Raw genomic sequence first — 526,454 nt, 5'->3', positions numbered from 1 at the left:
GTAGTGTGATTAGTTTCATTTTCTTAAGTCATCTGGTCAGAATTATCCCAGAATATAATGCAAATCATATGTAAGACCTTTTTAACTTCAAAAACAAATTCCAGGAATGTTAACAATGTGTTAATTCTAACACTTCACACCATCTGGCATTTGAATCAAAGACTACTGCTGACAACATATGTGGGAGGTGTGCTCAGATATCTCTTTGTTTTTCAGAAATATGATGAGTAATTATGACAAAAATTTATGTATTTGGATTTTACTTCCTTAACCAAGCAAAAACAAGTGTACTCTTCTGGAGAATCCATGTGCTTACAATGTAAATGTTAGTAGGCTGAGCATTTCCAAAGACAAAAATACTGCCCATCTGACTCATCAAAGCTAACTGCAAGTGCAGTTGATAGTAAATGTCCGAGCAGACTAAACTATGTTGGGAACTGAGACTTGAATCTGGACAGACACTTGCTTCTTGTGGGGAATGGTTATGGTGACAGATATCTAGACATACCACACAGATTGCCAAACAGCTCCAATCATTCAATACCACTCCTGTTTTCCGTGTCTCTAGATGTTCTTGTGCATACCTTACAGTGCTAGTAATGCTAGGAGGAACAATATAAGGTGAGCTTTTAATAAAAATGAAGGACAAAAATCTCATGAAATCATCTGCATTTAAAACACTATCCTTCATTTTTAGTTTAATCAGTGTAAACAACACACACAGATGTTAGAGAGAACAGCCAAAAGTTTCTCAAAAGAAAATTTAAAAATCTGTTTGGTCTGCCAATTGCTAGTGAACCAATTCTCTCTTGCAAATGACATGTCACTATGATACGGCATTTATTGGGACCAAGGGAGGGCGAATCAAATTTCATTTGTTTTTTTAAACAAAAATGGGTCATGGTACAATGTAGTAATACATACATGATCCTGTCACATTAATGTGACCACCACCTACGTTCAACGTCAGTGTGCAATAACCACTCGCAGATGACAGGTGGTAGCACTAGCAGTGAAGGATATAAAGTGTGTCTGGGGTGTAATCGTCGTATTGTGGAAACAAAGTGATTTGTCTGATGTCCAAAAGGGCATGATCATTGGCTTTCAGGCAGAGGGTGGAAACATTTCCGAAATGGCCAAGTTTGTGAACTGTTTATGTGCTGCTGTGGTTAAAGTATACCGCACATGGCGAAATGGCAGTTTCCAAAACCAGCACCAAGGCAACTGTGGTGCATCACAGGCCATAGCCAACTAGGATTAATGACAGCTGTGAAGCAACTGACTGCCCAGGTGAACAAAGAGGGTACATACAGTGTCTCCACAAAAAACATGTGCCCCTAGCCACCTAACTTGGCAGATTTAAACCTAATCAAGACTCTGTGGGACCACCTCAACCGAGCTGTTCAAACCATGTATCCTCAACCAAGAAATCTAGCACAGCCAGCCACAGCACTGGAATCAGCATGGCCCCATATCCCTGTTGGCACTTTCTAGAATCTCTCTGACTCTTCCTGCACATGTTGCAGCTTTCCGAATTGCAAAAGGTGGTTATTCGGGCTTTTGACAGGTGGTCACATTAATTTGATTAGATATTGTAATAATATTGATAATAACAACAATAAACAACAATATATTTGTCTGATGTGGTTTCAGGTCAATAATGGTGTTTACAGTGATGGCGACAAAGCCAATGAGGCCTAATGGTAGTGTAGGCGTGGGATAACGACACTGTGTGCAGTGATGGAGGATTGGCGCCAAGCTGCTGAGTGGGGGTGTGGGGTGGCAGTGCGGTGGCCAGTCTTTGTGTGTAACTGGCCGCAGGGCTGTAATACTCCAAGGAGTGGGCACTTTAGAGGGGATCAGGAGGCAGATTTCAGAGGAGGAGGGAGCTGACCAGTTAGACAAGAGCTTTTCTTTATATTTAACAATGAAGATTAAAGTTAATGAAACATGAAAAGTTGATGGTTCAGTTTCTAAGCTCCTATAGAAGAATGATCTAATTGGCCATCGGACCAGGTGGTTTAATAGTACAATATCCCATCTACAGTTGATGTTAGTCTGTAGCATGTTTGCCCTGAAATACACCATATTTAACCCCATTGTAGTATCTCATCCCAGTTACATATCACAGTATCAATTAAAAGAATATACTGTTATTACAGAATCAGTCTTTTACCATTAACACATCAGGATCAAAGTACAGTTAAAAAAATAAAAAACATTACTGTGAATTATTGTTCCCAAACACACAATGGGAGCAATACTGATGTACCAGCACCTGAATTCTATGGCCTAACATTATTTGGAGGGCCATCCCTTCATGACAGTCCTCCCTGTGGCTAGTGTTACACATTTAAGTGTGGTAGTTGCCCAGAGGTTGCTGTTCGGGGATGACAGGTTTTGGCGATCATAGTCATTTACAATATCCCCTTTTATAAATGGTCCATACAGCCAGTACTAAGTCGACTAGAGTGAGAGTAACAGATACAGTGCTTGGTACGATCACTATTCATGTATTCATTCATATACCTTTCAGCAATGGATTCAGTGGCATAACCCACCGTAATTTGTCACTGTTTGTGGGCTAGAAGCTTATTGATTGACTGAAGTAGGAGGTCATTTGAATGATTAAGTAGCATAGGTCAGCTGTCAGGCTGTGGCAGGACACAGGTAAATGCAATAGAAAAGACTATACAGGCATTTTGCACATAATTTAAATGAGCTGATAATCTAGCAGAAGGCCCTCCAGTATCTCCACCATATGATGGGTAGCAACTGTCCTTTTCATAGTACTGTCAATTTTTGTGATTAATTATGTGACTCCCTTGTTAAGTTCGGCTAGCTGCTACTTTCCTAGCTTTTACAGAAGTACAGGTTGTGCAGGGAAGGTTGCGTAGTACAGTGTATATTCCACCGTTTGTGCCTTTCCCTCTTTGCACTCTTCTTTCTTGCAGTGGTACTATGCCCAAAACCCAGCACGGTAGTCGTTCCATTGTAGGAGGGGGGTCAAGTATCTGGACATTGCTAGCCCTCCTGACCATTCAGGGATTGCACTGTTGGTGATTGAGCTGGAAACTCCCCACACATGCCAAGGAGTATTTGCCTGTCATGGCTGGGGCAGGGACTATGGGCAATAGTTGGCTAGATGGGGAGAGCACCTGTTCAGACTGGGTGGTTCCACGGCAGAAGATTCACGCATAAAGTGAATTAAACTTTCTTCCACTGGTGGCTGAACAGCCCCAGCAGTCTCTTCTGAAGCTAAGACATATTCCAATGCAGAGAGATATGTGCCTTTCCCTGGACAGAGACAAGGTGAGAAATTGTCCCCAAATACTAGGTTTTTTCTAGAATGGATGGGTATTCCTTTTTGAGTACAAAGCAATTGTTCTTCATTGAACACCTAGAGGACAGGTTTGCTGAAATGGCATCAATTTCAAAAATGAAAAGTGACTCAGTTCTGCTTAAAATGGTCTCCCCTGCTCAATCATGGGCACTGCTCACCTATCACAAACTGGATTACATCCCTGTCACTGTAACTCCCCCATAAAAGCCTAAGGGTAAAAGCCTAGGGTATCATTTTCGACTGAGATCTCGTTTTACAGACTGATGACGAGTTGTGTGCTAATTTGGAGTGATAAGGTATGCATTTTGTCTGTCGGTCCAGTGGGGACCAAAAGATAACAGTGGATTCTAGAGCTTTCATGTTGGCCATTGAAGGTGACTCGTTGCCCGAGAATGTCAAGATGATGATGTATTGCTGTGGTATCAAGCTGTATATTCATCCTCCCTTGCGGTGCTACAAATTTATGTGATTTGGGCATAAGTCTTTGCTTTGCAATGCCAGCCCCATCTGTAGGGATTTTTGCTGTCAGTTGCACACACACTCCTTATGCTCCACCACCCCCACCCTCCCATTTGTGGCAACTGTGGGAAGCACCATTCTTGCTGTTCACCAGACTGCGCTGTTTTAAAAAGAGGAAAGAAAATCCAAGAATACAAGACCCATGACTGCCTCACATATCAAGAGGCCAAGGAGAAATATGATCACCTACATCCTACATGTTTGACAATGACATATGCTACTGCTGTGATGACATCATCATCTGTAGTGACTGTACCATCGCCCTCTGTGTCTTCTACATGTGTCCCTCAGGGGCTGCTCGACTACATCTGCTCCCCTGGTGGTTGGAGGTCCTCCTCCTACTGCTTCCCCCCACACACATTTGGGAGTGTCGACTCACTATCCACCAGGGATGTCAGTCTGGAGGAGCATTGCCCTCCTTCAGCAGTTCTTACCAGGAGGAGTCCCACAAGACACTCCCTTCCGAGGACTCGGCTGACCTGCAACTGGAGTCAGCCAGTGGCTGAAGGAGCCACAGACTGCAGGTCAAAGGACTTTGTGTTCCTCGTCCGTCTCAGAATCTAGGGAAAAAAAGCCCTTGTGGAAGTCTCAATGGTCTAACAACAAAAAGAACTAGAAGTCATCTGAAAAGAGGGCGACTGTTGTGGCTTCCATGCTGCAGACACCATATTTCACCTGTATATGCGAGGCAGCATTCCTGATGGCCCCAGAATCCCCACACATACCCTGATTAGGAACAAATGTGTGTAGATGGTGACTCTTGCAATGAATGGCAGCAGGTGGCCCTGAGGCATGACCTACCTCCTTGGTCCCTTCACACCCCCGCAGGGTACTGATAGCATGATCCTCCAGTGGAACTATTTGCGGTTTTCTCCACCATTTGGCTTTTCTGTGTTTCTCGTTTTTTTTTTTTTTTTGCATCGCCCTCCAGGAAATGTGTTTCCCAGCAATGCGGACCCCGTCCTTCCGCAACCACTGAGGCTGTTTTAAGAATTGCACTGACTGTGAAAGAGTGTCTGATGGTATTTGCACGTATATTCAAGACTGCATCTACAGCAAATACATGCTTTGGAGGCTGTGGCGGTTCATATGAAGACATCTCTTGAATTTATCATCTGTAATGTGTATCTCACTTCCGACAATGGAGTATCTCAAACACGTTGCCTCCACTGTTTTTGGCATTAACATCAATGGCGTGTTATCAACTGATGTAAATGCAATTGCCAAGGCAGTTTGCTGAGCACTATGCTCGAGCCTCTGTGTCAGAGAATTACCCCCCAGCCCTTTGTACCCTCAAACGACGGATGGCAGGAAAAGTCCTCTCCTTCACTGAACGCCACAGTGAACCCTATAACGCTCCATTTACTGAGTGGGAGCTCCTCAGCATCCTTGCACGTTGCCCCGACACAGCTCCTGGGCCAGATCGGATCTACAGTCAGATGATTAAACATCTCTTGTCCAATGACAAGCGACATCTCCTCATCATCTTCAACCGGATCTGGTGCGATGGCATCTTTCCATCGCAGTGGCAGGAGAGCACCATCATTCCAGTGTCAAACCTGGTAAAAACCTGTTTGATGTGGATCGCTATTGGCCCAGCAGCCTCACCAGAATTCTTTGTAAGCTGCTAGAACCGTATGGTGAGTCGGTGGCTGTGTTGGCTCCTGGAGTCATGTGCCTACTGGCTCCATGCCAGGGCGGTTTCTACCAGGGTCGCTCTACCACTGATAACCTAGTGCCCGTCGAGTCTGCCATCCGCACAGCCTTTTCCAGGCGCCAAAACTTAGTTGCCATCGTTTTTGATTTACAAAAAGCTTATGACACAATGGGGTCTCCGTGGCTCGCTCCCTATTTTATCCAAAATTTCCTTTCGCTCCGTACTTTCCGTGTCCATGTTGGTGCCTCACATAGTTCCTCACATGTGCAGGAGAATGGGGTCCCGCAGGGCTCCGTATTGAGTGCATCTCTATTTTTAGTGGCCATTAACAGTCTAGGAGCAGCTGTAGGGCCGCCTGTCTCTCCTTCTCTCTATACAGACGACTTCTGCATTTCCTGCTGCTCCTCCAGCACTGGTGTTGCTGAGTGACACTTACAGGGAGCCATCCACAAGGTGCAGTCATGGGCTCTGGCCCATGTCTCCCAGTTTTTAGCCATGAAGTCGTATGTCATGCACTTCTGTCGGCGTCGTACGATTCATCCGGAACCAGAACTTTACCTTGATGACGATTCCTCACAGTAGTGGAGACATATCGATTTTTAGGACTGATTTGTGACGCTTGATTGACTTGGCTTCCTCACCTTTGTCAGCTGAAGTGGAAGTGCTGGCAGCACCTCAATGCCCTCTGCTGCCTGAGCAACACCACCTGGGGTGCAGATCGCTCTACACTGTTGCAGTTCTACAGAGCCATTGTTCAATCCCACCTTGACTATAGGAGTATAGTTGATGGTTCAGCGGCACCCTCATCATTGTGGTTGCTCGACCCAGTGCATCACTGTGGTATTCGACTAGCGACAGGAGCTTTCAGGATGAGTCCAGTGACCAGCGTACTGGTGGAGGCTGGAGTCCCTCCATTGCAGATCAGGCGTGCACAACTGCTCGCCAACTACTTTGCACATATTCATAGTTCTTCTGGGCATCCAAATTACCGTCTGCTTTTCCCAACCATGGCAGTTCATCTCCCACATTAGCGTCTCAGATCAGGGCCTACAATTGCGGTTTGCATCCGATCCCTTCTATATGAACTGGAGTCCTTCCCTTTACCACCTCTACTCAAGGCACATTCACATACATACTCCTCCATGGTGTAATCCTAGGCTGCAGCTTCGTCTGGACCTTTTGCACGGCGCTAAGGACTCAGTTACTCTCGTGGCTGTCCGTTGTCATTTCCTCTCGATTGTTGCCATGTCCCATAGCTCTGAAGTGGTTTACACTGACAGGTCCTTGCTAGATGGCTGCAATGTTTTCGCTGCAAAGCTGGTAGCCATATCTTGTGCTCTTGAGCACATCCGCTCATGCCCTGGCGAGTTGTTTCTTCTCTGAACTGACTCCTTGAGCAGCCTCCAAGCTATCGACCAGTGCTACACTCGCCATCCTTTAGTAGTGACAATCCAGGAGTCCACCTGTGCCCTGGAACGATCCAGTCATTCAGTGGTGTTTGTCTGGACCCTGGGACACGTGGGAATCCCGTCAATGAGCTTGCTGACAGGCTGGCTAAACAGACTACATGGAAACTGGTTATGGTGATTGGCATTCCTGTAACTGACCTGTGTTCATTATTACGCCGCAAGGTTTTTCGGCTTTGGGAGATGGAATGGCCTAACAACGTGCACAGCAAACTGTGTGCCATTAAGGAGACTGCGAGCCTCTTACAGGGACTCTGTGGTTCTCTGCTGGCTCTGCATTGGCCATGCTTGGGTCACCCACACCTATCTCTTGCGCCGTGAAGACCCACCTCAGTGTCGGTAATTTTGGCTGACAACGTCTCATCGGCTGATTTAGTTTTACACTTTATACATGAGGGCGGGTTTTATCATTCTACCTCATTATCAGCGCATGTCCTTTGTCCCTCTGTGTCCTCCACCCTAGTGCTTTTAGGCTGGAGGTTTTAATGTATTGCAGAATGGCTGGCATCTCCTCTTTATTCTCGTGGTCAGCCAGCCATGGTAATCTGCTTTCTTGTTTTAATCTCTTCTACCTGTTTCTTGCATCTCTGTGGTTTTCTTGCCCTCTTATGTTCCTTGTAGTTTTTGTTGACCTTCTGTCATTCATTTGATTTTTCCTTTCTCCCAGTTTTGTGTTTTAAGTCTCGTTTGTTTTATTCTCCATCTCGTGGAATTGTTTTAATCGGAACAAGGGACAGATGACCGAACAGTTTGGTCCCTTCCCCCCTCTTTAAACCAACCAACCTCCACTGTTTTCTCAGCTCTCACTACCATTATAGTGTATTGATAATTTTTACTTATGGACCGTCTGACAGCAACTGAATAAAACACAATTTTAGTGCCATACGCATTTCGCCTTTATTTTGTGCAAGGCATCATCAGTGGCAGGATGCAAGAACACAACAGAAACTAAAACATTGCACTGAAACAAGGGTTCAGTTCATAGTGCTGTGGAATGTGGGAAGAAAACCGCAAATTGGCATTCATAAGAAGAAGAACAACACCAAAAATGCAACGGGAGCGTAATATGTAAGAAATTGTCCATGCATCCTGCCACTGATGATGCCTTGCAGAAAATAAAGGCAAAACACTTATGGCACTAAAATTGTGTTTTATTCAGTTGCTGTCAGATGGTCCATAAGTAAAAATTCTCAATATACCGTAATATTACACGCAACTGAGGAAGACAGGACTAAAAAAGTTGAAGATGTCTCCCTAGCATTTCTAATACTGGGTGACTTCAATGCCAGCAACTCTTAGTGTGGTGGAACTATGACCACTGGCCATAGTAAAGCTGTTAAAAACTTGCTTGCAGAGCTTGAGCTTTAATACTAGTGTTCCCACATACTTCACTGTGGCATATGGGTCTTATTCAGTCATTGATCTTTGTACTCATAGTCCAGTTCTTCTCCTGTCCATCCTCTGGAGAGTCCATTATGACATGTGCGACAGCGATCATTTTCTGTTCTTTTTGACCCTGTCTCGGCATTACTCACCTGGGCGTCCAACTAGATGGGCTCTCTCCAAAGCTGATTGGGATGCTTTCACTACTGCCACTATGCTTTCACTACTGCCACTGCCCTTCACACCCTGCCACATGAAGTTATCATTGCTGTTTTCAGAGCACAACTGCAGCCATTCAGTTGGCGGATAATTTGATTTGGCAACCTCCTCTTCCTTGGGACCCCCTACCCCATCAGAAGACGGTACCTTGGTGGACACCTGAAATTGCCAAGGCCATGAGAGATCACAGGCAGGCTCTCTAATGCCATGAGTGACATCCCACAATGGAGCACATCATTGCCTTTAAATGGCTCTGTGCCCAGGTCTGCCGCCGGCCGAAGTGGCCGTGCGGTTCTAGGCGCTACAGTCTGGAACCGAGCGACCGCTAGGGTCGCAGGTTCGAATCCTGCCTCGGGCATGGGTGTGTGTGATGTCCTTAGGTTAGTTAGGTTTAATTAGTTCAAAGTTCTAGGTGACTGATGACCTCAGAAGTTAAGTCACATAGTGCTCAGAGCCATTTGAATCATTTTTGAACCCAGTTCTGCCACCTCATAAAACTACAGAAACAAGAATGCAGAGAATGGTATGCTGCTACCATTTGACAATGTACCCCTCCTTTGTAGACTTGAGTGAGGATTCAACACCTCTATGGACACCAGTAACCTGCAGGTGTACCTGGTAGCTCTTTGAGTAGAGATGTCTACACTGACCCAGACACTCTTGCCAAACATTTTGCTTTTAATTGTATTCAAGCCACTGTATCTGAGAATCATCAGCCTGCATTTTATGTCCTCAAACATTGGGAAGAGCAACTCCCTTTACCATTTACTACATGTCACCTGGAACTTTATAATGCTTCATTCAGTGAGTGGGAATTTCTCAATGCCCTAGACCTTTGCCCCAACAAGGTTCCAGGGCCAGACCGCATCCACAGTGAAATGCTCAAACACTTGTCAATGAACTGCAAATGTCACATCCTTGCCATTCTCAACCATGTCCGGAGTGAGGATAAGTTCCCATCACAGTGGTAAGAAAGTGTGGTTGTCCCAGTACGGAAATTGAGTAAACACTTCCTTGAGGTGAACAGATATTACCCAGATTAGCATCATTCTCTACAAGTTGCTTGAACGTATGATGAGCAATGGCTACGTGGGTACCTTGAATCTCGGGGTCTTTTGGCTCTGTCCTAAGGCTGTTCTACTGCTGACAATTTGGTCTGCCTGGAGTCTGCTGTCTGATCAGCTAATGCCCAGTGTCAACATCTTATCGGTGTCTCTTTCAAGTTACAAAAGAGTAATGACACCATGTGGCATTACCCTCCATGATCGGGGTCTCAAGGGCCAATTCCCGATTTTTGTCTGGAACTTTCTGTCTCACCATACTCTCCGGGTTCAAGTTGATGCATTCCATGGTACTCTCCACGTACAAGAGAATGCCCCACCCTTCCATCTCTTTATTGAGTGTGCCCCTTTTTCTAGCATCTATCAATGGTCTAGCTGCAGCTGTGTGGTCTACAGTGTCACCCGTCCTACAGGTTGATGACCTTTGCATGTACTATTGCTCCTCAAATGTGGGTGTTACTGATCGCTGACTGCAGGGGACCATGAGAAAGGCACTGTCCTGGCCTCTCACCCTCCATGGCTTCTGGTTTTCTGAAGCCAAAACATTTCATGCACTTCTTTTGCCGTCATACTGGCCGTTCCCAGTGCACTTCTGTTGCCGTCATACCGGGCATCCCCAACCAGAACTCTTTATCTCGATGAGCAAATGCTCAATGTGGTGGAGTCATATCGTTTTTTGGGATTGGTCTTGTATGCCCGACTGACATGGCTTCCATATTTTGACATCATAATACTCTTTGCTGTCTCAGTAACACCAACCGGGGTGCAGACTCGTCTACACTTTTATGGCTGTACAAAGCTCGGATCCTGTTGTGTCTTGATTGTGGGAACATGGGGCATGGTTCAGCATCACCTTCAACACTGCGTATGCTGAATCCAATACACCAGTGTGGGGTCCACCTTGCAACAAGTGTCTTTTGGACCAGCCCCGTTAATCGCCTACTCATGGAGGCTGGCACCCTCCATTACAGATCAGGCCCTAACAGCTGCTGTTCAACTATGCAATACAAATTTACTTCTCTTGAGCATCTGAACCACTATGTCCATTTTCCTGGTAGGGATATCTATCTCCCCTAACAGAGGCCAAGGTCTGGAGTTATGATCACAATTTGTATACAGAGTCTCTGCTCTGAAATCTATCTTTCCCCACTGTCACTTGTGATGTAGAAATCATGTGCATCCCCACAGTGTGTACCCTGTCCTCGGATCTGCCTCGACCTCTTCTTTGGACTGAAAGATTCAAAAGACCCTAAGTTTTTTGCCATCTTTTTCTGAATGTTCTATACACATTTATGGGCTCGGAATTGGTACACATTGATGGCTCTATAGTTGATGGATGACCCAGTTTTACCTACACACATGCAAGATGCAGTGAACTACACTCCATGCTGATTGGATGCAGTGTATTCAGTACAGAATTGGTGGCCATTGCTCAAGACCTTATCCATCTTTGTTGTTGCACTAGTGAATTGTCATTCATTGGCAATGACTTCTTGAGAGGTTGTCAGCCTGTCAACCAGTGCTACGCTCGGCAGCCATTGGTCGTGAATATTCAGAATCTCCTGCATGACCTCCACCTCTTTGGACCTTTGGTCGACACTGCACCGGCAATTGTTGGAGGCGTGGAATGCGGATTAGCATGCCCTGGTTTCTCCAGATAAACTGTGAGCCATAAAGGAGAACACAACCATGTGGCAGCCTTTCCCTCATGCTAGTGTCCTCTGTGCTTCGCATTGGCCTTACTTGGCTGATCCACTGCCGCACTGTCCGACGTGAGGATCCTCCCCACTCTGTCAGTGTGGTGCCTATCTCATGGTGGCTCACACTTGAGGGATTGGAGGGCTGCCCCATTGCCTGCTCTGACGCAAGAGGCACATGGTTGCCCTTCCTCAGTGTATGGCCTGGTTCCTGCCCTTCTCACCTTTTTCATTCTTCTTCTTTTACATCCGTCGTTAGTTGACAGACTCGTCATTGTTGTTCCTGAGATTTTATCTTGTCTGTGTAGCTAGTTTTCTTATGGTAATGGATGGTACCGAAGCACTGGTTGGATGCAGAAGGTGTTTGATTGCATAACATGCCGGGGGGGCCTCCATCTGCTTTCTGGACATGGCAACTCTCGCACCTTCACCCTTATACTCTATCTCACTTTTGTACCCTTCCTCGATGGGAACTATTCCCAGCTTGACATACAAAGGATTAGGGGACCGATGACCTTGTAGTTTGGTCCATTATCCCATCAATCAATCCAACAGAAGGTGCGATCAAGTCACTGCTGGGACTGTTAATTAAGAGTCCATTGTTAGTTAAAGTTAACGGTAGCTCCGAGACACAAAAACATGGCCATAACAGAGGAGTGCCACCACAGTGTTCTGTGGTACATTGTAAAAGCTATTATTGATACAGTGTACAATAAGATATTATTGACTGTCATGAACAGTGGAATGTGCACTGATACAATGATGCGAGAGTAAGTGGGTGTCCTTGTTTTTGCAAGGAAAAGGTCAATTTGACCATTTGTGACAACACACACACACACACACACATACACACACACAAAATCTACTAAAGTGATCAGCAAAAAGATCTGTGCATTTAAGGTGCCAAGTTCAGTAACGTAAGGTTAACATAACCTATTGTCGCAACCCGATGAGGGATATACAGTAGATTGTTCGCCTGCTCGAACATTACACCAGTAATTAAACGATGATTTTGGAATGGTGGAGCGCCAAGAAGAATGAAAACACAGTAGACAGAATAGACCTCATCTCCATTGACTGGTGACAGTATGCAAAGACAATACATCTCAGGCAGTTGAATCAAGTAAGGCCAGTTTTGGGTATGTTGGTAGTGTCACTGCTGTGAACTGATTACTTGGAAATGTACTAACATACAGCATTAAAACATAAAAAGAAACTCTCAGGACTGGTTTACATTTAAAACAATAAAAAGGTGTATTCTCCTAGAAGACATCTGGCAGTAAATGAAGATGTTGGTGCTTATCTGTAGTGTTTTGTGGTGAGCAAGTTAAGATGGTTCAATGATGGTAAGTTTGTTGGGGTCTTGAACTTGAGTACTTGATCAATTGATCAAGGATTAGACACCATTTGTAATATATGAAAGGAATTTAAGGCAGCATAAAGGAGGAGGAGGGGGCACTTTCTTACTGAATAGGTGACAGTTGGGTTAACTGGATAGGTCAGGACAACTGGTCTTTGCTTGTAAATTGTAGTGGAAGTTGTTTCCTGTGTCTTCTGCCAGATGGCTCAATAAACTAGTCAGATCAAACACCTTAAGCTATTAGAAACGGGTGAAAAGCAGCAAGCACGGTTTTGAGTGGCTTCATTTGTTTCCAGAGATCAGAAGTTTTATTCCTGTTCATTTTCCTTAATGTTTATTTGTTATTTCAAGAAGAGCATTAGAGAAGCCAAATAAACAACAAATAATTTATGTTTCTACTCTTTACATTAGACTGTTCTGGTTTTTATTAACTCCAGTTAAACAACTGTTTTAGCAAGTTAGAAAGAAAAAATGCGTGGTTAGGTTAACGGGGCACCAAGGCAGTTAGGTTATGTGGGCCGGTCCAGTTAACCCCAATATAGTTCTTTACTTTTGTGATTTACAGATCATTTTAATTTCAAAAGATTTTACATCATACAAATTGTGATAAAGTGTATTTTAGACCTATTTTAGTTGTGTTATAAGTGTTTACTTTTAGATGTGACATGTCAAACATGAACGACCAGGCAAAGAAAAGACTAAACTGCTTATCATTGACAATCATGAAAGCCACCTGTCAATAAGGGCAATAACATTTATCAAAGAAAATGGCATAGTTTTATTAAGGATAGTACCTCACTGGGACCATAAACACGACCTTTGGATGTTGCCATTTATGGGTCTTTCAAACCCTATTTTGTACAACAAACCTTGTGACAGGTGATTACTAAATCATCCTGGTCAGACACTTCGTTGCTCTGGTGTAGCAGGTTTAGTGGGTGAAGCATTTTCATGTGCTTTCACTCCTAGTATCAGCAAAGAGTCAAAGCTACAGGAATAATGCGTTTCAATGATGAAACATTTGGTGAAACAGATTTTCTGTGTTTGTATGTGACAGACCAGCCTTTTGAGCCATCTCAGAATGAAAAAGTTGTTTCAGAATGTACTAATGTCCCTATTACAGCTCCTCCATATTGTCCAGAATCTTCTTTCTAGTGAGCTAGTTCCTTCAACTTATGGTACCTCTGCTGGTAAATATCATTCCTTCTTGTCCTCATGAACCAGAACTCGAAGCAGAATTTTTTCTACCCCCTTAAGCCTTGCTTCTACTCCCACAGTGCGGTCCGAAAAAAAGGGATAGTCACGGCCAAAGAAAGGAAAATCTCGTACTCTTACAAGTTCACCTGTGATGGCATGCCTGGGAGAAGCAGCCTCTGTCGGGCTTTCAAAGAAAAATAAAAACGTGAAACATACTTCACAAAAACCAGATTCATTGTCAGATGAAAGTGCTCACTTGGTATTAGAAGAATCAGACTGTTCTTGGAATGAAGACTTTAAAGAAAAAAAGGATTTTTCATAAATTAAGTTGGGGTTTCATAATAGTTAAAGAGCATGGAGTAAAAAGAGACTCGGGTTGCAATTTCATAGCTGTTGTGAAGAAATCTCTTCGTTCTGGCATTCAAGTGACTTTCTATAAGTGGCACATACCTTCCTCATCTACATAAGGACTCATGTCAAAGAAGACAATGATTATTTCAGTGTTGAAACTTCCTTGCAGATTAAAACTGTGTGCTGGACCGAGACTCGAACTCGGGACCTTTGCCTGTTGCGGGCAAGTGCTCTACCAACTGAGCTACCCAAGCACGACTCACGCCCCATCCTCACAGCTCTACTTCTGCCAGTATCTCGTATCCTACCTTCCAGCAAAGCTGTGAGGACGAGGCGTGAGTCGTGCTTGGGTAGCTCAGTTGGTAGAGCATTTGCCCGCGAAAGGCAAAGGTCCAGAGTTCGAGTCTCGGTCCAGCACACAGTTTTAATCTGCCAGGAAGTTTCATATCAGCATACACTCCGCTGCAGAGTGAAAATCTCATTCTATTTCAATGTTGATCTGTATGAATAGAGCTTTCGCTAAGACTGCTCTTATTTAAAATTTCAGTCAGTTTTATTTGATGCGTCGACAACTAAATGTTGTTGCATTGCACCTTTACAATGTTTTGAAGTTAAAATCTAATTTATTCAGTCCATTTCCACTGATTTGACTAGCTAGACCAGTTAACCTTGCCGGTAAGGTTAAATGACCACTTTGCAAATGAATTAATTAGATCAGATTTAACAAAAGCTGGAAGTAATACAGAATCCTTGAACACTTCATTGTAAAATAAACATATAACACATACGTCCCATAAAATTTAACAAATTGTAAAAAAAATTGCTGAGTTAACCTAACTCTCTCCTACGTTTACAACTATGGAACAGTTAACACTGAACAGGGGTAGCAGTTGTAACAGGATACATGGGGTCTGATCAGTCCTTGGGCCCAAATGACAGGTCAGCAAAATTTGTGATAAAACAGAGAAATTTAGAAATTCCACACTTAAACACGATGTCCACATAGCCTTACAGGGTTTATATTTATATAGAGCTTGTGTAATTCACACAGTCCTACAAGCAAGCACACCTCAGGCACACATGACTGCAACCTGCCAGAAATGGTGGTCTTTTGTGTATGAATGTGTGTACACTTTCTTTTCTGAAGAAAGCTTTGGCCTAAAGCTAAGTGTGTAACAGTCTTTTTGTTGTGCCTGTCTACAACTCAGTGGGTCATCTTCATGCTGTGTAGTGATCTATCCTGTGCCTAAAATTGTTGAACTTTAAACCTTCTGTATCTACACTTTCTCTTACAAAAACCCTTGTATACAAAGCAGTTTGACACATATTTTTAAACTGATGTTGCTCTGACAAGATCAAGACAAGAAGCTTTCTTTACACCAGCCAGTTCAACAGTCATTTGTCACGATGACCATTGTAGCCATGATCTTTTCTCTTTTTCTCCTTGTCTTCTAAACACCTTCAAACCATGACCCCAAGAAACAAGCGGCCCTGCACAGCAGGTGGAGACGCTCACGCCTTTTAGGTGTGATGGGTTTGAGATGTTCTCCCATCTGCTCGTGTCATAATACTCTGGCATGTCCCAACACTTATTTACTGCTGAATGTCACAAACATTTGTCGTTACAGAAGCCTGGAAGTGGAACGTCATTTCATAAAAATGTCATGTCACACTTCAGTACTATTAACAGTACAAGGCATATTGAACCAGAGAAAACCATAACTGACTTGCATTTGTCTTTTATTTTAATCAGCATTTTAAAATTTGATCAAAGTATGAAGTCCATTAAAATAACCATTGGACCAAGTACTGTATTAGGAGTAAATTCTTGGATTTTTTCTCAAAGTTTATTTAAAGGTTCAATTGTTGGATGCTATATGATTTACTTGTGACATGGGGACCATCAACTGATTACGATAACCTGTTGACACGCTTCAAATACAGCTACATCCAAGTCCCTTCCCATTTACACATATAAAATTTTGCAAACATTGTGCCATCATTTCTGATGGGAATGCAACTGATAATGACGCTGACAAAATTTGAGCAAAAAAGGGAATTATAATATTGAGATTCATTAGTAAATTGATAGTGATTAGTGAATTGATATCATCATTTTTAGTAGAATGCTGGGACTAGCCTCTCCCCACCCGTAAATAGGCTGCATGCAAAGTACGTACCAAAGTGACCGGTCTTGTTAAGAACATGTTCCTCTGCCAAACATGCCTCTCACAGGGGTAGCGAGACTGGTCGAAATCCAATAGACAACGTTGCTACTTACTGAGCCTTTGGATTTCCTTGTCACCTAATATAGTTGACAACTTTATCAGAGTAATAGAGAAGTAGTTGACAGTCACTATTCAATGCTCTAATAAAACATTTATATGGTTAGTACAGAATGAACCATTGACAAAACAGGTTTAACTAAATTCCTGTTTCTCTATCTCCTTCATTAGAGAGATCAGTAGGGTTACCAACCTAAGAAGGCAACACTAATTTTTACTACTGATAGCACGAACAGGTTTACAAAACTGAGTATTACATAGTATAAATGAAAAGCACAAGTGATTTTCATGTCCGTATGTGGAAAATCGGACGGTGACAAAGTAAAACAGTTCAGATGGCAACACAGGTGGCTGGGGCAGAGCACACCTATGGCTTCAGAAAAGTAATCCCCTGGACTGATTCATTCAGTGGATACATCTCATATGGGAAACTGCAATTATTTATTCCCATAGTCACACTGTAGGGTTACTTTTCCAAATCAATTACAGGCAAAGTTCAAAAGTTTCCAACAACGCCTGTTTTATGTAAACATGGGTCAGATAGTGGATTTATGTTCAGAAACCCACATAGCTATATTGTGCAAAAATTTCATTCCAGATCCAGCAGACCATGTACTTGAGTGAGAGGTGACGCTTAGCGACGTGCAAGCTTATCTAATGCTCTCCGATTAGCCAAGGCCAGTTAAAAGCATGCCTCCCCAATATGGCCAATGGGTTGGCTGTGTGTTCTGTTAACAGATATCATCACGGCCGTCCATGTTTTAGTTCACTGTAACTGTTCTTATTTACCATTCTCTAACAACTTGCAAGTTTCCCTTCAGTGATTTTACACTATTTTACAAAAAACTGCAGTCTTCAGCCACAGATCATAAAGACAAAGACTTATCTTTGTTGTGTGTACTTTCATTTGTGCACAGAAACAAATACTGCACAGCAATTAGGATTATACACAAGACAACCTTGCTGTTGTTAAAGTAATGCTGTGTAAGTTGTTCAATGTCTGCTGAGGATCATCATGGAAGCTATCTAGCATGTACTAAAGAAAATCCTGCATGTGTGTCAACAGCTGTGTTTCATGAGTATCACAAAAACATAGTGTATGTGATGTCGCTGACTTCATTCTCCTGTGTTGGAGATCTATGATTTTCACTGCACATAGCCAAAAGTAAGTGTACAGAAAATTCAAAGAGTACAGTGTAAAATCCCTTTATGAGTGCAATAAAAATCTGGTCAGTGAACCTTGTATTACTACTATGTCTCTCATCCTTACGAGTGTAACTGAACTCCTAAAACTGTGTAAAACCATCACATTGTGTTTTTGTGGCATCAGCAACACACCCACATTTTCTATAGACCACTTACTAACAAACAATGTAGGAAAAGATAGACATGTTACTTACATGTAAAGATAACATGATAAGTTGCAGACAGGCAAGCTACAACCTTCCCAGAAGAAGAGAAACACACACCATTCATCCACACAAGCAATGCATACAACTGCCAACTCTGGCAGCTGTGTGTGTGAGGTGTGCTTGCTTGTGTGAATGAATAGTGTGTGTTTCTCTTTTTCTGATGAAGGCTGTGGCCAAAAGCTTTGTGCGAGTGGTTTTTAATTGTGCCTGTCTACAACTTTACATGTTATCTTTACGGTAAGTAGCAACCTAGCTTTTCCTACATTGTAGACATTTACATCATAAGTATTCACTTCGCCATCACACATTAGACATCAAAACCAAGGGACGAGTCCCGACTCTTGTCACTTATAACTTATAGTACAGCATGACACAACACATTTACAAAACAGTTCATAAAAACTCTTTATCCTATGAGACTATCCTTTTTTTAGGAAAAAGGCAGGAGACTGATGGTAGCAACTGAGCTCGCTGAAAAACTTGCGGCTATATCACTTTCTTTATGATACAGGAGCACAACAGAATCACTAAAGCCACAGAAAAATCTTTCACAATAAAAGCAAAGAAGCAGGTTACACCACCAAATCAAATCACATCACCTTGTAACACAGTCAGAACAGTAACCATGACACACACAAAGCAATAGGTAGCAAAACTTATATGGGGATAAGGTGTATTTTCAGTCTCTTGACCTCAATGCCTGTGGACATCTGGACCTCAAAGCATATTTTGATGTGCAGGAGACAGTTAAATTGTCTTTTTTCTGTATTTTCCTTACAACAGAATCTTTATCTCGAAACAGTCCCACAACTGCAGCAGGAGATGGTGGAGCTTGTCAATGATATCGCTTTAATCTATCAAAATGGACAACTACAGTGTGGCCAGACAGTTGAATTTCCACATTGACAGTAAATGTTAAGTGTACGAGTGGATAAGGCCCTCCATGCAATGGTGAGAATTTCTTTGTTGTTCCTCTTTTTAATGGCTGGATTACGAAGCAAAACTAAATAACCCGGTCTGTAAAGGACAAGTATAGTTCCTTTATTACTTCATTGGACTTTCTTGGTCATGGCCCTGGCATTGTTTTGTTGCACTTTTTTCCAAATGGTTTCAAGGCATGTGCCACTCCTTTGACTTCTGTAAGTTTTATACCAGGTGGCAGCTTATAAAGTTTGAATGGAGAGTTCATTGGTTGCCTGTATACCACCTCATACAGTGTGTACTCAGTTGATTTGTGGATATGACTGTTATATGTAGAAACCACATAAGGAATACACTGGTCAGCCAGAACACTGTGACGATTTAAATCCGTCCAGGCGATAGCAGTGTCGCCTGGTGAGGAATGACTGTCAGCCAGACCAACACACAATGCATGTAGTACCAGTGAGCATGCTGTCTGTGCGTACAATGGGGAAGGCACACGATTTATCTGAGTTTGGCCAAGGGCCATGGTTTGGAGGCTCAGCACAAGCATTTTGGAAACTGCATAGCTGGTTGGGTGTTTGAGGAGTGCTGTGGTGAGTGTCATCACATGACGAAACCAAGGTGAGACCACATCCAGACATTGTGGAGTTGGGTCCCCATCCATCATTACAGATGTTGGGCCTCATAGGCTGGGCAGACTGGTAATACAGGACAGGCGATGAACTGTGGTGGAACCAACAACCGACTTTAATGATGGGCAGAATACAAGTGTCTCTGAACACACATGCACTGAACACTCCTATCAACTGGCCTCCACAGTCAATGACCCATGCCTGTGCCAGAGTTAACACCACAATGTCGGCAACTGTGGTTGAAATGGGCATGTGACCATCAGCACGGGATGGTGGGGCAGTGGCAGAGTGGTAAATGAATCAGGATACCCTCTTCATCATGCCGATGAGAGGGTGCCATTCCGTTGTCTCCCTGGGTAACAGCTCCTTGACACCTGTACTGCAGTATGGAGACAAGCAAGTGGCAGATCTATTATGCTCCAAGAAACATTTACGTGGGCATCCATGGGTCCAGTGGAGCTCATGCAAGTGTACACTGGTTGCAGACCATGAACATCCTTCACGACGGTCATGTTTCCCGACAGCAATCACATTTTTCAACAAAATAATGTGCCCTGTCACAAGGCCAGGAGTGTGATGGAGTGGTTCGAGGAACACAGTGGCAAGTTCCAGTTGATTTGCTGATCCCCCAACTCACCAGATCTGAATTTAGTCAAACACATCTAGGAAGTGATTGGACATGGTATCCAGAGCTCATTGCCCCCTCCCTGGAATTTATGGGAATTAGGCGACTTGTGTGCAGATGTGATGCAAACTCCCTCCAGTGACCTACCAAGGCCTCATCACTTCCATGCCATGATGCTTTGCCACTGTTACCCATGCCGAAGGTTATTAGATGGGTGGTGAAAATGTTGTGCATGGATAGTGTATACCCATCCCAGTCAGTATTAGTATTATTAACATACTAAGACAGCATTCAAACTGTAGTTTGATGGATATGTTTTTGACAGCCATTTGCTGTAGGATGAAAGGGGTTGTTCTCAGTTTCTTCACTTGCAACAGTTTGCACACCTGTACAAACAAGGCAAGCATGAAATCAGCCCCTGACAGCTAAAAACAGCATAAGGCCTTCCGAATGGCAAGACTAACTGATTAATTAAGGCATGAGCTACTGTTTATGCAGCCATGTCCACAAGTGGTACCAAGATTAAATACCTGAAAAATGGTCATTGATAGATGGAATATACTTACTTTCTTGTGCATTTTGCAGAAACAGTCCTACAATATCCAATGCAACAATCTGAAACAGTTTTGAAGCCTCTGGAAGTGTTTGCAAAGGGATCCGTGTTCTTGGGGGTTGTGCACAATGCATGTAGTCCCTTATATATTTCTCAACATCACTCTGTCTGTTTTTCCACCAAAAATGACATAGCTATTATAGCATTTGTGGTTCTTTGTCCACTATGTCATGCTTATAAACTGTCATGACACTGCTATTATACATTATTGCAATTCTTTAGGAATTGCTATTGTGTTCCCAAGAGGAGTCTTTCGGTATAAAATGCCACCCTCTGTGATAAATCTAGAAGGGAAGCATGTTGATGACACTCTATGTCTCTTTGCTGTGTCTCTTGCAAGTTTTCTACTGACACATCATTTGTGTGAAATATCCTGATTTTCTAACAAAGTGCATCCGCATTTTTGTGTAACCCACCCAGTTTTTTATGCAAATCATAATTATATTCGGACAGTTTTAAGGCCCATCTGGGTAAGTGACTACGGGGTCTTTCAAACTTAGCATCGACAAAAGAGCAGCATGGCCAATAACCTCAGTGAATTGTCTCCCATTCAAATAACATTTGAAATAGTTCACTCCAAATACAAGCTCCATTAACTCTTCCTCTGTAATTCATGTCTCCTTGATTAAGTTGGTCACCATTTCTTGCCATTATATTCTTGACTAAAGAGAGCTCCGACAGCAAGATCTGAGTCAGTTGAAAGGATAAAAGGCTTTGTAAAATCTGTATATATTAACAGTGAAGAATTTTTAAGGATAAACCAGCCATAAAAATCATGAAGGCATGCCAATACTTGGTTCCGATTTCAATGTTCATAAAAATTTAGTAGATAACATTACAGAATTCAAATCCAGTTCGGAAAGACTATCTCTTCTCACAGTTAAATGCAAAAATAAACAGCATACCTCTGTTAATTGTCATGCTCCAATCAATGTTGACAACAAGAAAAATCCAAGTGAAGTAGAAGCATTCTGGGGACTTCTAGAAGAAGAAATATCAAAAATTCCAGAATTAAATGTTATACTAATGGGGCATTTTAATGCACAAATAGGGAGGGAAAAATTGTTTCAGAAAATAGTAGTATATTATCCAGTTCATAAAGGAACAAACAAAAATGGCACAAGACTAATCAGTCTTTGTAGAACGTTTCAGTTGAAGGTAATGTCAACTTTCTTCAAAAAAATTACGAAAAAAGGCAAAAACATGGATCTCTCTGAATCCAATGCTAGAGGAGTTCCAGTTAGATCACATAGCTATTTCTAAATGCAATTTTAAAGAAATCATGAATTTAAAAGTAGCAAGAAACAAGGAATTTGATTCTGATCATTACCTGACTAAGAATAAACTGAAACTTCTCTCCAGTAAAAACCAAAAGAGACAGCAAAAATTAATTAAATATAATAGAGACAGGCTCAGCATCACCAAAGAGGTAATACAAAATTTTCAGGAAGAAATTAAAGGAACTAAATCAGGGAAATGGGAAGAAATATCGAAAGAAATCAACAGGGCAGCGAAAAATGTATTTGGAACAACAAAAATGAAGACAAAAGTCTGGTGGAATGAAATCTGTGAAGCAGTAGTTACAGAAAGAACAAAACAGTGGGATAAATTAAAATGTTCTGGGTAGCCTGAACACCTTAATGCATTTAGAATGCAAAGGAAAGAAACGGCAAGAGTAATAAAGAGTGCTAAAAGATATTTTGAAAAATCACTTCTTCTTGACATACAAAACAACTTCGTAAAATATAACTCCCGGAATTTATATCAGATGTTAATAGGTCATCTAAAGAGCTGCCAAGCTCCAAGTATTTGCTTCACTGATGATAATGGTAAAGTAGGCCTAAGCAAAAGCCAGAATTGTGAAATATTAAGAAAGTACTTTGAAAAATTATTGAACTGTGAAGAACCAAACTGTAAGCTAGAATTTCCAGATCTCCATGAAAATACAGAAGCAGATCCACCACCTACAGCTGAAGAAATTAAAAAAGCAACAAGTACCCTGAAAAACAACAAAGCCAGTGGAGAAGACTCAATTACAGCTGAACTTATTAAATGGTCTCAACCAAAAATGATAGCTAACCTTTAGCTCATGTTTGAAGAAATATGGGAAACTGAAAAGATACCAGAAGACTGGAGAGTGGCTCTCATCCATCCCTTGCACAAGAAAGGTGATAAGCAAAAAGTAAGAAGCAACACTTGATAGCCAATTGGTAGAGTATGAGAGTGGATTTAGAAAGGGTAGATCTTGCGCAGAACAGATTTTCAACCTAAAGTCCATAATTCGTCACAGACTTACAAACTCCAAAGATATAGTTGTAACATTTATAGATTTTTAAAAAGGCATTTGACTCAGTTGATAGGGAAACACTAGATAAACTGATCAGAGAATTTGGCATCAAATCTAAATTAGCAAACTTCATTTGTGAAACGCTCACAGACACCAAATCAAAAGTAAAGTTTCAGGGTGAAATATTGAAGGCATTCAACATAAAAACAGGTGTAAGGCAAGGTGATGGCCTGTCTCCACTCTGCTTTAACTGTGTACTAGAGAAAATAGTAAGAGAATGGAAACAAAAACTAAAAGAAGAGAAGCTATCACCAATCACACTGGGAACTAAAAACAGAGGTACTGAAATTCACTGTTTAGCATTTGCAGATGATTTTGCCATTCTTTCTGAAAACCTAACAAATGCTGGTATACAAATCAATCTCTTAGAAGAAATAGCCAATAAAGCAGGTTTAAGAATATCTGTAGAAAAAACAAAATTTATGACAAATATAAAAAATGCTCCGGAATCTCTAGCAACAGATATTGACTAGATAAAGAGGATAAATAAATTGAAATATTTGGGAGAAAGAGTACATAAAATGGAGAGAGCTTATGGAATAACTAGGAATGTCTACAACAAAAGGTGTCTGTCTAAAAATTTGAAGACACAGCACTACAACACAGTAGTAAAACCAGAATGCCTTTATGCAAGTGAATGTTTAGTACTGAACTACAAATTACACAACTTGAAGTCCTAGAAAGAAAAATCATTCGAAAAATACTTGGACCACCAAAAAATACATAGGTATGGAAATTAAGAAGCAATGAAGAAGTTTATAGCAACATAGGAAACATAAATGAAACACTACGAAAGAGGCGACTGCTATTTTTTCGACACAACAGGTTAACCAAAGAGATTTTTAAATATCTTTGGCACAAGAAGTCAACAATAGCTTGGATTCAAGAAGTTAGGAAGAATTTGGAAAGAAACAACATAAGTGAAAAAGATGCAACGGAAAGAGGGAGTTTCAAGAGAAAAGTGTTAAAAATGGAAGGACTCCAAGGCAAGAGGGATAAGAAGACAAGGTCAAAATGGTTCGAGGAGAGAAAAAGGATACATAGTGAATAGATGAAAGAATATTGGAGGAAAAAGAAAGAACAACAAAGAAGGAAGCATTGAAATTGGTGTGTGGTCCTTAGATGACCCAAAGAAAGAAAGAAGAAGAAGAACAGTGAAGAATTTGTCAAAACATCCTAGATTTGCCTCATAGATCACTCACAACTCTTCTGTCTACTCAAAAACTGCACCCCTTTTCAGCAACTTAGTCACTGGTTTAGCTGGCTTGGCATAGTCCTTCAAAAATCAATGGCTATAATGTGTGTGTCAGAGAAGTTTTGCAATTCTTTAACATTAGTGAGTAGTGGGAAACTCTGCTTCTGCTAAATGCTTCTGGGAGTCTGGCTTCATTCAGTATGAGATAATGATATGATATGCCCCAGGTACTGAACCTGTGACTCTTCAAAAGAACACTGCTCTGTCTTAAAACTTAAATGTGCACCTTTCAATGGCAGCTCATGCAAAATTTTACCAATGTACTATATAGCCTTTTGATCTGCAAGGGTGGTAATTGTAACTAAACTGAATATATTAATTTTGTGTGTATGAATTGAACTGTTTAAATACATTTATAATTAATAATTTAACATTGCAAAGAATAAAAAAAAGGAAATGGTGGTAGCAGTAGGAATCAAGCCTAAGCCTAAATTGCCAGTCAGTGTGCTTGACCACTCCCCCCCTCCCCCCCCCCCCCGCCCCCCCTTTCTTTTACAGGGCCATGCTAATCTTCTCTGTATCATTCCAATTTTAGTACATGATGTACTGCCGAAGTGAGTACAACTTGTACATTAAATGTTCCTCAAAAATCTCTCATATTCTACACTTACACTTTCAAAGAAAAATACTGACCAGGTGCTGAGAGGAACAAAGCACTCGTAGCACCAGAAGGATGATGTCATGTCAGAGCATGGCAGTTGAAACCAGTCAGCTTCATTCCTTTTATGAGTTGATCATAGTGTGGCTGACCATCATTTCAGCATTCGACATTGGTTTCTAGTTATCATGGAGAGTGTGCTACAAAACATATTTTCTCCTATTTTATTTGCATACCAACATGTATTCGAAGAGCTCACATTTGAAGGGAAATTGCGTAATTTCAGTGTGATATTTACAGTGTGCTGTACCACATGATAACTGAATGCCACAAGCACCTTGTAACCTTGAAAATATGTTTCTCAGCCTTTCTACATATTCCTCAATAGTCCGGAAGAACACAATAATGTAATCTAGATGAACTAAACAATAGTAGGCTTCAATGCTTGCAGCAACTTGGAATGTGACAGATGTGTTGAGAAGACCAAAAGGCATGCATAAAAACTCTTACAACCCCCCACAAAAGTGGTTTTTGGCCAGTCTTGGAGAGCAGTTGGAATCTTGTGGTAGCCAGAAACCATATCTCTCCAATGTTTTGGTGATTCCTTTGGTCTGAAGGCTGTATTATCCCTGCATCTAACTGTTGTGTAATAGTATTTTTTCACAACAGATTGTATATGATTAGGAATTTAGTATGGTTTCTGCACTACTGGCCTAGCATCTTCAGTCAGAATTTTGTGGTGCAAAAGGTCAGTTCCTGGCAAATATTGCCGTTTCTTGAACAACCAAGCAAATTACTCTAAAACAGGTTATAACAGATTTCGTTCTGACTGGGATAAGTGCACTAACTTCTCATACATCTGATTCCTAGGCAGTGGCAAAACTGAACACATTTTTATCACTAGTAACCGCTTCTTTCTTCTACTTCCCAATCACTTACAAGTACTGTTCCACAGGGTATCTCTATTTCTCTCTGCCCAAAATTCAATGCATACTGGAACACACAATTTACTCACTACCGCTTCCACTTTGCTTATACTTCTCTTTACATGTATTTGTAACCTATTGAGAAAGTCATTTTAGCTAAACAAATCAACAAAAGAGACAGATCCTATCTGTTTTCAGTGGAGGGTTCCTCTGTGAATTATACTGCACTGGTGTCTAATGGCAACTATTGCCAATGTGCCTTACTTCACAACAAATAAGGACATTGTGGTGCCTGGCACCAACTGTTGGTATGCCCTGGTTTTCTATAACACCTACAGCTTGTGAAAACATGTGGTTTAGTATTGCATGATGGAATGGAAACGAATCTTCCGGCCTCCTTGCATAATAAGGTTAGTCTTACCACTTCGTGTAAAAAGTCTGGTGAAGCCGCTTTAACCTCACCACCTGTTTGTCGGTTTATACCAATTATAAACACATCAGCCATTTGAACTTCAGCATCCTCTAATAATACATTGTTTGACATTGCATCTGGTCCCAACACATATGGGCGAAATGAAACTGTCCATATCTGGTTGGCAAAAGCCTCGAAGTCCTCACCCAGTTTTAGCTGTAGCATCGATAGACAGTCCCTGTAATAGCTAACGCCTCTCTTAGATGAGTAGCACTCTGCTAACCCTCGCACTAGAACTTCGAACTTTTCTGGGTCTCTCAAGGTGTCTAGAGATTCAACGTATGTACATGCACCTCCTGACAGCTCCAACCTTACTGCATTTAATAACAATGCCTTTAGCCAGGAACAGGTACATCGTACATCTTGGACACTTTACAAGAAGATAGTTACATATAAGTTTTTCTTCCCTGAGAAAGAGGGAATAAGTGTTACAGCAGGAAAACTACATAGTGAAGAGAGAGGTCCAAGCACTAACTGCAGATTCCTTAGGGATTTCTGCAGTAGTCTGATTAGAGACCTCACTGCCTCAGATTGTGAGGCCTACTAATCTTTTCATTTAAAGTGGCAACGTGATCTGCATTACCACGTTTGGCAATAGGTTCTTGCCTTTCTTGTTGCTGAGAACACAATTAAGGCATGGTTCCAAATCGGGGAAAGGTAATTAATTAATGATCACTAGCAATGACTTTGCAGAGGAAGTTGATATCCAAACAGAAAATAAAACAATGTTCAAAGAATGATCATGGTGAGGCAATGGCAGAGGACAAAGTGCACAGTGCTAGTGAGACACTTATAGTAATTTCGAGATGTGGAAACAGTGGTGGCAGTTATGGTGACGGTACAATGCGTGTCAGCAGCAGCAGCACTGCGTCAGCGGGAGTTGCAACGCCCAGGACCCTCATCGAACAACTGTTACGTGACCTGGCGAAGGCTCCTGATGTTTATGACCGTGGCTGAGGCTGCGCTGTACCACACAGTGCTGCAGCATGGGGTGTGTTGTGGACAACATACTGGCAGCGACTGATGGCTCTAAAGAATCTGCTAGTGTAGCATGGAAGGGCCATGTGCTGCCGAATGCATCTCAGCATCGGCAGTGCTGCAATCCAAGTGTCTGTTATTGCAGTGTGGTGCACATATATGCATTAAATGCAAACAAATAAAATGCAAAGACTTCCAGTGAAGTCAGGTTCTAACTTGACACACTGACTATAGCAGCCAAGTATAACTATGGGTTAATCATCAGATTTTCACTGTGGTTTCCATTTTGTGACCAATTGTTCCTTAATTTTGAAATAGGCCTTGTATACTGACCATATGTAACAGAGGATACTGGGAGAAATACAAATTGCCAAAACCAGCTGTGCCCATGCAGTAGCTGTCACTAGAAGTAGTCTCTTTCGAGCACAGTACTCTGTCACTGTGCTTGGGAGATACCAGCCTAGCCACTGCTGGCTTACACATCTCAGTAGTACAGTGTGTTATGGTGATGCAGGAACCATTTGTTAGCCATGTGTGGACGAATGGAATGGACCCATTTTCTGAAGTATTTTGAGACTCTCTTTAATAGCATTAGTTTAGTGTACCGGATGGCCTGGAGGTAACCACTTTTTGTGCACAGTACATATGGAGTCAAAGAAATATACAAGCAGGCACTTCCTCATTAACTTCGACACGTGGTTTCTTTGGTCTCGGCGAATCTTTCAAATACTTTAGTGTATGTTTCATTTTCTGACAATACTGGAAAGCAGCTTCCATCACCTGTGACAACTCGGTTCAGTAGTTCTGCATTGATCTTTTCGTTACCGTGTGGGATTTTTGGGAACCACTTTGGTACTAAGTTTCCCCATTCCCAGATTTTCAGACAAAATCAGGTGAACAATTTCCTGATTAATGGTCAGTTCATTTGCAATCATTTTCACAGTTAATCTTTGATCAGCTCACTCTCACTGTATTGTCATCTCTTCATGCCGTTGATGACCACCAACTGCGGTGTTCATCTTCAACACTGTTTCTGCCCTCAGAAAACATTAGTGCCAATGAAATACTTGTGACCTTGATAAAACCTCATTTTCAACAGCCTTCTGGAATTTCTCATGTATTACTATAACTTTCTCACAGAAGTTCACTCTTCAAGCTGCTAGTCCTGACTGAAACATTCTAGGTGCGCGCCACTTGTGGTTGTGGCGGAGAAAGAAAAGTCACACTTTTCCTGAGGCAGCAGGCTGCAGAGCTGGCAACCCTAGGGAGGAAAATAATCAGTCTCATTACTTTATTGTCGCACCTCGGGAAGTTATTTTGGTTTGTGGTGTCCTTTATTCAATGGGGTGTGATTAGTTTATTTGTGTAGTGTTGTTTCGTTTTTTAATTCATTGTTATTAAGCTTGTGGCAGATCAGTAAGGTACAATAGTAATTTTGAGTTTATTTAAAGGAAAAATTAGTTTGTTTGCTGAGGCTTGTACATGACACCAGTCATCAGTTTAGCATTCTGAGTATTATTTGTGGCATATCTTGATTTCATTTTGGTTGGAGAAACAATGTCTTGATGATGTACAGTTGCAGTGGATTGGGCTAGGTGTGCACAAGTAGTGGCCTGCAGGCCAGATGTAGCCCACCAATGGTTTTTGCGTGGCCTGCCTAGACAGTCAGAATTTTTATGTAACAATTTATAACTTTTCTAAAACGCTAAGTTAACTAAGGCATGCAGTCATTTTAAAAGGTGCGGCCCTTGAGCGAAACTATTGTCCACCCTGGTTTAGTCCATTCTGATCTCGAATGAAACGAGTGTTGCTACCGAAATGAAATTATGTACTTAGCATGCATTCTTCGCAAACACTATGCTCTGTGACCACAGAACGTTGATTTTTGTTTGTTTATTGTGTTTGTCAGACAAGTTTTGTGCAAGCACACCCACACAAAAACAAGAGTTCAGAAGCATTAGTTTACTAGGATCTATTTTGCTGTTTATGTTTTATTTACAGATACGTTCTGACTTTTTGGTATGAACACAGAGACATATATTCAAATAAGTGTAAGATAATTTTTAGGGTAGAAGGTGCTGCTGCACAACTTACATGATAAGTTTTCTTAATTTTTTTCTGTCAAAAGATTTGAATATAATTTTGTGGGTATGTCACAGTTCTTGGTGCTACTAGTGACACAGTTCACTGTGTTTGTTGAGTAACAGGTGGGGTTGAGAGGGTATGAACCTCTATGATTAGATTAGATTAGATTAGATTAGATTAGATTAATACTAGTTCCATGGATCATGAATACAATATTTCGTAATGATGTGGAACGAGTCGAATTTTCCAATACATGACATAATTAGGTTAATTTAACAACATACTTAAGTTAATATAACAACTTTATTTTTTGTGTTTTTTTTCCTTAATTTATATCTAAAAATTCCTCTATGGAGTAGAAGGAGTTGTCATTCAGAAATTCTTTTAATTTCTTTTTAAATACTTGTTGGTTATCTGTCAGACTTTTGATACTATTTGGTAAGTGACCAAAGACTTTAGTGCCAGTATAATTCACCCCTTTCTGTGCCAAAGTTAGATTTAATCTTGAATAGTGAAGATCGTCCTTTCTCCTAGTATTGTAGTTATGCACACTGCTATTACTTTTGAATTGGGTTTGGTTGTTAACAACAAATTTCATAAGAGAGTATATATACTGAGAAGCTACTGTGAATATCCCTAGATCCTTAAATAAATGTCTGCAGGATGATCTTGGGTGGACTCCAGCTATTATTCTTATTACACGCTTTTGTGCAATAAATACTTTATTCCTCAGTGATGAATTCCCCCAAAATATGATGCCATATGAAAGCAATGAGTGAAAATAGGCGTAGTAAGCTAATTTACTACGATGTTTATCACCAAAATTTGCAATGACCCTTATTGCATAAGTAGCTGAACTCAAACGTTTCAGCAGATCATCAATGTGTTTCTTCCAATTTAATCTCTCATCAATGGACACACCTAAAAATTTGGAATATTCTATCTTAGCTATATGCTTCTGATTAAGGTCTATATTTATTAATGGCGTCATACCATTCCCTGTACGGAACTGTATGTACTGTATCTTATCAAAATTCAGTGAGAGTCCGTTTACAAGGAACCACTTAGTAATTTTCTGAAAAACAGTATTGACAATTTCATCAGTTAATTCTTGTTTGTCAGGTGTGATTACTATACTTGTATCATCAGCAAAGAGAACTAACGTTGCCTCTTCATGAATATAGAATGGCAAGTCATTAATATATAATAAGAACAACAAAGGACCCAAGACTGACCCTTGTGGAACCCCATTCTTGATAGTTCCCCAGTTTGAGGAATGTGCTGATCTTTGCATGTTACGAGAACTACTTATTTCAACTTTCTGCACTCTTCCAGTTAGGTACGAATTAAACCATTTGTGCACTGTCCCACTCATGCCACAATACTTGAGCTTGTCTAGCAGAATTTCATGATTTACACAATCAAAAGCCTTTGAGAGATCACAAAAAATCCCAATGGGTGGTGTTCGGTTATTCAGATCATTCACAATTTGACTGGTGAAATCATATATGGCATTTTCTGTTGAAAAACCTTTCTGGAAACCAAACTGACATTTTGTTAGTACTTCATTTTTACAGATATGTGAAGCTACTCTTGAATACATTACTTTCTCAAAAATTTTGGATAAAGCTGTTAGAAGGGAAATTGGACGGTAATTGTTGACATCAGATCTATCCCCCTTTTTATGCAAAGGTATAACAATAGCATATTTCAGTCTATCAGGGAAAATGCCCTGTTCCAGAGAGCTATTACACAGGTGGCTGAGAATCTTACTTATCTGCTGAGAACAAGCTTTTAGTATTTTGCTGGAAATGCCATAAATTCCATGTGAGTTTTTGCTTTTAAGCAAGTTTATTATTTTCCTAATTTCAGAGGGAGAAGTGGGTGAGATTTCAATTGTATCAAATTGCATAGGTATGGCCTCTTCCATTAACAGCCTAGCATCTTCTAATGAACACCTGGATCCTACTATATCCACAACATTTAGAAAATGATTATTAAAAATATTTTCAACTTCTGACTTTTTGTTCATAAAGTTTTCATTCAATTTGATGGTAATACTGTCTTCCTCTGCTCTTGGTTGACCTGTTTCTCTTTTAATAATATTCCAAATTGTTTTAATTTCATTATCAGAGTTGCTGATTTCAGACATGATACACATACTCCTGGATTTTTTAATAACTTTTCTTAATATAACACAGTAGTTTTTATAATTTTTGATAGTTTCTGGGTCACTACTCTTTCTTGCTGTCAGATACATTTCCCTTTTCCGGTTACAAGATATTTTTATACCCTTAGTAAGCCATGGTTTGTTACTAGGTTTCTTACGAGTATATTTAACTATTTTCTTGGGGAAGCAGTTTTCAAATGCATTTACAAAAATGTCATGAAATAAATTATATTTTAAATTGGCATCAGGTTCACGGTACACCTCATCCCAGTCTAACTGCTGTAGGCTTTCCCTGAAATTTGCAATTGTTAAATCGTTGACTGAACGTACTACTTTGGAGGACTGTTTAGTATTGCTGAATGGAGCTATGTCATATATTGTAACTAGCTGAGCACCATGATCAGAAAGACCATTCTCAACAGGCTGAGCATTTATCTGGTTAAACTTATCTTGGTCTATAAAGAAGTTATCTATCAGTGAGCTGCTATCCTTTACCACCCGAGTAGGAAAATCAATAACGGGTGTCAAATTGAAAGAACCGAGTAATACTTCAAGGTCATTTTTCCTATTACCCTCTTTCAGAGAATCTACATTGAAGTCCCCACAAATAATAATTTGCTTCCCCCTGTCTGACTGATAGCACAACAAGGAGTCCAAATTTTTCAGAAATAGATGAAAATTTCCTGATGGGGACCTATATTCAGTTACAATTATAAATGTGCCTTTATTTAATTTAAGCTCACAGGCACATGCTTCTATATGTTTCTCTACACAAAACTTTTTTGTTTCTATACTTTTTGCACAATGATAACTTTTGACATATATGGCAACTCCTCCTTTCTCCATATTTTCTCTCATTACATGTGCAGAGAGCTTATCTCCACAAACTGTTAGAAAGGCAATGCAGCCATGCATGTGCTTTTTGTTGTTATGTGAGGAGCAGGCGCGGCCAGACTAGTGTGTTTTGACCATTGAGACAGCGTGGAGGCCACATTGGGCTGAACTCAGAGCCCTTTGAGTCTCAGTCATTGGCAGACACGCTGAGTACGAGTATTATCAAGTCCACAGAATGGCTAGCAGGTGAACACATGCTCTGGCAGTGTGGTTGGGAAAACCTGGATGTCTGGCTGTTGGTGAGAAACATGGAAAGGTTAATTACCATGAATGGAGTGACCAGCATAAATATTAAATAAAACTAAATTCAATAAATATTGTACCTGACACGTTACTGATAGGCTAGCAACATGGATATAAAGACAAAATTAAGATGCATATGTGGGTAAAACACACCCTCAATTGCTAAAGCAGTTCTGAAGTTATCTAGTATTAAATGTTTTGCATCTAAAATGATCTTAGGAAATTAATATCTCAACAATCCTTATGCAATTTTCACAAACGAAGTGTCTACAGACAGGTCTCATTCAGCACTGTTGAGATTGTAGTAGATTTTTTGTAAACATTACTATTTTAAATTAAAGTCATGTACATTCTGCACATAAAAACATGAATTTTCACTCAAATAATAAGTAAAACATCGAAAGTGGCAGCAGCTTTATGTAGTAAACATATATAGGGGTGTATGAATGTACTTCATTTTAATTTTTTATATTTATTTGCAACAAAACAGCATGAAGTAATGTTTACCTTGACAAAATAGATTTTTGTTGAGGTATTATTTCTGAACAAACTATTTAAGTGAGGAAAAATCCAAGCTCAGCAACAGACAGCTGAGGAAACTTGCATACAAACTGTTGTATGATACATGAGTATAATGTTTAATTTGTAGTTTTAAGCATGCTGTGGAAGTCTTAAGTGTGTACACTTGACTCACATCACAGAGAGGGCTCAAATAAGGGCAGCCATTTTGCGAGTGGCACTTTGCTTGGATTTGTGGAGCAGTCAGCTTGCAGATATAGCAGAGGCAGTACATATGAGGAGCAGCAGGTCATGTCTCTAGTGTGTTGAAATTTTTCTAAGTGTTGAATCTGGTACTTCTGATATTCGCACCTGATGCTAGTGAATACTCTGAAATATTTTCAGCTTGTGGTCTTTGAATGTTTCACATTATTCTTAATTCTAAAACTTTACTGCGGATGTTTGTGAGTGATCTGCACTTTGAATGTAACTAGTTCACAACTGTAATCTTTTAAACTTGCACTAAACAGACTTTGATTTAATTTCCAAGATTTTTCTGGAAGTTTGTGTGATACATAATGTGGGATACGGCTCCACTTCGGTTTAAGCTCTCACATAGACATTCATTAATAAACAAATATTAACACATGATAAGTGTTACAGTGAACTGAATAAACTAAGTTTTGCTGAATCCTAAAAACACTGTGAGTAATGAACACGACAGACTCTTGCCTGCATGTATTAGAACTTTGTTACTATTTTTCTAGTTGTATGTTGTTGTTGTTCTTGTTGTGGTGGTCTTCAGTCCTGAGACTGGTTTGATGCAGCTCTCCATGCTACTCTATCCTGTGCAAGCTTCTTCAGCTTCCAGTACCTACTACAACCTCAATCCTTCTGAATCTGCTTAATGTATTCATCTCTTGGTCTCCCTCTACGATTTTTTCCCTCCACGCTGCCCTCCAATACTAAATTAGTGATCCCTTGATGCCTCAGAACATGTCCTACCAATCGATCCCGAATTCTAGTCAAGTTGTGCCACAAACTCCTCTTCTTCCCAATTCTATTCAATACCTCATCACTAGTTATGTGAGCTACCCATCTAATCTTCAGCATTCTTCTGTAGCACCACATTTTAAAAGCTTCTATTCTCTTCTTGTCCAAGCCATTTATCGTCCATGTTTAACTTCCATACATGGCTACACTCCATACAAATACTTTCAGAAACGACTTCCTGACACTTAGATCTATACTCGATGTTATCAAATGTCTCTTCTTCAGAAATGCTTTCCTTGCCATTGCCAGCCTACATTTTATGTCCTCTCTACTTCGACCCATCATCAGCTAGTTTGCTCCCCAAATACCTAACTCCTTTACTACTTTAAGTGTCTCATTTCCTTATCTAATTCCCTCAGCATCACCTGACTTAATTCGACTACATTCCATTATCCTCATTTTGCTTTTGTTGATGTTCATCTTATATCCTCCTTTCAAGACACTGTCCATTCTGTTCAACTGTTCTTCCAAGTCCATTGTTGTCTCTGACAGAATTACAATGTCATCGGCGAATCTCAAAGTTTTTATTTCTTCCCATGGATTTTAATACCTACTCCAAATTTTTCTTTTGTTTCCTTTAGTGCTTGCTCAATATACAGATTGAATAACATTGGGGAGAGGCTACAACCCGGTCTCACTTCCTTCCCAACCACTGCTTCCTTTTCATGCCCCTCGACTCTTATAACTGCCATCTGGTTTCTGTACAAATTGTAAATAGCCTTTCGCTCCTTGTATTTTACCCCTGCCACCTTCAGAATTTGAAAGAGAGTATTCCAGTCAACATTGTCAAAAGCTTTCTCTAAGTCTACAAATGCTAGAAACATAGGTTTGCCTTTCCTTAATCTATTTTCTAAGATAAGTCGTAGGGTCAATATTGCATCACGTGTTCCAACATTTCTACGGAATCCAAACTGATCTTCCCCGAGGTCGGCTTCTACCAGTTTTACCATTTGTCTGTAAAGAATTTGTGTTAGTATTTTGCAGCCGTGCCTTATTAAACTGTTAGTTGGGTCATTTTCACATCTGTCAACACCTACTTTCTTTGGGATTGGAATTATTATATTCTTCTAGAGGTCTGAGGGTATTTCGTCTGTCTCATACATCTTACTCACCAGATGGTAGAGTTTTATCAGGACTGGCTCTCCCAAGGCTGTCAGTAATTCTAATGGAATGTTGTCTACTCCCGGGGCCTTGTTTCGACTTAGGTCTTTCAGTGCTCTGTCAAACTCTTCTCGCAGTATCATATCTCCCATTTCATCTTCATCTACATCCTCTTCCATTCCCATAATATTGTCCTCAAGTACATTGCCCTTGTATAGACCCTCTATATACTCCTTCCACCTTTCTGCTTTCCCAACTTTGCTTGAGGGTGCTCTTGATAATCATACAAGTGGTTCTCTTTTCTCCAAAGGTCTCTTTAATTTTCCTGTAGGTAGTATCTATCTTACCCCTAGTGAGATAAGCCTCTACATCTTTACATTTTTCCTCTAGCCATCCCTGCTTAGCCATATTGCACTTCCTGTTGTCTCATTTACAGAATTTTTATATTTTCTCCTTTCATCAATTAAACTCAATATTTCTTCTGTTACTCAAGGATTTCTACTAGCCCTTGTCTTTTTACCTACTTGATCCTCTGCTACCTTCACTACTTCATCCCTCAAAGCTACCCATTCTTCTTCTACTGTATTTCTTTCCCCCATTCCTGTCAATTGTTCCATTATGCTCTCCCTGTAATTCTATACAACCTCTGGTTCAGTCAGTTTATCCAGGTCCCATCTCCTTATATTCCCACTTTTTTGCAGTTTCTTCAGTTTTAATCTACAGTTCATAACCAATAGATTGTGGCCAGAGTCCGCATCTACCCCTGGAAATGTCATACTTTTGAAACCTGGTTCCTAAATCTCTGTCTTACCATTATATAATCTCTCTGAAACCTTCTAGTATCTCCAGGCTTCTTCCATGCATACAACCTTCTTTCATGATTCTTGAACCAAGTGTTAGCTATGATTAAGTTATGCTCTGTGCAAAATTCTACCAGGCGGTTTCCTCTTTCATTTCTTACCCCCAATCTATATTCACCTACTACGTTTCCTTCTCTACCTTTTCCTACTATCAAATTCCAGTCACTCATGACTATTAAATTTTTGTCTCCCTTCACTATATGAGTAATTTCTTTTATCTCATAATACATTACTTCAATTTCTTCGTCATCTGCAGAACTAGTTGGCATATAAACTTGTACTACTGTAGTAGGCGTGGGCTTCGTGTCTATCTTGGCCACAATAATGCGTTCACTACGTTGTTTGTAGTAGCTTATCCGCACTCCTTTTTTTTATTCATTATTAAACCTACTCCTGCATTACCCCTATTTGATTTTGTATTTATAACCCTGTATTCACCTGACCAAAAGTCTTGTTCCTCCTGCCACCGAACATCACTGATTCCCACTATATCTAACTTTTCTTAAGGGTAATGAAAAAATGCATTGGTTGGCCCCAAGAATTTAGCACAGCCAACTCTTAGAAATACAACCACACATTTGGAGGCCCTATAAACAATGGCTCTATTATTTATAATTGATAACTCGTGGAGGTGCATGTGGAGACTCATGAGCTAATTTCACAATGGAAGCAATAAAGAAAATCATTTTAGGGAACCATTTGCTTGCATCTAGTTTATATACATGATGCAGAAACGAGCAGCAGCGCACAAAATTTCACAATTATTTGAGTGAGACAGTACTGCTTGTTGTCACAAATACACAAAGCTACATTCCAAGATGTAAACAGTTCAGTCACATTAAATGTGATGACCACCTATGTTAAACATCAACATGTGATAACCACTCACAAATGACAGGAGGCAGCACTAGCAGTGGAGGGTATACAAAGTACATTGGGGTCACAGGAAACAGTTCAGCTATCATCATCATAATTCGGAAACAGAGCAATTTATCTGGCATCCAAAAGGGAATGTCCATTGGCCTTATGGGCCAAGGACGGAACCATTTCCAAAAGGGCTATGTTTGTAAATTGTTAGCACACCACCGTGGTTCAAGAATACAGTGCATGGCAAAAGGCCACTATCCAAAACTGGCACAGAGGCAACTGTGATGCACCACAGGTCACAGACGACAGGGGTGAATGACAGCTGCGGAGATGTGTATGGCAAATACACTTGGAACTGTTTAGCAACTAACTGCCCAGATGAACCAAGTGGCTACCAACAGTGTCTCCTCAATGACAATGCAGTGAATGTTGCTGCGTACGGGCCTCCGTAGCAGGGGCCTGGATCACATACCCATGCTGATTAGTGACACACGCTGGAATTTGCGTGCCAGTACCACAACTGGATGTTCAGTGAGTGGCAACAGACGGCCTTTTCAAATGAATCACATTTTATGCTCCACTGGACACGTGGCTATTGGCTTGTATGGCATTGCAACAATTGTCATAAGGATTTAGGCTGGAGGAGGGAGAATTATGGTCTGGGTAATGTTTTTGTGGCATTCCCTGGATGATCTTGTCATTCTGGAAAGCTCACTGGATCAACACAAGTCCGCATCTATCCTTGGAGATCATGCTCACCTTCTACATGCAGTTCGTTTTTTCCTCGGCAGAAGGTATCTACCAGCAGACAATGCAACGTGCCATACAGCTCGCAGCATATGTGCGTGGTTTGAAGAGCATCAGAATGAGTTCCCCATACTTCCCTGGCCATCAAACTCCGTGGGTCTAAACCCAATTGTGGATCTTGGGGTCACCTCGGTCAGGTTGTTTGTGCCATGGACCCTCAACTGAGAAACCTAGCTGGCCATGGTACTGGAGTTGACATGTCTCCAAATCCCTGTCCGTACCTTCCAGAATCTCAGTGACTCCCTTCTTGCACATCTGCACTGCAAAAGGTGGTTATTCGGGTTTTGACAGGCGGTCACATTAACATGACTGGACTGTGTAGTAGGAAGAAAGAAGGAAGATTAAGGTTTAACCTCTCGTCGACATCAAGGTCATTAGAGATGGGCAACAAGCTGAAACTGTTTCAAGGTTAGGAAAGAAAATTGGCTGTGCCTTTTCAGAGGAGTCCAATGTGCTAACCCCCCCATCACTTTGCTTGGTGATATAGGAGAATGCCCTCAACCATCACACTGTGTGTTTTAACCATCACGTAAGTCTCAAATGAAGTAAGTGATCTATTGGCAACTGGCACAGCATGGATAAGATCATGGAAGCCACTGAAGTGTTTGATGTGGCAAGCAGCTTCCTGTGGGGAAAAAAGTCCCAAATAGCCTGCAGTTTCAATATAAAGCAAACCAGACACTTCACAGTATTCTTGGCATGTCAATTTTTCCATGACTTTCTCCATCATTTCTATGAGCTTTCAGTAGGCCAGCAAATATAATGTTCCAAACAGCCTACTCAAATCTCCTGACGATGATGACAAGTGAAGTCAGTGAAAGCTTGAGACTGAATACAAGTCTGACACCACAATAACTCCATGAAACCTTTATTTAAGAATGTACCTACAAAAAAATATGTAGCAAATGACATTCACAAAATTCAGGCATTCAAACCTTGTTACTTGGTCAGCCACTGTCTGACACTGGCAAGACATAGTGATCTGTGCACATTTAACTCCTGGTAGAAAGTGACACACAATATTCAGTTGCCTTGACATACACCTATGGAGGAGTTCTGAGGGCACTCACTGTGGTTACATACTTCAAATTACCTGTCACAAGCTGTTTTGAATGCAAAGGCTACGGTCTATTTTGGGGTTTGTCTAGAAAGGAGAGTTTCAATCCCAAAGGAAGACCAGTCTTCCATTGCTTACATATAATCAACTAACAAGTACAGCTTGTGTGTCATTCTATTTCCATAACAAATTTTAAATACGAGTAAATGGAGATAAATAAGCAGAATGTATTGAGAAGCAATTTTTTTTGTAGTAACCTTTCTATCAGTAATTACACACGCACACACACCTCAAAATTGGAACAAAAAAGAGAAAAATATTTTTATTGGCAGTAATATGTTAAAAGGTCTGACATGTTGTACAATGAACAGTTTAATGGTTTTCTTTCATTGAACTTTATTAATTGACATTGAGATCTGTTGCATCAAAAGGTCTTCTTAAATTTCATTAGTTATTTGCACTTTTCCCCATTATAAGAGAATAATCATAGGAACTGCTGTGATTTGATACATAGCTTGCTCAAAAGCAAGTTACCTATTTTAGAAAAATCTTGTGAAACAAAGTTACCTCCTGTATTACTTATAGCACACTCTGTACATTAACTGAAAAGAGGGGAGGGCTTATTGCTCAGTTGCTGGCTTGGCTCAGTGTATGAACTTGGCTTCCTTGATAGCTATGCAGCTTTAGAACAACTGGTTAGAAAAAATTAAAATATTCTGTGACCTTAACAACATACTGAATTTGTTACAAATTGATCCCTTGATAAATGTATGTGGAAAATAAATATTTACTTAAATACAAGAAACTCTCAGTATATTGACGCTATACATTAGTTTTTTTCCCCCACGTAGACTCTGATTTTATTATATGACTACTAACACATAAACGACATAACTACACAAATGTCATCAAATGAAGCCATACAGCTAACCCTTGCAATGGAGAATTGAAACAGTCAAACAATTCAATGCAAATTTTGGAGAATAATCTACAACAGCAGTTTCATGTTATGCTTTAAAGACAGAAGTACAGTTCAAAAAGCTCAAATGAAATTTAAAGTTTTTTTAAAAGAAAGAGTAGTATTGCTAATACAGACTGCAATAATGACACAGTTTGATTGAAAACTGTGTGTACTTAACTGCTAGAAATATGTCACATTGATAAATACATGTCTGAGCTTCAAAATGACTTTACAACAAGTCAACAAAAATAATCCATTTTTGAAAATATAATTCAATAGATAAAAAATCTACTAACCAAGTGGCGGCAAGAGAAAATGCACACAAAAGTTAAGGGAATGTGCAAGCTTTCAGAGCAAGTGGCACCATCTTCTGGCAGAAGGGTTGAAGGCGGATGGAGGAAAAAAGCTACTGAGATTTAGGAAATGGGGAGAGATTGAAAAGTCATCCAGAATGCTGGGTCAGGGGAGGGTTACCAGATGGGATGAGAAGGCTGATGATAAAGAGGCAGAGGCTGACAGCCAATCAGCTGTTGGTTTAGCAACTTTTATATCAGAGAGACCATTTGATAGAATTACTGATAAAACAAAGCATTTGTGAACAAAGCCTTTGGAATGCTCTTGTTTTAATATGGAGGAGCTACAGTTGTGGACTGGATCAACACACTGGAAACTGCCAGGAAGCAAAATGCTTTTATTTCAAAGATGAATGGCTGAAAAGGGAAGAAGTAGTAATTAGTCTTTCCCTCGTCATGTCAGGTAAGTCTGCCCTGACGTGGGGTTCTGAGTGACTTTTCTGTAACTTTCCCCATTTCCTAAACCTCCCCAGTCCGTTTCCTTGATCCATATTTCTTCCCTTTCAACCCTTCTGCTAGACGACGGAGCCACTGAGTCCGAAAGCTTGCACATTTCCTTAACTTTCATATGTATTGTCTCCTACTGCTGCTTGGTGAGTAGACTTTTTAACTCTCCAGTTATATTTACAACAAGTCAGCATTGTTAAAACAGAAACTTGCATGCACACCCACACACATATTTAAACTTGCTGATGTGGCAAATGGAATGACTGACTGGTTTAATCAAGACTGGGAACTGCAAGTTTATATGAGAATAAATTTTAGCAGTGGCCTTTCCATTCTACTAACACATGTCTAAGATGTGTCAGAATTTGCTTTTAAATAAATAGTAGATAGGATAGTTGAAAAATTAACACAACGGGATCTATCCTGGCAAGCACTATTCCATTCACATTATTGCAAAATGTGAGAAAATTGACTCTTACAATTCAATTAATGTTAGAGATGACCAGTATGAACAGAAATAAGATACACAAATGAACTATCCATCCATTTAACAATTAACATATTGCATAATTTGGCCTATCTAGCTGGATAAGTTCTTTTATCCATGTAGTGCCCCTGTCCTAACTACTAATAGCTCCCCACACCTAATGTGGTGCATGTAACACAATAAAACAAAATACTAATTTTTTTAAAAAAAAAAAAAATCACATTGTAACAACTTTGTTCTTAGTTTAATAACAATTATTTTGAGTTTTAAGATAATCAAGATTGAAAAGTTAGGTCTCATATGTATTAGCTGTTTCCACTATCACAGAAAAGGATGATGTACATTGCTTTACCCACTGATTACCGAAAATTTCAGTTTTGAGTCCATACTTAACAACATCTGCTGATACAGACTGAGTGGAAAAGTATATTACAATCATAACAATAAGCGACTATTGGAAGAATTTCCTTACTACAGGTTCCACTTCCCAAGTGTCCTAACTGGGGCACTACATCTTCCACACAAGTAGTAGTTCTCCATCCCTAAATGTTTCAAGAGGCCTTACCTTCTTAAATCAGGTAGCGAGGGAAAAATTTTCATATATACAAAAATATGCTCCTCTAAATTATTTCTGTCACCAGAACATGTGTTTTCTCAAAATGACCTGAGTTTACCCAAATGTGAATCTAGTACTGTGTTCTAAAACTACAATACAGTGTCACTTGAGTGTAAAGTTGCAATTTGCAATAGTGATACTATAATGGAAGACAGTACTGACGTTTCTAAAATGAAGTAAATTCTTCATAGAGGACAAATTTCCAAAGTACAGACCTAGTGAATCTTTTCTTACAACAAAGTTAAATATGAAGCATGATGTTTCCTCCTGCCATCAGAATGCTGTTTGCTTAATATAAATCAGAAGCAATAACTGTTTATATTGTTGAAGTAAATCGTTCACTGTCAAGAAATATAAATAAAATAAAATACCATGATCTTCACAATGTAAACAACGTCAGTACATAAACAGACATAATTCCTGCAAACATTTAAAATCCATCAACAAGTTTCTTTATCTACAATTTTCTTGATTCCCACTTCACGTCAGAGTCATGAACACGTAATGGTAAAATGATCCTTCATTCCTGCACCATTCTTCATACACTTCCCCAGTAGTATGGCATATAAAACAATAAAATTTGTTATGTATGTAGTTCAATAAGGTGGGGGTTGATGGGAATACTGATTAGTAGCACCCTGTGCTAATTGCCGTTGCAAATGTGCCACAAGTGCTGGCGTATGGCCTTGCTGAGCCTGCTGCTGCCCAGATGCTGCCACTTGCTGCTGCTGCTGTTGCTGCATCTGCTGCATCATCTGCTGCCGCATCCGCTGGTTAGCCTGTAGATATGCGCAAATGAAGAGAGTGATAACATATATTAATTGAAAAGAAGAAGTTGGATCCAATATCATAAAATATAAATAAGCAAATCAATTTGAATCAAAAACACAATAAATGTGTAATGTACTTAGTTTAAAAGCAATAGCTCTTAAGTACATAGGTAACAAAGGAAAATGTGGTAAATTAAATGATCATACGATACAGCTGGATACAAAGTGTTTCAAAGCACGATTTTAAATTTATTTTAATGAAAATATGGCAGAATGTAAAATGAATCACAATACTTTGCTGTTCACTCATAAGTTTGAAAGGTCCTTTGCAAAATAAATGGTCTGAAGAGTTATTTTAATGGTCAGTATATGACCTCAATGAAGAAACTAAGGATTAATTACAATGGACAACATTATAGAATACCTGAGAAATGACTAAAATGGTAAATTTTTAAAATACTGGATGGGAGACCCAAAGTTTCAGCCAAATGATTTTGATATTAGGAAAGGTTTGGTGAGGTCTTATTTAAATGGCCTGATATCAAATTTTTTTGATGTCAGAAGGATTGATCAACTGAGAATACCTTTTACACCTTCTCTCAACAACTATTACAAGGACAAAATAAGGAAAGGGGGCATTGTGGTATTTTTTGTGGCGTATTCAGGGCATATACTGTGTAAGTAACAGATTTTGTTTAAGAAATTGTTGTTACGGAAGTAATGCTTCAATGAATATCTTACTCAATTCATATTTAATAAAATGTGTTCAGGATGTCATGGAAATAATACAACTCACAGAGGTATGAGAGGAGGATGATCAGTGTCCTACAGCATTCAATCTGCAGTCTACTACAGATGATTTCCACCACAATTATTAACATGTATTTTTTTAATGGATGACAACTGTATTACTACCAATACTAACAGATGTACAGTTACATAAAAATGGTTAATAATGTATTAAAAATAATTACTATGTGGTTTTCTACAAAGGGCTCATCAGCAGCAATAATTACAATTATTATTATTATTATTATTACTGCTGATGAGACCTTTGTAGAAAACCACATAGTAATTATTTTTAATACATTATTAACCATTTTTATATAACTGTACATCTGTTAGTATTGGTAGTAATACAGTTGTCATCCATTAAAAAAATACATGTTAATAATTGTGTTGGAGAATAATAATAATAATAATAATAATAATAATAATTGTTATTTCCCGTGTGGAGTTAATAGTCTCCCATCCGGCGCCTCCCCACATGGCGGATAGGGGAATGCTCTCCAGATATGGAGGGTACCAGGGAAATAAAATACCCGGGGTGGACCAAAACTATCAACTGAAATCCACTAACGTCTGCCTGGTATCCAGCGGTTAGGGGTCAGCGTCTGTTCGCCTAGATGGTGCGGCTGCAGCAACCTTCTTGATCTCAACAATCAAGTCGTATTCCTCGTGATCTTTCCTCGGAAGGACCACCACCAAGTTAGTTTTCAACTTGAAAACTAAACATGATGATAACACAAGGAATGAATCCACTAGACCAGGCACCAGTCGCAAGGCTGGCTTTACCTGGTCATTGGATTCCGGGGGACCAGGAGCATCATGTTACGCCGAAGGTTGAAAACCAGACGAAGTCCGAATTATTACACACAAAACAAAGACACTTCATCGGTACACTTAATACTAATACTCTTTTCAAACTGGGCAAGATCAAACAACTTACAGACGTGCTGCAAAAATTCCAGATCAAAATCCTTGCAATCCAGGAAATACGATTTATGGATGAAAACCATGTTGATACAGACAACTACAGGATCTACAAAGGAAAACCAGCAGTTAAAACTAATGAGAAAGGACTCAAAACAGTTTGGCACAGCATTTGCAGTCCACAAATCTATCAGCGACTCTGTCGCTGATTTCCAGTCTGCCTCAGAATGTATATAAACGCTCTCCGTCAAATCGGCCAACAAAGCGTATACCTTGATCAATGCACACCCACCCACAAATAACTATAACAAGAAGAACCGCCAGAAAGTGGATGACTTCTGGAATGACCTTGAAGAGACAACAAACGAAATTGCCAAACACCATGTAATAATCTTGTTAGGCGATTTTAACGCACAATTAGGTAAAGGGAAAAAATACAGGAAAATCACCGGAATCCATACAGCTCACAAGAGAACTAACAAGAATGGGGAAAGATTGATAAGCTTTTGTGAAAATTTCGGCCTTGTAATTATGTCAACACAATTCAGAAAACCCAACAAGAAACTGTATACTTGGAAGTCGCCCAACACAATGTTGGGTGAATTCCAGATAGACCATGTGGCCATCTCCAAGAGTAACACAGCAGAAATTCTGAATGTGAAGACGAGAAGAGGATTTTTTTAACTCAGACCACCATCTTCTACAGATAAAGACCAGATTACAACCCAATAGAAAAAAGCCAAAACTAAACAAAGTGCTGAGACCAGACCCCGAATACATAAAACTCAACAAGGAAAACATCTTACAGGAAATTAGTCAGAGAAACACCACAAACTGGACAGAACTTGTGGATGTCCTCAAATCCATGATGAAATTGGGTCAACCCCCAAGAAGGAGAAAACACAGGTGGTGGAATATAACATGTGACCAAGCAATAGAAGAAAGGACCAATGCCTGGAAAAACTTCAATAGTCACAAAACACCAGAAAAATGGCAAAAATTTCTAGTAATCCGAAAACAAACATCGAAAACTATTTGGAGGGAAAAAAGAAATTATGACAAACGGCGACTAGATGAGATAGAACAAGACTTTAAGAAGAACAACACCAGGAATTTTTATAAGATGTTTAAAGAACATATTGCAGGATACCAGCCACCCAATCTTTGCTTCAAGTAACCGGATGGTTCACTAAATGGAAATGTCGTGTGGCTAGGGCCTCCCATCGGGTAGACCGTTCGCCTGGTGCAGGTCTTTCGATTTGACGCCACTTCGGCGACCTGCGCGTCGATGGGGATGAAATGATGATGATTAGGACAACACAACACCCAGTCCCTGAGCGGAGAAAATTTCCGACCCAGCCGGGAATCGAACCCGGGCCCTTAGGATTGACAGTCTGTCACGCTGACCACTCAGCTACCGGGGCGGACGGATGGTTCACTAGAAACTAACACGAAGAATAACTGCCAAATCCTCGCAGACTATTTCAACAAACTTCTCAACTGTGAAAGACCTACAGAGGATATTCACTACGAGATGTCTACACCAAATCCTGACGCTAAACCACCAACCATCAATGAAATAGTAGAAATTATCAAGGCACTGAAAAACAATAGAGCCCCAGGAGAAGATGGAAGTATTGCAGAACTATGGAGACTAAATGATGAAAGATAAACAGGAAAAATTCACAAAATCATATTAAACATTTGGGAAACAGAACAGATCCCTTCTGAATGGAAATGCACACTCATCCATCCACTCCACAAAAAAGGGGACGAAACTGAACCAAATAATTACAGGGGTATCTCACTCATACCGGTCACATATAAAATCCTATCAAAAGTTCTCATGAATAGATTAGAAGAACAAGCTGACCCACAAATAGGAGACTACCAGGCTGGTTTTCGCAAGGGACGATCATGCATAGAGCAGATCTGGAATCTGAAAATGATTCTCCAGATGAGAAACACCCGAAACACAGTGGTTACTTTTGTAGATTTTAAAAAGGCCTACGACTCAATAGACAGTGTAGCGCTCTGTAAGACGCTGGAAGAATTCAGCATTGACAGAAAGACAAGAGCAATCATTCGGGAAACATTAACTGACACAGTCTCCAAGGTTAAATTTATGGGGGATATCTCAGAACCATTTGAAATGCAAACTGGAGTGCGACAGGGTGACGGACTTTCACCATTACTCTTTAATATCATTCTTGAAAAAATTATCAGGACATGGGAAAAAGAAGTCAAAGGAATCCAAATTGGCATTAGAAAAGATAATAGATTCAATGTGAAGTGTTTAGCTTTTGCAGATGACCTTGCAATCCTCACAAATAATAGAAGAGAAGTTACACGAAACTGCACAAAGAACTGGCCTGCAAATCTCATATGAGAAAACCCAGTACATAGAAAGAGTGCCACAAAACAAACTGCCTATTGTGACAACCCATGGGAAAATCGTACAAGTACTACATTTTAAGTACCTGGGAGAAATCATCCAGCCATCAGGGACCAACCTAAAGGCCAATGAGGAAAGAATAAAAAAAACTACAGAAAGCATATAAACTCACGTGGAACTATTATAACAAAAAGTCCATATCCATTAACGCAAAATTGAGGCACTACAACACTGTCGTACTTCTGGAGGCACTGTATGCATCTGAAACAACACAAATAGGTGGGCAAACTAAAATCAAAGAAATAGAGAAACAAGAAAAGAAAATTCTCAGGAAAATTTTTGGCCCGATACAAAAGCAAGGAATCTGGAAGAAGAGGCCAACATCAGAATTATATAAATACACAGACAAGATTACGGATACAATAAGGAATAGAAGAATGCAGTTCTACGGACATATCCACAGGATGAATGAAAACAAAATTTCAAAGCGAATTCTTAAAGTCATCAACTCAGGCAGGGGAAAAACAAAATGGATAAAAGAAGTTGAAGAGGACCTCAGACAAGCACACATAACAGTAAACGATGCAGAAAATAGAACTGAATTCAGGAACATCATCAAAAAACATAAATTTGACACCACAACACAGAAGAGACAGTGGAGCGAAAGAAACAACACAGTGAACACATGAAGAAAATTTGGACTCAGAAAAAACATAAACAATCATCATAAAGGAATTCAAGTTCAAACGCTCTCTTAAATGGGAATAATCGAAAATAATAATAATAATAATTGTTATTTATTTATTTATTTACACGTCAAGTTCCATAGGATCAAATTGAGGAGCAAATCTCTAAGGTCATGTAATGTGTCAGTACATGAAATTACAACCTAAACGTAATAACAGATGAAAATAAAATGTTTATGAACCTAAAAAAGAAGTCAAGCCATAAGTTTAAGTAAACGCAATCAACAATACAACAAAAATCAGCTTAATTTTTCAAGGAAATCCTTGATGGAATAGAAGGGATGGCCCATGAGGAAACTCTTCAGTTTTGATTTGAAAGCATGTGGATTACTGCTAAGATATTTGAATTCTAGCGGTAGCTTATTGAAAATGGATGCAGCAGTATACTGCACACCTTTCTGCACAAGAGTTAAGTAAGTCCGATCCAAATGCAGGTTTGATTTCTGCTGAGTATTAACTGAGTGAAAGCTGCTTATTCTTGCGAATAAGCTAATATTATTACAAGAAATGACAGTATAAGGGGTTGACAAGGGGTTCGTGAACTTACGTCACTCACTGCCCGAATCATCCACTTCTGAGCCAAAAATATCCTTTTAGAAAGGGAAGATATACCACCATATGACATAAGCGAATGAAAATAAGCAAAGTAGACTAATTCTCATGTTGAACACTCACTTACTTCAGATACCACTCGAATAGTGAAAATGTCAGCATAACGTCTTTGAACAAGATCCTGAATGTGGGCTTTCCACAACAGTTTACTATCTATCTGAACACCTAGAAATTTGAACTGTTCTGTTTCACTAATCATATGCCCATTCTGTGAAATTAAAATGTCAGGTTTTGTTAAACTGTGTGTTAGCAACTGTAAAAACTGAGTCTTAATGTTATATTGTTATTACTATAATAAAAACAATAATCATAGTGTAGGTGGTAATAAGTAGAGCAGCATCTTTAAAAGTTTTTTGGTGTATGGATGGATGAGGATCGAAATTTTTAAAAAATGTGGCTTTCTAAACAACTATTTTCAACAACTTATCCACTCTTATCACAATGACTGCCTGAAAAAATACCAATAAGTTAATATATTTTATATTCACCTGAACATCTCAAATACTTCATTCTTAACACCTGGAACATTTCTACATTGCATCTAAAGTGCATCTCAAAATTTAAGAAAACAAACCAAATGTTACATGCTGCTTCTCCCATCTCTTTTTTTGGTCAATATATGAGTCTCTTCAAAATGTAATTCTATTTTAATGGAAATTATCTTTTTATTGGTGAGAAATTTTGATATGCAAGATTTAGTAACTTCATTTTTTTTCCTTTCAACCTGTATATTTTGCAGGAAAATCAGTCCTGTCTCTTACACTTTTCACACAATAAAACTGGGAACAGAAATCAATGAAACAGTGAAACTAGGAAGTATCTGTGAAATACAGTGTTTACGACTTGCAGAGGGGCACAGGTTAGTTTTGACATTTTGTTACTTCATCAATAAACTCAATCTTTTTGCTTCTCTTGTATTACATACAAGGACAGGTTGAAAAGTTCTCAGCCTGTCACTGTGATAGCACCAACAGCACAGAAATTTTGCATCTATTATGTTGGTACATGTTGAGTAACAAAACAGGTAATGTATAAAATAGTTTTAGAAAATAGTTTTGGTTGTAAAGCTTTTTGACATCAGGCATGTAGTGTGTATTTCATGGAAATGACTAAATTAGAACACTGAGTTACCATCAAATTCCTTATTTTGGACAATTAATTGCCATCAGAAATTCATCTGAAGTTAGTGAAGGTACATACATACAAGGATGCATCTCATTTTTCAACAATTAAGATATGGTTTATTGAATTCAATCATGCTGTACTTCTCTTGAACAAGATACACATGAAGGATGTTCTAATATTGCACACAGATATGAAAGTACTGTCAAATTACACAGTATGGTATTGTATGATCAGTGATTAAAAGGTTCATGAAATAGATGCTGCCAAAGACATATCAGAAGAAAGAGTACAGTACATTTTACACGAAGACATAAGTTTGAAAAATCTTTGTGCAAATTGGGTGCTGGAGTTCTTGAATTATGAGCTATAGCAAATGTGGAAACAAATTTCTCAATAATGTTTGGACTCCTTTAAATAGATTCCAACTACATTTTTGCACCAATCTGTTACAGACACTGGCACAGCACTTAACGCCAAAAATAAAACAATAACCAAAGAAATGGGTGGAAGATGGTGGCGCTACAGCAAAAGGGGCAAATATAATTTTATGTTGATCGTGTTAGGACAGCAACCAGCCACAAATTTACTTTGAGTTCCTTTATTCAAAGGAAACCGTTACCGGTTTCGAATCGTTGCGATTCATCATCAGATGGTTTACATGCTTTCTTTCTACATTTGGTACGTTTTTTACAGATTAATTGTCCTAAAATATAAATAATTTAATTATTAATTAATAAATTATTTTTATTTATATTTTAGGACAATTAATCTGTAAAAAACGTACCAAATGTAGAAAGAAAGCGTGTAAACCGTCTGATGATGAATCGCAACGATTCGAAACCGGTAACGGTTTCCTTTGAATAAAGGAACTCAAAGTAAATTTGTGGCTGGTTGCTGTCCTAACACGATCAACATTTGTCTTCAAAAACAGCCATGGTCTCCAACATGTCATTATATGACAAAATTGCATAATTTCATGTGCCAGAAAGGTTGTAGTTATTGTTTCCTGGAATACAAAAGGGATTATTCTAATAAGTTTATTTGCAAAGGAAGGAAAAAAACAACAAATGATTACCTAATGGATGACAAACACCATGAGAAGAGATCTGGACTGGTGAAGACAAAATAAGAGGAAACAATCTGCCATAGAGACAACACACCTGCCTGTAAATGTGAAACTCAAACAATGGAAAGTCCAAAATGGAATGTGATAATATTACGAAAAGGGTAGTTGCTACTCACAATACAGCGGAGATGCTGAGTTGCAGATAGGCATAACAAAGAGACCGCCAGCTGGTAAGCTTTTGGCCACACGGCCTTCATCAGAAACAAACAATGTACACACACACACACACACACACACACACACACACACACACACACAAGACCACAGTTTCTGGCTGCTAAGACCAGACTGAAGGATTTGAAGTACCTACTGTTGGGAGGTTCATATTATTCACCAGATGTGACATCCCCTATCTCACATACATTCTCATTTCTAAAGAAATTTATTGTTGGAAAATATTTTGAGTCCAATGAAGATGTTATGGCAACTGTAGATGACTTTTTATTTATTTTTTTATTTATTTATTTTTTCATAAGGATTACACTTGAGGGTTTGAATTAAGTCAAAAGAAAAGTATTTAACATATTTCATTGTCCTGAATGGGAAGTATACTGAAAAGCAGATGCATTTTTACTTAAAAACAGTAGTTCAATGAAATGCTAACAATCTGCTACCTTTCTTAGTATATGGACTGAATGAAGTGGTCATATTTAAACAACTCATGTTACACAAACAACCATCTGATTCATAAGGAACAGAGATTTAAATATTTTCAATGTTACTAGTTCAATGTAAACAACTCTGTCCCACCCCTCCCCCTCTCAAAGAGAAAGAGAGAGAGATTGTTGCATGTGTTTCCTATTATGTTGTAATGCATTAGGTAATGAGAAGAATGACCATAATAACTGCTGGGTCTTGGGGGAATTAATTTGGCATGCAACCAATGCTCTTCTTCTTCTTATTATTCTCCTCCTCCCCCTCCTCCATCTTTTTCTTCTCCTGTTTAGTATGGGATCTATTTGTTTGTGATTTGGCAAATGTTTTGTTATTATTTAATTTTATGTTCGCATACCCTTCCTGATGCTACTGATGTCAAGGGAGAACAGTAACACAGTAACATGCATTATCTGTCCGTGAATCAAGAACACTTTGTCCTGTTTGCTATCATATTTTAACTGTTTGTGTATCATATCCTCTGATGTAGAATTTGGAGACCAGCCCAGCCTTTGCCTACAAAAGTGTGGGAAACCACCAAGAGACCACACACTCAGGCCAGTCAGTTTACCAGCCCCCACTTGTTAATCATACCATCCACCAATTAAACATTAATGCCATCCACATCATATACTGTGTGACTCATTACTCTATGAAACCTTATCCAACTGCTCCACTGACAAATTAAAATATTGTTCACACTCTCCAAGCAAATGTCACACATTTATTCTTGTAATAAGTGCCTTCTGACCAGCAGCTAAAAACCAAATGTTCTCTGATATCCAAACTGATATATTACTGATGGGTCGTTCTATCTCTGACATCAGTAACTGAGATGTAACAAGAGCCTCTGCAATAAGTGAAATGCATGTCAGACAATTGGTTTACAGCTTTGGTGGCCAGTGACAATGGTAGCTATGTGCATGTGAGTTGTGGTTGTGTGGATGTGTCTGGGGTTTTCTACTTCTGGAAATGAAATTTGTCCAAAAACTGAATATCTGTAACATTCTTTTTATTGTGCCTGTGTGTGACTTAATGGGTCCTCTATGTGGTGAGTAGCAATCTATCCTTTTCACATAGTTGTTAATTAGTTTATACAGTGTGTTTTAGGTTTCAGCAATTCTATATGTTTATTTCTTTGACATACAAGAAAGATGATAAGATTAATGGTTCCTTAATGTCTCCATCCTGCAATAATTTCAGTAGCAGTGGACTTGGACTCGTTTATCTCCTATGTAATCTTTCTCATGGAATGATCAAACCTACGGCTTCGGCAGTAATTAACTTATGTGAATGTGTGGTGTCTGTCCTTGTGGACATGTTCAAAAGAACAGACACAATGCAAAATCTGCAGCTATGATGCCTTCATTTACATAATAAGTAATTACCTTCTCATAGTTGGTGTTGACAGTGAATAACATTTATGGTGGACATCACAGTCCCCTTTGACTGTAAAATTATTTATTTAAAAAATCCACTATTGCAATTTCACCCATGTGGCCATTATCAAGTACATTACTGTACACTTTTTCAATACTCCATTTGATAATGGCCACATGGCCAAAATTGCAATAGTGCATTTTATAAATAAATAATTCTACAGTTAAAGGTGATCATGATATACTTTAAAAATTCCACAGTAATATGCCATTTAAACTGACCCATTCTGAAAGAAAACACATGTGAAATGTTGATGCAATGCAACTCCCTTACACCCATGGAATTTTTCCAGTAGTTTGTCAGGACAGTTTTGGCTGCATGGTGCATAGTTATTTAAAAGCACAAATATAAGCAACATGATGTGCATGGCTTACCACTTGCTGCTGGAACTGTTGAGTCTGTTGCTGTGAAGGATGTGGTTGTCCTGGTCCCTGGGCTGCACCAGGGCCACCTGGGGTCCGGCCATATGGAGGAGCTGGTTGTCCCTGTGCTTGGGCCTGCTGTGCCATTGGGCCACCCATAGTTGTCATTGTCACATTTGGAGCCTGTAAGAACGAATAAAAATAATTTCTTTTTTTAAATCCATAGCTATCAAAAAATATAAGGGACTGATTCTTCATCAATACAAAAAAATAAAACAAGTTAAAGTGTTACTAACCACAGAGAGGAGCAGATAGACACAAAAAAAGAATGCTAGAAATATTAGTCCGGCTTTAATACCTGGTGACATTGGCCCTGAAAGTGAGAGCCGCTTTTGTGTGTTTGTGTGTGTGTGTGTGTGTGTGTGTGTGTGTGTTCTACTTCTGAAGAAGGACTTTAAAAGCTGAAATATTTCTTGCATTCTTTTTCATTGTCCCTTTCTTTGACACAAAGCCACCCACATTTGGTGAGCAGCAATCTCTCCTTTCCAAACTGTTGTCATTCCATCTTGGACTTTCTATTATTTAAATTATCAGATTAAATGAATTATGATAAACTTCAATATTATGACAAGTATAGATTGCTACTCGCTATATAGCACAGGTGTTGAGTTGCAGACAGGTACAACAGAAAGACTACTAAACAAGAAAACTTTCAGCTAGAAGCCTTCATTAGAATTAGACAACACACACACACACATATTCATGTAAACAGAGATCACACACACATTATGTGTGTGAGCTGCATTTGCCTGAATATGTGTGTGTATGTTGTTTAATTCAGGAGAGATCCTTCTCGCTGAAAGCTTACATGTTTGGTAGTTTTTTTGTGGCTCCTGTTGCTACTCATCTCCGCTATATGGTGAGTAGCAATGTATCCTTTTCATAATACTGTCATTCTTCCATCCTGAATTGTCTGAAAGATTGGCTGTTAAAGAAAAGTCATTTTTAAAGATGCTCATTGTTGCTCAAGACCACTTTTGTTCACAGTAAGTAATTATCTGTCTTCATTGATATTTGGTTTTCATACTGTCCATACTGCAAGTTCCTTTCCCACTGAGGGATGTGGTTCAGTGGTTAAAGCATATTCACGAGTTTGTTAGTTGACACCGTTTTTATTTTTCACATTTAAACTTTTTTCGTTTGCTTATGGACCCCACGTCACCTTTTCTCCCTACTTCTCTAAATATCCCTCACTGCACTACTCTCTTCATTCTTCCCTTTCAAAAAAGATGCGCACTATTTCTGACTAAACTGATCTCCATTTATCTTTGAGCTATGAATTCTCCACAATTTTCTTTTCAATTTTCCATAATTTCAAACTGCTTAGGCCATGTAACTCTGCACCAGCCCAGAAAGATGTGACCTCCTCTCACCTCAGAAAAAATATTTAATGATTATTTAAAATTTCTTTTGACTTTTCTTGTATCATTTTTACCCTCCCTCTTTCTGATGCAAGCTACTCAGAAGTCACTAGATTATGCCAACCATGATGAAGAACTTTTGAAACAATTCATAATGGGTGACGAATCATGGATTTATGAATCTGCAGTATTGCTCTCACAAAAAATCCTTTTTTAGCTACACTGCATAAAGGTTGAAAAGAAACACTGAAGAACAAAACAAATTTCCTCAAAAACAATATCATAGTCAAGAGTGAGTTGCATAGTGACCTATGCATTTTAGAACCCATACCTCCTTTCTGTGATATCTGCTGGTTAATTACACCAGATTTCCATATGGCTCGGCACTCAGAAAAGTGGCTGAACCTTCCCTACTTTGCAGCAGAGGAATAGACTTAACCTGCTGTCTACAGCTGCAATGGGTACTCCTCAGGAGTCACTTGATTAAGCCAACAATGATGAACTTTTGAAGCATTTCATAACAGGTGATAAAATATGGATTTATGAATCTGGAGCTTGTTACCATGGACTCAGGGAATCTGATTGGATGAGGAGTTTTCACATCTGATCACATGTGATAAGCTCTGATACCATATGTATTGTTTAATGTTAAGTACAGTGCATTCATCAGATAGGTGAATACTAAGACCATAGTCAGTTGAACTGATCTATCTCCAAATTATAGCAATTACTTAAAATATCATAAAATTTTATCTTAAACACTGAGCGTGATATGCAGAAAAAAATCTACACTCCAGAAAATCTAAAGTGACCCTGTATCTTATCAATAAGGAACTTTGATATTTGCCAGCCCGTTTGGTCAGATGGTTCTTTACTAGAGTCCCAAATGGGCTTGGGTGATCTGCAGATATGCTAGATGCCAGTAGAGGTTTAACAGTAGCTCCCTTGCCCTTTGCATACAGGTTACATGTGGAGCTAGTTCAATAAGGCTCAGTAAGAGATCTGATGTCTTCATCATTCAACTGATCCCAGCATTTTAAGGTACGGAGAACACACTGACTGCAATTTAACACAGCTATAAGCTTCAAGGGGTATGTGATTTGGTGCAGTAAATGAAGCATGAAAATAAGCCTGTTTGTGCAGAGTTAATAGTAATGTGTAACATCTTACAACTGAAGGCAGACAATGATACACACACAGAATAACCAGCAAAAGCCAAAGCATCTAAAGAATGGAAGATAACACAAATCAAAGAAAAACAGTGTTGCTTCTTTAAGATAACATTAATGCTGTACCATTAACACCCTCCCGCTTTTGTTAATTATCAGTGTTACAACAACAAATTCTTAGCTCTAAGTAAGTCCTAACAAGGCTCTAAATTTTTCAAATTTTATTTTGACCTTGCGGCTTTGTTAGAACATCAGCTTGTTGGCCATTTGTGTTAATGTGCTTTAAAATAATTTTCTTAGTAAAAACTTTCTCTCTCACAAATAAAATTTTTGCATCTATAAGCTTTAGTTTATGACAGAACTGTGGGTTCTTGCAAAGGCTTATTACTGGCATATTGTCTTCATAAAGTACAACAGCTCTTTGACTGCCAGAAAGACTATGATACAAATTGCTGAGCCAAAGGCTTCACTAGTTACCATGCTTAAGGCTACAAATTCAGATTCTGTTGATGACAGAGACACTGTGGGTTGCTTATTAGATGCCCATGAAACACTACAACCCAAAACTTTGGAAAGATAGCCACTTGTGGACTTCCTGTCTACTCTGTCACCAGCCCAATCAGAGTCTACATAACCAATAATAGGATCAGTACACTTTTCTTCCCTAGCATATGACAGACTCAGTTTTACGGTTCACTTAATGTAATGCAAGACACGTTTCAAAACATTCCATAAAACCAGGCTTGCACATGATTGGTACCTGCTTAGAACACATATAACTACACAAGTATCTGGTGTGGAGCCTAGTACCTGCTTAGAACGCATATAACTACACAAGCATCTGGTGTGGAGCCTAACACAGCATAAATCAGTGACCCTATTAATTTTCTACACCTTATTCTCAATGTCTTCATCTTCAGGTTTTTCTCTTTTTAATAAACTGTGACCAAAATTTTCCTCCATGGAGTTTAAACAGAATTACATTCAAACGTATCAAAAGCTTTCAACACTTTTTCAAGATATGTATTTTGGCAAATAGTAATAGTACCTTCCCTTAAATTGTGAACAATATTCAGTCCCAAACAGTTACTAATCATGCCCAAATCTTTCATTTTAAAGTTATCACTGAACAACAGCTTTAAATTGTCAATTTCACTCTGGGAAGTTGAAGCTATCAGCTGATCGTCAATGTAGACAAGTATGTATGCTTTATGGTGATTTTCTGTTTTAACATCCAAGTAATACTCAAAACCAGTTCTTACAAATCCTACGCCAGTTATTACTGTGTGAAATTTAAACATTCCAATTTTTGGGTGAGTCCTTTAAATCATACAGGGCCTTTTTAAGTTCACAAACTTTAACATTCATTTTACTGCAACATCCAGTAGGTAGTTTCCAGAATGAGATTTTCACTCTGCAGCGGAGTGTGCGCTGATATGAAACTTCCTGGCAGTTTCATCCAGTAGGTAGATTAACAAAAAAGTCTCCAACTACCTCTCTACAGACAAATGCACTACAAACATCCAGTTGATAGATGGGAAAGTTATTCTCATTACAAAAAAACCAGAAAAGGCCTCACTGAAGTTAGTTTCATACTGGAAGCTTCGATGGAAACCTTTTGCCACAAGATGAGCTTTATAAGAAACAACATTACCTTTTTCATCCCTTTTTTGCCTAAAAACCCACTTTGTGTCAATAACATCACACTCATTTGGCTTATGTACACCATTCCATGTGTTGTTTTCTTCCAGGGCTTGCAGCTCTCTTGCTATGGCATCTTTCCAGTTTTTAGCTTCACTACAAGACACTGCTTCAGCATAGGCCCTGGGGTCTTTATTATTCACTGCTGTCAACAGGCCCAGCTCATAATCCTCCAAGTAATCATGTGTTGAATTTTCCTCCTGGGTATGTCTTCTTGTCATCAAAAACTGCATCTTCCTCTGCATCCTCAAAAGACATGTGTCTGTCTTCACTGATTTCTTGTTCTTCTCCGGGCCGATTTGCATTTTGTTCCATCACTCCACTCCTCATTTCATCTTTCTGTTTCTCTGAATCTGAAGCTTTATCTATGTTCTCTTCATCACAACAAATAGTATCTGATTCTTTTACATGCAGATCAGTTTTCTTCTCCCTTCGGGTACTGCTGGTGCCAAGAAAACTACATCTCAACGCACCTCAGTCCTCTTTGTGGAAGGTATAAATATTCTGTACCATTCACATCATTATCATAACCCATAAACATACTATCTTGTTTTTGGGGTCAAGTTTCAGACTCTTTTCTTTTGATACAAGGACAGGCACACAAGTTCCAAATATTTTCAAATATGCTACGGGTAATTCTCTGCCATTGAAAGCTTCAAAAGGAATTTTATCTTCTACAGGACTTGGACCAGTTCAATTTAGTACATAAGCCACTGTGTTGACTGCTCCAGCACAGAAATGTTTGGCTATTCCTAAAATCACTGAACGAGCAGCTTCAACCAAGGTGCACATTTCCCTTTCGGCTCTACCATTTTGCTATGGTATGCACACAACACTTCTTAGATGGATTATGCCATTCTCACTCAAAAATCTACCTAAGTCAGTATTCATAAACTCCACTCCATTATCACTCAGTTTTTGTAGTGAAAGACCTAATCAAATCTTTAACTTCATTCTTCTGTTTCATTACGAATACTTTGTGATAACCAGAATAGTCATCCTTCAAAAGCAAAAAATATCTTGCTCCTCCATGCAAATGCACCTCCATGGGTCTACGGATATCTGCATGAACCAGCATGGCATTAGCTCTTGACAAACTGACAGGGAAGGGCAAGCGATGTTGTTTACCTGCCAAACATTCTTCACAGGTGAAAAACTTGTCAATGAAGCTCACTCCTTCATGTGACATAAACTCTTTCCCATGCATAATGCTCTGATCACAAAATTTTGGTTGTCGTTTTGAAACCAATATTCGTTGGTCACTTCCATTTCCAGGAAAGATATTTGAAAACACAGCATATCAGGAACAGTGGAGTGACATGCAAGCTCTTGAATTTTGTAACTTTACCAGCAATAAATACATTTATGGAACCTTACTATGAAGAAACACAAAAATCGGTGTCACTGCAGATGAATGGCAATCAAACAGCTACACAATTATTGAATCTCTTTTCAGAATCATACCTGTGAAAGTATAAATACACATACATATCAAAAGAAAGATTTATTACTGGTGTATATACACTGATGGAAAAAAAATCACAACACCAAAAAATAATTAATGTTCTACATTAATGAAACATCAGAAACACTTTTGTCTAGGTAACATATTTAAGTATGGATATAATGGAGGGAAACATTCCACGTGGGAAAAATATATCTAAAAACAAAGATGATGTGACTTACCAAACGAAAGCGCTGGCAGGTCGATAGACATACAAACAAACACAAACATACACACAAAATTCAAGCTTTCGCAACCAACGGTTGCTTCATCAGGAAAGAGGAAAGGAGAGGGAAAGACGAAAGGATGTGGATTTTAAGGGAGAGGGTAAGGAGTCATTCCAATCCCAGGAGGGGAAAGACTTACCTTAGGGGGAAAAAAGGACAGGTATACACTCGCATACACACCCATATCCAACCGCACATACACAGACACAAGCAGACATTTGTAAAGGCCATATTTAAGTGATTAACATTGCCAAATGTTGGCGCCAGGTGTCAGTTTGTGGGATAGAGTTCCTTACCTGTTGCATTTGGTTGTTCAAGAAAAGGACAGTTAATGCTATTTGGGGATGATGCTGGAGTCGTCATCTGACAATGTCCCTTATGTGCACGAGTGGAGGCAGATCTGGTAATTGAGCAGGCCAAGGCGACATGTCAACACTCTGCAGAGCATTTTGGGTTATAACAGCAGTACGTAGGTGAGTATTACCCTGTTGGGAAAAACCCCTCGAATGCTGGTCATGAATGGTGGCACAACAGGTTGAATCACCAGACTGGTGACAAATTTGCAGTCAGGGTACAGGGATAACCACAAGAGTGCTCCTGCTGTCATACAAATCACATCCCACACCATAATTTCAGGTGTAGGTCCAGTGTATCTAGCGCATAGACAGATTGGTTGGAGGACCTCCTCCTAACCAACACAGCCATAACTGGCACTGAACTTACAATAGAACACAAGACAGACCTCCACCCTGCCCTCCAACATGCTCTCGCTTGACATCACAAACGATGGTGGTTTGAGGTCAGTTTTATGCATGGTACAGGGAGTCTAGCTTGAAGCTGTTCTTGAAGTAACCCATTTGTAACAGTTCATTGTGTCACTGTCATGCCAACTGCTGCTCAAACTCTGGCAGCAGATGCAGTACAATATGCTGCAGCCACACACCAAACACAGTGGTCTTCACTCTCGGTAGTGCCATGTGGCTGTCCAGAGCCCAGTCTTCTTGCGGCCATACATTCTCACGACCACCACTGCCAGCAATCATGTACAGTGGCTATATTACTGCCAAGTCTTTCTGCAATATCACAAAAGGAACATTCAGTTTCTCGTAACCCTATTACACGACCTTGTTCAAACTCAATAAGGAGTTGATAATGGTGTCTTTGTCTCCTTAAAGGCACTGCTGACTAACATCAACTCACCATGTCCAGTCACAAAGGTAACTACCACTGATGACTATTACAGTGTGTATTTAAAAAACAGACATGATATGCATCTTCACAGTGGTGCTAACAGTGTCACTCTTAATCGACTCGCATGAAATTTAAACAGAAACCATCTTTCAGATGCAGAAACACGTCTGCCAAGTGTCATTTATGTCACACAACTCCTTCTTGGTGCTGCAATTTTTTCCCATTAGTTATTTATGCCACATTCAATGCACACAGTCCAAGAAACACAAAGACAAGTACAGCAATATAAACCATTTCAGGGGACCACACCCTGCCTATCTAACCCATGTTAATTTAGGCAAGTATATGACCCATTTCTGAAAAAAAACTATTTGATGCAGGACCTTAAAATTTTTACTATATGTTACATGGTGCTAACAGAGTCAATTGTACTAAAATCTACTTTAACCATTTTATAGCTTTTAAGAAATACTTTTTTTAAATTTATTAACAAAAAATATAAAGTTTTTTCTGCAGAAAATATTTTTTTTGTGAACTTCCTAATGGGGGAATATTAATGAATGTAGTACCAGAGGTGGCTTTTTATGTTATGCAGAGTCTCTGAAAATTTCATTCATTCATCTATGATAGTTTCTGATATAATGGGGCATATGTACTGAAAATTTTAGTCTGTGGGAAATTGACTTTAACGAAAAAACTTTTGAAATTTGTTACTTACAGTTAATTAAAAGTGTCCTGCTGCATATGATGGTCCTTCTTTGGCCTCTAGCAGGTCTTCCAGATTCTTTTTCACCTTCCTGGATGTTTGTCTTGCTTTCTTGGCCATATTAGATGCAGACCTGCCTGCATCGGTTATCCTCATTTTATCACAATGTTGCAGCCCAGTAATCATATTTTCACCAGGATTAATTCCCAACTTTTCCAGTACCCAACACTTTCCAATATTACCACAATTGAATGTAATAACAGCATCATGAACTCCTAGTTTCATTGTATGCATGCCTACAAATACAGTTTTAGGAAGGCAGTTCCAAATTATGCAGTTGAAACATTCATTTGGGTTCTGTGTCTCCCTACGGAGACATTTCCTTAGAAGGTCAGGATGAGCCAAGTGTCTGAAAAGAGGTTTAATTGCTGTAATAACAGCAGCAGGAAGAGAATGCTGATGAGAGTAAGATTCTCCAGTTGCCTGAGCCCTATTGTATTTGCACCACGAATTTTCTTCTGATGGACACAATCCATGACATGGCGTAACATCAGTAAAGGACTTATGGAAGAAAATGGCCCAAACATCTCTCTTCATTGCCTCCAGATTTTCTTTATTTCTCCTAATTGCCTGCCCATAGTATACCTGCAAGTTTTCTATTTCAGTTTTAGTTAACTGACCCTGTGCAGTCAACAATTTTCCATCATCTATTTTTTGTCCTCTCATATCAGCCTTGTTCCCAAACGTTTTTGAACATGGCCTACACATTGTATTTTGCTAATAATGGCATCTCCATGTGGCTTAGAGTTCACCACATTGTTGTATGCCTTACTGTCACCATCGCCAAAATATTTGGTGTACCATGTGCTTCCTGTTTCTACAGAGCGATGAAATATTTGTTGTACTCCATGAACTTCCTCTAAAATTAGCCACACAGTTGTGTTCTTTATGTTCATTGACTTTACAACATTTGCAATATTTAGACATTATCTCCACATCTAACACCTTACCGGTGTCTACACTCGTGGCAGTTGCTACTCCAGTCAAAGAAGTATGTCCTCTTTTCCGCCAACTTCCATCAAGTGCAACTGCAACATCTGAACATCCATCATTTTCTTACACTGCTTCCCTAGCAGCCAGTTTCATGCTTTCCTCACTGACCTCACATACAGCTTTCTCTAATATTGCAGTCAGTTTTTCAAATTTATTTGGTGGTTGATGTAAGTTCATCACTGAACAAAGTGTTCTCCATGCAGCCATGCCCTTGCCAGTGGATCGTAAGGCATAAACTAATCTAGTATTGATTTCATAAGGACCACTTGCATCTGGTTTTGAAGAACCCATAAATGAAATCACAGCTGAGCATTTAGTGCAAATTAAATCCAAAGCAATTGCTAGGCCTCTTCTCCCACTGGCACTCTCACAAATTTTCACACTCTGTGCCTCACCACACTGTCTACATTGCACAAATTTAGAAATTACATCTGATAATATTCTCAAATTTATAACAACATTACTGCACCCCTTGTCACTTACAGTAAATTCATTGTAACTCTATTGAAATGGTGAGAACTTTTTTGATGATGCACTTGTTGAATAATTACAATTAGAAACATCATTGCCAGGTGACATAACATCTTGTACAGAAAGCTTTCTAAACTAGTTTCCTCTAAATTGTCGTTTCTTGAAAATGGCTTTACGTTTCATTATCTTCAATAAACACAACAAAACACACACAAACAAGCACTGCAAATGTAAGCATAACAACTACTCGCAATCACACATGAACAAAACTGACCGTGTGTTTGAAAGCGTGTTGCTTACAAACAGCAGAAACAAAAGAATACCGACTGTTGCATTCCAAAGATAGCCAACACACTCAGGAGTAAAAAAGAAAATCCCTAACGTGCAATGTAGGTGATATAAAGATCTAAAATATATGCAGAAAAGTGGACGTGGCACATAAACACACTTGGTAGGAAAATGCTAAAAAAAATTTTTTTTCAGCAAAATCCTTTTCAGAGTACTTAAATAAAACCTTAATCTATTGAAATATGATGAAAACTGAAAATCAATTTTTTTCGACCTGAACCACGATGTGACCCCCTCAACTGTATGAAGAAAATTATAAAAGTTACAATGTATCTAACCAGACAGGCAATAGCCAATAAAATTAAGGTCACAGCTGCTAAACTCATGAAGCTAAAGAGCAACGAAATACCTTAAATTGAAGATCTCAACAAGATTAACTATGTATTGCAGAATCAAATCAAATGGTAGTACAGTTTGAACATGTGATTCGGAATTATACTATGACAAGCCTCAAACACTCCACTTACACAGCAGAGACAATAATACACATACCAGACAACCATATGATTTACATACTCCCAGTTTGTACATTTAAAAGCTTCTCTGTACAAATAGAGAGAGAGAGAGAGAGAGTATGAAAGCATTCTTGTCCAGCAGACCTAGGTCAGTTATTCACGTGCAGTCATAGGCAACAGAACTATATGACTTTTGTTTCATGATCTGGAATCTAATCCTGGGCCATGGCATGCTGCACTGCTATGGTGGTAGACTATTCCATGTAGCGGGACTTAAGAGACAGAATGATGATCAGCTGACATGCAGTTTAAGCACTACCTCGTATTATTGTTTTGAATGAGGTGGTGTGCTTTATAAAGTTATGTGCTGATTCCACATTCTGGATCTTTTATATTTATTAATTTGGGGCATGGGTCATCAATGTTAATATTTCACGAAGTACACCACTGACTGAATTTTACTTACTGCATTCCAATACTTTTATTAAATAGTACTGAACTTTTCTATGAAATCACAACTAGACATCATGGTGCAATTGCACACAATTGCTGGACAGTAATTTGCTGAGTTTATGAACCAAACCCCCTTTCCCAATTCCTGACATAAAATAACAAAGCTAAATAACATTTTTATCAGTGGTGTAAACTCACAGCACTAAGCTGGTGGTGATCTTCTTCTGAGGGAACTTGTCTGCAGACTGATTCCCAACTCTGCATCCATAATAGCACTTTGTGATAAAAGGATCCCAGTAGCTAGAGGGGAGACAACAGGAGGCCCTTTATAATGAAGCAAAACATGATTACTGAGTAATGTCATACACCTGGGGAGATACAAAAGGACCTTTAAGATGATATATGCACAGAAACGAATCTTGTACAGCCACCTCCAATAGTGCCAAACTGCTTAGAGGGGAGCTCCCTGCTTCTCTGTTATTGCAGAGCAGCATTGCTCATTCCAGCACAAGACAGGCTTTCTTCTACAATGTTCCAAAGTTTTCAGTGTTGATGGCTTGGCAACCTAGTGGAGTAAACTTTCAACAGGTTCTGCACAAGCTTTATGACTGTATTGCTATTCAAATGGAACCAGTTGGTTGTGAACAGCCCCAATTTCCTTACTCAGGATACATTTGGGCAGTCTGCTTTCAGGTTATGCTCTTTCAGGAAGGCTGCCAGATTGGCAAGTGATTTCTAAAGAGTATGTCCTCCATCACTTTCCATCAAACAGTATTTGTGAGGGAATGAGAGTGGAAGGTGGTACCAACTGTGCATGTGAGCATATCTGTATGTACGTGTTCACGCAAGCACTTAAGTGTGTATTAAAAGTAGAAAGAAGATCAGTCAAGGCTCAGAATCTAATGAGTTTGTACAACCTTTAATAAGTGTGCTTATGCGCCACAAATGATTCATCTGCAAGAGAATTTTCGCTTATTGTCATTTTGGTATATTCTTCTCAACCTGGAATTTTCATCACTACTGTAAAGCCAGTATATACGATTTTCATATGATGCATACCTGCAGATAAGGAGGGCGTGCATTTGGTTGCCCAAGAGCTCTCTGTTGTTGTGCAGCGAGGGCACCCTGTGGACCAGTCATGTAATCGGCAGCAGTGCGCTGCCCAGCTATCATAGACTGTGGAGGTTGTTGCTGGGCCTGTTGCGGCTGTTGTGGTTGCTGCTGCTGCTGTGTTACAAAGCCTCCACCCTGGAATCCTGCCATCATTCCTTGTGGCTGCTGGCCCATCAACTGCTGCTGAGTCACCATTTGAGGAGCACCTTGTCCAGCATAGCCACCATATCCTTGATTCATGCCTGTAATCAGAAGTATGACAGTTTACAAGTATGTTCATTAGGGTTGGTAGGGAAGTGTAGGAAAAAAATCAACAAAGCTCTTCTGGTAAATATCATACTGTCACCAGTTCACACAAGTTCTGACACGTGACAAGAAATCTGTCTGGTAAGTGGCTGCCACGACTCAGCTGCAACACCAAGTGGCAATGCACCACTTGTAAACAACTGTACCAACTGTAAATCAGCTGAAGTGATAAATGGGAATCATCTTGTTGAATATTCAGCATATAATACAGCTTTGGATTTTCATGTTGACTCTGAAAAACTATAGAACTGCCGCTTACTCATGTATATTTCAAAGCAAATGAACACAATGAGAGCAGCTGCCTTAGCAGATAGTGGTAGGGAGGGGGTAGGGAAGGACAAATGTGGAGAGGAAGGGGTAATGACATAACCCACTTCCCCTCCTCCTCTTTCTCCCTCCCCCTTTCCCACCCCTCTCCCTTTATCTCCTCCCTACCTACCTCTCTCATCTCCATATTCCTCTCCTTTCTTCCCCTCCCGTCCCCCCTCTCCCACTCTCTACCTCTGATATGCTCTCTAACTCAGATATGCTCCATACACACCATTCCTTCTGTCTTGTTATGCAACCACCGAATCATCTGTTGGAAGACCTACCTCAGACTATCGCGCTGCCTCCTTCTTGCGTCGCGTGCCCTTCCCTACACCTTCTCACCTCCATCTTCCCAAGCAACTGCAATTGATAATCGACAGTCAGTCTCACCAAGGCTATGGTTGTGTGCGTTTAGGTGTCTGTGGGGTTGTGTGTCTGTGTGAAAGTGTGTACTTCCACTAGTAAAAGAGCAATAGCTTAAAAGTCAGTATAAATACTGTTCACTGTTGTGAGTTTGTGTGTGCCACCCATCAGTCAGCTATAGTGAGGGGTTGTCTTTCGTTTATTTTATGAAGTAAGTAAATATATCACTTACTTCTATCAATGGAATGAATAAAGATAATCACTCATAACATAATTGATGCACTGATTAGTGGACAGACTTATAAACAATATTTGGTACTTAGCTTTATGGAAACGTCCTCCTTTAGAGCTATAAAACAGGATTTTTCCTAAATCTAAGGGCCAAATCTGGTTTCGGAACCTGTTTACTACTCAACACATCAACTATACACTGAGTCGTTATCCATAATCCTGTTGTTTGTATTCCACCTGGGATGTTGCAGTACGGCATCAGTATCATGTACTTCTTTGTAGTGTACACCGGTCAAATAATTCTGACATTTTATTAGAATAAATCTGATTCATGGAAGTGAACATTATGTTAAAATGGTGGTGTGTTTACACAGATGCTAGGATAACATCTCAAGCTTAGCACAGTACTGATGTTGAAAGTGAGGTTATGAGATACTGTCAGTCAATGTCAGAATATAGTAGCAGCATTAAGGAACTAGCTATAATAGTAGAGTTTATTGATGACCAAAGAAAAATTAATAATTATTGTTTCTGAAAAAGTTATATGGTAAATTTTCACACAGCTGAAATGTGTCGACAAGACAAAAACTTTTACTATCTTGTGAAAATACACTCCTGGAAATTGAAATAAGAACACCGTGAATTCATTGTCCCAGGAAGGGGAAACTTTATTGACACATTCCTGGGGTCAGATACATCACATGATCACACTGACAGAACCACAGGCACATAGACACAGGCAACAGAGCATGCACAATGTCGGCACTAGTACAGTGTATATCCACCTTTCGCAGCAATGCAGGCTGCTATTCTCCCATGGAGACGATCGTAGAGATGCTGGATGTAGTCCTGTGGAACGGCTTGCCATGCCAATTCCACCTGGCGCCTCAGTTGGACCAGCGTTCGTGCAGACCGCGTGAGACGACGCTTCATCCAGTCCCAAACATGCTCAATGGGGGACAGATCCGGAGATCTTGCTGGCCAGGGTAGTTGACTTACACCTTCTAGAGCACGTTGGGTGGCACGGGATACATGCGGACGTGCATTGTCCTGTTGGAACAGCAAGTTCCCTTGCCGGTCTAGGAATGGTAGAACGATGGGTTCGATGATGGTTTGGATGTACCGTGCACTATTCAGTGTCCCCTCGACGATCACCAGTGGTGTACGGCCAGTGTAGGAGATCGCTCCCCACACCATGATGCCGGGTGTTGGCCCTGTGTGCCTCGGTCGTATGCAGTCCTGATTGTGGCGCTCACCTGCACGGCGCCAAACACGCATACGACCATCATTGGCACCAAGGCAGAAGGGACTCTCATCGCTGAAGACGACACGTCTCCATTCGTCCCTCCATTCACGCCTGTCGCGACACCACTGGAGGCGGGCTGCACGATGTTGGGGCGTGAGCGGAAGACGGCCTAACGGTGTGCGGGACCGTAGCCCAGCTTCATGGAGACGGTTGCGAATGGTCCTCGCCGATACCCCAGGAGCAACAGTGTCCCTAATTTGCTGGGAAGTGGCGGTGCGGTCCCCTACGGTCTTGGCGTGCATCCGTGCGTCGCTGCGGTCCGGTCCCAGGTCGACGGGCACGTGCACCTTCCGCCGACCACTGGCGACAACATCGATGTACTGTGGAGACCTCACGCCCCACGTGTTGAGCAATTCGGCGGTACGTCCACCCGGCCTCCCGCATGCCCACTATACGCCCTCGTTCAAAGTCCGTCAACTGCACATACGGTTCACGTCCACGCTGTCGCGGCATGCTACCAGTGTTAAAGACTGCGATGGAGCTCCGTATGCCACGGCAAACTGGCTGACACTGACGGCGGCGGTGCACAAATGCTGCGCAGCTAGCGCCATTTGACGGCCAACACCGCGGTTCCTGGTGTGTCCGCTGTGCCGTGCGTGTGATCATTGCTTGTACAGCCCTCTCGCAGTGTCCGGAGCAAGTATGGTGGGTCTGACGCACCGGTGTCAATGTGTTCTTTTTTCCATTTCCAGGAGTGTACATACACATAAACACATCAAAGTGTCAAACAATGTAAAAAGAACAGTATTTTTCTCTTTTAACATAGCTAAATTTTCTCCATTAAAAATGATATATGGAGTAATCAAAAAGTTTCCATTCGAAGGCCGTACATTCCAGAATCGGTATTCCAATCAGATAAAATAGCTTTAAGAATTAAGGTAATCATCCAACTAAGGTGCCGTGTCCCACTATGTGAAGAGGTCCATTACTGCCTGCTGTGTATCCCAGTGTGACTGGAATCATCAACCCTTCAAGGCCTTTCTTAAGGAACTGAATGTGTGATAATCACATAGAGAGAGATCAGGACTACAGGGTGGGTGCTCAAATGTCTCCCACTTGAGTTGGAATAACTTCTGAGTGACAACATTTGTGATATGGGGATTTGTGTGATCATAAACCAGCAGCACAGAACTTGGTGCACCTTCCACAATGGTGGTTTCCGACAGACATGCAGCCCCATACAAATTTTTTCTTCTCTAATGAATGGCTACTGGTGTTTGTCCTTCGGCAACTAAGATTTATTTATTTCATTTCATGTTCCATAGTTCCTTGTAGCGAGTGAACCGTAAGGATATGGAATGTGTCAGATTCTACATAGTTCAAATATAACTTGTATAAATACAGTAGAAAGATACAATGTAAATAAAAATAAACTAAACCATAGCAGAATCAACTATCTGAAAATTGTGTTTCACATGTTAAAGATGAGTAATATATTTATGATATGGAATGTGTCAGATTGTACACAGCTGAAATATATCTTACATAAATAAAAAGATACAATGTAAATCCCCCCCCCCCCCCCATGAACCATGGACCTTGCCGTTGGTGGGGAGGCTTGCGTGCCTCAACGATACAGATAGCCGTACCATAGGTGCAACCACAACGGAGGGGTATCTGTTGAGAGGCCAGACAAAAGTGTGGTTCCTGAAGAGGGGCAGCAGCCTTTTCAGTAGTTGCAGGGGCAACAGTCTGGATGATTGACTGATCTGGCCTTGTAACATTAACCAAAACGACCTTGCTGTTGTGGTACTGCGAATGGCTGAAAGCAAGGGGAGACTACAGCTGTAATTTTTCCCGAGGGCATGCAGCTTTACTGTATGGTTAAATGATGATGGCGTCCTCTTGGGTAAAATATTCCGCAGGTAAAATAGGCCCCCATTCGGATCTCCAGGCGGGGACTACTCAGGAGGACGTCGTTATCAGGAGAAAGAAAACTAGGATTCTACGGATCGGAGCGTGGAATGTCAGATCCCTTAATCGGGCAGGTAGTTTAGAAAATTTAAAAAGGGACATGGATAGGTTAAAGTTAGATATAGTGGGAATTAGTGACGTTCGGTGGCAGGAGGAACAAGACTTCTGGTCAGGTGAATACAGGGTTATAAATACAAAATCAAATAGGGGTAACGCAGGAGTAGGTTTAATAATGAATAAAAAAAATAGGAGTGCGGGTAAGCTACTACAACCAGCATAGTGAACGTATTATAGTGGCCAAGACAGACACGAAGCCCATGCCTACTACAGTAGTACAAGTTTATATGCCAACTAGCTCTGCAGATGACGAAGAAATTGAAGAAATGTGTGATGAGATAAAATAAATTATTCAGGTAGTGAAGGGAGACGAAAATTTAATAGTCATGGGTGACTGGAATTCGACAGTAGGAAAAGGGAGAGAAGGAAAGATAGTAGGTGAATATGGATTGGGGCTAAGAAATAAAAGAGGAAGCCGTCTGGTAGAATTTTGCACAGAGCATAACTTAATCATAGCTAACAGTTGGTTCAAGAATCATAAAAGAAGGTTGTATACATGGAAGAATCCTGGAGATACTAAAAGGTATCAGATAGATTATATAATGGTAAGACAGAGAATTAGGAACCAGGTTTTAAATTGTAGGACATTTCCAAGGGCAGATGTGGACTCTGACCACAATCTATTGGTTATGAACTGTAGATTAAAACTGAAGAAACTGCAAAAAGGTGGGAATTTAAGGAGATGAGACCTGGATAAACTGAAAGAACCAGAGGTTGTACAGAGTTTGAAGGATTGCGTAAGGGAACAATTGACAGGAATGGGGGTAAGAAATACAGTAGAAGACGAATGGGTAGCTCTGAAGGATGAAGTAGTGAAGGCAGCAGAGGATCAAGTAGGTAAAAAGACGAGGGCTAGTAGAAATCCTTTGGTAACGGAAGAAATATTGAATTTAATTGATGACAGGAGAAAATATAAAAATGCAGTAAATGAAGCAGTCTCCCATAAGTCCAACCCCTCGTCCAAGTCGTGGGAGATGGGCAACGGCACAAAGTAGGGGACTGCCTATAGGGGCGATGTACAGCGGGGACTTCGTGTGCCCCAGGACCGCTACGGTAGCTGGGAAGGCCCTATGGGAACCCTGAAACGTGACGGCTAACGGGGCTCTGGTGAAGCTGCGATAGGCCTAGCAAGCCAGTAGTGGATAAATCAACTGCTTTCAAAAAGGGAACATGCCTCGGATCACGGAACGGATTTAAAGGAAACCGACCAAGCAATGGAAAAGGAATACGAGATGGTTTACGACTGGGCACCTTAAACGTAAGGACTCTAACTGGGAAGTTAGAAGAAATTGTAGAAATGATGGAAAGGAGGAAATTGGACATCTTGGGACTTGCTGAGACTAGGTGGAGAGGAGTTGGTGAAAAACCACTAAGTAAAGGATGTAAACTGTACTGGATAGGGAATGAGAGGGGAAGAAATGGAGTGGCAATAGTGGTCAGAGAGGGTCTGCAGGAGGAGGTGGAAGGTATCAATGATCGAATGATAAAAGCCAGAGTACGAGTGAAAGGAAAAAGCATTGAAATCATCCAAGCATATGCCCCACAGGTGGGGTGTACAAAAAAGGAGAAGGAGGAATTTGAAGATGACACGCAAAAGCAGCTAAATGGAGGTAATCAGATTATAATAGGGGACCTCAATGCACATGTTGGCACAGACAGGAAAGGATTCAAGGAGATAATGGGACCAGAGGGCTGGGGGAACTGAAATAGAGAAGGAAAATTGTTGCTGGAATTCTGCAAGAGGAATGGGCTGGCGATCGCAAATTCCTGGTACAAGAAGAGAAGTAGCCACAAAATAACTTGGCACAGTGGAGACTGGTCCCAAACTTCAGTAATAGACTATGTACTAGTGGATAGGCAGATGATGAGCAGCCTCACAGATGTTAAGGTCATTCCATCTGAGGCCTTAGACAGTGACTATCGGCTGTTGGTAGCCACCCTGAGAGAGAAAAAAGATAGGAGGGCAACAGACATACAGGAGAAAAGGTTGAAGACATGGATGCTGAAAGAGGATGAACGGAGGACCCAGTGCCAAACACTGATCAGGAAGAAGCTGCCAAAGGAAGATCAGAGAACAGTGGGAGAAGAATGGGGAGATTTTAAGAGGGCTCTAGTTGAGGCAGCTGAGACTGTGTGCGGAAGAACTAGCACAAAGAGGAGAAGTAAGGAAACCCCAAGGTGGAACAACATATGTAAAGAGGCAGTACTTCAAAAGAACATAGCCTTCAGAGAATGGTTCCAGACCCGAACAGAGGAAGCTAGGGTAAAATATAAGGAAAGCAAGAAAGCGGCACGGACCATAGTAAGGGCGGAGAAGAAGAAGTGGATGGAAAAATGGACAAGAATGTTAGAAGAGGACAGTGAAGGGAACAAAAAAGTACTTTACACCATGGTAAGAAATAAGAGGAACGACAGAAGCGAGTGCCTGAGGATCATGGATAATAATGGAAGAGTTGTGGAGAAAATGCATGAGCTCAAAAAGATTTGGAAGGAGTACTTTGAAGATCTGTTGAATGGCACCAAGCGGGTAACTAACAGCGATGGAGAGCCTAAGGCAGCAGACAATTATAATAGAGGGGAAATTGATGATCTAACTTGGAATGAAGTGAAAGAAGCCATAAAGAGGATGAAAGGAGGCAAGGCACCAGGTTGGGACGAAGTAACAGTGGATATGATACGAGCAGCAGGAGAAGTAGGAACCCAGTGGCTATACAGAGTGCTGAGGGTGGTGTGGGCTATACAGAGTGCTGAGGGTGGTGTGGAAGGAGAACAGAATTCCTGAGGATTGGAAGAAAGGAATTATAGTCCCGATCTTCAAGAAAGGGGATAAAAGGAGTTGTGAGAACTACAGAGGAATCACCCTGCTATGCCACTGTGGAAAAATCTATGAAAAGATCCTGGAGAAGAGAATAAGAAGCAGTATTGAAAGTAGACTGCAAGAGGAGCAGTATGGTTTCAGACCGGGAAGATCAACAACGGACCTCATATTTGCGGTAAGGCAACTGCAGGAAAGCCACTATGAGTACGGGAAGGACTTAATCATGGCCTTTTTAGATATTGAGAAGGTGTATGACAGTATCTATAGGGACAAGCTCTGGGATGTGCTGAACGCAAAAGGGATAGATGAAGAGATAACACGAAAAGTCAGAAAAATGTATGAGGGAAGTGAGAGTTGTGTGAAAGTGGGGAGGGAACGTACTGCATGGTTCAAGCTGGAAAATGGGCTGCGACAGGGAAGTGCACTTTCGCCTTTATTGTTTATTATTGTTATGGATGAAATCCTACAGCAAGTATCAGATGCAATTGGAGATCATAAAATGAAAGCAGTGCTTTTTGCCGATGACCTGATGTTATGGGGAAATTGCGAGAAGGAGGTGCAAGAGCAGTTAGATGTATGGGAGGCAACGGCAGCACAATATGGAATGCATTTCTCTGCAAAGAAAAGTGAAATAATTGTCACAACAAGGAAGAAGAATAGGCCAAATGTGGATATAACTTGTGGAGGGGAAAAACTACAAGTGGTAGAGAACTTCAAGTACCTGGGAAGCATGATTGAAAGTAAGGGGGGAAATGCAATGGAAATAAATGAAAGGTGCAGAAAAGCAGGGCAGTTCTTCAAATGCATTAGGGGGCTTATCTGGAGCAAGGAGGTGCCACAGAAATCCAAGGGAATTATATACCGAACCTACTTTGTCCCCATATTGACTTATGGAAGTGAGACATGGGTAATGCACAAAAGCGACAAAAGTAGAATACAAGCTAGTGAAGTGAAGTTCCAGAGGAGCAGGTTGAGTGTAACAAGACGAGACAGATTGCGAAATGTGTATGTGAGAGAAAGACTAAAGGAGGAACCAGTACAGGACAGGATAGAAAAATCAAGACTGCAGTGGTATGGACACATGAAGAGAATGGATGAGGGAAGAATTCCAAAGAGGATGTTTGATCTGCAACTGGAGGGGAAGAGGCCCAGGGGAAGACCAAGAGATAGATGGGTGAAGGGAGTGAAGGAATGTGTGGCGAGAAGAGGAGAGAACTGGACGAAGGTGGAAGAGGGGGAATGGTGGAAAGACAGAACACGATGGAGAGGCTTGTGTTCCCGACAAACCCAGCCAGTGGCTGGAAACTGTCCAAGATGATGATGATGAAGCAGGCAAAAAGGAATACAAACGTCTCAAAAATGAGATCGACAGGAAGCACAAAATGGCTAAGCAGGCATGGCTAGAGGACAAATGTAAGGATGTAGAGGCTTATCTCACTAGGGGTAAGATATATACAGCCTACAGGAAAATTAAGGACACCTTTGGAGAAAAGATAGCCACTTGTATGAACATCAAGAGCTCAGATGGAAACCCAGTTCTAAGCAAAGAGGGGAAAGCAGAAAGGTGGAAGGAGTATATAGAGGGTCTATACAAGGGCGATGTACTTGAGGACAATATTATGGAAATGGAAGAGGATGTAGATGAAGATGAAATGGGAGATACGATACTGCGTGAAGAGTTTGACAGAGCACTGAAAGACCTGAGTCGAAACAAGGCCCCGGGAGTAGACAACATTCCATTAGAACTACTGACGGCCTTGGGAGAGCCAGTCATGACAAAACTCTACCATCTGGTGAGCAAGATGTACGAGACAGGCGAAATACCCTCAGACTTCAGGAAGAATATAATAATTCCAATCCCAAAGAAAGCAGATGTTGGCAGATGTGAAAATTACTGAACTATCAGTTTAATAAGTCACAGCTGCAAAATACTAACGCGAATTATTTACAGACAAATGGAAAAACTGGTAGAAGCCGACCTCAGGGAAGATCAGTTTGGATTCCGTAGAAATGTTGGAACACGTGAGGCAATACTGACCTTACGACTTATCTTAGAAGGAAGATTAAGGAAAGGCAAACCTACGTTTCTAGCATTTGTAGACTTAGAGAAAGCTTTTGACAATGTTGACTGGAATACTCTTTTTCAAATTCTACAGGTGGCAGGGGTAAAATACAGGGAGCGAAAGGCTATTTACAATTTGTACAGAAACCAGATGGCAGTTATAAGAGTCGAGGGGCATGAAAGGGAAGCAGTGGTTGGGAAGGGAGTGAGACAGGGTTGTAGCCTATCCCCGATGTTATTCAATCTGTGTATTGAGCAAGCAGTAAAGGAAACAAAAGAAAAATTTGGAGTAGGTATTAAAATCCAGGGAGAAGAAATAAAAACTTTGAGGTTCGCCGATGACATTGTAATTCTGTCAGAGACAGCAAAGGACTTGGAAGAGCAGTTGAACAGAATGGACAGTGTCTTGAAAGGAGGATATAAGATGAACATCAACAAAAGCAAAACGAGGATAATGGAATGTAGTCGAATTAAGTCGGGTGATGCTGAGGGAATTAGATTAGGAAATGAGACACTTAAAGTAGTAAAGGAGTTTTGCTATTTGGGGAGCAAAATAACTGATGATGGTCGAAGTAGAGAGGATATAAAATGTAGACCGACAATGGCAAGGAAAGCGTTTCTGAAGAAGAGAAATTTGTTAACATCCAGTATTGATTTAAGTGTCAGGAAGTCATTTCTGAAAGTATTTGTATGGAGTGTAGCCATGTATGGAAGTGAAACATGGACAATAAATAGGTTGGACAAGAAGAGAATAGAAGCTTTTGAAATGTGGTGCTACAGAAGAATGTTGAAGATTAGGTGGTAGATCACATAACTAATGAGGAGGTATTGAATAGTATTGGGGAGAAGAGAAGTTTGTGGCACAACTTGACTAGAAGAAGGGATCGGTTCGTAGGACATGTCCTGAGGCATCAAGGGATCACAAATTTAGCATTGGAGGGCAGTGCGGAGGGTAAAAATCATAGAGGGAGACCAAGAGATGAATACAATAAGCAGATTCAGAAGGATGTAGGTTGCAGTAGGTACTGAGAGATGCACAGGATAGATTAGCATGGAGAGCTGCATCAAACCAGTCTCAGGACTGAAGACCACAACAACAACAACAATGTAAACAAGATATCAGCTAAACAACAGCACATTCAATTAAAAGAACATTTTTGTTTCACATGTTAAGGATGTGTAATATATACAGGAGTCAAGATAAACTAAATATTCCAAAGGAAATACAGGAATACCAATAAATAACTGTCATGTGCCTATGATAGTACTCAAAATAAAATTAATTATACTAAGTTTACAACACTTACAAATTTATTGATTATACACATTTTCTTTCACATATTCATTAACTGTATAAAAAGATTTCTCTATCAGGTACTCCTTAAGAGTTTGTTTGAATGCTGGCAATCTTTTGTGAAGGCATTTGATGTGTGGTGGGAGAGCATTAAACAGCTTAATGCTGGAGTAATAAGCTCCTTTTTGAAGCATAGTGAGGCTTTTCAGTTCAATGTGCAGACTGTTATTGGTTCTTGTGTTATAGTCATGAAATTGGCTGTTATCTTTGTCGATAGAAGGATTTTTACAAAAGAAAGTCAACAAGGAAAAGATATATTATGAGGAGGTGGTAAGGATCAAAAATTGTCTTTGCGAGAGGTTAGTTCCCCCAGAATATAATAGCACATGACATTAATGAATGAAAATAGCTGAAGTACGAAGCCTTAATGTTGTCTACTTCAGCCACTGAAGCAATAATCCATAGTGCAAATATTGCTGAGCTAAGTGTTTTATAAAGATGAAGGATGTGTGCTGACCAGTTACATTTGCCGTCTATATACGCACCCAGGAATTTTGCAGCCTCAGCTTTTTGTATTTCTTGACCTCTACACTTAATGTTAATTTCTTCCAGATTTCTTTCTGGAGTATGGAATCTCATATAAAGGATTTTATCTGTGTTGAGTGAGAGACCATTTGAAGAAAACCAGTTTACAATATCATTGAAAACTTTATTCGTAGTTTGTTCAAGATTGTTGTCTGTAAAATCGTCAATTATAATTGTAGTGTCATCTGCAAAAAGAGTAAATTTATTGTTTGTATCAGAACAAAGTCGGAGATCATTAATGAAGATGAGAAATAGCAGTGGCCCCAAAACAGAGCCTTGTGGCACACCACAACTTACTGAGCCCCACTCAGATGAGGCAGGTTCTCTGGATGAGCCATTCAGCATTACAGTCTGCTTTTGGTCCTTTAGGTATGATTGGAGCCACAAACCAACGGTACCACCCAAACCATAATATTCTGCCTTTTTCAAAAGGATTAGATGGTTTACATAATCAAAGGCTTTTGAGAGGTCACAAAAAATACCTCCTGGAGACATTTTTTGTTCATGGCTTCCAGAATTTGATTGGTGAAACAGGATACTGCTGGTTCTGTAGAAAGACCAGCATGAAATCCAAACTGACTCTCATTTAGGATATTGTGAAAGCTAGGAAGATTGACAATGAACCTGCGCATGAGTTTTTCAAGAATTTTTGAAAAAATGGTTAAGAGGGAGATTAGGCGATAGTTTGTAACATTGTTTTTCTCACCTTTCCTAAAGAGTGGTATCACTACAGCTAGTTTTAGCCATTCAGGGACTATTCCTTCTTGCAGAGATGTATTGAAATGGTGCATAAGACTGGACTTATATATTTACAGCAATATTTCACTACTTTACAGGAAATATTGTCCATACCACAGACTTTATTTTTTAATGAAGTAATAATTCTTTCAATCTCGTTTACTGTAACATGAGGTAAGGATAATTGTGGGGGCCTATTACTGATAGCTTTCTGTAGAAGAGCCAATGACTCGTCCCCAGAACCTTTACAGCCTGTCTTCTCTGCTGTTGACAAAGAGTGCCTGTTGAAGATTTCTGTAACCATTTCGGGTTTCTTTACAATATTGGTACCTGTTTCCCGTTTTTTTGCCAGTTTCCCGCTTTATTACATTCCAAATTGTTTTTATTTTGTTGTCAGACTTATCAATTTCAGACTTAATGCACATATTTTTTGACTTATTTATTACCTTCTTTAAGATGCTACAGTAAAGTTTGTAGTGGTGACATTGCTTTGGATCATTACAAGTTCTGAGGGAATAATATAGCATCCTCATTGCTCTGCAGGATGTTTTTATTCCTGCAGTGATCCATGACTTATTGACAGTGCTTACATGACTGTTTCTAATTTTTTTTAATTTAATTTTTTTTTTTTTTTTTTTTTTTTTTTTTTTTTTTTTTTTTTTTTTTTTTTTTTTTTTTTTTTTTTTGGGAAATGTGGCTTCAAAGATAGCCATAAATTCATTCAGAAATGTATTATACTTTTTGTTCACAACTGTTTCATTGAAAACTGGACTCCAGTCTATCTCTTGCAGGCTGGTGTTGAAAAATTTGGAGGGTTTCACCATTTATTATCCTAAAAGATTTCCAAGAATTTTCAGAACTGTTGCACAGATTGATGTCAGTGAGAGTAAGCAATTTATCAGCATGATCAGAAAGGCCAAGAATTGGATGTACACTGATATTGTTGACTCTTGACTTATCTATAAATACACTACTGGCCATTAAAATTGCTACACCACGAAGATGACGTGCTACAGACGCGAAATTTAACCGACAGGAAGACGATACTGTGCTATGCAAATTATTAGCTTTTCAGAGCATTCACACAAGGTTGGCACCAGTAGTGACACCTACAACGTGCTGACATGAGGAAAGTTTCCAATCGATTTATCATACACAAACAGCAGCTAAACTGCGTTGCCTGGTGAAACGTTGTTGTGATGCCTCTTGTAAGGAGGAGAAATGTGTACCATCAAGTTTCCGACTTTGTTAAAGGTCAGATTGTAGCCTATCGCGATTGCGGTTTACCATACCGCGACATTGCTGCTCGCGTTGGTCGAGATCCAATGACTGTTAGCAGAATATGGAAGTGGTGGGTTAAGGAGGGTAATACGGAATGCCGTGCTGGATCCCAATGGCCTCATATCACTAGCAGTCGAGATGACAGGCATCTTATCCGCATGTCTGTAATGGATCGTGTAGCCACATCTCGATCCCTGAGTCAACAGATGGGGACGTTTGCAAGACAACAACCATCTGCACGAACAATTTGACGAAGTTTGCAGCAGCATGGGCTATCAGCTCGGAGACCATGGCTACAGTTACCCTTGACGCTGCATCACAGACAGGAGCGCCTGCAATGGTGTACTCAATGACAAACCTGGGTGCACGAATGGCAAAACGTCATTTTTTCGGATGAATCCAGGTTCTGTTCACAGCATCATGATGGTCGCATCCGTGTTTGGTGACATCGCGGTGAACCCACATTGGAAGCGTGTATTCATCATCGCCATAGTGGCATATCACCCAGCGTGATGGTATGGGGTGCCACTGGTTACATGTCTCGGTCACCTCTTGTTCGTATTGACAGCACTTTGAACAGTGGACGTTATATTTCAGATGTGTTACGACCCGTGCCCCTACCCTTCATTCGATCCCTGTGAAACCCTACATTTCAGCAGGATAATACACGACCGCATGTTGCAGGTTCTGTAAGGGTCTTCTTGACACAGAAAATGTTCGACTGCTGCCCTGGCCAGCACATTCTCCAGATCTCTCACCAATTGAAAACGTCTGGTCAATGGTGGCCGAGCAACTGGCTCATCACAATACGCCAGCCACTACTCTTGATGAACTGTGGTATCGTGTTGAAGCTGCATGGGCAGCTGTACCTGTACACGCCATCCCAGCTCCATTTGACTCAATGACCAGGTGTATCAAGGCTGTTATTATGGCCAGAGGTGGTTGTTTTGGGTACTGATTTCTCGGGATCTATGCACCCGCATTGCGTGAAAATGTAATCTCATGTCAGTTCTAGTATAATATATTTGTCCAATGAATACCCGTTTATCACCTGCATTTCTTCTTGGTGGAGCAATTTTAATGGCCAGAAGTGTATTTTGTCAATCAGACTTTGACAGTACTCGGTAACTCTAGTTGGAAAATTTAGAACTGTCATCAGATTATAAGAATCAAATAGATGTTTTAGATCTGCTTTACCATTGCTTTCATTTAGGAAATCTACATTGAAATCATTTGTAATTGTTAGATCCTTGGATTCTGAGTACACTTGTGATAAGACAGAATCTAACTGCCTCAGGAACACCTTTATGTTTCCTGAGGGAGCTCTGTATAGTGCTAACACTACAACTGTATGGTCACTTACAGTAATTTCTTTGCCACATATTTCAATATCTTGTTCAATATAGTGACTCTTTAAATTCAATGTTCAATATGATATGTTATTTTTTAAGTAAATTACTACTCCATTCTTCATGATAGATCTACAGTATGTGTTGCTAGACAGTAACCACTGAGCTGCAACATTTCAACATTTCTCATGTGGTGTTCACTAAAGCATAAAACATCGGCATCCTTTATCTCTTGTGGGTCATCTAAAAGAACAGAGATTTTGTTAACTTTGTTTATAAGTTCTCCTACACTATGGTGAAAAATTTTCATAGCTTTGGTATTTGCTGAAAGCAGCTGCTTTCACCTAAAACATATATGTGGGCTAGGAAACGATAGGCTCATTGTTAACTGTTTCGTGGAAATTCTGAGCTTGAAAATTAGTCTGATGGGATTGCTGGAGCCATTTAAGGGAAATAGGTACCTAGTGAGGAGATATTTTGCCGATTTCTTTCATGATTGCTGCATTTAAAAGAGTATTTAAGGTTTGTTTACCTGACCTGTTAAGGTGCATGCCGTGTCTGGTAAACAACTCTCTTCGAAAATTACTCGTAGCTACAACACAAATATTGATAAACTGTTTACAAGTCTAACAGCATGTTTGTCCTGTTTGGATGCATTTTGTAATAACATCACCATAGTTCATGTTTCTGCATTTACTGCCTGCACATCAGAAAGACACGAATGCAACACTAATCCCTTGTCTATACATCAGTGCTTATATACGCACACTGGAGTCATGCTACGTTGCATATACACTGCGGCAACATCCTCAAATGTAAACTTTGTGATTGCCCTTAACATTTTTAATGAAACTTTTTATGTTCTTGTTTATGCACAGTGTAACCTTCTCTTTGACCAGACAGGGAAAAATGCTGCATCCTTCTAGAAACAATACCCCTGCTGCTACTTGACCACAGTTCCTCCAGTAACTTATCCTTGTCTTACATGAGTAAATTCTCCACTTTTTTGTACTGTTGGTTTTTGACACTTCTGTTTTGATAACACAATAAACTATTCACAAGTTGAAAACTTGGAGAACTGTCATAATTACAGAAAAGAGGTTTATTTACGAAAAAGATGCTATCCTGGAAGAACATTATTCTTGACAAACAGGTAATTCTGTTCCTGTTTTTGTTGTGATTTACATATTGGACTTGTTATAAATTTATTTTAGAAATGCACAAAACCAACTGTTACCATAAATATCACTGTGCATTATAATTTATTGCAGTTGTGGTAGATAAACACCTACTGCTGTCATCCACAGAGTTCAGATAATGTGCAAACATGTTATTCATCTTTCTGGTGTAATTAAGCAATGGTCAGCAAAGAAAAGTTGCAGTGTATTTGCTCTATAACCCAGCACAAGGATACTGTCAAAATGTATCACACACCAAAGCTAAACCACAACCAAGTACCAGCCGTAACACCTTCCACAGCAGCAGCCTGTGAAAGGAATTTTAACAATCATCTACTACTCCCTCTACACATTTCTTTTCTAACAACATCAGTACCTCTGGATAACGCTTGTAAAAAATGCAGAGTACTAAAAAACTATCACCACTTTTTCACATCCAAAAGTACAACAGAAAGAGAAAACTTCACTCTGTAAAACTTTGGATTTATTTCTTGATTGCTTTTGTCCAGTGGAGCTTCCACAAGTCATTGAACGTTTGATCTTTCAGCCAATCTGCTCTTTATTTAAACTGTGATGGGCATTAATCTCAAAAATGAACATTTCTACTTGTTGCTGCCTCCTGTGAAGATTGAACACCCACTGCTTGTCATCCACTACTATTTACCTTGCATGAGTGCTGAGAAAAATTTCCGTTGACATTATGGGAAACCCTCTGATGCTTAAATAGCCCGGAAATGCCTGTAAAAGTATTCAGCTTGCTCTGAGAAAATACCCAGGTGTCACCTACATTTAAGCTTAGAGGAATACACCCTTTATTATGATGGCCCAAGTGCAAATGTCTCCTCCAGAAATGACTTAAATGCTTTCTTTCCAATGACTGCCAGCTGCTGTCTGAATATCATAGATTATTCTTCTGTGGCATCTTCCTTACAAGCAAGGTAAATGAATGAAAAAACATCCCCCCTCAAATTAAAACATGGCTGCAGTAATCCACTACTGTGTATGCTTGTTCCTGTAATGCACAGAAACTGTATGTTCTGATACAGCTACTCTCCACAAGCCACATACGGAGTATGACAGAGGGTACTTTGTGTATCACTGTCACTCCTCCCCTTTCTCGTTTCTGTGCAGGAAGAATGATTGTTGGTAGGACTCCATGTGAGCTAGAGTCTCTCTTTTACATTCATGGTCCCTTTGCGAGACCTACATAGAATGAAGCAATATATTGGTTGACTCTTATAGACATGTATGCAATCAAAATTTTAACAGCAAACCGATGCAAGACATCTCTCTGATAGCGTCTGCCAATGGAGTTGGCTGAGCATCTACACAATGCTTTCTTTTTATGTCCTACACATGAAACACACTCTCAACTGAACTGACTAATTGTTTATTCACACAATTCTTATTATATCAACAAACAATTTAAATGTACCTGGAGAGTCTTCTGGATTAAACACCAAATAAACAAACACTTTTTCCATAATTCATAGACGGCATAAAAGGCCATCCTTGCTACTGCCAAGAATGAAGTCACTTAGTGGGAAGAAAAGTTAAATTCTGAAATGCTATTAGTCCACTCATCTTTAATACTAAGTTCTTTTATGTGTATGGGTGATGTAAAAAATTTCCTCACTAAAATCCCCAGAATGATGTCCTGGACCAGACTCACCTAGCTGGTAGGGTACAGTCCCTAGTAGCACATCGTCTTGGTCAAAAAAGTGGCGGTGAACATTGGACTGGACGATGATAGCTACAGTGGCAGCAGCTCTGGTCATGATAATCAGTTCCAGGCAGGTGATGTCACTGCTTTCTGCTGCTTCAGCGAGAGTTTAAATCCTTGCTTCGTGGAGGATAACTTCATTTTGACTGGCTGCAGAGCTGGGCTGTGGAAGCAGAACATAGTTCTAATCTGTGCACTCAGATTCTAGCTGCATGCGATGATTTTGGAGTCAGCATGACCACCGGAATCGCCCTCTGCTGGTCTCCCTGCTGACTTCTTTGTCCACAGCACTTTCGCACTTACTAAACTAACCTGTGATAAAATGCACTGCTCTTCTTTGAATCTTCACTATTGCCTGTATTAGTCCCATCTGGTAACAGTCCTACACTTTCAAGCAATACTCAAGTTTTGGTCAAACTATGGTCTTGTATGCTACCTTCTTTCTTCCAATGAATCTATGTTTCCTTTTTAACAGAAAATCAATTTGTCTCACTTTCTTATGTTCGTTACTACACATTTGAAGTCATGAATATTACCTTGTTGGATACCACTGTACAGTGGCCCCTGCTGCTGTGGGAACATTCCCTGTTGTGGAGGTGGCTGCAAACCCGGTCCCCCATGCTGGGCTCTCAGTTGCTGCCTTTGAAAGAAAGACCCACCAATTAAATTTTGGTTATAATAAACAAATATTTAAGTCACAAATTGCATTTGGTTTCTATTAACTCCAAATGGTATACAATGAGAAATGGAATGTGAGAATAAAGCAAAAGGGAAAATGGAATAAGATAGATCAGCAGGTGCCTATTAACAGAAGAATGACTACTTATCTGCTCAAAGGATTTTGAACACTAGTTTAAGAATTCATCTACCTTTTAAAAAAAAGAAAGTGTTCCACAGATGCTAATTACTGACTGCATTTATCTGGCATGCTGGTTCCTAACAAGACAGTATAAAACTTATTTCAGTTTCTATAGTAATGTGTCACATCACCAACAACTTTAATCTTGGCACAATTCAGTGCACTTTTAACCAAAATGAACACAGACTCATTTATTTTACGATTCCTTGTCCTAAGAACCAAAGACATTGTAGACATATAGTAAGATGAACCACGATCTCTGTTATACACTTCACATATCTGAAATGTATGATAAGCAATAACTTCTTGGCTGTTAAAAGTCTCTAACCCTGATACTCTCTCCACTTTACCACCACAAACTAAAGCCACAGTAACCCAACCATTACCATGTGCACTAGCATCAGTATTAGTAAGTGTAAAATTCAGTACGCATCCACAGAACACTGAAGGACGAAGAATAACTTGCGCATCTACTCCACTCTTCGTAGTAATAGATATATTATCAATAGCTTTATACACACATGCGATGCTAAGTAATACTAGTAGCGTTGCGCTAGAATGCCCAATGGGCAATGCAAAGTACCTAGAATGCCGCACATCGTACACTAGCATATCGATGATATATATTATAGCAACCGGCAGCAAATGAATGTTTACACATATATAGTTTTGATTATACTGCAGCTCCCCCTATTGTCATGGTTCCCCTCTGAGATGTCAGTGGCTGTTGGTGAATCTGTATCTGGATGACTTGAGATGGGTCATTTACCATGACCCAATAGGTTTCTTTTTTGCTGTATTGTAATATTTCTTGGAACACAACCAATTAATGATAGTAACAGTTACTCAAAACATATTAAATCCCTCTTTTAAGACTCCTAAAAACTCCAGAAGATTGAATGAACAATGGTGTCATGGAAATTATACCAAATGTCTCTCTTCCTTATTTTTTATATGATTAGCATTTCGGAGTTTAAATTTGACTATTGTTCAGATATTTTGTAAAAGGGTAACAATTAGTGGAAGTCAAATGAAACCAAGACAGATGGAAAAATAGTAAGTAAACTGTTTATTTCAAAAGTAATCACCATAAATGTTAATACATTTATCTCACAATGAGACAAGATGCTCAATGCCTTCATCAAAAAATATTTGTGTTTTCCTGCAGAACCATGACTGTATCCAGGCATGCACCTCTTCATCCAAAGCAAATCGACAGCCACACATGTCTTCCTTCAGGACTCCAGAAATATGGAAATCACATGTGGAGACACTGTGACTATGTGGAGGATATGCGAGGGCTTCCCAGCAAAACTTTTGCAGTGTACTGGAAACAACCTTGGCAACATGGGTGGACCCACAAGCTTGTTGCTGCCTGATGTGAGTATATTCCTTGAGTTATCTATTCTGTGTGTCTTTAAATAATGGAAAAGTCTACCGGTACTGTAAACTAAAGTCACATCATATTCTCTAGATGTTTATAAGATTTTTTAATGTATAGTGTTTCTAAAAAAAAGAAAAGGAACTATGACACAATACAGGGTATCCCCAAGGACGAATAGTCAATATTCAGGGATATGACAGGAACATACATTTTGAAACAAAAGATTTCATATGGACATATTCTCTATTCTGAATGGTTTCCAAGATAGAGTAAATTTAATATATATTTGTTTCTGGTCTAGTGGCTTGCACATATGTGTCTTACATGAACAGCTGGATTGGTCTTGGTAGTACAATTAACTGCCCACCAATATTGCCAGACCATACACCATTTTTGTTTATGGGGTTGAATGAAATCTGCTGTGTACAAACAAAAGGTAAATAACACAAGATGAAATGCCTGATCACATCAAGGACACTGCTGCCCTCATTAGGGAATGTGCAGCGGTACTCAGATAAGCAACAGATGTTCTTCCAAGAGTGCATAAATGCAGTGAAGCTGATATTGGGATATCTAAACATTTCTTGTGAACTGTACAACAGCTGTAATGTGATAATGTATATGAAAATGCTCAGAGGTGAACGTGTTAAAGACATGTGCTTTCCAATTGATACATTGTAAAATGCATATTATAATGTTTACTATATGTTGTACACGTGTAAATCTGACACTGTACTGAATACTACAGAAAATAAATAACAATGTACATTAAATGAGTTCGATCTCAAAAACCATTTGGAACAGGGCATATGTCCATATGAAGCTTTTTACTTCTAATGATTGTTCTTGTCAGATCCCTGAATACTGACTATTCCACATATGACACCCTGTATATGACTGTTCCTTAACATATGGCAGCAATTCACTTTATACCATCTTAAATGCATATAATATTAAACACAAAACACTTCTTAATGTTATGCAAAATTATATTTAATTAGTCACAAACCAGATATCAGTTTCTTACCCCACCTTCAGGTGACAACTGTAGATCACTTAAGAAGCCAAAAGACAGTTCACACTAAAATAAATATAATCTGGCAAAACGTTAGGAAGTGATTCCTATTTAACCCTCAAATGGGCATGCCTATCTACAAAATGGGTCAACCACAAATATCATTGTATTGTACCATTCTATTGTTGTTTTACAACTGCAAGCTCATACCTATTCCATCACTACTGCTTCAGCTTACCTAGTGCTAAGTTATCCTGTCATACATAGAAGAGAGCAGCAGTAATATAAAATAAACAGTGAGCAAAGTGGAGAAAAATTTGTGATCCTTGCAAGAAAATGACCCAGATTCTGAGCTGCCACAATGAGGCAGTAAACTACAAGATAATTAGCAATTGAAAAAGTGGTTGGCTGGAATCTGATGCAGCTGCACTGTTTAATCCTTCGAGTGGGTCATCACTGTGGGGTAATACTTGTATGGGGCAACAGAGTGATATAATGAAAATTTATTTTACTATTGTTTAATTCAACTATGTTTAGCTCATATAAGATGTGTTTATTTTATTATTGTTTAATTAAACTAAGATTCAGTTGTGATTTTGCTCATACATGTTTACCTTGGTAACATAAAGACAGCTATTCTTTACATGTGTACAAACTACACCACACACTCACTCGTGTTATAAAAACAGCATGCCTGCTCAGGTGTTAATATCATTATCCTGTTCTGCCAAGCACCAACAGAAAATTCAATTCATGTTAAATGCATAGCTTTAACATTTGATTTTTATCTCCATCCACATCAGATGTCTCACTGTTTATTTATTAATAATTACTCTTGTTCATAAGCACTATCCCTTGGTGACATGGAAAATGTCAAGAGATTTGTTGCTACTGTGGAATATGAACTTTAATGACTATTGTATTCCACATTTTTATTCTATTTCCTCCTGCATCTGGGCTCTCTTCTAAGCAAACATCAAATATTTTCCAATACTTACTCTGAACTACTAGGTAAAAGTGCAGGTTTTCAGGCCTGGAGCATTTAAACACCTAATCCAAACCATGCGGGCTTATAAAGAGCTAATGAAGTCTATTACAGGCAGTGCATGTGTTACGGAATGTAGCAGGAATGTTTTGCCGCACCACCTGAGTTTACAGCTCTTCTTCCACCATTTAGTGAACAGTGTGAAGAGTGAGACAACACCAACAACTGTAATTACATTTTCAGGCTTGTCAAATTTCTGACCCAGAAAGACAGGAAACCCTGAACTGTACCATCTAATACAAAAATTAGAGACATAAATAAATCTGTTGGAATGTGAGTGCCTACATTGTTTTATATGCTGGAAGAACATCTGTTATCAAAGACACATATCACTGCAGTCAGGTCAGAATTTTGGTAGATGAGAAAGGGTCCCAATAAAATGTGTGCTGGCCTCCCAGGGTTTAAGTAGGAATTGAAAATATAAATATTTATGTGGACACAATAATGCAGACTCTCTAATCAGGGACATTATAGTGAGTGTTACCCCTAATGAAGAAGTGGTGAACTACATACTGATGAAATCAGGTCTGCCTCTGGTAGAAGCAATGTGAGCAGCTCACGCCTATGAAACTACCCACGTAGCCCAGAGTTTGTTTATAATGGAAAAAGATGTCGTAACTGTCAGCTCTTTGGCACCGGCCACGCAGGACATTACGCCACTTCTGGCTGGGGGCCCACCTGTTCTGCAGTTTGGACAATCTTATGAAGAGCCATGCCAGTGGTGGTGATCCATGCTGGCAGCAGAACCATTACCTAGCTGTAAACATTGCTTTATATGCCACACATGCTGTGTGTGCTGCCAATGGCGCACAAAATGTCACAGGTGCTGCAAAAAAGGGCATATGCAAGAGATTTTTTTAGCAAGTCTAATGCAGATACATCCCAACTGATGGCAGTGCATTAAGTGAGCAATAATTTATGGAGGAGCAGTCTTCTCACAACAAAAGCCAGCACAGCAAATGTAGTTGAATGTATTCATAGCCAATACCCTGTAAAATTAGTTCTGGACTCTGGTACTTTCATGTCTTAGGTAAACTAATCTTAAACTGACTTATTTTTAGGGCAGCCACTCTTGCAAACAGTCTAGACAAATCTGTGGACCTAGGGATATCATAAGGTGGCTTTGGTAGGAAATTTTCCAGTTTTCTTACTTAGAACAAAGTCACACTTCCAGTAACTTTCCTTGAGGTACCTGACCCCACAGTGGACAATATTTTCGAGATAGACTCTTTTCATTCTTTGGAATATATGTTTCGTGAAACAGTGAAAGGACTCAAATGCAACTTGAGCAACAGCCAGTGATAGACTTGGATTTCAACTCTCAGCCAGTGGACTTAAACTGGTGGAAGATTAAGTCATGGCCACTGCTTGTGTGAAGATGTTGCCCAAAACCGCACCTAAAGCACACTGCAGTCTTCTATAGTTGGAGTCACAAATGATAGAGGTCCAGTTTAGGCTTGTTCTGCACCTACATCATGCATTTTCCAACAGCCAATGAACATTCAGTAGTTTTCTGAGCACTCTGTTATGAATCTGTAGTCAATGCCAGCATTAAACCTGAGCACAGCAAATTATCTAGTGAATTTTTATTTCATTTGTTGCAAACTGTCATCGTTGGTGGTGGTATGCAACAAGTTCTACATACGCGAGCAAAAGAGATAGATTGTAGGATATGTACTTTCTTCAGCTCCAAAGCACTTGTATGTGCATACCACAACAGCCACTTGGAACTGACAACAATGCAATCTCTGACCATGCCTCAATCTGTGCAACCTGCCACTGTTTGTGAATTGGACTATAGCAACTTGCATAGTGCTTCATGCCTGCCCATCACCATACCATCTTGGCCAATGCAGCTAGTCACCAAGGCTTCACCATTACAGTTGGGCACCTCAGCATGGGCTTACAAGCTCATATGCTCCTCAACTAGTATCTGCAGGACAATCATCACTCGCCAAGGGTCCATGATGTGTCTCGTCACCTCCACCCATGGGCTTCTGCGGCATCAGCTACATCTACATCTACATCTATACCCACATGTCACCATGCAGTGTGTGGCAGAGGGTAGTCTGTGTACCACTGTCACTTCCCCCCTACTCTGTTCCAGTTGCAAATACTTCGTGGTAAGAATGATTGCTGTTAAACCTCCATGAATATCTCTAATTTTATTTTCATGATCTTTTCACATGACATATGTAGGAGAAAGCAGTATATTTGTTGACTTTTCTAGGAAAGTACGCTCTTGGAACTTTAACAGTAAACTAAACAGTGATGCAGAACACATTCTCTTGTAGTGTCTGCCACTAGAGTTGGCTAATCATCTCTGTGGCACTTTTGTGTTTACTAAATGAACCTGTAACAAAACATGCTGCTCTTCTTTGGATCTTCTCTATTTTCTCTATCAGTCCTATCTGGCAAGGATTCCGTACTGATGAGCAATATTCCAAGTACTGGTCGAATGAGTGTTTTTGAAGCTACTTTTTATGTTGACAGACTACCTTTACTGAAGTTTTGTCCAATGACTCTCAGTCTGGCATCTGTCTTACTTGTGATTAATTTTATGTTGTCCAGATTCCTGTAAATTTTATGAAAGTAACTGCTTCCAGTGACTGTTCCGTAATTGTATAACTATAGGATAAAGGGTCTTTCATCACTATATTCACAATACATTACATTTGTTTATGCAGAGGGTCTACTGCCACTCCCTGCACCAAGTGACGATCCTCTGCAGGCCTACCTGCATTTTGCTTAAATTTTCTAGTGTCATAACTTATCAGTATACACTGACAATTTACTGAAAATATTTTGACAGTACAAGTGTCTGTACTCTGAACACAGTCTGATTTCGCTGCACGTTGATTGGCAAGTGTTCATCGGAGTACCTCAAACTACTGCCTAGCCTAAAAGACCCCCATGTGCACTCCAGAAGTACTCTGCTACCTGAGAAACTGCTTCCTTTGGGTAGTAAACACCTTATCTCTATCAAGGGGAGTCCTAAAATTCTTCACTCGATAATGCAGGTTCAAAAATCTGCAGTCAAGACCATTGCAGAGTTGACAAAGCCTTTGGATGAGACCCTCCACTCAGCTCCAAACCAAAGGACCTCGATCAACTCTTGGAACAATGCTGCAAATTGCAGAGTCCACTTGCACCTCACACATGAGGCCAGCAGACTTCACTTCCACTGGCTGATGGTATGAACTGAGGATGGCCTCAGAACCCAAGTGACAGGCCACAACTTGCAGACGACAGCACCCTGCACGTTCAATAGCCATAAGGAAGGCCTCCTCCACATATTGACAGACATGATGAGTGCATTGTGGATTTCTTTCCATCCCTGAATGCTGTTTGCTAAGGGGCTCCATAAGGCACCAGACACTGGAGCTCTCCATAACTAGCAAAAATCCTGCTCCCCCCCCCCCCCCCCCCATCGCCACCTGTCCATGCACAGGGTGAATGGGTAAGGTCAGATGGCCAGCCTCCACACTGACCCGCGATCCACCATGTCGGGTGCACTGGAAGGTGTGTTGGGTGAAGAGCCCTTAAATGAAATAAGCAGCACTTGAGGTGTTCCATGCGACACACAACATTTTCAACCACCACTATATCCTGAGGCAGCAGCCTGAAGATAATTGACTGTAGACGAAATAGTCTTCAGTTGTTCAAACTGTGGCTAGCTCCTCCTGCATCCGCACATGACAGGCACATTTCCTATTCATCCCAGCACGACTAACTTAAGACATAAATTATAAAAGCACACAGAGGAACCCAATTACCCAACTTGCTACCCTCCTAATGTGTCACCAATGGAGGCTGATGCCTTACTGAACTGTGTAGCCAGCTGTTCAAAAGGAATGATAACTGTGCTACACACTGCGCAAATATGCACTTCACAGTTTCTAAAACATGAGATTACACCACTTAAGTACAAAGACAAGCATGGACTTTAATAATTAAATTATGAAGAAAACACAGAAAAAGCTAAATGTAACTTCTACTTTGCTGGGTAATAACAGGTGACTGCTGGAACCTGACTGGACCCCTGCAACTCGACACTGTATATAACAGGATGCACATGTGAACAAGGAAAAAAAAATTCCCAGATATCCTGGTCAAAAATACATTTTTTCCTTGGTGAAAATACAAATTTCCCAGGTGAAAAAACATATTTTCCCAGTGAAAATATACATTTTCCCACATGAAAATGCACTTTCTCTGTGTTAAGTGACAGCATACTTTCCCTCAGAACCGTAAAACTTATCAATCATTTGAACTGTAAAGGTTTTACACAACAATGTAGAACTTCCTGGCTCTTTAGGAAACAAAACCCAGCAAAAAGACAACATGTTTTGGGAAGATCCTTGATGTATGATGCATATTTTATTATTATGAAAGTATAAATACGAATTCCACCAAGCAAAGTATGTCAGTTTCCGAAGGACTACAATCTAGATTACAACGCGTTTATGTCGGCCAATCATAGCTCACATCTCGTTGTTTCGCCAGCAAATGACAGCAGATATTCAGAGCATAGGACATGTGATGTAGTCAGTCAATAGCAACATCACTGTTAACCACCGTGAACACACAAACAGATAATGTTCATGGTTTAAATTAATGTGCATATACTACTGCTACAAGAAAAGCTAAGCTTTCACATATAATGATTTTGTTTTTGCTTGTGTTACCCTTTAAGTGCCAGAAAAATTTTAAATAGTGACATAAATGTCTGGTCTTCCAGACCCAAAATTTTTCTAAGAGGCTTGTCCTCAAAGTCTTAAATTTTTAATGAGAGTCAAATGTTCTAGGATTTAAGGAATTCATTGCACATTCTCACACATAACATAATTCATCTTGTGACAAGGAAATTTACTTTGCAAGTAATGCTTCTCAAAGCACAATCTTTAATATTTTCAAGCAACCTGTTAGGAATAGGTCATTTACACAATTGCCAGAGAGTATCAGAAGACTGGCGTTACTCTGCATGTGCAGCTACGATGACATAGGAAGCCCATGCCTGGTGTTTGCTCTGCTCATACACCTTTTGTCGCATTTGTGTTTGGAATTTTTTGTGTAGTAGGGCATCACGTGACCACATGCAGGAGTGCAGCATGCTATTCAGAGAGGGCATAAGGAGTTATTGCACTTAGGGCAATTGTTTTATCCTATCCTCTCCAGATAAGGAATGCAAAATTAGAAAGCAGTCCTTGGCACAATATTCGTTCCAAAACTAGACTTTACAACTGAAAGTATCCTAATATTTTGCTATATGGTGACTTTAACATAGATTTTTTTAAAATTCGTACTCAGCAATACTGTTATGTAGCAGGTTTACATTCACACAGCACTGAAAAAACTAGTAAGATGGAATGAATACAAATTCCTTGGGAAAAAAAACAGTTGTGTGTGTACACCAGAACTAAGAGCCTGTATAAAAATTAACAAGGTTACCTGTGAAGCCAAGAAGCTGAATAATTCGCACTTTACATTCTATTCCGGGAATACAGTGGTAAAACATGGTGTGCTTCCAGTCTATAATTTACTGAAGAATGACATTCTGTAAATTTAATATGTAAACAACACAAATTAAGAAATAATGTCAAGCCTAGAAGAGGTATCAGACAAGAGTTATAACATGTCTCATGATCGAAAAACACTGTGTTTCACGGAGAGTAGATATGTAAAATTCTGCTAAAGTTCTTCAGTGTGGTTCTTGGGGAGTCAATTTTGGATTATCATTACTGTATTACCGGTATCTCACGCTTGATGACATAATGCCATACATGCCATAAGATGAAAATTTGTGCTTGAAATTCAGCAAACAGTTCAAAGTAGCTAATAGTGTGGAATGAAATACTTCATTTCAAATAAATTGACACTCTGAAGGAAAGATGAATAAAAGCCAAATTTCTTTAGCAAACTGACAAAAATAGCTTCACTGTTCTGCAAAGCGATTAATGCTCGATTGGCAATAATTTGGAAATAAAATAAAATCAGAAAACTGAAATGTATTTTAGTCTTCTGTAATTATGTGAACATACTTTAATTCATCAGATAGCTTCCAGCCACAGAAATCCATTTTGTTTTCATTTGATGTGAGAGCTGTAAAAGAAGAGAGAACAACAAAACCATGAAACATAAATGTGGATCAGATGGAGAGTACTCCCCACAACAACTCCAACTTCTCTGTGCATGTGGAATCTGGTTGCTTGGACGCACCGGAAAAGTTTTTCCGGGTAGCAACTTGCTGCTTGCAGCTACTGCTTGTACATCTAACAGGCACACTTAAGCAGCAAGAAGCAGGCACAGTGCTGGTCATCTGTGACTTCAGCTCTGTGCATGCGCATGAGCCCGATGGCAATTGCTCAAAAGACCCTAATTTAAACAGTTGTGATGCCACGCTAATTGAAAGCAGTTTGTCGTTACAAAGTATTGCATAGTCTTTGTCCTAAAGACTTTGAAGCATTTTGCTGTTGGCAAATGATAATGTGCGCACTGTTTTTGTTGTTATAACAGCGCATTTTCTTTGCAACTTGAGTTTTATATTGGAGTTTTTCTCTCGTTTATGTTTTATTGCTGCAGTATTATTCTGCAGTTGACAGCTAAAATAAAATCCTTCGTTACAGTATCAGTTCTCACCAGTCAAATTTAACTCAAAACCAAAACAATGAAAAATTCCCAGAATTCAAAAAAATTCCCAGGTTTTTCCCAGGGTGTATACACCCTGTGTAGGTACTTCATATTTTCTGTTTCTAAATTATTGTTTTACAGCTGCAGTTAAAGAAATGGTTACATTTAAATAGCAGTACACACTACATTGCTCTAACAAGGAGAGATCCCTGGTGGTAGGATAGACTTTTTATAGTCATCTATATGGTGATGTAGGTTAAGATCCTGGCTAGAGCATCTTAACCATTCACCCTGGTGGGCCCTCATTTACAAGTTACTGACAAAAAGAAAAATTTCAGATTTTTTCATAACATTCAACAGCATAAAAAAAATAGTATCACACGGACTGGCTGCATGATGTAATGGATAGGGTAAGGCCTAGTTGTGCAGAAAGTTGTGGCTTCAAATCTCATCAGGTACTTTAAATTTATTTTATTTTATTTTTAAATTTTTATAGTAATTTCTTTTATCACTACTTTTATTCAATTAACTGGTTTAAATGGAATTTTTCATTTCAATTCCTTTGTCACATCATTTTAATCATCATATCAACTTCTCCTTTTGTGCTCATTTTTCTTACCATAATTCTTTTTCTGTGTGAAATCTTTGTTGATGTGATTTCGATTACTTTCACATATTAATTTTGATTTAATTTGTTTTGTCTTATCATCCTATTTTTTGACCATGTTATTGCATTCATTATATCTATTTCTCATTTTGCTTGAATGTCATTTAAATTATAATCCTTTCTTCTGTGTTCATTTGTCCAAAGTGCAGTAGGAATTTAGGCTATGTTTTAAATGTTCATACAACAATTACCATACAAAAAATACTCATCTTTAACAAAAAATACCTTTTTACACCACTGCACATTCAATATAAATAGATTATTTTACACAATATTGTGAACAGTATTCACTCTGAAATTTATGTTAACAGTTTCAACATAAGACAGTTATTTATTCATTCATTCACACATCGTATTCCATAAGCTCCATCATGAAGGAGAGACTTCAGATATGCAGAATGAGTCAGGTTATACACTAACAGGCAAGAGAAAACACTGCTGACTAGTTCTGTAAAGTTTACTAACAACAAAAAATTGTGACTAGAGCTAATCTACAAAAGCTGATAATTCTGGTAAAATCAAACAAGGGAAAGACCACAATGTGAAGACTGTAAAATATTTCTGCTTTTGACCAAAGTCCTTCTTCCCAAATAGAAAACACATGCATGCCCAATCACATGCCCCCCCCCCCCCCCCCAACACACACACACACACACACACACACACACAAGCATCACATATTCACACAAGTGCAACTCACACAAACATGACCATTATTTCTGTTTCAGAAGACGCACTTTTTTTTGTTCAAAAGCTAAATGGTTAGCAGTCTTTTAGATTGTGCCTGTCTGTGACTCAACAATTCCTCTATGTGGTGAGCAGCAATCTGTTTTTCTCATATTGTTGATAATTGTGGTAATTACTTCTTTATTATTTACAAACAGCTACCTCGAAAAAGCTTTCATGGCCTATATGAGGACACTGTACACAAAATCTGTTTGGGTACTAGGTTTGGGAGGTAGGCACTCATGACACATTCAATATATTGAGAACAGGAAATTCTCGTCACTGCGGGTACATCATCCCTGGGTGGCCAGGCTTTATGGAAGTGATTTTTTGGTGTGGAAGGGGTGACAGCTGACAAAATGTAGGTACTGTTGGTGGTTAGCGGGCCAATTATGGACAGAGGTGAGTCTTTGGAGCCATCAAAGATGCGGACGTCAATGTCCAGGAAGATGGCACATTGCATAAAGGAGGTCCAGGTGAAGCAGAATGGAGAGAAAATGTTTAGGTTGTGAACAACTAAGGATATGGTGTCTTGGCCCTGAGTTCAGATCTCAAAAGTTGAAATCCTTCGTGGATGAGCATCCCAGACACTATTCTCATAAATTGTTCAAACTGTTGACATCTTACTCCCACCTTGGCCACCACTACTCATCAACACTCACAGTGAACCCCCCTCATCAAACCTTCATTAGCATCCATATCCTGCCTAGCTGATCTTTTCAATTTGTCACATCCTCCAAAATTTCCTCCCAACATTCCATGAAATCCAGAACCCCAACAAACATAAAACACTGCTCTTAAACATTCCACCACAATCCTCAATCCTACATAAGTTTCACATCTACATCTACATCTATGTGATTACTCTACTATTCACAATAAAGTGCGTGGCAGAAGGTTCAATGAACCACCTTCAAGCTGTCTCTCTACCGTTCCACTCTCGAACGGCACTCAGGAAAAATGAGCACTTAAATTTTTCTGCGCGAGCCCTGATTTCTCTTATTTTATTGTGATGATCATTTCTCCCTATGCAGGTGGGTGCCAACAGAATGTTTTTGCAATTGGAGGAGAAAACTGGTGATTGAAATTTCATGAGAACATCCCATCGCAATGAAAAACGCCTTTGTTTTAATGATCTCCCCTATTTCTCGATAATACAAAACGAGCTGCCCTTCTTTGTACTTTTTCAATGTCATCTGTCAGTCCCACCTGATGTGGATCACACACCACACAGCAATTCTCCAGAATAGGGCGGACAAGTGTCGTGTAAGCAGTCTCTTTAGTAGACCTGTTCCTCCTCCTAAGTGTTCTGCCAATGAATCGCAGTCTTTGGTTTGCTCTACCCACAATATTATCCTTGGGATCATTCCAATTTAGGTTATTTGTAATTGTAATCCCTAGTATTTAGTTGAATTTACAGCCTTCAGATGTGTGTGACTTATCGCGTAATCGAAATTCAGCTAATTTCTTTTAGTACTCATGTGAATAACTTTACACTTTTCCTTATTCAGTGTCAATTGCCACTTTTCGCACCATACAGATATCTTATCTAAATCATTTTGCAAGTAGTTTTGATCATCTGATGACTTTACAAGATGGTAAATGACAGCATCATCTGCAAACAATCTAAGATGGCTACTCAGATTGTCTCCTATGTTGTTAATATACATCAGGAACAATAGAGGGCCTATAACACTTCCTTGGGGAACTTCTGTTTTACTCGATGACTTTCCATCTATTACCGTTAACTGTGACCTTTCTGACAGGAAATCACGAATCCAGTCGCACAACTGAGGCGATACTCCGTAGGCATGCAGTTTGGTTACAAGACACTTGTGAGGATTGCTGTCGAAAGCCTTCTGGAAATCTAAAAATATGGAATCAATTAGACATCCCCTGTCGAAAGCACTTATTACTTCATGAGTATAAAGAGCTAGTTGTTTCACAAAAACGATATTTTCTAAAACCGTGCCAACTATGAGTCAATAAATCGTTTTCTCAGAGGTACTTCATAATGTTCAAATACATAGTTTTAGTCTTATCCAAAGGCCTGATCTTCAGCCCTACACCAATGTTTAATCATGTTGGACTTGTCAAAGACCTACTCTTCTTCACCTGATTTATACATTGGAAACATCTCTTTGCTATCAATCCCTCCAATCAAAGCCACCCTAACCCTGAAATTGAACCTTGCCTCTCTCCCAGTTCATACCACCATTCAACTAGACCTTCTCCCCCACTTAACAACCACTTGGTAACCTCCCATGACCTCAACAGGACAAAGGTTGGCCATTCGCATCCTCAAAAAAGATCTTGACATTATCAACCTTCCTGCAAAGGCTTCACCACTGCCATGATGAATCACCTTGACTACTCGACAGAAGGCTTCCACTAACTATTTGGCTCCTCCACCTCCAAGTTCTGCCATAGTGATCCTATCCCAGAAGTCCGACATAACCTCCAATCCCTGATGAAATCCTTGGGCCATCCCAGAACCTCTGCACTGAGTCCATTTCGTTCTTGACCCCAACAACAATCTGCACATCCACCTTTTACATGCTCACAAAGATCCACAAACCCAACAATCCTGAATGCCCATTGTAGCTGGTTATTGCTCTTACTTAAAGAATTTCGGCTTTTATTGACCAACATCTCTAACCAACTGCCTGAAGCCGAGCCTCACACATCAGTGATGCTAACCACTTTCTCCACTGACTCTACAACATCTCCCTCCCTTTATCTCCTGCATCCCTACTTGTCACTGTTGATACCACCTACCTGTACACCAACATCTCTCATGCCCATGGCCTTGCTGCTATCGAACACTACCTCCCCCAACATCCTACAGTCTCCAAACCCCCTACCTCATTATTCATACAAATTACCAATTATATTTTCACACACAACTACTTCTCCTTAGAGAGGAAAATATTCAAACAAATTCGTGGCACAGCCATGTGTACTCATACTGCACTCTCCTATTACCACTTTTTTTATGGGGAGACTTTCCTAGGCTCCAAAATCATTAACCCCTTGTTTGGTTCAGGTTCACTGATGATATTTTAATGAAATGGACTCAGCACCAAGACATCTTATCGTCATTCCTCCACAACTTCGACACCTTCTCACCTGCCTGCTTCAAACGGTCCTCCTCAACCATTACAAGCAACCTTCCTGATGTTGAACTCCCTCTCTTTAATGGCTCCATCCACATCAGTGTTCATATTGAAGCCACTAACACAACAACAGTAATTGGATTTCGAAAGCTGCCACCCTTTGCACATAAAATAAATCACTTCCATTCAGCTTGGTCACGCAGGGACGGTGTATCAGCAGTGATGAAAATTTCCTGAAGGTCTCATGAGGGCCTATGCCCAAACCTAGTGCACAAACAGATTCCCCTTGGCATACCTTCACACACCCCTAATCCTCCCACCAACCCCAAGAATCAGCTATAAAGGAGTGCCGCCCCCCCCCCCCCCCCAAATCACCCTAGGCTGGAATAACTGAACCATACCCTTTACTAAGGGTTTGACGGTCTATAATCACGTACAGGAAAGAGGCAAATCCTACCCAAGATCCTTCCCACACCTCCTGAAGTGGCATTCCATCACCAACCCAACCTACACAACATCCTTGTCCATCTCTATGCCACTTCCACACCCAAACCCTTGTCACGTAGATCATAGCCCTGAGGAAGACCCAGCTGCAAGACCTGACTAATACACTCACCCAGTACTTCCTACTCCAGCCCTTTCACTGGCCAATCCTATGTCATATATATCAAATCTGCTGCAATCACTACAGTATTTCAGTATGATAATCAGCCAGCTGTCCACCAAGATCGATGTCCACTGCCAAACTGTGGCCAAGAACAAAGTTGACCAACCGGTGGCACAACAGGCAGCTGAGAACAACATGTTCAAGTTCAGTGGTTGCTTCACAACTTGTGTCATCTAAACCCTTCTCTCCAGCATTAGCTTTCCTTAACTGCACTTATTATAGGAGATATCCTTGCAACATATCCTTGGCCCCTGCCTCAGTCTCTGCTAATTCGCTGTCCCCACACCCACTAACCATCAGTTTTCCCTGCCCCTGTCATGTTACTCCCTCCCTATCCGCACCAAGTCCAAATATCTACTATCACATGCCTAGCCTGTGCACCTGCCACTCTTCCCTCCCGCATTCCTCGGTAACAATTCTGTTACCTCCCTTTGAGGTGCCAGCTACCCAACCCAACCCCTCTTCCTGCCTCCCACCTCCCTTCCCCCCCCCCCCTTCCCCCCCCCAAATGGTCTCTTTTACTCCCAAATCATTTACTCTGGCAGAACTTTCCATAAATCTACAGTTCATTTTCTCAGATCACTTCTAGATATCGAGCACTTATGTGTATCCCTTCACGAACTCCAAATCATTAAAATAATTCAATTGGGGTCACAGTTGTTGAACATTCTTATTGCAGGAATCATAAGTGTAATGAGAATTACAATCCAGAGGAGAAACCTCCAAGTATCTTAAGTCTGTCTGTTAATGTATAACTTAACACATTCCATGTCTCTGAAACACTTACTTTCTCTCTTTCTTGCCCTCTCAGCTACATACGTAGGACAAAGGAAGTATAACTGGAATTTTGACTTAAATTTTCATTTAATAAATAAAATACGCTTATGGTGGTTGTCATACTAAATTTCTTTTTACAGGCTTTGAATTATTCACTCTTGTTAACCATTCACACATGGAGAACTTTACCTGATGAATTGCTGGCGCTGCATGATTTGTGGGAAGCCAGGTGGTGGCTGCTGGGGACCCATAAATTGGGTTGAAGGCATACGGTTGCGCAACATCTGCGACAGTGCCTGCTTCGATTGGTTTAGAGGCCGTTCAAATCGTGGACCGCCTACTGGAACAGAGTTCACTGTTCACTAGTATCTGCACCTAATTAGTCTTATTAGTGACAATATTTATAAAGCCTTGAACCTGAGACTTTTGCCTTTTGTTGGTCAACACTCTAACGACTGAGTAATACAACTAAGACTCACAACCTGCCCTCACAGCTTTACTTCTTTTAACTCACACATCTTTTCTCCCTGAAGTGTTAGTCCTGCAAGGTGTGCAGGAAAATTATTGTGAAGTTTCAAAGGTAGGGGAAGAAGTATTGGTGGAAGCATAGCTGTGAGGCTGGGGTGTGAGTAATGCTTGGATAGCACAGTTAGTAGAGCACTTGCTGCAAAATGCAAAGGTCTACGGCTTTAGCCCTGGTCCGGTACATAGTATTAATTGCCCAAGAAGTTTCAAAACAACACACACTCGAGTGCAGGGTGAAAATTTATTCTAGAAACTGTTATATTACTGACAAAAATATCAAAAGGTACTGAAAACACATGTGACATGGAGTTCACTTTCACAATGTTACCAACACATTATTACTGAAAGAAATAGGTAAATAAATAAAAATAGTTAACATATTACACACATGAGGATTATTTACTTACCACCTGTCAAAACAGGATAAACTGAAAAAAACCTAGCAGACAAACAAATTCAAATTGTGCTCATATGTTTAATTTTAGCAAGTTAATTCCATCATTAGGAAGAAAAGTGGAAATGGAAAGAACTAAACGGTGCAATACACATATGCTGAAGTGAAGGAAGAGTCACTCCCTACCCAAAAATCAGGAGAGCCAAAGTACAAGAAATCATTTGGAAGTGACAGCCGAACTGGTTAGTTATCATTATACAATATGCCACAATAACGACCTCACAACTTTGGGACTGCATAGAAATTTACTGCAGATCTATTTTTGGTGTAATTCATAAGCAAAACATATCAAGTAGTTATTGATGTAGTAGCAAAGCACCATACCAGTGTTATTAAGCATTTGCACCCATTGTTTCGATCACTACGTTCACTAGTTTTTCATAAGTCTGTCATAACTGTGAAATGTAAATGTTGTAGGAAAGTTCTCGCAGAATACACAAGCCTATGCCCCTACATAGAACCAGCTAGACTGACAGTGGCAATGCTGTTTTGTGCAGGTGGGCCGGTTGTGGTGGGGGTAGTGTCGAGTTGGGTGGGTAGAGGGAGAGGGTGGGAGGAAGCAGGGAAATGGACTGCCAGTGGGGGGCTAGTGGTTTGGAGGGAGGCCAGTTTGCCAGCTAGGAATGCAGAAGAGAGGGTTGGCAGGTATATGGGCCAGTACAATTGTAGTGGCTGGTGGGTAGCAGCACATGCTGAAGTCGATGTGGGGTCGTTAATTGGAACGAGATAACATGGCAGAGGGAAAGGGAGCTGTTGGTGGAGGGTGCGGGGCTAGTGGATTACGTCAGATCAAGGCCAGAATGATTACAGGAGCAGAGGATGTGTTGCAAGGATAACTCCCATCTGTGTAGTTCAGAGAAGCTGGTGGTGGTGGGAAGGATTCAGATGGTTCAGGTTGTGAATCAGTGATGGAAATGAGCACATTGTATTCAGGTGGATGTTGTACCACTGTGTGGGCAACTTTGGATTTGACAACAGTTTGGCAGTGGCCATTCATCCTGCTGGACAGCTGGTTGGTAGTCACACAACACAAATGGCTGTGCAGTGTTTGCAGCAGAGTTGGTATATGACATGGCTTGCTTTCACAGGTGGTCATGCCTCTGATAGGACAGAATAAGCCTGTGATAGGACTGGAGTAGGAGGTACTGGGTGGGTGGGCTGGGCAGGTCTTGCACCTTGGTCTGTCCTGAAATGAGGAACATCTTGCTCAAGATCATTCCCACCCTCCTAAAGTGGTATTCCATCTCCCACCCTTAACGGCATCCTAATCCATCCTTGTGCCACTCCCAATCTCAATCACAACCCCTCGTTACAGGGATCATATCCCTGTGGCAGACCTAGGCGCAAGACCTGTCTAATTCACCCATCCAGCACCTCCTGTTCCAGTGCTGTTCCGGGCTTATCATACTCCCTCAGAGGACAGACCATTTGTGAAAGCAGACATGTCACATACCAAATTGCAAACACTGAGGAGCCCTTTATGTTGGTATGACTACGAACCAGCTGTCCACAAGGGTGAATGCCACCACCAAACTGTTGTCAAAAACAAAGCTGACCATCTGGTGGCACAACATGCAGCTGAGCACAACATGCTCAATCTCCACATCTGCTTCACAGCCCTAGCCAACTGGATTCTTCTCTCCACTACCAGCTTCTCTGAACTATGCAGATGGGAGTTACCCTTACAACACATCCTCTGCTGTTATTGTCCTGGCCTCAATCTCAGGTAACCCACTGTCCCTGCACCCTCCACCCAACAGTTTCCCCTTCCTCCATCCTGTCATCCCCTCCCAATTCATGTCCTCATGTCGCCTTCAGTGGTTGCTGCTTCCCACCGACTGCTCCAACTATGTCTGCCACCCCTCCCTCCTGCATTCATAGCCAGTAACCTGGCTTCCCTCTGAACCACTAGCCACTCACTCCTAGTCCCTCTCCCTCTACCCCAACTGACACTATCCCCACCACACTCAGGCCACCTGCCACAAAACAGCATTGGACAACTAGTCTAGCAGGTACCACATGGGGGCATAGGCATGTGTGTGTGTGTGTGTGTGTGTGTGTGTGTGTGTGTGTGAGAGAGAGAGAGAGAGAGAGAGAGAGAGAGAGAGAGTGTTTACTCAAGTTTGTCAAATGATAACTCTGAAAGCTGACACGTTTTCCTTCTTTTGTGTGTATCTATGGACAACTCAATACTTCTGCTTTTTGGTGAGTGGTCTCCTTTTACCCTAAAGTATTTACAACTGTACTATAGATTGTTTTGTAGTACATATAGTAGAAGTCTTCCCAATTACATATTGTTTTGGAATGATGTAATTGTTTTGTTGCAACCACTTGTTACATTCATCATAACAAATCCTTATGGCATCTTCAAGTGTTTAAGTGTCAAATTGTGTTGAGCAAGTACCAATCTTTGGCATGAGACAAGCTAGTACTTTCAGCTTAAGCTTTATGAATGTATGATAGTGCAAGAACTAAGGAAAACAAGTCCATCTTTTGTGGTGACTCCAGTTTCCATACAAGACAGAAAGTGAACAGAAACACCTATCAGACTTGAAGCAACGAAATTCCAAGGACTTATTTGGAACACATTTACATCTACATCTATCCTCTGAAAACCACGGTGAAGTGTATGGCACAGGGTACATCACACTGTACCAATTATTAGGATTTCTTCCTATTCCATTCACTTATGGGGTATGGGAAGAATGACTGATTGAATGCCTCCGTGCATGCAGTAATTATTCTAATCTTATCCTCATGATTCCTATGTGAGGGATACATAGAGGATTTCAGTCTATTCCTAGAGTAAATATTTATAGCCAGTTCTTGTAACTTTGTTAACAGACTTTCTTGGGATAGTTTACATCTATCTTCGAGAGTCTTCCAGTTCAGTTCACTCGATACCCGATATGATTGTACTTTTGACAATAAGTGTAGTTGTGGTAGTGAGTCAAATGTATTTCAGAAATCAAGAAATACAGCATCTACCTGATTCCTTTGATTATATGAGAAAAGTGCGAGATGGGTTTCACATGTTTGATGTTTTTGGAATCCATGCTGGCTGGTATTGAGGAGGTCATTCTGTTCAGGATACCTCATTATGTTTGAGTTCAGAATATGTTCTAAGATTCTACAACCAACTGATGTCAAGGATATTGGACAGTAGTTTTGTGGATCACTTCTACCACCCTTCTTGTACACGAGTGTGACATGCGCTTTTTTACAAGAACTGAGCAAGGTTTTTTGTTTGAGGGTTCTATGATAGATGATATGGTAGTTAGAAGAGGGGCTTAACTCAGCTGTAAATTCACTATAGAATTTGACAGGGTTTCCATCGGGTCCTGGAGCTTTGTCCAATTTTAATGATTTCAGCTGTTAATCAACATGACTGACATTAGTAATTATCTCGCTTTTTCATGATACGAGGATTAAATTGGGGCAATTCTCCTGGGTTTCTGTTTGTAAAGGGACAATTGAAAATGGAGTTAAGCATTTCAGCTTATGCTTTGCTACCCTCAATTTCAGTTCCTGTCTCATTCATTAGGGACTGGACAATGACTTTGGTGCCACTAACAGCCTTTACATACAACCAGAATTTCTTTGGGTTCTGCGAAATATTAAGATTATTTGATAACATTCTGCTATGATAGTCATTGAAGGCATCACACATTACTCTCTTGACAACCTTTCATTCAATGTATCTACAGCACTACGCTTTGTTTTACATTTATTATGCCGTAATCTCTGTTTCTTTACAGAGATTGTATACCATGGAGGTTCCCTCTCATTATGAACTGTTCTACTGAGTACATATCTATCCAGTGCACGCTCAACTATTCTTGTAAACTTGAACCGCAGTTCCTCTTTATGCTCCTGCCCTATGCTGAGTTCCAAATTCCTCGTTAAGGTATGACAATACTGATTTTTTTATCTAGTTTACTGAACATACACGTCTTTCTGCTTGCTTTAGTGTCCTTTGTACTTTGGTAATCATTGTTACCACAACTGTGTCATGTTCACTGATACTGGTTTCGATGTGGATATCCTCAAACAGTGTAGATCTGTTTGTTGCCATTAGATCCAGTACACAGTATTTCCATCATGAGTAGGGTTCTTAATTATCTGTTCTAGACAGTTTTCAGAGAAGGCATTTAGTAATGCTTCACAGGATGTCTCATCATGCCCACTACTAACAAAACTGTGATTTTCCCAATTGATTGTTGGATGATTAAAAGTCTCCACCAATGATTACAGTATGATTGGGGAACTTATATACAAGCGAATTGAGGTTTTCTCTAAAGTTTTTGGTTACATCAGGAGATGAATCTGGTGGACAACAGAAGTATCCATTTATCATTTTATGCCCACTCCTGATACTGAGTCGTGCCCAAACAATCTCACATGCATCCTCAATTTATATCTCAGTGGATTTGAGTTTCTTGTCTGCTGGGACAAATACACCACCTCTATTTCCCATTTGTATATCCTTTCAATATACACTTTCATTTTCCCCAAAAATCTCACTACTTTTTATGAGAGCTTCAAACTCTGGCATTTTGTTGTGAATGATTTGGTACTTTATCATTAGGATTTTAATACTCTCACTTGTGGGAGGCATTTCTTTTGCTCTTACACTGATACTTCTGGGTTTTCTACAGTTATTGTTATCTGGAATGGATGGAGAATTGTCTAATCTAAAAAACCCTTGTGTGCACCTCACACACAGTCAGCTACCTGTGTCACAGCCTCTGATGTGTGGTGCACACCTGACCCATTGGGATGTAATTTTCCTTCTTTCCCTGCTGTTGTTTATTTTGTGAGATTATGCCAGCACTAACAGGGAGTTGCATCCCTGGCCGATATAACAGAGCAATATTTTGCCAACTCCAATACACTACCAGATGAAAGTAGCATGACCTTTATCCTCTCTTCTCAAAGTGTGCCAACTCCCTGTCAATCCAACTGTTGTTGAGATCCCTTGAATGCTTCGGTAAGTTCTCTCTATTTGCTCTACTAAATAGATAGCCACATTTCTCACAAACAGGGGTATATTTTGCCCAACATTTTCATTATTACTTTTCACAACACAATTAACAATTGCTATGGTAATACCACTCACTTGAGTACATTCAAACGTCTGTACATGCATACTGTAGGACCCGAGAGAAAAACCAGAAAAAAAGCAACCACACTCTAATTGTTCATTACACTCTTGTTGGTGCGTCATTTACTTTATGGCTCTCAGATTCCGGCACTTGCTGCACCATGGCACAAATGACTCCTGGATGATCAGTGGTTGTAATACCATTTTTACTGGTACCCTTCTTGCCAGCTCCATCACTACTCCACATTCACAGCACACAAGGAAGGAAAATACATAGTTTCCCTTTCCTACTACATTTATCCTTGTTCAATTTACTCATGAACATCTCTTGTTGATGGTTTTCCAATGGTGTGTTGGGATGTTTACAAACATCCCAAAACACTATGCCATTTAGGGGCATCCTATAGTTCTCCTATGGCACAAATCTAGGAAGTCACAGTCTAACTTATCACAGAACCTCCAAAGTCTCTGGTTCAGCCCTTCCACTTGACTCAGAATTAAAAGGCCATGATCAGTGCTGGGGGCAATGCAGCAGATTGTGAGCTTTGTTAAAACTCCATGTGCAAGGCTGGTCTTCTCAACCTTTTCTGACAGTCACTGGAATGACCCACATATGATCTCGGAGCTCACACGATAGGCATCATTTTTCGAATGTGTACCAAACTCAGCAGTTGGCTGCATCCTATTCCCTCAATGGTCGCTGGAATAGCCTCTTGAACATGTTGAATGGGGCCCCCAGGAATACACACTGAGTGAGTCTAGTGTCCTTTCCTGTCCCTTGCTGTGGTTTCCCCCTAAGTGGTAACACCATTCGCTGTACGTTTGAACTGCCTACAATTAATAGACCACTACTCTTTTGCATTTGCCTCCTCCTGAAAGCTGACAAAACAGGTTTCCCCAAAACAGACTGAGTCCCACTGGTTTAGTTTGAGTGAAAGACAACACCTCAAACTTGTTGTTTAGGAGGATTGGAATAACATCCTAAGTCCTCCCTGGTCCCTGTCCATCCTGTAAAGGACACCTGGATCTGCTACTGACATACCACTTTCAGTCAAGTGGACGAGTAATGACAGATCCACAGGAGAGGATAGTACTTGAGGTAGGTACCTATGGTACTGGTATTCCAGGTATGACTCAGGGGATTTCTTCCAACACACCGATCCACAACAGTTGCTAACCATTTGACAGTAATTAGGGTGATTTTCCAGTTGCTTATGAATGTCAACCAACTCGTCCTGTGTTCGAGAACTGCATTCACAGTGGGGCTGCATTTAAGCTGGTGCAATGTGTTACAAGGCAGTGAACAAATAACTATAAGTCTCCATTGATTATCTTTTATTCTATTGAGCTAAGAAGCTGCTAATTCCCAATAAGAATTGAAGCGAATACACAAAATGAAATTCCTATTAAGCTAACATAAAAGCCTGTGGTAAAAAATACTAGTTTCCTAAAATGTTTTGAGGCTAGTTATAGTTTTTAACAAACATGGAAACAGAGTTAATTGATAATAAATGCAGATAATATATAGGGTTATTCCTCTGTAACAGACAACTAGATGTAACACAATATATTAGTTAGAAAATCTGTGACAGGAACTAAATCACAAATGCCAATTTACTACAAATTGCTCATAGATTATGCAAAGGACAATGGTAGCTTCCAAAAATTCCCAAAAACACATGTTTATTTGCTCTGATACACAATGAAATTCAGGGGTGACGTATTCTCTGGCTGAACTGTAAATCACAAATGCTGATTTGCTATGAAATAAATTATGTATGGAAAACACTTGTATAGATTCGTAAGCGTCTGAAAATTCTCAAAAATAGCCTATTTGTAGTGTAACTGCACAATGAAATTAGAGAAGAATTGTTTTGAATGAGGATAGGCCTATGATTCTCAAAAATTTTAGAAGAGCACTATTAAGTTTAAGCCTACAATTGGCGATGCAGAAGTGACATGGAACAGAAAATATGCAACTCTAGAACTTCAAATTGACACACATATTGTGCATGCTGTCTCACACAAAGGAAAATTCTGAAGTTAACTTTGCAAATTGCTCAGATTTTCACTTAGCTGATTCTGTGCACACTTCTACACTGGCATGGCAAAGAAGAACACTGCAGCATGAGTTTCTCTTGGACAAAATCACTAAAACGTGCAGCACCAACAAAGCATGTCTTCTACCTGTTGTAGCTAACAATTTGTGACATCTCAAAACTGCTAAAATTACTGTCAACTGAAGATGATGAAAATCTACGCCACCCAAATGTCGCCAAGTTTTAATAATGCTATCCAAAGCATTACCTATGTATCTTAGCAACGGATATTAGGTTACAACAATCCTTGACAGAGAAGTCCAAGACCCCACACTGAACAACCTAAATACAGGGGGAGAAGGAGAAGAGCAATATTATGATCATAACATAGGTCAATGCAGATGAAACACTACTCCATTCATGAGGAAGACTGGGTCAATGTTCTGTCAATGATGAAGTCATTAACGATGGAACACAAGCTCAGGTGGTAGAAATGAGTAAAGGAAATTGGCTCTGTCTTTAGAAAAGGAAACAGCCCAATATTAAGAGACTCATGTACCTCAAGCTTCAAGAAGTCTTTTAATTTCACATGACAACGATGATGATCAAGAACGCTGTATAGATGTCCAACAAAATTGTACAGCATTGTACTATCCTAACAATGGTTTCCACAGTGATCAATTTTCAAGTCAGTGTACAGTGCTTGGCAATCTCATATGCTCAAACTGACATCACTTAATTTCTGGGGATTTATCATGAAAGATTTAGCCCAAACTGTAGAGACAAGATCACTGAACTTTAAAAAATGATGAGATACAAATTTAATGTATCCTGTTTAAGAAAAACTCTGTGAATCATCTCAATAAATTTAAGTGCAATTGCAAAATTGCAGTACCATTATTGCAGGATTTTGGATAGTTTTATAGCATTTTGGGCCATACTTTTGCAGTATTCATTATTTTGCCTGTATTTAAAAAATACATTGTAGGAAAAGCAGAAAATTATTTCTCTCAGTTATTCTTGATGCAATTCTCCTCCCTCCTGTGAGTTTTTCCACTCAACAGTTGTGCACTCATGTGCCACAAAGCTAAAACAGTGAAATGCCTTCTTTCAATGAATTTAGACACCTGGCCCCAAGTACCTCTGCTTTTTGTAGTGGAGAAGTTTTCTTATGGATCCTCTAGTTAAACATTTATGAAATGAAATATCAATGGTTCAAGACAAAAGATGTGTTGAATACATTATTATGTATTCTGGAGTAATGAACTGCCTAGCATTGATACAGCAGAATATCGTAGGGAAAGAGGTGTAGCCACTATGAAGTATGAAGGCAAATTCTGAACATAAGAGCACTCATTCAGTACAATGATGCCATGTAATATATCTACCAAAGGGAAAACACTAGCCAGTTTGTCTCTCATAAATACTGATTGAATCAGAACCTCTCTCTCAGTACAAATGTTCTCACTCAGTATTCAGATGTGTTTGTGTTTGTGATTGTGTGTGTGGGTGTGGGTGTGTGTGTGTGTGTGTGTGACACCAAATGGTGCAGTCTATGGCAGCCATTAACTTTGAGATAGAGAGACCACTTGAAGTACAATGCAGTCAGTCACCTACTTCAGACTTTGGGAGCCATGGTGGCTTTTCAAAAAGGTGAGAAAAGTGACACATTACTTGTATTTCAGTAAACAGATATGGCACAAACGAACTGCTTTTATTTTTAATAATCCCATGCCAAAAGAGTTATCTATTATGATTCTGGATGGGATATGGCCATTTTTTTCCTTCACACAAATTTGTTACTACATGCAGGTACATTGGTAATTCAATATTGGTAATCATAAATCACAAACAAAATCTACAGTCTGTTTTTACAATGATGTTCTACACTACAATACTGGAAGAAGATTAGCAAAATATTTTTGAGTGACTGTTCCTTACGAATCTTAGAAAAAAATGAAGTAATCGTGCTCGATTTTCTTTTCTCAAGGTTTCTCTGAATGGTTTTTGCCTCCCTTTTTTTCATTCTATCTTCTACTTTCATGCTTTGTGCACCCTCAAGCATACTGTGGGCTGATTTTGCTGCCTTTAAATCATTTTAGTGCTTTTTCCAGTTTAGCTGAAGCTTGAGAGAGAAGTTCTCTTTGTGCCTCCTTGGATAGCTGGTGTTCTTTTCGCCTTTCGTTCAGAGCAACAGTCTCATAGTCAATTGAGTTTTCATGTTAATCATCTTTTTAATCTCTTCTTCAAGATGCCTTTTGGTTTTGTTCCTCTTTTGGTTTTCTTCAGATTCAAGTTTTCTTTTCCTTTCACATTCTACCTTAGAAACAGCATAACTTGCATGTGCTTGCTGTCCTTACCTTATGAGCTGTGAGTCATTGGGCACAAAAAGGAAACGAGGGTATTGTTCCAAAGTGTCCCTCATAGTCAAAGCACTGTTTGAATATATTTCAGTGATCGCTGTCTTGTCTTCTCCTAATGTGTACCTTCTTTCTATGTTTGCTTTTCCATGGGAAAAAGTAAGAGAAGCCTTAACAAGTTTTGAAACATTTGGATGCCTTAAATCTATGGATCATGTTTCTCTTTTTGAGATGTGCTGCTGCCAGTAAATGTCAATATTGCTGTTGTCTAATGCTAGGTCATCTTTTTCAAACTGTAGAACCTTTCATTTGTCTAATAAGTAACCTTGCCAGATATGGAAAGGCATCATTTTAGATACACTTACCATGTCACTGCAGTTTCTGCTCTTTATTCTTTCTTGGGATCTAAACACATAAAACTTTTCAATGGCACACTTGATAAGCATGTCTTTCTATCACATGTTTGCAAGCTGTGATGTAACATTTCTGGGAATTCTTTAGAAATCACGGCTTGTCATATTCTTCCAGTTTATTGAACTCTTCAGTTACCTGCCCATCAACAACTAGCTGTTTATGAGGAAGCAGATTCTCCAATGTAAAGAGGCCATTATGAAGCACTTAAGAAGTACTCTCAATTTTTCTCAAAGCAGAAACCTTCAACACATGACCCAAAAAACCTTGAAGTATGGTTTCTATTTTATGCAACTTTTGAATCAAAGGCGTTTGGCTTTCAAGTGTTTGTTAACTTACTGAATAGCTCTGCAGATGAATTCATCAAATGAAGTTCTGCTTTCATTTGAGACTTTTTTAAAGCACTCACAATGACACTGTGCAATTTGGACGGAACTGTAAAAGAATTCTTTTTTAGAAGTATATGCTTAAGAAAGTAATACTGAGTACTATCCCAATGTTCCAGAACCCTGTTGGCTGAAGGTCATAAAGTAAGCCACCTTGTTGCTGTATGCCTCAAAACTTGTGATGTGGAACATCAACTTTGATTGAATTCCTTCAAATTCTTCCCAGCAAACAGGCCAACCATCAAAACAATGTTAAATATTAATCAAAAATTTCTGTGCTCCTTCACCTAAACACTCCAAAGGCTTCACACAGGCATTATGCAGTGAATGAATGTTGCAACTTTTGATGTTTATGAGTTGTTGCCTCAGGTATCCTGGCCATGACTATCTAAAAGCCTAAAAGCCTAAAAGCCTAAATGTTGGTCTGTATGATCCCAGCACAAGTCATTTATTTGGGGACAAGTTGGATTCAGAAAGTACTTTAAATAATTTCTGATGTAATGGTCCACCGTCTGCTTTGCTGATAAAGGTAGTTCTTAGGTGATGTTGCTATGCAACACTTACTCTCCAACCAAAATGTAATGGTTGTTCGCAATTTTTTTTTTCTTTAACATTGTAGTTTCATCAAAACTAAAGAATATAATGAACATGCTTCATGCATAAGGTCCACGAAATACAGTGCCAGTGCATCAGTTATTGGTTATCTCATTTTCTTAGATGAATGTGAAAAATGTTCAGGAAAATTATCAGGGAAAATCATTTCAAAAACATTACAAATATCATTTGGTGCACCGCACAGTAATTCAAAATCACTGACTTCATTGTGCAAATCAATTCAGCAATGGTGTCACTATCCTTTGTATTTAACATCCGTATTGCTAGCGCATGTACAGGAACTTGAGGCTGTCTTTGAGCTGAAGTTCTAAATTTAACTGATGAGGTCCACACTTTATTTCACAGTTACACTTACATTTTGTTGAAAGTGAGTTGTTAAAAACTGCCTGAAAACCTTTTGTCTCAAAGTTAACAGAGCAACAAAATATTTCACTTTCACTAATTTTTTCCCCTATTCCGAGATTTTACTTTTCAAACTGACTATCTTTTTAAGTTTATTTTCAAAATTGAACAAAATGTCACAGCAGCCATTTTGTTTTTGCAGCAAAATTAGAATATTTATCAAAAATAGAAGCAGTTGCAATAGAGGAATAGTTGACACTAATAGCAGTAGTGCAAAATATTATAAAAACTCAAAAAATCAAAAAAGAATAATTTATCTCAAATTTTAGAACCCCCTTGGTTTAAATTTATCTACTTTTACCGCTGGAGCAGTACAAAAAGTTAAGTGAATCAACCTGTATATAGAAAATTGGAAGTAAAAGCAATACTTATTTTTCCTTAGTGGCAAAAAAGGTAGAAAAAAGTGACAAAAGTTTAAAAAGCAGACTAAAGGTGAGAAAGGTGACTGGCTCCTGATCCTGAGTTTTAGGATGTAATCAAGCTAACAGAAGGGACGGCTGCATAGCATCTTCTATTTATCAACATAAAGGAACATAATAGGGATAAAATTGCACTCAGAATGAAAAGAAGGTAGTAATGGAATCAGACATTCAGTCAACAAATGGGAAAAACTACAGGCAGATTAGTGGTGCAATTACAAACAATATTGCAGATGTAAATAAATCACAAACACGTTTTAGACTATGCTATTTAAGGCTGACATTTGATAATAAATATTGCCGAAGCCCTTACGTGTTGTATTAACGGAATCTTCCGTCGGTTCTTGGTAGAACAACATTATATTAAATGAAAAGCACCAGTTTGCTTTTGTTCTACAATATTGTAGAACAAAAGCAAACTGGTGCTTTCCTTACGTGTTGCTAAAATTCATTTTGGCAGAAGATTAAGGTGATGACTGAAGAAGATAAGCATTTGTTCCACTGAAATGTTGCAAAGTTTAAATAACAGCATCCGAAACAGAACCTATTAGATTGTGATAGTCTTTTCCAGAGAAGTCAGAGACATGACATCAAACAAGAAAATGTTGCTGAGATGTAAGAGGATGACAAAAATGTACAAGGGTTGTCTGTAAACAGATAATATATACATCTTGACATTTGACTATAAAAGCTGAATACTGGGGAGAAAGGAAAACAGGAATAATAAGAGTTTAACATGGGCCATTACAGATAGAACAGCAGTCCATTTTTAATAAGGATTGACGTTGAATGTCCTGTCAACGACGAGGTCATTAACAAAGGAGCACAAGCTCGTACAGCAGATTTCAACCATAGTCCTCTTGAATCTGAATCCAGTGTCTTAAGCACTGCACCACCCATTCGGTTAGCTCAGTTGGAGAAAGGATGATTTAAACTTGCTCAAAAAAACCAATCCATTATTTTCCAGATGTGATTTCAGAAACTACAGATAATGTTACCCTTGAAATAGATCCTTTCTTTTTTTGGTAGATCAAAATGTGGGCACTTGCATTTTACATTCAATATTTAATTGCATACCTATAATCTTACTGACTTTAAAACAGCAGCAGAATGTAATCAATCATTTGTTTAAAGATCACAGTGTATAATTTGCCACAAGACTAAGTAGTTTGCTTAATGGTCATAATGTGTAATGTGTCACAAAACCAACCTGGTGGTAACTGCTGCGAATAATACCCATGTTGTTGCTGCTGTTGCTGCTGCTGCTGTTGTTGCTGCTGCTGCTGCTGTTGTTGCTGCTGCTGTTGCTGTTGCTGCTGTTGTTGTTGTTGCTGCTGTTGTTGCTGCTGCTGCTGCTGTTGCTGCTGTTGTTGTTGTTGCTGCTGCTGTTGTTGCTGTTGCTGCTGCTGCTGTTGTTGTTGCTGCTGCTGTTGCTGATTGTATCCCCACTGGGGCTGGGATGGAAACATGCCTGGCTGACTTGGGTAGTTCATATGTTGAACCTGCGGTTGTGGCTGCTGTGGTAAATTAAACATCCATCTGCCATAAATCTCAAGAACATTTTCAATCTCTATTTATAAAGATTTATTATGTGATGCTGATAAATCATAAGAAGAGTTAGACTTCACAAAATTTAGTAAAGCAGACAAATTTGTGATAGTTACAGCAAAATTTATGATATAGCAGCAAGGGATGCAATAAAAATATTTTATAAATGGTGGTCCTTATACATCATGACAACAAAAGTCACAACCAGCCACAAGAAAAAAAAGAGAGCAGAAAAGTATGTGGAAAGAGTGCACAAACTCACAGAAAGAGGAAAATCAATTACACCTCTTGGTTAAGAGAGAAAAAAAAGTACAAGAGCTGAAAATATGAACAGAATCAAACAGATTTCACAGAATCTGAGAGTCCGTAACACCCATATAAGTCAAATAACATAAACAGGCAGATTTTTCCCTTTAAGTTCTAGACAAGCCTCTTGTTTGTACAAACTTATGTATGGGAACTTAAAATGTCAAATAAATTTGAAATGGTGAAGTTTGATAATAGTATTGATAATTATGCAATGAAAAGGACATTACTGAATAAACATTAATAATGGAGATATTATAGGTATTTCACATAAAGTAAGTTCCTACATTACCAACACAATTGGGATACAATCTGGAATGACTTCTGAAGATATTGCGTGATTTTCATTTTACAGATCCAGTGTCAAAACTATTTACATCACTGTGCCATTAAAAAAATTATGTTTTAAAATAAAGTTAATGCAGGTAAACTGAGAGATGTGAGCAGAAGAACAGTGTGCAAACTTGTTTTCAGGTATGCAGTTAATGAACTAATATTCATTAGGACCCGGAGTTGCCTTTCTCAATTGTTTTTCATGTTATGTTTAATTACAATATTATCTCTGCTGGCATGCTGGCCGGTATATTCAAACATTCTTGCTATGGAAATTATTGTAGTCAAACATTTCATATTAGTTTTCTTATGCTGATTCTCCTTTTTTTTGTTTTCGCATTTGCCACACAACAGGGAGTCATTTATTGATAAGTGTTGCTCTGCCTCCTGTCAAAAACTTTGCTATTCATTGCTATGTAGAACTCATGGAGCAACGATCAACACATCTGATGAAACATACTGTCAGATTAAAACTGTTTTCTGGGCCATGGCCTAGAGTTAAAACCTTGCCTTTCACAGGCAATACTCTTATCAACTCAGTGTGCAGACACAGACCAATAGGCCCCCCACCTCTTATTTACAGTTTTTCTTCAGCCAAGCGCAGATGCAAGGCCAGGTTGTGAATCATGCTTGGAAAGCTATTTGTAAGACCATTACCTATGAAAGAAAATGTTGCGGGTTTGAGTTCGAGCGCATCAAACACTTTTAATATGCCAGGGAGTTTCTAAACAATGTACAGTCCACTGCAGAGTGAAACACTCATTCTGGTAAATTCAATGATGTTTGTCAATCTGAAATTGCACTATTCAAATAATCACAGGGAGAACCTCATAAAATAATAATATGTTATTGGCCAACTGTCAAGAATGGAAAAAAACTATAATAGTAATGCAAATTTTTTTTACTATAAAGGACACACTGCTCAATTTTTTTATCTTACCATTTGTGTTGTCAAAAGGCAATCACAGACCTTTGTTCTTACTCATTCTGTAATACTTTATGTACAAATGAATGTTAGTTAATTTCACTCGAATGACTTGAGTGTGAATTCAAGTTTTCATCAAGCTGAAAATATTTGGGAAGGAGAGTGGTAGGTACAACATTAATTGTGTAATTATACCAACAAAAATAACCAACTTTTGAAAATATAATATAATTTGATACATAAAAAAACATACTCATGAAATGGCGGAAGGTGAAAACACGTACAAAAGTTATGGAAATTTACACGCTTTCAGAGACAGTGGTTCCTCCTTCCGGCACAAGAATTGAAAGGGAAGGAAGAGGAATGAAGCGAAAGACTGGTCAGTTTAACAAATGAGGAAAGTTATGGAAAAGCTGTGCAGAACCCCAGGTCAGGGAAGACTTACTGGATGGGATGTGAAGGAAAGACTCACCGTTCCTTCTCATCCCGTATGGTAATCTTCCCCTGACCTGGGGTTCCGGGCAACTTTTCTGTAATTCTCTCCATTTCCTAAATCTTGTCAGTCCTTTTCCTTCACCCCCCTTCCTTCGCCTTAAACTCTTCTGCCAGAAGAAGCAGCCATTGGCTCTGAAAGCTAACTCATGTACATAACTTTTATATGTCTTTTCTCCTGCTGCTGCTTGGTGAGTAGATGTTTTTATCTATCCAATTAATTATTCACAGACAGGCACAACAGAGGCAGTGTTAATGTCTGTGTGATATGCATTCCTGTGAATATGTGTGTGTATGTTGTCCAATTCAGAAGAAGGGCTTTGGGCTGAAAGCTTACTTTTTTTACCAGTATTTTTGTTGTGCCTGTCTACAACTCAATATCTCCGCTATAAGGTGAGCAGCAGTCTATCATTTTCATAATATCATCATTATTCCTTCCTGCAGTCAATTAATTATTCATTGTCACAGCAACTGCACCTAAATTTAACTGTCGTTTGTGATGCGGAGTACTGCATTTTATTTTTCTAACAGACACCCAATTTTCTGGGAACTTAATATTTTTTTTCTTATTTGTTGCCAAGATAAGACATAAATTTGTTGCTTACCACCTCACATCAGTGATATTTTTAGCATAATTTCTTGCAACTATCCGAACTTTTATCTCATTTGTATAAATGTGTCATAACATATATTTTCTTAAGTGCACACATGCAACATTGCAGAAATGGAAATTTTTGGACTGTGTTTTCAACGAAGTGTTGCAAAATATATAACTCATTAGAAAAGATATTTAATCAAGCATTATTAAGTGATGAAAGTATTATGTTGTCAACCATTCACATGTGACCAATCCTAGATTTTTTCCATACTTTTATTGTTATGTAGTTAAGTCTCTGAACATACTTCTGGGAAATACACAACAGAAAAAGGGACTTGACTATGATTGTTGGATGGAGCAGATGTCAGGAAACAGCATGAGATTAACTTCATGTGGTGTAAGACAAAAAGAATTAAACAAGAATTTAATTGATCACAAAACAGCTACCATAGTTAAATGTTAATTATCTCAAGATCTGATATAGCCTTGAATCTCTCAAACTTAACTTTTTGTGCACTGAATCAATCCAATGAATACACATAAATTTCATATTTTTGATTATCCAGTTTCATATGGAAGTTGTTTCAAACAATATGACTTAATATGTGCATATTAATGATATGAAGAAAATTTTTTGGGTTTTTAGTAAAGCACATAGAACCTAAGAATTATGGTTGCAATATATTTTTTTCTATTCTAGATTTGAAACACAGCTGGCAATGAATATTCTACTTATTTTTAATATAGAAATAAAAATGCTTTGTTAAGGAGATTAGCCAATTTTCTTATGTACCTGACACAATATAGCATAAATGTGTTTTAGAAGTGGAGTGAGTGTCTCATGTTGGTGAATTATTTATGGAAGTACTGAGAGCATACAGGGTATGATAATTACTAATTAGTGACTGGACATTGCTGAATGCATTATTCTGTTAACAGTTCAACATCTTATGCCACAAAAGTGACAATGTTCGTGCATGCAATACATTGTTAATAAACATCTCATTCAATCATTTATTGTTTACAGCATCTGTGCATGAATTCTGTAAAGTCTAAAACATGTTTCTTTTTTTAACGGTTTGAATGTTGGTTCTTTTTAAGATATGAATCAAAGAGGGCTGGATGTGTTCTCAGAGAACACTCAGACACGTGATTTATAAATGAGTACATAAAGCATCAACAGTGTTTGCTGGAAGACTGTGATAAAGAAGTTTTTGACCAATTGTATCCATACATGTTTGGCTGTGTTCACAAGGTATGTACCGATGCCCTTTATTCTCCAAATGAAGTTAGTACATTCCTCCTCACACACTGCTGCAAACAGTGCTGCTGAAATATGGCATGTGGCAATTCCTGAAGTAGGAAATCATCCAAAAGACATACAATTTGTCCCTTAAGACATCACTGATTGTGTTCATATGCTCATTGCAAACCTGTACTATGGTCACATAGTGTGGTCCTGTGCTTACTGCACATATGACTTTTTTTAATCAATCAGTTCCACACATGTGTCAATGTTGTAGCGGCATGTCCCTTACAAGGTGAAATGTCCTTGCTATGACAGAAATTTCCCAGAAACTAATCACTCTGCTTTGTTCGAACTCACTTGCCTGCTAATATTGCACTATTTGACATCAAGAGGCATACTGATACTTGCTTCCAAGGTCCAATTTCATTTCATACCTCTTCATTCACTGTACATGAAATAACATTATCCTTTCTGGTCTCAAAAGAGATGACACTGCAGTACATTTAAGTATGAAATTTCTTTGCAGTCTTATTGACTTCCCGTTAGTACAATATTTTACACATTCCCTGAACTTGTATTTATTCAGGCCATTCTTTCTGGAGTACGCAATTTTGATTTCAAATTTTTTAAATGTATTTCAATATACCTCATAATAAAAATAAACACACTGGTTATTTGAGCTCTAAAATACTATTGAGAAAACAATAATGGAAATCTAAATCGCTCAGTCTTAAAGAATAAACTATTGCCTATTATGCAGCTTAGTAGAAAAGAAAAAAAAACTGGAAGATACAATGTATTGGAGTTTAAGTTTTGTATGATTTTTGTTGAACTAATAATGAAACAATAAATCACATACATGGCCACTTATGGAAACAGTTAACAAATATAAGAAGGCTAACCCTGACAGAATACTTAATGAACAAACTGATTTTGTATCTAATGCATATTTTGGCATATTTGATAGCATATTGATGAAGTACCCAGCTCTTCTCTTGACTTCAGAGTCATAACGAGCAAGTAATTAAACTTACATATCCACCAACGGTATCTGTTTCTAGGTTGATTTTAGTGTGTATTTCATTGATTACTGTGGGACACTGTAAGACAATGGTTGTATGACTACAGCTTTCTAAAAATGTAGCTTTTTGTAATTTATGTTTAGTGAGTTTCTAGATTATTCATGTGAATCTCATCCTGTCAGATTTTATACATCTTATTGTTTTTAGTCAATCTATTTTCTTTATATTTGTGTCTAAAATTGACTTATAAGCCAAAACACACCTGCCTAATAGCTTCTCTCTCTCTCTCTCTCTCTCTCTCTCTCTCTCTCTCTCTCTGAAACAAAATACATCAATAATTCTGCATATCAGGATATCAGGGATCCTATGATTTGTTGGTAGGTTTGTGGAGGTATGTGGCATTAGATGTCTATGTGCAGGTCATGTAATTCATGTAAATAATGGGCTGCTGATTTGTGTATGCGGTGATGGTGCCTGACAGCAACATAGATGGGTTCCATAGGATTACATCAGGCAAATTTGGTCACCGAGACTTCAACATGAGTTCACTATAATGCACCTTAAATCAATGTAGCATGTTCTGGCTCCGAGATGTGGACAATTATACTGCTGAAAGATGACACTGCCGTCGGGAAGACATCATGCGTGAAGGAATGCAGGTGATTTGCAGCTGTCAGAATGTCTTTGATCACTACCACAGTTCCCATGCAAGCACAGGAGTATGTCTCTCATGTGCACTGCACATTCCGAGCCACCGTTCACCTGACGATGGAATTTGTGGAGACAATTAGCGAGCGACCTAGTGTAGCAACATGTTTACATTGATGGTTGAATCCTGATTGTCCCATGTCCACTTCAATCGTAATTGACGATGCCACTGGGTCAATATATGAATATGTTGGCAGAGATGCCACAGATCACCATCTATCCTACTTTATGGAGCAGGTAAGTCTCCGAACCCCACATTCTGTGAAGAGTTGTGGGCATCCCACTATTTAGCACTTGGTGGTAGTTTCACTGTCCACCTACCTCTTTCTGTAGATGCTTACGACAGTAGTACATGAACATTCACCCAACTTCACCATTTGCGAGATACTCGTTCACAAGCTCTATGTAATAATGATCTGCCCTTTGTCAAAATCTCTTACATCAATGGATTTCCCATTTGCAGCCCCTATGTTCATCACAGTGGTTTTCCATCCACGTCTACACCGCTTACATACTTCTGTTACCGCATCGCATGCTTGCAATGTCACCAAGTGGCATCCAACGTCACAGTGGGCAGTGTTTTGTGTGTATCATGTGAACTAATGCATACAACAGACAAACTTTAATAACTGTTAGCATATGAGCATTTGCCTTTTCAACTAATAGTCTGTCTATGTCATCAAGGAGAACGATATTTAATAGACTGTGATGTGCGGCAAATATCAGGTGATTATATATTGCCCTTTGTATACACTTCACCTATATTTTTTGTTTCATGCTACAGTTCTGTTAAGCAGGGTGTAAACATATCAAACCTCTAATACAATTTTGCACAGGCATAGTTTATGAGTTTGCATTTTATAGCTGTTTATTTAGTTATTATTGGAACTCCAGTCCACAGTTGCTGTAAACAACTGGCATGTAGGGCATTCATGCTAAATTTAAGTTCTGTTGACAGTAGCCTCTCCATGCCATCTTGCATTCGTGATATAGATAATTCATATTACTTTTTGCCAAAAGATAGACTCTCTTACTGTGCTAGTCCTACATGAAATCTTGGCCCATGATTAGCTGTTACATTGTCAAAATAAATCTTTTTTTTTGAAATTGTGCTCATATTGTATTAAAATTGTTGCTTCAAATTGGCTTTAATTAAACCACTGATTTAAATACTGTAGTGTTATACTTTAACAGTCTGTTTTACAGTATTTGTTAATTCTATTCAATAAAGACTCTTTCCTCTTTCCAATTTTTTTTATATTATAATATGCTAGCATTCTGGTTAGCACATTTGTAGAAGGTTTTATTGACTCTTATTGAAACTGTTTCAAGCATCTATTTACTCCATAAATTGCTAATGTATATTTCATGTAACCTGGACGAGCAATGGTGCGTTGTGCTGCAGACATGTCAATCATTGCTGCATGTCAATCTGCTAAGTTTATACAAATTCAACATGTTTGTTAGAGTAATGTATGTGGTGCACATAATTTTACATAAAATAATTAAACTTATTTGGCTTATTACTTTGACTGTACTGTATTTACATATGTTGACTAGATGTGATCAAAAAATTATTTGTACTTGGGTGTGTGAAAGAGTTATATACCCATAATTTGATTTTTGATATCCCTACTTGCAAATCTGATGCACTTTTTATGGCAAGATGCCCCCATCTTACTGTTTTGTGGGTCTGGAGATAGTCATTATAGACCAAAATTAATAACCTGATGTATAACTGGAATAATTGTAAAAATATCCATGTGGTCCATTCCATTGTCATACAGTACATAAATTTATACACAGAATGTGCGCCTACTGCCACTCTAGCCTGTGGAGCTCTAATACAACCTATCACTCAGGTTCTCACTTATTTAGGGGGAGGCAGAAGGGTGTAAGAGGAAGGGAAATATGACAGGCAATGTGAGGGATGGATAGGTAGTGCTGTGGGTGATATAAAAAAATCAAGGATGACACTGTAACTTGTATTATTGAATAACAAACATTATGCATGCTAAAAGTACAGCACTAACCTGAACTGGCTGCTGAATTGCTCCCATAACAGGTTGTCCTGGCCCAACTTTAGCACGTCTCCGATTGCGCTGTGCCTTCGGTCGTTTGCCTCCAGTTCCCCGCGGTGACTGGTCCGCCGAATTTGGTGTGTCTGCCTTGCCCTCATCCTTCAACTGGGTGCAGTACACACATGAACACTACACTTCAGGATTAGAATGAGTTCGCCCACACGGAAGCACACTACGCATTTCACACTGGTGCAGAGAGAGGAGCACAACACAAAAGCAGCTGCCTGAGCAAATGTTTAGCAGGAAATATTTAGATGACATCAAGAAGATAAGAAATATGTATCTCAAACACAAGTAGCTCTTCTAGAATGCAAAATGAAAAATACACCAAATAAAGCCCGTACACTACTCCAAATTCAGGACAAGCCGTATGGGCAACACAGAAAACTTAAATGTGAAAGTCTTTTACAATAACAATCAAACAATAAAATAAGGAATTGAAAGCATACATGCTGCACAAAATTCAAATGAATAACACAAAGAAAAAACACTCACAGAATTTGTTTCACTATTTGGCAGATAAAGCAATAACTAGAACATTAGATGGAACACACACACACACACACACACACACACACACACACACACACACATGAATGGATTGTACAAATATAAATGAAATACATATAATTATCAACATGATGCATATTGTGTTAAATAACAGTTTTGTTCATTTCTTATTTTTTTTAAACAACCACCTCAACACATATAGGCAAAATGGAAATTGAACATTGATTTTATTAAAGTTAAGACCATATGCGTCCCTAAGCCTGCAAACATTTCACCTCAAAGTAACATTTCCCAATCTAGTTTCAATATTCTCTATTCACTAATTGTATGCAATAAACAGCTGTTACATAATGAGCTCTCACATCAGTATAACAACTTCAGAGCCTCTGCTAGCCATTTGGATGATGATAGCAAAATATCACTGGAGAATAAAGGAGAACTGAGAGAGATTACATCAGAAATTCTCCAACTCACCAGATTATGACTATAAGCCTTATATCATATGGGAGACTAATAAAAATTTTTTTGACACACAAGAATTACTGTAATGAATGAAAGTTTTCATAATATCACAGAAGCTGTTGATCAGACCACAAAAGAGCATTCAAACCAAACTACTGTCACTGTCAGTGTGATGACCAAAGGGAGCAGTGGGGGCCTAAATTACACACATTAACAGGTTTACAACTGCTCCTTCTCAATGGATTCTCCATTTTTCACAATATTTGACATTGTAAGAGGTTGTGACATATTCCAATGTGGCAAACTGTCACCTGAAGAAATCTTCCTTAATTTTTTCAACTTAATAAAAAGATACAGGGCAATGTCTTGAAGATATTTTCGTTCTCGTACTTAAATCTACAAAATCCTAAATGATCTGAGAATCTACTGAATTAACTGTCTCAACAGCTGCATAGGGAAGATCTACACTCAATTTCAGACTGGATTTAGGAGGTGTCAATCACCTGAATTGGTGAAGACCTGTCTAATTGTGTGGAGATTTGAACCATATTCAATCTGAATATATGTTGATTGCTGTCACTCAGCTAAGTATGAAGAAATTCAGGTTTAATGATAATGAAAATGGAATAGCACATGTATATGATCAAAGAGGAACAATAATTATGAAGTTAACATACTAAATAGCAACTATGTGCCAGCCTAGCTGTGTGCAGAACAACCATCAGTTTAATGGTAGCAGCAACTCATCATTGCACTGGCTGCACAAGATGATGTGGAACCATCCTGATTGATGAGCACATAAAGACAACAAAAAAGTAATGAAGGGTGACTGGATCTAATGCACTGTCAGACAGTCATAAAACATCATGTCCATGGAGAGATCAAATGAATGAAACATTTCCCAACTGATAAAATTGTATGTTGTTTTGCGCAATTTATGTTGTTAACAAGTTGTATGAAAAAGTAGAAGTGCTCATCATATAACAGCAAGTACTTGTATTATTTGTCTGTCAGCAACAACAGAAGACATATAAGTGTTACCATGCTATCTTATTTAAATATTTCCCATGTGAGGAAAAATGAAATTCCTCCCTGCTTGGTGAAATCAGGTGTATTGCCCAGCCCAAGCATAGGGTCTGAAATCCTCATAGTCCTGTGCAACAACAAAGTATTCCATTTTATGGATTGACTAGCCTGCTCTCCCTCCAATTTCACAAATACCTCTACTTTAACTATCCGCAATATATAATTCAAACCAATATCAGACGATATCCTTGCAGATTCAGCCATTTACAGTTGATTCAACCATTTACTGTTGATTCAGGTTGCTACTGGGATTCCTGATTTTGCTGTATTTCATGAGTTCCTAAAAAACTGTTGGTGGTAGTTGACAATTAATCCATAAAAATACAATATAACTAGAAGGCAGAAACTTACTGGTTTTTCCTGTGGTGGTTCCAAGTCTTCGGGTGGCAGAGGTGGAGCATCAAGATAATACGATACTGGCCAAGCAATAGCATGTGTATGATATTTAAGAAGACGATGTGTATCTTCATACAACAATGGTTTCCTTTCCATGCGCACTGCACCAAACCAAGCCCAAGATAAAGGAGCAGGATTTTTATGGCCTTCAAGAAGATCCCACGGGTTGACACGTTGTTTCTCAGCCACTTGCAGTCCCTGTGGAACGATTTTGCATAGTATACATGTATTAGAACAATTCCATAATATAAACTATATATTTCTTATATATGATTTATATTTCACTGGAAACAAATATTTGAAATAACAGTTATTTTCAAAAGATAAAGATCTGACATCTTCCAACATTTGGTTTCTGTTACCATTTTGGCAATTTGTACACTTAACAAAACAAAAATTTGCCAGACAAAGTAGGAGTCCTAAACACTGATATGGGTAAAATACAGCATTCATTTTTTTCCTTTTAGTTTGTATTGAAGAAATACAAAAGTGGTAACATTACTTGAATATTATGCAAAAATGCTCAGGTTAATATCTGAGACCTGCATTCAGAGGACAAAAGTGTATTGGTAGATGGAATACACAGACATTATCTACAGAAACAATTTATATCAACAGAGTAGATGGAACAGGTGTTATTGTCACTGGTGGATTCTAAAGCTGAATGCTTAACATTGAAAGTGATGCCCTTCCACACAGCTGACAATAAATCTGAACCTACTCTGAGTTTGTCCAGGAATTGTAGGTTGCAGCCATTTGTATTGGGAGCTCTTGTCTTCTTCACGTTATTTGTAGCTATATCCAACAATGCCCTTGTATACAGGAGCAGCAGTAAAAACATCTAAGTTCGGTGTTCGGACCAGTCACGTTGAAATAATATTTTACACCATATTTCATTTCTACATGTTAAACGAAAGTGAGTGCTTAACGGAAGGACAATTATAATTAATTTCACTTTAGCAATTTTATCCAAAAATATTTTCACAGTGAAGTTCTTGAAGGCATTCGGTTCTCATATACCTTATCTTCCAGAGATCTCCCAGATCTTATCTCCCAGGTAGCTGGTGTCACTTGATCACTTGTGTAGTACATGGGTATTCTCTGGCACTGTAATGACAATCTTTGGCCATAAATGTGAGTCAGTACTCATTTTTAACTTGGGCATAACATGCATTATTGTTTTCCATGTAAAATGTCAACAATAAAACAAATATCAGCCAGTAAAAAAAAAAAAAAAAAAAAAAAAAAAAAAAAAAAAAAATTATGTAAAGCTGGCCACAGTGGCAGCACTGTCATGTTTACACCCAAGAAACAGAAGTGTGTGTGTGTGTGTGTGTGTGTGTGTGTGTGGGGGGGGGGGGGGACAGTGTATACAACAGTAATTCTTACAATTCAAGTGCTATCATACACTATTTCACATTGCACAGCATAATATTTAAAAACCAACTAGCACTTTCATTTGAGAATACTTCTTGTACACTGTCACTACAACTAATAACCTATGAAATATTGGTACTGTGCACTTTGTTTGTTATATTTTTGGGCATATACTGGAACCTCATTCCATTCAGTATTATGTCCCTATTGCGCGTGCGCGTGGGCGTCCGTATTAAACAGAACAGTACCTGCATATTGACAGCTGTCTCTCCTTTCACACCAAAAAGCCCCTCACATACAGCATGGTCACTCATCGATGGTTTATCTCCAGTGATGAGAATCCCTTGCCTACTTTACTGTAGGTTTCATGAGCGCCTTCACATAGAAACACTATCCCCAAACTTAGCAAGCAAACAGATTTCCCTTGCCATCTCTTCACACATGCCTAATCTTCTGACCACGCCTTTTATCATTCCCTAAAATGAGGGATATCCTACCCAAGATCCTTCCCACACTTCCTAAAGTGACATTCTGTTGACCACTCAACCTATGCAACATCCTGGTTCATCCTGATGTCACTTCCACTTCCAATCCCTTGCCACAAGGGTCATATACCTGTAGAAGACCCATGCGCTAGACCTGACCAATACAACCACACAGGACTTCCTACTCCAGTTCTGTCACAGGTTAACACTAGCCTTCAGAGGCAGGGCCACCAGTTACAGCAGCCATGTCATATACCAACTCTTCTGCACACTGCACAGCTTTTTATTTTGGTATGACGATCAACCAGTTGTCCACCAAAATGAATGTTCACCACCAACCTGTGGACAAGAACAAAGCTGACCATCATGAAACAACATGCAGCTGAGAACATGCTTGTGTTCAGTGCCACCTGGATCCTTCACTCCAGCACCAGCTTTTCTGAACTAAATAGGTGGGAGTTATCCTTGGATCACATGCTTGGCTTCTGCATCCCTCCTGGCCTCAGTCTCCACTAACCCATTGTCCCCACACACTCTGATCACCAGTTTCCCCTGCCTCTGTTCTTTCACCCTCTCCAAAAACCAATGACTCCTTTCATCCCTCTTGTGTGCCGCACCTCACCGGCTCACATGCCTAGCCCGTCCACCTGCCATCCCTAGGCAGCAAAGCTGCCTCCCTTATAGCCACTAGGTACCTGTTTGCTACCCCTCCTCTTGCTTCTCACCTTCTCCCTCTATCCACCCTACTCAATAAGACTCCCATCCCAGTCCGCCTGCCGAATTGCAATCACAGTATTCGAATAGTAATCCTGGTATTGTCTATCCAGCTGGTGTGGTGTGTGTGTGTGTGTGTGTGTGTGTGTGTGTGTGTAGGGGGGGGGGGGGGGGTGCACGCTCTGACAATTTGACATTTCTGCTATTCAGTGAGTGGTCTCCTTTACTCCTAAAGTATTTACTAAGTGATATGACAGGTATTCAACTGTATTTCATTCATACATATGTAGTTTGAAAGCTACCTTGTTGCTGTCAACAAGAGCCTCTAAGGTGGACATCAAAATAGAAATCTCCCCTTGTGAAGTTTTGTGTCTTATATGAGAAGCCCTGCAGGACTATCACAAAAATGTAGAAAAATGTACAAGAGCAGACATGTTAAGAAACTGAAGTACCAAACAAGTTATGCAATGTTTTTCAGTAATTACAAACTGAATGTTCACAAAAACATAAACTGAAAATTTTATCAGCTTATGCAGAAACAAAAAAAGTGTAGTATCCTACTGCTTTATGACTTTTGGGCAAAATTGTTTTGCACTTTCTTTTGCTTGAATAAACTTTTGCTGTAAGCTAATAGTGATGCACCATGCAACTCATTTGAATATTTTATTCAGTTTAAATTCCAACATTGGATTACACAAAACTTACTGGCAAACGGAATCTTTGCCTTTTGCAGACAATGCTCTGACAAATGAGTTATTCAGGCACCACACACCACCCACCCTCACTGCTTTACTTATGCAAAAACCTCCTTCCTTTCTTCAAAAATATTTGAGAGTTGTGCATGGACAGCTCCTTCAGTACAGTTACTTGCTCGGTAAAGGCAAAAGGTTCTGAGTTGAAGTACCAGTCCACAACACAGTTTTAATCTGCCAGGAGGTTCCAAACTGGTGCACACTCCATTGTAGAGTAAAAATTCATTCTTGAAACTCCCCTAGACTGTGAAAAAGCCAGTTTTCCACAGTACCATTTCTTCCAGGAATGCAAGCTATGCAAAGTATGCAGAACTGTGAAGTTTGGGAGTGTAGGTGAGGTGTCATCCAAACAGCGAGCTGCCAAAGCAAGATTGGCACCTCGCAATGAAACCACAGAAAATGATAGTCGCTGCATGCCACACCTACAAATGAGCAACACCAGCATTGCCACACCCCCCAGAGCTTCGCTATGCCACCGCAATCAATGTTCTATTTACGGCTGAGCACAGGAATGCTCAGCCAAGTTTTTAGTCACTGTTCAAGATTACAGCATCATCTTAGATTAGGCCACCAGTGCGTTCTATGTCTTAGGCAGAACTATTTGTGAATGTAAGGTCAAATGTCCTGCGAGAGAAAAGACTTGTAAGTCATTTATATCAAGTGATATGTTGATGTTCAGCAAAGGCTGTAAATATGCACAACATTCCTGTGGAAATGGATTGTACAAAATTAAGTACATCTTCTTATTATTGTTGTAATAAAGTGGACTAACATTTTATGTGTTGTAGTTTCTGCTCAGTCTCCTCTTAGAGCAAAGTATATAACCCATCATTTTACCAGTGAGAATATTTTTGTCTGGCACAAAGAAAGGCTATGACACTGCTCGTACCATAAGTCTTCACCTGCTGTTTATTGAGTGCGCATCATACATGTGCTTTAACTGCCTGGTGTTGCCTTCACTCTTTTCTTAATATCTGTGTATCATATCAAGTGGTTAACTACGTCTGAGCTGCCACAGGAAATGTCTCTAAACGAAATTGTACAGTTTCAGGTGCAGCAGATTGAACACCTGTGGCTCAGTGTTCAGCAAACGATGACAGTACTCTCTCACCACACGGCACCACCATGGGTTGCTGCACCTAAATTTCACTGGTACCATGTAAGGAAGAAAAATGGTCAGAATATCAGGTGCAATTGGAGACCCATTTTGCAGCATACAACATTACAAATATGGAGCGCAGTGCATTCTTTTTGTTCACAGTAGAAGCCAACATTTACCGTGTGTGCGTAAAATTGTGTGCAGATACTTGTCCTGAATCAGTCAGGTACAATGACCTTGTTACGCTGTTAGACGATCATTATGGTAGTCAGATAGATATCACAGCATCAAGGTTTAAATATTTGATCTAAAGCAGCAGTCTTCTCAAATTCTAAAACAGTACAATGCCAAACTCAGAGGACTAACAAGGCATTGTAAGTTTAAGTGTTCTTGTGGAATCAGTTATAGTGATATCATGAATGTGACTCAATCACAAAGAACATATCAGACACGCGCATTCACACTGCAATTCTAAAACTGCAAGCTCCTGATCTAAGAACAGTTCTGTCTCTTGTGGAATATTAAACTATTGTGGACTCAATAGAGGTTGATTCTGTGGCTTCTTGTATTTATGCTGTCTGTAGTGCACAAGACACTTTGTCTCAAGTACTTGGTAGTGTTAAAGTGATTAAAAACAGGGTTCAGATAAACAGTAAATTTATAAGTAAAAATTTTCAGTCTTGTGGTGCATGACATGTACTACAGAATTCTGTGAGGAAGTCTTGCCCTCAGTGCTTTTCAAATCATTCTGGATGCAAAATGTTACCTGTGGGGATGGCATGGTCGCAATGAAACAGTTTGTTTACAAGGCAAACCAGGCACAGGCAATGGCTGCCACTGTGCGAGTGCACAAGCCAGGCAAAGCTATCAATGGTGCATATGGTTATAGCAATGCCATTAACAATGGCACAAGCCAAGCCTCACACTTCCTCAATTCAATTACACTTGGACATTTGTGCTTCTGTTTCATGAACTAATAAAGACACATATGACACAATCACTAGCACACTGTTACAACAATTACTTCTATTTTGTCTGCCTACAATGGGCATGAAATTCCAGTACTTGGCGTGTAGTTTGCCTGCAACTTTCCGTGGAATGATAAAATGTGTTTCATTCCATGTACCCTGTCCTAGAGACAGTGCAAACATATATGAGTTAGACTTGTTTGATGATTTGTGCAACATGTGCGTAAACAACAATGCATTACAAATCAGTGTTTCAGTGCCTCACACTAATGTTTCTGATTTGTGTAGCAAGTACAAGAAACTGTTCCAATCAGGTTACGGAAGGGCTCAAGATTTTGAAGTGCACATTACAGGGAAAGACAATGCACAAATGCAGTTTTTTTACACAGGGTTTGTTGCCCACACAATCTGTGAGCAAGCTGCTCAGGAACTGCAAAGATGGAAGGACGATGTGGTTATCCAACCAGTTTCTGCAGGCAACTGGGTCTCAACCTTGTTCATTCTGAAGAAGCCATCAGGCAGTTTACATCTGTGTGCTGATTTTAAAGCAACAGTAGACCCACAAACAGTCACGGATTCCTTCCTCTTCCACATCCATAGGAACTGAGGGACGGATTGGGATGGGGCAGATACTTTTCGAAGATTGATTTATGTGAGGGGTATTTACAATTACGGCTAGACAAGCAGTCAATGCAATACTTTATAATAAACATTCAACTACGTTTGTTCCTGTATCAAACACCACCATTCAAAAATGCTTCAGCTCCTGCAATTTTTCAACTGTTCCTGGAACAGTTAACAGCAAAAATCCCTTCTCGTACAAACTATTGGGATGATATGGTAGTCGTGCATCATACGCTGGCTGAACATTTAAAAAGTTTACACTGTTTGTTTTAAGTTCTCTCTGTTCTTGGCTTAAAGCGCAACAAAGAAGAGTGCTCCTTCTTCCAGGAAGAACTGAACTACTTAGGACACGTAATAAAGGCAAAGGTTATTCATCCTGCTACTTTGCACCTGTCTGCAATTAGAGATCTGTTGGTGGCCTGTAAGATTAAGGAGATCCAGTCAGTGATGTGGAAGCTCATCTATTGTATCAAATTTATTCATAATGTAGCACAAATTGCTACACCGCTCAAACTGACTGTTCCAGAAAAATGTTCCTTTTATGTGGTCCCAAGAATGCCAGAATGCATTTCAGCAACTGAAGGACACATTGTTAACGTGCATGCAGTAAAGGCGGAAACACGAACTGTGGTGATGTTATTACCAAATGCATCCAAACAGGATCAATGTGCTGTCATTTTTTTCTTGGATGCCAAAGGACAAACACCGGTACACATCCATCATAGAATGATGGATGTGCACTGGGCGGCATGTCTGTTGAAAACCACCACTGAGAAATGGTAAGTTGGTTCCATGCTGGTCATGATTTGACACATGATGCTGGTCAATCTAGGAGGCCAATATAGAAAAGCAGAAGTTATGCCAACTCAAGTGGGAGACACTCAATCACATGCCCTATAGTCCTCATCTCTCTGCCAGTGATTATCACATCTTTGGTTCCTTAAAAAAAGGCTTTGAAGGGTTGTCAATTCTTGATGGATGATGATGTTAGGTGGGTGATGGAGTCCCTTAGGGAGATAGCAGAAAGGTTGGGGAAGAAGGCCAGTGTTCACTCTGTCTGCTTGCCAGAGGGTCTCATCCGAGATGTGGAGGAGGCCCTGCCAGTGGCGACAGAGAGCATTGGGTGCACCCAACTGCAAATCTTTGCTCATGTCGGCACCAATGACTCCTGCCGTCTGGGTTCAGAGGTCATCCTCAGTTCATATAGGCGGTTGGCGGAGTTGGTGAAGGCGGAAAGCCTCGCTCACGGGGTGGAATCTGAGCTAAGTGTTTGTAGTATTGTTCCCAGAACCGATCGCGGTCCTCTGATTTGGAGCTGAGTGAAAGGCTTAAACCAGAGGCTCAGACGATTCTGCGGAGATCTGGGGTGCAAATTTCTCGACCTCCGCTATCGGGTGGAGAAATGTAGGGTCCCCCTGAATAGGTCAGGCGTGCACTACATGCAGGAAGCGGCTACAAAGGTAGCGGAATATGTGTGGAGTGCACATGTGGGTTTTTTAGGTTAGAGAATTCCCTCCCTAGGCCCGTAAGATGCCTCCTGAGACACGACAAGGTAGTAGTAGGCAAAAAACAACAGGGAATAACAATATTAATGTGCTAATAGTAAACTGCAGGAGCGTTTATAGAAAGGTCCCAGAACTGCTCTCATCAATAAACAGTCACAACGCCCACACAGTTCTAGGGACAGAATGTTGGCTGAAACCAGATGTAAACAGTAATGAAATTCTAAACTCAGATTGGAATGTATACTACAGAGACAGACTGGACAGTGAAGGGGGAGGCGTGTTTATAGCCATAAAAAGTACAATAGTATCGAAGGAAACTGACAGAGATGCGAAATGTGAACTAATTTGGGTCAAGGTCATGGTTAAAGCAGGCTCAAACATGGTAATTGGATGTCTCTATATGCCCCCTGGCTCAGCAGCTGTTGTGGCAGAGCACCTAAAGGAAAATTTGGAAAATATTTCGAGTAGATTTCCCGACCATGTTATAGTTCTGGGTGGAGATTTTTATTAGCCGGATACAGATTGGGAGGCTCAAACGTTTATAACAGGTGGCAGGGACAAAGAATCCAGTGACACTTTTTTAAGTGCATTATCTGAAACTATCTTGAGCAGTTAAACAGAGAACCGACTCGCGGCGATAACATGTTAGACCTTCTGGTGACAAACAGACCCGAAATATTTGAAACAGTTAATGCAGAACAGGGAATCAGTGATCATTAAGTAGTTACTGCATGGATAATTTCAGCCATAAATAAAAATATTAAAAAAGGTAGGAAGATTTTCCTGTTTAGCAAAAGTGACAAAAAGCAGCTTTCAGAGTACTTGACGGCTCAACACAAAAGTTTTGTCTCAAGTACAGATAGTGTTGAGGACCAGTGGACAAAGTTCAAAACCCTTGTACAATATGCATTAGATGAGTGTGTGCCAAGCAAGATTATAAGAGATGGAAAAGAGCCACCGTGGTACAACAACCGAGTTAGAAAACTGCTGCGGAAGCAAAGGGAACTTCACAGCAAACATAAACATAGCCAAAGCCTTGCAGACAAACAAAAATTACGCGAAGCGAAATGTAGTGTGAGGAGGGCTATGCGAGAGGAGTTCAATGAATTTGAAAGTAAAGTTCTATGTACTGACTTGGCAGAAAATCCTAAGAAATTTTGGTCTTATGTCAAAGCGGTAGGTGGATCAAAACAAAATGTCCAGACACTCTGTGACCAAAATGGTACCGAAACAGAGGATGACAGACTAAAGGCCGAAATACTAAATGTCTTTTTCCAAAGCTGTTTCACAGAGGAAGACTGCACTGTAGTTCCCTCTCTAGATTGTCGCACAGATGACAAAGTGGTAGTGGCAATATCAAAATAGATGACAGAGGAATAGAGAAACAAGTAAAATCGCTCAAAAGAGGAAAGGCCGCTGGACCTGTTGGGATACCAGTTCGATTTCACACAGAGTACGCGAAGGAACTTGCCCCCCTTCTTGCTGCGGTGTACCGTAGGTCTCTAGAAGAGCGTAGCATTCCATAGGATTGGAAAAGGGCACAGGTCATTTCCATTTTCAAGAAAGGACGTCGAACAGATGTGCAGAACTATCGACCTATATCTCTAATGTCGATCAGTTGTAGAATTTTGGAACACGTATTATGTTCGAGTGTAATGACTTTTCTGGAGACTAGAAATCTACTCTGTAGGAATCAGTATGGGTTTCAAAAAAGACAAGCATGTGAACCCCAGCTCGCGCTATTCGTCCATGAGACTCAGAGGGCCATGTTTCTTGACTTCCGCAAGGCGTTCGATACAGTTCCCCACAGTTGTTTAATGAACAAAGTAAGAGCATATGAACTATCAGAAAAATTGTGTGATTGGATTGAAGAGTTCCCAGATAACAGAACACGGCATGTCATTCTCAATGGTGAGAAGTCTTCCAAAGTAAGAGTGATTTCAGGTGTGCCACAGGGGAGTGTCGTAGGACCGTTGCTATTCACAATATACATAAATGACCTTGTGGATAACATCGGAAGTTCACTGAGGCTTTTTGCGGATGATGCTGTGGTATATCGAGAGGTTGTAACAATGGAAAATTGTACTGAAATGCTGGAGGATCTGCAACAAATTGACGCATGATGGAGGGAATGGCAACTGAATCTCAATGTAGACAAGTGTAATGTGCTGCGAATACATAGAAAGAAAGATCCTTTATCATTTAGCTACAATACAGCAAGTCAGCAACTGGAAGCAGTTAATTCCATAAATCATCTGGGAGTAGGCATTAGGAGTGATTTAAAATGGAATGATCATATAAAGTTGATCGTCAGTAAAGCAGATGCCAGACTGAGATTCATTAGACGAATCCTAAGGAAATGCAATCCGAAAACAAAGGAAGTAGGTTACAGTACACTTGTTCGCCCACTGCTTGAATACTGCTCACCAGTGTGGGTTCTGTACCAGATGGGGTTGATAGAAGAGATAGAGAAGATCCAACGGAGAGCAGCGCACTTCATTACAGGATCATTTAGTAATCGCGAAAGCATTACGGAGATGACAGATAAACCCCAGTGGAAGACTTTGCAGGAAAGATGCTCAGTAGCTCGGTACGGGCTTTTGTTGAAGTTTTGAGAACATACCTTCACCGAGGAGTCAAGCCGTATATTGCTCTCTCCTACGTATATCTCGCGAAGAGACCATGAGGATAAAATCAGAGAGATTAGAGCCCATACAGAGGCATACTGACAATCTTTCTTTGCATGAACAATACGAGACTGGAATAGAAGGGAGAACCGATAGAGGTAATCAAAATATCCTCGCCCCACACTGTCAGGTGGCTTGCGGAGTATGGATGTAGATGTAGATGTGCAGTGGGCAGTTGTGGCCTTTTTACACAGCAGGACATGGTATTTTACCAAATGCAAATCTGGTGCGTCGGTGGGGTGATTGCCTCAAATGCTCATGGTGATACTGCGTGATTGTCATAAAGATTCTGGATTGAGCTGTCTTCAAATGGAAACTTTTTGATTGCCCTTATATTACCGAGCTTTGATTAGCTACATACATTTAAAATACAACTTTTCAAAAATAACAGAGTAATTGACCACAAACACTGTGCTTATGCAATTATATGGCCTCTGGGAATGGACTGTTCAAGTGGCAGGGAACTTCCTGTACTACCAAAGCTGCACGGCCTACAGCAACTGACAGACTAAGAAAGCTCTGACAGTGGCCAGCCAGCAGCAATGGGAGAAAACTGACCTCTAATTGTCTGTGAGTAGGTGCCACTTGATAAGCTTAAATCAGCAGTACAAACAATTTCAGGAATATGAATATGATGCTCACTACGCCAGTAGAAGTAATGTCTACCATAAAATCTTTAAAATACATGAATTCTTGTGGTTATAATCAAACATCAACAATGTTAATTAATGAAATTAATGAGTGTGTCTCTGAGTTTAATAACATATTAGGAATCTGAGTAACTAGTCATTATTCAATGGAACATTTCCTGAATGGTTGAAATGTGCTGAAGTTAAGTCTTTGTTTAAGAAATGAATGTTTAAGAAATGAGATAAATAAATACCATCCAAATTCAATCCAATTTCACTTTTGTCAACATTTTCAGATATTTTAGGACAGGTAATATACAATCGGTTTCCTAACCATCTGACATTATATAAGATTTCTGAAGGGTTCTGATACTGGGAAGGCAATCCACACATACAGCAGAATGTACTTAATTCATTAGACAAGAAATTACTTGCCACTGGTATATTTTGGGTACTGTCCTTTCAAATAAATTACACTGAAGAGGGAAAAAAATAAAAAAAATAAAAATACAGGTACAACTGCCTAATATCATGTACGGGCCCTGCGAGCACGTAGAAGTGCCGCAACACGACATGGCAGTGACTCAGCTAATGTCTGAAGTAGTGCTGGAGGGAACTGACACCATGAATCCTACATGGCTGTCCATAAATCTGTAAGAGTATGAGGGGTCCCATATCACTCCCACCACACATGCCCCACACCATTACAGAGCCTCCACCAGCTTGAACAGTCCCCTGCTGACATGCAGGGTCCATGGATTCATGAGGTTGACTCCTTGCCCACACACGTCCACCCGCTTGATGCAATTTGAAACGAAACTCGTTCGACCAGGCAACATGTTTCCATTCACCATCAGTCCAATGTCAGTTTTGATAGGCCCAGGCAAGGTGTAAAGCTTTGTACTGCGCAGTCATCAAAGGTACATGAGTGGACCTTTGGCTCCAGAAGCCCACATCAATGATGTTTTGTTTAGTGGTTCACATGATGGCCCAGCATTGAAATCTGCAGCAATTTGCAGAAGGGTTGCACCTCTGGCATGTTGAACAATTCTCTTCAGTCATTGCTGGTCCTGTTCTTGCAAGGTCTTTTCCTAGCTGCAGCGATGTCGGAGATTTTATATTATACCAGATCTCTGATATTCATGGTACACTCGTGAAATGGTCTTACAGGAAATTCCCCAGTTCATCATTACCTCAGAGATGCTGTGCCCATCGCTCATCCGACGACTATAACACTACGTTCAAACTCGCTTAAATCTTGATAACCTGCCATTGTAGCAGCAGTACCTGATCTAACAACTGCTCCAGACAATTGTTGTCTTATATAGGCGTTGCCGACCACAGTGCCATATTCTGCCTGCTTATATATCTCTGTATTTGAATATACATGCGTACATCAGTTTCTTTGGTGCTTCTATGTAGAATATTATGGAGTAAGAGGAAATGCTACAAAATGGTTCAAATTATATACCTCTGACAGAACGCAAAGGGTGTTATTAGCAAAGAGACATGAAAGTTATCAGGAATCCTCTAACTAGAAACTAGTTACATATGGTGTCCCACAAGGTTCCACATTATGGCTCTTACTTTTTCTTGTGGATATCAATGATCTGTAACACTATCAGATGCCAAGTTGTTTTGTTTGCAGATAATACGAGGGTTATTCCAAAAGTAAGGTCCGATTGATTGCCAAATTGAAACCACAGTGAACATCGGAAATGTTTTACTTGTAACAATTAGCTACACCTTTCAGCTACTTCTCTACGTAGTCGCCGTTCTGACTTAGACTTTTGTCATAGCGTTGTACCAACTTTTCAATAGCCTCATCATAGAAGGCAGCCGCCAGTGCTTTCCGCCAATTCTCCACGCTGGCCTACACCTCGTTGTCTGTGTCAAAATGTTGTCGTCAAAGACAGCAGTTCATGTGACCAGAGATGAAACTCAGGGGGAGACAATTGCGGACTGTATTGTGGGTAATCTAACATTTCCATTTGAAAACGATGCAGGAGCATCTTCATTGCCCCTGCAGAATGCGGCTGAGAATTGTCGTGAAGACGAAACAGCACGACAGTTATGTAATGTTGGCTGCATAGCTTCAGGCGAAATTTCTCACCAGGCCCTCGTACTTGGCGGCAGACACTATTTTCTAGACATCTTTACGCACTCACTGCGAGCTCAGAAATGAGAAGAGCGACGTGATGCTAACTGGGGTTATACTAGAGACACTACCCAATACATCTGTGCAAAGCTTTATCGGATTTTCATAGTCGTTTCCGTTTCGCGACCGATCGGACCTTACTTTTGGAATAACCCTCGTACATACATTACAATAAGTAGCACATCATATACTGTTTTGGAAAGATTGGTTAATTAAATTTTATAGACCTTAATAAATACTTCATAGTCAATTCTTTATCACTAAACTTTGAAAAGCACTCTATATGCTGTTCAGAAATTGTAAGAGGTCTCCTGCAAAAATACGATGACAAACTGATAGAAGAAGTTAACTGTGTTAAATTCTTGGGATTACAGCCTAATAATAAATTCAACCCGGAGGAGCATAGCACAGAACTGCTGAAGTGCCTAAGCAAATCTCTATCTGCGGTGTGAATGCTGCGACACATGGGTGATACAAAAATAAAAAAAGTTTGCATACTATGTTTACTTTCATTTAATAATGCCATAGGGAATTATTTTTTGGCAAAACTCATAAATCCAAGCTAAAGTTTTCAAGAGCCAACGATGTGTAACAAGAATTATTAGCGATGTGAATCTAAGAACATCTTGCAGAGACCTTTTATTGGAATTAGGGATAATAACTACTGCTTCAGAATATATTTATTGCTGGTGAAATTTGTCATTAAAAATATATCCAGTTTTCAAACCATCAACTTAGTCCATGGAATCAATACTAGAAATAAGAATAACAACAATATTACGGAAAGGACAGATTGCTATTCACCACATAAAGAAGGCATTGAGTTGCAGACAGGCACAATGAAAAAGATTGCTAAAATATTTATTCGTAAGCTTTCAGGCAATGTCCTTCTTCCAAGCCGGCTGGAGTGGCCGAGCAGTTCTAGGCGCTGCAATCTGGAACTGCGCGACCGCTTCGGTCGCAGGTTCGAATGCTGCCTCGGGCATGGATGTGTGTGATGTCCTTAGGTTGGATAGGTTTAAGTAGTTCTAAGTTCTAGGGGACTGATGAACTCAGCAGTTAAGTCCCACAGTGCTCAGAGCCATTTGAATCTTCTTCCAAACTAGAAGACACACACATTCACACAAACAAAATTTATGCACACATGGCCACTGTGTCCGGATGCTGGGGCCTGACTGCACCTGTGTCTGATGTGAATAGCAATCTGCTAGGAGGGGTGGTGGGGATAAGGAGGCGGCATGGGGCAGGGAGGAATAACAGGGTGGGGGTGGTAGTTTATGCTGTGCTACCTGTAGGATCATATAGGGATGTGGAAATAAGAATAATCTTCACAAAGATTTAAAGTCGCTTACTTCAGTCCAGAAAGATGTCCATTATTCAGGAACACAAATTTCCAACAACTTGCCAACAGCCACAACAAGTTTAACTACTAAAAAAATTCAGTTTACTAAAAGCCTGAAGGATTCATTGGTGGCCAACTCTTTACACTCCACTGATGAATTTCTTAGTAGCACCAACTGATGCTTATATGTTATTAATAATATTTAATAATGCAAGTATAATCTGACTTTCTGACTTTGTACAAATTAAGTGCAGTGATGTGAAAATTTGTAAATAAAAGCTGTAAAATGATTTTTCTATTTGATGATGCATGGCTACAATAGTGTACGAATTATCATATGCACCTCAATGTACTGCACATTTACATGTTTTGTGCAAGTTATTTATTATTTTCTAAATGAAAATGTGTCTAAGAATTTTTGACTTTTTCCACATCCATGAGGATCATTTCTCTTGGCATCCATACATTAGCATATTATTTGTTTATGTATTCTGAAGTGTTCGACATCCTGGAGGATCTCTTCGGCATAGATCCATTGAAATGAAAATTACATTTAATCTAATCTACAGCAATTTGTTGTCCACCTCATAGACTAATTTTCAAGGAGTATGCAGCTAATTGCTAGAGTCCAAGGCTTTTTATGAGATATTACATGGTGAAAAAATCACATGCTGTGCTCTCCCAAAATATCTTCCTGTAATGCTCTCTAAATTCTGCATTACCTATAATGAAACATACTGAAAACATGATAAAAGAAATCACTTGAAATGGGATCAAACCAAATACAGTAAAAAGTGAAATGGTAGAAGCCTGATGCTTTCTTCACTGAACTACTCGCGCATCACATTTTCCAGGACAACACCCAGGTGCTTTGTTCCACTGTTCATCTTTGTCTCTACCTCATTACATTAAGTGCATCCAGGTTGGAATCCTAGGAATCAAATGGCACAGAATTTCTTCCTTGTACGTTTTTACAGTTTGTGCCTTTATGGCGAGAATCAAAGTGCAGCTCCTTTAGTCTCAAATTACCAGTGCTCTTTACTTTTATTTACATAACTGTATTCATTATCATTTGCTTCTTAGTAACAAGGCATATAGCTCAAATTTCAGCTCCAGACAGTATCTGTGCTATTAAATGTACTTTAATGTCCTTTTTATGTTTAACAAGGTGAATAATCACCATCTATAATATCCACGATGAATTTACTTTACTATCTTTATTTTGATAGTTTAAGTTCTCTTCAGTAGATGAATCTTTCTGTTGCACACACTGTTCTAATGATTGCCACTATGATGTCAGCAATGTTATGGCACTGAGCACATAATCTGTACCACAAACATCTAATGACAAGGTGCATTTGATTGCTCATTACTCATTATTCTTTGCTTTTATGCATCTCACACCACTTTTATGATATTATGAGTGCTAATTTGAAACAACTACTTGAAAAATTTATTTTGTAACAACAAAGTGAAGCTATGTGTTTCATATTTTGCTATTTGAAATACCACTTTAACTGAATAAGTAATTTAAAAAAAGCACTCCATCTTCAGGCCACAAGTGGCCCATCGGGACCATCCGACTGCAATTCAGAACCTGTAAGAGGTTGCCACCCAGCATACGCATACAGAACGAAGAAGAGCAGATAGAAGAGGTTGACAGTCTTAAATTCCTGGGATTACAACTTGATAATAAATTCAGTTGGGAGGAGCACACCACAGAACTGCAGAAACGCCTTAACAAATCTGTATTTGCAATTCGAGTGTTAGCAGACATAGGCGACATAAAAGTGAAAAAGCTTGCATACTTTGCCTACTTTCATTCCATAATGTCATATGGTATAATATTTTGGGGTAACTCTTCAAGTCAAACAAAAGTTTTCAGAGTCCAAAAGCGTGTAATACGTATTATTTGTGGAGTAAACTCACGGACGTCTTGTAGAATCCTCTTCAAAGAACTGGGTATACTAACTACTGCCTCTCAGTATATTTACTCCTTAATGAAATTTGTCCTACATAATATATCTCTTTTTCCAACAAACAGCTCAGTTCATACATACAATACCAGGAACAAAAATGATCTGCACAAGGACTTAAAAGCACTTACTTTAGTTCAAAAGGGGGTCCACTACTCAGGAACACTCATCTTCAATAATTTGCCAGCAAACATAAAAAATTTAGTTACAAATAAAGATCAGTTTAAAAGGAGCCTGAAAGACTTACTAGTGGCCAACTCCTTCTACTCCATTGACGAATTTTTTAATAGAAACAAATGATGTGTTGTATATATTCATAGTATTAGTATTGTTATTTCAGCTTTTTTTAAAAAATAAAAAAAAATAAAAAAAAAAAAAAGAGTAAGTGACATGTTCCACATCCACGAGGATCTCCTCAACAAGGATCTATGGAACGAAAAACTAATCTAATCTAATCAAGTGTCATCTTCAGCTGAGGATGCTGATAGGAGGGGCGTGTGGTCAGCACACCGCTCCCTCATTATGATGGTTTTCTGTGACCGGAACTGAATAAGTAATAATCAGTTTCAGATATTAAATGATGACAATAGATTACAAAACAATGGTAAAAAATAACAAATTTTTCTGACAATATTCACAATAATGTAATATGACAAAGTAGAACAGAAATAAAATTGTTATAATACCTATTACCTGAAATATACTGTCTGTGCAGTATAAGAAGTGTCTACCACATGCAAAATGTGCAAGTAGGCACAATAAAATGACCTATAGTTGATAAATGGAGAAGTCACAAAAAATCTGACACCCAAAAATAATGCATTACCTGTCTTTGCAGAGAGCATATGGAAACATAAAAGACAGTAGAATTAAAAATAAAGCACGTTAAAGTATTTCACGCCTTCCCTCACAAAAAAGGAAATGTTACTATATCTGATTTATTTACCTGTTTCTTATCGATGGAGTCAAATCCTGTTATTTTGTTACCCTTTGTGTCTGTGAGACAGCCCATTGGTTCACAAGCTACAACTTCTGCTGATACTTTTGTTAAGGGCAACAACTGTCGCACATGCTGGATAGATGGAGATGTTCGCTCCCCAAGTTCCTGAGGGAGATCACTGAATGAATTCTCATTTGTCTAAAAATACCTTGATAATACAAGTGTATTCATCTAAAATCTTGCATAAAGCATTTAATACTTACTTGATTAATTCAAAATATCACTATATTATATTATACAGCTTTGGAAACCTTGCCAGCAACTGTAGTACCTTTGACCAGAATGCACACACTGACTGGATTGGGAAGGGCATCATAAGGCTGCTGTATCTCTTCCTGAGGCAATCTGTTTCACGGCTGATGTAACTGGACCTGATGTGTGAATTGGTCCCACACATTCTATTGGGGACAGATCAGTGATCTTGCTAACCATGGGAGTACTTCAGCATCACACATAGTTCGTGGAGATATGTGCATTGTGTGAATGAGCATTGGCTTGCTGAAAAATGGCACTATGATAATCCTGCGCAAGAGGTAACATGTGCGATACAGCTGTGCCTCTGTTGTTAAAAGTACATTCCCCAACAACAGAAGTAAAACACCCAGAATGAAAGGAAGCAATGAAAAGAAATGAAATTTCACTGGTTGTGAGGGTATGTGATATTACTTCAGTGACTGCAAATCAAATCAAATTTACAAAGAACTGGGAAGTATGAGCCCACTTACCAGTAATGTGGCAGTCCCTGTGCCCTTTGACCAGGATGCACACACTGACTGGATTGGGAAGGGCATCATAAGGCTGCTGTATCTCTTCCTGAGGCAATCTGTTTCACGGCTGATGTAACTGGACCTGATGTGTGAATTGGTCCCACACATTCTATTGGGGACAGATCAGTGATCTTGCTAACCATGGGAGTACTTCAGCATCACACATAGTTCGTGGATATGTGCATTGTGTGAATGAGCATTGGCTTGCTGAAAAATGGCACTATGATAATCCTGCGCAAGAGGTAAGATGTGTGATACAGCTGTGCCTCTCCAGAATACTGGTAGATTGGGTCCTCTCCCCAGGTGCTGCCATTCTTGCTATCTGGCATAGTGCAGAACTGTCCATTCTCGTTATCAGGGATAGTGCAGAACTGTGATTCATCACTGAATACAATGCAATGGCATTAATAAGCAGTCTATGCTTCCCAGTCATGGCTTCACTCCAAATGCAGTCATCTGTGTTGTGGTTCAGTAACTGCCTAACTCTGGTTGACACTAGTCTCTGACAAACAGCGTGAGGTGACACAGAATGTTGCAGGAAGTTCTTTATTTGTTCTCGGATGGCATTCTCAAATGTGAAGGGTTTATAATGTGGTTGGTGCACAATATGCTGATACTTCCTTGTGGTGGACATGCATGGTTGACTAGAACATTGACAATGAGTATGCTTATACCTACCTTCACGGTCCCATACAGTGCAACATTGGGGCTCTGCAACATCTAAACGCCACACAAATAGGGATATTGCACGTTTCAACTAGCTAACCAAATGGCGACCTACAACGAGGCCCCTTTCAAACTCTGTTAGGTGCTGATAACGTGGTCTCACACAAGTATGTGGCATCGCTGTACCCTTCACAGTGATCAATCAATGTGTGTTGTTCACACTCTGTATGTACCTCATGAGGCCGGATCACAACACTGAACATGAACAACACTAATGCACTCTGGAGGCTGTTCTATTTGTCACAGAGAAATGAAACATACTTGCCAAAAGTGTGTACGTGTACAAACTTACAATGACATTTGACCATGTCTTTTGGATGCTTCACTTTTTTTGACAGCAAAAGATTTTTGTGGCTTATTATGAAGTTATCATGAAGCACTTCAATATCAGTGTAAATATATCTTCAAAAAATAATTATCTACAGTTTAGAGGAAGCCATCAGTTGTCATCTTACAACTGCTCAAGAGAGCTCAGCTGAAACCTTACGAAAATTTAACAACTTAATATGTAAAGGTCGTAGCCTAAGATCAAATCATCTTGGACAACAATTTCAATAACCTGTACAGTCTCTCCTAGTTGCAATACAATACTGCATTTGTATATAGAAACAATCACAAAGACATCAAATGTATTTTTGAAAGATATTATTCTACACTGCTTCCATTTTTGCTTTAAGCAGTCTAGGGATGTTGTCAGTAATGAAGAGAAAACAAGATGGTGGCCCACACAAACTTAGTGCGGAAAAGGTTTAGTGATTGTTGTGAACAATGACTTTGACGAATATATTGGAGAGAGGAGGAAAGAAGATTAGCCTTTAACATCCTATGGACCATGAGTTTGTCAGATACAGAGAACAAACTTGGATTGGACAAGGGTGAGAAATTGGCTGTGCCCTTTTCATACCTTTCCAAATACTTTCATTTAATTCAGTGTATTCCATTATACTCTTAATATCATTTGAACTCTCATCATTACTTTATGGTTGCCTTGTTTTTTTGGCTTCTTCCATCTGCAACATTTTTTGTTGATACATAAGAACCTTCTTCTTCTTCTTCCTCTTCCTCCTCCTTCTCTCTCTCTTCCATTTGAAGGAGGGGGTGTTGGCATTGTCTCCATCTTTTTGCTAGCCATCCTATATCCTGTCTTAGAGTTTAGTTGAAATGTAATGCCTAGCCTCTTCAGTCGTTGTTTTTTCATGTCTAGTTGCTGTCTTATGTCTTCATTCATCACTCCATCTCTTAATGTTAGTCCAAGAAGTGACAGAAATCTCCCCTCAGCTGATTCAATCCTTTGTCTCTTTCTCTTTCTTAGAATTCAATTTTCACTACCATACACAAGACTAGCCTTAGCCACTGCATTGTGTAATCTTTGGCCTATCTCTTTTATGCAGTAATGCAAAGTTACATCCTTATAAAACCATTTACAGCATTATATTTCTGCAAATTTTGAATCACATCTGAATTAGGTTTGTATACTAATATCTCTGTCTCAAGATATTTAAATGATCTTACATATTCTATTGTCTTACTGTTTATCAGTATTTTTGATCTTTTGTGTTTTCCTTCCATTGCCACAACTTTTGTTTCATTTACACATATAATCATTTGATAAGTTTATAAAACACTATTATATTTACACGCATTTTCTTGTAAATCACATACACTCTCTCCTTGGAGAAATAAAATAGTGTTAATAAATTTGTTCCTTCCCTTGTTCATCTTCCTGGGGCTTTTAAAATTTCATTGTTCTAAGACTTTGTTGATGTATATATAAAAAATGACTGGTGAGAGGCTACACCCTTATTTCAATCTCTGGGTTACAGTCAACAACTCTTTGTTTATACTAATTTTAGTGTTATCATAGAGTATAATTTCATTCTTCTTACCTTATTGTAAGCCTTCTCATAGTCTAGGATGAGCAGAAAAGTGGCTTTACTCTTTTCTATGAGTTGTTTTAAAACAAATGTTGCATCTGCAGAGGACCTGCCTTTACAAAAGTAGCATTGCTCCAATCATAAAAATATTTCTGCTATTGGCTGGAGTTTCCTTTTAATAATAGACGAGTATATTTTATAAGTAGCATTTAAAATGAATATACCACTGTAATTTGACCATTCTTTTTTTAAACTCTTTTGTTGTATATGCTTATTATTTTTACTACATTTCATTCCTCTGAAATTTTCCCCAAGCACCAAATATCATTCAGCAACTGCACAAATAACTTCTTCCATTTAATACTGGCACATTTTATAAGCTTCAGATTTAATTCGTCTGTATCTGTAGCCTTCCTGTTCCTGGCCTTTAAATACTTTCAATGTCTGACAGTTTGATTACGTTGTATTCTCCAACATTCACAATATTTGCATAGTAAGGCTAATCTTTCTTGACTAACAGTGCTTGTAATACTGTAACAATTCCTTTCCTGTTATTGTATCTGTCTTTGCTTTGTCATGGTTTTCACAACATAATATTTTGAATACAAATTTTTGAGCCGAAGTAGAATCATACTCTTGTCTTTTACGATTTCTCTCTGTTTGTTTGCCTACCATGATTGCGAACTAGCTCTCTCCTTTTTTTTACTGTGTCATATCTTTCACTTTCTCCCTATTAATCCAAATCAGACATAGTTCCTTTTTTTCCATTACAACTTTCTCAAGTTCATTACTACTTAATTTCAGCCAAGTTGATGTTGTCATTTTTTGCACCATGTGTACTTAGCTGTCTTAATTAAAATTTCCTTTAACTCATTTCAGCTCTGTTCTATATCTTCTGTCCTCCCTCTGACATAATTCTCCATTCTCATATGATACAGACGTCTGATTCCAGATTGTTCTAATAGCTGACCTTTACGTAACTGTAATTTTCACATACATTTATATGATCTTCATTTCCCAGAGCGTCCAACTTATTGCTTAACTTAAGCGGGTATACCTCCCTATTCTTATATAAACTCTTGGTAATCTAAATCTCTGATTTCCTGTCTGATTAATATGCATCTTTCCCGCTCTAAATTTATTTTTTCTTTGCATCTTACAAGTCTTATGATCATTTGAAATTCTAAAGTGGTTTATGACCATCACATCCTAAATAATTTCTTTATTTATTCATTTTTTGACTAAAGATAATTGATTTAATTTTTATATAATAGAAAGAAACATTCCACGTGGGAAAAATATATTAAAAAAAAGAGATGCTGTGACTTACCAAACGAGAAAGCGCTGGTAGATAGACACAATAAAAAACACATTTATTGTGTCTATCTACCAGCGCTTTCTCGTTGGTAAGTCACAGAATCTTTGTTTTTTTAATATGATCTCAATTTTAGTTTTATGTAGGTCTAAGCAAGTCCTTGTTTACTACTAGAAGAATGAGTATGCTCTCTACAAATTCTACTTATGTAAGACCTCTACCATTTCTGCAAATATACCAAAACTTTGCCCTTGAAGAATCATTATTTACATTTTTCACACTTTTGCATTAAAAATATCCATTATAGGCTCCACTGTCCTAGATACAACAATAAAACAACAACAACAATCTAACAGAGGATTTTACTGTCATTTATCAGTTTCTGTAACTCTTCACAAGTCTTGTGCCTTCTAAAGAGAATAAAAATAGACTGGTGATTTTATTCAGGTGTGTAAAACTTAAGGATGAAAGTAACTTTCACATGATGTGTAATGTAACGCGAGGTAACTTGGGCCATACACAGAAGAACTGCTACAGTGTAGCACAGAAGGTAACTCATTCAATGAGACGAACAGAAATGTCACTTTTATTCAAAGACACTAATTACATTGAAGTCGTCACGATGGAAATTACTAAAGGCGGGACACGGTTCTCAGTAGGGTGTGTGATCACCATGGACAGCAATGCATGCTTTGTAACATCCTCCCATGCTGGCCACAATCTTGGTAAAGCTTTCTTGTAGTAGGGTGTCCCATTCCTTCACCAGCGTATTTTTATGGACGGCAGTTCACAATAACGCTGAACAGAACCAGTGGAGGAGCTCTTAGAATGAGAGACTATTCGACTATTGGACTGGCTTGCCCATTCTCCTGACTTAAATCCCATTGAGCACATGCAGTAGTTGTTGGGGAGATGCATTTCAGCACACCCACATGTACCAATAACCATCCAGCAGTTGTCAGCCATGCTGGTGGAGAAAAGGAACACCCTACCAAAAGAACTCATTGCCAACCCTGTGGCCAGTACAGGAGTACACTTCAGAGCATTCCCTGATACCCATAGTGATCACACACCCTATTAAGAACTGTATCACACATTTTGTAATGTTCAGTGGACCATCATAAACTGCAATGACTTCAGTGTAATTATTGTCTTCAAATAAAAGTGACATATCTGTTTGTGTCACTGCATACTTTTTTCAGTTACCTTCTGTACTATAAAGTAGCACTTCTTTCCACATATAGTCCAAGTTTCACTGAGCTATGTTACTTTCACAGTGACACATCATACAAAAGTTACTTTATGTATACATGATACTACAGTACCAGTGTTGCTCAGAAGTATGATGCAATGTTTCTCTGGACATGTCTGAAAGAACAGGCACTGTGGTGACTGCAGCTGTTATGAAATATGTGAAATGTATCTGCAGTTGTGAGTATGGACAACCATAGCTACATCATGGTAAGACAACTGCTCACAATAAATGGGAAATTCAGGATCAAGTCTCAGTACAAAAAAAATTTTCATTGTTGTCATTCCACTCTACAGCTGATGGTTGTCCACATTCACAACTGTGAATAATATTTGATGAAAATTACTTTCATTCTTATATTTTGCACACCAGTGTAAATGAATAATTTCCATGAAATATCTTTTGTTTATCATTAACACAAATATTGTTATTCTGTCTGTAATATTATTTTTAATTTTCTTATCCACAATGAAGCCTATACTTGAATTGCTTCCCTCCTCTGCCCCTTTGTAATAAGACACTTGTCTTGAGATTCACATTACTGTTTACTTAGCAGGTGCAGGTGCAAAAATGGCAAGATTGGCCCCATGGACTAAAGCCATTGTCTGAGTTTCCGCATTCCGCTTCACCCAACGTTCTTTCCCCCCCAAGCCAAAATATACTTACCCAAGAAACATGCACTTGGCAATAAAGGAACGTGAATGTGGCAATAGGCTCCTATCAATCCCACCCTTGGTACAATAATCTACCTGGGTCTAAAGAGTCTGTTGAGATACATAAATAGTGTTAAACATTTGTAGAGCAATGTTCACACTAGTCTCAGCCAAGTCCTGAGTGCCTTTAAATCTTTGTAAGTGGAATCAACTAAATCATCAGTCCATATATTGATCATGGGACCGAAAAGCCACCACAAACTCACCTCATAACCCTCTCAAGTTTCAAGCCAATATTGTCACTTAACAGTCAGTTCCTCTTTGTGCGAGGCATAAAGCATTCCAATAAAGAGAGTTGCAAACACTAACTCCCCACTCAGCCTGCAATGTAAGTATGTGAGTAGCCCATCTGTATTGTTCTACACAAAGGTTTCCATCATTACAGTTACTTCACAAATACTAACAGATGAGTGGCATGACAATCTGGATTGCACAACAGGATGTACCCCAATCAGTTAAACTAATCCTTGCTAGGATTTCAATAACAATTCTACCCTGCTCAAGTTGTTAGTAGACAAACCTTTCACAGACTTCCAAAAGAAATCGTTGTTAGTTAGTGCATAACATGAACTATTGTAAAGGTCAGGTTATATCGTGACAATATTTCATACAAACTACTGATCAATTTCTGCCCTATACCACATTAATTTGTCCCTCAATATTACACTTCAACTGTTTGACTCTCTTGCATAAGTCTTCCAAGTCATCACACTAAAAATGCCATGGTGGTCCATTCCGACATTTCAAAACACATCCTGAAAATTTTCACGCAGATAGAACACACTGAAAGAAGTGCACTGCCAAAATTTTAGCTGCTAAGGTGCACTGCAAGTATTTTTTTAAAATTTAAAGTTACTCATTTTTGCCATACAAAGAGCCTCTTATAGCAGTGGCTTGTACAGCCCTTCTTGCCTAGCACTCAAATCAGTGAATAAGTAGATTGAGCTGTGAAAAGAGGATGTAGCACCATATAGCAAGAAGTTCAAAGTGCACACAAGCAAATTTTAACCATTTAAATCATACCACTTCATTAGTTTTTCTAATAACTCGCAGTTCATGTAACAGCTAAACTGCTGGAGATGTAATTGTTACAACAGCGGCTAGCAGAGGAAAGAAAATCAAGGCAGTGTATGATGTTACATTACAAACAACTTCCACACAGCAGGACTATAATTTGTCGTGATGCAAACTGATAATGCAGATATGATTGAAGTTACACAATACTGTTCCACTGAAAGGCCTTAAAGACAAAGAGCTACTGGAAATTATACTGTCCAACAATGATCTGAAAATTGCATTAAACTGGTGAAAAATGTATTTTTTCAAGAGTCTGAATCACACTATTGGTTTTGGGTAGAATATCTGAATTATATTGACAGTTGTTTCATTATCCTGCTAAAGACAGAGGTGTCATTATGTTCAGGCCAAGAGTCCAACAACAGCAAGGAAATATTATCTGCAAAAGTTAAGAAGACACTTTGAATGTAACACTGAAAATTATTCTTCCTGATTTTTCCAGATTTTGCTACGTCAATTAAAAGACTTTTACAAGTAAGCAATCTTGGTTTTTAATTTTTTCTCCTAAGTTGCCTAGATGTTCCTGGAAACAGAGATAATATTGAGAAAACAGTAATCCACTGACACTTATCACCAAAATTGCTGTATACGAATGTGTCATAGTACTCATCAACTGCACAAGTGACTCTCTTTTTTTGGTTCGGAGTGATAAAGTGTGGTTTGCATGAAATCAGGCAGACTGGCTTTATATGCAGCTTTTAGGGAAAAGGAGAAGCTATGTCTTCCTGTCAGTTATGAATTTCTCTACAGTATCAACTATTAATGACATTTCCTCTACACATTAACTTTGGGTAACCTTCATAATTTTGCAGCTTATTTTTCTGAATCTGTTTAACAACTTCAAAGAAGTCTGGAAATTAGTAATGTTCATTTCACTTGCAACAGAGCATCAAGTCTCATAGATCTCTCTCACTAATGGTGTACTGACTCTCATGTGCAGTTCTAAATCTTTTGAATAGCTTTTCTTTCTCACTTTTCTGAGTTTGTGTAAATCTTTCTTCCATTTATAAAACTGATGTTCAAATTTTATGAAATGAAACCGGCTTTGCACACTGCTTAAGTTTAAGCATTTTCTTTCTCCTTCATTTAACCAAAAAATTTAAAGTCTTTTCTTTGTCACTGAAAGCTATTGCTGTACATGTTTCTTTTGGGTTTGGAAGGTGCTCTATTTTTGTTCTGGAATTTGATTAGCACAATTATCATTTGATCCACAAGTCATGGAACTGAGTCTTTTCTTGCTCCTTCTAATGTTATCACAATTTCTAATGAAATGTTGACGTCACTGGAATGAATGTTCAAGAAATTAAGTAATAAGTAACACACATGCAGGTCTTCAGTAGGAGTGGGTGATTTCGACTGAATACCATTCTTCATATTATACCTTTGGAAGATTGAAAATATTAATTGGATTCCACTTTACCGCAAAACTTCAAAACATGCACAAAGACAGATGCTACGTTCAATCATACACCAAGAAATCACAGAGAAAATTAATTCAGTTTTTATCTCCATTGTTAACACTTAGTGATACCACAAAGGCAACTGCTAATTATTATGGATATTGAATGAGCTGCAAATTCGAGTGAATACTAACAGTGAACAGGTGTGTCAGCGAAACTATCAATGGAAACTGAAATTCGCTTTACAAATTATGAACGCTTTGTGCCATGGTATCTGTTCACCGATGTGCCATGTATCAAAGATATGTGACTGCCATGTTGCGCATGCACTGTCTGCTACAGCTATGGTAAGGATGTACATTTCTCGAGCTGCCTAGCTAACTAGGAATTTGGCAAATTTCAACATTAAAAAAAATACTTGCAGTGTCTCTTAGCAGCTAAAATTCTGACACTGTGGTTCTTTCAGCCCATTCTTCCTGTATAAAAAAATTCGGGGCCAGATTCGACATGTTGTATCAGACAGTTCCCTAATAAGAGTCACACGGGTTTCCCAGAAGAGTAATTCCAAATCATGTCACAGATTACTGCAGTTGGCCTTGATATGAAGGGATGATTGTTATCAACATGCAGAATTAGCATTTTCATTGTTGGATGCAAGCATTATATTCTGGATGAGATCTTTGAGTCAGCATAGCAAATACTACAGTTTTTTTACTATATTCCTCTGGCACTATTTTTATGGCATTCCAATACTTAAGCATGGTAAACCATTTATCAATCAATACTGCACAACTGCATTCCACAAACCACAAAAATCTTTTTACATTTCTTTTCTTGCCCAAACATGTTTAGACGCATGTGTTGCATAATAAATGTTTTCCTGGAAATCTGTTCCAAACCTTACCTTACATACTAATTGGTAAGACTTTGGAGGATCGTATTTAACTGAGCAGATAAATTGTCATCCACAGCAACTTGATGTTTTTGTGACAGTACATGGTCAGCCAACAAAATCAGATTTTTATTAATGTATTTTTGTTGCACAAGAATATTTTAAGAGTACTTTCTGTTAAAATGGCTATCATTGCCACCTTGTACATTTTCCTCTCTTGCAGATATGGATGCAGAAATAGTGAAGATTTTATTTTTAGTATGAGCACTCATAGCTTTAACCACTGAACTTTCAAACACAACATTGATATTCATATTGTAAGCATGATCCCAGTTGATGTTAGACTGTTCTCCTGCTGGATCTACTGCATAATTTCAACCTATGTCCTAGTGTCATTTTCTCAAATATCCCCGAACATCTGGATCGCACAGTCAAACAATGGAAAATCCAGGATGGAATGTAACAATAATAGGAAAAGGGTAGTTGCTATACACACACAAACACACCACACACACACACACACACACACACACACACACACACACACACACACTTCTACAGTCTCTTGCCACTGAGGCCAGACTGCAAGCAATAGTGACTGGAGATACTGTTGCATATCTTGGGATGGGGTCACTGTGGCAGGAAATGTAGGTGGATGAATCAGACAGGTGCCGAAGTCCTATTTCCAAGTGATCCTTTGTCAGCAGGTAGGATTATAAGGTCAGGATCAGTTGTTGGGTGGTCAACTGCAGTTGTTTCTGCAAATGAAGCTGAGGCAAGTTTTGAGGTCAACAAATTCTGGGAAGTTAACAGGAGGTGATCTGGGGGGGCAATGTGGGTGGATCACAGTTGGGTGGAGGAGTGAACTGAGTCAAGTAGGGTTTAACATTGGTCTTTGGTTGAGTCTCATTGGTAGGTTGGGGGCAAAAAAGTGTTCGCACTTTATGGTCCAGGAGAAGGAGTGGTCTTTGACAAGTTCTGCAAGGTTGAACTTGGGAGTAGGGCAAAAGGTGAGGCCTTTGTAAAGGACTGATACTTCTGCAGGGCTAAGGTTTTTGGACAAAAGGTTCATGACTGTGTTTCGGGTCTGTTTAGATTCTGGATGGCAATGGGAAGGAGTTTTTGAGGGTGGGGTAAATGTAGCATGCCTGTGAGGCAGAGTTTGTCAGCTGTGAGGAGATTTTTGGGGAGGGAGGGGGGGGGGGGGTTGGAGGATGTTGTAGAGGTGATGGATAGTGATAGTCCAAGATGGGAGTATGAAATGAACAGGGCTGAGACTTTTTTTGAGGTGGCGTAGTGCATGTTGCTCTAGTTCTTGGAGGGCAAGAGTTTCAATGTGTGACATGGGATCCATGAATTTCAGATTGCATAGCAGAATTTTCCGCGTGGAGAGGAGGTATTGTAAGGAGGGTTGGGCCTGATTGGTATGTTTTTGCAGGATTATGTTGGTGAGGGTTAAGGACTGACAAAATCTGAAAAGGTGGAGGTCATTGTGGGAGAAAGGGGGGCACTCGGAGATTGGTAATTTGATTGGATTCCATGAGGCAAGCAACAACGCAGGAACAGTATGTGGACAGGGTTCTGGCTAGTGATAAGGAAACTTTCTGTACTGACGCAGATGGAAGGAACAAGGACCCAGGTGGAGAATAAAATTGCATAAAAATACATAAATAATGTAGAAATATGTCTGCGAAAATTCGCAAAAATACATCCAAACATTTGGGAAACAACCACGAAAAAAATCAAATGGATGAAGTAAGGGGGAAACAAGATGAAATCTGAGGGAATAGGCTGACAGTGAAAGGTGTCCGCCAACTGAAATTGGCATGAATACACAATGAGACCAAAGAAAAAAATAAAAAGATAGTAACATGGGTTGCAGGTCTGTGAGTGGATATATGTGAAGAAGGGGGACGGCAGATAAGACTAGTAGATTAGGTGAAGTTAGAAGGTGTGAACTGGAATAAAGAGGAGAATGAGTGGGGGGGTGAGGAGGCGTTGATAGGATGAGACACAAGTTCATGTGGTACAAGAAGGTCCAGGAAATAACATGTGAAAATACATGAGAATGATCAATTTGAAGGTATATGATTAATGATACAGGTGGGAGTACTGTGGAACATGAGATGTTGCACCAACTATCGGCATGGTCTTGTAGCCCTCTGATATCTGCAACAGAGACAGTAGGTACAGTGTGGCTCATAAGTACAGTATGTGGTGCAGCTTGTAAGGTGACAAGAGAATCACAGGAAGAAAAGGAAGAAGGACAGACACTGAGTATAGGAATGCATTAGAAAATAGTAACAAAGGAAAACAGCTCTGGGTTACAGGATGGAAGAATAGCTGTCAGGCAAAATCAACCAATAAAAAATCCGGGATGGAATGTATCAATATTACGAAAATGGTAGTTCCCACTCACCATATAGCAGAGATGCTGAGTCACAGAAAGGCACAACAAAAAGACTGTCGGGAAGTGAGCTTTCTGCCAACACACGCGCACGCATGCGCACACGCGCGCGCGCCCACACACACACACACACACACACACACACACACACACACACACACACACACACGGCCACAGTCTACAGCTAATGAGGCCAGACTGCGAGCAGCAGTGCATGATGGGAGAAGCAACTGGGTGGTGGGAGTAAGGAGGCTGGGGGAAGGGGGGCTGGGGAAGGGATAGAAGGGTAGGATTAGTGGATGGTAAAGTGCAATATTTGTGGGAGCAGACAGGGATGAGGTGGAGAGAGAGTAGGACAGGTAGGTGCAATTGGGAAGTTAGATGGAGGGCATACGGGGGGAGGGGGGTAGCAGAAAAGGAGAGAAGTAAAATAGACTGTGAGTGCTTTGTTGGAATAGAGGGCTGTGTAGTGCTAGGACGGGAACAAGGTAGGGGCTAGATGGGTTAGGACAATGACTTATGAAGACGGAAGCCAGGAGGGTTACGGGAACATAGGGTATTCTGCAGGGAGAGTTCCCACTTGCGCAACACGGAAAAGCTGGTGTTGGTGGCAAGGATCCAGATGGCATGGGCTGTGAAGCAGTCACTGAAATGAAGGTCATTATGTTGGGCAGTGTGCTCAGCAGCAGGGTGGTCCAGCTGTTTCTTGGTTACAGTTTATCAGTCGGACAGACAGCTTGTTGGTAGTCACGCCCATGTAGAATGCAATGCAGTGGTTGTAGCTTAGCTTGTACATCGCATGACTAGTTTCACAGGTAGTCCTGCCTCTGCTGGGACAGGTGATGCTTGTGACCGGACTGGAGTAAATGGTGGTGGGAGGATGTATGGTCTTGCATCTACGTCTATTACGGGGATATGAGCCACGAGGCAAGAGGGTTGGGAACAAGGGCACGACAAGAGGTAGTTGAAACCCTGGCAGAGGAAGTGATTCAGCTGCACCAGTCCAGGTTGTTACTGAGCCACGAGGGGAATACATCTCTATGGCTGGACAGTGGGACTTTGGGAGGTGGTAGGTGACTGGAGACATAAGGCATAGGAGATCTCTTTTTCTACAAGGTTGGGAGGGGAAATTATGGTCTGTGAATGCCTCAGTGAAACACTCGGTATATTTCAAGAGGGACTGCTTGTCACTACAGATGTGACAGCCATGGCTGGCTAGGCTGTATGGAAGGGACTTCTTGGTATGGAATGGATGGCAGCTGTGAGAGTCCAGGTATTGCTGGTGGTTGGTAGGTTTGATGTGGACAGAGGTATTGATGTAGCCATCCTTGAGGTGGAGGTCAACATTGAGAAAGGTAGCTAGTTGGGAGAGGTGTTGAGGTTCTGGGAGAATGTGGATCGGGTGTCCACATCCTCAATCCAGATTGTGAACACGTCATTGATGAATCTGAACCAGCTGAGGTGTTTGAGATTCTGGATGTGAACTCCTTCTGCAGTATATCCTATATTCCTGTAAAACTCCTGGCCTCAACCTTTGTCAATCATTTACTTCTCTCTTTTCCAGTATCTCTCCCCCCCCCCCCCCCCCCCCCGCCCCGTCTGCTCCCACAAGCAGCACTTATTATCCATCACCCCTACCCTACTATCCATCTCCTTACTCTCACCACCCTGTTGCTTCTCCCATCATGCACTGCTGCTTGCAGTCTGGTCTCAGTAGACAGACACTCTGGTCATGGGTGTGTGAGATGTGTTTGCATGAGTGTGCATGTGTGTATGTTGTCTATTTCTGACAGAGGGCTTGTTGGCCGATAGCTCACTTTCTGACAGTCTTTTTGTTGTTCCTATCTGTGACTCTGCATCTCCGCTATATGGACTGCTCAATGGTATATACTCTAATCAGTTATATTAATCCTTGCTACAATTTAATTAACACACATACGTGTGCATGTGTGTGTGTGTGTGTGTGTGTGTGTGTGTGTGTGTGTGTGTGTGTGGGAAGGGGGGGGGGGGGGGGAGCGTGAGTGCATGCGTGCGTGCATATGTGCGCACATGGGGACATGTGTGCTCATATTCTACCTCTCTCTTTTTTCTGTTAACCGTTTGGCTAGTCTTTTCATTTAATGTGCTAAACAATGAGCCACTGCATAGTGCGGTGTAATCACTTACAATATGTTTTCCTGCTGCTACTGCTCATCATGGGCAGAACTTTCCTGTACGGTAAACCTTTCGTGTAGGCTGTGACTGGATTTAAATATTTTTAAATTTGTTTCAATTTTTGGTGGACAGTGGTAGTGGGCAACTGGGTGGCCTGCAAATTTTGAATGTGAGCTGTTGCTTTTTAGGGTGCTGAAATGTTTAGTATAACTTACTTTAAATTTTGTACATGTGTGCCACACATTTACTGATTGACATATGTTACACATTAGTTGACAGATACTCAATTTGTTGGGAATGTAGCAGTGTGTCATGTGTTCAGAGTTTTTCTTGCATCTTGTTACATGTTAGGTATCTATCATATCTGAAGTACCAGTTTCTTTAACAGGTTGCTTATTTTTTTTTATTGTAGATGACCATGTGCTATAGGTTTCGTGTGTAGACTCCTGTTCTCCCTTTGACTTAAACAGGTGTGTTGTTGTTTTAATGTTGGGTTCTCCTGTGTACAGTCTTGTGTATCATATGGCATGTTCCTTCCTCATCCGTTTGCGTATTTTATTGTTGAGTTTTTTTACCCAGTGAGTGTTATAACCGCTTCTACCGTTCTTAATGTTTTATTGTGTTTAGTTCTAGTGTGTAGATCTGTTTGTTTCTATGTGTTCTGTTTAATTTGTGGATCACATACATGAAACTTTCTTACCTGTGTTGCACTGGATGATCTGTTTAGTTTTGTATGGTTGTGCATGTGATTGTGAGTTTTTATAGGAAAGTAATGTTATTATGCCTAAATTTTCACTCATGAATTTTATCATAAAACCTGTTTATTTTCACATTTCAATAAAATAGCACCCTACTGATGATGTCAAAAATGTTCTAGAACATATTTGGGTAAGAAAAGTAACAAAAATATTTTGGGAAATGCATAAATGGATGGAACACAATTACCAAATTTGTTTAGCAAATACAGGTCAAGTTACAGCAAATCAAACAATGACTCTAACACGTCTCACAAAGAAGTGATCACTTATTTTAAGCAAGGTAGGAATATTAGAGTTTACTATTCCATCAATGATGAGATAGAACAACACAAACTTGGATTAGGAAAGGATACAAGGCAAACTGATCATGTTCTTTACCAAACAAATTATCCTCATATTTGTCTTAAATGATTTAAGGAAACCACAGACAACCTAAATCGGGGTGGTTGGACAGGGATATTTGAACAACTGCCTCAATGAATGTGAGTTGAGTCTCTTAACCACTAAGCGAAACTGTTTGGTTTAGTCTTTTCTGAACATAAAACTGCATGATTAATACAGCACAACCTGCTTGCTGTGCATCAAGACAGTCCAAGGACGTGGGCAGTTACACTGCCTGAAAAAATTAAAAAAAAAAAAAAAAAAAATAGTACTCACAAGGTGTTGAGGCTTGAGAGGGTATGTTATGCTATTTCAGCAATTACAAAATTGAGTCAAATTTACAAAGAACTTGGCAGTAAGAGCTTACTTATCAATATGATACTGCATGCCCTCCGGCCTGGATGCATGCATCATCATAACAATTTTGTATTTTTTCCTGAGACACTTTTGTAATTGGTCCTTGATATCCTGGGTACTGACACAGGGATGGAGTTGATGTCTAAGCTGGATACACACATGTTCTATTGGGGACAGATCTGGGATCTTGCTGGTTACGGGAATACATTCATGTCACACAGACAGTTCATAGAAACAGGTATCTATCGATGAACATTCTCCTGCTGAAAAATGGCAACACAATTCTGTTACATAAGGGGGTAACATAAGGATACAGGATGTCCATGTTGTGCTGTCAAGATTTGCTCAAGTATTACCAGCCCTGACCTGAAGTCATACCCGATGGCTCACTTCATCATGATGCTAGGACTGACACTGTTGTGCCTCTCCAAAACACTGGAAAAATAGGACTTCTTCCTCGGTCAACGTCATATTCACCAATGATGGCTATCCAGGGTAGTGCAGAACCACAGTTCATTGCTGAATGTGATGTCTCACATCTGCAGTCTATGTTTCCCTGTTATGGTACCACTCGAAACACGACCACTGTTTATTTTGTGGTGTTAACGGCCTCCTGGGACAGTAATTTCTTAGTCCTGTTAATACCAGTCTCTGACTAATGGTAGGTGTAACACAGAATATTTTGGCGAGACCATTACTTGTTCTTGAATGGAAGGCACAGACACGAAGGGGTTACAATGTGCTGGGTGAACAATATGACGACTCTCCCTTGTGATGGTAAGATGCGGTTGAACGGAACCTTGACAATCAGCATGCATGCCCTCACATTCCCATGCACTCCAACACTGGGCCACTGTCACAACCGGACGCCCCACAAATCTGGATTTTGCGTGGCTCAACCAGCTGGCCAAATGGAAACTCACAATGAGGTGTTGATAACGTTGTCTCACATGAGTACACAGGCTCCGTTTAAAGTCCAAGCAGCACAAGCTGCCACATGGGACAACTAGCTGAGAGGGGCACCAGGGGTGCAATAACTGTAAGGTATCTATATAGGATGTGTCACAATTAGTAGTAGATGCTTGGGGCACAAATGTGAGAGGGGCGCCAGGGTTGCCCAAGTGCAAGATTTGAACACAGTGCTTATCACAATTAATATCAAAAACTGCTATTGGAAAAAGTGTACAATGGGAAAAGGGAACGGGTGGGACAGGGGGGGGGGGGGGGGGGGGGGGACAGACGAAGAGGGGCACCAAATATGATAAATTGATTTATGAAAAAATGTGAGTACACAGCACCTCCATGTCCTTCACAGTGATCACTCAAAATATGACACTGTTCATGCCCCTTATTTACCCTAAGAGGCGTAGTATGAGGGTTGTTTTTTAAGTAAGGGCCATATTTATTTTTAAAAAAGATACAAATACTTTTGTAAAAAAACTTTTATTTTCTGATTCTACACACTTTTACCTATTTTTCTACATAGTTGCCTTGTTTATTTAAGCACTTGTCATACCGTACAACTAAGTTTTTAATTCCCTCTTCAAAGAATTCGGCCGCCTGCTCCGACAGCCAAGAGTTCACGGCCGCTTTCGCTTCATCGTCGTCATTGAAGCACTGCCCACCAAGATGGTGTTTCAGGTACCGGAAAAGATGAAAATCGCTAGGAGCAAGGTCGGGGCTGTATGGTGCATGGTCCAAAACTTCCAAGCCAAAAGAATCAATCAAATCCCGAGTCTAGCGTTATCGTGCAGGAGCAAAACTCCTTTTGTCAGCATGCCGTGCCTTTTGTTTTGAATTGCTCTGCGAAGCTTCTTTAGAGTTGCACAGTAGGCATCTGAGTTGATTGTCGTTCCTCGTGGCATAAAGTCCACTAGCAAAACACCGCGCCGGTCTCCGAACACAGTTGCCATAATCTTGCGCTTTGACAGCGTCTGTTTGGCTTTGACCTTGACAGGTGAGGTTGTGTGTCGCCATTCCATCGATTGTCGCTTGCTTTCGGGAGTGATATGGGATACCAATGTTTCATCTCCAGTGACAATTTGACTCAACATGTCATCCCCTTCTTCCTCATAACGAATCAAAAAGTCCAATGAAGTGGCAAATCTCTTCCCTTTGTGGTCCTCTGTGAGGAGTATGGGTACCCACCGAGAACACAGTTTCTTAAAGTTTAGGTTTTCAGACACAATTTTGTACAAAACCGATCTTGAAACTTGTGGAAATTCCAAAGAAAGAGTGGAAATTGTGAATCTTCTGTCCTCACGAATCTTTGTTTCGACTGCAGCCACCAAATCATCAGTGATCACAGAGGGCCGGCCTGAGCGTTCTTCGTCATGGACATTTTGATGGCTATTTTTAAACTCTCTAACCCATTGACGCACTTTACCTTCACTCATTGCATTCAAGCCATAAACTTCTGTTAACTGACGATGAATTTCTGCAGCTGATAGGCTTCTCGCAGTCAAAAAACGTATCACTGACCGTATCTCACACGTGGCGGGCGATTCAATAATCATAAACATTATAAAGTAGCACAGCGATGCATACACGTCAGCTACAGAGCTGCAACTTGCATCAGTGTGAATGGGAAGGATGCCGGCAAGTGGCGTGGTGGCTTGGTGCGGCGTCCGCGCGAACTACGGCACTATACGCGCGAACGGACCTTACTTAAAAAACAACCCTCGTAGCAACACAAAAATCAAACATTTTGATGGCCATTCTACTTGTCAGAGAATTGCAACTCTATAATCATTTAAATATTCACATAGTGTGTACATGAAAGAAGTTACATTGACATCCTACCATGTCTTCTGGGTGCTTCACTTTTTTGTTCAGGCTTAGTATTTACATGGAACGTGATCCAGGCTTTTTGTTATATATATATATATAATAGAAAGAAACATTCCACGTGGGAAAAATATATATTGTGTCTGTCTACCAGCACTTTAAATTCAGAAAAGTAGACAAGAGAATATAAAATAATCATTTCTCATCACTTTATTTTATACATACCTTCTTTAGTTTTTTCATTAGATTCTGATAGTGTTTTCGATTTTCATCTTTTTCAGACTGGTTGTCTGATACCAGAGTAGAATGGATAAGTGTTGCCAACATGTCAATAACAGTTGTGAACAGTTCCCTATAAGTTGAATACATTCATGAGAAATTTCTAATAAACACAATGCAAACATTTGAAAACAGTAAAAATAAAACATTGACATCTTACGCATTATTATTCAGATCAATGATTCCATAGCTGATAAGCTGCACAAGCAGAATTGCCCAGTCTGTTGTAACAGTTGTATTGCGTTGGATTGTATCAAACATGCCACCAACAAGGCTGAATCTCAGCTGCAAGGCTCCTTGCATCATTGCTCTGCCCTTTGGATCTTCAAGAATCGTTAGACGTTCCTGAAGGAAACACACATATTAAGAAAGTAACAAACACATTAATTAATTAAAACAGCTGTACTGCATTTCAAGTCCAGCTATCAGTAATTAGTGGGATGTGGAAAAAGTAAGGTCAGTTGTGTTTTGGGACTATATTATAGTCGGAGTCACGAATGATGGCTGTCGAGTTTAGGTTTGTTCTGCGCACGTATGTCACGCATACTCTGACAGCCAATGAGCATTCAGTAGTGTTCTGCTCTGAATGCTGTAGCTAATGCGAGCATTAAATGTGATTGTAAGGAATTGTTTAGTGAGTTTCTATTTCACTTGTTGTGAGCTATCATTGGTTGGTTGGTTTTGGGGAAGGAGACCAGACAGCGAGGTCATCGGTCTCATCGGATTAGGGAAGGACTGGGAAGGAAGTCGGCCGTGCCCTTTGAAAGGAACCATCCCGGCATTTGCCTGGAGCGATTTAGGGAAATCACGGAAAACCTAAATCAGGATGGCCGGACGCGGGATTGAACCGTCGTCCTCCCGAATGCGAGTCCAGTGTCTAACCACTGCGCCACCTCGCTCGGTTGAGCTATCATTGCTGATGGTGATAGTAAGTGATAAATTCTGCATAAGCGGGTGACACACATAATCTGCAGGATATACGCTTCCTTCAAGCACATGCGTGTACAGCAAGTGTTGCTTGTAATCGTTCCCATCCATGCCTCGACATGTGCAAACCGCCATCATTCATGGATCAGACTATAACACCCTTCATCCTTACAATGCTAATTATAAGTTTCCTTTATGGACATCCACAATTTCAGTACTATTTGTGCCTGGTGATACTTTTGAAGGAATATAAACTGAATTTATACTGAGAAGTCAGATGATAGGGGTTACTAAGTTTCAACTCTGTTACTTATAAAGTTGAAATACTCATTTTACTTTGATAATAATTTTCCCAAACCCTCAGCAAGGATATGTGGTGACAGTGAATGATATGAGTTCCTGGAGAATTTAAACTTCATGACAGATTAAAATTGTATCGGAGCTCAAAACTTGGTGCTTGTTTTTCCACGTGCTGACGAGGCTATTTTGGCAATTTGGTTGTATTTTACACTTACTTTTTACCTTTTCTACAATTGTTTCTAGTCCTTCTCTCCTTCTTTACACCTCTGAAGCAGGCCATGAAGTATGTTTTGCTACCTCAATCATAAGAGAATTATCTAAGAAAGGAAAGGATCTACAGCTGATACCCAATGAAGCACAGTTTTAACCTATTAGAGAATTTATAACAACATATACTTCACTGGAGAATTAAAGATTAATCCTCAGGAAGTATTTTTTGTCAAGTTCTCTAGGAACTGGAAAACAACTGTTACTTTCCTGAAATATATTTACTCTAAAATTGCTGTATCAATCATTCCCACTTAATAGACAGTTTACTGAATTATGTGAACTTAATTATGATTTGTAATTTACATAGTACTGTTAACCATTTGAATGTGTCCATTTACATTCCACTCAGAAAAGATGGAATAATATAATGTACTACATGTCAATTAATCTTGTTTTCAAATTTACATTTATTCTATTTTATTTATTATTGGTTCAAATGGCTCTATGCACTATGGGACTTAACATCTGAGGTCATCAGTCCCCTTGACTCAGAAATATGTAAACATAACTAACCTAAGGACATTACGCAAATCCAAGCCCGAGGCAGGATTCGAACATGCGACCGAAGCAGCTGCGTGGTTCCGGACTGAAGTGCCTAGAACTGCTCGGCCACAGCCACCGGCTATTTATTATTCACATCATTCTATCACACACACACACACACACACACACACACACACACAGAGAGAGAGAGAGAGAGAGAGAGAGAGAGGATGAAGCAAAATTCGTGCACTCGGGCTTTGCAGTGTGACTCCTCACATGCCAGAGATACATAAATGCCAGTCTCACAATTTCGTCCGGCGAGTACATTTGGCAGGATGTTAAAGAGTGCAATCTGACAACACTGTAACCACATGTATGGTAACTACCTCTGTCAGCACATATTAGTTGTGCTGTACAGTTGGTGCAGTGGATAGAGTTTTGGGTTAGCATGCAGGAGGTCGATGGTTCGATCCTGGTTTGAGGCATATGTTTTTTATTTGGTAAATGTAGTCAAGGTGGTACAGTATCTGGCATCTTAATCATCAACAGCGATTGCAGCGGGTCCTCTAGAAAACATTTGCACTTACATACTACAATCGTAGAGATGGAAGATTAGTCAGCTTTGAAAAAAGCCCTTTCCACATGTGGGCTTAAACTTATTTACACCACTTCATATGTGAAACCTGTTTTCTTTGTAACCTCCTCCAATGGTCCCATAGATTAGTACCAACTATTATTCTTGCCTTGTTCAGGTCCATTACATTTCATTAGGGCTTTACGTTACCAGTAGAACTAACAACGTGCTTTGTGAATAACATCCAAACTCGGTCATTATTTGTATGTGTTATCACCATAGTCTCACTAATGCCTTTCAACACCGAGTCTGGTAACTGCATGCTGTTTAGTATGTATCTCAATGCATTATTATTACTATTATTATTATTATTCTTTCTTTCTTTTCTCAGACGTTACGTCTGGTCAAAAATGGAAAGTGACGCGGACTTTGATCAAGTGTGACTTCCTTTTAACTGTACGGTATATGTTATATTGCATTTAGGAACTTTCAGGTAATTGAACATGTATCAATAATTACAGATTTCTGTAGTTGTAAATATAAGTTTGGATGTAGCTGTATTGCGTTGATGTACTGGTGGACATTGTGTGGTATGACTCCTGTAGTTGATAGTATAATTGGTATAATGTCAACTTTATCCTGATGCCACATGTCCTTGACTTCCTCAGCCAGTTGGATGTATTTTTCAATTTTTTCTCCTGTTCTCTTTTGTATATTTGTTGTATTTGGTATGGATATTTCGATTAGTTGTGTTAATTTCTTCTTTTTATTGGTGAGTATGATGTCAGGTTTGTTATGTGGTGTTGTTTTATCTGTTATAATGGTTCTGTTCCAGTATAATTTGTATTCATCATTCTCCAGTACATTTTGTGGTGCATACTTGTATGTGGGAACATGTTGTTTTATAAGTTTATGTTGTAAGGCAAGCTGTTGATGTATTATTTTTGCTACATTGTCATGTCTTCTGGAGTATTCTGTATTTGCTAGTATTGTACATCCGCTTGTGATGTGATCTACTGTTTATATTTGTTGTTTGCAAAGTCTGCATTTATCTGTTGTGGTATTGGCATCTTTAATAATATGCTTGCTGTAATATCTGGTGTTTATTGTTTGATCCTGTATTGCAATCATGAATCGTTCTGTCTCACTGTATATATTGCTTTTTCTTAGCCATGTGTTGGATGCGTCTTGATCGATGTGTGGCAGTGTTAGATGATACGGATGCTTGCCATGTAGTGTTTTCTTTTTCCAATTTACTTTCTTCGTATCTGTTGATGTTATGTGATCTAAAGGATTGTAGAAGTGGTTATGAAATTGCAGTGGTGTAGCCGATGTATTTATATGAGTGATTGTTTTGTGTATTTTGCTAGTTTCTGCTCGTTCTAGAAAGAATTTTCTTAAATTGTCTCTCTCTCTCTCTCTCTCTCTCTCTCTCTCTCTCTCTCTCTCTATTCATTTAGTCGGTTCCGACTCTTCATGACCCCATGAACCAAATCACGCCACTTTTTCCTGTCTTGCACTTTCTCCCGTAGACCTTCCAGGTTGGAACACATTGCTTCTGTGATGCCATCAATTCATCTCATCCTCTGACGTCCTCTTCTTCTAGTTCCTTCAATCTTCCCCAGCATTAATGTTTTTTTCCAGCGAGGCATGCCTTCGCATTGTGTGTCCAAAGTAGGTCAGCTTTTGTTTTAAGATTAGACCTTCCAGGGAGAAATCTGGTTTAATTTGCTCCAATATTGACCTGTTGGTTCTCTTTGCCATCCATGGAACTCTAAGAAGTTTCCTCCAACACCACAATTCGAATGAGTCCATTCTTCGCCGTTCAGCCTTTCTAATGGTCCAGGTCTCACATCCATGCATCACAACTGGAAAGACCATAGCCCTCACAATACGGATCTTTGTTGCTAGTGTTATATCTCTGGACCTTATAACCTTGTCAAGGTTTGACATCGCCTGTCTACCAAGCAACAGGCGTCTCCCGATTTCATGGCTGCAGTCACCGTCAGCAGAGATCTGGGAACCGAGATAACTGAATGTGGTCACTACCTCCATGGTTTCTCCTGCTATATCCCATGAATTGGTAGGTGTAGTTGCCATAATTTTCGTTTTCTTCACATTCAGCATAAGACCAGCCTTTTCACTTTCGTCTTTTCATTTCAACATAACTTTGCTAGCATGTGAAATAAGTGCGATTGTTAAATTGTCTACCTGTCCATAATGTAGGTTTTTTATGTCGATAAATCCCCTTCCTCCTTCCTTTCTGCTTAATGTGAATCTTTCTGTTGCTGAATGTATGTGATGTATTCTATATTTGTCGCATTGAGATCGTGTAAGTGTATTGAGTGCTTCTAGGTCTGTGTTACTCCATTTCACTATTCCAAATGAGTAGGTCAATATTGGTATAGCATAAGTATTTATAGCTTTTGTCTTGTTTCTTGCTGTCAATTCTGTTTTCAGTATTTTTGTTAGTCTTTGTCTATATTTTTCTTTTAGTTCTTCTTTAATATTTGTATTATCTATTCCTATTTTTTGTCTGTATCCTAGATATTTATAGGCATCTGTTTTTTCCATCGCTTCTATGCAGTCACTGTGGTTATCCAACATGTAATCTGCTTGTTTAGTGTGTTTTCCCTTGACTATGCTATTTTTCTTACATTTGTCTGTTCCAAAAGCCATATTTATATCATTGCTGAATACTTCTGTTATCTTTAGTAATTGGTTGAGTTGTTGATTTGTTGCTGCCAGTAGTTTTAGATCATCTATGTATAGCAAATGTGTGATTTTGTGTGGGTATGTTCCAGTAATATTGTATCCATAATTTGTATTATTTAGCATGTTGGATAGTGGGTTCAGAGCAAGGCAGAACCAGAAAGGACTTAATGAGTCTCCTTGGTATATTCCACACTTAATCTGTATTGGCTGTGATGTGATATTATTTGAATTTGTTTGGATATTAAGTGTGGTTTTCCAATTTTTCATTACTGTGTTTAGGAACTGTATCAATTTAGGATCTACTTTGTATATTTCCAATATCTGTAGTAACCATGAGTGGGGAACACTATCAAAAGCTTTTTGGTAATCAATGTATGCATAGTGCAACGACCTTTGTTTAGTTTTAGCTTGATATGTCACATCTGCATCTATTATCAGTTGCTCTTTACATCCTCATGCTCCTTTGCAACAGCCTTTTTGTTCTTCATTTATATTTTTTTTCTGTGTTGTATGTGTCATTAATTTCTGTGTAATGACTGAAGTTAATATTTTGTATATTGTTGGTAGGCATGTTATGGGGCAATATTTAGCTGGGTTTGCTGTGTCTGCTTGATCTTTAGGTTTCAGATAAGTTATTCCATGTGTAAGTGTATCAGGGAATGTGTATGGGTCTGCAATGTAACTGTTAAATAATTTAGTTAGATGTGAATGTGTTGAGGCGAACTTCTTTAGCCAGAAATTTGCTATTTTATCTTTTCCAGGGGCTTTCCAGTTGTTGAGTAGAATTAATTGCTTGGGTGACTTCATGTTGCAAAATTATCACTTCAGGCATTTGTGGTATCATCTTGTATGTGTCTGTTTCTGCTTGTATCCACCGTGCATGCCTGTTATGTTGTACCGGGTTTGACCATATGTTGCTCCAGAAGTGTTCCATGTCTGTTATGTTTGGTGGATTGTCTATTTTAATGTGTGTGTTGTCTATTGTCTGGTAAAATTTCTTTTGGTTTGTGTTGAATGTTTGGTTTTGTTTCCTTCTATTTTCACTTTTTTTGTATCTTCTAAGTTGTTTGGCCAATGCTTGTAATTTCTGCTTCTTTTCATCTAATTGCTCTATCGCTTCTTGTTGTGAGATTTTACCTAACCTATTTCATTTTTTTTCTGACATTTCATTTCTTATAAATTGTGTTAGCTGTCCAATGTCTTTTCTCAGTTTTTCTATTCTGATCTGTAGCCTGTGTTGCCATGCTGGTTTTGTGGGTTTCTTCTGTGTGTTGGTTGGCTCTGATCTCTGCCTAGTGTGTAAATTTAGTGTAGTGAGTGCTCCTATATAAACTAGTAGTTGTAACTCTTATTATTATTATTATTATTATTATTATATCTATGGGATTGTGGAAACATTGCATCTATATTATTACTATTATTATTATTATTATTATTATTCTATCTATGGGATTGTGGAAACATCACATCTATTACCGTTAGGGAAACAGTGTAATTCTAAACCGAACATTTCATAATTAGCGGTGTCTGAATGAATCATGCGGAATGATATCTGTCACAGGGATGATGCGCATTAGGTGAAACAGCATGCAGAACTAGTTGCGGGCGGAGTAACACGCCCATGACAGACTCCAATGTACATGCATACACTTATCAAATTTTCTCATTATAAACCTCTAAACCAGTATGGAAGACATATGGCAAACACAAACGATGGATATGTGGATATTGTTATAACCTTTAATCACTAATAAAGTGCGTGGAGATACAAAAGTAGAAACACTCGCGGGTTACATGTTACTAACTCCGTATCTGTCACTCGACTGCCGGGCCGTGACATGCGGCCGGCGCCGTTCATAACCAGGTGGCGCTCCCGCGCTCGGCCGAGCTGCGGAGCGCCTCTATCGCCGTGTTCGCGTACTAACGTAGCGGCACTTTTGAATGTCGTGGCACTGTCACAACACTTTTCCCCCCTTGAAAAAAAAACGCTCACTTTCGTGGAGACACGGACAGTGCGGAGACATCCATGGCCTCTTGGGAGGTCCCGAGAAGATCCCGCGGAGAAACACGAGAGTATGGTCGAAAATGTCCAGGACGGCAGCTGGCGCGTGGAACGTGCCTCCTGGACGAGATGATGGGTGAAAATTCCGGAGCAGCATCCATAGGTGTCGTGGACCTGGGGGTGTGCTCCAGCGAGATGGGTCCCGGAGAAGGCGGCGTCGCGACTGGGGCCGGTTCCGGCGTACTCAGAAGCGGTAGCGACGGCGGCGGCAACAACACGCCCGGAAGATCGGCAGCAGCGACAGGACTGGCTTCTCGGACTGGTGGAGACGAAAGAAGGGGCGGTGGTACCGGCGTGGCCACCACTCGTGGGCGCATCTGGTCGTAATGGCGAACAACCATGCCGCCGTCCGTACGTATTTCACAAAGCCGGCGGCCGCGAAGAGCCTGGACCACCCCTGGAATCCATTTAGGGCGAGATCCATACCCCCGTGCCCACACGTCGGCGCCCACCGGGTATTTTCCCGCACTAGGGGACACAGTACAAGGCCTGACAGGGTGAAGCAGATGCAGTAGGGTGCGCGGTTGGCGGCCATGCAAGAGTTCAGCAGGGCTGCGATCACCCAGAGGCGTGAAGCGATAAGAACTCAGAAATTGCAACAGAGCGTCATCTGTGGAAAAATCACTAAGGAATTTTTTCATTTGGCTTTTGAAAGTGCGGACAAGGCGCTCGACCTCCCCATTCGATTGCGGATGGAAGGGCGGTGCTGTAACATGATGAATCCCTTGTCCAGTACAAAAATCACGGAAGGCCTGCGAAGAGAACTGAGGGCCATTGTCCGTGACAATCGTGGATGGAAGACCTTCTAGCGCAAAGATTTTTGACAAAGCCAGCGTCGTCGCCGCAGTGGTGGGCGACGGACAGCGAACAACAAACGGAAACTTCGAGAAGGCGTCAATCAACAGTAGCCAATAAGTGCCGAGGAAGGGGCCGGCAAAGTCAGCGTGCACCCGTTCCCACGGCTGCGCCGGATCAGGCCACGGAGAGGGCAGAGTACGAGGCGCAGCCAGTTGTTGAACACACTGAGCACACACAGCGACCATGTGGGCGATGTCCGAATCAATACCGGGCCAATAAACGTGCCTGCGGCCCAGGGACTTAGTCCGAGAAATCCCCCAATGGCCCTCATGCAATAGTTTGAGAACAGCTTTGCGAAGAGAGGCGGGCACCACAACCCGTGGAGATGCGCCATCCGTGGCCAGAAGAACAACACCCTCACGAACAGACAGACGAAGGCGCAAGGCATGGTAGTTGCGAAGGGGATCCGACGCCCGGCCCTTGGTCCTCTCCGGCCAACCCCGCTGAACAAAACCAATCACCTGACGCAGGACCGGATCCCGCGCAGTAGCCGACGCGACCTGCGAACCTGTAAGTGGAAAACCCTCGACCGCACGACGTTCTTCCTCATCAATGTGGAAACAGAGGAGTTCATCGCGATCGAAAACCGGGTCGGGGCCCATCGGCAAACGCGACAACGCGTCAGCGTTGGCGTGCTGGGCCGTGGGGCGATAGTGAATCTCATAGTGAAAACGAGACAAGTATAAGGCCCAACGTTGCAGGCGGTGAGCTGCCTTATCCGGAAGCGACGCCGAGGGGCTGAACAGAGAGACCAGCGGCTTGTGGTCGGTGATGAGGTGAAACTTAGAACCATACAAAAAAACGCTGAACTTTTTCAGAGCATAAATGATAGCGAGCGCCTCCTTTTCTATTTGAGAGTAACGCTGTTGGGCATCGTTGAGGGTCTTGGAAGCGTAGGCGATGGGTCGTTCCGACCCATCCTCATACCGATGGGCGAGAACAGCCCCTAGGCCATACTGTGACGCGTCAGTCGCCAGAACCAAGTGCTGACCCGGACGGAATGTGGCAAGACAAGGCGCCGACTGCAAATGAGCCTTCAGGCGGACAAAAGCCTGCTCACACTCGGCGGACCAACAGAAAGGAACGTTTTTGCGTAACAGCTGATGCAGAGGATGAGCCACTGCCGCCGCGGAGGGAATGAATTTGTGATAATAAGCAACCTTGCCTAGAAACGCCTGAAGTTCTTTGACCGTAGACGGCCGGTGTAGAGCGGTAATGACCGCAACGTGCTGTCGTAGAGGACGTATACCCTCACGGGACAAGTGGAAACCAAGATACACAATGGAGGGTTGGAAGAACTGAGACTTGTCCAGATTGCACTTCAACCCTGCTGAATGCAGAACCCGAAACAGTGAATGCAAATTGCGAAGGTGCTCCTCGGTGGAGGCCCCCGTGACAACAATGTCATCCAGGTAGTTGATGCAGCCGGGAACGGAAGCCGTGAGCTGTTCCAAAAACCGCTGAAAAATGGCCGGCGCGCTAGCGACGCCAAATGGTAACCGCTGGTACTGATACAACCCACAAGGAGTGTTGATGACGAGAAATTCCTTGGAAGATGCATCCAGCGGCAACTGATGGTACGCCTCCGATAAGTCAAGTTTGGAAAAGAACTGGCCCCCAGCGAGCTTGGTAAATAACTCCTCAGGACGGGGAAGAGGATAAGTGTCAATGAGGCTTTGAGCATTGACAGTGGCTTTAAAATCACCACACAATCGCAGACTCCCGTTTGGTTTAGAAACCACCATGACGGGCAATGCCCATTCGCTGGAGGTAACAGGAAGGAGAATCCCCGAAGCTGTTAACCTGTCTATCTCAGCTTTGACAGGCGCACGCAACGCCATCGGAATAGGGCGTGCCCGGAAAAACTTAGGGCGAGCCGTAGGTTTAAGAGTAATGTGGGCTTCAAAATCCTTGGCCCGACCCAGACCCGCAGAGAACACGGACGAGAATTCAGAACACAAGCCATCCAGCCGTTGATACGGAATGTCCTCAGATATGAGGTGCACATCATCATCAATGGAAAACCCGAACAACTGGAAAGCATCATAACCGAACAGGTTTTCAGTGCCCGCATGATCCACCACATAAAACGTGAGGGGCCGAACAACAGACTTGTAGGCAGTGGAAGCATCAAACTGGCCAACGATAGGAATTTTCTGCTTATTATAAGTTCGTAGATTTCGCGTAACTGGAGACAAGGAAGGGGAGCCTAACTCCAAATACGTGCGAGAATTAATGAGAGTTACTGCAGAGCCAGTGTCCACTTGCATGCGAATGTCTTTATCCAGAACACGAACAGTAACAAACAACTTATTCGTTTGAGAAAGCACACAGTTAACATCCATGTCCGATGCCTCGTCCTCGTCGACAGGAACTTTAGGGGATTGACACACAGAAGCAATGTGGCCTTTTTTCCTACATGAATTACACGTGGCCCAATGTTTTGGACACGCGGCTCTGTCATGCTGTACGAAACAACGTGGACAAGAAGGAAGGGCGGAACGAGCCTGCTTCTGTGGTTGCTGTTTTCGCTGCGAGCGTGGCGGCCCAACGCGACGTTGTTGACGCGAGTGCACCGCCGCCACATCGTCGTTTTCCTGTGAAACAGGCACATTGTCTGCGTCGAAAGTGGTGTGTACAGCGCCTACATCACACCACGCGTCTATTTGCGCACCAGCAGCGTGAGACACTTCAAACGATTGAGCGATGCTGAGAACTTCCGACAACGACGGGTTTGGCAATTGTAAGGCACGTTGCCGAACTTCTTTATCAGGAGCAAGCCGTAAAATAGCGTCCCGAACCATTGAATCAGCGTAAGACTCATGATGAGTGTCCGTGACAAACTGACATTTCCGACTCAGACCGTGTAGTTCCGCCGCCCAAGCCCGGTAAGATTGATGGGGCTGTTTACGACACCGGTAGAAAGCCACGCGGGCGGCAACGACATGGGTGTTTTTTCGGTAATAGTTAGACAATAAGTCACACATTTATTGGAACGACAGAGAGGCAGGTTCCCGCAGAGGGGCTAACTGAGATAACAGCTGATAGATCCGTGGGGAAATCCAAGATAGAAATAACGACTTACACATAGGAGCGTCGACAACACCGAAAGCCAAGAAGTGTTGTCGCAAACGCTTCTATAATCCTCCCAGTCTTCAGCGGCCTCGTCATAAGGAGGAAACGGAGGCGGAGAAGAGGGAGACAGACGATGAGTAAGCGACGTCGACAACGCTTGAATAGCAGCCGTCAGCTGTGTTTGTTGCGCCTGAATAGCAGCCGTCAGCTGTGTTTGTTGTTCAATAAGCGCTTGCATAAGCTGTTCCATGTCTGCCCCGACACGAACACACAAGTCCACAACGCAGGTGAAAAAAAATATCCGACCTCGTCGCCAAAAAGTGTTATAACCTTTAATCACTAATAAAGTGCGTGGAGATACAAAAGTAGAAACACTCGCGGGTTACATGTTACTAACTCCGTATCTGTCACTCGACTGCCGGGCCGTGACATGCGGCCGGCGCCGTTCATAACCAGGTGGCGCTCCCGCGCTCGGCCGAGCTGCGGAGCGCCTCTATCGCCGTGTTTGCGTACTAACGTAGCGGCACTTTTGAATGTCGTGGCACTGTCACAACAGATATGCTTCTGGTCCTTGGTACATCTGAACCGGGCTGGTGTTGCAGCTAGTCAATATGCTGCTAGATATCCTCGTCGATGCTATCCAGATAAAAATGTGTTTCATCGTCTTGAGCTGCGCCTTTAGGAGTCACATTCTCTCCTTCCACAATCGCATGACGGAGGTCAACCATGGACTCGCCATACTTCAGCTACTGAGAAAGCTATTCTGGAGGTCATACACCAAGAATCTCAGCAAAGTACAAGCAGCATAGCAAGGCAGCTGTGTGTCTCATAATGCATGGTCATCAATGTGCTGCACGAGCTTGGGTTGCACCCCTATCATTATGCTTTCACGCAACACCTGCATCCTGCAGATGGCCATCAGTGGATGCAATTCTGTGTATGGTTCCAACAACAACAGGAAGCCAACGATAACTTCATGAACACTGTAATCTGGTCAGATGAAGCAGCATTCACTTGTGAGGGTGCCTTCAATACACACAATCCCCACCATTGGTGTGAGGTTAACCCGCATGTCACCTGTGACCATGGATATCGTGTTCGATTTGGTATCAACGTCTGGGCTGGAATATTGGGCGACATGTGTTTGGGCCCCTACATGTTGGCTGACCGGTTGACTGCATGAAGGTATCATGCATACCTCTCAAACTATCTGCTTGAAGCGCTGAAAGATGTTCCACTACATGTTCGGCAGAGGGTATGGTTCCAACATGATAGTGCACCTCCACACTCTGGAACTAATGTGCGACAGTATTTGGGCAGAATATTTCCAGGGAAATGGCTTGGATGTGGAGGTCATACAACAACCACACTCACCGGACCTAAACCCCTTGGATTTCTTCCTAAGGGGACACCTAAAGGAGCACTTGTACTCTACTCCGGTGAAGAATGTGGAAGAATTGGTAGCACATGTTCATGCTGGTCTTGTTACTGTGGATACAGCTTTGCTGCAAAGGGTCCAGAGGTGTATGATCTGATGGGTTGCACAATGTTTGGACATGTAGGGAGGTCGCTTCGAGCATCTGTTGTTCTGAGGACAACGTATTCTGTTGTGAAGGTCATGTGGTCATTGATATGGAAATTATTATTGTCACTGGTTGCTAATGTACAACATCTGAGCGCTCATATTACATGTAGTATAAATGACAAGTAAATGTTGTGTTATTGTAATGTGCTATCACCTTTAGCATCTCAAAACTGATATTGTTTTTGTAGTTATTTTGTCCTATGACATGTCATTTGTTTCAACTGTCTATTTCTTATTTGTCTAACCCTGTATTTGCTATGTTCAGTGTTACAAAATGTTGTAAATTTAGGATACATGTGACCTAAGAAACGGTGTATATTACAGTATGAAAAGAAGGCTGTATGTGCAGAGAGCCTCAGTAATTAACAATGCTTCTAAGACAGCATTACATCACATTTCAGCAGCCACTTTCATTGTGATGCATGGCTAGCTGATCAAAGGGAGTGCTGTGCATGTACAAAGACTTGGTCTCTTTTGGCTCCACATTTTAAATCCCCATAAAAGTCTATGAGGCAATGCTATCATGAAGCTGAGATCAGCAAACCAGTGTTCACAGAAGTTTGCAGAGTCAGAGATGAAAGCCTTACATTCCAACACATCTCTTTGTTCAGAACGAGGATGAACTGATAAGTGAATTGAATTTTGTTAGTGGTTCATCAACATGTATGAAGAAGATCTAGATTTCCAAGATCTAATTCTTTAGTCAGATCAAGTGATCTTTAAACATACAGGAACAACTAACTGCCATAACTCAATGTGCTGGGATAGCAAAACTCCATATGTAATTGAAGAAAAGCATGCTAATTTACCAAAAACACCTGTCTCTTGCCTGGAGGATTATTTGGGCCATCTTCTTTGAAGAGACTGTCACAGGCGACTATTATGTAGAAGTATTGCATGTAATAACTTCATCAATGAAGGTTATTACTTTCAGCAGGATGGAGAGCCAGCTCACTTTCAACTTGATGTGAGGGGCTTTCTCAACTGTACGTTTCCTGTAAGATGGATAGGATGTGGATGAAGTACTGTGGAGTATTCACCATGGTCATTGGATTTAACCCCTAAGATTACTTACTATCTTTGGGGTACTGTTAAGAGCACAGTATACGCCGTAAAACCACAAAATACTTGATGGTCTAAAAGAGCAAACTGAGCAAGCCTGTGACACTATTCCATTAGAAACAATACATCTGGTATGTCACTCTTTTCTAAGTCGTCGTCAACAATGTGCTGCAGTGGAAGATGGACGTTTTGAGCATATACCACCTTACATTACACCTTAATGTATAATGCACCAATAACCTTTCATTTCTATCTGCTTTAATTACAGGCATATCCAGTTCCAAGGAGTCACTGCATTATTTTGGGGCACAGCACTGCCTTTTAACTTGAAGCAGAAGACATTAATATAATTATTTCCAAAAGTCTTTCTTTAAATCAATTTTTCCACAGGTATGACAATTATTCTGACCATGACCAAAGGATGTGTACACCACTTAATGAGATCCTCCCCCCCCCCCCCCCCCTCCTGCCCCCTCCAATCCCTGCCCCCTCTCCCTCTCTTTCTCAAGGGTTCCGGGATGTCAAAGCATGAACTGTTCACCAACTGGGCTATGTTATCAGCTGCAGTCATTCTATATGCAACATGTACACCATAAACTGTTTAATTTTTGAAACAAACTAGCTGACGAATGATGATCGTGACAGGTGATGGATATTTATTAGTTAAGGCTGGACGAGGATTGCAGTCTACTACGCATTATGATACTTGCTGGTCTGGCAATTATTCCATGTTATAGTGTCCCAGCTTGGAGAAGCAAAGTATGCCATCAAACAGACTGCACTGTGACAATTCTGTTGATGTCACCAAAAACATAGGATGAGGAGTGTTGTGTCAAATCTGAGAAAACTGTCACATGATTCTGTCAGAGAGAGTTTACAAAATGTCATTTCAAATGTATAAACACTAATAATGTATAAGCATGGTTCTTCATATTAACCAAATGTAACAGAAGAAACAACAGTTCTAAGAAGAACAACTTTGTATTATTTAGTAGAAAGTTGCACACTTAACAAAGCTTTCAGATTCCAGCACACAGCTGCAATGGAGAAGAAGTCCAAGCTAATTTGGTCTATATGATTTCATCTGAACATTTATTCAAGATGCAGCACTTCAGAGCTGAAATGCAACAACATACTCAGTTAGTACAAGCACATATGTTACTCATAAACTAATGACAACACTGAGTTCTCACATACTGCTGCTGGATTGAGAATAAATTTGTGCTGAGAATCAATGAAATTGCAGAAATCAATCAATCAACACCAATTACATCCGAGAAGAGTTTATGAAGTCTTTGACTCGCGTGATTGGTGGCCTATGTCAGACAGGGCCATGACCGTTTCATCTACTCCATAGCAACGCCACATCATCCAGTGGTAATAATGTCTGCTGCTTGCCATTCTACAGCGACACAGTTCACCCAGGGCAACAATCTGGTTTCCCAGTGGACACCATGACGCAGAAAGCTGCTGAACTGAGTTTGGTGAGCTGTACTGAAGCCAAATGTTTTGTTTTCCTTCCCACACATGCTTTCTGTCCAATGGAGACAAAGTTAATTTATTGTTAATAGAAGTTTTTTAGAGCATGTTTATGGCTACTGAAATTTGAGGTAGTGGTATTCAAGTATTAGGACTTTATGCCAGTGAGAACCAAGAAAATAGAAGTGAAGTTGAAAGGTATTGCCAACTTCAGTGCTAAACTAGATAAGTCAACTGCTGATTTAGATGTGAATTTAAAGGTCGAAGGTATCAGGTTTGAAGAAGTGCTTGACGAGACAAATGCAGAATTAAACAGGCCTATAAATACTCATGGGGTTGAGGTCGAGTAAGCTAGTGCTAAAATCAGTGTGAAGTCAGACAGTACTAAATCGTTAAAATGGCTCTAAGCACTATGGGACTTAACATCTAAGGTCATCAGTCCAGACAGAACTAGTACCAACCTAGAAAAACATAAAATTGACTCACGCCAAGAAAAAGTAGAAATAAATAATATGATTTGTAAATCACAATCAGCAGTGTCAAATTTAGCAGGTGAGCTACAATAGGAGATATTACGCAGTATGATTTAATAAGGAATAAAGTTAATGAACAATATAGAGATGTGAGTAAAAATTTAAAACAAATTAAATATTTTACTGAACAAGAGTTTACAGAAGTGCATAAGCAAACCTAGGACTTGACTGTCTATTAAACATCTTAGAGCATAACAAAGATTCAGATGTAAGTGCAATATCAGTTTCCACTAATGCAACTTTGGAGGAATGTGCCTAATTTAACTGGCAAAAGGTTCAGGGAAAGAATGATTCATGTGTGGGAACAACAACCTTGTTAGTGGAGGCAGAAAGAACGAAATAAGAATTAAAAAAGTTATGGGATGAGTTGGCTAAAACAAGGGATGATGTTAACATAGAGAAATTTTAGGATAATCGTAGTTCTCTTATAGAATTAGTAGAGGAATTACACACAGAAGATGGACAATTTATCTATATGGTTCCCTAGATTTATACCAGAAGGAAATATTCTTCCTACTTATTTTTCAGAGGATTTTCTAAATCTTTGAAGAGTTGGGATGACTCAAAGAAAACTGATTTTGTCCTTGGCTATTTAGAATGGGATCCTACTAAATGGGAAACTGCTTATTCAGAATAATTCTCTTCTTGGGGGAGGGAGGTTGAGAAAAGTTTAAAAAGAAGTATTTGTCAGCAGGTATTCAAGAAAAGTTAAGGTACTATAATAACAGTTAGAGAAGGTAAAAAAATTATACTGAATGGCTCCTGACATGATCTAAATTCTCAGAAGATTCAAAAGAGGGGAGTGGTTTAATAAAAGCATTTTTCAGCAATTACCCTGCGATATGAGGAAAGATATATGGTTTCAAGATTGGTCTATTTCAAATTAACTATTAAGATTTATAGAAGTATTACTTACATTAAACAAAGAATGAGGGGATTATAGTCATGAGGAAAACAATGGAAATCATTATCCACAGTATTTCAGATGTAAAAATGAGACAAAATACTATAATATCTGCAGACCTAATAACAAAAACAGAACAATTAATCAAGAAAGAAATAGAAGTGCAGTGTTTGTTCACAATAATGAAAACAGTGCATGTATAATTAAGCCTCCAAATCGGCAATTTGTACATTCAAGTCTGGAAAAATACAGGTTCCGTGGCAGTGATGATAGAGTCAAAGACCCACGAGTGGAAAAGTTAGTAGTCCTCACCTGTCTGATGTCTATGTATGAGTAGTTTCTGAAAGAAGAAAACCATAACATGGAGGGACAATTAAAACTGATTGTATCTCTTAAAAATTTTGGAATGGAGGTATATTTTCACTTAGATTCAAGTATTGATATATCCCTAATATCCCAGGAATTAATACTAACAGTATGAAACAAATGTTTGCCTGACACCATGATCAGATTTTATGTCACACATGTAACAGGAAGTAAAGGGAAGCCTATAAATGAATAAACGAGATTACTTTTTATCAAACTTCGTTGACTGTATCGAATCTTAACTTAGCCGTACTTCTAGTTTTACATTGGCTACTTACCAATAAAGTGTCACTAGATTCTAATGAGAACAGAGTACTATGGAAAAGAGAACACAGTTCCTACAGAGTACTATTTAAAAATAATTCAGTACTTTTTAAACAAGAACATCAAATGGTGAAACACGTGCATTTTGTGGCTACAGCTAATACTGTAGAAGTGGAGGAAAAGAACACAGCAACGAAAGAATTATTCGGAAGTTTAAAGTTAAAATTGTAGGAATATAATATACTGACACTGGAATAGTAGAGATCTTAGTACCATATAAAGTAATATTTTTGATAAACTGAGTTTTATTGGCGAATATGTGTGTAAGAAGAAAAACCTTTCTTCTGTAAACCATAGTCTATCACTCTTAAGTCTTCGAGCAGCGGTACAGGAAGATGGTCAATAATGGCGTTATTGAATGTAATCTAAAAGGCTCCTCACAAGCTCAGTATTTGTTGTGCCATAATTTTGTGTCAACAATTTGTGTGAAAGTATGAGGCTGAGAATGGAAAAATTATTCTGCAACATTTATGCCTGGAATGTATCAGTTAGAACTCTGTCTCCATAGCGAATAAATCAGTACTCAATGTGAAACTTTCACATATCGGGATTAGAATCACGATGAGAAACAAGAGGAAGAAGCGACGGGTAAAAAAGTGGCTTGCAAGGCATTCTACACAGGACCATATTAACATGCTAAGAGAATATGCAGCAGAACCAGAAGGCTATTGGTATTTTTTAAGGATGAACAAGGACTGTTCCAATGAAATGGGGAATGTCATTACAACTTGTTTACACATGAGAGATACTGTTCACATACTCGTTGAATTCCACTTTTCACAATGCTGGAAATAGTCTATAAACCCGAAAAGAATAAGATCTGTTATTGTACAGGACTGGTAGACAGTGCTGTTAAGCTTTTCTACAATAACTAATTCATGCTTCTGAAACAAGCACGTAAGCAGTTGCAGTGTTATTTCCCTGCACTTAAACACTTTTGCCGAATGTTTCTATGGATAATTACTGAATAAATATTAAATATATAATCAAACTAACTACTCTTTGACTGCAATTCATCTGATGACTTCTTTCATCTGTCTTTCCTCATGTTCAAATTCATATGGCATTGCTACATCAGCTGCTTGCATGTCCACATATCATGAAGTCTTGGCAGGAACTGCCATGTATTGCACAATATCGCCCTCAAACAGTACTATATATTGAGCGAGTGTCAACATGTTTAGAGTTCTGCAGTCTCCTTCAATGTTGTTGTCTTCAGTCCAGAGACTGGTTTGATGCAGCTCTCCATACTACTCTATCATGTGCAAGGTTCTTCATCTCCCAGTACCTACTGCAACCTACATCCTTCTGAATCTGTTTAGTGTATTCATCTCTTGGTCTCCCTCTACAATTTTTACCCTCCACACTGCCCTCCAATACTAAATTGGTGATCCCTTGATGCCTCAGAATACGCCCTACCAAGTGATCCCTTCTTCTAGTCAAGTTGTGCTATAAATTTCTCTTCTCTCCAATTCTATTCAATACCTCCTCATTAGCTATGTGATCTACCCATCTAATCTTCAGCATTGTTCTGTAGCACCACGTTTCGAAAGCTTATATTCTTTTCTCGTCTAAACTATTTATTGTCCACGTTTCACTTCCATAGATGGCTACACTCCATACAAATAGTTTCAAAAACGACGTCCTGACACTTAAATCTATACTCGATGTTAACAAATTACTTTTCTTGCCATTGCCAGTCTACATTTTATATCCTCGCTACTTTGACCATCAGCAGTTATTTTGCTCCCCAAATAGCAAAACTCATTTACTACTTTAAGTGTCTCATTTCCTAATCTCTTTCCCGCAGCATCACCCAATTTAATTTGATTACATTCCATTATCCTCATGTTGCTTTTGTTGATGTTCATCTTATATCTTCCTTTCAAGACACTGTCCATTCCATTCAGCTGCTCTTCCCGGTCCTTTGCTGTCTCTGACAGAATTACAATGTCATTGGCAAACCTCAAAGTTTTTATTTCTTCTTAATGGATTTTAATTCCTACTCCATATTTTTCTTTTATTTCGTTTAGTGCTTGCTCAATATACAGATTGAATAACATCGGGGATAGGCTACAACCCTGTCTCACTCCCTTCCCAACCACTGCTTCCATTTCATGTCGTTTGACTCTTATAACTGCCATCTGGTTTCTGTACAAATTGTAAATAGCCTTTCGCTCCTTGTATTTTACCCCTGCCACCTTCAGAATTACAAAGAGAGTATTCCAGTCAACATTGTCAAAAGCTTTCTCTAAGTCTACAAATGCTAGAAACATAGGTTTGTCTTTCCTTGATCTATTTTCTAAGATAAGTCATAGGGTCAATATTGCCTCACGTGTTCCCACATTTCTATGGAATCCAAACTGCTCTTCCTCGAGGTCAGCTTCTACCAGTTTTTCCATTCGTCTGTAATGAGTTTGTGTTAGTATTTTGCAGCCATGGCTTATTAAACTGATAGTTCGGATATTTTCACATCTGTCTACACCTGCTTTCTTTGGGATTGGAGTTATTATATCCTCTATATACTCCTTCCACCTTTCTGCTTTCCCTTCTTTGCTTAGAACTGGGTTTCCATCTGAGCTCTTGATATTCATGCAAGTGGTTCTCTTTTCTCCAAAGGTCTCTTTAATTTCCCTGTAGGCAGTATCTATCTTACCCCTAGTGATATGTGCCTCTACATCTTTACATTTGTCCTCTAGCCATCCCTGCTTAGCCATTTTGCACTTCCTGTCAATCTCATTTTTGAGATGTTTGTATTCCTTTTTGTCTGCTTCATTTACTGCATTTTTATATTTTCTCCTTTCATCAATTAAATTCAATATCTCTTTTGTTACCCAAGGATTTCTATTAGCCCTCATCTTTTTATCTATGTGATCCTCTGCTGCTTTCACCACTTCATCTCCCAAAGCTACCCATTCTTCTTCTGCATTTATTTCCCCCATTCTTGTCAATCATTCCATAATGCGCTCCCTAAAATTCGCTACAACCTCTGGTTCTTTCAGTTTATCCAGGTCCCATCTCCTCAAATTCCCACCTTTTTGCAGTTTCTTCAGTTTTAATCTACAGTTCATAACCAAAAGATTGTGGTCAGAGTCAACATCTGCCCCTGGAAATGTCTTACAATTTAAAACCTGGTTCCTGAATCTCTGTCTTACCATTATACAATCTATCTGAAACCTTCCAGTGTCTCCAGGCTTCTTCCATTATATAACCTTCTTTTATGATTCTCCTTCAATATATTGTGCAAAATATCAATACTGCTCTCAGATAGTCAATATTATTGTGCACTACTGATTACTGCACAATAAATACTGAGTGTATGATGACCTCTTAAGTGTGTGCAATAATCCTTTGCTGGTGATAAAAAACCTGCGGAGGTGTTTTGTTATTGTTAGATGTGTAAACTTCAAATAAACACATTGAAATGGAATGGGATAGGCCTGTCAGTATAGAATAATTATTATAGGAATTTGAAGATGGGCTTCAAGTACTTCCTTTTGGGCTGAACATATCTGTAGCTCTTTTTATCCAGGCTTTGGACAAGTAACTGGGTGGAGAATTATTACAAGAACTAATTATGTACACAGATGATTTGCTGCTAGTTTCTAAGACCTGAAAGGATCGTCAAGCATTATTTATTATAACTTTAAAAAGATTACAGAAAAAATAAATAACAATAACACTGTCTAAGTCTCATTTTAGAAGGCAGGAATTAAAATTTCTGGATCACATAGGGGATACAAATGGGATCCCAACCAATCAGGATAGAATTCAAGCAATAAAAGAATGTTCTGAACCATGAAATGTAAAACAATTATGTGCATTTCTGGCTTTGTCTGGTTTCTACAGACATTTTTAAGTGTACGGGCAATGAACAATCTATGCCTACTTTGTCTACTGAAACAACACTCTAAGTGAATGTGGGATGCTGAAGCGTTAAATAATATCAAGCAAGCACTGTTAGATGCCAAGATTTAAGTCACCCTAGGATCCATCAAGCCTTTAAATTTGGCACAGATGCATCAGAACATGGATTAGGTTGTGAACTGAAAGGGAGAATATAGAAATATAGCCTTTGCCAGTGGAAGCCTTACTAAACATTAAATAAATCATACAGCTTCTGAAGAGGAATTATTATCTATTGTTTGGAGTTCACACAAGATCCAAACACTAACCTGGGATTCAAACAAAATAATATATACAGATTACCAAGCATTGCATTGTTGATGAAGAGTAGGCTACTAGAATGTAGGATAATGCAATGGGTTATATCTCTACAAGAATTTTACGTAGAGATAAATTATATTAGAAGTTCACCTAATATAATGCCCAACACTCTTTCTGTAATACCTATAGGCATGAATAAGGGAAGCAAAATAGAAGATCCTGGAGTAATATTAGAGTCAACTTTTTGCCCATTAGTTACATTAATAAGAAGTAAGATTACTAGTGACAAATATTAAAGAAGGATTAGAAATGGACAATTATTTTGGGGATACTATCAGGTCTTATGAACAAGGAACATCAAAAGAGACACATAACTGACACATTATGTGAAGATACTTTGTTTTGAAGAGTAAACAAGAACCTTGTGCCACTGGATGTTGTTTATTCCTCAAATAGTGATAGAAGATTTAATTTGGTTTTTAAATATGGGGCATGGATATTTTGCTACATGAAACTGTATTACATGTATGATAAAATAAAGTAGAGAAGTACGGAGAGTTTTTAGAACATGTAAATGATATCAAAAGGTTAAGGAAGACAATAGTTAAGTGACTTTATAAAACGTGTCCAGTAATATTAAAAGTTTTAAATGATTCAAAAGTGGTGGAGTTATTAGGATCTTTATCTAAAGGTAGATATGGGATACTGTTTATATTTTTTGCAGCGGAATGTTTGTCAAAATATGTTCAACTATATCCCATAAAACTGACAAACATGGCCACTATAGTTAATTGTTTAAGGGGGGTATTCTGTGTATGTAGGTGAGCCCAGTAGATGCTCACTGTTAATGGAATATAAATTATAAGTAATAGTTTCACAGAATTTTTAGCACGGGAAAGTATAAGACATATCACTGTTTTTACAAGTGCGCGCTGAAAAGTGATGCCTCCGATATTTGTATTCCGTTCTGAAGACTGGGTGATGTATTACACATTGTGCATATTATTCAGTCAACTTTCCTGCTTTGCTGATGGAAGTTGCAAGCCTTTGCCACAGGGAGGACTCTGAACTGTAGTGTGTAACATGGTGGTGTGTAAACTATGTCAGTGTACTGTGAGACCTTCAGAAAACTTAAAGCATGAGTTTGAAGAGTTCATCCACACATGGAACACTCTCTCCTTCAGTATGGCAATGCCAGACCACACATGAGCACTTTAACATCTGCAACGATCCAATGTCTTGAGTTCACTGTCATCGATCATCCTCCTAGAACTGGACTGACCCAATTTTCATCATTTACAAAGCTTAAAGAAGACCTCTGAAGACATCATTTTGATAGTGATGAAGCATTGTATGCAGAGGTGAGGTATCAACGAACTCGTTTCCCATTGAGAGAAATGTGTTCATTGCCAGGATGACTATGTTGAGAAATAAATAAGTAGACTTGAAGAATAAAGTTGTAGAATGTTAATAAAGCTTGTTTTACTTAAAAATCTTCCAGAGTTTTCATATTAAAAATTCAGAGGAATTACTTTTCAGTAAACCCTCATAAGCATCACTGCCAAAAAAAAATCTCTCAGAGGGGGTAGCGATACGGATTGGAAGATTTTGTTATACACTGTTTTACTAGGCATATACTACCTGGGGTCAGATGATGCTGAAATTTCAGGTTATTTTAAATGAACTGCATAATTTATCTACAAGACTATCACCAGTCAAGGTAGTAAACACAAAATTCATTACGGAACCCTTATTAAAATTATTTAATTGGTCATACAGTAGAATTCAAGATGAAAGTAATATGCATGAGAACTTAATCAAAATGTTACAGTGCTTAAATTCCAGGTCAATGATAAGGTTCTAGTCAAAGCTTACCATCCTAATTCTAATGTGAAGAAAGAGACTAGCAAGTTCTTCCACCAAATATGAAAGTCTCTGTATGATAATGAATGCATATTCCAAACACTAAAATGATATTTCTAATGGACCCACCAACTGGTAAAGAAAGTGTTGTATAAAATATACATGGAAAAAAAAGTGTGTAATATACGGTACAGACCTCACAGGGTTCATGCCTTGTATGAACTTTGTAGAGTGATATCTACAAGGCCCCAATTGCCTGTTACATTATCCCCCATTTTTGTTTCCATATAACGGTGTCTTCATCTTTTACTACTCTGTCTTCTTTAAATTATATTTCCTTTCACTATCCTGCCTATAATTATTAAATACCTGGAAGCTAGCTAAAGATACAGTAACAACACAGCTACTAGCAGGTTGCTTGCAGGTGTTTATTCAATGGCAACAGTTCACACATAGTTCGAGTATATCACGCAGTGTATTTGTGTGACCATTGTACTTATTATGGAAGGTGTGTCATCACTGTATATATCTGTGTGCTAGTAAGTAATTATAAATAACATATTGTTACATGAGCAGACACATACATTTTTACTATTCGAATGGTATCTCAAGTGAGTTATCGTTCGACACAAAAATTAGTCTATTTTGCTTATTTTCATTCGCTTATGTCATATGGTATTAGATTTTGGGGTAACTCTTCCCATTCTAAAAGGATATTTTAGGCTCAGAAATGCGCAGTTCGGGTAATAAGTGGTGTAAGTTCACGAACCTCTTGCCAACCCCTGTTCACGAGTCTGGGTATTTTTACATTGGCCTCTAAATATATATATTCCTTACTGTCATTTCCTGTTAACAATATTAGCTTATTCCCAAGAATAAGCAGCTTTCACTCAGTTAATACTCAGTAAAAATCAAACCTGCATTTGGATCGGACTTCCGCAACTCTTGTGCAGAAAGGTGTGCAGTATACTGTTGCATCCATTTTCAATAAGTTACTACTCGAATTTAAAAATCTTAGAAGTAATCCATGCACTTTCAAATCGAAACTGAAGAGTTTCCTCATGGGTCACTCGTTCTATTCTGTCGAGGAGTTCCTTGAAAAATTAAGCTTATTCTTGTTGTATTGTTGACCGTGTTTAGTTAAACTTATGGACTGATTTCTTTAGGGTTCATAAACATTTATTTTTATCTGTTATTACTTTTATGTTGTAATTTCATGTACTGAAACGTTCCATGACCTTGGAGATTTGCTCCTCAATTTGGTCCTATGGAACTTGACGTGCAAATAAATAAATAACAGTGCAGGAAAAGACAGATTGATACTTACTGTAAAGAAGAGACGTTAAGTTTCAGGCATGCACAATTAAAAGACACTAACATAAAGTTTTCGGCCACAGTATTCACAGTAAAAGAAAGACACACACCACTCGTGTGTATGAGCGGTGTGTGTATTTCTTTTACCGATGAAGGCTGTGGACGAAAGCTTTATGTAAGACATTTATATAAAGCTTTCGGCCACAGCCTTCATCAGTAAAAGAAAGACACACACCATTAATGTGGTGAAGGCTGTGGCCAAAAGCTTTGTGTAAGTGTCTTTTAATTGCACCTGCCTGCAAATTAACGAGTCACCATAATACTGATGAAACTGCATAGAGGTACAGACAGTTTTCATGAATGGTCGCCAGTGTGCCATCAGTGTCAGCTGTGACTTGAGCAATGCCCTCTTTAACAGGTTATGGTAATAGAAATTACATGTTGGAATTAATACATACAAATGGGGATAGACACACACTCACATGAGGCTCTGTTTCTTATGATTAACAGGGACTAAAGAAACTGTGTTCTATGTGCTTTTTATATATGAAACAATACTTTTGTACCTTGTTTTTGCTGTACCTAGAGCAATAGAAACATTTAAAATAACAATGGAAATTCCTGGATGGAATAACACGCACAGAAAAGGAAAGGCAACCAAAACATTTACAGTTTCTCAAGAGCCCAGTATGATATTTTGAGGTTTGAAACTGGTTCTGTAACTTTTATATTTGCATTGCATTTCAGTCCCAAGAGACATTTACATGCAAGAAAATCAAATTAGTTTGATGGTATAAAGAACAAAGCAAATCTGCTGAACTTACTTCTTTTGTCTGTGAAAGCTGTGAATGAAGAGATGTCAGCAGACCCTCCCGCTGATCATCTTGTCCTTTAAGGCATGTGAGAACTAGTGAAAGGAAGGGCTGATGGCTGAGAAGAGAAGAACTTCGAGTAGTGCTTCCACTGCTACGCTCTTTTTCACTGCGGTTTTTTGACCAGCTGCCACTTTCCAATACTTGCCCTTAATTTTTAGAAAATCAGTGACATTAATGCCTGAAAAGACCTGTCAATAGTATAGCAAACTACTGTGTGTGTGTGTGTGTGTGTGTGTGTGTGTGTGTGTGTGTGTGTGTGTACATGCAGGCACAAGCATGTTAACACAGTAGAGGGAAATAATAGGAAACAAATTCTGTAGCTTATTTTCTCAACAGATAACAAGATGAGGCAAGCATTAAAGTTGAATTATATTAAAAACACACAACATTGATCCATTGATAAAATCATGAGCTTTGAATTTTCACTAAGTTAAGAGTTACCTCAATTATATGACAGGTCAAGTCTGTTTTCTCATCAATGTGTCATTATTTGTTATTTCCTTTTGCGTATTCCTTCTATTTGTATTATTTCATCTTAACCCTTTTAGTGCCAAATACGATCTGATCGTGATCCAGATTTTCGGCGAAAAATGCCAGTAACGATCTGATCGTGATGCCTTTCTCATTCGCTAGGAAATACTAACAACTTTGCCTTCAAGCGCGGAAAAAATGAATGAGAAAGGCATCACGATCAGATCGTTACTGGCATTTTTCGCCGAAAATCTGGATCACGATCAGATCGTATTTGGCACTAAAAGGGTTAATGTAATGTGACTAAAAATAACTAGTATTTGAATTTTTACCTGCGACTTTAAGCACACGGCCCTGTACAGCACTGGGTAGCCGAGCAACAAGTGGTGCAACCAACCATATTGATCCTGAGCGCTGAGGTACAGTTGGTGGCCGCTGTTTATCTTCAGTCAACTGGAAAACATCTATGACAGCTTTAGCAACCGTATCCAACCAATGGTTCAATTCTGGTGAGTTGCTGGGAAACTGTTTGAACATCAACTGCAGATCCAACCATGACATGCGGAGTGTCCATAGGTCCAGATTCTGTACAGGCAACAACTACCATGAGTGGCAATTTACAATAATTTTTTAGTGTAAAAAATGACTAATGTCAAATGTGAGAGAAATCTTTTTATACAACAATGTGTAAGGGTGTGTTTTTGAACAATCAAATTTTTAGTTGATGGTTATTTTGAAACTGTAGCTCTACGTGTGTGTGTGTGTGTGTGTGTGTGTGTGTGTGTGTGTGTGTGTGTGTGTGTGTGTGCGCGCGCGCGCGCGCGCGCACATGTGTGTTAAATCTCTCACTTGAAGATTTAAAGTGCATTTTTTTTTTTTCTTTTCTGCAATCCAAAATATGGTACATGTCCCAATACATAAGCCTGTAATATTATCTGTTGCTTAGGAACGTAGACTGAAACCTGAAAATGAAATAAGCTCTCTTAATAAAGCAGTATGATTAAGAACATGCTACTTGAAAATAACGACGACAAGTCAGGTAATCCCTTAGTTTTTTCCTGCTTAAATTCAGGGGCGTATCCTCAAATTTTCAAACAATATGTTTGCAGTGTGGTTATACTGCTTTGTTCTGAAAAATGTGGAATATGTGACATGCAAGCAAATGGTTTAATTGAACAGGTAAAAATTCTACTCACCAAGCAGCGGCATTTGACAAAATAATTATTTTGTCAAATATTAATTCTTTTCATTGTTATATCAGCAAATGGATACCCTTCTCAAATTGTTGATGGAATTTATTTAATTTACTAGTTACAATCTGAGATCCTCTACAACTAATGATATTTATGAAATGCACACATGCTGTATTCATTAGATAGTGGTGAATTTGGACATCATATAATAAACTTTACGCTTTACTTTACAGTTTGTTTCTACTAAAATTTTATTTCTCTACTTTTTGTCTGTAGAACAGTCAGTTGTTGACAATGTCATAACTTTACTTTACGTATGTGACAGGATACAAGATTGTACTAATTGTACTTCTCTTTCCAGTAAAAAAAAAAGAGTTTAAAAAGTATAATGGCTTTACTCAGTAAAAAATTTAGAATGAGACATGACAATTTGAAATCTTCTGTTGAATATAAGCTTTTCTCTATCATAAGTGCTTTAATTTATTTTTAAGGTATTTAAATTAGCTAAAAAGAAAAAAAGTTGGTATTGTATGTCTGCAGCCTTTTTATTCTTTACAATTCTGTGAATTCCTTCCACGTATGTTGTGGTTATGTATATCACTGTTCATTGCATGTTCTGGATTTAGTTTTACAAACATGGTTGCCTGTAGAGTGTACATAGAGTAGATAGTAAGTATTCTATATTGCCTCAAAATATATCTAAAAGGCTGTATTTTTGTTTACTTTAGATACCACGTGCTGCAACACTTTTCATAATACTTGGATGTGCACCAATGCACGACACTGCTGGCGCACTGCACTCTGAATAATCTGCCAACAGCATCTGCGTGAGCTGGCCATCAGAGGCCGCCTGTGGTGGACCACATGACTTGTGCACAGGGCACAGCATCAGCCACACTGTCTACTGGATGCCTCCTCCTTATAAGCACAGTGCAGCCAGCACTTGCTGTGACATTGTTTTCTTACATATTGTCAGTAACTGATTATATCAGTACCTGGATTGTTTCTACACTTGTGGCTATGTTCTCAACTGTTGTTCACTTGAATGTGGAAGAAGAATAAATTTTGGTTCATTGTGGCTGCTGTACAGTTATTTGTGTCTTCTATTGCCTTTTTTTTGTAGTCGAGAAAGCCTGTCTATGTAAATTACTAGCGTCACACCGCGAATCTCAATACAGTTCTGCAGATGCAGATTTATCAGTCCAAAATATACATGCCATAATGTATTCTGGTTTTGGTAGGCTAATACCAATTTTAATGAATACATGTTTGCACTGACTTTCTCAGAGATATGATCTACATGCTACAAGACATACATCTGCCCACAAATATTCTCAAAAATTATTAGTATTTCTATAGATGAGAGGTAATGGATGTGTAATGGAGTGACATATTTAGATTACAGTTAAGCAGCCAAATGCATTGTCACTTCCTTCTCTTTATTTACTACAGGTTTTTTGCTATGAGGTAAGTTGACAGAATGCTGAAATTGATTTCAGTACATATAAATGTAAACACAATGTTCAGTCAAGCTGCACTTGTGATGACAATTATTTAAGAGTTGCACTGACATGAGAAAATGCAGTAAACTCTTAAGCTCACAATCCTACAGCATTCATATATGAAAAAGTGTGCAATGGTGTAGGGCTTTCTTGTAACATAAATAACACTTACATATAAGAAGATACTGTTTAAATTAACTTGCCTCCAACAATTGCATTGCATTAAAAAAAGCGTTCAGTGCATAGTGCTGTGGAATGCAGAAAAAACAGCAAATTGGCGCTCATTGGAAGACGAACAAGACCAAAAATGCAACAGGAGCGTAATATGTAAGAAACTGTCTACGCAACCTGCCACTGATGATGCCTTGCAGAAAATAAAGGCGAAACGCGTATGGCACTAAAATGTGTTCTATTCAGTTGCTGTCAGACGGTCCATAAGTGAAAATCATCAACAAACGGAATGTACTCCTAGACCAACCACAGAGCAGAATTTTGAAGCAGAATTCATATTGCAATGAAATAGTGCAGACTTGCTGCATAAAAGATTCTGCTGCATAAAAGATTCAGTCATTTGCATTCTGAAACTATGCATGCACTACGCAAAGGTCTAGCTAGTGAGATCTCATATAAGAATAATTTGCACAGGGACCACATGAACAATACCTCCCTTTTCAAGATCCAGCTCTAGGGTCACAAAAATACTTGAGCTGGTACACAAAGATTTGTGTGGCCTGATGCGAACTAGGTCAATTGGAGAAGCCAAATAACAGGTGATGCAGATGAAAGTAGGCTGTAGTACAAGTAAAGGAAATGCAGGGAAATTACAGAAACGAGGAGTTGAAATGTGCTTACCATCTATTTGCAATGAAAAATACAGTGAAAAATGCATTTATAGAAGATGTTGAAAGTGGCTTCCGGCAACATCAATACACAGCTGTGTATGTCTAAGCATATTCAGATACATCTGGCATAAAGTTTGGATATCAATGGTGGCAACTTCATAGCTGATGCTCACTTTCAGTTCCTGCATTGTGCGTGGATCAGTTTCGTAGAACTTGCTCTTCATGTGTCGCCACAGGAAAAAATCACATTAGATTTGAGGAATGTGGTGTCATAAATGTTTGCTGACAGTGAGACATCATGGACTCATTCCAAGGCTACCTTAGCTGTGTGACACATTGCCCCACCTCACTAGAAGAATCAGTACTGTCTTTCATATACCATCATTGATGTTATTCAAACACTATGTTCAGTAATCTACATGTTTCTGACTGTCATATTTCTGTAATTGCTGTACAACCATTGCACAGTAGGGCTTCAAATTAAGACTTTTTCAATATCTGCTGGCCTGTTGGACCAATTTATGTATGGACTTCTTTGGCGCTGAATAATTCTTTGGCGAATGTCTGCAATAACTTCTGGTGTGTGAAGTGAAGGAATTCTTTGTCATTTTACATTTTGCACAGATCTACAAGTACACCAATTTTTATAGAGACTCTGTATTGCTCTCTTTGCTTTTAGCCCTCTATCTGGATTCTTGACCCTGAAAATTTCCGAGTTTCCTTAATCGAACATTTCCACAATTTCAATTCTTTCTTCTATTGATAAAGTCATTTCGCAGACTGCAAAGAGGAACCTCTAACTTCACTGATGAAATAAAATGAAATGCTGACATAAGAATGCTAACAATTGATTATTCCATAAAACTGTCCGTTGTTGTAGCTGTTTACTCCACTTCAGAAGCTGAAATATTGCATTTGGGGGTGGAGGCTACTTTTAATTAGCACCCTGTACTATGTTAATTTCATTGATGACTACTCCAGGAAAGTATTTGTATATATTCACAAAAATAAAAATCAAGTGCCACAGCTGATTAGAGATTTTAAAAATCTAGTTGAAAGTCAAATTGGAAAAAGGATCTGCACTCTATGCACTGAGAGAAATCTGATAATTGTTTACAGACAAGAAGGGGTCCAACAATAGACTACAATGCTATGTACGCCAGAACAAAATGAAGTAGATGAGCACCACATCCATACAACAGTAGGAAAAGGAAGTTGCTTGCTCTTTAAAGCAAATTTGCTAAATAAATTCAGGGCAGAAGCAGTCTTCACTGCAGTCTGTCTAAGTACCAGGTCGTCAACTAAGAAACTATAAAGCAAAACTCAACAAGAAGCGAGAAACAAGAAGCTGGATGTCCAACACCTCAAAATATTTGGAACTGGAGACCTATGTTCAAATTCTCTCAGCCAACTGTCCAAAATGAGACAAAAAAATGTACTGAGTGTTTCTTGGTAGGATACTGTGAAGAATAAAAAGCATATAGGCTTTTTGAACCTAATCACCAAACAACCATAAAAATCAGGGAAATTACTTTTGACGAAGGAACTTCTAAATAGTATAAAGAAGAAGCCGAGCCACAGGAACCAAGCAAATTCACAGAACACAAACAGAATGAAACAACATGTGAACTAAAAGAAATAGAACACAAAACTAAGACTATCACATAAGGTAGTAATTTAATGAATATTAGATGCAGTGAGGAATCAAGTCCATACAAAACAACTAATGATAATGGGCAACGACATAAATGTGAGCCATTATGAAAATCAACATAAATTCCAGTGCTAAAGAAGTGGCATGACTTAATTACTTTTCAGTCTAAACAGTCAATTGACTCCAATCCTTTGCCATTGGATAAAGTAATGACGTTGGACAAAGCTGAAACTGGCTGAAGGCAATATATGAAGAGTTACAATCTCACAAACAGAACGACACATGGGAATCTGCCATTTTATTTTCAAATAACAAACCAAAAATTGCAAAACTGCTTTATAAAACCAAGGAAAAATCTGATAGGTCACACTGTACATTATAAAGTACTGCTAGTAATAAAATGTCATGCTCTGAAGCAAGATCTAGAATATGCGAAACATACGCATCAGTTATAAGGTACAGCTCATTAAGGTACTTATTTGATATGGCTGCTAAAGATGACCTTCACATTGGTCACATATTTGTTGTCATAGCCATCTTACAAGACAACTTACACGAAGAGATTTATCTGAACGCTCCACAAATAGATCCAGTTATGAAGACAGTACAATATACTGGTATTAAAAGACTACAGGAGGCAGTGTATGGGTTGAAGAAAGGTGACTGCTGCTGGAACTTGAAATTAGACAGTACACTGTTGAATCTAAACTACAGCAGCTGACCCTTGTGTTTATTACAAAACTCAGGATTCAGAGATTTTAATAGTTGCTGTGTATGCTGATGATATGCTAATTTTCACTAACAATACATGAGAGAGACGTTTTAAAAAACAAGTTAAGAGAATAATTCAAGCTGAAAGATCTTAGTGAAGCTGATAACTGTATAGGCATCTGGATTTGTAGGAACAGTGAATAAGGTTGTTTGTGGGTAGAGCGGATACACTATGTGATACAAAATTCTCAGCAGATTCAATATGAAAATGTGTAATCTGACATCTATGTCACTGGACAATGACCAAGTGCCACACTCATGATACAAGTTCAAAAACAGAACAAGAGCAAGAAGCTATGAAGACCGTACCCTATCATGAAGCAACAGAAAATCTGATGCATACTTAATTACAAACAAGTGTCGAGTGGACAGTTTTATGGAATAATCAGTTTTTAGGATTCTTCTATCAGCATTTCAGTTTATTTCATCAGTGAAGTTAGAGGTTCCTCTTTGTGGTCTGCAAATAACTTTCTTGATAGAAGAAGGAATTGAAATTGTGGAACTGGATCCCTAATTGTCACTGTTGATGCCACCTCCCTATACACCAACATCCCTCATACCCATAGTCTTACTGCTATTGAACACTACCTTTTCCAACATCCTTCAGACTCCAAACCCACTACCTCATTTCTCACACACCTCACTAACTTTATCCTAGCCCACAACTACTTCACATTTGAAGGGAAGGTGTATAGACAAATCTGCAGCACACCCATGGGTACCCTCCTACACCAACATTTTTATGGGCCATCTAGAGAACACCTTCCTAGCCTCCCAAAACGCCAAACCCCTAGTCTGGTTCAGGCTCACTGATGATATCTTCATGGTCTGGACTCATGGTCAAGACACCCTATCTTTTTCCCTTCACAACCTCAACACCTTCTCTGTCATCTACTTCACTTGGTCCTCCTCAACCCAGTGTACCATCTTCCTAGATGTTGACCTCCTCCTCTCTGATGGCTCCTTCTGCACCTGTGTCCAAATGAAACCCATCGACCACCGACCACCAACAGTACCTGCATTTTGACAACTCTCATCCCTTTCACACCAAAAAATCCCTTCTATACAGTCTAGCCACCTGGGGACAGCACATCTGCAGTCACAAAAACTCCCTTGCTTAGAACACTGAGGGTCTCACAAAGACCTTCATAGACAGGCACTATCTCCCAGACCTAGTCCACAAACAGATCTCTTGTGCCATTTCCCTTAACACCCCCAATCCTTCCACCACCCCCAAGAAACAGCCACAAAGGAGTGTCTCCTTCATTACCCAGTGCCACCTCAGATTGGAACAACTGAATCACATCCTTTTTCAGGGCTTTGATTACCTTTCATCATGCTGTGAAATGAGGGACGTCCTAGCCAAGATACTTCCCACCCCTCCTAAAGTGATGTTCCATCCCCAATGCAGCTTCCACAACATCCTAGTCCATGCCCAAGTCCCTCCCAATCCCAAAACCTTGCCACAAGGACCATATCCCTGTGAAAGTCACAGGTGCAAACCCTGCCCAATCCAATCACCCAACCCCCTTAACCTGGCCTACCCCACCATGGGCTGGGCCACTTGTGAAAGCAGCCATGTCATTTATCAGCTCGGCTGCAATCATTGTACAGCTCTTTATATTGGTATAACTACCAACCAGCCATCCACCAGAATGGACAGCCACTGCCAAACTGTGGCCAAGAGCAGAGTAGACCACCCTGTGGCACAACATGCACCTGAACATAACACACTTGATACCAATGGCTGCTTCACTGTCTGAGGTATCTGGATCCTTCCCTCCACCACCAGCTCTTCTGAGCCATAATTATCCGGGCCTCAACCTATGGTAACATCTGCCTCCACCCCCTCCACCCAAAAGTTTCCACCCCCTCTGTCCTATCATCTCCTCCCCATTCTCATCTTGCACCCTGTTCATTAGCAGCCCTTCATCAACACATCTGCCTGGCTATCCTCTCCTGTTTTGCTCCTTTTTTCCCCACCTCCCTGCCCCACAACCTCTTGATGCTGCACCTGTTAGTAGTCTAGTCCCTGCACACTCCACCAGACAGGTTTGTCTCTCTCCCCATGCATACACTATTATCCCTTCCTCTTCCCTGCCCTCTCCAGATTGTTGCTTGCATCCCACATGATAGTTGCACTCTGGTTCAACATGCTGGAGTTGGTAGTCATGAATGCGTGAGGTATGCTTGCTTGCTTGTGTGTGTGTGTGTGTGTGTGTGTGCTCTTGGAAGAGAACTGTGGTAGTGATGTGGCTCTGTTGTTGTTCTCACGAAGTGATTTGAGATGATGGAAAAAAAATCAAGATTCGAGCAGTGATTAAGTACTTCGTAAAGAAAGGTATGAAAGCAAAGGACATTCATGCCGATTTCCAGAATACACTGGGGGACTCTGTTCCTTCATATCCAGCTATTGCCAAGTGGACAGATGAATTTAGATTTGGTTGGAAGAGATTAGACGATGATCTGTGCAGAAGTCGGCCAAGATGTGTCTCTACTCCAGAAATCACTGCAAAAGTGCACAAAATGGTCATGAAAGTGTGTGAAATTGCTCACGCTTGCCAGATGTCATCTCAAAGGGTACATCACATTTTAACTGAAGAATTAGAAATGAAAAAATTATCTGCAAGAAAGGTGCCGCAACTCTTGATGCTGGATCAATAACGCATGAGAATGGGCATATCAGAACAATGGTTGGCCCATTTTAAGAGAAACAAACAAGATTTTTTGCACCGGTTTGTGAAAACAGATGAAACTTGGGTGCACTACTATACCTCAGAGACAAAACAACAGTCAAATCAGTGGAAACATGCTGATTCTCTGCCACCAAAGAAAGCAAAGACAATTCCTTCGGCAGGAAAGGTCATCGCATCATTGTTCTGGGATGTGAAGGGGATTCTGTTTATAGATTATCTCCCCACTGGGCAAACAATTACTGGAAAATACTATGCTAGCCTTCTGGACAAATTGCAACAAAAGATACATGAAAAAAGGTCAGGTTTAGCAAGGAAGAAAGTCATCTTCCATCAAGACAATGTGTGCCTGCACACGTGCTGTCGTCATGGCAAAATTACATGAACTAAGATGTGAATTTTTGTCACACCCACCTTATTCACCTAATATGGCTCCATCAGACTTCCATCTCTTCCCAAAATAGAAAATTTTTCTTGGTGGATGAAGATTCACTTCAAACGAAGAACTGATAGCCAGAGTTGACAACTATTTTGCAGGCTGGGGGAAGCTCATTTTCGAGATGGGATCAAGGAACTAGTACATCACCGGACCAAGTGCATTAATCTACAAGGAGACTGCATTGAAAAATAAAAGAAGTTTGTGATGTAAGTACTTTTTTCTATTTCGTTCTGAGAACTTTTCAAACCACCCTCATAGCAATTTGTCTTTTCCTACATTGTTAATTAAGAACAAGGCTACACCTAGCTTAATTGATAGAAATTGTCAGCTGTTTCTGCAATAATACACATATAAAATACTGCCAGGCAGTCAAAAGTTTTCTAAAGCAGGGGACTGCCACATAATAGGTTACTGTGATGCACGTTAGGCTGGTGATGCCAAAGACAGAAAGCTGACATCTGGATATCTGTTTTAATCTCAAGGAGCAGTGATTTTCCGGCAGAGAAAGAACCAGCCAGCAGTAGCATTATCTACAAATGTGGGGTGGGGGTGGAATAAAGACCCTCATCTCAATACGTCAGAAGGCTCTGAGTCTTCAAAGTTTAGACAGGGAAGTATTACCAAATTCCAAGAAGGATCCTGTCAAACTATAAAGTTACAACAAGGCAGCAATGATTTGTCTCAGAATAGTGGCTACATGGGGTAAACTAAACATATAAACACAAGACATGACTCTGAGAAAAAACAGTCTGGCATGTCACTGTCGAGCATATACATTCAGGCCAAACACTGGCAGACATGATGACAAAACTTTTAGCAAAGCCTTACCATCATCTGCTGCTACAAGATTTTGCACTGAAAATATAGGTTTTTTAATTCTTTGTTCGTGATCTTCTCAGGCATGATTTTATTGAGCGTACACAAATTTAGAACATATGCCTTGCTTCTTAAGTGTATTTAGTGTTGTTATGGTGTACCTAGGGATGATCTGTTTCTTTACTCCATGTAATATATTGTGTTACCACATTTACCTTTTTAATGTTTGTGAAACAATGTATTTATTCCCATTAGATACTGCCTCTACTAACTGATATAAATATAGAGACTACAAGAGTAATTCAAGTATCTGACAGCCTTCACAGAAAAAACCAGAAATACTAGTATTAGCTTGCTTTTCTCCTGTTAGACACGTAATAAATCTGGCATCACATTACTAAAGTATTTGTGCTCAGAAACTGTTACATGTAAGAGAGTGAAAAATGTCAAATTACAGTACCTCTAAAATCCTTGTAATTATCTGCCGGTGGTCTAGGTCTTCATTGGCAGATGCAGTTTCCGGGTAACAGATCATGTGCAACAATCTTTGAGCCTGCAAGACACAAAAACAATTACGAATCTTCCACAAAATTTTTCTTTATGTGGTGAAACATTATTATTGTGCACTTTTTTCGTGCTGTGGTGATGTACCTAACAATATGAATGAATGCTTGCATATATTAACATAACTTAGCCATGAACTTAACCCTCAGATTTTTAATTACTTTTTAAAGCTCATTGCATCTTCACAACCCACAGAATATATTTCTATCTTGATTACAAAATGTTCACATCAATGCTTCCTAAATGTATGTTTCTGCTTCATGCTACTTTTTTTGGAAGTGCATTTAATACTATACAACTGTCCTTGGTGTCTCCTTATTCTATTCTTTGGTTCCTAGTTAATTTCGCATAAAGCATATGTATATATTTATAATCAATACCCAATACATAAATAAGCATTTGGTATGACCTACAAGGGTTGTTTCAAAAATAAGGTTCCACATTTTTTTTAGACACAAGGAATTTTTTATTCGAAAAAACAATTACACCATTGGAAACGTTGATCTTTAAGCTATTTTTCCACGTAGTCCCCATTTTTTTTCTATGCATTTTTTCTGTCCAGTAATCCACTTTTGCAGTCCCACCTCAAAGAAGTCTGCCGCCAACCCGTTGAGAAACTTGGAAACTTCTTCTTGCAACTCCTCATCTGTCTGGAATCATAGACCGCCTAGGTGCTCCTTCAATTTTGGAAAGAGATGGAAATCGCTTGGTGCCAAATCAGGGCTATAAGGGAGGCGGTCAATGACATCCCAGCCAAATTTGTCAATTAACTCCTTCATTTGTGTGACACATGCGGATGGGCATTGTTGTGGTGCAGCCTTACACCTTTGCTGAGTTTTCCCCTATGATGATTTTGGATTGCCCGTTTGAGCTTTCTCAAGGTCTCACAATAACCTGTTGAGTTTATGGTGGTCCCTCTAGGCATAAAATCAATGAGCAGTACACAATGCCGGTCCAAAAACACCGATGACATGTTTTTTCCTGCTGACAGCTGCTGCTTAAACTTCTTTGCTGATGGCGATCCGGTGTGTTTCCCTACTTTGCTGGTGGCGATTTGGTGTGTTTCCATTGGTGCGATTGTTGTTTTGTTTCCGGAGTAACGTAATGGCACCACGATTCATCCCCCATAACAATGGAATCAAGGAAATCTTCCTTATTCTTGTCACATTCTCCAGAACTTCCAAGCACAGTCGACGCGCTGCTGTTTGTGAACTTCTGAAAGCATGTGTGGCACCCAGCGTGTGCACACCTTGTGGTAGCCTACCTTTTCATTCAATATCCTGTCAACTGAAGCTTCAGAAGCCTCAGGAATTTGAGCAGCCAGTTGCCGGATGGTGATTTGCTGATCTTCGAGAAGGATTTGGTCAACTTTTGCCACAACTTCATCGGAGATCGAAGACCACCCTCTTTGTTGTTAGTCGTAGACGCCCGTACAGCTGTTGGCAACCTCCCTACACCATTTGCACACATGTTGAATGCTTACACATGTTTCCCCATACACTTCACCCAATTGCTGATGAATTTCTACAGGTGGTAACTTTCTTGCATGCAAAAATCGGATGACTGCACGAATTTCACACCTGGCAGTGACGGCGATGACAGGCTTCATCGCTTATGGCTGTCAGACTGGTACTGATCGTTGCAGAGTCACGCTGTTTGCTGGAATTGGTGGTGGGGGATCCGGCAAACATGGTGGTGTTGCCAGATTTTGCACTGCACCATGCACGGTAAGTGTACAAAGTTGGAAACCTTACTTTTGAAACAACCCTCGTATTTACTGTATATTCAGTTCTACCTGTGGAAGAATGTAGCCTGTTCCTGACTGACAGATTTCACATGGGCTGCTGATGTACTTTTTGCTTTCTCTCCTTATCTCCCACTCTGGCAAGGACATCCTACTACATTAACTCCAGCCAAAATATATTCTTCATGTGCTGACTGTCAACTATAAGTTAACTTGCAATGAGTCTATACATAAAATAAAATACCGAAACATTCATAGCAAATACAATCTACAGGTTGTATGTGTCAGAGACAATATAGTAAATCATACAGGCAAAATGGAGAAAAAAATTTTCTCAGGGAGAATAAAGCATACTTACTTCAGACATATATTCTTTTATACATAATGGAAACATAAAATCACTGCCAGCACTAAAATATAAAGTTTTAAAATTTTTTTTTTGATGATGATGATGGGCCCTTAACCCTTGCAATACCAATATATTTTCAGTTATGTGTATTACCAAGGTTACTTTATTCCCAACATAAAAAATTTGTTGATTGAAGCCTCGAAATATCAAAGGGGCTAAGTGCCATTGTGGTCAACAATATATATTACCACATAGCTAGGTGCGATGTACCAATGCACACTACATATCAATTAAGTCAAGTGCCATGAGCCTTGTACGCTGTCGCACCGGCAAGGATGAAAGGCTTGTGTGCATAGTTCACAGGTCTTTGTAGTTTTGAACAGGGCATGTACCACTGTGCTTGCTGTCATATTTAGTGAGCTATAGAAATAGACCTGTCAGTAGTAAGCTTACTTGTGTTGATCACCAGCTTGTCAGGGACCACATTTAGTCCATTCCAAGAGATATCAGTCATAACATCACATCAAAAACAGAAAGAGTATGCCTTAGATCTGATTTACACATCAGTTGATGGTATGCAGCTTTCAAAAAAATACATCCAAGTTCTCTTTTGTCCTTTAAATGTTACTACACTGTACGAATGAAGGATTTTCTGAATCTGTCTTTTAAGAAACCTAGAATGGACACATGGAAGCTATGTGATTGTTTCCAGTGCCAAATTAGACTTCGAACCACAATGAGTCTGGAAGCTAAAAGAATCCTGGAATTCATCTATGCAAAACTGAATGAGCAAAGAAGTGGTGAGAGAAAATATGGCTGCTTCGAAACAACCTGGTAGTGATGTATACTCTATCTATATTGACTTGGAACAGATAGTATACATGCCTATTCCAATGCTCTGTGAAATGTTTTCTGGAAGGCAGATTTCTTGATCCAACTTCTGTGTTAATGTAAGTGATATCAGGCACTCATACATGTATGTATAGGACGAGCCTATTGATGGAAGAGGAGGCAATATGAAATAGCCTCTTGCCTTTTAACTGTGGTGAAAATGGGAGTCACCACAAAGAGACAACTGGCTATTTGGAGTGATAACTGCACAGATCAGAACAAGAATATAATGCTAGTATTTATTCTGGTGTACATTGTGTCTCTTGACCTGTTTGAATCTGCTGCACACAAATTCCTTACCATGGTCCACAATTTCCTCTCATGTGATCATGATTGTGGTATTACAGAGAAGCACAACAGAGTCACAAAGGTATACATACTTACAAGATGTCATGACATCTGCAGAACTTTTCAAGCCTTTTTGTCTTTTGACACGAGTTATAACTATCAGTATTCTAAGACACATTCTGTGGTGTTTGTATACTTTCACTGGATAATTTTTTAAACTAATCTTTTGCACCCTGGATACTGGATGATGGTTAATAACTGAATCTGGTAGATGACTAATGGGACAAATAAACAGCTGATGGTCAAAATGCATTTTAGAAAACATATTGGTTTTGTTGTGATTATACGGATATCTTAATAGTTGCACACTTATCGGACCTCAAACATAATAGGATTTTGGATAATTTTGGATAGTACAGGTAGTTTTCCACCATGGATTGTGGAGTCGTTATGATCAGTTAGAAGTAGCACTGGAGAACCAGTCAAAAAATGGCATTTCCTTCCCCTTAGAGATGCTACCGATATCTTCATATGCCACTTGGCCTAAAGAATGCACCAGCCATATTTCAGCACATGTAACATGGAGCTTTGCAAGTTATAAAACTGAGGCTATGTATTGTATACTTGAATGACATAACTGTTTTGCAAAGGATATTGAAGAACATGTGCTGTGGCTATGGGAAGTGTCCCTTCACAATTTTTAACTCCACACTTACCTGCAATACTAAAATTATGATTCCTTGATGTCTCTGAATGTGTCCTATCAAATGAACCCCCCCCCCCCCCCCCTCCCTTTTTTTATCAAGTTGTGCCACAAAATACTTTTTTTGCACAGTTCTATACAGTACCTTCTCATTAGTTATACAATCTACTCACTCAATCCTCAGCAGTTTTCTTTAGCACCACATTTCAAAAGCTTATATTCTCTTCTTGTCAAATTGCTTACCAAATAACATTATTTGTGGTAAATAATTTATGAGTAAAGAACACCACTCACCAAATAGTAGAGGTGTTGAATTGTCAACATGTAAAAAATAATAATAAATAAATAAATAAATAAACCTAGATATCTTTCAGGAAAATCCTTTGATGAGCACACAGGGACAATGGAGCTAGTCAGTCAGTGTGGTGTATGATGACATGGGGGTGTGGATTGGGACAGTGTGACGGAACAGGAGGAGGGCAGATTGCTCTGTAAAGAGCATGGGAACAGAGTATTAACAGAGATTAAGGCCATGAGGATCAGAAAAGTGTGGAGGGAAGGATTGAAATGGAATGGGTTGTATAGCAGCTTTTGAACTTAAGCACATTGTGCCCAGCAGCATGTTCTGCCACAGGAAGAGGTCAACTCTGTTCTTGGTCATAATTTGGAAGTGGCTATTTATTCTAGTGAACAGCTAGTTGGTTGGCATGCCCAGCTGTGGAAGAATAGCAGCTGAGCCAGTATATAACACACCTGCTTTCATAGATGGCCCTGCCTCCACTGGGACAGGATATGCCTGTGACAGGACTGGATCAGGATATGCTGGGTGAATGAATTGGGAAGATCTTGCAGCTGGGTCTTCCACAAGGATATGTCCCTGATGATAAGATAGTTGTAGCCATGGCGAAGGACACGATTCAGTAGCTATGACTATATATAATTACTATCCCCCACACTCCAGCTGCTTCCCTCTGAGCCACCAGCTATCGCTCCCCATCCCTCCTTCCACTTCTCACCTCTTTCTCCCTCTACCCATCACATGCGACACAACACAGCCCCTTAGCCCAGACCACTTGCCTAACTAGTCTTGCATGTTAAGAGGGCACAATGTAACTGTGCAGCTTTTTTTTTTCTTCTCTCTCTCTCTCTCTCTGTGTGTGTGTCTGAGGGAGGGGGGGCATTTGTATTCTGCCTGAATTTTCATTACCATATCATTTCTGATAAGTCATCTGTTGTGCCCATTATCAGCTTTTTAACTGCATATGTAAAATAACTTTTGAGTGTATGATCAGCTACCAGAAATCTGTGTAGTAGCATATGAACCCTGCGTAATGGACAAGTATGGTGCTAAAATTTCTTCCATGTAGTAAAAGTTCCCTAAAATGTAGGATTCCTAAAAGTATATGCCTAGTTTAGTTTCTCTCATGACAGTTCAAACACATCATACAACAAAACCAGTTATACTGTCTGTGACTCAATGATTCCTCCATGTGGTGAGACGCTCTTCATCTATTTCATATTATTGTTAAATAACAGCAACAGCAATATGATTAATAAATTGCATGCTCAATAATACTGGAAAAGATAGATTGCTCCTTACTGTAAAGAAGACAAGTTGCAGAAAGTCACAACTGAAAGATACCTACATAAAGCTTTCGGCCACAGCCTTCATCAGCATAATAGAAACACACACCATTCATACACACAAGTAAGCACACCTCATGCCCCCATGATGGCCAACTGTAGCATTATGATCTGAGATGCTATGTAAGTGTCTTTTAATTTTGCCTTTCTGCAACTTAACATGTCTTTTTTACTGTAAGCAACAATCCATCTTTTCATACAGTGTTGATAGTCCTACCTGCACTTTCCATTGTTTAAATTATATCTTACTAACAGAAGGTCTGAACATTGCGCTTAGGCTTTGGACAGGAGATCAACAGAAACACCAAAATACCTACAGATTGTGCTGGACCAACATTTGTAATATTTAGTAAATATTTGTACAAAGATATTAGTCAGACAAAATCTTTTGTCTCCGCTAGACCTTACAACAGATAGGCATCTAGGATATGAGTGACTTGTCCATCCTTTCCAACTATCCCAAATTTATGCCTTTTTGCAAAAGCTAGTATAGTTTTTTCCTCTACTTTCAGTAGTATGTGGAATTTAGCCTCTTGAAGTTAGGTACCGGCCAGTCATTTCGACTCCTTATAATTTTAACAGCAGGATGAACCAGAAAGATATCACATAGAAAAGATTGGTCAATATATCAACATACTTCATAGGCACTAAAAATTTTTTGATAGATAATGATAGCAAAGCATGAACTGTTCATAGTTACACCACTTAAATTACACATCATTTGCCTTTATAAATACATTAGTACCTGCATAATTCTTATATGTTTGCAATGTGATGAAGGGACTGAAAATTAAGCCCCAACAATGAGAATCAAATTAATGATGTCAAATTTATGCTACAATTCAGTAATCTTGCCTATTGTGCTACAGACACTCGACAAAATGCATAACATATCAGCTAAAATCTACACTGTAAGAAAAAAAAAAGGGTAAGAAAAGACACACATCATGAAAGAATTACCTGAATGAGACAGAAATCAGTAGATGTGATGTACATGTACAGGCAAACAATTACAATTTCAGAAAAATAGGTTGATTTATTCAAAGGAAAGAGCCGCATAAATCAAGTAAGTCAATAATGTGTTGGTACAGTTCTGGTCCTCATGCAAGCTGTCATTTAGCTTGGCACTGATTGACAGACTTATTGGATGTCTTCCTGAGAGATATTGTGCCAAATTCTGTCCAACTCATGTGTTAGATTGTTAAAATCCTGAGCTGGTTGAAGGGCCCTGCCCCTAATGCTTCAAAAATCCTTAACTGGGGAGAGATCTGGCGATAGGGTTTGACATGCACAAAGACAAGTAATAGAAACTCCTGCCTAATGTGGGTGGACATTACCTTGCTGAAAAGTAAGCCCAGAACGACTTGCCATGAAGTGCAACAAAACAGGTCATAGAATACTGCTGATGTTTTGCTGTGCTGTAAGCAGCCGCAGATGACAACCAAAGGGGTCCCGCTATGAAAAGAAGTGTCGTCCCACACCATCACTCCCCAGTGTTGAGCTGTATGGTGAGAGATAGTCAGGTTTGTAATCCAAAACTGTCTGGGCCACCTTCAGACATGTTCCTGGCATGCAATCTCATTGATTGGAGAATTGTTTTCAATGATGAGTCTGCTTCAAATTGACTCTTGATTAACACCTTGAGCAAACAGTGTCAAACTGATACTACAGTACCTCCATGTTAGTGGCATATGTTGATAAAAAATTCCTTATTCTAGCTTATTTTCAGTACAGAAAAAATCCATTCCTGCAGTTTCAGTGGGCCATTTACTGCTGACACCATACCACAGACAAACTTACATGGCATAGAGCCAGAGTCAACTGAGACATTTAGTGGTATTCTGTGGTATTTAGCAATGTGTCTAGTTCTGGTAGTGGTGGTCAGATTGACACAAATGTAACCATAGATAACTGGTCTAAATGTTACAGGAAACAGCGAATCTCAATACTCATACCTGTCCAACTCCTGGAATCATGATATGGGAGGCTACTGGATATGACAACATAACTGATTTGGTAATTGCTGAATGGGGTCTGAATGCTCACTAATATATTGAAAGTATGATAAACCCTATTCTCATATCCTTCATGATCAGGGCACCAAATGGGAAATTCCAGTAGGACAATGTGAGACACAACACTGTAGTTCACACTACAAATGCTGTGAGTAACTGGTCTTTTCAGTCGCCTGATTCGTCATCCATAGACCATGTCTGGGATGCAATGGGAAGACACACACTTTCACATCAACCTCCAGCCAGTGATCTTCATAAACTGACATGACAGTCTTTCATGCAGGGCAAAGAATCCCTCAAGATAACAATTGGAGGCAATTTCCTTCTATGTCCGAATGAATACAAAAGTGTATTTTTCCATAAATCATTACAAAAGTTCATCTAAACCTTATATGTTATGACTGAAATTAAATTCAATTAATAGAATGTCACACTTTTGGCTTACCTGTTTTGGAGTTAACATGCTATCAAGTAACATATCCTGATGACACAATTCTTCAGGATTCTGTAAACAACGTTCAAGGACCCACTGTTGTGAACAAATCTGACGCAATACATGTTGAGCAAAGTGTGATAGACCAGTGTTAGCCGATTCTGGACCTGATGACACACCTTGCAATGTTGTAAGTGATCGACTGCAACAAAAATTATTTTAGTAAGGGCAATTGTTTCTGGAGAAAAACTGTGCATGCTGACAGAATTGAATTGGAAATAAAAAACTGGATGTTGTGCTACATTAATACTCCTAAATATAAACAGCTAATATGGAATACAAAGGGAAAACAAATAAAAAGAATACATTGAACTACACAGGCTAGTACTTGCAAAAAATGACAAGGTGGTGAGGTAGACAAGGATGAATGAAAGAATACTGACTTACTTAAGGTTTTGGAAATGATATTCTAACTTCTGGCAAATAAGAAACAGGAGAAGAATGTGTAAACGTGAAGATTTATTCATTTCAGATACAACACACCACTTCTCTTTTCCATTCATCTGCCTTTACTTTCCTCTTGATTCTGTTTCTTTCCTCTTGCTTCTGTTTAGTAAAGTAATCATAAAAATATTATTTATCTACTGCTTTCTCCCCATTACTATTCTAGCCTCACACACTTTCCTTTAGCACAGCTTTTATTCCCTGAGATGGCAATCCCCTCCCTTCAAAAAGCAATTGATATCATTTTCAAGAATCCAAATCTTGGCTGTGAGACTATGTTGTTTGATTACACGGTACAGTCCCATTAATCAGAACTAATTGGGACCGGACCTTGTTCGGATTACCAATTTGTTCGGATTAGCCGGAATTATGGTGATGAGTTTCTAGAATGAACTATACCAAGCAGATAAGTAGGTATACCATGGCAACAAATGGGAATAAGTGTGGAAACAATGGCTCACTCTCACTCCCTGCCCTTGTTTTGTGCAGTGTTGAGACCTTTGTAGTGTCTGAGGTCAGTGCACTGACAGTTGGCTCGCAAAGCACTTAGTTATGTTAGTTATCGATTGCTGGTACACGTAACATTTGTATTGTATTTGTTCAGGTGTAGTGGTGTACATATCTTCGTCATGAGTTAACAAAAACATACGATGTTGACTCTCAAATAAAAACTGAATGCTTTGAAGCAGACAGACAAAGGTGAGAATGTATCTAAACTGACAACGGAACTGGGTATTGATAAAGCAACCATTTGTCATTGGAAGAAGAACTGAATGAAGCTTGAACAGTCCTGTGCAACGTCTTCTGGAAAAACACTTGAAATTCAGCAGACTTTGAAACAGTCCCAGTACGATAAAGTGGATGAAGCTCTTTTCCTTTGGTTTACACAGGAAAGAAAAAGGGAACTCCTTTGAGTGGAGAACTGGTTCAGGAGAAGGCTGTTTACCTGAACAAGTTAATGAATGGTGATGAGTCTTTTAGTGAGAGTACAGATTGGTTGGACAGATTCAAAAAATGTCATGGAATCTGCAGCTAATAATTACTGGAGAGCAGCTTTCTTCTGACCGTGATGCAGCAAAGGAATACTGGGGTGGGTTTGAAAAAATGATAACAGAGGGAAAGTATTCTCCCCAACAAATTTATAATGCTGACGAGACTGACCTTAATTTTAGGGCATTGCAAACAAAAAGCCTGGCATCAAAAGCAGAAGACCAGACTCCTTGTTTTAAAATGTGCAAAGATCATGTTACTTTATTAGCGTGCAGCAATGCTGCTGATAATCGCAAGTTGCCTTTAATGCCAATCGGCAAATCTGCTAGGCCCAGAGCTTTTAAAAATTGCAACTTGAAGTCCTTGCCCGAATATTAACACAACCAGAAAAAAGCATGGATGGATGGTAAGCTGTTCAAAGAATGGTTTCACAGACAGTTTGTTCCCTCTGTTTGATGGTTTTCTAAGGAAAATCATTTGTCTCCCCGTGCAGTCCTTTTGATTGATAACGCACCATCTCACCCCAGCACTGATGAACTATGCTATGGAGAAATTGTGGCGAAGTTTTTGCCGCCAAATGTTACACCACTTTTACAACTGATGGACCAGGGCGTATTTAAAACATTAAAAGTGATTTACAGAAAACAATTTTTAAGAATGCTGATCCAAGATGATAGCATTCCTTTAGTGGACAAAATAAAAAAGACCAATGTGAAGGACGTTGTTCATTGGGCGGCTTAGGCATGGCAGAATATTTTAGAAAATATTCTGAGAAAATTGTGGAAAAAACTGTGGAAATCTCTTGAATTTCAGGACAACCTACTTGAAAATTGAGAGGAAAATCTATTACAAATGATACAGACAATCCCTGGCTGTGAAGAAGCTAGTGGAGGAGATGCAGATGAGTGGATGGCAGCAGATGGGGCATGTCTGGAGAACCTTAATGACACTGATTTAATTGCTCCTGTGACTCAAGACCAGGAAGAAGTGGACTGGTGTGACGGAAGTGACAATGAGCCTGAAAGTGACAAAGGAGAGCTGGTGTCACCCCACTGCTACATCTGCTGATTTGATGTTTATGAGACGATGACACAACTATGCATCATATAACAAACTGTCTTCATTATGCCAAAAAACAATGACTGAGTTTTTGTCATCTAAAAAGTAGGGATACAATGTCCACTGTATTTTAGTAAGTTTGCCAGCTTTTCTTTCATTGTTATGCATTGTTTAAACATAATGTTTTCTTGCCAATTTTTCCAATACATGTTTACTGTATTGTGTAAATTAAAATAATGTGTATGTACAGCAGTTTACTGCACAGTTTTCCATACTTAGAATAACATTTTTCATGTTCGCATTAACTGAACATTCGGATTACCGGGGATCGGATTAGCGGGACTCTGGTGTAGCTGAGGTGTACTACACAGATTCTTTTTAGTCTTGCATTTCGTAAAACCTATCCTCTGATTTATCAGCTTCAACCAATTTTCATTTATTTATTAGTTCCAGAAGAAGTAATGTCAGCTTCCAGAAGATGGATTTCTTGATCTTTCTATTTTTCTGCCTCAAACTTTTGCATGTCACTTCAACAGCAGTTCTTATTTAACATAATTTATCATCATTTGAGTTTGATTTTGAATTTCTGAATTTGTGAGCAGTGTTTTTGAGGTTATTGAGTTAGACAGGTGAATAATAGCATAGGCTTTATAACATAATAGTGTAACACTTACGCCAAATCCATCAATGGATCATCTCCACCTCCTAAGATGTCACTAGTGCCCAAAATATGGCTGATGCTTAACTCAGCTGCACTGCCACCTTGCCCAGGAGTCTTATTACCTACAGACCCATGGCTCTGTTGTGTCTGATCTGACTTCTTGCTCAGCATTTTGGAGTCACGAGCAGTGGCATCAGCCACCACAAGTATTGCCTAAAGTGAAAAATAAAGCCAAACAACTATGAAACATTCAGAAGAGAGCTTCAAAATAAAATAACAACATATTTGATCTCTTGTTTTAAATAAAAAGACAGTGATCAAAATAATGTATTAGAAAGTATACAATACCTGAATAACTCTGCCACTCAAATTAAGTATCTGTAAATGGTATACGAATAATAGTTTACCTCTACATTAATATCTCTTCCTCACCTATGAGGGCAACATGAAAGATTCCTGCCCTGCCACATAAGTGAAATTTTTTTACTGCTGTGTTGGTATGTGGGCAACAATGTGGTCACATTTTAGCTTTATACATGGAATAGTTTTGTTTGTGTGGCTTTAAAGTCCATGTGTTGTGCATGTTTCATTCAAACAGTTAAAATGGAAATTCATCCAAAGTTGATGTGCAGGTGTATGATGAATATGCTCCATAATATTCAATGGTTAAGAAATCTGTTGTTTAATTCAAATATGCAACACTTTGTAATTCTTCAGGCTTTCTGGCGAGGCATTTTCATGCTGATTAATCGGATCTCTGCCAGTTATTCACGTCTTTCCTGCACGATATTTCATCTGCATGACTCGCAATCTTCTTCAGGTGATGTCCGATTCTGATTCTAGTGTGGAATGAGTCCGGTATTTATGCCTATGTTATGCTAGGTGTTCCCTCTGCAGTTCGCACCACGTCTGGTGCTCTGTCTGTGGTATGCGCCGACCAATAGCAACGGCTGTAGCATTTTCTTCTAGCTGTGGCTGTTCCGAACACTGTGCGAGTAGTTTTTGGTTATTATCCATTGTTAATATAGGTGAATTATATTCTGAATGGCGTCCAAGCTGTGCCAGACATTTTATCCTCCGATTGTTGTCATTTGAGTCCCTCAGTGAATTAGGATGTTTTGTTACCAAGGTGTGCTGTGTTAGGCACTCCGTGCAAAGTTCTTGCCCCCCTCCCCCCAGGAGCGGCTGCACTGCTATTTTCAGGCCGATTGTGTTCAAACTGACCATAATGTCAGTGTCCGGGGCATTGTAGGGAGTCCTCTGAGTTGCCAATGTGATGGGAACACTTCCCCACATATGGCGAGAACATCTTCTTAAGGTGTTGTGCAGTGAGCAGCAATGGGCAACCCACACTCACCAGTGGTGGCCAGTCTGTTTATGGAAAGAGTTGATCAGCCCCAGATCAACCGAAATGCTTTTTTAGATACATGCATGACATCTTTGTCATATGGCCCCACAGGAGGGAAAAACTCGATGTTTTCTTGGACCACCTAAACTCACACCACCCTAACATTAAATTCACCATGGAACTGGGGAAGGATGGACTACTCCCTTTCCTAGATGTACTAGTTAAGAGGAAGGGAGATGGTACTTTCAGTCACGGTGTGTAATGCAAAACCCACTCACACTGACTTGTACCTGCAAGCCAGCAGTTGCCACCATTCGGCACAGAAAAATGGTGTACTCAGAACACTGGTTCATCGGGCACGAACTCTGTCAGATCTGGATAATTTGGCGACTGAGACAGAACATCTACAATCTGTGTTCTACAAAAATGGATACTCTTCTCGAGATGTTCAAAAGGCACTGCGCCCAGCTTCTCCACCAGAGGTTCCTGAAGAGATACAAGAAGAAATGCAAAAGGTTGCACATTTGCCATATATTGGGCCAATATCTGCAAAAATCTGCAGAATTCTCCTCAAACATAACATTAAAAGCATGTTTGATCCACCCACCAAGATTAAGGCTCTGTAAGGGAGAGTGAAGGATGACCTGCATCTACAGAAACTGGGTGTTTACCATATACCATGTGAATGTGGTATGGTATACATCGGCCAGATGACCAGGACTGTTGACATCAAGTGCAAAGAGCACCAAAGGCACACCAGACTGAGACAGGCAACCAAGTCAGCGATTGCTGAGCATTGTTTAAAACTCAACCATTCGATGAAGTATAATAATGCTGAGATTTTAACACAAACATCGAGATACTGGAACAGCAGCAGCAAAGAATCTATTGAGATTAAGTTTGTGGAGAATCTCATTAACCGGGACACCAGTTTCCAGCTGAGCTCGGCTTGGAATCCATTGTTCGATCTTCTGAGGACATAACATAGGCAACATCCAAACTCCAAGGCACACAAGTATAAAGATGGAATTACAGATAACAGCCCAGTACATGCAACAAAGGACTTACATGAAATGGTACACAACAGACACAATATCTCAGGACATTCTTCCAAGTCTTGAGTGACAATTTGAACACAATTGGACTGCAAATAGCACTGCAGCCACTCCTTGGGGAAGGGGGGGCAAGAACTTTGGACAGAACGGCTAACACAGCACACCTCGGTAACAGAACGTCCTAATTCACAGAAGGACTCAAATGACAACAATCGGAAGATAAAACATCTAGCACAGCTTCGACACCATTCAGCTATATTGACAACGGATAATAACCAAAAAGCATGCGCACAGCATTTGAAACACCCACGGCTAGAAGAAAATGATACAGCCATTGCTATTGGTCAGCAGAAACCATGGACAGAGTGCCAGATGAGGCGTGGACCCCAGAGGGAATGTCTAGCACAAAGTAGGCGTAAATACTGGACTAGTTCCATATTGGAATTAGTATCGGACAGCACCTGAAGAAGAATGTGAGTCACGCAGTTGAAATATCGTGCAGGAAAGATGCGAGTAACTGGGAGAGACCCAATTAATAACCATGCAACACTTTTCTTGAAGATACTGTTTGTGAAGGCTTTCAAAAACTGCATCCGCAAATGAAAACTGCACAATATCATACTGGATGACTGCTGATTAAAGTATGTGAAATAGCCGATGCAATACGTGTGCTCGAAGGGCAGCCTACATTTTACACTAAGAATTAACCACACAAAAGCTTCAGTTAACATGGGAGCCACATTTGTTGAAAGCAGATCAAAATCAGCATGAATATCTCATAATTGCTTGAACTGATGTAAAAAGAAAGTACTGATCTTGTGTGATGATTTGATAGTGTCAATAAGACACCCACCCACCACTTCACACCACAAATGAAATAGTAATGATAGAAGTGGATAGAAACCAGTGGTCTGGCACCAAGAAAGCCATATCTCATCTGCCACAAAGGTTATGGCTAGTGTTTTCTATTCTCTTATTAATTACCTTTCTATAAATCAATATCTTTACTCTGCAATTCACACTTATGTGCTTCACAAGGGGTTCACAGAACCACTTTTAGAGTTTCCTCAACTGATCCACTCTAGCGTAGTACATGAGAAAAATGAGCGCTCAAATCTTTCCATGTAAGCTCTTTTTTATCTTATTTTATTATAATGGTCATTTGTCCCTATGTAAGTCAATAAAATATTTTCGCATTTGGAGGAGAAAAGTTGATGATTGGAATTTCATGAAAATATCTCACCATAGTGAAAAAATGATCTTGTTTTAATGACTGCCACTCCAGCTTGCTTATCATACCCGTGGCACTCCCCTCCATCTTGTGATAATACAAAATTAACTGTTCTTCTTTGAATTTTTCGATATCCTCTGTCAGTCTATCTGGTTAGAGTCCCATACTGCAGAACAATATTCCAGAAGTGGATGGACAAGCATAGTTTAGGCAGTATCATTAATAGATTTGTTTCATCTTTTAAGTGTTCTGCCAATAAAACACCGTCTTTGGTTCACCTTTCCCACAACACTTTCTATGTGATGGTTCCAGTTTTAGTTGTTTATAATTATAATCTTTAGGTATTTAGTTGAATTGATAACTTTTAAATCTGCATGATTTATTGCCTAGCCTAAACCTAATAGCATTTGTTTTTAGTACTCATGTGGAGGATTTCACACTTTTTACCTTTTGAGTCAACTGTCACTTTTTGTAACATGCAGATAACTTCTCTAAATCCTTTTACAATTTGTTTTGATATTCTGATGAGCATCAGATGGTAAATGGCAACATCATTTGCAAATAATCTAAGAGGGCTGCTCAGATTGTCACCTGATCATTTATACACATTAAGAACTGCAGAGACCCCATAACACTTTTTTGGGGACTCCACACATCATTTCTGTTTCACAGATGACATCCTGTCACTTCCTATGAACAGTTCCTATCTCACTGAATGTCAGAAATCCATACGCACAACAACTTAGAGGATGCTCCAGATGCACACAACATCATTAGAAGCTGCTTGTGAGGAATGGTGTCAAAAGTCTTCTGTAAATCTAGAAATATGAAATCAACTTGAGATTCTCTGTCAATAGCAGTCATTACTTCACTTAAACAGGCAGCTGCGTTTCACAAAAATGATGTATGTCCTAATCATGTGTCAATAAATTGTTGCCTTCCCTCCCCTCGGGATATTTCATAATATTAGGAAACAGTACACATTCTAAAATCTTACTACAAATCGATGTCAATGATATGGGTCTGTAATTCAGCTAATTACTTCTATTTCCTTTGTTGTGTACTGAGGTGACCCATGCAATTTTGGAGTCTTTAAGTACAGACTTTTAGTCGAGTGACTGATACTACATGACTGTTAGAAATGGAGCTATTTCATCAGCATACTCCAATAGCAACGTAACTGTTATAGCTGCAAGTGACCAGCGAGCGGTGCACGGCAGAGAATGGAGATGCAAAGCCACCAGGTGGGGGAGCCGCTGGAGGTATCACTAACAACGAACAGACAGGACAGATAAACAAGTAGGGGATGACAGACACTACAACCAACTTGGGCACAACACGAAGCAAGCAAGCAAGAACTGAGGTGATGAACACGGCAAGACAACAACAACACAGGAACACTCCAAACAACAACAGTAAGTATCTCAAAACACTGAACTGGAATGCAGTATGGACGACATGCATATGCGAACTATGGTGAGTACCAGACTGCTGGGGTAGTGCCGCAGACTTCACGTGGTACGGAGAGAGGCGCATTTGCACGGCGAGGCTTGTGGCGCAGGCATGCGCAGGAACACAGAGCCTTTGTGAGTATCCAGGTCCATACCCCCTGGCGCACGTTCAACTTTCGCAGCTTCCGACACCAGACTAACTGCCTTTATTGACTTCAGTTGCTTCACTACACAGAGGATATCTAATCCCAAATTACTCATGTAAGCAGCTATTCTTGATTTTGTATTCTGGAATAGTATTTAGGGTATCTTCTTTGGTGAAGTAATATTATAACACTATGTTTAGTACTTCACTCAACTGGTACTGCCATCTGTCACATTACCACTGCTATCATGCAGTGAAGGTATTGTCAAGGCTTGCTACTGGTATACATTACATATGACCAGACTCTCTTCGGATCTTCTGCCAGATTTCAAGGCAGAGTTTTTTTTTGTAGAAACTATTAGTGTCCTTATCTTCTTTGTGTAATTTTTGAAGAGAGCATTTTCAGTACAATTTCAGATGATGTTTTACACTTACCACTGGCTTTAAACACATATTTTTGCCTACATATCAAGGGAAGAAACTCTTTCAATCCAACAATGCAACACACATAATTAATAATGAAAGGAGCACCACTTGCAGTTGGCTGCATCATGGGCTCTTCGTGGGATTCGGAAGGACCACATCCACATCTGGGATGATTCTTCTCAGTATGCAAACAGAGTGCAAACTGGATTTCTTCCCCTCCTAGGCAGTCCTCGCATGCCTAATGCTGGAGCTCCCAACCACCAAAAATCCTAACCTCTGTGAACGCCCAGATCCTGCAGGCCAAGAGGCTTCCTCTGAAATAGCACACAACTGCAGTTAGCTTAGGATCATTATTAATCACAGGCAGCACTGGAAAACTGTTTCTCAGACAAATTGGGAGGCCTTTCGGTGCTCTCCACATCTCGAAACAACCTCCCACCTGACCAAGGGTGGGGGTCAACTTCAATGTAGGCAGTAAAATTACAATGGACAAAAACTATCACAAAAAAGGAAAAGATTCACAAAATCTATAGTTCTTTGGTTACAATACATGAAGATATGCAAATATTTTAATATGTTATTCTACAAGTTAAACTACAAAGAAAAGTTCATATAAACATAGGTCCACAAATGTTTAGTTACAGAGTTACGGCTAATAAAAGATTTTGCCTGAAATTTAGCAATTCGCCAATATGAAGCCATCACAAAACTGTACGAGGATAAAGTAAAGCACAATTTCCATTTATTTTTTGTTATTGATCTGCTGAATCTAATAAAACATGTCCCAGATGTGTATCTGCAGTAGTTTTCCAGAACATCCAGAGAAGCAGGCATAAATTTTGTAATTTTTTTAATTTATTAACTACTTGGCCCAATTTGTTTTTTAAATTCCAGACAATTGCACAAAGTTTTCAACAGAAGTTGTAGAGAATTTAATTTTGGAAAAATGATGGTAATAATGTTAACTGAAACTATATGAATATGTCAGATAATCTGCTTTTATAAACGCCATAGCACATGTGAATTCATATTAAACCAGAAGAAACAAAGCTCAATGTTAAGGAAGTTGTACAGAGTACATACAATTTCACGATACATTCGCAATAAATGTTCAAAAACGTCTCCACCAAGTGCAACACATTTAGCTGCACTTGTATGAACAGATTTTGTTACTTGTTTCAGTTTCACAGGATTGTTCTTAATTTCGTCTATTGCATTCATAATGCGAGCAAGTAATGCCTCACGTGTACTGACTTTGTCCTCCTAAATGATGTCTTTCATCCATCCTCACACACAAAAATCCATTGGTGTTAGCTCGGGCAATCTGGGTGGCCACAGACTTGTAGCACTACGACCAATCCATTTCTGGGGAAAATGTTCACTTGAAGGTGTAGTAACAGTGTTGGCAAAATGTGGAGGCATGCCATCATATTGAAAATACATTTGCAATCGCATAGCAAGTGGGCCATCTTTGAGCAAGCAGGGCATTTCTTCTTGAAGGAATTGTAAGTAGGCCTCACCAGTTAGACGTCCTGGGAAAATGAATGGTCCAATAAAGTGTGTGTTGATTACACCACACTACACATTTATGCTAAATTTCTGCTGGAAGTTGCACTGGACTGTTGCATGTGGGTTTGCTTCAGATCACACATGCTCATTATGTAAACTGCTTATACCATCTCGAGTAAATTGTGCCTCATCAGTAAATAAAATGTATTTGTGTAACTGTCAATTAGTATTTAACCAGTTGCACAACTCCAAGCAAAGGACAGGATCTCACGGATGTAAATGATGCACTTTTTTATGGTAAGGATGCAGACTATTGTACTTCAGTTATGCCATACCTTAGACTGTGAAATGCCTAATTGTTGAGAGATATGTCGTGTACTGGTACTTCGGCTACATTGAGCAGCATCCACATTATCCTCATCACGTATCGAGCGCTCATGCTGACTATGAACGCTAGGTAGAAAACCTGTCTCTGGTAACATTCAAAATACTCCGCTAATGGTTCGTGCATTTGGAATCCTCAGAGTTGGATAACATATGCGATATTCGTTAACTGCAGCCGTAGCATTACCATCACATTTGTCATAAACAAACGCCATATTGGAGTCTTCCTGTGTCATAAATTTGAAAGGCATCCCTATTTCATAAATAATCTACAAACTGCAACAGTTACTATGTGGTTTCAATTAAATACACTGTGGTTATTATGTTATTTCACTGAAAAATACAGAAAATTAACTCATTTAAAGGTTAGGAAACGACTGAAACAACTTACTGACGGTTGCCAACAATGACATAAATGTTTCTACTTTCTTAATGGAAAGTAAACAAATGTACTTGTATAATAATCTTTGCTTCTCTGGATGTTCTGGAAAACTACTGCAAATATACATCTGGGACATGTTTTATTAGATTCACCAGACCAATAACAACAAAAATAAATGGAAATCACGCTTTACTTTAAACTCGTTCAGTTTTGCGATGACTTTATATTAGCAAAGTTGGTAAATTTCAGACAAAATCTTTTGCTAGCCATAAGTCTGTAACTAAACATTTGTGGACCTATGTTTATGTGAACTCTTTTCTTCAGTTTTACTTGTAGAATAACATATTAAAATATTTGCACATCTTCATGAATCACCCTGTATAGCTAGCCCACCAGCATATTTTGCTCACTGTCAATGTGTCAGATGTCACTGTAAACTGCTTGACAAAGCTGAGATGTTGTATTTGAAGCACCAGTTTGGTATGGTAATTATGGTGGCTGTGGTTAGTAAAAGGTGTAATGGTAAGTAAAAAGTGTGACTTACTGACTTGGAAACATTTGACAAAATTTTCTTACACAAGAGAGAGCTGCTTACAGGTTTTGGCCTTAAATTAATTCAGATAATAGACTGATGATAAACTGCTGTAAAGTCAATCTGATCAAAGGTGATGATGAAGCCACTATAAGATCTATATCTGTTTTTACTGACAGGTGAGCAACAGTTCCTACAACAGTGTCTTCTAAGTTCATATTGCTACAATTTGCCTTGGCTGTCTATTCTAAAACAGTCTCTGCCTTCAGATAACCAGTAGTATAGAGGAGATGTGTGTGTGTGTGTGTGTGTGTGTGGGGGGGGGGGCAAAGAGAAGAGGGAGGGATAGAAGGGAAGGGGTGAAGGGAAATTGTGCAGGACTGCTTGTGGGAGCGTGCACGGGCTTGTCAGAGACAGGATAGTGGACTGCTAGGTGCAGCAAAGGAGATAAGTAGAGAAATGGCAAGGAGTATGAAAGTGCACTTGGGGGGGGGGGGGGGGGGGGGGAGAGATATTTGTGAGGCTGGAAAGGGAACAGAGAATGGCAAAGATGTAGGTGACAAACAGGGACTAGCAAAGATTGAGCCCAGGGGATTAAGAGAATGTGTCGCAGGGAGTATTTCCATCAGCACAATTCCAAAAAGCAATTCTTGGTGGAAGTACTCAGGCAGCATGCACAAGTTGTGAAGCAGTTGTTTCAGTCAAGCACATCATGTAGTGTTGCTTGCTCAATAACTGAGTGGCCCAGTTGTCACTTGGCCAGTTAGGTGGTGGCGTTCAAAGGGGACAGACTGCCTGCTAGTCATCATGCCCACGTAGAATGCCACACAGTGGTTATAGCCAAGTTGGTAGACCACATAACTGCTATCAGATGTAGTCCTGTTTTTGACAGAGTGGGAAATGCTTGTGACAGGACTAAAGTAGGTGGCAGTGGGAGGGGTGTGGGGCAGGTTTTACATCTTAGTCTATTACAGAATGTGAGCCATAAGGCACAGGTTTGGGAACAGGGATGGAATAAGAACAGATAACGATACTGATAGGTTGTGTGGGCAGCGGAATACCATTATGAGAGGGGTGGAAAGGATGCCTGTGTGATGCCCAAAGCCTTCTCTATGAGGTGAGTAGCAATCTATCCTAATTAACATTTTTCTACTCCAAATATACATTTAGAACTATTGATCACAAAACCATATTCTCGTAATTGGCTGGGTATGCTTTGGAGATGGTCTGCTTCCTTGCGTGACATAATGAGAAAGTCATCAACATAGACATAAAAGAAATCAAGATAATGCCAGAACGAAATTTTCACTCTGCAGCGGAGTATGCGCTGATATGAAACTTGCTGGCAGATTAAAACTGTGTGCCAGACCGAGACTAGAACTCGGAACCTTTGCTTTTCGCGGGCAAGTACTCTACCAACTGAGCTACCCAAGCACGACTCACGCCCCGTCCTCACAGCTTTACTTCTGCCAGTACCTCGTCTCCTACATTCCAAACTTTACAGAAGCTCTCCTGCGAACCTTGCAGAACTGAGAGCACTTGCCCACGAAAGGCAAAGGTCCCGAGTTCGAGTTTCAGTCTGGCACACAGTTTTAATCTACCAGGAAGTTTCAATCAAGACAATGCATTATGTTGTCCATGAAACAATAAAATTTTTGTGCACTGTTGTATAACTAAAATGGTGCCTGATTGAATTCAAATAATTCAAAACAGATGTGAATTCAAATAATTCAAAACAGATGGAATGTCTTTGGGGGCTGTGGGAAGCTGGTAAAAGGCACAGTCTAAATAACTGGTGTCATTGTTGTTCACAGCAAAGTCCTCAACATATGGTATGGGACCATTTGGGTGTGTGCCGGACCGAGACTCGAACTCGGGACCTTTGCCTTTCGCAGGCAAGCGCTCTACCAACTGAGCAAAGGTCCCGAGTTCGAGTCTCGGTCCGGCGCACAGTTTTAATCTGCCAGGAAGTTTCACATCAGCGCACACTCCGCTGCTGAGTGAAAATCTCATTCTGGAAACATCTCCTAGGCTGTGGCTAAGCCATGTCTCCGCAATATCCTTTCTTTCAGGAGTGCTAGTTCTGCGAGGTTCGCAGGAGAGCTTCTGTAAAGTTTGAAAGGTAGGAGACGAGGTACTGGCAGAAGTAAAGCTGTGAGGACGGGGTGTGAGTCGTGCTTGGGTAGCTCAGTTGGTAGAGCACTTGCCCGCGAAAGGCAAAGGTCCTGAGTTCGAGTCTCGGTCCGGCACACAGTTTTAATCTGCCAGGAAGTTTCAGAAGTTATGGGAATCACATAAGGACACTGTATACACAAAAGGGACCTGGAGGTACAATGGAAGGTTTCACACTGATTATATTAGGTTGGTGCATAAGTTTGTATTGTTTTTGTTTTGCACGTTGGTATTATGGTTGCTATGGTTTTATTTATCAATTGTCATTTTTTATTTGTAGTTCACTGTTGCTATTTGAGTTTACATAATGTCACTTTGTCATTTGGAGATAGTGAATGGAACTGTGGACACAAGGAAATGGAATGCCAGTTGACTTGTGTGCAGATAATGCCATTGGACAGAGCACAGCAAAAAAATGGTTTTTCTCATTTTTAGGAGTATTGTTTTGACATTAGTGACTCTACACTTTCAAGAAGACCTTTGGTGTTTGATGAAGACTGTTTAAACACATTAATCCACAATGGCAAATTTTAGTGTACTCGAGAACTGGCAAATGTGATGAACTGTGATCATTCCACCATCATACAAGATTTGTATGCAATGGGGAAGGTTCAAAAATCGAATGTATGGGCACCACATGGTCTAAGTCAAAATCAGTAGGTGGCCACATGTGCAGCTCTGTTTGCTCTTAATCAACTGGCATAATTACTGGTCATGAGAAACGGCGTCTTTATGCTAGCATAAGGAAAAAGAAGGAATGAATGAGTCCAAACAAAGCATCAACTCACCAAACAAAGACCTGCACTCACCCAGAAAAGATAATATTATTTATCTGGGGGGAACACCGATGGTGCAGTGCAAAATGAACTGCTACCTCGAGGTATAACCACCACTGTTGACATTTATTGTCAACAACTGAGACATCTTGCAGATGTAATCCAAGAACAGTGACCAGGAACACTGTGTGAAGTGATGCTGCTCCATGATAATACCCACCCGCATTCTGCCAGACTGACAAAAAACACTGTACAGGAATTGTGTTGTAAAGTCATTCTGCATCCACTGCTCACCTGACCTTGCACCCTCAGATTTTCAACTTTTCTGTTCTTTATTGAACAACCTACAAGAAACTTTGTTTCTGGATGAAAATGCATTCCGAACATGGCTTCACAAGTTCTTCATTTCAAAACCACACAATTCCTACAGTCGAGGAATTGGACAAGTTACCCAAACCTCTGCAGACTGTTGTAAATAATGAAGGTGAATACATTATTGATAACCAAAGTCTCTATTATCTGTATCTGTTGTGTTCAGCGAACTTATGGAAAAATGCTACAAACTTATGCACCAACCTAACGTAATGATAATACAAAGACTTCAGAATCTGATTTTAAACTGTAAGACATTTCCAAGGGCAGATGAGGACTATGACCATAAATTATTGGTTACCAGCGAGCTGTCAGGGCTTCAAGCTGGTAGCGACACGTGTCTACAACCAGACAACTTGTGTAGCATAACAATAATTTTGCTTACGGCCCACTGCATGGAGTTATGATTAAAATTCAGAAACAATGCTATGTAATTGAGTATTATCATTTTCATATAACTTAAATAATTTAAGCAGTGCAAACCAAGAAAGTTCTCAGTAGGTACAAATGTTTCCTATTCTATATTTAATTGGTGTCTGGTGTGTGGCATCTCATGACTATGATGGAAGCTGCGATCTACTGCGAGCACCTGGTCTGCCTGACTGCTAAGCTAGTTCGAAGCAAGCAACGTCCACTTGTTGGGTGCTGACTTCAGTGCCAGTCTGGTGTGAGCTAAATTTAATGTTTGAATTTTCCTGCATTTCACAACATAGTAACACTACGAAGCACCTTATACCATGCAACATCAGTGCGATGTACCCTCTACCATAACACATTGTTACGAATTACCCTGTGCCACGTAAAATTGGTAAGAAACATTCTTCACCACACAACATTGGTACGACACACTCATTGCAATGTAAAATTGTTATGCAGCACCCTCAACCATGCAACAATGATATGAAGCACTTTCTGTCAGGCAACATTGACATGAAGCACCCTCTGCCATGCAACAACAGTGGTTGCACTCTCTGCTGTGCAACAACAGTGGTTGCACTCTCTGCCGTGCAACAACAGTGGTTGCACTCTCTGCCGTGCAACAACAGTGGTCACACTCTCTGCCATGCAACAACAGCAGGTTGCACCCTTTGACAAGTAACAACAGTAGGTTGCATCTTCTGGCACATAACACAGATAAAAAGTATCCTCTGCGAGTCAACATTGGTATGAAGTACCCTCTGCCTCATACAACTGATACAAAACTACCTCTGTCACGCAATGTGGTACAAAGCATTCTCTGCCCAAAGAAAATCAGTATGAAGCAACTTCTACCACACAACACTGGTACGAAGCACCCTCTGCCACACAAAACTAAGAAGGAAGGAAAGTAGATTAGGTTAATGTCTCATCAACATCATGTCATTAGCATACAATATTGCAGTGCCGCTCGTTATAAGCGGGAAGTCTGGGTTTGAGTCCCGGTCTGGTACAAATTTTCATTGTCGTTGTTCCACTCTACAGTTGATGGTAGTCCTTACTCGCAATTGCGAATTCATTTGATGTGTCAAGTCATTAGGGGCAGAGCACACCCTCAGAACGTTTCAAGGATGGTGAAGTAAATAGGCCAAGCCCTTTCAAAGGAACCATCCTGCCACCTCCCTGGAGTGCTTTAGGGAAATAATGGAAATCAAAATCTGGATGGTCAGATGAGGATTTGAACCATCATCCTCCTGAATGTGAGTCCAATGTGCTAACCAATGTGCCATCTCACTTGATCAAAATTGGTTATATGCACCCTCTGCCACACAGCATTTGTACACAGCATCATTTGCTATGGAACACTGGTACAAAGCACCCACTGCCACAAAACATTGGTATGAAGCACCATGAAAGCTACCCCGATTCCAAAGAGCTCTGACATACACTGCTAGATGGCAATAGCATATTTTCACAATGGTGGAGAAATGTAACACATCACAGCTCAGCTAATTTACATGAAATACTTCCAAGTTATATACACAAACCTATATATACAGAAGATAGATAGATTAGAAAACAGATGAACAGCACACTAAAACTGAAGAAATTACAAAAGAGCTTTGAAATTAAGGAGATAGGACCTGGATAATTTGAAACAATCAAAAGTTATTGTGAGTGTCAGAGGGAATATTAGGCAATGGTTGACTGTAATGCAGCAAAATATCAAATAGGTAAAAAGACAAGGTGTGGTAGAGATCGATGGATAACACAGGAGATACTGAATTTAATTGATTGAAGCAGAAACTATGAAAATATAGCAAATGAAAATACAGATGTTTAAAAATTAGATTGGCAGAAAGTGCAAAATGATTTAGCAGGAATGACTAGAGGACAAATGCAAGGCTGTAGAAGCCTGCATATATAGGTGAAAGACAGATGGCACCTATAGCAAAATTAAAGAGATGTTTTGTGAAAAGAAAAGCAGCTGTTTGAATATCAAGGGCTCAGATGACAAGCCAATACTAGCAAAGAAGGCAAATGTGGAAGGAATATATCGAAGGGCTATACCAGGGTAATGATACTGAAGACAATATTACAGAAAAGGAAGAGGAAGTAGATGAAAGAAGATTTTGACAGAGCACTGTTGGACCTAAGTTGAAATAAAGCTCCTGGAGTAGAGGACATACCCTCAAAACTACAGAGATCCCTGGGAGAGCCAGGTACAACATAACTAATCCATCTAGTGTACAAGACACAAGGGTTCCCCTGAAAGTAATGCACCACATTTTTTTCCCTCAACAATTCTTTATTGAACATAATGAGAATTACACACAGGAAACAATGGCGTTTTATCTACACACCCTATTTTTCCACATAATCTCCATCCCATTCTATGGTCTTCCTCCAGCGTGAAACAAGGGTGCATATGCCCTGTTGGTACCAATCATTGTCTGGTGGCAGAGCCAGTGCTTCACTGTGTGAATCACCTCCTCATTGTCCTCAAAATGTCTTCCATGAATGGCATCCTTTAATGGCCCAGACAAGTGGAAGTCCAAGGGGGCTAGGTCAGGGCTGTCAGGTGTGATAGCTGTGGATGGTCTCCCTGACTGCTGCAAATTGTGGAGCTCCACTGAACTGCCTTCTGATGATCTCACCCTCTGTGACCTGCAACTAAATGTACTTCTGTAGACAGCAGATGCTCCACAGACTTTGGACAAGTGTTTGAGAATATTCCCCACAGTTTCTTTCTCTACAGTGAGAAATTCAATGACGGCACATTGCTTGTAATGTACATCACCTACAGATGCCATTTTGAAACTGTCCTGCAGCAATGCTATCTGTTGGAAGTGACAGAAACTTGGCCTGGCCACTCAGGAGACTCCAAATAATACATACGTAACATTTCACACATTCGTAGCATTGTTTTCGGCTGAGAAAAAAATGTGGTGCATTACTTTCTGGGTAACCCTCGTATGTGAGACAGACAACATACCCTCAGACTTCAAGAAGAATGTAATAATCCAGTTCCAATTACGCACATACTGAAAGTTGTGAATATTACTGAATTATCAGTTTGACAAGTCATGGCTGCAAAATACTGGCACAAATTATTTACAAGAGAATGGTAAATGTGGCAGAAGCCAATCTCGGGGAGGCCAGTTTGTGCTCTGGAGCAATGTAGGGTCATTGAGGAAATACAGAACCTGTAACTTATCTTAAAGATATGCTGGAGAGAGGCAAGCCTCCACTTACACCATTAGGTTTAGAAAAGCTTTTGACAATGCCGACTGGACAACGATTGTTAAAATTTTTAAGGTAGCAAGGAAAAAACACAGGGAGCAAAAGGTTGTTTATAGCGTGCACAAAAATCAGACTTCAGTTCTAAGAGTTGAAGGACATGAAAGGGAAGCAGTGATTGAGAAAGGAGGATTGTAACCTGTCCCCAGCATTATTCAATCTCTACGCCGAGCAGGCAATAAAGGAAACCTACGAGAAACATGGAAAGGGAATTAAAGTTTAGGGAAAAGAAATAAAAACTTTTGAGGTTTGCTGACATCATTGTAATTCTGTCAGAGACAGCAAAGGACTTGGATGAGCTGTTGAACAGAATGGATAGTGTCTTGAAAACAGGTTGTAAGATGAAAATCAACAAAAGTAAAACAAAGATAACGAAATGCAGTGAATTAAATGATGTTACGCTGAAGGAGTAGGAAATGAGACACTAAAAGTAGTAGATGAGTTGTGCTATTTGGGCAGAAAAATAACTGATGATGGCTGAAGTAGAGAGAATTTAAAATGCAGATTGGCTATGGAAAGATAAACATTTATGAAAATGAGGAATTTAATAGCAATAAAATATTTAGCTTAAGTTTAACCTTGTATGGATGTGAAACAGGGATGATAAATGGTTCAGACAATAAAAGAATAGAAGCTTTTGAAATATGGTGCTGTAGAATAATGCTGAAGATTAGATGGGTAGATCAAGTAACTAATGAAGAGAAACTGAACCATATTGTGGAAAAATGAAATTGATGACACAACTTGAATAAAAGAAGGAATTAGTTGATAGGACACACCTTGGGATATCAAGGAATAATTAATTTGGTAGTGGAGAGAATTGTGGGAAGTAAAAATTGTGGATGGAGACCAAGGGTGCATATATTACATAAATTCAAATGGATTTATGCTGCAGTAGTTGTGCAGAGATGATGAGGCTTTTACAGAATAGTTTACCATGGAGAGCTGCATCAAACCAGTCTTGGGATTGACGACTACACAATGTTAGATTTCAACTCTTTAGCCTGATTAAGACCTTCTGTTTTCCGGCTGTATTGTAAACCTTGGAGTATCCATTTAAAAGTACAGGGCATATTAGAAAGCATTAGGATCTTAATTAATAAGCAGTTAATATACCAATAATCTGATGGTAAGCAATGTTATATTGTTGTTGTTGTTGTGGTCTTCAGTCCTGAGACTGGTTTGATGCAGCTCTCCATGCTACTCTATCCTGTGCAAGATTTTTCATCTCCCAGTACCTACTGCAACCTACATCCTTCTGAATCTGCTTAGTGTATTCATCTCTTGGTCTCCCTCTACGATTTTTACCCTCCACGCTGCCCTCCAATACTAAATTGGTGATCCCTTGATGCCTCAGAACACGTCCTACCAACCGATCCCTTCTTCTGGTCAAGTTGTGCCACAAACTTCTCTCCTCCCCAATCCTATTCAATACCTCCTCATTAGTTATGTGATCTACCCATCTAATCTTCAGCATTCTTCTGTAGCACCACATTTCGAAAGCTTCTATTCTCTTCTTGTCCAAACTATTTATCGTCCATGTTTCACTTCCATACATGGCTACACTCCATACGAATACTTTCAGAAATGACTTCCTGACACTTAAATCAATACTGGATGTTAACAAATTTCTCTTCTTCAGAAACGCTTTCCTTGCCATTGCCAGTCTACATTTTATATCCTCTCTACTTCGACCATCATCAGTTATTTTGCTCCCCAAATAGCAAAACTCCTTTACTACTTTAAGTGTCTCATTTTCTAATCTAATTCCCTCAGCATCACCCAACTTAATTAGACTACATTCCATTATCCTTGTTTTGCTTTTGTTGATGTTCATCTTATATCCTCCTTTCAAGACACTGTCCATTCCATTCAACTGCTCTTCCAAGTCCTTTGCTGTCTCTGACAGAATTACAATGTCATCGGCGAACCTCAAAGTTTTTATCTCTTCTCCATGAATTTTAATACCTACCCCGAATTTTTCTTTTGTTTCCTTTACTGCTTGCTCAATATACAGATTGAACAACATCGGGGAGAGGCTACAACCCTGTCTTACTCCCTTCCCAACCACTGCTTCCCTTTCATGTCCCTCGACTCTTATAACTGCCATCTGGTTTCTGTACAAATTGTAAATAGCCTTTCGCTCCCTGTATTTTACCCATGCCACCTTTAGAATTTGAAAGAGAGTATTCCAGTCAACATTGTCAAAAGCTTTCTCTAAGTCTACAAATGCTACAAACGTAGGTTTGCCTTTCCTTAATCTTTCTTCTAAGATAAGTTGTAAGGTCAGTATTGCCTCACGTGTTCCAGTGTTTCTACGGAATCCAAACTGATCCTCTCCGAGGTTGGCTTCTACTAGTTTTTCCATTTGTCTGTAAAGAATTCGTGTTAGTATTTTGCAGCTGTGACTTATTAAGCTGATAGTTCGGTAATTTTCACATCTGTCAACACCTGCTTTCATTGGGATTGGAATTATTATATTCTTCTTGAAGTCTGAGGGTATTTCGCCTGTTTCATACATCTTGCTCACCAGATGGTAGAGTTTTGTCAGGACTGGCTCTCCCACGGCCGTCAGTAGTTCCAATGGAATATTGTCTACTCCGGGGGCCTTGTTTCGACTCAGGTCTTTCAGTGCTCTGTCAAACTCTTCACGCAGTATCGTATCTCCCATTTCATCTTCATCTACATCCTCTTCCATTTCCATAATATTGTCCTCAAGTACATCACCCTTGTATAGACCCTCTATATACTCCTTCCACCTTTCTGCTTTCCCTTCTTTGCTTAGAACTGGGTTTCCATCTGAGCTCTTGATATTCATACAAGTCGTTCTCTTATCTCCAAAGGTCTCTTTAATTTTCCTGTAGGCGGTATCTATCTTACCCCTAGTGAGATAGGCCTCTACATCCTTACATTTGTCCTCTAGCCATCCCTGCTTAGCCATTTTGAACTTCCTGTCGATCTCATTTTTGAGACGTTTGTATTCCTTTTTGCCTGTTTCACTTACTGCATTTTTATATTTTCTCCTTTCATCAATTAAATTCAATATTTCTTCTGTTACCCAAGGATTTCTACTAGCCCTCGTCTTTTTACCTACTTGATCCTCTGCTGCCTTCACTACTTCATCCCTCAAAGCTACCCATTCTTCTTCTACTGTATTTATTTCCCCCATTCCTGTCAATTGCTCCCTTATGCTCTCCCTGAATCTCTGTACAGCCTCTGGTTCTTTTAGTTTATCCAGGTCCCATCTCCTTAAATTCCCACCTTTTTGCAGTTTCTTCAGTTTTAATCTACAGGTCATAACCAATAGATTGTGGTCAGAGTCCACATCTGCCCCTGGAAATGTCTTACAATTTAAAACCTGGTTCCTAAATCTCTGTCTTACCATTATATAATCTATCTGATACCTTTTAGTATCTCCAGGGTTCTTCCATGTATACAACCTTCTTTCATGATTCTTAAACCAAGTGTTAGTTATGATTATGTTGTGCTCTGTGCAAAATTCTACCAGGCGGCTTCCTCTTTCATTTCTGTCCCCATTCTTCTTCTACTGTATTTATTTCCCCCATTCCTGTCAATTGCTCCCTTATGCTCTCCCTGAATCTCTGTACAACCTCTGGTTCTTTTAGTTTATCCAGGTCCCATCTCCTTAAATTCCCACCTTTTTGCAGTTTCTTCAGTTTTAATCTACAGGTCATAACCAATAGATTGTGGTCAGAGTCCACATCTGCCCCTGGAAATGTCTTACAATTTAAAACCTGGTTCCTAAATCTCTGTCTTACCATTATATAATCTATCTGATACCTTTTAGTATCTTCAGGGTTCTTCCATGTATACAACCTTCTTTCATGATTCTTAAACCAAGTGTTAGTTATGATTATGTTGTGCTCTGTGCAAAATTCTACCAGGCGGCTTCCTCTTTCATTTCTGTCCCCCAATCCATATTCACCTACTATGTTTCCTTCTCTCCCTTTTCCTACACTCGAATTCCAGTCACCCATGACTATTAAATTTTCGTCTCCCTTCACAATCTGAATAATTTCTTTTATTTCATCATACATTTCATCAATTTCTTCGTCATCTGCAGAGCTAGTTGGCATATAAACTTGTACTACTGTAGTAGGTGTGGGCTTCGTGTCTATCTTGGCCACAATAATGCGTTCTCTATGCTGTTTGTAGTAGCTTACCCGCATTCCTATTTTCCTACTCATTATTAAACCTACTCCTGCATTACCCCTATTTGATTTTGTGTTTATAACCCTGTAGTCACCTGACCAGAAGTCTTGTTCCTCCTGCCACCGAACTTCACTAATTCCCACTATATCTAACTTCAACCTATCCATTTCCCTTTTTAAATTTTCTAACCTACCTGCCCGATTAAGGGATCTGACATTCCACGCTCCGATCCGTAGAACGCCAGTTTTCTTTCTCCTGATAACGACATCCTCTTGAGTAGTCCCCGCCCGGAGATCCGAATGGGGGACTATTTTACCTCCGGAATATTTTACCCAAGAGGACGCCATCATCATGTAATCATACAGTAAAGCTGCATGCCCTCGCGAAAAATTACGGCTGTAGTTTCCCCTTGCTTTCAGCCGTTCGCAGTACCAGCACAGCAAGGCCGTTTTGGTTATTGTTACAAGGCCAGATCAGTCAATCATCCAGACTGTTGCCCTTGCAACTACTGAAAAGGCTGCTGCCCCTCTTCAGGAACCACACGTTTGTCTGGCCTCTCAACAGATACCCCTCCGTTGTGGTTGCACCTACGGTACGGCTATCTGTATCGCTGAGGCACGCAAGCCTACCCACCAATGGCAATGTCCATGGTTCATGGGGGGGAATGTTATATTAGTAATTAATAAATTAACTGGAAATTCTTATTTGTAAGAAAATAGTTACCAAATAAAATTATACAGTTGTACTCTCCTTCTCTTGAGTCCTGCAACGGAAACACTTTTTTGCACCAAGCCCTCCAATCAAAGCCAACCAAATTGCAACGCTGAACTCTGCCCCTTCCAGTTAATATCACCATCCAACCATAACTCTCCCACACTCAGTTGTAAACCATCCTTGGCTACTTTTGAAGAATTCCTTGTTCTCAACTTGGCCTCACCCACCTTTCCCAGTTCCCTTTCCTCGAACATAAACACCCAAACGGAGGACAGAACAACAATCCATAATCTAAAGACGGTCCATCATTCAATCACCCTCCCCGCAGACAAAGGTGCCACCATTATTGTGATGAACCACAGTGATTAATTTGCAGAAGGTACCCACTGCTGTCTGAATACTCAACCAATAAGCCCTGCCTTAGTGATTTCATCCTAGAGGTCCAGCACAGCCTCCAATCTCCACTCAACTCCTTACGCTCATGCCAGAATCTCTCCCTCAAATCCATCTCCTTCTTCACCCCAAAGTCTGCTCATGCACCTACCTTCTACATGCTTTGCAAAATCCATCAACTCATCAATCCTGGACACTCCACTGTAGCTGGTTGTTGTACTCCTACCCAAAGAGTTTCTGCCCTTGTTGACTAACGCCTTCAACAATCTGTATGCAACCTGGCCTCATGTATTAAAGACACAAGCCCCTTTCTTCAATAGCTCTAATCATTCCCAACTCATTCAACCTGGATCCCTGCTAATCACTGTTGATGCCACCTCTGTACACCCTGACATCCACCATGCCCACAGCCTTGTTGCTATTGAACACTATCTCTTCCAATGTCCTTCCACATCTCAACCCATCACCTTATTTCGTATACACCTAGCTAGCAAAATCCTCACACATAACTACTTTTCCTTTGAGGGGAGGATAAACAAATAAATTTGTGGCACAGCCATGGGCACTTGCACGGCTCCCTTCTATGCCAAGCTTGTTTATGGGCATTTAGAGAAAACCTTCTTAGCCACGCAAAATGTCAAACCTCTTTTTTGGCACAGGCTCACTGGTGATATTTGGATGATACGGACCCAGGGACGAGACACCATATCCTCATTCTTCCATAGCCTCAATACCATCTCTCTCATCTGCTCCACTTTGTCCTTCTCAGCCCAATATGCCACCTTCCTGGACATTGACCTCCACTTCTCTGATGGCTCCATCCATACATCTGTCCGTATAAAGCTCCCTAACCGCCAACAGTACCTGCTTTTTGATAGCTGTCATCCCTTCCATACCAAATAATCACTCTCATATTGCCTACCCAAGCTTGGGCAGTTTGTCTACAATGATGAGAAATGCCTTGCCCAGTACGCTAGAGATCTTACTAAGGTTTTCACAGACAGACGCTATCCCCAAACACATTCCATAGACAGGTTTCCCATGTCATATTCTCACACATACTTAAACCTCTGTCCGGATCCAAGAACCCCGCCGCCCACACACACACACACACACACACACACACACACACACACACACACACCATATGCTCAATTTCAATGGCTGGCTGCTTTACAAACTGTGCTATCTCGATCCTTCTCCCCCCAAACACCAATTTTTTGGAACTAGGTTATGGATATTTCCCTGTAACACTTTCTTGCTCCCATACTTGTCCTGTCCTCAATCTCCGCTAGCCCTGTGCTTCACACACCCTTCCAGCCTGCCCCAGGACCCAAACTTCACTCATCCTGCACCCACACACTCTTCTCAGCAGTCTCTCTTTGTTCCGTCACCCTCTGCCAATCACCTTCTCCACAACATCTTCGCTGTGTGCTGCCCAAAATCACTGGTGCCTGTGCCTGTCACACATGCTTATCACTGTATGTGATGCATGACATTCCTGCATTCCTACCCCATGCACCTGCTGCCTCCCTCCATCCCATTACACACGTTTCTCCAACCCTCCCTCCCATTTCATTCCTTATTTCGTTCCTCCCCTCTCCTACTTCCCCTGAGACAGCCTCTTACCACAGCGAAGCTGCAGATCTACAGTCCTGGAATTGTATATTCAGTCTGCAGAGAGAGAGAGAGAGAGAGAGAGAGAGAGAGAGAGAGAGAGAGAGAGAGAGAGAGAGAGAGAGAGTGTTTGTGTGTGTGTGTGTGTGTGTGTGTGTGTGTGTGTACTCTACCTGAAAAAGAATTTGTCCAAAACCTAGTCTTGTTCAGGTACCTGCTGATGATTCAACACTTCCAATATTCAGTGAGTTTTACCTTTGTTCCTAAATTACTTACGCCAGAAAAACGATAGCTGCCCAAACTTCTGTCATTAGATGCCATGACAACCAAAAATTACTTAGTTTGTTCTGAGGGAAAATACTGATGTGTTGTAACTAAAATGTATTCATATGAGTAGAATCAGTTTAAGAAAGATATAGGGAAATAAATAAACATTATTTAACAAATAAGTCTCTATAATTGCATAATCATTTTCTTTTGACTTACAGAAGGTGAGCCTCATGTCTACTCAATCTGATATAACTAAATAATACATCTGAAAATAAATGTCAACAAAAAAGATAGAGGAGGATTTAGAAAAACTGAAATTACAGCATCTTATTTCTACAATGTTGTAATGTGACTCACTTTAAGTACAGCAAGCACAGGACCGACATGTATATTATTGTGTGCAGCAGCCAACAGATGCCTGTCACAGCTCAGGTGAATATTGTAACCTATACCGCCAGATGGTGGCATTGGGTGTGGTGACGTTCCTAAAATGTTCACAAAACTGAAGTAATCACAAACATATGAAAATGACAGTTACAACCTATCCAAGAAAGAGAATATACATAAGATGCAAGTACTTACATATGACAATTAGAAATCTACAAGTGTTCAGTTTAGTGGGGATTGAATGGGGCTTTTTTAAATATTACTCACCAACTGAATACAAAGATGGCTGCGGGCATTCCACAGTCTTGAAGAGTCGCAAAAGCAAGTGACATGTTAGTCGAGCGCAAGCTTCTGCTCCAACATCAGCTTCACCATGACCTTAAACATATCAAAAAGACAGCAATATGTTAGAAGGTCGTCATCCACAACTATTTCTTTTGGCAAGAATATTTTAATATAAAAGTTTACAATCACTATTTCAAAGGCAAACTAAAGAATATGAATAATCCAGATAATAGCACAAAATTGGAACTACAAATTTTTTATCACAGAATTATTTTGAAGTCATTTGGACATTGGGTAAAAGGCAAGTATTGTGACTGCAAAAGGTGATGCAGTAGCTAAGACATGGGAATCATTCAGGAGGAATGGGTTCCAGTTTCCATTTGGCTACCTTTCTTTAGGTTCCCTGTGGCTTACTTACTCATTTGACACGAATGCCAAGGTGATCCTTTCATGACTGATTTCTTGCCCTGATCTCAATGAACAGTACTGGTGCTTTGTCTCTAATAGCCACAATGACACTGGTACATAAAATTTGGAATTTACTTCCTTCCAAGATCTGAATCAGGAGACACACATATTGTAGGAAACAATTATGTGGAAGCAATGGGTAAACATCTGAAATTCAACTTCAAAGTACTACTACTAATTTGATTTTGTCAATCAGTATGTTATAGGTGAATATGCACAGAAAATAATGTAAGACACCAATGGAGATTCAAAACTCCACAAGATATAGCCATATGAATAACATAGAACTGATAGGGCAGGAGAAAGCTGCTGTTTCCTCACTCATATGAAGAACACAAATGGACAGGAAATTTTTCTAGGACATTGCGTGACATCTCCTGGAAAACTCTATAAAAATTAAACTAAATCTGTGCCAGACATGTAAATGTGGAAAGTAAAGAAAGGTCACAACTGAGTGTATTTCTGTCTATAAAATACAGTAGATAATTATAATAGAGGGAAACATTCCACGTAGGAAAAATATATCTAAAAACAAAGATGATGTGACTTACCAAATGAAAGTGCTGGCAGGTCGACAGACACACAAACAAACACAAACATACACACAAAATTCAAGCTTTCGCAACAAACTGTTGCCTCATCAGGAAAGAGGGAAGGAGAGGGACAGTAGATAATTATTATGATATATTTTGTGTTAAAAATGTTAATAAAATATGCATTTTAGTATCAAAGAACAACTATAAAATGTAAAGACATTCTATGTAACCTTGGAGATCCTATCTCATTGAGGTTAAAAAGACTTGGTTCAATGATCTAATATTACTTTTATCTCTGCTGTTGAAGCATTTAGTCACTTTGCTATTCTGATGCACTAGGTATTTGATGTATGTATGGTAAAACGTGGATTTCTCCTGTTCTCGTTCAAAACCTCTCTCTCCCTGCAGAAATATTTACGTGAAAATAATTATTTAAAGTGAGTTTTGTAGAAGATTGTCCATCCTGCTCTGTTGTTGTTGTAGGGAATGGTGCACAGGCGGCTAATACATGGAATTTAATTAAAATATTAAATATTGGGCTTCACCCTGAAATTAACATAACAAATAATTTGAGTACTGATGATAATTTTCAAGCATTAATATTTGCAAAATTCATTTTTCAGAATTTTTACAGAATTGCACAGATAAATTTAACTGCAGTAGGCGACAAGGCTTAGGTTTGCTTCATGATATCTTTGAGTCCACAATCAAATTTATTACTGTCAAGAAAATGCTTAACCAAACTGAAGCCAGTGTGATATAAATGAAATTATTTATCACGAGGAGAAATCCTTACATCTTACCAACAATTAATTTATCTGTCAATAACAGTAATAGTTTCATGCTACTTCTGACTGTTTTTGTGCTAGTCGTGAGTTTGGATAATACAATTAAACCATTGCAAGCAAAACTGTACCCGCTTTTACTAATATTTTTGCCCATGCAGCAACTTTGATTATCATTGGTGTACACGTAAGCTGCATTTACAAGCATGCACAATGTACACGTCACCAACATTATATTAAATATCCTTTAGCTTTTTCCTAAGAACCCCAACCACATCAAGAGAGAGAGACTTTATAACTGGTACATAATCTGGTTCTTCTCCTCTACCTGCCCGGAAAATACTAGCAATTAAAATTTCTTGCACTACTGGTGTTTGACCCAGCAATCTCCAGTCCGAACACCACTGCAGTAGCAATCATTAACGATCTTGCCCATGTAGATGGGTGAAATGAGAACAGAAAATGCACAAATGGAAAAAAGGTTGAATTTTAGAAGGAGTAAAGAGAAAAAAAAAAGAGTCATAATGGAGGTAAATCATACACATCAGAAAGGGGAAGGCATGTTCTTACAATTATTTTTCAGCATATGATCTGCATTTCTTCACAATTAAAAAATTGAAAAAGTAAGGTCAAATGTTTAGTGAAATATTTGTCCAAAAGTAAGAAGGAAAACGGATAAGAAAAAAAATTAATGACAACATTATGAAAAGGATAGTTGCTACTCACCATATAGCCGAGATGCTGAGTTGCAGAAAGGTACAACAAAAGGACTGTCAAACAAAGCTTTCGGCCGACAGGCCTTCATCAGAATTAGACAACACAAACAAACACACACACACACACACACACACACACACACACACAAATGCAACTCACAGATATGTGGCCACAATCTCTGGCAGCCAAGGCCTTGGACTGTGGCCATGTGTGTGGGAGTTGCATTTGCATGAGTATAACACCATTGCCTCCAAATTTTACTGTTGGCTCTACAGAAGCTGCCAGATGATGTTCACCGGGCATTCGCCATACCCACACCACATTGTGTACCGTGAATCGTCGCTCCACACGTTTTTCCACTGTTGAGTCGTCCAATGTCTACGTCCCTTACACCAAGCGAGGCGTCATTTGGCAATTACCAGCGTTATGTGTAACTTATGAGCAGCTACTCGACCATGAAATCCAAGTTTTCTCACCTCCTGCCTAACTGTCATAGTACTTGCCATGGATCCAGTGCAGTTTGGAATTCCTGTGTGATGGTCTGGACAGATTTCTGCCTTTTACACATTATGATCCTCAACTGTTGGCGGTCTCTCTCAGTCAACAGACAAGATCGGCCTGTACACTTTTGTGCGGCACATGTACCTTCATGTGTCCACCTCACTATCACATCGGAAACAGTGGACCTAGGGATGTTTAGCACTGTGGAAATCTCGCGTACAGCCATATGACACAAGTGACACCCAATCAACTGACCACGTTCTAAGTCCATGAGTTCCGCAGAGCACCTCATTCTGCTCTCTCACTATGTTTAATGACTACTGATGTCGCTGATATGGAGTACCTGGCATTAGGTGGCAGCACAATGTACCTAATATGAAGAACGTATGTTTTTGGGGGTGTCCGGATACTTTTGATCAAACAGTGTAGATCACGTCACATTGAACAACCTTTTTCTCTCGAGACATGTTCACTGACACTTCTTCCTGGTGATGCTAGGCATCCTTTAGTATTTGCTGGCCTTGGGACCTGAGATTTCACTGAACCAGCAGGGTCTACTAACCAGGTGCACTGCATACTATCCCCACCAGTAAATTGACAAGAGTGATTTTCAAAAAGATAAGCTTAAAAAAGAGTGTCTCTAAGTGGAGAAAGATATTTTATAAGAGAATCAGCAACTTCAATTTTTCTGGGCCTACCATCTTTCATATGGAGCAGATGACTGGATTATAGGCAAGGGCATAAGCCATACAAAAGGACTCTGAACATTGCAAGGAAGTGTCATCAAACATTTTGTCTCTAAGTAGTTTCCCATGACGTGGTCTATCACACATAGAAATTTGATGCAAAGACTTCGAAATACTCTGTATAATTCCCCTCCTGAAGGAAACTTTGTCTCATATTTGTTAGTTTTCATGAGGGAACTTTCCTGTGATGCAATATATTCTTTTATGTCACACCAGTCACTACACTTGACTTAACAATCCTCATTGGAACTGTCTTGCTACAAATCAGAACATTAAGAATATAAAGTAAGTGAACAACATGGACTGCATGTGGAACATTATTAAGTAGAAATATTAAGCACGAGAAGGAACAAATGTATAGAAAAATGTTCTACAATGGACCTCATCCTTCATTCAGTAATCAAGGGGTCTTGCCAGAAATGTGGTGCGTGCACGTAACACATGAGTAGGGTATGAAATTTCATCCAATGAGGCAGAGGAAGCAAAAATAAAATCTGAGCATGAACTGCATGTACAGGCATGTACAGGCTGAAAGGCATATTTTTATTTACAAGGAGGAAAAAGTTTATAAATGTTACATTTTATGATTCAAAATACAAAAAGTATCTCAATTTTCAATGCCTACAGCCCCAGTTGGATAGTATAATCACAATTTATGCAACTTCAAATTTGTTTGTCATGATCTGTTTAATGGGAAATTTTTACGACATATTTGTGATTAAACCCAACCATCCATACATCTCAAAGAGATAGCTTCTTTCTAACAAAGCTCGTAGAGCTGAATTCCATCAACAAAACACACCATTGCTTCTTGCAATTCATGTATGGATTGAATAGAAATATACATGCATGCCTCTTGTGGATGAGGTTAGTTTGTAAGTTTCTTATTTCTGATCGTTCTTGCTTGGAAAATAACTTGCACCACAGAAATACTGAAGCTGCCATGAAAAGCTAAATTTACTATCTACTGTCTCAGCGAGCTCATGGAAGAATTGCTTTTATTGCTTACCCAATGAAGCAAGATGATTTTAGATCGGCCAATAAAAGAATTCAAAAATAATATTGCCTGAACTAAGAAATACAGATGGAGAAACAAAATGACTTCAGATTCAGTGAATTTGGTTTCACTTTAAAAACTATGTTCTACAGCATTTGCAAATAAACTTCTCGTGTTTGTCTCTGGATCATAGTGGGTAAATCCCACAATATTTCATCGATACAACTGCTTGTCATCTTCAGGTGGTGGCAGTAGCTGCTGTCACTCCTGCAATATGTGATTGATATAATCGCATGGGGGCACTGAAATTTATCAGGTCAGGAGCAGGCAATACGCATGTGCAGGGTGACACTTGAAGTTGGAAGAAAGCGGTGCTCCCATGCTGTTATCATCAGTCGAATCTTGCAGCAGTGACAGCAGCAACTACCACCACCTGAAGATGTCAACCAGTTGTATCAATGAAATATTGTGGGATTTACATATAACAATTCTGCAGCAAACCCGAGAAGTGTATTTGCAACAGATCCGTCAGGAAGGCCTGAAAAAATCACTTATGCTCTACTTTTTCACATCTAATCAAATGAATCTGGGAGAAAAAAACAGAGCTGACCGAGGCAATTCTTACCTGTGGCACACACTTAATTGTATTATAATCGGAGACTTATTGGCACAAAGAAGAAGAAATGTTGGATCTCTTGAAATTCCTACCATCTATCTATTACAGATATTGCACTTAATGAAAATGAAAAATGCTACTCATCATATAGTGGAGATGCTGAGTTGCAAGTAGGCACAAAAAAAGACTGTCACATATATAGCTTTCGGCAAGTAAGGCGTTTGTCAAAATTTGATGACAAACACGCACATACACACTCACACAAACGCAACTCACACATACGACTGCAGTCTCAGGCAACTGAGGCCACACTGTAATCAGCAGCACCTGTGCATTGCATGATGGGAATGGCAATGGGATGGGGTGGGGATGAGGAGTAGGCTGGAGGAGAGAGGGCATGATGGGAGTGGCGACTGGGTGGTGGTAACGAGGAGGCTGCGGCGGAGAGGGGGAGGGATAGTATGGTGAGGGTGGTGGAGAGTAAAGTGCTGTAGGATAGACAGAGGGCAGGGGAGAGTTGGGGAGAAGGTGGGGGGGGGGGGGGGAGGGGGGGGGCAGGAGCGGAAGTAGCAGAAAAGGAGAGAAATAAAAAGACTGGGTGTGGTGGAGGAATGACAGCTGTGTAGTGCTGGAATTGGAACAGGGAAGGGGCTGGATGGGGTGAGGGCAGTGACTAACAAATGTTGAGGCCAGGATGCTTACGGGAATGTAGGACGTATTGCAGCAAAAGTTCCCACCTGCAGAATTCAGAAAAGCTAATGATGGTGGGAAGGATCCATATGGTACAGGCTGTGAAGCAGTCACTGAAATGAAGGATATCATGTTTTGCAGCGTGGTCAGCAACAGGCTGGTCCACTTGTTTCTCGGCCATAGTTTGTCGGTGGCCATTCAAGTGGACAGACAGCTTGTTGACTGTCATGCCAACATAGAATGTAGCACAGTGGTTGCAGCTTAGCTTGTAGGCCACATGACTGGTTTCACATGATGTTAGTGACCGCACTGGAGTAGGTGGTAGTGGGAGGATGTATGGGACCGGTCTTGCATCTAGATCTATTACAGGGGTATGAGCCATGAGGTAAAGAAATGGGTGCAGGGGTTGTGTAAGGATGGACGAGTATATTGTGTAGGTTCGGTGAACAGAGAAATACCACTGTGGGATGGGTGGGAAGTACATTTCTCATTTCAGGGCATGACGAGAGGTAATTCAAACCCTGGCGGAGAATGTAATTCAGTTGCTTCAGTCCTGAGTGGTACTGAGTTATGAGGGGAATGCTGCTCTGTGGCCGGACAGTGGGACTTTGGGGGGTGGTGGGGGACTGGAAAGATAAGGCACAGGAGATTTGTTTTTGTACAAGGTTGGGAGGATAATTATGGTCAGCGAAGGCTTCAGTAAGACCTCAGTATATTTCGAGAGGGCTGCTCATCACTGCAGATGTGATGACCATGGGGCTGTACAGAAGGGACTCCTGGGTATGGAACGGGTGGCAGCTGTTGAAGTGGAGGTATTGCTGGTGGTTAGTAGGTTTGATATGGACGGGGGTATTGATGTAGCCATCTTTGAAGGAAGGTGGCTTGGTGGGTTGAGTCGGAACAGGCGAAGCAAATGAGGGAGAAGTTGTTGAGGTTCTGGAGGAATGTGGACAGGGTGTCTTCACCTTCGATCCAGACAGCAAAGATTTCATCAGTGAATCTGAACCTGGTGAGGGGTTTAGGATTGTGGGTTTTTAGGAAGGATTCCTCTAGATGGCACAGGAACAGGTTGGCATAGGATGGTACCATGCGGGTGCCCAAAGGTTTACCCCGGATTTGTTTGTTGGTAATGCCTTCAAAGAACAAGTAATTGTGGGTGAGGATATAGTTGATCATGGCGACTAAGAAGGAGGTTGTTGGGTTGGAATCTGTTGGGCCTTGGGAAAGACAGTGTTCAATAGCAGTTAAGGCCATGAGCATTAGGAATGTTAGTGTACAGGGAGGTGGCATCAATCGTGACGAGCAGGGCACCGTGTAGTAAAGGGACAGGAACTGTGGAGAGTCAGTGGAGGAAATGGTTGGTATCTTTTATATAGGAAGTTAGGTTCCAGGTAATAGGTTGAAGGTGTTTAGTCTATGAGAGCAGAGATTCTCTAAGTGGCGGCATAGTAACTGGCCACAATGGGGTGTCATGGGTGGTTAGGTTTATGGACTTCAGGAAGCATGTAGAAGGTAGGAGTGCGGGGAGTAGTAGGGGTGAGTAGAGAGATGGACTCCAGAGAGAGGTTCTGGGATGGGCCTAAGGATTTGAGTAGTGACTGAAGATCCTGCTGGATTACTGGAATGGGGTCACTGTGACAAGGTTTGTAGATGGAAGTATCTGACAGCTGGCAGAGTCCTTCCGCCAGGTAATCCTTGCAGTTCAAAACAACAGTGGTGGAGCCTCTGTCTGCAGGTAGGATTATACGGTTGAGATCTGCGTTTTTTTCTGTGGATGTAAGGTTAGTTTGTATGTTGAGTGATTTGGGGAATGTGCATAAGGCTAGGTTCGAGGTCAAGAAATTCTGGAAAGTTAACAGGTGGTGGTTTGGGGGCAGTGGGGGTGGATCTAGTTTGGATGGAAGAGTGAACTGAGTCAGGCAAGGTTCAATATTGGTCTTTGATTGGGTCTGACTGTTAGGTTTGGTGGCGAAAAAGTGTTTCCCCTTTAGGGATTGGCAGAAGGAGAGGAGGTCTTTAACAAGTCCTGCATCTACATCTACAGCTACATGGATACTCTGTAAATCACATTTAAGTGCCTGGCAGAGGGTTCATCGAACCACCTTCAAAATTCTCTATTATTCCAATCTCATATAGCATGCGGAAAGAACGAACACCTACATCTTTTTGTAGAAGCTCTGATTTCCCTTATTTTATCATGGTGATCGTTTCTCCTATGTAGGTTGGTGTCAACAAAATATTCTCGTATTCTGAGAAGAAAGTTTAGGATTGGAATTTCGTGAGAAGATTCCGTCGCAATGAAAAATGCCTTTCTTTTAATGATGCCCAGCCCAAATCCTGTATATTTCTGTGACACTCTCTCCCCTAATACAAATTGTGCTGCCCTTCTTTGAACTTTTTCGATGTACTCCATCAGTCCTCTCTGGTAAGGATCCCACACTGTGCAGCAGTATTCTAAAAGAGGATGGACAAGCACAGTGGAGGCAGTCTCCTTAGTAGATCTGTTACATTTTCTAAGTTTCCTGCCAATAAAACACAGTCTTTGGTTAGCCTTCCCCACAACATTTTCTGTGTGTTCCCTCCAATTTAAGTTGTTGGTAATTGTATTACCTAGGTATTTAGTTGAATTTATGGCTTTTAGATTAGACTCATTTATCGTGTAACCAAAGTTTAAAGAATTCCTTTTAGCACTCATGTGGATGACCTCACACTTTTCGTTATTTAGGGTCAACTGCCAATTTTCGCACCATTCAGATTTCTTTTCTAAATCATTTTGCAATTTGTTTTGATCTTCTGATGACTTTATTGGTCGATAAACAACAGTGTCATCTGCAAACAACCTAAGATGGCTGCTCAGATTGTCTCCCAAATCATTTATATAGATAAGGAACAGCAAAGGGCCTATAACACTATCTTGGGGAATGCCAGAAATAACTTCCGTTTCACTCGATGACTTTCTGTCAATTACTACAAACTGTAACCTCTCTGACAGGAAATCACAAATCCAGTCGCATAACTGAGACGATATTCCATAAGCACACAATTTCACTACGAGCTGTTTGTGTGGTACAGTGTCAAATGCCTTCCAGAAATCCAGAAATACGGAATGGATCTGAAATCCATTGTCAGTAGCACTCAAAACTTCATGTGAATAAAGAGCTAGTTGTGTTACACAGGAATGATGTTTTTTGAATCCATGTTGACTGTGTGCCAATAGACCGTTTTCTTTGAGGTAATTCATAATGTTTGAACACAATATATGTTCCAAAATCCTGCTGCATATTGACGTTAACGATATGGGCCTATAATTTAGTGGATTACTCCTACTACCTTTCCGGAATGTTGGTGTGACCTGTGCAAATTTCCAGTCTTTAGGAATGGATCTTTCGTCGGGCGAACAGTTGTATATGATTGTTAAGTATGGAGCTAAAGCATCAGCATACTCCAAAAGGAACGTAATTGGTATACAGTCTGGATCAGAAGACTTGCTTTTATTAAGTGATTTAAGATGCTTCACTACTCCGAGGATATTTACTTCTACGTTACTCATGTTGGCAGCTGTTCTTGATTCGAATTCTGGAATATTTACTTTGTCTTCTTTTGTGAAGGCATCTCGAAAGGCTGTGTTTAGTAACTCTGCTTTGGCAGACAATATGCAATTTGGGAGTGGGGTAAAAGGTGAGGCTTTTGGAAAGGACTGATATTTCTATGGGGCTAAGGCTTCTGGAGGGAAGGTTCATGACTGTGTTGTGGGTCCAGAACCTAAACAGACCCGCAACACAGTCATGAACCTTCCCTCCAGAAGCCTTAGCCCCACAGAAATATCAGTCCTTTCCAAAAGCCTCACCTTTTGCCCCGCTCCCAAATCCAATCATGCAGGACTTGTTAAAGACCTTCTTTCCCTTTTTGCAATATTGTTACATTCCATTCTGGATTTTCCGTTATTAGATATTTCCCTTCATCTGAGATGTGTCCATGTGAAGCAAATGATGATACTGATGATGGCATTGATGAAGATTACAATCGTCATGAATGAGTTGTGTTTTTAAACAATTTCTCATTTTAAAACGGTTGTTATCTGGACAGTAACAATATGTTTAGTGATTAATTTCCCACTGCTTGTCATAATGCAAAATAATTGGGAAAAATTATACTTTAAGTTTAAAATACATCCTCTCTTCTTTAATTACATGTAACTGCCTTGCTATCTTTACAAAAATACTGCAAAATGTTAAATGTCTCAGTGGTTGCTTGAAAGGTTCAGAGATGGGCAGCCAAATACCAAAGGGAGTTGATCCTTTATTACATGAACTCCTTGCCATTCTCAATTTATGAGCTGGAAGTGGAATTGCTGGTTCTGCATAGTTGTTAGAGTGAATGAATTATGTCATTGTTGTATTGAATCTCCTGTGCTTCTGTTAACTTTCTTCTGCTTTCAGTTAGCACTCAAGGGAGACAGAGAGAAGGAAAAAGAGTACAGTAAAGACATAACAAATAAACTCAAAGAGTACACAGAAGAATATGGTTCAAATGGCTCTGAGCACTATGGGACTCAACTGCTGTGGTCATTAGTCCCCTAGAACTTAGAACTACTTAAACCTAACTAACCTAAGGACATCACACACACCCATGCCCGAGGCAGGATTCGAACCTGCGACCGTAGCAGCAGCGCGGCTCCGGACTGGAGCGCCTAGAACCGCACGGCCACCGCAGCCGGCACACAGAGGAATAAATTGTCATAATTTTGATGTCTGTTTCTGAAAGCTTACAGAACATCAACACTGCCACCTGAACATGAAACACTGTGCTTTCATTTCTAATGTATACATGTTTATGAGTGAAATATCATCTACTCACCTTCATTACTTGCTGTGACAAGAGATGGAAGTGCAATATGCACTACAAAATCCTCCAATGAAAAACAGTGTCGAGCTGCATAAAGAAATGGAAAGAAAACTTATTGTAATAAACATTTCAGTGTCAATATTCCTTATTTCAAATTCTTAAATAGTGTCATTCTTGTACAAATATGTTCACTTATTCAAAACTTATTACTTGTTAAAACTGTGCACTACACTATGACTTGCATCTGGATCCTTGCCTTTCTGAGGCAATGCTCTTGCCAAGTGAGCTTATCTAACTTCAGGATTTCACCTGTTAGCAGTATCTCTCTACTATTTTTCCAATTGAGTTGAGCTATGAGGCACTTCTGACTAGCTCAGTCTGAAAACTGCTGATAGTTAAATGAGGTACTGAAGTTCAAGTCTTCATTTTCCATGCAGTTTTGTAGTGCTGTTACCTAGTCTTAGGTAAAACTTGCACGAATTTGTAAGAATGCCACCATGGAGCATTGCATTAGCTACAGCTGGTCGGTAAGCACAGTGTGGTAACATAAATGTTATGGCAACATGTACACACAAGGATTGAGAGATGGGCTAGCTGTGCTTGGTGAAACCACACCGGGCAATGTTAACAGCCAGAGTGGGCAGGATGGTGTCACCACACCATGGATAAGAACCATGTTATGAGCTATGTGACTGGGTAATAATGCAACAAATGCATGCTGGGGCTGTAGAAATAGCTGTGAATTTTGAGGCAGAGTCCAGCAGTGCCACCACAATGGCAGGGTTACGCTACACAACAAGATGACTGGGCACCACCAGCTGCAGCCCTGAGTCAGAGACCAGGTTGGGCCAGCTGCCTCCCACACTAAGTCCACCCTGTGGAACTTGGTGCCTCAGTGCCAGTGATCTGCTTTCTGCACCTGCCACCGTTACTCATACCAGCAGGTAGCAGATCACGACCGTATGTGGCCGTCTCCTCTCCTCACTGCAATGGAGGTGAGCCAGGCCTGAGTCCTTTGGGCACATCCATTCAACAGTGGAATGCTTTTGCAGCACAAGAAGTACAGTGCTGCTGATGTTAGAGCCTCGGCTGACTGATGAGTAACTTGATTCCTGCTAGTTCAACGTCAGCATCACAAGGTGCTGACACGTGTATCTCTTCAATTGGGTAGAGGCTAGCTGTCTGCTGGCCATTACCTGCCTGCCATGTCATGGTGAGGCATGTCTGCCTTGCATTGTCAATGATGAGATGTGTAACTGAAGTCTAATGAAATGTTACTCTCAACCAACACAACAGAGAACTGTCAGGAGAGCTGGTGTCACCACCAGTGGACAGCGGAGGGTGTACAATACCCACAGTGCAGCATCTGAATTGCAGCCTACGGCATCTTCGTTCTGGGTTGAGTGAGACTATTGTTTATGTTTTGGGGCTACATGTGTGGTTGAGAGTAAGTAACTGCAAAGTTACTTTTGTAAAGTTGGAGGAACCAGTGGATGTCTCCCAGTTCAAGGATGACTGTAACAATCAGGTGTTACAGCCTGTGTGATGTGCACAGTGTAATTTACGTTGGTGTTCTGCCCTTGCACCGAACCTGTGATAGTCATTTGTTTTACATGTCATCATTTTGGCCATATGGTATGGCAACACGGGGAGTCGAGGTGGCTCACCATTAGACATACAAAATAAGTGTGGTAGTGTTATTAACTACGAAGTGCTCTGTTCTTTTTATTTTTGGACTGTTATTGCTGAATTCGTAAATATGAGTAAGGGTGGTGCAATGATGAAATCAGAGACACAAGACATCATTGGCGAGGAAGCTATGCAATCCTAGCTGATCAGGTGGCATGATTAAGAAAAGAGAGTACATTTGTGAATAATAAGCTGGCAGAGAATGAAGAAGAGTTGAGGTTGTTGAATTCGCAGAGTCAGAGAAGTAAATCTGGCTATTACGAATCTTGGTACTCCCTCTTCCAGTAGGTCACCAGAGGATGTGTTACCATTTGTGATGGATCTCTTATCACTGGCTGACATAGGGGGTTGGTCGTACAAACAGTTGTTGCAAATAGCACGACTGTATCTCTCAGGAGACTTGGAGTCCTTTGTACAATGCACGCAGGCACTGGATAAGGCAGAAACTTTCAAGCAGCTCAGGCAAGGATTGGTGCAAAGATATAAGAAGCAGATTAGTGCACAGTTTTTCTGTTAGCAATTAAGTATAATTTTTAAGATGTCTAATGAAGCCATGGGGGATTTTGCAGAAAATATTACAAAAATTAATGTGCATGCATGTGAACTGACACAGAGTGATGAGCTAAAGGGCACTCAATGTTTTCCTGAAGGGTTTATCATCAGCAATGTCTATGAGGGAGCACACTGGTACACCTAGGAATCTGAATGCAGCAGTTAAGTTAGCAATGGAATTTGAGGAAATTTCTGTTGCAACAGGGGTAAGGGATTGAAAATATGTGTCTGAAGTGAATATAAGGTACTTAAACTGTGGGTTTATGGAGCATTTGCAGGGCCATTTCCAACAGCCACAGAATAAATGGGGTGGTATGAACCATCAGCGGTGTTATGAGAATAACAGTAGGGATGGTGTAAACCAACAGCATTATTATGGAAATAATGGTAGGGATGGTCTGGGGGTAATAAGCACCCGTTAAAAATGTAGTCAATGCTGATCTGTCACAAGGAGTGTCTGTTGTACAAGGCAATCTAATTAAACCATGAACAATGACATTAAGGCTTAATTCGCATGACTATATGTCAGGAGGCACCAGAAAGTCACTATGGGTGAGTGTGGAGCCTGATTTACCAGTTGGTGTGTTGTGTACAGTGGAATTGCTGGAGGATAGTGATTTATTGGGTACAGTGTGTTGTTTAATAAGACAAAGTATTGCATGCATATAGGAAATGAATGGTGGCAAGGTAATACCTGTTAATGCGAATAATTTTGGCACCAGTTAAACTGTTAGAGGGAACATTAGTGGCAATGTCAGAAATTTCGGAAGAGGAAGACTGCTGCACCGAAGGTGTAAGCCACGAAAAGACACAGGATGCCACTAATAAGACAGCATTGCATGACAAGGGTAAGGATTTGACAGGAACAAAGAGGGTACAGATGGAAGAATTGTTGTTTCACTTTCAACACCTGTTCTTGGCTTGCAATGTCTGTGAAGCAACACAGGAGACTTACGGGGAATGAAGCACCGGTGTACCGGAGGCCATACAGAATACCATGGTCTCTGTAGGTGATTTTAGAAGAGTTTATCAATCAGCAATTAACTGAAGTCATAATAGAAGAGAGTAGTAGCCCCTGGAGGGCAGAAATTGTAATCATACCAAGAACGTCTATGGATGGTTCAAGGAAGTATTGATTCTGCTGTGATTAACATTGTTTGAACAGTAAGACACTAACAGATGATTACCCCATTCCACACATAACACAAACTGTTGATAATCTTGGGCAGTGCTCGACAACGGACTTGAGAAGTGGGTACCATCAGCAGATCAAAGACTGCATTTTCAGTACCCCTGGGACATTATCAGTTTAGAACAATGCCATATGGTTTGCAGAAAGCACCTTCGACATGCCAGTGCTTGTTAGACAGAGTGCTGAAGGGATTAAAGCCTTGTCAGTGTTCAGTGTATTTAGACATCATAACTGTTTCTACAAGGGATAAGCACGAGCATAGGCAGCGACTGAGGAAGTGTTCAAGAGGTTGTGAGCTGCACATTTAACAATGTGTGTTGAGAAGTGTCATTTTGCGTTGGAAGAAATAAATTTCTTGAGTCAGTTAATTAGTAAGGGTGGTGTGAGGACTGATCTGAGATTGATACAGGCGGTGCAACATTTTCCAGTACCAGGTACAAGCAAAGCGTTACAGTCCTCCCTAGGCCTTGTGAATTGTTATAGCAAACTTGTGAGGGGATTTATGGATATAACACACCTGCTTACACAATTACTTAGGAAAGGTATCAAATTTGTATGGTCTGAGGAGCTTCAAAATGCATCTGACAAGGTAAAGGAGGTATTGATGTCAAGTCTGGCAATGGTATTCCTGGATTTTCAGAAGGAATTTATATTATCATTGTTTTGAGCTATGAGGTTAAAGGAGAAGAACACCCTATTACTTTTGCCCCCAGACAATTGAATGGAGCCGAGAGGAATTATTCTACTATGGAGAGAGAGATGCTTAGCCTGGTGTACGGAGTAACATGCTTCTGGCATTACCTGTACGGGAGGAAGTTAAAGTAATGACTGCTTATGCTGCTTCGAGGTGGTTACTCAGCTTGAAGGACCCATCCAGTAGCCTGCAAGATGGGCTCCAAAACTCAGTGAATTTCAGCACAAAGTAATCCAAAAACCGAGCTAGAATAGTGGATACACTAAGCAGGAAGGTGGCTGTGATACAAGCACTATGTTGGGAACTTGCTGAGCAGCAAGCATTACGGAGTGCTGATGCTGATGGTCAACATAAGCAGTACAGTAAGCAGAAGCAGTTCAACAAGTATGATGTGTTGTGATGTAAGGAGATGAGGTTGGCACCACAAGTGGTTGTACCAGTGAACCTAAGGGAAGAGGTGCTGAGAGAAATGAATGATCATGTTTTTTCTGACCATGGGGCATGCAGAGCAATGAATCGAAGAGTGATGGAGAAATCTTGGTGGAAAGGAAGGAAAGATAGGCAACATGCAGATCTAAGTCAAAAACAAGTACGGCTGCAGAGGTTGCCAGAAGTGATGGAACCATTCGTTTTGCATTGAATATAATAGACCATTTTCCTCATTATATTGGTATGGTGCCAATGCCAGACCAGCAGGCAGTCACAGCTGCACAACCACTGGTGAATATATGGGTGTTGAAGTCTGGGGTGCCAGAGACAATAAAAATGGATCACTGGACGAACTTCGCATCAGAGCTGATGAACAAGTTGAGTCAGGTGTTGAGACTGAAAAAGTGAAGATCTAGTCTACTTCATCCTCAATCAAATGGCAGGGCAGAGTGGGTTCATTGGACAATTGGGAGGATGTTTAATTATTACGTTAACTCCCACCATACAGATTGGGACACCCATTTATCTACTGCGGTGAGTGCGTATAATTTGAAAGTATGCACCAGCATTGGGTTGTCACCATTCAAGGTGGTGTGTGATAAAAATATGCCACTGCCATTCAATACAATTAAGCAGAAAGGGAGCAGCAACAGTGAGTTAATGTGAGAATTTGTGAGAATGGTGTGAGAAGTTTGGCACTTGAATGTCAAGAAGAGGCAGTCAAGTTTGCAGGAACTATATCTCAATACAAGTTGGGCCAGTGGGTGATGTTGTCAAAGCCATATACTCGAAATGGGGAGACAAAGAAGTTTGTAACATGGCACCACGGCCCATATCAAGTGATTGAAACCATGTTATCTGTGAATTACCAACAAGATCAACAATTGTACATGTCAAATGCTTATGACCATTCAAGGGTGCACAAGACTTAATCACAGGGGATATATTGGTAGAATAAATGAAAAGAGTAAAAAATAAGGAGTGAAGAGAGAGCAACAGGAAGAGCAGGGCCATGTATCTCGTATGCCACATTTGTTAAGGCCAAGGAGGTGGTCAATGCAGTTTATGTTTTCTGTGGTTCGTGCGTGTGTGTGTGTGTGTGTGTGTGTGTGTGTTGTTAAAGTAGAATAAATGTTATCCTTAACTATTGTGTGTGAGATACATCAGACTTCTGGGTTGAGGGGAGATGATAAAGGTCCCTGTTCTCAGGTCGCCATTCTGTGAGTGTGAGGAAGGAAGAATGCTAATTTTGGTGGTGCTGTACTTCTTCACCTGAGGTGGGGTAGGGGTGCTGCAAGATCATCACCTAGTTGGATGAGTTCTGTTTTCCAGCTGTAGGATGTGGTATCATCTAGTCAAAACTGGACATAAAGTTTAGTATTTAATGTAACGGAAATACAAAATGATATAAGGAAGTTGGAAAAGGTATTTTCAGGTTTGCAACAGTCAGCGATCAGTAATGGACTGCTCAGAGAGGGGTCAGAGAAGCACAGGAAGTTACACATAGTGTACATGTGACTGAAGGAGAAGATTAAGGAAATAGTAGGACTAGTACCACATGAACTGTGCAGGAAGAATAGGGGATGGATAGATATATGAGGAAGGTTACTGAGGGAGAGCTACAGCAATGTCAAAGCAGGGTGGTCACCACATTACTTACAAGATCCAAATGGGAGGAAATGCATGCACCACGCAGTTGTTCAGGAGCAATGCAGATGGTTGACCATGTTGAAAGAAGGTGATGGAACCAAAGTAATACTTCCGATGAAGTCTACATTGGGTATACTTGGTGTGCGACAATATAACAGAGGTGGAAAGTTGCTCTGAACAAGGGAAGCTTATGGGAGCTACACAAAGAGATGACTAGGCAACACGAGTACCTGTGGGTTTGAGACCACCTCAGGGCAGCTGTGTCCCACACTAAGTCCACCCTGTGGGACTTGGCAGGGGCAGTGGGACATGACCCATATATGGCATCTTCCCTTGTCACGAGGGGAGATGCGAGAGAGGCCTGAGTTACCTGGGCATTGCTTTCTACAGCAGAATGCAGTTGCGCACAAGAAAGAGAGCACCACTGATGTCAGAGACTTGATCGACTGACAGCCCATTGGATTGCTGCTGGCCTGATATCGGCACTGCAGGACGCTGATGCATGTACCTCTTTGCAGTGTGGAAGCTAGCAATCCATGGGCCACTGTCGTCCTATAGTACTGGAGTGGTGTGTGTCTGTCTCGCACTGTCAGTGACAAGATGTGTAACTGAAGCCTAATAAAATATTTATCCTGACAACCAATCTGTCACTGAGCCCCAGTAGCCCATCACTCCACTGCTGATCCTACAAAGTGGTGCCTGAAATCGATGTCACCCGAACAGAGTGCTGCCAGTGCATGACAGAGTGGTGCCAACACCCAGCACCCACAAAAGTTTCAATGTCCGAAAGCTTCACCACATAATATACTTATTTTTCTCCAGTCTCACACAGACTTAAAAAGAACCATTTCATTTATGTAACATGGAATGTAGCAATGTTATGAAAAATGTAAATAAATGAGAGCATGCAAAAATTCATCACAGCTAGCATGTTTTTCCTAAAGAAAAGCAAATATACACAGATTACAGAATACTCACCTATGAGAATAGATGTAAAGACAGCCAAAGAGTTGTGAATCGCAACATCTCGAATGTCAACCTGAGTCAGGACATCAACAAAATGGGAAGAATGGTTCGATGAACAACAGAGAGCCATCAGCACACCTTTTGGGAAGCACAAAAACTGATTAAAAATATTTCGAATGTGACCAACCAATAAGTTGTTTGTCAGGTCCACTTAATCATAAATACAAAAATTTGTGTAAAACCAACGAAATCTATTTACCCAGCCATTCAGCAGATAAGGCATTGCAACATGCAGTGAACTCTGCACAAAGCACAGCAATGTCATTAAGCCTGTCACTGTCTGTTTCATTACAGACTGCCACTATTGCGTTACAGACAAAACTGTAGCGGTTTGTTGGTGTTTCAGCCAGCTGGCGAGCCCACTGAGGCTCAATTTTACCTGTTGCACAAAATAAATAATACATTATGATAATGAAACCATACTGTCAATTTTATGTAACAAATAGTAATACAGAAGACATGTTGTAAAATAACAACAGGATAACTAAGTATGAATGATAGAAAATTAATAGAATAGAATAATTTTGAATGCAACAATTATTTGCCATATGGATAAAGAAAACTGCTTCCCAAGCAGCAGCAGGAGGAGGAGGAGGAGGAGGAAGAATAGTAGTAGTAGTAGTAGTAGTAGTAGTAGTAGTAATAGTAGTAGCAGAAGCATAAAAAGGTTTAAAATTGTTAATTTTCATGATGGATACCTCCTCCTGTGAAAAGAGACAAAAGATTTGGAGGAAAACAAGATAGTATGGTACAAGGATACAAGTTATCCAGGAAACAGGATGACTAACTCTACTAATTTCTTTTCCTACAACTTCTCTTTTGCCAGCAGAAAGCTCCTATAGCTCCTGCGTATACAATTTTAAAGCTTTCGATATGTTTCCATCTGTTGAAGACTATGAGAGAATTTGTCTCTCCATATGTCAAATATTTTCATTCCATGATTTATTAGCTTAGATATTAATGCAAATAATTAGTTGTACTTTCAATTTCAGATTCTTCATTAGAACATATTTAAAGAAATCCATTGGCTTTGAAGTATGATGTATCTCGTTCTGGAAACAGCAACATGGTGGCAACTGCCCCCTCCTTTGTTCAGATGTAAAAACACTCTTTCTGGGCTGGATGGATGTTCTAGGAACTGTATACTAGCTTCAGTCATAACAAAATTATCACCTTTAACTGAACATATAACTATTTATTAGATTCTCCTTCCCATAGTTGCAGACATTCAAATGGGATTTTAATATGAATGTTTTGTGAAAATACTCTTCTCTACAACTTTTTTAATTGAACTGTTACTACAGGTTGCTTGATGACATAGTACAAATGCAGACTCTGAATCCCAAAATATTGATGTCAATTCTCTGGTCTGCCATTTTTTTTGACATCGCAATTCCTTCTGTTTTTTTGAACTGATTGTTCATAATGCACTCCACTCATTTCAGTATCACTCAACACTCCCTCTGTATTGCTCTGCTCACTCATATGCTGTCACAGGAAATCTCTCTAAACACAGGAGTTCTCCTTTACTGTTCGAATAACATGGTAATGCTTACTCCAATAAGTGAATTATACACATTCTTCCAATATTTTCTACTCATGTAAGTCCACAGTATGACACATAGATCCATCTCCATGAATACCTGCACAGCCACCAACAATAAATTAAACAATATCCAACAGTCTTGATTACAACTGTGATTTCATCTGACAATGATAGCCTGCTGGATGCAATTTATTTACTGAGAGCTTGTTGACACATAGCCACCCTCCTAATTGCACTGGGAAAGGTGCAAAAAAGCTTGTTTTCTTGTTTAAGTATTCAGTATTATTTTGATTTTGGAGGTTTTTAATCTCTGTACTGCCAACATGATTACTTCCATTCTATGTGTTCCTCACTTATATGCTCATACCACTTGCACCAGTATCATCATAAAGTATGTGTCAGGATTCAAAACAATTTTACAGCTATAGATCCACACAGAACTTCATTGAAAAAGTTGGTAAAAGTATTCCACATTTTATTCTACATGAGAATTCCTACTTTTTCATGAAACACCCACTCTGGTCTATATTATTTTTCTTGGAGTTAAAATTTCAAGAGTTCTCTACTTAACCTCTTAAAAGTCTTATTTCCTGCAATCTTTTTCACTCGTTTGTCAAATGAAAGGAATCGGTGTTTATGTGACCCAATTAATCAGGGTTATTACAATCTTTAATTGCAGTAGGTGGCTCCACATTACATCTGATATACATTTCAAGATTTTCAGTTCAGCATTAATTGCTTGTGTGGTTTAGTAGTTAATGTCACTGACTACTAATCCAGAGGTTTCAGGTTCAGTTCTTGATGAGCACTTCATTCTTTTTCTGGGGCAGGGCAATTTGGAAAGTGATTTTCTTAACCTGATATAGTCAAATAAGAGGCTGCTATTTACCAGACTTCATTTCCCACTCTTCAGAAAGTCACATATTTGTTCACACATATTTAGCTCCTGGAATGTGAGTTCAATAAGTAATTTTACATCTGTAACCATATATCACTATGATACTATGATACTACTTTCAGAAAGTGACAGAATTGCTATTTAGTAATAAAAACAAAATAAGCAAAAGATTTGTATTGTTGTTTGATGCCACATGAAAGTTACCTCCTCTGCGTGGATTACTGAGCACTTCCACCATAAACTGTGTGTTGCAGACAATCATTGTGCTTGGTGTTGATGGTTGAAGTGATGAATACAATGCCTGGCGAATTTTTGGATATGCATTGCCGAATGGTTCCACACTATGAGGTTTTGACTTTAGTAGGCTGCAAGTTGAGTACAGGTCATACAAATGTGCTAAGACACATCGTTCTGCTGATGAACAATCTCCTGGATTCGTAACATGTTTAACAATGCGGCATAGACCTTCAAATACTGCTGTTGTCTGTTCTGGAAATACTAAAAAATAAAAAAATAAATAAAAAATAAAACTAAATTACGAGATTTTGCACAAATAATCTATTTAAATATACAACATTAACAGGGAAATACAACTACCAGAAATAACGTGTTCAAAGTAGAAAGCATTATATTAACCTACAAAGACCTAATCTAAGGCTAGAGATTTTAGTACAAAAACAACAATTTAAATCAGAACTTATGTTCCATGTTGTTTCACAGCGATAAATATGGGTATAACATCTTCATCATTCTGTGCTTACTGTCATTCTCCAACAGGAGTGCTGCAAGCACAAAGTACTATCACAGCAGTGGGTGCTCCATATTCCACAAACAAAAAAATAGCAAAGGCCTTCAAAGATTGTTGATGATCTTCAAAATACCAAACACAATTTCAATTGTGTAATTGAATGGTGATATACTGACCAGTTCAATGGACCACTGAATCACATTTTCACTGATTTACTCCGCAAAAATCCAAACTGTCATTTCTTCATGACATGTAAGTCCGTCATAAACAAGTTTTTTCTAGTTTTCTTGCCCAGTACACCAATTAAGCAAATGATTAATACAATTTGGGAAGTGCGTGTGATTGCATGGTCCCATCTTTAATATTATCAATGACATAGTTATGATTTTCTGAAGTTATGCTCACATCATTCAGAGCAACTTTGGATTGTCCTCCCAACCTAAACAACAGCCTTAACAATCATTGTCCACTCCTCATCTCTTTATCACACTGGATATTGTAATACTTTGTAGCCCGATCCGCTTTGGACAAAAGGTTCCAGTTAAGCTACATCCTGTTATTATGAGACTTTCCTGAAAGACATCCTGAAAACTACAGAAGACAGACAGGTATGATTAAAAGTGTTGTGCTTTTGTTCTGGAAGGGGTGTCTCATTTAAAGACTGACTGACAGCTAAGAGGGGGTCACCAGGCTCAGATTGGGCGCAGCTGAGCACCCCACAAACCAAAATCAGCTCACCACCAGGCTCATGGACCTCAGATGCTTGAGCAGGGACACTTAAAGGCCTTCTGCCTTCTCTTTACGAATAAACAGACCTGTTGTTAAGTCGCAGCTCTCTTCATGGCTCAGCTTACTGAGAAATGCTTGGAGGCATTCTTAGTGGTTTTCTCATCAAAATTTGGCATGTAAGCTGCTAAGGAACTGCCCATGAACCGTGGTAGGCATCGCAGCAGGAAATGGGTGAGAATGCCACACGAAATACTGTGATCCATGCTGGCCACTGTCCAAGGACTTTTCAAAGCACAAAGCAAGATCAGAGAGGTTGGCACCCTGTAAAAAAGACCAACAGGGGGAGTTTCTCAGTGTCAATCATTCATTTAGGGGGAAGGGAGGGGGGGGGGGAAGATGGGGGGAGGGAGGGGGGGAAGATGGGAGGAGGGGGGGATGACGGCACTGCAAATTAGGCCCATCAGTAGCAAAATAAAAAGACAATACAATGGGAAATTACATGCCCTGAAAGGTAATGGTGAGGGAAAGAAGAATGAAACTGCTGGAATCTGTTTTCTGATCTTTCTGATGAACATTCTGAGCTCTTTCAGAGAATATTATCAAATTATTCAAGTTTTCATTCTGAGTTATTTTTATTCTAGCCACTCCAAGTTAACTTGGAGCTTTTCACAGATGATTCTGAGTTCATTTGGATTCGTTATTTGACAACTTAGAGAGATACTTTCAGGAGATGTTCATGCAAGGTCATGCTAAGTGATGGGCTTGCTTCTTTGTTCTGACTTTACATTCTTGAGATATGTCTACTTGCCTTCTACTTAGTTTTGAGACCTCGATTCCTGCATTCATCCCAATATCTATTGTCACTTTGTGACAGACTCAGTTTTCATTCCATGTTGAATGGTCTTTCTGTCAGTCTTTTGTTTGAGTATACATGTATTTGTCTGTGTTCCCACCATCCAATTCCCCCTTCTTTGGCCACTGCCCCTGCAGTCTAATTACTGCAGACAACAGATGCCAGATGTGTATTTGTGAAAACCCACTTGATATCGAGATTAGTGAACACACCGTTGTCATAGCGGGACTAAATACCGATAACCCTCAAATCCTCCAAAAAGAAACAAAAAATATACCTATTCTACAAAGCATATAAAAATTTGCTTGACGCGCATTCTTGAGAGACAGTCTCCACTCCTTCCAAATTAACAATGTAAATGTAGACCAGATATGGCTTCTATTCAAAGAAATAGTATTGGCAGCAATTCAGAGATTTATACCAAATAAATTAACGAATGATGGAGCTGATCGCTTTGGTACACAAAACAGGTTAGAACATTGTTGCAGAAACAACGAAATAGCATACCAAACTGAAATGAATGCAAAATCCCCAAGATTGGCAATCTTTAACAGAAGCTCAAAGTTTAGCACAGACCATAATGTGAGATGCTTACAACAGTTTCCACAATAAAACTCTGTCTCGAAACCTGACAAAAAATCCAGAGAGATTCTGGTCATATGTAAAATATGTTAGCAGCAAGACACAATCAGTGTCTTCTCTGTGTGATAGCAATGGAAATACTATCAATGACAGTGCTGCTAAGAAAACAAAGAAAATATTGCAGATTTGAATCAAGAACAGCTACCAATGTGAGTAACTTAGAAGTATACACCCTCGGAGTAGCGAAGCAACTTAAATCACTTAATAAAAGCAAGTCTTCCAGTCCAGAGTGTATACCAATCACATTCCTTTCAGAGTGTGCTGATGCAGTAGCCCCATACTTAGCAATCATATACAACTGATCGCTTGACAAAAGATTTGTACCCGAAGACTGGAAAGTTGGCCAGGTCACACCCATATTCAAGAAAGGCAATAGGAGCAAGCCACTAAATTACAAGCCCATATCATTAACACTGATATGCAGCAGGAGTTACATCAAAGAGAATGGTCTATTGACATGTAGACAACACGGATTTAGGAAAGATCGTTCTTGTGAAACACAACTAGTTCTGTACTCACATGAAGTGTTGTGTGTTATTGACATGGGGTTTCAAATTGAATCTGTATTTCTAGATTTCCAGAAGGCTTTTGACACTGTACCTCACAAGTGGCTTGTAATCAAATTGCATGCTTATGGAATATCGTCTAAGTTATGCAAAAGGATTCATGATTTCCTGTCAGAGAGGTCACAGTTCACAGTAACTGGTGGAAAGTCATCAAGTAAAACAGAAGTGATTTCTGGCATTCCCAAAAGTAATATTATAGGCCCTCTGTTGTTCCTTACCTATATAAATGATTTAGGAGACAATCTGAGCAGCCGTTATAGGTTGTTTGCAGATGATGCTGACATTTATCGTCTAGTAAAGTCATCACAGGATCAAAACAAATTGCAAAACAATTTATAAAGCATATCAGTATGGTGCGAAAATTGGCAATTGACCCTAAATAATGAAAAGTGGGAGATCCATTAAACTTCAGTTACACAATAAATCAATCAATTCTAAAGACCGTAAATTCAACTAAATGCCTAGGAATTACAATTATGAACAACTTAAAGTGGAAAGAACACACTGAAAATTTTATGGGGAAGACAAACGTAAGACTGATTTATTGGCAGAACACTTACATGATGCAACAGTTCTACTAAAGAGACTGCCTATACTACGATTGTCCATCCTCTTTTGGAGTACTGCTGTGTGGTGTGGGATCCTTACCAGATAGGGTTAATGGAGAACATCAAAAAAGTTCAAAGAAGAGCAGCATGTTTTGTATTATCACGAAATTGGGGTGAGAGTGCCACAGAAATGATACAGGATTTGGAGTGGACATAATTAAAACAAGGCATTTCTCATTGTGGGGAGATCTTCTCATGAAATTTCAATCACCAACTTTCTCCTCTGAATCCGAAAATATTTTGTTGATGCCAACTGACATATCGAGAAACAATCATCATAATGGAATAAGGTAAATTAGAGCTTGCACGGAAAGAAATTTGTGTTCATTTTTTTCTGCGCGCTGTATGAGAGTGGAACAATAGAGAATTATTGTGAAGGTGATTTGATTAACCTTCTCCCAGGCACTTAAGTGTTATTTGCAGAATATCCATGTAGACATAGATGTAGATGAATAAATGTCAGAGCACTAAAAACTATATTTTGTTTGTTTCAACCCCATAAAAAAGCTAATGGTGACACGCCCTTGACTTGGTACAGAGTGACAATCTCAAGTAGAGTTTCCAAACTGTAATTCCTGTTTTTACTAATGGAAACCTTTGTGCATTTTAAACATTAAATAAGACAGATTTTGAATGTGACAGGTACTTTGCAACTGATTGCATAACCATTCTAGTACGTAAGTTGTTTTATTTGTATCCTATCATGATTCTGGGATAAATTATGGTGTACAAAATCATGTCATCTTGCCCAGTTGACTACATCTCAGCACTTTTTTATTGCTCACTCACGACTTTGAAATTGTTCCTTACTGATGATGAAGAGCTGTTGAGAAGTATGTCTTTACTTACACAAAAGGCAAGAATGGTAACGACGCAATACTCCAACAACATACAGGCTGAGTGAAGTTGTGTAACTCCGAACAAGATTTGAGCCCTTTGCTGCAAGCTGGGATTCCACTTCTGGTAACTCCTTGAGGATCTGAAACAGTAGCATATATACTGTGTAATTATCACACTGAGAAACTGTAGAATTTTGTATGTTACATGTTCTGCATTTGGTATTGCAATACATTTAAAACAATGTGGCTAAAAGATGTATTAGATAGGCTCACTATACCTTAACCTTAAATACTATGGGTTTATGTCAATGTTCTTCACTTCAAATTTATTTAGTTGGCATTTTTTTTTTTTTTTTAGGGGTGGGGGTTGCGAGGGCACAGGGGAAACTGTTATTTGATGTTTTAGTTCAATGTAAATGCAACACAGCTTCTGGAGAATGAAAACTAAAAATGGAACTTGACAATCCAAGAATGTTTTGAAAATGGTTGAGTGTTTACATGGGGGCAGAAATCGATTGTGTAAAGAAAATTCAGCAGCTATGTTTATTTCCAAAATGAATTTAATATTGGCATGATTACCTGAGCAATCATAAGCAGTACTGGAAAATCAATTCACAAAAACCTGGTTTGGGAGTCCTGTGTAAACATAGGAGCTATGTCAAGAATTATGCCCATGTTCAAAGTTGTTTTATTCTTCATCTACTGCTGAATTCTATAACTGTGTGCATCCTTTCCACGTAAATTCATAAGCAAATATTCAGATAGTGAATTTCATATAATAAATGTGACAGACATTGCTTGATGAACTTGGAAACTACTGAACTCACATACAATGGCTTGGAAATATATGATATTTCAACAAAAAAGGAAAATTTGTTGAGCAGGACATGCCTCTACTGTTTGCACTGTGATTGATCTTAATAATATCTAGACAAGTATTGAAGGTGGCTTTGCACTGGGAGCTACAATGTCAGGTGGGTAACGGGCCCCCTCAGTGAAACAATTTAGAGACTGAGGAGGAAGGCCAAACTGTACTTGGTATGTTTGTTGTTTGCTGGGGATTCCCATACAAGATGCAGAAAGCGGACTGCCGACAGCTATAATGTGAACTGTCTTCAAATTGTAGCTCATGTAAGCATGAATAACACTTGCTCCCTGGCTACAGGAGCCAACCTCAGTTTCTTTAGATACTAGCTGAAATGGTGCAGACAGACCCACCACCCCTTTCCCCAGTGAATACGTCATCAGGCATGCACTAGATACAGAAAATGGATATTCAGGTAGCAGAGTATGTGTCGCACATGTCTTTAATTTTTATTTTTATTTCTTTTAATTCAGTCAGAAGAAGTACTGAATTTGCTCTTAAAAACTGTTAGAATCATATTGGAAGAAATGGAAATGGCATCGTTGGCCGGGAGGCCCCTATGCGGGGAAATTTGGTTGCCAAGTGCAAGTCTTATTTCATTCGACGCCACATGGGGCGACTTGTGCGCCATTGATGAGGATGAAATGATGATAAGGACAAAACAACACCCAGTCCCTGAGCAGAGAAAACCTCCAACCTGGCTGGGAATCAAACCCAGGCCCACTCGCATGAGACGCGAGCATGTTACCACCCAGCTAAGAAGGAAGACATATTGGAAGAAGTAGTGTGGGATGGATGAGGAAGAGATGGTGAGACAGGAATAGGTTATAAGGCCTTATCCTGGATTGGCAGAAGTAGAAAGTGTTTCACTGAGAATGTCTCCAATACAGTTTTCGTTTCAAGCACTGCACACTTTATGAAATAAAAGATACTGAGATAAGTAATTGCAGATAAGAAAACCAAGTTAACTTGCTCAATAAACAAGAAGGAAAATGGGCTAAATGGGAGAACTGCATTTTTCAACATAGATTATGTAACAATACTCATGCCCTTTACAGCAGCAATTAACTATAGGTTACTGGACCAATAAAGTGTTCCAAATAACTAGGAAATGGTGCAGGTGATTAATGTTTTCAAGGTGAGTCATCAAAAAGACACACATACCTACTGATCTTTATCACAATATTTAATCTGTTATAGAATTATGAGGCAGATTATATGCTTGAGTATTATAAGTTGTTTAAAGATAAAAAATTCCTCTATAGGAATCATCATGAATTTTGCAAACATCCATGATATCCAGAAGGCAGAAGACAGGTACACTCAGCTTAATGTTGTGCTTCTCAGTTTTCATAGAGCATTTTATACATTTCAACACAGCCACTGACTTCATGAAATAAGAGTCTTACAGAATAATGGCCAGCGTTATGATTGGACTAAGTACTTTCTTGCAGATAGAACTCAGTATGTAATTTTTAATGGAGAGAAATCATCAGACATGAAAGTACCTTCTGGAGTACCTCACGTGTGTTAGAGAATCATTACTGTTTGTGATACTTACAATCCATTTGGTGGATAACATAGGAAGCTTCCTGAGCCTGTTCACAGACAACATTGTTGAATACAGGGCAGTGACAATGGCAGAACATTGTAACAAAATCCAGGATGAACACCAAGGGATCACGTGTTGCAAAGACTTGTAGTTAACCCTCAATATAAACAAATGTAGTTTATGGAAAGGATAAACTAGTTGCAGAGAGGCATGATGAAAAAAATGCTAGAAATGTTCAGCTTTTGGACGAAGTCATTCATCAAATGTAGAAAACTCACAAATATTCACACAATCAAACACATGTACATATGACCACTGTCACCTCCGGTCACTAGTCGGGCTTGTATGAATGTGTGTGTGTTTTCTACTTCTGATGAAGGATTTTGTCTGAAAGCTGAATATTTCCGGCATTCTTTCTTGTTGTGAGTGTCTGTGACTCAGTGGCTTCTCTATGTGGTGAGTAGCAATATACCCTTTCCATAATTGTATACAATGTGTACTTCATTATATATGGAGTTCCTCAGCACATGACCTTTGTGTTTCCATGTCAACCCAATGACACTGTCAATTATGATTGCAATGGGCTTGGGATCCTCAAGATTGGACCACAGATCAATAGACACGTGATGTTTGATCAGATGAATCATGTTTCTTGTTACACCACACACTGTAATCCAGGTAAATGGCTGCTCAAAACGTGTCATGCCATGGAGGTAGAATGATCAGGATAGTATTATGCTACGGGGAACACTGACCTTAGATTCTATGAGATCTGTGGCAGTAATTTAAGTAACTATGACAGATGTGACCTATGTGAACATTATTGTGGACCAACTGCATCCCTTCACGCTTCATGTCTCCTCTAATGGCAAAGGCATTCATCAGCAGAATAACTGTTCAGACCAGAACTGTGCTACAGTGATTTGAGGAGCATAATAGTGAACTCACAATGGTGTCTTGGCTACCAAATTCACCAGATCTGAACCAGGTGGGACACATCTGGGATGCTACCAGGCATCAGCTCCATCCCCACAACCCATCAACCTGCAATTTATGGGAATTGCGTGAACTATGTTTAAACATCTGGTGCCACATTCCTACAGAAATACACCAAGGACTTGTTGAATACATGCTGAGCAGAATCACTGCTGTATTGGTTTCTAAAGGTGAACCAACAAGCTATTAAGAGGTGTTCATTCTTAGGCTCAGTGCACATTTTCACTGTTGCAATAGGATGACAAGGTGAGTACATTTGAAAGTTGAAGGGTAGGTACAAACAAAAGTGCAGTTAGTCAGTCACACAACAGCATAAGATTAAATGTTTCAATTTTAAATGCAAGTAGTGCCAGCTACTGGCTGGCAGCAGCTGTTATTTCTGTAACAGACTTTTGTGACATCACTGTGCGTGACAAAATTATAATAATATATAAGAGAGAAGGAATAAATATGTCTTATGAGAATTAAGTGAAATACATGCTTGGCATGTGAAGTAAAATTTCTGTTGTACCAGTATAATTCATCTCTTTGCCCCTATTTGTATTAATTATCGTCATTTATGTTCAGAAATGACTAGGCAATACTTGTTTGTGATCTAAACACGTTTTGACCTTTCATAGACAGTATACACTGGGGTGACAAAAGTTATCAGATAGTGATATATACATAAGCAGATGACGGTAATATCGCATATGAAAGATATAAAAGGGTAGTGCATTGGTGGAGCTGTCGTGCGTATTCAGGTGATTCATGTCAAAAGGTGTCCAATGTGATTATGGCCGCATGACAGGAATTAACAGACTTTCAACGCAGAATGATAGTTGCAGCTAGGTGCATGGGACATTATGTTTCAGAAATTATTAGGGAATTCAATATTCTGAGTTCCACAATGTCAAGAGTATGCTGAGAACACCAAATTTCAGGCATTACCTCCCAGCAAGGACAATGTAATGGCTGAAGGCCTGCACACTTAATGACCGAGAGCAGCGGCATTTATTTAGAGTTGTCAGTGCTAACAGATAAGCAACGTGTGTAAAATAACCATCAGAAATCAGTGTGGGATGTTATTAATGGCTTATGGCAGCAGACGTCCAATGCGAGTGCCTTCGTTAACAGTACGACACCGCCTGCAGTACCTCTTATGGGCTCGTGACCATATCGGTTGGAACCTACATGACTGAAAAACCCTGGCCTGGTAAGATGAGTCCTGATTTCCATTGGTAAGAGCTGGTGGCAGGTTTCAAGTATAGTGCAGACCCTAGAAAGCCATGGACCCAAGTTGTCAACAAGGTACTGTACAAGCTGGTGGTGGCTCCATAATGGTGTAGGCTGTGTTTTCATAGAATGGACTGGGTCCTCTGGTCCAACTGAACTGATCACTGACTGGAAATGGCTGTGTTCAGCTACTTGGAGACCATTTGCACCCATTCATGGACGTCATGTTATAGATGACAATGCGCCATGTTACTAGGCCACAACTGTTAGCATATGGTTTGAAGAAAATTTTGGACAGCTTGGGTGAATGATTTGGCCACCCAGATCACCCGACATGAATCCCTTTGAACATTTATGGAACATAATCAAGAGGTCAGTTCATGCACAAAATCCTACACTGCAACACTTTCGCAATATTATGGAGGGCTATAGAAGCAGCATGGTTCAATATTTTTGCAGGGGACTTCCAACGACTTGTTGAGTACATGCCGGGTTGAGTTGCTGTGCTAAGCCAGGAAAAAGGTGGTCTGACAATGCTTTTGTCATCTAAGTGTAACTGGCAAAGAGTAACTGCCTGCATATTTATCTTAACAGTACTACATTTTCACCTAAAACATGTGAGGTCTGTTCAATAAATTCCAGAACATTCGTAGTTTCGTGCCAATGGTGTGTTGAACAACAATGTGGTTGGCATCCCTGTACATGCCTGTGTTCAATGTATAACTGTTGGAAGTTTCATTGTTGCATGTCTGTTAGTTGTTGCTCAGTGCTGTACTGAGTAAAATGTTGTGTCACACAGTTTGGGAATTTGCAGATGGCAGAGTTAGAGGAGCAACATGACTGTATTAAATTTTGTGTGAAACTCAAGAAAACCATTACAGAGATAAACCAAACGATGCAGGAAGCCTATGGTGATGAGTAGTAAGTGTTACAAATGCTTCACACGGTTTAAAAATGGCCAGATGGAATTTAAAGATGACTCTCATTCAGGACGCCCTTCGACGTCTACTGACGATGCAGACGTCAGGAACATCAATGAAATTCTGCGTGCCAATAGAACACAGACTGTCCAAGAGGTTGCAGAAGAATGTAACATTTCAGTTGGATCATGTCACAAAATCATGTCACAGCATCTAGGAATGTATGATGTTGTCGCCAAGTTCGTCTCATGGCTCATGAGTCAAGACCAGAAAGACCATTGCCTGGTAATCTGTGAAGAGCTTCTAGATTCGGCAAATGAGAACGAGATGCTCCTTAAGAGAATCATAACTGGCGATGAGACGTGGTCTAAGGTTATGATGTTGAGATCAGGGTTCAATCTTTCCAAAGGCTCAGGTAAGGTTCTCCAAGACCAAAAATGCTGGTCAGGTCAAATGTCAAAGCCGTACTGAGAGTTTTCTTTGACTTTGAAAGATTAGTTCATCATGAATTCATGCCACAGGGACAAATTATTAATCAATGGTATTATTGGGACGTGTTGCAGCGCCTGTGAGAAAACGTAAGAAGGAAACAGCCTGAAATGTGGCGAGACAATTCATGTCTCTTGCATCACAATAATGCACCCACACAAACATCCCAGTTGGTGTGATTATTACACAAAAAACAAAATCACTGTGCTGCCTCATCCTTCATACTCTCCAGACCTGGCCCCTGTGGACTTTTTTTTATTTCCAAAGGTGAAAACCCTGTTGAAAGGACAAAGATTTGCAACAATAGACCAGACAAAAGAAAATTGGCAGATGGCGCTTTGCGCAATCCAATAAGAGGCATACCAAGACTGCTTTCGGAAGTGGAAATGGTGTTAGGTGTAGTGTACCAATTGTGGAGGAGACTATTTCAAATGAGATCATGTACAATAAGTAAAAGGTAAGCATAAAAAAATTTGTAGACAAAGTTCTGGAATTTTTTGAACAGACGTCTATCTCTGGGAGTAAGTACCATACCACAGTGTAAGTGAAAGAGACCAGGCATGTTCTGTATCTCTCACTACGAACAAGTCAGTTTACAATAACACACTTTCTGATGACTTACTTTCTCTCCCCCCTTTCAACGTGCACACACACACACACACACACACACACACACACACACACACACTATATTTACCATGTATTAGATTCTTCACATCACTGCTTAAGTGGTCAAAGATTTTTATAGCAAAATACCTCACTCCTTTCTGCACCACGATTTGACTAAGTGAGGGATAGTGTGAGTCATTTCCCCTTGAGGTAATGTATTTGTGAATGGTATAATTGTTCTTGACATGTGATTGATCACTTACAACAAACTTCCAGAGAAAGGGTAAATATAGCGTGAGGCTATTGCCAGTATGGTCAATTGTTTGAAAAGCTGTCTCCAAGCGATTCTAAAGTGGACACCACATAATATTAAAAGCTCCTATGCAACAAATACTTTCTTCTTTAATGAAGATTAGTACCAGAATATGATGCAATAACTGTGAATGAAAATAGGAGAGAGAAGCTTTTTCCTCCATAATGCAACAGTTGCAGAGCTTTCATGTTTAAAATCATCTGTAACATATGATTTCTGGTTCAGGATGTTAACACATAATTACTAAATATTTGGAATATTCTTTTTCATTTATTGTTATTCCCTTATGCATTATTTCCACTTGTGTGGCAACCCTTTGGCAGTATACAGTTGTATTTACTGTATTTTTGCAGTGAGTAGTACAATGGATTAGAATCTGGGAGATTAAAACCCGCATCCAGCCATTATGATTTAGGTTTTCCAAGATTCTCCTAAATTGCTTCAGGCAAATGCTGGGATGGTTCCTTAGAAAGTACTTGGTCAATTTCCTTTCCCATCTCTCCCTAATCCGAGCTTGTGCTCTGTCTCTAATGATCTCATTGTTGATGGGACGTTAAACACTAATTTCCTCCTCCTCCCCCTACTGTATTTTATCTAAGGTCAATGAAAAATCATTTGCAGAGATCTATTTATTGCTTGCCAAGAAAATTTTATTTACATTTTCAAAAGAGTAGAAACATTAGCCATTGATAGATACATAAATAAGTCTAAAAACGCTGTCTGAAGGTGCTGTTCTGGGACTGCAGTGCTACAGCTTGACTAGGGTGGGGGATTGTGTGGGGTGAGGCACAGCAGTTCTGCAGCTTGACTGGAATGAGGGGTTGTGTTGGGTGGAGTGGGCGAGGCAAGGAATGAGGCAGCAACTGAGAAGAAGGGCTGGGAAAGGGTGGCTGATGACTGGGACGGAGACAGCATGTGCGAGGGAGAAGAATGCATGAGTGAGAAGCAGCAAGTGTAAGGGATAGATGTGTGACACCCTCTTCCCTGCAGTCTCCCCCCACCCCTTTTTTTACTGTCACCTCTCCCAATGCACTTCCCCAAGTAATTGTATTCATGCTCAACAAACAGTGGGACACGTTACAAGAGAGATTATTTGCTTCTCAGAGAGCCTCATGCACAGAAGTCTAAGAGTTGTTTACCAAAATGGGCACAAAATATATGATTTCCTAAAACATACACCTTGCTCAGCGATTGCAATGGTAAAATTAGAGAAATTAAGGTCCTTATGAAGATGTACTGACAGTCTTTCTTCCTGTGTACCACCTGAGAATGAAATAGGTAAGGGGCAATGAGGCAGGTGCACTATGTATCCTAAATCACCAGCCGTATGTTGGCTTGTGGAGTATAAATGTAAACAAATCTACTTTTATGGTTATAGCATTTAGCGGGGATTATTTTTTCAGGTGAAAATAGCTCTAAATTGAAATTAGAATTATATTATGACCTTCAGCTGCTAAACGGAGGTTATGAAATCTAAATACAATGCATCAAAGTGTTTTTTTTTCTCATTAAAATGTAATTGCAAGTATTGTCAGTCACTGTACAAAATCTGTTTATAGTGCTATTGCAAAGAACCGACAGGGGCTAGAGAAAAATACTTTTCAGACTGAACACAGACAAATACGAATGGAATTTACTATCTGAAATGGTAAAGACTTCACATACCTATTTATTTATGGAGATGACAGAAATCACAAGAACTATAACAGATTAAAGAGAAAAGGAGAAAGCATATGAAATACAGTGTGTGAAGTCCACCAGTATGTCATGTCTCTGCTACGATGCAAGCAGAGGCTAAATACAATGGACAGCATGCATGGAGCATTTATCACAAAGGTTTTAAGTTTCTAAACTTAGAAGTTTATTTACGAGGAAGTACAAATTTAACTGGGCCTGCTCATCACACAAGAAGCATATGAATTTCATGATCAATGCCAACCTCTTACCTGAATACACACGTCAATGAGATTGTAAATGCTTAAGGCCAATTCCATTAGATCAAACAAAAATGCCACATGTTCTTGCACTGGTAAGTAATTAGAATTTCCTGAAAAGAAACAAGTTCCTAAGTCAAGTTACAGATATTTTCATTTTATGATCCTATTATTTACTGAAATTTCATTTCAATGTTCTAAAACCTATGGAAATTTAAAGACTGTAACTAATGTTTCTAGCAAAAGCTAATGAAATGTACTCACCACTTGCAAAAGAACTCAGCATTTCAATAACAGTTACTGCACACTGCCATGTGACTGCATGTTGATCAAAAAATGACATACTTTGCACTTTGGCTGTCACTGCTTCAAAATTGAACTCTCCACGGGAATGCTTCTTCACTTTACCACCTAAAATGAGACACTTATTTCAAGATTATTTCCGCAAGAACATAAAAAGAATTACATTTGTTTTAAGTTTGGGACAGTACTCTGAGCCAGAGTTAATCCAATAATTTTATGGATTAGTGTCTCTATTCACATAATCTGAAATAAATGAACAGTATATTGGAAAAAAACTTCTATAAATGTTTCTGACTGCTTCTACCCTATTATGAATTGTAATCAGATGTAAATAATTGATAACACAACAAGACACATGTACTTGCTTGACTACATTGTTCCAGCTGGTTACATCCTCTGAGGTCCCATAGCCTGAATGGCCCAGAATAAAATATGAATTTTTTTTCTATAATTCATTCAATATGTTAAACTTGTACTTGTTTCACCCGAAAGTCTTAGCTCCATAGGTCCAAATTACCAAAACTCTGCCTGTGAAACAAGCCAGTCCTATTCAGTGCAGCGAAAATATACTATGTTAGGCAATTAATATAACATCAAATTTGTTTGTAATTTTATTTGTTCATTCATACACTGGCGTGTATAAGGTTTGAATATCGATTTTAAGTCCAATAATGTGTTGACAGAAATAGTATCCAAAGATACACGAAGCTGTCATTTGACTTCAGGTGTACTTTCCAGAGCGAAATGTGCATAATTAAGCCAAATGGTAAATGTGAGCAATGCAACAGTAAACATGCTCATTTCATTTCATATCACTCTGCAATGTTACACCCAGATATTTAAACAATGTGACCATGTCAAGTAGTACACAACTAATAATATTACGAAAAGGAAAGTTGCTACTCACCAAATAGCAGAGATGCTGAGTCGCAGAAAGGCACAACAAAAAGACAACTCACACATACATCTTGGGCAACTGAAACCACACCTAATGCTGTATCAAACATTTCAGGTTTGTTTTTCCTATTCATTGGCATTAACTTACATTTTCCCCTCATTTAGAGCTAGCTACAATTTGTCACACCAACTAGAAATTTCGCTTAAGTCATTTTTGTATATTCCTACAGTCACTCAATTTTGATTCCTTACCGTAAACCACAGCATCACCACCATACAACCGCAGATTGCTGTTCACCCTGTCTATCAAATCATTTACGTATATACAGGGTGTTACAAAAAGGTACGGCCAAACTTTCAGGAAACATTCCTCACACACAAATAAAGAAAAGATGTTATGTGGACATGTGTCCGGAAACGCTTAATTTCCATGTTAGAGCTCATTTTAGTTTCGTCCACCTACGCTCAATGGAGCACGTTATCATGATTTCATACGGGATCCTCTACCTGTGCTGCTAGAACATGTGCCTTTACAAGTACGACACAACATGTGGTTCATGCACGATGGAGCTCCTGCACATTTCAGTCGAAGTGTTCGTACGCTTCTCAACAACAGATTCGGTGACCGATGGATTGGTAGAGGCGGACCAATTCCATGGCCTCCATGCTCTCCTGGCCTCAACCCTCTTGACTTTCATTTATGGGGCATCTGAAAGCTCTTGTCTACGCAACGCCGGTACCAAATGTAGAGACTCTTCGTGCTCGTATTGCGGTTGGCTGTGATACAATACGCCATTCTCCAGGGCTGCATCAGCGCATCAGGGATTCCATGCAACGGAGGGTGGATGCATGTATCCTCGCTAACGGAGGATATTTTGAACATTTCCTGTAACAAAGTGTTTGAAGTCACGCTGGTACATTCTGTTGCTGTGTGTTTCCATTCCATGATTAATGTGATTTGAAGAGAAATAATAAAAGCAGCTCTAACATGGAAAGTAAGCGTTTCCGGACACATGCCCACATAACATATTTTCTTTCTTTGTGTGTGAGGAATGTTTCCTGAAAGTTTGGCCTTACCTTTTTGTAACACCCTGTACAGAACAACAGCGGTCCTATCAAACTTCCCTGGGGCACTCCTGATGACACCCTTCATGTGTATCCATGGCCCATTTAATACATGTCCAGTTCATCTCCCTCTCCAGCATCTCTTTATGTTCTCCCCATCTCTCTGCGTTCATCTCCATTCTCTCGGACCATCTCCCCCTTCCCCTCACTGCATCAATCTCTCCCTCCCCCTTCCCCTCACTGCATAAATCTCCACCTCCCCCTTCTCTCTGTACGTCTCCTACTGCCCCCCTCACTCTCCAACTCCTCCTTCACCCCCACCCTATCTGTCCCATCCTACCCTCCCCTGTCCATCTCCTAATCCCCCCTCTATCTGTCAACTTCGTCCTCCTCAGTCCCCCCTCCCTCTCTACTCAGCCTATCCTATGAAAGCCAGAAGGTTCTAAGCTCCACATGCCTATTCCCAGAGTAGTATGTGTACCTAATTTGCTTGAAATTGATCCATTGTCTTAGGAGAAGATGCTGGACATACATGCACAAAAAATGCATACATACTCATATTTTCTGTTTTCTGTCATTTCTTAGTTGTTTCTAAATTTACGAAGGTATGTTATATCTACGCAACTAAATGAAAGACAGTTTGTTTCTTGCCATAAGTGTTTCGATTCTTTTATTTATGAAATAGCTTCAGTGCCCTGTAATACAGATTTCTTTTTGTACATACAATAAATGGACTATTTTGTACTTACAATCTGTTACCATGTTACATTATGCCATTATTTTCTTTTGTTTTCCAGATTAGAAACAACTTTTCTGGCACAAATTTTGTGAGGTTAAATTACTGTTTGGTGTTACTTACGATTTCCAGTATGGCTAGTCCATACATGTGCTCCTGGAGTCATATTCATTCGGTCCCCTTGCTCCAGCTGGCTGATTTATGCATTTTTTCAGGCACATTTATTACAACACATCACCTGCATATTTAATTTTGCGATCGACATGTGTATCTTTACAGTATGTAGTACTGCCAATTGTCGCTGTGTGTCCATCTCCTGTTTTTTGTTCATGTTGTGTGTGGTTTGATATTTTTCATATATATATATATATATATATATATATATATATATATATATATATATATATATAGAGAGAGAGAGAGAGAGAGAGAGAGAGAGAGAGAGAGGAGGGGGAGGGGAAGGGTGATTCATTAATCACTTCTCTGTTTGTGTTTCAGATTTCTGTTTGTTATTGTTTTAGGGGCTAACATGATCAGTGAGTTATTGTTTTATTGATTTGGTCATTGATTGCTTTCTTTTTCACTGCAAAGGCACTTTGTATTGAAAGTTTTCTTCTAATGTCTGGAGTTTTTGTTGTGCTTGTTCACATCTTTTTCCAATGTTGGATGGTTCATGTTCATGTTTTTATCAGGCGTTCAGCAAAGGGAGAACTGCCGTTTTCATCCTTCCAGCCTCTTATATGTTCTTTATCCCTAGTTTTGAAATTCCTGCTTGTCATCCCCAGATATACTGATTCTCACATTCTTGGCATTCTAACTGGTATACCTGCTCCTTGGTATTTATCTGCTTTGTCTTTTATTGTTTGTAAATGTGACTGGACCGTATTTCTTGTTCTGTAGGCAAAGTGTAATCCCTGTTTCTTTAATATTTTTGCTTTCCAGTGTGTTGATTTGTTTTTGTCTGTTAAAGCGTAGTCATGTCATGAGTGTTACCACTTTGTGTTTCTGTGCATGCTGTAATGTCTGTGGGGATTTTTGCTGTTTGTGTTCTCTACTTGCTTTATTTTTCTTTAGTTGTGTTTTGATTTTTTGGTTGAGTCTTTGTACAATATGGGTGTTGAAACCATTATTTGTGGTTATGAGTTGTAGTGTTTGTAGTTCTTTTGTATAGTTTTCTTTGCTGAGTGAGATATTATTTGGTCTTCATAAGCTGTTCGTTTACTGAAGATGTTAAATGCGTGTTTATTGTTGTCCCTATTGTTGTATCCAAGAAATGTATTTGCTTTTGTGTTACTTTTTCCAGGGCAAACTGAACATTTTTATGTATATTACTTATGTCTGTGTGAAGCTTATCTATTTTCTCTGTTGGTTTATCTACCATACAAATTATGTCATCAACATATCTGTACCAATAAACAATTTTTTATTCCAATTCTATAACTGTATATTTTCTTTGTGATGACTGTATTGAACACTGTGTTCTCAATGTGGTTGATGAATATGTTTGCCAATGTTCCTGATATTGGAGGTTCCACTGGAAGCCCATATTTTTGTAAGTAATATTCCTTTTCAACCTTAAAGTAATTTTGGTGTACGATTGCTTTGAGGGTTTTGGTTATTTTATTAATATTGCCCGCAGGTAGTTTGTTGTATGCCAGCGAGTTTTCTTTCAATTAGTTTTACTGTGTCTCCAAGGGGTATCAAGGTGCACATGTTCTCTATGTCAAAAGAAATGAGTGAGACCTGAACCACCCCAACATGAAACAAGACGTGAACAAGCACAACAAAAAACTCCTGACATTAGAAGAAAATTTTCACATACAAAGAGCCCTTGCAATGAAAAAGAAGGCAATTAATGACTGAATCAATATAAGCAATAACTCACTGATAACCTGCAAATAGCATTTCTCTCTTGGTCCCCCCTCTATGATTTTTACCACCCACATTTCCCTCCAGTGCCAAATTTGTGTTTTCTTGATGTCTTATAATGTGTGCTATTAACTGATCCCTCCTCCTAGTCAGGTTATGCCACGAATTTCTTTTCTCCACATTTCTGTTTACCTCCTCATTAGTTATGTGATCTACCCACCTAATCTTCAGCATTCTTCTTTCACACTACATTTCAAATGCTTGTAATCTCTTTTTGTCTAAACTGTTTATTGCCATGTTTCACTTCCGTACACGGCTACACTCAGATAAATACTTCAGAAAAGACTTCCTAACACTTAAATCTATGTTTGATGTTAACAAACTTCTCTTCTTAAGAAATGCTTTTCTTGTCATTGTCAGTCTACAATTTATATCCTCTCTAATGCTGCCATTATCAGTCATTCTGCTGCCCAAATAGCAAAACTCATCTACCACTTCAAGTGTCTCCTTTCCAAATCTAATTCCCTCAGCATCACCTGACTTAATTCAACAACATTCCATTATCCTTGTTTTGCTTTTGTTATGTTTATCTTACATCCTCCTTTCATGACACTGTCCATTCTGTTCAACTGCTCTTCTAAATCCTTGGCAGTCTCTGGCACAATTACAATGTCATCGACAAATCTCAAAAGTTTTTATTTCTTCTCCCTGATGTTCAATTCCTACTCCAAATTTTTCTTTGCTTTCCCTTACTGCTAGCTCAATGTACAGGTTGAATAACACTGGGGAGAGGCTACACACCTGTCTCATTCCCTTCTCAACCACTGCTTTCCTTTCATGCCCCTCAACTCTTATAACGTCCCTCTGGTTGCTGTACAAGTGGTAAATAGCCTTTTACTCCCTTATTTCATTCCTGCTAGTTCCATTCAACATTGGCAAAAGCATTCTCTAAGTCTACAAGTTCTATAAACATAGGTTTGCCTTTCCTTACCCTATCTTCCAAAATAAGTCATAGGGTCAGTACTGCCTTGCGAGTTGCTACATTTCTCCAGAATCCAAACTGATCTTCCCCGAGGTTGCCTTCTACTAGTCTTTCCATTCTTCTGTAAAGAGTTCTTATAAGTAATTTGCAACCATGACCTATTAAACTGATACTTCAGTAATTTTCACAGCTGTCAGCAGCTGCTTTCTTTAGAACTGGAGTTATTACATTCTTTTTGAAGTTTGAGGGTTATCTTGTAGCATTTTGATACCATGGTTTTAAATATTTTATTGTACAGTAGAGAAGAGATTTTAGAAGACTGCATATGACACTACCATAAAACTCTTATAGTGATTGAAGTCCTCTGATTTTAATTCATTCAGTAGTGTTTTTTGATAAATATGTACATCTCTCCAGAATGAGATTTTCACTGTGCAGCGGAGTGTGCACTGATATGAAACTTCCTGACAGATTAAAACTGTGTGCTGAAGCGAGACTCCAACTCAGGACCTTTGCCTTTCGCGGGCAAGTGTTCTACCAACTGAGCTACCCAAGTACGACTCATGACCCATCCTCACAGCTTTAATTCTGCCATTCTGCCACTAGCTCGTGTCCTAACTTCCAAACCTCACAGAAGCTCTCCTGCGAACTTGCAGAACCAGCACTTCTGGAAGAAAGGATATTGCGGAGACATGGCTTTGTCACAGGCGGGGGATGTTTCCAGAATGAGATTTTCACTCTGCAGTGGAGTGTATGCTGATATGAAACTTCCTGGAAAATTAAAACTGTCTGCCGGACTGAGACTTGAACTCAGTTAGTAGAGCACTTGCCCGCGAAAGGCAAAGAACCCAAGTCCGAGTCTCAGTCCAGCACACAGTTTTAATCTGCCAGGAAGTTTCATTTCAGCGTACACTCCCCTGCAGAGTGAAAATTTCATTCTGGAAACATCCCCCTAGCTGTGGCAAAGCCATGTCTCTGCAATATCCTTTCTTCCAGGAGTGCTGGTTCTGCAAGTTCTCAGGAGAGCTTCTGGGAAGTTTGGAAGGTAGGAGACGAGGTACGGGTGGAAGTAAAGCTGTGAGGACGAGTTGTGAGTTATGCTTGGGTAGCTCGGTTGGTAGAGCACTTACCTGAGAAAGGAAAAGGTCCCGAGTTCGAGTCTTGGTCCAGCACACAGTTTTAATCTGCCAAGAAGTTTCATGTACATCTCTGAATCCATTTCTTCATCCAAACATTCAGGTTTCTTAACTTTTAGATTTTTGTCACTATTTTTCTTCAATAATAATAATGCAACAATGAAGGTGTGGCTGCTTGGGCTTTTAGCATGACACTGTAAACATGCACTTGCCAATCTCACAATGCATCTCAAGTGGAAACACTTCTGCAACTATTTACAGGAAGTTGCTGAAATTAACTTGCACAAGAGACTTAGAGAAGCAAACTTGTGCAAGTTTTTGTTAAATGTCCCTGATAGACTTGTTACTCAGGTGACATCCAACGACTAGTCCACGATCAGAGTCACTGAGCTCTCCTGACCAACCCATCCTGTGTCACTGTTTCTCCACTGGCAACACAATAAGTAAGACCCTTGTTTATCTGTACTAAGTAGACCGTTCATATACTGGAGTTGTGTAAGTTTCTTTTGTTTCAGACTTGTGAAGCATATGAGAGCAGCATAACTGTGTAAACGTTTCACTAACAACAGTTTGATTGGACTTGTTTGAGGCTGATGTTCTACGTAAACCATTAGTTTTTCCAGCTGTGCCATTGCCTCTACATGAGACATTATTTTTTCTCCCGAGACACCACTTTCATTGTCCACTTTGCCATCATTGTCATTCTCTGTATTAAAACTGGTGGCAATGCCACAGCCAGCATCACTGCCATTCTGCAACCAGACACCTATGTCAGTATCATCTGCATCGGAACAATCAGGAATGTCTGTCAGGAATTCAGAGGTGCTGACAACTTCACAAACTTCAGTAGTGGAATCATAAATAGCAGGCCATAATGTTTTTCCTGATTTCAGAATTGACAGTTCAGTAATTTGATCCGAAAAAGATGCAACCATACATATCACATCTTTAACATTTACTGATTTCAATTCAGAAAGCACACCAGCTTCTACCTCTTCTAGAATTAATTGACCCAGTAGCTGTCTTTTATATACCAATTTCATATTCTCCAGTGTACTTGATCTATTGGTTGTAGAAGAGGGAAGAACTTCATTCTGATGTCACCACTGACAAGCTGCTCTGCTCCCAGAAGTAACAGTGCATTGTCAACAAAAAATGTGGCCTTTGGTGTAAAGTAAAATAAAAAAATATTATTATTTATTTAAAATTTTACTATCATCTTCATTAGAGTTTATTTAGAGCTCACTTTATTATTTAAATCTCTCTTCATCATTTAGCTAAAGTACAGGGTATACATAAAGTCCGGGAACACTTTCAATTATTTATTGCACAAGAACCAAACGTTGTACAGATTCATACATATGTCATTTTGAAGAGAAACCCTGAAAGTTTTTTTCATGTATACCATCCAGCTTAGTTTGGTAATTTGCTGAAAGTCAGTGCTAGTCACAAACATGGCAAGTTCAGAGGCGGAGCGAGCTTTCTGTGTGTTGGAGTTCGACAAAAAAAAGTGTGCTACAGCTGTTCAACGGATGTTTACAACCAAGTACAGTATGAAGCCACCCACAAGGAAGATCATTTACCACTGGCACAACAAATTTGTTACAACTGATTGCTTGTGCCAGGCAAAGAGAAGCAGACGTCCCAGTGTGAGAGAAGTGAAAGTGAGGCGCATACGAGACACATTCATAAGGAGTCCAAAGAAATCAGTGCATCATGCATCCTTTGAGCTCAAAGTGGCTCCAATGACAGTATGAAAAGTGATGTGACAGAAGCTGTCTATGAAACCATTCAAATTGGAGGTAGCGCAGATGCTCAATGACGACAACAAAGACAAGCGTTGTGAGTTTTGTTCGCAGTTGCAATTGAATGAGGATGGGGATGGCATTGCCAGTTGCTTAATTTTTAGTGACGATTGCACTTTTCACACTAATGAGAAACTGAAAAGGCATAATTGTTGAATCAGGGGTACAAAGCATCCACAAAAATGCATTGAATTTGACGTGATTCCCCAAAGGTGAATGTTTTTTGTGCCTTGTCACGTCGAAAACTGTACTGACCATTCTTCTTCGCTGAGAGCACTATCACTGGATATTCCTACTTGGACATGTTGCAGCAATGGCTGATGCCTCAAATGCAATCGGACTCTCCATTCATCTTTCAGCAGGATGAGGCTCCACCCAATCTTCATCATAAAGTTTGTGGGTACCTGAACACGGAGCTGCCGCATCGATGGATCGGCCATGCTACACAAGGGAACAGCTGTTTCTCGAACTGGCCTCCCCGATCACCATATCACACTCCATGTGACTTTTTTCTGTGGGGACACATTAAAGATCTAGTTTATGTACTGCCTTTACCACGTGATGTAGCAGAGCTCCGGGAGAAAATATGGGAAGCGACTGCCACAGTCAACAATGCCATGATATATCAACGGTTGCTTCATCAGGAAAGAGGGAAGGAGAGTGAAAGACGAAAGGATGTGGGTTTTAAGGGAGAGGGTAAGGAGTCATTCCATTCCCGGGAGTGGAAAGACTTACCTTAGGGGGAAAAAAAGACAGGTATACACTCACACACACACCCATATTCACCCGTCCTTTTTTCCCCCCTAGGGTAAGTCTTTCCGCTCCCGGGATTGGAATGACTCTTTACCCTCTCCCTTAAAACCCACACCCTTTCGTCTTTCCCTCTCCTTCCCTCTTTCCTGATGAAGCAACCATTGGTTGTGAAAGCTTTTATATTGTGTGTATGTTTGTATGTCTATCGACCTGCCAGCGCTTTCGTTTGGTAAGTCACATCATCTTTGTTTTTAGATATATTTTTCCCACGTGGAATGTTTCGTTTAGTTCTTGTGCAATAAATAATTGAAAGTGTTCCTAGACTTTACGTACACCCTGTATATTGATATCATAAATGATGAATTGCTTTTGTTGATGCTATCAGATATCAAAAACTTGCTAGAAATCATCGTGCTGGGTTCCGAGTACCTAGCAATTCAGCAGTAACTCTGCTAAAATTTTATTGGTCACCAATAATCTAGAAATATGATTTATTGTCCATATAGAATCCACAGAGTCTGTAGAGGAATAATTACAGTTGTACAATGAGATTTGGATACATGACAGCATAGGATTTCATAAATTATAAAACGGGACAATAGTATGTCCCAAAGAACAAATGATCATGCATGCATAGTTGGCCAATGAAATATCCAGCGAACATCGTTCTGAAAATTCTACTGGTCTAGTCCCAATAGTAAATGAGTCACTGGGTCTGACTCCAGCTGCTAGAGACTGTGTGTGTGTGTGTGTGTGTGTGTGTGTGTGTTATTTGTGTTTGTGTGTGTGTGTGTGTGTGTGTGTGTGTGTGTGTTTCGTCTAATTTTGAGAAAGGCCTTGTTGGCTGAAAGCTAATTGTGTGACAGGCTTTGTTGTGCCTTTCTGCGATTCAGAATCTCTGCTATAGGGTAAGTAGCAACTATCCTTTTCATTATATTGTTGCATTCCATCCTGGATTTTTTCATTGTTTCATAGAAATGAATTGTTTTATACCATTTCACCAAGAAAGCATATTATTGAGTCCTTTACATTAGTTTGAAAACAAAATATTAACTGACACTATTTGTGCTATTGAAACTAAATTAACTTCCTACAAACTTTAATGGCTGCTGGCAACAATATCCTAATTATACAAATTGAAAGAAAGCCATATAAGTGTACTCCCTCATCGAGTCTCAAGAAAAAAGAGTGTCACTTCATCACGTTAACATGACAAGGAAATTTAATCTCTACAGGGTTCTGAGAGCGTTGACCTCTCTCGCAGGCAAGTTCTGTTTCTTGCACTACAGCTAGTAAAAACTGTTTGGCAATTTAAAAAAAAGGTCACTTGCACTGCGTACATGCCACAGAAATCACAATTTACTTTTTCAAATAAACAAATGACATCGATACAATGGATGATGTACTATAGGTGGAAGGCCCTCTTCCTCTGAATATCGTCTAACACTTGACATAAAATCATGACAAAACCAGGTTTTAATAATCCAACCAACAATCCATCCATGAATTATTTTGTGATTCATAGACTGATTAACATGTTTCAATGCATGTAGATGTTTCAGTTTTCTTGTTTAAAAGGAGAGCGAATTTGTGTCTTCCATATGCATTACTGGAACCCATAATTTTAACTTGACCTTTAAATTTCTTATAACTCCTTGCCAAGTCACTTAATTTGGAAGCCAGTATGTTACTGGGTACCACCTGATTAAAAGGCCAGATTAAACTGCATTATAAATCTGACATGGGGCTAAATTTTTGGAGGAAATTATTTCTTCAAATTCATTTTTTATGCATCCTGCATTCACCATACCCCTGAAAAACTTTCACCCATTACCGAAAGCTGGGATATGCCATAACAAGCTTTCCATCTTTCCAACGAATCTTGATGGGCTGTGAAGTTAGAATCGCCACCAGGTGCCCATTGTTTAAAGTTAGTGTCTTTCGCTGTAGGAATGATCAGATGTCGGAATACCACACTCTGTTCTCTCACTGAACAAAATGAATAATACTTCATCCAATGTTTCACTTCTTGCTTTCTTTATTGTACCGCAGTTCTGCAAACTGTCTTTAGCCGTCATTATGAAGCAGAGATCTTCAATTTCTTTTCAATTCTTCTTCCTGTCCAACACAGTTGATGTCCCTGTGCCATATTCTGAAACTATGTTTTTCGGCAGTTCTTTGCCTATTCTGTTTAGTGTTTCTGACTTTTTTTGCAATAAAACAATTACTTTATTTTACTTCAAAGACATTCCAGTCACACAAAACAAGTGAACAACTGATCAGATTCTGTGTAACAGTAAACTGGCATATGTTAGAAACCTTAACATCATTAACCATAGATAGTTTGGTTTTCAAAAAGGGATTTCTACAAATCAAGAAATTTTCTCATACATCAATGATGTGTTACAATACCTAAATAGAAATAAGTTGCCAGTTAGTGTGTTGTGTGGTCTCGTCAAAGCTTTTGATTGTGTAGCCATGAGATATGTGTAGAGAAGGTATGTCATTATGAACTCACAGGGCCTATAAGCAACTGAATTTCATCATACCTTAAAGACGGAGGATAGTTACAGATGTCTCAAAAGGGAAATCGCAAGATGTGGTGGTCCCCTGAATGGGGCACAATAAAGCATGGAGTCCCCCATGACCTGTTGCTTGTGTCCTTGCTGTTCCCAACATGTCTAACTGATCTGCCTCTATCCATTAACAAATATGGTTCAGAATAGTTGCAGATGCCCGAAGTATTGTGTGGATAGCATCTAAGAGGTTCAGTTTGAATCTGGTGTCAATGAAATCCTCAAGGAAGTTTTGGCTTGGTTCATATGCAACTCCCCACCAATAAATTTAATGAAGGCTAATGTCATCCCTTCCACACTAACCACAAACAGCCAGAAGTAGTAGTTATTGCACATAACGATAATTCACCTCACTCCATAATATGTTATTGCACAATCTTTTGAAGCAAGAGCTAGTGTAAAAAATTCCTCACAGCACAAAAAAGAACACCTAGGGTCACATGTGAGATACAGCCTCCACCCACCAACCTCATGTTGTAATATCTTCAATCAACTTGGGATATTGATATCATCATTTCAGTACATATATTCTTCAATCTACTTTTTCAGCATTAATAACCCTGTTCGGTATGAAAATAATTGCTTACATCATGGCCATAATTCTAGAAGAAGAGATTATTTCCACCCTGAACTGAACCAGGTGGTACTCGTAAAAAAAGGGGTAAAGGAGGGTAGTACTAAAATCTTCAGTGCACTTCCTAGTAATATTAAATGCTCAAGGGACAATGTGTTTTTGTGTAGAAGTAATTTAAAGAAGCACCTGCTTGACTACATTAGAATTCTTTTGCAGAAATAAATAAAAAATTTTCATTGAATTCCTCGTGTGCTAATAGCAGTTAAGAGAAAAGTTTATTAAGTTAGTATTAACAAAAGTAAAAGGATGGATTGCTACTAACCACACAGGGGGCCCTTTGAGTTGTGGACAGGCACAATGAAAAGACTGATACACATTTAGCTTTCAGCCACAGCCTTTTTCAGAAAAGAAACCACACACACATCCACACAAGCAAGCACACCTAACACACACATGACCACTGTCTCCGGACACTCTAGTCAGAATACAATGATACTCCATCAAATGCAAACAGCAATCCACAGTAGGGCGTGAAAGGGAGAGGGATAGCGGGGTACGGTTGGGGAGAGAGGAGTCAGCGTTGCCTGGTAGAGCATGCAGGGACTAAATGGTAGCTAGACAAGGCTTCCAGGTGCAGCATCAGGAGGCTGTGGGGGAGGGTGGGGTGGGGTGGAGGGGGGGGGGAACAGGGAGTGGAAAAGGAGGGGGCCAAAGAAGGGGAGAAACACCATTCCGTGCACTGGCAGAGTGCAGCACACTATGAGGGCGAGGGGATGTGGATTGGAAGGAGATGCAGGGCAGAGGGGGTGGAAACTGTTGGGTGGAGGGTACGGGAACAGTTAGTTGCCGTAGGTTGTGGCTGAGATTATTTTGGGAGTGGTGAATGTGTTGTAAAGATAACTCCCATCTATACAGTTCAAAAGAGTTGGTGGTGGAGAGGAGGATTCAGATGGTACAGGTTGTGAAACAGCTATCAAAATCAAGCATTTGTTCAGCTACATGTTGTACCTCAGGGTGGCCCACTTTGCTATTGGCCACAGTTTGGCAGTGGCCATTCGTTGTGGTGGACAGCTGGTTGGTAGTCATACCAGTATCAAAAGCTGTGAAATGATTGCAGCAGAGTTTGTATATGACGTGGCTGCTTTCAAATGTAGTGTGACCTCTGAGCCTTAAGCCTGTGAAGGAACTGGGATAGGAAATGCTGAGTGAGTGGATTGGGTGGTTCTTGGACCTGTGTCTTCTTCAGCGATCCAGCTATCCCTCCCCCTTCCCTGCCTCACTGTGGAATGTTGCTTGCATTTGATGCAACAACACTGCATTCTGGCCAGAGCCATCAGAGATAGCAGTAATGTGTGCTTGAGGTGTGCTTACTTGTGTGAATCTGTGTTCTTCCTTTTCTGAAGAAAGCTCTGGCCGAAAGATAAATATGTAACAATCTTTTGCTGTGCCTGTCTGCAACTCAACGTGCAATCTTTATGGTGAGCAGCAATCTATCCTTTTTATATTGTTGTTATTTCTACTTGGACTTTCCATGGTTTTATTTTAACTTAATATCACACTGCCCTCAGTTAAAACTTCACTTAATTATAGCTTTATATTATGCAAATGCTGAGCTAATACTGCATCATATATACTACTAACCTGCCTTTATTTTAATACAAGAATGTGGAAAAATGATGATGAATATGACACTTTTTTAATGTTCTCTTTATTAATACTACGGTATTGTGGTATCATTACTATTTATACTCTGTATGTGTATCTATTTTTTATGTCTTATAGAATACGTATAGAGCTCTTTATTCTATGTAATGATATTATATTTTACATTTGGTACTGTTCTGGATCCAAATTATGAAAAGAAGGCTGGAAGGAAGCTTAGAATTTAACATCCTATGGACATCGCAGTCATTAGAGGTGGAGCACACAATTCAATTACGAGAGGATGGAGAAAGATCAGCCATGCCCTTTATATGTATAACACACACAGTTCCTGAATGTGAAGTTAAATAACAACTGTCCATTTATCACATCTGTGGTCATCACTAAGTTATCTATTATAGTACAACTAAAATTAACGCACCCAATCTGCCGCATATACAGGCAAAAGCTGTGAGGTGGGATTTTAGCGTGAGGGGGTGTCAAAAGTGAGCAAGTGGAGACAGAGTCTTTTATCCATAGTTGCGTTAAGAGAGTAAATGTACAGTGGAACTTCGATTTTACATTTTTCACAATTCTACGCCACAAATTCATAGCCCTTGCGAAAAACCCATAAGATCACTGCTGAAAGTTTCCCAATTTTACATTTCTTCCTAGTAAGGTTTACCTCGGTCTAAGTTCTTACTCGACATCTCCCTTGACTTCATCCCAGTTTCCCCCTATTGACATTTGATGTGACTGAATGAGTTATACGTGGTCCGATAGACAGATGGTTTTCTCCACGGGTGGTGGTGGAGTTGAGGGAATATTTTAGGTCACTGTGGAAAGGGGGGAGACATGAGAGAGGAAATGCTGATATAATCCATGATCAGTGTTGCCAACACAATTTGCAATGTTTAGCTTCACCATGCAAGCAGCAATGGAAAAACAAGACAGTTGATAAGAAGTGTTTCGGACCCAGTCAATATGGATGAAGCATACCAGTTGCCACCTTTTCTTGTGCCACTTATAACTGAGACTCATCTTGTTGCATGTATTTCTGATGTACTAAATTCAGCAACAATACTGATTATCAACCTTTCAAATTCAAACTCCGAGCCTCGAAGAATATGCTCAGTCATAATCGAGGAAATGTCGGCCATTACCGGCTAGTGAGCTTTTATTGGCTGGTGACTTGTCAAGTCACCCAACAGCCAGTGCAGCCACCACACCACACTAACACATGTAAAAAGAGCTCGCCTGCTGGATGTGTGGAGAGCGGGAGTGGCCCTGCAATGACGGGAGTGTATGTAAGGGTGAAAGCATTTTGTGAAGTGCTGAAAATATACTTTTCATACAGGTGATGTGCTCTGGCACAGATGTCACATAGAAATAGAACAAGGTGTGGTGTCACCGCCAGACACCACACTTGCTAGGTGGTAGCCTTTAAATCGGCCGCGGTCCGGTAGTATACGTTGGACCCGCGTGTCGCCACTGTCAGTGATTGCAGACCGAGCGCCACCACACGGCAGGTCTAGAGAGACTTCCTGGCACTCGCCCCAGTTGTACAGCAGACTTTGCTAGCGAAGCTACACTGACAAATATGCTCTCATTTGCCGAGACGATAGTTAGCATAGCCTTCAGCTACGTCCTTTGCTACAACCTAGCAAGGCGCCATTACCAGTGTATATTGAAATGGAAATTATGTACAGTCAAGAGAGATGTACACCAATTGTGGATTAAAGTTAAGTATTACAGCAACTGCGTCCGTATTTCTAAGTTCTCATTTCCTTGTAATGTTCCAGACCTCACGCCAATCTGCGTGAGCTTAAAAGCATGCATTTCGGCCTCCTCTAGCAACACGGTGTTGGCTCTTCTGCCAACACTTCACAGGGGTGTTGCGATAGCACATTTTAAAGACTTTCATGTTCAAATCTGACACGATACAGTTGTAACAACACCGACTACTCACATATATACTTTGCACCACACACTGTAGATCATAAAGATTGGCAGCAGTGATAGAGGACATGAAGTGAAACTGTAGCATCCGAGTTTTCGTTCAAATTTACATTTTACAAAGTATACAGAAACACACTACACCGACTTTTAATAAGCTTGTAACATCAACTGGGGAGGTAAACTCATTTTTTCACATCTCTGTTTCTCTCATCGAGCCTAAAATAACACTTTGATAGTGGTGAGCATCTGAAGCGTGGCTCATAAGAAAAGCATTAAACAATAACAGCAATGGTAATCACCATATTCATCAATTTTTGCTTTCTTCTGGGTGAGCACACAGGAAATATTTCTCAAAAACTTGTGTTTAGACTTATAATTTGTGGTCGTAGCATGTTGGGAAATACTTCAATCACCTTGTACCCAGATATCAGTTTCAATTCTGCACATGAATGAACTTAAATACACAAAATAATACAAAAACAAACACATGTTAACACAGTGAATCTTGAAAGCAGTCTTTGAAGTCAAATGAATCTCTTCTTTTAATTATCATAGATCTTAAAGATGCACATCTATTTCATGCTAGTCAACAACTACACATAATTTTCATAGAACAATGGGTATAAATGAATAGCAAATACACTACAGCAGGCAAATCACACAAATTCTATTTTTTTTTCATAGTAACCATCTTTTTATTTGAAACATGAAACCCAATAGCTGCAAATGGAAGTAGATTGCAGTGTACAAAAATAAAATAATCACACATCATGTAGTGTTAGGCTGCATACATTTTATAGTTTGTATTTAAAGTTCAGAAGGGGCCTAGGCTGAGACCCCCTATTGTTGTCACGATGACGAAGCACGGAGTGCAGTGGAGCAGGCTGGTCAGTATGTTGGACACTAATGAAACAGCATTAGTGGAACAAAAATTTATTTATTAAAGTTTATAATTGTATACTCTTCTGTGGCAGCATCCAGGCCAGCAGCAGTGTAGTGCATGGCGTCAGAACATTCTGAAACTGTCTCAGGAGTCTCAGTGGATGTCGCGCCAGTGGTGTCCACATAAATATGGTGCTGGGTGGGTGGCAGGTCACGGTAGCATTCACTGTAGCCTATACAGCAGGTGTTTTTGCCTGGGACAGCAGCTACATACTACCAGAGCACTCATGTGGACATTGAAGGGCTGTGTTTTAATCTCTTGACAGCTCTGCACAGTGTGGGGTTGGACAATAACATACTCCTCAGACCAAGAAAGGCCGGGGTTGTCGACAACTGCTTGTAGGTACTAGATGTGAAGAGTAGCTGTTAGTGCGCAGCCTGAACACTGTAATAGGTGGGCAGTGCATCAGACATCATCATTTTGGCCCAGCAAGTCGGAGGTAGAAGACTCCAACTGTTCCCATCTGTGGCTGCGAGGTTGACAGCTCACATTAAATGACTGCAGTAGACCAGACAGGTAACAGTTTTGAAGGCGGAAGTCATCTTGGCAAATGGTAGCAGCACATCACAGTTTGGCATCATAGCTGATGTTCCACCCAATCCAACATAGGTTATGAGAATGCTATTGTTGTCATACCCGTGATAGTAGCTGGAAGACGAAATTTTGCTCCTGCCGTATCATCAGTTGTATCATTTATTAATATACCACTGTTTTGTAGTTCTATTTTGGTCATGTCCATGGGTTTCCATTTTGGTAACAGTTTATGACGACAGCTTCTGGTAAGAAAACTGAAAACAATCAATGTGCTCCCACTCTTTGAGAAAGTGATTGTGGGGTAGCACTTCCCTCTGACACTTTGATACTTCCGTTTTTCCTTATAACAACTATACTTCACATGCCTGAACATTATATGAAGATGGCATCTGTTCTTTGGGACATGTCCGAAAGAACAGATCCCATCTTCATATAGTTGGTTGGTTGGTTTGGGGGATTAAAGGGACCAGACTGCTATGGTCATCGGTCCCTTGTTCCGAAGACAAAGAACACCCAAAGAGAATAAAAACGAGGAACAGAAGAGATCACAAACGATACAGAACAAGAGAAACAGACAAGGACAAGACAAAACGAACGAAAACCACACAGAGCGTGACGGTGGTTGGCCGACCATAGAAATAAAAAAGGAAAAGCCAACCACTTAGGAACACATTAAAAAATCAGTGTAAAATCATAGGCCAAAGGCCAGAATCAACAAAAAACAATAAAAGAAAACAGAAACACTCAGATTAAATGATAAAATCCCCCTGCCCGAATAAAACGTAAAACTAAGTCAGCCATAGCGGAGTCTTCTGTTAAAAGGGCAGGGAGCGTATCAGGCAGCGCAAATGTCTGCCTGACCACAGCTAAAAGGGGGCAGGCCAACAGAATGTGGGCCACTGTAAAAGCCGCCCCGCAGCGACATACAGGAGGGTCCTCCCTGCGCAGTAAATAACTGTGTGTCAGCCGGGAGTGGCCAATGCGGAGCCGGCAAAGAACTACCGAGTCCCTGCGAGTGGCTCGCAGGGATGACCGCCACACAGCCGTCGTCTCCTTGACAGCACGGAGTTTATTGCGCATTGGCAGTTCGCGCCATTCATCGTCCCATAGCGCCAAGATTTTGCGGCGGAAGACTGCCCGCAAATCAATCTCTGGGAGGCCAACGTCCAGAGATGGCTTACTGGTGGCCTCTTTCGCCAGGCGGTCAACATGTTCGTTACCCGGGATACCGACATGACCGGGGGTCCACACAAAGACCACAGAGCGGCCGCAACAGGCGAGAGTATGCAGAGACTCGTGGATTGCCATCACCAAACGAGAACGAGGGAAACACTGGTCGAGAGCTCGTAAACCGCTCAGGGAATCGCTACAGATAACGAAGGACTCACCTGAGCAGGAGCGGATATACTCTAGGGCACGAAAGATGGCGACCAGTTCAGCAGTGTAAACGCTGCAGCCATCCGGCAAGGAACGTTGTTCGGAACAGTCCCCTAGAGTGAGCGCATACCCGACACGACCAGCAACCATCGAACCGCCAGTGTAGACAATACCAGAGCCCTGATACGTGGCCAGGATAGAGTAAAAGCGGCGGCGGAAGGCCTCTGGAGGGACTGAGTCCTTCGGGCCCTGTGCCAGGTCCAGCCGAAGGCAAGGGCGACGAACACACCATGGGGGTGTATGCAAAGTAGCCCGGAAAGTAGGTGGAACAGTGAAAACCTGAAGCCCAGAGAGAAGCTCTTTGACGCGGACCGCTATTGTACAACCAGACCGAGGCCGACGATCTGGCAGATGGACGACCGATCGCGGGAACAGGAGACGATAATTTGGATGCCCGGGCGAGCTTAGAACATGGGCAGCATAAGCGGCCAGCAAACGTTGGCGTCGGAACCGTAGTGGAGGTACACCAGCCTCCACTAGTACGCTGTCCACAGGGCTGGTGCGGAAAGCACCAGTGGCAAGGCGTATCCCGCTGTGGAGAATCGGGTCCAGCACCCGTAACGCAGATGGGGATGCTGAGCCATAAGCCAGGCTCCCATAATCCAGACGGGACTGGATTAACGCCTGGTAAAGCCGCAACAGTGTAGAGCGGTCGGCGCCCCAGTGGGTGTTGCTCAAGCATCTCAGAGCGTTTAGATGCCGCCAACACTTCTGTTTAAGCTGCCGGATATGAGGCAGCCAAGTCAACCGGGCATCGAAAACCACCCCCAAAAACCTGTGGGTCTCCACCACAGCAAGGAGTTCGTCGGCAAGATAAAGCCGCGGCTCAGGATGGACTGTTCGGCACCGGCAGAAATGCATAACGCAGGTCTTGGCTGCCGAAAACTGAAACCCATGCGCTACAGCCCAAGACTGCGCCTTACGGATAGCGCCCTGTAGCTGACGTTCAACAGCTGCAATGCTGGGAGAGCTGTAATAAAGGCAGAAGTCGTCAGCATACAGGGAAGCGGAGACAGAGTTTCCCACGGCCGCAGCAAGACCGTTAATGGCTATTAAAAACAGACAGACACTTAAAACGGAACCCTGTGGCACACCGTTCTCCTGGACGTGGGAGGAACTATACGAGGCCGCGACTTGCACGCGGAAGGTACGACACGAAAGAAAATTGCGGATAAAAATCGGCAGAGGACCCCGAAAACCCCATCCATGGAGCGTAGAAAGAATGTGATGACGCCACGTCGTATCGTACGCCTTCCGCATGTCGAAAAAGACAGCGACCAGGTGCTGACGGCGGGAAAAGGCAGTACGGATGGCCGACTCCAGGCTCACCAGATTGTCGGCGGCGGAGCGGCCTTTACGGAACCCACCCTGAGATGGAGCCAGAAGGCCCCTAGACTCTAGTACCCAATTCAAGCGCCGGCTCACCATCCGTTCAAGCAACTTGCAAAGAACGTTGGTGAGGCTAATGGGACGGTAGCTGTCCACCTCCAGAGGGTTCTTTCCAGGCTTCAAAACGGGGATGACAATGCCTTCCCGCCATTGCGACGGAAACTCCCCCTCGACCCAAAGACGGTTGTAAAGATCGAGAAGGCGCCGCTGGCAGTCCACTGAAAGGTGTTTCAGCATCTGACAGTGGATGCCATCTGGCCCAGGAGCGGTATCAGGGCAAGCAGCTAGGGCACTGCGAAATTCCCACTCACTGAATGGAGCATTGTAAGATTCCGGGTGGTTGCTGCGAAACGAAAGGCTCCGACGTTCCAGCCGCTCTTTAATGGAGCGGAAGGCCTGGGGGTAATTCGCAGAAGCGGAACTCATAGCAAAATGCTCTGCTAAGCGATTTGCAATGACGTCGGAGTCGGTACAAACGGCTCCATTCAGTGAGAGCGCAGGGACGCTGGCAGGGGTCCGATAGCCGTAGACGCGTCGAATCTTGGCCCAGACCTGCGAGGGAGTGACATGGAGACCAATCGTGGACACATACCGCTCCCAGCACTCCTTCTTGCCCTGGCGGATAAGGAGGCGGGCCCGCGCACGCAGCCGTTTGAAGGCGATAAGGTGGGCTAAGGAGGGATGTCGCTTGTGACGCTGGAGCGCCCGCCGGCGATCTTTAATCGCTTCAGCGATCTCAGGCGACCACCAAGGCACAGCCTTCCGCCGAGGGGACCCACAGGAATGAGGAATGGCAGATTCGGCGGCAGTAACGATGCCGGTGGTGACCGATTGAACCACCGCATCAATGTCATCGGTAGAGAGAGGCTCAAAAGCGGCAGTGGAGGAGAACAAGTCCCAGTCAGCCTTATTCAGAGCCCATCTGCTAGGGCGCCCAGAACAGTGGCGCTGTGGTAGTGACAAAAAGATCGGAAAGTGGTCACTACCACACAGGTCGTCATGCACACTCCATTGGACAGACGGTAAGAGGCTATGGCTACAGATGGAAAGGTCAATGGCGGAGTAGGTGCCATGCGCCACACTGAAGTGTGTGAAGGCACCATCATTTAACAGCGAGAGATCGAGCTGCGACAATAAATGCTCAACGATGGCGCCTCGACCTGTTGCCACTGACCCACCCCACAGAGGGTTATGGGCGTTGAAGTCGCCCAATAGCAAGAAAGGTGGCGGCAATTGGGCGACCAGTGCAGCCAGGACAAGCTGCGAGACATCACCATCCGGTGGAATGTAAAGACTGCAGACGGTAACAGCCTGTGGCGTCCACACGCGTACAGCGACAGCCTCTAAAGGCGTCTGGAGAGGGACAGACTCGCTGTGCAGAGTGTGAAGGACATATATGCAGACGCCACCAGACACCCTTTCATAAGCTGCTCGATTCTTATAATAACCCCGATAGCCACGGAGGGCGGGGGTTCGCATTGCTGGAAACCAAGTTTCCTGGAGAGCAATGCAGAAGAAAGGGTGAAGGCTGATAAGTTGGCGGAGCTCAGCGAGATGGTGGAAGAAACCGCTGCAGTTCCACTGGAGGATGGTATTGTCCATGGCTGAGAAAGGCGTGACGGGACGGGGAAGGCAGATTACGCCGCTGGGTCACCTGCTGCCTCCGATTGAGCACCTGTGCTAGTGTTATCCATGGCGTCTGAGGGACCGGCGAGTTCTAGGTCCTCAGCGGACGCCAGGATCTCCACCTCGTCCTCAGACGCAGAGCTGTAAGGTGGCGGTGGGGTGGCTGCCACCGCGAGTTCCTTGGGCTTAGAGCTCTTCTTCTTTGATTTCTCACGCTGCTCCTTGGGTTTAACTGGCTGGGAGGGCTTCACCGATTCAGTCTCCGGGACTGAGGAGGATCGTGAAGCCCGTCGACCAGCTGATTGCGGGCACTTACGCCACTGGCGGTCGTCAGCCTTCCCACTGGTGGAAACCTGGGAAGGGAGGGACCCGAGGGACCCCTTGCGAGCGTGAGAAGCCGAAGACGTTCGACACTTCTCCGGCTTAGAAGCAGGGACGGACGTCCCTGATGGGGGGGATGGTGTTGCCCCTGAGGTAGGTGGCGCAGGAGCAACCCGGTGGGTAGAGCCCCCCACTGGCAAGGGGGCAGGAGGAGTCTTACTGGTTATCGAGCTGGCTGGAAGTTGTGAAACTGATGGGGCGAGCACAGGTGTTGTAGCGGCGGCGTAGGATGACGTCATTCGCACGGGATGTAATCGGTCGTATTTCCGCTTGGCCTCAGTATAAGTCAGTCGGTCCAGGGTCTTATATTCCATGATTTTGCGTTCTTTCTGGAAGATTCTGCAGTCTGGCGAGCAAGGTGAATGGTGCTCCCCGCAGTTGACACAGATGGGAGGCGGGGCACATGGAGTATCGGGATGAGACGGGCGACCGCAATCTCGACATGTGAGGCTGGAAGTGCAGCGGGAAGACATATGGCCAAACTTCCAGCACTTGAAGCACCGCATCGGGGGAGGAATATAGGGCCTGACGTCACATCGGTAGACCATCACCTTGACCTTTTCCGGTAACGTATCACCCTCGAAGGCCAAGATGAAGGCACCGGTAGCTATCTGATTTTCCTTCGGACCCCGATGAACGCGCCGGACGAAATGTACACCTCTGCGCGCTAAGTTGGCGCGCAGCTCGTCATCAGACTGCAAAAGAAGGTCCTTATGGTAAATAACTCCCTGGACCATATTTAAACTCGTATGCGGTGTGATCGTAACAGCAACATCCCCCAACTTGTCACAAGCAAGTAACCGTCGGGACTGGGCAGAGGATGCCGTTTGGATCAGGACCGATCCAGAGCGCATTTTTGACAAGCCCTCCACCTCCCCAAACTTGTCCTCTAAATGCTCGACGAAGAACTGAGGCTTTGTTGAGAGAAAAGACTCCCCATCAGCTCTCGTACAAACTAAGAATCGGGGCGAATAAGTGCTACTGCCATCCTGAGATTTACGTTCCTCCCACGGCGTGGCCAGAGAGGGGAACGTTTTCGGATTGTACTTTTCAGCATTAAATTGAGCCCGAGAACGCTTAGAGACTGCTGGCGGCTGGCCGCCAGCGAGATATGATGTACCACGCTTCATTGCGGGTCATCCGCCCTGATGCCACCTACTCCGACCAAGGGCCCTCCCCACGGGCGCCACCCAGCCACAGCAAAGGCCACCTGGCAGGATGGCCATTGCCGGGAGTCCTGATGCCCCAGGGAGATGGGCATCTACTCCTTGGCATACGTGGGGAGTGAACGGCGCAGGCATCAGTAGAGCGATCCCTGTGTTGTCAGGGGGCTACAACCAAGAGGGTACATGGCGACCCCACCACAACGGACTGGCTACCGTGCTGGATCTTAGGTGCAAAAATGGCCAAGGTCGTCGTCACAGTTAAAAGAAACACTGCAGAGTGCAGCGTGGTAATCGCCCAAGAGATCGAAAACGAGCGGGACACCATTGCAACGACGAGAAAGACGGCTATAGGTCTAATTGCACGAAGGATACAGTGCACCATGTAAGGTGCCCTTCCCCAATTGGCTCGCTCTTCGGAATAATTTAGATAGATGGAGGTCAAACCCGAGAGGGGACCATCACATAAGGCCGAAACGTTTGAGACTCCTTTTAGTCGCCTCTTACGACAGGCAGGACTACCGCGGGCCTATTCTTACCCCCGAACCCGCAGGGGGGCATCTTCATATAGATAAGACGTACCGGCCAATGATCTTCTTCAGTCCGGATGCACTCATATTGCCTGAACTCTTACGGGAATTGGTAGATTGACTGCCGTGAGTAAAGAGTATAGTGTGCAGGGGCACTACAAATGTAGTGTGTGGACAGTAAGTTGGGAATGTGGGTCTCATGGGGAGCATGCCAGAGATAAGTCCTCCTGCAATGACACTATTCTCTGTGTCCTCGGTGGCTCCGACGGATAGAGCGTCTGCCATGCAAGCAGGATATCTCAGGTTCGAGTCCCGATTGGGGCACACATTTACAACTGTCCCTGTTGATATTTATCAATGCCTGTAAGCAGCTAAAGGTCTGGATTTCATTGTAATTTCATGCCTGAACATTAGTCTGAAGCTCTAACTAGGCAAACTGTGATGTTTTTTTATTATAAATTCTTATAACTCCTCTAATGAAATGAGGATGTAAGCTTCTCTTTGTTCTGAGATTTATAATTCTTCTTGTGCTTGTATTTGGATCCACCTGTTTACCATTACCCATTTTATCAGACAAGGGTGAATTGTAAAACACTAGAACTGTGCATTCATGCCCTCTATCCAAAACTGAATGGAGATACATGCAGTTTTGCTCTATCAGAACTAACTTCAAGGGTTGCTGTATGGTAGACAAAGGTACTCCTTCCATGACAAAGTGAAGTGTTATCAGGACTACAATAACTTCTGGTACATCCATAGTGATAAGCCAGCTAAGAGAAAGGAATGTTTCATCAATTCTTACCCTATTTCGAAAACGTGCATACATGTAAAGAAAAAGAAAATAAACTCTCCTCTACTCAATACAAATTTCTGAACCCTATCATACATGATATTTCAACATATACACAACTACACTTAAGGATGACAAATTTACAGCAAACTCTAAAACAGTATAATACAGTTTCATCATAACTTCTTAATAGCAATCTTAGTGTGTAAGGCATATTGAATATCTCTTGATCATCATTATACACCTGTTTCCTAACATTTTTGGGCACCTTTTTACAGATATTGTGGTAAAGCACCAACAGTTCCTTTGAATGGTTTAAACCTGCTTATGTAAACAACAAATGTTTTCGTTGGCAATTGCAACTCATATTTACCAGTGATGTTATTTCAATGGCTTGATAAGGGCCATTGAACACAGTTAAAAACTTAATGGTTTTGTCTTTCGGTGTATATGGGTTGGTTAGTAATACCCACTGACCAAATTTGTATTATGAGTTTATTTTGCCCTATTTGTTCCTGATGTTGGGGTTGTTTGGGGGAGGAGACCAAACAGCAAGGTCATCGGTCTCATCGAATTAGGGTAGGATGGGGAAGGAAGTCGGCCGAGCCCTTTCAAAGGAACCATCCCGGCATTTGCTTGGAGCGATTTAGGGAAATCACGGAAAGCCTAAATCAGGATGGTTGGATGCGGGTATGAACCATTATCCTCCGGAATGTGAGTCCAGTGTGCTAACCACTGTGCCACCTCGCTTGGTGTTCCTGATGTTCTAATGCCTTTGTATTGGCTCATTTTACTTTTTGCCAAACCTCACGTACACATTTTGCGAATTCTTTTACTGTCTCGCTGTCAGCTCCAAGCTTGGCTTTTTATCATGGCATTTTTCTATGTATACCACCCTCATATGGTGAACTAGAGTGAACTTAAGAATTGTGCGCTGAAATTATCAATGCTTGGTATGTGTCCCATTTATTGCGTTGGCTGTTACTGTGAACCTTATCTGTTTGTCCATTTGCTTGTGACTGGAAGGAACTTGTTCTTAAGTTGCAAATGTGAAGCAAATCACACAACTGCTTCATTAGACCTGATACCAAATTTATACCTTGGTCTGTTACTAGGTATCTGGTATTCTGAACTTGAAGATCCAATTATTTAGCCAACTATGGCTTGTGCTACTGTGTTAGCTAGAGGGTCTGGGACTGCTTCCATTTTAATGTATTGGGAAAAGTTTTCTCTTTAGTTTGTTTGTTTCTGGAAATCTCTGCAATGGAACTTTTCAGTGGCTAAGATCAGCCTTCTGTGCACAAGGTATACAACTGTTATGAGGGTTGGACCTTAAATAGTGGCATGTTTGCACCTGTTACTGTCCTTCAAAGTAGTCACCAGCGTTGTGTAGAGCCCATTGCCAGCAATCTGAAAAGCGTAGTATACCATTAGCAGAGCCTGTTCTGTTGATGGTGTGCCATTTTTAGCCAAAAACTGACTAACCGAGATGGCTGTGTGTGAAGATGTGTTGTTGTGGTGGAAGAAACAGTCTCCTGTCTGTCCCACTTTTTTTTTTTCACGAACACTGTTGCGCAATCTTCTTACAACATCTGTGGATGATCTGTGAGCACAAGCTCTCAAATTTTTTCAATATTTTCTTCAATTCCGGCAGGTGATGGATATCCAGAATGAAGTTTGTCGCCAATCAACATGTCGCCATTTTTAAATCAAGCAAACCACTTATACACTTGAGTTTTTCGCATAGCTTTATCTCAGTAAGCTGTTTTCGACAATAAAACAGTTTCAGCAGCATTTTGCCAAGTAGGAAACAAAATTTTACAGCTGAACATTGTTCAGGTCGACAACAAAGGCGGCACTGAACTGGCAATGAGTTCCGCTGTACACTCCGAGCGGCAGAAAGGCATATTACAGAAGCTCCACCAACCGCAATGTTATTCTGGTTTTTTTGGTTACCCCCTCGCACCTTCGTTGCTCTGAATGATGCGTAACAAGCAGCATTCCACCTCAATACATGTGTGTGCAGTGTTCTGTTCTACTGGAAACACTTTCCAATGGGTGATACATTCTTCTTTTTTTAACAGACACTTTCCTGATGTTTCCTTCATTCTTATTCCTGCACTCTGTACCTTGTGACCAACTCGACTGCACTCATAATAATATGGTTGGGGACACTGCTTCTGCGGATGAAACTTATGACCACACCTGTAGCATTTTACTACAAAAGTGAAGACATGGTGTTCACCCTGTCCTAGCAATACCAATTTCTTCCAACTGGGTGATCCTTACAGCTTCAGCCAGGTCAGATATATTCTGTGTCCTGACTCTGCATGACATCCTGCCACACATAACCTGTAATAAAACACCAAGAGCCCTATTTTCAGCTTCACACAAGGTAACTGCTTCAGCTCCTGCCCTCTGTGTAGCTCTTATGTCTGTACATTAATCTACTGGATTCTATTGAAAAAAGATTCCACTGATCCATTAGACCTCTGCACCTAATCTTCATCTTTGATGTTTTGCTTATGGCAGCACTAGAGCAAACCATCAGCCAGCTCCTGGAACATTCCTACCTTGCTATGTACCTCACAATACATTAAAAAATGTTGTAGCTTTGTCCATTAACCGTAAGTCAGCTATATGCAATCATGTTTGATTTGTCCAATAGCATAATTTGGTGGTAGCTAATAATCTCTTAATGAACACTGTGAGATCCTGTGTTGTTTTTCTGGAAAAATTGATCATTAAATTTGCTGTTGATGGATTGAGAGGATAGCAGGGTGTATGTAACATGATCTTAGCTTCTCATGACCTTGATTGCATGTACTATACAGCAGCCTGTAAGGTTTCAACTTGCTTATATATGTCTTATATTTTCCTGCACATACGTTTTTAATTATTCTGTTAAAGTGGTGACAGTTTCAGCCATTGCAGCAACATGTTTCCACCATTCTGAGGATTCTACTACAGCTGTTACAAAATAAATATACGGGAAAACTACATGTATATTACACACAACAATAAAATAAATTAATTCATATACCAGGTTATAGCACAACGTAACTCTGAACAGCCCTGTGTCAAGTGGCCAAAACTTCTACAAATATCACTTGTAGCTACTATAGTCCTAGTACGGGGCAATTCATGGCCTTATAAATTACAAACTTTGCACCTCACTGGCATTAAGTACGTTTCTCTAGTACTTTCGCTGGAAAAAGACAAGTCTGCTGGTTCCCGCAGTTTAACAAATGACACTCTGGGAGTGGAATTAATGTCCGTACAATTCAACGTGGCCACTAACAATAACACAATCAGAAAGGCCAACAGAAAACTGCTCATTCACTGCACAGCACAGTGTTAGCATGGAGGTCCAGAAGGTGGTGGTGATTATGTTGTAGATGTGGTTCTGCTACAGTGGTGGGTGCGAATGTAAACACTTCTGACATCAATTTTTAGAGGTCTGGATTGAGACTGCTACTGTTGTTGGGATGACAGAGCATGGAGTATAGTGGTGCGGGCTGATCAGCACGCAGTGGAGTAATGATACAAGAATAGCAAAACAGGAATTTATAACCTTAACAGAGTGAAATTTTCACTCTGCAGTGGAGTGTGCTCTGATATGAAACTTCCTGGCAGATTAAAACTGTGTGCTGGACCGAGACTCGAACTCGGGAGCTTTGCCTTTCGCAGGCAAGTGCTCTACCATCTAAGCTACCCAAGCACAACTCATGACTCATCCTCACAGCTTTAATTCCACCAGTACCTTGTCTCCTACCTTCCAAACTTCACAGAAGCTCTCTCCTGCGAACCTTGCAGAACTAGCACTCCTGGAAGAAAGGATATTGTGGAGACATGGCTTTGCCACAGCCTGGGGGATGTTTCCAGAATGAAATTTTCACTCTGCAGCAAAGTGTGCACTGATATGAAACTTCCTGGCAGATTAAAACTGTGTGCCAAACCAAGACTCAAACTCAGGACCTTTGCCTTTGCCTTTCCCCAGTTCCAGTCTCAACATAATTCCAGTCACAGAATAATCAATGCAATATTCCTTATGGCACAGTGAGTACCAAATGGTGAGTGAAGGTTTTGGAAGATGATTTCATCCCGATTGTCCGTAGTGACCTGATTTCGACAAGATGTGGTTCACGAAAGACAGAGTTCAACCACATCGAAGCAGGCGAGTGTTTGATGCCCTGGAGGAGCACTCTAGGGACTGCTTGCCTTAGCTTGCTGCTGGGTAGAGAGCTTTGAGCAAATTTTACATTTGCCCACAACGTATTTCTGTTATGTAACAGTATTATATGAATCTTAAGCATGGCTGCAGCAGCAACTGTGCATATGTAATAAAAATAGCCACCAGTCGTGGAAGATAGTAGTCAAAAACTCTGGACCTAGGTTTCAGCCCATATAAATGAGCCTTCTTCTGACGTCTTATTATGTTTTACATGCTGACCAGGATGTACTGCCAAAAGGCTTAGTCATACTGATAGTTGCACGTTTATCCATTACTGGTCACACAAGCCACATCTAATATGTGTATTATTTTACGTATGACAGAGGGCTTTTTTTATGACTAAATTTTAATTATGACTAAGCCTATTGGCAGCACATCATGGTCTGCATATAAAATGTAATAAGACTTCTGAAGAAGGTCCATTTATATGGGCTGAAACCTAGGTCAAGAACTTTTGACTAATACCTTCCACAACTTGTGGCTGTTTTTATTACATATAGTATTATATGAAGAAGCTAGCATACATCTTAAACTGATAGTTAAAAATGACTTGAGTCAAATTTGTGAGTTTACCTTCAGCTACATCAATGCTGAACTTCTTGCTAAATAGCTTACAGATCTCCTTTGTCATGCGTTTCACCAAATGCCTGGCTTCATCACGGACTCTTCCCACTCCATACAGCAAGACATGGCGCTGATTGCAATCATGCATACTAAATGGTTCATCCTGAAAATATATTCGTAATAAATACAGATCAAATGGCAAAGGAATTTTATAAATTACAAGGATATCAATTAATAAAAATAGATCCTGTCTGAGGTCATTTGACTGTCTGACATGAAAAAAAGTTCTCTTTGGATTTCTGCCACTTCAGGAACTTATTAATTACTCTCAACATTACCAGTTTTGAATGATAACACTGAGGTAGTGTACTACAGTCACGCTCATAGAGTCTTGAGGGTTATATAGGTTATTAACTCACTGGACACAATATCAGCCAACCTGCTTCAAAGAGTACACTGGGGGCTTTGGAATGCTGCAGAAAGTATGAAACTGTAGGCAGTTTTGTGATAATCCACTGCTACTGTAAGTCATGTAGTGAACTGCTATGCATGTGCCAGTTGTTTGTATGAAATCAGTGCAATAAGAGAAAAGGAAAAAGAAAGTTAATAAAACTACAAGAAAATCACTGATTTCTTGTAAAATAATACATATTGAAACCAAATGGGTGCAAACAGAGTTTTACCGAAAATAAATCTGTGACTACCCATTATTACATAATTTGTACTTATCTGGGTCCACTGCTTTGTATGTGTCATCCAAGGATATTGTCACATTATGTTGGGGGACCAAAGGCGATGCTTCTTTGGTCTCACAACATAACAAATAATGTCATTATATGACATTGTTAAATAGTCACATTATTCATAACACTGAAGCGACAAAGAAACTGGTATAGGCATGCATATTCGATACGAAAACAGGCATAATATGGCGCTGTGGTCTGCAACCTCTATATAAAACGAATATCAGGTGCAGTTGTTAGATTGGTTACTGTTGCTACAATGACAGGTTGTCAACATTTAAGTGAGTTTGAACGTGGTGTTATAGTCGGCTTATGTGGATGGGATACAGCAACTCTGACGTAGTGATGAAGTAGGGATTTTTCCGTATGACTATTTCACAAGTGTACCGTGAATATCAGGAATCCGGTAAAACATCAAAATTCTGACATCGCTGTGGCTGGAAAAATATCCTGCAAGAACGGGACCAACGATGACTGAAGTGAATCATTCAACATGACAGAAGTGCAATCCTTCTGCAAATTGCTGCAGATTTCAATGCTGGGCCAACAACAAGTGTCCGCATGTGAACCATTCAATGAAACATCACCAATATGGGCTTTCAGAGCCAAAGGCTCACTCGTATACCCTTCATGACTGCATGACACAAAGCTTTACGGCTCGCCTGGGCCTGTCAACACTGACATTGGTCTGTTGATGACTGGAAACATGTTGCCTGGTTGGACAAGTCTCGTTTCGAATTGTATTGAGCAGATGGACGTGTATGGGTATGGAGTCAACCTCATGCATCCATGGATCCTGCATGTCAGCAGGGGACTGTTCAAGCTGGTGGAGACACTGTAATAGTGTGGGTGTGTGCAGTTGGAGTGATATGGGACCACTGATACGTCTAGATACAACTCTGACAGGTGACATGTACGTAAGCATCCTGTCTGATCACCTGGACCCATTCATGTCCATTGTGCATTCCAACAGACATGGGCAATTCCAGCAGGGCAGTGCGACACCCCACATGTCCAATATTGCAACAGATTGGCTCCAGGAACCCTCTTCTGAGTTTAAACACTTCCACTGCCTACCAAACTCCACAGACATGAATATTATTGATCATATCTGGTATGCCTTGCAACGTGCTGCTCAGACGAGATCTCCACCCCCTCATACTCTTACGGATTTATGGACAGCCCAGCAGGATTCATGGTGTCAATTCCGCCCAGTACTACTTCATACCTTAGTAGAGTCCATTCCCATGTTGCGGCACTTCCAGATACTCGTGGGGGCCCTACATGATATTAGGCAGGGGTACGAGTTTCTTTGACTCTTCAGCATTGTTTTCAAACTATAGGTTCATCTTTAAGATAGCAGGAACATTTTGTTTGATATCTTTTACACTGAGTTAACAATTAAATATTGATATTCACCACAATGCTCAATACATGTTGTATGGGTCTTGGCCTAGAGAAAGATCAGATTTGGGGAAAATGATTATTTCCTTCCAGGGCTTATGAGCAATTGTAACAATAAACTGTGTTTTCATTGGAACAAATTATTTTCTTTCACACAGCATTTTCATTGAAAATATTGTGTTATTTCTGAAGTAATGACATTGGGTGTTAAACTATTTCATACCATACAGAGTAATAAATAAAAACAGGCTTCATTTGTTTCCAAAAGTAGAATAAAAAGGTATAAATTTTTGCTTTCTATTCCATGCAATAGCAAATATTCTGGTGTCAGACATTTGTCATTCAAAAATGACAAAGGGTCTTCAACAAAACCATTATTTGATGACTTCAAAAGCACAATATATTGTTACACTTAGTCAGTAGACCTGGTATAAAATATGCTTTTTTCCTAATATCTGCTCTTGTTGTAGGGTAAGGCTACTCCAAAATTCTTTGACCATACAGGAAAACTTTCAACATTTCATTGCCAACTCACTGTGAAAAATGTAAAATGAAATATGTATGGTACTGCTATTTAACAAAATAATATTGTTTCTTGAGTACCAGATCTATTTTAATTAAACATCATAATTTATTTTCAGTAAATTTACCAGTCTCTCCAAACAACCATGATCTCATAATGCCAATTTTCAGCAAGATACCAGTGGATGTTTGCCTTTGCCTATCTGCCTCTTCCTTTTCTTTTTCTTATTTTAATATTATGTTACTCCGTTTATTTTGTCAGACTGAAGTGAAACTTATTTTTCAGATTCTTCTTTAGCTATCCAAACCCATGCTTTTGGACACTAAGGGTTTGGCACTCAAGAAATGGTTGTCCTTCACATGAGCAACTACAGTTACTCATCTGCATGTAGCTTATGTTAGCTTCATCAGTTCTCTTTGAATTCAGTTGCTTTTGGCATAAGTTATTGATAACTTTGGGACCAACATAATTCTTCTTCCTTTTTTGGGGGGGGGGGGGGGGGGTGACTATAGATAATATAATCTGTAATGGGTATGGGTAGAGTTCACATAAGTACAGTTAGCAGCTATCTATTTGAACAGTTGTGATACTAGCTACAAAAAAACAGCACAGTTAATGTCCCATAATGTGATTCTTGAGTTTCTCCCGGCGTATTTGATAATCAAAATATCCACGGGTGTGCTGCCAGTCTATAGTGTCCAACGGGCACAATATTTCGGCGATCAAACATGTCGCCATCATCAGGTGAACTGTATTTGCACGCAGACAGCTGCCACCACCCTTCACAGAGGAATGGGGTACTTAAAACTCTAGTACATAGTGCGCGCACTATCTCTGATGCAGAGAGTCTACCCCAGGAATTGGAACATCTGAGAACTGTATTTCGCAAAAATGGGTACTCAGAGTGGCAGATTCAACGTGCTCTCTGCCCAACCACTGCAGCACAACCTGTTGAGATGGATGAAGTCACAAGGGAGGAGGTAGGCACTGCATTTATTCCATACACAGGCGCACTCTCGGGGAAAATCGCCCGCATTCTGAAGAAACACCAGGTCGGAACTGTGTTTTGTCCTCCAAATAAAACTCGTGCACTGGTGGGGAGCGCCAAAGATGACCTCGGTTTGAGGAAGGCCGGCGTGTACCAGATTCCGTGTCAATGTGGCAAGTCGTATATTGGTCAGACGATGCGTACCGTCGAGGATCGATGCCGTGAACACCAGAGGCACACTTGACTGATGTATTCGAGTAAGTCGGCGGTCGCTGAACATTGCTTGTCGGAAAATCACGCTATGGTGTATGACCGCACGAGGATTCTGGTACAGACGTCGAGATACTGGGACAGCGTTGTTAGAGAGGCCATCGAAATTCACACCAATGACGACCTCATAAACCATGACTGTGGCTATAATCTTAGCAAGGCTTGGGAACCAGCGATTGGGTTAATCAAGAGTAAATCGAGCAAACGTATAGTTGTGACGACCACGGCGGACAGAGCCATCACACCGACGTCATCTCAGACGTCGTCGCAATCTGTTGCATCCCGCGACCGTGGTGCAGGGCGCGGACAGCGGTGGGAGTGCGCCGCGGGCGGAGGGTATTTAAATCGGCCGCCGCCGCGACCGAACCCAGTTCCCTCTGAGCAGCCATAGCGTACAGATCTCCGTGCCGGCACGTTCACAGGAGCTCAGTCCGTCAGTTCACCTGATGATGGCGACATGTTTGATCGCCGAAATATTGTGCCCGTTGGACACTATAGACCGGCAGCACACCCGTGGATATTTTGATTAATGTCCCATAAGCTTCTCGCGACTGCTGTAGTTCAATCCAAAAGCTAGTCAGCTTACCAAAGTGTTATAAAGCACTATTAGGCCAAGTGAACTAAAATATCCAACAGAGACAACAGAAATGTGTTCAAGAGCAGATTTATGCTTATTTACAACAACAATAACTTATACACCACAACTGAGTTCATCAAGAGAAATACTTGTAAGTGGTTAATTAAAAATCAAAATGTGTAAAATTGTCTTCAAACTTAGGTGGTAGTCCTCCTTTCCTCTGACTTTGGAACAACTTACCCACCCAATTATAGGTGGAGGGGTCTATAGTTTAATATGGACTCCAAACTATGGTGCAAATTGACATTTCTTTACAAAAAAATCATTGCTAGAAGTGAAAGAAACGGTAGGTGGCACAAAAAACCACTAGTACTGACTGACAATTGAAACCTGAACCTTGGATTTCTAGTCTGTCACTTAAACTACTAAGCCACCAAGCCATCCAAGTAGGCAGTACCACACTTGTAAAAAGCCAGCATATAGCCTATATACGTGTGTAAACTGACATCTGCAAAATTGCAATGACACAAAGAATAAACAAGACTTTAAATCACAGACTCACACAAGACTATACAAAAATGATTATGATTACAGAACTGTACAGCATCCCTGACTCTGACAGTGCAGTATTGTGTTAATTTCACTTGCGGAGCAGCCAGAACCTCTAGACATCGTAGTTTGAAGTCAAAGGGGGAATGGATATGCTCCTGGAAAAACATTTTCCACTCTGTTTGTATGTGAGCCCATAAAACATTAATAGTGGTTGCTGGAGTACTTTGAGAAACCTGAAGATGAACAACCAAATGTCAAATATCTTTGATAAATGATGTATCAGACAAACATGCTGGCCAGAGAAGTAGCGTCTATTGAAGAAGACCTGTACATTCTTCACGACACATGGCTGGGAATGATCTTACTGAAATCTGGCATGGAGAGCTGTATGAAGGAGGGGTAGTATTTCACATTCTAAAACCTCCATGATGTAAAAGGTACTATTCATTTTCCCCTCTATACACAGGAGCTGTGATGAAAAGTACCTGACAGATCCAAATAATTTGTTAACTCAGAATGCTGGGATTTACAAAATATATTGCCAGTCTGGTATGGCTTAACGAGCCCTGACATAATATTGAGTAGGTGCAATAATATTGACACTGTCAGAGCAGTAATGATGGTTTTTAAAATATATTGAAGTTTGCAGAGTTTACTAATACTGATAAATGCTCAATATACTGCACAATACATTATCCTGTGTAAGGGAAGCATTGCACAATAAATGGCAATTCCTGCTGATGCTGAGAAAAATTCAAATTGCTCCTTATGAATTTTAGGAAAGTTGCTACTCACCATATAGCGGAGATGCCGAGTTGCAGATAGGCACAACAAAAAGATTTTCACACTTAAAGCTTTCAGCCAATGGCCTTTGTGATCAATAGGTACACATATGTGCGCGCGCGCTCACACACACACACACACACACACACACACACACACACACACAAATGCAACTCACAAACACGACTGCACACACATCCTAGATTTTCTATTGTTTGATAGTTTTGATTGGATTTACTTTACATTTTAGAACTATACAAAGGGATTGTAAAATGAAAATCCAGATAGGGTCATTTACATCTGGGTGTATGAGGCAAGCCGTTGACTTGGTAGTAAGTATTTGATCTGTAGTGTAGTATTTGATCTGTGGGGAAGGAATTACAGCTGCCATTTCAGACATTGGCACAATATGTAAAGAAATATAAGGAATCACCCATGAAGAACTTGCATGACTCCTAATTAATGTATCAGACAAATCTTTAGTGATTAAGGAGAATCAGTCTTGGTGTCATAATTAATTACATGTACAAAAATGTTCTATGGGCTGCCATTTGTAGAACATAGAAAACCAGCCTATGAACCAGCTGTAAAGAATAATTAGAAAATACCCGAGACCTGGAATGCCAAAAAAGGTGCTTGAGTAAAATGGATACGGGGATTTCTTAAACGGCACCCAACACTGTCAATATAATGCCAGAAGGATGCAGACTGTCAAGGGCAATTGCATTCAACAATTACGATGTAAAAATGTTTTCTGGTAACCTAGAAGAAGTTATTAAGAGAAGCCCCAGTTTTGCTGATGAAACATAGATCTTTAATCTGGATGAAACCAGCACAACAACAAAACTGAAGGAACATATCAAGATAATTGCTGAATGAGGAATAAAGCAAGTATCCAAAAGCGACAAGTGCTGAAAAAGGGGCATTTGTAACAACTTGCTGTGTATTGAGTGCTGCAGGAACAGTGTTCCACCACTCCTAGTCTTTTCAAGACTGTGTTTTACAGAGCACACGATGAGTGAAGCACCTCCTGCAAGCCTGGGTCTAGCTTCAACCTCTAATTGGATGAATGTGGAACTTTTTATGAACCAATGAAACAATTCATAAAACAATCACCAAGTTCAAAGGAAAATTCTTCTTATTAATTTATGACAACCCTGAGAGCCATCTTGCTAGTATGTCTGAAACCAGGCAAAACATAGTGGCGTCACAACCTTGGCTGTTCCTTCACATTCGATGAACAGGCTTCAGCCACTGGATGTCAGAATGTTTAAACCTTTTAATCTTACATATGATGTTGCAATTTATGTTTGATTAATGCAACACCCAGGAAAACCAATCATGATCTATGAAATTGCTGCCAGTTGAGAGAGTACTCATCTGAAAAGCCTTACTCCTTCAAACATCATGGTAGCATTCAAGACATGTGGAATTTTGCCCTATGATTGCAATATCTTCATTGAAATAGATTTCTTGCAAGTTGTTACTGACAGACCTTTACCATCCATGTCACCTGGAAGCAGCAGTTCCAATTCTAGTTGGCCAATGCCTTGTTGATCAAAGTATGGACTACAGTAAAGCTCCAACTACATCCGTCAGGAAATCAAAATTTGTGTAACTTTTTGTTTCATGTACTGATATAACTGAGGCTGAGTGGTGAGAGAAACCTAAAGGAGGGGAACTTAACTTTTAGTGTGCAGAGTCAATGAGATCGTTTCACAAAAACAGCAGCGTGGGCAAGTTTACATTTATACTTTTCTGATGCTGGGTTTCAAGTTTTAATTAGAATTGCTCACAATCTAGTGTGATAGTTTTAATTAGCTGTTAAGCAATTTTTTGACCAGAGAGAGTATATTTTTTTTAATTTTGCTTGAAATTAGATGACTCACAATTTCAACAATCACAATAGGCATTGTGAGACTGTTTCTTGTTAAAAATTGATATATAGAAGGAAGAAGTAGAATTATGTTTTTGAAGAGTGAAATGTTACAAAGTAATTGTGAAAAATTTTAAATTTGCCTGATGGTAAGGACGCTTGCTCAGATGAACATTATGAAGATAAGTGCAGGTACTATGGATGTGTCCATATAGTAGAGGAAAAGACTGTACAGCAAACAGTACAACCTACTCATCCCTTAGAAGTATTATTTACAAACTGGAAAAGGTAATGTCTACACATCCCTAGTGTTAGAACTACTATGGGAGCTTACAAACAGGATGCCACAGCCACTAAACAAGATGCAATGGCATTAGAATTTAAAAAAAAGGGAAGCAAAGGATCAGAATTATTGAAAAAAAAAAGAGGATGACACAGCCAACAAACAGGATGCATCTGAGTTATAGAAAACACAGGAGGCAATTATCAAAAAAGCAGGATGACATGGCTACTAAACAAGATGTAATTCAGGCTAAGCTTTTAGAATTGCCAGCAAAAAATGACACGGTGGCTAAAGAGCTAGCTAACGAAAAAGCTGTGTTGAAGTTAGTACATGCTGACATACCTGAAAGGGTACAGACATTATCAGATTATGCAGGCAGTGTAACAGAAGCATAGTCTGACTTAATGGGAACCATTCAGGAAGTATCGGAAAGAGTCAACAATTTGGCTGCTGAACAAGACAGGCTACAGAATGAGCAGAAAGAGCCTAACAGGAAATCGCTAAACGAGGAATTTACTTGTTGGGTTGCAGGCAAGGAGGAATGGTGTTTCCAAAGGCATATGCAAAGGTCAAAGAAGCAATGAACAAAATTTCTCTAGATTTAACTGAGGGGCGCAGTGTACCTCTTGCAGTGCTAGTCACAGTCTAGAGCCAACGGAAAAATTAAAACATGATGTGCCACTATGGTGTAGTGCAGTAGACAGACAATTAAATGAAATAAAAAGGGAATTATGTAATGTGAAGGATGTAATCAATGATAATAAAACAGTGATACAGGGTTCTGAAAAAACCTTTGTTCAGGATCCAACATGAAGTAAAATTCATCATGCACAACACGAAGTGCTAGCTTCTGTATAGCACGATAAGCCATGTGATATGAAGTCTGTGCCATGCTTTACGAGTTTAATGATGGAAGAAAACCTCGATAAGCATAGACAATTTCAAATTTTCAACCCTAACAAAAGGATGTTTCATCCTATTGTCTTCACAGAAGAATTTCAGGGTGTTAAGCCTAGGTCATGGTCCAAGGCTCAGGAGACAGAATTTCCAACTGGCTTTCTACTGGACAATGCAGCTTTATGGGCAACTGAAACAAGTGAATGCTGCCAGACTTATGATAAATTGGAAAAGGCTTTCTTAGCAAAACATTGGTGACTGGTATACAAGAGAGACTAAGAAAGGAAGTGTTTAATCTGTAAAATTTCCAGTCCCATCAAGGAAGTTTACAGAAAATCTTTGAGAAGTGTTGAACAAAACTAGATGCTGGGACCACCCACTATTGCAGTGTGATGATGTACATATATTAAAAGCAAAAGAACCTATTCCCATTGGGGAAAAGTTAATAAATGTAGCAGACTCTAATATCAAAGAACTTCTGTCACTTTTACACTCAACTGACTTGATAGGCGAAGATGCCAAGTCATTTCCACATAATGAAAAGTTTCAATCAAGAGTATTTTAAACCATGCCAGCAATAGACAGTGGCAGCACACATCAGGGGATTATAATGTGATCAAGAATGGAATGACATGAATGTTGAGAGAATGGGGACAGACAATATGAACCAACTGTCAACATCACAAGAGGAAAATAAACTCAACTGCATTGAGTCCCGGCTGTGAGGTTGATTTGGGTGAAATAAAAGAAATCCAACTCACCTGGTATTATAAAGGACTCAATATAAGAGAAGACTTGGAAGGTAATGACAATCAATGTAAGAATACACGTAAGACAGTGTGGCAGTCAGCACTCAGGTCTTATGTAGAGATATCCTCATTCCAATTATAATAGATATAGAAGCTGCAGCAAATAAAATATTGACTGAACTGTATAGTAGGATTTGTGAGAAACTTGACATATTCATCTTGCAATTGAGTAACTGTTGTGTACTGGGAGCTGTTGGCACCAGGTCCTGAAATATAAAATGGAAAGTTCACCTACTGTTAAAATTAGGAAATCAAGCAACACTAGGCATGTTCCCTCTTAAAATTAGGAAACTGAGCAACAATAGGCATGTTCTCCAAAGGCAAATTCCTTAGTGATGGACTGCATAATGAGAACTGATTTTCTCTGTGAGAGACAAGCTGTGACTGACCTCTCAACAGGTATTTGTATGCTAATAATTGATGGCACAGAGGTAGTCATGGAACTGATTAAAACTGTGGTTGGCTAAGGCAGATATTACCAACACACACAAGTATAATACATAGCGAAAGAGAATTCTGAACTATGGTTGCAGCAACTGGAGGTTGAAAATATCAGTGATTTAAGAGAACAAATAAAACAAAAGAAGTTGGATTCAACTTATTCAAGTGAAGAGCAGTGAGGACACTCGCCAAGTGTTTTATTAAATTATATCACCATTTTTGAAGAGAAACTGTGTATAATCAAAGTGTATACATGTCATCTAAACGTAAAGCCACATGAATCATTTTGCTATCTGTCGCACTCCATTCCTTGGGCTCAAAGCTCTGTTGTAACTAAAGATATCAGAAGAATTTTAACTGGTACACGATAAAATCTTCGATGAGCCAGTATTGTAATCTGTTATTTAGCAGTGGCAAAAGTAGGTGGTAGTATTTGACTGGTTACAGATGTGAGGGCTATCAACGAAATTAATGTACAAGTGAAAACTTGCTCAGAGAACACAGAAGTGCAGATTCAGAGAGTCCATAGCGTGAAGTATTTAACTGCTATTGACTTGTGCACACTGTATTGACAGTTCCAGTTGATGAGGATTCATGCAAATATATGGCTTTCATTTTTGTAGGAAGGAGTTATCAACTCAAAGTTCTGCTGTTTGTTTGAACGTAATTGTTGGTGTTTCTACTGCTGCACTAGATACTGTCCTTGGCCAGGAGTTATTACAAAGGCTTACCTTATACATTGATGATCTATCAATAGTGACTTCCACGTGGGAGGAGAAAAATATTTGATATGTCAAATCTTCAAAAACTTTCAAGATTATGGAGTGATGGCAAAACTACAAAAATTGAAATTTGTTGTTGTTGTGGTCTTCAGTCCAGAGACTGGTTTGATGCAGCTCTCCATGCTACTCTATCCTGTGCAAGCTTCTTCATCTCCCAGTACCTACTGTAACCTACATCCTTCTGAATCTGTTTAGTGCATTCATCTCTTGGTGTCCCTCTATGATTTTTACCCTCCATGCTGCCCTCCAATACTAAATTGGTGATCCCTTGATGCCTCAGAATATATCCTACCAACTGATCCCTTCTTCTAGACAAGTTGTGCCACAAATTTCTCTTCTCCCCAATTCTGTTCAATACCTCATAATCTTCAGCACTCTTCTTCTTGTCTAAACTATTTATCGTCCACGTTTCACTTCCATATATGGCTACACTCCATACAAATACTTTCAGAAAAGACTTCCTGACCCTTAAATTTATACTCGATGTTAACAAATTTCTCTTCTTCAGAAACGCTTTCCTCGCCATTGCCAGTCTACATTTTATTTCTTCTCTACTTCGATCATCGTGAGTTATTTTGCACCCCAAATAGCAAAACTCATTTACTACTTTAAGCGTCTTATTTCCTAATCTAATTCCTGCTGCATCACCTGATTTAACTTGACTACATTCCATTATCCTTGTTTTGCTTTTGTTGATGTTCATATTATATCCTCCTTTCAAGACACTGTCCATTCCATTCAACTGCTCTTCCAAGTCCTTTGCTGTCTCTGAAAGAATTACAATGTCATCGGCGAACCTCAAAGTTTTTATTTCTTCTCCATGGATTTTAATTCCTACTCCAAATTTTTCTTTTGTTTCCTTTACTGCTTGCTCAATATACAGATTGAATAACAACGGGGATAGGCTACAACCCTGTCTCACTCCCTTCCCAACCACTGCTTTCATGCCCCTCGACTCTTATAACTGCCATCTTGTTTCTGTACAAATTGTAAATAGCCTTTCACTCGCTGTATTTTACCCCTGCCACCTTCAGAATATGAAAGAGAGTATTCCAATCAACATTGTCAAAAGCTTTCTCTAAGTCTACAAATGCTAGAAACGTAGGCTTGCCTTTCCTTAATCTATTCTCTAAGATAAGTCGTAGGGTCAGTATTGCCTCACGTGTTCCAACATTTCTACGGAATCCAAACTGATCTTCCTCGAGGTCTGTTTCTACCAGTTTTCCAATCCATCTGTAAAGAATTCATGTTAGTATTTTGCAGCCACGACTTATTAAACTGATAGTTCGGTAGTTTTCACATCTGTCAGCACCTGCTTTCTTTGGGATTGGAATTATTATATTCTTCTTGAAGTCTGGGGGTATTTTGCCTGTCTCATACATCTTGCTCACCAGATGGTAGAGTTTTGTCAGGACTGGCTCTCCCAAGGCTGTCAGTAGTTCTAATGGAATGTTGTCTACTCTTGGGGCCTTGTTTCGACTTAGGTCTTTCAGTGCTCTGTCAAACTCTTCACACAGTATCATATCTCCGATTTCATCTTCTTCTACCTCCTCTTCCATTTCCATAATATTGTCCTCAAGAACATGGCCCTTGTATAGACCCTCTATATACTCCTTCCACCTTTCTGCTTTACTGATTTAATGACAAAAAATTAAAAAAAAAATTGGGACATATTGTGATACCACAAGGAATATTACCAGAGGAAAGTAAAATCAATGCAATAAAAATTTTTCAGGTGCATAAGACAAAGACACAACTGAAAGCATCCTTACATATTTTACTATGGAAGCAGGTCAACTGGTTCTGGTTTGTGGAAAGTCAGGTAGCTGTCCAACATGAATACCACCGAACATTTATGGGACATAATCAAGAAGTTAGTTTGTGCACAAAATCCTGCACCATCAACATATTCATAATTATGGATGGCTAGTTAGCGTGGCTTAATATTTCACCAGGGCACTTCCAATGGCCTGTCCAGTCCATGCCAAGTCAAGTTGCTGCACTAAACTGGGCGAAAGGAGATCCAACATGATATTAGGAGGTATCCTTTGACTTTTATCACCTCAGTCCAGTATACATGACAGGTTCATGGAACAGAAGGACTGTGACGAATTCTAACTTGAACAAGACAATTTGATCAGACTTCAAAACTAATCTACAGAGTATTGGATATTTTTACAATTAAAATCTTTATCCACTGGGTTAGAAGTCCTTTTAATCAGTAAAGGAAGCTTGATACAAGGGGGCCTGGTATGACAAGGGTATGAACGACAGTAAATGCCCTCTGAATTGTCAATGTCCGTGTAAATGGTTTAACCAACAGAGAACAGTGTTCACTTTGAACATGTGCACTGAAGGTTTTAGAAAATATTTTAAGGAAATTTTCAATTCATATTATGATCTTTTAAACACGGGATTTTTGTTGTAGGTGTAGGTTGATCTGCGATCATGATAGTGTCGAGAGAGTTGTCTAAGAAAACCGTATTATGCTCATGCGATATAAATCAATTAGGTGAAACAAACACTAACAAAGAGATAGAGGGGCTGGCCAGTACTTACCTCAGCTCAGTACAGCCGATAGATACACAAAAAACAGAACCGAAAATTTACGTTCCTAGCTTTCGGAATAAATGTTCCTTCATCAGGGAGGAGGGAGGGGAAAGAAAGGGAAGAAGGGAAAGTGGATTTAGTTACTCACAACCCAGGTTATGAAGCAACAGGGAAAGAAAAAGGAAAACAGAGAGGGTAGCAAGGATGGAGGCATGGTTGTCAGAGGGAAGCCAAAGATATTCTACTGTAAGTACTGTGCCAGCTTCAAACCAAAGAGGATGCATACAGAAGTAAAGAGGTATATAGTATAAAGATAAACACAACTATGTAGGATGAAAAGATGCGTGAATGGCTAAAGAGGAAAGGGAAAGAGGAGAAGACTGAAGAGTAAATGGGAGTGAGGTTGTTTAACGTAGGTTCAGTCCAGGGGGATGGCGGGATGAAAGGATGTGTTGGAGTGCAAGTTCCCATCTCCGCAGTTCAGAGGGGCTGGTGTTGGGTGGGAGAAGCCAAATGGCACATACGGTGTAGCAGGTTCCTAGGTCCCTAGAATTATGCTGGAGGGCGTGCTCTGCTACTGGGTATTGGACATCTCCTAGGCAGACAGTTTGCCTGTGTCCGTTCATGCGCTCAGCCAGTTTAGTTGTTGTCATACCGATGTAAAAGGCTGTGCAGTGCAGGCATGTCAGCTGATAAATGACATGTGTAGTTTCACACGTAGCCCTGCCTTGAATTGTGTATGTTTTACCAGTAGCGGGGCTGGAGTAAGTGGTTGTGGGGGGATGCATGGGGCAGGTTTTGCAGCGGGGTCGGTTACAGGGGTAGGAACTGCTGGGTAGAGAAGGTAGTCTGGGAATATTGTAGGGTTTAACAAGGATGTTACGGAGGTTAGGGGGGTGATGAAAGGCAACTCTGGGTGGTGTGGGGAGAATTTTGTCAAGGGATGATCTTATTTCAGGGGTTGACTTGAGAAAGTCATATCCCTGGCGGAGTAAATTGTTGATGTATTCGAGGCCAGGATAATATTGGGTGACAAGGGGGATGCTTCTGTGTGGTCTGGGGGTAGGAACATTGTTGTTGGACGGGGAGGAATGTATTGCTTGGGAGATCTGTTTGTGGACAAGGTCTGCAGGATAGTTGCAGGAGAGGAAAGCACTGGTCAGGTTATTGGTGTAATTGTTGAGGGATTCATCACTGGAGCAGAAACGTTTGCCACGAATACCTAGGCTGTAGGGAAGGGAGTGTTTGATGTGGAATGGATGGCAGCTATCAATGTGAAGGTACTGTTGTTTGTTTGTGGGTTTGATATGGACAGAGGTGTGGATGTGAGCTTCAACAAGATGAAGGTCAACATCCAGGAAGGTGGCTTTGGTTTTGGAGAAGGACCAGGTGAAATTCAGATTCGAAAAGGAGTTGAGGTTATGGAGGAAATTGAGGAGTGTTTCTTCACCATGAGTCCAGACCACAAAGATGTCATCTATAAACCTATACCAGGCCAGGGGAAGCAGCTGTTGGGTCTTCAGGAAAGCCTCCTCCATGCGGCCCATGAAGAGGTTGGCATAGGATGGAGCCATCCTGGTTCCCATGGCCGTTCCCCTGATTTGTTTGTAGGTCTGGTCTTCAAAAGTGAAGTAATTATGGGTGAGGATGAAGTTGGTAAGTGTGATAAGGAACGAGGTTTTTGGAAGATCTTCGGGTGGGCGTTGGGAGAGGTAGTCCTCAAGGGCAGAGAGACCATGGGTATGTGGGATGTTTGTGTAAAGGGATGAAGCATCTGTGGTGACAAGAAAGGTTTCAGGTGGGAGAGGAGTGGGAATGGATTTGACGCGTTCTAGGAAGTGGTTTGTGTCTTTGATGTAGGATGGGAGTCTGCGGGTGATAGGTTGGAGGTGTTGGTCTACCAGAGCTGAGATACGTTCTGTTGGGGCTTTGAAGCCTGCTACAATGGGACAGCCAGGATGGTTCTCTTTGTGGATTTTGGGTAATAGGTAGAAGGTAGGGGTACGTGGCTCTGGTGGAGTGAGTAAGTCTATGGAAGCCGTTGTGAGGCCTTGTGAGGGACCTTGGATTTTTAGGATTTTCTGCAACTCAGTCTGGATGGAGGGAATGGGATCCTGGGTAACAGCTTTGTAGGTTGAGGTGTCGGAGAGTTGACGCAGTCCTTCTGCCACATACTCCACACGGTCAAGTACCACAGTTGTGGAGCCTTTATCCGCTGGGAGGATGACAATAGAGCGGTCTGTTTTCAGCTCCTTAATGGCACGGGATTCAGCTGGGGTGACGTTGGGGGTTGTCGGGATGTTCATCAAGAAGGACTGGGAGGCAACACTGGATGTGAGGAATTCCTGAAATGTCTGCAAGGGATGGTTTTGGGGGAGGGGAGGAGGATCCCTTTGAGAAGGCGGTCGGAACTGTTCTAGACAAGGTTCAACACTGGGTCTAGTAATTGGGGGCTGTGTTTGGGTAGTGAAGTTATTTCCAGTTGAGGTTCCGGGTGAATGAGAAGAGATCTTTAACCAGGGTAGTGTGGTTGAATTTAGGCGTGGGGCTAAAGGTTAAGCCTTTTGATAGAACAGATGTCTTTGGAGGAGAGAGGGATCTGGATGAGAGGTTTAGAACTGAATTGGGACTGGTGATATGTGGCATTTGACTGTGGTTATAGTTGAGATTTGGTCTGTGTGGGGTATGTGCTGGGATGGGGAGATTGAGTAGGGTGGCTAGGCTAGGTTTGTTGGCTATGAGGGGGGTTTGTTGAAGGTTCTGTTGTCACACAATATTATCCTGGCCTCGAATACATCAACAGATTACTCCGCCAGGGATATGACTTTCTCAAGTCAACCCCTGAAATGAGATCATCCCTTGACAAAGTTCTCCCCACACCACCCAGAGTTGCCTTTCGTCGCCCCTCTAACCTCCGTAACATCCTTGTTAAACCCTACAATATTCCCAGACTACCTTCTCTACCCAGCGGTTCCTACCCCTGTAACTGACCCCGCTGCAAAACCTGCCCCATGCATCCCCCCACAACCACCCACTCCAGCCCCGCTACTGGTAAAACATACACATTTCAAGGAAGGGCCACGTGTGAAACTACACATGTCATTTATCAGCTGACATGCCTGCACTGCACGGCCTTTTACATCAGTATGACAACAACTAAACTGGCTGAGCGCATGAACGGACACAGACGAACTGTCCGCCTAGGAGATGTCCAATACCCAGTAGCGGAGCATGCCCTCCAGCATAATTCTAGGGACCTAGGAACCTGCTACACCGTATGTGCCATTTGGCTTCTCCCACCCAACACCAGTCCCTCTGAACTGCGGAGATGGGAACTTGCACTCCAACACATCCTTTCATCCCGCCATCCCCCTGGACTGAACCTACGTTAAACAACCTCACTCCCATTTACTCTTCAGTCTTCTCCTCTTTCCCTTTCCTCTTTAGCCATTCACGCATCTTTTCATCCTACATAGTTGTGTTTATCTTTATACTATATACCTCTTTACTTCTGTATGCATCCTCTTTGGTTTGAAGCTGGCACAGTACTTACAGTAGAACATCTTTGGCTTCCCTCTGACAACCATGCCTCCATCCTTGCTACCCTCTCTGTTTTCCTTTTTCTTTCCCTGTTGCTTCATAACCTGGGTTGTGAGTAACTAAATCCACTTTCCCTTCTTCCCTTTCTTTCCCCTCTCTCCTCCCTGATGAAGGAACATTTATTCCGAAAGCTAGGAGCATAAATTTTCGGTTCTGTTTTTTGTGTATCTATCGGCTGTACTGAGCTGAGGTAAGTACTGGCCAGCCCCTCTATCTCTTTGTTAGTGTTTGTTTCACATCTTTATATGAGATTTTCCATTAATCATTTAGATCACCTATATGGTCCACATCCTTCATTGTTTTGTCCCTTTTGTTAGCTATCACTTACATCTGTCATCTAAACACTTTCTCTTCTTTAGTGTTTTATATATACATAAATAAATATTTTCGTCACCAACTGTGCTAGTTTCATTTTCCTCCTATTATCTTGTTCCGTTTATAATCCACTTCTCTTTTTTATTTATTGATTTATTTATTTAACATTCCATTGTTTTAACGTTCGTTATTCGCTGTTTTCCAGCCAACAGTCACTGCCAACAATCTCTTCCACACCTACCATTATCAACTATTTCCGTCGATTTCGTGTTGCTGGTGATATTTTTGTGCCATTGGCTATCTTTCTCTGCCACAGGAAAATTTTTTGGGACATTTCTGCGCCACCCGCGATCTTATTTGCGGCACGCGCGATCTTTTTTGCGGCACGCGCAATCTTTTTTTCGCCACTCGCTATCTCTGTTTATGAGCAACGTGTGTTCTTTTCCCCTGATCTGGACATAACTTGCTTGGATTGGTCAAGTTCTTTCGCATTTTTCTTATTTAGTGGTCTTCCTTTGGTATTGAACATTACCAACACAATTCCTTTCTTTCTCGCCTTTCCTTCCGTGTTTTATTCCTTCTTATGATTACTATTTTAACTTTAGTTATTTAATTTCCCTACCCACCAGTTACCCACTATGTACCCTAATCCTATACCACATTATTTACATTCATTCCGGAAACACGCATTCACCGTAGCCAAACTGCAATCCCACATACTTTTCCTCCGGTCCTGCTTAACCTTTGGAATTAGCCCTAAAGGACTTACCGTAAAAGTTCCCATCTCTGGGTGCAATTCCTCCTTCCACCAGTCTCTCCTGGACTTCCAGAACCTTCAATCCTTAGCCCTTAACCAACTTGTCCTGAACCTCTACACTACTTCATGTAACCACCACTCCCAACAGCTCCTATCTCTCTTCAAAGTCCTCCACCTCTCAAACCCTTGCTTGGAGAACACACTCAGGAACATCATCCTAGAAGCCAGCTGCAAACTTGAGTTCCATGCCACACACCACCTGAAAAAACTATCCACAGTGCTAGTGCAACACCTAAGAAGTGGGTCCCTCTCCCTACCCCTCACAAACACCAACCACAACAGAACCATCAACAAACCCCCCTCATAGCCAACAAACCTAGCCTAGCCACCCTACTCAATCTCCCCATCCCAGCACATACCCCACACAGACCAAATCTAACTATAACCACAGTCAAATGCCACATATCACCAGTCCCAATTCAGTTCTAAACCTCTCATCCAGATCCCTCTCTCCTCCAGAGACATCTGTTCTATCAAAAGGCTTAACCTTTAGCCCCACGCCTAAATTCAACCACACTACCCTGGTTAAAGATCTCCTCTCATTCACCCGGAACCTCAACTGGAAATATCACTTCACTACCAAAACACAGCCCCCAATTACTAGACCCAGTGTTGAACCTTGTCTAGAACAGTTCCGACCGCCTTCTCAAAGGGATCCTCCTCCCCTCCCCCAAAACCATCCCTTGCAGACATTTCAGGAATTCCTCACATCCAGTGTTGCCTCCCAATCCTTCTTGATGAACATCCCGACAACCCCCAACGTCACCCCAGCTGAATCCCGTGCCATTAAGGAGCTGAAAACAGACCGCTCTATTGTCATCCTCCCAGCGGATAAAGGCTCCACAACTGTGGTACTTGACCGTGTGGAGTATGTGGCAGAAGGACTGCGTCAACTCTCCGACACCTCAACCTACAAAGCTGTTACCCAGGATCCCATTACCTCCATCCAGATTGAGCTGCAGAAAATCCTAAAAATCCAAGGTCCCTCACAAGGCCTCACAACGGCTTCCATAGACTTACTCACTCCACCAGAGCCACGTACCCCTACCTTCTACCTATTACCCAAAATCCACAAAGAGAACCATCCTGGCCGTCCCATTGTAGCAGGCTTCAAAGCCCCAACAGAACGTATCTCAGCTCTGGTAGACCAACACCTCCAACCTATCACCCGCAGACTCCCATCCTACATCAAAGACACAAACCACTTCCTAGAACGCCTCAAATCCATTCCCACTCCTCTCCCACCTGAAACCTTTCTTGTCACCACAGATGCTACATCCCTTTACACAAACATCCCACATACCCATGGTCTCTCTGCCCTTGAGCACTACCTCTCCCAATGCCCACCCGAAGATCTTCCAAAAACCTCGTTCCTTATCACACTTACCAACTTCATCCTCACCCATAATTACTTCACTTTTGAAGGCCAGACCTACAAACAAATCAGGGGAACAGCCATGGGAACCAGGATGGCCCCGTCCTACGCCAACCTCTTCATGGGCCGCATGGAGGAGGCTTTCCTGAAGACCCAACAGCTGCTTCCCCTGGCCTGGTATAGGTTTATAGATGACATCTTTGTGGTCTGGACTCATGGTGAAGAAACACTCCTCAATTTCCTCCATAACCTCAACTCCTTTTCGAATCTGAATTTCACCTGGTCCTTCTGTAAAACCAAAGCCACCTTCCTGGATGTTGACCTTCATCTTGTTGAAGCTCACATCCACACACCTCTTCTGTCCATATCAAACCCACAAACAAACAACAGTACCTTCACTTTGATAGCTGCCATCCATTCCACATCAAACACTCCCTTCCCTACAGCCTAGGTATTCGTGGCAAACGTATCTGCTCCAGTGATGAATCCCTCAACAATTACACCAATAACCTGACCAGTGCTTTCCTCTCCCGCAACTATCCTGCAGACCTTGTCCACAAACAGATCTCCCGAGCAATACATTCCTCCCCGTCCAACAACAATGTTCCTACTCCCAGACCACACAAAAGCATCCCCCTTGTCACCCAATATTATCCTGGCCTCGAATACATCAACAAATTACTCCGCCAGGGATATGACTTTCTCAAGTCAACCCCTGAAATGAGATCATCCCTTGACAAAATTCTCCCCACACCACCCAGAGTTGCCTTTCGTCACCCCCCTAACCTCCGTAACCCCTGTAACCGACCCCGCTGCAAAACCTGCCCCATGCATCCCCCCACAACCACCTACTCCAGCCCCGCTACTGGTAAAACATACACAATTCAAGGCAGGGCCACGTGTGAAACTACATATGTCATTTATCAGCTGACATGCCTGCACTGCACAACCTTTTACATCGGTATGACAACAACTAAACTGGCTGAGCGCATGAACGGACACAGACGAACTGTCCGCCTGGGAGATGTCCAATACCCAGTAGCGGAGCATGCCCTCCAGCATAATTCTAGGGACCTAGGAACCTGCTACACCGTATGTGCCATTTGGCTTCTCCCACCCAACACCAGCCCCTCTGAACTGCGGAGATGGGAACTTGCACTCCAACACATCCTTTCATCCCGCCATCCCCCTGGACTGAACCTACGTTAAACAACCTCACTCCCATTTACTCTTCAGTCTTCTCCTCTTTCCCTTTCCTCTTTAGCCATTCACGCATCTTTTCATCCTACATAGTTGTGTTTATCTTTATACTATATACCTCTTTACTTCTGTATGCATCCTCTTTGGTTTGAAGATGGCACAGTACTTACAGTAGAATATCTTTGGCTTCTCTCTGACAACCATGCCTCCATCCTTGCTACCCACCCTGTTTTCCTTTTCCTTTCCCTGTTGCTTCATAACCTGGGTTGTGAGTAACTAAATCCACTTTCCCTTCTTCCCTTTCTTTCCCCTCTCTCCCCCTGATGAAGGAACATTTATTCCGAAAGCTAGGAACGTAAATTTTCGGTTCTGTTTTTTGTGTATCTATCAGCTGTACTGAGCTGAGGTAAGTACTGGCCAGCCCCTCTATCTCTTTGTTAGTGTTTGTTTCACATCTTTATATGAGATTTTCCATTAATCATATAAATCAATTAGGTTAATACATGCTGAACATTGGTACTCATATGAATATCAAATTATTAAGCCATAAAAATATTTGGAAATTAATTCAATATTTGAAGAAACAGACTGTGGAAAGTGCAAAGAAATGAGCAAAGGACAGAACATAAATTTAAACTAGAAGTGTTACCATGGTGGATGTGGGCCTCTGATATGAGCTAATACCGAAGAACCAGGTCTTGATGTAAATGCCAATGTAAATGTGTGTCAGTAGATGATGTGCTCTGTGCAAGAGTGGCACACAGTCAAATGGAAGCTGTGTGTGTTGGTACAGCAACAAACTAGCTTGCTCACAGGTGATATTGTGAGTGGACCTATACACAAGAGCTGTCTGAAAAGTTTCTTGGCCTTGCCCAGATATCGCACACTAATTGCCTGCCTTTTTTCCCCCTTAAGTTGGTATAAATGTTAGCCAGTCATTTGAAGCAGTTGTGGCATGTGTGGTGTCGAAAATGGAAAAAACTGAGTATTGTGCAATGATTAAATTCTTCCTGAAAGAAGATTTAACACCGACCAAAATTCATTTGCAGCTTGTACATGTGTTTGGTGGCTCTTCACCTTCAATTTCCACCTGAAAAATAGGGAGTTGAGTTTAAACACAGCCGTGAAAGTCTTCAAGAAGATATACATGAAGGACCCCCAACAAGTGCTTGAAATTGCTAATGCTCTAGGGTTATTAAAGGAACGTGTTGGTCACATCTTGCACCAGGAACTGAACATGAGAAAGCTTTGCCCAAGATGTGTGCCATGTGCGCCAACTGTGGATGACAAACACATTCACATAACACTTTTTCAAAAAGAGCTTAGTGCACATCAAGAAAAAACATAAGTGACTTTTTGCATTGATATGTGGCAGTGGACGAAACATGGTTTCACCACTATACACCTGAATCCAAACAGAAGTTTATTCAGAGGACAGAAGTCAGTTCTTCAGCTCCAAAGAAGGTAAGGACAGTGCCCTCGATGGGACTGATGATGGCATCACTGTTTTGGGATGCAAAAGGAAAAGAAAAAGATAAAACCATAACTGGAGAATACTGCTCTCAACTTCTAACAAAACTGGATGCAAGCATCTGCGAAAGTAGACCTGGATTAAAGAAGAAAAGAATGATCTTCCAGCAGAACAATGCACCTGCCCACAAAAGGTTCTCGGCAATGGTGCTACTGAGGGATTTGCACTACAAAGTGCTGGAACATCCACCTTATTCGGTAGATTTGGCTCCCTACGACTTCCATCTAGTCTCAAAACTGAAAACATTCCTCGCTGGTCAGCACTTTTGGTCCAATCGAGAAACCATTGTCACTGTAGATGGATACTTTGCAGCACTTACAGATGAATAATACAAAGAGGGAATAATGACACAGGAACAATGCTGTATAAAATGTATTGATATTACAGAAGATTATGTTGAAAAACAAAACTTCTTTGAAAGCATAAATTGTCAGGTCACTATCAGGCCGAGAACTTTTCAATCTGTCTTGGCGCATGCTGTGCTGGTGAAACCCTTTTAACTGACATTCAGATGAAATACTGTAACCAAAAGGATGCTAAACAGTACTTGTGGTTTCATAATATCAAGGTCTTACACATGTGGAGTCCACAATAAATGCTGCACGGAAAGGAAAGAACGGTACTGTAGCAGCAACAGTAGTAGTAGGAGGAGGAGGAGGAGGAGGAGGAGGAGGCAAGAAAGAAAGGGTACCTCTGCACTTGATAAATGATTAATTCATCGGTTTCTTCCCTCAGGAAGTATAAAGTTTTTCATTTTTATTAGATTTTTCAGGTTCCAAAACATCTGATGATAGATGGTGAGATGAGTCTTTGTAGTATCTTCTCTTTTGCTGAGCCTAAGAGATATACCATCCAACCACACCTATTTGCTCCACCCAATGATCCACATGTATATTGATCCATATTATTTCAAGATAACACAATTCATATGGAAATGAAGCCAAAATTTCAGAACTGCAACCATATGGTCCAAACATCTGTATGTAAATCTACATGAACAAGATATTAACAATAGCCATGAAATCACTCTCCACTCAACCAATAAAATGGATCATGCAGAATTACAGAAAACAAAGTGTTGGAAGTATGTAAATATTTAGTGGAACATGAAATCAACAAAAACATAACTTTTTAACTCAGATGTTTTTTCTATGAACTGAGACATGACTTACTAAAGTTTAAACTTCATAAAAAGGAATTTACATATGTGGTTTAAATGTCTTATGAGATTGAAGGCCTCTTTTATTGCATTGCCAGTTTTCCGTAGAACTTGCCCGAATGGGAAGGCATAAGAAATTAATTCTGGACAAAAAAAGGATTCTAGTGTCAAATAGCTGAAGCTAAAATCACTGTAAGGCAAGTAGCACTGGGGAAAGAATAACTTTCTGAATAATGCCCAATCCCCCTTTCAATATATTCAAAAGGGAATTAAAATCATTCTTAACTCTCAAATGTTTGTACTCACTGAATGAATACTGATATTAAAATGTAGCTATTCTTAAATGTAGGCCTAACTCTTCCATCTATACGATGTACTATTCTGAGGTGATTGTAATAGATATTATTTTTGTAGCAACATGCTGTAAATTCAAATACCTATACTATGTAACAACTGTATGTTGCACTATGAAGTATTGTACCATATATTGCCAAGTGTATCACCTGTAAGCGGCTTCTTGTACATGTGAATTACAAATTGTATAAAAATGCTATGGCATTTGCAACAGTCATCAGTTGGTGACTATATGCAATAAAAGATAATAAATAAATAAATAAATAAATTTCTTCAACTAAACTGGTGGTAAATTTTAACTCTTGTGTGGGGACAAAACATCAATGAAGAGGTTAAATATACATTGCCAGATTTTATAAAAGGTTATACTCTAAAGTAACACATTCTCATACTGAATTCATGCAAAAATTTTACGAAGTATACCAACATAGATTGTCAACAAATGCAGATTGTAAATATATTGAAACACAGATATTACCTGAGGTAGAGGAAAGTGAGTAGTATACAAAAGATGACGAGATTGAGATTCTATACCACCCACATCAGTAGCTTCTGTATGAGTTACGGATGACATAGGTGGAGGCACTACAAGGTGAGGAACTCCATCATCTTTCGGCGAATCTGGTGCATCCTGTAAGTAAATAATTTTAAATCAGTTTTATTAAATTAGCTACTTAAAAGAAATGATAAAGGCATCATACAAGAATTTAATTATTACCAAAGAATTCTGCTGCTCTTCTTTTATGTGCTGCAACAGCTTATCCAGTTCATCATCTATCTTCCTGTCATCATAATCAGTATTGCGACCGTGGTCCTACAGCAAAAAACTCTTAATAACTATGAGTAATTAAACAATAATAAAATGCAAATACTAAGATTTACTAAAACTTAAAATATCTTCTCTAGCAATGCCTTCAGCCAAGTAATTCACATCTAAGTTACAGTAATTATTCTACACCAACTACAAATCTGCCCTGGCTTCGCACTGATAGCACTAAGTACTTACGGCTGCATAACTTGTTTTGCATGGTGGTAACTTTATTTACAGGGCACTGTATAGAATTATGATTGAATTTCAGGCAAGAACGTTAGGCAACTGAATATCTCTTTCAAATAACACAACACACACCAGGAAAATTCTCAGGAGGCACAAATGTTGTATGTTCTGTATTTAATTGGTGTTCAAAGTGACATCTCATGACAATGATGGAAGCTGCAGGCTATCGTCCATCTGGTCCACCTTAAATCGGTCTACATAATAGTAAAAACAGTATTAAAATCCCTACAGTAATTCCTGGGATTAACCTTCAAACATAAACCAAAAAACACAGCAGCAGACTTTAATTTGTAAAATATCTACCAGAAGATGATTTGTATAGCCTCTGGTAATAACAGTTTTGTGTGGGTCAATGGCCTAGTGCAAGTCTTTCAATTAGGTGTCACTTCATGACTGTACTGAACAACATTGACTTCATCCACGAAGCTGCATGGACAACACAAAATGTACAAACCCCAAATGGAAAACAACAACAGGTCACACAAATGTGACAGTAGCATCTGAGACTGAGTTGAGAACTAGTGCTGCTGCAGGAAGCAGTGAAGCTTCCTCATAAATCACTCTACATATTAGCAAAAACTGTATCAAAATTCCTGCAGTAGTTCCTCAGATTTAACCCAAAAATGCTATGAGTATTTGTAGATGGGTGCACAGATTTTGTAATTGGTGCAAATTATCTAACACAAAAGCATAGAAAGTCAAAGAATGGGCATTGTATTTCATACATAAGTAAAAACTGTTTTAGAAGAGGGAAGTTTCTGTTTTGACACACATATCACCTTTACTGACATTAAACCAAATTATCGAAGGTATTAGCTTACATGAAATGACATATGACAAGAAGTGATAAAAGAACAGTACACAACAGAGTCTCAGCCACAAATAAGTTCCTTCTTTATGCCATTATCAACAGAGATTAATGATGAAAATATTGCCAGAGCTTCAGCATCAGATAACAGTGCCTCCTCGGCTGTTGTGGACTGTATCATTGTAGATCAAGATGACAGCAGCAAATAACTTCAAGATGACAGCAGCAGATAACTGGTAAAGTACACACCATTCTACAGTCAATGTAGCATATACATTTCCAGTAGAGTGTATACATTAATTTTTGAATAAGTACTGTAATGCATATGTGTAACAGTGTATATGTGAGGCTTCTTTAATGTAATCATAGAATTTGTATTGTAACTTTCATTTGTTTAATATGATTGTTCATTATTGTAGTACCACCGCATTAGTTGCTTTTAAATTATACTGTACGGTATTTCATAGAACATCACAGTACATCTTGTTTTTGTTTAATCACCATAATAAGCTGGAGGTTATACTTCTAATTATAGCTCCATAAACCTAACTATTTTAAAACAAATTTCTGGAACTCTCCTCAATTAGAACAAATTAGTTAGGTATCACTGCACTATATAACTTGTAGAAAGAAGTGAACTTGCTATCAGGACACTTAAATTAATTTTTATTTGCTTTCGTCTTACATGTTTGTTTAATTAGAAACTTTAAAAAAGCAGGCAGGACAGATAACTGTTATGCAACATCAATTTTCAACACTATATACTAAACACAACAAAGAAATTACATAGAACACTAACAACTGACTTGGCATTTGACCCCACATTTTTATTTGTATGACATCACCCCAACACACACACACACACACACACACACACACACACACACCTTGGGAATCAAGTGTAAAACCAATATGTGTAATTTAGAGATGTATAAAACCAAGTATATGCATATAGAACAAAGTGCATGGATTCTACTTTTGATAATGTTTCAAAATCCACTGTCCAGGAAGCTTGCAATTATTTCATTTAGGAACTTATTTTCTACAAAATAATGGATAGGTATCAACACTACACATTACTCACAGGTGGGGCATATGTAGAGCTTTCATCATCTTGAAGCATTGAATTTGGATGTCCTGTACGACCATCTGCTGGAGTGGCTGGTTTGTTGCTTGTAGGATGTGGAGTACCAGGAGGGTGAGTGCCTGGACCACTAGTATTCAGGTCACCACGAGAAATCAGTGTGCACAGGTACACATCATGTGAGAAGATATCATGCCTGATCAATTCAGCAAAGAGATGCACAAGATTTGTGAACATTGCACGATTTTGGGTTGATGGGTTGTCATCTGTGAAATTTTTTTCAAATATCAGACACTCATTCACTTGTTGGTACAGAATATGTTTGTGTTAAGACAAAAATATTGAACATTAATGCACACATCACAATAACAGCCTACTGACTATTATCAGTATTCTCAATTGTTCTAGGTTAATATTTTGTCACTTTGCCTTTTGTTTACTCGAGTAAAATTACTGGCTAGGCAAACTGAACAGATAGTACTATGTTTTTTTATCTAACGCAAAAATATTGAACAAATTAGTAAACACTTAAGAATGAGTAACATGTTTAAAGAACTGTCCACATTAAACCTTTTAACCACCAATAGTACCTGTATTTTAGAGCTACCATCCCCTTCCGCACCAAACCTACTCCACAAACAGATTTTCCATGCTATATCTTGACACACCTCCCCCATGAACCATGGACCTTACCATTGGTGTGGAGGCTTGCATGCCTCAGAGATACAGATAGCTCTACCATAGGTGCAACCACAATGGAGGGGTATCTGTTGAGAGGCCAGACAAATGTGTGGTTCCTGAAGAGGGGCAGCAGCCCTTTCAGTAGTTGCAGGGGCAACAGTCTGGATGACTGACTGATCTGGCCTTGTAACACTAACCAAAACGGCCTTGCTGTGCTGGTACTGCGAACGGCTGAAAGCAAGGGGAAACTACGTCCGTAATTTTTCCCGAGGGTATGCAGCTTTACTGTATGGATAAATGATGATGGCGTCCTCTTGGGTAAAATATTCCAGAGGTAAAATAGTCCCTCATTCAGGTCTTCGGGCAGGAACTACTCAGGACGTTGTTACTAGGAGGAAGAATGGTGTTCTACAGATCGGAGTGTGGAATTTCAGATCTCTTAATCGGGCAGGTAGGTTGTTGTTGTTGTTGTTGTTGTGGTCTTCAGTCCTGAGACTGGTTTGATGCAGCTCTCCATGCTACTCTATCCTGTGCAAGCTTCTTCATCTCCCAATACCTACTGCAACCTACATCCTTCTGAATCTGCTTAGTGTATTCATCTCTTGGTCTCCCTCTACGATTTTTACCCTCCACGCTGCCCTCGAATGCTAAATTTGTGATCCCTTGATGCCTCAAAACATGTCCTACCAACCGATCCCTTCTTCTAGTCAAGTTGTGCCACAAACTTCTCTTCTCCCCAATCCTATTCAATATCTCCTCATTAGTTACATGATCTACCCACCTTATCTTCAGCATTCTTCTGTAGCACCACATTTCGAAAGCTTCTATTCTCTTCTTGTCCAAACTAGTTATCGTCCATGTTTCACTTCCATACATGGCTACACTCCATACAAATACTTTCAGAAACGACTTCCTGACACTTAAATCTATACTCGATGTTAACAAATTTCTCTTCTTCAGAAACGCTTTCCTTGCCATTGCCACTCTACATTTTATGTCCTCTCTACTTCGACCATCATCGGTTATTTTACTCCCTAAATTGCAAAACTCCTTTACTACTTTAAATGTCTCATTTCCCAATCTAATTCCCTCAGCATCACCCGACTTAATTCGACTACATTCCATTATCCTCGTTTTGCTTTTGTTGATGTTCATCTTATACCCTCCTTTCAAGACACTGTCCATTCCGTTCAACTGCTCTCCCAGGTCCTTTGGTGTCTCTGACGGAATTACAATGTCATCGGCGAACCTCAAAGTTTTTACTTCTTCTCCATGAATTTTAATACCTACTCTGAATTTTTCTTTTGTTTCCTTTACTGCTTGCTCAATATACAGATTGAATAACATCGGGGAGAGGCTACAACCCTGTCTCACTCCTTTCCCAACCACTGCTTCCCTTTCATGCCCCTCGACTCTTATAACTGCCATCTGGATTCTGTACAAATTGTAAATAGCCTTTCGTTCCCTGTATTTTACCCCTGCCACCTTCAGAATTTGAAAGAGCGTATTCCAGTTAACATTGTCAAAAGCTTTCTCTAAGTCTACAAATGCTAGAAACGTAGGTTTGCCTTTTCTTAATCTTTCTTCTAAGATAAGTCGTAAGGTCAGTATTGCCTCACGTGTTCCAACATTTCTACGGAATCCAAACTGATCTTCCCCGAGGTTGGCTTCTACCAGTTTATCCATTCGTCTGTAAAGAATTCGAGTTAGTATTTTGCAGCTGTGACTTATTAAACTGATAGTTCGGTAATTTTTACATCTGTCAACACCTGCTTTCTTTGGGATTGGAATTATTATATTCTTCTTGAAGTCTGAGGGTATTTCGCCTGTCTCATACATCGTGCTCACCAGATGGTAGAGTTTTGTCATGACTTGCTCTCCCAAGGCCAGGTAGGTTAGAAAATTTAAAAAGGGAAATGGATAGGTTAAAGTGAGATATAGCGGGAATTAGTGAAGTTTGGTGGCAGAAGGAACACGACTTCTGGTCAGGTGGATACAGGTTATAAATACAAAATCAAATAAGGGTAATGCAGGTGTAGGTTTAAGAAAAAGTGCAGGTAAGCTACTACAAACAGCATGGTGAACACATTATTGTGACCAAGATAGACATGAAGCCCACGCCTACTACAGTAGTACAAGTTTATATGCCAACTAGCTCTGCAGATCACAAACAGATTAATGAAATGTATGATGAGATAAAAGAAATTACTCAGATAGTGAAGGGAGAAAGAAATTTAATAGTCATGGGTGACTTGAATTCAATAGTAGGAAAAGTAAGAGAAGGAAATGTAGTAGGAGAATATGGATTGGGGGTACGAAATGAAAGAGGAAGCCGCCTGGTAGAATTTTGCACAGAGCATAACTTAATCACAGCTAACACTTGGTTCAAGAGTCTTGAAAGGCGTTTGTATACATGGAAGAGGCCTGGAGATACTGGAAAGTTTCAGATAGATTATATAGTGGTAAGACAGTGATTTAGGAACCAGGTTTTAAAATGTAAGACATTTCCAGGGGCACATGTAGACTCTGACCACAATCTATTGGTTACGAACTGTAGATTAAAACTGAAGAAACTGCAAAAAGCTGAGAATTTAAGGAGATGGGACCTGGATAAACTGAATGAACCAGAGGTTGTAAAGAGTTTCAGGGAGAGCGTACGGGAACAATTGACAGGAATGGGGGAAAGAAATACAGTAGAAGAAGAATGAGTAGCTTTGAGAGATGGAATAGTGAACGCAGCAGAGGATCAAGTAGGTAAAAAGACGAGGGCCAGTAGAAATCCTTGGGTAACAGACAAGATATTGAATTTAATTGATGAAAGGAGAAAATACAAAAATGCAGTAAATGAAGCAGGCAAAAAGGAATACAAACATCTCAAAAATGAGATCGACAGGAAGTGCAAAAGGGCTAAGCAGGGATGGCTAGAGGACAAATGTATGGATGTAAAGGTGCATATCACTAGGAGTACTGCCTAGGGAGAATATCAATGAATATCAAGAGCTCAGATGGAAAACCAGTTCTAAGCAAAGAAGGGAAAACAGAAAGGTGGAAGGAGTATATAGACGGTCTATACAAGGGTGATGTACTTGAGGGCAGTATTATGAAAATGGAAGAGGATGTAAATGAAATGGGAGATAAGATATTGCGTGAAGAATTTGACAGGACACTAAAAGACCTAGGTCGAAACAAGGCCCCGGGAGTAGACAACATTCCATTAGAACTGCTGATAGCCTTGGGAGAGCCAGCCCTGACAAAACTCTACCATCTGGTGAGCAAGATGTATGAGACAGGCGAAATACCCTCAGACTTCAAGAAGAATATAATAATTCCAATCTCAAAGAAATCAGGTGTTGACAGATGTGAAAATTAATGAACTATCAATTTAATAAGTCAAGGCTACAAAATACTAACATGAGTTCTTTACAGACAAATGGAAAAACTGGTAGAAGCTGACCTCGGGGAAGATCAGATTGGATTCCGTAGAAATATTGGAACACGTGGGGCAATACTGACCCTATGACTTACCTTAGAAGATAGATTACGGAAAGTAAAATCTACATTTCTAGCATTTGTAGACTTAGAGAAAGCTTTTGACAATGTTGACTGGAATACTCTTTTTCCAATTATGAAGGTGGCAGGGGTAAAATAAAGGGAGCAAAAGGCTATTTACCACTTGTATAGAAACCAGAGAGACGTTATAAGAGTTGAGGGGCATGAAAGGGAAGCAGTGGTTGAGATGGGAGTGAGACAGAATTGTAGCCTCTCCCCAATGTTATTCTATCTGTACATTGAGCTAGCAGTAAAGGAAAGCAAAGAAAAAGTTGGAGTAGAAATTAAACATCAGGGAGAAGAAATAAAAACTTTGAGATTTGCTGATGACATTGTAATTCTGTCAGAGACAGCAACCGACCTGGAAGAGCAGCTGAACAAAATGGACAGTGTCTTGAAAGGAGGATATAAGAAGAACATCAACAAAAGCAAAACGAGGATAATGGAATGTAGTCAAATTAAATTGGGTGATGTTGAGGGAGTTAGATTAGGAAATGAGACACTTAAAGTAGCAAATGAGTTTTGCTATTTGGGGAGCAAAATAACTGATGATGGTCGAAGTAGAGAGGATATAAAATGTAGACTGGCAATGGCAAGGAAAGTGTTTCTGAAGAAGAGAACAACGAGTATAGATTTAAGTGTCAGGAAGTCGTTTCTGAAAGTATTTGTATTGGAGTGTAGCAATGTATGGAAGTGAAATGTGGAAGATAAATTGTTTACACAGGAAGAGAATAGAAGCTTTCAAAATGTGTTGCTACAGAAGAATGCTGACGATCAGATGGGTAGATCACATAACTAATGAGGAGGTACTGAACAAAATTGGAGAGAAGAGAAATTTGTGGCACAACTTGACTAGAAGAAGGGGTCAGTTGGTAGGACTTGTTCTGATGCATCAAGGGATCACCAATTTAGTATTGGAGGGCAGCGTGGAGGGTGAAAAGCGGAGAGGGAGACCCAGAGATGAATACACTAAGCAGATTCAGAAGGATGTGGGTTGCAGTAGGTACTGGGAGATGATGAAGCTTGCACAGGATAGAGTAGCATGGAGAGCTGCATCAACTCTGGACTGAATACTGCAACAACAACAACAACAACAACAACAACAATCTCCACAGTCTCCCAGTCCTCCCGCCAACCCAAAGAATCAGCTACAATGGAGCAACCCTCCCTCCCCCCCCCCCCCCCCCCCCCCCCCGTCCCCTCTTCCCTTTGTCACCAAATACCACTCTGGACTCTGACAACTGAACCATTTCTTTCATCAGGGCTTTGATTGTCTCTCATCATACCCCAAAATCAGTGACATCCTATCCAGAGTCCTTCCACCCCTCCTAAAGTGGTGTTCCATTACTCATCCAACCAACACAACATCCTCATCCACCACCACGCCACTCCCACTCCCAACCTCTTGCCAAAGGGATCATATCCCTGTGGCAGTCCCAGGTGCAAGACATGCTCAGTCCAACCACACAGCACAGATTTATTCTACCCCATCAGAGGCTGTGCCATATGTGAAAGCAGCCATGTCACATACCAACTCTGCTGCAAACGCTGCACAGCTATTCACGTTGGTACGACTACCAAACAGCTGTACACCAGGTTGTTGAGAACAAAGTTGACTACACGGTGGTACAACATGCAGCAGAGCAAAACATGTTCAGTTTCAATGGCTGCTTCACATGCCAAGCCATCTGCATCCCTCCCTCAAATACCAGATGCTCTGAACTACACAGACAGGAGTTACCTTGCAACACATTCTTTGCTCCCATAATCATCCTGGCATCAACCTCTCCTGGCCCACAGCCCCACACCCTCCACTTAACAGTTTCCCCTTCCTCCATCCTGTCGCCCCCTCCCAATTCACGTACCCGCATCACCTTCAGCATGCACCACTCCCCACCAACTCCAATACCCGTACATAACATGCCTAGCTCATGCACCTGCCAAACCTTACTTCCTTGTTCCCAGCTGTAAAATTGGCTGCTTCCCTCCCTGCCACTACACATCCACACCAATCCCTTCCCCAGCCTCCTGCCTCTCTCTCACCTTCTACTCAGCACACTCGCCACGACATGTCACATCCCAACCTAGTCCACTTGCTTGAAATGAAGCACTGACAATTTGCGTCCAGACACACACACACACACACACACACACACACACACACACGTATACACACGCTCACGCAAGCACAACTCACACACATGACTACAGTCTCTGGCAACCGAAGCCACACTGCAAGCAGCAGCACAAGTGCATGATGGGAGTGGTGACAGGGAGGGGGTAAGGAGGAGGATGGGGCGGGGAAGGAGAGGGATGCTAGGATAGGGGTAGGGGACAGTGAAATGCTGCTGGGGCGCCTGCAGAGATGAGGTGGAGAGAGGTTAGGGTAGGTGTGTGCAGTCGGGAGGTTAGACGGGGGGCAGTGGAAAGGTAGCGGAAAAGGTGAGAAGTAAAAAGACTGGGTGCGATGGTGGAATGAGGGCTGTGTAGTGCTGAGATGGAACAGGGAAGGGGCTGGATGAGTGAGGAAAATGGCTAACAAAGGTTGAGGCCAGGAGGGTTACGGGAACCTAGGATATGCTGCAGAGAAGGTTCCCATGCGCAACTCAGAAAAGCTGGTGTTGATGGGAAGGATCCATATGGCACAGGCTGTGAAGCAGTCATTAAAATAATGGTTGTCGTGTCAGACAGCGTGCTCAGCAACAGGGTGGTCCACATGTTTCTTGGCCACATTTGTCGGTGGCCATTCATGTGGACAGACAGCTTGTTGGTTGTCATGCCCACATAGAATGCAGCACAGTGGTTGTAGCTTAGCTTGTAAATCACATGACTGGCTAGCCCATCAAAGGCAGGACTACTTGTGAAACCAGATGAAGTCTACAAAATGTCCATACTGTGGTCTCACAGTTATCTATGGCATTTTTAACTACATCAGATCTTTCAATTCATGCAGTGTTTGTATCATGGTGTTTATGAAAACAGGACTGATATTTATCACATAGGTTGAATATGTATACAACCATCTAAGCATGAACAGTATCTTCTAAGGATTTTGATACCATGGGTAACATGCTGATGACTGGTAATCACAGGGTGACTGTGCATTTTTCTGCTTAAATATATGATGGACAAATGTTTTGTTTTAAGTGGGGTACATCCCATTCAATTCATAGAGGAAAATTAAATTTTGTGTGTGTGTGTGTGTGTGTGTGTGTGTGTGTGTGTGTGTGTGTGTGTGTGTGTGTCAAGACCGGTACTATATTTCTTTGCAACAAACTTGGACATGATTATGCTGAGAGCATCATTGCCTACTGCTTTACAAAATGTTCTCATTATTATTATTATTATTATTATTATTATTATTTCTTGTTCTGTCTATTGTGATGTGTTCTTAGTGGAAAATGCCAGTGATGGATATGAGGCATTGGATTTCTGCCACATAATAGGCTCATTGCAGCTAGGGATTCACTGATCCTAAAAAAATTCAATGGCTGTTAGCTAAGATCCAAAAAAACTTTTTCTTTCAGACATGCAAACTACAGAACTTCTTCCACAACATATGGAATGACAAGTGCCTGATACTGGCAGTGTGTACTTATTTTGCCCTGTTTTGTGTCTTTCTATATTCTTCATGGTGTTATGGTGACATGAGACATCATCTTCACTGTTCTGCATTTAACATAGTTCAGTAGTCAGCAATGGACTGGAGCTCTTCTCAGCCAGACTGTATGTATAGGGACATATTTGCAATATACAGCTGTGAGCAATCAGTATGTTCATGAACTCTGCCATATATTGTAGGCCCCTTGGTTATTTGGTAACACTGAAGTCCTGCATAATCAGCTAGTAAAGCATCACAATCCCAACATTTAATGTTCCATGTTACTTCGTGCAGTTTGACCTCTGAGCACAGAAAGTAATATAACACAAATATAGCATCATGTGCTAAAAGTCAGTGTGCCAAAGTCTGACTAATATCTCTTACTTAGTCAACCTTTCCCAACAAGGTTATACAAATAAAGTGTGGCTGTGTCCCATTCTTTAGCCATTAGCATATTAGTTAAACTGAATGCCATGTAACATTTAGTTTGAACACTGAATATATTTAAAGTGACACTACAACAATAACAAAACAAGAAAGAATCACAAAGAAAGTTAAATTCCAAAACTGCAAACCAACTGTGAGTAACATCATTAAATGAACATGATTACATGATTTTTACAGTGTCAGTGAGAAAAAGAGCCTCACACAATGCACACAGTTTATCTGGTACTTACCAAGGAACAATGTCTTAGAGTAAGCTTCTTGCCTGATATACAAATGAGGAACTACAGAAAATACAATATTTTTTATATTTCCTAATTACATCAGCTTTTCATCTTGCCAGCAAATCTCTGCCATTCTGGCCTGAGACGGGCCAACCAGGACCAACAGACCACCATGTCATCAGCCAATGTCAATATTTGGATGCAGTATGGAGGCCATGTGGTTAGTACACTGTTCCCGTGACCACTGTTGGCTTTGCAGGTCTTGGAGCTGCTACTTCTCATTCCAATAGCTCCTCAATTGGCACCATGAGGCTGTCCACATCCCAGTCTTCCCACCAAGGAAAAACCCCTGGCAGAACCGAGAACTGAACATAGTTCTCCACATGGCAGCCTGCCATCCTGAACACTCAGCTACAGAGGTGGAATAATCATCCTGGCTGCCCAGTTATTTCTATTCTCTGATCTCCTCCACCTATGAATTTCTATCATGACCTCCAACACCTTCAATTTATCTACAAACTCCTTTCTTTTATCCATAAAACTAACCACTTTTTGATTATATAAAAATTGATGTCCACTTGAAGACCCACACTCATTAAGTTTCTGTAGTAAATGGCAACAGATCCAGAGCAGTGTGACTCTTTAATCTACATATTACACAATAATTTACACATTGCATATGATGAAAAATTGTTGATACAATGACACTAGACTTCAAATAATAATGTAGTAAGATAAAACTATTATCAGCCTGAAGACTATTTTGAACACCAAACTGTTTTTGTAGGCAAGTAGACTTAGTGGAGGTAGTACGTTCTCACTTTCCTCTGATCACTGCACAGATTTTCCCCATCACTTTAGAGCGACCTAATGTTTAACAAGAACTCAGAACCACTGTGCAACTTGGTATGTTCACTTTAAATTGTCACTGCCAGATGTGCAAGAAATGATGTCACGGGCAAAAAAGCCAGGATCTGTTGAGGATTGACCCATAGACCTTTGGGTTTGTAGTGTAACAGGTCCCCCCCCCCCCCCTTCCCCCTTCCTCTTGAACCAAAGAGCCACAAAATACAGAGGAATTAATTATAAAAGTGACTTCATAAGTTTTTAATAACAGTAAGCACTACTGACAATCAGTATGTGAAATTTCAGGCCGTAAATGGAGGTTATCTGAGGTTAAGAATACTTTGGTTTCATCTACAAGCAATGGAAGCGTGTTCTGCAGCACAACAGGCCTCATAATGCAAACAAATTTGGTTAATATGTTGCTGACATCTTAAGTCCAAGGACTGATTTCATGCAGTTCTCCACACTAGCCTTCACTTTTACAAGCCTCTTCATCACTGCATAACCACATACATTTGAACCTTTTGACCACAGTCAAGTCTTGGTCTCTCTCTCTCTCTCTCTCTCTCTCTCTCTCTCTCTCTCTCTCTCTACAATTTTCATCCAACACACTTACCTCCATCACTAAACTAATGATTCCTTGATGCCTCTGGATGTGTGCTATCAATGGTTCCCTTATTTAATGAAGTTGTGCCATAAATTTCTCTTTTCCTCAGTCTGATTCAGTACCTCATTAGTTACCCAATATACCAATCTAATATTCACCATTCTCCTGTTGAAGCACATTTCAAAAGCATCTACCTTCTTCTTGTCTGAACCATTAATCATTCATGTTTCACTTCCACGAGGGGTTAAAATGCAGACAAATACCTTCAGAAAAGACTTCCTGACATTTAAATTTATATTTGATATTAGTAGATTTCTCTTTTTGCAAACTGCTCTTCTTATTCCTGCCAGTCTGCACTTCACATCCTCTCTACTTCAGCCATTGTCAGTTATTTTGCTGCCAAAATAACAAAACCATCTAATACTTTCAGTATCTCACTTCTTGACTAATTTCAACAGCCTCAACTCATTTAATCTGAATACATGTTATTGCTCTTGCTTTACTTTTGTGGAGGTTCACCTTGCAACCTCTTTTCAAGACACTATATGTTCAATTCAACTACTCTTCCAGGCCCTTTGCCATCTATGATAGAATGACAGGGTCTTGGCAAAACTAAAAGTTTTATTTTCCCTCCTGAGCTTGAATTCTCTTTCGAAATCTCTCTTTGACTTCCTTTACTGGTTGCTCAATGTACAAATTGAAAAACTTTGAGGATAAGCTAAAAATATGCCTCACTCCCTTCTTAATTAATACTTTCCTTCCATGTCCTTCAACTTAAATAACCTATTTCATTACTCATTTCATAATTTACATTTTGATGGGAGGCTGTATAAATTCCTCTTCTGTCAAATATCGACAATGAGCCTCAACAATTATTAAAACTGTTGGAAATGTAAAAAACATCTTTTTTAAATTGATATAGACAATCTACAAGGGTGTGCTGAAAAGTAAGGCCTCCAAATTTGTTATATGAAAATTCTTAAAGCTTTTGAAATAAAACAAATCTTATTAACATACTTTATTCTTCATGGTTACATACTTTCAGCCCTCTGACACTAGAGGGCACTGAACTGTAGTGTATGGTGCAGCATCATGTTGGTGCATGAGAAACAGCATGCTGTAATTGATGTTCGAATTCAGAGTTCCTCCACATATCGAGCACCCTCTCCTTCAACATGACAATGCCAGACCATACAGGAGCACTGCAACATCTCCAGCAATCCAACGCCTTGGATTCACTACCATCGATCATCCTATATACTGTCTTGATGTGGTGCCAAAACTTAAAGAACACCTTTGCGGACTTCACTTGGACAGTAACGAAGCAGTGCAAGCAGAGGTAATGTTGCGGGTTCATCAATAAAGTCAAACATTTTACATTGATGGTTTCAACAAACAGGTCTCTTGTTGGGAGAAATGTGTTCATTGCTATGGTGACTATGTTGAGAAATAAATATGTAGATACGAAGAATAAACACGTAAAATGTCAACAATGTTTGTTTATTTAGAAAGTTTTATGAGTTTTTACATAAAAAATTCAGAGGCATTACTTTTCAGCATGGCCTTGTAATATGGCAAATGTATAATATTTATGAGACCAAAACATATTAGATAATATTGTTATATCTGCCTCAGTACAGAAAATATGAATCACGATAAATAAATATCTTGTATTATGTTCAAATTATGAAACAGGCTTACCTAGAACAGGGGCATCATTATCCAGAAATTTCATGAGTAGATTTTGAAAAACTGGAAGTCCTGTTGGTGCACCATTTGCTGATGATACGGAATCTTTCTCATCAGGTCCATCAGCGTCACCTGACACCAAATCATTCTGACGCTTCTCCAACAATTTAGCAACAGCCATTGCACGATGTTCACCAGAACGCTTATTACTTACTGCCCACTCGCAAAGAATTTGAACAATTGGTTCATCCTGTTGTGCTGTCTGCCAATAATAAATCACACTTTTTTAGTATCTTGTGGACACTGAATAACATTACGATAGTCTTTTCTTTTAAAGTCAGAGAATTATTTATAGGAGCACAGTGTGGCCCATTTAATGTGAACACTTCTTGCTTACAAAATACAAGCTTTTGAAGATGCATCTGTTGATGCAAGTAATTGTGGATGGTGGGAACATTTCATACATTATCCTAAAGAATGATCAGTATGTACAATAGTGATAACAAGGAATGGAGTGGAAAACTTTCTTGGCCTCTGATTTCTTTATTCCAATCACTGTTTAGTGTTTCTTTGCCAACCTGCTTGATTCTAAGTATTGTGTGTCGGTCTTGTTAATCATTGTTCCATTCATAAGAATTATATATCTGACAGCCTCTTCATCCATGTACTAATGTACTGCTACTGGAGCTAATCCTTCCTTTGATTTACCCCTAGTTGTGTATAATTTGTAAAAACGGAGAGACCACTGTGAATCCTGGCTATAAATTTAATATACTGCCATTCACTAATTATTTCAATAACTCCTCTTAATATAAACACAGCAAACCTGTACTGTTCTTCTTGACACAATATTTGACTAAGTAAATCACTATCATCATCACCATCATCATCAACACCATGCTCTCTGATGTGCTCACAGTACATACACTATGTGATCAAAAGTATCTGGACACCTGGCTGAAAATAACTTACAAGTTTGTGGTACCCTCCATCGGTAATGCTGGAATTCAATATAGTACTGAAGGAAGTCAATATGGTATTGGCCCACCCTTAGTCTAGATGACAGCTTCCACTCTTGCAGGCATATGTTCTATCAAGTACTGGAAGGTTTCTTGGGGAATGGCAGCCCACTCTTCACGCAGTGCTGCACTGAGGAGAGGTATCAATGTCGATCGGTGAGGTCTGGCACAAAGTCAGTGTTCCATAACATCCCAAAAGTGCTCTATAGGAGTCAGGTCAGGACTCTGTGCAGGCCAGTCCATTACAGCGATGTTATTGTCGTGTAACCACTTCGCCACAGGCCGTGCATTATGAACAGGTGCTCGATCATGTTGAAAGATGCAGTTGCCATCCCCAAATTGCTCTTCAACAGTGAGAAGCAAGAAGGTGCTTAAAACATCAATGTAGGCCTGTGCTGTGATAGTGCCATGCAAAACAACAAGGAGTGCAAGCCCTCTCCATGAAAAACATGACCACACCATAAGAGCACCACTTCCGAATTTTACTGTTTGCACTACACATGCTGGCAGATGACATTCACCGGGCATTTGCCATACCCACACCCTGCCATCAGATCACCACATTGTGTACCATGATTTGTCACTCCACAAAGTTTTTCCACTGTTCAATCGTCCTATGTTTACGCTCATTACACCAAGCGAGGCATCGTCTGGCATTTACCGACCTGTTGTGTGGCTTTTCAGCAGCCGTTTGACCATGAAATCCAAGTTTCCTCACAACCCGCCTAACTGTCACAGTACTTGCAGTGGATCCTGATGCAGTTTGGAATTCATGCGTGGTGGTCTGGATTGATGCCTGCCTATTACACATTACAACCTTCTTCAAATGTCAGCAGTCTCTGTCAGTCAACAGACGATGTCCGCCCATACACTTTTGTGTTGTACTTGTCCCTTCATGTTTCCACTTTCTATAACATCGAAAACAGTGGACCTAGGGATGTTTAGGAGTGTGGAAATCTTGCATACAGACATATTACAAAAGTGAAACCCAATCACCTGACCATGTTCGAAGTCCGTGAGTTCCACGGAGCACCCCATTCTGCTCTCTCACGATGTCTAATGACTACTGACGTCGCTGATATGGAGTGCCTGGATTTAGGTAGTAGCACAATGCACCTAATACGAAAAATGTATGTTTTTGGGGGTGTCCGGATACTTTTGATCACATAGTGTATGAGGGCACACTATGTTGTTGATATATTGCCAAGAAGACGTAAGATAAGGCAGCATGCTTGCGAAGTCTTCATGAAACCTTACAACAAGCCTCTGACTTATCTACCTCCAGCTATCTGCCAATATAATAGTGGTTTTAGTATACAATATTCCTTTCCCTTAAATTAACCTTCATTTAAATTGCTTTTGAAGACACTCAAACTTCTTATAAACAATGTAAAGAGTAAAAGTACCAACTCACAGTATAACTTAAGCACCCAACAGTCTACATACACATAAATAGGATTGTAAACAAGATTGTTCTCTTTCTTGGCAAGTTGAACTAAAATAAAATTCTCACGTTTCTGCCTGATGAGTTCCTTGAAATGGTGTGATGTTTCAGTGAGTGTCACTCTCATAATCTGATCAAGAAAGACAAATGTAGTTAAATTTTGTTCACTGAATACATTTTCATGACGATGCAGACCAAGAGAGGATGGGAAATGTAGCCATGTATCTATGTGTGTGTGTATTAAAACCTTATCTATATGGTGAGTGGTTACCCCTACTTCTTTCATTATACGCATTCCATACATGACTTTCCAGGACTGAACTTGCTAAATATTTTTTTATATTTGTTCTATGAATGAGTTTTCATGTGAACTACATCAAAGAAGAAAAAAGACACGTTAACTTAAAACATTTTTTATACCATGAAGTACAAACTCACATTGTCTGTTCTGGCTTCTCGAACATCAACACTGGGGCTGGCTTGGACATCTTTTACTGTGGTTGACTGTGAGAAAACTTTAGAGTAAAGTGTATCAAGGCAGTTAGTGCTATCAGTACGGTCAAAATTGTGCCTGTCAAGAGCATCAAGTGCAGCTAGGACTCTTGCTGTTGTAACGCCAGCAGATGACTGCTGCCACTTGTCACATGACCACCGGCCCTCTGCTGCTCGACTTCGTTGCCGCACATGCTCTTCGGCAGCCATCAGCTGACGTCTGCCAGTAGAAATACAAGAGACAATCCCATTAGGCAATATCAGTGTTATTTACATTTAATAGATAAGTGTTTGGAGCATCAATTATTGTACAGTAACAATATTACCTTTAGCAAAATACAAAAACTAAACAATAGAAAAATTATGAAGAGTTCTTGGATTTTAAGCTCTTTACAAGACGTACAGCAAGAGTTTGAATTTAGAACAGGGCAACTGTTGTTAAAGCAAAATACTGGGTACAAGTACAAACACAAAGTTTTCAGAACACACTAGTTCCGGCATGGCTCATGCTTTCTGTATTGGGGAAGGCAGCGGCATTTATCAATCGGAACTAACCTATACCTAAGGCTATGCTACAGATCAATCTGTCACACCACAACCAAATTTTAGAGGGGGGGGGCGGGGGGGGGGGGGGGCAAATGCAATCTCACACTCTAACCAAATGTTTACATACCGTATCTTCTCCCCATTTCACAATCAGCTACTAAATAAAATCAAATGCTAACTCCAAGACAAAATCTACAGTTAGCTTATTTATCCTCCAACATCACATTTTCTGACAATTTACCACAACAAATCAAACTAAAAGATATGTTTTGGAGAGAGCTTTAAGGATACAGTGTACTTTTCTGGCTCAATATTATGTAAAAATCAACATCTATTTATTTCAGGCACTGTTTATAATGTATATGTTTTGCAGATTTTTGTTGATATCAGGTAATGCAGCAAACTTTCTAATCAAATTAGCAGTATTTTGAATATTTTTGAACCTTCTTAGGGTTAATAAAAAAAATTACAAAGGAATTGATGCATTTTTTTTCCAAAATGCTTCCTCAAATTGAGGTACCATTTAACCCAACGTTATACATTTGAAGGAGACTAAATTTTTACCAGATGTACATGACATGATGGCTGAGGTATTAGACCTATTTAATTCCACCTATTATGTATATTACAAGGATAAAAAATATCACATCTTACATTTTAATTTTTATAATTTGTTTCCTAATAAAAAAGTTATTTTTTCTATAATTTAGTTGATTGTGCAATAAAGCTTAGGTCTACTACATAAGTATGGAATATTGCAAGTTACAGAAAAAAATTAGACCAGTGCTTTATAAACTTAAGGAAATATTTGTATCTGAATTCTGAAAAAATGCAACATGCGGGAAACTGCAAATGAAGATATGAGTCCAATAAAACTGCGCCTCAGAGCATTCCTGAAGCATAGTCTTCATCCTGCAGCATTTCTTCATCTTCAAGCTTTCTCTGGGCATTCCTTTTAGCACTTCTAACTTCTTTGGTAACCTGAAGAGCAAATCTTTCAGCTTCATGCACCCGTTGTCTGTCACACGTAAGCAACTGATATTCCACATTAGAACCACATTTTACGCCTAAATTTCTCAGGACTTCCAACCTTTTATCACTGTATCTAGTACACCAAGTTTTAATGTATTTAGTCCTACAAAAACATTCTTGCGTAATCTTTCCCATCTGCAATGGTTGAAACTTTCATTTGTATTCTGAGTACCCCCATGAAGACATTTACTAAGCAAAACAGGGTCACTCAGGTCTCTAAAAATTGGTTTTATTCATTCATAACAGCCTCAGGAATAGAACATTTATGGTGGAATATCTGACCACTTTCTTTTGCTTTTTGGTAACCACATCAAGAATCTGCCCCTTTAGGGCAAAGTCCGTGAACAGGGTGGTCATCTGTGGACAACTTATGAAAGTATGTGGCCCATACAGCATTGCTGTAACATCATTCAGAGGTGCAGTTCATCTAATGGCCAGTCCATAATAACACTGAAGACGGCCTATTTCAGTTTCTGTCAATCTGTCTCGGCTTAACAGAGATTTTACATCAGATAGCAACTTTCTACATCTACATCTACATGGTCACCCTGCAATTCACACCCAAGTGCCTGGTGGAGTGTTTATGGAACAATTTCATACTACTACTCTACCATCCCACTCTCGAATGGTGCTCGCAAAAAAGGAACACCTAAATCTTTCCGTTCGAGCTCAGTTTTCTCTTATTTTATTATGATGATCATTTCTCCCTGAGTAGGTGGGTGTCCTTTCATTTCTCTTTGTAGGTTCCTCAATCTAGCACCCATCCTCTTTTGCACATGTCCACAACACTCTAGTTTTGTTACTAAGGTATCACCATCTAATGTTATAAACAGGCACTGACCTCTGAAATATTTGTAGAGCTCCATCACACTCCATACCTCCACTGTAACCATCATAATTCTTAGAACACTGATGTTCAATATGTCTGTTAGTGTTACCATGGCAGGTGTGGCAGTACTTAGATAAGCACTCAACATCAACAACTTTTCCATTCTCCAGAGACGTATCACTTACAACACCATTCAAGGAACAATGTCCTCAATGTTGCCATGTCCCATCAAGTGCAACAGCAATGCCCCTGGTTCCACTAATATTTACAGTTTCTTCTACTGCACATTTCATAGATCCTTTAGACACAACCATCAAAGCACCTAAAAGTATTTTTATGTACTTGCTGAACCTACTGGGAGGAGGAGGAAGGTCCATCAAACCACAAAACGTTTGAGCAGCCTTTTTTCCTTTTTCTATTGCTTGCTCTGCATACACTAACATAAAATTCACATCATATCAATTATGCACAATGTTCGAAGTCATTTTTGAGGTAGATTTATTGCAGGATCTAAACAGAACAACTAATTTTGATGCTAAACGCTTCCTGCTATTTTGTTGGTCAGTTATTTCCAGATAGCCTACACCATCACATTGTTTACATTCCACTTTCTTTATCAAAGAAGGTAATATGACCACATCAACAACAACAACAAATCCGTTACAAACAGCATCATTGTTAACACAAAAATTTGAATCACCAGGAGGCGTGCATTGTGGGAGTTTCTTCCCTGAAGAACTGATACAGAGGTTACTTTCACCAGTGTGGCTTGCTTTGTCTGTGAATTCGTTACCACGGAATTTCCTTTTATTGAATTTCTTGATGCGTGGCATAGTTAATATTTATTGCACACTAAAGGGTATACTTCCACAAATATATGTAGCATTTGGGCAACAAACATTCAATAATACGGGAACAAACTACTTCAGAGAAACGAAAGTAAATACTAGCAAAGATAAATCATTTACGGACACGAAACCTGCACTTTTACCAACATATACAATGTATCATACGTATAATCGCTGGAAATAGAAAGTTCACAGTTCTTTTCGAAATAATTCTGGTTTCTGTAACAGAAATAAAGGGGGTGTGGTGGCATACACGACAATAACTTCAAAATTTGGTGTATATATAGGTCATTTTTCATTTGAAACCTTATAATGCATATATCAATGTAATCAGGAAAGACTATAGAACTCAATAAACTCATAAAAAATTCGGTTTTTCCACCATTTATAAGTACCCTGTACCCTTTATGTGGTGTACATCAGCTTCATTGCATGATTACAATTTTTTGTTTGTTCATTTCTGAACTTCAGAAGTTTAATGCTTTGTGCACTCAAACTGTGGTGCTCATGAGTTCACATGATGATACAGCGATGTTTTGACAATGTCACAGATCTTGTGCTGTGACTGGCTGACGTGAGCAACTGCCATGGAAATGTACAGACTGTATTTGTCATATTTACACTTGTGTATTACAAAACTATGCATTTTAAGTGATATAGTGCACACAACCACTCAGCTGCATTGTGCACTTCTCTGTTAAAAGAGTGTGTATACTCTTGCCTGGATTTACACTGTCTTAGTTCTTGATTCATATTTACATCGAGTCTCGTTGAACGAAGTTTCTTCAATGTCGTCCTAATTGTATGTTCCAAAATTTTACCTGACAAAATTGGACAGTGAATTCATACTGTGCTGTGTTTGAACTCATGCATAATACACTCACAAAATGACACTTGCTGATAACGCACATTAGCCATAGTCAGCAAGCAAGGAAACTAAGTAACGGGACATATTTTGCACAAGAGGTATATTTTGTGCGCTCCTTCTCTAGTCAGTTGTGAAATTCTCGTTAGGTGATGACATTTATGTAAACATACTCTTGGTGAGACATTTCCAAACTTATTCCAGCAGTAGATAGAATAGCCAGTGGTAGAAACAAAAAACCTGTCCAAAACACTGTCAAAAAAATAATACTAAACGTCAATTAAAGGTTCATCAAAGCATAATAGCAAATATACAGGGATAGGGATTCGATAACAAAGTTTCACCAACTCTATTCATTCCCTTTTGACATAAGCAGCGGAACATGAAAATTGTGTGCAGATTGGTAGGACACCCTTAGGCTGAAAAACCAGAGCCTTTGGGACACCCATCAGACCTGTTCTCAAAGGAAACATACCCCAAAGCTCTGCTACATAGAGCTAAGTGGGATTTCAAGGCGTAGCCTTAAAACTAGCTACTACCTGTCTGAAAAACAGAGTGTGTAATCAGATATCCACAGTTCTAAAAACGAAGGCCAGCATTATTTAAATCTGTGTGGGAAATATGCGAAAGGCATTCTGATAATTTGAATTTTGTGTAACATAACTGAGAAATTTATTTTAATATATATTTTGGGGCAGCTCTGCCTCAGAGCCTTTAAATATCAGTTGCACCTGCTCTCACTGAATGTACACTGTTCTGAAACCCTGCACTAGATATTAACTTGGAACCTTGCATCTTATCAGCAATGCTCTTACCAGTCAATCTGTCCAGATAAGACTCACAACCCATGTGCATAGCATAAGTCTGCTACTTTATTTCTCCTAGCTTCCAAGCTTTACAGAAGCTCTAGTGCATGTATTTCTGAACTAGCATTCCTGGAAGAAAGGATGTAATACATGAAAGGTTGTTTCCTGAATAAAATTTCTATGTGGTTGGCAGTTTGTAGCTGCCATGATGCCTTTGATTACCATCACTGGTCCCACGGAAGCCAAGCTCAATGTTCTTGTAGCATAATAATGGTCCCACTGGTCTGTATCCATGGTGTGGTGCATTTCTGAGCAACCATTCATCTAGATGACAGTGTATCCAGACACTACCCTGAACTTGATGTAACAAGTAATATGATTCATCGCCTACTTGTGGTTTCACAGTCCTTCAACCACTTTACATAGATGCTCACAACAGCAGCATGCAAACAAATAACCAACTTGCCGTTTATGAGATGCTTGTTCCCGGAAGACTAGCTGTACAATCAGCCTTCTGTCAAAATCACTTATGTCAGTAAATTTTCCAATTTTCTCCCCATACCATTACCAGAATTATTTCCCATTCACCTCTGCTCTGCTTCTACATTTTTCTATTGCATGTTTGCAAATCAGCTGGTACACGACAAGTGTTATTTCACAGGTGGTTCTCCATTTGTTAGTATATGTTTTGCCAGTTACTGGGTTGGTATAGGAGGTCGTAATATCCATATCAGACCCTATGCTCCTTCTGCACCCATTTCCCTACCCTTTGGCTCCCAGGCTCTACAACAGGCCTGTTCACCAGTTTGTTTGTGTGAGCTGGCTCATGCTAAAACCTCAGCAGTGAGCAACTGGCCACTCACGGTGAGTAACGGAAGGGGAAGAGGAGAAGAAGAGTAACAGCAACAAGGCACCTCAGCATAAGAAACTGTTTTCAACAAGTATATTCTATGACTGCTAACATTAATTCTACAGAGATGTATCATTTCACTGTGGCTAATTAAAGCATTTTGTGGCAAATTTATTTTCTAAAACTGTTGCATTGATGAGAAATGATAATGGAATGAAACTTACATTTCTTTTAATTGATGAGGCAAAGACCATGGAACAGTTAAATACAAAACATGATATTTCTTATGACTGATGAATGCAATTTTTGGACGATGTTTAAACTGACATCAACTTGTATTTTTTGATTAGTTTATTCTCACATTAAACAGAAAAACATTTGGTGTCATCAAATTGTGCTTATTTTGCTTTGCACTAAGATATCGTTGTCTGGTATCACTTTCCAAGCATTGCTAATTCGAAGATTAGCTTTTTAGTTCTGCTGTGATTGAGCTTTTACGTGTAGACGTCATTCTCTTCACTGTAGAAAAAAGTTGCTTGCACAAATATGTAGTTACAAATATCAACATAATCACAGCTGCAAAATTGTGAAGTTACGGAAATTTATAAGGACGAAAATTATTAAAGGATTCTGCGAGGGTTGTTTTATCACGAAATTTATCATGCAACTGCCTGTCACACTGAATATCTATAACTGTAGCTAGCCAACTACACTGATGACTTGTAAATGATGATGATGATGATGATATGCCTGACCTTCGCTTTGAAGTTCCTACACCCAGCCACAATGCTGCTTTTCTCTGATTTACAAAGAGCTGTTCTCCACTTTAATTACTGCGCCATTACATATGAGTATATTTGCTTGCACCTAAGGCTATGGCAAATGTAACACTTGATAAGTCCTCTGAAGACAGCACCCAGTTTGCACTTCCCCCTGCACTACATAATGACGTCTGACCAGCGCATTTTCCGTGAGAGCTCACAACCCAGGCGGTGACAGAGTGCAAGGACTCTTGCTCACCTAGCCACTTCCTGAACAGGCCTGCTCTACAACATAGCAGTCGTGACATTGGCGTCCATTTCACCACATGTGCCATCTGAATTCTTGCCCCAGACACCAGATTCTCAGAACTCTGCAGTTGGGAACTGGCATTACAACATGTCCTTGTTTCTTCCCAGCCCCGTGGCCTTAATTTACATTAATTTCCTCAGTCTCAGCAATTCTTCTCAGTAACTATTCCTTTCTTTGTTCCCTTTTAGTTTTCTATATTTTTTTATTTCCTGATATCCCTATCCCCCACCTCTACCATATATAATGCACTTAACTTTCCTCATTAATTCTTCCATAATGTTTTGTAAAGTAATCTTTGTGCTGCTTATTACCCAATCTTCCCCCCTCAAGCTCTCAGGTTTTCAAATCTCTTCCAGTGCTGTCCCCAACAATTAGTCTTTCCTTCTCCATCCGGTAAGTCTCCCCTGTGGGTAACTTTTCTGAACCCTCCCATTTACTATATCTTGCCAGTCATTTACCTTCATCCCTCTTCCTTCCCCTTCAACCAACTGGCTCCAAAAGCTTGCATATTTCTTTACTCTTTGTATATTTTGTCTTCTGAGCAGATTTTTTATCTCTCCAGTTAAAGAAAATCATGGTGTGATTAAAAAGAGAGAGCATTATGCTTGTCCAGAAATCTGTAATTTTCATTGCTCATCAGATTTTCTGTTACCTCTTGCAATGAAGTACAGCAGATTTCTCTATTGTGTCTACTGGGCAATGGACTTGTACATAAGGAGAGTGTAGTTTAACTCCACCTCCCCCTTTTTGTGTGTGCCATCTAAGTAATGGATATTACATTATCAAATGCCTCTTCTACTAAATGTATTACGATGCAACTAAAAGGAAGCATGAGTGTAATACAGAATATGGCACAAAGACCTTCTGTTTTTCAAAAGGTAGTTACAAACAAACAAAGGTATTGAGAAAATATTTTTATTTGTGAACAACAAAAACTATGCCATTTTACATTCACTGGTTATAAAAATTATTTCCAGTAAATGACATCCTCCAATCTTGACACATTGAAAAAGCCTTTTCTGGAAGTTGTCCATGTTCTTTGTCTCATTTCCAGTGGAAAGGCAGCCACTTCCTGGCTGATTGCTTACTTAAGTGTTTGCAAAGTTGTGGGGCAATGTTTGTTCACTTGAGCCTTTAGGTGTCCCCACAAGACGGACACACACACACACACACACACACACACACACACACACACACAGGGTGACCTTAGGGACCAGACAATTTCTCCACTAGAGAGAAGACATTCAGGAAACAACTCTCTCAAAATTTCTAGACAATGCAAAGTAGTGTGAGCTGAATCTCTGTCGTATTGGAGCCAGATTTCTCCTTCTTCATGTTCACCAACACAGAGCTCCAGGGGGAATGTTCGGAAGTATTTCCTCATGTACAGCTCTGCAAGTTTCAAAATGTCTCTCTCTTAATTCTTGGATAACCATCATAATGCATGGGTGCATGTGAAGATCTCTGTGCAAGATTCTTCTTACACCCTTACCAGATAATTCCCAGACAGCCACATGTTTTAAGTGCTGAGCGCTTTGGAGATTGCTGGATGGATGAGTGAACATTTTTTCTATCAGGAAAAGAATCATGTTGATCAAGTTCAAAGTGAGAGTGAAATGCTCTCTGAGTGGGACTCACAGAAGCATCGTTATGAATATACTGCTCCATAACAAATGCATGATGCTCAGCTAGCCAATATATTGTGCCTAGCTCAGCTAGCCAATATATTGTGCCTACTGAAAATAGCATGTACTCTGTTATCAACTGAAACCCCCTCCACATCAGTATCTCCACCACAGCAGCCCCTCTGTTTACAGGATCCCATACATCGTAAATAGGGCTAGACCCCTGCATAGTTGGCCAATACTGTTTCCAGCATGATGTTTACATTGTACGAGTTGCTGGACCTTGGCCCAGACAAGCTCCCCCTGCTTATGCGTCTCACCTGTGTATCACTTGTTTTACTTTGGTGCTGATCACAAATATTATGTTTACAGGTCTAATGCTAACAGGTGCCACTAGGACAAACCATCATCATTCATGGACAGCACATGTAGCACCTACAGTGGAACTTCAATATGAGACAAGTTGTGTCCATGGGTCATATGGTCATCAAGAGCCCATGGAGATTCCTCTACCACAGTGTACTTAATCAATGGTGCAACCTCCAGCAGAGAGCTGCAGGTGCAGCTCCTCTCCATGCTGCTCACACCAGTAGCCTATGACATCCCATCTTTTGGAGCTCCTGCTGAGTCCACACCATACCACATTGCTCTGCTACGTCATTTAGTAGCTGCTATACATCTTCTGTAGGACTCAGTGCTACAGCGAACTTTCTGCTGTATCTACCTCTGATAAAAGATGATCATTACTTTTATTACTATCTTATGGAAGATTTTACTTTCTGTGGTCATACTACAATAAATGCACATTATAAGACTATCTATGGAATCATCATTCTTTGTTTTACTATTCACTGTCATCTTACAGGGTCACAACCGAGTCTTGGATATGCTATGCTGTTTGGACTTTGGTCTTGATTACACTAGGGCTAGAACACTGCTACTGACTTAGGAAGCCTCTGGATGTCACTTCCTTATTATTGTATTCTCCGCAGCCTCATGTTTGACTGTATAAACAATTAATTGGTCAGCTCTCTTTTGTACTGAGTGCTACAATAATGAGAATACCCTATTTTACAAAACTGACGAACTGAAAACTCAAAGCAATCAGATATGAAGTTTAATGTCTGTTACCCAAATGTTTTCATTTTTGAAATAAGAAAACCCCTGCACAATTAAACGTAAATAAATGTGGGAAAATCAAATTTGTCTTCATAAATGACAATAATGAACAAAGTAAAAGCTTTTCAATTCTGTTTACCTTACTTCTGGATTGTTTGCTCTCTGTGGCATTGGAAGCATAGATGGAGTGCACAATAAATGGTCAAGAGGTGATCCGTTGAGCATAGAATTTGACTTCCCCTCACCCACACAGTTCCATACTAATGCTGTGGGGCATTCAAGTGTGATGACCTATATAACATGAAGAAACTTCTGGATAAAATAGGTTTCTTCAGATCAATAGAACTGTATGTAACAATATAAGATTATTATAATACATAAAAATACACACACTACGAGTAAAATATAAATTACATAGCATTAGAACACAAACAATTATGAAAATGGATGCACACTGCGGGTCTACAATGTGCTGAATGGACACACAATGCTGAGATTGAAGTTTGGCAGGTGGACTAGGGTGGAGAGGTTGCATTGGGTAGAGTGGGTAGAGAGAGTAAAAGGTGAGAAGATGAAGGAGGTTTTGGGAGTGAATAGCTAGTGGGCCGGAGGGAGGCAGCATTCATGCTGGACAGGAATGCAGGATGGAGGGGTGACAGGCACACAGGCTAGACATTTGACATAAGAGCACCAGAGTCAATGAGTTGTGGCGCACGAAGTAGATGACATGGAGGCATCAGTTGGGAGGGTGACATGACAGAGAATGGGCAAACTGTTGATCTGAGGGTGTGGGGGCAATGAGTTAGTGGACGCTGGAGCTGGGAGTATTGTGGCAGTGAAGGATGTATTGCAATGATATCTCCCATCTAAGTAGGCCAGAAAAGTTGGTGTAGGAGGGAAAGATCTAGATAACAAGTGTTGTGAAGCAGCCACTGAACTTAAGCATGTTGTGCTCAGCAGCATGTTCTGCCATTGGGTAATCAACTCTGTTCTGTGCTAGAGTTGGCATTGCCCAGTCATTCTGGTGGACAGTTGAGTATCAGTCATGCCCATATAAAACTGAGTAAAAATTGCAGCAAAGCTGGTTTATGACATGGCTCCTTCCACAAGTGACCCTGTCTCTGGTGGGATAGGATAGGCCTGTGACAGGACTGGAGAGTAGGAAGAGCTGGTGTGTGAATTGGGCAGGCCTTGCAACTGGGCCTTCACAGGGATATGCACCCAATGGCTAGGGTTTGGGAGTGGGAATGGCAGAGGGATGGAGTAGGATATTGTGTTGGTTGGGTGGGTGATGGAATACCATTTTACGGCAGACGGAAGGGTTGTGGATAGGATGTTCCTCATTTTTGGGCATGAAGATAGATAATAAAGCTCGGTGAAGGATATCGTTCAGTTGCTCCAGTGTGGGGCCTCAATTTCTGTTACCCCACTGTCACCACACCCTTTACCCAACAGTTTTTTCCTTCCTCTGTCCAACCACCCTTTCCTAACCAATGCTTCCACATCATCTGTATCATGTGGTACACCTCACTGGCTCTAGTGGCTGTCTGTAACTTGCCTAGTTCATGTACCTGCCACCCATCTCTCCTGCATCCCTATACTGTATGCCTACTGCCTCCCTCTGAGCCACCAGACACTCATTCCCAATCTCTCCTTCTGCTTCCTGTCTCTTTCTTCCTCTGTCCACCCCATCCAACACAGTCCCCACTCAAGTCCACCTGACGAATCATACCTAAAATGTAGGATTCAGAATGTTTCAAATCTTCCATGGCTTGGAGAAGGAGAAAGAGATATGCTACAGGAGGTAAAAGCATGTCTGAATGAGCCATGGTTCAAGAAAGATACAAGGTACATAAAAATTTACCAGAAGTAACACACACAGACCAGCCATACTGTCCCTGTGACCATGTCAGTTGAAAGAGTCACTCAGTAACATATTCAAATAACCTGATAATGACTTGGCAAGAAGCCAAAACTGTCAATGATACCACTTGTGTGGGTTTAGTCTGAAATACTTAATAACAATTTTAAAAAAGTAACAGCTGACTCAATAGGCAAGATTAAAATTGCAAAAAACTGACAATGATTGGAAGCAATTGATAAGTCAAACATGGGAGCAAAACTTGAAAGGAATGATAAAGTGTAAATGAAAGTAAAATATAAAAAGAAGTGAACTCTGAAAGAGGAGAGCAAGTTATGGTTAGAACATAGAGATGTGAAGGTACATTTGAAAGAGGAGGACTGGTACGGAGGGAGGAAGCAGAACAGTATTGGAAAGGAAACAGAAACTGATTGAAATACAACACAGAGAATGTAAATAGACACAAGGAATAACATAGAAGACAAGTGGAAGAAAAAACATATTTAACATAAGACCAGGTGGATGATGAAAGCCAGAATGATATACAGACAGTTACCATAGGGGATTTTTGAAGCAGTATTTTAGGAGTTCTATGCATGTAAAACACTAACCACCAAACATAAGAGTACAAAGAGGCAACAGTGGAACAGGAATGTTAGAGAAAGTGGACAACCCAATAATATGCAAATAAAACAGAGAAAACTTATTAGAGCAGAAGGTGCCTTCAGATAATATTCTCCTAGAAGTATTGAGAGGAGCAATGGATAGCAACAGAATGCAAGGCCTCAAAAAAGATCTAGAGGCAACACTAACAAAGACATAAAACAAACAGCATAGAAGAAAAAGGAATGTAAAATGATCATAATGAAATTACAGAGCAATCTTATGGTCAAATAAGCAATGTAGAAAATTGATGTTGGGAGTTGGTATTCAAGTGAAATTAATAGACAAGTCCTACACACTGTGTTTCATATTCAGCAGTACGATATAGAGTGTTTCAAGATAGAGGATTCACTGTAGCTGAAAGATTAAATAGTGGCCATGCCAATATAATTTGCTGTCCCAACCTTGCAAATCAAGTAACAGACATTTTAATGTGTACTTTGCAAGTGGATAAGATGGTGTACATTGTTACGGAGAGATGAGAATCCTAGAAAATGTCTCCCTATGGGGAAACTCACTTGAGCAAGGATTGTGGGCAGAGATATGCTTCCAGAGAATGGTACCAATCCTTAAAAGTATGTTATAGTGGTTAAGAGGATGACACCCCAACGTTACTTTGAAATATGTGCAGTAGATTTTGAGTATTATCAAGTGTTCCATACAGTGTTAAACTTTTAAATCAGTAATGGATCAGTACCAGAGGGTGTTTCATTATTATATACTAATCCACTGCGAGCAGATTTGCTGGGACAAGTAAATAGTAAAACATATGTAGGGACTAAAAAGGTTTTTGAGGGTGTTTGACATCATTAAGGGTGATGACTTCAAATTGGTCATCCAATGTTAAAGCTAGAAACCTCCTGAGACATAGCATTGAAAACTGGAATACAGGCAACAAGAAACAATCACACAACACAACATCACAGGTAGTACATCTCTCCTTCATGTATTAAACAGTGATTCACATGCTTGACTTCCTTAAACTCTGTAACCCTGTACTTGAAACAAGATTACATGATTGTTAGAAAACAGCAGGTAAAAAGGAATAGAAAGGGCCATCTTCATAGGAAGCATTACTCTTTATTGTTATCTCATAAATCACACCTATAGTGCTGTTGCATATGTCATGTGAAATGAAATCCTGACCAATGTCCATATTCTACAGCAATGGGCTTAGAAAACTATGAAATTACTAGGCCCTCCTATATCTCACAGTGTTGGGGTTGCCTACCTGTTTACACTGTGATGACAGTTTACAGAGCAGACTTTTATTCGCTATGTGAACGTGGTGTGCAGCTGTGAGGGACTGACAAACATCTTATGCATGGTGAAGAATGTGTATTGTACCAGCTACATATCACTGAGGGGTAGCTACCACTCTGGGATCATACTGTAACAAGATAAATCTGTATTTCAAATACTGAATACTGGAAACCTCATTTAGTTTTTTCATTCATCCCACACTATCACTATTTAATAAGAGATTAACTTCCAGTGCATGGCTCAAAGTACGAACTAGGCTGTCAGTTGGTTACACCCCCAGCCTATGAATAACACTGAAATGACATCAGACCACACAGTACACACAACAGTAGAGAGGGCTGCATAACTACTTCTTTTTCACCAACAAAGTGTTAGTCCTGTCTTAACAGTGAGGATTAATGCTTGCTTTGAAGTTCATCTTTGTTAAAGCGTTCTACATGCTGCTTCCTAACATATTGAGCAAACTTCCTTCAAGTCCCGGCTTGAAAAGTTCTAAGCAATTTCAGGGTGCTATTCCCATTTAATACATGAAAGGATGTAGTCTCCATGATTCTGTCTCTGTAGTAATATGGTTTATTGCAATTGGTTTCCGATTTACTGTTGAGCAACACATTTCAAGTCAGCACCTTTTGAGATGACAAAGTCTCTCAAAAATCACTTTAGATTTATGTTTCCATATTTATTTGTTGCATGGAATCTGCTCATGGCATCTTTGCATATAATGAAATACTCTATGTATTAAAATTGCTCATTCTAGTATATACCATATTATATAATGACTGTAAATTATGAACATGTTTGCTCAAAAGGTCTAGTGTTGAGAATGAGCACATTCAGCATGACATAGTAAACATAGTAAAGAAAAGAGCAAAATGATATTGCTGGCATTTCTGGAAAGCTGAGCTAATTAAAGTTCTCAGATTTCCAGGATTGTGAGTTCATCAAATGGTGCAACATTTTGCTGAGTATTGCCTGCATCATCTTCTGGCGAAGCTGATAAGAGAAACACTTACTAAAATATCACCCTTTTAGTGTGTATGTTGGCTTCCATTTTGAACATGTTGTAATGTTCATTTTATCTGGTGAAAACATCATCTTTAGTATCTGCTGTTCCTTGTATTTTCAGGTTTGATTTTAATGTTTTGTGCCACAGCATAATATACAAACCAACAAACAACATGGCAGAGGTAAAGGAATACCTAAACGTGACAATAAACGATGGTAAATCAACAAGTTACCAAACTGGAGTTATATTTTTTCAGGACAATGCTATTCTTTCTAGGTAGATTATTGGGCATTTGTTACGTAGTAGACTTCGTTGAGATGAAACAGTAGTTTCAAAATTGAGGAAGCTCATTAATGGCTAGTGATATTATGAGCTGATTGTTTGTGTATGAGGAGAGCACACAACAATAATGCAGAATCAATAATAAAAAGAATATCCCATAAACATTCTCAAAGTTTAAATAAAAATGAAAAGTGAGTCTTTCAAAAATATTCTTAATAATGATAATATTACAAAAAGAATAGGTTGCTACTCACTGTAAAGATGGAATGCTGAGTTGCCGACAGACACAATGAAGAGACTGTTACACAGTGAGTTTTCAGCCAAAGCGTTCTGCAGAAAGGAAAACACACTCGCATTCACACAAGCAAGCACAGCTCATGCACACATGACTGCTATCTCCAGCCATTCTGGTCAGAATGCATAATAATATAGCAGTTTTAGGGAGCAGCATAGTGGACGATCTTAATAATGATGAAGATAAAGGCAAACTAATGACCTAAATCAATGTATTTCTTGAGCAGGGCTGTCTCATTATCTCATGCTGATATTGGTTGAGGTGGTGTGATGTTAATGGCAGTAGTGGTAGCAGTGAGGAATGAGCAGAGGTTAAAAATTCACTACCACTCCACATATTTTCTTTCTTCCTCTTTTTCACTAACCTCTCAGGTGAGAATGGTTTGGAAATTTACCTCATACCATAGTCAAATTATTTTCTTTTATACAAGTACTTTTGGAGCTTTTATTTCTTATAAAACTGGAAATAAGTTTAATAATATTTGAGAAGAAAAGTTGCTACTCACCATATAGAGGAGATGCTGAGTCGCATCTCCACATCTCAGTATCTCCACTATATGGTGAGTAGCAACTTTCCTTCTCAAATATTGTTACATTCCATCCTGGATTTTCCATTGTTTGAAATAAATTTAATGTCATTCTTGAACAGAGTATGCAAACTTAAGGAAAATTACCTGTAGTATTGCACTAAGACTCATCACAATATCACGATGATGTGGGCAATTCATGTATTCATTAAAAGTAACAGTGAGAGGGTTGAGACCAGGTTGAATGGTACTGGGCACCAAAACATTACTGTAATAAAAAGAAACCATGAATTGTCAATTTTATATGGACTGCAATAAAATCATAGGCAAACAGAGAGAAATATTTGGAATTATAAAACAAAATACATTTATACAGGTGGTCACATAAAAAGACAAAGCTCACAATGAAAAGATTTGTACACATTTTCTGACAAACCTCTATCTCAGCTTAATGTCAAATGCAGTATTCTGCTTGACAGAAAATAAATCTCAATTCAAATTCCACCTCTGTCTTACTTGAGGACAAACAGCTTCAATGTACTTTAAATTCACATAAACCTTAAATCCTGTGATTTCACCATGATACACATGTACAAAGAAATATCTGCCGTAAACAATGATATGTGAATAAGTGGCTTTGGAGACCACTGTATTTCCAGTGCTTTAAGCTAGACATCTTTCAGTGAAACCATGTGACACTGCAGCTGACAGTATATGCACCATATTTACACTCTCACTGGCAGTTACATTACGTAAACATTCACAGAAGAGTGATAATTCACTTGCTGTTTTTGAATCTATTATGTATGTATAACAAACTGTATAAGTAATGAGTATATATTGCTGTAATTCTTACAGGTAAATTCATTTTCATATACTTAGCTGAAAAAGCCATTTTAGGAGTAATTGCGATACAAACACCACAAATATTGAACTTACACATAATAACTTACAATGTTTTTAAAGCTAAAGAGAAAATGCAAAGCATAAAGTGATAAGAATGACAACTGACTGATAAATTTGTAAACAAGAAAATATAGATTTAAAGTTCTTTTTGGCGTCTTGAAACTTAATATGAATTAACAATTTTATGCATAATCATTATTTCCTGGCACACAATTTTGTACTGTTTCTCACCCATCAGCAGCAGCTCTGCTATTTGTTGCTTGTGGTCATTTAAATTCCAATTTGTCTTTTCTGATTCAAACATTATTCTTATACCTGTGAATGAAATATCAAAAATTCTTTGTATTAACAATTTCTCTTCTTTTCATCCCAGTTTTGTATATTATGTGCTTTCTCATTGTTTTTTCCTCACAAAGTTTTAGAAAGTAATAAAAAGTCAAGCTTTCATTACATGTACCCTAAGCCCCTTTGTAACAATTATTATTATTGTATACAGTAACAATTCAGATTTTACTCTTATCATAAGTAAAGTCGATTTTATACTGTTTTCTTTAACTAAGGAACTATTTGTTATTTCACAATAGTGTGTGGCTGATTTTTGATACTGAATAGTGTCCTTATGATGAACAAGTGCCACCAAAATCAGTAAACCCTGTGGCAGTGAGTGAGGTGCTTAGAACAAATATATTGTTACACTCTGCTAGAAAATGTCTTGATGAGGCAGTGGTAGTTGGTGGGGAAAAGAAAGTTCACAAAGAAAACAATTAAAAAAAAGGAAAGAAAATCAGTGCACTGGTCATGTCTTTATAATCCATGATAGAAACACATTGACTGCTCTTGTCATTGCAGCATTTACTCATAATGACACAAAAATGTGTACAACAGATGAGATATTATTTTCAGAAATTAAGATGAATTGCAATTCCACATACGCAGACAGTAGTAGGCCTGCCGTATTAAACTTTCTCAGTAGGACTGATATGATGTTTGGTTTGCAGGGCGCTCAACTTCGCGGTTATCAACACCCATACAAATTCCCAACCTTTGCTCAGTCCAAACCTGCCACTTTCAGGAATGATGATGATGATGAAATGATGAGGACAACACAAACACCCAGTCATCTCGAGGCAGGTGAAAATCCCTGACCCCAGCGAGAATCGAACCTGGGGCCCCATGCTCGGGAAACGAGGGGGAGGGGGGGGGGGGGGGAATAGGACTGATGTTAATGAAATTTGATTGTATTTCTGTCATTTAACATTGTAGTGACCACCTGTAGAGGAATTTCGTTCTTCTTTCCTTCATATTTGCAAATTTTTCAATCACTAAAGATTGAAGTCAGTAACTGCTGAAATGAGGTCTCATTCAATACAGTACAGTGCGAGTGGTGTTGTCTTTTGTGGTTCACAGTGTTACAAAAAGGTTATGATGCATTTCAGTGATGATAAACAACATTCTGCTTCTGGCATGGTATTGTAACTGTAATTTTTATTTGGAAGAGTTTCACAATTTGCTCAATGTATCACAAAGATTATACCCTTTATGTAATAAAGTAAGTTCAAAGGATACTTTCCTACTACTCTCATCTATAAGTAATGGGGAGTTCCCCTCAAAGATTCTTTGTTTAGAAAAAAGAACAGCATTTAATAGCTGCTCTGAAAGAAGTTGCTGAAAAAGTGGAAGAGTAAATGGTAAATTTCTCTTCTAGAAAGAGAAAGGAACAACTAAGGGTCCAGTGAACCTGAATCTTTCTTTCACCTCATAACTTACGTCATCACATAATTCTCTTGCCTCCTGCATTAGATTACATGTCACTCCTCCATCTCAAATTCTCCCTCTTTTATGGCATGGGCCCTTGCATGCAAGTAATCGACGAAACAAAATTCTGAATTATTCATGATGCTGAATAGCATTAAAAAAGTTGTGTTACATACACTGTTTGTGTTGTGTAATAGATAAGGTAAAGGCTTCACATGCAGGAGGTTGTGGGTTCGAATCTAATCAGATGCCTTAAGTACTTTTATTTTTAAAATCTTTATCGAAATGACTGTGACCATTATTTTTATTCAATTAATTGGTTGAAATGTAGTTTTTTACTTGTATTCTTTTGTCACATCATTTTAATCACTCTTGTTCCACTTGGAATTATTGTGAATGTAAATTTAATTATATGTATCTATTATAATATTCAATTACTTGAAAATTCCAATCTATCGGTTAAAAAACAAAAGACGAAATCATATATTTATACTGACTGCGCAATGATGTGAAATACAGATTTTTCATTACAAGATATGCAATTTTTTTTGCATGGTAATCGTCATAGTAATGTTTAATACATAGCATAATTTCCTACAGCACTATGGACCAAATAATGCAGAGGAAGATTTAAAAAAAGAGGGGTTTATGAGTAAAATGAAACTCAAGCAAAATGAAAAAAAGATTTATGAATACAATAAAAAGAAATTATATCAACATTAACATATAATATTAATTAAAAACATATGAACAAAGATTTCAAGTGGAAAAAGAAAGATAGAAAGAAAAATGAGGGCAAATAAAGAAGTTGATGTTATGATTGAAATGGTGTGACAAAGGAAAGGAAATAAAAAATTCAGTTTAAATCAATTAACTGAATAAAACTGATGATCAAAGTCAGTTCTATAAAGATTTTAAAAAAATTACTGCACCTACCAAGATTTGAACCTATAACCTTCTGTGTGTGAAGCACTTACCCTATTGATTAGACCATGCAACCAATCTATGTAGCACACCTCTTTTGACACTACTGAGTGCCATGCAAAATTCTGAAATTTTTCTTTTTCATCAACATCTCACAAATGAGGGCCCACGAAGATGAATGGCTGCAGTATGTGATACCTGGTATTTCAATCTATGTAATGATATAGATGGTTTCAAAAAGTCAACCCCACTCCTGGGAACCTCTCCTTGCGATTCTAATTCTGCACTAAAATTCAGGCTATGTCAGGATTGGAAGATGATTCAGTCTCATCATGTCATCTGAGAGCAAGTTCCAAGGCACCACAGAAAAGAACACTGTTAATAATTAGATTTAGTATCTTCCTATAACTGGTAACTTTTTGGTTGCATAAGGGTTTCTTAATTTTGCCTTGGAAATGATGAATGTCATAGACTCTGTTTTTAGCCCATGAAAGCTCTCCTCCAAATTATAAACATGGAAAACAAAATAAAGCTCTTTCCAGACCACAAGCACATAGGTGTTCATACTTGTTCAACAATTTGGAGTTAAATTTACTACTGAACTGATGACATTTCATCTGTCTGCAAAACTGTTAAATTAGGAGTCAGCCTACCTAACCTCTTAGTTTCTAATTTTTCTTCACACCTGGGTAAATGGATGGGTTTTGGGTGTTTTGTTTTAGGACACAAGAGCAACTGAGGTCATATGCACCCATGTCATAACCTTAGCACACGAGTAAGTAGAAGTCAGAAGTGGCTACATGTTAAGCTGATGTGATGGAAGGAAAGAGCTAAAAACAAGGACTTTCCTTTGGAGAGAGGCCCACAAAATTTGCCATAGAGACAGCGGAAGTTCCCGACCGAAGATTAAATGTCCTTTGTCATATTGCTATGATGGATAAAAAGTAAAACATGGCCGACATCCTATGCGTCGTTTACTAGAACAGTCAATAACTCAGACAGCAACAGGCACTGGAACGTAAGTGGTAAGAAAAAGGACATTCGGTTAGCAAATGATGAACCGTCAAAAGTTGATGAGAATAAGCACAAAGTGATAGGGGATCACCACTTAACAAATGATGGTGGCTAAAAAAGACAGTGCCTAATACGCAAAATGACTTAACATGATCTCATTGGGACAAGAGGGCGAGAGGATGTTCGATAAGCCACTGTGAGAGGTTTAATTCCCAGGAGCTTGTTCCCGTGTAGGGAAGACCAGTTGTGATGCCAAAGTGACAACAACTGCTCACACATGGCATCATGGCAATCATCCGAAGCAATGAAAGAGCGAGCAGGCCAAGGTAGGAGGACTGCAGCCTTGGTAGCAGTATCAACAGCCTCATTTCTCTCTAGACCAACATGACCAGGAACCCACATGAACCTCACAGTGGCCCCCTAAACAGTGAGCAAGTGGAAGATTTCTTGGACCTGTTGTTGCGCTAAGGGATTGACTGTGTACAGCACACAGAGGCTCTGAAGGGCACAGAGAGAAGTCAATTGTATGACACAATTAAAAAGCTTGTGTCGCCAGATGTACTGGACAGCCTGATAGAAGGCGAAGAGCTCTGCTGTATAAGTGTTTAACGTCCCGTCGACAACGAGGTCATTAGAGACGGAGCGCAAGCTCGGGGTGAGGGAAGGATGGGGAAGGAAATCGGCCGTGCCCTTTCAAAGGAACCATCCCGGCATTTGCCTGAAGCGATTTAGGGAAATCACGGAAAACCTAAATCAGGATGGCTGGAGACGGGATTGAACCGTCGTCCTCCCGAATGCGAGTCCAGTGTGCTAACCACTGCGCCACCTCGCTCGGTAACTGGAAAATGGCCAGTGTCAATGACGACAGCACACCAAACACCAGGATCAGTCTTGGAGCCATCAGTGTTTACGAAGGTGCTGTTGCTAAGTTGTGTGCAAAGGTCAAGAAACTTACAGCGACACATCAACTCCAGAGCAGTGTCCTCAGAAAGTGAATGAATTCCAAGATGAACATGGGTCACTGTATGAAGCCAAGGCGGTGAAGGGTTAACACTTATCGGAAATGTGGCAGGTAGTGTGAAGTTAAGCTGCCAGAGCAGTAGTCGAAAGTGAACTCCAGTAGGTAACAGAGAAAAAGGGCATGCCCCATACTCACGGTCAAGGGAGTCATCGACAAAGAGGGCAAAATATGGGTGACCAGGCATTGCAGACAAATGGCATGCATATCCACTGTGGAGGACATCACATAGGTATGGGAGTGGTAGTCTGGCAACTTCTGTATAGAGAGTCTCAACCGGGCTAATGCAAAAGGTGTCAGTGGCCAGAGGTATTCCACAATGTGTGTTAAGATGGTATAAAATGGACGGACATACAGAGGAATAAACAAAACATCCGCAGCCTAGTACCGGACAGACTACGGATCGGTACAAATGGAGGAAGGTGGTCTGATCTCTCCCCAGAACGTACTGCTTGGGACACATAAGATATTAAGGAAATGGGTACAGCATGCGGACAGGTAAGACATGTGAGAGGACCAACAAAGTTTCCTATCAAGCATGAGCCCCAGAAATTTAGTAGTTTCAGCAAACAGAGGAGCAACAAACCCAAGATGTATAAATGGTGGAAGAATCCTATTGCATCACCAGAAATTTATCCAAGTGATTTTGTCAGAGGAAAAGTGAACAGCTGCAGGAGTAGAGACGATTGAGACAACACTGAAGACACCGCTTAAGGAGACAAGTCTGTGGGGAACTGCAATAGATCGCAAATTCATCAACAAAAAGAGAGCCAAAGATGCCTGGCAGGAGACAGTCCATGGTACAGTAAACAGCTATAGCAAAGAGCACGACGGTCAGGATAGAGCCTCAAGGCACCCCATTCTCCTAGGTAAAGGTGTCCAACAAGGCTGAGACCATATGTACCTTGAAAACTCAGTGCTTTAAAAATTCCCGAAGGAAATGGAGCAGGCATCTTCGGAAGCCGCACATATATAGAGTACGGAGGATACAGGTCCTCCAGCAGGTGTCGTAGGCTTTCTCCAAATCAAAAAACATGGCCATAGTCTGGTATACCCACAGAAAACTATTCATGGCATGGGTTGACAAAGTGACGAGATGGTCAACTGCAAAATGGCACACTCAAAATCCATATTGTGCAGTGGTTAGTAGAGTGTGAGACTCGAGCCACCATACCAGCTGGCTTGATTCATATATTCCACCACCTTGCAAACACAGGTGATGAGAGAAATGGGGTGGTAGCTAGAAGCAAGAAGTTTGTCCTTATTGGGCTTAAGGGCTTCAAGCAAGCATCTGGGAAACATGACTTCTACCCAAATACATTGTATGTATGAAGGAGAAACGGCTTGCCAACATGAGAAAGGTGCTGCAATATCTGAGTGTAAATACCATCTAGCCCCAGGACAGAAGATCGGGATGAAGTGAGAGCATGGTCTAACTCTCTAATAGTAAATGCGGCATTGTAGCATTATTCACAATTCTGAGAGGAGGAGGATATCACCCATACGTCCTTCACTCCTTTCCGAGGGAGAAAGGTGGGATGATAGTAAGTGGAGTAAGAAATATTGGCAAAATAGTGGCCCAAGGTGTTGGAGATAGCAATAGGGTTTACAATGACTTCATGTGCTACATTCAGGACGAAAATCAGAATATGGACCTCAGTCCCAGAGAGTCAAAGAAGGCTGACCCCACACAACGGAAGAAGGAATGAAACCGTTAAAAGAACCAGTAAAGGAAATCCAACTAAAGGAAATCCACTTAACTTTTTTGCTATCCCAAAGAATGCAACCACACTGCACATGCAACTGTTTATAATGAATACAATTTGTCTCATATGATAATGGTTAAAAATATGGAGAGCACGTCACCACATATGTATTGTGTCGCAGCACGCATCAGTCCACCAGGGGACCACAACACAGCATGGTGAAGATGAAGTATGAGGTGTGGAACATTCTGCAGGGATATGGATAACATTTGTAAGGTCATCACAACTGGGGAAATGTTGTTCGTCGAAGGTCACCATGGAGGAGTAAAGCCTCCACTTGGCCTTAAAAAGCTGCCAGTCGGATTTACACGCAGGTGGGTAGGAGTCAGCAAATGGACAGTGCATGGGGAATGGTCACTCGAGTATGTGTCAGACAGAACAGACCATTCAAGATGATGGTCAAGCAGGGCAATGCAGAACAAGAGATCCAAATGAGAATAGATGTGTGTGGAGTCTGAAAGGAATGTGGGTGCTCAGGTGTTAAGACAGATGAGGTTGAGTTGATGGAGGAGATCAGCCAAGAGAGATCCTCATGGACATTTTCTTCAAGAGCCCCAAAGCGGATGGTGGTTATTAAACATGTGTTGTTGTTGTGGTCTTCAGTCCTGAGACTGGTTTGATGCAGCTCTCCATGCTACTCTATCCTGTGCAAGCTTCTTCATCTCCCAGTACCTACTGCAACCTACATCCTTCTGAATCTGCTTAGTGTATTCATCTCTTGGTCTCCCTCTACGATTTTTACCCTCCATGCTGCCCTCCAATGCTAAATTTGTGATCCCTTGATGCCTCAAAACATGCCCTACCAACCGATCCCTTCTTCTAGTCAAGTTGTGCCACAAACTTCTCTTCTCCCCAATCCTATTCAATACCTCCTCATTAGTTACGTGATCTACCCACCTTATCTTCAGCATTCTTCTGTAGCACCACATTTCGAAAGCTTCTATTCTCTTCTTGTCCAAACTAGTTATCGTCCATGTTTCACTTCCATACATGGCTACACTCCATACAAATACTTTCAGAAATGACTTCCTGACACTTAAATCTATACTCGATGTTAACAAATTTCTCTTCTTCACAAACGCTTTCCTTGCCATTGCCAGTCTACATTTTATATCCTCTCTACTTCGACCATCATCAGTTATTTTACTCCCTAAATAGCAAAACTCCTTTACTACTTTAAGTGTCTCATTTCGTAATCTAATTCCCTCAGCATCACCCGATTTAATTTGACTACATTCCATTATCCTTGTTTTGCTTTTGTTGATATTCATCTTATATCCTCCTTTCAAGACACTGTCCATTCCGTTCAACTGCTCTTCCAAGTCCTTTGCTGTCTCTGACAGAATTACAATGTCATCGGCGAACCTCAAAGTTTTTACTTCTTCTCCATGAATTTTAATACCTACTCCGAATTTTTCTTTTGTTTCCTTTACTGCTTGCTCAATACACAGATTGAATAACATCGGGGATAGGCTACAACCCTGTCTCACTCCCTTCCCAACCACTGCTTCCCTTTCATACCCCTCGACTCTTATAACTGCCATCTGATTTCTGTACAAATTGTAAATAGCCTTTTGCTCCCTGTATTTTACCCCTGCCACCTTCAGAATTTGAAAGAGAGTATTCCAGTTAACATTGTCAAAAGCTTTCTCTAAGTCTACAAATGCTAGAAACGTAGGTTTGCCTTTTCTTAATCTTTCTTCTAAGATAAGTCGTAAGGTCAGTATTGCCTCACGTGTTCCAACATTTCTACGGAATCCAAACTGATCTTCCCCGAGGTCGGCTTCTACCAGTTTTTCCATTTGTCTGTAAAGAATTCGCATTAGTATTTTGCAGCTGTGACTTATTAAACTGATAGTTCGGTAATTTTCACATCTGTCAACACCTGCTTTCTTTGGGATTGGAATTATTATATTCTTCTTGAAGTCTGAGGGTATTTCGCCTGTCTCATACATCTTGCTCACCAGATGGTAGAGTTTTGTCATGACTGGCTCTCCCAAGGCCATCAGTAGTTCTAATGGAATGTTGTCTACTCCCGGAGCCTTGTTTCGACTCAGGTCTTTCAGTGCTCTGTCAAACTCTTCAGGCAGTATCTTATCTCCCATTTCGTCTTCATCTACATCCTTTTCCATTTCCATAATATTGTCCTCAAGTACATCGCCCTTGTATAAACCCTCTATATACTCCTTCCACCTTTCTGCCTTCCCTTCTTTGCTTAGAACTGGGTTGCCATCTGAGCTCTTGATATTCATACAAGTGGTTCTCTTCTCTCCAAAGGTCTCTTTAATTTTCCTGTAGGCAGTATCTATCTTACCCCTAGTGAGACAAGCCTCTACATCCTTACATTTGTCCTCCAGCCATCCCTGTTTAGCCATTTTGCACTTCCTGTCGATATAATTTTTGAGACGTTTGTATTCCTTTTTGCCTGCTTCATTTACTGCATTTTTATATTTTCTCCTTTCATCAGTTAAATTCAATATTTCTTCTGTTACCCAAGGATTTCTACTAGCCCTCGTCTTTTTACCTATTTGATCCTCTGCTGCCTTTACTACTTCATCCCTCAAAGCTACCCATTCTTCTTCTACTGTATTTCTTTCCCCCATTCCTGTCAATTGTTCCCTTATGCTCTCCCTGAAACTCTGAACAACCTCTGGTTCTTTCAGTTTATCCAGGTCCCATCTCCTTAGATTCCCACCTTTTTGCAGTTTCTTCAGTTTCAATCTGCAGTTCATAACCAATAGATTGTGGTCAGAATCCACATCTGCCCCTGGAAATGTCTTACAGTTTAAAACCTGGTTCCTAAATCTCTGTCTTACCATTATATAATCTATCTGATGCCTTTTAGTATCGCCAGGATTCTTCCAGGTATACAACCTTCTTTTATGATTCTTGAACCAAGTGTTAGCTATGATTAAGTTATGCTCTGTGCAAAATTCTACAAGGCAGCTTCCTCTTTCATTTCTTCCCCCCAAACCATATTCACCTACTATGTTTCCTTCTCTCCCTTTTCCTACTGACGAATTCCAGTCACCCATGACTATTAAATTTTCGTCTCCCTTCACTACCTGAATAATTTCTTTTATCTCGTCATACATTTCATCTATTTCTTCATCATCTGCAGAGCTAGTTGGCATATAAACTTGTACTACTGTAGTAGGCATGGGCTTTGTGTCTATCTTGGCCACAATAATGTGTTCACTATGCTGTTTGTAGTAGCTAACCCGCACTCCTATTTTTTTTTATTCATTATTAAACCTACTCCTGCATTACCCCTATTTGATTTTGTATTTATAACCCTGTAATCACCTGACCAAAAGTCTTGTTCCTCCTGCCACCGAACTTCACTAATTCCCACTATATCTAACTTTAACTTATCCATTTCCCTTTTTAAATTTTCTAACCTACCTGCCCGATTAAGGGATCTGACAGTCCACGCTCCGATCCGTAGAACGCCAGTTTTCTTTCTCCTGATAACGACGTCCTCTTGAGTAGTCCCCGCCCGGAGATCCGAATGGGGGACTATTTTACCTCCGGAATATTTTACCCAAGAGGACGCCATCATCATTTAATCATACAGTAAAGCTGCATGTCCTCGGGAAAAATTATGGCTGTAGTTTCCCCTTGCTTTCAGCCGTTCGCAGTACCAGCACAGCAAGGCCGTTTAGGTTAATGTTTCAAGGCCAGATCAGTCAATCATCCAGACTGTTGCCCCTGCAACTACTGAAAAGGCTGCTGCCCCTCTTCAGGAACCACATGTTTGTCTGGCCTCTCAACAGATACCCCTCCGTTGTGGTTGCACCTACGGTACGGCCATCTGTATCGCTGAGGCACGCAAGCCTCCCCACCAATGGCAAAGTCCATGGTTCATGGGGGGTATTAAACATACCGAGCAGAAATACGGAGTGTGGATGTCACCAGTCTGAGTAGCGTTACAGTGGAGTGAGGCATAGCAACAATGGAATGACAAGTGCAGGACGGTAAAATGCAGACCTTTTGACTCGTCAACAACTTGTGAGTGACAGAGTAGGACACTTTTTCCTTCACCTGGATGTCTTGGACAGGCCACTCATTGAGATATATGGGACATTCGTAGGATGAAGCGGCACAGTCACCATTACAATTGATACAGTGGGGAGAAGAAGGTGGGGAATAGCCCTCGTGAGCATCTCACTTGTGTTAACATACCTCTGCAATGCCTAATGCCTGTGTGACGTGGTTATAGTCACCGTTGGCAGTGCAGTGTTCCTGTGTACAAGTCATTGAAAGCAATAGACACTGACCCTGCTGGTCAATTCAATAAGCAGCAGTTTATTGGTGGTCCAAATGTCTTTTGTGGACTGAGAATGCAGATCACGTGTGATGTATCAGCTGTGTTTGGAGGTGATACATGGTTGTATGTTGTATGGGGGAACCAAGCAGACTATGGTGGCCTTGAAGCTTTCCCTGATACAAACATTTTGGCTTGGAAGACTTGGAGTATAGCTGAGAGAGTACAGGGTTACTGGCTAAGGTTCTGTATGGTACTTTGGTTCCAGACAAGCCATTTAACTTGTCTACATGTTTTGACAGGAAAGGCGAGTGTGATTATAATGTTGACACTGGTTTCAATGCATCCAGTTTGGAATGTACAGTCTGACTGCGATGACTTCACAGCCTGCCTTAAAATTAAATGGAAGCACTACTCTATCAAATATGAGAAAAAGAGTGCATGTAGGCACTAAGTTTTTATCAATATTTTTCTCTACCCAATGGGCAGGAGTGATGCCCTGATCACAGGGATAAGTCTGGATTTCTCCCTTTGTCAGACCATCAAACAGCCGAGTGTAAATAACACCAAGCAAAGAATTCAGCATACAATGGGCCTCGACATGAACAATCTGCAGCTCATGGTCTCGCACTTGTGTTCTTGCTTCCCGAGCACATGGTCCTAGCTTCGATTCCTGGCGGGGTCGAGGATTTTCCCTGCCTCGAGATGACTGGGTGTTTGTGTTGTCCTCATCATTTTATCATCATTCATGGCAGTGGTGAGAATAGACTGAGCAAAGGTTGGGACTTTGTATGGGTGTTGATAACCGTGCAGTTGAGCGCCTCACAAACCAAACATCATCATCGACATGAACAGTACAGTCTTGGAGGAGCGAAGGTGTAAACAGCTGTTGGGATTGAAAATTACAATTGCTCCATAAGCAGAATCCCTTTACATAAGTGAGAGTAGGATTTTGCATGGCCTGAAATTATATCAAAACCTTTCTGAATAATAAACAGATTAACCATAGCAAAGGTCTGATCTTCTTTGGTATGCAATACCACAGGAACCAAGTTGCGGCTGTGAGAGCCTTTGAATCTTAGCCTCATGCTGTATATGTTGGTTTATGCTTAGTAGATGCAGACTGAAATGGTGATTGGCACATAACGAGAAAAAAAAAAAAAAAAAAAGATTGCCAGTGTCTCCGATGGTGTGCTCCGATGGTGAGCTCCTTCCTCTCTGATGGGGGACAATCACCTGATCACCTGCCTTAGGGCTTTAGGTGATTGTTCACACATCAGGTCATACCTCCAGAACTCCTGACAAGAGAGACCAATTGGCAATTTGGGAAGGTAACAGCTCAGGCAATCACCCCTCCCTGAACCTGGCTTGTATCAGGTGGTACTTGCGAACCCTACCTGTCGACCCTGGTGTGGGAATTAATGTGTTACCCAATCACCTGTTATGGGTCAAATGTGTGGGCTGGTCTTCGAGAGCACACAGGGAGGAAGAAGAAACAAAGAGAAATCTCAAATGCCAAAGTGGAGGATGGGGAGGAGATGGGGAAAAGAGAGAGAGAGGGAGAGAGAGAGAGAGAGAGAGAGAGAGAGAGAGAGAGAGATGAGGGTCTGTTCCAACACTGGACTACTGAAACTTCACAACACAGTCCTGAAACTATCCAAGACATGTTCCCCTAGGGAGGGGAAAAAGAAAAGCAGGAGGATAGACATGCAGCACAGAAAGGTTGGTTGATTTGGGGGAAGGGACCAAATGACGAGGTCATTGGTCCCATAGGATTAGGGAAGGATGGGGAGGAAGTCGGTCATGCCCTTTCAAAGGCTTTTGCCTGAAGCAATTTAGGGAAATTTTGGAAAATCTAAATCAGGATGGTCGGACGCGGGTTCGAACTGTCGTCGTCCTAAAAATGAGTCCAATGTGCTAACCACTGTGCCATCTCGCTCAATATCACGGCAAGGGAAGAGACACTGCAAAGGCTGGGGGGGAGGGGGGGCGGGGCCTTGGTAGCCAAATATAAACTCACCAAAGATTGGAGAGTGGTGGACCCCTGAGGGGGTGGGGTGCAGGGTGAATTAAATAATGGATGGAATGCATGGGAAATAGTTATTTTACTCACAGCTACAAGTAAACTGATAAGGAGGTGCCAGATCCCACTTTGTTAGAAGCTCTGACAGCTCCAGTTCTCTTCAGAAGGAGGGATGAAGGTGGGCCACTGCAGGCATCCACTCTATTGAGCCTAAGACACTAGCTGCCTTAAGCTGTTTTGGTACTGTTTATTTATTTTTTAGGGTAAAAGGGAAGGCCTTTATTTTATACCTCCTACTTACGGATTTATAAACAAAGACCTTGAATGGAGTTGCTAGTGTTGCCATCTTTGGTTGCTACCTAACTGCTCAAGGAGCAGTCACCATGGAGTCGCACATTGGGCTTGCAAATTGCTTCATCAATCACATCATGGTAGGAGCTACCAATGTCTTTATGTGATTTTGCAGCTCACTTTTGTGCATTCAGTCATCCTCATGGTGTGACGAGAAGGTGTTGTCTTGTCCACACATCAGGGATGAAAGCTGCTCAGCCTGCTGTTGGCTCCAGTCTCCAATCTCGTGTGGGGTATTTATACACCCAAATCCATATCTGAGTAAAGTTTTGCAAGCATTGCCTCCACACCCCACATCATTCCCACCTCCACCCCCCCTCCCCCCATACACACACACCTGACTGAACCAGACTACAAAGACTCTATGACAAGCTAAGCTGCAACTTCCTGTACTTGTGCCATACAGTTGAGAACTGCAGGGTCCATGTAAATTGGTCAGGTGTGCATTACATGTGGGATGCTCACAAGAGGTTTTCAGATTAGGCAACTCTCCATCCAATCCAGATAACAAACAACAGCTGTAGGAAACCCAGAAATATCTGTGTAAGATCTGAAGAAACGCCTCCTACAGGTGAGAGCATTAAAATCCCAACTGTTAACTGCCAAAGCATTTGCAATGAAGATTCAGAATTGGAAGCACTCCTGAACAGCAGTGAAGTTCACATAATACTAGGTACAGAAAGCTATTTGAAGCCTGAAATTGATGGCAGTCTGATTTTTGGGGTAAATTTGAGTGTCTACTGATAGGATGAGCAAATGGGAACTGGAGGTGGTGTATTTAATGCAGTAGACAAGGAACTCAAATCCATGCAAATGAAATTACAGTTGCAGGTGAGATTGTTTGGACAAGACTCAGTATGGGGGGTGGGGTGGGGTGGGGGAGGGGGGGGGGGGGCATAAAATGATAATTGGATCCTTCTCAGATTCATCTCCCAACGTAACCAAAAAGTCAGAGAAAATCTCGCTTCACTTTTATGTAATTTCCCCAATCATACTTTAATCATAGGTGGAGACTTGAATTATCCAACAATCAATTGCAAAAATTACAGTTTTGCTAGTGGTGGGCATGGTAAGATATCCTGCAAAACATTACTAAATGCCTTCTCTAAAAACTACCTAGAACAGGTAGCTAGAAATCACACTCATGATAAAAATACAGAGAATCTGGCAACAAATAAACCTGACCTCTTTAAAGATGTCCACATTGAAACTGGTATCAGTGACCATGACACAGTTGTGGCAATAATGATTACCAAAGTACAACTAAAACAAGCAGAAAGGTATATATGCTCAGTAAACTAGATAAAAAACAGTAGTGTCATATCTCAATGAAGATGTTGAGCATAGGGCAGGAGCATGTAGAGGAACTATGGCTCAAGTTTAAAAGAATAGTTGAACATACACTGGATAGATATGTACCCAGTACAACAGTTCATAATGGGAAGGAATCTCCATGGTATAGTCATTGTCAAGAAACTTTTAAATAAACAAAGATTACTTCATAATAGGTGTAAAACAAAGAGTATGGCTATAACATAGATACAGAGATGCTGAATGAAATACCTTTAGCTGTCAAGAGTGCAATGCGTGATACCTTTGACGACTACCTTAGTAGAACATTGTCACATGATATCTCACAAAATTCTGGTCATGTGCAAATGCTGTTGGTGGCACCAAAGTTATTGTCCAGTTCCTAGTGAATGAGACAGGAACTGAAACTGAGGGTAGCAGACCAAAAGCTGAAAAGCTTAACTCTATTTTCAAATGTTCCTTTACAAAGGAAAACCCAGGAGAATTAGCCCAGTTTAATCCTAATACTACTGAAAAGATGAATGAAATAAGTATTAGAGTCTGTGGTGTTGAGAAACAGCTGAAATCATTAAACCTGAGCAAAGCTCCAGAGCCCGAGGAATCCCAATCAGATTCTACACTGACTTTGTGGCTGAGTTAGACCCTCTTCTAACTACAATCTATCATAGATCCCTCAAAGTCACATATGTCTACAAGAAGTGAAATGATCCACAAAACTAATGCCCAACATCCTTGAATCGGTTTGTTGTAGAATCTTAGAACATACTCTAAGCTCAAACATAATGATGTATCTTGAACAGAATGACCTCCTCAATGCTAGCCAGCATGGATTCTGAAAACACTGATTATGGGAAACCCAACTGCACTTTTCTCATGACTTACTGAAAGCCTTGATCAAAGCAATCAGGTAGATGCAGTATTTCTTGATTTCCAAAAAGCAGTTGACTCAATACCACACCTAAGCTTATTGTTAAAAGTACGATCATATGGGATATCGAGTGAAATTTGTGACTAGACTTAAGACATTTTCGTAGGGAGGATGCAGCATGTTATCTCGGAAGGATAGTCATTGTCAGGTGTAGAAGTAGCCTTGATGTGCCCAGGGAAGCGTGTTGGGATGCTTGCTGTTCACGTTGTATATTAATGACCTTTCAGACAATATTAATAGTAAAATCAGGCTTTTTGCAGATAATGGAGTAATCTACACTGAAGTACTATTTGAAAGAAACTGCATAAATATTCAGTCAGATCTTGAACAGATTTCAATGTCATCCAGAGACTGGTAACTTGCTCTAAATGTTCAGAAATGTAAAATTTTGCACTTTATGGAACAAAAATGAGTCACAATTTGAATCGACCAACTCATACAAATACCTGGGCATAACACTTTGTACAGACATGAAATAGAATGATCACATATGTTCAGTAATGGGTAAAGCAGGTGACAGACTTCGATTTATTGGTAGAATACTGGGTAATTGCAATCAATCTACAAATGGTACTGATGACAAATCACTTGTGCCACTGGTTCTGGAATATTGCTCAGTGTGGAACCAGCACCAGATAGGACTAACAGGGGATATTGAACATATACAGAGAAGGGCACCACAAATGGTCACAGGTTTGTTTAATTCTTGGGAGAGTGTCATGGAGATACTGAAGGAACCGAACTGGAAGACACCTGAAGATAGATGTAAACTATCCCTAGAAAGTCTATTAAAAAACTTTCAAGAACCAGCTTCAAATGATAACTCTAGGAATATACAACAACTTGCTATGTATGCTCACAAAGGAATCATGAGGAAAAGATTAAAGAATTACTATACGCAAAAAGTCATTCAAACAATAATTGTTTCCGTGCTCCATCTGTGAATGGAACAGGAAGAGACCCTAATAATTGATACAAATACTAACAAAGAGATAGAGGGGCTGGACAGTACTTACCTCAGCTCAGTACAGCCGATAGATACACATAAAATAGAACTGAAAATTTACATTCCTAGCTTTCGGAACTTTGTTCCTTCATCAGGGAGGAGAGAGGGGAAAAAAGGGAAGAAGGGAAAGTGGATTCAGTTACTCACAACCCAGGTTATGAAGCAACAGGGAAAGGTAAACAGGGAGGGTAGCAAGGATGGAGGCATGGTTGTCAGAGGGAAGCCAAAGATATTCTACTGTAAGTACTGTGCCAGCTTCAAACCAAAGAGGATGCATACAGAAGTAAAGAGGTATATAGTATAAAGATAAACACAACTATGTAGGATGAAAAGATGCGTGAATGGCTAAAGAGGAAAGGGAAAGAGGAGAAGACTGAAGAGTGAATGGAAGTGAGGTTGTTTAACATAGGTTCAGTCCAGGGGGATGGCGGGATGAAAGGATGTGTTGGAGTGCAAGTTCCCATCTCCGCAGTTCAGAGGGACTGGTGTTGGGTGGGAGAAGCCAAATGGCACATACTGTGTAGCAGGTTCCTAGGTCCCTAGAATTATGCTGGAGGGCATGCTCCGCTACTGGGTATTGGGCATCTCCTAGGCGGACAGTTCGTCTGTGTCCGTTCATGCGCTCAGCCAGTTTGGTTGTTGTCATGCCGATGTAAAAGGCTGTGCAGTGCAGGCATGTCAGTTGATAAATGACATGTGTAGTTTCACACGTAGCCCTGCCTTGAATTGTGTATGTTTTACCAGTAGCGGGGCTGGAGTAGGTGGTTGTGGGGGGATGCATGGGGCAGGTTTTGCAGCGGGGTCGGTTACAGGGGTAGGAACCGCTGGGTAGAGAAGGTAGTCTGGGAATATTGTAGGGTTTAACAAGGATGTTACGGAGGTTAGGGGGGACGACGAAAGGCAACTCTGGGTGGTGTGGGGAGAATTTTGTCAAGGGATGATCTCATTTCAGGGGTTGACTTGAGAAAGTCATATCCCTGGCGGAGTAATTTGTTGATGTTTTCGAGGCCAGGATAATATTGGGTGACAAGGGGGATGCTTCTGTGTGGTCTGGGGGTAGGAACATTGTTGTTGGACGGGGGGGAATGTATTGCTCGGGAAATCTGTTTGTGGACAAGGTCTGCAGGATAGTTGCGGGAGAGGAAAGCACTGGTCAGGTTATTGGTGTAGTTGTTGAGGGATTCGTCACTGGAGCAGATTGGCAAACGTATCTGCTCCAGTGACGAATCCCTCAACAACTACACCAATAACCTGACCAGTGCTTTCCTCTCCCGCAACTATCCTGCAGACCTTGTCCACAAACAGATTTCCCGAGCAATACATTCCTCCCCGTCCAATAACAATGTTCCTACCCCCAGACCACACAGAAGCATCCCCCTTGTCACCCAATATTATCCTGGCCTCGAATACATCAACAAATTACTCCGCCAGGGATATGACTTTCTCAAGTCAACCCCTGAAATGAGATCATCCCTTGACAAAATTCTCCCCACACCACCCAGAGTTGCCTTGCGTCGCCCCCCTAACCTCCGTAACATCCTTGTTAAACCCTACAATATTCCCAGACTACCTTCTCTACCCAGCGGTTCCTACCCCTGTAACCGACCCCGCTGCAAAACCTGCCCCATGCATCCCCCCACAACCACCTACTCCAGCCCCGCTACTGGTAAAACATACACAATTCAAGGCAGGACTACGTGTGAAACTACACATGTCATTTATCAACTGACATGCCTGCACTGCACAGCCTTTTACATCGGCATGACAACAACCAAACTGGCTGAGCGCAGGAACGGACGCAGACGAACTGTCCGCCTAGGAGATGCCCAATACCCAGTAGCGGAGCATGCCCTCCAGCATAATTCTAGGGACCTAGGAACCTGCTACACAGTATGTGCCATTTGGCTTCTCCCACCCAACACCAGTCCCTCTGAACTGCGGAGATGGGAACTTGCACTCCAACACATCCTTTCATCCCGCCATCCCCTTGGACTGAACCTACGTTAAACAACCTCACTCCCATTCACTCTTCAGTCTTCTCCTCTTTCCCTTTCCTCTTTAGCCATTCACGCATCTTTTCATCCTACATAGTTGTGTTTATCTTTATACTATATACCTCTTTACTTCTGTATGCATCCTCTTTGGTTTGAAGCTGGCACAGTACTTACAGTAGAATATCTTTGGCTTCCCTCTGACAACCATGCCTCCATCCTTGCTACCCTCCCTGTTTACCTTTCCCTGTTGCTTCATAACCTGGGTTGTGAGTAACTGAATCCACTTTCCCTTCTTCCCTTTTTTCCCCTCTCTCCTCCCTGATGAAGGAACAAAGTTCCGAAAGCTAGGAATGTAAATTTTCAGTTCTGTTTTATGTGTATCTATCGGCTGTACTGAGCTGAGGTAAGTACTGGCCAGCCCCTCTATCTCTTTGTTAGTATTTGTTTCACATCTTATATGAGATTTTCCATTAATCATAATAATTGATACAATGGGACCTATCCTCTGCCATCAACTTCATGGTGGTTTGCAGAGTATGGATGTAGATGCAGACACCCTGATACGTGTTTGCAAATACAGTGCAACAGAAGTCACTGTCAGCATGTTAGCCGCGTGGAATTAGCCGAGCGGTCTAAGGCGCTGCAGTCATGGACTGTGCGGCTGGTCCCGGCGGAGGTTCGTGTCCTCCTCGGGCATGGTTGTGTGTGTTTGTCCATAGGATAACTTAGGTTAAGTAGTGTGCAAGCTTAGGGACTGATGACTTTAGCAGTTAAGTCCCATAAGATTTCACACACATTTGAACATTTTTTCAGCATGTTTTCATCCCATTTGACTGCATTTGGAACTTAGAGCACAGATATTTCAAAAGAAATAAATGGTGTGCTATTTCTTCTTTTGTACAGAAAGCTCAAAATGGAAATGCAGTTAAAAAAATATTACTGAGGGACATGCAAGCCTGCAAATCTGTACACGAGCCAGCCCTGGTAGGAAGCACGAAATGTAAGAAACAAGACTGATCGTAAAAATATTTGTACAGTATAACCCTTCTTTAACGTTCCTGCAATTAACATTTTCCCACTATTTATGACATTTTTTTATCATTCCTGTCAAATTTCCTATGCCCACAATGTTAATTTGCACCGAATTTTGTGTCAACATATTTATAATTTTCCAGCGATTTAAGCAGTAGGAAAAAACGTTCGTGGAGAAAAAATGAGTCTGGCATTATGTTGGCCATCCAGTAGTCTTTACAAGTAGTATGTGGTTAAGTTTCTTGACACCTGGACACACTACTCAGCGGATTTGAAATGGTAAACATGTAAAAGTTGGAACAATTTGTGCCGTATCTCCTGCCGCTGCTAAGCTCTACTTGGTGTGGTGGCTGATGGGAGTAACTAGGTTCGTTCGAATGGAGATATCATGACCAATCACAACCATTTCCAAACTGTCTCTACTGTGCAAATGCAGTTTTGTGATTGTTGTGATCACTGTGACACCTTTGTCAAACCACTTTTAGTGTGTTTCGGTGTTTGGCCACTTGGAGCGCTAGTTGACACCATCATTCACTTTGCATTGCTCAAATGTTTCCAGTTTAAACACAGTGCAAGTTATGTATTTTTTTCATGCTGAGAAAAACGTGTTTCAAGGATTTATTCTCATTGTCAAGTGAAGTATTTAGGTATGTATTTTTTGTGCTGTTACACAAACAAACAATGTAAATGATAGTTTGCACGTGTGTGATGATTTTCTACATAACTGAGGAGGCACAGTACCTGATAACCTCAAAAAGATGAGTACAGTGCAAGAGACGCAGAATAACACATATTCAAACACCACACAAAATATTTATGTACATATTTGCACTTGACAACAAGAAAAAAATCTCGAAAAAAGTCGTGTTAAGCATGAAAAAATATGTAACTAGTGCAGTATTTCATTATTTAAATAATGAATGACAGCTACAGGATTTCAAAAACATCAATTATGACTTATGAAATTGAGTCATACATTCCTACTTTCCCCACAGTTATCAGTTCCAGTTACATCAGCAGTTTTTATTAGATAACAAACTTTTACTAGATAATAAACAAGTCTTTTGATGCCCGTTATGTACATATATCATACATAAGGTGCGAAAATGCAAGAGGGTATCCTGAAAACGTTATTTCCCACATTTTACACAATTTTTTGAAGCTCATTGAGAAGCATAAAAGCTGGGTTTCATGGCACTTAGAAAATATGTTTGACTGGCACTGGTGGCCCTCAAGGAAGGAGTCCAAATATACACATGCAAGACTATTTTTACAAGGTTGGGCAGGAGTTATATGTGTTTTACTTTCTGACGGAGCACAAGAACATGTCTACAGTAAAATACTCACTCAATGCCACTGAGTTCAATTTTGATGAAACTTGTCACAGTTTTACGGTCATAGTTTGCGGTCAGAAAAGAGGCATGTAAATGTACTGGTCACTGTATTAAAAACACTCTCTCACTATAAGACTTCAATGCTATTTATACATATGCCAGCAAAATTACCTAAATAACCACACATATTAACATACTAGCAGACAAGCCATCACTTGGGTTGAGGGAAGGGAGGGGGAGGGGGGGGGGGAGGAAGCGGGGAGAGAAACAGAGAGAAAGATAGAGAGAGAGAGAGAGAGAGAGAGAGAGAGAGAGAGAGAGAGAGAGAGAGCTGCTTCTTCAGTTATACTAATTAGTTGCTGTTTATGTCTTATTGCTAGCTTAATATTTATTTGGCTATCATAGTATTCTTCAGAGAAGAAGGAAAAAAAAAGAAAAAAAAAGTGAAGTGGCATTTTTGAACAGGAGTCCCCATCTGGGGTTGGGGTAGGGGTGGGAAGTTGAGCTGCCTGGTGCAAGTCTTTTCGTTTGATGCCACTTTGGTGACTTCCATGTCGATAATTATGAAATGGGGATGGGGACAAACACACATCTAGTCCCAAGCAGAGAAAATCCCTGATCTGGCCAGGAACTGAAACTGGGGCTGATCGAGAGTCAGCAAACTGAACCACGACACCATGAGTTGCCACCTTCAAACAAAATTATTACCTACACATGTAACACCTCCAAACAAAATTATTACCTACACATGTAACAATAGGACAGTGTTACAATACACCTCCATTGACTTTAGGTAATTACCCCACTCCTTTCAAATACACATGCAGATGACGGCCTCCACTTAAGAATATCCCAGGTTCATTTACTCAACCTGATACAGGTTTTGTTAAACAACCTCAAAGGTCTCCTGAAATTTTTGCTTACTTATAACATTGGTAGAATAACATGAAAACGTAGGAAAAAGCCAAAACAGCCCTTCCAGAAAATTTCCAGCTGCCAGGAGAAACACTGCAAAAATCTATATTTCAAAGTAAATTAGGCAGTGGATCTGTGTGGTATTTAAGTTTTTCCTCACGCTGAAAGAATACACTTATTTGACAATTACCAATGCAACGATAGCTAGATCCTTACCTTGGACTCTGTGGAGATGCAAGGGCAGGTGATGCAGGATCAGGCAGTGTCTGTGACATCTGTGCTAATTTGCGTGCGCACAGGTACGCTAATCGACGGGCTAGGAGTTCTGACTGAACATACTCATCAAGGTACTGAAGAGCGAGTGGAAGCAATAATCGTAGAACTCCATCATCTGTGCTGCTCGAAGAACGCATGCGGTCCAGAAGTTCCAGCACCCACTGCAGAAACTCTTGTCGTTCGAGAAGGCCCTCCTGCTTTGCATAATAACAACATTTTTTTTAATTGTAAGCTTTTGCTACCAGAAAAGGCATCGATTTAAAAATTCAACACCATCAAAATAAATTACACGTTCAATATTTATATTTCTTATGGCTGGAACATCAGTCTTTCCGAACAGTATAAGGTATCTCAATCTATTTCCTTAATTAGTGGTACAACTGTGCTGTCATGCTCCTGTGCAACATACATATGATGACAGTGTTAAGTATTGTAGTGGTGCAGCAAGATGGCTGATCACATGTCCAGTTGGGTGCCAAAATGTACCAGGGTCAGCGGTGCAAGACCACTACACAGGGGTGGAAGTGACATTCTTCTAGTGGTCAAGGCAACGATAGCTCTCTCAGCTGGGCATTGTGGGTTCAATGGGTTGGCAAAGGCTACAGGATGCTGGCATATGGAGAACGTGCCTGCTACAAGGCAGATGGCATGCCTGTAAACTATTTAGTACGCCAACAAGTTAAAGCATTTACAGGCCTTTGTCTGGTGATGGGACCCAATGCCGACCCATAGTGTCCATGCTCCATAGGCATGGTCAAGCATCAATCTTGCGTCCTACAGTGGCAATCAGCAGTGTCAAGAGGACAATGGCCACTGCTGCCCCAATAGTGCCATGGACTTGTACAGTCACCGTACCTTGGTAGTGTTGCATCAGATGCGGCAGCCTTACATTGTTACACTGCTGACAGGGCAGCTGCATCCTACCCCGCTGTAGTACCAGGTGCTGCCAGGTGCCCAACGCCTCTGTGACTAGGAGGGCAATGGTTTGACCCTTGCCCCATCCGACAATGACGTGCACCAACATGAAGAACATTGGCGGCCTCACACCAGCAGCGTACACAGCAGATGCTGACAGGATGGCAGGCTGTATCAACATGCCCACCCTGGCAGGACTACCTGCTTTTATACAAGACAATGTAGGTCTTATTGCAGTTGAGGTAATGTGCATCGCACACCAAGTGCTGTTGAAATACCCTGAAATGCTGGTTATTGCCCTAGAACCTGGGTTGTAATTGTGGAAATGTTGGCATGGCATAAATGCTGAACTTGCAGGTGTTGGTAAGCATTCTTATTTCCTTATTGGGTTCTGGCTTGTGCCCACACTGCTTCAGTATGTTTAATTAGCACAAATGGATACAGGTCATGTAACTGTATAATGTAACTCAGTACAGACTACATATTTGTCAGTTAATTTGGTCGGACAGGTGACAAACAGTTGAAGATATCACACTTCATGTTGGTTCATCACATGTGATTGTCCACAATAACCAGCATGATGTTTTGACATTGCATGTTTGTTTACACACGATCCCAAACATATTATCCCCTGAAGAGATGGTGATCAATCCCACTGTCGGACGTGCACACTACGATGAACAGATGTGCCCACGTAGCGAAAAGAACAATAGAAATTTATTAGACAGTACTTCAAGCAATACAACAGAGAAAAAGCTTTTGAAGTTTCAACTAAAAGATTGTCCTGGTCTGATAAGGGTTGAGACCAAACACAGTGACAATTTCTTGAATGTATAAGCCACACTGTGATGCTAACACAACCACTAAGTACAGTGTCCATCCTAAAAGGGTAGTACTGACATAGTCAGAAAACTTTTGTATGTGGGCATAATCTGCGATTGAAGCACTTGCAAAGATTCTGTGGTCTGGACACAGTACGCAAGATTGCAGGCTCCAACTGGTGTGCACTGCAGTGTGAAGAATTGAACTCTAACTGTGGAACCGCTTGCACGGTCGGCTTCTGGCCCAGAGAACCATAGCTGCAAGCTCCCAACACCAACTGCCTGGCTAGGAGCTGAGTGGCATCCTCTATAGCTGTACAGAGGAAGAATAATAGGAAACTGCAACATGTGTCTTAGTGAGGCGAGCTATCACTGTATCCAGCGCACTTGGCACCACCAGATACCGCAATGCTTGCTGTAGACACGATGTGCTGTGGCCGAGTTGCAGGCACCTTGGTTGAGTGGCAACTCACGACAGTCTGCTGTTTGGTTGGTGGGTGGATCAAAAGCCATCAGCCATGGCTCCTGCACCCCTCTTGCCTATGGAGGAGATGCTGCTGCAGGCACAAAGGATAGCCAAATAAAGGGTAACATGACAGCAGGAGAAAAGTTGTAGTCAGCAGAGGGAACGAGGTGCAGTCAGCGGAGGGGACAAGGTGTGGTCAGTGGAGGGGACAAGGTGCGGTGATAGGAGGGGACAGAGGACTGACTGATGCTTCCACTGGACCAAGACGAGGAGGTCACAAAGGGGACAGGAGGAGAGGGCACAGGACGCACAAGAGAAGAGATGAGAGATTGGGGAGCTGTGGGGGGGGGGGGGGGGGGGGGCATCAAGGAGGCCAGCAGACAGGGTGCTGGTGGCACTAGAACCTGAAGAGGTGATGAAGACCGAGGAGGAGGAACTGGAGACTGAGGAGGTGCTGGGGCCTGTGCAAGTGATGGAGCCAAAGAGGAATAGCACACTGCTTGAGCTGCCAGAGGAGACAGAAGACAATCAATGGGGGCAGCTGTGCGAAGAATGTAGGCCATAAATTCAAGGAGGCAGAGTCTGTGTCGAACACACCTGGGCCAAAGCAATGTTGGGACAGGCAAGCTGCTGGAAGAGAAGCTTGGAGGTATGCTGTAATTGCCAGACTGAGGGCAGAAGCTCTGACGACATATCCCACACTTGGAAGTGGCACTGTCACTGCACACTACACGAAATGTATGTGGAGCAACAGCTGTATAGACCACCCTCATGACTGCACAAGCTGAGTCCGTGGCAGTTCCTGTGCTGGATCAGCCATGACAAATAAGTATATGATATCAGTCAACTTGACTGACAGGGGTCTTCTTGAACAACTATTCAGTCACGTAATGTCCAAGAACCATGAGAGCATAACCGGAAACCACTGAACAGTCTAACTGGCCACAGAAATGCACAATCTCAAATTAACGAATGTTGAACTGTCTGCAGCTAGCAGTGATGAATCGTCTCTCTTAACATTGTTTTACCACAGACAGTTACCTCAACACAAATGAATAGCACACAGGACACACAGTAATCAATGCCCACATATGTGGCTAAAATGCGAGAAGCATATATATGGCATCAAAGCCATGTTCGCCTGAAAGAGTTTCTAACACTTACAGTAAAGCATTGGGAGCAGAACAGAAGCATTTAACAGTACAAGCATCTAACTCAGCAAAATACTGCAATAATAAATTAAATAATGTACACTATCACTAGCAAGGATCAAGGCATGAAAAAAAGGTATACAGCCATCAAACGTGTTAAGTGGAAACTGTGCATACATAAATGAAGATCAAAGCCCTATGATGCACACAGTGCAAAGTCTCTCATAAAAAACTGTGTTAGCAAAGAACTGGAAAGCACGAAACAGGCAATTACTATGTGTAACTCAGAAGCAACAGACAATGAAACAAAATAGACACAATGTCATAGAATGTAAGGAAGGGACACACAAATGCAAGTAAGCCAAAGGAAACAGCCAATAACTGGTCTATATCTGAATGTGGAGCAGAACCACAAAAAATACTGCACAGAGGGCACACAAATACAAGACAGGAGGGCTACACAGTTAAGCAAGATGACACAGGGAATGAAGTCTCGGGACCAAACAGTCATTACTAAAATGTTGCCCTCTTCGCCACAGTTGCGATGAGAGTATTACAGAAAATAAGCTTTTAGCTTGTCGCCAATGCTGAATCATGCTGTGAGAGGTGCATGCTACAATGCACAGATGAGCCCAGGAAGCAAAAACAATAAGTGAACCTTATTATACAGTGCCTTAAGCAAGTACAACAGAAAACAGTTTCAACTAAAAGGTTGTCCTGATCTGATAGGGGTTGACATCTTGAAAGTACTAGATACACTGTTACACTACTGAGTTAGGTACATCCTAGCAGGGTAGCACTGACATAGACAGGAAACATCTGTACATGGGCGTAGTCCATGGCTGACGCACTTGCAAAGACTCAGCAGTCTAGATGCAGTATGTGAGGCTGTAGGCTCTGACTGGTGTGCACTGCCCTGTAGTGAATGGAACCCTTTATTATGGGACTATTTGTGCAGTCGGCTCCTGGCCCAGAGAACCATAGATGTGAACTCCTGATGTCGTCTGCTTGGCGAGTCACATACTATATATGTCATGTGGCACGCAGAGGGGAGCTAGCGATGGCTATAGCACCACTGTATTCAGAAGATGTGGTGTCATCAGATACCACAATGGCTCTGAAGCTATGATATGCTACAGTAGAGAAACAGGTGCCTTGGGATGCAGCAACCTGCAGCACTCTGTTGTTTGGTTGATGGCTGGACTGAAAGATGTTAGCCATAGTTACTGCAGATGGATGCTCAGATTCCAATTGAGAGTTATCTCACTGCAATGGAGGATACAAAAGACAATTTTCTAAAATATGGTTCTTCCACTATAGCACCTATGCCAAACTGGTATTTCACCAAAGAAAAACACAGTCTCTCTATCTCATTCACAAGTGTGACATGGACTGATATGATTGCGTGAAAAAACAGATGACTGACTTTTGGTATGATAAGGACAAACCAGGGAAGGAAGTGACAGCTATCACAAGTGTAAAATTAAATCTGTCCCCAACTGAAAAGTTGGTTTCACAACTGCAAAGATTTACTAGGTTTGTTAAGCTCATGGTTTTATCTGGCAAGTAACTGATTTACCTAGTCATGACTAGAAGGGGGACCCAAGTAGTTAAATGTGTGTATCTAGCCTACTTATTCATTTTCAACAATTAATAAATGGTGAGAGTTAGCTACTTAGGTACATGTTCCCTAGATCATTTGATTGGGTCTTTTATTGAAACAATGTGGAATGAGTCAAGGACATATGTACCTTTTTTAGAGGCTACTGTCTCTTAAATAGAAATTCATCCATCAAATAAAATGAGTTGTCCAGAAGACAGGTTAGTTTTAAAACTTGCTTTGCTGCCTGTCATTTTGTGTTATTGGGCAAATGATCAAAAAAATTTTCTTGTTGCATATTGAACTCCTTTCTGGACCACAGACAGTTTTGATAATGGGTAATATAAAGTCATTTTTTTCTCCAGTGTTGTTGGAGTGGACATCATTATTCTCCACAGATTGCGATAAATTATTTATGATGAATTTCATTAGTAAATATGTGTATTGTGGTGGTACAATTAAAATGCCTAACTTTTTGAAGAAGTACCTACACCATTACCGCGGGTAAACACCACATTTTATTTTCACTGCTTGCTTTTGCGCAATCAAGTGAGTTAAGAAAATTATTCCCTACTGCATTATTGAGTGGAAATGTACAAAATATGTCTGCTGGATGATTCCCTTGGTTCCAAGACTAGCAGTTATAGAAAGAGCAGATTTAGTTAAACTGAACTATTAGAGATACACAGTAGTATGCTTCATCCAGTTCATGTTTTCATCAAAACGTACACCCAAAAATTTGGAGTCAAAATTAGAACAATGGAAAATCCAGGATGGAATGTAACAATATTAGAGAAGGAAAGTTGCTACTCACCATATAGCAAAGATGCTGAGTCATGATGGGCACAACAAAAAGATTCACACAATTATAGCTACGACAAAAAGATTCACATAATTGTTGTGCCGCTCGCGACTCAGCATCTCCGCTATATGATGGGTAGCAACTTTCCTTCTCTAATATTGTTACAAAAATGTGAGTGTTTTACCACATCTACTGACTCATGTTCATATGCAACATTAATTATTGGTAAGACTCTGTTCATTATACAGAACTGAAAACAGTGTGTTTTCTCACAATTAATTCTTCGAGAAATGTCATTAAAATTGCTTCTGTTGCTTTCTCTCTAATGGGATTTATTATAACACTAGTATCATATGTAAAAAGTACCAGTTCTGCTCGTTAAATGTTCAGTGGAAGGTCATTCACATACATAAGGAATAAGATTGGACCTACAATTGAACCTGTTGTATTCACTTTGTGATTTCTCCCAAGTCACTAAAATTTTCTACCTTTTCAACATTGTTTGAATTATTCAGTACAATGTTCTGCATTCTGTCTGTTAAGTATGATTTAAACCAGATGTGTGTAATGCCATCTATTTGATAAAACTTAAGTTTTTCTAAAAGAGTAAAATGATCTACACAATTTAATACCTTGGAAAGATCACAAAAAATACCAACTGGCAGAATTCTATTATTTAAGACTTACAATATTTGGTGGGTGAATGTAGAAATTGCATTCTCAGTTCAGCAACCCTTCTGGTATCTGAACTGATGTGCTACGTAAATTGTTTCTGCTTAAATGTGAGGCTACTTTTGAGTACATTACTGTCTCGAGTATTCTGGAAAAAGATGTCAGCAGGAAATTGGGGGATAATGATTGTTGTCACCTTTCTTGTAAGGTGGTTAAACAATTGCATATTTTAATCTGCCTGGAAAAATTATCTGTGCTAGTGATGTATTACCCATGTCACTGAGGACATTACATATCATGTAAGAGCAACTTTTCAGAAATCTGTCTGAAATTCAATAAATCCTTCATGAGCTTTTGCTTTATAGAGTTTTTGTAATTCTATTAATTTCAGTGAAGGATGTTGATGCAACGTCCATTTCCTTAAAGTTATGTGGAAACTGAATGATTTAATGCTATTTTTGCTGCTAAATTTTGAAAGAGACTTAAGTACTCACTACTTGTGAATTTACAATATCCCGTATGGTTTTAATTTTATTATCTGCATTATTGATTTCTGTCAGAAAATACATACTGCTGGACATTTATGACTTTCCTTTAAAATACTTCAGCATTTTTTGTAGTATCAAAGTAACATCTGACCATGACTTATTTTCATCTTTATACAAATGTCCCTCTTCCTCTTACATGAGGTTTTAATTCCCCTGGTTGTTCAAGTCTTACTTGTTTTTGTAATGAATCTTCTGGCTAACTTCTTAGGAAAGCTACTTTAAAATACTGACACAAATTCATAATAGAATAAATTGAATTTGATATTAGCATCACTTTCACTATATAACTCATCCCCTACCACCTCTTTTAACTTACTCTTAAAATACTGTAGCCTATTCTCATTGCTCTGTACAAACTAGCTTCCGTGCTGTAAGGAGCTATGTCGTTTATTTCAATAATTGTGCATCATGATAAGATAGCCCATTAACAATTGGGTACACGTTGTTGCAGCCTGAGAACTGTCTATAAATGTGTTATCCTGCTGCCTTGTTGCAAATCAGTTGGAAAATTAACTACTGAAATTAGTTTGAAACTGATTCCATTTCATTTTTCCTGTCTGTATCTTTTAAGAAATCTACACTGAAATCTCCACAAACTACTAACTGTTTCTTCTTGTGTGACAGATTTCTCATAAATATCTGAAAGTTTCCCTGCAGTAACATATCACAAGTATATGCCTCTAGATTCTGATTTGAACACAAACTGTTTGTTTCAATATTTCTGACTGTGTCTCCAATTTTTATGTGTGTTGCAACCCATCCTTTTTCCACGTTAACTCTACATGAAAATGGTACTAGTTGTGCTATTTAAGTTATCCATTCCTGTGGTCACACGGTGTTCAGAGAAGCACAAAACATCTATCATCTCAGAATTTGCCACATCACTTAGGCACACAAGAAGCTGATCTATCTTATTTTTTAGCCTCCTAATGTTCTGATGAAACATTTTAATTTTACTTTTCAGAAACTACCCAACATATTATGGTCCCGTTCTGTTCTAGTTTCTTTCAAGACTGTCTGTCAGATGTATTCAAATTAAAATTGGGGGGACATTTGATAAACAGCTCAAGATGTGTAGATGACACAACATTTACAGCACGCTGTGAAGAAGACATTAAAAGTATGGTAGTAAACAATACGAAAAGAAAGTGAAAAGGTTAGCTTAAGGCTGAAACTGAAGAAAACAAAAATTTTGACACGAGGAATGAACACTAATGTGGTGATAGATGAAGATATCATTGAGGAAGTCTACAAATACATATTTTTAGGATCAATGAAAACAAATAACAGCTTTTGTACTGAGTAAAGAAGAAAGAGGGTACAACTTGGGAAAACTACTACAATTAAATTAAACAAGTTTCTAATGGATAGGGGATGGTCCCTACTGACTAAAATAAATATGGCTGAAACTTTTATCTTTCTCATAGTTTTGTACTGATGCGAGTAATGGAAAAAAAAGATTGCAAGAAATTTGACTCTTTTGAAATGTGGGTTTGGAGAAGGATCTCGAGTGTTTCATGGACCAAAAAAGAATAAATAAATAAAATGGCCCTGAAAAAAATAAAATCTAAACTACCTTCAGAGGTCAAAATACCTCAGATGAAATTAATGTACTTTGGGCATATTGTCAGAGGAGAAGGCTCACCAAGTACGTTCCGAAGAATGGAAGGTCAAAGATATGGAGGAAAACCAAGAAGAAGATGGACAATGAAAGCACTGGAATGACCTGGAAGAACTGACGACCAAGACAATGTCCAGGGATGTATGGAGGGGTATCGTTCATCATATCACCAGGAGTTGGAGATGACTTGATGGACCATAACAACAAATTCAAATGTAGACATATTTCTCTTAGAATGAGTCTTGTGGAATGCATCCCATAACTGCAACCACAAATGAAAACACTGAGAAAATGTATAATATGGTATCAGATTATCCATGACTACGTCCGCCCCTGGTAGCTGAGTGGTCAGCACGACAGACTGTCAAACCTAAGGGCCCGGGTTCGATTCCTGGCTGGGTCGGAGATTTTTTCCACTCAGGGACTGGGTGTTGTGTTGTCCTAATCATCATCATTTCATCCCCATCGACACACAAGTTGCCGAAGTGGCGTCAAATCGAAAGACTTGCACTAGGCGAGCGGTCTACCCAACAGGAGGCCCTCATCACACGACATTATTATTATTATTATTATTATTATTATTATTATTATCCATGGCTACAGGCATGTGAAATAACTGATACGATTTGCATATCGAAAGAATTAATATCATACATTCTATGTGCAAAATAGGCTTTTGTAAAAGATGGTTCCATACATGCTGAATGCTGACCAAAAGAAAGTGCAAAAACCATTACAACATTTGGCCTATTTTACAAAGATCCAACTCATTTAAGCGCTAATTGCTTACTGTGGTTCAGACTTGGATCCATGAATCCCTACCAGAAATGAAGCAGTGGTCAAAGGTAAATCAGTGGATGCAAGTCCGTGGCCCAGTACCAAAAACTGAAGCTGATTTCATCTGCCAAAAATATTATGGACAATATTTCCTGGAACACACTAAATTTGATGGAAAAATGGAAAAGGGACAAATTGTTGTGTACAGCCAATCTGGCAATTTATGACTTCCACAGACTGCCACATTTAAACAAATTTATGACTTGTAGTGATCCATGCCATCTATGGAAGGGCATTATCATGTACATCAAATATACAGCTTACAGTAAAAATGTGTGTGATCACACTTAGTTTGTAAACATCAGGCCACATACTATGGGAAAGTATTACTCAACAAGTGCGGAGTCTACCTCCTGGGGAGCATTTGTAATTCCAGTGGAGCAAGGAGTAATGAAGGCACTCAGGTACCATGGAAGATCTCTGGCCCCAAGGAAGATGAATATGACTATAAGCAGACTTACTATTCACAGACACATTAACGAGAGGTCTTTGAGAGAGTAATATTAGTTGTTCTGAGAGTAGTAACTTCCCACATAATGTTTAACCATTTGTGAAGGTTTACGACAATATACAGAGTCAAATGGAACCAGTCTACACTTTATTTGTGTATAGAAGCAGTGTTTTGTTTTATAGCTACTTGACTTCAAGAAATCATGGCTGGACCCTGAGATAAGTCACAAGAGTTGCAAGGTTGAATCTCTACACCAGGCTAATAAGGGAGCATTAAGGCAGTAGCGTTAGGCGTGGCTGCATGGACTTATACGTCTAGAACAGATGTTGCCCACGCAGTCAAAACATTGCCACACAAGTTAAATACAGCAGTCATCAGCTGTTAATAAACACTCTAGACTGAAATATGTTTTGTATCCAACCATGAGGTTTTGGCAGTCCTTTACAAACCTCACTTCAGAAATGGCATCTGCAAACTGGATAAAGGATGGACAAAGCGCACTGACATAAAAATGTACTATGTTGAAAACCAAACATATTTGTTACATATAAGAACATGGTCTCTCACTGGCAGACTGAGAAATTTCTTCCTGCCCTCTTACATTTGCTCTTGTAATAAACCCATGGCTATAAAATATGCAGTAAGTCAGCATGGAAATTTCAGTAAAAAAATGTCAAATCTTATCAACACATCATCTTTTACCCAGAATGGAAATTTTAAGAATTCCTTGATTACTTCTTACTACAATGGAATAGTTTACATTATAAAAAAAGCTTCTTTCAAATCATTTCAATGTCAACTAAGTAGGTAAAAACATTAAAGCCACAGAGCAAGCATATCATAAAACAAGTAGCTGGACTGTAATTGACATATTTTGAGTTACTGGTATAAAATCTCTATGCACACAAATCTTCATTATGTTTTGGAATCACAACAGCATATTGCTTGGCAGGTACTCCAATAAATATAATTATGTTGATCTTCCTGACTGCTCATCAATTGTACAGTAAACAAAAACATAAGAAGAAATGTAAGAAAAAACAAACCTCATAAAGATACTTGGCAAGTTGCACGCAGTAATGCCACTGCCGTAAGTTGGTACGTAGTTCATCACTCATGGAGGAGCCCTGAGTTTGTGACTGCGATGTCTGAGAGGCAGGAGAAGCTCCTGGCTGAGTGCTTGCTGTTGTCGGCGTGGAGCCTGGACCCCCACCTCCTGAACATGACTGCTGATAATATTCTTGAAGCTTTGTTAACTGATCCTTCAGGAACTTGATGAGTGTTCCAGTCCATTCTGCAGACAAATAAATAAGCTTAAGGTGAAGTGTTCAACTCTGCAGACTTTTATAAGGAAAAAGAAGTTAAAGCGTAACACTTAACTTCACATAAATAAAGTCAATTGAGAATCAAGTAAATAAATCTCTAGAGGTTTACCTGAGTTTGAAAGGTGCTTCACTGTGCATCTCCATTTTGCCAGCTAGTTGAATTGTACAATAAACAGATTTGTGGGGCATTTGGATGTGACAGTCGCCCAATGTTTGGCTGTATGGAAACATGAGGGCAGGAAGACTCATCATCAAGATTGCAGTCAACCATGATTGACCACCAAAGATAAGATCACCATATTGTGCACCAATCACACTGCAACCCCTTCACATCTAAACCTGCCATTCAAGAACAAGTAATGGACTCCATAAACATTCTTTGCAATCCTGCACCATTGGTTGGAGACTAACTGCAGCCGGACTATGGAATTACCATCGCTTGCGTACGCCACCATTAAAACAACACAAACAGTTGTGTTTGGAGTGGTGCCATGACCAGGAAACATGAATTGCTGACGAACAGCATTGCATTGCGTTCAGCAATTAAGCACGGTTCTGCACTACCCTCCATGACCATCACTGATGAATATGGTGGCAACCTGGAAAGAGGCCCCATTCTTCCAATGTTTTGGAGAGGTACAGCAGTGTTATTCCTGGTGTCGTCATTTGGAGACCCATTGGGTATGAGTTCAGGCCTCAGCTAGTAATGACTGAGGAAACATTGATTGCACATGTATGTCATGAACATCATGCATCCTCCATGTGTTTGCTCTCATGCAATAGTATCATGGTGCCGCTTTTCAACAGGAAAATGTTTATCCACATGACACATATATCTACAAACTGTCTGCATGATGTTGAGACACTCCCAAGGACAACAAGTTCTCCATATCTGCCCCAATAGAACATGTGTGGGTCAAGTTTCAACATCAACTACATCCCTGTGTCAGTCTCCTGGATATCACGGACCAGTTACAATGTTTATGGGCCAGTTTACCATGGAGAGGATACAATAGGTTCATGGCATCCTTACCAGCAAAATCAGTACATGCGTCCAGGTCAGAAGGGATGCGAAGGCACTCTGATAAGTGAGGTCACACTATCAAGTGCTTTATAAATTTGACTCAATTTTATAATCACTAAAATGACGTCACATAACCTCCCAACCAGTGAAGTTTCATATCGTTTCATCCTCCCCTTCTGGATGCCTTACATTTTTATAAGGCAGGGTACGCTGTTTTGTGTTGTTTTTGATCTGTAAAAGAGTCTCATTGCTTGAAAATCTCAATTATATAACTCTACAATGAAATTTTACAGTCCCCATATATGTAATGATCACATTCACACTCTTTCATGAGTCACTAAATTTCAAAAGATACAAATATTTCTTTACGATTCTGAACACCCATTTTTCACATTTCAGCCTTGATGGCTCTTAAATGTTTGCTGTACAGACACATCTGCAAAATTTCACATGATGAATAACATCTCTCACACTGGCTGTCAAAATACTTTTATTAAAATGTCACTACTGGTTTCGCATCAATAGAAATCCAGCTTCGGGTGATGTGGTTGAGACCAAGCAGTTTAATCATGCACTACCACTTCTAGTGTACTATCTGATTCTATCTTGACAATGAACCTGGGACCTGGCTCTAAGCAATCACTCTGCCGCACCATGAATGTTTAAAAAAAACTGTCAATACACAGCTCTCAGTGATATGTGACGTTTAATGGTCACACATATCTATTTTCACTATTTTCAAGTGATAATAATTCTATAATGCTTTAATTTCTTGTATGGATCACCGGAAAGTGCGTCTCTCTTGATGCGAAACTGGCAGTGACATTTTATTAGAAGTATTTTAACAGCCAGTGAGGAAGTTTTGTTTACCAGTTATGTCTGCCTTCAGTCTAAATGTTTCTCCCATTCTACTTGGATACAAGGGAGGAGAATAAGGATTATGAGCTACCACTTTTCCCTTACAATGGCACTACTGTATCTGCCTACAGTAGGTTTGCTCATTCCTTACACTATGGACGATAGAATAGTTTAGCACGCCATGTGACTGGAATGTCACCAGATCTTGTACTGGTCATTGCCATAACTGACGAGCATAGGATACACAAGGAGCAGGGTGTCAGCATCAATTGATTGCGACCAGGTCAGGGATTCTCAACAGAAAGGACATTCATTGATATGTCAGCGTGGGAACCATTTAACGAAACATCATCGATATGGGGCTTTCAGAGCTGAAGGCCCACTTGGGTACCCTAGATGACTGCATGACACAAAGCTTTACGCCTTGCCTGGGCCCGCCAACACCGACATTGGACTGCTGATGACTGGAAAGCTGTTGCCTGGTCAGATGTGTCTCATTTCAAATTGTATGGAGAGGATGGACATGTACGAATATGGAGACAACCGCATGAACCCATGGACACTGCATGTCAGCAGGATGATCAAGCTGGTGGAGTCTCTGTTATGGTCTGGGGTGTATGCAGTTTGAGTGATATGAGGCCCCTGATACATCTTGATAAAAATCTAACAGGTGACACATACGTAACAATCCTGTCTGATCACCTGCATCCATTCATGTCCATTGTGCATTCTGACGGACTTGGGCAATTCCAGTAGGACAATGCGATACCCCACACATCCAGAATTGCTACAGAGTGGCTCCAGGAACACTCTTCTGAGTTTAAAAACTTCCGCTGGCCACCAAACCCCCCAGACATGACCATTATTGAGCATATCTGGGATGTCTTGCAACATGCTGTTCAGAAAAGATCCCCACCCCCTTCTACTCTTACCAAGCGAGGTGTGCAGTGGTTAGCACACTTGATTCGCATTCGGGAGGACGATGGTTCAAACCTGCATCTGACCATCAAAATTTAGGTTTTCTGTGATTTCCCTATGTCGCTTCTGGCCATTGCAGGATGATTCCTTTGAAAGGGCGTGGCCGACTTCCTTTCCCATCCTACCCTAATCCAACAGGATCAATGACCTCACTGTTTAGTCCCTCACTCAAATCAACCAACCAACTCTCCTACTCTTACAGATTTATGGGCAGCCCTGCAGGATTCATGGTGTCAGTTCCCTCCAGCACTACTTCAGATATTAGTCGAGCCCATGCCATGTCATTTTGTGGCACTTCTGCATATTCACAGGGGCCCTACATAATGTTAGGCAGGTGTACCAGTTTCTTTGGCTCTTTGGTGAAGGTTGCCATTGGTTCATTATTTTCATCCATAGGACTCCATCATACTTTCAGTACATTCATACACTTACTGTATATCAAGGAAAGAAATAAAACTAAAAAAGAATTCCTAATACTATGACAAACATTAAAAAGAAAACACTTCCTCATGTTGCAAAATTACATTTATTTGATCACAAATTGGCTTTCAGCTTATCAGGCCATTTTCAGATGGCAACTGAATGTCACAAACATAGATAAACATGATGTGCGAGGTACACAGATATTATATGTACAGAAGATACAAAAATGACACAGAGTGTTTACATAGGTAAACTTTACATTTTTGCCAAACAAAAATAATTCCATAACTTAAAAATATGGGGAAAACAAAATTTTTTATGTGGCAATCCATTTAATAACTGACAAGAAATAAAATGAATTTACAGTCTGACTCTAGTATTTGTAACAAAAACTTAACTTAGCAAAGGGGAAAAAGGAAATTGAGTCTGCTCATTCAAAACTAAGCTGGCCCTCTGTGTCATATGTTTGTTGATTTCCAATACTTCCAATATGGTTGTCGTTTAGCTTTTCTTAACAAAATGTAAAAATTTACATGTCATGTGAATGGTCTTCTGTGAAATGATAAACCTTTCTCCCTTAATCTCCCAATGCCCTCAGTTTAGTTAGCCTAATTACCACAGCTCTTCCTGACTGGTCAGTTTTATACACCACCAGAAAAAAGGACACCCTTTCAGGGGTTTGCTATTCACTCAAGATTTATTGTCCCTACAGTGCATATGGAGTACACAAAAAGATTATATTAACAGATCAATAGCATAAGGAATTCTGGTGTACCAGGTATCAATCGATCCTGAAACACCCATTGCCTCCACAGGTAGCAAAGCAGGCATTGACTCTGGCAGCCATTCAATTGCACAAATGGTGAATACTGTCCTGGAATACATTATGCCACACCTGTTCAACCTGTTCACATAAAGAGTTGTTGGTTGACAAGTCACATGAGTCACTTCTTCTTCCATCTTATCTCATATGTGCTCGATAGGAGACAAGTCCGAAGACTGCTCTGGCCAGGGAAGTTACTGCATGTCTTGCAGAGTACATTCAGTTTCATGGGCAGTGTGTGGGTGAGCATTATCTTGCTGCAACAATACACCACCTTCCTGTTGCAAGAACAGCAACAGAATGGGTCTAACAACATCTGCACATATCAAGTGTTGGTTAGTGTCCACTCCGGAAATACGAGAGCTATCAGTTCCCAAAAGTTCATTTTGACACATCTGGGCTCGCAAGCTCTTTTGTCTGTGCTGTACAATCTGCCATTGCTGCCCTTACAATATGACGATCCTGGCGGATGTCTGTGCTGCGTGGATGTCCATAACATCATCTACAGGTGTGAGAATGTTCATGTGATAGATGCAGCACAAGCAACTTGTGTGGTAGTTCTCCAAAAGGATCAACCCACCACTCAGAAGGCCACAACCTGACCTCTTTCAAACTCACTCATTGGTAGTTCGGAGCACGAGTGTCTCCATGACATGGTTTCCTGCTTGCTTTACACGTTTTCACTACACTGAGCCTTCTGGCAGTGAGCATCCCCTAATACAGGGTAGACACAGATGGAAGTCTGGTAGCTATGTCACTACGCTATCTGTTGGCAGATGATATTGAAACCATTTTCAGTACTCTACTATCCCCCAAGTGGCATATATTTCATCACATCAAAACTGACATCGTCTTTCCACATGTACTAATTTTTTTCCAGCAGTGTATTTTTCCACACTGTTTCCACATGATTTTGTACATACCACTCTATGCCAAGGGTTGTAATCTGTCTTTACTATTGAATAAAAATTGTGATATGCTACTGGTATTATAAAATGCATGTCTGTACTACGGGACTTTAACTTTTTTTGTAAGGTTGTCTGAAATATTGCGAATATATAGGACTTTGCGACAGGCTTTGTAACTACTGAGTGACTGCTGTTGGGCAGCATGCAGAAGTGGCATAATTTTATGCATTTCCGTTTTTCATAGCATATTACTGATCAGGGTAGGGCTGTAGTCATTGCTGGAAGTGATTTTTTTATGTAATTATTTTTATGCAGTAAAGAATGTAACACTTTACTATGAAAACACTGTGTTTCATTTTTAGATCTTTCACACAAATACTACATGTGAATGTCACACATCATGTTTATCTGTGTTTTTGACATTCAATTATCACCTAAATATGGCTTGAGAAGCTGAAAGCTGATTCATAAACAAATAAATATAATTTTGCAGACCATTAGGAAGTGTTTTCCTTTTTAATATTATTAACATGTACTGGCAAGCACCGATGGAAAATTCAAATAATATTATGGCTAATTACAATGAGGTTAATAAACAACATAAATTATAATGCACCCAAACAATGTGTGTGCCTAGTAATGACGGCTGAAGTGTGCCATACTGAGCTGTATTGTCAGAGGGGAAGCTACTTGGCTCCTCATTGTAAAACAGGAATATAAATTAGATTAGACTGCTGCTCACCACACAAGAGGCACTGAGCATCAACATACACATTTAAAACTCAACTGCCCCCCATCTTACACACACACACACACACACACACACACACACACACACTGAAAACATACCTGTTTAACAACTTCTACTCCAATGAAGAGTTTTTGAATATTTAATAACATAGTGCTTTTTAAAGAGAGAGACTGGGTGTGTGTGTGTGTGTGTGTGTGTGTGTGTGTGTGTGTGTGTGTGTGTGTGTGTGTGTATACACACAAAAGTAACTTGAGATAATACATAAATGGTCAACCAATCCCCTATATCTCATTGAGAATGTATACTATAATTGTAAAAATGTAAATAACTAACCTAAACTAAACTAAACTTGGAGTAGTTTTACTAAAGTTGCTCTCCGCCTCAACTCATACAGCTAGTACTTACGGATATGATGACTTTAGAAGTTCTGAGGCCTTTTCTTTTGTGATGAATGTCACTCCATTCGCTGTTAATGTTTTACCCAAGTCAGGAAGGCAATACACCAATGAGCCAAAACATTATGACCATTTGCTTAAAAAAGAGTGTTGGTCCACCTTTCGAACACCATAAGGCAGCAATAACGCATGGCATGTACTCAACAACTGCTTGGTATGTTTCTGGAGGTATGTAGTATCAGATGTGTACACACAATTCCCATAGATCACAGGCCACTGGTTTGTGGGTGCGTAACTGGTATCGAATAGCATCCCAGATGTGTTCCAACAGGTTCCAGTCAGGCAAATTTGGTGGTTCAGACATCAAGATGAGGTCACTGTCATGTTCCTGAAACCACTATAGCACAATTCTTGCACTGTAACGCAGACAGTTATTTGTGATGGACAGTACCACCAATGGCAGGTAATACATCAAGCATGAGGGACTGCAGGTGGTTTGCAATAATGTTCACGTAGCCCACAAGTAACATGGTGCCTACCACAGTTCCCAAGCAAGCCCAGGTGAAGGTCCCCTATAGCACAATACTGTTCCACAGGCCTGCATCCATGGTGCGGAGCATGCTTCAAGTAGTTGTTCACCAGGATGATGGCATAACAAGACATGATCAATGACTGGTGTAACAAGAAAAAAGATTCATCTAATGGGGCGATATGTTTCCACTGACCCAATGTCCACAGCAACTGTCACTGATGATGCCGTTGACCCAACATGGGAACACACTTGTGCTTACTCTAGCATTGTTTTTTGTCATCAGATGTGCCACAGATTGCTGCCTACCCTGCTTTACAGAGTGGGCAAGCTTCTGACCTACACAACCTGTGATGAGGTATAGACCTCCAACATTTTATCACCTACTCATGGTTTCATCATCCTTTCCATAGGTGCTCATGACAGGAGCACATGAACAGTTGACCAGCTTCACTGTTTTTGAAATGCTCATTCCAGATGTCAAGCAGTAACAATTTGCCTTTGTCAAAGTCACATGTCAGTGCAGTTCCCCATTACTGACCTGTATCGTCACTAGAATGAGTCCCCATTAATCTCTGCTCTACTTACATACTTCCCCTATAGCGTCACATGCCTGCAATGCGACCAGGCAGCATACAGTTTCACGGTGGGCAGTAGTCATAATGTTCTGCCTCATCAGTGTAAACATAACAGGAAATATGCTCTACCCTGAAATATAGAAACCACTGATAAAAACTGGATTTCTCATTCCCAGTTGGAACCAGTTCTTTCAGTGCTACTGTTTCCATTCACATTCTTCACATAAACACATTACGGTGATGAAGTGATGGGAGAAGGGACATTAGAGAGTAACACAGAACAAAATGAAGCACTAAGTATTTCACTAGACACATTTCGAGTTGGAGTGAATGTCTTAAAATAGTAAAAATGGCCCTCAATTTACCATACTGTACCTTGAGAAGGATCAGGAAGTTGGCGTTTTTTGATTTTGACTTCCGAAACAGCCACAGTATATGCATAGCTTAGTTTAATAAACCAGGCAGCACGAAGCATTGGAACTTGATATTCACACAGCATCATAAAGATTTCCTCCTTCTTATTAAAATTTGGTGCCTGGGAAAAATATAAGTAATTGTTTTATATTATATGACCGTAAATTAAACGGGCTAATAATATACTGATAAAACTGACTGATTTACCTTTTTTGATAAACTACTAAGTGGCTTACTACCAGCCAGGTCTTTGAACCATGCTTCAACAGCATTTTTTGTTCGAGCTGTGGCTGGCCAAAAATTGTCTTTCGGGTTAATCTGCTGTCTCTTCCGGCCAGTATCTGGTAATGTATTTATTTCTTCTTTCTTTGTAAGTATAGCATTGAAGTATGCACCCACCTGTAAAGATTAGTCACATTTTGTAAGCTCACTAACACCACACATTATTGCCTAGAAATTTATGATTCACAAAATTATGAGCCAGAATTGCTTGCGAGTATATACATTCAAGAGGAAAATTGTTTAGTACTGTCAATAGACACACATAAAAAAGTAAAGGACACAAAACTATCCCAGCCTTTGAAACTACCAGTCCCTTCGTTGGTGAGAAAAATAGGATTTGGATGGGGGAAGTTATAAAGGAAGGTAATATCAGCCAGATCCCTCGATGAGAGGCACTCACCTGATGTGAGGATAAGGGGAAGGATGAAGGAACAGGCATCAGGCAGAGCAGGATATTAAAGACAGTACATTGGTAAGTACTGGGTCAACTTCAGTCCAGAGATGTCAAGGACAGAGTGAGATGTAAATATCAATTAAAAGCCAGTGAAAAAAATGACTATTGCAATAGAACTAGGAGGATAAGAGTATTGGGGGGGGGGGGGGGGAGACCAATGAGAGAGGGAAGACGCTGGAGATTGGGGGTAAAATGAAGATGAAGAAGTAAACTGTGCCAAAGAAAAAATTAAAATAGCCATAACAATAATAATAAATATGATAAATATGCATAATTGAAAATACAAAAATAATGAAAAATGGGGAAATTGTATGTTAATGGTGGTTAAGACCGAAAGGATATCAGGATGCATAGATATGTTGGAAAGAAAGGTCCCATCTCCATAGTTCAAAGAAATTAGTAACAGGTAGGAAAATCCAAATGGCCCATATAGTGCAGCAGGAATGCATGTCTCTGGAGTTGGGCTCTAGAGTAGGTCATTCCAGCTCGAGTGCCCGCCACTGGGCAGCCTGGCATCTGCAGGCAAGGGCAGGCAAACAGCTGCGGTGTTGTCAAACAGGTAGACAGGCTATAGCATACACAACTATTCTACTGTGGCCTCGTGCCCATGGGCAGGGGCAGCCAAGTGGTTCATGCATGCACAGAATGCAATGCAATAGGGCTAAACCTATACTAGCTGTGACTGACCACAAGTGAGCTGACAAATGCTCCACAGCACTTTTGTCCCATAGGGCAGCTTTGGAAGACTCTATTGTGGAGCATATTCAGCAACTGGATACTGGGTATATGCTAGATGGACAGTTCTTCTATGTCATCAGTGCAGAGATGATAGAAGGGACGGGATGAGAAGTAACAGAGGGTTAAAGAGGGAGCTAAATGAATAATCCAACTGCGAGCTGACGAATGCACCACAGCACCTTTGTCCCATGGGGCAGCTTTGTAAGCGTCTGTTGTAAAGTATGTTCAGCAACTGGATACTGGGTATCTGCAAGGTGGACAGTTCTCCTACATTTTCAGTGCAGAGATGATAGAAGAGTCACGATGAGAAGTAATAAAGGGTTAAAGAGGAAGCTCAATGAATAATCAAATTATGAAATAGTAGGAAATGGAAAAAAAAGAAGGGGATAGGGGGCAAACTTAAAAAAGGGAGAGAAGGAAAAATAAAAATGTGGATGAGTAAATACTGAGTTTCTACCACTGGGAAAAGGTAAGTCCATGGGGGATGCAAGATGTGAGGACATATTGGAAAAAAGGTTCCCACCTACATGATTCAGGGCATCTAATGACTTGTTTGGTGCAGCATGCATTCAGATTTCTTGATGCACACTGTAGAGAATTCTTGAGATCTGCGTACTAGATGTCAAACAATTTCTGTGTGTCCATTTCATGTGCACAGCCACTTTGGTGGTTATCATTCCTATACAAATGCGGTCAACACATGTTAGATAGTAAACAAAATGTATGATTTTGCATATTGCTCTGCCTCCGAAGTAGTTGGATTTTCCAGTGGTAGGGTTGGAGTATGTGGCAGAGGGTGGGTGAATGGGGTGGGTTTAACAGTAGGAACGAATAAAGTGGTAGGAAGATTGGGGTAGGGGCATTGGTCTGGAAATGGCATAATTGTTTGATAAGGATGTTATGGAAGTTAGGAGGGTGTTAAAAAGCAACAGTAAGTGCTGTGGGGATGCTGTCAGAGCTTGACTAGGGACTGTTATAGCTTTGGCATTGTCTGTGTTCAGGCACTCCAAGTATGGACGGTCCTAGGTAACATGTAAATCTCCAAGGCTATCTACTCACACGTCCCCTTCCACCCAAAATGCTTAAATGCATCATCAATACATTACACTGGTATGGTTATGACTTCCTCAAGTCAAGTCTCGAAATGAGATCATCTCTTCCTGACAACTCCCATTCCATTGTCTTCTATTGCCCTCCTAATCACCTTAAAATTCATTGTAAAACCAGATTACTATTCCTGTCTCCTGCATTTTTTCCTATGTAGGTCCACCTCGAACCCACTTACTCCACTCACCATTCGAAAATCTCACATTAAAGGCAAAGCAACATGGTTGGTTGATTCGTGGGAGGGTACCAAACAGTGTGGTCACTGGTCCCATTGGATTACGAAAGAATGGGGAAGGAAGTCGGCCGTTCCCTTTCAAAGGAATCCTAATCACGATGACCGGGCGTGGGTTTGAACCACTGTCCTCTTGAATGGGAGTCCAGTGTGCTAACCACTGTGCCACCTCACTTGGTTACAGCAACATGTAAAACCATGTAAGCCATTAGAAGTAATATGTGCTCACTCCAGAGATTTTTATAGAGTAATGAACACGTCTAAACTGGCTGAATGCATAAGCAGACACTGAAGAACCATCTGTCCTGGGTAACCCAGAAAACTCAACACCCCGTCCCTGCTCAAATGCCTGCAAATGGACAGGTGGACACACAAAGGCAGCTGTGGCCGAAAAGATGAAGTTTGGGCAGACAGGCAGCTAAGACACAGCCTATGCAATTGTACTACCCTGGCTGTGATTATACGGATAGGGGTGGCCAAGTGGGTTATGTATGCACAGAACACATGCAATAAGGCTACCTGGTGGCAGCCCATATTACGTATGCCTGCCCACAAGTGAGCTGCCTGGTGGTCAATGGAGCCCGTGCCCCATGGGACAGCATTGAAACAGCCTCCTCTACAGAATGTTTTAAGAAACCTGGGTGCCTTCTACACCAAACATGCTATTTAGATCCTCCCACTCACTACTAACACACCTGAAATCCAGAGGTGGGAAGTTGCTGTCCAACTTATCCTCACATCCCATCAATCTCAACCATTAAAAATTCCGCGCCCCCCTCTCCCTTTTCCCCAATAGCAGTATTTCATTACTTACTAATGACCTATCTTTATCTTTATTATTCATTTCTCTTTCCTCTCTCTCTCTCTCTCTCTCTCTCTCTCTCTCTCTCTCTCTCTCTCTCTCTCTCTACTTGTAATTGTTTCCTCATCCCTCTTTTTCCCTTTCCCCTTATTTCTTAAGTGACTTATTCATTCCAATTTTCATTATATTTGTCTTTAGTTCACCTTTATTTCTCATTCTGTCCCTTCTATTATCTCTGAACTAAAGCTGTGACAGTGCTTACCAACATACTAACTTTCATCTCCTACACTCTCTCACAAATACCATGAAAACTGAAAACAAATAGCCACTGACTGTTTTTACTTTGTATCCGAGTGATGGCTGGTTTGCAGATTTTGAATGTATGTGACAAATTAGGAATAAAGGAGACTCTTTCAACAATTCTGAATAAATGACAATTACAAAAATTATGGTAGCAGTACAGCTACCTTCAAGCAATCACAGAGTGCATTGTTCATCCTGCAGTTACTAGTGATGACAACAATAATATGTTGATAAAAACTATTAATGCTGCATATGTTCCAAGCCCTGGACAAATTTGCTGTATTTTAGTCAAACATCCAGACATGAATTGTGCATTTTGTTTGGTGATTTACAATGTGGTATATACAACAATAATTATCTAATTTTCTACAATTATGAATTACAAAAACAACAACTGGAAGGTTTGAATCATGTAAGCAAGTGTTTCTTAAAGATAAAGATGACTAATTGATCAAATTGGATAAACATCAATTTAGATCCATGAGTTTCGAGCATAACAGTAAAATATTCTTAACAGTCTACTTGATGCAGTACTTCCAATGGTTGTGGACCAATGAGCATGGATTTGTGGTGACAGCAATATCATCATCTCACTTCCATGATGATACATCAAGAAAGTCATGTGGTTACAAAAGAAGTCTGCGGTACTTTCATTGAGTCCAAAGAATGAGTAGAAAATGAAACTGGTCAAAAAATTAAAATACTTCAAACCAGACAATGGAAAAGAATTTATCAATCAGTGTATGAAGGCGTTGTTAAAGGTGAATAGAATATGACATGAAACCATAATCCCTTGCAATCTCTTGCACACTAGGACAAACCGGAGTTGTAGAACACCTGAATTGGATGATCATTTATGAGGCAAGTCTGCTGTTAACAGATGCAGGACCAAGCAAACACTTTAGTGCTGAAGCAATGAAAACAGTAATTTACTGAAGAATACATCTCCGACAAAAACTCTTCAAAAAATTACCCCTGAAGGGTAGTGGATCAGTCAGCAAACAAATTTGAGTAACTTACAAATCTTTTGATGTTGAGCATTTGTGCATGTACTGAAAGAAAAATGAACAAAGTTAGAAAACAAATCCGAAGCACTTTTTTTTCTTTTTCCTTTTTTTTGCTATTGTGAAGGTTAAAAAGTGGACTTTGTAATTTATCAACATTCACCAAAGACAATTCCTAAGGCCCTTGATGTGCAGTTCATCGAAAATTCGAATTGCAGCTTTGGGAATAACATCACAAATGGTAATTCGACCAACAGTAAAGGTATGGACAGTCCTCAACTGGCAGCAGTAATTAACATAATTGAAAATAGCTTGACCTGACACAGTGACACTGAGCATACAGTGAATGAAAATGTCAACAGGGACTCTGATCAATGAGATGCATATCCCTTGTAAGCAGAAATCAGAAAGTCATCACATCAAAGAGAATTGAACTCCACATATTTTAATGATGATTTTTCTTGTTTTGCTAGTGTTATTGAGCCAGATTCATATGACATGTGGTGATTCTAAACAATGAAAGGAAGCTTTAAATGACAAATACCTTACCTGAAAATGAGACATGGACTTTGGTCAAATAACCATCAGGCAGAATGGCAATCAGTTCAAATGGGTATTCAAAGTCAAAGAAACAGGAAATGGTGAACTGAACAATGTAACACTCATTTTGTCACAAAAAGACTATTCCCGGATATGTGGGATAGGCTTTAATGAAATATTCATTCCCATTGTCCGTAATTTTTTACTTTGTACCCTATTAGCTTTCGCAGATGAATTTGATCCTGACATTGAACACATGGATGTTCAGACCACATTCCTATTTAATGATCTCAACGAAGAAGTTTACAATCATCAACCTGAAAGCTACAGGAAGGAGGAGGAGCAGATGATGATTAGCAAACTAAAGAAGGCAATGTACGGTCGGAAACAGGCCTCACATGTTTGGTATTAAAAATTAGATATAACATTATGTAAAATGAACCTAAATAAGTCATATGATCCATGCATTTACTAAAGAACTGAGAAACAAATTACACTCATTCTCGGCATCTTCACAGACACTTTTCTGGAATAAGAATAATAAGTTGAAGAAAAATTAATCATGAGAGACACTGGTGAAATTGGTTGGTGTTTTGACATTAAAGTCAGACGCGATAGCAAACAAGGTGAAATCAGAATATGTAGTGAATGTACTCAAGAAATTTAGTATGGATGACCGCAATCTGATTCCACATTCACCCAAACTTAGTTCGCGGCTACAAAAATGTGAAAAAAATTGACACGCGAGGAAGAACTTCGTTACCAGCAAACCTTTGGTTTACCCTTATATTTGGCCCAAAGCACAAGACCGGATATTGCATATGTTGTTTGGACTCCAATTACTGAAAAATCCACAGAAAAGCTGACAAATGAAGTAAAAGTCACAGTCAACGTATGATTAACTTTGTGAAAAAGTGGAACAACTGAAACTGTGGCGTTACCTGAACTTTTCTTTTGTACAGGGACTGACAATACATATATATTGTAATTTTCATGTGCTGTCATGTGCTGAGTATTGCTTAGCATGTAAGTATTTTTGAGTGGATCTCAAGTTACGGCTCATTAAATAGATGTACTCCTTTACACAATCACATATATGGTATGTGCACAATTCTTTTTTTTTATGTTGTAATTAAGTGGCCATTTAGCTTGGTGGGCTTCATAATTTGTCAACAACACCCTCACCTGTACGATGCCAACCTTGTTTGATGTATTGAATCAGTGGTCTTATTACAGAGAAACAGATTATAATTCAATTACTCCGTTTAATCACTGAAGTTTTATTCCATCTGTTAATCGTGCCAGTGGTAAAATAAATCTATTGCACTTCTAAATTCCATTAAATTTTATTGACAACTGCTTTTATAACTCCAATAAGTTGAGTGAAGATTCTCTCTCTCAATTCCTTTAGCTCTGATAAATTTAAATGAGCCTGGCTAGCAATTTCTTTTTCTTAATTGGTATTAAAGTTTCCTTGAAGTCTGTCTTTTAAATTGTGCCATATTTCCTTTGTGGGCACCTCTCGCAAATTTTTTTTTTTTTTTTCCCTGTAAGAACTTTACTTTCTAAAGTCTAGTACCTTATCACTCCCTGTTCCACACATTGCTATACCATTTCAATGGTAGCAGTGTGCAGTTGAGTGATAGGAAGTACATATGGGATTTGTCAAACTGACGAAATTAGGTTAATTAAATCCTGCCACTTGGTACTGTTTCTTGAATTGTGTTACAGCTTATTACACTGTAAAGTATGGGTATGAAGAAGTGATTGGCATTTCCCATTTGAAGAATGAATTCCTACAAAATGAACAACATTTAAAGGCCAAGCCACTGAGAGAAGCACGACGGAACTAACATAAGCTTGCGCTGTACTTTGGACTGCCTCTTAAAGCTGAGTAAATATAATATAAGCAATGTTGGTGCAGCTGCTAACCTGTGCTCTGAATGCCCCTCTGTAGTGCAAGCCAATCGAGTTCTTATAGGACAACTGTCCTTTCTGCAAGCAAATATTGCATATTCAAACTCAATTTAGCCACTTTGCCAAAAGGGTTCAAGATTTATTCCAAATGAACATAGGTAGGGAGGAAATCCCAAATCTGGAGAAATTACATGGTAAAGTGATGAAACTTCAGCTTTTAAGCACTGGCTTGCATTTGCAGGAAGGGTCGGAAGACTGGGTTAATGTAAGTGTGGATTGCAGTGGTGTGCTGGATAATAGTAATATGGAAGTACGGCAGTGCTTTTTTAAGCTTCTCAATCCAATTGCTAGGACACTACTCAGGGAGTAGAGTATTTGTCAGCTGAGTCTAGTGTGGAGATGGTGCAGTTTTGGTGGTTAGCTGTTAGATTACAACATCAAGATAATGTCCTCTAATTTTTGCCACTTCTTATATTTCAATGATTTATCCTCTTGCCAATGGCAGAGAGAGTAGATTTATTGAGCAAATTATCCTTGAGCAGAGGTACTTAGAGGGACTGTCTAGGGTAACTGTACATGAAAACCTCTCCAGCAGATGAAGAAATGAATTAACTAGCAACTATTATTTTGGAGGGCAGGAGGTGGAGGCAGTTGGGAAAGGGAAGATTTGTCCATTATGAGGTGGACATCTGCAGTGCTAGACTCACTATACTTCAAGAGTACTGACAGTGATACAATTAAGAATATTTTGGAATGCACAAGCACTGATGACCACTCGCAGATTGTTTTTGCCAGAAAACCTAAGAATTTCATGGAGCTTTATCATTTGGTAGTGGCCATGGAAAGACGCCCCCCCCCTTTTTTTTTTTTTTACCGATGGAAAGAAACAGGCAAGGTTCTTTTCACACAGCCGACTGTTTTCGATGCCTTTGGTTGTGGTATGGTACATTGTTACAGATAAGTCTTGGAGCACTGATCTTAAGAACAGGTCATGGTATCAGTGAGGCAGCTGACCTAGAAAAGGTCGTAAGACTGTAGGCGTGAACAGCAGCCTTTCTTTCAGTTGCACTGCTATTAATCAAGAGTGGGTTTGTAGCTTACTGGATTAGGGAGTAGCTGTTCTTTAATGGATTATCATTGGTACCAAAGTCATATGCACATTCCTAAATTCCTGCTCTTGCAATTTGTTAATCATAAATGCTGAACTGTGAATGGGGAAAGTGTGCAGCACAATGTAAAAAGTTCAGAATTTGTCTTGCCCATTGGAGTTAGCTAGGTGGTCTTTCTTTAGGTGTTATTTTGGGCTGTGACATTATAATAAAGACACAATGTGTTCTGGATTATTCTGCAAAAAATTTCCTGTTTAAATATTGGTTGGAGAGGAAGTATAAATTGTGTGAGCATAATCACGTCCATGGTACTAATGCAGCAAAAGGGGTCAGGATTAAATTTCAATTAGATCATCTTAAACCACAACTAGCTTAGGAAATGCTAAATTTGGCAGTTCAGTTCCCTGGTGTTCTGATGGACCAGCTGGGTATTACAAACAAGATCGAGTATGACACTCAATTAATGGATCACGTGCCAGTATGGATGTCCTCTTACTGCCTGTCTCCATCCAAGATGCAGGAGTTGAAGCAGATTATTAATCAGTTGCTATAGAATGGAGTTATTAGGCCTTGCTTGTTGCCTTATGTAGCTCCTATGTTTTTTGTTCCTAAAGGGGGAGCTAAGGTATACTGGCCATTGGTGGATCAACAGGCCTTGAACCAGAAGGTTGTATAGTAAAACTTTGATACTTTATGGTAACTGAGTCTGAGAAGAGTTTGAATTTCAGAAAGCTCGAATTACACAAAAAGAGACAATTTTAGACACTTTTTATTCAAAGACAAATTCAGAGCTTTATATTCATAGTATTATCAAAGCAAATAAATTTATTTCATCAGTTAAAATATTACTTAAAGTTTCTTACAGAAGTAATGTTCTAGTAGAAACTCAAACATTTCCCATAAACAGATACATATCACATAAACTACTGTACAACTGTTGCTTTCGTACATACTTCATTTTTGGGAAAAAGAATCATCCGTTTTTAGTTTTTGTAAAGAATGTCTGTTTTTAGTGATGTTGTCTGGTCGTCTTCATAGAAGCACAATGTCAGCTGGTGTTGTCCCATTCTATTGCTTTGCATAGCACAGTGTTATTCTAATGCTGCTGCTTCACCTTTATGACTCACTTTGTAGGCACCAACAGCATCCTCTTCATCACTTGAATCTCTTTGTCCTTTATTTATCATTTCCACATCAGGCTGCTTCATACTGATTGTCTTGATTAAACCACATCTGCAATTCACTTCATCTGCATTTTCACACTCAGAAAAGTGTCAAATGAAATCCAACAATTGTTCACTTTTATTTCCTTCTGCTCCTTTTTAACAAAAGTGGCAACTCCTGATCTCCAGGGGAAGTGCAACAAGCTAGGATTGTTGTTCTATTTTTTGATTTCCTATCAGAAGCACTTCATAATTGAGCCCTGTCTGATCACAACTATACACTTGAGCCAGTAACAGATTTTCCTGATTTACTATATTTTTTATTTGTACTTGGATCACACCGACAGACTGGCACATCCCATATCTTTTCTTCCACCTATCCAGCGAGCCAGAACAACCAGAATAGCTGTTGTCTCCTTCCTCTAATTCTTCTCAAAATAAAAGTGTCTTCTCCTGAATCATCAGTCCACTTATTACTCTTACTTTACTTCGTTGCTGAGTAAATGACAAATAAGAGACTTCACTAGTCTTTTCATAATATAATGTTTTCATGGTTTTACAATATGTGAAATTTTATTTTTTCAGAAGAACAAGACACTTCGGTAAAATACCACTGGTCTAATTTGGTTCTGTTTTGCTGCCAGTCACCTACTGTTACTCTGCATACATTCAACTTTGCCAGCACTTCTTTTATATCCCCCTAGTGTCCAGTCTTTTCCGTGCTGAAATTTCTGTCTCCAAAGAAACAATTTTCCTCTTCTGTTTTGAGGCGTTAGTGCTTGTAGTGCCGAAAAATGGCAGAAATAATAATAAACATGACCCGACTAAACATACACATCGCACTGAGCATGAGCAATCACTGCCTGACAGGTGGCAGGTGAAACAATAGCTGCTATAGCAGGCATTATTGTAAACAATGTATCTGTGTGCATCTTTGTTGCTGATTAAACCCACTCCCTGTGTATTTTGTATTTTATCCACATTATTATTTTGGTTTTGTTCTAACACAGTAGTCATCCATCATCCACCTTGGACTAAAACGAAGCTTGGGTTTCTGAGGCACAAATCACCAAGATTTTACTTTATTAGTCAGTTTCATCACTTGATCCACACAACTGCTTCATTTTCACAGTACTAGATTTAAATCAGGCAAATCATTAGATATCTTTAATCAAAAGGTTTAAGACACTTCAGTCTTCTGTACAGACTCAAATCTGTTTGAAGTCACTAGAGTGTCATTTGGACTGGCAATGCGTGCTGCTATGGATTCCATCTATAGAAATTTAAACTTTCAGCTTGTACATAATTATTTGGATGACATGGTCATTTACAGTAGTGCCTTTGCAGTACATCTTGATCAGTTAAGAATTGTTTTGCAGTGTATAAGGGAGGCCAGTTTTCTTACTGTGAAGCCCAGCTAGGTCTATTTAGCACATCCTGAAACTTCCTTCCTGTGGCATCTCGTTTTGGCCCAAGAAATTTAAGCTGATCAGGAAAGAGGTAAAGCCATTCATAACTATCTTCACCACTCCCCCTGAAAGATAGAATGGGAATATCTCAACTTATCGATATGATCATTTTCTTCGAAAATTCATCCTCAGATTTGCACAGCTGCATGTGCCATTAAATCAACTTCATAGGAAAGGTGAGCTTTTTCACTGGTCTGAGAGCCAACTGGCAGTGTTTCACATATTAAAGATGGCTCTAAGTAATGCATTCGTTCCAGCAATCCCAGATTTTGGAAAGTAATTTGTATTTTAAATGCATACATCCAATGCTAGGGTAATGACATCTAAAACAGTTCTCGTTTATTATTCAGTCTCTGTTGCACTTTTTTAATTACATGACATGTTATGGTCACTCTGGACTACCTCCAGATCTAAGTAGTTGTGTCAGCACCTATCTTGTCTGATCAGAACATCATGCAGTACTCCCCTAGAAAGCGGATAACAACTGGTATCAATATCTGAGACCTGGAAGGTATTGTTTTTCTGTTTTGGTCCAACAAAGATGTGACTGTTCACAAATTCTATCTTGGCTAAGCAGTATGCTATGTCACCACGGTTCCCTATTACACGCAAGCAGGTTATGTTCCTGTCAGTGCAACCATCATCCTTTCTGGTATATGATGAATCAGCTGAAGATTGGGACTCCTATGAGACACAGCTATGCCAACATTTCCAGGTTTTACCTGTGGGTGATGCGAACTTGTGTCGGGCTTTCGTTCTATCCTGCCTTTCGTGTGCACTTATCAGTTGTTGTGCCAACTTGTGCATTTGCAAGAACCGGCCAGCTTATTATTTGATGAAATGTGCAAGCTTATCTCAACCTATTACTGTGACAGAATGCATATCATTGTGATGCATGTAGAACTTTGGCACTTTCACAAATGCCCAACCATTCTTACACTGCCTGGGCTGCTGAATTACAAGGGTTGAGCTGCTGTTGTAAATTTGCCACTAGTAACCATAACAAATCCTTTGTTGATCCCATGGTGCATGATGTTTGTTTTTATCCTTCATCTTAGTTTTCACAGTAGTTCAAAATTACAATACAGAGAGCTATATCGAAATAAAACATTTTTTCTTTAAACATATGTGGTGAATCATTGACACAAACAATGTCCACCACCTTGTCAAACATTCTGCCAATCAAAATTTCTCACAAACAAATCAAACACACTCTATGCTTGCCAATCACATCAAACAGTACCATTCATGGTCAAATGTTTGGCAGGCATAGTTAAGTTTGAAAAAATGCTTCTTGTCTGTAATATTAATGAGTCACTGTTGGAATCAGCCAACTCATACAAATACCTGTGTGTAACACTTTGTACAGACACGAAATGAATGATCACATAGGTTCAGTCATAGGTAAAGCACATGGTAGACACCCGTTTATTGATAGAATACTGGGGAGTGCAATCTGATACTAAAGAGATTCCTTACAAATCACTTGTACGACCCATCATAGAATATTGCTCAAGTGTATGGGACTCATTTCAGATAGGACTAACAGGGGATATTGAACTATATAGAGAAGGGCAGTACGAATGGTCACAGGTTTGTTTAATCTGTGGGAGAGTGTCATAGAGATATTGAAGGAACTAGACTGGCAGATTCTTGAAGACAGATGTAAACTATCCTGAGACAGCCTATTAACAAACTTTCAAGAACCAGCTTTAAATTATTACTGTAGGGATATACTACAATCACCTACCTATCACTCACTCACACAGGGATCATAAGGATAAGATTAGAATAATTACTGCACGCACAGCGCTGTTCAAACAAACATTCTTCCCAAGCTCCATAAGTGAATTGAACAGGAAGAAACCCTAATAAGTGGTACAGTGGAACATACCCTCTGCCAAGCACCTCATGGTGATTTGCAGAGTACAAATGTAGAAGTTTATGGGGGCCTTTATATAAAAATTGGTGAAGCACCAATATGTGCCAAAATTTCTTACAACTTCATTGCCCTTAGCTGCTCAATACATAGTAAAATGACAATGTTTTCAATATCTCAAACTTTAATTGCAACCCAGTTTCTAATCAAAGAGAGAATATATGCTATCATTGAATTTTGTTGCCTTCCATAAAGCTGTCAAGAAATGTGATGACAAAGGAGAGAAGAAGAAAAAAGAAGGAATGCATGAATAAAATTAATAATTTAAAATGTTAACATTAAATAGCTGAACTGAATATAATTTTCTTTTTTAGTAATTAATCAATTATATTACCGTCCATTTATGTGAGAAAACAATTTTGGCAGCTAAGTGAATTAATCTACACCAATATCCATATTGTGCAAACCACTGTAAAGTGCACAGTAGAGGGTACTTCCCAATGTACCAGTTATTACGGCTTTCTCCTGTTCCACTCATGTATACAGCATGGTGAAGAATTGTTGTTTAAATGCCTCTGTGATTGGTGTAATTAGTTTAATCTTGTTCTCAGAATCCCTATGGGAGTGATACTTAAGGTGGTTGTGCTATGTTCCTAGATTCAGTATTTGAAGCTGGTTCTTGAAACTTTGAAAATTGTTGTTCTCAGGATAGTTTACAAATATTTTCAAGTGTCTGCCATTTCAATTTCTACAGCATGTCTGTGACACTCTCTCAAGGGTCAAACAAAACTTTGATCATTTGTGCTGCTCTTCTCTGTGTATGTTTAATGTCCGCTGTTTGTCCTATTTAGCATTGGTCTCAAGCAATTGAGCTGTATTGTAGGATGGATCACATGAGTGTTTTACAAGCAATCTCCATTACAGAGTGGTATTATTTCCCTAGTATGCTACCAATGAACCGAAGTCTGCCACCTGCTTTACCTACGACTGAGCCTATGTGATAGTTCCATGTAATATCCCTGGAAATTGATAGAGCCAGGAATTTGTATGAGTTGACCTATTCCAACTTGACTTGATATTGCAGTCACAGGGCACAATATTTTTTCAGGTCACTTTTTTTTTTTTTTTTTTTTTTTTTTACAGTACTTTCCTATAGATAAGTGTACCGTCCACATCATTACAGTTAATATTGTCTACAAAGTTATGAACAGCAAGGGTATCAACACATTTCCAAGGGACATAACAAAAGTTACTTCCACATCTGTCAATGACTCTCCATACAAGATAAGATGCCCCATCCTTCCTACAAGAAATCCTGAATCCAATCACATACCTTGCTTCATATCACATACGATCTTACTTCTGAAATTAAGCATAGGTATGGTACAGAGTCAAATGCCTTTTGGAAATCAAGAAATACTACTTCCTCCTGAATACCTTTATCCACAGCTTTTGGAATGTTATGTGAGGAAAGTATGAGTTGTTTTTCACATGACTGATGTTTTCAGAAACCATGATGGTTTGTGTGGGTGAGTTTATTCTGTTCGCGACATGTCATAACACTTGAGCTCCAAATAAGGTTTAAGATTCTACAATAAATTGAAGTCAAGCATTTTGGATGGTAGTTTTGTGGATAATTTATGCAATCCTTCTTTAGGTGGGTGTCCTATGATTTATTCCAACTACCACGCATGATTCTTTGTTAGAAGAATCCAGGGTACATTATGATCAATTAATATTACTCCTGAAGGTGTTAACAAAACAATATCAGAATTTTGCAGAAAACAAATGCTTTCTGATGTAATACAGCATTTGTTATACAAGTCCCCCCCTTCCCCTCCAAAAAAAAGTATGGCTACAACATCACCACATTTTAACATGGTATTACCTTTGACGCAGTAATGCTACAAGTGCGTGCAGTTCCAAATTCCTCTTGAAGCTGTGGGTATGTCTGAAATCCATGTTTTACATTTGTTGATGTCAGTTCATCCTGTAAATGAACAGAGAAGTGCCTCAGTCAAATAGTACAAAGTAAAATAAAACCCTTATAGAAATATACTACGGAAAAACATTATGACAGTTTTTCAAGAAACTGTTTAACTATATATTCTCTGTATTCAACAATTTCACAGTAAATGTGGACATCTGACATTACACTCACCTCTCTCTGTTTTGGTTCTTGTGGATAAACATCTGGTGGACCTAGTCGTGGTCGTTTCAGAGGGCGTTTCTCATATGAGAACCCCATCATAGTTTATTCACAAGTAACAAAATTGAGACTGCAAGAAAAGAACACATTCAAAACAGTTAGCATAATATTACAATCAGATTATTTCAGCTCAAGTGAAAAAGCTATTCAAAGACAGGTGGGAGATCAGACTATGCAACATTTTCAATACTCTGATCTTGCATAAATGCAAGTAGGTCCATAGAGAAAACAACTGTTTACAATATTATTTTTTCTAGTGTGTTGTCTTTCCATTACTATATACCATTTTTTTCCTACTGGTTCATTAACACAACACTGAGAAAATGAGTCTTCTGAATGGGAGATTGCATATCGTGACAATTACATTATCATATTTAGCTGTTTTTCTCAGAATGTCTTTAAGTGTCATATTTTCTCTGACTGCCAGGAACAAAATTTTCCATCCAGTCTATACGGGAAATATTACACTATTTTAAAAGTTGTGACTAAGGGCTTATGTCAGCAACAGATCATCCACAGACACATTAGTCAAGCATCTAGCCCATTATAATACTAATAAAAGAGAATGTATCATAGAAAATGGAAGTACACAAAGATGCAAGAGAAACAACAGACTTGTCACATGAATAAAAAAAAAAAATTATTAAGAAAACATTCATTTAAGACTCTAAATTGGTGAGTATTTCAGAGCATGTTATATCTAACAACATGCTACATGTCACCAGAAAAATAATTATCACTGATCTGCTTAAGAACAAACAAAAATTGAGAGCAACTAATCAATAACAGCAAAATAACATGAATAGTAAAGGAATTAATGAAAAATACATGCCACTAAGATGTGTGCTAAGACGATGAAATTGTAAGCGAGAAAAATACTGTGAGAGATTTAATGGTTAGAAAGGCTGTTAAATTTAGGCCTACCCACATGAGTGGCTTACCTCTTGTGGATACAAATTTAAGTTTACTTGAGAAAGTAGATACAGTTCAAGAAACTGTTCAAAAGAATAAAAATAATGTCATGGTAAATTTTTAATGAAAGGGGTTCTGTAGCAAGGCCAAGGCATTTCTGTTTGAGTGCACATTAACATTTCATGAATACCACTCAGATATTTTCATACAATTATGATTGGAAGCAAATGGAACCACACGCACCTATAGACTACCCACAGATCAGACATACTAAGTAATAGCAATCACTACTAAGTAACTGATTCAATAGACTTACCTTACACCCATTTCCGCAAGTTTCGTATTTTACTATATGATGCTCTGTGATTAAATCATAACGCTTTTGACACGAGAAGTCACTATGAATGTTCTGATGGTCTCTTTCACAAATGTAAACTGTCAGAAAAATTCAAAACAAACAAACTTTTCTTTTTAAAACGGACAGAGTACATAATTGTGCTGCTTTAGTTTAGCAGATGTCTACATATATAACTAGGAAACCGACAGACATCTAAATACAGCGTCCCTGCAATTTATAATTCATAAAGAAGATAGTTTCAAAACTCCTTTCTGTTATTCGCATTCCGGTGAATGACATTTCGCACATTACCGTACCTGAGATATCGTTACCGCACATCCAACACATTCATGTGCTGCAATTCGAAAATAAATTAAATCTCTTGTCGCCCGCACCATTACATCTAAAACAGTAGCATTTAAATATCATTTAAAATTCATTGTAAAGACCTTAACCCACAACCCCAAATGTTTATTTTATGTCCAGCATCTGTTTACAAGCTTTCGAACTTTTGCTTATCCAATCTTTGGTATGGAAAATAGTCGATCAGAATATTTTATAATGGTTGCAATATTTTTGACCTTCATATGTCAATAAAGTTTCAGATATGATTCATACTAGCGTAGAAACAGCCTGAGAGTGTGACATTCATACTTCTGTATGTTATGGTGACTCTCGCATTTAATGAATTCGAGCCAACCTACAAATAGTAGTTGGCCACACTGACACATTGCGGGATAAACAAAACAGACAAGAGAAATCGGAAAATGACAATAAGGGGGAAGGAGTGTGAATTTAGAAACTTTCTCGTATTCTTGTTGAAGTGAACTTACTGCATTAAATGTTATTCCATAGTGAATTAAACTTAACAAACACATTGTTTGTTCACTATGAACGTCTGTCGTGGCTACAATTTGTATGGCGAAATCGTTAGTCTGTGGTAGGTAACCTGGTAGAAAGTATAAAAAGTATCCAAATAACTAGTTTCGGACGAAGCAGATGAATTATTTTAGTCAATTGCATGTTAATATACGGGCCATCTATTGCTTCGGTCGTATCACATGTACAATTGAAAGTGAAATATCATCATGAAAATAAAAATCACATGTTTCTAATCTTTTTATAGGTAGACCTTAATACAAGCAACACACAGCCAAGATTTCATGAAACAAGCACTATTCATTTGTATGTGAAATGTAAGAAGATAGTGTTACAGACTAAACTAAAAAAATACTACACATGCATTTCAGAATCTTATGTAATATCTGTGAGAGTATTTATTTATTAATTCATGTGTAGACAGTTTCCTTTGTATCGATATAGTTAGGACATACACAATTTCAATTGCATTTATACATACAACATAATCAAAACTTAATTTAATCGCCCTTAGATTGGTGTCAACACAAATCCAAGATTTCGTTAACATAAGTAGTATGAAATGAAAAAAAAATTAATCACACTTTGATATTCACACACTCATCTTTAATTTTTTGCTGCTATACACACTCGTCTTTAAATTTTTTCTGTTATACACTCTCACTGTTTCATTTTTACAATTGACTTAGTAGCATCTGGCACCTGGAAAAAAAGGCCAACTACATACATTTTATGTTTGATTCCTTGTACATATACACACATATGTCTTAATTTCTTATTCAAAGGTGATCTTGTCTACTGTTCAGCTTCTTAGTCTTCTTTTAGAGTACAAAAAGATGATGAGACTATAAAACCTTTTAATTTATTTTTGAAAGTAGGTGTCTTTTCAGTTCATTTAGTTCATTTTTTCTGAGCAGAATGTATTTTGTAAAATGTGCCTGACAGTAATGGTATTTTTAATTTAGCTGCTTCCTCTGAATATGATAATTGTCCCTAGTTTTCAGATTATGGTGTATATTTCTATTTGACTAAGAAATAATATTTGTTTCGAAGTGCGTTATCGTTCCAAATACACATAGTGAAGGGACAGTCATGATATTACGTTCTCCGTTTATTTCTACAAGATTCTCTTGGTGTGAAATCTACAATGAATGCCTTTTTCTGGAACTTTGCTAACCTATTTGTATAAATATATGCTGCATTTCCTTGGTTATAGTAGAGTATGATAAGTGCGGATAGACATTGCATTAGCACATGGTTAATTGTGTGTGTGCGCGCGCACCTGTTTTTTTCTGTCATAGATATCTTTCTCATTAAGAATATGCTTCTGCTTGTTTTTGAGCTTAGCCTACTGTGCTGATATGGCGATCTAATATCAAGTGTTGATCAACAATGATATCCAAGAATTTGTGATTCCCTACTTCTTTTAGAACTAAAATTACCCAGCTCAAGGCAGATATTATTGGTCATCATAGTTTTGTTAGTAATTGTATATATGTTGTTTTGTTGGTATTTACAAACACGTTGTTTTCACTGAAATATTTAAAAGTCTAAAAACCTCTCTCAGAGTTGCAGAGGCACTTGATTCCAGTGCTTCTATTGAGTCACTTTTCTGCTCGTCTAATGCCCCGATAACATGAGATACAAAGTTAGCTGTGACTGCTAGTCGACTTACAGGTTCTGAACCATGCTTTACCTCTCACAATATCTTACTCTTCTCTATAAAAATCTAGTATTCTGTGTTTCAAGAAAGTTCCCTCAATTTTAGATAATGTGGATGTGATATTGATTGGCATATAGTTTGCAGTATTTTTCAGGTCAACTGAGGAATGGGATACAACTCGTCAGCTTTGATCAATGACATCATTTTTCAGACATAGATATTAATTTGTGTATTTTCAAGTCACAGATAATAAATCGTTACCTTCTGATGCAAAGCATCATAATCGTAAATACAAATAAATGAATGTGTTATTAAGAGACAGATACTGTGTACGCTTTTTGTCACTTGTGATAATTTTAAATCATTTGTGTACATGTTGGATTATACCTTTGTGTGACATTGAATCATTCCAGATGCTGTTTCCTTTGCAAGAGATATTTGTATCTTGTACTATGTAGGTCACTTGAAGAATAGGATACAAGTCCAAGCGAAAGCAAATATAAAAAAAAGTGATGTACTAACATTGGTAGCATCCTGTACCTCAGCTGAGCTATGAAGTTTGTATCCTATTCTTCAGCTGACCTGTATAGGTCAGCTTAAGTGCAGGATACAAATTTGATGTTTGTCGCTTTTTTTCACCTTCATTGGTACTGGTATCCTATTGTTCAGTTGACGTATATAGGACAGCTGAAGTACAGGATACAAATTTTATGTTTGTCACTTTTTTCGCCTTCGCTAGTACTAGTATCCTACTCTTCAGCTGATACTAGTACTAGCAAAGAGCAAAAAAATTGACATACTTAAAATTTGTACATATGTCAACTGAGGTTCTCCAAGCCAATGTTAAGAATGTCGCATTTTTTGCTTTCGCTAGTGCTAGTATCCTATCCTACAGTTGAACTACACAGGTGAACTGAAGACTGGACACTAACCTTTTATAGTGTGAAAAAAGTGATATGCATAACGTTACATTCGAAATATGGATGTTCGTGATATATGTCCACGATCTGTTTTCTCTGTACTACAGTCGCTTGTTTCCCAACATTCATCTATGCTTTTCAATCTTTGCAGTGCTTCATCTGTTGTAACTTGTGATGTCATTGATCAAAGCCAACGGCTTGTATACCATTCTTCAGTATTTCCTATTTTTCTTATCTCCACCCTTATAAACGGGCGCAATCTTAATCTCATTTTAGATATGTAGGTAATATACCATTTTCCTTTGTTGAATCTATCAAATCAGTCAGAGATATCACTAACCAATAAGCACAGTACTTTAGTACACAAGTAGGTATTCCAGCAAGACCTTCTGTGTATTTGGGCCTTAGGGTATGTATTATTTTTTCTACCTCTGATTCACTTGCAGGTAGCAGAAAAGTGCATTCTGTGACATAGGAGATGCCATTTATATTTCTTGATTCTGATATAATGAGTTTTCCCACTACTTCAACATAACGTTAAGTAAAATATGGCTGACATCATTTGAATCTCACCGAGCAGGGTGGCACAGTGGTTAGCATACAGGACTCGCATTCAGGAGGGCGATGGATCAAATCCTTATTTAGGTTTTCCGTAATTTCCCTAAATCACTTCACGCAAATGCTGGAATGGTTCCTTTGAGAGGGCATGGTCAGTTTCCTTCCCAATCCTTCCCTAATGTTAGCTTGTGCTCCATCTCTAATATCCTCGTTGTTGACAGGACGTTAAATAGGAATCTCCTCCTCCATTTCTACATTTCTTCCTGTCTTACTCTAAATTTATACTACTGCTCTCTTTCCTATCAGAACCTTTCCTATACTCATTTATGTTTCACCATACAGTCATGAGTTTTCCATGGTTTCACTAAATCACCCCAGGTAAATGGTAGTATGGTTTCTTTGAAAAGTTGCAGCTGATTTCTTTTCCCATCTTTAACAAAAAAATATCTGAGCTTGCATTCTGCTCCTAATGACCTCATTGTTGACAGGGCATTAAACACTAATTTGCCTTCCTTAGAAATCTCTCTGGGGAAAGCTGAAATTTCATTTTGGCACAAACTGGATTTAATTTCTCTTATAATTCTACTGCAGCCTCTCTTGTCCTTACAAGCTGGCTTTAGTTTTATTTATCAGGCAATTTTTATATGTCATTTTTAGATCGTCTCTTGGTACGATGTGATCCATTTCGTAGTATTTCCGACATTTAGATTTCCGGATGCAATGGGACAAGCAGTATTTTGTTGTAGCCTAATTTTGAGCAAAACGTCTCTGCTAGGCCTACTTTATTTGATGAGTGTATTTGATTCCTGATATTTCAAACACTTGTTCTCAATTGTTTGAGACTGCAGTATTCACATTTTGCCTACTCTGAGGAATGTTAATAATTACACGATCTATCAATATTTGTGAGGTCTAACATATTTTTGGGTTATGTAAACCAGCCTGAGATTGTAGACATTGATCAGAGTACAGAAACTTCTTGCATGACAACTGTCTTTCAACGTATCAGTATTAGATCCCCTACTATAGCTATACATGGCAATTCATTTACGGTCTTATTTAGAAGCACTTATAGTTCTTCTGAAAAAAAGGGAGAACAAAGATAAACTTGCGGTATTTATGTAAAGCAACAGCATGCACGAGAATATATCGGACATTTAATAAATGTACTTTGCCTAATATAAAATAAGAAAAATGTTATGGATGAAACATTTTAGTCTTAAAGATGTAATACCTCCACTTAACTGAAATTATAAAACCAACAGGCAGAAGTGTCGAGTTGTTGATGGGCACACACAAAAATGTAGAAAACACACTAGTTTTCAGACTCATACTTTCTACAAGCTAGAGGAGAAAAAAAGGCAGGTGGGCCAGTTTTTATTGATGATGGCATTGTAGAGTGGGTTGGGGCAGAGAGAGAGGGATATGTATAGACGATTTATTTATTGATGTCTGTGGACCATTCTGTACTATGGTACTGGGCAGATTTAAATGAAGTTTGAAAAACTAGAAGCTGAAAAAAAGAAACATTCACGCACCAGTAAAATGACTAATTTCTTCAAAAATAGCCTCTAAAATACAACCAACTAAAAAGAAATATTGGCATACATGCATAGTTACCAAAGACTAAAATCACACATTCTGAAAGTTTTTACATATTTACATAGTTACATATTAAACATTACATTAACTTTTTGCTTCAAGGCATTCTTTAATACTGTATGAACAAGTTTTAATCAAGTGGCATTTTAGTTTATTTTTGAAAACAGGTTATCTATATATAGTTGGGCAAACTGTTGTATAGAAGGCATTCTTCTTTTACAGGCTCTTTGTCAGTTTATTTGAGCTGATTTTCTTCAGTATGATCATCATTTTTGCTATAGTGTCAGTATTTCTGTTCAACAATGCAGCATTCTGAATTTATAACTGCAGCAATCTCTAGGAGACAGTTTTGTTTTGTATCTTATAGCCTTCTTTTGTAACTTTAGAACTCTTTGTATGTGCATATTTGCAGAATTTCTCCAGAGCAGGATATCGTGTGAATTTTTGAATCAACAAGTATGTTGTTGGCTGTGTTTGTGTGTTTATTGTGCTTGACATTTTTCTCATAAAAAACATAGTTGAACTCATTCTATGACATATATTATTTATAAAAACAAAGATGATGTGACTTACCAAATGAAAGTGCTGGCAGGTCGACAGACACACAAACAAACACAAACATACACACAAAATTCAAGCTTTCGCAACAAACTGTTGCCTCATCAGGAAAGAGGGAAGGAGAGGGAAAGACGAAACGATGTGGGTTTTAAGGGAGAGGGTAAGGAGTCATTCCAATCCCGGGAGCGGAAAGACTTACCTTAGGGGGAAAAAAGGACGGGTATACACTCGCGCACACACACACATATCCATCCACACATATACAGACACAAGCAGACATATTTAAAGACAAAGAGTTTGGGCAGAGATGTCAGTCGAGGCAGAAGTGTAGAGGCAAAGATGTTGTTGAATGACAGGTGAGGTATGAGTGGCGGCAACTTGAAATTAGCGGAGATTGAGGCCTGGTGGATGACGGGAAGAGAGGATATATTGAAGAGCAAGTTCCCATCTCCGGAGTTCGGATAGGTTGGTGTTAGTGGGAAGTATCCAGATAACCCGGACGGTGTAACACTGTGCCAAGATGTGCTGGCCGTGCACCAAGGCATGTTTAGCCACAGGGTGATCCTCATTACCAACAAACACTGTCTGACTGTGTCCATTCATGCGAATGGACAGTTTGTTGCTGGTCATTCCCACATAGAATGCGTCACAGTGTAGGCAGGTCAGTTGGTAGATCACGTGGGTGCTTTCACACGTGGCTCTGCCTTTGATCGTGTACACCTTCCGGGTTACTGGACTGGAGTAGGTGGTGGTGGGAGGGTGCATGGGACAGGTTTTACACCGGGGGCGGTTACAAGGGTAGGAGCCAGAGGGTAGGGAAGGTGGTTTGGGGATTTCATAGGGATGAACTAAGAGGTTACGAAGGTTAGGTGGACGGCGGAAAGACACTCTTGGTGGAGTGGGGAGGATTTCATGAAGGATGGATCTCATTTCTGGGCAGGATTTGAGGAAGTCGTATCCCTGCTGGAGAGCCACATTCAGAATCTGATCCAGTCCCGGAAAGTATCCTGTCACAAGTGGGGCACTTTTGTGGTTCTTCTGTGGGAGGTTCTGGGTTTGAGAGGATGAGGAAGTGGCTCTGGTTATTTGCTTCTGTACCAGGTCGGGAGGGTAGTTGCGGGATGCGAAAGCTGTTGTCAGGTTGTTGGTGTAATGCTTCAGGGTTTCCGGACTGGAGCAGATTCGTTTGCCACGAAGACCTAGGCTGTAGGGAAGGGACCGTTTGATGTGGAATGGGTGGCAGGTGTCGTAATGGAGGTACTGTTGCTTGTTGGTGGGTTTGATGTGGACGGACGTGTGAAGCTGGCCATTGGACAGGTGGAGGTCAACATCAAGGAAAGTGGCATGGGATTTGGAGTAGGACCAGGTGAATCTGATGGAACCAAAGGAGTTGAGGTTGGAGAGGAAATTCTGGAGTTCTTCTTCACCGTGAGTCCAGATCATGAAGATGTCATCAATAAATCTGTACCAAACTTTGGGTTGGCAGGCCTGGGTAACCAAGAAGGCTTCCTCTAAGCGACCCATGAATAGGTTGGCGTACGAAGGGGCCAACCTGGTACCCATGGCTGTTCCCTTTAATTGTTGGTATGTCTGGCCTTCAAAAGTGAAGAAGTTGTGGGTCAGGATGAAGCTGGCTAAGATAATGAGGAAAGAGGTACGCCAACCTATTCATTTATTGATGACATCTTCATGATCTGGACTCACGGTGAAGAAGAACTCCAGAATTTCCTCTCCAACCTCAACTCCTTTGGTTCCATCAGATTCACCTGGTCCTACTCCAAATCCCGTGCCACTTTCCTTGATGTTGACCTCCACCTGTCCAATGGCCAGCTTCACATGTCCGTCCACATCAAACCCACCAACAAGCAACAGTACCTCCATTACGACAGCTGCCACCCATTCCACATCAAACGGTCCCTTCCCTACAGCCTAGGTCTTCGTGGCAAACGAATCTGCTCCAGTCCGGAATCCCTGAAGCATTACACCAACAACCTGACAACAGCTTTCGCATCCCGCAACTACCCTCCCGACCTGGTACAGAAGCAAATAACCAGAGCCACTTCCTCATCCTCTCAAACCCAGAACCTCCCACAGAAGAACCACAAAAGTGCCCCACTTGTGACAGGATACTTTCCGGGACTGGATCAGATTCTGAATGTGGCTCTCCAGCAGGGATACGACTTCCTCAAATCCTGCCCAGAAATGAGATCCATCCTTCATGAAATCCTCCCCACTCCACCAAGAGTGTCTTTCCGCCGTCCACCTAACCTTCGTAACCTCTTAGTTCATCCCTATGAAATCCCCAAACCACCTTCCCTACCCTCTGGCTCCTACCCTTGTAACCGCCCCTGGTGTAAAACCTGTCCCATGCACCCTCCCACCACCACCTACTCCAGTCCAGTAACCCGGAAGGTGTACACGATCAAAGGCAGAGCCACGTGTGAAAGCACCCACGTGATCTACCAACTGACCTGCCTACACTGTGACGCATTCTATGTGGGAATGACCAGCAACAAACTGTCCATTCGCATGAATGGACACAGTCAGACAGTGTTTGTTGGTAATGAGGATCACCCTGTGGCTAAACATGCCTTGGTGCACGGCCAGCACATCTTGGCACAGTGTTACACCGTCCGGGTTATCTGGATACTTCCCACTAACACCAACCTATCCGAACTCCGGAGATGGGAACTTGCTCTTCAATATATCCTCTCTTCCCGTCATCCACCAGGCCTCAATCTCCGCTAATTTCAAGTTGCCGCCACTCATACCTCACCTGTCATTCAACAACATCTTTGCCTCTACACTTCTGCCTCGACTGACATCTCTGCCCAAACTCTTTGTCTTTAAATGTCTGCTTGTGTCTGTATATGTGTGGATGGATATGTGTGTGTGTGCGAGTGTATACCCGTCCTTTTTTCCCCCTAAGGTAAGTCTTTCCGCTCCCGGGATTGGAATGACTCCTTACCCTCTCCCTTAAAACCCACATCGTTTCGTCTTTCCCTCTCCTTCCCTCTTTCCTGATGAGGCAACAGTTTGTTGCGAATGCTTGAATTTTGTGTGTACATTTGTGTTTGTTTGTGTGTCTGTCGACCTGCCAGCACTTTCATTTGGTAAGTCACATCATCTTTGTTTTTAGATATATATTTCATACGTGGAATGTTTCCCTCTATTATAAACATATATTATTTATATGCTTCTCCGATGTCAAGAATCTATCCACTGTTATGCCCAGGGCTTTATAAGTTTCTGTCTCATTTAGATTCAAGTTTCCAAGATTTACAGTAGTATTGTTCAAATTAGGTGTTTTGTTTGCGTGTATTTGCAAATATGTGGTTTTATTTACATTTATTAAAAGATTATTGCATTGAAATAATTGTTTCCATATTTAGAGATGCTTTCTTTTGTAAGTCATTTTTTGGCTGTGTATGCCACAACATATTATTAGAAAAGCTTAAGTGTTATGATATAAAGACAAAAACACCAAAACCATAAAATCATACAGTGTGCAGAAATACGACAAAATGTGAACAATGTTATTAAAAATGTCTACTCAGATTTTGATTTTGTTAATTATGGAGTGTCTTAAGGATCATTGCTTGGCCCACTACCTTTTATTTTATGTGTAACTGTACACACTGAAGCCTCATCAAAGTGTTCACACTTGAGTTTCTTTTTAGTCCACCAAGCTGGGTCCTGCATTGGCTGCACCCGTGGCCCATCATTGTCACTCCCGGGTTACACTGGCTGCAACTGTTGCCCATCTGACAGAAGTCATCTCTCTGCATCATCTGCTGCAGGATGCTACTTCCTACTGGCCTCAAGTGCTGCCACTCTCCACCAATATGCCGTGATGATATTGCCCTTGTAGAACTCTCCCTGTGCAATGTCTGTGACTGTCGGTGGAATGGAACGAAATAGTGTGGATTCGTGTCCATATTACTGTGTTGTTGTATTCAGTTTCTGAGTATAAATAAAATACATGTGTTCTTGCTACTGAAGCACATTGAAGACACCGCTCTATCAGCCATGATACATAACATTGGAATTTTATCTGCCTTTGTTAGTTAAAAAAGCATAACAACTTTTGTTTGTGTAAATATAAAATTATGGATATGGAGCATATGTTTACACTTAATTTGCTATATGTCTGTATGATTTATTAAGAACAATGAAATAACTAAGTAATACATTTTGTATCAAAATGTAATGTACCAAGAGTCATGAATTGTTATCCACTTTACTGAGTAAATCTTCATTAGTACTTGTTCAGTAAAAATATGATCTACATATCATTATGGTTTGATATATTGTATAATTCCAGAAATTATACATTCTTGTTTTCGATTTGCTGTGCAGAAAGACAAAATCTATTGAATTTCAAAATTTTGCCTTTTGGTTTCATTTTTTATGGAGTGAACCATTTGTGTACAAAAAATATTATTTAATTGTCATGGTATAAATTTAACCTCAAACCATTTGTTGCAGTACAAGCCGAAGTACAACACAGAAATTTTCTGTTAGAGCTTTCCGAACCTCTACAAACAAGCAATCAAGATGGCCATCAAGAAACGGAAGAAAAATTCACCAAACAGAAGGTCCTGGGAATGCTTCTTTTGAAGGACTGAAGATAGACAGTGGACCTATACCTTTGTCACGTTTGTGGAAACCATTGGGATTTACTATAGCTGTGAGTAAAACTTTAATGCATGTATTGTTCACCATCAAAATTAGCCACTTGACATCCATTTCTGTGTGTAGGATTTGGCATTTGATACACATCTGTGCTGCTCCTAACATATCCATTCACCTTCAGTTAGGCCATTGCCTCAGTCTTTTCTTATCTCTTGAAAACCAGAAATTCTTGGCTCATCTACCATCCACTTTCTGGGCTGTATGCCCTGCCGACTCACATTTAATTTTCATTGCTTCATTTGACTGCTGAAATAGAGATCTTGAATGTGGTTAGATAGAGTTTAACATCCAACTACTGCTGATTAGATTTGGAAAAAGAGAGTTGCACATATGCTAAGGAATGTTAAAAAGCAAACAATACTCTTAAATTTTGCGGTATTGGATCTTCTGCTTATGGAAATTCATAGAAAGTTGATTGGACTAGTCACAATAGGCAGAGCTCTGTCGGGTTATTTTGCATTATTCATTAAACAACTTTGTGCATTATTAAAATATTTAACTTCTTTACAGATTAATTTAGTACTGACTGGAGATTTTAATTGAAATTTTCACTGTATGCAGCTTCTAGAGCTATATTACAATCCTTTGTCATTTCAAATAGGCCTAACATGATATAAGTAACAGAGTTCTGGGGAGCACCATCACTGCTATTGATAATGTTTTGTAGACATATCAGGATTGCAGATGCATTGTGTGAAATACACAATTTTAATACTCAACTCCTGACATGTGCTTCATGATGCATAATGTAAATAATACATGGTGTAGTGTAAAGACGTAAGTTTTGTGTAAATGATTTTCTTTGGACATATGACCATGTGCAGACTTCGTCACCTACGTCAGTTACAACACACTTCAAAATTATTTAAACTCTTTTTAAATTGTCTCTGAATGGTTCTTGAACAAAACTGTAATTAAAACATCATCATTTGAGTCGTATGCGCAGAATTAAGTCACTCAGTCCAATTGGTTTGCGCAAACTTTTTTCAATGTAGATGTCGTTTGTTTCTTCTCAGAAATTATATTAATGCAAGTTATCTGCTTTACTAGATATTAGAACCACATTGAATAGACTTTCAAGAATCAAACTCGCGATGAACGCTGTCAAAAATTAATAATTTTGTCAAATAAATTACTTAACATAATTCTTCATAAATAAATTCTCGGAACACGTATTTAAACTTTTGTAGCATCCACTAATTTATTATCTTCCTACATATAAACGTGAAACTGAGCCTTGACAAGATAGAACTGAACATTTACAACATGATTAAACTTTCTATGACGTCAGTGTTGTAGAAACACTACAAATTCTTAATTTTCAATTTTTAGAAGCACGATGCAACAACTCGGTTTCAGGATCTTCTGTTGCTCTTTGGCTGTCAACCCGCGACGTATAGTGGCCAGCAATTTTCTCTCTGGTCCCGGCAGCGAAGATGCTGTCTCCGTTCGTTGCGCCGCCCTCTCCGTACATGAAACATAAAAAATAAATACAAAACTTTATACAATTCACAACCATTACAAATATTACAAAAAATACATAAACAAAACTAACTTAAACTTATATTCGCCTGCAAACTGGGCTGACACTGGTGGATGGGTGACGCTTCAATGTCACGTCCCACTACAGTGGAAACTGCGAAGGGTAATAAAAAAAAAAAAAGCTCTGTGTCAGGCACATATGGAGCTTCATCGATTGCTCCATTTGGTTTCTGTTGATACTGTTGGCAGATGTGATTTCGTAAGTAATGCCCAATTATTTATTACAACTCTGACACAATTGCAAACTGCTTAGCAGAGCATTTTACTCAGAGTTCCGCTTCTGTGAATTACCCACTGGCCTTCCGCTCCCTGAAAGAGCGGTTGGAAAGGCGGAGCCTTTCATTTCACACCCTCCACCCTGAATCGTACAATGTTCCGTTCGGTGAGTGGGAATGCCCGAGTGCCCTAGCCGCTTGCCCTGACACAGCTCCCGGGCCCAATTGCATTCACTGTCAGATGGTAAAACACCTCTCCGTGGACTGCCAGTGACACCTCGTAGACCTTACCATAAATAAAGATCTGTAGCGTCAGCCACTAACCGGACAAGGGTACATCTAGAACCGGAGGCTCAAGGATGCAACAGTTGTGTTATGTAAACACTCTTATCGCATGGCCTTGGCGGCGCGCCAGCGGAGACACGCACACTCTAAAACAACCTAGTGTGCGCGTCCGGGATAACGTTCTGCTGGCCACTGCGAAAACTCTTAAGTCCCATATGTAAGGTCAACGTTTTCGCACGCTATATAAGCGAGCGCGCTCTCGCGCTACGCTCAGTCTGTGTCTTGCTGCTGCACAGGCAACTGCATTGAACGCCGCCAACATGCCTTACAGGAGATATCGACCTCGTCGTCGCACAACAGTTTACAAAAATATAGAAAACATCGAACTAACAACAACAACAACAGGCGACAAGAAGAATCGCATCCCAGTGAAGAGTGTCGCCGCCAGTGCTCTCGTTGATGGTTCATGTGTGTTTCTTGGATGTACTCTTAATTTTAGTTTGGACATAAACGATACCTTCTCTCATGGTAATGGAGGTGGACAGCTACTGCCCCATTAGCCTCACCAATGTTCTCTTGAACAAATGGTGAGCCGGAGGTTGTGTTGGCTCCTGGAGTCTCGGTGCCTTCTGGCTCCATCCCAGGATGGTTTCCGCCGAGGCCACTCAACGACAGGTAATTTGGTGTGCCTTGAGCCTGCCGTCCGAACGACATTTTCCAGGCATCTGGTCACCGTCTTTTTTTATTTACGGAAGGCCTACGACACGACCTGGCGCCACTACATGAGTGGTGCCTCTGTGGCTCACTCCCTATTTTTATACAGAACTCTGCCTACGTACCTTCCATGTTCAAGTAAGAGGCTCCTTTAGCTCCTCCGATATCCAAGAGAATGGGGTCCCGCAGGGCTCTGTATTGAACGTTCCACTGTTTTTGGTCGCTATTTAAGAGGATGCTTTCTTCCTCAAATGTGACGCTACTTCAGCTGGCACCTACTCATCACACGACTACCAGTCGCACTTTCATAGATATATTCGCAACGAAATCTCCAAACAGAATAATCCGCACCTCTCAAATATCTGCGCCTGGCATGTCTGCCTCTACTCCCCTCATGGACATGAACGACAAACTCCATAATTTCACTAACAAAATTACTCAACTATATGACAAATATGCTCCAATAAAGACCAGAAAAGTAAAAAGGCAACCTGCACCTTGGCTGACTGATGAACTAAAACAGCTCATGAATCTCAAAGATTCTGCACATCGAGCATACAAGATACACCCTATATCTGAAAATCATGCTGTATACAAGCAGAAACGAAACAAAGTCAGTCAAGTGGTGAGAAACGCTAAGCTCAGACATGCCCTACATTAGCTGACAATAGATGTAGACCAGCTATCCTGTGGAAAAATCTCCGTAGTCTCGGTTTAGGCAAAATAAAAGTTGCAGAAAATCCTATGGTCCCAGCTGAAGAACTAAACCGATTCTTCACATTACCTGCAACCAAAATTGATCCGCAAAAAAAACAGAGAATCATTGATTACTTCATGGAGATGAACGACTGTAGCAAAGAAAAATTCTATCTACAGCACGTCACTTGCAGTACTGTCAAGAAAGCCATAATGCGGATTAGATCAGCATCTACTGGACATGATGGTATCACTATCCAGATGGTAAAACTTATTATTGACCAACTACTTCCCTCTATAACAGACATTTTCAACGATTCATTAATCACAAGTGTTTTCCCTGAGGCTTGGAAACTGGGACAAATTAAGCCACTGCCTAAAAAGGACATCGCCACAGCACCCTCTGACTACCGCCCCATCTGCCTTCTTCCTGCACTATCAAAAGCCTTAGAATATATAGTTCATGACCAGCTCACCAACTACCTAACTACTAACAACCTACTAGACGAATACCAATCAGGTTTCCGTAAACATCGAAGCACAACATCCGCTCTGATAAAGGTGACAGATGACCTGAAACTTGCCATGGACAGACGAGAAGCGACTATCATTTGCTTCTTAGATTTCAGCAAAGCATTTGATACTGTCGACTTCGACATCTTATTAGCCAAACTTAGCGGTCTAAATTTCTCACCAAGCGCAGTGCAATGGTTTCGCTCATACATGACGTCTCGTCAGCAACGCGTCCTGTCTGGGAATATAAAATCACAATGGCGGCAGGTAGTGTCAGGCGTTCCCCAAGGCTCAGTATTAGGTCCTATACTCTTCTCTCTTTATGTCAATGATGTGTCATCGGTCCTGACCTATTGCAAATACCATATGTATGCTGATGACCTTCAGTTGTATCTAAGTGCGAAACCAAGCAAACTCCAGAAAGCTATTGAAAATTTCAATACTGACCTCGATGCACTGTCAAAATGGGCACAGGACATAGGTCTAAAACTAAACCCATCTAAAACCCAAGCAGTACTTGTTGGTCACTCTAAGCTCATTAGCCCAAAACATTGGGAATCTGTACCACCTCTTATCTTAAATGGAACAAATATTAAATTCTCTCCCTCAGCAAAGAGTTTGGGAGTAATAATAGATGAAAATCTAAATTGGACAGAGCACGTAACTGCAGTGTGCAAAAAAGCATCAGCATCCCTTCATGTCCTACAAAAATATAAAAAACTCTTCCCTTTCGATCTGAAAAAGAAATTAATACAAACGCTTATACTCCCAATCATTGATTACAGCGATATTATCCTACAAGGCCTCTCTCAGGAAAATTCCTGACGTCTAGAACTGGTCACGAATGCCTGCGTCCGATATATCTGTGACGTTCGACTTTTTGATCACATTTCACCAGCATATGCAAAATTGTCCTGGCTGCGTGCAGACAAACGCAGAGATTTCCATACACTCTGTCTCATCTACTGCCTTATAAATGTACACTGTCCCTCATATCTCTCCTCGTCCCTAACACTCATGTCGGAACAACATGACAGAAACACATGTTCCCATCATAATAAAATCCTCTCCGTTCCACTGCATCGCTCAGTCACCTTCTCCAAGTCCTTTACAGTAGCGGGAACCCGACTCTGGAATAACCTCCCTCGTTACGTTAGAGAACTTAAAAACATGACCGGCTTCAAAAAACAGTTAATGACGTATCTACTTAAGCAACAGTAATGCCTTCCTCTGTACATGAGTGCACTTCACCTCATTAGTTCCCTCTTTCCTCCTCCTTAAACCTCCCTTACCCAAAACTCGCTATACTAGTAAACATCTACTTTACACACCAAGATATTAATGTACATCTGCACAAACCTTCATTACTATTGCCAATCTTTCTCATGTTTGTCATTATTATTTGATTTTTTTTTACTGTTATTATTATTGCTTTCACCATAATCTGTATGTATAGCACCTGATGTAAAAATACTGCCAGCATTTACTTTATTAGGTCTTAGTCATGTTTATCATTATTATTTGATTTTTTGTTTTACTGTTGTTGTTATTGTTTTTATCATAATCTGTATGTATAGCAACTGTTGTAAAAATACTTCCACATTTACTTTATTAGGTCTTAGTCACTACTCTTTATTCATATTGTCACTAGAGTAAGCTAATTTTCTCATTTAAACTATGTTCATGATGTAACTCTGATGTGTGAAATGCTGCATGTGTGGAACACTGGTCCGATGTAAGAGAGGGCCTGATGGCCCTAATCTGATCAGGTTAAATAAATAAATAAATATAAATAAGGACTCTGTTCCTCCTAAGGCACTCCGCAGTCACTTCTTCTCGATCCTTGACGAATCCCAGGGTTCTGAAGTCATCTATACTGAAGGCTCGCTGGTTGATTGGTCGTGTAGGCTTTGCCTATGCTCACTCGGCCCATATCGAACAGCGCTCCTTGCCGGATGGCTGCAGTGTCTTCACTGCCGAGCTGGTGGCCATCTCTCGTGCCATTGAGCATATTCGTTCCTGCCCCGGTGTGTCCTACATGCTATGAAGTGATTCACTGAGTGGTTTACAGGCCCTTGATCAGTGCTACCCACCCCATCCTCTGGTAACTTTTATCCAGGAGTCAGTTTATGCCCTCGAATGATCTGGTCGCTCAGTAGTCTTTGTATGGACCCCGGGACACGTCGGAATCCCGGGAAATGAGCTCGTTGACGGACTGACCAAACAGGCCACTCGTAAGCTGCTTCTGGAAATTGGAATACCCGAACCTGATCTCCGATCGGTTTTACACCACAAAATTCTTCGGATTTGGGATCCTGAATGGTGCGGCTTGGTTATGCCCAATAAACTCTGCACCATCAAGGAGAGCACAAATGAGTGGAAGTCTTCTCTGCGGGCTTCTCACAGGGACTCTGTGGTCCTCTGCTGCCTTCGCATGGGCCGCACTTGGCTGATGCATGGCTGTCTTCTCCGGCGTGAGGCCCCACCATTTTGTCGCTGTGGTTCACATTTGACAGTGGACTGTCCACATCTAGCCACTCTGAGAGTGAATTTTAATCTCCCTGACTCCCTTCCTTCGATTTGAGGAGACGGTGCCTCCACAGCTAACTTGGTCTTAAATTTTCTGCGTGACACTGGTTTTTATTCTTCAATTTAAGTTTTAGTTCCTGTCCTTTGTCTGCCTGTACTTTCTACCCTAGTACTTTCAGGGTAATGTGTTGCAGAGTGACTGGCTCATCCTTTTTTATCACTGTGATCAGCCAGCCCAGGACATCTGCTCTACTGTTTTAAGCTCTTCTGCCTGTTTCTTGTATGTCAGTGCTTTCCTTGTCATCTGTTGTCTGTAGTGTGTTCAGCTTTTTTTTTTCCCCATCTCGAACTCATGTCGTGTGTCCTGTATGTTTTCCGTTTTATCCCATGGACTTAGTTCGATGGAACAAGGGGCCGATGACCATGTAGTTCGGTCCCTTTAAAGCATTTAATAAAACACGACTTCCAGTCCAGAAAGCATACCAGTTAGATTCTTTTCAGAGTACTGTGATGCAGTAGCCCCATACGTATCAATCATATACAACTGCTCGTTCGATGAAAGATCCATAACAAAAGACCGGACAGTGGCACAGGTCACACAAATACTCATGAAAGAAAATAGAAGTAATCCACTGATGTCAGTTTGCAGTGGAATTGTGGAGCATATACTGTGTTCAAACATCATGAACTATCTCGAAGGTAACTGTGTGTTGACACATAGTCAGCGCATATTCTGAAAGTATCATTATTGTGATACACAACTAGCTCTTTATTTGCATGATGTTATGAATGCTGTTGACAGGGGATCTCATATTGAGTCCATATTTCCAGAAGGCTTTTGACATCATTCGTCACTAGAAATTTCTATTAAAATTGTGTACCTATAGAGCATTGCTTTGGTTGTACGACTTGATTTGTGATGTCAGGAAGGTCATAGTATGTAATAATCAACAGAAAGTCATTGAATAAAACAGAAGTCATACTCAGTGTCTGCAAAGCAAGTGTTATAGTATGTCTTCCTTTTATTCTGCCCTCCAAGGCCTAGGTGCTTGTGCCTTTTCCATCTTCACTTTTCCCTGCTACCTCATTCTGGGTCATCCTATGTTTCTTCTTTTGGCTGGTACAATATGGCAAGCTGTGGTATTCTCTCTGCACCCATTCTTCTTAGGTGATTTTGTTCAGTTTTTTTCACTTTCCTAAGAAATCATATTTCTGGTGCTTGTAGTTTGCTTTCTTTTCCCTTTTTTTAGAAAAAATTATTTTATTTAGCAATTCACATGTTGACTGATATTTGCCAATCTTATTTTCTATGTCCTTATCTATGTCATAGCCTGTGTTGCATCTCATGGCTTATGTTTCCTCATAAAATATTAAAGTTAGAGACCTACTCATGAAGTGTATTATCCTTCACTATTTTCGGACATACGGACTATTTCCCATGTGAGCCATGAACTTCCCTAATTGATGTCATTTATAGACCGCTTTTTGTAGCTCATCTTCACTTTCTTCCAAATGGAAACATCATCTGCGTACATGAAGATATTAACATATGGTTATAATAGAGGGAAACATTCCACGTAGGAAATATATATCTAAAAACAAAGATGATTTGACTTACCAAATGAAAGTGCTGGCAGGTCGACAGACACACAAACAACCACAAACATACACACAAAATTCAAGCTTTCGCAACAATTGGTCTTTAAATATGTCTGCTTGTGTCTGTATATGTGTGGATGGATATGTGTGTGTGTGTGTGCGCGAGTGTATACCCGTCCTTTTTTCCCCCTAAGGTAAGTCTTTCCGCTCCCGGGATTGGAATGACTCCTTACCCTCTCCCTTAAAACCCACTTCCTTTCGTCTTTCCCTCTCCTTCCCTCTTTCCTGATGAGGCAACAGTTTGTTGCGAAAGCTTGAATTTTGTGTGTATGTTTGTGGTTGTTTGTGTGTCTGTCTACCTGCCAGCACTTTCATTTGGTAAGTCAAATCATCTTTGTTTGAAGATATTAACATATTTATTTCTATTAATCTGTATACCTTGATTTACTTCCTATCTGTAGGTTTTAATCAATTCATTTATACACACATCAAAAAAAGTTTAGCATCACCTGGATTCCAAGAATTCCGGAACCTGTACAGAAAATTGGAATAGAGATCAGCGTAAGCATCATTGCTGCCCTTTCTATTGCTCTCTTTTGGCGTCATTTTCTGCCAAAGTCAGTGTTGTTTTTACCAATTTGGTGATTTTTCTTTACCAAATTTGATGTCATTTTTTGCCAGATTCAGTGTTATTTTTTTCCATATTTTGTGTTTTTTTTGCCAAATGTTTTGTTAGTCTTTGGCCTAATTTTGAGCTACTTTTTCACCAAAATCGATATTTTTATCCTAGAATGGATGTTAATTTTCTTTGCCAAATTTGGTTTTATTTTTTGCCAACTGTGTTGTTATTTTTGCCAAATTGAAAATTATTTTTTGCCACATTTGGTATCTTTTTTGCTATTTCCTTTTTTTTCTTCAAAATTTGTTGTTGAAATTTGTCATTTTTTGCAAAGTTCAGTCTTTTTTTCCAAATTTGATGTTATTTTTGCTAAATTTGGTATAGACTTTTTGCCAAATTTGCTGTTATTTTGTCAAATTTACTGTTGTTTATTTTGTCATGTTTGGTGTTTTTAATTTAGCCAAATTCAGTGTTCTCTGGTCAAATTCTGTGTTTTTGTCAAATGTGATATTAGTTTTTGTCTCATTTGGTGTTTCTGACCAAATTCTGTGTAATTTTCATTGTCAAATGAAAGTTCATTACACGGGGAATTAACTGCTACTTTAAGGTTACTCAGACTTGAGAGTATTAGAAGCCAAATTGTGGTTTTAACATTCAATAATTATTATCAGTTATGAATATGTGTATTAGAACACTTCCGTTCCCAGATGTTCAACGCTTTTATATGGCAAAATTACAAATTTTGTAATACCTCATAAAAATTGCTGATTTTGTATTTGTTTCCGTACAATTTCTTATTTCATATTACCGCTTTTGTGAAGTATTCCTATCTGTACTTGTTGATAGTGATTTCTTCAGTTTTATTATTACCAACTTTTGTGTCAATGTATAAGCTTTTCATAGCTTCAATAAGATATCCAGCTTTAAACATTATGCCCCATAGTTTCTTTCTGTTCACACTGTCAAAAGATTTTTTGAACAAAGTAAAAGCTATGTTGTTGTTGTGGTCTTCAGTCCAGAGACTGGTTTGATGCAGCTCTCCATGCTACTCTATCCTGTGCAATCTTCTTCATCTCCCAGTACCTACTGCAACCTACATCCTTCTGAATCTGTTTAGTGTATTCATCTCCTGGTCTCCTTGTGCGATTTTTACCTTCCACGCTGCCCTCCAATACTAAATTGGTGATCATCATACAAAAGATAAGTGCATCTAAATTGTATTTTCATTATTTCTCTAAAATTCTTTTTGTGGTAAAAATATGTTCTCACTGCATGAATGGCCTTTCTGGAATCTACATTGCTCTTAGAATAGGAGTGTCTCTGTTATGATTCTTAAATGGTTATTGATTATTTTTGAAAATATTTTATATGCTGAGTTTCAGAGGCTAATTTCTCTATAATTTTCACATGTGTTTCTTTGAACTTTTTTTAAAAAAATAGATATCACTTTAGATATTTTCCAAGAGCTTGGGATTTTACACCAGTGCCAACATTCATTAAATAAATGTAATAATCTAAAATCACAAAAGGTACCAACATATTTTAAAAGTTACACTTTAATACAATCTCGCCCATATGGTTTCCTGTTTTTCATACTTCTTAAACTACTTGCAGTTGTCCTGTTGTGATTGAATCCACCATACTATTATGTGATGTGATGCCTCTGCCCCCTCCTTCAGTTCTGGATCTTCTATTTTTTTAATAATATTTTTTCCACTGGTCTTTGCTAATTATATTTTGATGTGAAGTATCTTTCTGTCTAAATATTTCATTACTTTATAGCAAATATTTGCCTTCCGTGTGTATCTTGTTCTGCTTTAGTTGTAAAATGATCCCATGACACTTGATGTGCTAGCCCCCCCCCCCCCCCCGGCCCCCCCGCCCCCCATGGTTCCCTTTTTGTTTATACTCCTTTTCAGTTTGTATTGTTTTATTCTGCAGGAGTTTTTTGTGGGCCCTATCTTTTCTTCAATGGCCTTCGTGATATTCTCGTTCTAAGCTCTTGATCCTTTCTTTTTCTTTAACTTCTTCGTTTTTCCCCACAGTCTCATATGCCACTCTTTCTATGCATTCTGTAATACTTAGCCATTCTTTTTATATATCGTGGGGTGTATAGCAGATAATTCTGTAGCTGACTTTTGATAAAATTTTGTAATACTTTCTTGTTCCAGAAGGTACACCTTAAAAGATAACCCCAAGCTTTGTTCGTCTTCGTGATCTAATTTAGCTGTTGTGATGACTAAATAGTGATCAGAACAGATATTGCATCCTTGGTGTGTGTGTGTGTGTGTGTGTGTGTGTGTGTGTGTGTGTGTGTGTGTGTGTGTGTGTGTGTGTGTGTACGTCCAAACTTGATTACTTAGCTGGTCATTTGCTAACATGTAGTGTGTTAAAGATCTATAGCCCTAGCACTCCATGTAAACATATGTATCTCTTTTTTCTTAAAAAATGTATTAATGATGTTAAGCTGGTTGAAGGTTGCAAAGTGTCTAAGTCCTTTGCCACTTTCATTGTTGTGTTGTCCTGTGAATGTGCCCAGAGCTCCTGAGATGTGTATGTTGCCTCCTCTCCACACATGAGAACCTGATCTATTTAGGACCATTTGCAGTTTGTCATAGAACAATTTTGTTTCTATTTTTTTTTTAATTTTATTTCTGTTTTTTTCCCTTCTTTTGGTGCCTCCATTTGTTATTTGTTAGGATTACCACCCAACATATTGCTCTTGTGTTTTGAAGTACTCCACTGTATATCATTTTATAGTATTCAAGATCTGTTGTGCCTTTTAATTTCTTTTTTGATTCTGTTGCAATAGCTGTATCAATTTGTTTATATATCAATTTATGGCCTAGCTCCATTTCTTTGTTTATAATCCCTCTTCTGTTCCATGTGGCAGTTCTCATCCTATCCGTAGTATCTAATTGTTTACCCTTGACTTGCCTAGGTTGTCACCATGATCCATCCTTTTTCATCCAAGGCTGTGAAATGTGAAGAGAGAGCCAGTGTGTATAATCTCTCTGCTGTTCATAATCTACGTAAACAATTTAGGAAATAATCTGAGGACACCCCTTAGATTGTTTGCTGATGAATCTGTCATTTACTATTCAGTCAAGTCATAAATTCAAAACCAATTGCAAATTGAATTGGACGTGATTTATGTGTGGTGTGAAAAGTGGCAATTATCTCTGAATAAGGAAAAGTGTGTGGTCATCCACATGAGCACAAAAAAAGAAGCCATTAAATTTTGGTTACATGATAAGTCTCACAGATTTAAGGGTTGTCAAAATGCCTAGGCATTACAGTTATAAACAACTTAAATTGGGACAGTTACAAAGATAAATGTTGTGAGGAAGGAAACCAAAGACAACATTTTATTAGCAGAACACCTAGAAGATGCAACAGTTCTACTAAAGAGACTGCCTACACTATGCTTGTTTGACATCTGCTGTGATGTATTGGATTCTTACCAGAAAGGACTGATGGAAGGGAGGGGAGGGGGGGGGGAGTGTCATGTATATGTTAAGCGAGTTTGGGTGGTAGTCATTAAAACAAAGGTGTTTTCAGTTACGGCAAGATCTTTTCATGAAACTTCAGTCACCAACTTTCTCCTCTCAGTGTGGAAATATTTTATCTTTGCCAACCTACACAGGGAGAAATGGTCATCATAATAAAATAAGAGAAATCAGAGCATGTACAGAGAGATTTAACTGTTTATTTTTTCCATATGCTGTTATGGGTGATCCCATGTGGAATCCTTCATGTTAGATGTAGAATTCATCTTTTAATCTGAAATAATTTTGTCCTTTGGTTACTTTCAAAGTGTTTGAGACTTCTTGTGGCTCTTGTTGTGGGATAATGTTTGTATTTTGTAGTTGTTTTTCAATTATTTTGATTGTTTCTTCAGTTGGTGTGTGGATGTACATTGATGTGAAAAGAGAGAGAGAGAGAGAGAGAGAGAGAGAGAGAGAGAGAGAGAGAGAGAGAGAGAGAGCTGTGTTGGTCATTTTGATATATTTGATTTTGTCAGTAGGTCATTGGTGTTTTCTAAGCTTGTGTTGTTTGTGCAAGTGTAGTGTTTTGGTAGAAACGTGTGCATGTGTCTGGCTAAATGACATGTTGATGCAGTTGTGAAATCTACACCTCTGCAATCTTTGATCAAAGTTAATGGATATTGCCCATGTTAGATCAGGACAGGTTTAATGAGGAATAAAAATGACCACTCACAAGACCACGATAACTTTTTTTTTACAGACTAGTTTTTAAATAGAAATTCATCCATCGGACACAAAGAGTTTTCTAGGAGAAATGGTTTTAGGTTATTTATAAAATTTGTTTGCTGCATGTCAGACATTTTAAGTTATTGGGCAAATGATCAAAATATTTTTCTTTCTGAGCATTGAACTTTTTCAGAGCCACTAACAGCTTTACTGATGGGTAATAAAGGTCATATTTCTCTCTAAATGTTGGAGGTATGCAACTACTGTTCTTTTCAAATGGTGATGAATTGTTTATCATGGATTTCATTAATGAACATATACAGGGTGTTCATTTCAACTTAAGACATTGACATATCTCGAAAACTACACATCAGCTCAAAAAAGTTATAATCCAATTCAAACAATGGAAACTCCAAGTAGGAATATCAACAAACGGCAGATTGCTACTTACCGTAAAGAAGACATGTTAAGTATAATTAAAAGACATTTACATAAGTTTTCGGCCACAGCATTCATCAGTAAAAGAGACACACACTCAACTCATACACACAAGCAAGCACATCTCATGCACACATGACCGCCAGCTACAGAATTCAGCATACGGCGCTGGAGTTGGCAGCCGTGTGCATATTTGTGTGTATGAAAGGTGTGTTGTCTCTCTTTTACTGATGAAGGCTGTGGTTGAAAGCTTTACGTAAGTGTCATTTAATTGTGCCTGTCTGGAACTTAATATGTCTTCTATAATTCTAATTTGTTTGTCGTGGAAGGTGACATACAACGATATCACGCTCGACCAGCCACCTCACCCCATGTGGGTGGCGAGGGGCAGCTTTAAAATCTTCAGTGGGAAACCCCTTTTTTTATTGCAGATTATGATTCTACAGTAAAATCTATGTACGTTTTGTCTGAAGCATTTTCTTTGTTTCGCCACAGATGGCACAGTAATCGGAGGAATATAAATGGGTACACAATCCTAATTTATGACATGGCCCTTGAATATCCAATGGCATGTGGGACCCCCCTCCAAGCTGTAACGGGAGGACAGGCCCATATTTGATAACTTCTAAATGGAAACCCCATTCTCAACGTTGTATTCCTCCAACATATCAAACAAGGGACTATTCGATGTCCCAATATGCCCGTGGTTCCAGGTGAATGCTACTCTACTTTTCCAGTTAGAGTAAGTGGTCAAATGTAGCACTGCCAACTTCAAGACACTTAGTGATACACTTATGACTGTACAGAGGCTAGAAGCATATGTGTGGGAATGTCAGCACAGGCGTTCTGTTGGTGCTTGGAGGTGCACCTTATCTTTTAAATATCCCCACAGGAAGAAATCCAGTGATGTCTAATCTGGTGACCTAGTGGTCCAATTAATAGGGCCACCTCTGCTGATCCGCCGACAAGTGTAAACACAGTCTAATGCCTCCTATGCCTCAATTGTGTAATGCACTGAGCAACCGTCATGCTGAAACCACATATGTTGTTGAACATCCTGCAGTAATATTGGTAGTTCCTGTTCCAGAAACATTCAATATTTGCATCAGTTCAACATGCTGTTGATAAAAGCCGGCCGAAGTGGCCGTGCGGTTAAAGGCGCTGCAGTCTGGAACCGCAAGACCCCTACGGTCGCAGGTTCGAATCCTGCCTCGGGCATGGATGTTTGTGATGTCCTTAGGTTAGTTAGGTTTAACTAGTTCTAAGTTCTAGGGGACTAATGACCTCAGCAGTTGAGTCCCATAGTGCTCAGAGCCATTTGAACCATTTTTTGTTGATAAAATACGGACTATTGAGTTTGTTCCCCATGATGCCACACCATACGTTAACTGACCTAGGAAGTTGATGGTCAGCATGCTGCAATCAGTGGAGATTGTCTACACTCCAGTAATGCATGTTATGCCAGTTAATGATACAATGGTTTGTGAATGTAGTTTCACTGGAAAACAGTACCTCGGCAAAGAACGTGGGGGTTGTTTGTATTTGTGGAAGTGCCTGTTCGCTAAACACTACTCAGTTATGGAAACTGGTGCCATTAAGTTGCAGTGACTCATGCTATGGATGATACTTATGATGATGCAGTATTGTGAAAATACTACCTACAGGCGTACTAGAATTGTTATATAATTGGTGGATGCTTATCCATGGGTTGTAGAGCACCACCACTAGTACAGCTATTTCATTAGCTTCCCATGTAACACATTTGCTTAGTTTCCTTTTGTTGGTATGTATGCTGCCATCAGACATAAAGGTGTTCACAAACTAGTAAAAGGAAGAACAAGCACAAGCTTTCCCTGGAAAACATTCGGCATACAACGCAACAGCAGCCTCAACATTTCTCCAACATTCTCTGTATATCAGGATCATTTCAGTTTTTTCTTCTGTGGTTGCAACATTCATCGTCCACTTGTACATCTTTTCTCCAAATATTAGGTAGGTGTGCGGGCAATAAACGCTGTGCAAGTATTGTAATGTTTAGAACTGCTATCTGTTCTACATCTGCACGATACCTGAGCTCCAGTCATAGTGTACAATACATCATAGTTCACTACATGGCCACAGTGATGCATCAAGTAGTCCCCTGCTCAATATGGTGGAGGAATATAACATTGTGAATGTGTTTTCAGGTAGGGGTTATGAAATACTGATTTGTCTTACCCTCATTGCATGGAGGTGGGGTCCACTTGCCATTGGATGTTCAAGGGCCATTGAGTAGCATGTTGTAAATTATGATTGTGTACCCATTTCTATTTCTTTGATTACAGTGCCATCTGTGGCAAAACAAAGAAAATGTTTCAGACAGAATATATGTAGATTTTGCCAAAGAATTGTAATCTTCAACAAAATGGGGGTTCCCATTGAATATATCACAGCTGCCTTCACCACCGACACACGGGGTGGGGTGGCGGGTCGAGTGTGGTATTGTTGAATCTCCCCCTCCAAGACAAACAAAGTGGAATAATAACTTTTTTTGATGTTGTGTGCAGTTTTTGAGATATTTCAATGTCTTCAGCTAAAATGAACACCCTTTATATTTTGACAGTGCGGTTAAAACATGTAGCTCCTTGAAGAGGACCTGCATGACATCCATGAATGAACACCCGTATTATCCTTCCTGCTCACTTTTGTGCAATCAGTTCTTTCTTTCTAAGTGATAAGTTGCCCCAGAAAATGATTCCATAAGACATTATCGAGTGGAAATATGCTAAATATGCCAGGAGGTTAATTCGCCTGTTTCAAGACTAGCAATTATATGAAGAGCAAAAGTAACTGATCCAAATTGTTTGAGATGCTCAGTGATTCCTTTTAGGGTGATTGTGAGTAGCAATTTTTTTTTTTTTTTTTTTTTTTAGCTTGGTGTTGAGTTAACGAACCTATTTCGACATGTATTTACTTTTCATTCATCGACCAGTACTCTAAAGAGACAGGTGGAGTTGGGATGGAAAGCCTGTTGTCACCTGTTATAGCAAATTGGAAGACTTTTAAGAATGTGCCTTGGAGTTGTTGGCAATGAAATCTGCTTTGTAGTCAATACTGGTGTTGTGTGGCCTCATGACAGCGTTTGAACAACTTTTTTTGGACATCTGAATTCAATCTACCAAAATATGTGTTCCATGATGGAGTTGTAAAAGGATAGCTGTCTTCTCTTCCTTGGTGTGTTAGCCAGGAGGGAGGTGCATCGTACCTTAGGACATGCCTTTTATAGGGAGCGTACTCAAACTGACTTTTATCTAAAGGCTGTTAGTTGTAACCATCTGGCTGAGCTCGAAGGGGTACTTTTTACCTCAGTTCACAAGACAATTGTCATCTCAGATCCTCAGAGATTGTCAGCTGAGTTAGCCCATCTTGAGGTTATCTTTCATCAGAATGGTTATATTGAAACATAGATCAGATGTGCATTGTGATATTGACCAACTTTGCACTGGGTGAATGATGTACATATTGAACTGGCACCATTGCACTGGGTGAATGCAGTAAATTAGCACCTTAACCTATGGCCTTTTTGTCTTGCACATGGAGCATTTCCAATAAGTTTCATTTTATTTTGTGGAAATATGATGTGAAATGTGTTTTTCGACCAGCATCTAAGATTAGAGTCCTTTTAGCTTCCGTTAAGGATGATTTTGGGTTGTGTAAGGCAGATGTCTATCATAATCCTTTCCGTTTTGGCATGTCATATATTGGTCAGATTCTGGCATGCGCTTCCGTCTGTTGGGATAGCGTTATAAAGGAAGCACTTGAAATTAAATTAGCAGGTAACCTTATAAAAAGAGCTGGAGGTTTTTGCTTAAATTCTGCGTGTAATCTTGCTCTTGCACTTGTCGTAAACCAGAGGGACCAAGTTCATACTACCTAATTTGTTCGTTATTAATTTTCACTTTCACGAACTTTGGTCATCTTTATTTGTGTGGTTATGCTAGTGTTTACAGAAAGAGATTGAGAGAGAGAGAGTTCTTTCCAGAATTGCTCTTCAAACCAAGGTTTTAAATTCCCTTTACAGCAGTTTACATGCTGCTGCAGTTTTGCCTTGAAAATGGCAAGGTGTGCACCTGTTGAAATATCGGCAGTTGTCAATGTCGTCACCTGGCTGCACTCCCATAACCTGTAGAACAGTGTTGAATCATTCACCACAACTTTTTGCATTCTATATGTGAAGTATTATTCAGACTAGCTGTGTGTAAAGCCATCAGTTCCATAAAACTTTATTTTTTTTGGTAAGAGAATAATGTGATCTTCTCAGTCAAATGCCTTCAAAGATCAAAAGAAAATATCAACTGGTGATATTTTATTGTTTAAGGTCTGCACAATTTGATGAGTGAATGTATAAATAGCATTCTCAGTTGAATAATGCTCGTGGAATACAAAATCTGTGCTGAATAAATTGTTTCTACTTAAGTGATGATATTTCTCTTAAGTTAATTACTTTTTCGAATATTTTGGAAAAAAAATGTCAGTAGAAAATTGGGTGATAATTGTTTGTCTTTCTTGACACTTTTCTTATGTGGAGCTTGGTATGCCTTTAACCTGTAAGTGCTGCAGATACTATATAAATGGCATTTGAACTATAAGTAGATGTAGAATGACAGCAATCCAATAGTATGGTCATTTGATCTTACAGCATATGAATCTCTGTGTGACTCCCTCCATCTGAGTTAGAAAAAATGTTAAAGGGTAATAATAGGACATCACACTTCACTTAGTGTAATTTGTCACATTAGTCTTTTTTCGGCAACTTCTCCAGTTTCTTCTCTCCAGTAACCATACACACATAGCGTGTATCTCATTTTGACTTACTATTTTTGCTTATTGACTCTTTTGTCTGTTACTTATTTATTTATTAAAAAAGAAATGCTCATTTTAATCCCTGTTTGTGATCCAGTTTAGTTCTGCAAGTTTTGCTGGTGCAGCAATCTGGCAATATGAAAACATGCGTGCTCATGCTGCAGAAATGTTGAAACATCCTTTTGGATGGGTTCAAGAAAGAGTGTTTGAAAGCAGAAAAAAGGTAAATTTAAGTACTATGTGAAGTTGTAATGGCTATATCTGTTATGATCTGAAATTAATTTTGTCTTATTCAGTTTAACTGATTTGAATATGATTCTCCCTTTCTCACTTAAATGCTGAAGCACCAAGTAACCTACAGGATAAGTCACACTTTTAAATCTGCAGACAACATTAAGTACCAAATATATCTGTTGAAAAGAAATGCAACCAATATGTTATTTCATGGTGTTGTTCCTTAATCACTCCTGCATGAATTGTTTTTGAATTTGAAATATTGGCAGTGATTTGTGTCAGACTTTTATCAGATTTTTGTCTATTATACATGTACATTTGGACAGTAATTTTCATTTGTGCTTCTTGTCAACTTTGTTAAGAATTGTGTCATCCCTCTGCCCATTGAGGTTATCTATGCCTGTAACAGAAGAAATAGTATATTTCTTTCTTCTTCTTTCTCATAATTAGTATGTTAATGTTTGTGAAATTGCTGTGCCATGAAGAAATGTTAGAAATGAATTGAATTTAGTTTGCATATCACCTGAAGTTTTACATATAAATATGTAAATAAACAGAACATTTAAACAATAGTTCATTCACAAAATCAGTGTTTTGTGTACACAACAGAGTAATAAACCAATAGTTCATAGCCAAAGTGAGCAATAATGTAGATGTAGTTGAGATCATTTCTACGTGTGATGCAACAGCAGAAGAGCACTTGTTTATCTTGCGGAAGGCAGTGAAACCAAAAAGTTTCAGGCATACAAATCAAAAAAATATGTTGCAAGTTTTGCATTTATTGCATGAATGATAAATAATTCAGGAGAAAAGGAGACGACTCACCGATATATATACACACACACACACACACACACACACACACACGCCTCTGTGCACCTGCATTGTGCCAGGTGGACAGATAGTAATGTGATTAAAGTTTAACAGGTAGACTGGGTTTGGCGTTGTGTCAGGTATAGTGGGTAGAGGGAGAAAGAGGTAGGAAGCAGGAGAAGGGGTTGGAGAGCCAGCATGTGTGAAAGGCTAGGAACATTGGGGGGATGGATAGTAGGTACATGGGAAAAGCCTGTGGTCCACGGGTGCCGGAGCCAGTTAGCTGTGGTGCGCAGAGGTGATGACATGGCTCTGTGGATTGGGAGGATGGCAGGGATACAGGGAACCTATTGGGCAGAGTATGTTTGGACAATGGGCTAGCAGAGATTGAGGGTGGGAGAATTGCAGGAGTGAAGAATGCATTGCAATACGTAGTTCAGAAAAGCTGTTGTTGGAAGGAAGGATCCAAATGGCATAGGTTGTGAAGCAGCCATTGAACCTGAGCACGCTGTGCTCAGCAGCGTGTCATGCTGGTCATGTGGTTAACTTTGTTCTTGGCCACAGTTTGGCAATGGCCATTTTGGTGGACAGCTCGTTGATGGTCTAGGCCATATAAAATGCTGTGTAGTAATTACAGTGTAGCCAGTATATGACATGGCTGCTTTCGTGGCCCTGTAATTACGCGTTGGGACAGAAAAGATGTATGTATGATTATTTAGGATGTGAAAGCAGTAAGTTTGGTCTACTTTTTTCACCTGTAAGTCATTCCCTTTGCCAGTTCAAGGTGTCTAGATGCATAGCTGTGGGGAATCTTTATTCCTGTAGACTGATTTACACTTTGAGAGCATTCTTAATTAAGAAGATTTCAAAGGAAAACAATTAAATTCACATTTGTGTCATCCACCCCAAAGTAAAATATATTATTGTGCCTTGGAACAACTTAGTATTGTATTTGGGAAAGACACTTTAAATGAGTATTTATGCACATAGTCCTTTTAAAGTAGATTTAGTTCTGATACATCATAAAACCCTTTTTCAGAAATTTCTTTTGGATGGCTAGTGCTTCCCAAAGTGTTTCCCACAGGTATATCAGGATGCCTTCCATTTCTGGCCACATCCACGATTTCTTATGTGACATATGCTTTTATTCTATGTTTAACTTTCCCTAAAGAAGGAACTTCTTTCAAAGTCCTTGTGCCTTAAGCTAAAGTGACAAATCTTTCTTTAAAAGTTTTTTTTTGCTACTTCAACAAGAAGAGTCAATGTCATTATCCTCATCTAAGAATCACTACAAAGATTCACTTAATGTCTTCTTCACTGTCCACAATAATTTTCCTTGACTCAGCTTTTTTGGTGGTTCATGGTGTGGGTTCCTGTTGTCATGTCCTAGTTCATGAACCACGGGCAATGTATGAGTGGCCAAGTAAGTGGTCCTGACAGTCGTGATACCAGTTACTTTGGAATAAGGCTGGGCATCTCGGACATATTCTGAGTCGTGGTCACCTTTGTGCTCAGACAGCAAAGACTACCAAATCCACCGGTTAGTCCCACAACCGTTAGGGGTAAATTTCAATGGGACCCGGGGCAAGTAAGGCTAGCAACCTGCTTCCCTGGTACTTTAAATATGATGCTGGCAACAATCGGAGCAAAATGCCTCTGACCTTTGGAGGTGATGGAGACCCACCTCTAGTTGACAAACCAGGGACTCCTAAGATATGACACGGCAAATGAATGGTAACGAGATGGGGAGCTGTTAATATCAATGGGGGCTACTCTGGGAAGAAGGTAGAGCTGGAAGAGGCTGCAAGTAAGATGGGGTTGGACGTTTTAGCTGTTACTTTCAGGTAAGGGGTGAGAAAGAAAAGGAAGTGGGAGAATACAAGGTCTACTTGTCGGGAGTCAAAGCACAATGGGGTGTAGGGCTTTACATCAGGAAAGAAATGGAACCCAGCGTAGTTGCAATAAGGTATGTAAACGAACGACTGATGTGGGTAGATTTGACAGTGTCTAGCAAGAAAATTAGGATTGTGTCAGCATATTCGCATTGTGAAGGGACAGATCAAGATAAGATGGGTAGTTTTTATGACGCACTCAGTGATGTAGTTGTTAGAGTAAAGGACAAGGACAGTGTTCTGCTCATGGCTGATTTTAATGCCAGGATTGGAAATCGAACAGAAGGTATGAAAATGTTATGGGTAAATTTGGAGAGGATATGGAGGCCAACAGGAACGGGAAACAAATCTTGGATTTCTGTGCCAGTATGGGCTTAGTAATCACACACTCCTTTCTTAAACATAAGAACATTCACTGGTATACTTGGGAAGGCGGGGGAACCAGATCTGTCATTGACTATATAATAACAGATCAGGAATTCAGGAAGGCTGTGAGGGTCAAGCGTATTCAGGGGATTCTTTGATGACACTGATCACTATTTAATCTGCAGTGAAATTGATATTGTGAGGCCGAAAGTGCAGGAGGTCAGGTCCATATGTAGGAGGATAAGAGTGGAGAAACTTCAGGATAAGGAAATCGGGCACAAGTACATAACAGTGATCTCAGAAAGGTACCAGTTAGTTGAATGTAGTCAATTACAGTCATTGGAAGAGGAATGGACAAGGTACAGGGACACAGTACTAGAAGTGGCTAAAGAATATCTTGGAACAGTAGTGTGTAAAGGTAGGATGAAGCAAACAGCTTGGTGGAATGACACAGTCAAGGCAGCCTGTAAAAGGAAAAAGAAGGTGTATCAAAAATGGCTACATACTAGAACTCAGGTATACAGAGAAAGTTATGTTGAAGAAAGAAACAAAGCCAAACAGATAATTGCAGCATCCAAGAAGAAATCTTGGGAAGACTTTGGAAACAGGTTGGAGAATTTAGGCCAAGCTGCTGGAAAACCATACTGGAGTGTAATTAGCAGTCTTCGAAAGGGAGGTAAGAAGGAAATGACAAGAATTTTGGACAGGTCAGGAAAACTGCTGGTGAATCCTGTTGATGCCTTGGGCAGATAGAGGGAATATTTTGAAGAGTTGCTCAATGTAGGTGAAAATACAATCAGTAATGTTTCAGATTTCGATGTACAATGGGACAGGAATGATGATGGAAATAGGATCACATTTGAGGAAGTGGAGAAAATGGTCAATAGATTGCAGTGCAATAAAGCAGCTGGGGTGGATGAAATTAAGTCGGAACTCATCAAATACAGTGGAATGTCCGGTCTTAAATGGCTACACAGGATAATTGAAATGGCGTGGGAGTCGGGACAGGTTCCATCAGACTGGACGAAAGCAGTAATCACACAAATCTTTAAACATGGAAACAGAAAAGATTGTAACAACTACAGAGGTATCTCTCTAATCAGCGTTGTGGGTAAAATCTTCTCAGGTATTGTTGAAAGGAAAGTGCGAGTATTAGTTGAGGACAAATTGGATGAAAATCAGTGTGGGTTTAGGCCTCTTAGAGGTTGTCAGGACCAGATCTTTAGCTTATGGGAAATAATGGAGAAGTGTTACGAGTGGAACAGGGAATTGTATCTATGCTTTATAGACCTAGAAAAGGCATATGACAGGGTTCCTAGGAGGAAGTTATTGTCTGTTCTATGAGATTATGGAATAGGAGGCAAACTTTTGCAAGCAATTACAGGTCTTTACATAGATAGTCAGGCAGCAGGTAGAGCAACTGGATTCGTGATTTCCTGTCAAGAAGGTCGCAGTTCGTAGTAATAGACGGCAAATCATCGAGTAAAACTGAAGTGATATCAGGTGTTCCCCAGGGAAGCGTCCTGCGACCTCTGCTGTTCCTGATCTATATAAATGACCTGGGTGACAATCTGAGCAGTTCTCTTAGGTTGTTCGCAGATGATGCTGTAATTTACCGTCTAGTAAGGTCATCTGAAGACCAGTATCAATTGCAAAGTGATTTAGAAAAGATTACTGTATGGTGTGGCAGGTGGCAGTTGACACTAAATAACGAAAAGTGAGAGGTGATCCACATGAGTTCCAAAAGAAATCCGTTGGAATTCGATTACTCGATAAATAGTAAAATTCTCAAGGCTGTCAATTCAACTGAGTACCTGGGTGCTAAAATTATGAACAACTTCAGTTGGAAAGACCACATAGATAATATTGTGGGGAAGGCGAGCCAAAGGTTGCGTTTCATTGGCAGGACACATAGAAGATGCAACAAGTCCACTAAGAGACAGCTTACACTACACTCGTTCGTCCTCTGTTAGAATATTGCTGCGCGGTGTGGGATCCTTACCAGGTGGGATTGACGGAGGACATCAAAAGGATACAAAAAAGGGCAGCTCATTTTGTATTATCACGTAATAGGGGAGAGAGTGTGGCAGATATGATACGCAAGTTGGGATGGAAGTCATTAAAGCAAAGACGTTTTTCGTCGCGGCGAGATCTATTTACGAAATTTCAGTCACCAACTTTCTCTTCCGAATGCGAAAATATTTTGTTGAACCCAACCTACAGAGGTAGGAATGATCATCAAAATAAAATAAGAGAAATCAGAGCTCGAACAGAAAGGTTTAGGTGTTCGTTTTTCCCGCGCGCTGTTTGGGAGTTGAATGGTAGAGAGATAGTATGATTGTTGTTCGATGAACCCTCTGCCAAGCACTTAAATGTGTATTGCAGAGTAGTCATGTAGATGTAGAGTTGACGGTAAATTGAGTTCATGGTTCAGAGTAGTTTCAGGGGTAAGACAAGGCTGCAACCTGTCTCCACTGTTGTTCATATTATTTATGGATCATATGTTGAAAACAATAGACTCGCTGGGTGAGATTAAGATATGTGAACACAAAATAAGCAGTCTCACGTATGCGGATGACTTAATTATGATGGCAGATTCGATTGAAAGTTTGCAAAGTAATATTTCGGAGCTAGATCAGAAATGTAAGGACTATGGTATGAAGATTATCATCTCCAAAACGAAAGTAATGTCAGTGGGGAAAGAAATATAAACTAATTGAGTGCCAAATAGGAGGAACAAAGGTAGAGCAGGTGGATGGTTTCAAGTACTTAGGATGCATATTCTCACAGGATGGCAACATAGTGAAAGAACTGGAAGCGAGGCGTAGCAAAGCTAATGCAGTGAGTGCTCAGCTACGATCTACTCTCTTCTGCAAGAAGGAAGTCAGTACCAAGACTAAGTTATCTGTGCACCGTTCAATCTTTCGACCAACTTTTTTGTATGGGAGCGAAAGCTGGGTGGATTCAGGTTACCTTATCAACAAGGTTGAGGTTATGGATATGAATGTAGCTAGGATGATTGCAGGTACTAGTAGATGGGAACAATGGCAGGAGGGTGTCCACAATGAGGAAATCAAAGAAAAACTGGGAATGAACTCTGTAGGTGTAGCAGTCAGGGCGATCAGGCTTAGATGGTGGGGTCATGTTACACGCATGGGAGAAGCAAGGTTACCCAAGAGACTCGTGGGCTCAGCAGTAGAGGATAGGAGGAGTCGGGGTAGACCAAGGAGAAGGTACCTGGACTCGGTTAAGAATGATTTTGAAGTAATAGGCTTAACATCAGAAGAGGCACCAATGTTAGCACTGAATAGGGGATCGTGGAGGAATTTTATAAGGGGGACTATGCTCCAGACTGAACACTGAAAGGCATAATCAGTCTTAAATGATGATGATGATGATGATGGTGATTGCTTTTTTTTCCTAACCTGTAAATTTGATCTTTGCAGCTCTGTGGCCTCCCCTTTTGGTGTGGCAGTTATAATAGTGGAATTAGCTTTCTTTCTTGTTCTTGAAGATTCCTTCCTTGGTAAGGGAAGATCTAATTTCCTACAGTGAAACAATTCTAGAACTGCTACTTGTTGAAGGCGTGGATGGAATCAGAATACTTTCAGACTCAGCAACTGTTGGATCTGGGCTGTCCAACATATAACATGACAAAAACTTATCATTTAGAAGAAAAGTCCTTGTTCATCTACATTTACATACATGCTCCACAAGACACCATACAGTGTATGATAGAGGAGACATTTTACCTCTAGTAATCATTCCTATTCCACTCAAAAATGGTTTGAGGAAAAGGTGACTGTCCAAATGTCTCTGTACAAGCCCTAATTTTTCTTATCTTGTTTTTTTCAGTCCTTAGACAAAATGTACATTGGTCGTAGTAGAATGATTAAGGAACATTGGTTGTAAGAATGAGTAAGAATTCAGCTTCAAATGCCGATTCTCTAAATCTTCTCAGTGTTGTTTCAAGAAAAGAACATTGTCTTCACACTAGCAATTTCCATTTGAGTTCACAAAGCAGTTCTGTAATATATGTGTGTCGACTGAATCTAGCAGTAACAAATCTAGTTGTACTCATGAATTGCTTCTGTGTCTTCCTTTAACAAGACCTGGTGGGAATCCCCAACAGTTTGGCAGCTGTACTCAAGAAATGGTCACATTAATGTTGTATACACAGTCTCCTTTATAGGTGAGCTACTCTTAGCTACACTGCTTCCAATAAACTTAAGACGACCATTTGCCTTCGATACTACCCGCCTTAGGTGCTCATTCTGCTTTGTATCGCTGTGCTTTGTTAAGGCAAATTCTCTGCTTGTGTAGAAGAGAGGAAAATCTTGGCCCATGATCTAAGCAACCTTATAGATTGGCAACTGTTACCCTAGGTTGGAAGATGTCCAGTTGTTCAGAGAACTGTTGTAATTTTAAGAGTTCAGACACTGTCCAGTCAAGAGGCTGAAAACTTCATTTTTACTATTGTAGTATAGTATTTGAACCACTGAGATGTATTTTGAATAAAATAGTATTGCTGCACTTGGAACATTATCTTCCAGTGACGAGAACAGGCATTATCATACACATTCCAGTAAGGAGATTATCCACATGGGCAGCAATTCACTCACTGCGTGTGCCCATTTGGCACATTCTCTAGTAAATGGATTATAAGTTTTATAATTATTCTCCCTCATTCTTCCTGAGTATGACCTGAAGATCCCATGGGATTAAAGATGGAAACAGTGTGTGCAACAGATGTCTCTACAATGTTCCACTCATGGTCTGTGTGGTTAACATTACTCAGTTATATGGGTCATTCCATTTGTTCAGTGACCTCATTTTTCAGTGCTCCAACATGAGATATGTGGAGATGAGCTTTGATGAGTATGAAAATAGTAACTCCATATTGCCATGTTCCAGTATGTTTTTGATGTACTCACACTTTCCTGGTTCTTGGCCCATTGGCTTGTATACCAGTTTACTAAGATTCATCTGGGAATTTCATGCTGGCAATTTTGATGATCATGGGTGTAAATCACTGAAATTGCCACACAGTACTGAGCTGCCAAGTACTGCACAGTTCACCATGAAATCTTTCTGTGAGGGAACATATATATCTGAAATGCCTCGAAGATAAGAAAGAATTTGTCTAGGAATAGTAAAGCTATATCCTTTATCTGTTTCACTATTCAGTGGTCTTCAGTACCTGTTGCACATCTTTGGAGACATTCTTGATGCATATGCACAAACTATATTTTTTTAACAACAGTTTTTGGAATCACTTGTCTTCCATGATCATAACTGCTCATATAACGCTTTGCGGGGGTATCTTCTGTCAAAGTTATTCGCTGTGTCTAGAAATATCACACCAAAACTTATTGTGTCCACTTTCAGTAATGTAGCGATTTACAATTTACGGAAAGGAGAGATTTTCCCTGGTTGGTAAGTGAACTAAAATGTGGTTATTGTGTGAACCCTTTCAGAGATGCCACTTGTCTTCTGTACTAGCAACTTCATGCTAATACATCACTGAAACGAGTGATAGATGCGGAAATCTTACAGCAACAATTGGCAAGCAATGTTTATGCACCTGCACAATGTTGCATGTACAGTGGAAGTTCAGCCTTCTGTATGAATAATTTTGTAAGGTTAAACCATATGAGGAAACTGGAACACAAATATAAAATGCAAACAAGCACAAGAGTTAATATCATTTCTTGTAATACTTAAGAAACATTTTTACTACAGTTTGAAATTCTTGGTGTAAAATATGAAATTTCTTAATGTACTTATTTGATTTATAGTTCCGATGGCGACAGGAGCTAAATGATTGGTGGAATAGACTCTCGCAGGGGGAAAAGCTGTTTGTTCCCATCTGCTTTGCTAATGTGTTGGTCTTTTGTGCATGGAGGATACCTCAGTTCCAGGGCACAATGGTGCGCTACTTTTGCTCCAATCCAGCATCTCGTGAGTTAATCTTGTCTGTAAGACTTCTGTGTTGATGTTTTTTGTTAGTTGTGAATTGAGCTCCTATATCTATACAATGGAACAGTGAGAATAATTGTGATTAATAACTCCCACAAAAAATATGGGATAATTAAATTGAAAAATCTTATAAAAATTATAAAATATTGTATTGACTTTTGGCTCTAGTAGCTTTCTGCTTTTATTGCTATACAGTCACAAAATTTATAATAGTATAAGATGTTAGCTATAAAAATATGATGTAAAATCTCAGTAACTATGATACAGTTTACAAACTACTGAACTGGATGGCATTATTTCCACACACACATTGAAAAACTGGAGTGTCTTCAAGGAGACTGAAAAATTTGTAAGCTATGTTGTGTAGTTAAAGAAATTTACTGACAAATTGCTACAAATAACTAACAAAAACCATCAGATTGAATTTTTAAGTCAGGAAAAGGATGTTTTTATTCAGAGAAATTTACAGTGAGTTTTGTCAAATACAATCTCTATAGACCACAAAACTCCTTTTTCTGTAACTGATAACAATATATGTGAAGGAAAATAAGTGAAAATCAGGCAGGCACTCATTCAAAGTAGCAGAGATGTTAGATCACTGAAAAGGATGAAACCAGTTTGGTTGCTGCTGTGCTGTATAAAAAAAATGATTCAGTAACACTGAGAAGTCACAGCTGGTGACAAGTGACATGCCAGTTCATAAAGAAGAATAACACAGATAATACAGCTAGTAATTAACAACAGACATTGCTCCTCTAAATCACTAAATATGCTAAATAAATTCCATCATGGAATTTCTGATATTATAATTAATAAATATCATCTGTGATTCAAAAGCAAGATTGAAAATTTATGGGAAACCAAACTTATCAAAGCACCAGAAGAAATTGGAAGCCAGAGACAAAGAAAATACTACTTTAATGAATTGTAGCAAACAGAAGGGGAAGAAGAAAAATACAGACATCTTTCATTTGAATTTCAGCAATTGTTATCGAATTCTGTTTCCGTATAAAATTCCTGTGATTTGAAATCATCAGTTCATTTACTGCTTGATCAGATTGATACAAAATGGAAAATGAAAATATGATACCCGGGTTTCCCAAATAAACTTTCAGCATCTTGTTCAGAGAAGAAAACCAGCCAAAGATTTCTGTTTCAAACATTGCAGAAAAAGGATGTAAAGTGTTAATATAATCAGACATCTGTTAATGTATTGGAATACGAAATCATGTAAGTGGATGGATTTCCTCTTAGAACCAGAACTGAATGTGTAGCAGAATTTACTTGCCTTGAAGTCAGTGTTTTCTGGGACAGAATAACCCTGGTGATAGAGAGTGAGGTCATGCAACACAAAGTAGTTCCAGAACATTATGAACACATCTGTTATTGCCATCAGTTTACTGTTGTTGAAGAAACTCTTTTGTACTTTAGTACATTGCTGTTAAGGAGAAAAATCTATGTTTTATGAGTACAATTTACTTTGGAAATTGGCAGGTTTTGTTTCTCCATTCATACAAATTTTTAGTGTAGAACTGAAACAGATGATGAGTTTCTAACTACAGCATTCCAAAAATACAAGGGTTGGAACTTTAATAGTGGCAACTATTTATTTACAGCTTGTACAAAATAGATACGTTTCAAAGTTTTATTGACCTTCAAACTAGTCACCAGCATTGTGTATAACCCGTTGCCACCGATATGGAAGTCATAGGATACTCTTAGCAGTGCCAGTTGTGTTGTCTATTGCCCGACAAATTTGTAACAGTTCTGAAGTGAAGCCATGAATTGTTTCCTTCAGTTTAGAATTTGAGTTGAGTCACTTTTAAAGTGCCAACCCTCGTATTCAACATGTTGTTGTTGTTGTTGTTGTTGTTGTTGTGGTCTTCAGTCCTGAGACTGGTTTGATGCAGCTCTCCATGCTATTCTATCCTGTGCAAGCTTCTTCATCTCCCAGTACCTACTGCAACCTACATCCTTCTGAATCTGCTTAGTGTATTCATTTCTTGGTCTCCCCCTACGATTTTTACCCTCCACGCTGCCCTCCAATACTAAATTGGTGATCCCTTGATGCCTCAGAACATGTCCTACCAATCGATCCCTTCTTATAGTCAAGTTGTGCCACAAACTGCTCTTCTCCCCAATCCTATTCAGTACCTCCTCATTAGTTATGTGATCTACCCATCTAATCTTCAGCATTCTTCTGTAGCACCACATTTCGAAAGCTTCTATTCTCTTCTTGTCCAAACTATTTACCGTCCATGTTTCACTTCCATACATGGCTACACTCCATACAAATACTTACAGAAATGATTTCCTGACACTTAAATCTATACTCGATGTTAACAAATTTCTCTTCTTCAGAAACGCTTTCCTTGCCATTGCCAGTCTACATTTTATATCCTCTCTACTTCGACCATCATCAGTTATTTTGCTCCCCAAATAGCAAAACTCCTTTACTACTTCAAGTGTCTCATTTCCTAATCTAATACCCTCAACATCACCCGACTTAATTCGACTACATTCCATTATCCTCGTTTTGCCTTCGTTGATGTTCATCTTATATCCTCCCTTCAAGACACCATCCATTCCGTTCAACTGCTCTTCCAAGTCCTTTGCTGTCTCTGACAGAATTACAATGTCACCGGCGAACCTCAAAGTTTTTATTTCTTCTCCATGGATTTTAATACCTACTCCGAATTTTTCTTTTGTTTCGTTTACTGCTTGCTCAATATACAGATTGAATAACATCGGGGAGAGGCTACAACCCTGTCTTACTCCCTTCCCAACCACTGCTTCCCTTTCATGTCCCTCGACTCTTATAACTGCCATCTGGTTTCTGTACAAATTGTAAATAGCCTTTCGCTCCCTGTATTTTACCCCTGCCACCTTTAGAATTTGAAAGAGAGTATTCCAGTCAACATTGTCAAAAGCTTTCTCTAAGTCTACAAATGCTAGAAACGTAGGGATGCCTTTCCTTAATCTTTCTTCTAAGATAAGTCGTAAGGTCAGTATTGCCTCACGTGTTCCAGTATTTCTACGGAATCCAAACTGATCTTCCCCGAGGTCGGCTTCTACTAGTTTTTCCATTCGTCTGTAAAGAATTCGTGTTAGTATTTTGCAGCTGTGACTTATTAAACTGATTGTTTGGTAATTCTCACATCTGTCAACACCTGCTTTCTTTGGTATTGGAATTATTATATTCTTCTTGAAGTCTGAGGGTATTTCGCCTGTTTCATACATCTTGCTCACCAGATGGTAGAGGTTTGTCAGGACTGGCTTTCCCAAGGCCGTCAGTAGTTCCAATGGAATGTTGTCTACTCCGGGGGCCTTGTTTCGACTCAGGTGTTTCAGTGCTCTGTCAAACTCTTCACGAAGTATCGTATCTCCCATTTCATCTTCATCTACATCCTCTTCCATTTCCATAATATTGTCCTCAAGTACATTGCCCTTGTACAGACCCTCTATATACTTCTTCCACCTTTCTGCTTTCCCTTCTTTGCTTAGAACTGGGTTTCCATCAGAGCTCTTGATATTCATGCAAGTGGTTCTTTTTTCTCCAAAGGTCTCTTTAATTTTCCTGTAGGCAGTATCTATCTTGCCCCTAGTGAGATAAGCCTCTACATCCTTACATTTGTCCTCTAGCCATCCCTGCTTAGCCATTTTGCACTTCCTGTCGATATAATTTTTGAGACGTTTGTATTCCTTTTTGCCTGCTTCATTTACTGCATTTTTATATTTTCTCCTTTCATCAATTAAATTCAATATTTCTTCTGTTACCCAAGGATTTCTACTAGCCCTCGTCTTTTTACCTACTTGATCCTCTGCTGCCTTCACTACTTCATCCCTCAAAGCTACCCATTCTTCTTCTACTGTATTTCTTTCCCCCATTCCTGTCAATTGTTCCCTTATGCTCTCCCTGAAACTCTGTACAACCTCTGGTTCTTTCAGTTTATCCAGGTCCCATCTCCTTAAATTCCCACCTTTTTGCAGTTTCTTCAGTTTTAATCTACAGGTCATAACCAATAGATTGTGGTCAGAGTCCGCATCTGCCCCTGGAAATGTCTTACAATTTAAAACCTGGTTCCTAAATCTCTGTCTTACCATTATATAATCTATCTGATACCTTTTAGTATCTCCAGGGTTCTTCCATGTATACAACCTTCTATCATGATTCTTAAACCAAGTGTTAGCTATGATTAAGTTGTGCTCTGTGCAAAATTCTACCAGGCGGCTTCCTCTTTCATTTCTTAGCCGTAATCCATATTCTTCAGCTACGTTTCCTTCTCTTCCTTTTCCTACAGTTGAATTCCAGCCACCCATGACTATTAAATTTTCGTCTCCCTTCACTATCTGAATAATTTCTTTTATTTCATCATACATTTCTTCAATTTCTTCGTCATCTGCAGAGCTAGTTGGCATATAAACTTGTACTACTGTAGTAGGTGTGGGCTTCGTATCTATCTTGGCCACAATAATGCGTTCACTAAGCTGTTTGTAGTAGCTTACCCGCATTCCTATTTTCCTGTTCATTATTAAACCTACTCCTGCATTACCCCTATTTGACTTTGTGTTTATAACCCTGTAGTCACCTGACCAGAAGTCTTGTTCCTCCTGCCACCAAACTTCACTAATTCCCACTATATCTAAGTTTAACCTATCCATTTCCCTTTTCAAATTTTCTAACCTACCTGCCCGATTAAGGGACCTGACATTCCACGCTCCGATCCGTAGAACGCCAGTTTTCTTTCTCCTGATAACGACATCCTCTTGAGTAGTCCCCGCCCGGAGATCCGAATGGGGGACTATTTTACCTCAGGAATATTTTACCCAAGAGGACGCCATCATCATTTAATCATACAGTAAAGCTGCATGTCCTCGAGAAAAATTATGGCTGTAGTTTCCCCTTGCTTTCAGCCGTTCGCAGTACCAGCACAGCAAGGCCGTTTTGGTTATTGTTACAAGGCCAGATCAGTCAATCATCCAGACTGTTGCCCTTGCAACTACTGAAAAGGCTGCTGCCCCTCTTCAGGAACCACACGTTTGTCTGGCCTCTCAACAGATACCCCTCCGTTGTGGTTGTACCTACGGTACGGCTATCTGTATCACTGAGGCACGCAAGCCTCCCCACCAACGGCAAGGTCCATGGTTCATGGGGAGGCGTATTCAACATTGTACCACCTGAATCATCAGAGAACCACATTAGCTTTGGAAGTCTTACTCTTCTATAAATGTTGTCTAAATGTGTACATCTGTGATCACATACTGTTTGCCAGAGGCAGACAGTTGGGGAATGAGTGTATAGGTGGGGGAAGGGGGAACTTTCGGCATCCAAACGACATACATTAAGGAAATCGTGAGAGGGTATGTTGGTTCTTGAATATGTAGCTGCAAATGGTTTGATTTATTCTTTTAGTTCTTATGGCATCAATCTCTTCGTAATGGTGTTTTATTTATAAAATAACCTTCATTTGCAAAACAGTAATCACAGTGGCTGTTTTAGTAGTTGAGCTCATAGGTTTTAATTTTTCCTGTAAGTTGCATGGCTTTCTGAGGTAAAACGTGTTTCTTTTAGTGTAGAGAACAGTAATGACTGTATTGATTTCTGGGTTTTAAGAGCGTGTGTGTTATGACTGCTGAAGATTGCTGGGAATATAACCTGTGGATTCAAATGTTCAGAATATAGAATTTTAAGGACATCAAAACATCGAATCTTAATTGTGGTGAAACACAGAAATGAAAAGCATTGGTACTAAATATACAAGTGAAATTTTGATAAATATGGTAATGGAAGATCATGGTGGAATGTAAATGATTTAAGGAGTAAAGAGAGAGAGGGACGGACTGAGTGAATGAATGAATGAATCTGAGTCTTAATAATACAGAGAACTTGTTGGCTAGCTTTCTGAGGAATGTCTACGTGGAACGAGAGAGAGAGAGAGAGAGAGATCGACTGACAGACAGAAAGAATTTTCGAGTGGACGGAAAGAACAGGAATTTTTATAACACTGAGAACTTGGCTAGCCATCCATTTTCTCTCTCTCTCTCTCTCTCTCTCTCTCTCTCTAATTCCAAATAGATACTCCTCAGAAAGCCAGCCCAATGTTATTAAGACTCAGATTCATTCATGCTTGCATTCAGTCCCTTCTTCACACACACACACACACACACACACACACACACTTGCATCAGCATTGCAGCTCAGAGCCAGTACAGTGAAGTCAGATGAAATAATGCAGCGGTATATGTTGCACTCTGTAGGTTGAAGAAATACTGATTGGAAAACTAGTAAAGTTTTCGGTCTTGTTTATAATGTTTTCAGTGACTCAACGCATCCAATATTCTTTCTGTTCTGGACATTATCTGCTTTCAGTACACACATAATTATGCCATAACTAAATTTATTTCTGAAAAAGTATCTGGCATTGTTGCATCATCAATATGCACTATCAGGTCGTTAAAGGAGCAAGTAAAAATAAATTTATAGTTAGTTTAAGAAATAGGAGTCTCGTCTGGGATTTCCAGTATAGCTCTGTTTGGTGGAGTGGGTGAAATTAACAAATTAGTGAGGAGGGAAAGGAGGCTGGCAGCTGGGAAGGAGAGGTGAATTGGATAGTAATGTGCAGTGCATAATCTCTCAAATTTTAGGTGCTGTAACACACATCTTGAACCACACCATCATTGTGATAAAACTGACAACGAGAAATCATTTTTTACAAAATACTGTTCTGAAATTCAGATTTTTAAAACATAATTTCTTTTAATCAAAGCAGTAAAACCTCAAGATTTAATATAAAGTGGCACTTTGCTCCTAGTTCTGTATGGTACATATCAGGACAAGTCAGTAGTGTTTGTGACTATGATGTCTAGTTTTCAGCTGCTGCCAGCCGTAATGTTCAAACAATTAGATTGTTGCTGTTCGATGAATGTGTGTCCAGTATTAATTAATAAAGCATTTAGTGATTGAGGTGTACTATTTTCAATCTCTGGTGGTATCTTGTTCTAGCGAGTTAAAATAAATAAATAAATAAATATATATGTGCAGAGACAGTGTCCCAGCTGAAATTAAGCCCTGGAATTTAAAACCAGTGAGTAGCCCCTGCTGGTATAGGCATGGTACACAGTGGAGCAGAGTTGTGCTGTTGGAGAGGTTGGAAAGAGGTTAGGGTGTAGAACACAGAAAGAGGAATTATTTAGAGAGAAAATGTGAGTGTAAATTAAAAGATTCACTTGGGGACAAGTGTGGAGATGGGTATGGGGCAAGAGCTAGCAGAGATTGAGGCCAGGAGGATTATATGACTGAAGGTTGTGCTGTAAGAACAGTTTCCATCTATGCAGTTCTGAGAAGTTGATATCAAAGCGGAGGAAACAGATAACATGAGTTGTGAAAAGTGGCCATTGAAGTCAAGCATGTTGTACTCAGCAGCATGTTCTGCCACTGTGTGGTCAGCTTTGCTCATTGCCTTAGTTTGCTGGTGACCAGTCATTCGACTGGGTAACTGGTTGGTGGACATATCTGATTGAGTGATTGTGCAAAAGTTACAGCAGAGTTAGTGCTCCACAAAGAGAATAACACATACCCAGCATAGATTCAGAAAATATTGTCCTTGTGAAGCACAACTGGCTCCTCATTGACAGCCATTGACAGGGGGTCTCAGATTGACACCATATTTCCAGATTTCCAGAATGCTTTTGACACCATTCCTCGCAAGCAGCTTCTGACCAAATTGTCTGTGGATGTAATATTGTGTCTGCTGTACAACTGAATTTGTGATTTCGTGTGAAAAAGGTATGTCTGGTGTTCCCCAAGGAAGCATTATAGGTCTTCTTTTGTTCTTAATCTGTATAGCCAATTTAGGAGACAAACTAAGCAGCACTCTTAGACGGTTTGTGGATGAGGCCATCATTTACCTTGTAGCAATTTCATCAGAAGATGAAAATGAATTACAACATGATTTAGCCAAAATATCTGCCTGGTGCAGAAAGTGGCAATTGATCTGGAAGAATAAGAAGTGCGAGGTTCTCCACATGAGTACTAAACAAATTCTGCTAAATTTTGGGTACATTATAAATCATAAAAACTGGAATGTTGTCAATTCAGCTAGATATATAGAGATTGCACAATTACAAACAACTTAAATTGGAACCATCACAAAGAAAATGTTGTGGCAAAGGTGAAACAGAAATTATTTTATTGACAAAACATTTAGAAGCTGCAACAAATCTACTAAATAGACAGCCTACATTATGCTTGTCTGTTTGGTTTTTAAGTATTGCTACAAGAATGTGGGACCATACAGGATTGGCAGAGGACATTGAAAAAGTTTATTATCATGAAATAAGGTCATGTGTGTCACAGATATGAGAAGCAGGTTGTGATGGCAGTCATTAAAACAAAGTTGTTTTTTGTTGCAGCGAGAACTTTCAAAGGAATTTCAGTCACCGACTTTCTCCTCCGAATGCCAAAACATTTTGTGACTACCACATACATTAACCATCATGATAAAACAATACAAGTCAGAGCTTGCGTGGATAGATTTAAGGTATATTTTTCCCACATGGTGTTCGGGAGTTGAACAGTTGATGGCTGGAGAGACGACATCACAGTTACAGCTAGTCTGCCTAAACCAGTTATGTTGGCTACTAATGCCTCGTTTATATGGATCATGTTAACCTCTTCGGCATCAACTAAGATCTGAAGATGGTGCATTGAAGTGCCAAAACTGGTAGCTGCACAATAAATGACATCTTAAGGATGGCTGTAGATGTTTCATTTTCTTATAATAGTCTGAAGGTGATTCTGTACATCCTCTGCCAAACATTTAAGTGGAAACTGCAGAATAGTCATGTAGATATACTTCCTAAGACAAAGAAAAGGGAGATGGTGCAGTAGTTAGTGCACTGGACTCACATTCGGGAGGACGACAGTTCAAACCATCCTGATTTAGGTTTTCAGTGATTTCCCTAAATCCCTTTGAAAGGTCTTGGCCGACTTCCTTCCCCATCCTTTCCTAAACCGATGACCTCATTGTTGGTCCCCTTCCCCAAACCCAAATCAACCAACCAACAAAGGAAATGGAAAGGAAATTTGTAAATGTGATGTACACATACAGACAAAAAAAAATCATTACAGTTTTGGAAAAATTGGATGATTTATTCAAGAGAAAGAGCTTCATAAATTGTGCAAGTCAGTAATTCTTTGATCCACCTCTGGCCCCTGTGTGAGCTGTTATTCAACTTGGCATTGGTTGATAGAGTTGTTGGATGCCCTTCTGTGGGATATTGTGCAAAATTCTATCCAATTGGCATGTTATGTCATTAAAATCCCTCCAAGGTAGGGTCCTGTCCATAATGTTCCAAATGTTCTCACTTGGGGAAAGATCCGATGACCTTACTGGGCAAGATAGCATTTGGCAAGCACGAAAACAAGCAGTAGACACTTTGTTTGTGTGCAGGTGTGCATTATATTACTGAAATATCAGCCTAGGAAGGCTTGTCATGAAGGGCAATGAAACAGGGCACAGAATATTGTCAGTGTCCACTGTGCTGTAAGGGTCCTGCTATGAAAAGAAATGGCAACCCAGACCATAAGTCCTGGCTGTTGGACTGTATGGCAGACGACAGTTAGGTTAGTATCCCACCGCTGTCTGCGGGATTTCCATACACATCTTTGCTAGTTGTTGGGGCTCAGTTCAAAGCAGGACTCATCATTGAAGACAATTATACTTCAGTCAATGAGATTCCAGGCCGAACATGTGTTCTAGAGGTGCTCCAGACAATGATGGGTTGACAACCTGATTGTCGCTCACTATATGGCCAGACAGTCAGGAGTGATGGTATGTGGTGACTTTTCTTTTTCATAAAAGGGCCCTTTGGTTGTCATCTGTGGCACCCTTGCAGCACATTAGTATGTTGACAATACTCTATGCTCTATTTTGTTGCTGTTCATGGGAAGCCATCCTTGATAATGCTCACCATCACACGGCGAGAGTTACTAGTGCTTGTCTCTGTGCTCATCAAACTCTACCTTGTTCAGTGAGGTCATCGAGTCGCACCGTAAGTGAGAATGTTTGGAGCATTATTGGCAGGACATCCAACCAGCTCAGGATTTTGATGATCTAGCAAGTCAATTGGACGGAACTTGACACAGTATCTGTCAGGAGGACATCTAGCTCTTTCTGTCAATGCCGAGCCAAATAACTGCTTGCATAAGGGCCAGAGATGGACTAATACGTTATTGACTTGCTCAGTTTGTGAAGCTCTGTCCCTAGAATATCATCGAATTTTTTCTGAAATTGTAATCATTTGCTTGTCTGTGTATGTACATCGCATCTACTGATTTCCATTACATTCAGATAATTCCTTTGTGGTGCATCGGTTGTAGATGGTACGTGACATGACTGCCTTCACTGGTGGCCCTACCTCTGATAAGGAAGAATATATCTGTGACCAGACTGCAATAACATGTGCTGAGTGCGTTGTAGGACAGGTTTTGCAGCTGAGTCTTCCACAGAGAGACAACTCTTGTTGCAAGGGATTGAGTGTAGTTGGGCCATATCCGAGAGCCATCATGTCATACACCAACTCTGCTGTTAATTCTGATCAGTCTTTTTTATGTGAGATTGACTGCCAACTAGTGTGCAAAATCGTTAAAAGCTGGTGTGGTTCAGGGGGTTCATTTATCTTTACTGCATTATGTATAATGGTTTGGGAAGTTACAAGTACATTAGGTTTTTAAATGTATGCAATGAAAACATTGCCATTTTAAAAGAAAGGTAGATGCTGAACGAAAGTAAACGTACCTTAAACAAAAATTTTGTGTTCATGCTGCTCCTGCTCCCTTCTCCTTTCCTTTAGCAAGTAAGACTGTCTGCCGAATGATGTACAGAGGTGACCCATCTATCTGTAATAGTAAAGGCATTCCATAAATTCATTGTCTGCCCATTAAGTTTAAGTTTGTTAGAGACTAAAGTTTTGCACAAACAAATAATTTCTTTCTGCAGTTCTGATGCTGTGAGTCACACTGAAAGCTGGCTTAACACACCAGTTTACAGAGGCACTGAACGCAAAGCATTTAAGGTTAGAGAGCCTTACTTGTTTTCTCTCCATTGTGACACAGCAATGTCACCATCCAAACCAAGCAACTCAGCTGCTTTATATGTGTCAAAATTGCCGTACAAACTACTTTTACTGTTGATTTTATTTTCTTCAAAAGCTGAGAAACACTTTTATCATTTCACTTGAAAGAAACCTATTTTCAAATTTATGTGTTAAGCTTTGAATTATTTGTCCTCTTATTTTGTCATGCTCCCTGTTTTCATCTTCCTGTTCAGGTTGAAGTTTACAGTATGTTAAGTAATTTTCTTTGCAAAGACTGAAATGAATATCATCCTTAACATGTGTTTCTTTAAGAGTTTGTGTTGCAAAATTAATTTTATTTTCTATTTCACTGCAAGAAACACCCACTTTTTGAACTTTTCTAGCAATTAGAGACAGAGCACATGATATATCTAACAAGAAATACGGCAATAGAACTTTTTTTCTCAGTGAAAGCTTATAAAATCTCACTGATTTACAATGATCCTTAATTAATAATTCAGTGCTTTCAGATCTTAAGTTTAGGAACTGCATGATACAATGAAAACCTTTCATTACTGCCAACAAAGCATCTGTCTCACAAGAGACTATGAAATGACTTTTTAACTCCAAATTGAAATGTTCACTCTGCAGCAGGACGTGTGCCGGTATGAAACTTCCTAGTACATTAAAGCTGTGTGCCCGATTGAGATTCAAACGTGGGACCTTTGCCTTTTGCAGGTAACTGATTTAACAACTGGGCTACCAAAGCACGACTTGTGACCCGTCCTCACAGTTTCACTTCTGACAGTACCTTGTCTCCTACCTTCCAAACTTCACAGAAGTGAAGCTCTGAGGATGGGTTATGAGTTGTGCTTAGGTATCTCGTTGGTAGAGCAGTGCCTGTAAAATTCAAAGATCCCAAGTTTGAGTCTCAGTCTGGCACATAGTTTTAATCTGTCAGAAAGTTTCATTTCTGCTTCTTAACTGTCAGACAACCCTTGATACGTATAGCTGTGACATTGTTTTTAAGTTTCGCAGCTGTATGTGGTTTACTGTAAATTTTGTAAAGGTCATCTAACAAACATTCAAAAGTTATGAACAGCATTTATGTCACTAAAAACTTGCTCATAAAAGAGGTCCATCCTGTGAGCCATACAATGTACACTAATCAGGTGTGGAGACATGTTTCTCCTAATTCTACCTGCAATATCTTCTTTTTTATCAGTAAACATTGCTGTTCCATCTGAGCCAAATCTTACAAGCTTTTCTTTAAGCATTTCCACAACTATGGTTTTTTTCACTGCTACTAGTTGACAGAAAGAGCAGCTTGTGTTTTGTTCATTCACATACGTAACGTATGAAATCAAATGTTTTTCAGAAAACCTGTTGGCTGACTCATCCACAGAAATGGAAAAAGTCAGCCAGTTTCAAAAAATTAACTAGTTTTAAAAGTAATTGTTCCATAATAAAATTAGTCATTCTTGTTGCAGTCTTATCTGTGTGAAGATGTGTACGTGTATCTACACCATTCACAATTTGTAACTGTGTAAGTTCTGGATGGCGACGAAAACTCCACTCTCTTTTTGTGGCCACATAAACTGATCTTAACACCTTAACAGCTGCATTTCATTTTTTTTTAAATATAGCTCTTGAGCATTTACTGCAGGAGTTTCTAGAATCTGCTTTTTGTATACTTATTCACGCCACATGCAGTCCAAATAAATAACACTTCTTTCATGTCTGTATATGGTGTCAATGTTCTTATTTTTTATTGTTCTTTGCTGCATCATCTCTTGACCAAGGCAGATCGTTAGATGAAGCTGTAATTGTTTTACACACTTGCTGAGAATGTTCAAAACCAGCACTGCGCAACATCTTTAGTCCATCTTTTTCATTAGTTTTATTAAATATTAACCATAGTTGATTTTTCTGACAGGACATTGACAAGTTATTTTCTATTGCACTGTCACTCTTTGATTACGTATGTTCACCTTTGCCATGACTTAAAACTTTATTTCTGTCTTCATTGAAAGAGAAATATTCCACTTCTGAGATCACTTTGTGACTTCTAGGTATTTTACTTAAATTTTCCCGCACAGTTTCACATATTGAATCGTGAGGATCGCGGTATATTAGTACTAATATTAACGTTATAATGTTTAAATAACTGGTACTTAATCCACGTTTTGTACATTTCATTGCATCCATTTTCAGTGTTCCCTCCTCTGTTTCAATAGATAGAGTGCCAGCAATCATTTACAATTTCTGTCACTGCTCCGTGCATAGATGCCAAGCGTATGATCTCAACCGTCACTCTGTATGACATTATCAGAGTGAATTTAATGTATCCCCTACATTGTTGCTGATATTTTAAACATGTAAATTATATTCATAAAGTTTAATGCATTATTATTAATTATCTAACAAAAAATTGTTCTTGAAATGGAAATATTTTAATTATATATGTTGTGTGTTTTGTCTAATTATAATTAACCCTCTCCCTTCCCCTCCGAATATTTTAGTGGGGAGAAATTCTTGGGATAAAATAAAATGGCGGGCGGGGGGGGGGGGGAGGGTGTCGAGAGGCCCCCCCCCCCCCCCTCCCCCTGAGGATTTTGCACACTGCCTCCAACCATTTGTCCATCCAAATTCCACATTAATGCCACTGGCAAGAGCAAAGTTGACTGCACATGTCAGGACATACTGCTGAACAATCATTTTTAACTTTAGTGGCTGTTCAAAGTCCATGGGCATTCATCTACATCTACTTATGTACTCTGCAAACCATAGTGTGGTATATGGCAGAGGGTAACATGTACTGTTATCAGTCTTTTCTTTTGTCTTCCACTTGCAAATGAAGCAGGAGAAAAATGACTTATCTATATGCCTCTAAACGAGCCCTACCTTCTCTTGTCTTGTGTTAGCAGTCCTTAGGTGAAATGTACGTTGGTGGCAGTAAAACCGTTCTGCACTGAGCTGCATATGCTTGTTGTCTAAATTTTCTCAATAGTGTTTCATAAAAAGAACACTGCCTTCTGTCCAAGTTTGAGTTTACAAAGCATCTCCCTGATGCTCTTGTGTTGACTGAACCTACTGGTGACAAGTCTAGCAGCCCACCTTCAAATTGCTCTGACTTCCTTCTTTAATTGAACCTGGTGAGGATCCCAAACACTTGAACAGTGCTCAAGAACTGGTTGCACTAGTGTGCTGTAAGCAGCCTTTATTATAGATGAACTACACTTTCTCAAATTCTCTCAATAAACTTAAGTCAACAGTTAACCTTCTCAGCTACTGTCCTTATGTGCTCCATCCATTTCGCATTGCTTTGCAACATTACACCCAGTTTTTTAATTGGCATGACTCTGTCAAGTAGCACTCCACTAATACCATATTGGAATGTCACAGGATTTGTTTTCATGCTCATAATCACCATTAACATACATTTTTTCTATATTTAGAGCAAGCTGCCATTCATCACACGAAACAGAAATTCTCTCTAAGTCATCCTTATCCTTTACTCCTTCTATTATAATTTTGTGAAAGGAGAACTGTTAATCAGGGCATTCATGAACATGTATTGAGCTCAGAAGGAAGGGGTGAGGGAGAGGGGGGGGGGGGGGGGGCAAACGCGATAGAGAGAGGGAGAGAGAGAGAGAGAGAGAGAGTCTTGAAAGAAGTTTGGTGTGTATCAGTGACAGTCAGAAGGCAAGAACACATCCTGTTCAGTGTATAATTTCAGTAACGACATATTCTATTTTCATATCATTGTGTGCACACTGTAAATGGATTTGCAGAGTACAGACATAGACACATTATCTTTTGTCATGTTTCACCGTGTCAGTTTTTAACTGATTATATCAATTTCAGGTGCACTATGCTGGCCAATGTTTTTATCAACCTTCAGCCACTATTCTGCATTTCATCTTCTTGCAAATATGTATGTTCTACACAGCTTCTCTACAGGTGAGTAAACTTCAAACTAATTCTGTGAGCACGTTACACGTAATTGGCAATATTACAAAGTAAATTTATTTAGTAGTGCAGATTGATTTTATTCTTTTAAAACATCTGTGAGCATCTAAAACATTTTAAAACGTAAAAGAAGAAAAACAATTTTTTTATTTCTTTTGTTTGTCTTCTTTTAACAAGTAAGCCATTTCATCTACTAATTTTTTACTTGTTTTAGGTTTTTTAATGGAAAGAGGACATCTTAGGGGAGGCGCACAAATTACTTCATTTGTACCCTACCAGCATTGTAGCTGAATTAGCGATAGGTTTAACAAGTGATCATATTTCAAAAAACAGCAGGTCATGTAGCAAAAAATTACAGGTCAGGCACTCTTGCAGATTAAGTAAGATGATACAGTGGTAGCCAACACCAAATGCGTGGATATAAATGGAATCAAGTTATTTATAATATTACAAAGTGACAGAATGACATGCCGTTACTTACCTTCGGCAGGTGAAATTCCTGTAGTGCGTGTGCGCTCAGTTAAAGAAAGAGAAAATGCTCGTAGCTATTTGAACTATTGGTTCCTTCCTCAGGCATGAAAGAAGAATAGATCGGGACATGTTAGAAAGGTGGGGCAGGTTTTCATATCATTTATATTTCCCCTCCTCCTCACTACACTTGGGTGCTTCTCGTCCTGGGGTCTGTCATTCACAGAAAGTCAAAGCATTGCGTTCAACCAAATTCAGTCATTGAATAACTGTTGTCCTTTGTAAAAGCCCTCATAAACGATGAAACATTTTGCCAATCTTGACTGTGCTTGCCAAATATTTGGCCGGATAAGGTGCAGTTTGATGTGTTTGTCAAGCATGATAGTGTTTGACATGTTTGTGAGAACTTTTGATTGACATAAAGGTTGTCAAGATGGCAGACGTTGTTTTTGTTGATGTATCACTGTGTTTGTTTAGTGAAAATTTGTTTTATTACAGTTTATCTCTGTATTGCGAGTTTCCACTACTATGAAAACTAAGACCAAGGATAACACTGACAATTACCAAAATGATAGAGTACCACATCTGTCCTAGTCATATATTACGCATGCAGAGGTTGTGAACAAAATCAGTATTTTATGCATACAATGACATACAAGGAGAGTGGAATGAAACAAAAGAAATCGAAGCTCTCCAGTTCTTCCATGGATGATGTGGGCTATATGTTCCGTGCAACAGTCAGTCTTTCCTTGTCATCCTGTATGATAAGTCTCCCCTGCCTGTGGTTCTATGTCTTCTTCTTCTTCTTCTTCTTCTTCTTTTTCTTCTTTATCGTCACCTTGTCCTACGTCACATAGGGTCGGCGTTGCTCTTCTGGATCCTTCTCCTCCTTAGTACTCTATCCATTGCCTCTTCCTTCTTCCATCTTTTCTCCCTTAGGTCCCTGGATATTTTAACCTTCCACCTCATCTTCAGTCTTCCTCTCCTCTTCACTCCTTCAATCTTTATATTTTCAACTCTGCTTCCGATATACTCTTCCCCTTTTCTCTGTAAGTGTCCGTACCACCTTAGTCTACTCTCTTGTGTCTTTCTTCCCCAGGGGTCCCACTTTCACAGCTCCGCTAACAAATTCATTTCTAATCCTGTCCTTTCTTGTTACCCCACACATCCACCTCAACATCCTCATTTCTGCCACTTCCATCTTTCTTTCCTGGGCTGCTGTGATTGGCCATGTCTCTGCCCCGTATATCATAGCAGGCCTTACCACCGACTTGTACTTACCCTTTCAACCCAGTGCTCACCTTCTTGTCACAACACTCCACTCATTTTCCTCCAGTTGTTCCAACCGCAATTTATTCGTTGTTGTATCTCGCTTTCCAGTCCTCCGTTCCTCTGTATGTATGCATGAAAAGTGTCTGCATCAAAAGTAAGGTTAAATTGACAATCTTTCTTAGTACGCGTACTAGCTTGTTTGACACATCCATGACTTGACAGATAAGTTTGATCTTTCAGGAGGGCCTTAACAAGCTTTAAAAAGTTTCTTTGTCCATTCTAAGAAAGTCAGTGTAATCATCGGGTTCTAAGAGTAGTATTTTCTTTAGGATATTTTCATGAATAAATCTCTCATTTTAAGCTATTCCCTGGACCAAAGTCTTGTTTTCTTCTTCTTCTTCTTTAAATGCAGTGCCGAAGGCAATGCCAGGGCAGCTTTGTCTGCATGTGTGGCTGTTCTCACTGCTATCACAATGCACACGAACATGAATAGCATCTGTTGCAGAGTGAGGTTAAGCACACAAACATTTGTTTGAATGTGTATGGACTTGCTTGACAAACCTGTTAGCTAGATAAGAGTGTTTTTGTCACACACATTTTTTACGGTGGCCTTAAGTCTCAAATTGATTTTCAGAGACTAACACTCACGAAATTGTAATATATGAAACCGGCGTGACTTCTTAGCTGCTTAGAACTATTACATAAGTGTTATACAGACTGTCATAGATCCTGAGTGACATACTGCAGAAGACCCCAGTGCTCACCCATATGTGTGGTTGCACAAAGCCGTGCTTCAGTTGAATATTAATAAAATGGACCACATTTCATAATTACTGTAAGATTGATGTATAGCAAACACATTGGGAGGAGTGCTACACTTCACTGGTCTTCTTTTACCTCATACTTCATCCTGTGTCTAATAGTTCCTTAATAATTATAAAAATAGATATTTTGTGTACAAGTGCTTGGTATTTTAAACTACATATAATTAAATCTTACCATATGAATTAGCATAGTCTACTTAAATTGAGTGTCTTTCAGGTCTTTTCATTGGTGCTTCCAGAAACTGAATGGGTTACATCATATTGAAATGATATCAGATGTTATCAGCAAAAATAAATAATTACTAAATTATTTATTATATTGTTGTTGTTATTATGGTCTTCAGTATGAAGACTGGTTAGCTGCAGCTCTCCACACTACTCTATACTGCGCAAGCCTCCACATCTCCAAATAACTACTGCAGCCTACATCCTTCAGAAGCTGCCTGCTGTATTCATCTCTTGGTCTCTCTCTATGATTTTTACCCACCCCCACTTACCTCCAGTACTAAATTGATGATACCTTGATGTCTCACAATGTGTCCTATCAGCTGATACCTTCTTTTAGTCAAATTGTGCCACAAATTGCTTGTCTCCCCAATTCTGTTGAGTACCTCCTCAGTAGTTACATGATTACCCAGCTTATCTTCAACATTCTTCTATAGCACCCCATTTCAAAAGCTTCTGATCTCTTCTTGCCTAAACCGTTTCATCATCCGTGTTTGACTTCCATACATGGCTACACTCCATACAAATACTTTCAGAAAAGACTTCCTAATGCTTCAGTCTCTATTCAATGGTGACAAATTTCTCTTCTTCAGAAATGTTTTTCTTGTCATTGCCAGTCTACATTTTACATTCTCTCTACTTCAGCCATCATTAGTTATTTTGCTGTCCAAACAGCAGAAGTCATCTACTACTTTAAGTGTCTTGTTTCCTAATCTAATTCCCTCAGCATCACCTGATTTAATGTGACCACATTCAGATATCCTTATCTTCCTGTTGTTGATGTTCATCATATCCTCCTTTTTAAGATACTGTCCATTCAGTTCCAAATCCTTTGCTATCTCTGACACAGTTACAATCTCATTGGCAAACATCAAACTTTTTGTTTCTTCTCCCTAAACTTAAATTCCTGTTCTAAGTTTTTCTGTGATTTCTTTTAATGCTTGCTCGGGGTACAGATTGAATAACATCAGGGGTAGGCTAAAACACTGTCTCACTCCCTTCTCAACACTGTTACCCTTTCCTGCTGCTCGACTCTTATAACAGCCATCTGGTTTCTGTGTAAGTTGCAGATAGCCTTTTCCTCCCTGTATTTTATCCCTGATATCTTCAGAATTTCAGAGGGAGTTTTCCCGTCACCTTTGTCAGTAGCTTTCTGTAAGTCTACAAATGCTGTAAACACAGATTTGCCTTTCCTTGACCTATCTTCTAAGATAATTCATAGGGTCAGTATTACCTTGCGTGTTGATACATTTCTTCTGAAACAAACATATTTTCCCAGAGGTTGCCTTTACCATTTTTTACATTCAACTGCAAAGGATGGAAGAGTTTTGTCATGGCTGGCTCTTCCAATGCTATCAGTAGTTCTTATGGAATGTCATCTGCTGCCAGGGCCTTATTTCTACATCTACATCTACATCTACATCTACATCTACATTGATACTCCGCAAGCCACCCAACGGTGTGTGGCGGAGGGCACTTTACGTGCCACTGTCATTAGCTCCCTTTCCTGTTCCAGACGCGTATGGTTCGCGGGAAGAACGACTGTCTGAAAGCCTCCGTGCGCGCTCTAATCTCTCTAATTTTACATTCGTGATCTCCTCGGGAAGTATAAGTAGGGGGAAGCAATATATTCGATACCTCATCCAGAAACGCACCCTCTCGAAACCTGGTGAGCAAGCTACACCGCGATGCAGAGCGCCTCTCTTGCAGAGTCTGCCACTTGAGTTTATTAAACATCTCCGTAACGCTATCACGGTTACCAAATAACCCAGTGACGAAACGCGCCGCTCTTCTTTGGATCTTCTCTATCTCCTCCGTCAACCCGACCTGGTACGGATCCCACACTGATGAGCAATACTCAAGTATAGGTCGAACGAGTGTTTTGTAAGCCACCTCCTTTGTTGATGGACTACATTTTCTAAGCACTCCCCAATGAATCTCAACCTGGTACACGCCTTACCAACAATTAGTTTTACATGATCATTCCACTTCAAATCGTTCCGCACGCATACTCCCAGATATTTTACAGAAGTAACTGCTACCAGTGTTTGTTCCGCTATCATATAATCATACAATAAAGGATCCTTCTTTCTATGTATTCGCAATACATTACATTTGTCTATGTTAAGGGTCAGTTGCCACTCCCTGCACCAAGTGCCTATCCGCTGCAGATCTTCCTGTATTTCGCTACAATTTTCTAATGCAGCAACTTCTCTGTATACTACAGCATCATCCGCGAAAAGCCGCATGGAACTTCCGACACTATCTACTAAGTCATTTATATATATTGTGAAAAGCAATGGTCCCATAACACTCCCCTGTGGCACGCCAGAGGTTACTTTAACGTCTGTAGACGTCTCTCCATTGATAACAACATGCTGTGTTCTGTTTGCCAAAAACTCCTCAATCCAGCCACACAGCTGGTCTGATATTCCGTAGGCTCTTACTTTGCTTATCAGGCGACAGTGCGGAACTGTATCGAACGCCTTCCGGAAGTCAAGAAAAATAGCATCTACCTGGGAGCCTGTATCTAATATTTTCTGGGTCTCATGAACAAATAAGGCGAGTTGGGTCTCACACGATCGCTGTTTCCGGAATCCATGTTGATTCCTACATAGTAGATTCTGGGTTTCCAGAAATGACATGATACGCGAGCAAAAAACATGTTCTAAAATTCTACAAGAGATCGACGTAAGAGATATAGGTCTATAGTTTTGCGCATCTGCTCGACGACCCTTCTTGAAGACTGGGACTATCTGTGCTCTTTTCCAATCATTTGGAACCCTCCGTTCCTCTAGAGACTTGCGGTACACGGCTGTTAGAAGGGGGGCAAGTTCTTTCGCGTACTCTGTGTAGAATCGAATTGGTATCCCGTCAGGTCCAGTGGACTTTCCTCTATTGAGTGATTCCAGTTGCTTTTCTATTCCTTGGACACTTATTTCGATGTCAGCCATTTTTTCGTTTGTGCGAGGATTTAGAGAAGGAACTGCAGTGCGGTCTTCCTCTGTGAAACAGCTTTGGAAAAAGGTGTTTAGTATTTCAGCTTTACGCGTGTCATCCTCTGTTTCAATGCCATCATCATCCCGTAGTGTCTGGATATGCTGTTTCGAGCCACTTACCGATTTAACGTAAGACCAGAACTTCCTAGGATTTTCTGTCAAGTCGGTACATAGAATTTTACTTTCGAATTCAATGAACGCTTCACGCATAGCCCTCCTTACGCTAACTTTGACATCGTTTAGCTTCTGTTTGTCTGAGAGGTTTTGGCTGCGTTTAAACTTGGAGTGGAGCTCTCTTTGCTTTCAGCTGAAGTCTTTCAGTGCTCTGTCAAATTCTTCTCAAAGTATCATATATCCCATCTCGTCTTCATCTACATTCTTTTCAATTTCTGTAATATTGCCTCAAGTTCATCTCCCTTGTATATACCCTCTATATACTCCTTACACATTTCAGCTTTCCCTTCTTTGCTTGTTTTCCATCTCAGCTCTTGATATATTTATACAGCTGCTTCTCTGTTCTCCAAAGTCCTCTTTAATTTTCCTGTAGACAGTGTCTATCTTTCCCCTAGTGATATGTGCTTCTAAATCCTTACATTTGCTGTCTAGCCATTCTGCTAAGCCATTTTGCACTGCCTGCCAATCTCATTTTTTAGATATATCCTGTGTTATCCAAGGGTTTCTATTAGGTGTTGTCCTGTCTGATCCTCTTCTGCCTTAACTATTTCTTCTCTTTAAGCTACACATTCACTTTCTGCTGTAATCCTTTCCCTTATTCTAACCCATTGTCATCCAGTGCTCCCTCTGAAACTCAAAACAACGTCTGATTCTTTCAGCTTATCCAGATCCTGTATCATTAATTTCCTACCTTTTTACAATTCCTTTTGTTTTAATCTACAGTTCATAACCAATAATTGTGGTCAGAGTCCACACGTTCCCCTGCAAATGTCTTACAGTCTGATATGAGGTTCTGAAGTCTCTGTCATACCATTATATAATCAATCTGAAACCTTCCAGTGTCTCCATGTCTCTTCCATGTATATAAAACCTCCTTTCATGGTCCTTAAACCAAGTGTTAGCAATGATTAAATCATTCTATGCGCAAAATTCTGCCAGGCAGCTTCCTCTTTCATTCCTTTCCCCCAGTCCATATTCAGCTATTATTTTTTCTGCTCTTCCTTTTGTCCCCCATCACAATTAAATTTTTATCTCCCTTAACTATCTGAATAATTTCTTTTATCTCATCATACACTTCTTCAATCTCTTCATCGTATGGAAAGCTAGTTGGCATATAAACTTGTACCACTGTGGTAGATGCGGGCTTCGTGTCTATCTTGGCTACGATAATGCATAGACTATGTGGTTCATAGTAGCTTACCCGCATTCCTATTTTATTGTTCATTATTAAACCTACTCCTGCATCACTGTTATTTGATTTTGTATTTATAACCCTTTTTTTCACCTGAGTAGAAGTTGTGTTCCTCCTACCACCGAACGTCACTAATTCCCACTGTATCTAACTATAACCAATACATTTCCCTTTTTAAATTTTCTAACCTACCTGCACAATTAACGGATCTAACATTCCATGATCTAATGTGTAGAACACCAGTTTTGTTTCTCCTAATGAAGACATCCACCTGAGTAGTCCCCACCCAGAGATCCAAAAGGGGGACAATTTTATGCAAGAGGACATCACCATCATTTAACCATACAGTAGAGCTGCATACCCTCAGGAAAAATTATGGCTATAGTTACCCTTTTGTGTTCAGCCATTTGTAGTACCAGCACGTCAAGGCCATTTTGTTTGATGTTACAAGGGCAGATCAGTCAATAATCCAGACTGTTGTCCCTGTAAATACTGAAAAGGCTGCTGCCCTTCTTCAAGAACTGTATGTTTGTCTGACCTCTCCACAGAAACCATTCTGTTCTCGTTGCACCTACAGTACAGCTATCTGTATCGCTGAGGCATAGAAGCCACCCCATCGACGGCACGGCAAAGTCCATGGTTCACGGGAATTATGCACATCTTAAATCTAAAAAAAATTGACCTATCAGGCAAAACGAATTGAGTAGAACTGCACAGTTCTGCATTGATGCTGCTGTGTATGGAGAATTTCTGAGTTCTACATCTACATCTACATCTACATGATTACTCTGCAATTCACATTTAAGTGTTTGGCAAAGGGTTCATCGAACCACAATTATACTATCTCTCTACCATTCAACTCCCGAACAGCGCATGGGAAAAACGAACACCTAAACCTTTCTGTTCGAGCTCTGATTTCTCTTATTTTATTTTGATGATCATTCCTACCTATGTAGGTTGGGTTCAACAAAATATTTTCGCATTCAGAAGAGAAAGTTGGTGACTGAAATTTCGTAAATAGATCTCGCCGCGACGAAAAACGTCTTTGCTTTAATGACTTCCATCCCAACTCGCGTATCATATCTGCCACTCTCTCTCCCCTATTACATGATAATACTAAACGAGCTGCCCTTTTTTGCACCCTTTTGATGTCGTTCGTCAATCCCACCTGGTAAGGATCCCACACCGCGCAGCAATATTCTAACAGAGGACAAACGAGTGTAGTGTAAGCTGTCTCTTTAATGGACTTGTTGCATCTTCTATGTGTCCTGCCAATGAAACGCAATCTTTGGCTCGCCTTCCCTACAATATTATCTATGTGGTCTTTCCAACTGAAGTTGTTCATAATTTTAACACCCAGGTACTTAGTTGAATTGACAGCCTTGAGAATTGTACTATTTATCGAGTAATCGAATTCCAACAGATTTCTTTTGGAACTCATGTGGATCACCTCACACTTTTCATTATTTAGCGTCAACTGCCACCTGCCACACCATACAGCAATCTTTTCTAAATCTCTTTGCAACTGATACTGGTCTTCAGATGACCTTACTAGATGGTAAATTACAGCATCATCTGCGAACAACCTAAGAGAACTGCTCAGATTGTCACCCAGGTCATTTATATAGATCTGGAACAGCAGAGGTCGCAGGACGCTTCCCTGGGGAACACCTGATATCACTTCAGTTTTACTCGATGATTTGCCGTCTATTACTACGAACTGCGACCTTCCTGACAGGAAATCATGAATCCAGTCGCACAACTGAGACGATACCCCATAGGCCCACAGCTTGATTAGAAGTCGCTTGTGAGGAACGGTGTCAAAAGCTTTCCGGAAATCTAGAAATATGGAATCAACTTGAGATCCCCTGTCGATAGCGGCCATTACTTCGTGCGAATAAAGAGCTAGCTGCAGTGCACAAGAACGATGTTTTCTGAAACCATGCTGATTACATATCAATAGATCGTTCCCTTTGAGGTGATTCATAATGTTTGAATACAGTATATGCTCCAAAACCCTACTGCAAACTGACGTCAATGATGTAGGTCTGTAGTTCGATGGATTACTCCTACTACCCTTCTTAAACACTGGTGCGACCTGCGCAATTTTCCAATCTGTAGGTACAGATCTATCGGTGAGCGAGTGGTTGTATATGATTGCTAAGTAGGGAGCTATTGTATCAGCGTAATCTGAAAGGAATCTAATCGGTATACAATCTGGTCCTAAAGACTTGCCCGTATCAAGCGATTTGAGTTGCTTCGCAACCCCTAAGGTATCTACTTCTAAGAAACTCATGCTAGCAGCTGTTTGTGTTTCAAATTATGGAATATTCCATTCATCTTCCCTGGTGAAGGAATTTCGGAAAACTGCGTTCAATAACTCCGCTGTAGCGGCACAGTCGTCGGTAACAGTACCATCGGCATTGCACAGCGAAGGTATTGAGTGCGTCTTGCCACTTGTGTAATTTACATACGACCAGAATTTCGTCGGATTTTCTACCAAATTTTGAGACAATGTTTTGTTGTGGAACCTATTAAAGGTATCTCGCATTGAAGTCCGTGCCAAATTTCACGCGTCTGTAAATTTTAGCCAATCTTCGGGATTTTGCGTTCTTCTGAACTTCGCATGCTTTTTCCGTTGCCTCTGCAACAGCATTCGGACCTGTTTTGTGTACCATGGGGGATCAGTTCCATTTCTTACCAATTTATGAGGTATGAATCTCTCAATTGCTGTTGCTACTATATCTTTGAATTTGAGCCACATCTCGTCTACATTTGCATAGTCAGTTCGGAAGGAATGGAGATTGTCTCTTAGGAAGGCTTCTAGTGACACTTTATCCGCTTTTTTAAATAAAATTATTTTGCATTTGTCTCTGGTGGATTTGGAAGAAACAGTATTGAACCTAGCTACAACGACCTTGTGATCACTAATCCCTGTATCAGTCATGATGCTCTCTATTAGCTCTGGATTGTTTGTGGCTAAGAGGTCAAGTGTGTTTTCACAACCATTTACAATTCGCGTGGGTTGGTGGACTAACTGCTTGAAATAATTTTCAGAGAAAGCATTTAGGACAATCTCGGAAGATGTTTTCTGCCTACCACTGGTTTTGAACAAGTATTTTTGCCAACATATCGAGGGAAGGTGAAGTCCCCACCAACTATAACCATATGAGTGGGGTATTTATTTGTTACGAGACTGAAATTTTCTTTGAACTGTTCAGCAACTATATCATCGGAGTCTGGGGGTCGGTAGAAGGAGCCAATTATTAACTTAGTTCGGCTGTTAAGTATAACCTCCACCCATACCAGTTCACATGGAGTATCTACTTCGACTTCACTACAAGATAAACCACTACTGACAGACACAAACACGCCACCAGCAATTCTGCCAAATCTATCTTTCCTGAACACCGTCTGAGACTTCGTAAAAATTTCTGCAGAACTTATTTCAGGCTTTAGCCAGCTTTCTTTACCTATAATGATTTCAGCTTCTGTGCTTTCTATTAGCGCTAGAAGCTCAGGGACTTTCCCAGCACAACTACAATAATTTACAACTACAATTCCGACTGTTCTTTGATCCAAGCACGTCCTGTATTTGCCATGCACCCTTTGAGATTGCAGCCCACCCCGTACTTTCCCGAGGCCTTCTAACCTAAAACACCGCCCAGTCCACGCCACACAGCCTCCGCTACCAGTGTAGCCACCAGCTGAGTGTAGTGAACTCCTGACCTATTCAGCGGAACCCGAAACCCTACCACCCGGCTCTGCACCAAAGGTTCTCAGTCGGTTCTGTCAATGATGCTGCAGATGGTGAGCTCTGCCTTCATCTTGTAAGCAAGACCGGCAGCCTTCAACAAATCAGATAGCCACTGGAATCCAGAGAGAATTTCCTCAATTCTTCTTCCGTGTTTTCTTGCTTTTAGGAAGCTTTAATTGTAGAGTGCTATTAACAGTGTTCCACAGATTTCGTGTTTGTTTTGAATACAGTCAGAGAGAGTCCCTTTAGTCAGCCATAGTGCCAGTAGTGTCAGTGTCGTCCTAACCGCCGTCTGCTTCACGTCTGCTGTGCAGCGAGCTACCTTAATTTACGTATTAACTGTATTTTTCTTACTTGTCACTTCTTCTTCCATGTGTTTTTGCTTTTAGGAAGCTTTAATTGTCGAGTGCTATTAATAGTGTTCCATAGATTTCGTGTTTGTTTTGAATACAGTCAGAGAGAGTCCCTTTCATTGTTTTCTACAAGAAGTGGCTAGCAATCGCAGTTTAGTCAATAATCAGCCACCTTTAGTGAATTAGCAGTCTAGTTAAAAGTTGATTAACTCTCTTCAGTAAATTGATTCCTTAGGATGGATAGGATGTGTGACTGCTGTGTACGGATGCAGGAGGAGCTGGCCACTGTTCGCGAACAGCTGAACGTGTTGATGGCCGCGGTCAGCCGTCTTCAGGCTGCTGCCTCAGAGTGTAGCGGCAGTGGGGGGTCTGGTGCGTCACAAGGTACACCCCAGGTGTTACATGCTTCACCCACTGTCCCTGCTGTCGAGACATCTTCGTGGGTACCAGGCGCGGTTGGGCCACCCTCTCCCCAAGGGAAGTGGCGGGTTCAGCGGCGTTCGTGGCGCACGAGGCGGAGGGTAAATGTGGAGGCTGGCCATGTGGCATCGCCCACTCTGCCTGTGAGTGGACATGTGGCTGCTCCTTCAGCAAGGTCCGAGCAGGCACACGGGGGGAGGGGTTTATTAGTTACTGGGAGCTCCAACATTAGGCGGATGATGGAGCCCCTTAGGGAAATAGTGGAAAGGTCGGGGAAGAAGGCCAGTGTTCACTCTGTCTGCTTGCCGGGGGGTCTCATCCGAGATGTGGAGGAGGCCCTACCGGCGGCGATAGAGAGCACTGGATGCCCCTGACTGCAAATTGTTGCTCATGTCGGCACCAATGACTCCTGCCATCTGGGTTCAGAGGTCATCCTCAGTTCGTACAGGCGGTTGGCGGAATTGGTGAAGGTGGAAAGCCTCACTCGCGGGGTGGAATCAGAGCTAACTATTTGTAGTATCGTTCCCAGAACCGATCGTGGTCCTCTGATTTGGAGCCGAGTGGAAGGCTTAAACCAGAGGCTCAGACGATTCTGCGGAGATCTGGGGTGCAAATTTCTCAACCTCCACTATCGGGTGGAGAAATGTAGGGTCCCCCTGAATAGGTCAGGCGTGCACTACACGCCGGAAGCGGCTACAAGGGTGGCGGAGTACGTTTGGAGTGCACATGGGCGTTTTTTAGGTTAGAGAATTCCCTCCCTAGGCCCGACAAGACGCCTCCTGAGACCCGGCAAGGTAGAAGTAGGCAAAATGCAACAGGGAATAATAATATTAATGTGCTAATAGTAAATTGCAGGAGCGTCTATAGAAAGGTTCCAGAACTGCTCTCATTAATAAACGGTCACAATGCCCATATAGTGATAGGGACAGAAAGTTGGCTAAAACCAGACGTAAACAGTAATGAAATCCTAAACTCAGATTGGAATGTATACTGCAGAGACAGGCTGGACAGTGAAGGGGGAGGCGTGTTTATAGCGATAAGAAATGCAATAGTATCGAAGGAAATTGACAGAGATCCGAAATGTGAAATGATTTGGGTGAAGGTCACGGTTAAAGCAGGTTCAGACATGGTAATTGGATGTCTCTATAGGCCCCCTGGCTCAGCAGCTGTTGTGGCTGAGCACCTGAAGGATAATTTGGAAAATATTTCGAGTAGATTTCCCTACCATGTTATAGTTCCGGGTGGAGATTTTAATTTGCCGGATATAGACTGGGAGACTCAAACGTTCATAACAGGTGGCAGGGACAAAGAATCCAGTGAAATTTTTTTAAGTGCTTTATCTGAAAACTAACTTGAGCAGTTAAACAGAGAACCGACTCGTGGCGATAACATATTAGACCTTCTGGTGACAAACAGACCTGAACTGTTTGAAACAGTTAACGCAGAACAGGGAATCAGCGATCATAAAGCGGTTACGGCATAGATGATTTCAGCAGTAAATAGAAATATTAAAAAAGGTAGGAAGATTTTTCTGTTTAGCAAAAGTGACAAAAAGCAGATTACAGAGTACCTGGCGGCTCAACACAAAAGTTTTGTCTCAAGTAGAGATAGTGTTGAGGATCAGTGGACAAAGTTCAAAACCCTTGTACAATATGCGTTAGATGAGTATGTGCCAAGCAAGATTATAAGAGATGGAAAAGAGCCACCGTGGTACAACAACCGAGTTAGAAAACTGCTGCGGAAGCAAAGGGAACTTCACAGCAAACATAAACATAGCCAAAGCCTTGCAGACAAACAAAAATTACGCGAAGCGAAATGTAGTGTGAGGAGGGCTATGCGAGAGGCGTTCAATGAATTCGAAAGTAAAGTTCTATGTACTGACTTGGCAGAAAATCCTAAGAAATTTTGGTTTTATGTCAAAGCGGTAGGTGGATCAAAACAAAATGTCCAGACACTCTGTGACCAAAATGGTACTGAAACAGAGGATGACAGACTAAAGGCCAAAATACTAAATGTCTTTTTCCAAAGCTGTTTCACAGAGGAAGACTGCACTGTAGTTCCTTCTCTAGATTGTCGCACAGATGACAAAATGGTAGATATTGAAATAGACGACAGAGGGATAGAGAAACAATTAAAATCACTCAAAAGAGGAAAGGCCGCTGGACCTGATGGGATACCAGTTCGATTTTGCACCGAGTACGCGAAGGAACTTGCCCCCCTTCTTGCAGCGGTGTACCGTAGGTCTCTAGAAGAGCGTAGCGTTCCAAAGTATTGGAAAAGGGCACAGGTCATCCCCGTTTTCAAGAAGGGACGTCGAACAGATGTGCAACACTATAGACCTATATCTCTAACGTCGATCAGTTGTAGGATTTTGGAACATGTATTATGTTCGAGTATAATGACTTTTCTGGAGACTAGAAATCTACTCTGTAGGAATCAGCATGGGTTTCGAAAAAGACGGTCATGTGAAACCCAGCTCGCGCTATTCGTCCACGAGACTCAGAGGGCCATAGACACGGGTTCACAGGTAGATGCCGTGTTTCTTGACTTCCGCAAGGCGTTCGATACAGTTCCCCACAGTCATTCAATGAACAAAGTAAGAGCATATGGACTATCAGTCCAATTGTGTGATTGGATTGAGGAGTTCCTAGATAACAGAAAGCAGCATGTCATTCTCAATGGAGAGAAGTCTTCCGAAGTAAGAGTGATTTCAGGTGTGCCACAGGGGAGTGTCATAGGACCGTTGCTATTCACAATATACATAAATGACCTGGTGAATGACATCGGAAGTTCACTGAGGCTTTTTGCAGATGATGCTGTGGTGTATCAAGAGGTTGTAACAATGAACAATTGTACTGAAATGCAGGAGGATCTGCAGCGAATTGACGCATGGTGCAGGGAATGGCAATTGAATCTCAATGTAGACAAGTGTAATGTGCTGTGAATACATAAAAAGATAGATCCCTTATCATTTAGCTACAAAATAGCAGGTCAGCAACTGGAAGCAGTTAATTCCATAAATTATCTGGGAGTACGCATTAGGAGTGATTTAAAATGGAATGATCATATAAAGTTGATCGTCGGTAAAGCAGATGCCAGACTGAGATTCATTAGACGAATCCTAAGGAAATGCAATCCAAAAACAAAGGAAGTAGGTTACAGTACACTTGTTCGCCCACTGCTTGAATACTGCTCAGCAGTGTGGGATCTGTACCAGATTGGGTTGATAGAAGAGATAGAGAAGATCCAACGGAGAGCAGCGCGCTTCGTTACAGGATCATTTAGTAATCGCGAAAGCGTTGCAGAGATGATAGATAAACTCCAGTGGAAGACTCTGCAGGAGAGACGCTCAGTAGCTCGGTACGGGCTTTTGTTAAAGTTTCGAGAACACACCTTCACCGAAAAGTCAAGCAGTATATTGCTCCCTCCTACGTATATCTCGCGAAGAGACCATAAGGATAAAATCAGAGAGATTAGAGCCCACATAGAAGCATACCGACAATCCTTCTTTCCACGAACAATACGAGACTGGAATAGAAGGGAGAACCGATAGAGGTACTCAGGGTACCCTCCCCCACACACCGTCAGGTGGCTTGCGGAGTATGGATGTAGATGTAGGGAACGTATGTATGTATGTTCCACATCTTCTGCTAAAGCACTGGACTTATTTCAACCAAACTTGGTACACATATAATCTAGATGTAGATGTAGATTCAAAGTGACACACGTCATTAGTGCCGACATGTGCCACCATCTGCAGCTGGCTGCACCCTTTGCTCTTCATGGCATCCAGGAGGACCCTTTCCACATGAGGAATGACTCCACCTGGAATGCACACGGAGTGCACACTGGATTTCTTCCCCTCCTTAGCCGCCATATCCGTAAGGGGCCCCATTACGTGCCTAACATTGGAGCTCCCAATTACCAATAAGCCCACCCTCTGCAATTGCCCGGACCTTGAAGGCTGAGAATCATCCTCTGAAACAGGGCAGGCAGCTGCATCTGGCTCAGCCAGAGACAGTACCTGAAACCTGTTTGTCAGACGCACCTGGGAGGCTTTCTGATCAGCCTCCGGGGACGTCTTTCGCTGCCTGCCACGCCTTGGAATGACCTCCCAATCAACCACAGGTGATGGCTCACCCCACTGTGGGCAGCAACCGGGGCAACCACAGCGGCAGACCGATCTGGGGTCAGACAGGACGAGGTTGACATCCCCATGATACCCAAGTCCGGCTCCCCACAGTGGTGCTCATTGGCAACAGCCTTAAGCTGTGCAACCGAAGTCAGTGCCGCCTGCAGCTGTGAGTGAATGGTTGCCAACTCAGCCCTCATCCGAGCACAGCAATCACAGTCCCTGTCCATTCTAATTGATGTTGAACAACAGTTACTGAAACACGAGTCCGTGCCTAGATAACGCAAAGGAAACACGCAAAGAATGTATGAACTAACCTGTACAAATGCCTAACGACTGCGCTACAATCCGCCTGAATTTACGATTACAGTAACTAAAACTCGAAATTACACCTCCTATACAAAACTCTCACGCAATTTAAGTAAGAATCTACGAAGTGAACACAGAAAAGAAGCTATATACATACCTTTCTGTGCTGTCGATGTGCACCAACTGGGAGCTCAGGTCACACTGGTCTCTGAGAGCCTACTAGACAGACAAGTGCCACTGACGTACCAAAACAAAACAAATGTCTAATGCTCTGTGCTACAACCTGCCTGAATTTACGATTACAGTAACTAAAACTTGAAATTACACCTCCTATACGAAACTCACGCGCAATGTAAGTAAGAATCTACGAAGTAAACACAGAAAAGAAGCTATATACGTATCTTTCTGCGTTGTCGATGTGCACCAACTGGGAGCTCAGGCTGACGCATTTATGTAATTAGCAGTTATAACTTCCTTAATGTTTGTGCCAATGAAGTGATCTTATTGACATGATCATTTTGATGCATTTGATTTTTCATAGTTTTGTTGGAACATGGAGTGCTTGATTTCTCTTCTGTTGACAAAATTTTATTTCCATAGTTTTACGTAAGATTTACCATTATGGCTTCTCACGTGCAGCAGGAACAGATCATCAGTGCTCCTTTCACACTGTGACGTAGAAAGTTCTGGCCTCATAAATGTTGCTGCTGTCTGGCTCCTCAAGCTATCCATCTCCTTGCAGACTGTGTATCTATCACTGTACTATCAGACATTCTCCACACCGGGGTACCTTTGTTTGGTACCTCTCAGTCTTATGTTACCTTCAATAGACCACATTATGAATTTACAATCCTAGACCACCATCAGCCAAGAATTATAAATTACAGAACCCATCTGTCATGATGAGTTTGGATTCCTATGTGTCACAGAATCACTTCATTGAGAACTGGTGTGGTAGACAGAATACTGTATCTGCTGACTAAAGCAAAGCTCAAGTGGAGTGTGGGATGCTGGACTCATAATTCTGTAACAGTTAAATCTACTCATCTTCTTTTAACATTATTGGTATTGTTACTGCTTTAACCAATCTGAATAATTCTACAAAAAATACTGTGTTGATGTTCTGTACCCCGTACTACAATTTCTGCCAGGTAATAAAGACTTGATATCAAAGGTGGAAGAGACGCGTATCCTATGTCATCTTATGCACTTGTGTTTTATATACTAGTATTTCTATCAAATATACAGTTTTAAATTTATGCCATGTATTACATAATTAACAGTTTGTGTCTATTTATCCAAATCAATTATCAAAGTTCATTGCTCAATAATTTGAGTTCTGAAGATGTTTTTACTTTATTTAAAACAGTCATTATTTTTCCCTCTTTTAGGAGCTGTTGCAGCACTCGGAAAAGAGCAATTCTTAGGTCTCTATTTGAGTGCAGGAGTCATCTCGTCAATGGCAAGCTATATTTATAAAGCAGTTACCAGTCAACCAGGACTTTCATTAGGAGCGGTAAGAAAAATGATGTACACACATTAGGTACTAACCTTCATATAGTCTGCTGTACCATGAAAAGATCAAAAGAAAATCTTTAATTTGTCCACATGGTGGTGTCCTACTTGACATCAATCAGAGATTTCTTGGGTGCTTCCAGTGTTCTGATTTTAAGTTTTTTCTTTTCGCTAATCTCTTTTTACAAGTGCTGCAGCCAATATGCGCCATTATCTGTTTGACATATTCCTGTTTTTGTCTCTTAGAACTTTTCCCGTACACTACTCATTCTTTGCCAGTGCTAGTCTGCTTTTTATGTCCTCCTTGATTCATCCATCATAGTTACTTTGCTTCGAAGGTAGCAGAATTACTTTGTTTCACCTGCCAAGCGGTCACCAGTTTTGTTGCTTAGTCTATCAGTAATCTCTTTGCTACTCTTCATTACTCTTGCGTTTCTTCAGTTTACTTTCAATTTATATTCTGTAATCATTTGAGCATTCATTCCATTCAACAGTTCCTGTAATTTTTCTTCACTTTCACTGAGGATAACAGTGTCATCAGTAAATCATTATCATTGATATCCTTTCATTTTGAATTTTAATCCCACTCTTGAGCCTTTCTTTATTTCCATCACTTCTTCTTCGATGTGTAAATTGAACAGTAAGAATGAAAGACCGCATCCTTATCTTACGCTCTTTGTAATCTGAGCACTTTGTTCTTAGTCTTCCATTCTCATTGTTTCCATTGGTTCTTGTACATACTGTATATTACTCATCTATTCCTCTACCTTACTGCTATTTTTCTTAGGATGCTGAACATCATGCACCATCTTAAATGGTCAAATGCTTTTTCTAAGTTGACAAATCCTGTGAACGTTTCTTGATTTTCCTGAAGTCTTGTTTCCATTATGAAGTACAACGTCAGAACTGCCTCCCTGACGCCTTTATCTTTCTAAAAACCGAACTGATCATCATCAGACAGATCCTCAATTTTCTTATCCACATTTCTGTAAATTGTTCTTGTAAGCAGGTAGGATGCATGAACTGTTAAGCTGATTGTGCAGTAGTTCTTGCACTTATCTGTCCTATATATATTCGAGATTGTGTGGGTGATATTTTTCTGAAAGGGTGTTGGTATGTTTCCAGACTCACTGACACTGCATACAAACTTGAATAGTCATGTATTTGCCATTTCCCCCACTGATTTTAGAAATTCCGGAGGAATGTGATTTATCCCTTCTGCACTAGTTGATCGCAAGTCTTTGAAAGCTCTTGGATGCCCTATATCTTCAATATTGACTCCCATTTTTTCTTCTGTCACATTTGTAGTAGAGATAGGAAGATACTGGAACAGGAGGGGAAAATTGCTGCCCTTCAGGCTGAGTTAGACAAGGCCAGGGGAGATCTTGACAGGTTAAGGAGGGAGAAGGGTAAAGAGAGGTGGGAAGTGGCAACAGGCAACAGGAGGAACAGGCCTAGAACTTTGTCTGACAGCTTTATGGTGAATGTGGAAAATAGATTTGACCTGTTGCTTCAGTTAGAAGCTGGTGAGCCTCAAGCAGTTACAGGTGTAGACAGGGCACAACAAACTTTCAGCAGCAAATTGAAAAGTAAGAATGTAGGGAAATCAGTAAAGAGAAAGAAAGTGTTGTTGTTAGGTAGTTCCCATGGAAGAGGTGTTGGCCAACTCTTGCAGGATGAACTAGGATCAGAATACCAGGTCACCAATTTTTTTAAACCTAGTGCTGGTCTGGAGCAGGTGACAGAGGATTTAGGATCACTTTGCAAAGATTTCACTAAGGAAGACACCGTGGTTATAGTGGGTGGGGCAGGTAACAGTATTGACAGAGATCCTGGGTACAGCATAGAGTGTGACCTGGCGAAGATTGCATCAGCATCGAGGCATACCAGTGTTGAGTTTGTATCTGTTCTTGGGCGCCATGACCGACCTCATTTGAACTCTTCTGTCAAGAGAGTTAATTTGGAGCTGGAACGGCTGCTCATGTCGGGTGCGGGGTCACACATTGGTGTGGTTCATGTTGATTCTGTCAGTAGGTGGGATTATACTAGGCATGGCCTTCACCTCAACAGGAAGGGGAAGGGTAAATTGGCTGGGGAAATAGCAGGAAAGTTAAAGGGGGGAGGCACTGTCATGAGTGGTAAAATACCAGTGGTTATAGGATTCAGAAAAGACCCTTTTTTAGGGTAGGGAGGACAGAAAGAAAACAAATTTTAAGAGAGGTTAGAACTGAGACAAACCTTCAGTTTGAGAAAGAAATCAAAAAACATAATTCCAGCTTATTACATCAACATAAACAGCCATTGGTTAAGAATTTTCAACTGTCAGCAGATATTTTAACTCCATCCAATTTTAAGTCAGTCAATGTGAAATGTCAGCTATCTTTATTGCACCAAAATATTCGAGGACTGAGAAATAAAATTAATGAATTAACTATCTGCATAGATGAATTAGAGTCTTCAAACCCAGCTGACATAATCTGCCTCTCTGAACATCATGTGACCACTGGTATAGAACTTTTAAGTGTTACAGGGTTTAGGTTAGCATCTCACTATTGTAGATCAGAAATGGAGAAAGGAGGAGTTGCCACATTCATCAGGAACTGTCATAAATTTAAGAACATAGACATTCATAAATTTTGCCTAGAACAGCATATGGAAGCATGTGCAACAGAATTAGAATTTCACAAAAAATCTTTCATAATATTAAGTGTATATCGAGCACCTGCAGGTAACTTTAATCTGTTTGTAAACCACCTTGAAGCTGTACTGGCCCATTTAACAACCAAAAACAAAGAAATAGTGGTTGCTGGTGATTTCAATGTAGATTTCCTTAAAGACTCTCCCAATAAGAACCTATTTGAGTTAGTAACACTATCATTCAACTTAATTCCCACAGTAAAGTTCCCCACTAGGATAACCACTTGCTCACAAACAGCCATTGATAATATCTTTATAGAAAAGTCAAATGAACAAAATTATATTACAAAACCAATAGTCAATGGCCTCTCAGACCATGACATGCAGTTCCTTCTGTTAAATGTTAATACTGAACAAGATATAAAATCTGTTAAATCTGAGCTCAAGAGGGTAATCAGTAAGCCAAAAATTGATTATTTTAGGACACTCCTCAGAGACATTCACTGGACTGATGTTTACAGTGCTCATGGCATGAATGAAAAATATAACATTTTTGCTAATAAAGTGCTTACCTTATTTGAACACTGCTTTCCCCCAAAACTTACCAAGGTTAGAGCAAAGTCTACAAAGAAGCCATGGATTACTCGAGGAATAGGGGTATCTTGTAAAACAAAAAGAAAACTGTATCTGTCAATCCGAAACATTTCCAATGTTGATGCTATAGCACATTATAAGAAATACTGCAAAATATTAAAGACTGTAATACGGATGTCAAAGCAAATATATTACAAGGAAAAGATAGTCATATCAGATAACAAAATAAAGACAATATGGGATATAGTGAAGGAGGAGACCGGTAGAACCAGACATGAAGAGGAACAAATAGCATTAAGAGTAAATGATGCATTGGTGACAGATGTGTATAGTGTTGCAGAACTTTTTAACAAACATTTTATAACTGTTACTGAAAAGATGGGGTTGTCAGGTTCGGTAGATGCTGCTATGGATTACCTTAGACCAGACATTTCAAGTAACTTCCATAATATGAATTTGACCCTCACTACCCCAACAGAAATAATGTCCATCATAAAATCTTTAAAATCAAAAACATCTAGTGGGTATGATGAAATATCAACAAAGTTAATTAAAGAATGTGATTCTGAGCTAAGTAACATATTAAGCTATCTGTGTAACCAGTCGTTTATCAGTGGAATATTTCCCGAATGGCTGAAATATGCTGAAGTTAAGCCACTGTTTAAGAAGGGAGATAAAGAAATAGCATCAAATTTCCGTCCAATTTCACTGTTGCCAGCATTCTCAAAAATTTTCGAAAAAGTAATGTACAGTCGTCTTTATAACCATCTTATCTCAAATAACATACTGTCAAAGTCACAGTTTGGATTTCTAAAAGGTTCTGATATTGAGAAGGCTATCTACACTTACAGTGAAAATGTACTTAATTCATTAGACAAAAAATTGCAGGCAACTGGTATATTTTGTGATCTGTCAAAGGCATTTGACTGTGTAAATCACAATATCCTTTTAAGTAAACTAGAATATTATAGTGTAACAGGAAATGCTGCAAAATGGTTCAAATCTTATATCTCTGGCAGGAAACAAAGGGTGTTATTAGGAAAGAGACATGTATCAAGCTATCAGGCATCATCCAACTGGGAACTAATTACATGTGGGGTCCCACAAGGTTCCATTTTGGGGCCCTTACTTTTTCTTGTGTATATCAATGACCTTTCATCAGTAACATTACCAGATGCCAAGTTTGTTTTGTTTGCTGATGATACAAACATTGCAATAAATAGCAAATCAAGTGTAGTCTTAGAAAGATCAGCCAATAAAATATTTGTAGACATTAATCACTGGTTCCTAGCCAATTCTTTGTCACTAAACTTTGAAAAAACACACTACATGCAGTTCAGAACTTGTAAGGGGTGTCCCAAGAGTATATGTCTAACATATGATGACAAGAAGATAGAAGAAGTGGACGGTGTTAAATTCTTGGGATTACAGCTTGATAATAAATTCAACTGGGAGGAGCACACCACAGAACTGCTGAAGCGTCTTAACAAATCTCTGTTTGCAATGCGAATTTTGTCAGACATAGGGGATATAAAAATGAAAAAGCTGGCATACTATGCTTACTTTCATTCCATAATGTCATATGGGATTATTTTCTGGGGTAATTCATCAAGCCAAGCTAAAGTTTTCCGGGCACAAAAACGTGCAGTAAGAATTATATGTGGTGTGAACTCAAGAACATCCTGCAGAAGCCTGTTTAGGGAACTAGGGATACTAACTACAGCTTCCCAATATATTTATTCCTTAATGAAATTTGTCATTAAAAATATATCACTTTTTCAAACCAATAGCTCAATTCATGGAATCAATACTAGAAATAAGAATAATCTTCACAAGGATTTAAAGTCACTTAGTCTTGTACAAAAAGGTGTGCATTATTCAGGAACACACATTTTCAATAACTTGCCAGCAGCCATAAAAAGCTTAACAACCAATGAAATTCAGTTTAAGAGAAGCCTAAAGGATTTATTGGTGGCCAACTCCTTCTACTCCATTGATGAATTTCTGAGGAAAACCAACTGATTTGTATATAAGTACAACATATCTTCTGCACAATTTCAGTGCAGTAATGTGTTCACTGAAAATTTGTGTGTGTGTGTGTGTGTGTGTGTGTGTGTGTGTGTGTGTGTAAGTATAATCTAACTTCTGCACCATTTCAGTGCAGTAATGTGTTCATTGTAAATAAGTATTACAGTAGTTGTATTACATGTTTCTTACCTTATAAATAAATAAAAAACTTTTTTATTTTAAATTCAGTGCAATAGTATTTGTAAAATGACTCTTAGTGTTCATTAAAAAATGACGATCATTCCACTTGGGACCTGTGGAATGGTACATTAGCTTATTTGTTTTAGTTTAAATATTTGTCATGTATTGTTGTTTTTCTGACATGTTCCACATCCTGGAGGACCTCCTCACTACGGATCAATTGGAATGAAAGTAAATCTAATCTAATCTAATCTAATCAGACAAGTACACCTCCATTGTAGAGGCCTTTGTTGTACTGTTTCCACCTGTCATTTCTCTCATCTGTGTTTAACAGAGGAATTACCATTGCACTGTTAATATTGTGCCCTTGCTTTTAATTTCACCAAAAATTATTTTGACTTTTTTATGTGCTGAATCATTACTTCTGACAACATATTCCTTTTTGGATTTCTTCACACTTTTGCTGTAGCCCTTTTATGTTGGCTTCCTGTACTTTCTATATATTTAATTCCTAAGTAACTTATATTGCTGTATTCTCATTTTTCCTTCTTTTGTTGATCAGTTGAAGCATTTCTTCTGTTACCAAAGGTTTCTTCAGCATTGCCTTCCTTGTACTTACCTTGGTCTGTTCAACTTCTGTAATTGCCCTTTTTAGAGATGTTCATTCCTCTTCAATTGAACTGAATACTATGGTATTGTACTGTGGCATTCATTACTGCAGTAGCTACAGCCTTGGAGTGTTTCATATTTAGTACTTCAGTATCCCACTTCTTTCCACATGGATTCTTCCCGACAATTCCCTTGAACTTCAGTTTACCCTTCAGTATTACTAAATTGTGATCTGAGTGTATATCTGCGCCTGGGTGCACCTTGCAATCCAATATTTGATTTCAGTGTTCTGTCGTACCATGATGTAATCCAGCTAATCTTTCCGTGTCTTGGGACTTTTTTCAAGTACGTCTCCTCCTCCTGTGATTTTTGAACTGTGTACTGTATTCGCTGTCACTAGCTGAAATTTATTGCATAACTCAATTAATCTTTCTCCTCTTTCATTCCTAGTTTTAAGCCCAAATTCTCAAGTTTCTTTCATCTATTCGTTCTCCTACTACCATGTTCCATTCCACCATGATTATTAAATTTTCATCTCCCTTACTTACTGAATTACCTATTCAGTATCATCATATACTATCTCTACCTCTTTATCTTCCACTTGTGATGTCGGTATGTATACATGAACTAGTGTCAGTTTGCTGTCCATTCTGAGTAGAACAATCCTGTCGCTGAACATTTCAGGTACCTCCGCCTGTCTTCTTATTCATAGTAAATCCTGCTCCCATTATACCACTTTCTGCTGATGTTCATATTACCCTACATTTGTCTGACCATAAATCCTCATCTTCTTTCCATTCGCACCACTATTGATTTGAATCTGTGCCGTCATTAACACTCCTGTATCACTGACACGACATGACTTTCTGCAGCATGGTGACATGATGAGTAGATCAGCAAATAACAGTCTGACAGTTGCTTATAAAAGGGCATCACAGCAGCAGTTGTTACCCAACAGTCAAGGGAGCCATACAAACGATAAAAAGATGTTAAGTCCCCATTGTTCTGAAGCAAACACACAACAGTGAATGAGCATTCTCTCTGATGTAAATGCTAGGTGTGTGTGAGTGGACATGATGCAGTGGCCCAAAGAGAATGTAAGTTGCTGATAGAAGAATACAGACATCATATGTGCTCCTGGTATCTAAAAGATCCACAGCACAAGTGCCATAGAAAAAGAAATATGATTGGTAGAAAATTGCCAAAAGACTCAACGGTCCAACTGGGGACGCAAGAAAGATGATAAATTCATTAGATGCTTGCATCAGGTGGGAATAGAGTGAATAAGCACAAGATTTGTAATACTTTTTAATAAGAAGGTAAAGAACAGTAAATTCCTTGAAAATAAACAAATGAAAATATGTATCTATTGTGCTGATTAAAACTAAAAATATGCGAAAGACCTTACTAATCTTATTTCTTAAGTTTATGATATCTGTAATTCCATGGCTGATGTATCACTGTTAGAGATTTTTGGTGATAAAAATTATTTATCCAGTATCATGCTATCTGCCCACTAACAAACTACATAGCAGATTTTATCAAGTAGCCTATCATTTGATATATAACAGCAGTTTTGTTGTTGTTGTTGTGGTCTTCAGTCCTGAGACTGGTTTGATGCAGCTCTCCATGCTACTCTATCCTGTGCAAGCTTCATCATCTCCCAGTACCTACTGCAACCTACATCCTTCTGAATCTGCTTGGTGTATTCATCTCTTGGTCTCCTTCTACGATTTTTACCCTCCACGCTGCCCTCCAATACTAAATTGGTGATCCCTTGATGCCTCAGATCATGTCCTACCAATCGATCCCTTCTTATAGTCAAGTTGTGCCACAAACTGCTCTTCTCCCCAATCCTATTCAATACCTCCTCATTAGTTATGTGATCTACCCATCTAATCTTCAGCATTCTTCTGCAGCACCACATTTCAAAAGCTTCTATTCTCTTCTTGTCTAAACTACACTCCTGGAAATTGAAATAAGAACACCGTGAATTCATTGTCCCAGGAAGGGGAAACTTTATTGACACATTCCTGGGGTCAGATACATCACATGATCACACTGACAGAACCACAGGCACATAGACACAGGCAACAGAGCATGCACAATGTCGGCACTAGTACAGTGTATATCCACCTTTCGCAGCAATGCAGGCTGCTATTCTCCCATGGAGACGATCGTAGAGATGCTGGATGTAGTCCTGTGGAACGGCTTGCCATGCCATTTCCACCTGGCGCCTCAGTTGGGCCAGCGTTCGTGCTGGACGTGCAGACCGCGTGAGACGACGCTTCATCCAGTCCCAAACATGCTCAATGGGGGGCAGATCCGGAGATCTTGCTGGCCAGGGTAGTTGACTTACACCTTCTAGAGCACGTTGGGTGGCACGGGATACATGCGGACGTGCATTGTCCTGTTGGAACAGCAAGTTCCCTTGCCGGTCTAGGAATGGTAGAACGATGGGTTCGATGATGGTTTGGATGTACCGTGCACTATTCAGTGTCCCCTCGATGATCACCAGTGGTGTACGGCCAGTGTAGGAGATCGCTCCCCACACCATGATGCCGGGTGTTGGCCCTGTGTGACTCGGTCGTATGCAGTCCTAATTGTGGCGCTCACCTGCACGGGGCCAAACACGCATACGACCATCATTGGCACCAAGGCAGAAGCGACTCTCATCACTGAAGACAACACGTCTCCATTCGTCCCTCCATTCACGCCTGTCGCGACACCACTGGAGGCGGGCTGCACGATGTTGGGGCGTGAGCGGAAGACGGCCTAACGGTGTGCGGGACCGTAGCCCAGCTTCATGGAGACGGTTGCGAATGGTCCTCGCCGATACCCCAGGAGCAACAGTGTCCCTAATTTGCTGGGAAGTGGCGGTGCGGTCCCCTACGGCACTGCGTAGGATCCTACGGTCTTGGCGTGCATCCGTGCGTCGCTGCAGTCCGGTCCCAGGTCGACAGGCACGTGCACCTTCCGCCGACCACTGGCGACAACATCGATGTACTGTGGAGACCTCACGCCCCACGTGTTGAGCAATTCGGCGGTACGTCCACCTGGCCTCCCGCATGCCCACTATACACCCTCGCTCAAAGTCCGTCAACTGCACATACGGTTCACGTCCACGCTGTCGCGGCATGCTACCAGTGTTAAAGACTGCGATGGAGCTCCGTATGCCACGGCAAACTGGCTGACACTGACGGCGGCGGTGCACAAATTCTGCGCAGCTAGCGCCATTCGACGGCCAACACCGCGGTTCCTGGTGTGTCCGCTGTGCCGTGCGTGTGATCATTGCTTGTACAGCCCTCTCGCAGTGTCCGGACCAAGTATGGTGGGTCTGACACACCGGTGTCAATGTGTTCTTTTTTCCATTTCCAGGAGTGTATTTATTGTCCATGTTTCACTTCCATATATGGCTACACTCCATACAGATACTTTCAGAAATGATTTCCTGACACTTAAATCTATACTCAATGTTAACAAATTTCTCTTCTTCAGAAACGCTTTCCTTGCCATTGCCAGTCTACATTTTATATCCTCTCTACTTCGACCATCATCAGTTATTTTGCTCCCCAAATAGCAAAACTCCTTTACTACTTTAAGTGTCTCATTTCCTAATCTAATACCCTCAGCATCACCCGACTTAATTCGACTACATTCCATTATCCTCGTTTTGATTTTGTTGATGTTCATCTTATATCCTCCTTTCAAGACACTGTCCATTCCATTCAACTGCTCTTCCAAGTCCTTTGCTGTCTCTGACAGAATTACAATGTCATCGGCGAACCTCAAAGTTTTTATTTCTTCTCCATGGATCTTAATACCTACTCCGAATTTTTCTTTTGTTTCCTTCATTGCTTGCTCAATATACAGATTGAATAACATCGGTGATAGGCTACAACCCTGTCTCACTCCCTTCCCAACCACTGCTTCCCTTTCATGCCCCTCAACTCTTATAACTGCCATTTGGTTTCTATACAAATTGTAAATAGCCTTTCACTCCCTGTATTTTACCCCTGCCACCTTCAGAATTTGAAAGAGAGTATTCCAGTCAACATTGTCAAAAGCTTTCTCTAAGTCTACAAATGCTAGAAACGCAGGTTTGCCTTTCCTTAATGTAGCTTCTAAGATAAGTCGTAGGATCAGTATTGCCTCACGTGTTCCAATATTTCTGCGGAATCCAAACAGCAATCGAAATGCAGAAAAATCACCACAGTAATGTAAATGCCTCCAGTTCCTAATAACCAGAGTAACAATTCTAGCATTTCTTCAGATAATGGTGGTCATCAGTAATTAGTGTTCAGCTTTTAAATTTGCTTCTCAGTTGTAGTGAGAAGCCAGTGAAAAGTGTCAACCTGACATGTGCAAAGTTTTGGATTAATGTTCAGGAAAGCTAAAGCTGCAGTTCAGCATTAAGTGTGCTACTTACCAACTTTTTACATATACATATACTGTAGAACAAAAGCAAAGAGGTGCTTTTCAGTTATGTACATACAAGTTGAGGCACCCAAATTCTTCCTTTCCTACACCATTTTCCTTTCATCAACAAAAAGAGTATGGTCGCCATGCAAAATAATCATGTATGAATATCAAAATTTTGCATTGTTGCTGTAACTATTCAATGGTAGGCATTGAAACCCTCATAACTCTATTTCTATGTGAAAACCTAGTAATTCCAGTAACCAGTAACTCCATTATTGAACAGAGATTTGAAAGTGCATGGATTTCTCTAATCTTTCAATAACTAGGCTTTACTATGTAGCTAAACTTTAGCAGCTTTATCTGTATCACTTTGTTATTATTTTTTAAGAAACAGTTTTTGCTTCTTCTCTATATTTAACAAATTGGAATTATAAGATTTTCATTGCCTACCATCAATGTAGTGTCTATTATTAGTACCAAAAACAACACCACAGAATTCATAGGCTACGTTTTATATCTCGTATTATCTTCTGTTCCCTCTAGTGTAAACACTTGTTCACAGACACAAGCGAATGACAATGAACACCTGCAAATTGCCTGCAAATGAGGATTTGCTTGTGCTTGCTTCCGTTCATTCTGGACTAAAGGCAACTATTTAGTTGTCTTTATCTGGTTTTGTTACTATTTATTTATGTTATGAGTTAGACACCATTTGTAGATGCTTGATGTTTGAATGTAAGGCTGTATTTATGCCTGTGTAGACATTTGTACTTGAGAACTGCAATCACTATAAATAAAAAATAGGTTAATTGACTACCGTAAGTGCAAACATCCATGTATAAAAACATTGTTTTTATTTATATTGACAGTTGCCACTCACTTCACTTCAGAAGCCCTTTATCCAGAGATTTGGTTTGCATAGTGAGTGTATTTGTTCTTTTATAGAGTTTGTTTGCAACATACATCCTGGATTATCACTGCAGTAAGTTCTTAAAATCATGTCATTAGTATGTGCACAAGCTGGTTTCCCACATCATCTTATCCATCTTTCTTGTTACACCTATCTTTGCTGTAAGTTACTGACAGTACAGCAGTCACAACCAAGACAGCCAAAATGCGAAATGTGCTCACTCTGAAGACTCAAACCCATCACCATGAAGGCAGAGGGAAACAATAGTTCTTCAACTGTCATATGCACACCATTTCTTTTGTTCAATAATTTTTGCCTGCAAGTAAATACTACACCATGGCATCCACAACAAAGACAACCAAAATGAGAAATGTTGTGACACCAAAGATGCAAACTCATGACCACAGAGGCAGAGGAAGGGGTAATTTTTCAAGTATCGTAAGCACCCTTTTCACAGCCATCCATAACATGATGAGCTGGAACTCCAACCTCAGTCTGTGACATCAGTTACTAAACAGAACACCACCAAACTTTGAGGCCAGGGAGGAGCGTGCATTTGGTTAAGTGAGCTCGGCAAGCAACTACGCTTCCTCTTGGAAGATATCGAGGAACTCGTCACTAGGATATGAAAAGCAGAGATGTTTAACGGGCAACAGAAATCTATTCTAATATGTGCATGGCTCAGTGCTTACCATCAGAAAATCATCAGTCGACATGACTCGTCTCCTTGATTGCCTAGACATTGTTGTATATGCTTGATTTTGATGGTCTTCTTTCCTGATTGACATCACCCACGTCAGTGCAGCCTTGGTCAAATTGTTGGCACCATTATGGCTGCACACACTGTTGCATTTGGCTCATATAGTCCACGCAGTGAAGGAAAATTAGTAGAAAAATAAGTGTACTCACAAATTTTTGTACTGTGGTAGGGGAGAGTGTAGTGAGTAACATACTAAAAATCCTGACCAGTGGGGAGTGAGGCGTGGGGGGGAGGGGGGGGGCGTTGTGTTTAAAGGCCACTTTTTTAATCTTTCTTTACTATCTCAAAAATTGGGGCTTCTAGTGGAAATGTTGCTCAGTAAAAAGCCAAACTGCCTTACAATTCCTACAGAAAAGGTGCTATTCCATTTTTCTATAGTTTCTGCCTTCAAGGGGTGGAAAAATCACAGATTATTAAAAACATTAGTTTAATGTCATAAAAATAACTCATGTTGCTAAAGAATGAGGGTTAAACGCAAATATTAAATGTTTGCACAACATCTAAGTCCAGTAGAACAATATTGAGCAATAAATTGTGTTTTGAGGATGTAACGGGGTGTAAAAGGGGGAGGGGGGGGGGGGGGTGGAGGTTAGAAGGCTAGAAGTGTGTGTGAGAAGGTAGCTCGCCAAATTATGGCCATGCACATCCCTCCTTCTTAGGCCTGCAAAATGAAGAGTGAGCAGGCAATTCCCATTGTATCTGCAACTCTGTGTCACAGAAAGCAACTACAGGGTGTTTCAGAAAGCTATACCGACCCATCCGCAGCTTGCTTTATGAATCACTGGCAATGCAGTGTGCAGACAAGTCCAGGGGTGTTTATTTTCACAAAGTGCATACGCACTTCATGGAATATGGATATGAATTACTAATAACACTAACGAAAGACATACATATGGAAAGAATATGTGTAAATCTCTGCACACTTCTACACTGCTAGAGGGAAATTGATTCTTAGTCATCCTATATGGCAGGTGTTGCATTTTGCCAGGAAAGGCAACCTCCTCCATCACGAGTGATGCTTTGCTTTTCAGTTTACAGACTATACCTCCTGAGCATTTCCTGTCCAGTTCTCTCATGTGAGTAGACAAAATAACTCCACTGAGCTCGTGTTTATTTAGTGGAGTTATTTTCAGGTCATTAAGTGAGTATTTATTTGCAGTTGTTAGAAAAGCTGTTATGTAAAAAAAAAGCTCAACAGCTGGGGCTGTTAGTTGTCCAGCACACTGAAGAGCCAGCCCCATCATGGTGTGTCTCTTCTACCAATGGCTGGAATATTTTTCACAGCATGAGGGTATCAAGTGCATCCCTGTACCTGAGTTCTCGCAACATTTGAAGCGGCCCAGAGGCTTAAATTGGCTCCCTCTGTTATGGAACTTCATAGATTTCAGCACAGGTCAGGCAGTGCAGAACAGCAGATTACTTTTCTAGTTTTGAACATGAACAGTCCTATTCTATCAGACGTATTGACACATACCTTGTAAGATAAAATTGGTAAGAGGGGTAAGTGGCTTGATTCAGTGCAATCGGCTCTACAAGTGTTAGCAATTCCTGACCATGGTAGATTAGTGCAATCTACCAGTAACACAATGAGTGGTGGGAGAAGTGCAGTAGCTTTCTGGTCGTTCATTAATTTACTGCCAAGTGGCTACAACACCGTTACATGGCTTTCCAATGACTGCAGTACTGTTATATGGCTTTACAATATGCTGTCAGTGACAGATAGCAGCAGGATGCCACATTTACCAATCCAACCCTTTCTCACCAACATTATGTAGGTCACAGGCAACAGGACACTTACAGATTAAGCACTACTCAGCCATTTTTATAGGAAAGTACTTTAAATAAAAACTCACTTAATAATGGCAAATAAGAATTCCCGTAATAAGCTGAAAATAACTTTACTACATAAACGTGAGCTCAATGAAGTTATTTTGTCTACTTACATAACTTGATAAGAAATGCTAGGGAGATATACTCCGCTTGTAAACTGAAAAACAGTCGGTGCTCATGGTGGAGGATGTTGCCTTTTCCGGAAGAATGCTATGGCTCCCATACAGGATGACTAAAATAAATTTCCCTCTAGCATTGTACAACATTGTGCTGAGATTTATGTAGATTCCGTCCATGTGTATTTCTTGTGTTACGGTTATTAGTAAGTAATATCTGTGTTCCATATAGTGTTAACACACTTCATGAAAAATAAACACTTCTGGACATATCTGCACACTGTAACATCAGTGATTTACATGGCGAGCTGTGGAAGGGTTGATGTAACTTTGTGAAACTCCCTGTTGCTACTTTTTGTGGCATAGCATGGCAGAGAATGGGAAAATTGCCTAATGGATCTTCATTTTGCAGACCTGTGAAGGAGGGAAGTGCATGTTCACAATCTGGTGACCTACCTTACTTCTAATCTCTGTCCGCACCTTTCCACCCTGTTACAGCTCCAGAACACAATTTATCGCTTAATACAGTTCTACTGCACATGGACGTGGTGCACACATTTAATATTTGTTCTTAAACCAGTTCATTTAACAATAAACATCAATTTTATTCCATTAAGCCAATAGCCTCGTCATGTTGGTAACACTGGTTCCCTTCTGATGACCAAAGTTAAGCAGCATCAGACTCCTTCAGTACTTGGATGGGTGACTGTCTGAGGAAAACCAGGTGCCGTTGTCTGAAGGGCACGCAAGTTGCCAAAAGGGTGTCCAATTGAAAGACTTGCACCAGGCCTGTGCGCCATACCACATGATTATTATTATTTATTTTATTATTATTATACAAATTTGGCTGTTAAAGACCGTGAAAACAGTTATTTCTTGCGCTTCTGAGAAGTCTTCTTTCTCTCATTCCACACTTCTTTCATTCTTGCGCTGAAGGCGGCTTTTCTCTCTTCGGACCATTTAGTTCCACAAGTCTTCTTAATTTTCACACCGAAACCCATGAATGAATTCAGTTTTTTTCTAAAAAGGTTTCTGTTAAATATTGTTTCCTGATCTATGTCCATTTCTTTTAGATCTCTTTGTGTGTTGATAAACCATAAATTTTTATTTTTTAGATTTGCGATGTACGAAAATATTTGTTTTGTAAGCCTATTCGGGTTCATCCTCATGATATGAGCATAAAAGGAGCATCTTCTTTTTCTAATTTCGTCTGTAATTTTGCTGCACTTCGTATACACTTCTTTGTTGCTTTTTAGTCTGTATACAGGCTTGCCTTGATCATCTGTTATTTTCCTGTGTCCAAGAATTGTCCTCACAATTCTTCTTTCACGCTATCTGTTCTGCGTATGTAAAATTTGCCAGTGTTTCTGATGCATATAGTATCTGCGGTCTAATGACAGTCTGGTAGTGTCTGAGTTTAATGTTTTTGGATATACATTTTTTTAATACATTTGTCTGCAGTAGTGAGTTGCTGTCTCTAGTTTTTGTATTCTAGCCCTGCAGGCTGGATGACCTTTTGCCACAGGCCGAATTAGTTCACCAAGATATTTAAAATGTTTAGATACCTGTATTTTCCCGTATTTCGTAGTTATTTTCTTTGGTGGATTTTTGATATTTGTAATGATTTCTGTCTTTTCAAATGAAATTTGCAAGCCTGCTTTTTCAGCAGTTTCTTTAAGTAATTCTATTTGTTTTATTGTGTCTTTTTGTGTGTAAGCTAAACAGGCGTGATCGTCAGCGAAGGCAAAACAGTTGGTTTCAATGGCTTTGTAGCACTTCCCTCCAATTTGGACTTTCTCAACTCCATGTTTTTGCGTGAGTTTTCTCCATTCTGCTATGACTTTATCCAGAACACAGTTGAAGAGTACCGGGGACAGCGCATCTCCTTGTCTGACGCCGGTTTTGACCTCGAAATGCCGTGAAATTTCTCCTTGGAATTTTACTTTTGATGTTGTATTTGTTAATGTTTCTTTGATTATGGTGATTGTTGTTTCATCAATTTCATATTCTCGAAGTGTTTTGATGAGTGTGTCCCTATTGATTGAGTCATAAGCTTTTTTGAAATCAATGAATGTTATGAAATATTTCTTGCTCCTTGTAGATAAATAGTTCATTGTTGTTTTGAGGTTAAAAATTTGTTCGGCGCAGGATCTTCCTGGTCTGAAGCCAGCTTGATATTCTCCAAGTTTTCCCTCTATAATCGGTGATACACGATTGAGCAGGCTTTTGATAGAATTTTGTATGGGACTGGGAGAAGCGATATTCCACGATAGTTGTTAACATCCCTTTTGTCACCTTTTTTAAACAAAGGGTGAATTAGGGCAGTTTTCCAGTGATTTGGGATTTTCTTGGTTTCCCGTACTTGTTCAAGTTCTTTGTGTAGTGCTTCTACTGATGTTTCTCTCCCAAGCTTGAGCATTTCTGCTGTAATTGTGTCTTCTCCACATGCTTTCCTGTTTTTGAGATTTTTGATTATGTTTGTGATTTCCTCTCGTGTCGGAGGTGTTGAATGTGTTGGTAATGTTTCTGGTTGCGTAAAACTGAGAGTCTGGATGGGTGTTTGGCAGTTTAGGAGTGTCTCAAAATATTCAGCCAGGATTTCACAGTTTTCAGTATTGTTGGTGGCGAGAGTCTTATTATTTGTCATAAGGTTTAGGCAAGGGGACTGGTATCCTCGGAGTTTTTGGTTGAATGTTTTGTACCAAGCTGCCGTGTTGCATTTCTTGAAATTCTCTTCGATTGAGTCCAGTTGTTGTTTTTCATATTTTCTCTTGGTGTTGCAAATAGTTTTCGAGGCATTCTTTCTGGCTTGCTTAAATTCATCAAAGTTGTTTTCAGTTTTATGTGAGTTCCACTTTTTCCAGGCTTTAAGTCTTTCATGCGGAACTTCATTACAGTTGCTGTCCCACCACGGGTGTCTCGGTTTGCTCTTTTTTGGAAAGGTTGTTTCTGTTGCCTCAATCAAGTTGTTCTGAAATTCTTGGAGGTTTTGTGAAGGGGAGAATGTCTTTAGTTTTTTCTGAAAATCCTTGAGGTTAGAGTTGGACTTAAGGTTGTAATTTCTCAGGGTTGTAAGATCAAAATTTATTTTATTTCTGTTTTTATATTCACCGTTTCTGCTTTTCTGTTTGTTTTGTGGGATCAGTTTAGTTTTTATTTTCGTGAGATAGTGATCGGAGTCGAGGTTTAGAGATTTTCGGACACGTGTGTTCAATATTTCTTTTTCACATTTGGAGGAGATGGCAACTTGATCTATTTGAAATTCTCCGATACTCTTTATTGGAGATACCCAGGTTTTTTGTTTTCTGGGAGGATGTTTAAAACGTGTTGACATTAGCTTGAGTTTAAACTGCTTACAGAGCATAATTAACCTTTCTCCATTTTTGTTGGTTCGTTTGTGTGCGGGAAAGTTGCCGACAATATCGCAGAATTTCTTTTCTTTTCCAATCTGAGCGTTAAAATCTCCTAGAAGTATTTTTGCATTGTTTTCTGGGATTTCGGATATATGATCCTTAAGGTTTTCCCAGAATTCATCTGTTTCTTCCCTATTTTTAGCATTATTTTTGTCATTTGTGGGAGGGTGAACATTGATTAATGTGTATTTTTTATTTGCACATCGAAAAGTGAGGAAAGATGTTCTCGATGATGTTGACCAAAAATGTTCGACAGAGTTCAGAATTTTTGTGTTTACAGCAAAAGCTGTGCCAAGCTGAGGGCATCTCTTCATTACAATTTTTCCAGGTTTTCCTTTAAATATTCTGAATTTGTTTGATTCAAATGTGTTTTCATCAGTGAAGCGAGTTTCTTGTAGCGCCACAATTTGTATGTCTTCCGAATGTAACTGGTCTGTAAGGTGCTTAAGTTTTCCCACTTTGAGAAGGGAGTTTATGCTGAGAGTTGCTATGTTGAAGATTTTTCTGGGTTTAATCTTGTTGGATTTGCATGGTGTTGCAGACTCCCCAGAATCCATGGGTCTGCTCGCGTCGTTGCTGACGGTGGATTGGCCACCTGGGGTAGTTTCGTTATTGAAAGACATTTCCATCATGCGTTAAGATTGTAACTGTTGAAATTCTTCAAAGTTGGGGAGATTACTTGCTTAACCTACCAGGGATACGACTAACGTTGTTAGCGTTAGAAGGTTTTCTTGAAACAGCTGCCTCTAACATGAGGAACAGACGCTGCCCACAAGCCGCCCAATCTGGGTACAGACGCTTGCAGTTATAGATTTTTGGTTCCTCCGCTCTCTCAGCCATTGGGAGTTAAAAATTCCTCATCCGCCTATGAGACCGTTGACCGGTTTTCACCCGTAACCCTAGGCAGGGGCCCTCACAGGGTGCTACCATCCGGAGCCAGATGGACCCAGGTTTTTTTACGAGGTTGTTACTCCTCCCCCTCCTCCTCCCTCATCACTTGTAAGATGAGGATCCGGGCTTGGGACCGGCAATGGCGGAGTTTGATTATTATTATTATTATTATTATTGCTCATTTTTAATACTCTGTGATTTTCCATCCCCTGCAATGCAGGAACTATTAATCCTAGAGAAAAAATGAATAGGACCTTTTATGTGGGAAATTCAGAGTAGTTTAATTTTGTACTGGGAAACTTTTTCACTAGATGCCATTGTTTTAGGGACATTCAAGAATAACATAGAAAAGAGACCTTTACACACCCTTTCTCCCCCTCCTCAAACCCCATGCTTGCACCACACTAGTCAGGATTTTTAGTATATTACTCATGACACTTCCCCCTTTCAATGTAATAAAAGTACAACTACTCAAATTTTCTCCCCCACTTGTGTTTCTTTGATCTTCGTTGACTGGCAGTATTACACTGCCAAAATTTTGCTGTGAATCTCTGTGTTATTTAGGTGTTCTGCCCATAAGAATTGTGCTGTACCAAGTACTTCCTATGTATCCAGTTGCCCCTCCATTTCACTTGTGTACTGTGATGAACCTATCATACACACTGCAGCAGGACTGTCTCTCCAGAACGTAGTTTCTTCTGACAGTGCACCACTCTTGTTGCGCTATGGTCTTAGTGTGGGATGAAATGTGTAACTTACTTTTTGAAGTCCTCTTGTTATTCCCAGCCACTCTCCTAAAATCGTAAAATGCCAGTGAAGATTCTATATGTTCTTTCAACACTCTATTCTTGAGTTACATTTCATGCTCGTACATGTCTGTACTTGAAAACATACTTAATGAAAAGAGGAGTTACCTTGGGTTCCTCTGAGATATAGTGTACTGTGTGTAGCCAATACTGAGCCTTCTGTGTTAGCCTAAAAACCGTTAAGAAGCCTTCTATGTTAGCCTACAAACCGATAATTGTCTTTAGGAATGAATTGATATGGGGAGCCAGAAGATATCATTTGTTAACATTTTATTTAGCACTGTCAGAATGAATAATTTAACTGTTCCACACAAGGGTCATTCCATCACAACTGATCTTGGGCCTCCTGCTCCTTGAGCTTCAATTTTCCTGAAATTTGCTGTGGGTGTAGACCAATCTTAGAAATGAACCACTGCAAAATTTTAAATGAAAGTAGGAAACACTTTCTCGTCTTGGATAACTTTCAGCTATGAATCAGAAAAATATAGTGCAACAGAATGTGAAGCATTTTGTGAACCAGTATAATGCATGAAAGTGGCTCAAAAAACCTGTGGAGAAAGGTGCACAGATCTTTTTATCCCCTTTGGGGTCAGATATCTCCAGAAGAAAAAATGCAAAGGAACTACATCTTTGTTGACAAAGACTGGGATATGATTCTATTAAATATCTTCCTGCTTTGCCAATTATTTTCAGTTACAAATATGGCATCAAATGTAAAATTGCAATAAATGAGGCAAGTTCAGCTATAAATATTGCAAAAGGACCATTCCAGAAATTCTTCTTTCCAAAACCATTGGAAAGAGGACAATTTTCTGCACATCATGTTAGATCTTAGAGTCGTCTCAGCAAAGGTACAAAATATGAGGTTGAACTTCAACAAAAGTCATGCGTAATGTGTTAAGATTGCAACACGGTGCATGTTGCTGAATCTGTAACTTCAAGACTAGCAAGAAAGACAACTCGTAGATTAATGGTGATGTTTCAGCTACTCATGAAAACCATGGACTCAGCCAGTTCAAAACCATTAGTTGAGTCAGTTTCTGTACCTATCGTGATAGTGGCCATGTGTGGTCGAGACAAGAGGAGTGTGATGTTGTCATGAAACATGCTTATTCTGTTACGTATAGATGGCTGTGTTTGTTGGTTTCTTCATCAATGTTACAAAGTTTCATTTGGGTTTTTCGCCTTGGTGCCCAAGCTGTGTTGGTGGTTTCTTCATAGAAGTTCCAAAGCCTCAGTTGGATTTCTTGCCATGGTTCCAAAGCTGAAAGTATGTTTCACATTGGTCCCCAAGATGGTGCTACTTAAAATTAGTGCTTCACAGATGTTAATTTTTCTTCAAAAATGTTTAACATAGCTTCTCAAAAATTATTCGAATGTCCTATTCTACTTGCTGAAGATGCTGCAGTATTCATGATGATCTGCTATTCAGGATTCCAGCATTTATCTTATCTTTCACACCAATAGAATGAGCAAGTTAGACTAAGAGGGCACTTGAATTTGCCAGTGCATCATGTTCTTCAGTGTTAACTTCACACATGTCACCAATCCACCAGTGATTGTTGGAGATGCAGGCAATGTATTGGCCAGGAATACTGTTTAAAACTGACACAAAAGCCACATTGGTGTCAGTTGATTGATAAACCAAAGCCACAAAACAAGTTGTATCACTTGAAACCTGGCTAACTTGACTGTGGTTCAGATCCATTGCCAAAAAATGTTCCAGCTAAAGTATAGCCAGATGCAAATTGTTCTTCTTGTAGCTTTCCCTTGTCTTCTATTTCTAGACTTGTAACAAAAATTTGAATAAATCTTCTGGGGTTAAAACTTGATCATCTGTAGTCTGTTGCAGGCGTGCTCATGCTGATAAGCATTTACCCATTCCAACAATTCCATTGCACAGAGATTTAACATGGCTTGTGCCCAAACAGATCCATTCAGCAGTTATACCAAAGTCCTTTTCATGGTAGCACAGGCTGATAAAATTTTTGTGGTTCTTGTATTGAGCAGTGGAATGATCACTGAAATAGTGATTGTGTACTGCTTCTTCCATCATGCTTTTCAAATCGTTGATCAGTTTGGCCAGAAATGTGTGGATGGCAGTAGTGTTATGTCTGAGACCATCACTGATAACGCATAAGCTAATACGCTGAAGAGCTTTATAGTATGCAGCAAACAGGTGCAGTGTTGCTTGACTGTTGTCTCAGTGATATCCTTGAACAAATCTTGGCTGATGGAAGAATAATTTTCTGTAAGATGTATTAGAATGACTAGTTCACTGGGCTTCAAATTTTCTTTGATTTTCTTCAAGTGTAAGTTAGGTGTTTCATAACAGTCATGAATAGGAAGCTTCAAAATTTTGGCAATCAAATTTTCATGAAATTCTTCAATAGATATGTGCTTTGTATACAGTGTATCACAATCAGTGTAGGTCCATTGTTTTAATTCAGTCACATTGACAAAATCACAGTTTTTAAAAACTTCTGTTAAATATTCCTCTAAGTCCATTCTTCCTGGGCAGTTTTCACATCACCAAAGCATGCACTCCTTCATATCTAAACTGCAGACAATCTTGCCAAGAAGGGCTTTGTAGTCAGTGTTAGTAGGGCTTGTGTTAAACATTAGCTTCACATTTTGATGGATTGTGCAAACACATACTGAATGTGTTCCAGCTGCACCAGTGGTAATGCACCATTTTGGTTGCAGATCACAAAATTTAAGAAACCCAATTTCTTGCTCTGTGTTTTATTTTCAATATTGAATAAACAACTCTTTCAAATTTACAAGAAAAAGACATTTCTGTTTTGTTCCATTAGGACTTCTAATTGAGACAAAATTATTCTTTCTTGGACAATATACGAGGGTTGGAACTTTAATAGTGGCAATTATTTATTTACAGCTCATGCAAAAAAGATACATGTTTCAAAGTTTTTCTGATCTTCAAAGTAGTCACCAGCATTGTGTATAACCCGTTGCCAGCGATGTGGGAATCTTAGGATACTCTTAGCAGTGCCAGTTGTGTTGAAAGTTTGAGCGGCGCGGTCTGTTGCCCAAAGAACTTGTAGCAGTTCTGAAGCGAATGCCGTGAAGTGTTTCCTTCAATTTAGAAATCAAGTTGAACTCAGGAGGGCTTAAGTCAGGGGAATGCAGTAGGTGGTATAGCACTTAGCAGCCCCATCAGTCAAACAAATCAGTAACATCTGCACAGTACGTGCTTGAGCATTGTCCTGCAAAATGATGGTCAGGCTCTGCAGAAAGTGTCATCACTTCTGTCTTTATGCTGTTCATTTTTGGAACACAACCTACGGCCACTCATACCTTCATCTCTACAGTCTTCTTCCTGTGTTCTGTCTACCAATCAACTCCTACACTTCACAGTACACTACATAAAACTCCCCCTGCCTATGACAAGATCAAGGTCACTGATGTAACGGTCCTATCCCATGTGCCTGCCGCTTTTCGCTACCAGACACTCTTCTTCATGTCTCCCTCTCTCCCCCTGCCTCCTTTTTCCTTTCACCCACTGCAGCTAACACATCTACTCAGCACAGTGTAGACGTGCAGGTGTTTCTGTATTCTCTTAGCTTTGAAGAAGAGTCATCCAAAGGCGTAGCAATATTGTTAATCTTATTTATGTATCTGTAGGTGACTCAACACGTCAACTATATGATGAGTTGTTGCCTTTAGTCTTTTTACTTATTTATGAATAATAGTTATAGTGATCAACTGTACTTTTTCACTTTATTGCTTCGTGTGTTTGTATACTACCCGGCTTATATCTGATGTGTAATGAAAAATACTTTTAACACAAAACAGTAACAGAAAATGATGGAAGGCAACCACACATCTGTAGATGGTTGATGTGTTGCACGAAGACTCATAACTGAATAGAAATTTAACTAGCTTTGAAATTACTGCTCTTCTCTTATGTATGTACACATGCACTGATGCACGCATGACTCCTAAACCCTCTATTCCACAACTGTGTTTGACTGTCCTTGTGGTTGCATGTGTGAGATATTGCATTTGCACTAGTAGATGAAAAAAAAAAACTCAAAAACATGCCAAATTTTTGTGAAATTTCATATGCACGCATCACATGTCAGTCATCTGTAGATGAGCGGTTCCCTTCCTTCATGTTTATTTGGTATTGTGTCATAAGTAGACAAAGTTGGAAACAAATCTATATGCATTGGTCTGTGTGGCTGTTTCCAAGTGTTGGCACTAGATCTTTTTGTTAAAAATGTTTGTTACAAAAAGTACTATATCTTACATTTTGTGTGGTTTTGTTGACAGAAGGAACTGGATTCTTTATAGAACCTCTATGCCTTCGAAGCTCTACTGCTGTTACTCTGCGGAGCAACTTCAGTAGCATTTCTGAAACTGTGTGTTGTGAAGATCTAAAATTCTAGAAAATATTATTCTGGTTAAATACAGATGTATTATATAATTGAATGTAGTTATAATGTTCTTGTCAGCCTACATTTTCTTTGTTTCTCTTATTTTGCAGTCTGGGGCAATAATGGCAATCCTCAGTTTTGTATGTACGCAGTACCCGGAAACTAGGCTCAGTATAATTTTCTTGCCATTCTTCACGTTCACTGCTGGCTCGGTAAGTCTCATGTCTTCTATTTTGTACGTAGAATTATTTGATTTCTTATTACTGAAATGTACCTGAACTCTGAAGTTTTTGTGGTTAAGACTATGTAATGTACAGCTGCTAGATAAAGCTTGGTATTGAGGCAGCAACCAGTTGATGATATAGCTTTGTGAACAGCTTTCTTTGAAATTATGAGAATGCAGTTGCTTTCTCAACTGATTCATTCTTTCTTGATGTCCTTAAAGTCCTGATTTTTGCACTGTCAGATAGATTTGATGTGCTTCTCATCTCTCTTCTTCCCATTTTTAATGTATCAGCCACCTCAGCATCTGCATTTATGTGGCTAATGTTATAGCAGTAATACATGTCTCCAGTTTATGCTAGTCTCTAAAGTACACATGACTTAATAGTGACCATTTATGTGCCAGAGTCTGCTGCCATATCTGTTACCTAAGTTCCGCTAAACTCTTCGTAGCACTCCATAGCGCACTTGTTAACATACATTGGTTATAAAAAATAAAACAAATGCTGTGTGTAGTTAGTGATTTGAAACTGAGACAATGAAACTTCCTCACAGTCATTCACAGCTCTAAAGTTTGATAACTATCTTGCTACTAATACATCCAGTTATGGTTTGTAAATTTCTGCAATGCATCAAGTTTTTTGTAGTATCTTGCATCTTACTTCCTTCCTATTGTCTAATTATTATTTGTGCTGGATACATTGCCCTTCTGTAAAAATCTCAGTTTTATAATGCATAACACAGTCTGAAAATAGGTAATCTATTTTATTTTCTGTATTTTTCAGTAGAAGGATTTGAGGCTCTGAATCTCATCAACAGAGTAAATTTTAAATTGTAATTTGTGAAGTTTTCCCATTGTTTTTGAGACAGTGGAGCTGGGTTGATGAAACCTTTTTTGCACAAGATATTTCAGCCATTCACCTAGTTTTACTCATTAGCTACCAAATGACATGTATTGATAACAAATGATAATTGTATTACAATAAAATGTTGTACATAGTATTGGATACACACATAATTATTCTCCCAAAGTTGTAATGAGCAAGCAGCAGCACCCATAACATGCAAATATGATGTTGAGTCTTGAGCCACAAACTAGCCAGGATACATTCTTTGGTAGTAGAGGGGATATGGGAGAATTGGAGAGATTTAGAGAAAAAAAGGGCAGAAATTATAACAGGAAATACATGTCATGATAGATTCACAGGTCACAAGAGAACAATTTACAGCAGAAGTGCTGAAAAAGATGTTAGAATAATGGGATCCAAAAACCAGCATAACAATAGAGAACTGCAAATGAAAATTGTGCAGATTAGACAGATATTATGAGCTTGTAGGAAATATGTAATTATTGTAAGAAAGTGTGATGTGAAATAGTAGAGTGTGAGATGAGAGTACGATACACAAAATACAAGATTGCAAAATAGAGAAGATGATGGAAAAGGGGAGGCTGTCGCTCCCATTTACGAGTAGGCTTTTTAAAGCTGTAAATCTCCCAAACAAGCTAATATTTAGTCACAGCTAGAATCATTATTGCATTCCGAGACAAAAGGATTGAATGCTGACTACCATTTACATCTGCATACATGAGTACTTTGCAAGCCACCATATAATGCATGACAGAGGATACTCTGTGCAATTGTTTCTCATTCCCTATTCTGTTCCACTTGCAAATGTAGTGAGGGAAAAATGCACCTGTATGAGCCCTGATTTTCCAACCTTGTCTTCATGGCCCTTATGTGAGATACAGTGTATGTTGGTGGCAGTTGGATAATTCTGCAGTCTGTCATAAATGCCAGTGTTCACGAAAAGTGCCTTTTTTCCCTTTCTTGATTTAATGTGCTGGTAACAAATCTAGGAGCCTGCCTCTAAATTGCTTTGATGTATTCCTTTAATCCAACCTGGTGCAGATTCCAAGCTCTTGATCAGTGTTTGAGAGTGTGTCTCACAAGTGTTCTGTATTTGAACTAAACTTTCCTAGAATTCTTGAAATAAATCAAAGTTGACCTTTTGCCTTCTCTACAATTGGCCTTGCATCCTCATTCCATTTCACATTGCCTTGCAGTGTTTCACATATAAGTCTAATAGATGTGGCTGTGTTAAGCAGCACATCACCATTACTATTTTTGAAGACTACAGGATTGTTTTACTACTCATCTTAACTAACATTACATTTTCTTATGTTTAGAGCAAGGTATTGTTCATCATGTCATCTTCATATATATCTATGAAAGTCACTAAAGACACTAAAGAGTGAATGAGAAAGAGTACTATATACTTTTATTAGCCAGTTTCTATCCTATTTTGTTCATGCAGTGAGGGGAAGCGGACTGTCTGTATCCTTTCTTACATACCCTAATATCTCTTACCATATTTTTGTGGCTTCAATATGTGATCTAGAGATGTTCCATGCATGATGCAAGTTATGTGATTGGCATTGCCTGAGAAACAATTCCAGGAAGACAGTCTCCCACTGCTGCATATACTCCATCCTATTCCTCAACAGATTTCTCGCAGTTGGTGTATCCAATTCAGATGAGCTAGACAGGTTAGTGGTGATCTTAGAAAGAAATCGGAGAGGTCCGGTCTGTCAATAGCATCTTTTCACAGAGCTGTTTGCAAACTCAGGCTGAAATCTTATAAACTAATGGCAGTGCACTGACTGATCAATTCAGATATTGTTTTGTGATGTCAGTACTGTAACTGGCTACAGCAATGTATGCATGATTGCTAGATTGATCTTGAAGTGGTTTTTTTTTTTTTTATGAAGTATGGCTGCAATTATTGAAGTACATGAACTCGCAAAACAATCAATTTTGGAGTTCTGAATATACTTATCAGTTTGACTCTGTGTCATTTGTGTTCTGCCTTCCTACCAACTTTAAAAGTTAGTTCTGCAGAAATCTGGCCTGCTCTGAGTGATATACAATGTTCTTCAGCTAAGAAAAGCTATAAAAAATTAGCTGCACTACATATGTTGCCAGGGTGGACAGATTTGTTTAACTGTTTTATGCTGAGAAAGTTAGTTAATTTCATTGGGTCTAAATGAAGAAAAGTCCTTACATTAAAATATCTATTCTGTATTGCAACTTTTTGTATACAGATTTGCTTCCATGTGCATTCTAGCATACAGTTCCAGAAATTAATGAACAAAAGTGAGAACAGTTTTCTCTATTCCTTATACACTTACTCTTTCTGTTAGCCAGTTTAAGGTTTTAACTCAGACCTGTTACTGATAGAATCACACTTTTCATCAGTTAATAAACAGTTTCTAAAATACTACGCAGATTATTGTTTTGGACTCTGAAAGGTCCCAAGTATGACTGCACTGCATGCTAGGCACAATTTGTAGCCCCTCAAAGAAAGTCTTAAATTTCATTTTGAAAATCCAAAATTTTTGTACCCTTTATCCATGAAAGATCGTAAAATTTCACTGATAAATGATATTCTCAAAAGAACTACTACTACTACTACTACTACTACTACTACTACTACTACTCAATTTTAATGCAAATGCATTGAGCTACATGACTTCTCATCACAAGAGCTGGCCACGTACTCTTCCCAACTCTTGCAAGAAATTCCTTTAGCAGTAACAGAGCATGCAAGAGTCTCGGATTAACTGAACAATACAGTTGCCTGTCAGCTTCATATTGCAATTCACTTAACCTGATACTCTTCTTCATTGAACCAATCCTGATTCAGAAATCAATTTGTGTGAAATTACAAAACAGCACATTTCCAAAAAGCAAATAAAAACACTCGGTCTTAAATCAGCTGATGGAATGAAGTAAATTTTACATTTGTGAAATACGAAAATCTGGTTGTTTCACAATTATCATTTTCCCCTTTGTATGTGACTCACATCAAAGCTGCTGAATCTGATTCCCACACTTATTCACAATTTCAGTGACTCATACTTCACATACATATCTCATTCATTCCCTCATTTACTCAGGCAACACAACAAATAATATTGTCCAGTAGAAATTATAACAACAATCTGAAACTGAAATTATCAGTAGATTTTTAGTGTTTTCATCAAAATGTTGTGTACTATGTTACTTAAAGATCGGGTATTTAGTTAACATTCTTCACTGAAACCCACACAAAACATATTACCATGTCAGAAAGTTATTTCTTAAATAAAGACATAAATTTTGTGTTTTTAGTTAATTTTTTGCATACCAAAAGTTATAGTGCAACATTGATTATTGGACCCATCTTTTTCCAACAAACCATAACTGTGTTAGATATGTAAACAATATACTGCAACCTTTTTTTCAGAGAACTTGCAGTTAATTAAAGGACATTCCGTTATTTCATGCAGGACAATGCAAGAGCGTACACCATCAAAGGGTCTGTAACAGTATTATGATTTGTTTTTGATGACAGTAACTATTGTATGTTAACTGCAATAGGGCTGGAGTGTTTAGGGCAATCGGAGATCGCCTCCGTGTTATTGGTTCTTGCATAATGCCAAAATGTACCAATTGTGTTGTACATGGAACACCCTGGTGCTGGAATACCTTTTCTCCAAATTTATCGGACAACAATAAAGTCGCCTTTCTTCCAAAAATTCCCATGAACTCCAAACATGGTAACTGTACTCTAGAACACAGTCAGCAACTCGCGGCTCATGTGCATACTGAGTGTCTTCTCCTGGCAGTGCACATCTGTTTTATTAATAAAGGTCTAATTATTCAGAATATTTTAATTTTGCACCAAAACTGAAATCAAATTAATAATGATAATCAAAAAAATGCCAAATGCAACAACAATTGCCACCTGCGCACCACCAGCACCAGCCAGTCTAGCGAAACGAGTAATTGTGCATTCACGCCACTGTATGAAACTAACAACTACATATTTTGTTTTGAATTTTAGTAAGTGTAAATGTATTGAACCCACATTAGTTCACAAAGCTAAATAGCATGTATGTGACAAAGTAATACTTCTGTTACTGCAGTGTTCACTTTGTGTTGTGTCCTTGGCAGCCAGAGACTGTGGTCATGTGTGTGATTTGCATTTGGAGTAGTGTGTGTGTGTGTGTGTGTGTGTGTGTGTGTGTGTGTGTGTGTGTGTGTGTGTGTGTGTGTGTATCCTTTATATAATACTGTCATTATTCCATCCTGGATTTTCCATTGTCCAAGTGTTTGGGACCTGTACGAAATAGGACTAACAGGGGATGTTGTAGGGATACAGAGAAGGGCAGCACAATGGTTTGTTTGACCCATGTGAGAGTGTTATAGTGATCCTGTAGAAACATAACTGGTAGACTCCTGAAGACAGACACAACCAATTCCGAGAAAGTCTACTAACAAGATTTCAAGAACCAGCTTAAAATGATGACTCTAGGAATATACTAACGACCCCCTGTGTATCGTTCACATAGGAATCTTGAGGACAAGATGAGAATAATGACAGCACACACAGAGGCTTCAAATGATCATTCTTCCCATGCTCCGTAGGTGAATGGAACGGAGAGAAACCCTAATAACTGGTATAATGGAATGTACCGTCCACAATGCACTTCACAGAGGTTTTGCAGAGTGTAGATGTAGATGTAGATGTAGATGACATGATAGGGAAGAAAGAGAAAAAAAAGTAGTTTCTCTGCATCAACACACAAAGTACTTCATTTAATTAATAGCGTGAAAGATAGAAATAAAAAGAGAGTGCAGACAATTGCTACTATACGAGTAACAAGGGAATGTGCAGTTTTTGGAAGTTTGTTTTGCAGTTTAAGAAATACAAAGATTCTTTTGTAGATGAAGGAAAAATTATGATTAAGTATACACCTAGAAAACAGGAAACCTATTTTGAATTCTTTTTTGTGTTTTTGGTTCTATAGTTTGAGGCATTAGACCAAGAAAGGGAGATAAGCTTGAATATCATGTGACTGTAGCTTGTTATACTGGAAATATTTCAATGAGTAGTGTGTGTGTCATGCTCTTCTTATCTGGTTATGTTTTCGTATCGAAGTTGGTGGTACTATCTTCAAAAACAATACACATTTGACACCAATTTGACCATGGCAGAATTTTTTCTATGGACAGAAGTTGTTAGTCTAAGAAACCCTACTAGTATCAGTAGCTGAAGAGAACCTAGTTGGTAAGGTCCAAGCAGCCTGTTGCATTGTCCAACTGATGAAATTGTTGTAGACGAGTGTGTGGCAAAAATTTAGGTGCTATTGTAACGTATGAATTGAGACTGGCAGTTGTCTGTTTGAACAATTGCTATTAATGTTATTTGTTGTGTATAAGGTGTAAGTTGTTTGTCAATAAAAAAAGTAACAAAATAATCTAACCATTACTCCCATACCTCACAGAGCTCTCATGGAAAGGTCCCTAGGGGTGGGATCAATTTTTTGACACTACATATATAGTTGTGAAGATAGAAAGTCATTCTTTATGGTGGTTTGGCCTTGAAAATAATAATAATTTTTGAAACACCATCATATCAGAGCAGTTAAGTTATTTGGCTGGTGTGCTGAATGTTGTTGATTCAAGTCCCTTCAGGCACCAAGTATTTTATTTTTTACATCTTTATCAAAATCACTGTCATCATTACTTTTATTCAATTAATTGGCTGAAATATATTTTCTTTATTGTTAATCCTTTTACACGTCATTTTAATCCTCATGTTAACTGTTTTATTCAGTCTCGTTGTTTCCCTTCATTCTTTTTTTCATTTGGAATATTTGACCATGTGATTTTTTTATTTACTCTGATTTAATTTCTTCCTATTCTTGTTTACCAACTATTCACAAACAAGGCCCACCAATGTGAACGGCTGTAGAGAGTGATGCCTGAGATCACAGTTGTGTAATTGGTTTCAAAGTTGATCTCATGTCTGGGAACCTGTCCCTGACAGTTTAATATTTTTATGATCTTTATAATACTGAGTGCTAGTAAGAACAAATCATGAGGTATTACTTTTCATTGGCCGACATTGTTGTGTATGGGAGGCACCTGTTTAACATGTTTAAAAGAATTGGGCAGCAGTATGCAGTTGTTTGGTGATGAGGTTGTGGTGTAGGTAATGTGTCAAAGGTGAGTGACTGTAGGAAGATCCAAGACAACTTGGACAACATTTCCAGTTGGTGTGATGAATGGCAGCTAGCCCTAAAAGTGGAAAACTGTAAGTTAGTGCAGATGAGTATCAAGATCAAAACTGTAATGTTCGGATACGGTATTACTAGTCTCCTTCTTGACACAGTCAAGTCATTTAAATATCTGTGCGTAACGTTGCAAAGCAGTGTGAGGCAGAACGAACGTATGAGAACAGTGATAAGCAAGGCGCATGGTTGACTTCGGTTTATTGGGAGAATTTTAGGAAAGAGTGGTTCACCTGTAAAGGAGGCTGCATATAGGACGTTGGAGCAACCTATTCTTGAGTACTGCTTGAGTGTTTGGTGTCCATTCCAGGTCGTATCATAGGAAGACAGTGAAGCAATTCAGAGGCAGGCTACTAGATTAGTTACTGGTAGGTTCAAACAACATGTAAGTGTTATGGAGATGCTTCGGGATCTCAAATGGGAATCCCTGGAGGGAAGGTGACATTTTTTTTGAGAAACACTATTGAGAAAATTTAGAGAATCGGCATTTGAAGCTGACTGCCAAATGATTTTATTGCCGTCAACATCCATTGCGCATTAAGGACCACAAAGATAAGATACGTGAAATTAGGGCTCATACAGAGACATATAGACAGTCGTTTTCCCCTTGTGTTATTTACGAATGAAACAGGAAAGGAAATGACATGTAGTGATACAGGGTACCCACCGCCACGCACTGCACAGTGGCTCTCGGAGCATCTATGTAGATGTAGACATAGATGTAATGTAAATAGAATGTAGAACATAGTACTGGCTGGTAATTACTGCAGATATAATTTTTGTAACATTGCAGTCAAATTTTTATTTTCTTTGTCTATAAGCACAGTCCGTAACTCTGTATTCCAAAAACTTGTTTTGTTTCTTTAATATTACAGGCTATCAAAGTAATAATGGCCTTAGATGCAACAGGTGTTCTACTTGGCTGGAAGTTTTTTGACCATGCTGCTCACCTGGGAGGAGCACTTTGTGGAATGTGAGTATATATTCATTCCATGTATACATGATTTAGGAGTAAAGGTAACAACTCATCAAATAGTAGAGGTTGAGTCATCCCCACCTTTACTGGGGAGACCAGCTCAATAAAGGATTCATCCAAAAAATAGTAAAGTTTTCCTGGGTGAGGACTCCACTAATTAGTGAGTTTTTATCTGTACTCTGAAATTATTTACATTCTTCCAGGATTTCCTATTATCATTACATACATATGATGATTTTCCTGTTCTCTTTTTAGAGCTGCTCAGATTATTGTATCCTAATTGTTTGTGATACAATAATCTGAGCGGCTCTAAAAAGAGACCAGGAAAATCATCATATGTATGTAATGATAATAGGAAATCCTGGAGGAATGTAAATAATTTTGGAGTACGGATAAATTTTTTTCGACCCTGACGTTAGATTTCGAGGGCTAGGGGTCTTTCTTTTCCCAAGCCTATACTTCCTTTGGTACCGGGCAGCAGTGGGCACCAGTATCGAATTGATGCACAGAGCAAATGATGCTTCAGATGGGTCAAGATCGAAGACTCATGGGCGAAACCAACCATAGTCTGGTTCTTCGGCCATGATACTGCGATGTGGAAAGGAAATGGAAAGACTACCACATTATTATATTTCCTGAACGTTGGAAGACGGAGGATAATGATGGTGAGATAAACTCCCCCGTTTGGATCTCTGGGTGGGGAGTATTTCAGGTGGTGTCATCAAAAGAGATGAACATTTTAATTTCAGGATTGGAACATGGAATGTGAGAACACTTCAATGAGCAGGAAAACTGGAAATTCTGAAGAGAGAAATGGACAAATGTAAAGTGAAGATAATGGGTTTAAGTGAAGTGAGGTGGACAGATAGTGGTGAAATAGTACCAGGTAATTACACAATGTTTTATTCTGGTGGTAAAAGTTTTGAACGTGGCGTAGCAATAGTGATGGGAAATGAATTAGTGCAAAGTGTGAATAAAGTCTTGTGTCATAGTGACCGTTTAATGTTAGTGAAAATAAGTGCAAAGCCAGTAGACATTCTAATAATCCAAGTGTACATGCCAACATCAGATCACAAATACGAAGAAGCTGAGAAAATGTATGATGAAATAGAAGACATCATTCAGTTGGAAGGAACAGGAGAAGTAAATACCATAATCATGGGTGACTGGAATTGTGTGGTTGGACAAAGCAATGAAGCAAACATTGTTGGACAATATGGATTAGGAAAAAGAAGCAACAGAGGAGGAATGCTAGTGGAATTCTGTCACCGAAATAATTTGGTGGTGAGGAACACTTGGTTCAAGAAAAGGAAGAGTAAACTGTACACATGGAAGAGCCCAGGAGATATGAAAAGATATCAGATAGACTACATACTCGTCAAACAGAGGTTTAGGGGCATTGTGAAGGACACCAAGACTATGCCAGCTGCTGACATCGACTCGGATCACAACCTTTTGGTTGCAGATATCAGCACAAGGCTGAAGAAGATCTGACAGCGTGGGAGGAGAAAACAGAGATGGGACTTGGAAAAGCTATCATAGAATAACGTGGCAGTAAGAGAATCGTTAGAGAAAAAATTTAATGAAGTGAGACACAAAAATACAAGTGCAAGTGCGGAAGATCAGTGGCAAAATGTTAAAATGGTTTTGTTAAATACTCTGAAGAGTGAAGTTGGTAAGGAAACAGAGAGAGAGAGAGAGAGAGAGAGAGAGAGAGAGAGAGAGAGAGAGAGAGAGAGAGAACCCTGGATCACCAATGAGATGCTGGAGAAGATAGAGGAAAGGAGGAAGTGTAAAAATGTTAATGAAGAAGAATACAGAAGACTTAACAATTTCCTCAGGAGGGAAAAAGACAAAGCGAAGAAAAAGTACTTAGAAGAAATGTGTGAAGAAATAGAACAACTACAAAGAAGAGGAAGGTACGACCTCATGTACCAGAAAACGAAGAAACTGGGAGGAGGAGGGAACAAAAGTGTAAGGACTTTTGGAATAGAAGATTCTAGAGAACAAGTGGTTACTGAACAAGTGGAAGTGCTGAAAACATGGGAAGAATTTATAAGGAAACTATATGATACAGAACATTGCCCAGATGACATCGACATAGAGCCAGAGGAAGCTATTGACGAAGGTGAAAAAGGGCCCAGTATACTGACAAGGGGAGTAGAGAAGGCAATAAAGGACATGAAGAGTAGGAAAGCTACAGGGGATGATGACATACCAGTGGATTTGCTTAAAGAAATCAGAAATGAAAGTTTGAAAGTTCTGATACAACTCAAACAAAATCTATGAAACTGGAGAATGGCCTGAAGACTTTTTGGACGTCACAATGGTTACTCTTCAGAAGAAAAAGCAAGCCGAGAAGTGTAGTGATTATAGAACAATTAGTCTGATATCGCATGTGGCAAAGATCATTGCAAGAATACTAAATAGACGGTTGGAAAACAAAATTGAAGAAGTGATGGGAGAAGACCAGTTTGGCTTCAGGAAAGGAAAAGGGACTAGAGACGCCATTGGCATGATGAGGATATTGTCAGAGTTTTGGCTGTTAACGAAGAAGTTTGCACTTGTTTTATAGACTGGCAGAAGGCCTTCGACAGAGTCAACTGAAATATATTGTTGAAAATCGTTGTTGTTGTTGTTGTTGTTGTTGTGGTCTTCAGTCCAGAGACTGGTTTGATGCAGCTCTCCATGCTACTCTATTCTGTGCAAGCTTCTTCATCTCCCAGTACTTACTGCAACCTACATCCTTCTGAATCTATTTATTGTATTCATCTCTTGGCCTCCCTCGACTATTTGTACCCTTAAGGAAATAGGAATCAACTGGAGAGATCGGAGACTTATAAGGCACTTGTACCTGGGACAAAGGGTAAAGGTACGACTGAACTATGGAGAAACGAACAGTGTGGAAATAGGAAGGGGAGTGAGATAAGGATGTTGTCTATCGCCAAGTCTCTTCAACCTGTGTGGAGAAATGCTGGTGAGAGAAGCGCTGAAAGGATGCGGAAACTTCAAAGTAGGAGGACATCTCATCAACACCATTAAGTATGCAGACGACCTGGTAGTGCTCGCCAAAAATCAGAGACAGCTGCAACACATGATGAACAATTTAGAGGAAATGGGAAGAAAATACGGCACAGTAATCAACATCGAAAAATCAAAAGTGATGCACATATCAAAACGTGAGAAACAATTGAAGATAACTGTTGACAATCAGGAACTGGGAAACGTGAATCAGCTCAAGTACCTGGGAAGTTTTATCACAAAGGATGCCCACTGCACCAACGAAATCTGAGCAAGAATCGCCATGGCCAAAGCTGCTCTCAACAAGAAGAGGACTCTGCTGACCAGCAAGTTGAGTTTGTCATTGAGGAAAAAACTGATAAAGTGCTACATTTGGAGCATTGCACTGTATGGAGCAGAGACATGCATCATGAGAAAGGAGGAGAAAAAATACTTAGAGAGCTTTGAAATGTGGTGCTGGAGGAGAATCAAGTGGACAGATCGCATAAAAAAGATTATTACTGCGAAGAGTAGGAGAGAAGAGAAGTATTCTGCGTACAATTCTTCAGAGAAAGGCCAACTGGATTGGACATGTACTTAGACACGAGGGACTCATACATGATTTCATCGAAGGGAAACTCAGAGGAAACGCAGGATGAGGAAGAAGAAGAATTCAACATCTGGACGACATGAAAGATGGAAGGAGATACAACAGACTGAAGGAAGAAGCTGAAGACAAGGAACTGTGGAATCAGAAATTCTCCGTACGAAGACATGGACCTGCCACTAGGCAGAATACTACATAATAATAATAATAATAATAATAATAATTCTTTGTGCTTGAACCCAGTTAGAAAATACCCAACAAAGGAATTTTTTTATTGTAGCTTAATTGTGCAGATTGAGTAAAGGTTTTTGTTTGCACTCTCTCCAGGTTCTTTTTCCCTCTCTGTTATTGACTTTGGATGTCACGCCCTTCCAAGTTTCCCCTCGTACTTGGAACAAGAGGAATTTATTACATTTAGTTTCAAGCAAAGACTGATTTCTGTCATTTGTCAATGTGAGTAAGGCATGCTTTCAGTGAAAATTTACGCTTTTTGTAAACCTGCCTTAGAAAATGCTTTTTCATATTATCACAAATGCAGGTTACTGATAATTAAGCTTTTGCTATTTGTGCCAATGTGGACAGAAAACTATTTACCGCATAGGTACTCAACTTGAATGATGTTCACACTGTGCTCTGCAGGATTGTGTTGTTAGTAGTAGTGTTAAGTGTCATGACTTGCTGTTATGCACAAGTACTGGTATGATGACACGCATCAGTGTGCATTACAGTTGCAGACATTCAACATGGATCTGGATAATGTGAGCAGGGCTTTACTCATAAAGCTGTTTTATCAAAACAAAACCAGTACTGCTGCTGGTCTTCATGAATATCAGTGTGTCAGTGCATTAAAGGAATACGGAGAGGTCCAGTCTCCGCACTCAATGACCAGTTGTGCCAAATTGGCGAAGAAGGCTGAGAATGCTGGACACAATATGCAATCTTCAAGCAGGTGCACGAGCTGTGTCATGATAGTTGAACATTCCATGGTCCACTGTTCAAAAAGTGCTGTGAATCATTGTGAAATGGTGTCTCTAATGCAGCTCCACATTCTTGCGGATGCAGATGATTGTCATCTTGAGCAACGTTTGTAACCTGGAACGTAAACATAGTATGCAGCCGGCCGGAGTGGCCGAGCGGTTAAAGGCGCTACAGTCTGGAACTGCACGACCGTTACGGTCGCAGGTTCGAATCCTGCCTCGGGCATGGATGTGTGTGATGTCCTTAGGTTAGTTAGGTTTAAGTAGTTGTAAGTTCTAGGGGACTTATGACCACAGCAGTTGAGTCCCATAGTGCTCAGAGCCATAGTAGGCAGTTAAAAAATGTTACCCTCTCAATTGGAAATTAATGTGTGTCTTCCAATGGTTTATTGGTAATTTCTCTTCTGCGTGTCCTTATAAATGTTTCCACAAAATTTCATTGCCCCACAATCAATCGTTTTTCATAGGGGCCATCTCATGTAGTGAAACTTTAATTATAATCTCCCTGTACTTTAATGTAAACTCATTTTGAGGCAGTTCAGATACTTCTAATAACAAATGGGAGTGTAGCAAAGCGGAATACTATAGCTACAGAATTAACCTTGAGGGACTGCAGATAAATTTCTAAGTCAATATAGAAGCTAAATTATTGAGTATGTTTGTTTGAATGGCCTATTCCACAGTAGATGTTACCTATCAGTTACTACTACTACTAATACTACTACTACCACCATTATTACTATTTTCCTCTTTCTGAATTTGGAGAACTATGGACTCTGTAGAACTTTAGGCTTTTTGGCCTTTTTTCCCTCTCTTCCCAGGACATCTGCATTCTTTCATTTCATTTCTTCCTCTCCTCCTCGAAAATGTCCTCCACAGTAGATGTTACCAATCAGTTACTACTACTACTACTACTACTACTACTACTACTACCACCACTTCTATCATTATTACTATTTTCCCCCTTCTAAATTTGGCCAACTATGGACTGTGTAGAGCTTAAGGTTTTTTGGCCTTTTTTCCTCTCTTCTCAGGACATCTGCATTCTTTCATTTCTTTTCTTTCTCTCCTCCTTGGAAATGTAATGTGTGGACCTTCTTGTTAGTGGTTTCTTTTCAAATGATCTTATGGTGTTGACTTTGCTTCTGAATTCTTCTTTGTTTTGGGTCATCTCTAGACCAGTTTCTGTGCGTCCCTTTTCACTTTAATGATGTGATGTAACTGAAGATCTTTCTGCTCAGTCGGTGTTCATCCATTCTTGCTAGTTGTCCATAAAATTTCAACTGTTGTTTCCGCATTGTGTCCATTAATTTCTTGATGTAGTTCTAGAGCTCCTCATTTTTCCTATTCTTCCAAGTTCCATGAGTAGTCTTATGAGGTCCCAGAATTTACCAGGAAATCTTCCTTTCAAGTTCTTCCAACCGTCCCCTTTGCACTGTAAAGTGTAGAGTCCCTTTTAGTTTTGTAACAATTATAGTGTCTGATTTTGGCCTTGTAGGATATCGCTCCTTCTCTCTCTTTTTTTTTTTTTTTTTTTTTTTTTTTTTTTTTTTTTGTCTGTGTTAGTTTGTAGGCAAAGTCTTGACTGCCTCTTCATCCTGTCCATTGAACTGGATCCATTCTCCTAAGTATTTGAATTTATTCGGCCTTCTAATCTTTCTATATTTTACCTCCAAACATTTCTCTCCTTGGAGTCTGTGTTCCATATATTAGTTCTTTTCATATGAGACTTTGAGGCCCATTTTTTCAGCAATTTCATCTAAAATCTCCAGTCTTCTTCGTGCACTTTTCTGGTTTCTGGCAGACAGTTTCAGGTCATTGACAAAAACTAAACAGTTGATTTATAAGTTGTTTCCTTTCTTCCCAACATGTATTTCACTAATTCTTTCCATCTTCAGAGTTACTTCCCAGGTTGTTTGTTATTTTTAAATGTCATAAATGTACTGCAATTTTAGAATGTTATAGTCCAGATCCATTTTGCCACTTATAGATAAAAAATGGTTTTTGCTTGTGAATGTGTGGTACAGTTTACTTATGGTATTCATTACCAATTTTTACATGCATTGAAGTTCACAGGTTTTTTTCTCCCCCTCACTGTTAGCAGAGACTGTAGTTGAAACAACTAGGTTGCACTTTCACCTTCATGATTTTTTGGCTTTTAGGAATCCACTTCTCCTCTTGCTACATTCGTCTTCTTTTCATTTCATTGTTGTAAAACTTACACAATTCCTCTTCATAGAAATTTTACTGTTGTATCATCTGTATTTCATTCAGCACAATGTTTTTGTGTCTTTGTTGATTTGTGTGTGTGTGTGCGCGCGCGCGTGCATGTGCCCCCGCCCTCGCTTGTGTGTGAATTTCCATTCTCCCAATAATTCATTTTCACCTTTATCTGGAAAATCTAAGGACATATTGAAGATGGGAGTGGATGAAAGTTCTTATCCCGAGATAACCCCGGGTTGACAAAAATCTCTGCAGATATTCATTAAAACATGTTATTTATTACAAAGATTAATTTCTTGATTCAGATGTACAAATAAGATGGCAGATGAGATATACATGTGAGACACACACACTAGAATGATATTAGAAATCAGTTTGTGTGATAGGTTCTGAAGTATGATGTGATGCACAAGGGCCCTGACACTGGGGCATTGTCTCTCTCTCTGGACATGTGTCCCATGTGTATATTACTTCTTGGAGCAAACTACGCACACTTGTGATGAATTTCTCTTCTTCTCTGTTGGTCCAATGAATTCTAGGAAATGTTTTTCCATCAACGAAAGAGGATGGGGCATTTATCCTGGTTGGCCTGGCTTAGAAGAAATGATGCTCCCTTTGTACTCCCCAAGTATTTTTTCCAAGAGGTTCAACATAAACTCCAGTGAGTCCTTTTTCTCTCCAAATTTGCCATACAAAATAAATAAATTCCACACAGAAATTTCCAGCAAATGGAAAAAGATTTTCTTGTAATACTTTTTGCTTTGCTTTCTGGGTATTGGACATGATGACATTCTCTGATTGGCTTGATCCTCTCCTCGAATTGTGTCATTGTAATCAAGCACAAGCTTTGGCTTTATAATTTTCTTTGACCTTTTCTCAGTCTTCACCACATCCATAGAGTGGATAGCTGAAAGAAGTACCATGTCATTCTTGTCCATTTCGACGCAATGCTAGAACTTTTCATCATCTTTCAGCTACATTTCTCCCTTTCGTAATTGCTTATTTCAGGGGGATTGTTACAACTATTTCTGAGTCATTTTTACCATTATGTAACTATCAGTGGACGTCAAAAGTAGGAAATCTGCTAAGTACAGGGATGTGTAAATTTTATTCCAAATCTTGCCCTTTTCATCAGGATATACTGTTCCTAACCCATTCGGCTCTTGTACAAAAGTAGACTTTCATCTACCGTAATGACCTGTTCAAAAATAAGAAGTTTTAAATTTACTTTCAAGATGCTGGTAAATTGGCCAGGTTTTGTTCAGCTTAGGATTTGGGTGAGTTGCTACACTGCATTATCAGAAAAGTGAAGATATTTTTTTGTTTGGCAGAACCTCTTGTAAGATATTACGTTATTGAAAAATGGAGTTCATAAGCTTGCCAGCTGCAACCATTACATCTACAATTCTGGTTTATGAACAACACATTGCAAAATGGTTAGAACAAAGAAAATTTTAGGTTCTTCGTATCACGGGCAAAAAGCTGGGATCAAAACACATTGGCTGATATACATTGCTGTTTCCAACTGTATAATTTCCAGCAAATCTCTGTCAAAAAAGTGTTCAAATATTTCAAGTTCATCATTGGCAAAAGGAGTTGTACAGTAAGGATCAACAGAAAACAGGTATCATGGAGGAGAGCAATCAGTATTTGGATCAACAAAATGCCATGCTCTCATCTGATGCCGATCTATATCTGTGTCTGCCTCATTTAATGAACGTTCAAGAGAGTCCTCATCAGATTCTGAAACAGAGGTGCCTCCCCACTTCTCTACCTCATTGGAATAATCACTGTTCATTTTAGAAGACTGTAAGCAGTCATAATACTGCAACAACAGCACCAAAGTGGTACTAAAGGACACGGTAATGATGCAATACCAATGACTATAGAAACTCTATTGATGCAAGTTTTTCTTGTTGGAAATACATCCCTCAACTCCTAATCCTCCTAAAGGCTTCACGTGCACAAGCCAGTATCAATACACTGAAACAAAATTGCAAAAAAACACTAAATAGCGGCAGCAGAAGCAATTGCAATAATTACAGTACATATGCTGGTACCAACTAGTAGCAGTAGAAGGAACTACAAAGATTGTAATTGAGAAGCTGGTGCAGGGGCATGCAAAATTCAGGACCTAAGTTACCTCATAATAATATTTTCTGGCTAAACAGTTTAACCCGAGTTATCTCGCTCCAGGACAACTGGGAAAAACCCAGGAATTTTTTCATCTGGAAAAAATCTGGGAATTTTTTAGAACTCTGGGAAATTTTTATTACTTCTAGTTTTCAGTTAATTTTTGTAATTTTGACTGCTAAGAAATGATATTCTAACAAAGAATTTTACTTTAGACTGCTACTGCAGAGTAATACCTCGGCAATAAAACATAAATGAGAGAATAACACCGGTTTCAAAAACAAAACACGGTGCAGTACTACATAACAACAAACTCCTTTTGATGAGCATGACGCCACAACTGTTTACATTTCTAATAGGTCGGGGGAAAATATTTCAAATTATGGTTTGAGAAGCATTGCTCTCATAGTAAATTTCCTGTTGCACAAGATGAATTATATTACATGTGAGAATGTGTGATGAATTTTTTAAAGCACAGAACATTTGAATCTCATTCAAAACTTAACACTTTGAGGTCCAGCCACTTAGAAATATTTCGGGCCCAGAAGACCAGCCATTTATGTCATTATTTAAAATTTTACTGGCACTTTTATGTTTGATGTATCTTAAAAGAAGAAGCTTCAGGTTAGTTTTTCATACTTACTTTAGTTCTTTTGTAGATTACAAAGTATGAAGTGAAGTGACAGTGGCAAAAAGTATAATTAAACCTTCAAAAAAAGGATGAGGTGAGTTGTTGAGCAGTTCCACACATAATTAGCTTTTCTGTGGAAAAGTCAAGGCATTTGGCAGAACATTTATTAAGCGAGGTAATCCATGAAATGTGTACTGCACTTCAGTGAAATTCACAACATGCTTGTCACAAATATTCAGCTGCTGCAATTTAAGCTGTGCTTTTAGGATCCTGCCTAACCACACTCTCAGAAAAAACAGCAAAAAAATTTTGATGACCAACATAATATGTGAAAACTTTGCTTTTCTAGTAACTATACGATATGTATAGTAATTTAAACCAATATTTTTTCCTATTTGTGTGTTCTCGCTACTTGCCAGTGATATGCTATTGGCTGACTACATCACGTCCTATGCTCTGAATGTCTGCTGTCATTGGCTGGTGAGATTATATGATGTAGGCAATGGCTGGCTGACAAAATGTCCATCACAGTCTCTTTTTCAGTGCTTCAGAAGCTACTACATCACGTCCTATGCCCTGAATGTCTGCTGCCATTGGCTGGCGAGATTATATGATGTAGGCAATGGCTGGCTGACAAAATGTGCATCACAGTCTCTTTTTCAGTGCTTCAGAAGCTACTGTCTGGTGGAATTCATATTTGTACTTTCATAATATGAAAATATGAATTGTACACATTGCTGTGCATCAAAAGTCTTTTTAAAATGTATTGTTCTTTGCTGAGTTTCATTTCCTAAAGTGGTAGGAAGTTCTAGGGTGGTCTGTAAAATCTTTATCGTTCAAAGGATCTATGTGTTTTACAGCTCTGAGGGGAAAGTGTTTATTATTATTATTATTTATTTTATGGCCTTCATTAGACCACTGTAGTCAAAAATACAAAGTTCTAATTAAGTTGTTGCACAGGGATACAATTTGGTTCGGCAATAACTTAATATGATATTTAGGTAATATAATTATTAGAGGCTATTCTTATATGAAAGGTGTTTTGCTCTTCTGTCTGCCCAATATTTCTTCATTCTTTCAGATATTTTCTTTCTCTCTTCATCTGAGACAACTCTTCCTGTACTCCTTTTATTGATTTTCATTTGTAGTCTGGTCTGCGGGTCTTGCAGTATTCTGGTTTTCTCTGTCTTGTTTTTTAGGTCATCTACTGTAATTTGAAGTTCTTTATATCTTCCTTAATTTCTGTGATCCATTTAATGTCGCTCTTGCTATTCCACAATTTTTGTATTATTTTTTTACTAATTCTGTTTTCTGGAGTTCTCATCAGATGTCCAACGAATGAGACGCGTTTCTTCCTGATTGTGCTCATGATTGGTTCTATTTTCTTATATACTGTTTCATTTGATGCTATTCTCCAATGTCCATTTATTTTATACTGTTTATTTATACATGTCCTAATTATTCTTCTTTCTATTTTTAGTATTCTGTCAATTTCTGCTGTATTAGTTGTTTTGAAGATAGTTTCAGCTGCATACGTTATTTCTGGTTGTGTAACTGTTTTATAGTGTTTTAATTTTGCATCTATAGATAGGCTTTTTTTGTTGTATGTAGTTTTGGTAATGTAGTTTGCATAGTTCAGTTTTTTAATTCTGTTTTGCCATGATGGCTTCTCATTTAGATTGTATGTTATTATTTCACCTAAATATTTAAATTTATCAACAATTTTGATTTCCTGTTCTCCTATTGTAATTTTGTTGGCAAGTGGTGGATCAGTTAGCATAATCTCCATTTTTTTCAAATGATATTCTTTATCGTTCAAAGGATCTATGTGTTTTACAGCTCTGAGGGGAAAGTGTATTGTCATTTAACATGGAAAAATTAATGTACTTTTAACTGGGATGTATTGTATTTTCACACAGGGAACAGTTTATTTTCACCTAGGAAAAAGTGTATTTTTAACTGGGAAATCTGGATTTTTTTGTTCTCACCCATGTATACACCCTGTAACAGTATAGCTGCACTCTTTTTTTGTCCATTTCTGTTTGCTTGTAATTTTGAGGTACAGAACTAAACCAACAAGTTATTCCAAGCAGAGTATGGCATACAGCGTTCTGTTCTGCCTCTCAAAGTTAGGTGGAAGCCTTTCAGAAGCAGTGGTAAAAATGTTGTTTCCTGTAAGGACATGATTTTCTTTGGTTGATGTCTGCATTATAGCAATGTGTACTTCTACAGCACTTCACTGTTGCTTCAGTAATTTATAGAAAACAATCATAACCAAAATCTCCTGTAGCACTAGTCTATTACAATATAGAATGTGTTTTCTCAATGGAGATTGCTCACATTTGCAAATGTGATAGCAATGCGCTACAAATGCAGAATAATAGCTAAAAAAAAAGACATGATAATGCTATGTAATGTTAACATAGTTATTAAAAAATGCGCAGTAAAACTTGACCATAGTATATTATATGTAGTGTATGTTCTACTTCAAACTTTTTCATAACAACAATCAGTATACTATTCCCAGTATGTAAGCCACATGTAATTCCTAATGAAAACGGCATAGCTCTTCAAAACCTTGCAATAATAATAAATTTTTGACAAGGCTTTGTGCCGGCATCTGTACATTTATAATTTTCCTCTGTTTGTCCTTTGATTCTTTTAAACTGTATGGTTTTAAACAAAATTCTCTTCCAGTTTCTGGTGCTACTGGGGAAACACCTACATTTGGAAAAATAGAGAACCATTACTCCAGTGGTGGCATGCTCTACGTGGTCCACCAAAGAAGTAAGATGCAGACTGAAAGCTGTATCTCAAATCTTTCCAGCTCCCAATGTTTTCGTGTGGATAGTCCAGACGCCTAAATATGTAAATCTGGAAAAATGTGAATTATATTTTCTGAGTGTAACACATTGTTTTAATATGTAATTTAGGCATTAAATATCACAATTTTGACTTCCTTTTATCAAGAAGTAACATTTTCATTGTGACCTTTGTGTCCCCCTTCCTTAAGAGAGCCAGAACGAGTGCTTAAGACTCAATATAAGATTGAGAAGTGGCCAGAGGTAAGTAGGTAACTCCAAACATTGGGCACCAGTGTTCCTCTTTCCATGCTCACATCAAACACGCTGACACAGAACAGTATCTTAATTTTGAAGTTTTCCTCGTCAAGTAATTCCTCCTTCATACCATAAGAATCTGCAGATGACAACGATTTTAATGGTTGTAGTCTTATCCCTCTAACATCACTTGTGGAAACAGTTTTCTTCTTGAGCAAGATGATCATCCAAACATTAAAGTCACATAATATTTTACTGCAGCCCAG

The 526,454-nt window shown here is 39.9% G+C and overlaps 2 protein-coding genes across 2 annotated transcripts; one reads left to right on the top strand and one right to left on the bottom strand.

Moving 5' to 3' along the window:
• Nucleotides 1-39,250: 39,250 nt before the first annotated feature.
• Nucleotides 39,251-411,058, bottom strand: LOC124595444 (mediator of RNA polymerase II transcription subunit 12). Its single transcript, XM_047134188.1, has 41 exons — nt 410,909-411,058; nt 410,571-410,819; nt 409,295-409,412; nt 409,022-409,123; nt 394,342-394,533; nt 394,096-394,255; nt 386,175-386,422; nt 375,185-375,441; nt 352,572-352,692; nt 346,668-346,819; nt 336,884-337,157; nt 333,995-334,244; nt 322,342-322,607; nt 320,111-320,206; nt 319,871-320,023; nt 295,573-295,726; nt 265,941-266,087; nt 265,689-265,789; nt 256,794-256,923; nt 252,003-252,296; nt 249,554-249,733; nt 249,307-249,432; nt 242,135-242,209; nt 231,204-231,314; nt 230,907-231,034; nt 207,896-208,095; nt 204,681-204,870; nt 196,498-196,590; nt 186,460-186,712; nt 185,606-185,802; nt 160,081-160,265; nt 159,867-159,993; nt 140,728-140,886; nt 123,421-123,663; nt 120,964-121,116; nt 112,960-113,266; nt 99,224-99,374; nt 82,685-82,788; nt 64,521-64,816; nt 52,775-52,945; nt 39,251-42,598 (listed from the first exon to the last, which is right to left on the bottom strand). Exons 3-41 carry the CDS (start codon nt 409,382-409,384, stop codon nt 42,416-42,418), a joined length of 6,819 nt encoding a protein of 2,272 aa, XP_046990144.1. The 5' UTR covers nt 409,385-409,412; nt 410,571-410,819; nt 410,909-411,058; the 3' UTR covers nt 39,251-42,415.
• Nucleotides 411,059-411,312: 254 nt separating this feature from the next.
• On the top strand, nt 411,313-526,094 carry LOC124594852 (presenilins-associated rhomboid-like protein, mitochondrial). The gene is made up of 9 exons (XM_047133310.1): nt 411,313-411,531; nt 421,260-421,461; nt 439,770-439,895; nt 448,776-448,938; nt 463,900-463,995; nt 481,521-481,645; nt 505,351-505,452; nt 513,458-513,555; nt 525,827-526,094. The coding sequence occupies exons 1-9, from the start codon at nt 411,482-411,484 to the stop codon at nt 525,918-525,920; spliced, it is 1,056 nt and encodes a 351-aa protein (XP_046989266.1). The 5' UTR covers nt 411,313-411,481; the 3' UTR covers nt 525,921-526,094.
• The last annotated feature ends 360 nt before the right edge of the window (nt 526,095-526,454 follow it).

The sequence above is a fragment of the Schistocerca americana genome, chromosome 2 (genome assembly GCF_021461395.2).
Source record: "Schistocerca americana isolate TAMUIC-IGC-003095 chromosome 2, iqSchAmer2.1, whole genome shotgun sequence".
NCBI lineage: Eukaryota > Metazoa > Arthropoda > Insecta > Orthoptera > Acrididae > Schistocerca > Schistocerca americana.
This window is presented reverse-complemented; position numbering and strand designations above follow the sequence as displayed.

Excerpts from the sequence above, each read along its gene's own strand:
- LOC124595444 (XM_047134188.1), bottom strand. The coding sequence starts at position 409,384 with ATGATGGGGTTCTCATATGAGAAACGCCCTCTGAAACGACCACGACTA. Across the intron at positions 352,693-375,184 it reads GCATCTCCACAGAGTCCAAG|TAATGTTTTGGTGCCCAGTA; the intron begins GTAAGGATCTAG and ends TTTTTATTACAG. Across the intron at positions 123,664-140,727 it reads ACTCCATCGATAAGAAACAG|GGACTGCAAGTGGCTGAGAA; the intron begins GTAAATAAATCA and ends ATCGTTCCACAG.
- LOC124594852 (XM_047133310.1), top strand. The coding sequence starts at position 411,482 with ATGAACGTCTGTCGTGGCTACAATTTGTATGGCGAAATCGTTAGTCTG. Across the intron at positions 421,462-439,769 it reads CATTGGGATTTACTATAGCT|TTTAGTTCTGCAAGTTTTGC; the intron begins GTGAGTAAAACT and ends TTTGTGATCCAG. Across the intron at positions 513,556-525,826 it reads GGAGGAGCACTTTGTGGAAT|TTTCTGGTGCTACTGGGGAA; the intron begins GTGAGTATATAT and ends ATTCTCTTCCAG.